Source organism: Sarcophilus harrisii, chromosome 2 (genome assembly GCF_902635505.1).
Source record: "Sarcophilus harrisii chromosome 2, mSarHar1.11, whole genome shotgun sequence".
In the NCBI taxonomy this organism is placed as follows: domain Eukaryota; kingdom Metazoa; phylum Chordata; class Mammalia; order Dasyuromorphia; family Dasyuridae; genus Sarcophilus; species Sarcophilus harrisii.
In genome coordinates, this window is record NC_045427.1 from 445,192,615 (window position 1) to 445,720,887 (window position 528,273).

General features: G+C 35.8%; 5 protein-coding genes and 1 long non-coding RNA gene across 15 annotated transcripts; 3 read left to right on the plus strand and 3 right to left on the minus strand.

The window, feature by feature from the left end:
* Window positions 1-8,583: 8,583 nt before the first annotated feature.
* Window positions 8,584-245,785, minus strand: TTLL11 (tubulin tyrosine ligase like 11). 5 transcript variants are annotated; one of them, XM_023507392.2, is made up of 11 exons: window positions 245,125-245,784; window positions 218,833-218,929; window positions 211,094-211,227; window positions 181,844-182,419; window positions 180,362-180,457; window positions 177,558-177,676; window positions 109,023-109,130; window positions 89,364-89,462; window positions 61,802-62,056; window positions 46,790-46,896; window positions 8,584-9,390 (listed from the first exon to the last, which is right to left on the minus strand). In XM_023507392.2, exons 1-11 carry the CDS (start codon window positions 245,608-245,610, stop codon window positions 9,104-9,106), a joined length of 2,364 nt encoding a protein of 787 aa, XP_023363160.2. In that variant the 5' UTR covers window positions 245,611-245,784; the 3' UTR covers window positions 8,584-9,103. The 5 variants fall into 5 exon arrangements, with proteins under 5 accessions (XP_023363160.2, XP_031810095.1, XP_031810097.1 ...); XM_031954236.1 differs by lacking the exon at window positions 8,584-9,390 and adding an exon at window positions 43,817-46,667 and having other exon boundaries at window positions 245,125-245,785; XM_031954235.1 differs by lacking the exon at window positions 89,364-89,462.
* Window positions 43,105-99,562, plus strand: LOC116421735. The gene is made up of 3 exons (XR_004232237.1): window positions 43,105-43,431; window positions 43,539-43,662; window positions 99,486-99,562. It is a non-coding gene; the product is annotated as an uncharacterized LOC116421735 (long non-coding RNA).
* A 32,689-nt stretch (window positions 245,786-278,474) lies between the features above and the next one.
* LOC100935348 (carboxyl-terminal PDZ ligand of neuronal nitric oxide synthase protein-like) lies at window positions 278,475-312,618 on the plus strand. 3 transcript variants are annotated; one of them, XM_031954239.1, is made up of 12 exons: window positions 278,475-278,946; window positions 286,707-286,778; window positions 291,258-291,350; window positions 292,633-292,691; window positions 293,769-293,877; window positions 294,136-294,265; window positions 294,922-295,040; window positions 296,648-296,848; window positions 303,471-303,636; window positions 304,390-304,594; window positions 305,510-305,645; window positions 307,038-312,618. In XM_031954239.1, exons 1-12 carry the CDS (start codon window positions 278,842-278,844, stop codon window positions 307,089-307,091), a joined length of 1,449 nt encoding a protein of 482 aa, XP_031810099.1. In that variant the 5' UTR covers window positions 278,475-278,841; the 3' UTR covers window positions 307,092-312,618. The 3 variants fall into 3 exon arrangements, with proteins under 3 accessions (XP_031810099.1, XP_023363161.1, XP_031810100.1); XM_023507393.2 differs by having other exon boundaries at window positions 305,510-312,618; XM_031954240.1 differs by lacking the exon at window positions 305,510-305,645.
* A 69,800-nt stretch (window positions 312,619-382,418) lies between these two features.
* Window positions 382,419-403,372, minus strand: NDUFA8 (NADH:ubiquinone oxidoreductase subunit A8). Its single transcript, XM_031954244.1, has 4 exons — window positions 403,216-403,372; window positions 397,705-397,868; window positions 391,615-391,780; window positions 382,419-382,656 (listed from the first exon to the last, which is right to left on the minus strand). The coding sequence occupies exons 1-4, from the start codon at window positions 403,264-403,266 to the stop codon at window positions 382,519-382,521; spliced, it is 519 nt and encodes a 172-aa protein (XP_031810104.1). The 5' UTR covers window positions 403,267-403,372; the 3' UTR covers window positions 382,419-382,518.
* Window positions 403,373-403,469: 97 nt separating this feature from the next.
* MORN5 (MORN repeat containing 5) lies at window positions 403,470-463,200 on the plus strand. 3 transcript variants are annotated; one of them, XM_031954242.1, is made up of 6 exons: window positions 403,489-403,765; window positions 404,972-405,119; window positions 409,285-409,396; window positions 411,863-411,994; window positions 436,248-436,351; window positions 462,977-463,039. In XM_031954242.1, the coding sequence occupies exons 1-5, from the start codon at window positions 403,638-403,640 to the stop codon at window positions 436,319-436,321; spliced, it is 594 nt and encodes a 197-aa protein (XP_031810102.1). In that variant the 5' UTR covers window positions 403,489-403,637; the 3' UTR covers window positions 436,322-436,351; window positions 462,977-463,039. The 3 variants fall into 3 exon arrangements, with proteins under 3 accessions (XP_031810103.1, XP_031810102.1, XP_023363162.1); XM_031954243.1 differs by lacking the exon at window positions 436,248-436,351 and having other exon boundaries at window positions 403,470-403,590; window positions 462,977-463,199; XM_023507394.2 differs by lacking the exon at window positions 436,248-436,351 and having other exon boundaries at window positions 462,977-463,200.
* Window positions 463,201-470,123: 6,923 nt separating this feature from the next.
* On the minus strand, window positions 470,124-507,417 carry LHX6 (LIM homeobox 6). 2 transcript variants are annotated; one of them, XM_031954245.1, is made up of 10 exons: window positions 507,071-507,417; window positions 505,738-505,809; window positions 505,115-505,297; window positions 504,515-504,636; window positions 488,781-489,001; window positions 484,288-484,388; window positions 484,073-484,168; window positions 482,816-482,990; window positions 478,509-478,612; window positions 470,124-473,496 (listed from the first exon to the last, which is right to left on the minus strand). In XM_031954245.1, the coding sequence occupies exons 1-10, from the start codon at window positions 507,149-507,151 to the stop codon at window positions 473,476-473,478; spliced, it is 1,176 nt and encodes a 391-aa protein (XP_031810105.1). In that variant the 5' UTR covers window positions 507,152-507,417; the 3' UTR covers window positions 470,124-473,475. The 2 variants fall into 2 exon arrangements, with proteins under 2 accessions (XP_031810105.1, XP_031810106.1); XM_031954246.1 differs by lacking the exon at window positions 478,509-478,612.
* Between the last annotated feature and the right edge of the window lie 20,856 nt (window positions 507,418-528,273).

Sequence of the window (528,273 nt, forward strand, 5' to 3'; positions counted from 1 at the left end):
GGGTGAGTTATTTAACTTTTAGCTTCTTCATCTATAAAATGGGCATAACAGAAGACCTCAAAGAGTAATACTAATTATTGTCAACTAAGTTTTGTGATTATTTTATTCCTTTTAAGCATGCTTCAAAGTCTTTGTTTTTATTCCCAGTTCTGATTGGGCGTAAGGCCTTGCACAACCCATATTATGCCATGAATTGAAACACAGAATTATTGATCCGCAAGAATGAGGAACTGGAAGAAGGAATAAGTGATTCCTTAGGAATCTTAGGAAAGTTGGGGGCGGAGCCAGATCCAAAGAATCTCTCAAGTATATTTTGGGGAGGAATTTTACCTCCTTCCTACTTGTTTAAGAAACAGATTTCAGTTCAACATAAGGAAGACCTTTCTAATGAAATGAACTGACCAATCGTGGAATATGGTATTATATAAATTAAGAGATCTCCCTGTTAACTATTAGTATTTAAACAGAGGATAGGTGGGCATCAGGGATGTTCAATAATTTAACCAATGTTTACTAAGTATCTGCTGAAGGCACTAGATTTGGGGATACCAAATGCCATACCAGGGAGTTCACAGTTTAGAAGATTTTGTAGTGGAGATTCCTATACTGAATGAGAATGTGAGATCCCTTCTGAGTCAAAATTCTCAGATTCCCTGTCCTCCTATCTTGACACTTTTCCTTTTCTTTTGAGATATGAAAAGAGCTGTTCCAAGCCTTCTCTTTTTCTTTCTAATTCCTTTTCTCCTTCTTAGAATCTATATAGAGAAATTAACCAGGAGTTAGCACGTCTGGTGCTAACTATGATACTTAAAAGAGCTCATTCTTCATTCACAATATTATTTCTAAATTGTAATGTGATATTAAGGACTTACATTCGAAATTAAATTTTAGAATGATATAATATTAGAATTTCAGAACTTCTAGGGACTTTAAGATCATCTAACGCAGCAGGCAGAAAACTGATATTCAAAAAGGAAATGTCCCAAAAGAGAGTATAGCGTGTGATGAAACAAATACTGGATCAGGAGTTCCTGGATTTAAATGACTTTGGGAAAGTTATTTAAATCCTCTCAATCTCAGTTTCCTCTTTCAGAAAAAGCACAGAGTTGAACAAGTTGGTCTCTAAGGTCTATCACTATAGGACCATAAACTATAAAACTCAAGTCTTTCTAATTGACTTGCCACTAGTAAGTGTGAAGTCAGTCTTCAAATGGGATAGTTCACTTCTATGGTCTATCTACTACACTTCTTTTTTCTCCCTTATGGACATTTGGTATGTGTCCTGCCATTGAAACTAGGAAAAATTCATTTTACTTTGACCTCTAAAAATAGTTTTCAGAGCAAATACCCATGAATTAGAGAGAAAAAAAATCAGTAATTTTGCTAGTCTTAAAATCTTTGTATGCCTAGGGGCTTTAGAAAACCAGAGAAAAAACCATTCTCTGTATGTTTTTAAAGAAGGTATTATGCAGCCCAATTTTCTAGTTATAGAAAAATATGGACTTCAGGCTACCAGGGATAGAGGTAATTGGATATGTTGACTATTCGACAAAGATCCTTTGTCTTTTGGAACAGGGAGAAAATTGGGCCGACTTTGTGAGAAAGAAATTCATACAACATATGAGAAATCTCTATTACATCCATCAAACCAACCATGAGATTGGCAGAAATATAAGGAAAGGCCAGACTTCAGGTTATTACACATTGCAGTTAATTTATCTCACCTAGAAAAGAGATGTGTGTGTGTGTATGTGTGTGTGTGTGTGTGTGTGTGTGTGTTATCTTATGAGGGAAAAAAATGGATCCTTAAGGAGAATTCTACTACTGCTAGAATCTAAGAAATGACACTCAAATTCATAATATTTCAAGTCCAATTCTTATATAAGACTGTATCTGTATAGGACATCAATCACTTGGTGAAAGAAACTGGAAGTTATTTTGAAGCAACACTCTGCCAATCATGAGACAAATGCCAGATGTCAAAGAAGGAGAAGTCACCATTTTTCAACTTATGAATGTCTCCAAATACTTTACAATGGGGGGGGGGAGGGAGTAAGGAATGATCCTTTCAGCCTCCTCTGTTTTGACAGATATCAAAATCCAAGATTGGGGGTTTCATCTTTGTATAGCAATGAGTTTTAGAAAACCAGAGACTAAGAAGGGGAAGGATATAGAGGAATAAACCTAAATAAGCCTGTTAACTGTTCAGTACAATGTTTTTGTGTATGACAGATCTAAGAGAAGATACTGTCAATAAAATGGGTGGGCTGGGATGAGACTACCAAGAGTTGCTACCTGTCTTACCACTTATAATGATCTCAAGAGGTTGCTTGGAATTTTGGATTTAGAAGGGACATTAGGATATACAATCTTTGAACCCAGGATGTTGATAGTGCTAAAGGGGTTTTTAAGAGATCTAATCCACTTATTTGATAGCTGAAGAACTTGAAGTTTAGAGTGATTAAGGGCAAATCTACTCCTACTTACTGGCAGAGCAAAGCCTTGCATGGAGATTTTCTAACTTCCAATCCTTCCACTATTCTATTAAAGAATTCCATTTCAAGTCAATACTGATTGATCTTAAGTTCACTTTACAATTTAAAATGGGATGGTTGGGGAACCCATTTTTTATTACTGACAGTTCATGTCAAATTCCTGAAGTTTGTGAAAATGAAAAAAAAATTCTGGTGAAGAAATATAAGTTAGCTCAAAATTGGAAACAACAGAAGATCAAAACATAAGGATGGTTACATAACTCAGGGATGTATGCCCAACACAGTGAAATTCTGCATTGAGATTTATTCACTCTTTTCAATTATGTTTAGTTCTCTGTGACCCCATTTGGGTTTTCTTTGCAAAGATACTAGAGAGGTTTATTATTTTCTGTTTGAGCTCATTTTTACAGATGAAGAACTGAGACTAATAGGGTTAAGTAACTTGCCTAGGGTCACAGAGTTAGGAAGCCTATGAGGTCTGATTTGAACTCAGGGAGTTAAGTATTCCTGACTCCAGGCTCCACACACCATCCACTGCACCACCCAGCTGATAGTTGCCTAATTTGACATATACAACAGCAACAAATCACATAATCTGGTTTAAAAAAAAAAGGCTTGAAAAGGTGAATAGCAGCTTATATTTACATAGGCCTTTATAATTTATAAAGTACTATCCTCACAATCCCCTGAATATGTAACATTAATATCATTTTTATTTTATAGATTTGGAAGAGAAAGTGATGTGATCATTTCAAATTGGTGGCAGAACTTACAAATGTAGCCCAGTCTTCTGACTCCCAAGTCTAATGCTTTTCCTACCATACCAGTATGGTCTCTCCTATATAGGCTGGGTTAGGAAAAAAAACGAAGGAAAGACTAAGTCTATACAAATATGAAAATGATCTAATGTGCTGTTCATGTTCAACCAATGCAGAAAAAGAAAATGTCATTGACTAAGGAGACATCATTTAGATCAATGCTAAAGAGGACAGGATAAATGATTTTGTTGGTATTTGTTGGTTGGCACCTTTTTTGCAACTTAGAATCTTAGAGTTACTTTAGGCCTGAGAGTTTAAGTGACTTGGCCAGGGTCACATAACCAGCATTGTGTCTAAGGCAGGATTTGGGACTTCTTGGTCAGTACTCTTCTTGGGGCAGGATTCTTGGCTTCAAGGTACCCATTTGAAGCCCATTATAACATGCTACCTCTTGATTCATAACTAGATGGAAATGTGAAATATTGGAGTGAGTTCTGGGCTTTGAATCAAAAACTGGCCTTAAACTCTAGTTTTATCACTTCCTAGTTATGTGACAAGCAAATCCCCGGCTGTATCTGAGATGAATTTCTTCAGTTTTAAAATGAGGATAATATTGACATTTACCTTCCAACTTCCGGGATTGTAAGAAATCACACTCTAACATGCTACAGAAATATGCGTTATCATGAACCATTCTGTCAAGATCCTCATATAGCCCGGGGCTCCTCCTGCTATTCCTAGACATGAGCAGAGAGTCCGTGAGTATAAATATTGCAAAGAGCTCTATCCTTGGTGTCATAGTATTGTGGTTTGAATGTAATACCTTCTACTGGCTAGAAGTATAATGTTGGATGATCCCTTCATTTTTCTAGACTTCAGTTTCTGCATCTGTACAAGGAAGGGGAAGGATTGAGTCAGGGGTTCTCTGGGATCCCCTTAGCACTTAGATAGATGTCAGAGGGTCCAAGCAATAGTTTAAATTTTTTTGGCAACTTCATTTCAATGTAATTGCTTTCCTTTGTTATTTTTAGGAACTTATTTTGTGTATTCACAGTTTGTGAATTCAAGTTTGCTTGATGAAATCAGCATAGTTGAAATGGAGGAGACACATTTTTCCATAGTGTAGGCTATAATTATCTGATAGAAATAACAGTGGTGAGGCACTGAGATGTTCAGGAAATCAACTTTTTCAGATTAAAAAAGAATTAAGTAGTTCCATTTAGTATTAGGAGACCGGGAAATGGAAAAATATTTTAAAAAGTTATGAGGATTGGACTTTTGCAATAATAATAATGCTAATACACATGTATATGGCCTGGGCTGTTTGGGGAAGGGAAGGTTTGAGGGATTTCAACCAGATCTGTGATTTCACTGATATTAGGAATTCCTAAAAAGGAAACTTCCTTTATTAATGCTGATAATATGGCTAGCATTTATACAATGCTTTAAGATCTGCAAGGTATTTTACAAATAACTCATCTTATCCTCACCATTACTCTGGGAGGTAAGTGCTACTAATTATCTTCATTTTACAGATGAGGAAACTGAAGCATTTAAGAGATTTTTAAGTGATGGGTTCCTTAGTTGGTAAGTATCTGAAACAAAATTTGAACTCAGATCTTCCTGACTCCTAGTGCATTGTTCTACCCATTTTGTGTTCTCTTAAGTTCTTAGAACAGTATTTTTTTTTGCAATTAAGTCTTAGAAGTGGTCTGAGTCACTAAGAGGGTGAGTGATTTAAAGTTAAGGTCACACACTAAATCTGCATCAGAGGGTCTCAAACTGCCATCATCTTAACTCTGAGGCTAGTTTTCTCTCTCCCGAGCCACACTGCCTCTGTATAACATGCTATGCTTGTCAGAGAATTCCCCACACAGCTGTGAGATAGTTTTAAGCTTCAGTGATGAGACTGGAACTTGATTTTTAGTTTGAGGCTTTTTCAAATATACTAGGATGCTTCTTGGAATGGAATTCTAGGAATAGTGGTGGGTCACATAAAATTACACCATCAACCTTAGCTAGGGATATTTTTTCCTTACCGCTTCAGCCATTTTTTAAAAATAATCTTCCTTCCACCAATGTCTCTGCATATCTGCGCTGTACATTGCCATCAAGCTCATTGATGACCATTTTAATTGGCTGTCATATCATTACTGGTATTATGTTGATAGTTCAGCCAGCTAGTGATAGGGGACCAAAGAAAGATGGAGACCCTCTAGGTATATTCTCTCCTTCCTTCTCCTTTCCATTTTATCAACACAAAAAGGACTTGGAAAGCAGACTGGTAATGCAAACTGTCTGCTTCCCTAATGAAAATGTTAGAGCAACAAGGAACCCTCCACAAGCTTACCAATAACCCAAGCCTCAGATAGCAACTCATAACTCAGATAACCATCTGCTTGGTGTTGACTTTGCTATTTTGTGAGTAACTGGGAGCAAGTGGAAGGGGTGGGAATGGGGCAGGAAAGATGACTTCTAGTTGGAGACTAGATCCCTATAATCCCAGATTAAAACGCTGGCCCCCACTAAGTCATCCTTTTTTTGGAGATTGAGTGGGAAGTTCCCTACATAATATGAATTGAGGGGGCCGGGAAAGCTCCACTGCTTAAAATACCATTCTCATTCTTTAACCAACCTAGTGCTGAACATGAAACTCTACCATCAAATGACTCCTTGTTACACTGGATAACTTAGCAGTATAAGCTCATATTATATGGATATAAGGAAGGATTTATTATCAGGGAAATTCAATAATGTAATGAGGCTACTTTGGGAAATAATGAGTTCCCCATTCTTAAGGGAATTTATTCAAGCCACAACTGGATGATCCATGTTTTGCTGTTTATTGTTGGTGACACTTAAAGCAAGTCTTTAGAGGACCTTGCAGTTTTATCATTTCTAAAATGAAGGCTCTTGAGCAGAAGATACTTAAGCCCCTACACTTCCATGATACTGCTGTGGTGCTCTGCTCCCTTGTCCCACATTTCTCAAAAACATCTCTCTATACCTCCTCGCGGAAAACCAACAGAGCAAACCACCTAGAATGTGCCTGCCTGCCTGCCTGCTTGCCTCTAGGGTACCTTTGGCCTCCATTACAGTTCTCCCTTTCTGAAAGAAGTGGACCTATTAATAGGCTGATTTTTTTTTTTTTTATCACATGACAGCTTCAGAAGTGTTTAACATGAGGAACAGAAAAGACCGGGTGACACCCTTATGGTAGATTCTAAATCCTTGAGGTTAGGGCAGAACAAAATAAAGGGACCCTAAGTTAACATTGTCAGGCACTGGAATAAGGATAGCTTAGTAAGGTAGGCACCTCATTTCCCTAATAATCACAATGAAGAACTAGTGTCCTTCAGAGAAGACTTCCTCACAATCTGCAAAATGAGCAACATATTGAGGGAGAAAATTCACCTTGGGGAAAAAAAATAGAGCATGATATAGAAAACAAATTGTCTAGTAATGCTGCAATGGCCTAAACGAATATTCCTGGCTGTGAGAACTGATATTTACAATATCATTCAAAATTAGGAAACATGAAGCTTCTTCTCTCCAAACTCTACTGACATATGAAAGATAAAACTGCAACACATCATAATATCCCTTCCAATTTTTCTAGATAATCTATAATTTCTCTCTTATATATTCTATGTTTTAGCCAAAGTGGGATAATTGAAAATATCCCCTAAAGATACCTCATTCTGAGCTCTGCCCAATTATTCACAATGACCAGTGCACCTAGAATGCTGCCTTCCTGCCTCATCTGCTGGTTGAAATCCTTTCCAGGATTTCATGTGCCACATGAAACCATAGAGATGCCCTCAAATTTTGATTTCCCCAAACCTAAAATGAGTGCTATCTCTCTGCTCTTATGCATTCAATACATTCCAGTTTGCATTGTAGTTGTCTTAAGTATAACTCCTCTCCTATTGTCATAGTAGTTGCTTAAAAGCTTCATGTTGACTGACTGATCATTCAATTATAAATTCCTAGCCCAAAGGGCCAAACTCTTGTCCACTTTTCTACGTCCTATGAAACTCAAGAACAGGGCTTTGCTCATAGTGTGGAAAGCTGAAGACTTGGTTCCTAGCCCTGCCATCAGGGGATCTTTGCTAAATCCTTTCTTTTCGTCTTCTGCAGACTGAATGCCTTGAATTAGATCTCCATGTCCCCTCTGGTTCAAACTAAACTAATGCTTTATTTCCTAACATTCTACATGCTGGGTTCTAGGAGCCCTTCTGGCTATTCTATGACTTTTCTATTCTGTAACTCTTAACTTCTATTTGGTGCTTAATAAACTTATTTTTTTAAAGTGCTGGTATAGAGCTAAAAATTGCTAGATATTGGCATTGTCATGCTTTCTGAAAACAAAATTTCAGAAAAGATGAGAAGCTCTAGTTCTGTACACAGACTCAGTTCTGGTCCAAAGAAGATAGCAAGCTGTGCTTAAATGCTTTGAGCAAGTCTTTTACTATGAAATCCATTTGTTATATAAAGTGAAAGTTTCTCTAAGCTCTGTTTCTTATCCTTGCACTATATAGGAATATTAATTATAACAGGGTCTTCTGGGCAAACTATTACAGTCAAAAGAGGTATCAGAATGCTGAGTTGCTCAGATCTGCAGCACAGCCATCCCTGAATACAAAGACCTATAAATGGAGAGGCAATGTGTTGTTAGAGGTTGCTCATGAGTCTGGGAGTGCAGAGACCTGAGTTCTGTTGCTGGTTCTGCCACTCCCCAGCTCTGGGTCTTAGTTTTCCCATCTGTAAAATTAGGGGATTAAACTATGTAGCTTTTAGGTTTCTCTTAACACTGGAATTTGATGTTGTAAGATTCCTTCTAGCTCAGTATTTTATGTTCCTGTATTCTATGCTTTCAGTTGCTTTTCTTCTAGCTCTAATATTGTTTTTTCTTTCATTCAGTATTTGAATGTTTTTTTTCATATCTAATATTCTATGTCCTATATTCTAGCATTTTGTATTCCAAGACCCTTTTAAATTCTAAGATTCCATCCTGCAAAATTAGCTTCTTTTTAAAATAAGAATTAAAAATTTCCTGAGGAGTAAGGAGAAGGTGTTACCTCCTTTCTTTCTCTTGTCCCAAATCGTAGAGGTAAAGCAGCTTGTCTCTCTGACAAGTCTTCATTATACACACCATCTATAAAGATCCATAGGTGGTGGTAATTTCTGTGTTTTAGGAATCTAGGGGTACAAAAACCATACTTCCCAGTGTATACCACTGAGTAGCACCAACCCAAATCTATGGTTCTCAAATGTAAAAATAGAAAATTGCAGAAATGGGGCCAACTAATCCAAAACACTAGGTTAACTCATTGAGACACATGCATATATATTAGGGACTGCAGATTTGTATACTTCTACTTGATTCTCCCAAATCATTTTCTACCCATTGACTGGAAGGTGACACAAAATGGCTCTTGGTTCTTGAAGAGGCCACAGAAATCCTGAGATTTCTTTTCCTTGGACTGTCTCCTCCATGGCTATCATCCCCAGGAGTCAGTGGTCTTGACAACACGAATTCATTCCCACTGTCTTCATATGTGGTATTCCATAAAGTAAGAAGAATGGACTTTGTCACAAAAGATACACAGCCCATCCATTGATGAACTGAAAAAGAAGGGCTGGGGCCACAGACAGTTGCACGCAGAGCATTCACTTTTAGAAGCATGGAACTTAGGGAAATGGGAAATAAATAGGTGAGAGCATTTAGCAATAGAAAAACTTGGCATTCCACATTTCACCAGCAGCCACATGCTCATGGGGAGGGGAGCCCTCGTCAGCCCTGACATTCTCTATGAGTTTCTTCTTCCAAACCAAAGCGCCATTCCCTCAAGAATGAGGATGTCTGTAGTGGGCAAATTTATTGGCAGTGTTATTTCGGGGAAGGAAAGATCCATTTGGTGGCTGGGTGAGAGGGAGCCTGTCTTGGGAAGAATTGATGACCGGAGGCCTGATAGAGGTGCTTTTGCTGTACAGAAGGCGTTTCTCATCCAGTACGGTCAAGTGATATTCACACAGATCTATCAAAGAGGTAACTTGTTCTTGTAGTGATGACTGCTTGAACCTTCTCTGGGCCAGAAAGAAGAATGCTTCCACAAAGGCTTGCAAACACATACCTGGGGAACAAAAAGAGTTGAGATTAGATAAAGAGAATCCAGAACTAATCTTTCTGACTGAGGGCTTGACATCCCAAACTCTTAACAATCAGGGGAGATTATTATTGATATTATTATTAATAATATTAATTTATAATTATCTAGTGCTTCATATGCAATTTTTTCCTGGAACTGGATGAGAGACAGTATGATGAAAGAAAAAGAGCACTGGACTTGGAGTTTACAAGACTTAGATATGAATTGTATCTCTGACACTAAATGAGTGGTTATGGGCAAAGTCACATAATTTCTCTAAGTCTTACTTTTCTCATCTGTCAAATAAGGATTTTGTTCAGTTTGACAAACATTTATTAAAAACCTATTATGTTTAAGACATCATGTGGGATACTGAGGACACCAAGATTTTAAAAAATTACACAGTCCTTGTTCTCAAAGAACTTATCATCAACTAGGCACAGGGTGGGAGGGGGCAAGAAAACATCTTAGAAAGGCTCTAAAAACATTAAGCAAGGAAGAGAACATGTTTAGTGGAGTGGTTTAGGGAAGGTTTCATTAAGAATGTGGAGCCCAAGGTTAGCCCTGATGGAAGAGAAGACTTGTAAAAGGTGGAAATAAGGAGACAATGAGCTTCCAGCTTGGGGCCCCATGGCAAAAAGGCAGCAGAGAATGGACTGAGTTTAGAGAAACTACTTACAGACCAGTTTAGTGGAAATAGAGTGTGAGAAGGAGAATGAAGGTTAAGAAGGAGAGGTAGAACCATATCAAATGTACAGCTAAAGGCAGGGGTGGGGAACCTTTTTCAGCCAAGGGCCATCTGGATATTTAGAACATCATTCTGAGCCATACAAAATTATCAACTTAAAAATTCAACCAGTGGAAGGTTGTTGCACCTAGGTTTCAGGGATAGATTAAATCATTTCCCCTGCCCTTATGTGGCCCAAGGGCTGGATGTTTCCCACCCCTGAGCTAAGGCACTCATATGCAAAAGTAAGCTACGAATTTTTGAGTCCCCGAATGATATCATTAACCTGAACATAGGAAAGGTCATTTATAAACTCATGAAACATGGACTGGTGGAAAGAGAGAGTGGAAGCAGGGAGCTCACTTAAGAAGTGATTGTAAAATGCCACAGAAATATGAGTTGTTATTCACCTTCCTAATACTCCTATGAGCTAGGCTGATTATTATCCACATTTTCTAGATTTTGACAAAATTTTACAAATTATTTTACAAACTAAGAGAGCACAATGGATTTGGAATCAAAACACAGATTTGAGTCCCAGCTCCCTATCTAGAAGCTTTGTGAAGACCTTGGAAATAAGGATACTAATAATAGTATCTAGATGTTAATAATAGACATTCATAATAACTAAAGATGAGGATACTAATAATAGACACTCAAGATAACTAAAAATGAAGATACTAATAATAGTATATAGATGTTAATAATAGATATTCATAATAACTAAAGATGAGGATACTAATAATAGTATCTAGATGCTAAAATAATAGACACTCAGGATAACTAAAAATGAAGATACTAACAATAGTATCTAGATGTTAATAATAGACATTCATAATAACTAAAGATGAGGATACTTATAATAGTATCTAGATGCTAAAATAATATACACTCAGGATAACTAAAAATGAAGATACTAACAACAGTATCTAGATGATAACAATAGACACTCATAAGAACTAAAAATAAGAATAATAATGATAGTATCTAGATACTAATAATACTCATAATACCTAAAAATAGATACTCATAATACCTAGCCACATCAATGATTACTCCTGTTCCTATAGTGCTATAAATGTAAATGTTTTCTTCAAACTATCCCTATGAAATAGGTAGTGTGTTATTATCTCCTTTTTACAGGTAAGGAAATTGAGGGTCAAAAAGGTGCTATAATTTGCCCATGGTCACACAGTTTTTTATTAGAGTTGAGCCTTGAATCCACCAGGTTTTTTTGATTCTTAATCTAGTGCTCATTTCACAATACTGTGCCTACTCCCTTAAAGGCTGCTTGTGGGAAAAACCACTTAAGCTATTTGTCGTAGATTATACAGTTAACAAAAATGACAGACCCAAGATTCAAACTTGGGCTTCCTGATTTCAAGTCCAATCCAATTATACCACAAAAGGATGAGCCAATTAAAATTCAATGTCACTGTCAAAAACAAAGCCTTCTCTCTGTCCAAAATTCTCCATTGAGGCATGAATCAATGTTTTCTCCCAGGGAAAGTGGAAAGGAAATCTTTTCTTTGCGTAGGTTGGATTTTGTCAGCCTTCTCTGACACCAAAGCCATAGTGAAATTTCACCCAGAATTTTAGACAATTTTGGCTCATAGAGGGTGAAGAGGATGAGATCTTTCAAATCAAAGTCCTTGTTTTGGATACATTCAGCTTTGTAAATACTGTATTATTTATATGCTCTGGGATCTATCAGATCAATTATTTTTTCTGCATAAACCCTCCTCTTAAACCTATGGGCTGAGAAAACACACAGGTATTTATTTCTTCTCTCCTTCTTGCCCCACCCAATCCAAATCAAGCAGAATTTTCGCTTTACTTATAGTTCACTTCAGAACTTTTCCCAAGTTACTTGCTCCCTTCGTAGTTAACAGGAAAAGTTTTGAAAAGAAAACACTCCCACTAATCAAACAAACAAAATCAACACAACCCCCAAAATTCTGGACAGATGCAGAGGAGGAAGATAGTCTAGATGATCTATAAGATTTTCCACTTCTGCAACTTTCAGATTCAATTATTCTAAGGTATATCCACAAAAGCATCAGACATTAGGAATTGAGGCAATCAGTTGAAAAGAATCAGAGTTGGTACTTAAAATGGTCTTAAAACAGAGAATGCTATGACATAGCACATAGAATGGTAACTCTTTGGGAAACCTTAATACATGCATAATGTAGGACATGGCATATTAGAACTGAAAAAAACTTAAGAATGCTAAAACCTAGACTCTGGAATGTTAGAACACAATACAGAATAACATAGCTAGGACAGATCTTAGATATTTATGGTATAATTTCATTTCACAAATGAAGAAATTCAGTCCAAAAGAGGTGAAATTATTTGCCACAGGCCACACAATTAATTTGTATGACTGATGACCCAAATCCTTCTATTAAAGCTAAAAGGCCTCCCAATAACAATTAATTTCATTTCACTACTACCACTATCATCATCATCCCACCCAACTTTCTCTGACATGATGTACTGGAAAGACTTAGCATCTGGAGATAAAGGATGACTGTTCAAATCCTAGCTTACTATCTGTATGACTGAGGCAAGTCATTTAAGTTCTCCAAGTTTCAGTTTCCTCCTCTATAACACGAGAAGATTAGATTAAATGAGTTTAGAGACCTTTCTTGCTCCAAGCCTATGATCATCATCACTTTAAGTCAAATATACAATGTTTTATGGTGACAAAGCAAATTGGCACTCTCATTTACATAGTGATTTGCTCTTCACAGCAACCTTGTGAGGCAGATAATGTGAGCACTTTTAATCTTCATTTTACAAATGAGGAAACTGAGGTTCAGAAAGAATTTAGGGATGTACTTAAGTAGATGTACTTTATTTAAGTAGAACATATTTACCTTCTGGATGTCATTCTCTATATAGAATGTTTCATCCACAATTTCATTTTATGAACAGAATGAAAGATGGTGTTCAATTAGTCTGAAAGGTAAGTGATGATACATTTGATAATCAGGATAGGGCCAGTGACATGCTGAAGTATTCATTCACAAGCTGTTTCCATGGGACAGAGCAGCCTAGCAAAGAAGTAATTGGCCCCATCACTGCTGATTTTCAAATGCTTTAAAACTTAGTTGATGAGAGATTCTTCTGGCCTCAAAATGGTAAATAGAAAGAAGTCGTTTAACCCATGCCAATATGCACTGAGTCTCAGGCAAGCAAATTTTCTTTAGCTCAAAAGAATTTGGGAAGGGAGTGGCAGTGGAGGAGAAGTAAGGAGGTAAAATGCCTTTTAAATAATCTAGGTTACCAGGTCTTTAGTAGTATGTGAATCACTACATAACAATTTAGGAAAAGTTACAGTATGTTTTAGATTTAAATTTTTAATATTCCCACATTCCTACTAAACAGAGAGAAGATGCAATATAGTGGAAGGTATATTTAGCAGGAAAGCAGAAGACTTCAGGTCCTGGCTTCACTGCTTATCAGCTTGGTGATCATGGGCAAGGGACAGGACAATACTTTGCATTCTCAGGGAACCTGGATTCTAACCTTGACTTGCTGCGTGATCTTGGACAAATTACTTATCTGTATTGGGTTGAGATTTCTCCTGATGAAGATGGAGGAGGGGTGGGAGTGCAGGGTTTGAACTTGTATGATTGTGAGTTTTACCTACCCCATCCACTCTGCAGTGTTGTGAGAATCAAATGGGAAAATGAGTCGCAAAGCACTATGTAAAAACCAAAAGGTATTAAAGAGGACCTATGATAATGAGAATGATCTTGATAATAATATTTATAATTTCTATATGCTTTAAGATTTACAAAGAGATTCCTCATTAAAGGAGGTGATAGTATCAGGATTATTTTATAGATAAGAAAACTAAAGCTCAGAGAGATTAAACAAGCTATTCATTATTACACTGTAAATCCAAGTCTCCTGATTGCAAATTCACTTTGTACAATATCACATAATCTGTTTTGCCATTTGCTTAGCTTAATGTCTTAATTCTAACCATATATATTATATGCATATATCTATATAGATACATCTAGGACCCTGTGACTAAAGGTTTTCCTTTTTTTTGTCCCCTCTCAAAACAGTCAATTTACATGCACATCAGGTCTAATTGCTGGGATGTGAGAGGAGCAAAGCATCTCCTCCATTTTTGGGCCAGGGAAAGGACATGACTCTAACATGAGGGGCTTTTTTCCTTTTCTTTTCCTGACAAAAACAGTCCATTGCTGATAGCCTGGGAATTGATCATAGTAAGAGGAATCCAAGTTCAGTCAAGGGGAGGCCTGAGCCTCTCTGCACCAATCTGCACAAGTCAGGGATGAATACAATTGGAGAAAAAATTCTGGCCTGATACCCCATAGGAGTTTGTAAGAAAGGAAGGTATATTCATCCCTGATACCAGGATTCCACATTATATCTCTGATCCCATTCTTCTGTGTCATCTTTGTTGCTCTGAACATGTTTTTCTTGTGACATTCAAGAGGACACTGTTATCTGTACATTCACTGACTTGTGCAGATTGGTGCACAAGAGAGACAGTATGACCACATATGAAGTTGTGGAGAACTGATTTATTCCCTCTTTTCCCCAAACTTAATCAACCTGAAAACTTGCTCCTTCATGCTCTATCTCAAGGCCAGACCTTCCCTACCAGTCCTCACAAGGTTAGTAAAGAACGTACAAGTGTGTGGATGACAAGTCTCTGAATTACAGTGGGGGAAAAGCAATTTCCTTCTTCCATATCAATGCCCAGTCCCATCTATGACTCTGAGTAGGAAGAAGTCTCATTTAAAAGAATTTAGGTCACAAGAAGGAGGAGGGGGAAAAGAAGGTATAAGAGCATCAGAAGTAATGCTAGAAATGGGAATAACTGTCTATGGGGTTATTTTTTAGATAATCATCATATAAGATTATGTATATAATGTGCTCTGCGAACCTTAAAATACTATATTCTCCCTTTCCCTCTCTCTCTTTCCCTCTCCCTCTCCCTCTCCCTCTCTCTCTTACTCTCCTTCTCTCTCTCTCTCTCTTTCTCTCTCTCTCTCTCTCTTTCACACACACACACACACACACATTATGGAATTTCCATTTTGTGATACAGGGTAGAATAGTTCTAAATAATCTCTTAATCTTCTTGCAGTTCTAAAATTCTGGATTTTTTTTTTTTTTTTTGCAAAGATTCCTTTAGAGCTCTCAAATTGTATGAACCCCCGAGGAAACATGTATGCTGTGAGGCTAAAATGTTCCAGACTTGAATTCTTATCTGTTCCTTCACTTCTACTGCTAATTATAATCTCCATAAATCTATACTTAAGTACCCAAAGCAGAAATTGATCAATTTGCAAGTGGATTTAATTCATCTGCAAAGAAACAAATGGGACCTGCCCAAATACAGAAAAAGGCATGGCTCAGGGCTTCAGATTTAATAAAATTAAATTAAAGATGCATTTCTGGAGTTTTAAAAGAATGAGTTAAAAGACATTTTGATGAAAAAAACTACCATTTGAGGTTTAATGACCACTTGGAGCCTCAGTTTCCTAATCTATTAAATGGGGATAATAATACTTGCCCAACCCACCTCAGGGTCTTTGTGAGGATCATCTGTGTAAATGAATGTAAAGGCTTTATATCATGTACCATTAGTAGTAGTAAGTAATTTTTGGCTACATTGTTTTTAATGGCTTGTTAGAATGTCTCACTTAAAAAGAAATCTGAATATTAGTTTTAATGCTTAATGCTGAATTAAGGATCAAAAGTCCTATTGTACAGTTATATAATGTCAGCCAGGGGAATATTCAGTCTGTTCACTTTAACTTGCCATTTTCCTGAAAACCAATAATAACTAAGACTTTGTTCTTAATCATTTCTTACTCCTAGAATTCCTTTCCTCCCAGTGATATGATCTACTGAAAATATACTCATCCTTTAAAATTCATTCAAATGTCATCTTCTCCATGAAACTTACTTTTGGTTTTCCCTGGCTAATAGTGATCACTTCCTCACCTAATTTCATTGTGCCTTATATTCCTCTACTTTAGTTATATTCTAATTTATTTTAAACATCTCTCTCTCTATATATATGTGTATATATATATATATATATATATATATATATATATATATATATTCTGCTACTACCCTCAGCGTATAATATTTTTGGAAGGTCAGGGACTGGCCTTTATTCAGTTGTATATCTCCAGTGATGAACAAACTGCTTTGCACACAGAAAATACTTAATAATTGTGAACTATATGAAATTAATTATCTTCATGTGGGCTTAACCAGACACAATTCACACTGAATAAACTTCTGGGAATTTTTAATTACTTTTTAAAATCATTAACCTTTATGTTTTCATCAAAATAATTTCTATAGTTAAAAATTCTTCCTTTCTTTGTAATACAGAGTAATAATTAAGCAAAAATATCTGATACCATGACCATATCTGCTAATGTATACTGTTCTTAGTAGTCCTCTGTCTTTCTGCTAGGAAGAGGATTTACTATTTTAAAAAATTAACTCAAGAGTTTTACTTACTTTTTGGTGATCTTTTGATTTATACAGTTATTATATTATTCTTTTAGTTATGTTTGCTCTATTTAATTTCTAATAAATCTTCCCAGGTTTCTCTGACTCTTTTTAGTTATCATTTCTAATTATATGTAATATTCCATTAATATTCACATATCATGGTTTTATGAGATATTTCCCACTTTTGGGGCACCTATTTTGTTTCTAGGTTTTTTGCTATTATATGGAATATTGGAATAAATGTTGTGGTATATGGTACTCTTGTACTCAACTTCCTTATAGTACATGTCCAATGCAATTTCTGAGACAAAGGATATGTGCAGCTTAATCACTTTTCTTGCATATTCACATCTCAACATCTCAAAAAAATCCCCTGAAGATAAGGATGCCATCAACACTGGTGCTATAACCTCTTAACATTGACCATTCCTGGGTTGTGGTTTTTTTAAAAATCTTTTCCACTTTGCACAGTGTGAAATGATGCCTCAAGAATGATTTTTATTTGTCATTTCTATTACAATAAGTGATTTGGAACATATTTTTAAATAGTCATTTCTAGTTTATAATTTTTCTTTTAAAGATTATTCATATCCTTTGACCACTTATCTATTGGGGGTGGCTCTTATTGGCATATATTTGTATCCATTTCTCTCTTCTCTCTCTCTTTATATATATATGCATAAAAATGTCTATATATGTGGATATAAATATCTATCCACATATATCAGATATTGATACACACTACATATATGTATGTAGATATATACATAGATACAGATGTGTATATCTATCTTCATATATCACTAATACAAGTCTGGTATCCAAGATATATACATACATATACACATATATATATATATATATACATACACATACATATATTCACACATATATGTATATATAATACACACATATCTCATTTTATATCAAATATAGATGCTTAGTCTGAAAGACAATGCATATCCATCTGTATCTAATTTATTTCTATATCTAATCTAAATGTCTATCTTAGATATCATACTTTTGACGCCAATATTTTTCCCACTTAACAGTTTCTCTTCTTTATTTTATTATGAAAAGGATTTTTGATTTTATGTAATGTTAGACATTTCTCTAAACTGAATTTGGGGTTACTGAAATTGCTGGAAAAAATATTACATTTCCAGTCTGGAGTACAATTTCCCTCCAATCAAGCCTAGTGCATTCTAAATGACTCCACAGCTCCAAGATGTGTTGGGTCATGAGAGGGCAGTGGCTGATTCTATTAGTCATCTTGAGTTACAGTAGCAGGGACATGGCCCATTCCAGGCTCTTAATTCATCTTTCTTTTCTTAAAAATTTACATTTGTACTGTGTACTTAATGAAAAAACTCCTGTGTTCTTGTTAAAAAATAAAAGCAATAACTATTCTGGGGCTTCTGAGTGGAAATAGGACAGTTCAAAGCCAAATCATTGCAGACAGCCAGAAAAATTATTCCATACTGAATGTTAATTTTTTCCCCTGGAAAACATCTGGTTTTCTTTAGTATCAAGTATATGCATAGTAGTAGTAGTATGGCTAACAGATTACTAGGTTGGGAGACAAGAGACCTGGATTATCGCTGTGGCTCTGCTCCTGACTTGCTCTATGACTTTGGGCAGATTCTTTCCCTTTTGTCAGTCCCAGTCTCGTGTGAAATGAAGGAATGGTGGCAGAGCAGTTATTTCCTAAACTACCAATCAATTTTTAATATTACATGTTCTAATTTTTTTTAAATGGCCTTGATTTACTATGAAGAAAATCCTTAAATAAATCTCACTTGTATATATTTTTAAAAATACTAAATATTCTTTGAGTGGTGGGGTAGAAAGAGCATTTAATCAGGGACTCAGGAGACCCTAACTCTAGTTCTAGCTCTGTCATTAAGTCACTTCACCTCTTTAAATTTCAGTATCCTCTTCTGTAAAACATGGGGGTTGATGGAATGATCTGAGATTCCTTCCACATCTAAAATTTTAAACAAATAGAAACTGCATTCAAGGCTATTAATAAGCCAAGCTAGAATAGCTATTTGCCAATTCACTCTCCTGTCTCTCTTTTTTTCATTCCTCTTTCTATATCATGTATCTTTCCTGTCATTTCATTTACCTAGAAGAGGTATAAAATCCCATGGAATTCTAAATGCATAAAGATAACACGTTTTCTGTTCAGAATCATTGGTAGAATATATAGTTGAATTATCTTGAATGGAATTTGCTTGTGGATTTCTATCTGTGCAATGAAATGTTCCCCAGAAGAGCAATACATAACGATTATTCTTATTCTGACATATTTAGTCATAAGAATACCCCTGTCTGCTGTACTCTCTCTTACCTTCACTGTCTTGTTTTAACCACCTTTCCTGGAGCTTGAAAGAATCTAAAACCACAAGGCTAGGGAAAAGATTTCACTAAAGAGCTCACTGAAGGAATGTATATGATATAGACATTTTCTAAACAAATTCCTAAAGAAGAATTGATTAATATAATTCTAAGATGTAAAGGAAATGAAGAAAATATCTAATCTTGTATCCTTTCTCAGAGTAGGCTTGCCCTAAAATCATACTAAGAAGATAATCCTGAAGGTTCCTTCCAACCCTTACATTCTATGACTTTCTTAGAAGTATGTTTATTGTTTCAAAAATCTTTTTATGATAGTCCATTGTTTTCTGTAGCAATAAAGAAAAAAATACTATTTTATTTTAAGATGACATACAAATGTGTTATTGTTATTGTTTATTAAAAATGTGCTGAAATCTTCCTTATTCCCTTACTACAGGACAGAGAAACCAGTTGGCTCTGCTATCATTCTCTGCTACATAAGCATTCTGGGAACATACCTTTCATGCATTCATTGTATTTAAACTATTATAGCAACAAGAAATCGCTATCACCTTTGTTCTTGGCTGGTTGGGGAAATTAACAAGAGTCAGGGCTAAGACGTGATCAGGCCTTGTAGAAAGATCATTACTCATGGAAGCCTTCTCTACTCAAACTAACAAACATAATCAGGAAAACGGACAACTATTTCATCATTTCATTAAGTGAGATGCCATGCAGCTGGCTAGAACAGGATAGAGGAGCACTGAGGTGAGAGTGGCCAAAAGGTCTGGCTGGCTACTCATTAAGGCTCACACACTCAGTTCCACCAGCACTCAGACACAAATTGCTTAGGCCAATTTTGATTCACCATGTGGGAAGACAGCATTACGATAAAGTCACAGCCTGATGTAACAGCCTCAAGATAAGTCTTATTTTCCTGAATGTGATTAATGGTACAAAAAATACCTGACTAGGCTTAATAAGCATTTTATACTACATGGGGGGAAAGGTGATCTCTCCTATTAGAATAACCCATTTGTTGCATTGTGAATGAGAAACCAAGGGGATAGAGGAAAAAATATATTCTACTCAGTAATAATAATTCCTTGATTTCAATAGTGATTTCAAGTTTATGAACAATTAACCTTCCAAATTCTGAGGTTCCTTTTAGCTTTGAGTTTTTTTTCTTGTAAAAACTCTGGGAGACAAGTGGTGAAAGTGTTATTATACCCATTTCATATATGAACTAAAAAGCTTAAGAAGTATTGTGAATTTCTTAATCGGAGTCACTAGTAAGTGTTGCATTCAAAGCCACGTAAAAAAGAATATTCTCTTTTAAGATTGCTTTTAATTTATAAAGGTTAGATGGGTTTTTTGTTTGTTTTGTTTTGGGAAAATTGGGCCATTCTAAAGGTTGTCCAAACTCCAGAAGTTCCTCTACTTCATCCATATCTTGGTATTCTAGACTCATGAGCTAAATGACTTCTGAAGTCCACATGTAACATCATTCCCTTCTACGAAATTTCCAAGAAGTGATTATGCAACTTTTAATGGAATAGGTCTCAAAAGATGAGAAAATCAATAGCAACAATTTACATCAACATAAAACTTTTAAGTTAACTATCTCAGAAGGGAATCAATTTCTTTATTAGCCTGCTCTAATTGTTAGGTAATTTTCTGTATACTAAACTGGAATCTCAATCCCCTGTAATCTGGGATCACAAACCCAAGTGTTGAAAGGGATTTTAGAGATTATCTAATAATCTGCTTCCTTATTTTACAAAGGAGGAAAATGAGATCACTCCTAATAAAGCCAGGATTTTACCTTGAGGGTCAAGGATAGACCAGGTATGAGGAGTGAGGGGTCACTTAAAGAGTGGACCTGGTTTCTACAGTGTAGAGGTATGGAGTACAAAACAGAAGGCGCCAGGGATCTCAGGGAAGAAAATAGGAGAGTACATAGAAAGAGGATCTGGATCTGAGTTCTGACTCTGCTCTTTACTAGGTATGTGACACTAGCAAGTCAGATTCTCTTCTCTGGGCCTCAGTTTTCTCACATATAAAATGAAGGACATTAGTAACTGTCCACTGAATATTACCTCTTGGATATCTAATTGGCATTTCAAATTCAATTAGTACAAAAGGGAATCCATGAATATGTCCCCAAACCTACCCCTTTGTCTTCAGATTTCCCTTTAGATTGAGGGTTCCACCTTCCTCCAAATCCCCCAAAGAACTATTTCTTACTTCAAAAATAAATGAGAATAAATTTTCAGCAAAATTAACCAACATATTGAAAAAAGTCTAACATTATACAATGTTCCTCATTCAAATCCCCAACCTCTGCATGTCATAGTGTCATAGAAGTCAGGCTCTTAATATATATTTGTTGGATTAGAGTAGATTGGTACTCCCTGTGAGGTAAATATTCAAGATCATACCAAGGGATTATGAGTGACCTTAAGGGACCCTCTGAAAAATTGTGGTTGTGGGGTTAAATGATTGTTATGATCAAGGCCACAGGCAATGTTACAACATTGTTATTGTAAGTTTTTGCACCTAGCTATCCAATACTGGATTGATTTCCCAAGTGTTTAGAGAGGGGTTTCAGTGGAGAGAAATAAAAGGAATCTTGATATCAATCCAAATTGCTGTTTTCTGGACACACATCCAACACTTCTCCCTGACATTATGGCATGTATTCAAGTCTTGTTTCCACCCTTCACTCCTTATATCCCTCCCCAAAACATAATATGATCTGACTAGCACAGAACCATGCAAGAGGCCCCAAAATTGAGTGGAGAGCCATCTCCAGGGATATCCATAGGTGGTAATAATACCAATTGCCAATAAGGATGCCTCTCTTTTCCTCAAGAAGATTCACTGAATGTCATGTTCTTCAAGGTAAATCTGTCACTAAGTGAAATGATGGGAGGCAGATCAGTGTCAGGAATAACAGAACAGTAGATTTCAACTTGACGCAAATTAGAGAGAAGAAAATTTTTCCTTTATGTTACATTTTATTTTTGTCACTTCATCAGTGAGAAATTATAGCCCTGAGGGGCACTCAAGCTGCAGAGAATTACCTAAAACATTAACATGCAAATTGCTTTCTTTAGAAAAGGTAATTTTATTAATGCAGGAAAATATTTCTTTCACTGTGCATGTGTCCAACACTGGTGCCATCCAGGGACCAGTTAATGTTTTCCCAAATAGAAGTTTCATGAAGGTTCTGAAACTGTCAGTACTGAGCTTTTCCCCTAAGTCTAGATAGGACTGAAATTAAACAGCAGTAAAAGTAGTCATAAAAGCACAGAATGTAAACACTGAGGGGTCTTAAAATATAGAATCTTAGCCCTTTAAATGTGTTTAGAACATGGAGAGGACCATACAATATAGAAGCATGATTGTTGTTAAGCTACTTACAATTGTATCTGATTCTTTGTGACCTCTTTAGAATTTTTCTTGGCAAAAATACTGGAGTGTTTGCCATTTCCTTCTCCAGCTCAATTGACAAATGAGAGATAAACTGTTACCCAGGTCATCCAACTAATAAGTAGGTGAGGACAAATTTGAATTCAGATTTTTCTGGCTTCAGATCTATTCACTGTGCCACCTAGCTGCCCATTAGGCTTTGATATAGGTTGATTCAATTCAATACGCGTTTATTAACTAGCTACTCTGTTCACTATTCAGTTGTGTCCACCTTTTCATGAACCCACTCTAAAGGGTTCCCTTTTCAGGGATGTTCAGTTAGCTTTGCTGTCTATCTGTCATTCATATCTCATGTGTGACTCCAAGAAACCATAGCATGTACTTAATCGGAGTACATCGGAGCTGCCACACCCTCGTAAAACTGTCTTGGCAGATGGGATAAACCTGGCTAAGGGCAACTGATAGGCTTCAACTCTGTCTGTGAATTGGGATGATGTATACCCTCAAGTATGATTTCCCCCTCAGCAGAATTGACAGATAAGAATAATTTATTCCAAATGAAGGTATCTGAAGCAGGCACTGTAAGCACTTAGAACTTGGTCAGACATCAAAGACACAAAGGTCATCCACTGCATCTCAGACCATCACCAGTCATCTTGACTTTTGTCTTGCCGCTGGATTTTGATGACTCTGAAAGAGAAAGTGAGGCTGACGACTCTGTGTGACTCTGCCTCACTTAATCCAATTCATGTGTGGGTCAAGATATCATACTATAATGTCATTGGTCCTTGTCAAAAATAAAGGATGAACAAAAACTTTGTGCACTATATTTTTCTAGGCAGTAGGAACATAAAAACAAAAACATAAGTCTGTAGTCTCAAGGGGCTTCCATTTTACCAGGTGGACACAACATGTAAATAAATAAGTAAAACCACAATAATTTGAGGAGGGAGAAAATACTAACAACTAAGAGGATCAACTGGAGGTGGAAAGAAGGTAGGAAGGAAGTAGAAGGTGGAACCTGAGTGGAATCTTGAAGGAAACTAGGACTCTTAAGAGGCAAAGTTAAAGTAGAAGTAAATTCCAGACTTGGGAGATTGTGTATGCAAAAGCATCAAGATAGAAATTGTATTGTCAGATTCTAAGAAAGGCTAGTAAATTAGTTTGTCTGGAATGTATAGGAAATAAAGGTGAATAGTATAAAATGTCTGGAAATGTAGGGGGGAGATGATGGTAGAAGGTAGAGGGCTTTAAATGTCAAATTTTTTTTTCTCTGCTATTATTTTATATACTACTAGAAATGTTATTTATAGCATCATAATGAAAGAAATTCAGGAATAAACATTCACAAAAGGAGATATATTATTCCTATTTGCAGACAATGAGATGATTTTCCTTGGAAGACCCTAGAGAATCAATGGAGACATTCACTGATTGAGAATAGCTTCAGCATAGTAACAGGATACAAAAATGAGACAATCTTTATAAATATAAAGGAAGAACTAAATAATTGGAAATATTTCAAAGTTCACAAATAGGCCATAAAAATATAGGAAAAAATGAATATTATATCAGAATTTATGTACAGCTTTAGTGTTGCATTCAAATTTTAAGTCAACAAATTATCAAAACAACACAAAATTTTGAAAAGGAAAAAAAGATTAAAAATTTCAAGGACAATATTGGGGGAAAAAAGAATAAAGCAGGCAGGATTCCTAGATTTCAAAATTTATGATGAAGCATCAGTTATTCAAACTATCCCAGACTAGAAAATAGTTGAAAAATAGAAAAATGGATCAATAGAATAGGCTAGCTATAACAAGACATAAATGAAACATTTGTATCTATTTGTCTGTCTACCTATCTATATCTTTGTGTATGTATATATATGTGTGTATATATATATATAAAATCTTTGTAGATATACAGATATATGATATATGTAGATTATATGTAGATACACATAGGTGTATGTATGTATGTGTATACACACTTGTGCTTGTGTGTACTATACAAAGTAATTTGGTATTAGAGAAACACTAGCAATGGGTGAAAGAACCTCTTATAAGCTCTAACATTTGAGCCAAACTTCTGAAGAGAACTATGGAATCTAAGAGATGAAGTTAAGAAAGAAGTGTGTATTCCAAGGGTGGATTACTTCCTGTCAATGCAGAGGCACAGAGATAGGAGATAAAATATCTTATATGAAAAACAACAGAAAAGACATGTTAGCTAAATAATAATGTATATAATAAGGTCAGAAAGACAAGTTTAAATCAGGTTGGCATTAAAATGCCAAAAGGGTGGCTTGTTTTTTATCCTAGCAGTAATAGGAAGTCCTGGGATTTACTGAACAGAGGAGTGACATATTCAGACCTATGTTTTGAGACTATTGGCAGAGAAATGTTGTGGAGGCAGAAATGACAAAATTTGGCAAATGGCTGAATCTGCAGGATGAGAGTGAGGAATAAAGGATAATGCTGAGGTGGAAGACTGGGGAAACTTGGAGGGTGATCTAACTTTTGACAGAAATAAGACATTTAGGAAGAGAAGTAGTTTGGGGGGAAAAGGTAAGAAGTTCTATTTTGAGCATGTTGTATTTTAAAAGTCTACAGGATGCATTTTGAAATTTCTAATAGGCATTTAACAATATGAGACAAGTTCAGAATTAAGACTAGGGTTACACATGAACCTACGAAAGCTGATAAAGTTAGTAAAAGAGTGTAGAGAGAAAAACCCAGGATAGATGTTTGGGATATATCCATACTTAGGGAGCAAAATATGGATGACAATTAAGCAAAGAAGACTAAGGAGGAGATAAGTAGGAAGAGAAATGAGAATGATGTAATAAAAACTCAAGCAGGCGAGCACATCTAGGAGAGAATCAAATGCAGTGGATTATGGTGGTGTCAGATGATCAAGTTAAAAAAACAAACAAATCTGTTAATTATGATGAGCATAAAGTAACAACATGTGCTATCTAAAGATCCTATGGGAGGGATAGTGGTGTTTATTGCTAAGTTATTGTTACACAAAAAAAAAAAAAAAGAAAAAGAAAAGGAAAAAAAGCTGAGAGGGAAAAGCCAAGTTGAGTTGAGCAGAGAGTATCCAGGTAAAGGGATAGTCAAGAATCAAAACCTGGAGTTAAGATGGGCTGGATAGAGAAAAGGCCTAGTTAGCAGTTAAAGAGATAGTTGATAATGCTATGGAGAGTAGTTTTACTTGAGGAGGAGGAGAAATAAGATAGCAAATAACTGAGAATTGAATAGTGGGTGAAGCAACTTTTTTTTAGGAATTTTCAATCAATAAATCAACAAGCAATTTATTAAGTCTCTACTATCTCTCAGGTCCTAGAGATACAAATTCACAAATAAATCAGTCCCTGATCTCAAAGAGTTTATGGAAGGACGAAGGGATTGTTGTTGCAATAAGCAATTTTATTTTGTCCTGGCTAGACTCTCCAAGGGAGAGCAATCTTCCAGATTGCTATCTTTGAAATGATAAATTGAGTCATCTTTTGTCTTAGCTCTTTTCCAGTCTTTGGTCATCAAATGGGTGTGCTCAGACAGACTAAGACCTGGGAAAGACCTTAATTTGGAAAGGTTATTCATTGCATTCTGGGCCATCATCTATAGTTAATGTTTGTCTAGGACTGAAGGAAAAACATTCTTCCCAGTAGTTAGTTTTTCCCCCCCAATATGAGTTCCTTTAAGGAAAAGGACTGTTTTTGTCTCTATTAGTATCTCATTAATCACAAAGTCTGATATAAAATAACGACTTAGTAAATGCTTTTTGACTGACTTCAGACTTTGAGATTTCTCCATATCAAGGGTAGTCCCACAACTTTTACTGTTGATCTCATCCTCTCCTATCTCCTCAAGAAACTTAACTATTCATTCACTCCCTCTTTCCTTATTTCCAGGCTCCTTTCCTTCTTCCAACAAATAGATCTAGATTAGGCTCTCCTCTTCTTCCTCCTCCCTCCTTCCTCTTTCTTCTTTCTCCACTTCCTCCTCTTCCATCCTTTATTCATTACAGTGGTATCTTGATTTGTGTGAAGTGGGTAGAACTTTGACAGCCAAGAAAAGGTGGAGTGGAAATGAAAAGATATTTGAAACTGAGACATCAATTAGAAGGTTTTTGCAAATACCAGTCTTTAGTCTAGAAGAGAAGTGATAAGGACTGCCTATGTGAATGGAGAGAAGGGAACATATACAAGAGATGCTGTGAAGATAGAAAAAATAAGATTTATCAGTGGTTTGGGTATGTGAAGTGAGATCACCAATCTGGTCATCCTCTTCTAAACATACTCCATCTGAAAATACACTATATTTTGCTAAAACACACTGCTCAGAAATGAATTCACTACTCTCAAGATACCCTACCCATAGCAGAAACTATTGGAGAAACTCATTGTCTTTTATTCTGGATATTATGGATTTGTGTAAGGTAGTCTAGAATAACATTAACATCATAAGGTACAAAATCATGCTGTTGACTCATACCCATTAAAACCCACAGCTTTTTTACATAAGCTACTTGCTTGCCACCTTTCTCAACTTCTTTCCCATTCCATATAATACTTGTAGTTCACTTTTGGAATTCAGGTAAGGAACTTTATATTATATTTATATTTGCTGAAGTCTAAACCATGACTACAGTATCCTTCAAATCTATCAGTCCACTTATATAAAAATGTTAAAGAACAGTGATTTTGATGCCCAAAGAATTAATAAATTATCTATACCATTTGACCCCATAACATTACTATTAGGCTTGGTTCCCAAGATGATTAGGAAAAAAGAAAAAGAATCTAAATATTCTAAAATATCTGTAGATGTTCATTGTGTGGGGGTAAAGAATTGAAAATTACCCATTAATTGGAGAATGTTTGAACAAGTTGGTGATATATGATTATGATGGCATATTACTGATGAACTTAATGATCTTAGAAAAACAAGGAAAGGCTTCTATGAAATAATGAAGAATGAAAAGAGCAAAATCAAGAAAATGTTATATATGATAATATTTTTTGAGAATGAGTGATTAAGTTTTTTGACTATTGTAAATACCCAAATTAACTACAAAGGACGTATGAAAGTAGATTCCTTCTGCATCTAGAGAAAGAATTAATATGTGGTTTTATATATGTATATATGCTTGTATATGTATATATTTAATGGTAATTTCTAGGGTGGGGGAAGAGAAGAGAAAAAAGGAAAAATAGAGGGTAACTAGGTGGCGCAGTGGATAGAGCACCAGCCTTGGAGTTCAAATCTGCTTTCAGACACTTAACACTTCCTATCTGTGTGACCTGATCCCGGGCAAGTCACTTAACCTCAATTGCCTCAGCCAAAAAAAAAAAAAAAAAAAAAAAAAGTGACTTGCCCAGGGTCAGGTCACACAGCTAGGAAGTGCTGTAGCAAGGTAGATATCAAAATCCTGGCTCTTTTATTTGACAGTCAAGGCAAGGGACAGCCAATTAAATCAGCCCTGCACCAGGACTCGCTCATCTTCTTAAGGTGCAGGAAGGTTCTTCGTTCCTAGACTGTGGTTGATGTGGCATGGGACAAGGGCAAATGCCTAATTTGGTCTCATCACGTGATCAAGGCAGAAATGTTTGGAGTCTTGGAGCCATGCTTGTTATAGAGGGGTAAGGCATTAGGACTCAGGACTTAATTTTTTTTCCCCCCAAAGAAGAGTTTATTTATTTTTTTTTGCTGAGGCAATTGGGGTTAAGTGACTTGCCTAGAGTCACACAGCTAAAAAGTATTGAGTGTTAAGTGTCTGAAGCCACATTTGAACTCAGGTCAGGATTTATTCTAAGGCTGAGTATTTTGGTGGATAGGAGCTCAAAAGATCTTTGTTCCTAAACTGGTGGCCAGTGAAGAACAAAGAAACAGTCAAGGAGATGTACAGGTTCTGATCCTGCCTAAAGGACAAAGCAGGACTCAAAGGCCTTGGGCCAGGATGACTTTAGAGGATGAAAGTATGTTGAAATTTAATTTCCTGAGACAGGCCAGATCAGCAGTGAGTCCCATCTCACCAAGTCAGTGTAAACTATGAGGTCAAATCTGTGTCTTTGAATTAGCTTATTACTATTAGTCATATTTGTACATTTGTATATTGTATAAGGCCAAAGCTCTTCTTGTCAACTTTTCTGTAAATATTATATCCTCTGAATTACTTTTCCTTTCCATCTATATATATTTTTTAAACTATAGTGTGCCTGTATACTCTCTACTGTATTAGGCTCCTAAGCTCTAAGTAGCCAGTTTTCTCCTTCCCTTTTCCTTTTTCAGTTCAAAGTTATGTTGTTTAGATTTGCAAGAAAGTATGCTTTTGGCAGCTCTTTTTCAAATGCAGTCCATTCTTAAGAGTCTTTCATTTCTTTATTGTAATCTATGGCCTGGAACTATAAGTTGTTCTCTTGTTGGCTCTTCACTTTTCAAATATGACTTTGTTTTCTAAATCCTCCAAATTCAATCAGCATAAGTGATGAAAATGCCAACTATGCACCCAAAAGTTTCACCTTTTTGCCTAGAATGTCATAATCTTTAGCCTAGAATGTCATAATCTTTAGCAAGGTTTTCTAGGTTCCTTCTGTTGGCATAATTTGTCTCCACATAAATCATGACAAGGAGTTATTTGTTGATTGAATTGACAATTCTCAGAATGTTTTCTGCTGTATCCTGAATACATGCCCCAGGAAGTTGTCAACCCTATCGTTGACTCAGTAGTGACTCAGTAGTTTGTCTTGATATCCCTCATTAGAAGTCACCAACAATGCTACTCATTTCTTCTTACTTATGATCATTCTTTTAGAGACACTTCATTCTTTATTACAACTGGAGAATTACATTATTTGAAATTTTTCATTTTCTTCTCTAGAATAAAGATTTTGTACATATGTAAGCTTTGCATTGTACAACTAGAAACAAAAACAGCACACTTTTTTTGCAGGTCACAACAAAATTTTTCTTGCTCTCTATACTTGCTTGATCAAAGCAAATACCATAGTCAATTATTTAATTTTTAGCAGCAATCTTAGCTAATTCTTGTGGCTTTATCCTGTGACAAACTATCTGTTTGCAATATAAAAGCCACAGGACGCACAGAGATTTCAGGTTAGCTACTTTATTTCACCTAGTTACTGATTTCCAAATGTTTCCCTCTACTTTCCTGATAGATTCTCTGGTCTTGATGTAAGATGACAGCCTTTAACTTAGTTAGCAGATAGAAGCAAAAAAAGACACAAGCACAAACAATATAAAAGTATTGTCTCAGACCTACATACTGTTTTCATTTTGCTGATGCTCCCTAGAATTTTCCTTCTAATTCCATATATGTTGAATATATATGGTAGGTGAAGATAAATTTATTTAGCAGGAAACATAAAAAATGATACATACACAAGATAAAATCCACTGAATATTAGATCAAGAAAAGACTTTAGAATATAAAATGTTAGATCTAGAAGAGATCTTAGGTGAAAGAAGATACCTTAAAATGCAGAATGTTAGAATACAATAGTAGATGATAGAATAGATTTTTAAAGAATTAAAAATAAACTTACAACGTAGAATATTTATATAGTGCTTTACATAAATTATATTGTTTGGAAGATAGATCCCTGAAGTTTATCATCATTGTTTTCCTTTAGAGTTCAACTTAAGTGCCACTGTGCCCAGGAAACCTCCCTTATTATTTCTGGTTGTTACTGTTCTTCATTCCCTCAGATTATGAGAACTACTAAAGATACATGGAGAATGATGAAAACAAAGAGTTTAGAATGAACTGTGGATCTTCAGGTTCCTTTAAGAGGAATTCCAAGAACATGGATACCAACATGACATCAGGCAATATTCATCACAGATAAGACCCTTTTCCAACTAGTTCAACTGAACATTTATTTAATGCTTCTTATATGCTTGTTGGTTTAATCTCCTGGATGAAAGATCTAAATTTCCTTCTAAGATGTCCATTTCCTGATCTGTAAAATGAGGGAGTTTATAGATCATTGTTGGAATTGTAGATGGTCTCTAAAATCACTGTCTGGCTTAAAATTTCTAGATTTTAATTTTTTTGTTTGCTTTTGTTCAAAGGTCCTGTTCCAGCTCTCACATTCTATACTGAATATTTTAATTGGGAGTTCTGACCTATTTCTAGGCTTTGATAGGACAGACTTCATGTTTGAGTCCTAGTTGATTTGTCTATGTTGCACCTATGTATTATGTTCCTATGTCCTTGATATTGGTTTAGTCAGCTTCATATAGACAAGAAATGTAAGGCTCTCCTGATCATAATCAGTTTAGTAAATTTAATTTAATCTAAGTATGCAAGGTTAGCAAGTTTTCCTAATCACAGTGTTCTTGTGGTCAATAAGGCAGGGGTGGAGGGAGAGAGAGGTGTTCTACTTTGGGCCTTCTAATGACTTTTCCCTCCCTCACAAATCTCTCTGAATCTGTCCAGCAATGACAACAACACAAAGATATAAAAGGCAGTGACCCAGAGCTCTGTGTACTTGATCAGGGTAAGAATCTCACTGTACACCCCCACTATCACCTTGTGTTTACCTATGAGAACAAAGGAATGGAGAGCTAAACATATGTATGCCTGCAATAAACTGTTTCCTTTGCCATCCTTTGAGAACTAGTGCTCCTTTTCAGAGGCTCATCCATGATCTCACATTAACAGTCTATGTTCTAAAGTTCTGTTTAGCTCTAACATTTTTTTAGTCTAAGATCTAAGGTCCTTCCAGCTCTAACAGTTTATGCATCCATCATGCTTTAAAATTCTATATCCCATAATTCCTATAATTCCAAAATAGATTCAAAATGTCATCAAAGATAGCATATTCTTTAAAGTCTTTTTATAGGTAGCAGCTATTTTTAACTGTTTCTTTTTAATATAATATTTTCCCCAAATTACATTTAAGACAAAAAAAATACTTGTTTTTAAAATTTTTGAGTTCTAAGTTCTCTCCCTTATCCCAACCCACAATTAAGAAACCACATATGACATTAGGCAAAATATTTCCATAAAAGTAAAGTTGTAAAAGAAAATATAGATCTCCTACCTTAATAAAAATAAAAATCCTTAAGAAAAATTAAGTTTAAGAAAGAGAGAGAGAGAGAGAAAGAATGCTTCAATATGTATTCAGACACAAATCAGTTCCTTCTTTGGGTGTTCATAGGATTTTTCATCATAAGTCTTTCAGAGCAGTCATTGATGAGTTCTACTGAGAATAGCAAAGTCATTTATAGCTGTCATCCCAGAATATTGCTATTATTTTGCTTTGCTTGAATCTATATAGGACTTTCCAGGTTTTTCTGAGAACATCCTGTTTATCATTTCCCATAGAATAATATATTCTATTACAAACACATACCAGAGTTTATTAAGCCATTCCCCCAATAAATGGGCATCCCCCCAATTTCCAATTTTTTTTGCCCCGAAAAGAGAGCTGCTATACATATTTTAAAAAATATTTTAAAATGATTTAATTTTATTAGCTATTTCCCAATTTTTTACAATCACTTAAAAAAAATGTTGAGTTCCAAATTCTCCCTCCATCCTGCCCTACTTCTTTGAGAAGGCAAGCACTTTGATTTCAATTATGGGTGAGGTCATGCAAGACAAATTTTCATATCAGCCATGTTATAAAAGAAAACACAAGTAAAATAAAAATAACAAGAAAAGAAGAAGAAAAAATATGCTTCAATCTGCATTCAGAGTTCACCAGTCATTTTTCATCATGTGCTCTTTGGAGCTGTCTTGGATCATTGTCTTGATAAAAGTAACTAAGGCTTTATAGTTGATCATCCTCAAAATATTGCTGTTATTGTAGATAATGTTCTTTTGGTTCTGCTCACTTCATTTTGCATAAATTCATATAAGTCTTCCCAGGTTTTGCTGAAACCATGCTGCTCATCATTTCTTATAGCACAATAGTACTCCATCACACAATCAATTTATGATTATCCTCTTGAATTCTAATTCAATTCACCTAAAAAAACTGCTGTAAATGTTTTATACAAATTTTTTTCTCTTTGATATTTTTACAATAAAGATCTAGTAGTGATATTGTTGGGTCAAAATTCTATAGTCCTTTGGAAGTAGTTGCAAATTGTTCTCCAGAATGGTTGAATTAGTTCAACTCTAACAAAATGAGCATTAGTGTCCCAATTATTCCACATTCCACCCAATATTTGTCATTTTCCTTTTCTGTCATGTTAACATTCTGATAAGTATGAGGTGTTCCCTTAGAATTGTTTTAATTTGCATTTCTCTAATAATGATTAAGAGCATTTTTTCATGTGACTATTGACATCTTTGATTTCTCTATCAGCTGGGGAAAAGCTGTTATTTTAAAATTTGGCTCAGTTCTCTATATATTTAGGAAATGAAATCCGCATTACAGAAACTTCTTATAATATTTTTCCTCAGTTTCCTTTTTTTTTTTAAATTTTCACTCCACGTGGTTTGTGTGTATAAAAGCTTTTTAATTTCATGTGGTCAAAATTATCTATTTTACTTTTAAGATCATCTCTCTCTTATTTGATCATAAACTTTTTTTTTTGCAAATGTATTTTATTTTATTTTATTTTATTTTTTGTAACTTTTTATTGACAGAATCCATGCCAGGGTAATTTTTTTTACATTATCCCTTGCACTCACTTCTGTTCAATTTTCTTCCATACCCCCACCCCTCCCTAGATGACAAGCAGTCCTATATATATTGAATATGTCCTAGTATATCCTAGATACAATATATGTGTGCAGAACCGAGACAGTTCTCTTGTTGCACAGGAGAATTGGATTCAGAAGGTAAAAATAACCTGGGAAGAAAAACAAAATGCAAACAGTTTACATTCATTTCCCAGTGTTTTTCTTTGGGTGTAGCTGCTTCTGTCCATCCTTGATCAATTGAAACTGAATTAGGTCTCTTTGTCAAAGAAATCCACTTCCATCAGATTACATCTTCATACAGTATGATTGTTGACGTATATAACGATCTCTTGGTTCTGTTCATTTCACTTAGCATTAGTTCTTAATTCTCCAAGTCTCTCTTGTTTCATCCTGGGTCATTTCTTACAGAACAATAATATTCCATAATATTCATATACAAATTTCCCAACCATTCTCAATTAAAATCCCTCGTTTCCAACTTCTAGCCACTACAAACAGGACTGCCCAAACATTTTGGCCAATACTGGTCCCTTTCCCCTTCTTTAATATCTCCTTAGGGTATAAGCCCAGTAGAAACACTGCTGGATCAAATATGCACAGTTTGATAACTTTTGGGCATAATTCAGATTTCCAGAATGGTTGGTTAGTTCACCTCCACCAACAATTAATCATTTCCCAGTTTTCCGCTCCCCTCCAACAATCATCATTATTTTTTCCTGTCATCTTAGAATCGACGGGTGTATTTATCGGTTGTCTTAATTTGTTTCTCGTTAATAATGATTTGGAACACTCTTTCTATGAGTGGTAATAATTTCAATTTCATCATCTGAAAATTGTCTTTATATCCTTTGACCATTTATCAATTGGAAAATAGTTTGGTTTCTTATAAATTAGAGTCAGTTCTCTATATATTTTGGAAATGAGGCCTTTTCAGAACCTTTAACTGTGAAATTTTTCCCGGCTTCCTTTAATCTTATTTACATTAGTTTTGTTTTACAAAGGCTTTTAATTTGTTAATCAAAATTTTCTATTTTGTGATCAATATTGGTCTCTATTTGTCAGTCCAAAATTTCTTCCTCCTCCATGGTCGAGGAAAAAACTTCCTATGTTCCTTCAATTTGTTTATAATCTGTTCTTTATTCAAATCATGGAATTTTGATCTTTCTTTAAATATTTAAAATAAATTTCGTTATCCCAGGTTTTGTCAAATAATAATTCTTATCCCAAAAGTTGGATCTTTGGTTTGTCAAACCTAAATTCTATATTGACTTCTGCGTGAACCTAACCTGTTCCACTGATCAACTAATCTTTTTTAGCCCCTGGTTTTGGTGACCCTTTATAATATAGTTTTAGATCAGGTACAGCTACCACCTTCATTTGATTTTTTTCATTAATTCTTTTGAGATTCTTGACCTTTTTTATTCCATATGAATTTTGTTCTTATTTTTCTAGATCTTAAAATATTTTCTTGGTCTGTTGGTTAGCACTAAATAAATAGATTAGTTTAGGGATATTGCTTTTTATTATATTCCCACTTATCAGGGAACTAATATTTCCAATTGTTTTCTGACTTTATTTGTGTGGAAAGTTTTTGTAATTTTGCTCATATAATTCCTGACTTTCCTTTGGGAAAGATTCCCAAATTTTTATGTTAAACAGTTATTCTGAATGGAATTTCTCTTTTTCGCGCTGTTGGATTTTGTTGTGATGTTTAAAATCTGAGGATTTTTGGGGGTTTATTTTTATAACCCAACTTTGCTAAAGTTATGGTTATTTCTAATAGGTTTTATAGAATCTCTAGGGTTCTCTAAGTATACCATCATATCATCTCAAAAGGTGATAGTTTGGTTTCTCCCCCTATTCTGATTCCTTTAATCTCTTTTCAACTCTTATTGCCAAGGCTGTGTTTCTAATACAATTTGAATAATAATGGTGCATTGGGCCCTTCCTCCAGATCTTATGGGAAAAGATTATGTTTCTCCATTGCATAGATCATAAACTCTTTAACCATAGGTCTAACAAGTACATTTCCCATGTTCCCCTAATTTATTTATAATATTATTACCCTTTATGTCTAAAACATTTATCCATTTTGACCTTATTATCTTGGTATGTGGTATGAGATATTGGTCTAAGCTTAGTTTCTGACAAACTATTTTCCAGTTTTCCCAGAAATTTTTGACAGATGTTAGATTTTTTACTCCAAAAGCTTGACTCAAGTTTATCAAACACTAGATTACTATGATCATTTAGTACTGTGTATATTGTATCCTAATCTATTCCAGCGATCTCCCACTCTATTTCTTAGTCAGTACCAGAATGCTTTTATGATTACCATCTTGTAATCTAATTTGAAATTTGGAACTGCTAGACCATCTTCCTTAATATTTTTTTCATTGATTTACTTAATATTCTTAACATTTGTTTTTTTCTGAATGAATTTATTTTTTTACAATTTTTTTCTAGCTCTATAAAACAGTTCTTTGGTAGTTTGATTGATATGGTACAGATAAGTAAATTAATACAGGTAGAATTCTTATTATATTGGTTGGCTTATCCATGAGCAATTAATGTTTTTCCAATTGTTTAGATCTGCCTTTATTTGTATGTATTTTTTGTATTTTATATTTTGTATTTCTGTTCTCTGGGTTTGTTTTACTAGATAGATTCTGATGTATTTTATATTGTCTGAAATTATTTTTAATGTAATTTCTCCTATTTCTTCTTGCTGGGTTTTGTTAGTAGTATATAGAGATGCTAATGATTTACATAATTATATTTTATATCCTGCAACTTTGCTGAAGTTGTTTCAAACAGCTTTTAGTTGATCTTTGTAAAAAATTTTTTTCTAATTACATGTAAAAATTTTAATACTCTTAAAAAAAAATGACATTTCCAAATTTTCTCTCTCCTTCCCTCCTTCACTTTGCCTTCATTGAGATTTTTAGTTGATTCTTTAGGGTTCTTTCATATCATCTGCAAAGACTGATAGCTCCCCGTCCCCCCACCATTGCCTATTTTTATTTAAAAAAATTTTTTGTCTTATTGCTATAGCCAGAATTTCTAGTACAATATTGAGTAATGGTGGTAATGATGGAAATTCTTAATTCACTCTTAATTTTGTGAAGGCTTCAAATTTATTGTGATTACAGATAATGTTTGTTCTTGGTTTTCGAGAGATACTACTTATCATTTTAAGAGAGGTTCCACTGATTTTTATGATTTCTAATGCTTTTAATAGGAATGGGTGTTGCATTTTTCAAAAATTTTTCTGCATCATAATACGACTTTTTATTTGATATGATCAATTATGCTGATAATTTTCCTAACATTGAACCAGCCTTGCTTTCTTAGAACAAATCTTAACTCTGCAGTATATGATCTTCATGATGCTAGTATTTTAATCTCTTTGTTAGTATTTTAATAAAAATTTTTGCATCAATATTCAGTAAGGAAATTGATAATTTTTTCTCTTCCTGTTCTAAGTATCAAAATCATATTTATATCATAAAAGGAATTTGGTAGGACTGCTTTACAGATTTTTTCAAATGGCTTAGATAGTATTGGGATTTCCTTAAATGTTTGGTAGAATTCATTTGTGAATCCATCTGGTCCTGGCAACTTTTTCTTAGGGAGCTCAATCATGGTTTGTTTAATTTTTTTCTAAAATAAGGTTATTTAAGTTTTCTATTTCTTCTGCTGCTAATCTGGGCAGTAAATGTTCGCCCAGTTCAGTTAATTTGTCAGTTTTACTGGCATATAATTGGACAAAATAACACAACAGTTGTATAAATTTCATTTTCATGGATACTAAATTCACCCTTTTTATTTTTGATACTAGCAATTTGGTTCCTTTCTTTCTTTTAAAAATCAAATTAATGTCATTCCTATTTTTTTTCATAAATCAGCTTCTAGTTTATTTCTTAGATAAATGTTTTTGTCTTTATTTTAAATTTTATTAATTTCTTGATTTTTAGGATTTTCATTTTGTTATTTAACAAGATTTAAAATGTTTCTTGTTCTTTTTCTTTTAGTTGCATGCTAAATTTACTGATCTGCTCTTTCTCTCTTTTATTGCTGTACACATTTAGAGATATTAATTTCCCCCAAATATTACTTTGATTGCACCCCAGAAATTTTGGAATGTTGTCTCATTCTCTTTAATGAAATTATTGTTTCTATGCTTTGGCCTTGGATCCATTTATTCTTTAGGATTAGATTCCAATTAATTTTTAATCTGCTTTCATAGCCTTTATCAACTGTAATTTCACTGCATTTTGATCTTAAAAGGGCATATTTAATATTTCTGTTTTTCTGTGTTTGGTTGTGAAATATTTTTGCCTTAATACATGATCAGTTTTTGTGAAGGTGCCATGTACAGCTGAGAAAAAGGTATTCTCCTTTCTATACCCATTCAGTTTTCTCTAGAGCCCTATCATTCTATTTTTTCTAAGATTGTATTCATAGCTTTGACTTCTTTCTTATTTATTTTATGTTTAGATTTATCTGCCTCTGAGAAGGGAAATTTGAGGTCCTTTACTAATACAGTTTAATTCATTTAACTTTTCCTTTAAGAATTTGTATGCTATGCCATTTGATGCATATAAATTTAATAGTGATATTACATCACTGTCTATAATGCATTTTTAACAAGATGTTGTTTCCTGGCTTATCCCTTTTAATTAGATCTATTTTTGTTTTTGCTTTGCTGAGATAATAACTACTATCACTGCTTTAAAAAATTTTTTTCAACTGAAGCATAATAGATTCTGCTCCAGTCCCTTATGTTAACTATGTGTCTCTCTGTTTAGAATGAGTTTCTTGTAAATATCATATTGTGGAATTCTGGTTTTTAGTCTATTCTGTTATCTACTTCCATTTTATAAGTGACTTCATCTCATTCACATTCATAGTTACAATGACTAACTGTGCATCTCTCCCTGCTATTTTCTTTTGTTTATGTTCTTTTTATCCTGTTCCTCCTTTAAAGTCTGTTTTGCTTCTGATCACTGACTTCTTTTATCTGCCTTCCCTTTTATCACTGTCTTTTCTTTTACATCTTTCCCTTCCTACTTTCCTGTTGTTTTCTTTTTTAAGCCAATGCAGATATAAAAAAGGTTTGAGCATTCCCATTTTATCTTTCACTTTAAAAAGCTCTTCCTTGTGGACTTTTTTAATGTGAGATAATTTTCTTCATTTTTCTTCTCTCTTAATCCTTCCTCCCAGGGCATTACTCTTTCTTCTCTATTACTTAACTTATCTGAGTCACTCCCATACCCTCTTTCTATGTAAAATCCTTCTAAATGTCTGAATAAGGATAAAGTTCTTAAAAGATACATATATTATTTTCCATATAGAAAGGTCCTTTATGATTTCTATTTTATATTTCCCTTTTTGTGTTCCCCTTGAGTTTTGTGTTTGAAAGTCATGTTTTCTATTCAGTTCTGGTCTTTTTATCAGGAATGCTTGAAAAGTCCTCTATTTCATTAAATATCAATTTTCCCCCCTTGAAGGTTTATACTCAGTTTCTTGGTTTTTTTTTTTTCCTTCCAGAATATTGTATTCTAAGCTCTCTGATCCTTTAATGCTGCAGATGCTAAATCTTGTGAGATCCTGAGACTGTGGCTCCATGATATTTAAATGGTTTTTTCTTGCTGCTGTTAGTATTTTCTCTTTGAACTGGGAACTCTGAAATTTGTCTATAATATTCCTAGGATTTCTTTCAGGTGGTGATCAGTGGATTCTTTCAATTCCTATTTTACCCTCTGATAATAAGATATTGAAGCAGGGTTTTTTTATATATAATTTCTTGAAATATAATATTTAGTTTTCTTTTTTTCTTTTCATCATGGCTTCTGGGTAATCAAATAATGTTTAAATTGTCTTTCTGCAATCTATTTTCCAGGCCAGTGGTTTTCCCAATGAAGTATTTCACATTTTCTTCTTCTTTTTTCATTCTTCTGACTTTGCTTTATTGTTTCTTGATGTCTCATGAAGTCATTAGTTTTCACTTGCCCAAATTTAATTTTTAAGGAATTATTTTCTTTGGTGAGCTTTTGTACCTCTTTTTCCACTTGGTTAATTCTTTTTAAAAAGATGTTATTTTCTTAGTATTTATTTGTGCTTCTTTTAATCAAGATGTTAATTGTCTTTTTTGTTTTCAATTTTCTTCCTTTGCTTTAATTTCTTTACCTAATTTTTCCTCTACTACTCTGATTTTGGAAATCATTTTTTAGTTCTTCCAGGATTTTTTTGTTGAGCTTGTGTTCAATTAACTTTTTTTTTCTTTCAGGGTTTGTTTGTAGCTATTTTGGCTTTATTTGTCTTCTTCTTAGTTTGTGTCTTGATTTTCCCTGCCATCATAGTAGCTTTTTGTGGTTAGTTTCTTTTTTGTTATTCATTTTCCCATCCTATTTCTTGGTTTTAAATATTTTGTTAACTTTGGTCTCTTCCTCTCTTGAGGGAAAGGGAAGAACTGCGAATCATGCTTCAGCCTTTTTCACACTGCTGTTTTCAGAACTAATTTCTAGAAGCTCAGAAGTTTTTAGTGCTTCTGTGTTGGTGTGTTCCATGGAAAAGTGTGGTCATTGCTCTCCTGGTCTGCATTCTAATCCTTACCCCAAAAGGACCTCTGATCCCTTGGGATTACAATTGATATTGCTCCTCAGAGCACTCAAGGTCCTTGATCCTTTAGGGCCAGAAGTGATATAATCCCTCAGGGCTTCCACTTCCTCTTAATTAAAAGTGCTCTTCTCTGCCCTTGAACTGATCAAGAATTAGATATTGACAATGGAATTGCCAAACAGTGTCTAGTCCTGAAGCTACTACTAACGTAGAAGTAACCTGTAATCTCTTTCTGACCACTTGCCAGATCCCCTTATCATCTCTGGCTTGAGAGTTTCCAAAGCTACTGCTGCTTCTGTCACCACAACTTAGTCTTACCACTGGTGTTTGATCCACTACGTTCTAGCTCACCCTCCTTCCCTGTGTCAAAGATCTCTCTTTCTAATCTCCTGTGTTGTCTTGGGTTGGAGGAATGCCTCACTCTAACATTCTGTTGGCTGTTCCATTTGAGATGTTATTTGAAAATTGTTTGGGGGTGAATGTTGGAAGAACTCGGCTAAGTGCTTCTCTACTCTGCCATTTTGGCTAGACTCCTGGAAATCAACCGCAGCTATGTATTTTAAAGGAGATGGTGTACACACACTCACATACACACACACACACACACACACACACACACACACGTGACTTAAAAACTTAAAATGGAAATGTTTTTGAATACTTCATTCAATAAATTGTTTGCCAAATACATTTCAACATGGTTTCATGCCAGATAGAGAAAACACATAAAAGTTGAGTAGCTTGCCTAAGCATATGTACTGAATCAGAAAGGGAAACAAAAACAGAACCCAGTTGTTGATCAAATAGCTTGAAGTCAATGTGGATCTTAATTATAACACTATAGTCAGCTGGTAAATAGAAAGTAGATGGAAAATCATCCAAAAACCATGTATTCATTGAATTGGCAAAAAGTTTGAAAATAGGAGTAAAGATCTAGGTAATTAGGGGGAAATGTGTCTTTAAATTGTGCTAATTAATTGTATGGGTAGAAATCACTTTGTAATGTAGGATCAATGTACAGCAAAGTGTACAACATGTACATCAGGGATCTTTAATTTTTTTGTGTGTCATGAACCCCTCTGCAGTCGGGTGAAAACTGTGGACCTCTTCTTAGAATAATGTTTTTAAATACATATTTTTTCAAAGTTTATCTCCCCTAGCTCAGGAACCCCTTTTCTAGATCGTCCCTTCAATCTCTAACATCCTAGATTCTGTGGTCCAGCATTTTATATTCCAAACTCCCCTCCAGCTCTAAACATTATGCTATATTATGTGAAATAACAGTCTGTTTTATAAGGTCCTTTCTGGCTCCAATATTACATGATTCTAAGAACCTGTGAATTCAGTGACCTCTCTTTCCTATGTGTTTATTTTGCAAATAATACAGATTTGAGGAGAGAACTTTTTGTAATTGTAGTTTAAGGGCTCAGGACAATTCTTCTATTGAGCACAACTTATGTTTTTCATAGGCAATACTTTATTATTCTTTCTTTCCCTAAATTCTGGAAGTTTTAGGAATCAAGATTTGTGACACAGACAAGAATACCTTAGAGAAAAACACTATATAGTAGACAGAAAGACCCACAAGCAATATCATGCCTGGTCACTCTAAGCAAAGTTTAAAGAGTTGAGTGTATATCAATCCAGCTTATTGCTATTTAACTCACAAGTCTGCTGTGGAGAAAGTGGTTTGTAAACATTAAAATACTAAAGAAAAAAGTTATTTTTATTATTATACTTCTCTATGGATTACTATCAGGGTACTTTTGATTGTCTTCAGATTATCAAGCAATTTCAGTCAAAAATCTTCAACCATTATCTAGTAGTCTGTGGTACATAGCATGTTTCTGCATTGTGCTCACTAAGCAGAATGGTATCTCTTTTAATTATTCTGTTAAGAAGTCCAGAAGTTGGAAAGTCCCTGAAAATCTAATTATTACCTAAATAATGATAATAGCAACAATCATTATGGCTTACATATATATTCATGTATTTTGCTTTATAAAAGTATTATTATATAATAGTTAGAGCTAGGAGGGATCAATTCCTTCCTGTCACTCTATTTCCCCCCTTCCATTTTACTTTAAGCCTCCAGGCTTAAAGAATTTAAATGCCTTGCTCAGTGTCACCCATGAATCAAGCAGTAGAGCTGACCCAGAGCCTCTGCTTCCAAATATAGCACTCTATCAACAGGTACTTTAACCCTCACAATAGACTTGTAAATTATGAAGTGCAATCCTTAGCAACCTCATTTCATAAAAGAAATAGAATATTAGAAATATGATGTTGCTCAACATTTTATACCTATTAAATGATGGATTCAGGATTCCAAAACAGCTCTTTTGACTGACTCTAGATGCTTGCTTTCTGGGCACAGTTTCTTAACCAACAGAACAAAGATTCTCCTCAAAGAGATGCTTCTCACTGGTGAAATGTATCCAGAGTATGAGATGTTCATGTTAGAACTGGCTCAGTGCTGATAATTAGATGTATTTATTTGATGATGTGTAGTCAAGGGCTTTGAATCCCTAGTTTATTTAATAATGTCCTCATTTGGATTTTTTATTTTGACTGGAAATTAAAATCCCATCACATCCATTTTTTAAAAATAAAAATTACAACTATATTGGCATACCAGAGTGTATTGAATTACATGTTATTAAATTTCATCAGGATGCAAAGTACTTATTAGTATTCTAACAGAGAATAAGTGAGGATATTGTTAAATGGCATTATATTTTCCAAGTGTCTCATTTTGTATATTTGCTTGCTTTTTAAATATTTCCTTTTCATAACCTAGATGCTATTTAATTATCTATGTCTTCCCAGACAAGTTTATTTTCATTCAAATAGTTATCAATACTGATACTTAGGTATCAATATTTAGAGTTGGCTGAAGTTTGGGGTTGCTATCATGAAGAAAACATATATGCTAAGTGTGATGGTACATGTCTGTAATTCCTTCAGGAGCAGGGAAAGCTGAAGCTGGTGTGAATTGCTTGAGCTCAAGAATCTGTGTTATAGTGTTCTAATTTCATTAACTGTTCACACAAAGTCTGGCATCAATATAATGAACCCCAAGAGCAGGAGGTCAGTAAGTTGCCTAAAGAGGGGCAAACTGGCCCAGTTTGAAAATAGAATAGGTTAGAAAGCTCTCATAGTAATTAGTAATAGGATTAGGCTGTGAGTGATCACTATTTCCAGCCTTGGTAAAATAGGGAGATAAGAGAAAACACATCATTAGTCCTTCAAAACTATATTGTAAAATATTGGAAGATAGGTAAACAGATAGTCATTTTGATATGATGCTTAGGAACCTAGAATTGTGAATCTCAGAATGAAAAAGAACATAGAATATAGAATGTTAGAGCTAGAATTCTTCAAGCACAAATGTTAGCTCATAGAGTGTCAGAGCTAGAACACAGAATATTAGAACACAAAAAGAGCTGAACAGAGACTTAGAATACATATGGTTAAGACTGAAATATGCTTTAGAAATCCTGCATTAGAACATTGAAAGCATACCTAGAGATCATCTACAGGGTATCAACTCTTATTTGAACATTCCTGAGAAGGAATAATCCAGCCTCCACTTGAAGACTTTTTATGTCTCATGAGACAGCCCATGAAATTGTTGGACATATCTGATCATCAAATATATTGAAAAGTTAAGGGTAAGAAAATTGAATCTTTTAGATGATAAAATTTCTATTATTAAAAAAAATCCTTGAAGCCATTCCTTAAAGCAGATAGAATATATTTATTATCTTTCTCTTTTCAGATATATTTGATACCATTTGAAGAAATCATTGAATAAATCGTTGTCAGGAGATCTGTATTCCAGTTCTGGTGCTGCCATTTTAGCCCTATCATGATTAGCAAGTCACTTTTCATCTCTAGGACAGGTAAGTGGCAGAGTGAATAGAGTCATGTTCCAGAGTTCAAATTTGACCTCTAACACTTAATAGCTGTGTGCCATTGGGCAAGTCTCTTAACTTTGTTTGGTTCAGTTTTCTCATTTGTAAAATGAACTGGAAAAAGAAATGGCAAACTATTGCAGTATCTTTGCTAAGAAAACCTTAAATGGGGTTTACAAAGAGTTTGACACAATTGAAAAAATGACTTTACAACAAAATTACTCCCCGAAGATTCAATTTCATCATCTGTCAAATGGAACCAATATTTATACTGTTTATTATTCATCACCCCCCCCCAAAGCCAGGATTATGATGACAAATTAAAAAATGGACATGAAAATACTTTGAAAACCATCAAGTTCCATTTAAACAGAAGATTATTAATAGTATTATCTGACCTCTGAAAGTCTGAAGACAAAACTATGGCTTTCTGTTGACTCCAATAAAAGACAGTTATTTTAGTAACAGACAGTGACAGACAATGAGACAAAGGGGAAAGTACTGGGCTTGGAATCAAGAAGACCTGAGTTTAAATTTTGTCTTAGACACTGACTGATAATGTAACTCTGGGTAATTTTTTCAACTTTTCTGGGGCTCAGATTCTTCTTTGTAAAATAAAGGGACTGGTCTTGATGACTTCTGAATTTTTTCCAGACCTTTGAACTTTGGAGTCAGCAGAGGTGGGATAGCTTGATCACTAACTCTACTTATTACCTTGGGTAGTCAATTATCTTTTCTTAGGTTCAGCATCTTATGTATAAAATAAAAGATTTTATAAATCTATTATTATTAGACTAAATGGTTAAAGGTCTAATATCTTATGACTCTATGTTTTAAGAACCTTTTGTGTTCCAACATTTTGTGACCTAATTCTATGATTTATGACACTGAATTGCTTGAGGACAGGGGCTGTCTTTTGTGCTTTTTTTTTCTTTTAGTATCCCCAACATTTAGCATAGTGCCTGACACATAGTAGGCATTTAATACTATGTTTCTTTCTGGCTCTAATAGCATTCAATTCCTAAGCTTCAATATAACTCTTCTCAGGAAACATGAAAGCCAGATTCCCACCACTATCAGTAACTCCTTTGTCTTCCATTTCAGAGTAGTCGAATGATTTCTCTCTTCATTTCATAACCACAGGAAAGCAAAATGGTTGAAGTTTGTATTAGTGTACTGGCCACAAAGTCAGTTGTGCCCAAAGAAGTTTCCCTAACTTTGCCCTAAGAGAATTATTCATATTTTTTGGTCTCATACGACACTTAGAGACTGTAGTCACCAGCTTGCTACAGATACCCATTCAGAAACAAATTTTCTCTTTTGTCATCTAAGCTGGAGATAATAATTTACCTGGCTCTCAAGTGATATCTTTCCATGAAGGTTCCAGGGCTCTATTACTAGACTTCTCTGTAAAGTAAGGATTGCTAAAATCAAATGTTCCCAGCTCAGCTCTGCTTATTGACAGCCTACTCATCTTGCAAGGCCCAGCTCAAATGATGCCTTTTCCATTCGTTTATCCTTCCTAAAATCTCATAGCACTTTGTATTCTTTTTATATACTCTAAATTCTAGTCATTTCCTAGAATCAAATTCTCATTTATATTATATATTTTTTTATCTTTTTATCACTCATAAGCTAATGACTTTTTATAATGTAGGGACTGAGTATTATATTTGCAAGTATATCGAATATATTAAGTGTTTAATCAGTATTTGCTGAATGAATGAATGGTTTTGGAAAAGTAAGTATGGCAGAAGGGTATGCTGGAAAGAATGCTGGAATTTGAAGTTGGACAACCTGGACTAGAGTCTTGGTTTTAATATTTATTTTTTGTGTGTGTTTGTCAACAAATTATTGTACCTCTCTTGTCCTAAGTTCCCTCATTTGTAGGATGGGAAGGATCAAAGTACTCCTACTATTTACCTCACAGGAATGTTGAGCTATATTATTTACAGCTCATGATTCTGCTTGTTAGACTGTGCTAAAAATAAGTTCTTTCTTCATTTCTCCATCTGGGTCAGCAAAAGTAAAAACACACTAGCAGACCCCAAAAAAACCTCACCCCAGGAAAGCATATCCTGGACAGCTCTAAGCTAGGCCTCCTACTACAGAGCAATTTAAGATGCAACCAGAACTTGAAAAGCTAATCCTGAATGAACAATGGGCCAGATGGTGATGTTAGTGGGAAGCAATAAACATGATAAATAGCTTCCTACTGCTGCACCCGATCAATTTCAATATTTAATAATTCCGCTCTACCCCCTCCCCCTCATCCTGGCCTCTCCCCACTGCAGAATCCTGCTATCATCTGTATTTGGCTCTGGAGCCAAACACTTCTTTTGCTTTTATGAAAGCATCAGCAGAAATTTCAGTGTGTGATTGTGACACAGAGCTCTAAGTCCTCAAATGATAATTAATCAGAATACTTACCCTGAAGGAGCTGGATTTCAAGTCTCTCTCCCTACTGCCAATGCAAAGATTGTAAAGCAGCTGCCAAACGCAGCCTTGTGATAGAGGCTCTCACCTTGTTCAGCCAATGAATTGCATTATTCAGTGAACTTGGATTTCATTTCAAAAACAAAAATTAGGGGAGGGGATAAATTGGGTAATCACTCTAGGGCCAATGAGCAGGGTTAGCAACTTTTAATCGTGCTTATTGTTAAAAATGAAAACTACTAACTCCTCTCTTACTAAGTAAAGTAATGTTAATGGTGATAGCTAGCAGGGGTGAACCACAAAAAAGGACAGACATTAATATGAGACAATTAGTAAGATTTCCTAGGAAGAAAGAATTGTGGGATGGATGTGTTAATAGTCAAAATGTGGTGTGAAGGCCTTGTCTGTGTTCCCACCAAGAGATATGCCCCTTGGTGGAAGAGATGAGGGAGAATGTTTCTGAAACCGTTTTCTGAAGTCTGTGGTCATGATGACCCTTGCTTTCTGAGACATCATAGATAATGTGAATCTTTTCTGCTCAGAAGTAAAGATTAGGCCTGTGAAGGAAAATTTTCAATAAGTTTTTTCCCTTGAAGTATTAATAAGCATCCCTAGAAAGGAAAGTACTCCCTTGTTTGCTATTCCAGTCTATGCAAGAGAATTTTAAAAAATGGATTACCTGATTCCTTCTGTTCAAGGCCAAAGGAGTTCCATCTTCTTGTTATGTCAATATACAGAATATCTACAGATGCCATTGAGAAGGTGCTGCTACTGAGTTTGCAGTTCCTGTGCAGATATTTAGGAAATACGTTACAATAGGGGTGATATAAGCAAGAATAGGGAAAGTTGAAAACAGCTATCACCTTTAACATTGATATTATCATCAATATTATCATTATCAATGCTATCATTATTATGAACAATATCACTATGACCACCAATATCCTTATAATCACCATCTTTACCGCAAACACCATTACTACTAGCATCATCATTGTAATTATCATTATTCTAATAAATCTTCATCATCAGCATACTGCTCATTACTAACATCATTATTATCTTTCCCCAAAGTTCTCTTCTAATGTCATATCAGGTTAAGAAGGTGACTCCAGGGTCTTGAAAGTTATACTTTAACAAAGGCCCAATACATTCTACAGAGCTGGACAGGAGTTGACCAGCCTAAGTGTGGATATATTCTCACTAGAGAGATAGATTTCAGGGTGGCACTTTTTTGATCACAGAAAATAAAAAAAATTAATCTTGACATGGAAAGGTTAAAAGCAACACTAGTGAAAAGAGAATATTTGTGGGTCTTTTGAAGTACTTAAATAGTAATGATTATAGTTTACATATTTATGTATTTTAGTGTTTACAAAGGCCTTTTCTCACAACAGTTTTGTAGATAAGATCATGCAAGAACCTCATTTGGGAGATGTTTTATAGTTGTACTTTCACATTTCATCTCATTTTGATTTTCCTGATAGGCCTATGAGGGAAGGAGACAAAGCATGGACTGATTGAGAAACTGAGGATCAGAAAGAGAAAATGACTTAAGGCCACATAACTAGGAAGTGGAAGAACTAGGTCTCAACCCCTGAGCTTCTAATTATAATTCCAGTACTTTTCGCATTAAACAAGTCTGAATCTAGTCCAGACTCTGCCACACTAACTGCATAATCTTGGGCAACTTGTTTTTCTCTGAGCTTCAGTTCACTCTATAAAAGGGAGGATTGGATTAAGTAATCTATAAAAACTCTGTGGTTTCTGTGAGATTTTTATAGATTTTTTTTTGAGTACCACCTAGCTCTTTATGCATTCAAGTTATATTATATTCATTCATTCATAAAAAATATGTATTTAGTTCCTTTTGGATGTCAAAGACTTAGGAATTGATACTTACAGTTTAGTAGGAGGATAAGAGAGAATACATATAACTATTACAAACAATATTCCATAACAAATATATCACAGAAGTATAAAGCAAAGTATTACATACATAATATCCACCTAATAAGATTGTTGTGATGGACAAAACTCTGTGTGTGTTCACACACACACACACACATATATATGTATGTGTGTATATATATATATATATATATGCCTGCATTTATATATGTGCACACACATGAATAATATATGTTATGTGTGTGTTTTGCAAAACTCAAGACATCATTGAAATGTAAGCATTATTACTAGTTTCTGGAAGGAGGAGGGGGAATCAGACAGAGAAGGCTTCCTGAAGGTGGAGATTACATCTTATAATTATGCAAGCATTTACTGCTAAATGTTTAAACTTTAAAACTGAAGCCAGAGATTGTTCTATGCCTAGAGACAAAGGCTAAATAAAGATAAAATTCTTCTTTTCTCTATTCGTGCTTCCTTTCATTAATAGATGTATTTTGTGAAGATGTTGATTGATTTAGTCAATTTGTCTTAGTGTTGATGTCTGTTTGTCCCCATACATCTGTCCACATCACTGCAGCGCTTTAAGACCATAAGGCCTCGAAGGAACAACATTTCTTTTTAACAGATGTGCCCATGTCTTCACTGTTCATCTTGGTTTCTATACTGATTAGTCTCAGGGAAGCAGAAGAAAAGACAAATCCCAAAGCTCAAGGCAAAGAACACTCCCTGGCTCTGATGTTAAAGTTGAGGCAGCTGACGGTATATGCTTGGATGATCAAATGATAACAGTGTATCATTTGCATAGACTGAAGACATTATTGCTGTCCAAAAGCAATTTCAGATTTAAAATGCTCCACAGATGAGTCCCAAGAGCCAATTTTACACACAGGAGTGTTCAAGGCTTTTGAGTTTCTCCCATCTTTCAATCTGTCATCTAAGGATTTTTATATAAGCAAGAAAATCCACCATATTCTCCCTAAACACTCAGCAGTGAGATGAGCTCATACTCTTTTATTCTCCTTCTGGACTGATAAAGGGGTTCTTGGAGATGAGTGGTGTTTTGGAATTGGCCTTGTATAAACTTTTTGAAAAGGACCTGAGTAGGCAGATGTTCCTAAAGATTCAAAGGGCACCTGGAGGTTTAAGGACCTCCCTCTCTTAAGATCTAAACCTGAAAGATTTATTTCAGGATCTCAGTTTTCTCATCTGTAAAATGATATGACAGAATTAAGTGGAATCCAAGGTGACATTCATGTTTCCAATTCCTATGTCTTGATGGTGCCTCGAATTTAGTGTTCTAAAACCAAATTCCTTATCTTTTCTTCTAAATCTGTATTTAATAGCCTGGTCCTTAATAAGTTCTTAATAAAAGTTTTAACTTGATTTGACCTCCTTACCTTAATTCTGTTAATGCCACCATTCTCTCAACCAATCTATCCCCCCTCAGATTCATTTTTGGTTCTCTCTATTTACTTCTTATGCTTAATCAATTAGTGAGTTCTGTTAATTCACCCTTTATACCCATTCATTGTTTTTGCCCCATTCAGTTCCCCTACCTCAGTCTAGACCCTTTTCATGGCTCACCTGAACAATTAAAATATTCTAACTGCTCTTAGCACCTTTAGTTTCTCCCCTTTACTTTATAATAATGATAGTTCCTGACTCTATCTCTCTTCAATGGTTGTCTTCTATCATTAGCATTTTCTCCTTCTGTATCTCTGCCTCCTGGCATCCTTACTTCCTTAAAGATTTAGCTCCTATCTCAACTTCTACAAGAGACCTTTCTTGATCTTCCACCTTTCCTCCCCAAATGTCCATTTGATTGTGGTACCTTCCCTTTAAGATTATCTGCTATTTACCACCCCCCACACACACCTTTTATATACAGAGTTATTTATATGTTTTCTTTCCCACCAGAAGATGAGTTTCTTGAGGGTAGGCACTATTTTTGTCTTTCTTTGTATCCCACATAACACAGTTCTTCTAACATTGTAAGCATTTAACAAATGCTTGGTGGTTAACTTCCTAAAGCACAGGTATGATCTGCACAGCTAACTCTCTTGCTCAAAAATCTTCAGAGGCTCCCTACTTCCTACTGAATTAACTATTTAAAAAATCAGCTTGACATGCAAGACCTTGGCATCTTTCTATCTTTTCAGATCTGTTGCATACTATGGGTCCTTCCTCATGTGCATAAATATATTGTAGAAAAACCGAATAACTGTACTGCTGAGCATTTCTTTTTTTTTCCCCCTGAGGCAACGGGGGTTAAGTGACTTGCCCAGGGTCACACAGCTAGGAAGTGTTAAGTGTCTGAGGTCATATTTGAACTCAGGTCCTCCTGACTTCAGGGTTGGTGCTCTATCCACTGCGCCATCTGCTTGCCCCACTACCGTGCATTTCATTCCCTATACCTGGAATATCTTGCCCTGCCACAATCCATTAATTTCTTTGCTGAAATCACACCCCTTCTTCAAGGACAAGCTATAATGCTACCTCCTCAAGGAAACTCACTTTGATTCTCCTAGTCAGAAATGACCTTTTTCCTTGTATATCTCATGGTAATTTGTTTATACTTTGCTTAGTTTTAGGATCAAATAATGTTTCCTATATAATATCCATGGCATCCGTGGGGAGCTTACCCCAATGTGGTAGGTTTGGGTGGTCTACTGGTTTTGGTATACTGCTATTGCAAACACTAAAAAGAACCAGAGGAAGATCTTTAGTACATGGAAGGATTTTATACAGAGGATTCAGTGAAAGATATGGACATGAATTATATCAGATAAGAGGGTATGAAGGGTTTAAATTTACAGTGGTAGAGGGGTACCAAACACAAAGAGGTCACTGATTTATAGAAATACTGTGTATCAATGTTATTTTAAGATAACTGTATAGGGATGCATTCAAATTACATGGCTAAATCTGTTCTTTTCCAAGCAATGTTTGATAGGACATCAGTTCAAAAATACTGACTACTTCCCAGGGAGAGCTTTCAAAGCATGTCAGTATCCTCTTACCCCAGTTCTCAGCCAAAATGTGGCAGGATTCATTGACAGTTTAGACTTTGAGACCTTGTTGCTTAAATGGCTGACTCCATATTTTTCTTGTTCTAGTCCTCCCTGAGGTATCACAGTAATTTTGATTGCAAATTTTCAACATCATTAGTGATGATTCTGTATTTTGTTTAATTATCATGTCAATGTTCCCTGTACTGACTGCCAATTAGCTGATAGGAGTTCTGCCTACCCTGCTCTTTGGGTTAATGGAGTATAAAAAGGAAAGTCTAACTGACCACTAGTATAAAGTCACTTTTTCTGACAGCTAGAAAATAGAAGTGTCAAACCCACAGCAGGAGCAATAATTTACCAAAGAGAATTCCCCACTTATTCTGTATCCATTATAACAAATCCCTTCCACTGACACCAAACAAGTATAGGTGATGCTAACATTTGTTAGAGAGGCAACAATTGTGAGTAAAAAAGATGTGAAACTGGGAGGCAGGATATCTGAGTCATAATACTAGTTGTGCTGCCGTATCTCTCTGATCATGGACAATTCATTTTTCTGGTTTCCATTTTCTCATCTGCAAAAGAAGGGGTTGGACTAAATCAGGGGTTCTTAGTCTGGAGTCTATGAACTTCTTTTATAGTTTGGTAAGTTTTTTAAAAATAAAATTGCTTTTCTTTGTGATCCTATAGATTTTTTATTTTACACATTTAAAAACATTATTATGAGAAGGGGTCTATGAACTTCATCAGAATTTCAAAGAAAGGTCTATGACATATACAAAAAGTTAAGAACCCTGGGATTATATGATTTCTAAGGTTTCTTACAGATATTAAATGTAGAGTCCCATAAATAGTAACCTTTAACCATTATAATAACTCTGGGAAGTACATAGCTCGAGTGTTTTTATTCCCACCTTATAGAGATGATGCCTTGCCCAAGGTCTTAGGAACCTATGTCAGAAGATCACAAGACTAAATTCTAGAAGGAATCTTAGAGTCATTCAGTCTACCCCTTTATTTTGTAGCTAGAAATTAAGACTAAAGGAGGTCATGTACTTTGCCTAAGGATTTTTTACTCCAAATTTCTTTTCACTACATTACATTCCCCACTAAAGTGGTCAGGAAAGGTTTTGTGGAAGAAGTGGGACTTGGATTACCTTAAAGGATGGACAAAAGAACTAGTGTATGGCTTCTAGACAAGGCTCACAGTAAAATAGCAGTGTGAATGAGGGAAGGTACAAGCTATATTTGGGAGGAACTGAGAAAAACTGGTTTGGTTAAAACAAAATTCATCTAACGGAGTCATGAGAGATGATGTAAAGGCAGGAGCAGTTAGGTGGTACAGTGGTTAGGGAACTGGGCCTGGAGTCAAGGAAGACATCTTCCTGATTTCATATTTGTCTTCAGACACTTTCCAGCTATGTGGTCTTAGATATGTCACTTAACCCCATTTGCATCAGTATCCTCATCTATAAAATGAGCTAGAGAAGGAAATGGCAACTCCAGTACTTCTGCCAAGAAAATCCTGAAAGAGGTCATGAAGAGTCAGACATGACCAAAAAAGCACTAAACAGAATAAAGGTAGGGTGAGAGAAGATGCCTATATTAAGGGAAATAATTAATGTATGGTACAAATTCTGAATTTGGAGTCAGAGAACTTGGGTTTGAAATTCTGAATTGCTTTACCTCTCTGGGCCTCAGTTTTCTCATCTATAAAATGAGACAGCAGTACTAGAATTCTAGGCTACTTGAAGTTCTAAGCTCTATGATCTTAATAAGTGGCTTCTGTGATGTTTCAGATTCGTTGAAAATAGCTAATACATATGCAATATATATGGCAGCTCTGTATCAACCAGAACAATTAACCCAATAGCAAATAATTAACCATGTTAGGAAAAATATGTAGGAATAATTTCTGGCTTAAATCATAGGTCATAATGTGAAATCAAGTGAGGAGTTTTGTCATTTCTAATCATAACTTCCAAAGCCATAATTTGTCACTATTCTGCCTCTTTAATGATAACTTTATTTCTCTTATGACCTATATTTTAACTAAATTAGAAAGCCCTCTCATTCCACCCAACTTTGTCTCAACTCCAAGCTTTTTACTTAGGCTGTTACCAATGCTAGACTTGCTTTCCCCTGCCACAACTAGGCCTCCTCATATTCTACATATTCTCTAAGATCAAATTAAAATGTCACCTCTGCCAGAAAGTCTTCTTCAATATTCCCAAGTTAAAAATAATTCTTCCCTCCTGTGAGCACATAAAGTGGTTGGTTTACACCTCTCTCATATCTTAGCCCAAATACTCACTATGGCTCATTATTCTGTGCCTCAATCTTTCTATAAATAAAATCAAAATAATTAACCTTGTACCATATCTACCTCAGGGTACTATTGGGAAAAATTAGTTTTAAAACACCATAGAAATGTGAATTATTATTATAATTATTTGTGTATGAGTTATAATTGTTCTGTTGGTACTGAGTTCTAGAAAGGAAGGGATAATGTATTACTTAATTTTTATATCACTCCCAGTACCCCATTCTGCACATAATAGGAACTTTATAAATGTTTGTTGAAGTTGAAGTTCTTTTGTTGGGCCTATAAAGAAAGCTTTGAGACCCATATAGATTTCTAACTTAGGAAGTGATTCATGCAGAGAACTTGTTGGCAAGGGAACTATATTCAGTACAGCACTGAATTATGATAAGTCAAATGTAGGAATCACATGCAAGTATATTAAAAGCTTTCCTGTTTCTGAACCTCTTGCTTGCTAGTAGACATTGCCATCTGGCTTTAAAAGACACTACTTTTGGCAGAATATTTTAATGTTGATCTGGATGTAGGTATATCTGCAAGATGTACATCTGTAGGTACAATCTGCAAGAGAGATTGTTTGGAAATGTTGGACCTTTCCAAATGGTTGTCCTATAGGCCTCTTAAACTCCACATAACCAGAACAGAATTCATTTTCTTTTTCCTAAAATGCACCCTAGCTCTCAACTTTTCTTTTCTGTTAAGGATACCACCATCTTTCCATACAGATCTGTCATCTCAGAATCATCTTCAATTCCACATACCCTTCATTCCGTTGATAAAATTGTCAAATCTTATCAATTCTATCTCTTTAACATTTCTATATCCATGCTTTCTCTCCACTTACATGATGACCCACCTAGTTCAGGCTCTCTCATAATCTCTTATCTGGATTATTTTAAGTCTTCCAATTTTTCTTTCTGGCTCAGGGTTGTCTCCCTTATCATCTGTCCTCCATACAGCTGACAAAGTAGTTTCCTTAAATCAAAGATTTGCTCATAATGTTTGTCTATTCGATAAACTCCAATGATCTCCTTAGGATCAGACTTCTCTGTTTGGCATTTAAAACCATTCACAAGATGATGCCAACCTAACTTTCTAGCCTAATCATATCCTACCAACCCCCTTCACACACACTTTAATTTTTTCAGCCAATTGGGGTTTGTTTTTTTCTGTCTCTCACAAACAACATTTTATTATTTCTTTGCCTTTGTTAAAGAGACTATATGCCCATGCCTGGATTTTATGCTCTCCTCAACTTTAGTTTCTTCAAAACTCAGCTCAAATCTTATTCTCTCTATGACCCCCTTCTCAATTCCCCAGTTGTTAGTGCTTCTTCATCACATTACTCTGCATTTGCTGTGTATATATAAGATAAGCCCCTATCTCTCCTGATTAAAAAAGAAGCTATTTGAGGACAGGAACTATTTCATTTTTTGTCTTTTTTCTTCCTAGTATCTATCTCTACCCCCAGTACCTGCTATAAATGCTTGTTAACTGATTGGCTACAGTTTTTACACTTTACACTCACACTTTTTATACAATTTACACTTATAAGTTGAAAAACTTGAACCATCTGACCTTTGATATCCTTTCCTATACTAACATTTTGTGTCCTAAAGTTCTATCTTTCTTTAATGTTCAATGTTCTAAAATCCTTTGTTTTAAAGGTCCCTTTTAACTTTAACATTTTATGATTCAAAATTTTACATAAGACTGATTAGTAAAGCTGGAGGAAAGAAAATTATATTAAATGTTAAATTTAATAAAACTGTAAGATGTCGTTAGTTTGTAGAGATAAACAAATATCTATCTGTATGACTATTAGAATCTTCTTGTGAAGGCAACAAATGATACAGGCAAGGAAGGTAAATGTGTTTAAAAGTTCTTTATAAGAACTGGGGCTAAGAGGTTGGAGGGGCATAATGAATTGGAGGTTCAGTGCTAAGTGCTAAGACCAGATTTAGGAAAACCTGAGTTCAAATCTAACCTCAGACACTTACTAGCTATGTGATCCTGAACAGAAGTTAAATAATTTGTTTGTCTTAAACTACCTTTGAAAGAAATGGCAAATCTCTCCAGTATCTCTGCCAAGAAAACTCCATGGACAATAACATTCATGAGATCATGACGAGTAGGACAACAGCTAATACTACTAAACAACAACAAACATGAATTGCACAATTTGTCCTGAAATTAATAATTTTAACAGAAAGAAAAGAACTAAAAGGCATTTTTCCTCAAAAGAAGATGTCAAAGCAGATTTCTGGATCTGGAAAAAAAAAATAAAACCAAAAAAACCCAAAAAACAATTCTGTTCACCCTAGCAAATTTTAAGAAGGATGTTTGATAAATGACAGTGTGTTCAGTTCTTATATACCTACTGAGAGGCAAATATAAAAATATGCCTTATGGAGCTAAGTCTAGACAAGAGAGAGACATTTCATTATTTCTCATTTTATTGGTAGAAAAGAGAAATATAATATGGCCAGGCTGACATTAACATAATTCACTAGTAAAGTTGCTGAGCTATGCAAACACATTACAAGAGATGGACATTGGAAATAAAATTGGAATTTTTTTTTTTTGTTTTGTACTTTAGCAGTTATCAGAAAGGTGGTACAGACAGAAATATGGTTTATCTTCCATTGATCTGAGGCAGCATGGGACTGACAAGGAAGGGAAGGAGAAAACCTGGATTCAGGTGCCAGCTTTGCCAGTTATTAATGTGATAGATTGCTTCACCTCTATGCATCTTCATTTCCTTATCTCTAACATGAGATGGTGAGACCAGATGATCTCTTCAGGTCCCTTTTCCAGCCATAACATTCTGTGATTCTATATCTTGGCTTTAGCACTTAGTAGCTATATGGCTATAGACAAGGAGTCATGGCTCTTCAGATTCCCTCAATAGCTATGTGACCACAAGCAAATCACAGCACATCAGTTTCTGTCTGTAAAACAGAGATGATACTCCTTTTACCTACACCTCACAAGGCTGTTGGGAAGATCTGACTTTGTAAATAGTAAAGCACCATAGACATTTCAAACTATTATTACCTAAGATAGTAACTATCCATCTATTATGCTATTGATAGGTGTTTAAGAGGGCTTCTTAAACTTTTTCCACTCATGACCCCTTTTCATCCAAGAAATTTTTATGTGACCCCAGGTATATGAATATACAAAATAGGTATACAAATCAAACATCTTCTGATAATAAAACATAATTTCATGACTCTATATTCAGTTATGAGATGCTAATAAAACATAATTTCATGACTCTACATTCAGTTATAAGATGCCATCTGGGGTTGCCAGCTGGGGGTTAGATGACCCTTGAGATCCTTTTTTTTATCTTCATGATTCTATGATTTTATTTAGACTACCAATTACATATCTTTTGTCACTTTCCTGGCACAATATTCAGTTGGAATCTAAATATTTGAATAAATATTGTTTATAATGAAAAGGAATGTAAGTAATAAAAAATATAACAAGAGCAACTACTTGTTATTAAATTCTCTACATAAATAGCAGAGGAAGGATTTTTTAATATAAAGCTGTTAAGATTTCTTGGTATAATTTGAAAATAAAATTTATTAATAACTTATAAAATATTTTCTGCATTTTTTTCTTGTGGATTCTTAATCACTACTTTGTAGAGGAAGAAATGTTTTTTTTTCTGAATATTTCCCCTCTGCTGATTCCATCTATTCTCCACCTGAAGACATCATTCTTAATTCTCTTCTTCATGATCATTTCCACTAACAAATGTGTGACCACAGACTGGAATGAGACTGCAGGAACTAATAGATTATTGAGGAACAAAAATCAGTTTTTCATGCAAATGGCTTTAATTATAGAGGAAACAAAAGAATGAAAAATCAGAAAGTATATCATGTATACACATATTTGAAGCTATAGCTCCCAAACTAGATCCAGGCTGGCTAACATTTTTCAAAAATTGTATATTCTCATTTGGAGGTCATTTAGTCTAAGTAGTATCTGATCAAAAAGCCTGCCTGCAACATCCCTGAGAAATGATCATCCTCCTTCTGTTTGTTAGCCTCTAGTGATAAGGTATTCACTACCTTTAAAGGCAGAATATTCCATTATGCATAACTCTGATTATTGATAAGTTATTCATGACATGGCAACCTAAACAACTCTCTGCAGTTTCCATCTCTTAGCCCTAGTTTTGCCTTTTGGGGCCAAGCAGAATATTTTCTACAAAATATTCCTTTAAATACATGATGTGAATGATTATACAATAAATATTTACTAAGATTCTTTTATATTCAAATGTCTTGCACTATTCCAGGCACTGAGAATAGAATGACAAAAACACAACAGTCTCTTGTCCTGGAGGAGATTACAGTACAGGACTTGATTTGTGGGAGAGGGTATTAGAGATGATATGTCCACATATAAATATAATACAGGATACCTTGAAAGTCTGAGGACAAATCAGAGGAAATAAGTGGAGGAGGTATTATCTGAGCTGAGCCTGTAGGAAAGGCAATGATTCTATGAGGTAGTTATAAGGAGTGAGTGGATTCTAGACAAGGGAAATAGACTGTGTAAATATGATGAGGCAAGAGCTAGAGGTAGAAGTTCAGGAAACAGGTAGCAATCAAATCTGGCTAGAATATAGATCTATGAAAAGGAATAGTATAAAACAAAACTGAAAGCTGATTGTGAGGAATGCCAGGTTGAGGAATTTGTATTTTATCATAAAGGCAATATAAGGAATTCACTGAAGGTTTTTGAGTAAGGGTCAATGACAAAGTCAATCTCCTTTTCTCCAGAATAGGCCCAATCCCCTCAATTTTCATCATAAAGTTGCTAGTACTTCCTCTGTCCGAATTCTAGTTTCTTAATTTCTTTCCTAAAATGGGATGATTAAAATGTGACACTGAAAATAATACCCCATTATTCCATATTATGCTGTCATCACTCAGTTTATCTCTGCATATTCCTGTGTGGAACCTGGTCTTTACTTCTGGATCACTTGGCTTTGATAGATTGGCTTTTATATTTTCTTGATGCTACTCCCCCTTCCTTTTCCAGCTTTGTCTTTGCCTTCCCTCATTAGAAAGCAAAGTCTTTGAGAACAGAGACATATTCCTTGTTTGTATTTGTACCAGCAGAGCTTAATACAGTCCCTGCTATTTAGTAAATGTTTAATAAATGAATGTAGTCTGATCAGGGCAGAGAATAATTGACTATAACATTCCTGGATCTATTGGAATCTGCCCAATATATTCAAATATGCACATGGATATGGGATTTCATCAATTTAGGAGTTCCCTCCAATGATGCAGATTTCAACTTATCCATGCCAAGTCCTCCTGCATCTTCTTCCCAAGTTCACCATAGAGGACTCACCTACCCTTTCTTGTTTTCTCCTGACAGCACAAGGATTCTGGTAGAGCTCCCTCCATGGCCACCTGCCATTACCTGCTCTTGCCCCATGTCCAAGCCTATCTCCTTTTCCTACTATACAGTGCCTGGGCAGCCTCCTTTACTCCTCACTATTAGTGCAGCCCAATATCACATTAACTTTTTGGACTATCACCTTTCCATTAGGACAGTTTTCACCTTAGTCCCCTTTCTGAGGCAATTGTCTTATGCCCTGCTATAAAAGACCATTAGTAGTAATTCTTCTCATATAAGGTTTCCTTTGTCCCAGCTTTAACATGTTAAATTTAAGTGTTAATAGGATCAGCAGTTTAAAACTGGGAGATAATGTGTTCAAAATCTTTAGTTTTATAATAAACAGTAGTGAATTCATTTGACCATGTTTATACAAATAATAAAAAACCAATAGCAAAGCAAGGATTCAAATCCAGGTCCTTCAATTCTAAATCCAGTATTCTCTTCATTATACTGTGCTTCCCCTCACACAAAGTTTCTTCCCTTTCACTCTGAATATTCTGTGTTTTAACTTTCTAAGGTCTCTAATTTTTCCTTTACTTACTACCTTCTACTGTGTCTTATAAAAATTGCAACAACAATTATTGGTGAAAAATAATTATAATATAGAATAGTAATATTGTTATAGGATAATTATAGAAATTTATAGATTTTTATATTTTGGAAAGTTCTTTACATCTGTTATCTATTTGGAATTGACTTTCAACTGAAATTCTAAGAGTTAAATAAGTAACTCCAAGTCTACCAGTATATCTATTCTCTATCTTTTTGTTATAAGGAATTAAAAAACAATTAGTATCCCTGATACATTTAGTTCTTAACGAATATTATATGCCCATATTCTTAACTGATAACCCTGATGTCTCTTCTGGGTTTGGAGGGGAGCCTGAGTTGTTGAAGGCTACATGGCAGGGTAATCTCTGGTAGGTTTTCCTAAGCAGAAAAAGCTTTAAAGGACCTTTCCAATGATAGACTTTTTGTTTGCCATCTAAGGCCCACCCAATCTAAATTTAGAAAGGATTTATGGCCAGAAGTTTGGCCACATCATGATTATTTTTTTTAAAATCAAAGCAATTCACAAAGAGCATTTACCAATGAAGTAAGTTGCAATTTTTATTGGAATAGGAAAATCCTACAGTAATACAATTATCTGTGGAGACCTCTAACTCTAGATGTTCAAAATGGAACTCAGTTTTTGTCTTTAAATCTAACTTTTCTCCTGTAGAGGGTGCTACCAATCTCTAAGTCATTCTGGCTTATAACTTTAAAATCATTCATCTTTGACTTCTATGTGTCTCCCACTGCTTATATTCAATCACTTGTCATATCATGCTATTTCCATTTCTACAATATGTCTTGCAACTATCGCATCTTCTGCAGTCACACCTCTGCCACCCTGATTTAGACCCTCATAGTCTGTTGTTTAATCTATTGTTAAAGCTGCCTAACTCATCTCCCCACTTCCAAACTCTTCCTTCTTGTAGTTCATCTTCTGCACATCTGTCAAAAATCATTTTCCTCAAGCACAGGTCTGACTATCTCATTCTTTTGTTCAAAAACCCTCAATAGTTTTTCTACGGTCTAGAAGATAATCCAAACTCCTTAGTCTGACCTTTGGACACTCAACAAACTCTAGATTTGCAGCATACTATTTCTCTTTAGGAATTCTACATTCTATATTCCAGTCAAACATAACTGCTTTCCCAAGCTGACACTCCTTCTTACACCTATATGTCTATTCCCATGCCTGCAATACACTCCCTTAGAATCTCAGACTCTTTTGATATTTGGCCATTGCTCAGTCAAGGCTTCCTCAAATCCTCTCAGCTAATATAATTATCACTGCACTATTCCTATATATGTTCCCCATAATATTCTTAAAATAGGATGCAAGCTTTATTTCATTCCTGTCTATATGTCTTCTGTTCATCATAGAAATTTGATCAATGTTTGTCCAATTAAAATGAAATCACAGATACATGAAATATTGAAGTAAACAATACATGCATGTAGGCATACAAAAACATGCTTTTAGAAGTAGAAAACATTAATACAACCCTTTCATTTGATGAATAAAAAAACTACAGCCCAGAAAGGAGAACTGACTTGCTTAAAGATAGTAAACTGTGAGGACTGAAGGAAGATGACATGTAAATACCACAGTTGTTATTATACATATGGGCCTGGACCTATTATTTCATTAGAATATCAGGAGAAAACTTCCCCTCTACCAGTGAAGATTGTCACTTTTTCAGCAATTTATAGTCTTAGAGAATGGCCTAGAACACAAGAAATTATGTGACTTGTCTGGGGTCACACAGCTAGTGCTTGTTAGAGGTGGGACTGGAGCCTAGCTCTCCTTGGTTCAGAGATCAGCTGTCTCCCATAGTATGTATGCTATTTTTCAATGTGGCTGTGATTTGTCTTTAAAGTTGAGCAAAACTATTCAATCTTCTATCTATCCTCCGTTTATCTTCCTTTCAGAGGAAATATAAATAGATGTACAACATACTTCCACATACATATATACATATACACATTTATACACATATATGCATGAATATTTGTGTACATATATACATATGAGTCACTTGGAGAGTCAAAAAAGAATAATAATTCATGACTTAGAGAGAGAAAACCTAGAGAGAAGATCACTTTTTAGGTGTGTAACTCAGACCAAATCATTTCAACTCCCTGAGCCCTGATCACTTCTCATTTATAAGATAGGTCACTTACCTCACAGGGAATTTCAAGGACCATGAGATACTGTACAAAAAGTGCTATATTAATGAGTTTATTAGATTTAGGGAAATATGATAATCATACTATTAGTCTATATTTGAACCCTCAGAAAATATGTCACTGAAACCCCTCATTTGGTAGGTGAAGGAAATGAGGCCAATAAGTTTAAGTGACTGCTTTAAGGTCTCAAAAATAACAATCATTAAAGAGAGTCTGATGATTTAAGAAAATAGAGTGAAAATAAGAGTAAATTTTTACCCTTACCAACCTTATGAAGGTGCGGAACCCTGTTGGTCCCAACCTTGTTGTCCCCTTTATCCCAAGGAATCGGATAAATAGATTAGCCATCCTGTCCACCAAGCGCAAATAGTTGAATTGCTTTGCATACTTTGGGAATACTTGCTTAAGACAGATCGAGGGTAAGCTGGCTTCATTGTTCATATGAGTCTCTGCATCAAAAATATCTGCTTCATCTGTTCTGGATTCTTCTCTCATTCCTGATATTTTATTACATTGTTCAGATCTGAAATACATCAAAAACAAACAAACAGAACTTCTTTTATTGAATTTACTAGACAACAGACTAGAAGAAATCTAAAAGCACAAAACACTAACGCCAGAAAGGACTCTTAAAAATTTTAAATGTTAGAACTAGAAAGGATCTTAGATTATAGAATGTTTTAATATAGAATAAGGAAAATCATATATCTACTTCAATAGAAATATCTACTTCAATTTCTTCCTTTTAAAGACAAGTCAATTAAGGTTTCTAAAAGTGAAAATCACACAGCTACTTAACAGTTTAATCAATACTTGAATCTAGGTTTCCTGATGCCAAAGATAATATTTTTAATCTAACCTTCATTTGATCACAACTACAATTATTAGGAGCATAATAATTGTACAACTGAAGTAAAAACATGTAATTGGGAAGAAAACAGTTTTATCAACTATGTGAGAAGAAAGAAATGTTACTTAGAACCACAATTGATTTTGTTCTTGATATTTTTGTTTTACTTTCAGTTCACAAAGAAACCACATAAATTGCCCATCTTTGTACCACCTTTGTATAACTTTTTAATTTTAAAGGAAAAAAGTATTCATGTCATATTTCAGTTAGATATTTATGAAATAATTAAATTCTGATGAGTAGAAAGAGAAGGATTGGGAGTCAAGGGCCTGGCTCTGCCGCTAATTTACAGTGTGACAAATTACTCCATTGCCCTGGATCTCAGTTTCCTTCTCTGTAAAATGAGAAGGTGAATTATATGGTCTCTAGCCAGATCTCTTTCAACTTCAATAATAAAAGGTAACATTTATATAGCACTTTAAAGGAAAAGCATTTAAATTTGATTTATTTGAGCCTCACAACAACCATATGAAGTAGGTACTACTTTTGTTTCCCTTTTACAGATAAAGAAACTGAGATTGAGTCAACTGACTCCCCCAGAATCATATCTAATATTTTACTAATTCCATTCAATCCAAGCTGACAAAATGATGAGATAATTTAATTTGTTTTTCATTTATAATATAGCTCACAGCATTCCAGAGTTCACCATTAAAGAGAGAATAGTACCTCTGGCCCATTCAATTTTATGCCCAAATCTTGCCAGCTGAGATTAATCGGAATATGATTGACAGACACAAGTCTTTTCCCCATACTCACACACACAAAAAGTCAAACAAAATGTAAATCATTATCTTTTATACTCAACTGTCTTCAGATATTTCAAAATTATTGCTCAAGTAAGTAACCAAGTTTTAAATCTGGGGAAGGCATAGGAGAACCTTAGTCATTTACTTTTTTCAGAAGAGTAAAAGGTCAAATACTTGGGAAACATCCTCAGATACAGAGGATATCATAAACTCTAATTGGTTGGAACTTCATCAAAACTCAGCATACCAATGAATAATTCATTGATCTTTCTTACAGCTAGGTCATTTTAAAGGAAATAGTCTATGAATAGCACAGTTGGATTTCTCTCTTTGTTTTTCTCTTTTGATTGCCATGACATTGAAACCAGTGAGTCTTTTAACCAAGGAATCTTAGTAATATAGAACCTTGGAGAATTTCTTCTATAGTGTTTTGATGCCTGGCCATTCAAACTACTTCTTGAACATTTTCAGTGATTGCAAGAACTCTAAAAGTTAGGTCCTAGGGATTGAAAATAAAAATCAAACATTCCTGGCCTTGAGCAACTACTAAAGAGAAACTTATATTGATTTTACTTTTGCCTATGGTGGGAGAAGAATGTGGGAAAAGTAAAGGAAGAGAGAAGAATGTGGGAAAAATAAAGGAAGAGAGAAGGATTTAAATCAAATTAGAAAGAGATTGGACAGAGATTGGATTTAGGTGAGGATAAAGTTGAGAGAATCTGAGGATAAATTCAAGGAAGACTCAACCTGATAAAAGAAAAGGATTGAGAAATAAAAATATGAAGAGAAGCACTCAAGGAAAGAAAAACCAAGCAAAACCAATTTGTAAGTAAAACAAGTTAGTGAATAATTAAGAGGTTAGGAAGAGAAGGAAAAAGAAATAGAATGTAGCGCTACAGCTGTAGAATAGGATAAAAAGTTGGATGTGGGTGTCAAATAAAGTTATAAAAAAACTATAGTATCCTTAAGATGATGTTTAGGAAACAAAGAATAAAATTCTATAAGCAGTTCAACATATACAGCTAACAATAACAATCAGCATGAAAATCAGGCAGAATTTTGCAATAATTTGCAGAATATGTATGTTTTATCACAACCATGCCACTGATATATCTATATTGAAGGAGGTCAGGAATAATTTTTTCACACTTTAGGTTATCAAGGAAATTAATCATCTGCAAACATTAAGTATCTACTATGTATTAAATATTATGCGAGGTGCTGAATATTACAAAGACAAAAATAAAATAGTCCCTGTCCTTCCTATCAATTATTAGAGAGAGAGAGAGAGAGAGAGAGAGAGAGAGAGAGAGAGAGAGAGAGAAAAGCTATGAAGAAGTGGATGATCTGAAGTGAGAAAAGGATAAAATGACTTTTGTTAAGAGTTTAGAAAACAGAATAGACAGGGAGGGAATAAGAGGGAGAGAAAAAGAAAGAAAGAAAGAAAGAAAGAAAGAGAGAGAGAGAAAAGGAGAAAAGGAAGGAAAGGAATGAAAGAAGGAAAGAAATAAAGAGAGGGAGGGAGGGAAGGAGAAAGAAAGAAAAAAGAAAGGAAGGAAATAGTGATTGATTTGGGAAAATACTTTTTGAAAATGGAATGTGGACTTCTAGTTTAGAGAAATGACAGGCTATTAACCATGGACGGTTTGCATCTAACAAAAGATGGTAAAAATGTATTTGCTTGGACTTATAAATTTAATAAAAGGAATATGAGGGATGTGGGGAAAAGAGGATAAAATTGCCTTTGTATGATTATGAGGTAGGAATCATAAAGAATAAATGAAATTCCTATTTGGAATAATGGTCTGGGTGGAACTACTTTATTAGAAAGAAACAGAAGAGTTAAAAGTATATATGTGTGGGGGATAACATTATATATTAAGAATGTATACTTTGTAAGGAAATGCAAGAAGCAGATGGGAAGCATAGCTGAGTTAAGGGCAATGGAGGAAGAAAAAAATGATTTTGTCATCAGCATATACTATAAATGACCTAGACAGAAGGAAGAATCAGACTAGGAGTTTGGGAAACAGATCACAAGTCTAACAGAAGCATGGTATAGTAATGATAAGGGACTTTCACCAGATAGCTACTTCTGATGCTTCTTGATTTGCCTTAATGATAATTTTATACTTCAAAAAGTCTGTCTAGAACTGATTTTCATTAACAGTGAGAGAAACTAATTAAAAAAGTAGAAGCAAAGGAAACTTGAGAATGAAGAGGTGATATGACCACTAAGAGTTTGTGATATAGAAAGAAAGTAAATACAAGAGTTTGTGATATAGAAAGAAAGGAAATACTAGCATAGTCTGACATGAACCTTAAATTTTGAGGAATCAGATTTCAAAAGATTCAAAGGAAGAAGAGGTTAAAATCCCTTGGGCAAAAATTCTATAGTGGAAATCAACTTAGGAGACGTGGTACACTCTAAAGATTGAAGAGATAAACAATTCCAGTGAGGGACAAAAATGGGGAGTTTTATGAAGAGATTAATGTGATCACTCAAATAAATCATCAACCCACTTCAGATTTTTAAAAAATATACAAAGAGATGATGGAAGAAAAGACAAATGACACAAATAAAGTGTGTCATAGTCCTGTAAAAATTGTTTCAAAAGTTCTAAAGCTCAAATTTAGCCAAAACTGAAAAGGAAAAGTAAAGACCACAAAAAGATTCTTTTAAAATTATTTTGGAAGAAAGGGGGATCAAAGAAAAGGAAAGGACTGTGGCTTTGGGTAGACAAGATGAAGATAATTGAGAAATAACAGAAAGCTAAGCTACTTTATATCTATTCTGCTTCTGATTTTTCTGCCAATTAAAATGACCTTTGTACTGGAAATGATTGAACACACCTAGAGGATGCTACTATATGGATAGAAAATCTACTCTTGGCACTTCTGCCAAGTATAGTAGAAAAGAGTTGATATCCATGATAACTAAGGAGAGGGTAAGAGACTATAGAATTTTTCTTTAAAAATTCAAGTCACCTGGAGAAAGAATAGGCAGATGTATGTGACTTATGACCTACTGTCAGCAATAGTTGAAAAATCACAGAAAGCAGGAGAGGTACCACAATATTGTCCTGATTTTCCAAAACACCAAACAAAAAGGAGTATAAAACGCTTCCTGGGAACTTTAAGAATGGATCATTAAAGGAAAGGTGTAATAGTGAACAACCAGAAAAGGAAGCTATAATTAAAAACAACAGCAACAGCATAGATTCCAGGTCAAGTGACCAAGATGAAGTACTAGACATTTTCTCCAGTCCCCATTAATTCTCGGAAAAATACAAAACCAACAACTCGCACCTCTGCCAAAAATAGCAAATAGAAAACTAATTGAGGAATTATATCCCAAAGATAGAGCAATTACACCTGTTTCCATAGAACAAAAAAGAAGCCCAATGAGGTAACAGCCTATTGAATTAACAGTAGTAAATCCCAAACCTTAGCACACTCACTCAATACCTTCCCCTCCATGGGATTTCGCAATCCAGTACAACACTCAAACCCACCCCACAGGTTAATGCTTTGCTACTCACTCAAGAATTTTCTTGATATAGCACACCATATTCCCTTAGCACTCCCCATATTATCCTGTTCCAAAAAACATCAGATTAAAAACTCTGCCCTGATACAGGAGGTGGAAAAGAAGATATTGGGGGTGAAGAGGAAGAGAAAAGTAGATTTCTCAAACTCCTGAAGCCACCCTTAGATTAGAGAACTCCAAGGCAGCAGAAATTTTGTCCAGAAAACTAATGCTATCTTCCACCAGCAAGCAAAAATCTCAGTTCATTGCTTCTATACTTTAAACTCCAAGATACATGGTGTTGAAATTTAACAACTAATGACCAACAACAAATTCTGCTATTGACCAAGGAAAATATTCAAATATATCAAATAAATAATTCAATTATAAAAGAAATTGAGTTTAAATAACACAAGGCTATTCTACACTCATCAGAAACTACAAAAATAAATGAAATATGTTCTGAAAAGCAAAGGAACTCAAAATGACACCCTACATAGTTCAACTTAATAATCAATTAATAAAGATGGACATTTAATAAAAGAGATGTATTTAAAACATTACTTTAGAAAAAGATAAGTAGACTATTCAATACAAAGTAAATATAGCTACTAATGAAGGAAAAAGTAAATTACCCCATCTCTAGACACTTTTTAAAAGAAAAAACAAAGAATTGTCTACTAGGTTAAATAACACAGAAGGGCTATTAAGGTATTTGTTTCTGAAAGTATATAAGGGGATAAAGACAGCAGTAGAATTTAAGAGACATGAGAACAGAGAAGTAGTCCTGAAACATCCGACTAAATCCCACAATCCACCCCCAAACATGAATCATTGTACTTTTGGAGGACTAAATTGTAAAATAAGATGGCATATAAAAAAATAGAGAAGAGTTAGAAGATAGAACCTGTAGTTTCAGTAACAAAAGTTACAAGAGGATTGGTAGAATGGCAAATTGGTAAAGGAATGATATTTAAAGAAAGCTTAACTCAATGGAGAAGGAGGTCCCACTAAAAATTACTGTTATAGGGAGAGAGATATTCTGTAATGGGAGATGGGCACCTTACAATATTTCTAATATCTGAACAAAACAATACAAAATCTTAACACCAAAGAATTATAAAGAACAAGCTTTTCCCAGGGAAGAATAAATAAAAAGACATCTCAACCTACTTCCCACTCTTTTGTAGAGAGGTCTATAAATGTGGAACATTTTGTATAAGGTCAGATTTTTTTTTTTTGATATGTTTTACTGAATTTTACCTCCTTTTTTCCTCTTTTTTTTTTCAAAAGTATTTGTTATAATGATTTAATTTTTGAAGAGGGAAGGGATGCAGGAGGAAATTTAGGTGATATAAAACCAATATTATATCTTCATTAAAAACAAGGTTATGCTATATTACCCTCATTTCCTTTTTTGGTAAGGTTAATAAACAGACTATACAGAAGTGCTGGAGACAGCAAAATATTTAAAATTTTTATACTATTCTGTGAAGGTTTTTCTGGAGGCAGCCTTAGTCTCAGTTGAAATAAATAATTACTCCAAAATCGCAGCCAGTTGGTAAAAGTGCAAACGTTTATTTCTCCTTCCAAATTAGCCCGGTTAGTTGAGGCCTATCTCTCTGCCTGGCTCCAAGAGATCTTGCACCTTTGTCCTTAGCTTCTGCCTCTGCTTTCTGCTTTCTGAACTCCAGCCAGCACCAAGGTAGAAGATATGATGGATCTCTCTTACCTCGAAGATAGGGCTTGTAGGCTTTTCTTCCAGAGTGTTTTGTCTCCGAGCCCCATCGATGTTCTGGAGAAATTCTCTTGAGTTGCTCACTGGAACTGTATTTATGCTACTTCTCTGAGAGTGGGATTGTTGGATATCTCCCAGCATGCTCTCTGAAATCTCCCAAACATGTGAATTCCATTGAGTTCTTAGATACTTATGAGCTCTCTAAAGGTGTGAACACAAGCATTGTTTCCATCAGTTGTACTTAGTACCTAGTTCAAGTTCTGGCCCCAAATAACTCTTTCTAAGATTGAATCAACTCCAATGGCTTAACACTTTGTAAAGATTCCAACACTATTCTATTAAAAGAAGATGTTTATAAGTATATTAAATTATAGAGGGATTTAGAACTGGCCAAATGGCAAAGATCTAAGAATAGTCAGTAATATTCAATTCCAAATTTACAAAAGATCTACACTGAAGCACTCCAAAGATCTGTATTTGGCCCTGTGCTAGTAAGTCCTATTTAAAAAAATAAAAGCAAAGATGTCATGTTCATCAAAGACATCAAGCTAGGAGGGATAGCTAACACACTGGATGTCAGAGACTAGAGCATAGGTACTTTCATAAGGATAAATATAAACTTAAGACTTGGATTTTAAAAATCAGCTATATAAATACAGGATTAGAGAGGCATAGTAAGACAAGCTTGTCTGGAAAAAATCTTTGGGTTTTTCATGGACTGGATACTAAATATTAGTCAACAATTTGACATGGCAGTTTAAAAAAGCTAACATGACATTGCTGCATTGAGAGATGAATGAAAAGAAAGAGAGACAGAGAAAGAAAGAGAGGGAGAGAAAGAAAGAGAGAAAGAGAGAAAGAGAGAAAGAAAGAAAGAAAGAAAGAAAGAAAGAAAGAAAGAAAGAAAGAAAGAAAGAGAGGAAGGAAGGAAGGAAGAAAAAAGGAAGGAAGGAAGAAAAAAGGAAGGAAGGAAGGAAGAAAAAGGAAGAAAGGAAGGAAGGAAGAAAAAGGAAGAAAGGAAGGAAGGAAGGAAGAAAGAAAGAAAGAAACGAAAGAAGAAGGAAGGAAGGAAGGAAGGAAGGAAGGAAGGAAGGAAGGAAGGAAGGAAAGAAGGAAGGAAGGGAGGAAGGAAAGAAGGGAGGAAGGAAATGAGGGAGGAAAGAGAGGAAGAAAGGGAGAGAGGGAAGAGGAAGAGAGGGAGGAAGGAAGGAAGGAAAGGAAGGAAGGGAAAAGGAAGGAAGAAAAGGAAGGAAGGAAGCAATTGATAAATTAACAAATAAATTCTTATTCCAGGAATAAGAAAGGGTCCTGTCCTGGTCAGACCACATCTAGAATGTTGTGTTCATACTGAGTACCACCATTTAAGGAGGGTATTGATTAATTGGAAAGCAACCAGAGGGGGATAATCAAGTTGATTGAGTCCTGTAAAAATGTCATCTGAGGATCTCCTGTCATTAGCCTAGTGAAGAGAAGACTCAGTAGGGTAAATGATAGTTGTGTCCAAGTATTTGAAGAGCTGTCATGTTGGGAGAAAAAAACAACTTGACATGTCTTAACAAAAATAGGAGTAATGGATAGGAAAATCACAAACTTAAGCCTAATTTTATGGAAAACTCCCTAATAATTAAAGGCATCTAAAACTGGAGTGGACTGTTTGTCATTATAGTCCATAACCCAAAATTGGAAGCCTTCATACAAAGGCTGAACAAACATCTGTTGAGTATGTTATAAAGATTCTTTTTCAGGTAGAGATTGAACATGATGGTTGTTCAAATTTCTTTGAACTTTAAAAAATTCTGTAACATAACTCTGAAGTTTGTCAAACACTTTTCTCCTAATAACTCTCTGATGTAGGTACCTAAATGGATCTTTGATCTTCAATGTGATTATCCCCTCACACAGTTAAAACCATGATCCTGTTCCTCTTGTGACTCTTGCCTATGTATTCCTATAATTTTGTTTCATAAAATGGATTGTGCTAATATTATTATTCTCATTTTAAAGATGATATGGAAACTGAAAGTATAAGTGACTTCAATTATTACATTTGGAAGGGACTTGAGGCAGGTCAAACTCAGATCTTCTAATTCTAAGGTTTATCTTCTATCCACTATGTTACATGACCTCTGTCATGACTTAATATAAGGAAAAACTTTTTTTTTAACTTTTTCACTTAATATTATATATTATATATAAATAAATAATATATAATATTATTTTTTCCTAGTTACATGTAAAGAAAGTTTTGTATGGTTTTGAATTCCAAATTCTTTCTCTGGATGTAGATCACATTTAAGGAGAGACTTTCCAATAGAACTCTTCAATATTTGAAAAGGCTGCCCCTGAAGAAAATGAGTTCTTTCTTCCTAGAAGTCTTCAAGCGGTGACCATTTGTCTAGCAAATTGTAAAAAGGACTCATACTCCAGACAGGTTTTGATTAAATGACCTCGCAGGTTTCTTCTCAACAGTGAGTACTCATGATGTAAGCTGAGACCTGGACTTCCCCAAATATTAGCAATGTCCCAGTGCAGTCTTACCTCTGAAATGGCAGTAAGTGACAGTATTTTTTGAATTCTGATGAATAATCTTGAGATAAGAGGCACTCTTTACAGATATCACTCACAGGCAATTAATCCAAAGCTTTTACACAAATGAGGAAAATGCACTCATAGAGAAAAGATATCATAAACAGAAATGAGAAAGCAAAAAACCAAAATTGTCATCAATGCAGGGGGTAATACCAGGGATCAGATTTTAATCTAAATTGTTACAAATACAGAAAGGAAATTTCTTAATAGCATTTTAATGGAAATGCTAGTTTTATGATATGAAAATGAGCAAATGACAATGAAGATTTACATTATGCAAATTATTCCTTTGGGTAATATTTTTATTGAGCTTTGTGTATCCTAATCCATTAAGAATGCAAAGAGGAATCTTAGAATATTTTATCTGGCATCACTGTTCACATGGAATAAAATTCTTTTACATTAGATTTCTCGTTATGTATATAATAATCTTGGGTAAATGACTTGTCACATAGCTAGTTAAGGCCAGAAATGGAACTCAGGTCTCCTAATTCATAGTCCAAGGCTTTTCCCATTATGCCAAATGCTCCCAAACTTACCTGTCTGGAATCCCAGGCCTTCAGGCAGTGGTGCAATATCTGCAATTAATCTGATAAATTCACTAATGAGAGTAATTTTTCTAAAGCATTTGAATTACATACCCCTAGAACTGGACAAACCTTATAATCTTGTCCTATCTTCTCATTTTATAGAAGAGTATATTCAGACTCAGATATGGGAGGGGATTTGTGTAAGGTCCCATTGAGAATAAGTAGAAGGGTTAGCAAGTTTTCTGACTCCGTGTCCAGCACTCTTTTCATTACACCTCACTTACACTACACTTCCTTCTGCAGAAGAAACTAAGGCACCAAAAAGAGGAACCCTTTCCTTTATTCAACCAGATACTAAAGGATGTTAAAACAGAGAATCTCAGAGCTCCCAGGAACCTTGGAACATAAAATGCTAGAACTAGAAAGCAGTTTAGAATAGAATGTTAGAAAATAAAATTTTAGAGCTCTAGAACAAAGCTTCTTGAACTGTGCAACCCCATATGGGGTCTTCCTATAAATGAATGTGAGAAATTATGATTTATTATTAGTATATGTTTGATTTATATACCTCTTTTATGTATCTATATACCTAGAGTTGTATAAAAATTTTTGGGAGAAAAAGGGGTCACAAGTGGAAAAAGTTTAAAAAGCCCTGCCCTAGAATATTGGATGCTGACATAAGAACACAAAATATCAAATATGTTAAGATGTTCCAGCCCTCAGAGGTTTAGAGATCATTTAGTTCAACTATTTCATTTTACAAGTAAAGAAACTGAGGTTCAGAGAAGTCAAATAACTTGGCTAAAATAACACAGCTAGCTAACATTAGGACTAAAATTCCATCTTCCTTATTTGCTATTTATGTTGCTTTGTCCTCACTTTGAAGTGATTAGTTTCCATTGCTCATTCCCTAACATTTAGCAGTAAATTCTCCCTAAATGGATGTTTATATGGGAAACTTTACCTTGAGCCACCTAAGTGGAATTTTAGAAAGGGTGCTAGAACATGAGTACCTCCAATATTCCTATTGAGTCTGTGATGGGATTCAATCACTTGTCAGATCCTGTGCGGATAGAATGTATCTTCGATTCAATGTTATTTGGGGCTGAGTGCTGCTTGCTCTCCCCTTTCTGATATTACTTGTCAATGTTTTCACTTCATGATGGATCTTGAAATTTTGGACGCACCAGTTGAGCAAAGTATACATGCCTAAGCTCAATTCAGGTTCTAATAATTATTTTGATAGTGTCTTTGGAAAAACACTATCTTAGAGGGGAAGGGTAAAAGTATACCCAGTTTCTTAAAAATGGGAGAATATTATTGAACTTCAACTTTGCAAACTATGAGTAATTATACTCCAAAAGAAAATTATGAACTAAACATACAAGAAAAATGACAATAAGCCCTATTAAGATGAGGGTTTATTTTCTATTTATGAAGAGATTCTCCCAAAATGAAGCTAGTTCTAGTGTTAGTATGGGGCACAGAGTAAGTATTAAATGAACTCAATCCCACAAAAGACCATGTTTATTTCTTAGCATTACTTCTACTTGTAGAAATTGATACATCAAAATAAATTGAGCTATGAGGTGGATTCTCAGCAATCACAGGGAACCAAAAAAAAAAAAAAAAAAGCCATCTAGACTATTCTTGAATTTGTCTTTCTTTTAAACCTCTCTCCCAAAAGGGAAGACTGCATCTATGCCTCTTATGGACTTTACACTTCCAGTATGAGTTTTACATTTCCAGGTTTTAATAAGATATTCTTTTGTCTAGAGTTACAACTGGTAATGTATCAGTATCCATTTTATCACTACAAAAAAAATAGCCAAAAAGGCCAATTTCTTTAAGCTTTAGGCTCATATAGCTCTGTTAATAAAGGGGCTCCTTTAATTATTGGGTTCTTCTACTTATGTTTGCAACACAAAACATTTCCTTATATAAACATACTCCATACCAAAGTATAGGGCACTGAATGGAGACAATAAGCAGGAAAAAAGTAAAAGCTCTCTAATTCTGGCATGTGTAAAAACTGCTCTTCCTCTAGACTATAATTTCTCTCTTATTCCCTGGCATTTAAATCCCTTCAGGCTGTGTTTATTTTCCATGGTAGCCCTAACTCTCTTCTGCATAATGTGTACCAATTTGGGAATGGAATTTAGCTTCTTTTCTTGAAATTGCCTTCCTGTGTTAATTTCACATGTCAACCAATGATTCATCCATTGTTGCTTAAAAACTTTAAATTGCTGAACAGAATTTTAGAGCTTTTAAAAGTGCTTTCGTTGATCCAATTATATGTTGCTCAGTAAGTCAGTTCCCTTTGCAAATGGGCTAAAAACAAAAGTCTTTAAATAGTCATATCCCCAAAACTGGAGGAAATTGGTATTTCATTTTAAAAAGAAGAGTCATATATACTAATCTTTAGTATTAGGAGTTGGGGTAGAATAGACCATTGCTTCAACCATCTGTCCCCTGCTGCAATAAAAGGACTTCCAAAAAGTAGATGCTCCAAGAGGATCTCGGGCAGTCCAGTTCTATTAACACACCAAAAACATATTAACTATTACATCAGCTCATATGTCTTTCCATTTAGCCCAACATTCTAGCCTTTTCAGTCTAGACATAACCATTTCCACCTTCTTTTTCACTATTTGTCTTCATAAATTCTCTACTCTAGCCAAACTAATATTTTTGCTGAGTTATGAATATATTCTGCTCATATTTTTAATCATTCTGTTCATTTTATCTTACATACTGCTTCCCTTTTCGTCTGCTTAAATCTAGCCCAATCTTCAAGATGCAATTCCATCTTGACCATTTTTATGAAATACTCCTTGCATCTCTCCCACTCAAACTCATGGAATTTGCTTTCTGTACTGTCTTTTGGCATTAAGTATGTATACCAGCCTGAGAAATCACTCATACTCCTGTCTTTTCATGTATAAGATTGGTATAGCCTGCAATGGACTGGTAGATGTTTAATAACAAGTTTTCTAAAAATTCACGATATATCTTGAAGTTTAATCGGTATTAACATTTTTCTATCACTTTCTTAAGTCTAGACAATAAAGTAATAAATCATGCCTGATTTTTTGCAGAATGCTGAGTTTCAAGTGCCGACAAAGAAAATTTAATAATCTGCTAATACTATCTGCTTCAGTACACTCCTTGCTGTAGTTAAACAAGTCATCACCTGATGGACATATCTCTGGTAATATGAGTTGGAAGAGACTTGAGAGTAAAGGATGTAGCCTACGAGAATCTAAGAGTATGAAGGGACCCTTAGGGACCAGTCCCACTCCTTAACTTTACAGAGACTTGAGTAGTACATTGAGGCAAAAGGAGGTGAAATGATTTGTCCAAGGTCACATAAGAGGTAAAATTTGAAACAAGGTTTTGATTCTAAAGCAAGTCCTCTTTGCCCTGCCCTGTGCTGCTTCCTTAGGTGACCTGATCCAAGGAGACTCTTAGGTAGAACTGGCCTATCCGCTGTGACTCATCATTCATATCAGAACATCTCCCCCCCAAATTTCTTCCTTTATTACAATATATTATGATATTAAATTTTTGTTTTGTTTTGCTTTATAACATTTTCAGAAACTTAACCAATTAGCAATTCATTCAGATCAAAAAACCTCCTCATTTAGCAAAGAAAATTCCACTGGTATGGAATTTCAATCAGTTTGCTTTCCTACTAATACGTACCTGATATCTACTGCATAAAGAAAAAGAAAGTTTTCAATGAGGTTAAGGGTGGTGAAGGGAGTAACAGAAGCAAATTAACTAGGAGCAGAGAACTTTTAGACATTGGACTAATTGAGGAAAAGCTGCTACTATAAGGAATTCAGAACAGCATAAAGCCCAGGAGATATTCCACTAAGAGATGGAAAAGACTATAGAATTGAAGAGAAAAGCTGACCAAACTCATTGCCAATAACTTAATGATATCAATAGATAGCAACAAGAGGTTTGACAAAAAATAATACACATTTCTGTTTAAATTCCTAAAAAGCAAAGGCATAGGAATACCTTTCCTTAATATGATAAATATTAGCTATCTAAGATCAAGAGCCAGTATTGTATGCAATGGACAAATGTAAAAGGCTTTTCAGTAAGATGAGAGGTAAGGCAAGGATTCCTATTATTATCACCGCTCTTATTTGATATAGTAATAGCAATAATGTGAGAAAAAAGAAATTAAGGGAATAAGCACATGTAAAAAACAAAGCTGATGCTTTTGGCAAATGATATGATTGTCTACTTACAGAACCCTTGAGATTCTAAAATTAGTTGAAATAAATAATAAACAGAAAAGTTGCAGAATATGAAATAAGCCCACACAAATCACTAAATTTTCTGTGTATTGCCAACAAAACACATTGGGAGGCTATAAAAAGAGAAATTCTATTTAAAATTATATATTATTTAATTAAAATACTGAATGTATATTTGGGAATTTATCTACCTAAACATACATAGGAACTATAGAAATACAATTATAAAACATTTATTAGAGAGATATTAATTGCTTATTGCTATTATTATATGAAAATGTAATAAATAATGACCTAAATTATGTATTTAACAACATTATTCTGAAAAAGGGTCGATATGCTTTGTCAGCTGCCAAATGGGTCCATTTGGGTCCAAGATTCACCTGAAGTAATAAAAAGTCAAGGATCAAGGAAAATAATTTTTTTTAAGTGAATGGCATACTGGCAGTAGTAGTTCTTAAAATATACTACAAAGCATTAATCATCAAAACCATTTGGCATTGGCTAAAAGAACAGAAAAGTAGATCAGTGGAACAGAAGAGGTATGTAACATACAGAAACAAATGAACCTAGAAACTTAGTGTTTGATATATCCAAAGATCATAACTGTTGAGCTAAGAACTCACTATTTGCCATAAAGCAGCTCAGTAAACTTGAAATTGGTCATAGAGAAATTAGATTTAAATTAACATTTTAAAAGCTCCATTTAGACATATGATCTAAATATAAAAGGTTACATCATAAGGTGATTAGAAAAGGAAGCAAAAAAAGTTCACAATTATGGAAATTATGGAAAAAGTTAAACAAGGAATAAAGAGGATCAAAAAAGATAAAATAGACCTTTTTCATTACATAAAATTGAAGAGTTTCTGTACAAACAAAATACATGAAATTCAAACTAGAAGGGATATAGCTAACTGTGTTTTGCAGTGTATTTCTTTAATAAAGAACTAATATTTAAGGAAAATAGATAAGGAATGGATTTAAATGTGTAAGAAAGATTGCAGTCTTTTTTTTGTCACGTCCAAAATGTGACCCAGCTGAGGTTTTTCTTGTTTGGATCATTTTACAGATAAGGAAACTAAACTAAGGCAAATAGGGTTAAATGACTTGAACAAGGTTATACACAACTAATAAGTATTTGAGGCTAAATCTGAACTCAGGAAGATGTCTTCCTGACTACATCCAACACTGTGCCACCTAGTTGCCCTATAAGAACAAGTCATTCCCTATTAATAAATTAGAGGAACATAGGATAGTTTACCTCTCAGACCTGTGGAAGGGGAAGGTCTTTATGACCAAAGCAGAACTAGAGATCATTACTGATCACAAAATAGAAAATTTCGATTATACCAAACTGAAAAGTTGTTGTACAAACAAAACTAATGCAGACAAGATTAGAAGGGAAGCAATAAACTGGGAAAATATTTTTACAGTCAAAGGTTCTGATAAAGGCCTCATTTCCAAAATATATAGAGAATTAACTCTAATTTATAAGAAATCAAGCCATTCTCCAATTGAAAAATGGTCAAAGGATATGAACAGACAATTCTCAGATGAAGAAATTGAAACTATTTCTAGTCATATGAAAAGATGCTCCAAGTCATTATTAATCAGAGAAATGCAAATTAAGACAACTCTAAGATACCACTACACACCTGTCAGATTGGCTAAGATGACAGGAAAAATAATGATGATTGTTGGAGGGATGTGGGAAAACTGGGACATTGATTCATTGTTGGTGGAGTTGTGAAGCGAATCCAACCATTTTGGAGAGTAGTTTGGAACTATGCTCAAAAAGTTATCAAACTGTGCATACCCTTTGATCCAGCAGTGTTACTACTGGGATTATATCCCAAAGAGATTATAAAGAAGGAAAGGGACCTGTATGTGCACGAATGTTTGTGGCAGCCCTTTTGTAGTAGCTAGAAACTGGAAACTGAATGGATGTCCATCAGTTGGAGAATGGCTGAATAAATTGTGGTATATGAAAATTATGGAATATTACTGTTCTGTAAGAAATGACCAACAGGATGATTTCAGAAAGGCCTGGAGAGACTTACATGAACTGATGCTGAGTGAAATGAGCAGGACCAGGAGATCATTATATACTTCAACAACAATACTAGATGATGACCAGTTCTGATGGATCAGGCCATCCTCAGCAACGAGATCAACCAAATCATTTCTAATGGAGCAGTAATGAACTGAACTAGCTATACCCAGAAAAGAACTCTGGGAGATGACTAAAAACCATTACATTGAATTCCCCAATCCCTATATTTATGCACACATGCATTTTTGATTTCCTTCACAAGCTAATTGTACAATAATTCAGAGTCTGATTCTTTTTGTACAGCAAAATAATGTTTTGGAAATGTATACTTATTGTGTATCTAAGTTATATTTTAATATATTTAACATCTACTGGTCATCCTGCCATTTAGGGAGGGTGGGGGTAAGAGGTGAAAAATTGGAACAAGAGGTTTGGCAATTGTTAATGCTGTAAAGTTACCCATGTATATATCCTGTAAATAAAAGGCTATTAAAAAAAAAAAAAAAAAAGAACAAGTCATTCCCAACAAATAAATTATCAAAGGATATGAATAGGCAATTCTCAAAGACTTCCTAGCTACTTATAAACATATGAAAAAATGTTCTCCGAATCATTTATAATAACTGAAATGCAAATTAAAACAGTTCTGAGGTTCTATTTCATACCCATTAGGTAGCCAAAAAAAAAAAAAAAAGTGGAATTAAATTGTTTGGAATGATAGGCACATTGATACACTGTTGGTAGAGTTGTGTTCTGTCTAATCATTCTGTAAAGCAATTTGTAATTATATCAAAAAGTCACCAAAATTTGTGCATTTTTTGATCATACTAAGTCTATAATCCAAAGACATAAAAGAAAGGAAGGAAAGAGTTATATGTATAAAAAAAAAATTATAGAAGCACAGGTTTTTTGTTGACAAAAAATTAGAAACTAAGGAAAGCAGCTGGAAATGGAATTCATAATGGAAATATTTGGAAAATGGCTAAACAAGTATTACCAAAAATGAAATGAGATATTATAGTACTATGAGAAATGATCTTTAAAAAAAGGGTAGATTCAAAGAAAACTGGGAAGATATATAAACCAATGCAGAATGAAGTGAGAAGATCTGAGAACAATTTATACAATAACCATGTAACACTAAAAAGAAGAATTTTTAAAACTAATCAATCTAATAATCTCTGGAGTCATGTCTGGACCACTGATGAAGCACAATAATCATTGCCTGACAAAGATTCATATTCTATTTCTATCTCATAAGCACCTAATTATTTATATGTTGTCTTTGCTTCTAGAATGAAAGTTCCCTGAGGGACTTTGGATTTTTCTTTTGTAACCTTAGTGCTTAGTATAGTGCTAAGTACATAATAAGTGATTGATAAATGCCTATTGACTGACAGATGTTCAGAATGAAATATACATTTTCAGATATTATCAATGTATGAGTCTGATTTGCTTGACTGTTTATTTGTTCCAAGTTTGTTTTGTTTTGTTCTTTAGTCTGAAAAACTTAATAAGAAGGAAGATAGGAGAGATGGTGAATCAAACAAAAGAAAAAAATAGAAGGTCATTGTATATTTTTTCACATACAAAAGAGAACAAAAAGAGGTTCAGAGACATAGAGAAGCAGGAAACTATTCCTCTTTTTAAATGTACAAGCTATATATAATGAAGATTTGTGATTTTATGAACAATCCTTTTTTCTGTTCTACATATATAAAAATGCTCATATTTCTTGATGCTTATAAAAATTGAAAAGAAAAAAAGACAACTGCCACCTATTTAAAAATTTTATTTAGGCCCTAGAAAACAGAAAGGAGGAAGAAAATTTTCTTTCTAACCTTATCTCCTTTTTCTTCTTTTCCTTTTCTCTATCCATCTTTTCCCTACAATCTCTCTTCTTCCCCTTCCTATCCCTTCTTCTTTACCTACTTCCCCCTAACATCAGCTCAAGTTTACAATTATTACTATTATAGTTTAATTATATTACAGACAATATTGTTTCAATGGAATCAACCAATCAGTCTACTAATGTCTACTAAATATCAGGTACTATGCTTGGTGATGGGGATATAAATACAAATTCTTCTTTTTATTCTCAAGAAGTTTCAAACAACTGATTTATAAATGAGCTTTAAAGGAAACAATCCGCTGCCAAATTGAAGACCACTCATATACTAAACTCTAGTGCTCAGGAGTAGGGGGGTAAAGTGATCTGTTAAATTCTGGTATCCAGAACTTCCTATTGATTAAAACAGATTTCTATGCTTTCTGTAATACTTTTTAAGATGTGCAAATTGTTTTCCTTATGTGATTCTGTGTTAGGGAGATAGCCTCATTATGAAATGATAAAACTAGGGTTCAGAAAAAAAATCAAGTAACTTGGACATGGTTATGAATCAGGTAAATGTTGGCACCAACAATGGAACTCAGGGGATTTGGGGATTGTAGAGCGTAAAGAGCCTTGACTCGTGTCAAAAAACTTAAAATGGGTCCAAATTTTATTGTTTAACTTTGTTTTGGGGGCCTTATTTTTTTTTTTTTATGAGGAATTTGGGCTAGGTTGTCCCTTTTCAGCACTTGATCCATAACCCAATGATTTTAAAGACAGTGTTCTTTTTTTTTGGTTACTTCTATAGTTGTGTGTTTTTTTGGGGTTTTTTTTTTGGTCTGTGTTTGAACAGTCTATTTTAATATCACTTCTAGTTCTGATTTGCTATAGTGAGAATAATAATAATGGCTCTACATATTTCTGTAGTCTTTTCAGATTTATTTTCCTCTAAGCTTTCCCCATACAATCTTGGAAGTTGCTATGAGCATTATTCTCCTTATTTTTAGGTAGAGCTCTTCCCTTAAAACATGACTTTTATATCCATTTGAGAGTTTGAAAGGGACACTTTTTTTCTCTCCATGTAGTCTTAATAAAAATGGAAAAAAATTAAGAAGACTTAAAAATTAAGCATGCATATTAGCAATCATGTCCAGAGAATATGTCCTACTTTTTCTTGGTGCAATCTGAATTCCCTTAACATAGAGTTGTTGTCAAAATTCATTACAGTAATTGTAATTTCTCCTGCCATTATCCTATTCCCCAAGCAGAGAGTCAGGCAGTTTACAATGGTCTTTGTTCTAGAAGTACAGGTTGTTTATTCATCATACATTTTCAGAGTGATTTTCTCTCCTGTTGACTCCAGAAGATGTCTAAAGGTCTTACAAGTTCAAGAATTTTGAAGATTTAGATTTGAAGGCCACTGGCTATACTCACAATTTCTCTGTAGACCTGAGGCATGTCATTAATAAGAAGATATTCACTAAGCAATAGAGAAATTCCAGCTTTTATTACAGTGGTTTTGCATTTACTGTTCCTCATCAAGGTCTGTTCAAGATAAAAACTAAAAACATATTCTTTCTCTCCATATAACATTGTACAATTAAATCAGGCATAAAAAATCTTAGAAATAGAAAGGATTTTAGAACATTGAATCTAAGAACATAGAATACAAATTGTTAAAGTTAGAAAAGGCTTTATCATATAGGGCTAGAAGTGAGCTTAAAATAAAAAAAAATTAAATTTGGAGTTAGAAATGACAAAACATTAGAATGTGAGAGGTAGAAAAAAATTTAGAACATAGCATGTCTGAAGAAAGTTACAGGTTATCTAGTCTAAGTGAGCTTAAAATAAAAAAAAATTAAATTTGGAGTTAGAAATGACAAAACATTAGAATGTGAGAGGTAGAAAAAAATTTAGAACATAGCATGTCTGAAGAAAGTTACAGGTTATCTAGTCTAACATATTCTTTTTGTAACCTTTATCAATCATTTTTTATGTAATAGCCCCATGAAGTAGGATGAAGTAGGAAGTTATCTTTATTTTATTTTAAAGGAACCTAAAGCTCACCAAATTGAAATGACTTGGCTAAAATTATATGGGTCATAATAATAATGGTTGAGGCCAGCATAGAACTTTGCAAAGTTTCAAAGGTTTACAAACTGTTTTTTATAAATTATCTTGTTTGATCCTCAAAACAAAAAGGTGTGGAAAATGGTATCCTCATTTTATAAGTGAGGAAACAATCTTTTACATATTAACTTATTTGATTCTCAAAACAAAAAGGTGTGGGAAATGGTATCCTCATTTTATAAGTGAGGAAACAATCAAGGAAGGAAAATGACTTGCCATAAAACCAATCAATATTAGAATCAGGTTCCAAAGCCAGCTCCTCTAATTCCAACTACAACACTACTCCCCTGATGCCATGCTGATTCTTGGTTCAAAAACTATCTAAACTTTTAGAGCTAGCTGCCTTGAAAACTTAGTAATTGTAAATACCAGCCCATCTTCCACTGTGACAAGCTTGCCATGTAAGGTTTGCAAAAGCATCTGTTTTTGGAAGCCAACTGTTGTTTTAGGCTAGCTCTATAGATAATAGCATGATTTTCACATCCACATCCATGACCTGCTCATTGAAGCTGACTATTTCTAGATTTTTTGAAGTAGAAGAGGACATTCCAAAGTTCTAGTAACATATATTTCAGGTCTAATCTCCTCTCATTGCTATTCTGAAATATAACACTTTCTACCTTACTGGGAAACCAGGGCAGTGAGATTGTTCCCTGAAACTAGGCTGAGTCAAGGCTATGCTTAATCCTGCATGAGAATCAGTGCTTAAAGCTTCATACATATGGATTGTACCATGAGCTAGGAGGATAACCTACAATTTCACACTACCAATTAATCAGCTCCTGTAGGCTGCTATAAATTTGACTAGAAAACTTTATTCTCCCACACATACAAATGATCCTGGGACCATAGACACAGAGGGACTGGAAGGATTGAGACAATTTTAGAGGGAGCCAAGAAAATAAGGATATATGATATATCAAAAGGAACACCAAACACCTTGATATGAGATAGGAAAAAGAGGCAAAAGGTTGGGTTGATAGGAGAGGCTATTACCAAAGGATCTGGGAGTCAGAAGAGCTAATTTGTGACTAGCTCATCCACTTACCAATTATATGATCCTGCGTATGTTGAATCCTCTCTCAGAGCCTAACTTCTCATTTGTAATGTTGAAACAATGAAATGAGAAACAATGATAATTGCACTGAGTACTTCACAAGGTAGATCTGAGAAGAATAATTTATAAACCTACTTGCTCTATAGAAATATTAGTTACTGCTATTAATATTATTCTACATTTACTTTAGTATTTTATAGACTGCCTGCAGAAATGGGGGAACTATCAGAAATAAATGGAAGTCCTCCATAAGGGTGATAACAAATCACATTTATATGTTTAAAGTTGACAAAGAACTTGATATGCAAAATAGCTTAGTATTCTAAAACTAAACAGGCCCCTGCTTTTTACCAAGATTCATAATTTGTCTAAGTTCATAAAGCAAATTACTGACATGGTTATGGTGACACAGAAATTCAGATTCAACCAAGATTGCCTATTTGACAAAATAAGTGGTGGGCTTCGTCTTTGCCTTCTGGCGAAATAACATTCTTATACCAGTATGCTGATAGAATCAACCAAGAACTCAGCTCTTCTGCTTTCAGCTTATTTGTACCATAATAGTTCACTTAGATTTAAAAAGTATTTTCCTTACACCTACCCTTTGAGGTAGATAATGAAAGAATCATTCTGTCCATTGCACTAATGAGGAAATAGAGGGGAAGTGGCTTGCAAGAAAACACACAGATATTAAATACTAAAGATAACCCAAGACCTAAAGCTCTTTCTATGATACTAGGTCATACCACCTTCCTCATTCTATTTCTTCTGAAGATTAGCTGGTGATGGGACATAGGATGTGTTTCATGCTACTGTTGTTAACCAACCACAAAACTAATAGGAAAATCTCTGACTCCCAGGACAAATATAACGCAATTACATTAAAGTGGAGGAGATGAATTTCTCAATTAACAGCGAATACAATGACCAGCTTATAATGTGTTATGTTACAAGGATAGAATAATAATGGTACTTTAAATTTGTAAAATGCTTTATAATAATAAAGCATTTTATATATATCAACTCATTTTATCCTCAAAACATCCCTGTGTGATAGGACAATGATAGCACCATTTTCTCAGTGAGAAAACTGAGGACTAAATAGATGTCACGTCTATAAATGAGAATTCATCACCCTTTCTTTATTGCCTTCATTCATTTAACATGAATCCAATGTTGGGAATACAATCTAGGATTTGTTATTTTAACAGTTTCTAATTTCTCATTTAGATGGCATCCCCCTATGGCATCCTGATCATCTATGAGAATTGGAGGTCAAAAAGTTCACTTTTTAGATTTTGCAAGAAGTTATGTGTCTAAGAACCCATAATAATTTAGTTCCTGGGTTTCCTGATTCCCAGAACAATGATATTTCCACTAGAACCCAGAATCTTCTTTTAGAATTGGAAGGGATTTTTAAGACACAAAATATTAAATCTGGATGAGAACTTAAAATATAAAACATTAAAACATGTTACATATACAATGATCTAGAAGAAATCCTTGGGATCATCTAATCCGTCATTTAACTTATTAAGACTCAGAGAAGAGAAATCACTTTTCCAAAGTTACATGTTAGGAAGTGGAAAGTTCAGGAGTATATTTCATATCTTTTATTAATGAAATACTGGATCACTGGAATTGGCAGAGAAACCCTGATAAAATTACTCCCCGAAGAAAGCAGGGAAGAGCACTGATGGGGATCAATTCAACCTTATAATCTCCACCCCTCAAAGGATATTGTGGGTACCCTCATCTTGCTATGTCCAGTCAGCAATCCAAGTTATGTCAAATCCTTAAGGTTAAATTTTCCCTATAAATCTGTGCATGGTTCATGACACTTTTGCTAAATTTCTTTTGGGGTTAGTTGATCACAGAGTTCTCATCTAGGAAACGTTTCATGGTGACGTTCTTCTCATCCTCCCCCATGACTTATGATGTCTTTCCTCTTATACCTCCCCCACCATGTCTCATGGTGCTTTTCTCCTAACTCTTTTAGGGTGCTAAATCTCTCTATGGATTTAGCTTGCTAGTCAATGGTGTAGTCCTACCAGTCAATGGAGTAGTCCTATCCCTATTCCATGACACATTCTTTTAATGGATCCTTCTGAACTCCTTTACTAGATAACCCTATTGCTCTCTCAAAATCTCTTTCATATTTACCATTCCTGCTGTATCTCTTAGCCTCTTCTAAATAAACCTACTTTCTGCTAAAAATAATGACCATTGTGAATTCTTCACATAATTGGTGCCAAACCCCATCATTTGGTGTCATTTACATCCCTAAATTTCATTGATGCCTGAAAATCAATCTCATCATAAAATGCTGAACCTCAAACATATCATTCTATGTCCAGTATCTTTTGATTACTCTTATAACTGTACAACATAAATAATAATGATGATTATGGTTATGTGTATATATGTATATATGTATATATGTAATTATATATGTGTATGATATATATATTATATATATAAAACATTTAAAAAGTGCCTTCCATGTTTGCAAAATATTTTTTACATACATTATCTCATTTGAGCAACATTTCATATGACCACTTGAATGCTAACAGTTGGGAACCACTTTGGAGACTCAGTGTTTCAAGAGATACCAGGCAAAAACTCGAGAAAAGACAGTTTTCTAAATGTTACTATGTTCTTATCTCTTCTATGCAATACCAAGCCAAAATATTTTAAGACTAATTCACTAGGTTCTGTTAGAACATGGTGCTGGTAGAAATGAAGATATAGGCGAGTGAGGAATCATGGTATAATGGAAAGGGTATTGATAAAGGAGTTCTCAGAAGAAAGGGATTTAAGTTACGGTTTTGCCAACTTATTTGCTTTGTCACCTTGAGTAAATCATTTTGGTTTTCATTTTTCCCTAGGAATTGAACTAGATGATCTTTAAAGTCCTAGTTCAAATATTTTGTGATTTGGATATCACAGAAGTAGGTGCTTTCCACCAGTATAGATCCACAACTATCCACATCTTCTCAACCTTTAGTCCACAACTTCTGTTCATATCCATAAAGCAAAATCACTTTATAAGATCTGAAAGTCTTCTTCAGATTCTTAATTACTATTTTATAGAATGTTTCTTTTAGTATTTTATAGAATGTTTTGAGATACTCAGAAATACCACCTATTCATTGTGATACCTTATCCTCTCACCATGGGATCATCCCATCTCCTTTTCTCATCATAATGGTATCACAGGTTCACAGAGGTAGAAGGAACAAAGGTAATTAAATTACTAAATGGAACTCTTTCATTTTACAATGAAAAAACTGAGTGAAAGTGGGCTTTCTCTTAGAGTACTCTGGGATCTCAGATTAAGGGATGTTCTTTTCTTTTTTATGTTCTTTCTCTGAGGTCTTAGGGTCCCTCAGGGCTTTCTGGAGCCTTTGCAAAAGATGGGACATAAAGGGGTATTATATGACTGGCAAGATATCCCAAGCTACAGAAACCAAAGAAGGCACCTATATTCTCCCTTCTGTAGGCACATTTTCTTTGCGTGAATATTTTATAACTTAAGGTGTAAATTCAATTTATATTATCTTCTATCCAAAAGATAATTGTTAGCTAATTCTTTATAAAAGTACTTTTTTCTCCATTCATTTTGCCAAATTCTGATCCAAAGCTACTTGTTTAAAAGGGAATTTAGTTTGTATTTTTACAGAAAAGATAATTTAAAAATACATTTCCATGTAAAAATGAAATAAAAGATCATAGGAAAAACTTGTTATAGACTACTTTAAAATCTCTGCTTAGAAGCTTTTTTGTTTATCTTTTTTTTTTTTAAAGTTAGTGGCCTTACTGCTATTTATTTGCTTCTTTCGTAGAAAATAAAGTTTTAATATTCTAAACAAACAGACAAACATCTGTGGTAAACTAAGTTCCTTAGAAAATAGTTCTGGTATGATTAAAAGAAATAAATAACAACAACAAAAAAAAAACTAAACCATAAAAGAGAGTTTGTTGTAAGCAGTTGGAAGCCAGATATAGGGGTTGCTTATGAACCAACTAGACGGCAATCACACAAATGCCTGATTTGGAAGCATGGAAAGTGAGATCTTTCCCAAAGAGATAAATAGGTAAAGAAATAAAGGTAATCTAACTGAGAAAAGGCTAAATTAAAAAATAAAAAACTAGTCATGGGTTGATGTTATTCATGGCTAGTAATATTTATTCTTCAGTCACTTGGGTAGGGATCAAGGAGAATCAGAGGTAATAACGACTACTCTAACTTTTATGGACTATTCTGACTTATGTGGAGCCATCTTGAATTAATTCCAAAAACTGAAGCATAAGAATTATTAACTGTATCTAAGCCAGAAAAATACAGTGAACTAGAAGTTTGGGACAAATTGCTGGAAGCAGGCATAAAGTCCTAAAGTTTCTAACTGACTTTGGATTTAAGAGTCTAACTCCAGGGTAAAGATTTTGTGTGAATTAGAAAGAAATATTCTACACAAATCTGGGGATGAGAACAGGGTCAGATAAATGTAGACTATAAGCTCTTCAATGTGTAGGAACTGGATTGCTTTTTATCTTTGTGAACACAACACTTGGACAGAGTAGGTGCTTTATAAACGAATTGATAAGACTTAACTAAAGTTAATTTTACTAGAGGTTATTTGGCAGATGGCTAAATTTGTTCTGAGCTAAAATCTCCCTAAGTAATTAGTGTTTATTTTGATAGATAATCACTTCTTTTTACAATGATAAACCTGGGAATAAATGTGATATTACTGCTAAGAGAGATCCTGAGTACATATAATTCTTTGAATGTTTATAATCAGTGCACAGGTCTACATTAGGAAGTCTAATTTTGTTGGAGGACAGCAAAGAAGTCTGTTAACATTTTTACCTATGTCTAACATGTTGATGAGTTTTATTTGACATAACATTTCTTAAAACGATGGACTTAAAAAAAAAGAATAGATAAAAACATTTAAAAATACTCAGAAGAAAACACAAATTGCAGTGAACACAAATTGCAATTTTATTACTATCTTGTTAAATTTAATGTATGCTTTTGAAAAACACTATCTAATAGCAGCTCATAGGTCCATCTATAATATTTTTTGTTCTTTGCATTGAAATGTTTATTTATTGATGATCAAATTAATAATAAAAAAGACAATTGCTAAAAAGCCTCAAATTATTTAAAAGATTGACTAATATTATCAAGTCTAATTTAGAGATTTTCCCTAAAGTCCATTTGCCCAAAAGTGTTCTTTTGGAATGGGTGAAAAAACAGCATTTAAAGAATATTTGATTGAGTACATGACTAGATAAAGGAAGCAAAGGTAATTCTCTGCATTGTGGTACTAGATAGGACACTGACATGACTAGTGAGCTTACCCCTCTATGAAGAGAGAATAGAAAAGATCACTTTCATCTTATTTATAATCTTCACATGCATTTATAGGTTGTTTTGTGTTGATTACATATAGATTTATATTAATATAGTTCTATATCTATAGCTATGGACTTTTAACTCTAGATGTACTTATATGAATATATATAACTCATTCTATAAGTAGCAATAACAACTCTAGGTATAGTTATATATTTTAAATAATAACTTTAGATATAGTTATATGTTTTATATAACTATCTAGAGTTAAATTATCTGTATAGTTATATAAATAATTTATATATGCATATAACTATATCTATTTATATATCCATAAATATAGATATAGATCTATATTTTATTTCCACCTATAGAACTCAGTTCCAAAATGGCAGGGACTCTATTATATTCATCTTATTATCTTTACTTTAAGCACTTGATAGAATTATAGGATTTATTGCTGGAAAAGTCTTTAGGGTTCAGCTTATGTACCCCCCTTATTTTACAGAAACAAAGGCCCAGATAACCTAAGTGACTTGCCCAAGATCACACAGTACTAAACCATAGACTGCTCTCTAACTATATTAGGTTTTTTACTGTTATTGGATGGGTTTGGAAAAGCTGTCAAGTGGTGATCAAAAATGATGCCAAGTCAAAATTCAAGGATCTCCTATACTTTCATGAAAAGAAAGGCTACCATAGGATAGATTATAAGCGCTTTGAGAACAGGGATCATATCTTATTTATCTTTGCCTCCCATGTAGTACCTATAATTTGCACAGTACATATTAAGTACTTAATAAATTTATGCCAAAATGATCTCGAGCAGCCCAACTCAAGGATTCTAATCTCAAAGAAAACAAACAAACAACAAAAAAGAAATATTTCTACTTAAAATATCATCCCAGTTACAGATTTAGGCCTATCCATGTACTACATAGGTCCCATCATTCTGACTGATATATGTTATTTGTGGGCTATATCCACTTATAAATAAAACTTGAACTATTCCAACTACAGCTAAGTACCAATAAATATAATGGAAGCTGCTCACTCAACTGATGAATACCTGACTACGGAAAACTTTGAAAACTGAAGCTTCGATCGAGACATTCTGCCAAAAATGGATGGGAATCTGGATTTTCTGTCCATAAAGATATCTTGAAAGCTGAAATCAAAAAGTAGAATGAGCTATTGAGCAAGTCAGAAATATGATAATTTTAGTAGATGCGTGATTGCTCTCAATATGCTCATCAGTAAAATGTTAATTAATAATCCTTGTGCTACGTGCTTCATAGAGGTATTCTGAAGGAAGTTCTCTGTAAACCTTAAAGTAATAGGAATTTGAGTTATCATTATTATTATTATTTTTATCATTATTACCATTATATTTCTAGCCACCACATTCGGATTGGTAATCTGGGTCTAAGTGGTTCTAGAATATGACCTTAAAATCCTTAGCTGTGGGTGTGGAAATCCAGTATAGAAGTAGGAAAGGAGAACTTTTTCTAAATTTTTCCCTTTCACCAGATAATACCTTCTTTTAGATAGGTATCTAGCAAGCAAGATAATGCCCATCATCATATGTCCTCCAGCCACAAATCTTAGAATCCTGTTTTTTGACACAATAAAAGAGACTACCTATGTAAGAGTTTTCATCTGAAATAAATGTAGAATCCCATGTTTTGTCCTTCTAGAGTTCCCAATGCTAGACCCTCTAGGTTCTCCTTCCCCTCTACACCCTGCTGATTATCTCTACCCTGGTTGGTTCAGCTGGGCACATTCACAAGCTCATAGCTTTGCCTTTATTGATTAAGTTGTCAACCCACTCTATATATCCCCCTTTTCCTGGCAGCCATTTGTCTCAGGAAACAGAAATCTTCTCCATTCTCTAAGCCTGACATTCTCATAATGCTATCAACACTCTCTGTATCTGTTCTTTTCCTAAATGCACAGAACCACACAATTTTAAAGTTAGAGGAAACCTTAACCTTAAGAGTTCAGAGCATCCAATTCAAACCTTAGCAGAAATTATTTCTCTAATATCCAAGCATGCAGCTTTCACGAATCATGAAGAATATATTATACAGAGTACTACCTCCAAAATCAGGCCATTCCACTGTCCATTTGGGACAATTCCAATAGGTGTTTTGTACTCATATGAATCAAAATCTGTCGCTCTATGACTTGTATTTTTTACTAGTTCTACTCACTTGGATCAAGTAGAATAAGTACTTTTGCATGAAGTCCTCTAAATAAATGAAAAAAGATATGGTGGTTCCCCTAACTCATATTTTCATTACTAATATACTTGGTTCATTTGATTCTCATTTGGAGTCTTTCTTCATTCTTCTCACCATGTTCACTACTCTTCTTTTGTATGTCTTTCAATTTGTCACTATTCTTCCTAAACTAGCAAGTTTTGTTTACAACTAAACAGAGTAGTTCAAATAGGGTCAGAGTAGATAGAGAAGAGTGGGACTTCATCTTGCCTATTTTACATACCACACCTCTATTAATGTGCCTAAGATTTATTTTTCTAATTTTGTTCTAACTCTACTTCCTTTTTAGATTGTTCAGTTCCCTCTTCTCTAGAGCCTATTTCATTGGTAAAGCTTAGATAATATCCACACACTATGATCAATGAACAACGGGTACCTGTCCTTGGCCTAGAGACTTGCTCCAGCCACTTCCCAATTCATAGACTGCTGAGATATAACTGGGGATGGAGATGGGGAAGTAAGTGAGATATTCAAAACTAGGTTACAACTAGTTGGCTTAAGTTCCTCCTTTTAAAACTAAAGAAAATAATATGAAAACTCCAATCCTACGACTTAATAGGATAGGGTCATATACTATATGTATGTATGATTATGTGGAATAATATTAGCTAGATACATCCAAATTATATTTATCCAATTGGTTAACTAGATTAGAGAATTTGCAAAGGGTCATCTATAAAGTGATGTAGAAAGAAGAGCAAGGAATTTGTAGTCAGAAGACTTGGTTTCAAATTCTGGCTCTGCTACTCACTATACTGTATAATCTTGAGCATGATGCTTCCCCTCTCTTGTTCTCTGACTCCTTTTCTGCACAATGATGATACTATTCCCTGAACAAGATATTCCATCTCTCAGCACCTTTTCTCTGGAAATTCCTGAAATGTCTTCTTTCCTCATCTTAATTCTAGTGCTTTCTCTCAATTATTTCCTACCTATCCTGTATATTTTATACATTTGTTTGCTTGTTGTCTCCCCCATTAAATTGTAAGGCCCATGAGGGCAATGATTTTCTTTTGCCTCTTTTGCCTTCTTTTGCCCCAGAGCTTAGCATAATTCTAGGTATATAGTAGACACAATGTCTATTAGCTGACTAAGATAAGGTGACTAAATTTCTGTAAATAAGAGTACTGTAGTACAGATAAAAGGGCACAAGCTTTTAAGTTGGGATACCTGAATTTGAATCCCAGTTCTAATAGTTAAGCCTTAAGAAGATCTCCAAGCCTCAGTTACCTTTTTTGCAACTAGGGATCATTGTACTTATTATACCTATCTCACAAAGCTATGGGAAAAACAATATACTACTCTAAAATGCTATAAATGATGTGTCTCAGTTCCCTTTTAATGTCCTGACCCAGTTTCCCTAATTGTCTTATTCAGTTACTCTGCCTCAGATTATAACCATTCCCTCTTAATGTTTGATAGGATAAAGATCTTATATCTTAGACCTCAGGCTATAATCATTCCCACTTCATGTTTGATGGGATAAAGGTCTTTATCCATTTTAGACATCATTAGAATATCAGGAGCCTCTCTGGTACCTCTGCCCATCTGCCTCATTCCCATCCAGGTACTTTCCTCATTATATCATCATTCTTGTAACCCTATAAAAGAATCTTGTATTTGACATTTACTGCTGGATTCTTGGAGACGATAGTCTCATTCAGCCCTGGGACCAAACATGGATCCATTTGGTCCCAGTAAATCTCTCCCTTTTAAATAAATTATTAAATTGTTTTCTAATCTCTATCCTGCCTCAGTTTCTCTGGCCTTACATAAAAATGGAGTAGTTATTTTCTTGGTAACACTAAAAGCCTCATTTAAGCAGAGACTCTGATCTAGTGGAGAGAGGCCGGAACGTAAAATCAAAGACCAGTGTGAGAAATGGATGGGCATTTATTTGGTTTTATGACAAATTGAAGAAATGAAATTTAATTAGAAAATTGAAACCCACAAGGAAATCAAATAATAATCAAGGGTGGAGGTTAGTTATCTTTCCCCAAAAGAAGGTAAGCTCCTTGGGGGCAGAAACTAGTTATATAAAGAGGGGTGGAATAACTTCTGTAACATACAATTAATGGGAAATCAGGGGAGGGACTTATACTTCAGAATAGGAAATAAAATGCTGCCTTTGGAGTTTCAAAGATTTGTCTACTCACGTAGGCACTCATTCTTGCAAGAATGTAAAATAAATCTTCCTGCATTCATTACTGAGTCAGTGGAGTTCTTGATAAGATTTTGTTTGTTATACCTGGATTCAAATATCAGCTTTGTACTAACTCATCATATAACTTGGTAAGTCACATCTTTTTCTCCTCAGATTCTTCAAATATAAAAGGGGATAATAAAACATGTGTGACGTATTTCATAGCTATTATGAAGATTGAATATACATATGGCCATTTTGGCCAAGTCATCCACCTATTCCCATGTGTATTACAGACATCTGTTCGGGGAGAGGAGGAGGGAAGGAGAGGAAGCCAAATTGTAGCTTGCTTACTCTCTTGGACCTCAGAAAAGCCTAAAGATGATTTTTATGATCTAAGCTGTTACAAGACAAAGGAGAAAATAGAAAGGAAAAAGGAAATTTCTAAATTAAAATTAAAAATTAATTTTTTTATAAATTAAATTTTAAAAAATACCTCAGTGGGGGAAATCCCTCCAAGGTGAGGTACATTGTTGAAATACTGGGCAATAGCAGGGTACATAGGACCATTCCATCCAAACTTGGTTAGGAGTGGGAATCAGGGCTATTAATTTATTAATTGACCAGGAGAGCATATATGTAAATTATATATTCTAAAATTTATATGCATTAAAACCCTGAGTTCTTATTAGAGAACATGATAATCATCTTTACAAAAACCACTAGACACTGATAATTTTAGGTACCATCTGAAGCTAGTGAATACAGTAGTGAGCCTGCAGTTAGGAAGGTTTGAATTCAAATCTAGCCTTAGACACTAGCTATGTGACCACAGGCAAGTTTTTCCTGAGCTACAATTGTTGTTTGTCCTTCATTCTTGAAGAGAGCCATGATATCAGAAAGATGATATCATGGCATGCAAGTGAATTGGATTTAAGTGAGGGAGGACTGTACAAGTTCACCTGCCTCACTTGATAGATCAAAATGACTGAAGATGGCCCTGGATGAAATGGGAGACTTTGGCCTTTTTAAGCTAAGATCTTCAACAGGTCTCAATTTGATTGACCCCATTCAGCCATTAAGGATAAGTAGCAATTGAGACAAAGAATCTCCTCTTTCACCTAGTCCAAAAAAATCTAAATAAATAAAAAAATGAATGAATCTGGGAGGGGAAGACCATCAGGGTTTCTGGCCAAAGCAGAAATGACCTATTTACCATTCAATCTGAGTCAATCTGGACCCAAAAAATGACCGAATGGAGTTTGGCCTGGAACCCATTGGTGGTCAATTAGAATCAGATAGATTTTGATTTAAGGCCTGGTCCTGCAAAATGGGAATAGTAGCAGCTCCTACTTCACAGGGTTGTGAAAATCAAAAGGGATAATATTTTTAAGGTGCTCAGAAAAGTTACTAATACATATTAGGTATTTAATAAATGTGCATTCTCTTCACTTTTCCTTCCTTCCCTATTTGAGCAGAGACAGATGAATCAGAGAAGTAGAAGGAGGAATACCCAAAATGTTTTGGATCTTTGTTGTAGTAGGGAGACTCTAATACAAAGATTATATATGTAATATATTTTATAAATGTCAGAGTACCATATTCAATAACCATTTAAGTATTGACTATATATAGCATCTTATGCTGAATATTGAGGAAGAGAAATCATTTAGAGAAATCACGTCGAGTTTACAAAATAAATTGCTATTACTATTATTATTATTATGTTTCATCTAAGCCACTGAGCCTCAATAATGCTAAAAATGCTACTTCATTTAGAATCATATAATCATTTATTTAGAAGGGAATGTAGACATTATCTAGTTCCAGGGTCCTTAATTTTGGAATCTATGAATTTTTTTTAATATTTCATTAATTGTTTTGATGTAATGTGATTTTGGGGTCCCCTGACCTTGGGGTCTTCTGTACTAATGGGTCTTGAGGCTTTGGAGTCTGCCTCAGGAAAGTGAGCACACCCAAACTATCTGATTCTGACCACTCCTTAGGGAGATACCTTCTGGCTTCATGAAACTCCTATGCTCACTCTGTCTGATTCTAAGTAGACTATTTCTCATTTCATTGCTGACTGATGATCTGGTCAGTGGTAATCAAATTTCAGAGACCACCCTTAATTCAACTGGAGATTACTCCTTAGCCTTACCCTCGGGTCATAAAATTAACATATCCATGATTGAAAGCTGTATAAGTATATCTCTTTGATTCACTTTCTTTATTGGATTCCCTTAGAATTCAATCTGCTTAGTAATTGTGTACATTATTCTCAATAAACTTTGCCCCTTTGACTAGGACATGGGTTCAAGCCTCTAAATTCTTTTGAGACATCCTGTGATATTGATCTGAGACTTTTGGGGTCCCCCCTTCTCAACTTCAACAGTTTCAATATAATTGATTTTCTTTGTAGCCTATGTATTTTGTTTTATATATTTATATTATTATTCTTACTCGATCTATAGGCTTCATCAGAGTGCTAAGATAGTATGATACAAAAAAGGCTAAAAACCCCAGATTTAGTTCACATTCCTCCTTTTCCAAATGGGAAGACCTGATCCTAGAGATTTGAAGTAACTAACTGTCCAAAATTATAATAGATTGGTTTATGTCTAACCAATGTCTCTTGATTTCATATTCAGCAACTCTTCATCACCCCCTCTCTGATTTCACACACAAGCACACAGACACCCATCCCATGATATTTATTGTTTCAAATACCTAGCTATTAGGAAATAAGTATTTTGTGATGAACAAGAAATGACCCTAGAAGTTACATGGGAATTTTCTATTTTCCACATTTTGGAAGAAAAACTTTAATTTTGAATTTCGTCCTTCAGAGAGAAATCTTTGTATTTCATAGTACTTAGGGACACCTGTAGTATAATAGAAGGATACTAAGCAGAGTTAAGTCCTGGGTTCTAATGTTATCTCTGCCATATAGCAAACCGATTTGAAACCATATTTCAAACTACCAAGGTGATTCTGGGCAAATTTCATCTATAAATTGAGAAGTCCTATACTAGATGATCTCTAAGGATCTTACTGGCTTCTTAACATTTTATTTTCTAAAACACATTTCTAATTATTTTTTTTCCCAAAGCCCAAACTATATTCTTTGATCTAAAGTGCTTTCCCAGTCCTATTTAGCTCTCATTTCCTATATCCTATGTTCTAAATTTTCCCTCCAGATAAATTTTCATTTCTTCTAAAAGAATGGTTTCCAAATTACAATTTTTGTCTTCATAACACTCTTCCTATATGCCCTCTTTTCTCTTTTGACACTACCATTACCTTACTGCAGGCTTTCATCACTTCATATCTGAACCATCACAATAATCTTCTGGTTCATCTTCCTGCTTCAAGGCTCTCCCCACTTCAGTTCATCCTCCACTTAGCTATCAAAGCAGTCTTCTTAGGGCTGTCTGACCATTTCATCTCATTTATTTAATAAGCTCTAGTGGTTTCCTGTCATACCAGGAATCAGATATATAATCTTTTTTGGTTTTTAAAGCTCTTAATAACTTGGCTCCTTTTTACCTTCCCAGTTTTCCTACCCCTTACTTCTCTCTTAAGTGTCAAAGGACTCTTCAAACATGGTACATCATATCATCCCTCTGAACATTTTTCACTGGCTGTTTCCAATTCTTGGAATGCTCTCCCTTCTCACCTCTGCCTCCTTACTAAGTAGCTTTCTTCAGTCCTCAGAATTCTACCTTCTACAAGAAGTCTTTCCCAAATATATATAGAGGAATTGCACATGTTTAACATAAATTAGATTACTTGCCATCTAAGGGAGGAGTAAGGGGAAGGAAAGAAGAAAAAAATTTGGAATACAAGGTTTTGCAAGGGTGAATGTTGAAAATTTTGCATGTATTTTGAAAATAAAAAGCTTAAAAAAAGTAAAAAAATAAAATAAAGGAATGGTTTCCAAATTGTGGACCAGAGATTGATTCCTGGAGGGTGGAAGGTGGGGGAGAATAACTGCAAGGGATCTTTGAATATATTTATAACTCCAAAAAAGAAAACATACCTTCTGTAGACTGAATAAATGTCTTGAGCATAGATGCATTACCATTTTTAAAATATACTTAGACACTACTATGATTAATACATTACAAATTAATTTTAAAATGTTACTGAATTCATTCCAGCTTTTAATTGTTATGAATTTTCTCAATGAATAAAAATGGTACAAATACCAATATGTGGAGGATCATTGAAATTTCATGACATTAAAAAGATGTCTTTATATTGAGAAGTTTGGAAAATCTTGTTTTAAGGTCTCTACCAGTTCTAGCATTCTCTGGCTAATATTCTCTCCTAGTCTTAACAGTGTATGTTCAATGTTCTAAAATTCACATTCTGTTCCAAGACTGTATGGAAGGTTCTATTTATGTTGCAGCTCAATTAATTAACATTTAACTTAACATTCCATCATGACAACTTACCTTCCCTTGAATAGTGTTCTAGGTTTATTTTGTTTCCCTGGATTTATACCTCTGTTTATTTAGCACAGGGTATGTTTAGGAGGTCTATTTACTTAGATTTTCCAGAACTGTTAGTAGGTTATCTAATTTTAGCTGGATTTGCTTTCTGTCTGCCAATAGAGTAGCAATGTTTGATCAAATCATATCAAGTTTTTTCTTGGTGGGATTGCATAGCTCTGGAGGCATTCAAAAGCTTGAACCAGGAGGAGATAAAAGATCTGGATTTGAGTTCTGGCTTTGTCATTAACTAACTGTTTGACTTTGATTAAGTCCTTTCACTTTTCTTGATTACCTTATTAGAAGGTTGGACTACCATGAAGTCAATTCTAACATTCTAGATTCTACTATTTTTACCTATTCTCTTCGGATACTATATGTTCTATGGTTTCCTGCAAGAGTAACTTTACACAGACATTCTTACTTTTTGTGTTCTTTATTTCAACATTCTAGTTCCTTAGGTCCCTTCAGGCTCTGACATTTCACGATTTTATATACATTTCTCCATTAATAAAACTCATTCTTCATTAGTATTTATAGACTCTTTCCTCACTTGGGTTGGGAAAATTTTTTTATTTATGAACCTCAGGCTGAACTTTAAAAATTAATCAAATTTAACAAGAAAAGCATCATGATGTAGTAGATAAAAAGAGTGCTTAAGGGGTCAGGAAGACACAGATTCAAATCCTACCTGCTACATACTGGTTTTGTGACCTTGGGAAAATAACAATTTTTAGTGTCCCAGGCAATCCTCTAGGACTATAAATTGTAAAATACTTGCCAATCTGCACAAATGTAGAAAATTTTTTCAATAGGAGTTTGCTACATGGATGATATCACCAATCAGGATGTCCACCCCACACACAAATACATATCCATTATCAAATCAATGAAAATTTGCTAAGTATCTACTTCTGTGCAAAGGCCTGAAATATATATTGAGGGAGAATAAAGAAATGAAAAAGACATTCATTGTCTTTGCCTAAAGGGAACTTTCAGTCAAATTGAGGAGGCAGAATACATGGACAAATAATTACAGTAATGTCAAACTCAAATAAAAATGGGGCCACCCACCTGCAAGTGAGGATCCATGTGGCTGCATATTAATTTAGAAAATCATATGTTAATGTTATGCATGGTTATTATATTTTGATTAATTTTCTTAAATATTCTCATCTGGGTTATGGGCCACATACAGTTATAATATGTTTAAAAGATCTTGACTGAGTTTAGGGGAGGGAAACAGGAAGGTTTCACAAGTTCATAAAGGGCAGCTTGGTTTAGCAGAGAGAGTATTGGATTTAATCATGAGACCCAAATTTTATGAGAATCAAACTGACTCCATTTTGTGAAAAACCTCCATTTTTGAGACTTCAGTTTTGTTTTCCTATAAATCACCTGATTTGGGATAATACTTCAGAAAGTCCCAAATCTAACTTCCAATAAAAAATCAGATAGTACAATTCTACAACTTATTTTGTATCCTTTTTTATTGCTTTCTTTCAATGTATCCTCTTTATTGGTTTCTTTTAATGCATAAAAATTTGTGCAAAAACTGTATTTAGGGTCCTTAAAGGCCTGCTGAGGGGCAATGAACCAGATTTATTCCTTAACTGTATAACTTGCAAATAAATCACATAGCTCAGGTTTTGTTTCCTCAGTTATTATAGATTAACTCATGACAGTGGACAATCATGAAGGAATTTCACAGGGGACCTCAGCCCCCTGGACAGCTTTTTAGATTACTTCCCCAAATGAACTCCAGTTGATTTTTTTCACTGAGGGACCTCTTTATGGAAGACTGATCTGGAGGCTTGATTCCCCCTCAATCTTGAATACTTCCAAGCTAAAGTAAGCCCCCATATTCCTGGGGAAGCTTCCACACTATTGAGAAAGCTCCCTTATGGAAAAGACAGGAGTCGGTAATAGCATACTAAAAATTTCTTACACAAAGAAAACTCCTAATTCAACCAGAAATGACGAAAAAATATGTGCTATTGAATTATGTGAAATTTTGCCTAAAATTACAAAAGATTCAACTGGAAATCTATTTTGGCCCTTATATGGCATTTTTCATGACTATAAAATGAAGAAATTAAAGCTAGCCATTGAAAATGATTCATTTCATATCAGATGCAATATTAATTTTGCTAAGGCACTTTATCTGATGGACTGTGACTTTCATCCCTAAAAGATTTTCTTCTTCTCCAGTTTCATAAGCCTAGTACCACTCTTTCTGTCATTTCAGCTTTTCTATCTCACTTTTCTAGGCATGCTGTTTGCAAAGAAGGCAACTTAAGAAGGCTGGCCATGTTGTTTAAATGTACACTTCCTTAAAAGACTATTTTATGAAGAATCCATGCAAGATAAATGCTCACATGGTGGTCAGACAAATTGATACAAGGCCATTCTCAAGGTGTCCGAAGAACTTTGGAATCAATTGTGTGATGTGGAAGATATTGGCAAAGGACTTCCCCAACATGGCATATCCACATCAAAGGTGTTGCTGCGCTCTATGAGCAAAGCAAAATTGCAGTAGCTCTAATGAAATTTCAAGAAAAATATGAGACATGGAGATAGTTCTACTGTAAATGTTCATGTGAATTATTTGTGCCTGACCTGTAGTAGAGTCTTCTGAGCTTATGTTGGCCTAATTAGCTACAACTGCACACTTTACCCAATATAGTGAAATCATTTTGGTCCTCTCTGAGCATGAAGGACAATCACCAAGACATGTTGTTAAACAAGCATCTTCTTTTCCTTCCTTTGTTTTTTCATCTTACTCCCCTCCCTTTATAACAGAAGATTTGATCTTTGAACATGAGGGACCTAGCACAGGTTTCCTTTCTGTGAAAGGCTTGTACCTAATCCCAACAACTTAAATTGTATTATCCACAAGAAATCATCAACCTTTCACTCTCATTGATCTCTCCTCATGTAGGAGAGATACTCCTAAAATTAATGAGAATCTTGAAGCTGTTATAACCCAATTTCAGGTCATATGTAGAGGTTATAACCCTAACTGGGGAGAGGTAACTGATTTAATGGAACCCCTAACTATTTTTATGATAAGTTGTGTAAGAGTGTTAAGCAGTACAATGGGATAAATGCACTCTATCTGAGAAACATGAAAATTATTAATTTGGCCTTTGTTAACTAATCCATGCCAGAAATACGAAAATATTTTCATAAGAGTTGTCCTGGTTGGCATGAAAAGGGCATTGGTGAGATAAAAGCATTGCTCAATATGTTTATGAAAGGAGAAATAAAGAGGAGAAACTTAAGCCAAAACCTCAAACAATCTTGGCCCCTGCCCAAGCAGCTCTGGCTCCCTTCCAAGCTTGGACCCCTGCCCAAGCAGTTCCAGCTCCCATACAAGCTGTATAAAGGAATTGGGGGCTGCATAAATGCTTTTGTTGTCACAAAAAGGGCCGTCTTACCAGATAATGTAGAAAGAAGTGGGAACTTAAGGAACAGAAATAGAGAAGATCTTAGAAGAATTTAGGTAGGATCTTTGGCAGGAGAGTATGGAGGGGAACAGGGACCATAGATTCTGATGAGGATCTTATCATTTTTCTAAATTCTTATGTTCTTGCTCTAGTTATCCAAGAAGTCTCTACTTCTCTCCATACTGGTAAACCTCATGTTTTCCTAAAAGTTGGTAATATAATTTATAATTTCTTATTAGGCACTGGAGATTCTAATTTGGTTTTGATAAGCAAACCAGATTCTATTGGTACTTCTATAGGACCTCTAAATACTATTGGAATCTTGGGGAAGTCTCAAAGTATCCTCAGAATTATCTCCCTCTATAATTATTGTTGGATTTCTCTCAGCAGACTATTCTCTTTTTATGTCCTAGTCTTTTGTTAACCTGCTGGGCAATGATCTCCTTTGTAAACTTAAAGTCACTATTTCCTGCTACTCTGATGGATCTCTGTCCTTGAAACACCATGAAAACTCCCTCTTTTTGTTTCTTGAGAATAGTCTGGGGATTCCATCTAACATCCCTGATTCTATATCGGTGATGTTATCTCCTTCACCATCAAGTTTAAGGAAGGTATCCCACCATCCAGTTCTCAATGTTCTTTGTCCAAGAATTATAACCATTATTGACTCTCTGAGGGATCCATTAGATCCTTAGAACATTCCTATCTTCCTTGTTAAGAAAACCAAGCCAGTCCCTGATAATAAACCTTTTTATTACTTTGCATAAGACTTACATGCTATTAATGTTTATACTATATCCAGATACTCAACAATTCCCAATCTCATGACCATCATCTTCTCAATTCCCTGTGAAGCTACCTATTTAACTATGATAGATCTTTACTCAGCTTTTTTGTTTGGGGGGATATTTTTAGCATTCTCATTCACCCAAATACTCAGTACTTTTTTGCTTTTACTTGGAAGTATATATAATGGATGTGGACTCATCTGTATTAGGGATTGTGGAAAGTCTCTTTTTATTCTCTCAAATATTGCTGCAGCATTTAGCTTCCATTATTTTCAAGGATTTATCTCTGGTTCAGTACATTGATGATCTCCTACAAGGATCGCCCAGTATTGAACTCTGTCAAAACAACAGCCAACAGCTTCTTCTGTTGAGTTCAAAAGACTTCTAAATCAAAAGTGCAGTATTGTCTCCTCCAGGGGAAGTACCTCAGTTTTACTCTATCTGCTGGTATTCATTTCCCCAAAGCTAGAGGGTTCTTTAACAATTGTTAGTTCCCATAATTAAAAGACAATTACATATTAATTTGGGAGCAACTGGATCTTTCTTCCAGTAGATTCCATCCTCTGATGAGATCACTAAACTTCTAGTCTTTCTACCCAAAGATAACATTTTACAACCCTTGCAGTTTGAACCAGAGTATCTTATTGCCTTGTGGACCTCAAAAAAGTTTCATTACTTTCAGTGCAAGGACTTCTAGATTTTGGTAAACCCTTTTCCTCTTTTTATGTATTAACATAAGGGGGTAGTTTTAGGGGTCCCCCCTCAATCCCTTGAACCTTCTCTTCACACTGAGCATATCTCTTTGCTCAGCTAGATTCAGTGACTGCAGAGGCTCCACCATTTTAATTGTAAAAGCATGTGATCAGGTTTTAGAAACCCCACTTGTTCTGCAGTGTCTCCATGAGGTTGAGATACATCACAATCAAGCTTCTCTGATCAAAGATTTACTAGATGTAAAGTTACTTTATTGGGCAGAGAAGATGTGATATTAGAGCATTATTTGGCTCTCAACACAGCCACATTATTCCGTGAAATTAAATTTCCCAATTTAATGGGCATCCTTTTCTCCATGACTGCTTCTCTACAGTAGAGATGGCCAAGAGACCCTGAAATTGCCTCTCTGAAACCCCCTTGCAGAGCACTGTCCACATTATATATACTAGTTTCTGTCTTATGAGATGGCAATCTAGTACACAGGCCCTGCTGTGGTCTCCAATCATGATAGTGTTTGCACAGCCTCTCTGCCACCTAACATCAGCACCAAAGCTGCCAAAATATACTTACATAAGCTTGCCATTTGGCTGATAGACAAAATGTAACCATCTATACCAATTCCCATTATGCTTTTAGAGTCAGTCATGTCATTGGGATGCTGTGGTTTCAAAGGGTGTTTCTTGACTTCTTGAATAGGCCATTACGAATACACAATACATTGGCAAACTTCTATCCCAGTGGTTCTGGTTTCCTAGAGTGCTAGCTATTGTCCATTATCCTTCTACCCTAATAATACTATAGTTTCAAGAAGTAACATTGGAAGGGGAAGAAGGCACAATAGGTTAGTAAATTTCTAACTCTCCAGGTTGACAGAACACATATGTGCCTCAGAGTGAACACAGACTGAAAAATCAGGGAGACTTGGGGCAGAACAGTGGTCCTCTTGTTACTACCCCAGAAGACCTGAAGAAAAACCCCAGGCTAGGTATTAACCAGTGTGAAGTGCAAACACCTCCAGAATAGCTCTACAAAAACATTAAGTGGGGACCCCTGAGGCTACCAGGGTTTAACTGAGGCCTCAGCAGGGACCACAGAAACTTTTTACCTCCTGGATAGTGTGAGAAGTTGAGGGTCTGAGTCCAAATTAACCTCAGCTGATTAGGAATGTCAGGCCCAGCTGTGCTACAGAGACATAACCCTGGGCAGAAAGGAACCAGCACCAGAAGCAGTGGGCAGGGACACTGCTGGCTTCAGGTACTTGAAGGAGGGTGCAGATCTTGGTTTGGGATTCCAGATCAGAAGAAAGAGCTGAAGTGAAGCTAGAGGCACCATCCCCTCACCCCATGATTAGAAGTGCTCACACTAATACTTCTCATTAAAAAAAATGAAACAACAAAGAAGAACCCCAAATTAGAAATTTATTATGGGAACAGGGAAGACTAGGATTCCTTCTTCAGAGGATGACACTGAAGTAAAAAAGAAAAAAAAAAAAGCTTCTTCCATCCCAAAGTTATATTAAATGAATACCTGCCCATGGAGAATTTATAAAAGAACTCAAAAAAGAATTTAAAAATCAAATGAGACACAATGAGGAAAAACAAAATTATGAAAAAAGTCAACGAACTAGAAAGGGAGATACAGAGTCTTAAAGACAAAAATAACTTTGAAAATTAGAAGTAGGCAAGGGAAAGTCAGTGAAGCTATAAGAGATTAAAAAATAACAAAAAATTTAAAAAAGTAATATAAAGAATGAAAAAGTAGAACACAATGTGAAACATAAGAAAAATAACAGATCTGGAGAACAAATGAAGAAGAGAAAATATAATAATTGGACTACCTGAAAGTTGTAACCAAAAAAAGGAGCTTTACACAATAATGCAAGAAATAATCCAAGAAAATTGTTCTAGAGTGATAGAACATGTGGGGAAAGTAGAAATAGAAAAAATCCACTGATCACTACCTCAAAGAGTTCCTAAGAACACATAGGAATATTATTGTCCAATTTCAAAATCCCCAGATCAAAGAGAAAATCTTGCAATAAACAAGAAAAAAATTTAAATACACTAGAACTACAATTAGAATTATAGAGGACTTATGAGCAGCCACAATAAAAGACCACAGGTCCTGGAATCATATGTACCAGCAATCAAAAGAAGTAGGCCTCCAGTCAAAAAATTAACCATAATATTGAATGGAAAAAATGGGTATTCAACAAACTTGCATATTTTCAGGACTTTCAACCAAATCCAAATTCAGGAGAAAATTTAACATATAAAAGCTAATACCAAAGATCAATTTCAAGGAATTTAACATGGACAAATTATTTTTTTTTTTTTTACAGCAAATATATATTACATGTTTAATATTGACATCAGCAATTGGGTAGCTCAAAAGAACGATTGGGGCAGACTTAAGGTAAAAATAGCAATTATGTATACAAAAATATCATATCCAAGAAAATTGTCTGTAACACTGAATGAAAAAAAAAGGCATTCAAGAAACTTGTAGATTTTCAGGAGTTTGTATCAACTAAACCCGAATCAATAGAAAATTTAACACATAAGAGCCAATATCAAAGATCAGTTTCAAGGAACTTAACATGGGCAAATTGTTTATGTTTTTACATGGAAATGTATGCCATATGTTTAAAGTTGATGTCAACAATTGGGTAGCTCAAAAGAAATATTGATTCGGTGTTAAAGTGAAAACAGTAATAGTAAATGAGTACAAAGGAAGAACAGACAAAGGCATTAGAGGGGGAAAGGAGGGCTCATACTTGTGAAAACCTAATCACATCGGGAATGTGTTAAATAAGCAAAAAAAAAAAAAAATTACACATATACCATATCAAAGGTATCGTACCTTCCAAAATCTACAAAGAAATAAGGGGGGGAGGAATGAGTGAAGGGGGAAGTAAAGGATAGGGAAAGATGACAAGGGAGGGATCCATGGGTGTGGGGAGGTTAAGTAATAGCAAGGCAAGTTAAGAAGCAGAATTAATACAAAAAGTTAGCAGGGATAGGAAAGATATGTATATCTATATCTGTGTGTGTGTGTATATATATATATATATATACACACACACAAATATATTCTTAACAATAGCCTGCTTGAGGGAAGTGGGGGAAGGAATGAAAAAGTGGGGGAGGGAATGAAAATGAAAGAATAAAGTAAAAAAAAAATATGTAACAGAGAACAAAACAACCTAAGAGGGAAAACAGAAGGATACTTGTGAATATAATTTCTTCTACTATAATATCTCCTTTCTTGAACAGCTAATTTATCATTATATATTTTGAGTCCTCCCTGATATTCTGCTGGGCAGATGACAATTTTCTGTTTTGTCTTGTCTCAATAAAATTAAATTTTAAAAAAGTAACACTGAAACTACTGAAAAACTAGTTTCCCTTAAAAGCCTCATACATGTGTTTCATCTTGTTTCCTCTGATGATGCTGACCCTCTCTGCCTTATAATACCATGAGATTGCAAAATGGAAACTATCTCTGAGCTAAACAGGTCTCTGGAGTCTAGGTGACTGTGAAAGGTGAACCACTCCTCTTTGGAGTTTCTAAAACCAGGTATATCTGTCTGCACACAAAGAATTGTTAATATGATAAGAAGGGTATGCACTGCCCTTGGCATTACCCTTATTATTGTGTGTATTTGTGCCTCTTATCCTGTCAGGCATTTAATCAACATGTATTTTGTGCCATCACTGTCACTTTTGGCAGCTGTGAAACAGACCAAGAGGAGAATTACATCTTTCTCCTTTTTAAATGCTTTTTGGTTATTTTCCTATAAAGCAAAACTTTTCTTAATTGGAGGATTTTCTTCTATAGAGGAACTGTAAAACAGACTGTAGGAATTCCACATAAAGGAGTTTCAGTACAGAAACTTTTTGTTACATGATTTTCATCCTAAGAGAATTCCAACAGACAGTAGAATTCAACATCCCTGGGAAGATCCATTTATTCTAAATATTGCTGATCATCACAACTGCAATCAAGTGCTGAGAAAAAGACTAGGATACTCTATGTTCACAAGAGAGAAAATATACAAAAATCTTTTTATTTTGCTTAATTTTTAAAGCAATTCACTTGTCTTTAGAGAAACTTTGGCAAATTTAAAATACTGGATACTTTGGAAATGGATACTTTTTGCTTTATGTCTATATATTCTAATTATTATAATTTGCAAATCTAGCTTGCCTGGTTGTTGATTTTATTACTAGTTGCTCTTTCTAAGTTCCATTTCCTAGTAGGAGGATTGGAAAAGACTTAATACTATCAGTAAACTTTATGTGATGTAGAGCATGTTTTGTATCTACTCAGAGCAATTGGTCCCTAATTGATAAAAAGAGCTCTCTATTAAAATTAAATGTTATCTGTTGAATTTCTCCCACAACCAAATTACTTAACTCTGCAAATCCTAAAATACCACCTTTGAGAAAGAGACTTCTCTATCCTTTACTTTAGCCACTTTTTATGTCCCTGGAAGAAAAATAGAAGATAACAAGTTAAGACCAATATCATTGGTCCAACTTTAAAACAAACAATTTATTTTCACATTTAATGGACTTCTTGAAATTGAGGGTTGTAGTGCTTATTGTTGCCACTCCCTTTTCAAGTTTTCATTGCTGTATTACCAAGATGCAAGCTTCTAATGATAGTGTAGATTTGGGAAATTTGAAGACATGCAGACTGACTTTTGCTTTTTCTGAAATTACCAAAGACGATCTTTAATTTGCACTAAAACCTGCCTCTTTAATGGGACTAGAGACAAGAAACGTCAATGTATTTCTTCGACTAACCTTACTAATAATGGCTCTAAATGAAACAAGTATGATGTAACCTTCAGTACAAATTTATACTTTAAGAATAATTGAGCTTTTGAAGTAATTAAATGTTCTCCTTCAGAAGTTTCTTAAAGCTCCTGGACAATTTTGTGATGACAGTTTACTCTTTCCCCAAAATTGGTTTGGGACTTGTGGAATCATAAATTTGGCCCCACCAGAATCAGTCTTTAATTATACCATAGGGCTAGTGGGGGGAGGGGGGGAAACTACCAGAAACTTGGGAGCATGGTCAAATAAACATTAAAAAAAAAAAAAAAAAAAGATGACATGGTTACAATCCAGAACTCTGTAAAACAACATGAAAACGGGGGGATGAAATGTCTTTGGTCCCTAATTCCAATTGGGGATAATGGAGTCTTGATTTGGCTACTAGGAATCTCTCACTTGAAATTTATTTATTTATTTATTTATTTATTTTTTAAAGTTCAGATCTTTTATTGTCTCCAATATATCCCAGTTAGTTTTCTTAGAGGCCTCTCTCTCTCCTTGGTTCTAAGAGCTCATACAGCTTTGTCACTTGCTTCTGCCTCTGCTTTCTTTTTTTTTTTTTTTTTTTAATTTAATAGCCTTTTATTTACAGGATATATACATGGGTAACTTTACAGCATTAACAATTGCCAAACCTCTTGTTCCAATTTTTCACCTCTTACCCCCCCACCCCCTCCCCTAAATGGCAGGATGACCAGTAGATGTTAAATATATTAAAATATAACTTTCTCACTTGAAATTTAAAAAAAACATACCAATCACAAGGAGTCCATCTTCCCCTTCCAAATTAAAGTCGATTCTTTAACACAAATGGTCTTGCAAAATAGTATGGTCTTAGATTTATTATGGCTTCCCAAGAAGAAGCCTGTTTTATGATCAATTAGTCTTATTAATCCTATATTAGTTGATGAGGGGAAGTTGTGATAAGACGTCAAGAAAACCAGCAAATTACAGCAAAAACACAATTGCTTAAACAACGTAACTTCTAGTGTAGTCTTTTCTCCTGGTTCCCTTGATTGCCAGAAAATGACATATTAGCAACCATAGGTAAATGGGCTTTCTTCACTTTGTGTATCATTATTATTCTTAGACTTTAATTTAGTTGTTATACAAAGCTATGTGAAAGGATTCTCCCTAGTAGTCTTTTCTTGTTTCATGATAATGAAAATATATAAGAAACCTTATAAACTTGCTTTTTTTAGATAGTGATCCATGATGGAGAATAGCGAACTCTAACCATCCCCACCCCCCAATACCAAGTGAGGGAGAAAACTGAGAATAAAACTGACTACATTTTATGAATAACCTCCATTTTGAGAATTCCATTTTGTTTTCTTATAAATCATCTAATTTTGAGTAATTTCACCTGCTTGCACACACCCCCCCCCTCCCAACTTTGAAAGTGCCAAATTTAATCTCCAGCAAGAAATCAGATTATATCATCTTATATATTGTTCTGTTATCCTCTTTATTTGTTTAAATGTACAAAATTTGTGCAAAATCTGTATTCAAGGTCTTTGTGCCTGCTCAGGAGCCCTAGACCCTATTTGTTCTGGAACTGCATGCCTTGTAAATAAATCATATAATATCAATTTTGCTTCCTCAGTTATTATAAATTCACTCATGACAATCTGAATCTTGGCTTTGCCTCTTACTAGCTAGATGACTTGTGGGCAAGTTAAAATAATTTAGTTTCAGTTTTCTCACTTGTCAAATAGGAATAATACTGGCACTACTTACCTCACAAGGTTGTTGTGAAGTGTTAGGTGTTCTATAAACCTTAAAATGCTATAGAAATCAGTGGTCACTTTCTTTCTCTGAATCTCACTTTCTTCAGCTATAAAAAGAAAACAGTTATATTTATGCTACCTACCTACATTATAGGGTTGTAAGGAAGTCCTTTGCAAAATATAAAATACCATATAAATGTTAGTATCTATTATTAGTAATAATTTAAATAATATTAATGAATAACATATGACTTTGCTTCTCTCTGGGGCTTTGGCACTGACCTCAGCTGACCTGCTTCAACGTTCGGCAGTAGATGCCTCTTAGCCTGGAACCAGCTTTTCTTTCCTTGACTCTTTCTCTTTGATGTTGTTGTGAAAAGATCACTGGATCTGTAGTAAGAAGGCCTTAGTTTGAATTCCAGTATTGCCACTTATTACCAGTGTGAGCTTGGGCAAGTTACTTTTTCTTGTTTGGGCTTGTATTTTCTCTTCTGCAAACAAAGGTGTTGAACTAAATGACCTCTTTAAAACCCATGAAACTGTGGTAGTTAATGCTTCATTTAGCCCTTTAACTCTGAGTTCTATCTAATTACATTTATGGTCATTTTTCAATCTATAATTTAAAGTCAGATCTCAATACTAATTGTTTTTTAATATTCTAGTGCCTGACAGAGCTCTGTTCAGACAAGATCAACTTGAGAGAAAATATTAACTACTACATATTAAAAAAAAAAGATTTTAAAAAAGATTATGTAAATTATATCTAAGTATTTATCTTTTATACATGATTAGTAATTTATTAATTTTTCCAGTATCTTTCATTCTTACTGGCCTTAATCTTCATGAAAATGCAAGTGGCTTTGGAACAAACAAATTTACAATTGCTAATAAGGGGCTTAGTGATCTATAGCATTTTTTTTTTTTTTTTGCTGAATTTATTTGTCAATCACTCTGCAAAACTGGGGTAATGTTTTCTTTCTTTTTTTTTTTTCAGAAAATTGGAAAGAAAATAGTATGAGAGTAAGAAAACTAAAATTCTAGTCCCAGTTTTGCCACTTACTTGCATTACAGACATTCATGAATTGATGAGAAACTTCCAAATGTAAATCAAACTTTGCTTTTTATTCAATATAGCAATCTAAGTAATGTCTAAGGTTTCTTTCTGCCCTCAACTTCTATTTGTTATGTTCTAAGGTCTTTCTTTTCCAACTCAGATGTCCTACATTCCATTCTTATTACACATTTTATGCTCTCAGCTACCTTTGAAATCTACCATTCTAGGATTAGAGAGGTGATACAGGCTTAATTATGCATAGTTTCAAGTTGACTACAGACACAGCACTCAGGGTTTACAGGATGATCATATATTAAGAACACAAAGACAAGAGAATACCAAAAATACTGACCAGAATGGTGAGGGGTGTGGAAACAATATAATTCTAATCTAATATAAAGTTGTAGCTATAATTCACCTAAAGGAGAGTATGGATACCATGACAATTGTCTTCAACTACTTGAAGGGGACTATCATGTATTAAGATATATGCTGTTTGGTCTCAGAAGGCAGAACTAGAAACGGTTAGGGCATGGAGCACACAGACAATACATTTCAGTTCAAAGTCAGGAACTTTCCTGTAATTAAGAATTACACAGCAAAGAAAGGGATGTGCAATTTTGTGAAGCAAGGAACACCCCTTTGTGGAACATTTTTAGGCAGAAGTTAGTAATTTGCAAGAGGGATATTGTAGAGAAAATTCCTGCATGGGACAGGAAGTAGAAATGTGACTTCTTAAGTCCTGGACCTATCCAATCAATATGACAATATAACATAAATAATCCTAGTACAAGTCAGAATGTGATGTGTTATAAACCTCATGAAATCATAGAATTTCATTATTGACAGAGAACTCAGTGGTCACCTAGTCCAATTGATAACTAGATCTGAAAATCTAGTAGTAGATTTCAACTAAATCTTGTATTTTCTTTTAATTTACCACCATATTTAAAATAAGTGGTCACCTAGCTCTGCTTGAAGACCTTTAGGGAAGGGAGACCAATTACCTTTGGAGGCAAACCACTGAAATTCTTAATAGCATTAATTATTAAAAACTTTTTCCATTACATTAAACCACAATTTAACTTTCTTCAATTTCTACCTGTTGTTCTAGTTCTGCTGTTAAGGACCAAATAGAACAAATCAACTTTCTCTTATATACGTAAGGCTTTCTAGTACTTTAAGATCGTTATCATGTCCCCCTGAGCCTTTTCTTCTTCAGGCTAAATGTCCCATCTACCAGCATCTGTGAGGGGTTGGAGGAAGCAGATAGCACATGCTAAGGATGGGAGCTGAGACTTTAAAAACTTTCATTCTCTTAGTGCAGAAATCTCTCCTATAGAATCCTTGAGAGTTAATTAAATTGCTTTTGCTCAGAAAAAGCCAGTGATAGAGAACTTCTTACTTTTTGAATTAGCTCATTTCATTGGACATTTTGAAATTCAGAAAGTTCTTCCTTATGGTGACAAAAATATACAATAGTTATAGCAAAGTTGACATATAATATTTTTACAAAATATTTTCATATCCACTTAATCCTCCCAGCAACTTTGAAGGAGGTAGTGCAAGTTTTACCATCTACGATTTACAGATGAGGAAACAAGGTTAAATGTCTTGCTCAGGATCCTATATTTTATAAAAGTAAAAGCCCATGCCTTTTGCCTCCAAATTGAATGACCTTTCCACTCTTCTCAAATACATCTGTAAGAACCAGGGAAAAGAAAAGAAAAGGAGAGGAGAGGAAAGGAAAAGGAGAAAGGAGAGGAAAGGGGAAAGAAGAGGAAAGGGGAGAGGAGAGGAAAGGGAGAGGAGAGGAAAGGGAGAGGAGAGGAAAGGGAAAAGGAGAGGAAAGGGAAAGGAGAGGAAGGGGAGAGGAAAGGAAAGGAGAAAAGGAGAGGAAAGGGAGAGAGGAGAGGAAAAGGGAGAGGAGAGGAAAGGAGGAAAGGAGAGGAGAGGAAAGGGGAAAGGAGAGGAAAGGGGGAAAAGAGAAGAAAGGGGAAAGGAAAGGAGAGGAAAGGGGAAAGGAGAGGAAAGAAAGAAAGAAAAGTGAGAGGGGGAGGAAGGAAGGAAGGAAGGAAGGAAGGAAGGAAGGAAGGAAGGAAGGAAGGAAGGAAAGAAGGAAGAAAAGGAAGGAAGGAAGAAAAAAGGAAGGAAGGAAGAAAAAGGAAGGAAGGAAGGAAGGAAGGAAGGAAGGAAGGAAGGAAGGAAGGAAGGAAGGAAGGAAAGAAGGAAGAAAGGAAGGAAGGAAGACAAGAAAGATAAGAAAGAAAGACAAGAAAGATAAGAAAGACAGAAAGAAGAAAAAATAAAGTTCACAATCTTTCCATTAGCAGTTAAGGTGGCCTATTTTCTCAAAGAAATGTCATCTTCTCTGAGAAGAAATAGGAAAGCCTAGTGGACCTATATAATATGTAGATTATCAGCAAGCTTATATAGCTATGATACTGAAAAACATTCAGGCTTTTAACATCTGTAGATTAAATAATTGACATGCATTGTTCCCTGGTTCACCATGCAGAATGATTAGCGCTTGTGAAATGGTCTGCCATGTAGTAGTGTCTTGTACAATAAACAAAGAAATATTGCCAATTTTGACAGTTGTTGCACAGTGAATTTATAAAAATATTTGGCTTATTAACATAGTTTCTAGTAATGGTTTTCCTTTATTGATATATATTTTCTCCTCCCTTCTACCAGGAATTCTCAAGCACATATTATATATACAGTATTGTGGTGGGCAACTTGAAAATTGCAAAATAGATCCCAAATGTGGTCTACCATCTTTAGTATTTTATAATCTAGTTGGAAAGACAAGACATAATGAAATGAATTAACAATATCATTGTATTGGTAACCTAAAAGCCTTTGAGTCTGAGTTTCAGCCCTACTAGTCACTTACTATGTGACTGTGGGAAATTACTTTTTCTTTTCTGAGCCTCAGTTTCCCTATGCCAATACCACTTGAACTATACATCTCACAAGGGTGTCATGAGAATCAAACAGATAATGGATGTTAAATGCTAAATAACTAAAATATCTATTAGTGGAAATGACAAATTAGATAATTGACATAATATCCTTTAATGCAATATGTGAATGTCAGATATTATTGTTGTCAGAAATACAATGGTTTTTCAAAGTAGGAATTACCTCCAGGAATTCCAGTCATCTTAAGTAATGTAATCTGTAAAACACAAACCAAGGAGAATACTATATTATGTACCTGAAGTTAAGCCTCAGCTCTGCCATTAAACTAGCCCCATGTCTTTGGACAATTTATTAAGCTCCTTAAGGACAAGGACTATTTCATTTTTGCCTTTGAATCTCCAGCTGTTGCAACAATGTCAGCACACAGTTAATAAAATTAACTGCTATGACCTTCATTTTCTTCATCTGTAACATGAGGGGATTGGAACAGCTGATTTCTAAAGTTCCTTCCAGCTTTGATGCACTATGATACCATATTTGAAGGCATTAAGATAGTAATGGATATTTGGAGATTTGTTTTAGGATCAAGTTTGCTAGCAATATGCAATGCACCTATTTTTTCCTTTGTTTTGGTGATTTTATATTGCATTAGAATGTACCAGTAAACCACTGAAAAGATTGAAATATAATTTTTACTATTGGATCAAATTTGCAATACTTACATGAGGAGTATCTTCAAATGTATCATGCACTAAAGAAACAGTTATGTCAGACGATGGAAGCATCATGGCAATCAACTATGGTGTTTTTCTTCTTTAAAATATAACATAATGGTTCTCTCTGGGGGAGAGGTTTCTCAGAGAGGTTTTCTGGAGGCAGCCTTCGTTTCAGTTAAAATCAATAATCACCCAAATGCAGTCAGGTGTTAAAAGTTCAGATCTTTTATTGTCTCCAATATAGCCCAGTTAGTTGAGGCCTATCTTTCTGCTTGGTTCTAAGAGCTCTTGAAACTTTGTCCTTGGCTTCTGCCTCTGCTTTTTTCAGCCTTCAGCCAGCACCAAGGTAAAAGTTGTAATGAATCTCTCTTGCCTTGGAGAGAGGGCTTGTGGGCTTTCTTCTAGAGTGCTCCTCTCCAACCCCAGTCAATGTTCGGAAGTTATTCCACCCAAAGCTAAGAGCCTCTTTATATATGATCTCCCAAACGTGTGAACTCCAATGAGTACTTAAATACTTTTTGCTTATATGAGCTCTCTAAAGGTGTGAACACAAGCATTGTTTCTATCAGTTATACTTAGTACTTTGTTTCAAGTTCTGGCCCATAACATCTCCTTGTAGGATCAGATTAATCATACTGAACCATGCTAAATTAGATAATGATTGTCTCCATCAACTCTAATGACTTAACAATTTGTAAAGATTCCAACAATCAACAAAAACAAAAACAAAACAAAACCAACCCACTAAAAGGCTTTCCCAAGAACAAGTCAGCCAGACTAACCTCATTTCTTTTTTAGTTGCCTTTCTTAACTGATAGATTAAAGGAATGATGTAGACAAAGGATCTGAACTGTAAGAGACATCGGGGTTATATAATTTAACCCCCAGTATGTTCTGTAAACATTTTAGGCTAGAGAGATTAAGTAGCTTCTCCAAGATCATGTAGGCAATATGTAGCAGAGGCTTAGGTTCAAAATGGAAAGTAAATTAAAATAAATCTAAAATAAAAATATATTTTCCATCATACTACACTGGCTCTAATAAGTTAACTCAAATTTATTAATATAATAGACAAAGATCATTGCTCTATCCTTATGGAGATGTCAAGATTTTTTTAAGGTCAGGTAGCATCACTAGTTGAATAGTTAGAAACAAAGATTAGTCTCTCATGGTTTGCTGTCAACTTGGGAAGTCTAGAGACTTCTCTGAAATATTTCAGGGATCTATATTTGGCCATGAACAGTTTAACACTGACCTGGATAAAGGCATAAATGGAACACTATATCAAAGTAGATGACATAAAGCGATTAGTCAACACATTGTATGACAAGAGTCAGGATTCAAAAAATTTGTGGACTAAAACTAAAGAGATACAATTTAATAGGGGTAAGCTCATATATAAATCTTATATTTGGATTAGGTTAAAAACAATAGGCTTGCCAAATACAAGATAAGAAAGTATGGCTAGACAATATGTTCATGAAAAAATATTTGGGAATTTTGATAGACATGAGTCAACACATGTGTTACTTCAATAGATCTGTGAATTCATTGATTTTGAGTACCCTTTCAATAGTACAGACTGTAATAATCTATTTGTGCTTTCTCATTCTGTCAGATTCTTAGCCATAATCTCTATAAATCCTTCATAGGGCAATCACTCAACTTGATAGAGAACTTCTAGATAACTTCATGGTACATGGTTACCTATGGACCCATCAGTGGTTTCTCTTGACTCATATATAACTCACATTCTTTTCTGGTTACATGTTTTTTTAATAATGTCTTTTAGACCACTTCTGTGCAATTTTTTCTTGATAACATATTGCAGTCTTTTCCCACTCCTCATCATAATTGTGAATGTGAATGGATTGAACTCTCCCATAAAATGGAAGTAGATAGCAGAGTGGACTAAAAATCTAAATCCTACAATATGTTGTTTATAAAAAACACTTATGAAGCAAAAAGATACCCACAGAGTAAAGGTGAGAGACTGGAATAGAATCTATTATGCTTCAGATAATGTTAAAAAAAAAAATAGACCAGGGGTAGCAATTTTGATCTCAGAGTAAAAGTTAAACTCTAATAGATAAGGAAGGAAACTATAACTTGCTAAAAAGTACCATTGACAATGAAGTACATCAATATGAAACATATATTCAGCAATTAGTATAACATCCAAATTCTTAAAGAAGTTAAGTGAGTTATAGAAAGAAATAGACAGCAAAACAATACTAATGGGAGATACTAACTATCCCCTTTCAGAACTCAATTATTTCAACTAAAAAATAAACAAGAAAGAAACTAAGGCTTAATTAAGCATTGTAGTGTTCTGGTTAGCTTTCTGGAGGTCTTGGACCAGCCTAGCTTTCAGCAGAATAATCACCATGAGAATAGTCAGGGATAAAGTCCAAAGTCTTTATTGCCTCCTTCAGTCTCCCAGTGTGGGTCAGCAATCTGTCAATCAGCCAGTCAGCAATCTGCACTTCTCAATGTAATGTCCTGCTTTCTAGAGCCCCCAAGTTAGGGTGACAAAATTTACCATTGCTTTCTAGAGCCCCCACACCTGGGTGGATTAAAATATAGTGTCCATACTAGCTCTCTGGAGGATCTCGGGACCAGCCCAAATCCTTGTCTTAGTGGAGAAGTGATGAAGGCAGAAGAGCCACCATGAGGCTGGTCATGTCATCTCCTCTGTGATTGAGTTTGTCCCCAGTTTATATACTCTATTACAATTAAATCAATTCATCATACTTTGTATAAGCCAGTCATTATATCACTAGGAAACCATTATTTGTTGTAAGATTAAATCAATCATACTGAACTAGAGAACTATTAATCACCATGCTAAACTAGATAACCATTTGTCTTATCATTTCCACTGAGATAACATCTTGTTGTAAGAATCCTTGCCTCAAGTATGTTTCTCCAGAGTTCTGGCCCATTACAAAACATAATATTAGAAAATTTTTCTCTAACAGACCTTTGGAGAAAACTGAATGGGAATAGAAAGAAATAACACTTTTTTCTCAGCAGCAATTTGGAACTATGCCCAAAGAGCAACCAAAATACCCAAAAAAATAATGAAAAAGGGAAAAAGACAAACGTACAAAAAATATTTATAGTAGCTCTTTTCATGGAGGCAAAATATTGGAGACTGAGGGAATGCCCATCAATTCAAGAATGACTAAACAAGTTGTGGTATATAAATGGAATGGAATACTATTGTACAATAAAAAATGAAGAATAGGCAGATATCAGAAAAACTTGGAATGATTTGAATGAACTATTACAAAATGAAATGTGCAGAGCTAAGAAAATACTATATACAGTATCAATAACACTGTGTGATGAACAACTGTGAATGTCTCAGTTCTACCCAGACACACAATGATTCAAGACAAGTACAAAGGACTCACAAGTAAAAACACTATCCACATTCAAATAAAGAACCAATGAACTCTGGATAGAAATTGAAGCATATTTTTTTCACTTATTTTACTCATGTGTTTTTTCCCCTATTGATCTGTTTTTTCTTTCATAATTGTGACTAATATAAAAATGTTTTATATGATAACATGTGTATAACCTCTATCGAATTGCCTACCTTTTTCAAATGATGAGAGCAGAAGAAAGGAAAGAGGGGGAAATTTTTGGAACTTAAAATCTTATAAAAATCAATGCTAAAAATTATCTTGGCATGCAATTTGGGAAAAAAATTTTTAAAAAGGACACAGTCATAAATTCAGAAAGCATTCATAGAAGGGAAATTAGTCTGGTAAAGCACTCCATATGAAAAAAGGTTTGAAGAAACTAGGGATATTTAACTTGGGGAAAAAAATAGGGGACATAATAGCTGGTTTCAAATATTTGAAAGACTGCTATAAAGAAGGAGAATTAGCTTTTGGCTTCAGAGGGCAAAACCAGAAACAATTGGGTGGAATTTGCAAAGAAAATTTAAGCCTGATGTAAGGAAAAGCTTATCAATAACTAAAGCTAAATAGAAGTAGAATGGGTTGCTTCAGAAAGTACTGGGTTCCCCTCATTTGTATTCAAGCAAAGGCTAAGTGATTGATTCCTCATTGGGTATTTGGCAGAGGGAATTTTTGTTCAGATATAAGTTGGAGTAAGTCACCTCTGAGATCACTTCCAGGTCAGACTCTGTGTTTCTGTGAAGCCACTTCCTAGTTGTTGTTGTTTTTTTTTTTTTTTCATTTATAAAATAAGGCATTTGGGCTAGAAGATCACTAACGTCCCTCTTAGCCTTACATTCTATGAGAAAATTTACATAAATTATTGTATATATCCTAACGCATAATATAAATGCATTATTAGTAGTAGTAGTAGTAGTGTTATTATTAAAACATTTTTTCTTGATCTTATATTCTGTGTTCTAGAGTCCCTTTTAGTGTAAACATATTATCATGTTTGGTATTCTAAGGTACTTTCTAAGCCTAATGAGCTGAATCTACGTTTGGTTATCTCAAAGATCAAGAATGTTATTTCACTTAAGAGATTTTCCCATTTGAGAAATAGGGATGGAAGATTAACTTTTCATGGAAGATTGACTTTTCAACTAAGGAAATTTAAAGTGATATAATATTTTGCAAATAACAGATACTTAATAAATATGTTGAATTCAATTAAATTGTAAATATAATTGATTCACTATTTTGAAGTAAAGCTTCCTCTATCCATTTAAAACCCACTATTGAATTGCCCTTCAGAATCAGCTATATGAACTTGAGTAAATCACATCTCCTCTGTGGAACTCAGTTTCTCCCTCTATAAAATGACAAGATTGAATAAGATGACCTCCGAAGGCCTTGCCTTCATTGACATTCTATGACTCCATGAATTTAAGAGTGTCACCTGAGACATGGAAGGTATGAGTCTGAGACTGCCTTCTGGGACCCCTCAGAACATCTTGTGACTTAGCACAAATCCCAGCTGTGAAAATGAATATTTGAAGGCAAGGAGAAAATTCCAAAGCTAGGAATTCTTTAGAGAATGTTTCTTAGAAATCAATTATTCTAGTTCCCTGCTATAATGTAAGGCATAATTCTATTACCACCCCACCTCAAATAAGTCTACCTACTGGCACTATGGAAAGTCAAGTCAAAAGAATTCAATAGGGCGTATTGTTGAAGCTAGAAAAAACCTGGCAAACCTCCCTCTCTCCTATTTCCCTTAATCCTTTTTCCCCTCCATTCAATAAAATTTTTTCATTAGAATGGATCTAAACAATATAACTTGTAAGCACCTTCCCTGCAAAACTCCTCGATTAGGATTTCAATTTGGGAAATGAGTTTGATTGCTTCTGAAAATGGTCAAAGACCACATCTTACTGAGACTAATTATTCCTTTAAAATGTGCAGATCCATCCTTATGCTAAAATAAGACCTGCCACCAAAGTTAAATTACATAGTACATCATTGTCCTCCATATACTCAATTCTGCCACTCTGTCAATGTAAAAAATTTACAACAGATATAATCTTTGTGAAAGGGTGGGGAGGGTAAGGAGAAGAATCAAGTCCTAGAAAATACAAGCTCAATTTTAAATAGAATTTTAATTTTAATGAAAGCTTCAGGGAATACTGTTTATGCTGCTTATCTTTCATACCTGGTGATTAAGTTAATTTATACTTAATGGAAAAGGATATTTCTAATCCCCAGACAGGCTCAACATCTGTCTACGACTATGTTTTTGGAAGCCTAAAGCTGCTTATGATTGATATAATAAAACTGGGCTGCAGCAAAACTGACACCTGAAGGATATTTGTAAAGGAGAGGATGGGGGGAATGGGAAAAAGGATGTTATGTTTTCATTTGGTGCTTGTGTTTCAATCAATTCAGAATCCTGAGCATTCCATTTTGCTACCCATTAAAATGCTGCCTGGACTTTTTTTCAAAATATTACAAATAAGCATGGATAAATAAAAGAAAACAATAAGAAGGTACAAAATGCTTTGGTATACATAAGGTCACAGAACTTCAGAATTATAAGGGATTTGGGGAGTTTGACTTAGTGGAACCTTTACACTAAGTAGGAATCTTTATAATACAAGATCAGGAAAAGACCTCAGAAATCAACTAATCCAATCTCCTACTAAAAAGAGGAATAATAATTCACATTTATAATAAAGATTTTTAAGGTTTTGGAAGTGTTTATCATTTTTTTTTTTTACAGGTAAGAAAACAGGCCCAGAGGTGAAGTGACTTTTCCATAGTTACACAGTCAATTGGTGGCAGAGTTGGGATTTAAGTCTAGGTCTCCTAAATCTATATTCAGTGCTGTTTCCATGCCACTTCCCTTTTTCACTTTATGTTCTATGAATCACAGAATCTCAAAACTGAGAGAGAGGTTGGCAGTCATTTATTACAAGTCCCTCCTTAGGAAAGATGGATAGGATGCCCTTTAAAAGTAGGAAGAAAAGCAATCTACAACAATTCATGCTATTTCTGCTTCTAGAAGACGTTTCAGGAATTCATGCTCTTTGCTAAGAGCATTATCATATATGATTATCTTACACAATTATTATTATTATTATTGTACTTACACATCATGATTATAACTTTTACAAAGTAGATTGGGGCTGATTATCTGCCTTTACAAAGGGCCCCTCATAAAAAAAAAATGTTAAGAGTTGGAAGGAACTTTAGAAATGATTTGGTCAAATCCCTTTATTTTACAGATGAGAAAAGATGAGATCTTTAAAGCCATAAAGATAAAAAATAACTTGTTCAAATTGACTCAGTGAGCCAGTGGCAGAGCTATGACCAGAAAATATGTTCCAGTTATAGAATATAATTTCACCTAGTCAAGAGGATTTGCTCCATTTCACAACGCAGAGACTGGCAATAGAGGCTAATCAAAGTCATTGCCATGTAGGCCTATACAGGAATTAGTTTTCTCTGGCTATGATAAAGAAATTAGCAGTGCACCACTGGGGGATGAGAATTCTTGTTTGATATTTCCAGTTTTAAAAGATATTATTATAAGATGGTTTTTATATGAAATGAAATATATTGCTTTTCTGATATTCACCTCCTGGGCTGAACTTACTTTTAGTTACAATCAATTGTACAAAGATAAGATAAGGGAAAGTGGCAATAGAAAGCAATTTATGTGGGAAAAAAGATTTCATGGTTTTTTAAGTCTATTAAGGTCAATGTGATCAAACAATGTGATCCAGCCACCAGTAAAAGGAAATGTAATCTTAAATTGTATTAACAGAGGGAGAACAGGATAATAGGGGGGTGTAGTAGGAAGGAAAGGCAGGACTAGAAGTCCAAAGTGCTGAGATCGAGTCCTACCTCTGCCTCTAATTGGCTATAATGAGACCTTGGACAAATCATTTAACTTCTTTTTGACTCAACTCCCTTCTTTTATAAAATTAGTTTTGGGCTGGATGAACTCTTAACCTTCTAGTTTCTAAGATGTTGCTATAAGTAAATTCTATAACACACAATGTTATTCTACCTACTAAGTCATCTTCTACATGTGTACACAATCTTTCAGAAGCATTATTTCCTGGGTATACTGTACTATACCTATGCTGAATGTATCACACCCTGATCAGTAGGAAATTCTTTCTTTAGAACATCAACAGCTCTGGGCAAGCTGAAATTCACACTCAAGAAGAGAGCAAAGTTCCTATTAGCCCTTCAACTCCCTTGAAATCATATATTCCCGACACTACTTGTTTGCTAACTTAAAATTGAGATTTGTTTAACCTACAAGTGACTTTCTTTTTTTCAAAGGTCTGACATTCTACTCTGTAAATACTTATCTAAAAATCTTTGAAAGTCAGATTCTACTACATACTTCAGAGGGCAGAAACATGAACATGATTTTGAGTGTCAAATTTAAAGTTAGGGCTAAACTCAATTCTTTGTGATTCATATCCTGAGAAGTAGCAAAATATAATGTATAAAGCACTGGACTGAGAATCAGAAAAATTTGGGTGCAAATTCCGCTTCAGATACTAACTGTGGAATTATGGACAGATCATTTAAATTTCCTGAATCTCAGTGTATGACACCCTAGAATCCCTACCTCACAATTTGTAAGGTTAAGTGAGATTATATACTTACAGCTTATTGTAAAACTTTAAAAATGTTAGTTATTATTAGTTGAAAGTTTATGAAAAATAAAATGAAATTGATGTTGGAATCTCCAGTGCTTGATCTAAATATCAAGATAAAGTTCTCCCAGAAATTAGGAAAGAACCCCTATTTGGTTAGTTGGTGAATATAACCTTTTCTCCCTCCTTATATAAAGTGGCATTTTTATTTCAGAACTTCAAAGTACAGAACATCACATTTGGCCCACAAGTCCTGGCTTCAAGCCCAATTCCAGTTTTGCCCATTAACATCTTTAGGACTGGAATGAGGGGTGGTGACGTTATCTCTTTAAGCCTCCATTTCTTTATCTGTAAAATAGGGATAACCTTCATTTTATTTACATTATTTCAAATGAGAACATGCTAAAAAGTCTTGTGCTAATATGCCTGTGTGCTGAGCTAAGTGCTATCTGAACTATTTTTATTACTGAAACAAGAATATCTCTTTCTTGCTAAAATTATGTATGCAGCACTTTTCTGTTGATGTTGAAAGGGTTACACTAAGAGTACATAGCCATCCTTGAAGATCCAGTTTAAACACTAGTTTTTCCACTGTTTCTCCTAATCTCAAAAAATAGTAATCCCTCTTCTTAAATGAGAATATTTTATTTTTACATATCATATATTTTCCACTTGGCATGTATAAGTATGAGCTCATATTTCTTATGCTTTCTTTAAGGCAAGAAATTTCTTCTAATTTTCTTTGTATGACTCTCCCCATTGGCTAGAATTGCATAGACTAAGCATTTAGTAATTTGTTAAATAGATGAATAAATGAATAAATATAATATAGCGGGTTTTCTCATTTATTTCCAACTCCTGAGTATTATACATTTTGCAGTCTTGGAACTACTATTGATTTGTTTTTTAATATTTGGAGAAAATACTCCAAATGTGGGGGAGAAGCCTACATAAAGCTCAATGGAGAGAATGTAGAAAAGTATGTCGTACACTATACTCAAAAAGTTATCAAACTGTGCGTACCCTTTGATCCAGCAGTGTTTCTACTGGGTTTATACCCCAAAGAGATTTTTAAAAATGGTAAGGGACCTATATGTGCATGAATGTTTGTGGCAGCCTTGTTTGTAGTGGCCACAAACTGGAAACTGAGTGGATGCCCATCAATTGGAGAATGGCTGAATAAATTGTGGTATATGAATATTATGGAATATTATTATTCTGTAAGAAATGACCAGCAGGATGATTTCAGAAAGGCCTGGAGAGTCTTACATGAATTGATGATGAGTGAAATGAGCAGGACCAGGAGATCATTATATACTTCAACAATAATACTATATGATGATCAATTCTAATGGACGTGTCCCTCTTCGGCAATGGGATGAACCAAATCAGTTCCAATAGAGCAGTAATGCACTGAACCAGCTACACCCAGAGAAAGAACTCTGGGAAATAAGTATGAACCATTACATAGAATTCCCAATCCCTCTATTTTTGTCTGCCTGCATTTTTTTATTTTCTTCACAGGTTAATTGTACACTATTTCAAAGTCTGATTCTTTTTGTACAGCAAAATAACTGAATGGACATGTATACATATACTGTATTTAACATACTTTAAATTTTAAATGTATTAGTCAACCCCATCTGGGGTAGGGGTGGGGGAAGGAGGGGAAAATGGAAAAGATTTTGCAATTGTCAATGATGAAAAATTACCCATGCATATATCTTGTAAATAAAAAGCTATAATAAAAAAAAATGTAAAAAAAAAAAAAGTATTCCATAAGGAAGAATAGTTAAGTTTCTGAAAATAGGATAAGAATTTGAAGCTGATGCAAAATAATAACTATTCACATTGCTCTCCAAGTCCCAGTTTCTTCATCTATAAAATGAGGTGATTAATAATCATCCTTTTATCTTACAGGGTTATTGTGAAGAAAATACTTCATAAACCAGAAAACAACAAGGGAATATGAAATATTAATATTATTTCTCTGACACTTTTTAGTTACAGTGCATTTTCTTCCCAACGACCTTGTTAATAGAAAACTGACATAGGAAAATTGGTATTTGGCCACTGGGCAAGAGGCCCCTCAGCTGTTTCAGCTATTTTACTCCAGGCTTTTAGTCCATTAATGGATCTGAGAATAGTATTGGTGAACCTTAAAGGTCAGAGCAAAATTAGATATTTCCAGACTGGGAGATAAAAAGAGATCCAAGCTATTTCCTTAAGAAATATCTGTGGGAGTTAGAACAATTCTTGTTTGACCAGAATAAAATATATCAAATCCTAATGCTTTTATCATCTAAAATTCTTCCCTTAGGTTTTCCCAAGCTAGTCAGGGACCTCTTAACTTTCAAAAAAAAAAAAAAAAGGTCATTTTTCACAAAAGGCTTGCTGCTAACCTGCATGTCTATAAGCAATTTAAGGATACTATATAATAAGCCTAGTAGTAGAATATTGATTTTTTTTTCCTTTGCAACATGTTTAAATCCAGATAGCTTTCCTTCACAAAAAGATTTTAGGACTTGTCTATATATTCCACTCTAGTGAATATGATTTGCTTAGCTGAAGAAGAAATTGAGTTTTATAGATATAATTCATTGCGCTTTTGCCTGTGATAGAGCTTTTCCCCCAATCTCTTGCCAAAGTATTTCTGATGAAAAGAGAAATACATGAAAAAATTACAAAGGAGACTGTCAGAGAAGCATAGATTCATCAAATTATAGAATTTTAGATCTGAAAGTGACTAAATAATAGGATCTAGAGTTATAAGGGAACTTATGGCATAATATCTTCCAAATTGATAGAACTGAAAGAACTCCTAGAAGATAAAACATTATTTGTGAAAGAAACCCCATAAAGAATGAAAAAATATTCTCCATCAATTCATTTAATTCAACTCTCTTATTTAACAACTAAGCAAATCTGAGGCCTTATGCAATAAAATGACTTTTCCAAGGTCACATAGGTAAATTCAAATTCAAGTCCTCTTCTTCCTTCTTTCTTTCTAACAGAAAACGAGTTCTCTATAAGATCATTAACAGCCGGCTATCCATCTTTGGCTCAAAGATCCTCTTCAGTATGAGGAATCTACTATTTCCTAAGGTAGTCCATTCCATTGCTGGATAAATGATTGTTTAGGATGACCTTCCTCACATTGAGCTTATATTACTGCTAATATGCATATTTGTAAATAATGTATGAAACAGTATATCTGCTTCTTGATAGCTTCTGCCCACTGGTCCTAGTTTTGCCTTCCGGAGCCAAAGAAATCTCTTTATTATTTAACAATTGTACATATGTTTGTAGATAGTAATCATGTTCCTTTAGAGTCTTTTCCAAAACTATATACTTCCTAAACTATAGTTATAACTAACCTATAGTTATAAACTATAACTTCCTAATTCTTCATAATCCATATTTTTTTAAAGAAGTTATAAATTTGAAAAAAAAAAGAAGTTATAAATTTGTTCAAACAATAATAAAATGTAATCATGTTCTCATGACCTCAAATCAACATTTCTCTACTATGACCCTTTGCTTGGGCAAATTCTCCATCAGAGCTATCATGTCTAGACACTAAAAAGAAACAAAGAAAGGAACATTGGCATCCTGCTTCAGGCACTTTCCAGATGTGCCTAATTAAAGACAAGTCATGTAATCTCTTAGGACCTCAGTTTACTTATCTGAAATAGGAATAATCATGCTAAAAATGAAAAAATAGAAAAAAATGTAAACTACCTAACCTGGAAAACAGATCTAGGAGAGACAATTTAAGGATTATTGGACTCCCTGAAATCCATGATGAAAAAAAGAGCCTAGACACTATTTTTCAGGAAATCATCAAAAGAACTGCCTGGATGTCATAGATTCAATAGGTAAAATGACCATTAAAAGAATTCACTGAACACCTCCTGAAAGAGACCCCAAAATTAAGATCCCAAGGAATATCATGGCTAAATTTCAGAATTATCAGACCAAGGAAAAAATATTACTAGAAGCCAGAAAGAAACAATTCAAATACCAAGGAGGCACAATATGGATTACTCAGGGCCTAGCAGCTTCCACTTCAAAGGATTGAAGGAATCTGATATTCTGAAAGGGAGAGGAACTTGGAATGCAGCCAAGAATAAATTACCCTGCAAAACAGCATTCTTTTTCAGGAAAGAAGATGGAAATTAAATGAAACTGGTGAATTCCATTTATTTTTGATAAAAAGACCAGAGCTAAACAAAAAATTTGACCTCCAAATATAGAACCCAAGAGAAACATAAAAAGGTAAAAGAAAAAAAAAATCTTGAGAACCATTTCTGTTATAGGTATACATAGAGAATACATGTATAATCTGATTTTACTGTTGTAATATAAAAAAAAAAAAAACTAGAGGTGAAAAGGAAGGGATTGTAACAGAAAAAAAAAGGGGAAAGTGAAGGTAAAATGAGGGAAATTACATCTCAGGAAGAGGCAAAGAAAACCTATTACAATTGAGTGAAAGGAGGGAAGTGATGAATATTGTTGTGGATCTTACTCTCATCAAATTTGGCTAAAAGAAATAATATCAGATAAATTTGCTTTTACTGAGAAACTTTTCTCACCTTATGGAAAAGTGGGAGGGGTAAGGAGAAAAGAAAAAGGATAGGCTAAATAGAAGGGAAAACAGAAATAGTAGGGGAAAGGTATAAAAAAGGGGGGAGGTTGTCTAAAGGGGAAGGACTGCTTAAGGCAAGTAGTGCTCATAAGTAAAATATTGGGGAGGAGGGAAAGAGGAAAAGGAAAGAAAAAAGTATAATTTGGGGTTAATATGATGGCAGGAAAAACAGAATTAGTAGTTTTTTTTTCCTTTTTCTTTTCTTTTTTTTATTATTATAGTAACTTTTTATTGACAGAATCCATGACAGGGTAATTTTTTTTACAACATTATCCCTTGCACTCACTTCTGTTCCGATTTTTCCCTCACCCTCCACCCTCCCTAGATGGCAAGCAGTCCTATACATGTTAAATAAATTACAGTATATTCTAGATACAATATATGGTCAGATCGAAACAGTTTTCTTGTTCACAGGAAATTGGATTCAGAAGTTAAAAATAACCCGGAAGAAAAACAAAAATGCAAACAGTTTACATTCATTTCCCAGTGTTTTTCTTTGGGTGTAGCTGCTTCTGTCCATCCTTGATCAATTGAAACTGAATTAGGTCTCTTTGTCAAAGAAATCCACTTCCATCAGATTACATCTTCATACAGTATCATTGTTGAAGTGTATAATGATCTCTTGATTATGCTCATTTCACTTAGCATCAGTTCATTGTAATTTCTCAAGCCTCTCTGTATTCATCCTGCTGGTCATTTCTTACAGAACAATAATAGCCATAACATTCATATACCACAATTTCCCAACCATTCTCCAATTGATGGGCATCCTCTCAGTTCCAGCTTCAGCCACTACAAACAGGACTGCCACAAACATTTTGGCATTATATTGGTCCCTTTCCTTCTTTAGTTCTCCTTGGGTATAAGCCCAGTAGAAACACTGCTGGATCAAAGGTATCACAGTTTGATAACTTTTTGGGCATAACTCCAGATTGCTCTCCAGAATGGTTGGATTGGTTCACAGCTCCACCAACAATGTATCAGTGTCCCGGTTTTCCCACATCCCCTCCAACAATCATCATTATTTTTTCCTGTCATCTTAGCCAATCTGACAGGTGTGTAATGGTATCTCAGATTGTCTTAATTTTCATTTCTCTGATTAATAATGATTTGGAACACTCTTTCATATGAGTAGTAATAATTTCAATTTCATCATCTGAAAATTGTCTGTTCATATCCTTTGACCATTTACCAATTGGAGAATGGCTTGGTTTCTTATAAATTAGAGTCAATTCTCTATATATTTTGAAATGAGGTTTATCAGAACCTTTAACTGTGAAGATGTTTTCCCAGTTTTTGCTTCCCTTCTAATCTTGTTTACATTAGTTTTGTTTGTACAGAAGCTTTTAATTTGATGTAATCAAAATTTTCTATTTTATGATCAATAATGGTCTCTAGTTCGTCTTTAGTCACAAATTTCTTCCTCCTCCACAAGTCTAGAGATAAACTATCCTATTTCCTCCAATTTGTTTATAATCTTGCTCTTTATGTCTAAATCATGGACCATTTGGTCTTATCTTGGTATATGGTGTTAATGTGGGTCCATGCCTAATTTCTGCCATACTAATTTCAGTTATCCAGCAGTTTTTGTCAAATAATGAATTCTTATCCCAAAAGTTAGGATCTTTGGGTTTGTCAAACACTAAATTGCTATAGTTGACTATTCTGTCTTGTGAACCTAACCTGTTCCACTGATCAACTAATCTATGGTGACTGCTGCTTTATAATATAGTTTTAGATCAGGTACAGCTAGGCCACCTTCATTTGATTTTTTTTTTTCATTAATTCTTTTGAGATTCTTGACCTTTTATTATTCCATATGAATTTTGTTCTTATTTTTTCTAGATCATTTAAAATATTTTTCTTGGAAGTCTGATTGGTATAGCACTAAATAAATAAGATTAGTTCAGGAGTATTTCATCTTTATTATATTCACTTGACTTATCCAGGAACATTAATATTTTTCCAATTGTTTAAATCTGACTTTATTTGTGTGGAAAGTTTTTGTAATTTGCTCATATAATTCCTGACTTTCCTTTGGTAGAATCCAAATATTTTATGCTTGAACAGTTATTCTGAATGGAATTTCTCTTTGTATAGCTTGCTGTTGGATTTTTGTTGGTGATGTATAAAATGCTGAGGATTTATGGGGATTTATTTTATAACCTGCAACTTTGCTAAAGTTATGGATTATTTCTAATAGCTTTTAGTAGAATCTCTGGGGTTCTCTAAGTATACCATCATATCATCTGCAAAGAGTGATAGTTTGGTTTCCTCCCCTATTCATTCCTTTTAATCTCTTTCTCGACTCTTATTGCCGAGGCTAGTGTTTCTAATACAATATTGAATAATAATGTGTGACAGTGGGCAACCTTGCTTCACTCCAGATCTTACTGGGAAAGATTCCAGTTTTTTCCCATTGCATATGATGCTTACTGATGGTTTTAAATAGATGCTCCTGACTATTTTAAGAAAAAGTTCATTTTATTCCCTATACTCTCAAGTGTTTTTATTAGGAATGGATGTTGGATTTTATCAAATGCTTTTCTGCATCTTGAAGATGATCATATGGTTTTTGTTAGTTTGCTTATTGATATAGTCAATTATGCTAATGTTTTCTAATATTGAACCAGCCCTGCATTCCTGGTATAAATCCTACTTGGTCATAGTATTATCCTGGGAATGATTTTCTGTAATCTTTTGCTAATATTTTATTTAAGATTTTAGCATCGATATTCATTAGGGAGATTGGTCATAATTTTCTTTCTCTTTTTCAGCCTACCTGGTTTAGGTATCAGTACCATGTCTGTGTCGTAAAAGGAGTTTGGTAGGACTCCTTCAGTCCTATTTTTCAAATAGTTTATTAGCATTGGGGTTAATTGTTCTTTAAATGTTGTAGAATTCACATGTAAATCCATTTGGTGGGATTTTCTCTTAGGGAGTTGTTAATAGCTTGTTCATTTCTTTTCCTAAGATAGGACTGTTTTAGGATATTTACTTCTTCCTCTGTTAATCTGGGCAAGCTATATTTTCGAGGTATTCTTCCATTTCATTTAAGTTGTCGAATTTATTGCCATAAAGTTGGGCAAAGTAATTCCTAATTATTGCTTTAATTTCCTCTTCATTAGTGGCGAGTTCTCCCTTTTCATTTTTAAGACTAACAATTTGATTTTCCTCTTTCCTTTTTAATCAGATTTACTAAGGGTTTGTCTATTTTTTTGGTTTTTCATAGAAAACTCTTAGTTTTATTAATTAATTTCATTTTTTTACTTTCAATTTTATTGATCTCTCCTTTTGTTTTTAAATTTCAAGTTTAGTGTTTGACTGGGGTTTTAATTTGTTCCTTTTTAGCATTTTAGTTTCAACCAATTTGTTGACCTTCTCTTTCTCTATTTTATGCAAGTAAACCTCTAGAATATGAAATTTCCCTTATTACCACTTTGGCTGCATCTACAATTTTGGTATGATGTCTATTATTGTCATTTCTTGGGTGAAGTTATTAATTATGTCTATGATTTGCTGTTTACCCAATCATTCTTTCAGTAAGATTATTTAGTTTCAATTATTTTTTGGTCTACTTTCCCTGGCTTTTTTGAGTTAATTTTATTGCATCATGGTCTGAAAAGGATGCATTCACTATTTCTGCCTTACTACATTTGAGTTTGAGGTTTTTATGTCCTAATATATGGTCTATTTTTTATAGGTTCCATGAACTGCTGAAAAGAAAGTGTACTCCTTTCTGTCTCCATTTCATTTTCTCAAGTCTATCATATCTAACTTTTCTAGTATTCTATTTACCTCTTTGACTTCTTTCTTATTTATTTTGTGATTTGATTTATCTAATTCTGAGAGTGCAAAGGTTGAGATCTCCCTATTATAGTTTTGCTGTCTATTTCTTCTTGCAGCTCTCTTAATTTCTCTTTTAAGAATTTAGATGCTACACCACTTGGTGCATATATGTTTAAAATTGATATTGCTTCATTATTTATTACCCTTTAGCAAGATATAGCCTTCCTTATCTCTTTTAATTAGATCAATTTTTGTTTTGTTGATCTGAGATCAGGATGGCTACCCCTGCTTTTTGACTTCACCTGAAGCATAGTAGATTTTGCTCCATCCTTTTACCTTTATTCTGCATGTATCTCCCTGCTTCAGGTGTTTTCTTTAAACAACATATTGTTAAGGTTCGGCTTTTAATCCATTCTGCTAATCACTTCCTCTTTATGGGGGAGTTTACCCCGTTCACATTTATGGTTAAAATTACCAATTCTGTATTACTTGCCATCTTGTTAACCCCTATTTATGCTTTTCTCCCTGTTAACCCCTATTTATGCTTTTCTCCCTTCTTTCCCCCTTACCCCCCTTCCCAGTATTAAACTTGTGAGCACCACTTGCTTCTCACAGCCTTCCCTTTTAGTATCCCTCCTCCCCACCTTAGAGTTCCTCTCCCCCTACCTTCTCCTTTCCCTCACAGTTTCCGTATTCCCTTCTGCTTATCTTATTCCTTTCCTTTTCCTTTTCCCTTCTCCTTTTCAATGAGATGGGAGAAGTTTCCTACATTGAATATGTCTAAAATTTTTCTCTTAAATCAATTCTTATGGCAGCAAAATACCCACTATATTCATCCCCTCCATTCTTCTCTCAGATATAATAGGTTTCCTTTGCTTCTTTGTGAGATATAGTACCCCCACTTTACCCTTTTCTGATACAATGTCCTTTCCACCTCTAATTTCTAGAACAAAGGTATACATGTATTTTTATACATCTTACAGCAGAAAATATAGTTCCCAAGATTTCTTTTTACCTTTTTAGGTTTTCTTGAGTTCTATATTTGTAGATCAAACTTCTTGTTAAGTTCTGGTTTTCACCAAAAATAGGTGAAATTACTTATTTCATTGAATGACCATCTTCTTCCCTGGAAAAAGATGCTCATTCTGGCTGGAATAAGTTATTTTTGGTTGCATACCAGTTCCTTAGCCTTTGAATATCATATTCCAGGCCCTTTGATCTTTTAATGTTGATGCTGCTAGATCTTGGGTGATCCTTATTGTGGCTCCTCTATATTTTGAATTGGGTTTTCTAGCCGCTTGGAGTATTTTTCCTTTGTTTGAGGGTTCTGGCATTTTGGCCACTATATTTCTTGGTGTTGTGATTTTGGGATCCCTTTCAGTAGGTGATGATGAATCTTTCAATGTTTATTTTACCCTCTGCTTCTATGACTTCCGGAAGTTCTCTTTGATAATTTCCTGGAAAATAGTGTCAAGCTCTTTTTTCAATGTATTTTTCTGGGAGTCCAATAATTTCTCAGATTGTCTCTCCTAGACCTGTTTTCCAGGTCTGTTGTTTTCCCAGAATATTTCCCTTTTTTCTCCATTGTTTGGTTTTTTTGGTTTTGCTTGACTGATTCTTCTTGTCTCCTTGAGTCATTCAATTCCATTTGTTCTATTCTGATTTTCAGTGAAGTGTTTTCTTCATTCACTTTTTTTATATCTTTTTCTAATTGTCCAATTTGTTCTATGAAATGTTTTTCCATTTTGCCAATTTTATTCTTTAGTGAGCTATTTTCTGTTTCCAATTCACTAATCCTATTTTTCAAGGATTTTATTTCTTTATCCACTCTGTCTTTAAATGAGTGAGATGACTTCTCCAGACTCTCTTGCCAAGCCTCCCTCTCCTTTTCCCATTTTTCTTCTAGCTCTCTTGTGAGAGCCTTTTTAATTTCTTCTATGAATTCATCTGTGATGAGGAACAGATGATCTCCTCCTGTGGGGATTCACCTGGGGACAGTCTGTTTTAGTCTCCTCAGGGTTTTAGAGTCTGCTCTCTGTCCATATAAAAGCTGTCAATCGTTAAGGTCCTTTCAACTTTTGCTCATTTTGTCAGAGAAGAATCAAGACAAACTAGCAAGAAAAAGGAAAAAAAACCCCAAATGGAATCTGCCTTTTGGGAGGAGCTTGGTGGCGTTCAGGCTTCCTCTACAGACTGCAGGGGCAACAGAAAGGCACTAACAGGACTGTTGTGCCTGCGCCTGAGACTCTGAGGCGTGCTGAGATGCTGTGGGGAGGGTGGCCCGTCCAAGGAACTTCAAGCTGTTTGGGTTGTATTCTTCACCCCGGTGTTTTTAGCTTCTCTGCTGGGCTACTGACTTGCTTCCAGGGCAAAGTATCCAATCCTGTGGCAAGCTCTCCCGCAGAGAGGCTGAGATCACCTCCAACCCGCTCTGGTCTGCTCGGCTGTGAGCTGCCTGCCAGGCCTCCTGCCACTGTCTGCCTCAGCCTGTCCCGATCTAAACCGTCCCCTCGAGCAAAAAACAGACCTTTCCTAGCGAATCTCAAGGATGTCTTCTCTTGGTAACTTTTGTGGTTTTTTTTTTTTTTTTTCCAGTCAGGCATTAATTCAGAGGCTTGTAATGAGATGGATTCTGAGAGAAAATGCAGAGCTTACACAGCTGTGTGCCTCCTCACCGCCATCTTGGCCCGGAAGTCCAGAATTAGTAGTTTTAACTGTAAATGTGAATGGGCTAAACTCTCCCATAAAATTTAAGCGGGATAGCAGACTGAATTAAAAGCCAGAACCCTATAATATGTTGTTTACAAGAAACACATTTAAAGCAGAGTGATACATACAGAGTAAAGGTAAAAGGCTGGAGCAGAATCTTATGCTTTAGGTGAAGTAAAAAAAGCGGGGGTAGCCATCCTGATCCTCAGATCAAGCAAAAAGTAATTTAATTAAAAGAGATAAGGAAGGAAACTATATCTTGCTATAGGGTACCATAGATAAGGAAGCAATATCAATATTAAACATATGCACCAAGTGGTGCAGCATCTAAATTCCTAAAGGAGAAATTAAGAAAGTTGCAAGAAAGGCAGAAATACTAAGTGCATTTTTTTTTTCAGATCATGATGCAATAAAAATTACATTCAATAAAAGGCCAGGGGAAAATAGACCAAAGGTAATTGGAAACTAAATAATGAAACAGCAAACCATAGACACAATCAACAACTTCATCCAAGAGAATGACAATAATAAGACAGCATACCAAAATTTGTGGGATGCAGCCAAGGCAGTAATAAGGGGAAATTTTATATCTCTAGAGACTTACTTGCATAAAATAGAGAAAAAGAAGATCAATGAATTGGGCTTACAACTAAAAAAGCTAGAAAAAGAACCAATTAAACCCCCCCAATCAAATACCAAACTTGAAATTCTAAAAATAAAAGGAGATCAATAAAATTGAGAATAAAAAACTATTGAATTAATAAATAAAACTAAGAATTGGTTTTATGAAAAAAAAAAAACAACAAAATAGATAAACCTTTAGTTAATTTGATTAGAAAAAAAGAAAGAGGAAAAACAAATTCTTAGTCTCAAAAATGAAAAGGGAGAACTATCCACTAATGAAGAAGAAATCGGAGCAATTATTAGAAGTTACTTTGCCCAACTTCATGTCGATAAATTTGAAAACCTAAGTGAAATGGAGGAATACCTACAAAAATATAGATTGCTCAGATTAACAGAAGAGGAATTAAATTGCTTAAATAGTCCCATTTTAGAAAAAGAAATAGAACACTCTATTAATCAACTTCCTAAAAACAAATCTCCAGGATCAGATGGATTTACATGTGAATTCTACCAAACATTTAAAGAACAATTAACTCCAATACTATATAAACTATCTGAAAAAATAGGGAATGAAGGACTCCTACCAAATTCCTTTTATGACACAGACATGGTACTGATACCTAAATCAGGGATGAAAGAAGAAGATGAAAAAAGAGAAGAAAATTATAGACTAATGTCCCTAATAAATATTTATGCAAAAATCTTAAATAAAATATTTGCAAAGAGATTACAGAAAATCATCCCCAGGATAATATACCACGACCAAGTATGATTTATACCAGGAATGCAGGGCTGGTTCAATTTTAGGAAAACAATTAGCATAATTGACTATATCAATAACCAAATTAAATGCAGAAAAAGCATTTGATAAAATCCAACACCATTCCTATTAAAATAACTAGAGTATATAGGAATAAATGGACTTTTCCTTAAAATAGTCAGTAGTATCTATTTAAAATATCAAATGCTCTTGGATAGGTCAAGTGAATATAATAAAGATGACAATACTCCCTAAACTAATCTATTTATTTAGTGCTATAACAATCAAACTCCCAAGAAACTATTTTTGTGACCTAGAGAAAATAACAAAATTCATCTGGAAGAACAAAAGGTCAAGAATTTCAAAGGAATTAATGAAGAGAAAAGCAAATGAAGGTAGCCTAGCTGTACCAGATCTAAAACTAGGAAAGCAGTGGTCATCAAAACCATTTGGTACTGACTAAGAATTAGGATAGTTGATCAGTGGAATAGGTTAGGTTTACAGGATAGAATAGTCAATGACTATAGCAATCTAGTATTTGACAAACCTAAAGGCTTCAGCTTTTGGGATAAGAATTCACTATTTGACAAAAACTGCTGAAAAAATTGGAAACTAGTATGGCAGAAAGTAGGCATAGACCCACATTTAACACCATATACCAAGATAAGGTCAAAATGAATTCATAATCTAGACATAAAGAATTATATTATAAACAAATTACAAGAACATAGGATAGTCTACTTAAGATATGTGGAGAAGGAAGTAATTCGTGACCAAAGAAGAACTAGACATCATTATTGATCACGAAATCGATAATTTTGATTATATTAAGTTAAAAAGTTTTTGTAAAAACAAAACTAATGCAGGTAAGATTTAGAAGGGAAGCAATAAACTGGGAAAACATTTTTATATCCAAGGGATCTGATAAAGGCCTCATTCTAAAATATATAATTGACTCAAATATATAATAGTTCAAGCCAATTGATAAGTGGTCAAAGGATATGAACAATTTTCAGATGAAGAAATTGAAACTATTTGTGGTCATATGAAAAGGTGCTTCAAATAACTATTGATCAGAGAAATGCAAATTAAGACAACTCTGAGATAGGACTACATACCTGTCAGATTGGCTAAGATGACAGGAAAAGATAATGACGAATGTGGGAAAACTGAAACATTGCTGCATTGTGGTGAAACTGTGAAAGGATCCAGTCATTCTGGAGAGTGATTTGGAACGATGCTTAAAAAGTTATCAAACTGTGCATACCTTTTGACCCAATAGTGTTACTACTGGGATTATATCCCAAAGAGGTCTTAAAGGAGGGAAAGGAACCCACAGGTGCAAAAATGTGTGTGGCAGCCCTTTTTGTAGTGGCAAGGAACTGGATTCTGAGTGGATGCCCAGCAACTGGAGAATGGCTTAATAAATTATTGTATATAAATACTATGGAATACAATTGTTCTGTAAGAAATGAGTGTTGGAATCTTTTACAAACTGTTAAGCCATTGGAGTTGATTTAATCTTAGAAAGAGTTCTTTTGGGCCAGAACTTGAAACAAGGTACTAAGTGGAACTGATGGAAACAATGCTTGTGTTCACACCTTTAGAGAGCTCATAAGTATCTAAGTACTCAATGGAATTCACACGTTTGGGAGAATTCAGGGCTGGCTTAGTCTGAATTCACACCTCCCTTGAAGTTCTTAGGACCAGAGAGCACTCTGGGAGATAACCCATAATCCCTACCTCAAGAAGGAGGAGTTAACCTTTGGGAGATGATATATTTGGAGGAAGCTCTTAGAGCTAAGGGGGAATTTCTCTGGAACATCGATGGGGTCGGAGGCAGAGGACTTTGGAAGAAAGCCTACAAGCCCTATCTTCTAAGCAAGAGAGATTCATTGTATCTTCTACTTTGGTGCTGGCTGGAGAATGAAGAAAGCAGAGGCAGAAGCCAAGGCCAAAGCTGCAAGAGCTCAAGCAGAGAGATAGGTCTCTGAACTAACGGGCTAATTTGGAAGGAGAAATAAACGTTTGCAATTTTTACCAGCTGGCTGCATTTTGGAGTAATAATTTATTTCAACTGAGACTAAGGCTGCCTCCAGAAAACCTTCACAAATGACTACCAGGATAATTTCAGAGAGGCCTGGAGAGACCTACCTGAACTGATACTAAGTGAAATGAGCAGAACCAGGAGATCATTGTATATGGCAACAACAAGACTATACGACAATCAATTCTGATAGATGTGGCTCTCTTCAACATTGAGATGATTCAAACCATTTCCACTTGTTCAGTGACGAAGGGACCCATCTACACCCAGCAAGAGGCCTACGGGAACTGAGTGTGGAACACAACATAACATTTTTACTCTTTCTGTTGTTGTTTGCTTGCATTTTGTTTTCTTTCTCAGTTTTTCTTTTTCTTCCTTCTTGATCTGATTTTTCTTGTGCAGCAAGATAATTGTATAAATATGTATACATATATAGGATTTAACATGTATTTCAACATATTTAACATGTATTGGACTACCTGCCAGCTAGGGGAGGGAATGGGGGAAAGAAGGGGAAAATTTGGAACAAAAGGTTTTGCAAGCATCAATATTGGAAAAATTATACATGCATGCGCTTTGTAAATAGAAAGCTTCAATTAAAAAAAAAAAAAGCAATACCTTTAGGGGATAAAAAAAAAAGTCTGGTTTGACCAGAGTAAGATGTACAAGATCATGATGCTTTTATTATTCAAATTTCTTCCTATAGGTCTTCCCAAGCTAGTGACAGATATCCTGTCTCCAAAAAAAATGTGGTCATGTTGCATTCATTAGTAGTGGAAATTCTTCATCATGATCCTGATGAAATCATAGACCTACAGCTCACATGATTGTGGTAGAAAAAGTATTTTTACAAATCTTAAAAAGTGTGATGCAGATGTAAACTATTAAATTTTGTTTATTGAGTTCAATTGGAAGAAGGTAGAATGATTCTACAGAACCCAGTTTCTGAAAAATTATGATTCACAATCCCATAAGAGTTCTTATAACTGAATGTAGGGGATGATCAAGAAATTATGATTTACTATAAGTAAATTTTGGTTCATATACCTACTATTTTATATACCAATATAACTGGGGCCACATAAAAATTTCTAGGGCTAAAAGGGGTCACCAGTAGGAAAAGTATAAGAAGCCTAGGTATAGAAGACTCATATTTGTACCTTTACTTTCATTCTTATCTTGGGCTTTATGAACTCTGCCATTTCTTTCATATCATTTTCTTCTCCAAAGGGAACTAGGAATTTAGAGTACACAAAGGTTTTGAGGTAATCTGGTCTCTTATGGTGTGAATGATATTGTTGCTAATCTTTTGAGCTAGAAGGTAAGTCTGTATTACTTCTAAAAGTGTCATCTCATAATTTTCAGTTAGAAAATAACCACTACATGTTTTTAAACTTATAAAAGGATTTCATACCCTAAGAGGGTTCCTAATGTAATAATATACAATGCTTGGTTCAGATCACCTTGGTATTAAATATGCTCTGTTGAGTTGTTTAAGTTGATGGGCTTCTTCTCTCATAGTCATTTCATTGTTAGACCAAGATAATTGTGGGGGAGGGGAATGGAATGCTGACACATATATAATGCTTTCAAATTTGCAAACATAATGTAAATCAGAAAACTTAAGTTTTGAGTCCTCAGTCTCTGACACAACTACTTGTGTGGCCCTCAACATGGCACTTAAGCAATTTGTGTCTCTTTAAGTAATTTGACCCTCATACTACACCTGAGATAAATACTATTTTTTTTTAACAGATGAAGAAATAGTGACTGAGAGATGTTAAGTGACTTTCACAGGGTCACACAGCAAATAATTGTCTAACATGAGTTTTGAACATAGGTTCTCCTGACTCCAAACCGTCACTCCACTAAGCTGTGTTGATCTGTTCAGTTATGACATATGACTTTCACGTTACCATCGTGTCTGAATTTCAGTGGTCAATCTTCTCATGAGTAGCCATCTTACATTCTTAGGCTGAACTGGTCCTTAAAAGCATACTTGATCTGAGTTTAATGCCTGGCTGTCACATTCATTCTGTGGCCTTAAGTTAGGCATTTCTCCTTTCTGAGGCTCAGTTTCTTCATTTGTAAAAGGAGGGGCAGCACTGAACTAGATCATCTTTAGTAGAATGTAAACTGCAGAACAGCGATTATCTCATTCTTGTAATCATATCCCATCATCTAACACAGTGTGTAGCATAAAGCAGGCACTTAGTGTTTGTTGATTGATCTAAGGACTCTTTCAGCTCAAGAACCTAAAATTCTATGCTATGACTGCCTTTCTCTTACCCTCAGTTTCCTCATCTGTAAAACTGAGACACTGCCTACTTTGAAGAGTGGTTGTGAGAATCAAATGATCAGTGAACATACTGTCTCTAATGTCTATAATACACTCTCTTGATCTCCATCTTTTTAAGTCTTCCTCTTTCAAGGTCCAAGGCCCTTTTTAGAACTTTCCCTTATTGCTCCAGTGAAAGTAATTTTTCTCAATAAAATTTTTCCCTTTTGACTCTATCACATTATATCTTGAAATATCTTGTGCCATAAGCATGAGGTAGAATAAGAGCTTCTTAAGACTTGTTCTGTAGATTAAAAGCTTCTTAAGACCTGTAATGGGGATGGGTTTTTTGAGTTTTTTTGTTTTTGTTTTTTTTTTGGTTTGGTTTGATTTGGTTTGATTTTTCTGCATCCTCAGGATCTAACAATGCCATAAATAAAATAAGCACATGATAAATGGTTGTTGAATTTAAAAATAGATGTGAAAGTGTTTTGTAAATTGCAATGCTCTATATAAATGCAAATTTTGTCGTGCTATTGTTTAAAGGATACACTTTAGTTAGCTGTAAGTTTTATTTATTTATGTGTGAATAATTCCTTTCCTAATAATGGCAGATATATGAATGTATGCTGAAAATCACAATCAGATCAAAATGGAGTGTTTTTATTTCATTTATTTGTTTTGTTGATGAGGAAACTAAAAATCAGGGATAGAAAGTGCTTTATAAAATGACATGATTTGGACTTCAGGTCTCTTCAAGCTCTGCTATTTTAGGAGTCTAAAATTCATTATTTTGTTTGATCATCACAACAATCCTATTTTATAAATGAAAAAAAAAATAAGGTCCTGAGAATATTAGGGACTTGTCTTGGGCCAAACATTCAATTAGTGGCAGAAGTAGGGATTAGAATCCAGTTGTATTTAGCTAACTACTAAACTGTTATTAATACCAATTCTTTGTAAATTCTGAGGTAGAAGCTAGAAGCTAAAACTCTTTTTGCTAGGGCTTTTAATTGTAACTTCTTTAGCCAGGGGGAAAGAGAGGCCTTCTGATTTTTAAAATTGATAACCTTCTGGGAGAAGTAAGGTCCTTATTATCTAAAATATTCAAGGAGGTGTTTAAATAACCACCATTCAGAAAACTGGGTAGAAAAGATTTTTATATTGTGTAGAAAGCTGGACTAAGTGATCTCTCAAAAGTCCCTTTGAAACTTTTGGATTAAAAGATTCTCTGATCATAATTCCTTGGCTTTTAGGAAATCAATCATATTCATGATCTTTATAGCTATAGCTATTTGAGTTCCCCAAAATATGTATTCATCTATCAGAAAAAAGAATTGTAACTATAAATAGCTTCACTTTCATAGTTATGCAATTGTTAAATCCTAGCCCCATATCTTAATTCATCCCTGAAAAGGACCTAAACTTTCATTTAGCTGCTTAAGATCATAAACCTGATCCCTAGTTACAATTCAAATAATGACATAGAGGAGTTTTTTTTTTTTTTTTTTTCAGGGGAAAGGGGAAGACAGGGAAAGAATCCAGCAAAACCCAGTGGAATTTAAGTTATCTACTCCATTCAATTTTATTTTAATATTAATTGACAACATTGAACGTTCCAAAGACTCTTCTTTACGGAAAATGATGTTCAGCTTTTGCCATCATATGGGGTCACATATCTCACCCCTGCACCTGGTTGATCTATTCACCATGAAATTGCCTAAGCTGCAGCTGCCCCATTTATAAAATACTATGTGTTTCTGAAATAGGCTAATGAGCCTGGGGCAAAAAGCACATGCTAATATTATAAAGACACATTAACCACTTTCAGAGACACCTGCAGGCAATTTGAACAAGTTAAATTCCCAAAGAAATGAAGAAAGAGGACCATGTAGTTGAAGGGATAAAATAAACCATTTTATTAGTCGACTTCCCACTTTCAGGGCAATATGTGTTCTTATCACTTTTTTTTTTCTCCAGGGACTGAATTTCTCCAATGAACAAGCAGTCACCCTATATTTTAACTAGAACTGAAAAGATAAATCATTCAACCAACCATCTATTCAATGTTTCATTAATCAGTCCACCAAGGTTTTTGTTTGATGAAACTCAAGCTAGAAGGAATCTTTGAACATGCACTGCTTGTACATAAAGGCAATATGGCATATTGGAAACAAATATTTGTCTTAAAATCAGCAGATAAGGCTAAAAATTAGTACACTGATTCTTAATCACTATCTGTCTGATCTTAACCAGTCTCTGCCTCAGTTTTCTCTTTTATAAAATGAGAATAATAAAGTCGCCTAGTTCTTTGAGGAAAATGTTTTATAAGCCCAAATCATTACAAAATATAAGCTATTATAAAGCATCACAGACTCTCCAAGTTGAAAGAAACCTCAGAGGTCATTTAGCCTAAAGCTTATCTGAACATTTAAAAATCCCTCACTAATAAATTGTTGGTGGAACTGTGAATACATCCAACCATTCTGGAGAGCAATTTAGAACTATGCTCAAAAAGTTATCAAACTGTGCATACCCTTTGATCCAGCACTGTTACTACTGGGCTTATATCCCAAAGAGATCATAAAGAAGGGAAAGGGACCTGTATGTGCACGAATGTTTGTGGCAGCCCTCTTTGTAGTGGCCAGAAACTGGAAACTGAGTGAATGTCCATCAGTTGGAGAATGGCTGAATAAATTGTGGTATATGAATATTATGGAATATTATTGTTCTGTAAGAAATGACCAGCAGAATGACTACAGAGAGGCTTGGACAGACTTACATGAACTGATACTAAGTGAAATGAGCAGAACCAGGAGATCATTATACACTTCAACAACAATACTATATGAGGATCAATTCCGATAGAAGTGCCTATCTTCAACAATGAGAGGATCCAATTCAGTTCCAATTGATCAGTGATGAAAAGAAACAGCTACACCCAGTGAAAGAACACTGGGAAATGAGTGTGGACTGCTTGCATTTTTGTTTTTCTTCCCAGGTTATTTTTACCTTTCTAAATCCAATTTTTCTTGTGCAACAAGAGAACTGTATAAATATGTACACATATATTGTATTTAAGATATATTTTAACATGTTTAACATGTATGAGACTGCCTGCCATATAGGGGAGGGGCTCTCGGAGGGAAGGAAGGGAAAAGTTGGAACAGAAGTGATTACAAGGGCCAATGTTGAAAAATTATCCATGCATATGTTCTGTCAATAAAAAGCCCATATATATAAAAGAAGCCTGAGGGAAAGCTAGAAATCATCAGTCTGAGCATGTGGAACAGTCTGAGCAAAGACATGAAGACAGGAGATGGAATATCATATACTATAAACAGCAAATAGGATGTTTTGGCTGGAATGGATTATCAGGAAAACTATTGTGAAGTAAGTCTGAAATGATGGACTATGGCAAAATTGTGCTAGGCTTTTAGTGCTAAAAGGATGAAAGTATGTACTTCATTTTTGAGGGTTCTATTGATATTTCTTGATTAGGAGGAGAACATAGTGAGACCTGTGCTTTGGGGATATTACTGGAGCAGATGTATGGAGGATGGATTAATGAAGGGAGAGAATGAAGATAGGGAGATCTATATATACTAGTCTACTGGAGAAGACTGGATCAGAGGAGATGAGGGTATGAACTAGAATAGATCATATATGGAGTGAAGAAAAGATAAAGGGAAGAAATGTTGTGAAGGTAGAATCAAAAAGACTTACAATTGACTGGACATGTGAGATGTGAGGGAAAAGGGGAGAAGGTAAGAATGTTTTGAAGGTTGCAAACCTGGCTAGGTAGAAAGCTTGTGAACCTTAAAAAGAAACATGGAAAGTAGGAAGAGGGTGTAGAAGATCTACATGTTTCAACTAAAAGGCCATTATTTATGTGAAACAGGAGTTCAAAAGAGAGAAAGATGAATACTGATAGATTTGGCAGTAATCTACAATATTCAGTCCTTCAAGCTAATGAGATTAATAGGGTACAGCTTCGAAGGGAAACATAACAGTGAAGAGATTCCCCCGACCATACAGTGCTATTGTTCTAACAATCTGCCAGTCGATGATTGTAAAAGTCTTCTGGCCTAGGAATATAATGATATTTCTTCCCTTAGACTTTAGGAAGATACAGTGATCCTAAATTCTCTGACCTTAGAGAGCTATTGTTCTAACAATCTGTCTGTAAATGATGCTAAAGTCTAAAGTCTTAGAACATTAGAACAATGTCCTACAAACATTACTAATTGTCAGATAGATAATCCGTTGGTCAGTAATAGCCAAGTTCCTGAGACAATAGTGAATAGACCATCCCTCAAAACTACCTGTTAAGCCATAAAATTGGCAAATAAGTAACATGAAGCTCTAGTCTAACTTTGTCCTATAAATCTATCTTTTTTCTCTTGATTCTTTGCTAAATTCTTTTGGAACTTATCCTGCTTCAATTGACATTACAATTACAATAAACTTTGCCCTTGCTTTGGAGATGGGTTCAAGCCTGCAAATTCTTTTGAGACACCTCACAGCACTGATCTGTGACCCCAACATTTTGGGTTTCCCTTCTGAACACAAGATGAGAGAAAGAAGAGAGCTTAGGAGAGAGTTGTGGGGAAAATTTAGGTATGAAGGCTAGAGACAGACAAAGTTTCAATAAGTGAGATAAGTAATAAGAGTTAGATATGTAAAAGCAGAACCAGGAGAGACTTCATTCCACATTAATCTTGCCCTTTTCTGAATCTCTTTGTTTGTTCCCACATAGTCTCAAATAGAAAGGGAGGATAGTTCTTTTGGCATAATTCCAAATTGGTCTCCAGAATGGTTGAATCAGTTCACAACTCCACTTAGTGGAGTTCCAGTTTTCCCACATCCCTTCCAACATTTATCATTAAGTTTTCCTGTCATCTTAGACAATATGAGAGGTGTGAAGTGGCATCTCAGAGTTGTCTTAACTTGCATTTGTCTAATCGGTAGTGGAAATCTGGCCCTTTTAACACTCCATGGTGTTGATATTGATGATGAACATCTAAAATGGGAGGATTGGAAAGGTAAAAACAATAAACATGTATTCTAGGAATTTCCCCAAGATAAAAGGAGAAGCAAATAGGTCTCATTAGTGACAATGTGTAAGTGCTTTGCTTTCTGACTTGAAAAATCCACAGCATATAATTCTTCAGAAATTGGAAAAAGGGACATGAAGAACTTTTTTAAAATGCATGAAATCTTATGGAAGACAATTGATCAACTAGCTTCCTTAATGAAAATACTAGTACAATTTCCCCCTCTCCTGCAGCAGCCAGGTGGAGGTTAATACATTAGAGGAGAATTGAAGTGAAACTTAGAAAACTGAAAAGAAGAAAACAAAAGAGTATTTAAATAAAATATCACAGACAGCATAGTGGAGTCAGAAGCCATGATCTAAGTAGTCAAATGATCTAAATTTGAATCCTTGCTAACTGGGCAGCTAAGTAGCCTAGTAAATAGAGCACTGGACTTGGAATCAGAAAAATTCGTCTTCATGAGTTCAAGGCTGCTTCAGACATGTACTAGCTGTGTGACTCTGGGCAAGTCACTTAACCCTGTCTGCCTCAGTTCCTCATCTGTGAAATGAACTGCAGAAGGAAATGGCAAACCATTTTAATATCTTTGTCAAGAAAATGCCAAATGAGTTCAACTCATTTGTGAACTTTAGGCAAGTTACTTCCCTTAAGTGGGCCTTAGTTCACTCATTTGTAGAATCTGGTTTTTGTGAGTGTCAAATAAGATGATGGATATGAAAGCAATATATGTCCTAATAAGTACTGAATAAATACAAACTTATCAGTAGTATATGAATAGATTAAATTAGATCAGGTAATAGGATTACAAATCTAAAATGGAAAAGAATCTCAGAGATCATTAAACCCAAGTCTCTCATGGTAGAGTTGAGGAAATTAAGCCTACAGGAGGCTGGCATTGGCCTTAGGATACAATGGCGAGAAATCCAGATGGTCTGACTCTAAGGCTGGTGCTCACTACAATCTAACATGGTGGCTAGGGGGAGAATGGAGAGATTACTGGACTTGGAGTCAGCAAAACTTGAATTTGGATTCTACATCAGACACTTACTGTGAGACCTTTTGCATGCTTCATGATATTTCTTCATCTGTATAATGGAATAACAATAATAGTACTTACTTACCTCACAAGATAGCTGTATCAAATGAGAATGTAGATGAAGTATTTTGTAAACCATAAAGCATCATATAAATATCACCTATTATTACTATGTTGCCAGGGTATCATTTTGAACATCCATAATTGATACTTTGGGAAAGGAAATGGTCAAGCATTAATTAAGCACCTACTATGTATCAGAAACTGTGCTAAGTGCTTTAAAATATCATCCCATTTGATCTAATCAAATCTGGAAGATAAGTGATATTATTATCCCCATTTTACAGTTGAACTGAAGCAGACAGTGATTAAATGATTTTTCCAAGGTCACATAGCTAGTAAGTATTATTGGTATCATTATTGTAGTAATGACTCAGGTTTCCATTCCATTTTAAAATATCAAAAACATTTTTTTTTCACAGCATCTCTGTGAAGTAGGCAATTAATAATCTATCTTCATTTCAATAGAAAACGGAGGCTCAGAAAGGCTAAGTGCCTTTTGATAGATTACACAGCTAGTAAATAAATGGCAGATCCAAAATTTGAGCCCAGATTTCTTAACACTTGGGGTCCAACACTTTTCGTACTAGTTTACATTAGTTTTCTGTGTACACCTTCTATTTGTCCACACAAAATCAAGGGGGGAAAAAAAATCAACCCTTGACAAAAATTAAGTAAATGATAGAATTTGTCTTCCTTTGATATTCCGTTTTTCACCCTGCAAATATTTTTGAATCATACAGGATGTTGGAAAATAAAAAAAATCATAAAACTATTTTAGTTGGAAGACCCTACAGGAAATCAAAGTTAGCTCATTTTGATAGCTGAGGAAAGTGAGGCCCAAAGAGATGAAATTATTTGTCTATGGTCACACAGCAAGTTAGGGGCAGTGTTGTAACTAGAACTCAGGTTTCCTGATCATCCAGTTAGCCTTCTTTCTGCTGTATAGGATTTTCTTAATTTTTTGCTTTGTCCTCGCCTCATTGAAATGGGCACCTTCGTGTGCCCAGGGCCCTGTTGCTCTCTAACTTCTTTTCCTTTAAGAAAACCAGAAAGGATCCAGTCCTTCAGTACTTCAAAGGATGTGTGATTTCATTAGTTTAATCCTTCCTCCAGTATGTGGAAAAGCTCCTCTATCTCTTCTTATCTTGTATGTTTGCTATCCTTATCTTTTCATAAATCCTCCAGAGAGGTGACCTTCTCTTGTTTGTTTATTTTTTTAAATACTTTGTGTACACCTGCTCAGCACTAAGAGAACCATCAATTTATTATCACTAACCAATCTATATACTTTTCCTGATATACAGACATAGGCAGATACACATATATATGCATACAACATACAGATGGCTTTGATGAAAGCTGCTATGTTGTTTCTTGTGTGCAAGTAATTTTTGAGACTATGCTGCAGCCAGTGTACACCTACCTTTCCACTTATTACAATTATTTGAAAATAATCTTTCATACTCACTATTCAAGAATAGCAAAATGTACTAGAAAGAGTCTGAGATTTAGAATAAATAGATTGGATTCAAGTCCTAGCTCTCCTACAGGATTTGACTAAGTAATTTCATATCTGTAAGCTTCAGTTTTCCTATTACTAAGATGAGGGAAAAAATGCCTACTTTGCTTATCTCATGAGGTTACTGTGAGGATTCTAAAAGTGCTTTATAAACTGTGGGGTACAATAGTAATGTAAAGGTTAAGAATTCAGCAAGAAAAGTAACTACACTATCCATACTCTTCAACTCAATCATCTAATTACTGGGTTCATATCTTAAAGAAGTTAAAGACAGACAAAGGTCTGATAGATATAATTATTTACAATAATGCTCTTTGTTATAGCAAAGAACAGGAAACAAAGAGTATGACAACTGACAGGGGATTGAAAAACTATGACATAAGAAAATAATAGAATAATATTGGGCAGAAAGAAATTACAAGTATGAGTCATTCAGAGAAATGTGCAAAAAAGCTATAAAAACTGGTTTAGAAACTCTTTCTGTGGTGATAAATTAAAAAATGAGTGGATGCCTGTAAGTTAAGAAATGGCTGAATGAGTTATGGCATAGAAACATAAGGGAATATTATTGTTCTATAAGAAATGATGAATAGGCTGATTTCAGAAAACACTGAAAACACTTACATGAACTGAGACTGAGTAAAGCTAGCAGAACCAGGAGAATATTGCACACAGTAACAGCAAGCTCTTCTCAGAAGAAGAACAACAACAAGCTCTTCTCAGGAATACAGTGATCCAGGACAATTCTAATAAACTTGGGACAGAAAATGCCATCTGCATCCGGAGAGAGAACTATGAAGACTGAATGTGAATCAAAACATATTATTTTTTTACCTTTTTTGTTTGCTTTTTCTTTCTCATGATTTTCCTTTTTTGTTCAGATTTTTCTTTTACGACATGACTAATATGGAAATATATTTTAAATGATTATACCTATATGACATATAAATGTCTTGGGAAAGGGGAGCAGTAAGACAAAAGGAGAAAAAAATGGAACTCAAAATCTTACAAAAACAAATTTTGCAAACTATCTTTACATGTCATTTGGAAAAAATAAAATACTTCTGAAATAAAAAAATAATTTAATTTAATTTTTAAAAACTGATGGAGAACAAAATAAGCAGAACTAAGAGAACAGTGGAGACAATGACTACAATCAAATATAAGAACATATTGCTGAAAAGATGTGGAACTATCAGTTATTGACAAAACAATAAAGATCCCAAGGAACAAATAATAAAAGATTCCCCAACCATCTCTGAAAGAGAAAGGGGATTTATTTTATACTATGTCTCTTTTAGGAGAGAATGCTGTGATATATCAGATATGGTCACTGATTTAATTTTTTTTATTTTTTGTCACATGTAAGGTGGACATATAATGCCAAAGACATATTAAATGTTTTTTAAAAGTTAGTGTTAAGGTAGGCGGTATAGTATATTTATTTTTAAAAGTAAAGCCTTATCTATATCCCAAAGGGATCATAAAAGAGGAGAAAGGACCCACATCATATGCAAAAATATTTGTAGCACCTCTTTTTGTGGTGGCAAGGAGCTAGAAATTGAGTGGATATCCATCAGTTGGGGAATGACTAAATACATTATGGTATGTGAATGTATGGAATATTATTGTTCTATAAGAAATGATGAACAGGCTAGAAAGACTTATATGAACTGATGCTAAGTGAAGTGAGCAGAACTAAGAGAATATTGTACATAATAACAGAAAGATAATGTGATGATCTACTGTGATAAATTTGGTTCTTTTCAACAACGAGGTGATTCAAGACAATTCCAACAGACTTGTGATAGAAAGTGCCATCTACATTCACAGAGAGAACTTTGGAGAAGACACATGGATCAAAGCATTGTATTTTCACTTTTTTTTATTTGTTTGTTTGCTTTTTCTTTCTGATGTTTTTTTTTCCCTTTTGATCTGATTTTTCTTGTGCAGCTTGATGAATAAGGAACTATGTTTAGATGAATTGCACATTTAACCTATATCAGCTTGCTTGTTTTCCTCAGGGTGGAGGAAGGGAGAAAGGGAGATAAATTTGGAATACAAGGTTATATATGTACAATCATTTTAAACATATTTCCATATTAGTCATGTCTTCCAACTCTTTTTTCCCCATGACTCACCATTTCCTTTATTCGTACAAAATAATGAATAATCATATCCTGACTGAGAAAAAAAAAAAAAAAGCAGTGATTTGAGGCTTAAAGAAGTCCTTCTGCCCTTCTGAAGTATGGGTTTGGCAATCTCACTAGGTTTGGAGTAAGCAGGCTTAGCAATCTTGGAATCACAGTGCTTTTTGACCTTAGACTTGGTAACTTTGAGATCAGATTTGGCTGCTTTGGGATTGGATTTGATAGCCTTGGGATTAGATTTAGTGGCCTTGGAGACCTGGGGTCAGATTAATACAACAGAGTATAATCAAAGACAACATCTTTCCCTAGAAAACTATTGCTTTACACTAAGCCATGATCCAGCATTCGTATCTATACCCACCAGAGTAGGAAAAAATAAACTATCATCACTAACCTGTATATTTCATTTAATGGAACTGAACAATCTGAATATTGAAGGTCAAGGACACTTGAAAATACCATGATCCTTCTGAAAAGTATTTCATCAAACTTGTCTTAAATTTGCCCTTTGCCCTCAACTTTCATTCACTCAGGAAATGATTAAGGAAGCACAAAACTGATGGATTAAAGAGAATAGCAGAGAGAATCAGAAAAGTTAGTTGAAATGAAAGATCTGAATAGGGTAGAGACAAGTGAATCCTAGATGCCACTTAGAAAGTAATTCATTCATTTTAACTAAAAAAAAAAGTGCTAATTCCTAAATAGTTTAATAAAATAGGGATTTCCTTCATTATCATTACCTAATAATTCAGTGAATTCTTATGCATTTAGGTAGTGGCACACAAATTTAATTGTTAGCCAATTTTCAATGTAAATGCAGTTTATTTGTTACAGCTATGTTTTCTTTTCTTGGGTATACACAGGATGCTAGCACTAGAAGGGACCTCAGAGCATAAAGAGTTAGTACTTAGGATAAAGAATGTAAGATCTGGAAGGTACATAGATGTTTAAAACTTGTAGTAGAGAATATTAGGATGAGAAAGAACCTTAGAATACTGGATGTTAAGAAATGTTAGAGCTGATAGGAAGCTTATTTCACAGAATATTTGAATAAGAACATAAAACATAGGATATTAAGAGCTGGAAAGGAATGTAAAGATCATTCAATCTAATCCCCTCATTTTACAGATGAGAGAAATGAGACCCAATGAGGTAAAGTAACTTCTCCAAGGTCACAAAATTACCAAGTTGTAGAAAAGGAATGGAACCCAAGTTCTTGGGCCCTTGGATTCATACTTCTGATATATCATGTTGCTGTTTGTATTCATATGTCCTTATTGCAATGACTTTAAATGGATATTAATGAAAAGGAGTCTCATTTCTATTTTATTTCTTATAAGTTGTAAGTGCAGTTTTAATGAAATTACTTTTCAAAGCATAATTCAACTGATTTGAACATATTAAGTATTCAATGAAATTTTGTTAAATGAAAGACCACTGATTAGGGAAAAAAACAGTTCTTGATTCACAGTCAACAGAGAAATATTAGCTGAAGGTAACAAAAGTTAAAGGCGCCTCAAAATTCCAATTACTTCAAGAGTATGCTATATTTGGGGACCAATTAATTCACAGTGCTGAAAAACTAACACTTTTAAAATTCTGCAGCTCACATCAGTTCTTCTCCATTAAAATTTTTAAATGAGCTGTAGCCTATCATCATTTTTCTTGGTGTGCTTATAACAGCTTTCAGTACTACCTAACATGGGGGGCATTTCTAAATGAGAAGAAATATTTCCCTTTCCCTTCTAACATCCCAGTTCATTTTTCAGGTGTTTTCAAGAGCATATTTGGGGCTGTACTCTTGAACTTCAGCTTCCTCACTTTAAAGTGAGGGGCTTGAATTAAATGATTTCTTCAAGTTACAACATTTTAGATTTTGTGTTCTAACATTTTGTGTTTTAAAGCTATTTCTAAGTCAAATATTATATTAAATAAGTTATTTTAAACAATAATAATTATAAATTAAACTCTATATTCTAGTCTAGCCTTTCTACCAGCTCAATACATGATCATGGGTAACCACTTCCAACCTTTGAATCTAACTTTTCTTGCCTATATAATGAAGCAGATAACTGAATGAAATGTGTTCTAAAGTGCCTTTTAATTCTAACATTCTATGATTCCCATCCAGTCTTGCCATTCTATATTCTAAGTACTCCATTTCTTACATTTCTATGGTTCTATAATCCTTAGAAATACACTATATTAGGCTAATAGCTATTATGATTATTGGTTTCAATTAGCAGGGTATTTATGCTGAATATACAAGCATTTTAGCAATACCATATAAAAGCAGGATCGCCAAAAGCCTGTGGTATAACAAACAACCATAAAGTAATGAACCATTGACTCTCAAATCAATGAAAACTAAACTTGCTTATTAAACTATATATGCAGAGATAAGGCACTTAAAAGCAATGATATTTGCTCTCCGCTTTTATAATTTATAGGGTGAAGTAGATTCAGTTGAAAGTAATCTCAGATAAAAATTTTTTTAAATCTTCTTTGAAAAATATGATGATTAATATAATAGCATGGTCAACAGGACCTCTGTTTTGCCAGTGTAATTTTGTACTACACAATAACTGCTTATGTATTTTTAAATTCTGAAAAAAAGAGTCATAATTAAGGTTAAATTAATTCTCACTGTGTGTGAGAAAAGGGTGAGGACCCAAGCTGGAAGCAAGAAAAAGATTTTGTAAAAAAACAAACTTAATAATCTTTAAAAGAACCAAGGGTTCTAGATAACTCATACCAGGTCACTTAACTAGCACACTAATCATTCAACTTCTCAGAACCTGAGTTCTCTAATCTCTGAAATAAGAAGATTTGCTAGTTAAGTCTCTAAGGTCTCTTTCCTAACAGTAATATCCTATGTTCTAAGATCTCTTCCAGACTGAGTATCTCAAATTCTTTGTTTTGAGGTACACTTACATTGTTTGTTTTAAGCTTCTCCTTCAAATCTTAACATTCTATGCTTCTAATTGATTATGAAAATGGTTTATCATTCCTAGCTATTGTGAGAAGTAGTATTAGAAGAAATAGGAAGAGTCCTAACCAAAGTTCACATATTTTAAAGACAAAAAGATGACCTTAAGGTTTAAAGGCAAATATTAAGTTTTTGTTTTTTCAACTTAGAAAATTATTAGGGAGAAATAAAAAAGTCACTTTGCAAACACTTTTTGAGAGAATAAGCCCTAGCTTAAAAATGCTCAAGTTGAACAAATCTTGTTATAGAATCTAAATCTCTGTAAATTAAATTCCATCTGGATTTTTCAAGTAATTACAGTAACACTCTACTTATTCAGAGAGGTCAGACTTATAGTAACCTCAGCTCTTTGAAACACTGCCTAAAAATCAAAAAGTTAAGTTAAAAAAGCCTTGAATACCAAAGTATTTGGCACAGAGCCTCAAATTAAAACTATGGCTTAATGTTTAGTCCTTGTTTGAGTCTTAGAAGTCATAGAAAGTCAGAGCTGAAGGGAACTTAAGGAATATATCCCAACCTCCTGGGTTTTTTGTTTTGTTTTGTTCTGTTTTGTTTTACAACTGAAGCCCAGAAAGGGGATCTAGAAAGCAGCCTAGTGAATGTAAAGGCCATTGTTCTTGGAATCAAGAACTTGCTGGATTCAAGTCTGGCTCAGCCACTTCCCAGCTCTTTGATCTTGGGCTAACTAGTTATTTAATTTTTCCTGATCTACAAAATGGAGAGGTCAGCCTACATGATCTCTAGGTTCCATTTCAACTCTAATATTCCAAGATTTTATTAAAATTACTATCAACTCAAAAAGCAATAGAAAGATGCATGGTAAATTTAGGTAAATTAAACCCTGCTTTCAACATTGTGATCCTCACATAGACTTTGTATGCAAAAAAATAGAATAATATTATATATGGTATTATTACATAATATTATTAGTATGACTAGAAAAAAATTTGAGCTGTAAGAAGCAAGCCTGAAAAGTCCTGGACTTGCTTCTCAAGCAGTCTATTGGTACCTCTGAAATGCAAAAAGAAACTAGAAAGAACTCTGATATACCTCACATATTCTCAATTATTACAAAATACCTGGTAAAGAAAAAGTAGAATCACATGGAATAAAAAGACAGGGATATATTGTGGTCTGACTTTAAGGAGGAAAATATGTAGTAATAAGTTTTTTTTAGCTTTTTTTATTATTATACCTTTTTATTTATAAGATATATGCATAGGTAATTTTTTTCAGCATTGACAGTTGCAAATCCTTTTGTTCCAACTTTTTCCTTTCTTCCCCCCCCCCTTCCCCAGATGGCAGGTTGACCAATACATGTTAAATATGTTAAAGTATAAGCTAAATACAATATATGTATACATGTCCAAACAGTTATTTTGCTGTACAAAAAGAATTGGACTTTGAAATAGCATATAATTAGCCTGTGAAGGAAATAAAAAATGCAGGTAGACAAAAATAGAGGGATTGGGAATTCTATGTAGTTGGTTCATAGTCATCTTCCCAGAGTTCTTTCACTGGGTGTAGCTGGTTCAGTTCATTATTGCTCTATTAGAACTGATTTGGTTCATCTCATTGCTGAAGATGGCCACGTCCATCAGAATTGATCATCATATAGTATTGTTGTTGAAGTATATAAGGATCTCCTGGCCCTGATTTCACTCAGCATCAGTTCATGTAAGTCTCTCCAGGCCTTTCTGAAATCATCCTGCTGGTCATTTTTTTACAGAACAATAATATTCCATTGCATTCATATACCACAATTTATTCAGCCATTCTCCAATTGATGGGCATCCATTCATTTTCCAGTTTCTGGCCACTACAAACAGGGCTGCCACAAACATTCTTGCACATACAGGACCTTTTCCCTTCTTTAAAATCTCTTTGGGATATAAGCCCAGCAGTATCATGTAGTAATAAGTTTCAAATGTATCCCCCCTCTTCAGAGTTTCCTTATGTCAGTTGAGGGTATCACCATCTCTATTGACTCAAGTTTGAAACATTAAAATCATCCTCAAATCTTCATTCTCCCTCCCCTCTCATGACCTACCAGTTGTGAAGTCTTTTGACTCTAAACATTTGTCTCATCTAGCTTTCTTCATTCATATTATCCCCATCCTAGTTCAGACACTCATCACTTCTTGCTGAGATTATTGCAATATCTTCCTAATTGATCTTTCTGCCTCAAGTCTCTCCCTTCTCCATTTCATCTTCTATAAAACTGCCGAAGTGATACTCTTAAAATAAAGGTTTGATCATGCCCCTCTCCTTGCTCAAACAAACCTCTTTAAGTCTAGAATTAATGACAAATTCCCATTTGTCATTTAAATCTTTTACTGCCTGGCTGCTCCATCTTTCCCACTTTCCTATTCGGCCACACTTGGAGGTTACTGCTCATCTCATGCAACATGATGTTTCTTTTATCTAGGCTTCTTTTTACATGTGGAAAGCATTCTCCAGTCTGTACTTTTCTTCAAAGCTCAATTGCTATCCCAAAGGAAGCTTTTCTTGACCCTTTCCTAATCAAACTACTTGTGCCTTCCCCCTCAACACCAATGACTTGTTTTGTACATATCTATATGGGAATTTTCACAAGTCTTAGTGCAGTTTAAATATCTTTTTCTTTAAATTATGACTTTTGGTATACCCCATTGACAACACAAAATATTTTTCTCCCAATAAAATGTAAGCTTCCTTGAGGACAGACTACTTTTTTTTTTTGGTACTGAGTCTAACAGGTGAACACAGTAGGTGTTTAATAAATGCTTACTGTTTAATTTATTCTGTAACTATTTCCTCTAATTCAACTGAACAAATATTAAACTCCCTTAAAGGCTCTGTGTTGGAATACACAGGAGAGCTGCTAGAATACACGGGAGCTACCTGCCAGTGGCTGCTGGGAGATCCAACCCAGAATGGATCTCCTCTCGTGAGAGGATGATACATGGAGACTGAGAAGCAGTTGCTGTTCTCTGACCTCTCTGATTGAGAGGCCATTGCATTGTCTGACCTCTTAAATACTTTATTACAATTAAATCCATTTATCATACTGAGTATAAGCCAATTATTATATCATTAGGGAACCATTATTTGTTATAAGATTAATTCAATCATACTGAACTAGAGAATTATTAATCATCATTGTCTTATCAATTCCACTGAGTTAACACCTTGTAAGAATCCTTGTTTCAAATACAGAGTTCTGGCCCATTACAGCTCTGAGGAATATGGCAATAGATACAGAATAGATCCTACTTTGTGGGGGTTTATGATGAAATGCTATAATGAGAAAGATATACACAACTTTCTTTAATACAAGGAGTAAGATAATAAATTGAAAGGCAAAGATCAGTTTTGTGACCCTGGGCAAGTTACTTAACTCCAATTGTCTTGTCAAAAAAAAAATATATATATATATATATTTTTTTTTTTTAATTTAAAAGAAAGACCAGGCAGACTGCTAGAGAAAATATATCAGGTACTTGTTCAGAATCTACTCAATTGTTGGTAGTAATGCAAAGTAGCTATGCTGTAGCTGTACAGTTTAGAAGACTTGGGTTCAAGACAAATTTTAATGCACTGTGTGATTTTAAACAACCTCTATTTTATTGTGTCATGCATATTCCCTTTTGCTCTGATTTTTCTCTCCCTATATGAGTCATAAAGCAATGTCTATTTAAAATAAATAAATTTACTAGAGAATGAAAAAAAAAAACCCAAGTGGCTTCTATCTGGATCTCTGTTTCATTCAGTCATTCTTCATTCATACCATCTTATCATGGTATAGATAATTCTACAGTACATTTCAGCTCTAACATTTTATGTTCATAGAACTTGTTTAATACCTTTAATGCTAGGAAGAGATTTCAGAGCAAAGCTAATCCAATCCCTCACTTAATATCTGAGGAAACTGTGGCCCAAGGAAAATAAAAGATTTGCTTAAAGTCAAACAGGCAGCATCAGAGGCAAGATTTGAACCCAGGTTCTTTGACTTAACTTATTCCACTGCAATACACTATATTTCAGTGTTAAAAAGTACCTTTATCTCTACATCTTCTACATGTTAACATTCTGTGCTTTGAAGTTCTTTCAACTTTTAACATTCTATGTTCTAAAGCAGAGTATTCAAAATCAAAATAGAAATAGGAACTAATAATCTACACACAAGGATCCCTGCAGGCTGTATATTAACTCAGTTTTTAAATGCAATATTATCTATGTTTTCATGTATTTTTATTTATTTTGTTAAATATTTCCTAATTGCATTTTAATTTGGTTAAAACAGCAACTCAGGAGTGTTGTTGGTCATATGTTTGATGCCCCTGTTCTAAGGGCATCAGCTATTTCAGTTTTAACATACTTTGTTCTGCTCTAACACATTTTAAGGTCCTTTCTATTTTTTAAAAGTTTTTATTTTCAAAACATATGCACAGGTAATTTTTTAATATTGACTGTTGCATAGCCTTGTGTTTCAGATTTTCCCCTTCTTTCCCCCACACCTCACCTAGATGGAAAGCAAAACAATATATGTTAGACATGTCAAAATATATGTTAAGTCCAATATGTGTAAACATATTTATTCAATTCTCTTGTTGCACAAGAAAAATCAGATCAAAAAAGAAAGAAAATGAGTAAGAAAATACAAGCGAACAACATTCAAAAGAGTGAGAATGTTATGTTCTGATCCACATTCAGTTCCCACAGTCCTCTCTCTGGGTGTAGATGGCTCTCTTCATTACAAAATCATTGGAATTGGTCTCAATCATCTCATTGTTGGAAAGAGTCACGTTCATCAAAATTGATCATCCTAATATTATTGTTCTGTAAGAAATGACCGGCAGGACGACTTCAGAAAGGCCTGGAGAGACTTATATGAACTGATGATGAGTGAAATGAGCAGGACCAGGAGATCATTATATACTTCAATAACAAAACTATATGATGATCAATTTTGATGGACATGGCTCTCTTCAACAATAAAATTAACCAAATCAATTCCAATAGAGCAGTAATGAATTGAACCAGATATATCCAGTCAAAAAACTCTGGGAAATGAGTGTGAACCATTACATAGCATTTCTAATCCCTCTGTTTTTGTCCACTTGCATTTTTTATTTCCTTTACAGGTTAATTGTACATTATTTCAAAGTCCGATTCTTCTTGTGCAGTAAAATTACTGTATGGATATATATACATATAATGTATTTAACATAAACTTTAACATATTTAACATGTATTAGTTTACCTGCCATCTGGGGAGGGGGTGGGGAGAAGGAGGGGAAAAATTGGAACAAAAAGTTTTGCAACTGTCAATGCTGAAAAATTACCCATGCATATATCTTGTAAATAAAAAGCTATATAGTAAAAAAAAAAAAAAAGTAAAAAATTGATCATCCTATAATATTGATATTGCTGTGTATAATGATCTCCTGGTTCTGCTCATTTCACTTAACATCAGTTCATATAAGTCTGCCCAGGCCTCTCTAAAATTATCTTGCTGATCGTTTCTTATAGAACAATAATATTCCATAACATTAATATACCAAAACTTATTCAGCCATTCTCCAACTGATGGGCATCCACTCAGTTTCCAATTTTTTACCACTACGAAAAGGGCTATCACAAACATTTTTGCACATGGCAGTCCCTTTCCCTCTTTTAAAATCTCTTTGAAATACAAGCCCAGTAGAAATACTGCTGGATCAAAGGGTATGCACAGTTTGATAACTTTTTGAGCATAGTTGATTGCTCTCCAGAATGGCTGGATCCATTCACAGTTCCACCAGCAATGTATTAGTGTCCCAGTTTTCCCACATCCCCTCTAACATTTATCATCTTTTCCTGTCATTTTAGCCAATCTGACAGGTGTGTAGTGATATCTCAGAGTTGTCTTAATTTGCATTTCTCTGATCAATAGTGATTTAGAGCATCTTTTCATATGATTAGAAATGGTTTTAATTTCTTCATCAGAAAATTGTTCATATCTTTGACCATTTATGAATTGGAGAATGGCTTGAATTCTTATAAATGTGAGTCAATTCTCCATATATTTCAGAAATAAGGCCTTTATCAGAACCCTCCAATGTAAATATGTTTTCTCAATTTATTGCTTTCCTTCTAATCTTGTTTGCATTAGTTTTGTTTGTACAAAAACTTTTTAACTTAATAGAATCAAAATTATCTATTTGGTGTTCAATTATGAGTTACAGTTCTTTTTTGGAAATAAATTTAAGGTCCCTTCTAGCTCTAACAAATAAGCTTATAAAATCATCACTAAAGCTCTATATTTAGTATATAACTTTGTTTAACTCCAGCTTTAAAAAAAATCAAAAGATCTATGTTTTTATTATTATTTTTTTAATAGCCTTTTATTTACAGGTTATATGTATGGGTAACTTTACAGCATTGACAATTGCCAAACCTCTTGTTCCAATTTTTCCCCTCCTTCCCCCCACTCCTTTCCCCAGATGGCAAGATGACCAGTAGATATTAAATATATTAAAATATAAATTAGATACACAATAAGTATACATGACCAAACCATTATTTTGCTGTACAAAAAGAACCGGACTCTGAAATATTGTACAATTAGCCTGTAAAGGAAATCAAAATGCAGGTGGGCAAAATATAGGGATTGGGAATTCAATGTAATGGTTTTTAGTCATCTCCCAGAATTCTTTCGCTGGGCATAACTGGTTCAGTTCATTACTGCTCCATTGGAGATGATTTGGTTCATCTCATTGCTGAGAATGGCCAGGTCCATCAGAACTGGTCGCCATATAGTATTGTTGTTGAAGTATATAATGATCTCCTGGCCCTGCTCATTTCATTCAGCATCAGTTCATGTAAGTCTCTCCAGGTCTTTCTGAAATATCCTATTGGTCATTTCTTACAGAACAATAATATTCCATGATATTCATATACCACAATTTATTCAGCCATTCTCCAACTGATGGGCATCCACTCAGTTTCCAGTTTCTGGCCACTACAAAGAGGGCTGCCACAAACATTTGTGCACATACAGGTCCCTTTCCCTTCTTTATGATCTCTTTGGGATATAAGCCCAGTAGTAACACTGCTGGATCAAAGGGTATGCACAGTTTGATATATGTTTTTATTATTAAAGACATTCCTTTCAATGGCATAGATTGTAGTCCTACTACATTTCATGATTTTCTGTGGCCAAAGATTAAATGGTCAAACCTATTTCAGCACCCAGATTAGCTGGTACTTGGGTGACAGATATGTAAGCCCATTCCTACACCCATCTTCAAAGTCATTCTAGCTTTCATTTAACATAGTTTTTTGTTTGATTAGTTTTGGTTTTTGTAGGCAACCAAAGTTAAATGACTTGCCTAGAGTCACACAGTTCCTAAGTATCTGAAGCTGGATTTGGACTTAGATTTTCCTGACTCCAAGACTAGTGCTCTATCCACTAAGCCACCTCACTACCCATGGCATAGCTTTTAAGAAGCCCAGGTTATCTCCAGGCCATAAGAAGATATTGGAGGTCAACTTCAATTGCAGTAAAATGCTTAATTGTCTATATTTAAGAAAAATATCAGAAGTAGATGGAAACTTTTTTACATTTTGTAATGTGAGTCTGCCGGTTGGTATGAGTTTGAAATAGTACTCATAATAGCACACAATAACTGTTAAATTCCCCCCCTGCCTAATTTTCGTCCATTAATTTCTTAGCATGGTTCCTATAGCTCTCAGATTTCTAGCTATATAACCTATTTATGCCTCTAGTGTTATTTTCTTTTTTTATTATTCTTTCATTTATATTATTAGAGTCATGCGTGTCAATATTTTTCTGGATCTCCCTATTTCATGCTGCACTAATTCATACATGTCTTCTCTTTTTCTGAATTTCACAAAGCTGTCATTTCATACAACATTGTAACATTGTTTTATGTTTTTTTTTTTCCATAATTGTTAAATCACTATACAATTCTGGACACCCACTAGGTTTCCATTTTTTTTTGCCATCATATAAAGTGAATTTTTTTTAAATATTTTGGTATATGTGGCATCTTTTCTTTTTGTCTTTGATCTCCTTACAGTCAGTAGTGAAATCCCTGTGTCAAAGAGTGCTAATAATTCAGTAATTCTTTCAAATCACAACTCTACCAACAGTGTATTAATGTATTTATTATTTCTCAATAAAGCAACATTGCCAAAGTGCTGGGTATAAAGTGAATCCTCAGACTTGTTTTAATTCTCATTTCTTTTATTGTTGATGATTTAAAGCAATGTTATATATGTTGGTTAATAATTTGCAGTTCTTTTGAGAACTATTTGTTTAAATATTTTGACCATTTATCAATTGAGGAAGGGCTCTTTGTCATGTTTGATGCAATTTCCAATATGTCTTGTTTTTCAGACATATGTTATCAATATTTGGTTTTTTTAATAGCTTTTTATTTACAAGATATATGCATGGGTAATTTTTCATCATTGACAATTGCAACACCTTTTGTTCCAATTTTTCCCCTCCTTCTTCCCACCTCCTTCCCCAGATGGCAGGTTGACCAAGACATGTTAAATATGTTAAAGTATATGTTAAATACAACATATGTATACATGTCCATACAGTTATTTTGCTGTACAAAAAGAATCGGACTTTGAAATGGTGTACAATTAACCTGTGGAGGAAATAAAAAATTCAGGCAGACAAAAATAGAGGGATTGGGAATTCTATGTAGTGGTTCATACTCATTTCGCAGAGTTCTTTCGCTGGGTGTAGCTGGTTCAATTCATTACTGCTCTATTGGAACTGATTTAGTTCATCTCATTGTTGAAGAGGGCCATGCCCATCAGAATTGACCATCATATAGTATTGTTGTTGAAGTACATAATGATCTCCTGGTCCTGCTCATTTCACTCAGCATCAGTTCATGTAAGTCTCTCCAGGCCTTTCTGAAACCATCCTGTTGGTCATTTCTTACAGAACAATAATATTCCATAACAATTTATTCAGCCATACTCCAATTGATGGGCATACACTCAGTTTCCAATTTCTGACCAGTACAAAGAGAGCTGCCACAAACATTCCTGCATATACAGGTCCCTTTCCCTTCTTTAAGATCTCTTTGGGATATAAGCCCAGTAGTAACATCTAGTATTATTTTCTTCTGAAATAAGATAAGAGTATTTTTAGGAGAGAGTAAATAGATGAAGCCTATAGGGTCATCTGAGTATTGACTCACTGTATTGATAGGAGTAAAATTGGCATTGAATTATGATCATTGTCAACCATAATGACACAAACACATTTATAGCTATATAACATTTCTGTTACTGAATTTGATAATCTCATAGAAGTGGCTGACCAAAAGTCACAAAATTAAATAAATGGCAAAGTCAAGACTCAAAAATAAGTCATTTCATTCCAAATCCAAGTTCTTTCAACTATCCGATGCTAACAGAAGGGAACTAAAACCTTTTAAGTATGAGAGTGATGCTCTAAAGACCTGATAAGACTATATCCAGAGCCATAACAAATAATATTGTTATCTAAGGCAGTGGTTCTCAAACTTGTTGGTCTCAAGATCATTTTGCACTCTTAAAAATCACTGAAGAACCTTCCAAATAGCTTTTGTTTGTATGGGCTTGTACTGATATTATTACATTAGAAATTAAAATGTTTTAAAATTATTTTGAAAATAGTTTTGTACCAGAAGACTTATGAAAGGATCTTGAAGACCTATCCAGACCCACCCTTTGAAAACTGGTTTACTGCTGCTGTGTTGGTTTGAGGCAGCAGATACCATATAAGTGGGAGAGGCTAAGGATCAGGCTAAGGATGTAAGCTTAGAGTACCCAAAGGAGACTAGAGTAGAAAAGACATCTATGAACCAGATACCAAGTTTAACAGGGAAAGGGTATGAACCGAAGGTCTCAAGCTGATGGTTATATGACTCTAGATGGGTGATAACACAAATGACAAGATGGTTGTCAAGTGATGATGTATAAAAGGCTATGAAAATGCTGCTGGGGCACTAGGGCTGGCCAACTCTTCTTCCTTCCATCCTTGTATATTGCAATTGTGACAAAAAATGCAGCAAGCCTTAAGACTTCAGGAGAAAGATAGTTCTTAGTTCACTAAGTACCAGAAAATGAAGAAATATGAGAGGAAGAGTTCTACGATGAAGAGAAATTTAAGAATTTACCATGGGTACAGGAGATGAAAATGACAGCATGGCAAGCCAGGGCATGTTGAAAGGGACTGTCAAGTCTATGTTTATCTCCTTGAATGTCAACTCTTTGCTGATCCCAGGTATCCCACTCCTTTGGCCAGGCAGTAAATTATCCCAAGGAGTAACTAGGAAAGGGATATGGTTACACGTCCTATGGGTACAAACAAAAGAATAGGACATTGAGCAGCTACTATTCTGCCAGGATAAAAGAAGTAGGTCCCAACCCTTACATGGGAAATCAAAACATACATTCACCAGGTGTTTCCACCTAGAACAAAGACCTATCTGCCTCATGTAAGATCTAGTTCTTTATTGAATTATAATAAATAACTTTTATATGAATTATCTGGAGTGAATACTTTCTAATGTCTATTCTAAAAAATACCTTTAGAAGCATATTCAGAAAACTGGTTGCCATGATTTAATACAATTTGTAATTATTCCAGTGGCTAACATTTCCTGAATAGAGTTTTTTTAAGGAGCTCATGAGAATGATGAATAAAATCTAAAGGCATATACCATAGTCATTCTTTGCATATTTTTAAAAAATTTGGAGCAGGGTATATTATTTTATAACCTGGGCTGTCAATAAGTATAATAGTAACTGATAAAAATTATGGAATGAACTTTTGCTTATAAATGACAAAAAGCTTAGTACTATGTTACAGAGATATGATTCTTTTAAATCAGATCACAGGACTGAGGATGAAAGTAACCTCAAAGCAAACAATTAAAGGTGGAAGGAAACTTAACATACACTGTTAAACCACAGCTTATGAAAATGTATCAGAAATGATCTTAGAGTACTGACTATAAGAACATAGAATGTTAGAAACAGAATGTTTAACTGGAAGGAAACTGAGAAAACATTTAATACAAACTTTTCATTTTTTAAAAGTAACAACTGAGGCACACAGGGAGAATGACTTTAGCTCACAAAGATATGAAGTAAAAGAAGCAAACTAGAAACCAGACTTTTTTTTTTAATTTCCAACCTGATGCTCATTATTTTATCAATCTAGCTCTAACATCTATAGCTATAATGGGCTAATAATGAAGCTCATTAAAAGCACCATGATTAAAACAGGATTTTGAATCTTGAACTATTCGGGGAAAAGGATAAGCTAGGTACTAGACTTATGACTTCACTAATATACAAAACTCTTGGATGGGGAAACTCCCTGTATTGAGGTAGGCTGGCATCTTCATCATAACATAGTTTAAATTGCTTAGAGCACTGAGAATTGAGTCACTGGCTGAGAGTCACAAAACTATTTTGAATTACAGGTTAAAGTTGAACTTCAAGAACCCAGATCCTGCCTGGTTCCAAGGCCAACTTTTTACCCATTACCCTACTGGAAAGTCAGTCCTATCTACCACCTTTAATTAATTCTAATGAATCCAGACTCTAATGTTTCCTTACTTAGACCAATCTTTCCTTATAGCAAAGAGACAAATAATTATTGCTAGAAGCAGGGTGAACTTAAAATACATACACATATACACACAGAGAGCATATGCACATACACTCTGAATTATATGTACTACTTCCAATTAAATACTTCTTAAGTATTTTGTACCTAATCTTGGGTAGTCTTAAAAGCAAGCTACAGATTGCATATGGTTTTCAAGATGATTGCATATGGTTTTCAAGATTTTAAAAGTTGTGCTAACTTTACCTTAAAGTGAATAAAATTCTTACAATTAAATAATCATCAAATATTGGAGCTATAAAGAACTTTATAAAATGTTAAAAGCATAGAAAATGATAACTAAAAGGAACCTTAGAATGTAGAAAATTAGAAAACAGAATATTGAAAAAGGGATCAAAAATGTTAGAGCTAGAAATCTTAGAAGAAAATAGAATGCTAGAGTCTGAAAGATCTTTATCTATCTTCTAGTCTAACCCTCAGAGGCTCTATTTCCTCCTTCTGAAAACTTAGGCCCGAAGAGGTAAAATAATTTGCCTATGGTAATATAACAAATGAATAGTTAAACTAGAATCCTGACCTCCTGTCTCCCAATTCAGATCTCTACATTTTATTACTTTGCCTAAGCTTTTATGCCTATGTTATACAGAAATAAATTTATATTAACAACATTTGCTTCATACAAAATATTATATGAGGTGTTAGGGATAGAAATATAAAAAAAGAAACATTCTTTGCCCTCAAGGAGTTCATATTGTATCACGGAAATATGAAACATACACAGATAAAGATAGCATTGTGTACAAAATGAAAGGGGCCAAAGGAGAGATCAAAGTAATCTAGAAATAGATGATGTATGAGAGAGTAGTAACAGATAGGGGAATCAGAAAAGCCTGACCCTTGAAGGAAGATAAGGATTCTGAGAGGCAGAGATAAAAAAAACTGTGTATTCTAGGTATAAGGGATGCACATTTTGTATAAATGTATAGAATGAAGACATAGCACACTGAGCTCAAGAAGAACAATCTTTATAGAACATAGAATGCACGAAGAAAACAAAGGTTGGCAGGAGAAGTAGATTGGTCCCAAATTGTGGAATGATTTAAATGCTAGCCTAGGAGATTATATTTTATCTCAGAAGATTATATTTTATATCAGAAGCTATAGGAAGCCATTGAAGGTTTTTATATAGAAAAGTGACATGATTCAACACATGTTTTAGAAAGATTAATTCTTGGGGGCCCCTAAATGGCACAGTGGATAGAATACCAGTCCTGGAGTCAAAAGGACCTGAGTTCAAATCAGCCTTAGACACTTAAAACTTATTAGCTGTGTGACTGTGGGGTATCACTTAACCCAATTGCCTGGCAAAAAACTAAAACAAAACAAACAAAAAGATTCTTTCTCTAGTGGTACAAATGATAGATTGGAGAAGGGAAGAACTGGTAGCAAAATAGAAACAAACAAACAAAAACCAAGATCAAAATAACAAGCCCTCCAAGTGTAGTTCTGTTTAAGGAAGCTGCAGAAACCGGAATTTCTCAGGTCTTCTCTTCCTTCTGCATCTCTCATTCCCTTCCTCCTGTTTTTTGTTTTTGTTTTTTAAAAAACATCTTGTTGTCACAGCACAAGTTTGTGGGGAAATCCACATCTTTATTGGCTCCAATTACATCAGCGTTAAGTGCAGCTAATTAAGTGTTTACGTATCTGTGCAGTGTCTTTAAATCTTGTGGTGTTGTCTAAGTCTGAAGAGCATTGAGCTCCTTGCTGGCTGGACTTCATCTTCCAGCCTGCACTAATGAAATATAAACTAGGATGGATCCCCCCCCTCCCTGTTGTGGACTTTTCTAAAGTGTATAGCAGGACATCTTGTAAAAGTCATCAAAAGCAAAAGTATTACCAAAAAAAACCCCCAACTCTCTTATAATAGTCCATGGTGATGAGGGCCTGAAATTGGATGATAGCCATGTGACTAAAGTAATGGGAATGAATGGAAGAGATGTTAATGAGGTAGAACCAACAGGATTTGGCATTTGATCTGGGGAGGGCTTAAGGGAAGGAAGAATCAATAATGACTCTAAGGTTACAAGCCTGGGGAACTAGATGAATGATGGCTCCCCACAATAGTTATTAAAAAAAATTTGAAGGAGAGGAAGTTTTGGTTAGGATATCTTATGAATTCAATTTGGGACATACTGAGTTACTGGTACCTGCAGGATACCCAAGTGGAGATATTTAATAGAGAAAATGGAGATATGGGACCAGGCATTAGATTAGGACTAGATATATAAATATAGGTACCATCTTCCTAGAGAGATTAAAGCTATGGAAGTTGAAGTGGTAAGGAATATAAAGAAAAGAGTGTAAAGAAAGAAAAAAAGGATGGAGACAGGAGGGCAAGACAGACTTTGGAGGACGCCTAAACATATAGCAGATGGTGGATGATGCTCTAGAAAGGGAGACTGACAGGGTGTAGTCAAACAGGAGGGAGAACCAGGAGAGATAAAGTAGTATTGTAGGAACTAAGGGAGGGAAAAAAAAGCAGTTTTATAGGAACTAAGGGAGAAAAAAGCAGTGATTTGGGAAACTAAGGGAGGAGAAAGCATCCAGGAAGACTTTGAGATTGATGGGATTTCTTTAAGAATTTGGGAGATCTGAGAATGTTTATAGGCAGTGAGAAAAGGAGTTATTGTATAGGGAGACTAAAGATTAAAGAGTGATTAGGAAATGATTAATGGAGTAATCTCTCGAATTATAACAATAACCAACATATAAATAGCTCTTTAAGGTTTTTGAAAGCACTTAAATTATCTCATTTGATCTTCACAATAACCTTGCGAAGTAGGTATTATTATTATACTTACTTTATAGAGAAGAAAATTGAGGCTGAGAGAGGCCAATTGAGGGGTCCAGACCCACTCACACTAGCATACAGTTAGTAAGATTTGAATCCAGGTTTTTTTAATTCTAAGTCCAGAACTCTGTCCACTATGTCACACTCCCCTCTCATGGAAGAGAAAGAAGAAACGTTATAGACTAATAGGTAGGTAAAAGGTAGGCCTGTAGGGATTATCTCTGAGCCTGGAGCAAAAGAGACATGAATGATACAAGATGTAGAGATGTTTTGAAATATGGAAGTGGAGAGATAAGAAAAAGAAAAAAAAAATGGCCTTAGTTTTCTCAGAAAAGTAGGAAGGGATCAAGGTCATCTATTGAGAGCTGGATAAGGAAAACAGTTTGGAACAACTGTTATCAGAAATATGATGAGAACAGATGAATGACTATTAAAAAAGACTTTCAAGCAACAATAATAAGCAAACTCCTTAGCATGGTGCCTGGCACATAGAAAGCATTTAATAAATCCTTGTTGCCTTTTGCCCTCATTTTACAGATAAAAACACTAAGGCCCACACAATTTAAATGAGTTTTTTCTTCTATTTTAATGGAGATAAGAAGACAGATGTAAGCAAAGTTGACAAGATCAGGCAATTGATTGGATATGCAGAGTAGGAAAGCATCAGGAATCCAAGTCAGTACAAATTTTTAAACCTTGAAAAATTATTAGAATGGTAAAAAAAAATAGGGAAGATTAGATGAGGGGAGTAATTGGGGGAAGAAAGTAAATTTACATTTTGGACAAGTTGAGTTCAATTTGTTTCAGGGACATCCAGTTTGAAATGTATGATCGTCAATTTAATCACATAGAAATGATGCTCATGGAGGAATGTGCTTGACCTGTTGTCTGCTGTCATCATATTCAAAAGCTGAACCCGTTATTCCCAGGGGAACTGTATTTATGGGGAAATTGTTCCTTACTCTTGCTAAGGGGAGATGTTTTACAATTATTTTTGCTATATGACAAGAGAGAACAAGCCTCAGAGCCAGAAATGCTTGAATTAAGTCCTTTCTCTAATATATATATATATATATACCTATTGTAACTCACTGTCCCAAACAACTTTCTAACCCTTTCAGTTTCACAAAGGGTACTAATGTGTCTTGGCTGGTACTTCTTTATCTCTGATGAGGTAGATCCGGCCTCTTACCTAACTCTCATCATCAGTCATCATCATCATCCTCATCCTCATCCTCATCCTCATCATCAATCCTGCTATATTTAAATTAAATAAATGAGTTGCTTTTCACCAGTTGGACTGGTAATCTTCTGACCAGACTACCAGAAAAAACCAACCAAACAAAAAAAGATGAAATCTCTTGAAGAAGTAATCTACTCAAATGAATTACCAGGAGCCTAATAGATGACAGCAGCAAGGATCTAGGCAGGGCAATGTAGATGAATAGAATGAATCTCAAAGGAAATGAGACTATTAAAAGTAATTAGCAAAGGGATGATCAGAAATCTACTGAATCTTACAACTTGTCTGATGTATTAGGAAGCATGAAAGAAGAAACAGCTAATACTAGAGAGAATAACAAGAGATTACTTTGCATGAAAGAAATGGCATAAAATTTATCATTAGGGAAATGTATTCTTTGAAAATGACTAGTCAGGTATTTATAGAGGTAGATAGTTCAAACATAGTATCTATGAAATGTTTAAGGAGGTCCTCAATTGTGTTGGATGGGTCTTCTCTGAAGATCTATTGGAAGACAAGGACAAGAACTGGGCAAGATAAGAATGCATATAGAGGTGGTGATTTGTCTCAATACTATTATGGATCAATTAAAATAAATCGTAATTTTTAGAAGAAAAGTGGGAAAGTTGAGGAAATCTTGAGAATCATTTTCAATTTGCAATAAAATTTGGAGAAATATTTTGCATTGTTGATTATATAAATTAAACTATTTATTTGCACAAGTAAGATTGACTTCAATCTTGCTCAGCTTCATTAAGTATACAAATTTCATTTCAATTATATATCACTCTTAAAAATTCAAATGCAATTTACATGGTGGAAAATGGGCATAATGCAAGTATCTTCCCCCCTCTTGTATTTTTTAAAAGGTTCTCAATGACAAGTAGCAGCACTAGAAAGAGATTATACCACCCCATTTCCACCTTGTCCACAGCAGTTTTAACATTCTATATTGTAAAATTCTACTCACTTTTCCTAAGGATCCTGTTTTAGCACTAACTTTTCAAGTCTTTTCTGAAATCTTCTTTCAAATCTTTTCTAAAGTTTCTTCAAGAGTTAACTTTCTCAAATTCTTGAGATTCTTAATAAGATAAAAATGCTATTGCTATGTAGAGAAATGTTAAGTTTTTATTTTTTGCTGCCGTTATAAGGAAGTTTTGTATCAAAATTAAGCATGCATCCAGGACTTTGCCTGGAAGTCAACAGAAAGAAAATGAAGGAAAAAATCTGTTTCATTTTCCTTTTTCAGAAGACATATTTTAAATGAGCTTACATTGGTGCCTTAAAGATTAGACTTTATAATCACTTAATATTTGTGTAAAGAAATTAGCATTAATGAGGTAGTGGGGCAGGAGAAAGGTTAACAAAATCATGAAACTAGTCCTATGCTTCAGTTTTACTAGAAGACTAGGTTTGCCCATCATAATCTTCATTCACATATACTGTACCACTAACAAAAGTTGATATTGAATTGGATAATTTTTGCTCTTTTTGTTCTTCATGGACTGTGTATTACAATGACTTATTTATAGATAGTGCTTATAAATAAGCTACTAGGATTGACTAATCTAGAAAATCCAAGGCCTATTAAAAAGTTTTCACATGTGTTGAAAATTATCTTTGCACAGTTGAAAATAAAAAGCTATTATTATTTTTTAAATGCTAAATAAAGTATTATGGTACAGAAAATGCAACAAGGGCAAAAATATAAAAAAAGTTTTCACATTCAAAAGAGATCATCATTGAAGAATAAAATCTTTAGGCAATGCATTATAGTATAAGAATACTATATGAAATCAGATGATCGGGAGTTCTAGTTCCTGTTCAGGAGCTAGCTGTATAACCTTCAGTAAATCACTAACCTTTGGCCTTCATTTTGCTAATATTTAAAATGAGAGGGCTGAACTAGATGACCTCTAATGTTTTTCCCAGGGGGCACCTTCAAGCATCATACTTGATTCATCAAATTAGCCAGTGACAATGTAATAAGCAATAAAAACAATTCAACTGCCCAGTGACTGTGAGATATGTATTTCTTCACCCCCTCTTTCACAGATAAAATACAAGAAAGCTCTTCATAGGAGAATATCATATATACTTTGCTGCTGTGGTATAGTATGAATAAGAGTAGATATTAATAAACTTTGAGGTGGGTGATGTTTTTCTCACTATAAGTAAATGAATTGTGAGAAAACTAAGAAAGGAAACAGATCTTTCAGTTTAGATTTGAATCATTTGATAGGCTCATAGGATATGAAACCTTTTAGAGTTAGAAGAAAACTTAAGAAATCATTTAGTCCAATTCCTTCATTTATTAAAAGAGGAGCTGAGGCCTAGTATCTTGTGGGAAAATGACTTGTTAAAGGTCTCACAGGTACTTATTAGCAAATTCGAGTTAATTTTGAAGCATTCTCTTTCCATCATGCCATTTCTTTTCTTCCAGTGCTCTAGTAGAGTCACAGACTGGACAAGAAGACTAAAAATATCATAACAGAAACAAAAACTTCAGAAACATTCAGATTCCATGTGACCCATACTCTAATATTGGGAAAAGAAATCAAAACTAGATTTTAAAAAAAAGGAGAGAAAAAAATTATCTATATACTGATATAACAATTTCTGAATTATAACAATTCTGAAATAACAATTTTTTCCTGGTATTTTGCTTGTAAATACTAAACTATTAATTCGTGAATTTCTCTTGCTTATTTTAATTTAATGGTTAATTAAAAGAAAATTAACCCATCCCCAAGCTGAAGATCCACCTGTTCAGACTGCAGCTCAATTTCATAGCTTTTTTCTCTTAGTTCCTTAAGTTTTTAAAATGTGATGTAAATAAACTGCAAAACTCTATTATTACTATCAGTTATTTACCATTACCAAGTGTTCTTTGGACTTCAGAAGCTTGTTTTCTCTTCAGAATAAAAATTTCTTCTCAACACTGAACTTTAAATAAGCTGGGTTATACCATTTAGAAATTGTATGTCCTTACAATATTCACTAAATCTCTCAACCTTAGCTTCTCCACTGGAAAAATGAAGATAGGGTGTCTTCAATCTCTAATAATTTTGGTAATAAGATAACCACTAGATTTGGGGTCAGAAAGAAAACCTGGGTTTGAATCATTGGCCAAATGGCTCAACCTTTCTGAACCTCAGTTTCCGTGTGTGTGTGTATAGAGAAAGAGGGAGTTAAAAGATACTAATTAAAAGTTTACTCTGATAGTTTTAACATGATATAATATTCTAAGACCCCTTTGTTTCTAGCATTCCACCATGGCTAATGGTCCTTTTCTGTTTTCATGTTCTAAGAACTATGATTCTTAAACTTCCTTCCATTTCCAACATTCCCTTGGCCATAGTTTTCACATAAAGGGCATGATAAGACTTAGAAAAATGTGTACCATCAGAATAGTACAGAGTATCTTCAATAAGATTCGTAGCCATTCCAAAGAAACTGAACCTAGTAGATAAAGAATAAATGTGGCCTCAATTATAATGTGAAGTTGGATGGGCAACCATTTAGTCTACCAGTATACATTTCTTGCACAGGTAGTGCATTTGAATGCAGAATTGAAGAGGCAGAGAAGAGTCGTATTCACATTCTGGTGAATGTGTAACACTTTAAATGTTTCCTGACCCAAAAGTCCATTTTCTTTTTTCAATGTTAATATGATCCTAATCATCCTATATATGGCTATGAATCATGGAACAACAGAATCTCCAGAGAATCAAAGCTATGTGAGATTCGAGAGGCATATTGGGTATTGGTAGGCTATGGACAATTATTTGGGTGCAAGTGCATTAAAAAGATACCATTAATTAGATACCATTAATTAGAAAAGGAAGACTTGTCATATGGTGAAAAAGGAACAGATGGACAGCCTGCATGTTGAACTGGCATTAGTGAAATATTAAAAGCCCTAAAGAAAGCCCTCTAGTATGCTGAGTAAATCTGTTGTAAAGAATTTATGGGAGTAGGTGACTAAGAATTATATAGTATGAGAAGGGTTTGTGACCTATAAAGAGGTAGAAGAAATATTTACTTTGATTAGATTACAGTCATTAAAGTATCAAAGTACCCTCAATTAATGGTCAAACTTTTTCTGTAACAAGCAAACAATTCTAGATTCAAGAAAAAAAAATGTTAACATTTAAAAATTCAATAGAGCAACTGATTTAAAAAAAATTCCAAATACATTTGTAATCTCATCACCACTTTGGAATGGCTTTGAAAAGAATATAGGAAAATTCAGTGTTGATGAAACAATGTCATTTCCCCCATCGCTTCCCCCCCGCCAGTGGTGACTGTCCATATGTTAGGTTGCTTTCCATCTGCTGTTAATTTATTCAAAATCATGCATACCTGCCATCAAATGAAATCTGTTCGTGTCTAATGTAAGTCTGAAATAACACAATCGAATCATCTTTAAAAACCCCAAATTCCCTATAAATCTAAGAAACAGTTCCATTTCATCCTCAGGGGAAATGCAATGGACCCAATTACTAAGTTCTACCATACTCAAATCATCTGAGGATTTTCAAATGCGAGAAATGGTCTTATCCCCAAACAGTGCAAAAGATTTGATTCAATTCTTTTCTGTTCCTATTTTTTTACTTTCTGGTATGACATTTTCCAGCATCCATTTTTTATAGTTTGTTAACCCTAACTACAGATGTATGTATGAAAAACTGTTATAACTATTTAATTGTATGAGAAACTTTTAATGTTGGTAAAATGCATGAGAAACCATTATAATTCTCCCAAAAGATACATATAGCCATAATTTTAATCCTACTATTTTTGTTCCATTTCTTGATATGTCAAGTCATTTACTGTTCACCTAATTAGGGTCACTATAATTTTCTGTAAATAGAATGTCAAAAAACAAAATTCTGTGACTTAATTAATACCTGGAAGGATGTTAGGGATTATATTTTTATTTTCAGAGAAACAAAACAAGCACCAAAGAGGGGAAATGGCCTCCCCCAAGACACCCAGCAAATTGGTTACAGAATGTAGATCTTCAGATTTTCTATCCACCAACACATTGCCTCTGTAACTCTAATTTATTATATAAGTCTTAGACTATACTTTTGATTTGTAGAGTCTAAAAAAATTTGTTGATATATAATGACCTCACCCCAAAGGATCCATTATAAGTCAAATGAAGCTATGGAATTTGCTTTCATATGGAATGGCTACTTATTTGCATTCAGAATATTTCTGCCTTCAACAATATTTTTCTGTAAAGATATCCATATTAGCCTCAACTCAAAAAAAAAATTTTGGTAAATAAAAAAATAGACTGTTGACTTCCAAGTCTGTATTCACCAGTCCTGTCTCCTTCCAGTTCTCTAGAACTACATTTATGACCTATACATCTACTTATCTCTAAATGTCTGTATTAATAGTTATTAGGACAGTGTGATATTAGCTTTGGACTAAGTTGGGAGACTTGGATTGACTTCTTGGTCTTGAAACTAGATACTGATCAAGTCATTTTAACTCCATGGACCCTCAGTTTGCTTATATGTAAAGTGAGGTAAGAGGGAAGACTAAATAACATCTAATATATAAATCTATGATAAAATTATATGGTATAAATCAAATTTACTTTCACCTACACTTCCTTATTTGCATTAATAATATCGTGGTTTTTCATCCAGACTTGAAAACTCTAAAAACAGGTAGTAAGTAGCAAACAAAAGATTTGAACCTAAGACCTCTGACTCTAAATTCAGTTGTGATTCCCCCAGATACAATGTAGGACATTTGGAACCAAGAAGACCAGAATTCAAATCTTGCCCCTGATACTTAGGATCCGTTTGGTCATAGTCACTTAACTTGAGCCCCAACTTCTTCATTTGTAAAATGGGAATAGTAAAACATGTAGTATCTAACTCAGAGCATTGATATGAAAATGAAATTATATATATATATATGTATTTATACATACATATGTGTGTGTGTAAAATACTCTGACAATTTGAAAGTATTATAAATGTCTCAGATATATCAGCATTATTATTACACCAACAAGTCAATTCCAGTCAACAAGTATGTATTAAGCATTTACTATGTTGCCAGGTACTAGGCTAAGTTCTAGAGGTTTTTTAAAAAAAATCATTCCCTATTCTCATGGAACTTGCAGTCTAATGGGAGAAATAACATGCAAACACTATATACAATGAGATAATCTCAAAGGGAAGGCATTATCATTAAGGGGGGGTTGGGAAAGACTTCTTACAGAAGGTAGAGTTTTAGCTGAGAACTAAATGAAGTCAGGGAACTCAGGAAGAGAAGATAAGGAGGGAGAGCATTCCAGGCACTGGATACTGGCAGTAAAAATGCCCAGACCCAAGAGATAAAGGTGTTTTGCGTCTTATTTCAGGAAAAGCAAGGATCACAAAAATGTGGAAGGGAGAAAGATCTAGAGAGAAGGGCTTTTAAAAGTCAAACAGAAAATTTTATATTTAATCCTGAAGATAATGGGGAGCTATTAGAATTGAATGAATGAGGGAAGAGCAAGGATGATATAGTCAGACCTGTGTTTAAAGGAGATCAGTTTGATAGCCAAATGGAGGAAGGACTGGAATGGGGACAGATTTGAGGTAGGGAGATCCACCAGCAGGCAAAAGCAATAGTCCAGGCATTAGGTAATGAAGACTACATTGGATGGCAGCAATATTAGAGAAGGGAGCCTATACAAAACATATTATGAAGGTAAAAATAATAAGACTGAGCAAATGATTGAATATAGGGGGACTGAGAATGAGTAATCAAGGATGGACATCTAGATAATGGGCCTAGGTAGATGAAAGGATGCTGGTACTCTTCATAGTAACAAGTAACTACCTGTATGACCCTGGGCAAGTCACTGCCCAGGTAAACAATGCTTAGTGACTTGCCCAGGGTCATACAGGTAGTATCTAATTGGAATTTGAACTCAGGTCTTTCTGATTCCAGGGCCCAATGCTCTGTTCACTGCACTACCTAAATGACTAATATATCTAGCACTTACTATTAAAGTGAACTTTCCAGTACATAGCTCTCTGCAATTCTATTGCTCCCTCACACCAAAAGTATTAGTGACTCCTTATTGTCTCCAGAATAAAACCTGATTTCTTTAGTCTAGAAGTTAATACCAGGTATATAATTTAGCCCAACCAATAACTTCCTTCACATATTTTATATCAAATGGACTAGTTAACTTTATTTGAATATATAAATGTCCAGGTCTTTATTTGAGTTTGTTGATTCACCTAGAATACCCTTTTTTCTCTCCCAATTTCCACTCATCCAGTTTATACTCATTCTTGAGCCCTGGGAATAACAGCACCTCCCAGATCAGACCCTGCTTTGAGTCAGTTCTGCAAAGCCACCATCCAAGCATTTATTCACTGCTAATTATGTGTGGGGATTGCATTGAGTGCTGAAGACCTAAAGAAATGCAAAAACACTGTCCTAGCCCTCAATGAGTTCATACTTTTTTTTATGAGTTCTAATTGCTATTTTCAGTTTTTATATGATCCTAATTACCCCAAGTATCCCTTCTTCCTTCTTTTCTCCGACAAACATCCTATATAACAAATAGTATTTTTAGAAAGGGAAAAAAAAGACCTCATATTTTAATGTTTGAAGCAAGCAAACAACTATGTATATATAAGATATATATTATATATATAAAACATGTATATATACATATAATAGGGACGTTATGTCAGAGAAGGAACTATCAGTGAACTTGAGGGTTGGGGAAGGGGACAGAGACACCAGAAAAGGTCTCTTGTAGCAGGTGAGATTTGAGGTGAGACTTGAAGAAAGCAAGGTATAAAATAGGGGAACAAAGACAAGGAGGGAGATCTCTTAAGGACAGCCAGTAAAAGGGCAGAGTCAGGAAATGAGTGTTGAAAAGTAAGAATATTAAGAATGTCAATGCTACTGAATCACAGGTTAGGTGAAAGAGGGTAAAATTTTAGAAGAAAAAAGGAACAGGTTGTGAAGAGCTATAAAAGCCAAGTAGACGATGTAATATTTTATCCTAGAGGTAATAAAGAGCCAATGGAGTTTATTGAATGGAGGTATGAGGATGGGGTGACATGGTCAGATCAGAATTTTAAGAAGATCACTTAGGTGGCTGAGAGAAGGATGATTTAGAGTAGGGAGAGAAGACTAGGTAGGGATACCAAGTAGGTGTGACATGTACCAGGATTATGGCTGTGTAAACAGAGAAGAGGGAGATATATACAAAAGATGTTATAAAAGCAGAAATTGACTTGGCAACAGATTAGATATGTGCAATTGCTATAAAAAAGGTGCCACCACCAAAACAAACTGAAGCCATCACCATGAACAAGACTGGCAAGCCAGCCTAGTTGAACCAGAGTGAGATTAAGTGACTTCTAATGATTTCCCCTACAACTAGCATTCTATCATTAGAAAATATTACTTAAAATAATTAAAATAGTAAGTTCATTTGTCCTTTATTCAATGTTATTATAACTGGGCAGGGAACCAAAGTCACCAAATGAACAACAGCATAATTTAGTAATAGAGCCTTTCATTCAAGGACTTTTGGAACTTTTGTTGGAGGTACAGGCAGCTTTAAAGTCCTCCTTTGACACTTTATCAGTACACATGGCGGTAGCCTCAGACTTATAATATGTCCTACCCAAGCTAGAAAGGATTAGACTATAGGTCTGGAAGCAGATTGTGTCTGGACCTGTGCAAGCTGTAATTTGGAGCTAGCTAAGTGCAGAAAGGCTCATTAAGAAAATTTACTAATCACTAATTAATCATTACTTTCTGACTACCATGTAATTATTTTTAACACAGCAACTCAGGAACACAATCAACAATCGCCCTCAATCTATTGGTGGAGAGAAGGCTCACAGTTAATAAATTATAGAATTTTAAAATACTAAAATAAATATGGAGAGGGGGGAGAAGGAAAAAAGAAGAGAGGAACAATCATTTTGGTGGCTGAGAGGAGGATGATTTAGAGTAGGGAGAGAAGACTAGGTAGGGAGAATGTGAGAGGAACAGGGAAAGAGAGAGGGAGGAAGGGAAGTAGAGGAAGACAAAGTAGGTAATTAGGGAGAGGATGAGGAGAAAGGAGAGATGAGAAGAGGAGCAAAAGTGGGAAAGCAGAGAGACAAAGACAAAAAAAGAGAAAGAGACAGAGGGAGGGAGAAGAGAGGGAAAGGGAAAGAAGCAGAGAAGGAGAGAAAGATGGTACAAGAAGGTAAATGAGAAAGGATGAGGAAAGAGGGAAGAAAGTGAAGAGGGGAAAAGGAAGAAAGGTACATGAGGGAGAGAGAGATAGAAGGGAAAGGACAGACACAAAAAAGATGGAAAGAGGGCAGAAGAGGAAGAAATAAAGGACAGGAAGAGGAAGGATAATAAAAGGAAAAAGGAGGAAAGGAAGGGAAAAGACAGAAGCATCTAGAGTATAACAAGTAGAAAGAAAGGAGGCCCATGAATGAAGTTTTCAAGATGCAGTTAAATAATATAGAAAGCTCATCCACTATACACATATATATAATTTATGTAGAGATAATATATATGTATAAATATATTATATGTATATATATATATATATATTTGGACAAACATTAAAAATAGACAATAAATTAGGCCCAAAATTGAATAAAGTAAGTTGGACTGCAAAGTTTTTTAATTCACAAATTTTCCCTGAAACAAAGACCCATGTTTCTAATTCCAGTATTCTACTGGTGGTATCATATGGCTAGAAGTAATGCAGCACTAATCTAAAGAATTGAAAAATGAATATCATCCAGGCAGCAGCACAAAAGCATATAGCAAATGTCATTAGGTATTATTTTTTTAAATAAGTAATTACAAAGAAGACCTGAAAGATAAAATGTAGAAGTAAAAAAGAAGATGGACAGATTAATTGATGAGAGGAAAAGGTAAACAATGGATAGCCATCTGATGTATGTTCACTGATATTATTAAAGTATCAAGAATAACAAACCATTTTCTGCGAAGATAGATATAGTCCGAAATGATTATTCATAGTTTGGTTTTAATTGACATCACTAGGGCAACTACCATATTGATAAAATTATAAATCCATTTTAAGTACTGAGTATTTCAGTGATCTAGCAATCTGTATTTTGACATTATATGATGTAGACTCTAATACTTTGTATGCTAAGTTCCCTGTAAGCTCTAATATTTTTGCTTCTTCATTCAAGAACATATTGAGGATCTTTGAGATCAAAGTAAGTACAATACAAATATGGGTGTTACATTACTATTTTGCAAGAAATTTGGGGGGAAATGATTTTTACAGGTGATTTATTCCAAATTTGATCTATATTGGACAAAAATATTCATTATTAAAGCCCCAAGTTTCATATTCAGATGCATATCTTTAACTTTATGTTTTGTGCATCATTCTGGTTTGGTGCCATATTTTTCATTAGTAGCAAATAGTATTATTAGATTATTTGACTATAAATTTTATTTAAACTATCAACATTTTTAAATGTTTTAAATAAGGGGGAAAGCAATTTTTTTTTGCAACCCTAAGAATTTAACTTACCTGATTTAAGATATTATAAAGCACTAATGATATTAAGTAAATTATATAAAAATACTCACCGGTTCTCTTTTTTCTTATTCTTCAGTGGATCAACTAGGCGAAGAGTATCTCTGATTACTGCTACTTTTACTTCTTCATCAACAAGACTTGGGACATTTTCAAACACCCCTGGAGAAAGCTTGAATTACAAAGGATTCTATGTTACAGTGAAGACAGTTTTTTTCAGGGCTAAATGCATACTCTCTTCATTGTCTGTATCAGCTTAAGCTGTATTCCTATCTATTAAGTTGTGAAAATGTTAGAAGATAGAATACAAAAAAAAGTCATTGACTCAGTCTTATAGATGATAGCCCTTTTATACAAAAATAATTAACTTTATTTTAAAACTATGATAACAAAGCACATTATGTATATTATCTCATTTTATCTTCACAACAACATAGTGATTTAAGGATGTCTTAGTATTAATCTAAGTATTAATGTCTTAGGAAGTGGGGAAACTGAGGCTCAGCTAAGTAATACAGCATTCCCATAAGTTATGGAATTGGTAAGTAGCAGAAAAAATGTGAAGTCAATTTTGTTTCTATACACCAAATATAATTAATGTGGGGGTATTGTTTTATACACACACATAATCTCACAATTTTGCAAGGAATTTACCAGAATTGACTTTTACTAGTGATCTTTATACTTGTAATGGTATAATAGTATAGTCTGCAGGTGAGATTTAAAGTATCTGTCATTTATTAGCTATGCAACTTGTTTTCTGAACATTTGAAACTTACTTTCCTTACCACTAAATGGGTGATGATAATACTTAATAGATAACAATATAATGACCTCAAAGGAAATGCATTCCCCTTTCTTTTCAGGGGAAGTAATTGTGAGAGACTAAAAAAATGTCCAGATTTGAACATAGGGGATATGACTTCAAATCTTAACTTTGTCATTCTTTTGCTATGTGGTCTTGACCTCATCATATTATCCTTTAGTTTCAGTCTCACATGATAAAATGGAAATAATAATACTTATACCACCTTCCCCTCTCTCCACATAAATATTATATGATAAATTATGTTAAAAATACTTTGTAATTCATAAATGAAAGAAAAAATTAGTATGGAGCATAGAGAGCTGGTCTCAGAATCAGAATGACTTGAATACATGCACCACCTTTTATGTACATAAAACAGACACATATGTAATAAAATTCATATATGTAATATAACATATATTTTATATGCACATATATGATAGGGCGATATATAAAAAGATATGGATATATAAAACATATATAAACATATATATGTGTGTGTATGTACATGCATATATACACACAAAGATGGTGACTCAAGATAAGCCCCAAAACCTCTCAGTTCCCCTTAGCAATTCTCTAATGCTGTAAGTTTTAAAGCAGTTGCTGATCTGCAGCAGTAGATGGGGAGTTTTCTTGTCAGAAGTTCCTAACACCAATGAAATCACAAGTCTATATTTTTAAAAACTGAGAACACTTTATGTATGTTATTATAAGAATGATCAAAAGACTTGATGATAATTTTTTAAAAGACAATGTGTTTATATTTGTGATTCTGACATGTCAACAAGATTAAATCCCATTCACATAATTTCAATTAGATGATCTCTTGGGTAATCACTAAACTGATGGAAAAGGATAGTCATTTCTAGATTTCAATATCTTAATAACATGAAAGACTGGCATGTGGATATAGCCACATGTTCCAAATTCAACAAAATTGAAAATATTCAAACTTGAAACAACATTATCAGTTTATTTATAGATGCTTTAAAGGTCTTCTTAAAAGTTGATGGAATATCAAGAATCAAGCAGATTGGGTTTTCCCCTCCCTTCCTATCTCTACGCCTGAGGAAAATTCATAGGAGGACTTGCACAAAACACAGAATGGACAGACTTGAATGGGTTATAATCTATAACACTGGAATAAATAACTACATTAATATATTACAAATCTAAAAAATTATTGATGTAAAACATTCTCTAAAATGGAATGGAGGTGACTCTGGATTTTGGAAGGATAGTAAGGCTATTGTGAGAGCCCATAATTTATCAAGAATGACTGAATCAGCAAGCCCCACATGAAACCATGAAGGGTAATAGAACTGGCAGGGAAAGATTATGTATACCCTTGGAATAAAAAGGCCTAATTGTCTAGGATGTTGCTTGAATTTAGAAAAAATACCAATTCCTCTGCCCTTCTTGAATTTTAGCTCTCTAATCTTCAACAAATTTCCTCAGCTTTGCACTCAGATCAACAACAAACTCACTCACTCTACTCAGACCCTGAGATTTCACTATCCTGTACAGTCTTGATGTAATCAGCCAGTTTTGGCTATTTTTGTCCTATTTCCTTGACAAAGGTTATCCTTCTACTCTTCTTTCTACTCCAACTATTTCCTTAATTACTGAGGTATTCTGGCCCTTCCTCAGAGCCAGCTATGCCAGTAGAATCCAAACTCTGACTAGTCCAAGCCAAGTTTGAAACTCTTGGAGTTTAGATTTATCAGTGGACTATATGTCCAACTATCTACTGAGGACCAACCACGCTAGACTAGAAGAGGCACATCCAGAGGTTTAAAACCTACTAGAGGATGGTGTGGCTTTTTTGGGCACACCAACTCATGAAGATCCTTTCTTAAGAAGTAGTAACAATATGACTTCCATTGAGAGAGGAAGGCCCCAAATATAAAAAAATGAATCCTTTTTTGAAAATGGAAGAGGAAGGCTCCAGATATAAAAAAATGAATCCTTTTTTGAAACTTCAATCTCAAAAATATTTATAATACAGAAGATGCCAAAAAAAAGAGAGCGAGAGAGAGATCTTACCTCTTGTTCATGTTCTATTCTCATGCTGGGATTTGCATTTACTTCTAGCAATATAGGCTTCAAATTTCTCATTAAAAGAATGTCGAATCCTAAAATCTGGGAATGAGAATAGAACGAGTCACCTCTGTGAGCCAGAGTCTTCTTTCAGGTACTACAATTTAGTACTGTTAGCAATTCTACCTTCACTATGATTGCCTAAATATACATAGCATTTTATAAATACTTCCATACATATGTATCCTGTTTTAGGGAGATTACAGAAATATGTTAATATCTATTTTACAAATCTGGAAACTAAGACAAGGAGAAATGAGGGGATTTACCCTAAATTTATAAAAGTTGTATATAATATTATCCCAACTTTACAAATGACAAAAAAAAAAAAAAAAAAAAAAAACCCACCAAAAAATATGGGAAGCCCATAGAAACAAAGTGATTTGAACAGTCATACAATTAATAAATGGAAACTACTACTGTTCCCAATTTTAAATTTTATACAAAAAAATAACTAAGAGTAGTCACAGAGTTTAAATGATTTGTTCACAATGAAGTAAGTACTGAGTGACAGAACAAGGATCAGAGTCTAGGTTTTCTGATGCCAGATATACTGCTTTTCTTCACCATTTTCTTATTCCAGATTTATCTACTCTTTCTGAAATGGAAATTCAGATGGACATTTTATACAAAGTTTGTCTTTCTCTCAAATTACAGAAAGAAAAGGAATAGAAAGTCTGTGGGAAACTATAAGCATTACAGACTTGCTTAATAATACATGGCCAAAGAACAAGAATGATTATGCTTCTAAGACAAGGAAGTAATATCATCTATTTAAGTTTAGACTTGGCCTGGGAAATGAAATGTTCATGAAAGGACAAGGACCGATGAGCAGGAGAAAGCAATGTTTATCATTCTTAATCATCAAGTGCTAAGTTTCTCAGCCTTCAATGATGATACATGTTTCCTACTTTCAAGTCTGATGACACAGTTCTAGTCCATCTGATATGTAAGATAAAAGTTAGCAAATGAAACATCACAAGAAGGTCACTGTAAGGATACAAGCCAAGCTTGGATGAACATTCATCAGTAGAAGCTTTTATCTACTACTCAAGTAGAATCACTTCCACCTTCTTTTACTCATTTATAAAGGAAGGGAGCTCCTCTAAGGTCTTTTCCAGTTCTAACATTCAATTATGTTTCAAGTAAATGGACACCTGTCAGAATGAACCTTAATAACAAATTTTAGTCTCACTCTTTCCCATATATATTTCTTTAGCTGTCTATTATCGGAGTTTTTTTCTGTGGAAGGAGGGTGAAGTTCTTTGATTCTTTCCAGATCCAATATTCCATTTTCTGTGTTCTAACATTACATGTTTTATATTCTAAGGTCTTTTTCATTTCTAGAATTTTTGTATTTTAAAGTTTCTAATAAGAGGAATCTTCTCAATTATAATTCTGTATGATTCTGTGAATTGAAAGACTTACCTGGAAGCATGTTGGCCCAGGCCTTCCTGTTGGTATATCAGATTGATAAAACACTTTGAGCTCTGGTGTCAGCGCAATAACTGTCTTAATCACCAAAGAAATAATATCTGACCAGATTTTCTTGATATCAATTCCTTTGGAAGAAAGTCTACAAAGGATGCTGGAAAAAGTCCTTTTGCTACCAGTATTGACATTATCAGAATGAATGAAATTTCCACTGTGGATATTCAAGGAATAGTTGGTTAAGTGCATAAATACATGATGTAAATTTCCAAAGTTAGGCTCCTGATATGGCTCTGTACAAAATCTAGAGAGTCCATCTTTGGCTATATAAATCTCTAATGGTTCTAAAGACTTTAGTAAGACGTACAGACGAATATCAAATTTTAGTTTGTCTATAAGGAGAGGTTTACAGATGTATTCCTGGACCACAGCTGGCCTGCTCTGGAGGTTTCCTGCTATTCGAATGTCACTGGGGTCTTTAATGAGGTAGATTCCATCACCTTGACAACCACCATCAGGTTTTACAATGAAAGTGGGCTTCCAGGAGGGATCACCATCTTTCACCATTCGGACCTGAAAGGAATCAAGAGGAAAAACAAGAAAGGTTAAGACAAAAAATCATTTCCTTGACTTATTCAAAGAAGCTAATCAAGAAGAGGTTGATAAGACACAAACTAGAACACAGGAGGAGTACTAAGGCAACAAATTCTAAAAAGCAGAGCTGTATAATGGAAAGGGCAATGAAAAAAGTTGAGTCTGAATGCCAGCTCTGCCGGTTACTAATTAAGTGATCTTAGACAAGTCCTTTCAGCTCTCTGAGTCCCAGGTCCCTCATGTGTACAATGGTTGGACTAATACGCTTACCAAACTGTTGTGAAAATCAGATGAGATGAGAGATAGAACTCACTTTTGTCAACTTTAAAACTATATAAATATCAGTTATTCTTCAGTACTTCAAGTATCTATGGCAGCATCAATGTAGACCTCTGAGAGTACAGATCCTAATACTTTCAGAAAATGACTTCATGATTTGCTGTGAACGGAAAATTCATTAACCTGTGGCAAATCTGGGGATGAGCATATTCACACTTAGAAAGAAAGGACATACAGTCCATCACCAAACTGGTCCTTAAAGCTTTTCTAACTTGATAAAAGCTGCCAAAGCTCATACTTTACTGGCACAGACTTTGAGAATCTAAGTCCTCAAAATGGAGCTTTAGTCTGAAGAAGAAAAGATAGAGAGGCATGACAGCTGCCTTCAGGTATACAAAAGCTGGTGTAGAGAGGAGTGATTGCATTTGTCCTGTGTTTCTTCAGAGGGAAGAATTACAACTAAAGAAAATATAGGGAAGAAGATTTCAATTAAATACTGGGAAGAAACTTATGATAAAAATTTTAGAGAAAAATGAGAGCAATAGGAGCTTTAAAGAAGAGAATGACAATATAAAATTGATACATTAGAAAAACTACTAGCAGAGATGGAAAAACCAATTAAGATATTTTTGCCGTAATTAAGCAATTTTAAGTGATTTTGTAATCTCTATCTTACTTGATCCTCACAACACCTTGATAAGGTAGATGGAACAGAGAACACCACCTTCATTTAACAGACGGAGAGGCTGAGACTCCAAAGAGAAGTAGTAACTCAATGTCCCAAAGCTAAAAAGCAGAGATGGGAATGTAATATACTCATGGCCAGAGAAAATACATCTCTCAATATGAACTAAATAGTCTTCATAGATCCTAACTTCCTATCAGTTCATCACCCCTTGTTCCTCACTCCTCCTAAACCTATTCTTCGTCCTTACCCTGACTACTCCTTTTTTGCCATCTATTCCTTATTCTCCCAGTCTTTTGCCCCGTTCTGTTCTCACTTTCTTCCCTTCAGAATTTTAGATTCTTATTAAGACCAATGGTTCATCACTTTGATGATAAAACATTTTCTACCTTTGAATTCTTAGCCTTCTTGTCCTATAATGTTATTCATCCCAACAAATCCCAAATTATTGGTTAATCCTCCCAACATCTAACTTTTCTATTCTCACTTGCATGTGCTACTGAACACTGCTGAAATAAGTCAGGCAAATATGATGAATCCACTACAAATTTATGACATCTAATTGTTGAGATCTGGAACCAAATGTTGAGGTGTAGACCACATGTTGAGGTCTACATCTGGGGTACCTAAATGAAATTAGGGTTTAGTTAAGGTCTAGTGGCAGGTTTGGGGTACAGGGAGTCAAACAGAGTTCCCCTGCAACCCCCTTGGATTCGGCGCAAAGATACGGCAGTATATGAGGTCTAGTAGCGGCGCAGATTCCCAATAAAAGCATTTATTGGCCCAGAGAGCTAGATTAATAAAAGAGGTTTATTACTGAGTTTAGAAGTAGGAGATAGGTGAAGGTAAAGATAAGGAGGGCACTGGACAGAGAGTCCAGTGGACAGAGGGTCCTCACATGGCGACCATGTTTGGAATCTCTGCAAAGAGGGGTTCCCAGTATGGTCCTTTTAAGTCGGAGACTTAGCTCGAGGGCTTTGGGGTGTAGCCCCAAAGTTGAGCTCAGATCCGGTGGGCTGGGACAGGCCTGGACCTTCTATTGGAATTCAAAGGGACCAGGATTTGTGAGTCAAAGGGTAATTTACATTAGCTAGGGGGGTTGGGAATCAAAGATTGGAATCTTTCCCGCATCATAATCTCAACTAGACTTTCACTGCTACACAGGAAACCTCTTTTTTTTTTTTTTTTTAATGCATTTGTTGATTTAAAACTTAAATGCAAAAAAAGCAAAAATGGATAAAAGAAATAGAAAAAGAAAAACAAACAAAAAATGTGTGCTCAGCAGAACTTCATGGAGAAATCAAAATATATAATGATATATTTCCATTAGAAGAAAGCATATGTAATAATGGAAGATATCGTATTCATAATTGTCCATTATGTCTTTGCTTCCTTGTAGGTTTTCTTTTGTTCTCTGTTGTGCACATTTTTACTTATTTCCTCCACTTCTCCCAAGTAAACTGCAGTTAAGCATTATATATTTATTTTTGTATGAATGTGTTTATGTGTGTGTAGATGTATGTATGTAATTATATATACAACCCTCATATATATACACACATATACATATGTACACATACATATACATATGTACATACATATATACATGTACATATACACATACATTAAGACAATATTAAAATGGCTGACATATAATGTAGATTTCTCTCTTAAATCAATCTTTAAAGTTTGACTTTGTGTACTTTTTCTAATAAATTCTGCTCCTGTTCTTATTTTGCTTATACATATTTCTTATTTCCTATCTCTGCTAATTCTTCTATTTTACTTCTACCGGTTAACTTGCCTTGCAATTACTTAAACCTCCCCACCCCACCCCCAATCTCTCATTTTCCAATGATTGATTTTCTATTACACTCCTCAAAAAATAATTGCAAATCTTCTCTTCTATCTTCAAGCCTCACCTAGTTCACTCCTCCTCCCCCTTTTTTCTCAAAGAATTTCCTCCTACTTTTACAGGAAAAAAAAATCAAGGCCACCCATCTGTTGGGAGTTAGATGTTCTCCTTTATTTCATACCTCAAAACTCCTTCAACATCAATCCCCTTTTCTCCTCCTTTGCTCCAGATCTCTGATGAAGTGTTCCTCCTTCTTGCCAAAACCAATCTCTATTTGTGTTCTTGCTCCTTACTCCTCTGGGGTCTCACTTCCTCAATGACTTCTCTACTCCCTCCCCCACTATATCTTTACTCTCTATCTACTGGTTTTTTCCTTGCTGCCTACAAACATGTCAGGAGGTATCTCTCATCTTTAAAACAAAAAAACATATCTAGGATAAACAACTTTGAAAGCTGTAAAATCTGATCAATGTAAAAATAATGATTTCAGAAGATCAATGATAAAGTATGTTATCTTCCACCACCTGTGATGAATTCAAGTGCACAATAAAATATGCATTTTTTCTAAACACAGTCAATGAGGTAAATTGTTTTGCTTGATAATGCATTTTTTTTTTTTTACAATGAATTTTCTCCCCAATGGGGTCGATGGTAGGTAGAAGAAAAAAGATTTGGTTAAGTCAAAAGTAATTTTTAAAAATCTACTATATTCTCAGGCTATTTATTCTTTATCTTTTCTCCCTTCCACATCCAATTTCCCAAAAAAGTTTGTTGATTCTACCTCTACCATCTCTTGCTTATCTCTCCTCCTTGCTCAGACAGCCATCATCCTTGTTCAGGCTTTTCATTACTAGAGTAATTACAACTATCACTGTAACCTTCTAATAGGTTTCCCTACTCTCCTCCCCTCTTTAATCCATCCTCAACACAACTGTCAAATTTTGCAGGACTGACTACGTTGCTCTGCTGTTCACAACTCTTCAGTGGTTCTCTATTTCCTCTAAGATAAAATATTAAGTCCTCAGCCTGTCATTTTAAAGCCTTCTGCAATGTGGCTTTCCAGACATTTCAAATGATTCCTCCTGACACATTCTTTATTCCAGACAAACTAGTCCACTGATTGTTCCTGAATTTTTATCCATCTCCTATCTCTGTGACATTGTAGATGCCAGGATTGGCCTCCTTCCTCACCATCAACTCATGAAATCCTCAGCTGCCTTCCTTCAATGATCACTTCCTCACCTTCAGCTCTTGGAATCCCCAACTGCCTTCCTTCAATGCTCAGTTTTGGTTGTTTATAGTGTTTTTATTCTCTCCTTAAATTGTCATGTTTCCAATGATCTATCGATCCATTATTTCAATAAGATATAATGCTTCTGGAGGGTAGTTACTGCTTTAGGGGTTTTTTTTGGCCTTTGTATCCGTGGGACCTAGAACTTAGTACTCACTTAAATTTCTTGTTGTCCAATACACTGTGAGAGTCCCAAGTAGCACCTCCACACTCTGGATTTTACTGACTACTTTCCCCACTATATTTCTAAATGAAGCTTCTGCCAATTCCTTAGGCACTATCAGTTACTTCGAGCTTGTAAAAGAGCATTAACAAGGAAGAAATATTTAAGACTTTAATAATGCCTCACATCAATTATTTCTCCTTGTCAGCAAGATTTGAGAATGTAGCATCACAAGAAATCAATTTCATTCTGCAACGTAATTCAATGGGGCAGCCTTTCTTCGAACTCTGACCTTGATGTTTGGGTAGTTATTTAATATGCATCTAATGCATAAGTATATTTGGCATCTTGCAGTAACAACAAATGTACCACACAAATGATGATTATAGATCAGAAAATGAAAAATGTCAAGCTTACACTGATGGGTGATTCTCCCCACTAAGGATTTTTGTTAGGCTGAACATGCCAGTGGCTCAATACATTACTGAGTGCAATATTTTCTCCTTTGAGTGCAGTAGATATGTTTCAAATAAATTAGACTTCATGGTCAATAGTCTCAGTTATTCTGTGTCACTGAATATTTTTTATGCTCTTTCCCTAAAAAAGAAACACCCCAGTAGAAAAAGCACTAGACCAAAAGTAAGAAAAATCTGAGTTTTAGTCATTAAATAAATGTCTGTGTGACCTTGGCAAGTTTTTTCTTCTCTTTGGACCCAAGTTTCCTCATTTGTAAAATGAAGAGTTTGGGTCCTGGGAAATGACCACAATAACAAAATCAAAAAGCATCAATAAAACTTTTTTTTTAAATGAAAGGGTTAGACTAGATAATCTGCAAGATTCCTCACAGTTCTGATATTCTTTGCTCTACCTTTCCTTCTAACCTTTACATTCTTTGTCCTAAGTTACCTTTTAATCCTGTATTATAAAATTATGTTCTAAGACTCCCTCTAACTCTTAACAGTCTATGGCTAAATACTATGTACATTAAGTTTAAACAAATGTTATCAAAATATCCTGATTGAGATGGGGAATTCTTTTAATACAGGATATCAAATTGGTATCAGAAAACCAATGAGCTTCATATTTTTTAGTTTCATAACTGATTGTTTATAAAATGTTAGAATCTCAGTACTAAAAGAGACCTTTAAAATTATCTCATTAGACTGCCTCTAATGAAAGGGTGAATTCTCTCTACAACATCCTTGAGAAGTGGTCACCCAACCTTTTTTTAAATAGTTTCAGTGATGAGAAGCTCACTACTTAATCTGACAAACCATTCCACTTTAGGAATGTCCTTCTAATTATTAGGTAGTCCTTTCTTATATTGAACCCAAATCTATTTCCCTGAAACTTTCACTTCTTTGTTCAGGCACTATCTTCTGATATTACACCAATATAATCATAGAATATTAAAACCCAAAGGAAGCAACTTTCTTGTTTTGAATATAAGGAAAATGAGGGAGACTGAGAGGTTGTGACTCAATCAAGGTCACAAAGTACGTTAAAAGTAAAATCAAAACTATGTCCCAGGTTTTCTGGCTGCTAGTATAATATCATTTGTCTACTACATTATAAGCTTCTTGAGAGAACACATTTTTCATTGTCTTTGCATTATGTTCAGTGTAAAATAGAGCACTTTAAAGAGGCTAGATGAATTGAATTGAAGATAGTGATAATTTCCCATCTATGTCTTTCCTATATGCTAAATAATCCCCACTTCCTTCAATTAATCCTCATATAATATGATTGGGAAAGAATCCTCTCACTTTCCTTATAGCCATTAAATTTTATTTTCCACATCCATGTCTTGGTCTGCCACCTGAATTTTAAAAAGAAACTAGTACAGAATTTTTTGTTCATTCTCCTTGGACATCTAATTCAATGATGATAAATTTCTTTCCAGCTTTTTAGCATGCTATGACAAGAATTAAATAAAAATACTGCCCCATCCTGAAAAGATTTCAGAAACTGAATGAAGTTTTATGCAACCAGTGATAATATAAGATTGAACAAGGTGAGTTCTTAGTCTAAGATTGATTGTGTCTTCAACTTTCAAAACCTATTGCTGAATTTGCTGCAAAATCTATCACCGTTATCTTGTAACAGTATACATACAGGGATGGCTAAAAGAGATACAAAGCCTATGAGGCTCCCTTCTGCTTGTCTTTGTCATCTATTAAAATTTGATATGTGATATACTGGCCCCTAGTGGTCATTTAAGAAAAATGACCATAGAAGGTTTTTCCCCATCTAAATTTACAAAGTGGGCATTGAAAGGAGCTTAGAATGTTAGAAGCTCTCTCTCTTCTCTCTCTCCCTCTCTCTCTCTCTCTTAAACAAACAAAAGATACTAGAAAATATTTAAATTCTATGAAGGCAGTGTAGAATATATAAGGTTATCATTGTAGATAATAGAGTGGAAAGAATTTTGATTTTAAAGTCAGAAGACATTGGTCCAAGTTCTGACCCTGGGACAAGATACTGCTTCTAGGAGCTTCAGTTTCTCATCTATAGAATGTATATGACACAAAAATACATTTTTTTATTTACCATTATAGGGTTGTGAAAAAAAAGGTAAAAATTTTTTATTAGTTTTTTACATGTTATATTAATGTGAGCTATCAGAATTGGAAAGGATCTGAACACAAACTATTAGGTTTGAAAGGTCCTTGAAATATTACATATTTATATAATATTTTAAGGTTTACCAATGACCATCCTTACAATAAACCTGTGAGGTAGCTGATATTATTTCCTTTTTACAAATAAGTAAGGAAAATTAAAAAAAAAACAAATAAGATTTCTCAGGGTTATATAGATGTCAGAATGATTATATAAACCCAGGGCTTTTGGATTTGTATCCAGTGCTTTTTTCTCCATATGAGACCCCTTTTAAAAGACACATTGTAGCTATTATAATGAGTTAGAAATGGAAAATGACTAATGGATGGTAAGTAGGTAATGGAATTTGGACCTTGTAGTAAAAACATTCATTTTTTTTTTTTTTTTATCAACTCTCCTAGTAATAAGTTGAAGGATAAATACCTAAGAACATTTGTTTACTAGGTGGATTACTGAGTAAGCTAACCTTTCCAGCCAAAACTGCTTCTTCAATATAAGAATTTTCTTAGATTAAATTTGCCAATTACTTTTCATTCATTCTCTCAATTTATGTAACTACATATGTAACTGAAATATTTCAGATATGCAGGTCATTAGCTCCAGTTGTTCCAGCTTTCTGTTTCTATAGCCCTTATGATTCTTCACACAATCTAATGAGTTTCCAATAGCATCCACAGTCACATAGCTAGTAAATGTTAGAGTTGGTCCTTGGAACAAGATCTCCAAAGTTCTGTTGCCAGTGTACCACACTGAAAGTACACCTGTAGAAAGGATGTACTCCAACCCTCTTATTTGACAGATTAAGAAATTGAGGCTCCGAGGAAGGGAAATAATTTTGGCAGTCAGTTTAGTAGCAGAGCTTCCACTAGAACAAGTCTTCTGACTCTAAGTCCAATATTAATTTTTCCTGGGAATTTGTGTTTCCTGAAAATGTTTTTTCAGCTAACGATATCTGTAAAATGAGGTTAGAATAACTGATCTTTCATTCCCTTCTAACATTAAAGGAATAATCAACATCAGCTCAAGGAGGTGAGTGAAAGGCCTTTGTGTTTTGATACCTATTTCCAAAGAAATAAAGCAGAGAAAAAAATCAGTAATTAAGAAGCAGAATGGTGTGATGGAAAGGAAACTGGACTCAAAAACAGAAAAACTTAATCCAAAATCTAATTTGACTTTTAATAGTTATAATAACTTTATATGCAAGTCACTTAAGCTTTATCCTTCCTATTTCTTTATCTAAAAAAAAAGTTATTTTTATATTATCTCTTTCTCAAGGTAATTGTGACAAAAGCACTTAGTAAACTTTAAAGTACCAAACTGCTGAAGTATTGTCATTATTAGTACTACTAAAATGAAGAAACATCTATTATCACAGAACCACTGCCTAATTTTCATGACTTCTTTGGTTGCTAAATTAATCAAGAGCATCAGTGTGGCATGGTGAATAGAAAGCTGGCTCTCAAGAAGATCTAGATTTACATTCTGGTTCTGATAGGTTGCGATGTGACCCTGGGGGCAAGTCACTTAACATCATAATGTTTTAGGCCACTCTCTAAGATTCGAAGTTGCAGAGAAAATGCCAATCTCATTGACAGAAACTCCCAAATGGCATAGCTAGAAACATCAATGAAGATTCCTAATGCTAACATGCATGTTAGACCTCATGATCCCAAATTACTAAATTTAAAATACTAGCTTTTAAATTGTGTCAGATGATAACTGGAATAGAAGCTATATTTTGATCTGGGGTTTGTGGTGATAGTTTACTCTTAGCTATCTCCAACCATGTTCACCTTATAGTGAGATCCCAGTAGAATGTAGAAACTCTAATTCTCTACAAAATAGCACTGAAAGCTATGAAAAAATATCTTGTCACCACAAGTGACTTGGTTTATAACTATGAAGAGGAGATTTCCTATATCAACATATTTATTTGTATATCTACAAATTAGAAGCAAATATGCCAGTTTACTATAAAAAGAAAATACTTAACAATCCAAAAATGGAATGGGAAGCCATAAGAAGTAGTGAGTTACCTGTCACTGCAAATGTTGAAGGATTTTTTTTTTTTTTATTAAAGAGGTTGAATTAGATAATCTCATGGTAAATGGGATAAAATACTGAACTTGGAGTGAGAGGACCCATTTGTTAGTTGAATGTCACAAGTTGCAACCCCTTCTATGACAATTTCTTCATCTTTAAAATGCAGGGGCTTAATACTAAAAACTTTCTAGTGAGTAAACTAAGGTAGTTTTTGACTAAATCTTATGATCTCTGAAGAGCCTTTCAGACCCGACAGGTTTCTACAATTCTGTCTGCTACATCAACCCTTTGCAACAGATACATTAAAGAGAAACAACAAAAAATGTCTGATTTGTAAGCAGAAAACTAGAGGTTATATCCTAGCTCTGATGCTTAACTTGCTGGTATGAATGTGAACAAGTCATTCTACCTATCGTAGGCTGGTTCCTTGTCTTTAAAAGAAGGATAATACAGTATTACTTATATTATCCATAGGTTTTCATGAAGAAAACTCTTTATAAACCTGGAAACACTATGGCAATGTAAGTCACAACTATTATTTAACACTATGCTCCTTTTTATTGACCTGGTGCCTAATATAGTGCCTGACAGAGAGTAAGGAGATACTTATTAAATGTGTATAGATTGATTGACTACTTACACTCCTACAATGATATGGAAAAAATTTAACCATTCTTCACAGCTGGAATTCTAGAAGAGACTCCACTTTGGGGAGAAGTAGGCCTAGATAACAGCGGTCTCTTCCAATTTGAAGTTCTATGAACTAGGTTAACCAGACAGTTTTAAACACGCTCCCAATCCTCTCCAAGATCCTGAGTTTGGGAAGCAAATCACTACCAAAATACCAGAGAGAGTCATCAGCCTACTTATTGACCTCAGGAGAGTAAGAACAGGATATCCTGCCACACTCAATGTTTCGACTGCCAGTTTAAATTTCAAGGCAAGTCATGAAAGTGTTGACATGTAAGGAATTACTTTAAAATGCCTTTGATCACTGCAGAGCTTTATGGTGTTATAAATGAGTGTGCTGGTTGGGAGGCATGCCTGGCTGATTTTTCTAAAGGGACTCCCACTGTGAAGATGAAGGCCAGACTTGTAAGATACTTTTCTCAAAAATAAATACCGTATTTTTTTCCATTTATTTCCTCAGTAGTGGGTTACAACAGAACACTGCATCTTTTACTCACTGCCCCTTACACTGGCATATCCCTTGCTGAATATTCTCTGGGCTTAATTCATAAACTTAAAAAATGTTAGAACTATTAAGAATATTAGCACAAGAATATTAAAATGTAGAATAAAATTTAGTAGAAGGGATCACGAAACTGGAACAGAGAATGTTTGAAGTAGACAGAAATTATTAAAACATAGAATATAGACTGTCAGAGCTATAATAAATCTATAATAATAACTGATATTTACATAGGACTTCAGAATTTGAAAAGAACTTTCCATACATGATCTCAATTGAACCTCATAATAAATATATGAGGTAAGCAGTAGAGGCATTATCTCCATTTTATAGATTAGTAAACTGAAGCTTACAGAAAGTAATTCATTTTCCCCAAACTTTTATACCTAGGAAGTGTCAGAAGCAGGCTTTGAATCAAAGTTCAACACTATCACTGTTACATTGCTAGGTGCTATAAATAGGTTTATATTTTAAGATTTGGTAAGGTTTATATTGAATTTTTTATTTCCAATATTTATTGAACTTTTAAAATTGAGGTAACATGTCCCTTACAGGACTAACATTTTATATTCTATCTTCTAACAGTCTACAATCCAAGTTACCTTCCAATTCTTATGTTCTTTTTTTCACTGTTTATTTGTTGACTTTGCCACAAACAGGTAGATAACATCAAAAGCAAGTTACAAATAACTAACACTATAGCAGAACAATAATCCTACCTCAATGTTTTGATTTTGTCTTTTTCTATATGGAACAATTAGGAAAAGTTGCACATATATTGCATTTGCATCATTAAACATTAAAAGATCTAAAGTGAAGTCTATAACACTTGAGTTCTACTAGGTATTACAGAAGAACATAGAGAAGAATCCCATAGCATGAAGGGGGTATGAATGGGTTATAATCTGCCTTGGTGAAGGAAATATCAATTGCACTAAAATCATGAATTCAAAGTAAACATTTCATAAACTTGTGCAAAGACTTATTCTAATATGATGGCCAATAAATCTATACTCTTGAGAACCATTCTAGTATTTTTCCTGTTTGTTGGCAAAGAGATAGTGGACATGGGGGACAATAGATATGGAATAAGATCAATTTCAGATGTGGCCCATTTTAAAAAAATTTTTGATTGATTGTACTCACTTGTGACAGGGTTCTGATTGGGGGAGGGCAGGCAATAGAATGTGACAGTGACAGGGTTTCCCCCCCCCAAAGAACATCAAAAAAATAACCCCAAAGCAAAAAAGAAAGATAAAGATTTTAAAGACAGAAACTGAGAGTGCTTTAAAACTTGTACTTAAAACTTCCTTGAGAGATTAATATTGTTGGAATCTTGATTTTGTTACTTATTTCCTATATTTGTCATCTTTTGGATGTTAGTGAGGACGTCTTCTCCTTTGATTAGACTGTAAAATCCCTCAGAGTAAGCACCTATATCATCATTAGAGCTCATATTTATACAGTGCTTTAAGTTTAATCCCTACAAAGTCTAATTCCAGTGCCTTATTCTGGCATGGGAGATAAGTTTGAATTACTAAAGACTTTATCAGTGAAATGGCAAACACCTCCTATATCAAGCTGAAAAGGGTCCAAGTGGGGTCCTAGCAATGTACTATGACTGAATTCCAAGGACTAACTTACATAAACTTACCTAAGTTTGGGACGGTTTGTCATCAATAAGCAAGCCACTTGAGAGATGGATTATTTGGCCATAGCAACTCAGGAAACAAAGAAAAAAAATGTTTAAATGGCCCTCAATATTATGCATCCCTTGTTTCTCTAATAACAATTGGGTATGGGGAGGGGCATTTCTCCAGAGGAGGCTAAGTAGAAGTATGCTGGAGTCAAGAGGCACTGGCTTGAAAGTTGATTGTTACATTTTCAATGTGAAACAATCTTGAAAATTGGTCAACCTACAAAAATCAGGGTTTGACTTATTTTGATTGACTTTAAAGAAAGTAGAGGAGAAATTTTTAATAATTCAGATTACACTTAAATATGAGTCTTTTGTATTTTTTCCATTATTTACCAGCATTTACCAGAATACTCTTGGTACTAAGAATCTCACAAATTTTTAGAGTGCACATAAAATTTAACTTAGTTGTTGGCACTTTTAAATACAAAATTCTTATTCAATAACCAACGAACAGGCATTTTATAGTAAGAAGAGAAATAAATAGAATTTATCTTGACATTTTTGCTATAAAACAAAATTGAATAACATAAGGAAACTGCAACTAAATGGACAAATTAATGCTTCACAAGTTCTCTTTGAAGTCATTGAACAAGCATTTATTAAACAGCTACCTCTACATTCCTGGCACTAAATGATAAGAATACAAAGAGAGGCAAACAGCAACAAAAAACCAATACTTTCCCTTAAAAAGCTCATGTCCTAATAATAAAGTCTTTATTTGTCTTGAAGAGGCAAAATAAGAAGTTGGAGAAATTGGTTTATTCAACATCCAAACGCAACAAGAAATTTCATTTTATGAGACATTTAACCATCATGACAAGTATTTGCAAAAAATAAAAATAAAAAAGACTGCCTCGGAGATAACTGTAGCTTATATATTGATATTAATTGCAGATTCTAAAGAGAACAGAAGTTCTACCCAAAAAATGTAGTAAGATCCTTCAAATTAAAGCAACTCATAATATGATATTATAAGACTTCAATGCAAAGGACAGAATTAGTCAAGGATAAAACATATTGACAATTATTCTATAACCTAATAATCTGAGAAAGTGCCTAGAGATCTGAGAAATTAAGTGATTTGCTATCCAAGATAGGATTTGAACTCAGACCTTCCTAACTCCTAAGTTAGTTTTCCATCTACTAAGCAACTACTACTCAAACAAGCTAATGACATTGAAAAATGGGGAAAAAATAAAGAAATACTTTAACCATCAATTACAACATTTTTGTGCAAAAGTCTAACTGAAGTAATTGCCACAAAAGTGACCCCCAAAAACCTAAAACTCACCTTAGTCAGCAAGTGTTTGATTTACTTGTCAAGCAAAAAGAAGAAGCAGCCAAAGGTAACAGAGGTTTAGAATATAAATTCATTTGAAAAATCATTCTGAGAGAAAGAACAATTTATACAATAACAACATCATAAAGAAAAACAACTTTGAAAGACCTTAGAACTTTGATCAATGCACTGACAAAGACACAGATGACTGAAGACAAAGCACACTACCCGTCTACTGCCAGAGATATAATGGATTTAAAATGCAGAATGAGGCATACATTTTAGGCCTACATGGCAAATATAGGAATTTGCTTTGCTGGACTGTGCACATTTGTTATAAAACATTTCCTTTTCTTTTTTATTCAATTAAAGGGGGAAGGAAGAAAAAAAAATAAATGCTTTTTTAAAATAAAATTTAAATTTAATAATCTTACTGAGAAGAATGATAGAATAAAAGTAGTATCCCCTCATAAAACAGCAAGAAGCAGTGAAGAAAAACAATTTTAAAAGAGCTTGACTGAACTAAGCAAAGACATTTAAGCCATTTTAAGTATGAAACTAGAAGAAGGCAAAAAGACAAAAGATCAAAATAATCTAAAAAGACAACAACACACCCCTTTAAATTGCATAAAAAATATGATGCCAAAGCATAAAAAAATTGAAAGACCGCATAATTACATCAAAACAAACATAAGAGTTTATTAATAACTGATGGTTATTGATGACCCATATAACTGTTTTACTATTTACAGAAACATTTTTATGAGATAATCTATACATTAATCAAGGGCATCTTTCATGAGAGTATGAAAAGGGAAAAGGCAGGTTTTGATGAGTGATATTCCAAAAGTAGACATCTTTACATCATACAATTGATTAAAAGACTAAGAGAAGACAGGATCATTCTGTGCTTATTATCTGGTGACTATTAAGCAGACCGGATTTGATAGAACAAAGTGTTGCCCTACTAGTCTCCAATAAGGCATCTACCATATGTCAAAATTATGCAAAGTTCCTTGACCAATATAGCAATAAAGATAACCTTATTCTACTATCCTCTGGTAGTTAATATCAGGTAAGGCATAAAAACGGAGATATATGCTGGCCAAAGTATTCAAGGAAGGGAGGGAGGAAGGATGGAAGGAAGACAAGGAAGAACAAAGGGGCATTATTAAGTATCTATTAAGTATATTCTAAAGAATTGGTATTGGTATTGGAGATACAAAGACAAAAAGGAGGCAGTTCTTGCCCTCCAGTATTTTATATTCTAATAGAAGGATACAACACATACAGGGAAGTTATAGTTAAGGTAGAGAATTTTTTCTCTGGAATATAACAAAGATTATGAATAGAATCATATGGTAATTGGCATATCTTTCCTGTAATGATGCCAGTACCGATTTTATTATTGTTCCCAGATTAAAACCACAAGACAAAAAGTGGAAGGTATGGCAGAGTTGGTTCACACAGAATGTCAGGGCCAATGTGAAGTATGCCTCAGTTTCTTGATGATGGACAAGATGTGAAACATGGACTGAGGTGACATAGATAGACACACCGATATATGAGTTAAAGGAGTTTTCACTCATCCATCTACTTATAAAAACATCTTGGAAAGAAATGGATTAACTCCTAAAGAGAAGTGGGAGAGGGGAAAAGGGACAATTGTCCTCTAGAGGATCAGTCAGGAAGGTTGCTATTCTAGCAGAAGAAAATAGAGGTACTGATAAAGTAGATGACAAGATGCCTAGGTAGGTCCTGGTTTCCTGTATGGGATGGAGGACATTCAGCACAAAATCCAAGTTAAGAAGGCATTTCCTAAAGATAGTGAAATCTTCCAGATACTGTGGCTTATGGATAAAACTTTGCTGATTGCACAAATCTCCAGAAGGAAATACTATAGTAAAATTTAAAAAACAAAACTATGATATTTGGAATTGGAAAACCTCATTTTGATTACCACCTCCGTCACTTACAACTTGTGTTCTTGGGTGAGTTATATAACCTCTTCAAGTCTCCTTCATCTGTAAGATAAGAGGGTTGGATTAATTGGCCTCCAAACTTCCTTCCGTATATCTGTGTGTGTATGTGTGTGTGCATACGTGAGCATACATATCTATATATGTGTGTATATATCATCCTAATCTTGCAAAACTTCCCAAATGAAATGTATTACAATCACGCTAATAAACTTAACCTAACTAGACACCCAGGAAAAACGATATGGATGAAGAATGCCAAGTTTTTTAGATGCTAATATACAAGTGAATGGACAACTTATAGAGAGAGCTTATTGATCAGGTATATATGTTGAACAACATTGCAAATAAACAATGAATTGGGTTCAGAAGTAAATAGGAAGAAGGGAGCTAAACTAATGAGAAATTGAAAAATTCTTTTGTAACCCAATAATCCAAGTTTCTTTTTGAATAAAAGGGCCATCTTTTTTTAAAGAATGTTTTTATTTTTTCTCAATTACATATAGAAACAATTTTAAAATTCATTTTATATAAATTGAGTTCCAAATTCTTTCCCCCTTTTCCCTCCCTTGAAAAGGTAAGCATTTTGATATAAATTAAACATGTGCACTTGTGAAAAATATTTCCATATAAGCCATGTTTTGCAAAAGAACACAGACTAAAAAACAAAACAAAACAAACAGAAAAAATAAAAGTACTTTTTAAAATATGCTTCAATGTTCATTCTGATTCCATCAATTCTTCCTTTGGAAGTAGATAGTATTTTTCATCATAAGCCCTTCAGGATTATATTGGTTCATTGTATTGCTGAGAACAGCTAAGTCATTCAGAGTTAATCATAACACAAAATTGTCCTTACTGTGTATCTTGGGGATCTGCTTACTTCACTTTGCTTTAGTTCATATAAGTCTTCCCAGTTTTTTTTGAAACCATCATGCTTATCATTTCTTATAGCACAAGAGTATTCCATCACAATGTATCACTTGTCCGGACATTCTCCAACTGATGGGCTTCCCTTCAATTCCCAATTCTGCCACCATTAAAAAGAGCTGCTATAAATACTTTTGTAAACATGATATTTTCTGGTCAAATTTTCAGATGATGAAATTGAAACTATTTCCACTCATTTGAAAGAGTGTTCCAAATCACTCTTGATCAGAGAAATGTAAATTAAGACAACTCTGAGATACCATTACACACCTGTCAGATTGACTAAGATGACAGGAAAAAATAATGATGAACGTTGGAGGGATGTGGGAAAACTGGGACACTGATACATTGTAGGTGGAGTTGTGAACGAATCCACCCATTCTGGAGAACAATCTGGAATTATGCCCCCAAAGTTATCAAACTGTGCATCCCCTTTGATCCATCAGTGTTACTACTGGGTTTATACCCCAAAGAGATACTAAAGGGAAAGGGACCTGTATGTGCCAAAATGTTTGTGGCAGCCCTCTTTTAGTGCTAGAAACTGGAAAATGAATGGATGCCCATCAATTTAGAATGGTTGGGTAAATTGTGTATATGAATTTTATGGAATATTTTGTTCTGAAGAAATGACCAGCAGGATAATACAGAGAGGCTTGGAAGACTTAAATGAATATGCTAAGTGAAATGGCTATTCAGAAGATCATTATATACTTAACAACAATATTATGAGGATGTATTCTGATGGAAGTGAACTTCTTCGACAAAAGAAAGATCTAACTTGGTTTTCAATTGGTCAGTGGTGGACAAACGCTACACCCAAAAAAGAAAGAACACTGGAAATGAATTAAAATGTTTGCATTTTGTTTCTCTTCTTGGTTTTCTTTCTGAATCCAACTCTTCCTGACAACAAAAGAGAACTGTTGTTCTGCACATGTATTGTATCTAGGAAATCTGTGACATATTTAACATGTGTAGGACTGCTTACCATCTGGAGGAGGGGGTGGAGGGAGGGAGGGGAAAAGTCAGAACAAAAGTGAGAGAAAGGGATAATGTTGTAAAAAATTACCCAGGCATGGGTTCTATCAATAAAAAGTTATAATTATTAAAAATATATATGTAAAGCTAAAAAATATATTTTCTTTTTTCTTTGATATATTTGGGATACAGACCCAATAATAACACTGCAAAGGGTATGTACAGTTTCATAGCCTTTTGGGCATAGTTTCAAATTGCTCTCCAAATTGTTTGGATTTGTTCACAATTCCATTAAGAATGCATTAATATCCTTATTTTTCCATATTTCCTCCAATATTTGTCATTCTCCATTTTTGTCACATTAGCCAATCTGATAGGAATAAAGTGATACCTCAGAGTTGTTTAAATTTGTATTTCTTTCATCAGTAGTACTGTAAAGCATTTTTTCATATGACTATGATAGCTTTGATTTATTCTTTTGAAAATTACGTGTTCCTATCCTTTCACCATTTATCAATTGGGAAATGACTCATGTTCTTATAATTTTGATTAAATTTTCTACATATTTGAGAAATGAGGCTTTTATCAGAGAAACTTATTACAATTTTTTTCCCCCAATCTAACCTTGGCTGCATTGGTTTTGTTTGTTCTATTTAATATAATCAAAATGATCTACTTTATGTCCTGCAATGTTCTCTGTATCTTGTTTGGTCATAAATTCTTCCATTATCCATATATCTGACAGGTAAACTATTCCATGGCCCCCAAATTTGTTTATGATATCACCTTTTATTTCTAAATTACATACTCATTTTGACTTTATTTTGGTTTACAATGTAAGATGTTGGCCTATACTTAGTCCTGCCAATCTCCTTCCTTTTTAATATTAATTTTTTTCCAATATATATATGAGATTCATGGAACATTATACTTTAAAAAATTGAAAATGAGTATAATTCAGATGTCAATAACAAGACACATGGTAGATGAACCAACTGCAACATAGTATAGATAAGGAATTGCAAAGAAACCCAGCATGAAGGGTATCATCAAAGAAACATCTAAAAAGATAGTTTGGTTCCATGGTGAGAGCAAAGGTAAAACAGCCCATATGCTCCTTTGGTATCCTTCCAATATAAAGAGAAAGGGCAGGATGTCTCCTGTATGTTGGGCTAATATAGCTATCCACATGACTAAAGCATAGAGGATCATAGAAGAGTTCTAAAAGATAGGTAGGTATGGATGCAGTTGTGATTGGCATAAGGGGAGGAAATGCTCCATCAATGAAATCATAGGATCATAGGAACCTAAAGTCCGAATAAACATTAGCAGTCATCTAGCACAACCCCTTCATTTTATAGATGAGGAGACTGATGCCCAGGGAGATTGAATGACTCATCCAAGATCACACAAGTAGTAAGTGACAAAGGAGGGACTTGAACAACTTTCATAGCTGCAAACTCAGCATTTTTGCTTTCCTCATAACAATGTTGTATGTACAGAGTACAGCAATTCCCATATTAAAGATGAGGAAAAAGAGTCAAAGAAGTAAAATGGGATGATCATGATTATAAAGCTAATAATTGTTAAGAGACTATATTCAAAACATCCAGGTCTGTCCCACTGCCTATCAGAGTATTCTGCACAAAATAGGTATTTAATAAATCTTTAATTGATTGACAATAATAGGAACAGTGTAGAAAAGAGAAGGCAATAGATGTTTTAGTAGAAGAAGGGATAAGAGAAAAATGTCTGTTCTAGCAAATTTCACTACAATACCTTTGTATATGTGGATGTTTGCTTCAGTTCTCGCTTTCATTAGATTCCTGAGAAGTAATCAGACAGCAAGGAGACTGAAAGCAGGGTTTGAACAATTTTTCCATTTCTTTGGCAGGAAGATGACTGACCCATTTTCATAATTTGCCTCAGAAATGAATATCTAAGTCATGAATAACTTTTTCCTCATATGGTATTTATAGTATCCCTCTTAGACTACTTCAATAAAGAAGATACTTGACTACAATATAAATCATTAAGAACTTTTTTAAAAAACTATAGAATTGAAGAAATGAAACATAATCTGTATTTATGAAATAGGAGAAATAATAGATTTGGGGGTCAGAAAACCTGGGTTCAATTCTTAGCTCTGCCACTTACTATCTACCTATGTAACCCTAGGCAAGTCCTAGGATCATACAAACAGCAGAAGGTCAAAATGATATTATCTAGTCTAACTACTATCTGAAATAGAAATGGGCTTTCAATCCCATTGGAGAAGGGACCATCCAGTCTATCAGACAAGGAGTTTGCTGTGTTTCAAAGCTGTCCATGCTATTGCTGGCTAGCTTTGACTACAAGAGAGAATTTCCCAAGACCGAGTTGAAATTTGCCACTTTCATATAAGAGCATGGGTCATTCTTCAATTGATGAATGGCGATGTGATATGAACAGACAGTTTTTCGATGAAGAAATGAAAACTAGAGAGTCATATGAAAAATGTTCTAAATCACTATTGATTAGAAAAATGCAAATTAAAACAACTTTAAGATATCATCTCACATCTATCAGAGTGTCAATAATGATAGAAAGGGAAAATGACAAATATTTGAGATGATGTGAAAAAACTGGGATAATAATATACTGTTGGTAGAGCTGCAAATTGATCCAATTACTTTGCAGACTAATTTGGGATTATTCCCAAAAAGTTATGAAACTACTTATACCTTTTGATCCAGAATTCTATTAAATCTGTTTCCCAAGGTAATGAGGAAAAAAGGAAAATAACCTCTAAGTTCTAAAATATTTCTAGTAGTTCTCTTTGCAGTGGCAAAGAACTAAAATTTGAGGAAATGACCACCAATTGGGAAATGGCTAAATAAGTTGAGGTATTATGATTTTGAGGGAATATCATTGTGCTATAAGAAATGATGAGCAGGTTGATTTTAAAAAAATATGGAAAGATTTGCATAAAATAATGAAGAGTGAAATGAGCAGAAGAAAATGTATACAGTATACATTACATCAATACTGTTGAAAAAAACTGTGAACTACCTATTCTAAGTATTATAAACACTCAAATCAACCACAAAGTACCTATGAAGATAGATGCTAAGCACCTCCAGAGAAAAAACTGAGAAAAAGAAGTATGCCTAGTATAGTTTTACACATATTTATATATCTGTGTCAAATGATGGCCTTCTCCAGTGTGGAGTGGGAAAGAAAGTAGGGAGAAAGTCTGGAATTTAAAATGTAACTCAAAAAAGTTAAAATTTTAAAATCTGCTATGCTGGAAGTACTCCCCTTCCATTGGACCTACTCATATTCTTTGCTGTATTCCTTTCACTTTTCTGAGCCTCTATTTCCTCATAGATCAAATAACTGCCCTGAATACCTCACAGGTTTGCAAGGATCAAATGAAATGATATATTTTCTGTAACAGTAAAACTCTGGCATAAATAATGCTGGTTGTTAAGATTACGTTATTTATCACTCTAGAAAGGCAAAGTTTTCCTGACCTTTAAAATCATCTGTGTTCAAGTCAGCAAAATCATTCCTAAACAAATACACAGAATCATAGAGTCTCAATGAAAGAAGACTTCAGAGGGCACCACATACTTGACAAGTAGCTGTCCATCCATTGACTGAGTATTTCTGGTGATGCAGAACAATTCACTACATAGAACAGCTTTTCTAGGAAATTTCTCATTAATCAGTCAAAATCTTATTCCATGCATTTCTACTGATGAATCCTAGTTCGGTTTCCTGGGGCCAATCAATTAATTAACAAGCATTTATTATGCTAAATGATAGAAATATAAATAAAAAGAAAAAACCAATTCCATCCTCAAATAGCTTACAATCTAATGGGGAAAACATAATAAATCAGAACATACAAGTTAAATTCACAATAGATGGAAGATAATCTTAGAGGAGGCAGCACAAATAACTAACAGAATTAGGAAAGACCTTTTGGAGGTAGCCCTTGAGCTGAATCTTAAAGGAAGCCAAGAATTGATGGTTGAGTGGGAGAGCATTGCAGGCATGAGTATATTTTTAAGAGAAAACTTATAAACTAGTTCTTCTTTTTAAAAAAATAGCTTTGATCAAAAAAATATAACCCTAGAGATATAGATGCTCATGTGAAAAATAAAAAAAGACCTGAGAATTTCAATGGACTACAAATTCAGTATGAGCTCAAAATCAATTTGACATGCAGGGACACACACATACAATAATATAACCTTAGGCTTCACATATAGTAATATAGTGTTCAGAATGACAAAAATATTCCGACTATCCTTTGACCTAATCATCCTCCATCTAGATGTCACATAAGTGGGACATTGACAAATGGAACATATACAAAGAAAGATGAGCACACTTGAGAGGGGATTAGAAATCATGCCATATGAAGGTCAGTTGAGGGAACTGAATATGTTTAGCATGGAAAATAAAAAACCTTAATGGAAATATGATCTATATCTATAAATATCCAGAAGGTTATCTTGTGCTTGTTTGGTCCCAAAGGAGAAAATTAGTGCTAAAGGGTAAAGAGGAAGCTGTACAAAGGAAAGGGCTATGGATTTGGAATAAAGGGACCTGAGTTCAAATTCAAACCCTGCTACTTATGTTATCTGGATAAGCCATTTAACCGCTCTTTGCTTCCTCTGTAAAATGAAAGAGTTAGACTAGACAACCTCTAAAATCCCTTCCATTTCTCTATCTATGATCCTATTCTCCTTTATGTTACAGAAAGGTAGATATTGGCTCAACATACAGAAGAACCTCCTAACAGAGGTTTCTGATAATGGAATAGACCATTTTGTTAGGTATTTTTACTAGTTAGTCTCATCACTGGGTGGTTTCAAGTAGACACTGAATGACCATTTGTCAAGGATGTCAATTTGTCAAGGAATCTGTCAATTCTTGCTTCTGATTAGGATTTAACTAGTTGAACTGTGGAAGCTCTTCTAGTTCAGCCTGAAATTCTTTGGCTCTACAGACAGAATGGTTGGGAATGATTTGCCTGTCTTGAGCTAAGATGCAGGTTAGCTACTCCCCAGAGAAGAGATTTCCATATTATGCAGAGAAGACTTTGAGAGATTTCATTTGCCCAAAGGTTCCCACAGTCTTTTCTTGAACTACAATTCTCAATGCAGGCAGTGCTTTGTTTTAGCCTTCATTATCTACTACTTCACTAGCCTCAGGCACTACTGATCTAGGTATTAAGGATGAAGATGATTGATTACATGCTGACCCTTGCACAAATAAATTCTGGCCACTGCCAACATAATTTTGACATAAGGCTCCCTGGAAGAAGTTACAAACAAAAGACAAACATCCCAGAATTTAAAATGTTTAGTAGAGCTGAAAGGATTTTTGAGGAAAAAAAAAAAAAGAATGTTAAAGGTAAAAGAAAACTTAGATCACGAGAATGTTAGAATAAGGAAATGAGAATGTTAGAGCTAGAAGCATGTTATAAATTACCTATTCCAACCTACTCATCATTTTGGGGAGGAGAGGAGGAGAGAAGGCGATCATGGTTAAGTGACGTTGCCAGACTCACACATATGGCTGTCCTTCAACCTGCCCATTTTGATAGATAAGTAAATAGGAGGTCAAGAAAGGAGATAGTCACATAAGCTTCTTGGGAGAGTGAGGACAAGAATCCAGATCTCTTTCTTCCCTATCCAATTGTCATTCTACTTAAAAATCATGGATCACAGAAATCTTTTTTAAAAGGAACATTTGAATAAATTATCTCCCCTCATTTTCTCTCCCCCTTTTAGTTGGAAGTAAATACTCCTCCAAAGGAACTCTTATGGTACTTATTTTGTACCTCTTTTATGCACCAAAATTCTAGTATCTTATTTTTCCCATTTTTCCTACTGTAAGATTTGTAAGGAAAGGAAGCACATCTTATTTTTCTCTCTATCCTACACAGCACCTAGAACAAAGTCATCAACAAAAGAGGTAACTAATAATGATTGGATATAATTGTTCATTGAACTGAACAAACATGAGTGGGTTTTTTAAGAAAGAACTGACTTTCAGGTTTCAGATATCATTTCCCACTAGACATATTGAGCTAAGCAAAAGCCCCATGTATAGTGTGAAATATCTATGCAGGAGGTGAAGCTCTATTTCTGGAAGTACAGGAAACAAAATCCTAAACAGATGGAAAAAAGAAGCTATAGCTCTTGCAGCATATCTCTGTTGGTAGGTTTGGAGCAAATCTTTCATATCTGTAGTTCCCTAAATTCCCCACCTTTAGTCTTTTATTTTCCTCATTATATATCTGATCCAGAAGCAATCTTGAGAATTTGAACGCTCTTACTATATCTATATATAGATATAGATATAGATATAGATAGATATAGATAGATAGATAGATATACACATATACACACTTAGACCCAGAGAGTTAAGTGACTTGCCCAGGAACCTAAGGTCACAGATCACATAGTGATTAAGGGGCAGAGAATAGCACTAGAACTAAGCTTTTCAACTCCCAGTCCAGAGCTTTTTCTTATAAATCATATTGTTTCTTCTCAAAAGAAACTATTTCAAATATAAACTCCATCACCATAATATATACTGTTTTGATAACAAAAACTGTACTTTTCTCAAATATCCAGATGGAAGACCATATGTAAAATCAATGCCAAAGATTTTTTTTTATTAGCCATCTGCTAAAATTTCATCTTTAAAAAATTTTCCACTGAGAAAGCTCTGTGTTTATCCCTGGTGCCACCTGCTGATCACATGTGGGTAGCACTTTCTCAAACTGATAGCAGGAGATGATGAATTTCTTATTTCTATCCCCAAAATAAATGCAATACTAATTTCTTGTAAGAGAGGGAAACATCAAATGCTAAAATAGCATTAGATACCAGAATTTACGCAAGTCTTTACCAAAAAATCGTACAATTGAAACCTATGTATTATTTTGAATTTACTCATGTCAGGAACAAGAAGTAGATATGATTTCAAACTTAAACTTAACTTCCTGGTGAGGACACTCAGTCCAGTAGTCGGAGAGTTGAATGACTTTGCCAGTCGCACAGCCAAAATGTATCAGAGGTAGGACTTGAATGCATATCATTTAGGCTCCAAAACTGGCTCTATCCCCTGTGTCATGCCACCTCACCCTTGAGAGCTTCACTTAATTGCTCCAACTCATGCATGACATACATTATTTGTAGATGTATTTGAAAGATATCTCTTTATAGAATATTAGAAATCAAATCAAATCAACAAATAAATATTAAGTACTTACTATATGCTAGCCAATGTGCTAATCATTGAAAATACAAATACAAGGAGAAAAACAGCTCCTGCCCCAAGGAGCTTACATTCTACAAAGACAGCACATAAAAGAAAGGTGAAAAGTAGGGCAAAACTTCTACTAAAGAGGAAACTGAATCCAAAGAACTTTCCATAGCAAGAGAGAGCTAGGATTATATACCAGGTCTCCTGACTTGAATCCCCAGGCCCTTGTCTCTACCATGCTGCCACTCTGAAAATATCATCATCAAAGCAACAGTAATTGCAGGTTCCTGGGCTTTTAAGGACTGTTAGAAATTAGTTGTGTTTAAAAGTTTTATTGCACTGAGAACTATGACTTACTCTTTGTAACCCTAGAGGGTAGACAGAGCTAGAAGTTCTAGATGTCAATCTCGGGGAGACAAGTTTTTATTCCGTGTAAGGAAAACTTTCTAACTGGAGCCATTAAATTATGGAAAGGGCCAGAACGTAGTGAATAATGAATGGATAATGCCATCCCTGCAAATCTTCAAATAAAGGCTAAATTACCATTTTGCTTATTTAGAGATAGAGACCAGTTATTCTGACTTAAAATTTGACTGCTTTTTCCATTAAACAAATGTAAAACTGTGACAATCTTTTCCAGATTTTAATATAAAATTCATTTTAACATAATTCAACAAACATTGAAGAAGTACTCATTATATACAAAGCCCTAAAGTGACTTCTGGGAATAAAAAATAAAAAATGTCCTAGTCTTTAACCTCAAAGAATTTAATACAAATAATTATGAGGATATAAAATAATTTGATAGGCACAAAGGAGCAGCCTAGGCAAAATGCTTGATGAATCCCATCCACAAGAAAGGAGTTAAATAATACTTCATGGAAAAAATGACTCATGATCTGAGCTGTTAAAAAAAAAAATTCAACAAGTGGAAATGGAGGAGGGAGAAAGCTCTATTCCTGCTATAGAGGTAGGAGAGGAATAGATGAGATCAAGTAATAAGCAGTAGCATTCCAATTTGGCTGGAGTATAGAGTTTTTCATTAAAATTTGTCATTTACTACCTTTAATAGCCATTATTATAGAAGAAAGAATATTCGACTTAGGATCAAGATAGACCCAAGTTTGTAGCTTTTTCTGGATCTTCACCTAAGCCATGCTTGCTAACAGGGATGTTCCCATGGCCAATTTTCATGTCCCTTTATTTTACATCACTTGGTGTTCTCAACAGCTCCCATGAATTCAATTTTCTATGTAGTGAATTCTAAGATCAATTCATTTAGGCCTACCTTTCTTCAGGTCTTCAGTCATATATCTCCAACTGCTTATTTCACATCTTAAAGTGAATGCCATAGAAACATCTTAAACTCAGCATATCTAAAACTGAACTTATCTTTCTCTCTAAACCCCATACCTTCTTTCTAACTTTTTTATTACTGTTGAATGTATCATCATCCTGCCATTCACCCAAACTCAAAACCTAGGTGTTATCCTCAACTCATTCCTCCTACAACCAAATAATTGTCAAGTCCTGTCATTTCATAATATTATGAGAGTATGTATATACTCATATATTTGTATATTTATTGATAACTATCCATCTATTCTCTTCCCTCTTCTGCCTCCTCATTAATTTCCTTACCTCAAATTTCTCTCTACTCCAGTCCATTCTTATTTTAGCTGCCAAATTGATCTTCTAAATCACAGATCTGACCATGACACAATCCCTACTTCCTATCCCCTTATTTCAGTGGCTCTTTAATGCTTCCAGGATCAAGTATTAAATCCTGATTGGTTTTAAAAGCCCTTCATAATTTTGCCCCTTCCTATTTTTCCAGTTTAATATTCAACTCCCCTCAGACCCTGATCTCAGCACTCATTGTAGTAGTACCACTTTCCTATTTGTCGTTCCTTGAGTAAGACCCACTCTCTCCTATCACAAGGTATTTTCATTGGCTACCTCCTGATCTGGAATTTTTTCCCCTTCCTATTTTCTCCTCCTGACTTCCCTGGCTTTCTCCAAGTCTCAATAAAAGTCCTACCTTCTACAAGAAACCTTTTCCAGTCTTCAATTTTAGAGTCTTCCCTCTGAAAGTATCTCAATTTATATATATCTTCTTTGTACATAATTGCTTGCATGTTCTCTCTTCCACTGAGCCAGGGGTCCTCAAAGTACGGCCTGTGGGCCAGATGTGGCAGATGAGGACGTTTATCCCCCTCACTCAGGGCTATGAAGTTCCTTTATTTTAAAGGCCCACAAAACAAAGTTTTTGTTTTTACTATAGTCCAGCCCTCCAACAGTCTGAGGGACAGTAAACTGGCCCCCTTTTTTAAAAGTTTGAGGACCCCTGCGTGTATGCTCCTTGAGAGCAGAGATTGATTTTTGCCCTTTTTTGGGGGGGGAGTGAAGTATTACTAGCACTTAGCATAGTGAGCCTGCTACACAGGAAATACTTCATAAATGCTAATTAATTTGATGCTAGCTGTGACATTAGCTTGATCTGTTGTAGAAATACGCAAAGGATATACAGTTAAAGGTGAGATTTTTCTACTGGCTCAAGAAGAAAAAAAATGGTACAGAAATGAATGTGTTGAGCTCTGATTCCAAGGCAATTCTAAGGCAATAAATGATACCCAAAGACAAAGCAAGTAAGAGAAGGAAGTTGGATATTTCCATGTAAAAGCCATAGAAATAATATGCAGTAACTATGACAATTAACATTTCTAAGTCACCTTTAGTTTTAATGATGGATAAGAAATGATTTTATCAAAATTTTTTAATAACTTAAGACACATCAGATATGCACAAAAAATTATAGAGCAAAACAGAAAAACAAGTAATTTATGTCAATGTTTTGGAAACCAACCCATAAAATAGATAAATCCTATTAAAAGACTATCCAAAATGGCACAAGTCCACAGAATTTTAGCAATATTTGAGACCTTAAAGTACAGAATGTTAGAACTTAGCATTCCAAAGCTCATGAGGTAGTTAGTATCATCCCCATTTTACAGATGATAAAATTGATATGTTTTGAACAAAGAATATTTGGACATAGAATTCCAGACATCAAAACATAGCATATTAGAATACTTAAAAGCTGGAAACAACTTTAGAATATAGAATTTGAGAATACAATCATAGAATGGCAAAACTGACAGGGATCTTACAACATGCTCGAATGCTAGAACACAGAATCATAGAACTTGAAAGATGAGATGGACCATAGGAAGCATTTACTTCAATTCCTTCATCTTGTTGATGAAAGACTTGAGACCCAAAAAAGTTAAACAACTTGTTTAAGATACCAGAGCCATGCAGGAAGAGGCCCTAGGCACAGTACCCTTTGTATTACAGCTGCTATGACCCACACTGAATTACTTATATTTGGAACCACTTCCAGAAGTGTCCCCAAGCCTCACAGTAGAGATAACAGATTTAGAGCAGGAAAAAGATCATCAAGGTACAGATTATTTTACAGATGAGACAGCTACTATTCAGAGAAATTAAATGTTATGACCAAGGTTTATGACAGAGCCAAAATTTGAATGCAGCTCTTTTGGATCTACTTTTTCTTTTCAACCCTGCATTTATATATTTCTATATAGGGCAGTACAGTACAGTGAGCACTGCAGTGGAATCAGCAGACATGGATTTGATCTTTAACTTTGATTACGTTGACTTTCAGAAATTCATGGAACTTCTTTGGGAATCAGTTTTCCCATCTATACAAAGGGGATGATACTTGTATTAACTACCTCAGCAGGACTACTGTGAGGAAAATTTCTTTATAACCTATAAAGCCCTACAGAGGCGTAAACAGTTATTTGTAATGACAATAACATATACTGGCACTCATGTAGCTCATCAAAATCTACAAAATTTTTATACCTACTCCTCATTTAAATCTCCTAGAAACTCTGTGAAATAAGACACCACCAACATCTCCAATATTACATATGAAGAAACTGAAGCTCAGAGATGTTACAAGACTTATCTGTGTCACACAACTACTAAGCACTGGAAGTAAAACTTGACCTCAAGTCTAATTAATTATAAGCTTCCTGCTCATGTTTAAATTTATGTGGCATTTACCTATATTTATGCCTTAACTCCATTACTAGACTAGAAGCTTCTTGAGGGCAGGGGTCAGGTCCTATTTATTCTTGTATCTCCCCTGATTCCCAACAACATATAATTCACATACATCTGTACATACATATATAGTATGTATTAAATAAATGTTTACTGGACCGGTTATCTGTTTGAAAATACATTCAAAGATGGTTTTAAAGCACTACCTTGTATTAATAATTGTTACCAAAATTGTCATAGACATAAATATGAGCCATGACTCTTAACATTGGAATTCCTCAGAAAAGGATCTACCTGAGTAACAAATAGTTGAAATTCATCAGGCAAAATCCATGAGCGAGGATAGAAGTTGTATTCCTCAGGAAAGAGATCTTGCATGATTCTCACAGCTCGGCTCAGAGTAATTTTCCGCACCATTTCTGTCATGCCTGGTAGGAGGAGAAAGGAAGAAAAAGAACATTGAAAATGTAGCACTGTGGGGTTTCTATATCATAGAATGTTAGACCTGAGAACATAAAATGTTAAAAAACACAATGTAAAGTTTTTTTTATATGTCACTGTTCTGACTTACCCTATAAAGTCCTCTATCCAATACATTATTTTTTAAGTAGAATTAAAGAAAAAAAATGAATCTGGTGATAGCATTACTTACAAAGATAAAAAAGATCATGAAACACTAAAGACAATAAAAGTATCTTTCTCATCTCATTAAAAAAAATGGCTAATTTTAAAGCAAGAATTGTATTTAGCTTTGTTCCTGAACACTAGAATGAAGGGCTTCATTTTATTTTATCTATGTTAGCAAGCGTTTATTAAGTATCTACACTGTGCCAGGTACTACAGTCTATATTGGGGATACAAAGACAAAACTTAAACAGTCCCTCTCTCAAAAAGTATTAATTCTAATGAAAACAAAATTAATATAAAATATTTATAAAGTAATTTCTATAAAAAGATTGCTAGAAACTAACAGGCTCAGGATGGGCTTTAAGTAGGATATGGTACTTGAGTTGAACTTTACAGAAAGCCAGTAATACTAAGCTGCAGGTATAAGGAAGAATTGTATTCTAGGCAAAAGCACAAAGACAAGAGATGGAACAGTGTGTATGTATAGTTAATGCCAAATAGATGTGACCAGAACATAGAAATGACATGCAATAAGCCTGGAAAGGCAAACTGGCACCAGAATACAAAGAGTTTGAAAAGCTAAATATAAGAGTTTAATATTGTATTCTAGAAGCAAAATGAAAACCCTAGAGTTTCTTGAATGGTATCATCAGACCTGTGCTTTAAGAATATAAGTTTGGCAGCTGTGTAGAGATTGGATTGTTAAGAAGAGAGTTCGGAAGAAGGGAAGCCATTTAGGAAATTATTGCAGTATTCCCAGCGAGACAAAACAACTGTATGAGTGAATAGAATGGGGTGAATCTGAGATATATTGTGAAGTTAAGAGTAAATAAGACTTAACCACTGGGAATGAGGAGTAAAGAATTGAAGATGATTTCAAGGTTACAAACATGAGAAACTGGAAGGATGGGGCTGCCCTTAACAAAAATAAGAGAAATTTTGAAGAGGGAAGAATTAAGAATTTGAGGGAAGAGAAAATGAGTTGTTTGGATGTGTTGGGTTCAAAATGCCAATGGGATATTCAAATGGAGACAAATAAATGAAAAAGCTTTTATTATGTGCTTAATATATATACCAAGTGTTGTGTTGTGTTTGGTATACAAATAGAAAAAAAGAAAATTTCTGTTCTCAAGGAGTCAACCCTTTAACTGAAGAAAATGATACATGCAGGTCAGAAGAAAAGAGTTTGGAAGTCCTACTGGTTCACTGGCACAGTGAATGACAAGGCCCAAGGTCTTTGGAGTGCATGAGTACCACCACCATCACTACCACCAGGGATAGAAACATAAAAGGAAGGAGCCCACCATCATGATAAGGGAAGAGTATACCTAAGAGTCAGATTTATAAAATCATCTATCTTGGAATATATTTTTCTTGAGTTCTTCCAGCTCAATTTCCTACCTACTGAAATCTTACCCATTCTTCAAAATTTTCAAATGCAATATCTTCCAAGAAATCTCCCCTTATTTCTCTCAGTTAAAAATGATGTTTCCTTCTTTGGATTCGAAGTAGCACTTAGTTTATATTATTCTTATGCATTTGACATGTTCTATTATTATATTTTGGTAATATATATCCTATCTCTTCTAACAAACTATGGGCTAGGGCTTATAGAATGTCTAGATCTATGGTTATTCATCTTTGTGAATATTTTCTCCAATGTCTAGGACAGTGCTTTGCACATAGCTAATGCTTAATATAAATTCAATGAATTGAACTGAGTTGAGAGTAATAATTCCCACAATCTATCCTTAGCACAGAGATATTTAAGAAAATTTTGCATTTATCACATTTCCTGAGTAAGTTATAGTAGTACTAATTGGGATAGGATACACCAATACCAACCCATTCTAAATAATTTTATCTTCCTTGGATATGGGGAAAATATTGTTAATAAAATGTGTAACTATAAAAGAAGCTTAAAGATTTTGAGAGTCAAGTGCATATGATACTTGGATGCATTTGCCCTAATAATTTATAAGAATTACATTTCAATTCCTTAAAAATTATTAAATAATTAAATTTCAATGCTTCAAAAGTAGTGGCAAGTCAGAATTATGTTAAATTCCAAATGAATGGAATCTAAAGTCTAAATTAATTAGATGTACCTAAACTTATTAAATGTGGAAGAAACACTGAATGCTAAAATAAAATAATAGCCATAAAGACAAGACATGTAACTTCACTTGTTTAGGGAATCTTCTAAGAAAGGAAACTCCTTCTACTAAGAATTCTTTACAATTTATTCTCTTAGAATACTACCTAGAGACACTAAAGCATTGTTGGTAGAAATGTGAAATGAGCCAACCATTCCAGAGAGCAATTTAGAACTATGCCTGAAAAGCAATTTAGAACAATGCCCAAAGGGCTATGCAACTGTGCATAACTTTTGATCCAGCAGTGTTTCTAAATGGATCTGTATATCAAAGAGATCATAAAAGAAGGGAAAGGACCCACATTTTCAAAAATGTTTGTATCAGTTTTATATCAGTTCTTTTTGTGGTGGCAAAGAACTGGAAATTGAGTGGATTTCCATCAGTTGGGGAATAGCAGAATAAATTATGGTATATGAGTGTTATCATATTGTTCTATAAGAAATGATGAGCAGGCTAATTTCAGAAAAGCCTGGAAAGACTTATATGAACTTATAAGAACTTATATGCTGAGGGAAGTAAGCAGAACCAAGAAAACATTATACACAGCAACAATAAGATTATGTAATGGTCAACTGTGATGGACTTGCCTCTTTTCAACAAGGCAGTGATTCAAGGCAATTCTGACAGACTTGGGGTGTAAAATGCCTTCTGCATCCAAAAAGAGAACTTTGGAAACCAAATGTGGATGGCATTTTCACTTTTTTTGGTTTGTTTGCTTTTTCTTTCTCGTGACTTTTTCCCTTTTGATCTAATTTTTTGTGCACAACACGACAAATATGAAATATGTTGGAAGGATTGCACATATTTAGTTTATATCAGATTGTTAGCTGTCTTGGGGAGGGGAGAGAAGAAGAGAGAGAGAAAAAAATTTGGAGCACAATGTCTTGCAGAAATGAATGTTGAAGACTAGCTTTATATATATTTGGAAAAATAAAATACTACCGAGAAAAGAAAAGAATATTACCCAAAACATTTAGATAACAAATGACTTGCCCAGGTCTGTATAGCTATCATATGTTAAAAGTGTAATTCGAATTCTGGTTTACCTCATTTTGATGTTGGTCCTCTAGCCACTGTGCCAAGTTGCCTCTACAGAATGAGCTAATATTTATATAACACTTTAAGACCCACAAAGTGATTTATATCAATTAACTCATTCACCCCACAAAAATTCTCTATGATAAGCATATGAAATATAAAATAAGTATATAAAATTCTTGCTTTACAAATTAGGAAACTAAGTCTCAGAGAGATTAAATGACTATCCCATCATTGAAAAACTATTAAGTAGGAGATGTATACTGGAATCCAAGTGTCTCTCAACTCCAAATCAGGCCTTTTTCCAATATACTGCCATGTTGGAAATATATAAAATACATAGAATATAAATCAGAATTTCTGTTCAATGCTGGAAGTGTCATCAGACATGTCACACTTCTATTCAAACCATCTGTTTTTATAGATGAGAAAACTAAGGTCCACAGAACTGAAATTATTTGACCAAAGTCACACCACAAGTTTCTAAGCCCTGGCAGCAAAAAGTGAATTTGAGAATATGAAGTTTTTAACACATGGACTTCTTGACTCCTATAGCATAATATACCAAAGCAATATATCTGAAGAGCAGAGCTAAGAGTTGTCAATACATCAGTTCTAAGCTCTTGTTTATAAGACTATTAGAAAGGATTAAGTAAGAAATCAAGGAGCTTAAAAAGATAGGGTGACTTATCAGTTTTATAAGCTGAACTCTAACATGAATTGTCAAATAATAGAGACAATTCGCTGAAGAAACTGCTCTGAGATTTTATAAGAGACTAGAGTATAATCCAATAGATAACTATTTCCTTTCCCCCCAATTAAAACAGAAGTTTCAAGAAACAGAAATAAATAGGCTCAGAAGCTAATCAGTCAGTACTGTTAAAAGTGAATTAAACAAAATTAAGGCTTTCTGGGCCAGTTTATCCAGTAAAACCACTTTGTTAGTTTAATTTACGATTCCCAACTTGATGTTCTGTTAAAAATCTCAAAATCTTTTTTGATCAAAAGCAACATTAACAAAGAGACCCAACATTATACCATGAGTAGAAAAGATATAGAATCAGAATGTTAAGAGTTGAGAGAGAGAGCTTACTTAGCTCATAGTCTAAGCTCCTCAATTACAAGTGATAAAACTGAGATTTAGAGAGGCTGTGATTTTTCCAGTTGGAATAAAATAAAAATTCAATTTAAAAATAATAATAATAATGAAAACAATAAATCATAATTAATAATATATGTATATTACTCTAAGATCTAAAAAGTACTTGATAGACATTATTTTCACTTGTTCCTCATAATCCATAAGATGTTATTGTTCCTATTTTACAGATGAGATAAATGAGATTCAAAAAGTTTGAATTATTCTCCATGTTCACATAACTAGAGAATATTGGAGGAAGAATTCAAACCCAGGTCCCTCTTGACCCCAAATCCAGCACTCTTTCCAATTATGCCAATGGACATTCTAAGTACTTGCTAGGTATACAAGGCACTGGGAGAAAGATACATACATTGTTTTCAAAGAGATTATGATCAGGGAAAAGATAAGTATATAAATCATCATAAAAAAGGAGAAATGGACCAAAAGTTAAAGTTTATATGTCACTTTTAAGTTTGCAAAATTCTACATATGTTATTTCATTTGACCCTCACAATAAAAAAAAAAAAAAGATAAGGACCACATTTTTGTTATCTGGAAAATCTGATCAGTATAGAAAATAAGTTAAAGAACTCAGAAAAGTTATGTGACTTGCCTTTAGTCTCACAATTAGTGGCAATTAGGTGAAGACTTCAGGATTTGGAGCTCAGAGAAACTAGATTGTGACCTTGGTAACCTATGTGATCTTGGAAACATAACCTTTCTAAGATCTCAGTTTTCTAATCTGTAAAATGATATGGTTAGATGATCTCTGGGGTCCCTTTCAAATCTAAATCTATGATCTTCCATTTAAAAAACTTCAAATTTCTTCAAGCCATTCTCCAAATGATAAATGGTCAAAGGATATGAACAGACAATTCTTAGACGAAGAAATTGAAACTATTTCTAGCCATATGAAAATATGCTCCAAATCATTATTAATCAGAGAAATGCAAATTAAGACAACTCTGAGATACCACTACACACCTGTCAGATTGGCTAGAATGACAGAGAAAGATAACGTGGAATATTGGAGGGGATGTGGGAAAACTGGGACACTGATACATTGTTGGTGGAACTGGGAATGGATCCAGCCATTCTGAAGAGCAATTTAGAACTATGTTCAAAAAGTTATCAAACTGTGCATAACCTTTGATCCAACAGTGCTACTACTGGGATTATATTCCAAAGAGATACTAAAGAAGGGAAAGGGACCTGTATGTGCCAAAATGTTTGTGGCAGCCCTGTTTGTAGTAGCCAGAAACTGGAAAATGAATGGATGCCCATCAATTGGAGAATGGTTGAGTAAATTGTGGTATATGAATGTTATGGAATATTATTGTTCTGTAAGAAATGACCAGCAGGATGAATACAGAGAAGCCTGGAAAGACTTACATGAACTGATGCTGAGTGAAATGAGCAGAACCAGGAGATCATTATATACTTCAACAACGATACTGTATGAGGATGTATGTTGATGGAAGTGGATTTCTTGGACAAAGAGATCTATCTCAGTTTCAATTGATCAAGGATGGACAGAAGCAGCTACACCCAAAGAAAGAACACTGGGAAATGAATGTAAACTGCTTGCATTTTTGCTTTTCTTCCCGGGTTATTTATACCTTCTGAATCCAATTCTCCCTGTGCAACAAGAGAACTGTTCGGTTCTGCACACATGTATTGTATCTAGGAAATACTGTGACATATTTAACATGTGTAGGACTGCTTACCATCTGGAGGAGGGGGTGGAGGGAGGGAGGGGAAAAGTCAGAACAGAAATGAGAGAAAGGGATAATATTGTAAAAAAAAATTACCCAGGCCTGGGCTCTGTCAATAAAAGGTATTAAAAAAAAAAAAAAAAAACCTTCAAATTTCTTTTTTCCAAACCTAATCTTTTATTTTTCCATCTCTCCCTATGCCCTAATTCCTACCAACCCTATTCTATAACCATGACTTCCAATCTCTCTATTCCACCAGGATATCCCAAACCATTACCCATGCTCTAACTATACTTTCCTAACTTCCCAAACCTTCAAACCCTCATTGAGCCAGTTCAATATTACACTATTCTCTACTCTTGAATTCTTTGTTCTTGTCCCACCTTACCAGATCCCAACTCTGGCTTATTCCTAATATCTGCCTCTTTCACTGCTAAACACAACTAGGAGAAAATAACAGTATGTCCAAAAAAAGAAATTGTCTTTCTCGTAAAACTAACTCCTCTTTTAAATTTCCCTTTCACTGTCAAGGTACTACCATCCTTTCAGTCATCCAGATTCACAACTTAATGTCATTCTTAATTTCTCTGACTCTCATATGACATTTATCCAAACATTTACCAAATCATGTAATTACTTTCTCTAAAATAGGAATTCTTAGCCTGGGATTTGTAAGCTTATTTTTTAATAATTTGATTATTAATTTCCTATGTAACTGGTTTTCTTTTTAATGTTATATATTTTCTGTATTTAAGAACATTACTTTGAGAAGGGAACCACAGGTTTCACCAGACTGTCAAAGGGGATTGATGACACCAAAAAAGGTTCTTAATCCCTGCTTTAGAATATTTCTTGCATCCATCCCCTTCTCTTCACTCACAGCAATCACCCTAGTTCAGGTTGTCATCATCTAGATTGTTACAAATAGCCTTCTAATTAGATTATCTCCCAAGTCTCCTCACTTCTATTCATCCTTTTCACCACTACCAAAGTGATTTTCCTAAAGTATAGGTCTGCTACTTCCCTCCTAACTAAACTCAATGACTCCCCATTATCCTTCTAGCTTTCACTCTGGATGTTCTTTATTGTCAAATCCCTTTGACTTCTATGTTCTTTTGTCTGTTTTCATAGTGAAATTAAACCAATAAAGTTCATCTTTTTGTTTCTGAATTTCTAATCTATGAAATCTTAAGTTTTCATTCTAATCATTAAGTTTACCTCCTTTCCAAGACAACCTGATAAAAATCAGCAACGAATTCCATTTGAGAATCTATAAGTTTGAGTTTCAAGACCTGCCATGTGCAGGTCTTGTTGATATACCTAGGAAACCTCTCAAAGAATAATGCCAACAGATACCTGGGAACTTGTTTACTTGACCTGAGAATATGTCATTATCGTGAAAGGAAACTCCATGCCAGTAGATATCACAGGGCAAGCGACGACCAAAGGGAAACTGGAAGAAATAAAAATAAGAAAAAAATTAGACTATTACTTTCATTCTATTTTCATGAACTTTTAGTTACAATTAAAGATTCAGGTAAATCTGGTAGTAGGAAATTTGAATAGCTTTTACCTATGCTGATTATTTTTGCCTTAAAGATCAGAGAGAGAATCTTTTAAAAATCTGTTTGTATTCTTCTAATTTTTTTAATTGTTTCATTGTATAAATTCTTTTTTCCAACTCTACTATCTTTCATGGAAAGTACAGAAAAATCCCACATTTCTTTGGTGTTATATCATAGAAGGCACAAAATTAATGCTTACTGAATTCCATAACAAGCTAGCTTTAAAATCTCAAGCAATTCATTTTCAATTATTTTAGTTTATAAAGGAATATAACTAGATATTATCCAAGGTCCCTTCCAATTACAATATCCTAAGTTCTCTCTTTTAGCATTAAATGTTAGAAGACTTTTTATATGTTTTTATATTCATACTGAAATTATACTAATATTTATTCTTTTTATATTTCTGAAATTCTAGTTTATATAACCTTTAATAATTTATATCTCTTAAGTTCAACATTCTCTCAAGGTAGGATGATGGCAGTTTCAATATTCTCATTTCTAAGATTATTTTCTAGTTCTAACAATCTATGTTCTAAAAGTCTGTCTTCAAATTCTGTCTTACTGCTCTTGCATTCTATTTTCATACAAGTTTGGAACAAGAAAATTAATCCTAGAAGGAACATTTAGTTTATATCCTCATTTTATAGATTACAAGATAATAAATTTAAAGCTAGAAAGAACTTTAGAAGTAATCTAATCCAATTTTCTCATTTTACAGGTAAGAAAACTAAGGCCTCTAGAGATTGTGAGTTCATCAAGGACATAAAGTTATTAAGTGGAAAAACTAAGACTCAAAACTACATCTCCAGGCTTCCAGACTAATACTCTTTCTACTATTCTATTCTGCTTCTTTCAAGCATTTCAAATTCAAAAAGAGATAAAACAGAATCACACCTTTTAGATAAATTACATTAATTTAAAAGGCATAATTGAACAAGACATATGTTCTACATTTTATGTGCATCAACAACTTGGCATTTATAATTTAAAGTATTCTCAATCATTTTATTTTGCATCAAATGGACTGTAGGTTATTAATTCAGAAGACACCATGAAAACAAGGAGAAAACATATGTCATTTTCTTCCAGCTATTAGGAAAGAAAAAGCAAACAAACCAAAAGCCAATATTCACCCTGAATCACTTATTAAGCCTTAAAGTTTACCCAAGGCACTTTGCTCAATACTAACAATAGTATGACACAAGCTTAGCAAGAATAATACCTGGGAATTTACAACATGTTAGGGGACACAAGTATACAAAGTATAATACAAGGAAGAAAGTTCTCATCCAAATTTACCCCACATCCTATCCCAAGCTCCACTCTAGATCTTCTTGTCCATTCCCATGTGTCTTTTCTGGATCTTATTTTATCCAAACATCCCTTAATCCTACTGCTTATTTTTCTTGACTTTATATATAAACTTTTACAAGGTTTTTATTTTCCTTCTCTATTTTCATGGTGGGGTGGGGTGGGGGGGGGTGGAAATTAAAGATGAGGGGATGAAATTTCCCAATTCTAAATTCTACAGTCTTGAAAAATTAGAAATTATTAATTCATTCAACAAACATTTATAAGGTGCTTTTTGTATGCAATGAAGCCTCTGTTAGATACTAGAGGATATACAAAGAAAAGCCATTACTCTTTAGGAACTTACAATCTAGTAGGAATAGCTAAGACATGAACACAACAGTAACATTACATTGTACTTTATATTCTAAAGTGCTTTGAGATCAGAAGAAGGAAAGATGCTTTCTAAATGGAGTTATTAGGGAAGATGATGTCATGAGGAAGGTGGTATTTGAGCTAGGTCTTTTAAATCAGTTATTGTGTCAATAGTCAAAACCTGGGGGAAAAGATAGATGCTTTTAAATATTATTATTTTCTCTATATATCCTTATATTTTTGAAATGTAGCTATTCATTCCCAAAGCACAGAAAGCTGAAATGTCAAAAACCATATATTGTAATTGTCACTTCTCTGTGGGAAATTTAGAAAATAAATTCTACATATGTGATTTCATTGGTACAGATAAGTGAGGAGACTTCTACTATTAGTGCAAGTCAGCATATTCTGTGCAAACTTAGTCTTTAAATTGAAATAAATAATTTATCCAGAGTCATATACCTATCATGTGCCAAAAGTGGGACTTGAACCCACATTCTATGGTTTCCAGGCTGGTTCTCTATTCACCAGGGAAGCAAGGAAGCAAAGATGAAGAAGGAGAGCATTCCATGTATGGAAGACAACCAATGAAAATGCCCAGTCAAAAGACTGTGTCTTGTATATGGAATAGGAAGGTGGCCTTTTGTCATTGGATCAAGAAACATGTGGGATGGGCAAAAGTTGGGAAGAAATATAAAGTATAAGAAGACTGGAAGGAATGGAAGGGAGACTGAGTTATGCAGGGTTTTTAATGCCAAACAGGGTTTTGTATTTGATCCTGGAGGAAATAGGAAACCACTTGAATTTACTGAGAAGACCTGGATTTTAAGAAAATTATTTTGGCTAAATGGACAATACACAGAAGTATATGAGAATAATTAGCTATGATGGAAGGCTCATATGATGGCTTTTTTGAGATAGGGAAGACATACACATGGTTGTAGGCAGTAGGGAAACAGCCAGTAGACAAGGGGAGATTAAAGATAACAGACTACAGATGATAGAGGTGTCCTGTTATAGAAGATAGAAAGGAATGGGATAACTTGTACAGGTAGAGAGGGGTGATCTTGCAAGGAGAAGGGTCACTTCTTCCTGTGAGATAAAGGTATAAAAGGAGATAGGCATCAAGGGCAAGGTGAGATAAGAAGTTGGGGAGAAGAGAGAGCACTCAGTGAATAGTCTTAATTTTTTCAGTAAAATACCAAGCAAGATTCTCACTTGAAAGAATGGAGAAAAGCTATCAATGGGAGGCTTGAGGAGGGATGAAAAGAACTGGAAAAGCCACTGCAGTGAGCAGAACAGTAAATTAATTAGGGAGGTATAGAAGGATTGCACAACAGTGATGGATCTAGTCAAAATGGTTGCATGATTTTATTCATTTTCATTCAGGAACACATATTTAGGAGAGGAGGAAGTAGATGGTAGGTGTGAAAAAGGCTGAGGCTTGGCAATGAAAAATCAGTGATATGATAAAGGGGTAAGGTATTCAAGAGAAGAGGACAAAAGAGTAAAGAAAATAAAAAGAGGAAGTATCTAGTATAGGAATGAAAATCTAGAAGGGAATTGAGGGATTAAGGATTTGGAGGTCATAGCCTAGATAAAAGGTAGGGTTTGGGATTAGAAGGGAGAGGGGAATAGAAATTCATTAAATTATAAATTATAGTCAGATAAGGGAATTCCAGAGTTCAAGAACATGAAGATAACACATTTGTGGAAAATAGAAAAATCAAGAGTACGATCATCTTTATTTATCCTTGGGCTGAGATCAAGGTTTAAGTCTTAAGAAATGAGTAGGTGGAAGAACTAGGAGTTTAGGGTACTTGAGAGTGTCAATTTGTATACTGAAGTCCTCCAGTACAAGAGCAAGATTTGGAAAGGAAAGAAAGATTTATGGGCCAGAAACTGAACTCAATGTGGAAGGAAGAGAAGTGTCTAGAAGTCTTTAGATAACTATAAGGATTTTGATTGTGTGGGAAATAAACCTCCAGAGAGAGAATTGATAAACTCTGATTACAGACCAAAGTGTACTATTTTTTCACAACATGACTAATGTGGAACTATATTTTGCTTGACCTCAAATGTAAAATTGACATCATATTGCTTGCCTTCTCAATGAGTAGAGAAAAGGGAGGAATGAATTTGAAACAAAAAAAAAATTTCTAATGAATGTCCTAAACAAGGATTTTTTTTAAAGAAATTATAATCTAAATGCCATTAAATTATGCATACCTTTTGACCCAGAAATACAACTACTAGGAAAATAGCCTAAAAGTGGTCAAAGACAGAATGAAAGGACTCATATATACAAAAGCATTTACATCAGTATTAATGTTGAAGCAAAAATCTAAAAACAGAGAGTGCCTATCAATTAGAAAATATCTATTTTGTTTTTGTAGCAGCCCTTTTTATAGTGGCAAGGAATGGGAAACTGAATGTATGCCCATTAGTTGGGAAATGGCTGAATAAGTTATGGTATATAAATATAATGGAATATTATTATTGTATAAGAAACAATCAGCAGGATGATTTCAGAAAAGCCTGGAGAGACTTACATCAACTTAGTAGAACTGGGAAAACATTGTACACAGCAACAAGATTATGTGATTATTATCTGTGATAGACTTGGCTCTTGTCAATAGTGAGGTAAGTCAGGGAAATTCCAATAGACTTGTGAGGAAAAAGTCATCTGTATCCAAAGAGAGGATTATAGGGACTGAATGTGGATCACAACATAGTATTTTCACCTTTTTGATTGTGGTTGTTTGCTTGCCTTTTTTTCTTTCTCATTTTCCCCTTTTTGATCTGATTTTTCTTGTGCAGCATGATAAATGTGAAAACATGTTTAGAAGAATTACATGTTTAACCTATACTTGATTACTTGCTATCTAGGAGAGGGGGCAAGTGGAGAGGAAGAGAGAAAAATTTGGAACACAAGGTTTTATAAGAGTGAATGTTGAAAACTATCTTTGCATGTATTTTGAAAAATAAAAAGCTATTTTTTAAAAAGAAATTTTTAAAAATTATAAAAAAGGAAATATCTATTTTGGTATACAAATGGTATATGAATATATTGTCATGCTGTAAGAAACAACAAATAAGAGGGATTTTATGAATACTTGCATGAACTGATGCAGACAGAAATAAGCAGAGCCAAGAAATTAATTTACCAAATGACTGTAATAATATAATGGAAAACCACTTTGAAGGCAGCAGAATTTTGATCAATGCTGTGATCAATCATGACTTCAAAAGACTGGTTATGAAAAAATGCTTTCTGCCTCTCAGCAGATGTGTGATAGACTAGAGGTGCAGTATGAGATATAAACTTTTAGGAATAGTCAATGTGTTTGTTTGTTTTGATTAATTATGCTTATTTGTTTTAAGAAAAAACAGTTTTAGTGAAACATTTAAAAATACATAGAAGAAAGGAGAAGGAAGTTCAGAATTCAGAAAAGAAAAACAGCTTTGTTACTACCATATTAACTTTAATATGAATTTTTAAATTATGTATCAGTTCACAGTTTCATATACAATTCTATGTTCTTTGTATAGTAAAATGTGCATGTTTGTTAAAATTTACTAAATTCATAAGGTTTACATAATTCATAAATTCATAAAATTTTTAAGTAAAAAGATTTCCATTATGGGATATCAAAAAAGTTATGAGAAAATTTGTTTCTTGAGTGACTTGGAATTGAGACAAGCTGATTCTATCTCTGGACATAACATGTTGTAAAAGCTAAAGTAAGTCATTTCCCCTTTCTTGACCTCTATTTCCTCATCTTTAAATCAAAAGATAGAATTAGACTATCTCTTGCTTTCCTTCCAGATCTAATATTTTATGAAGAGGAAACTCACTGACAAAGAGCTAGAGAGTCTATACTAAATGGAATATGAACACAAAGAGGAAATTGTTGCTCATTCTCTTGCCTAAAGATAAACCACATTCTTAAATTTTCTTCTATGTTTCCTACTTTGCGGCTTACCAACCTTCCTTTTCTAAGGTAGTTCCTATTAATAAGAATTACAAATATACATTCATCCTCAATGCTAAGTCTTTATAATGTGTTTCAAATGCTGTACTTATATAGTCTCATTTTTATTTCATGTTTTTCAAATATCTCTACTTTTTAAAAATCTTTCTAAATATATATTGTCATTTTGAGTTATTAAAATACATTTGAATTCACTTTCTTACTTTAAAATCACTTGCTTGAAAGATGGAGAGTAATAGAAAAAAGGAGAATCTGGGGGTTGTGTCAAGGAGAATGTCTGGTTCAGAAAATGTAAAGTTTAGGAATTATTGAATGTGAAGAGTTAAAAGGGATTGTCTTAGAGATAATCTAGTCCTACTCCTTCATTTAATAGATTAGAAAACAGGTCCAAAAACTGAGAAGTGACGTGTTCAACTTCACAAAATTAGTTGTGCAAGAAGCATGTCTCCTAAATCAATCAAAGTACTTTCTACCAGGTTGCCTTCTTGACAAAAGCTTCTAAAAAGACTCTTGCAATGAAAATGCTGAATGTTTGAGATGTTATACAGAGTAACATTTTTTTTTTTTTTGGCTGAGGCAATTGGGGTTAAGTGACTTGCCTAGGGTCACACATCCAGGAAGTGTTAAGTATCTGAGACAAGATTTGAACTCAGGTCCTCTTGACTTCAGGGCTCGTGCTCTATTCCGCTGCACCAGAATAACTTTTACTAGGAACTGAAGGCTGAGTCTGAGGATCAGCATATATGACCCAAATAACCCAATGATCTTGGTTGAAAGTTAATTAGTTGTGAAACATGAAGTCATGGTCACATATACTATAATAATAGCTGACATTTATATAATCCTTTATGGGTACAAAACACTTTTATATCCATTATTTGAATTCAATCCTCTTAAGCCCTATGAGTTAGGGAGAGTAGGGATAGATATCCATTTTGTAACATCAAGAAATGTGGTTCAGAAAGATACCTTGCCCAATTTCATGCAACTAGTAAATGGCAATCTGCATTTAAATTCAGACCTCCTAACTCATAGGAAAAGATGTAGGGAACGGTCAGAGCTAGAAAAACTTTGGGGATCATCTATTTAACCTCCTTACTTTACATATGAAGAAAGACCAAAGGATTGGAGTAATCTAAGCAGCATCACAAATGTAAAGAGCAACTGCCAGTATCAAACTTAGGCTTTCTGATTCCAAATTCCATGCCATTTCTACTACATTGTTTTGTAGACCTCATATCTTTTCATTCAAAAACAAATGTAATCTTTTTTTTTTAAGGTAACTGAATACCCATACCTACACCTCCATCAAAGGCAGAAAATTAAAGCAATTATTGCAGCCCCTAGGAAAAAGGCTATAGAATGGTAAATAGTGTGATATTATCTCTAGATAGTTTGAATTTGATTTAATTTTACATCTTACTCATCAATAAAGTTGAAATATATCATTGGTTGCTTAATGGAGCTTCAAGCAATGAGGTCTTTATTAAATATCAGCATGATATTTATGAAAATGATAATGTTAATGAAACTGGTACACAAATCTTTCTCTATTGCTTGGTTAATGCAAAACTGCTGTTTGTCCCTAATGCCTAAATCACTCCCTAGGTATAAGAGGTAGATGCCTAGGGAAGGTGTAGAATCATAAGAACACTGAAATGTTAAACTAAATGGTTTCTTAGGGACCTGAAAGACTGAATGTTCCTCCCTAATTACCTAACTTATTAGCAAAGACTGACACAATCCTCAAGAATAATAGAGCCCAGTGGGTCCAATTCATTCTCTCACACTTTGGCCCTTATAATCATTCCTCTGCTAGGGTAACGCCATACATGTTAACCACACTGAGGTTGTTTATCAATCAATTTATTTTACATTAGTGTTTTTTTCATGACCACACATACCTAAGAGGGAGTATGAGCAGTGTGATTTGATAGTACAATTATTACTTGACCCATATCCTAATTATTCTGTTATAATACGTAATATAATTTCCTACATCTTTACCATTCTATATTCTGGAAATCCTTTAAAAATTGATCTTCCCTGAATTTATGACCAAAGAAGAACTAGAGATCATTATTGATCACAAAATAGAAAAATTTGATTATATCAAATTGAAAAGTTTTTGTACAAACAAAACTAATGCAGACAAGATTAGAAGGGAAGCAATAAACTGGGAAAACATTTTTACAGTCAAAGGTTCTTTTTTTTTTTTTTAATTTAATAGCCTTTTATTTACAGGTTATATGTATGGGTAACTTTACAGCATTAACAACTGCCAAACCTCTTGTTCCAATTTTTCACCCCTTACCCCCCACCCCCTCCCCTAGATGGCAGGATGACTAGTAGATGTTAAATACATTAAAATATAAATTAGATACACAATAAGTATACATGACCAAACTGTTATTTTGCTGTACAAAAAAATCAGACTCTGAAATATTGTACAATTACTTGGAAGGAAATCAGAAATGCAGGTGGGCATAAATAAGGGATTGGGAATTAATGTAATGGTTTTAGTCATCTCCCCAGAGTTTTCTTGGGCTAGCTGGTTCAGTTCATTACAGTCAAAGGTTCTGATAAAGGCCCATTTCCAAAATATATGAAATTGTTAATTTATAAGAAATCAAACCATTCTCCATTTGATAAATGGTAAAGGATGAACAAACAATTTCAGATGAAGAAATTGAAACTATTTTAGCCCGATGAAAAGATGCTCCAAGTCATTATTAATCAGAGAAATGCAAATTAAGACAATTCTGAGATACCAAATACACACCTGTCAGATTGGCTAGAATGACAGGGAAAGATAATGGAACATGTATTGATAAGATAAACTATATTTTTTATGATATAAACTATATCAAAACTATATATTTTTTATGATATAGTTTACATGTTTTTATACTAAAGCATCATAAATATGCATAATCATTAACATTTCTAGCTAATATAGTCTCCAGAAATTATGTGAAGAGGTGTCGAGAAGTAGACGGACACAAATTCATGAGGATGGAAATTCTGTAATCCCAATAGTTTAGGCCTACAAAGGAAGGCTTTAAATGAGTTATGGGACTGAACTCAAAGAGAAGATCAATGTGAACACGTTTAAATAGCAAATAATGTAAAGCAAAGAAATACAAATAACTTAGAAATGAAATATAACAAATGTATTTACTATCACTATAATTACAAATCTCAATAACAGAAAAGGTATTACTTAAGAGTCACAAACGTAGTTGTGAAAGAGCCCTTAAAGATCTTTCAATCCAATCCCTTTATTTTATAGATAAGAAAACTGAGGCCCAAAGAGATTACATAGTTTCCATCTTCTACATATAGCAAAATTATAGTTTTGAAAGAAGTCTTATAGATTACCTCTAAATTTAATTTCTCACTCAATACAGGAATTCCACCACACTTTTACAACAACTTAATGAGAAGTTGACCAGCTTTGGCTTCAATATCTCCACTGACAAAGAACTCAATGAAAAGAAACTCCAATGATAAGGAACTATTTAGGCAGTTTATTCTCCTTTTTTAAACTGTCTAATCATTAGATCAGGCAGCAGCATGAAGTTGATCTCTTGAAGAAGGGGGAGGAGAGGTCAGTGAGACAATAAATCAGGCTGAGGGAAATTTCAATATTTTAGATCAGCTTCTAAAAGACAGAATCCTGCTGACTCCCACTAGGGGGCAAGAAATGGCTGAGTGTCCAGAATAGCAAGGTTCAGAAAATGTAGAACAGAAGATCATAATTTCAAAGGGAAAGTATACAAATACTAGGATTGGACATCTTGAACTAGGATGTAAACTATTGCTTTCATTAAGAATTGATATTCCCAGAAATACATTCAAAGTAGAAGGAAAATAATACTTGTTAAAAAATTATATTAAAAATTAACTTTACTGAATAGATAATTAACAAGAAAGTGGGGGAGGAGGAAAAGAAATAAAGAACAATACAGTGTGAAAGAAGCATTGAAGAGTAAAAGAAAGAACAACAATAAAAGTAAACTGTGCTAACCAAGGATTAGGCAGGATAATGGCATGGGGAATTTGAGATGAGTTAGGATTTGTAAAAGCAAAACAAAGGGCAGAAACTAAGTGCTCATTTGTAAGAAATACCATTATATACTCAAATATTAAAAAGAATTTGTGATATCTCATTGATTTTGATGTTCTGTTCAACCATGCAAAGCACTATTCAATCATATTACCCATCCCATATTAATTTTTCTATTTCTTCCATATGTTAACTACCACAGGGGTTCTAGCCAAACTTTTGGGGTACATCCTTGACATTTCCTGATATCTTTTTATTTATTTGTAATAAGTTTTTGTTAATGTCTTTTATTTCTTATATCATCATAGTTATCCCTAGTATAAACCTCTTTTTAAAGAGCCATCCAATATAACAAATACCATTTTTAAAAGGAAAAAAAAATCAGTATAAATGATCAATATATTAATTAAGTGCAAAAACACGTGCAATGTGCAACACTTGTGGACCTCCCTCCTTCACCTAGGGATGGGTTGGGACAGCCTCTCATTTCTCTTCATTTAAGTCATACTTGATATTTATAATTTTGCTACATCACTTTTGATTTTTTTTAATATGTGGTTGTTCTCTCCATCTACAGTATTGTAGTTATTGTGTATATTATGGTTTTTTTCCCCGACTCTCCCATCCTGCATCTATATTCATCTTCTCTATTTTCATCACACATATAATTTCTTACAGCACAGTAACATTCAATTACATTCCTATACCCTAATTTGTTTAGTCATTAATGGGCATTTACTTTGTTCCTAGTTCTTTAGCTATCACAAAAAAAATGCTGCTTACAAATGTTTTGGAGTATAAAGAGACTTTCTTATCAATGGCCTTCATGGCATATAAGCCCAGTAATAAAGTCTCAGACTTAAAGGATAGATATCTTTTAGTCACTTATTTGGTATGCTGTTTGTATGATTTATTCTTTGACCCACTCATTATTGAGACTGTCATTATGTTAAATCTTTTTTAGATCTACATTTTTTGTTTTTTATAAGTCATGGTTTTTAAAGGATGTATTAACTTTTTGCTTTTTTATATTTGTTTGCAATCTCCCTGTGCCATAGGGATATGGCCAATTTTTGTAAAAGTATCATACAGTACCAAGAAATACAAATATATTCTTTTGCAGCTCCATTTAAAAAAATGCCATAGGTCTTTCAACTTTAGTTTCTCCACCAATTCGTTCAGTTCCATATTTTTTCCTTTATCTTTTTTAAACTTAAACAAAACTGAGAGGAATATTGAAATCTTCCATTACTGTGTTACTATCTATTTCTTTGTATAGTTCAGATGTTTCCTTGATGAATATGGATGCTAAGGCATTTGGAACAAAAAAGTTTATTTTTTATATTGGTTTGCTGTCTGTGATTCCTTTCAGCAAATGTAGTTTCCTTATACATCTCTTTTTATTTTTTGAATGTTTGCTTTTCCTTTGCCAGATAGCATAATTGCAATTCCTGTTTTTTTGGATTCATATAGTAGATTCATTTTGGATTTCTGGATTTATTCCTGATGTACATAGTGATGTGGGAATGAAGCTCAAAGGAGAGACTGAAACTGGATATAGATACACATACAAGCATATTCTTATTTGTTTCTGTGTATATTCATTTATGTGTACATGCTATATACATTTGTTATATATTATTATGTTTGTTTATAAATGGAGGTCATCCAAAAATTGCTGGGAAAATTGGAAAAAAGTAAGGCAGAAACTAGGCATTGATCAACACCCTAACACAAGGTCAAAATGGGTTCATGATTTAAACATAAAGAGTGATACTATAAGCAAATTAGGAGAATAAGAGATATTTTACCTCTCAGATGTGTGGAGAAGGAAGGAATTATGGCCAAAGAAGAACTAGAGAACATTATGAAAATGCAAAATGAATGGTTTTCATAATACTAAATTTAAAAAGTTGTACAAACAAAATCAATGTAGAAGGGAAGCAGAAAACTGGGGGAAAATTTTTACATCCAAGGGTTCTGATAAAGGTCTCATTTCTAAAATATGTAGAGAATTGACTCAAATTTATAAGAATACAAGCCATTCTCCAACTGATAAATGGTCAGAGCATATGAACAATTTTGAGATGAAGAAATTAAAGCCATTTTTAGTCAAATGAAAAAATGTTTTAAGTCACTATTGATTAGAGAAAAACACATTAAGACAACTCTGAAATACCACTTCATACTTTTGAGATTGGCTAAGATGACAGGAAAAGATAATGATAAACGTTGGAAGGCATTTGGGAAAACTGGGACACTAATATATTTTTGGTGGAATTGTGAACTGATCCAACAATTCTGGAGAACAATTTGGAACTATGCCCAAAGAGCTATCAAACTGTGTATATACTCTTTGATCCAGCACCATCTCTGCTGGGTCTATGTCCTAAAGAGATCATAAAAACAGAAAAGGGCCCACATGTACAAAAATGTTTGTAGCAGCTCTTTTTATAGTGGCAAGAAACTGGAAACTGAGTGGATGCCCATCAGATGGGGAATGGTATAAACAGAAAGGAATATTATTATTCTATAAGAAATGATCAGCAGGATTATTTCAGAAAGGTCTGGAGAGATTTATATGAACTGCTGCTAAGTGAAGTGAGTAGAACCAAGAGAACATTATACACAGTAACGACGATGATGGACTTGGTTCTTTTCAGCAATGAGGTGACTCAGGCCAGTTCCAATAGACTTGTGGAGAGAGTCATCTGCATCCAGAGGGAGGACAACAGTGGGGACTGAATGTGGATCACAACATAATATTTTCACCTTTTTTCTGTTGTTATTGTTTGCTTGCTTGTTTTTTCTCTCTTTTTTTTTCCTTTTTGATCTGATTTTTCTTGTGCAGTATGGTAAATGTGGAAATATGTTTAGAAGAACTGAACATATTTTTCTTTTATTGTTTTCTTTATTTTTCTGGCTATACATGCACATATTTTTTAAAAAAATACTCATTTCTTTATGAATCATATTTAGAGAGGAAAATCAGAACAAAAGGGAAAAGCTACAAGAGAAAAAAAAAACAGAAGAAAAAGGGAAAAAATGAACATAGCATGTATTGATTTACATTCATTCTCCATACAAAGAGAGAGAATTCTCTCTTTGGATGCTGATGGTGTTTGTATTCAAAGTTTATTGGGATCACTGAACCAATAAGAACTAAGTTTTTCCTAGTTGATCATCACATAATCTTGCTGCTGTTTCTGTATATACTGTATTTCTGGTTCTACTTATTTCACTCAGCATCAGCTTGTGTAAATCTTTCCAGGCCTTTCAAAAATCAGCTTGTTCATCATTTTTATAGAACAATAAAATTGCTCCATTACTTTCATATATTATTTGATTGAGCATTTACTCACTTTCCAATTCTTTGCCACCACAAAGACTCATTACAAACATTTTAAAATTGCATATATTTAACTTATATATAGATTGCTTTCTGTCTAGGGGAGGAATGGGGAAAGAGGGAGAAAATATGAAAAACAAGGTTCTACAAGTGTGAATACTGAAAACTATTTTTGCATGTATTTTGAAAAATAAATAGGAACCATCAATATAGATATGATAGTTAAAACTCAAGAAACTGACATGGCTACCAAGAGAGAGAATATAGAAGATGAGAAGAGGGCCTAGGACAAAATATTGGTTAAGAGCAAAAAACATGCATATAATGATCTAGCAAAGAAGACTGAGGAGGAATGCTTGCAAAGTAATAGGAAAAGCAGAGAGAACAGTGTCATGATGATCCAAAGAGGAAATAGTATCCAAGAGGAGAGTATGGTTAACAGTATCAAATGGAGCAGATAGATCAAGAATGATTAGGACTGGGATCCTCATTTGGCAATTAAGAGATCATCAGTAAATGGTGAACAAGCTGATTTTAGAAAGGCCTGGAAAGATTTACATAAACTGATGCTGAGCAAAATAAGTAGAACCAAGAATATATTGTACACAAAAATAGCAAGTGTGTGCGATAATCAACTATGAAGGACTCAGTTCTTCTCAGTGGTTCAGTGATCCAAAGCAATCTCAATAGACTCTGGCCAAAAACTGTCACGGGCATCCAGAAAAAGAACTAAAAAGACTGAATGCAAATCAACATATGCTATGTTCATTTCTTTTTTCTGTTTCTTTTATTTCTACCATGATTTTTCCCTTTTGCTCTGATTTTTCTCTCCCACTATGATCTATAAAGTAATGTTTATTAAAAATAAATAAATTTGCTAAAAAAGAGAGAGAGATCATCAGCAACTGTGGAAAGTTAGAATTGGGTTCAGGATTTTAGTTAGATTTGTTTCAACTGAATGTGAAGTCAAGAACCACATCTCATATCAAAGAATGAAAGGGCAAGTAAGAGGAAATAAAGTGGAAATAGTGAGTGTAGAAAGTTGTGTCATTTCCCTCCACACCCTACACACACACTCAACACATACACACACAAGTTTGACTGAGAAAGAGAAATCTAAGGTGATAGTTTGAGGGAATGATAAGGGGTAGGCAAAGATTATTTTTATATTTTTAAAGATAAGGAAAGTTTGAGCATGTTTGAAAGAAGAAAGGAAAAAAACAATAAAGAAAGTTTGAAGATTCAAAAAAAAGTATGATTCTAGGTTACAATCTTCTGGAGAAGAAGAAAGGAAATAAGATCAAGAGGACATGTAGAAGAGTTAGTTTTAGCAAAAAGAAGGGCCACCTCTTTATCCAAGACTGGGGAAAGGAAAAAAAAGTAGGAGTGATATCTAAGTATCTCAAGATGAGAGAAAAAGAGAAAAGTTTCTTTCAAATGGCCTCAATATTATCAGTAAAGAGGCAAGGTTCTTAGTTGAGGATGAAGAAAAACAAGTATAGAATACTTGACTATAAAAACAGATAGCATTTATATGTACTTACTATGTGCCTGTCACTATGTTAAGTACTTTACAATTACAATCTCATTTAATTCTCACAAGACCTTGTGAGGTAGGTACTATTGTCTTTATTTTGTAGATGAGAAAACAGAGACAAACATTAAGTAACTTGCCTAGGGTTACACATCAAGTAAAAGTCTCTGAGACCAAATTTCTGGAGTCTTTCTGATTCCAGAGCTGTGCCATTTAGCCCTCTCTAGAAGAGAGAACAAAAGATTTCAAATAGGTTATCAATTAAGAAATAATAAAAGAATCATCTTTTTACATTGAGGGTGCCATCAAGATTTGATCATATGAATTTTTAATATTATTTTATTTTTCCAAATACATGCAAAGATAGTTTTCAACATTCACCTTTGCAGAATCTTGTATTTCAAATATTTCTCCTCCCCCTTCCCAAGACAGCAAGCAATCCAACACAGGATAAAAATGTTCAGTTCTTCTAAATATATTTCCATATTCATCATGCTGCACAAGAAAAATAAGATCAAAAGGGGGAAAAATGAGAAAGAAAAAAACAAGCAAACAAACAACAACAACGAAGAGGTAAAAATACTATATTGTCATCTGCATCCAGAGAGAGAACTATGGAGACTAAATATGGATCACAATATAGTATTTTCTCTAGGACAAGATGATGAATAAAGAATATTATAGAGTTGAAATAGCTAACTATAGGATCAAGATTAAAAGGAAAGGAAAGGAAAGTCAGAGCTCATGTTGTGGCCTAAGAAAATACTGAAGGGTAGAGATCAGAATGAAGAAGCAGAATTCTTTTGCAAGGGGTGAGTCCTTGGGATCGATTGAATTATTGAAAATATTTTAAAGTATTTAAAGGGCCACCACAAAATGGAGTAAGATTTATTCTACATGGCTCCAGAGGGAAAATATCAAGTCAAAGTTGCAAAGAGGCAAACTAATATTTAGTATTGGGGGGGGGGGGGAAGCTAATCATGAATTCCTAAACATTTTAATGAAATGGGCTTCCTCAAGTAGCAATGGGTTTAGAAATAAGTTTGAGAAGGGCAGCTAGGTGGAACAGTGGATAGAGTACCAGCCCTAAAGTCAGGAGGAACTGAGTTCAAATCTAGTCTCAGACATCTAATACTTCCTAGCTGTGTGACCCTGGGCAAGTCACTTAATCCCAATTGCTTCAGAAAAAAAAAAAAAAAAAGAAAAGAAATATGTTTGAGAAAATTAAATTTTTATTGATTCTATTTATAATTGATTGATTTTGTCCTGTAATTCCTTTAGTTATGATTCTTTATTTCTGAACTTACTTTGGAGTTCAGCTGACTTGTACTGAGTTAAGTTTAAAAATCTAGCTCTTTTTGCTTCAAAAAATTTAACTGACCTTCTAGAATGTGTGTGAAAGCAAGGGAGTTGGTTATAATATCTTTACACCAGCCAAGGATATCTGGCTTGCCATCTAAAAATCTGGGCTTCTGTCTTTTACCTGGACTCAGAAAATAAGCACTTCTTACCTCATGAGAAAAGAAGGAGGTGGGATAGGGTCATTACTAGACCCCATTTACCAAACTTCTAATCATCAATCATGTTGTTTCCTGCATCTCAGCTTTGTGATCAGTCATGTTACTCTCAGTCCCATGATATCATCTATCCTGTTCTTTGTTCTGTATTCCTCAAAACCTTTAAAAGGAGAACTATCCTTTTGCTCAGAATCTTTGTCATAAATAGAGGCAAGTCACTGACTCATTTCTTAATAGGTAGAATGCTCTTGCTAATAACTTATCTTGTTTGGAGATATGCCTCAGTTTACCCTTTTGTTAAATTCCAATTGCAACATATTTTTACTATTATCAATTAATTAGGAAACTCTAAAGAAACTGACTGCAAGACACTAGATTTATTGCCAGAGTTCTCTAGGCTAAAATTTTGCTTCTGTGACCACAGCAAATTCTTTCACTCTTCTGGGTCTTACTTTTCTCAAGGTAATAGCATCTATTATGTGCCAGGTACTATGTGCTAAGCACTTTTTTTTAACCAAATACTACTCATTTGATCCTCACAACAAACCTATGAAACAGGTGTGTTATTATTATCATCACCATTTTACAGTTGAAGAAACTGACACGGAGCTGAAGTGGCTTGTCTAGAGTTAATATGCTCGGTGATTTCTAAGGTCCTTTTTATATGTAAATTGTATGATTTTAGTGTGCTTTCTAGAAATATTTCTATTTGCTTTACTGAAATAGCATTGCATAAACTCTCAGAACAATACCTCTTAGTGACCAGCTTGAATATTCCACATCATTATCCAACAGGGACCATTTCCCTTCTCCCCTGTTCCCTAGTCTGTAAATTTTTTTTCCCCATGGAGAATGATGCAGGACCAAAAAGGATACTCATTACCAAAAGAAAATACCTGATGCAAACTACCTGAAAAGCCCTGGTGTTTATAATATAGTCATCTCCAAGAAAATGTAATTAAGATACAGTAAGACTAAACAAATTCTCATAAACTGTTTGAAACAGCATTTGGCACTGATTTACAAAGTAAGAAGTTCTTTGGTGAAGAGAATGTTGTTGATGGAAACCAATCTTTGCCATAACATAAGGCTTTTCATAGTCTATAAGCCTTATGTTCAATATTTCAGAGATAGGCTTGCTATAGCCAGAGAAAACAAACTTGCTAGGAAAAAAAAAAAAGAAAACAAGACACTTCATTTCCCTGTTTCCATAACCAACTATATAACAAATCATATATACATACTGTTCTTTAGGTTAAATTCAGAAAAAGAATCTAGAAAGAGCTCTAGAGCTTAAAGCCTCAGGTCACAGGAGGTCAGATCTGAAGGGGCATATAAAACATATTTAAATAAATATAAAAAGTAGAAGGAACCAAGAACATAAAATGTTAGAATGTATATTGTTAATGTAGTCAAAAAATGTTCAACTCTGAAGAGGATTTAAGAACAATTCCTTCATTTTATAGATGGATGATGACACGAAGGCCCAAAGAGGAAAAATTACTAATCCCACTTTAGAAAAAAAGATAGTACTTCAAGAAAGAAGCTGGAACAAAAACCATACTTGAACAAAATCTTAGCAGTGCCCCAAACAGCTGTCCTTAAATTCCCAGTTTGCAAGTCAGAGATCCTCTAAGTACTATATAGCTAAAAACAGAGAAAAACTAAAAATATTTTTTTTCCTATGCTAAAGTATTAAATTGGTCATCAAAGAAGTAATGTCAAATCTATTAGGTTAAATTCCAACTAATATTTATAATTAAGTACAGCTTTAGTAATAGAAGTGAAACTAAAAGAACCATTGTCTGATACAGTTGAGTCTTTTAGAGAAATTTTGTTTTTTGTTGTTCTTTCTACTTACTTTGTTTCTATTTTTTTTGTCCTATTCTTTTTGTCCTTTTAAATTTATGACAATAAGCACCTTAGTTCAAAGCATGCTCCTGTATTAATAACTTAAAAATAAAAGTGCTACCTTCAGTTGATTCAGCTACTTGCCCAGTACACCTGAAATTCTAGAAAACATAAGAAAGTGTCAGGGGAAACAAGATCAGGATCTGCAAATGTCTGAAAGCCTGGGATGTGGAAGAAGGGTAATGGATTAGATTTGTGCTGCTTGACTCCAGAGAACAGAACTAAGAATGAAGGGTGAAAGATATTTCAGATTTTAGTACATTCTAATGCAATATAAAAGACTTTTAAAACATTTAGAAATATTTTTTAGATCAGGGAAGGATTCTGGGAAGATGATGGGGTAGGTTAGTAAATTTCAAACTCTTCCAATTTCCTCCACAAATAGGACAAATTTGTGCCTCAGAGTGAACATACACTCGTGAAAAATCAAGAAGATTGGGGACAGAACACAGATCCTCCTGATACTCGCTGAGATTATTTGAAGAAAGATCCTTGGCTGGGGATTAACCTGTCTGAAGTGCAAACACCTCCTGACTAGTCTATAAACACTAAGTGAGGACCCCTCTGGCTAGATGAGTGTGGCTGGAAGCCTCAGGAGAACCACAGACACTTTCACTTCTTGGACTGTTTGTGGAGTCGGGATTTGAGTCCAGGAAGAAGTGAACTTCAGCTATTTGGGAATGCCAGGCCTAGATATGCTGCTGGGACATGGTTCTGGGTAAGAAAGAGCCAGAACCGGGTGAGTGCAGAGGCATCGAGGCAGGGATGCTGCTAACTGTGGGCAATTGTGGGAGAGTGGAGCTCTTGGTTTGGGGTCTCTGATTAGCTTGAGACACCATTTCCCCACCCCACAATTAGACTTGCTTACATTAATACCTCATTAAAAAAATGAACTGGCAAAAAAGAAAGAACCCCACCGTTGAAACATATTATGAAAACAGGGAAGACAAGGAATCATCTTCAGAGGGAAAAAAAAAAAAAGCTTTTCTCCCAAAGACAACGTTAAGTGGCTCTTTGCCCAAAGAGAATTTATAGAACTCAAAAAAGAATTCAAAAATCAAATGTGAGAAATTGAAGAAAAACTAAAAAGAAAAACCATCCAAGAAAAACAAGAAGCTTATGAAAAAAAAAAGTTAACCAATTAGAAAGAGGCACAGAGCCTCAAATATTAAAAAAAAATGCTTTGAAAATGAGAATTAGACAAGGTGAAGCCAGTGAAGTTATGAGAGACCAAGAAATAAAACAGATTATAAAGAAAGAGAAAATAGAACAGAATATGATATAAGAAAAATGACAAATCTGGATAACAGATCAAAAAGAGAAAATATAAAAATAACTGAACTGCCAGAAAGTTCTGACTAAAAAGATTACCTTAACATAACGATGCCTGGGAAATAATCCAAGAAAATTATCCTGAAGTGACAGAACATGAGGGGAAAGTAGAAATAAAAAAAATTCACTCATCACTCACCTCAAAGAGATCCTTTATGGAAAACACACAGAAATATTATTACCAAATTTCAAAACCATCAGATCAAAGAGAAAATTTTGCAAGAAATAAGAAAAAAAATTTAAATACCCTGGAGCTACAATTAGAATTGTACAACATTTATCAGCAATTACAATAAAAGATTGCAGGTCCTGGAATCATATCTACTGACAGTCAAAAGAACGAGGCCTGTGGCCAAAAATATCATACCTAGCAAAATTATCTATAATTCTGAATGAGAAAAAAATGGACATTCAACGAACTTGCAGATTTTCAGTACTTTCTACCAATCAAACCTTAACAGAATCAAAGCTTAACAGAAAATTTAACATATAAAAGCCAATATGAAAGATCAGTTTTAAGGAACTTAAAATTGGACAAACTGTTTAAACATGGATAAATTATTTATATTTTTATATATGTAGGTATATAAGATTCACATCAAGTAGGGTAGTTCAAAAGAAAGATTGGTAGAGTTAACATAAAAACAGTCATCATGTTATACAAATGAGGTGCAGAAGAGAAAAATAGACACAGAGGCATTAGAGCAGGGAGAAAGGCTTGTAGTTCTGAAAACCTACCCACATTGGGAATGGGCTCAATAGGCAACACTACATATATACCATGAAGGATATAACACCCTCCAAAATCTATAAAGGGGGGAGGGATGGGCGAATGGAGAAGCAAAGGATGAGGAAAGAAGACAAGGAAGGGATCCTTGGGTGGGTGGAGGTTAAGCAATAGTAAGGCAAGTTACAGAGCAGAATTTAATTAAAGAGGCAGCAAGAATAGGAAAAATATGTGTATGTATGTGGGGTGGGGGTAGGTGTAGGTGTATGTATCTATATGTCTATATATGCATACATAACTATCTGTTTTTAAATGTAGCTTGCTTGGAAGTGGTTGGGGGGACTAAAGGAGGAACAAAAGAATAAAGTAAATAAGGAACACTGCAGAGAACCAAAGAATAATTTACAAGGAAGTAAAAGTCATTCATGAATATAATTTTTTTACTAATATATATACTTTCTTAATCTGGTAATTTGTTGTTATTATTTTGAATTCTCCCTGATGTTCTGCTGGGCACATGACAAACTTCTCTTTTGTTTTGCTTTATTTTCTTTTGTATTTCTTTTCAGTTTTCCTTTTTTTCTTACTGTTTCTTCAAATAAAAAAATAAAAAGGCAAAAAAAAAAAAAAAAGAATTTTTTTAAATGGAAAAAGGCAGCTTTCAGAGTTCTTCAATAATGGATGCATTAAGTAGAAGCTAAATCCTGAATACTCTAAAAGTTATTCATGCTTGAAGTAACAATTGAACTTAATGATTGTAGGGGCTCTTCCGTTATTTAGACTCTACGGTTTAGGAATGACAAACATGACACTTTCTGAGATAATCCATTCAACAACCTTGAGCTTCAGAAGTTTTTTCCTTATAGTGAGCCAAAATCTGCCTCATTCCTATTTTCACTAATCCTATAGACTTTGAAGTCTAACAAAAGAAATTGGTACAGAAAAAAAACTTTTAAGTCAATGCTTCCCCAAAAAGGGAAAAGAGAAAAACTGCACATAAAGTGATAACGGATATGTAACATACTGAGTATACCCATTAGTTGCATTAGAAGTTACAACCCATTCAAATCACATTAGTAATGATAATTGTTCACCCAGCAGAAGAAAATTGATGTCCCTAGGTGAGATTAAAAAGTTCCACAAAGTAATTAAAATGCCAAATCATGAAAATCTTTTTAAACCAAATTTTTGATTCATAAATTCAAAGACTCTCAGAAAGTGAAATTTCTTCAGAGTTCATTTAATCTATCTGAAGCTTGAATCCCTTTAGAATCTACCCAAAAAGGCAGCAAGCTGACTTGAAAAGGCCCCAAAACTATAGAGTACATTAAAGAATTCTAGCCCTAGAGACATAGATGTCTCTTCTATTGGACATGTATAATTCTTATTTATGTCATCATGATTACATGCTCATATAGGAGTTAATGCACCTCCATCAAAATCATCTTCTGATGCCTCATAATGTTATGTAGTTGATCCAGGATTCTAGACATCCATGGCAATGAAATACAGGTCCTACCAAAGCTGGAAAGGCTTCAAATTTTGGCCTGGAAACAGACTACATCTGTCATCTGTGGATCATCTTAAGTTCAGAGAGACCCACTGACAGAATTTGACTGTAGAGCAATAAATGTTTTGTCCATAACTCACAAAAACATGATTGAGGGTCACAATTCACATCAGTGGATTGGAATACACACACACACACACACACACACACACACACACACAAATGGAGTTTTGAAATATTGAAGTATGCATGCAATATAATGGAACACTGATTTTAAAACAAAGGACTTTTATTCAAATCCTAAATATGCTACCTGAGTGACTTTGCACAAATCACTTTATTTCTATAGTTCTCTGCGGTCCTATTATAAATAAGAAGGACTAGACTGGATAAATTCTAAGGTCATTTCCAGTTCTAAATCCTATGATCATAGATGTATATGCAGAATGCAGAATAGACTAGACAATATGCTACTTTGTTCCATTTCTAAAAATAGGATCAGATAAACGATAATGATTACTTGTCCTATTAGGAAAAATTCCTGTTATTGAATTTCTTTTTAAGATGTCTTTATTTTGTGATAATAGCCTTTTTTAAAAAAATTGTTTTTATTGATTCTCTTTTCTTTTTTTCAATATCATTGTCACTTCTTAATAACTTTCCCAATATAAAATCCTCCCTTATAATAAGTAAGTACATTCAAGGAAAACACATCAATACAAAGACCATCTAATTATAGCTCTCAAAAATCCAGTAATATATTTTTGTCTCCTACATCCTATTTATTCATCAGTAAGAATCATAATTCTCTATTCTATAATTATGGCAAGATAAGATATGCATTCCTTTTCAGAGAAGCTCTAATAAATATAACACCTAGTTAAAATAAATATATATGTAATATTAATATATAAGGCATATAGATATATTATAAATATTTAGTTACTATAAGTAAAACAAATTAATTCAAATGTATCATAACTTTTATTGTACAGGATAACACCACCCTCTCAATTCCTCAGATTCTCAACATAGGTGTCCTTTGGTACTCCCCACTCTCTCTCACCCCACTTATTCCTCCACATATCCAATCCATTGCTCAGGCCTATGATTTCACCTTTGCAACATCTCTTGAATATGCCTTTTTCTCTTTTACATTGTCTTTTCTACCACTACTCTGGTGCAGGCCCTCATCATCTCAGATTTGGATTATTGCAATAACTTGGAAATGGATGGAGGGTAAGGAAAGTAATGCCTGACTGCCTCAAGTTTCTCTCCACTCCAAACTATCCTCCATTCAGCTACCAAAGTGATTTTTCTAAAGTATAGGTTCTAATCGTGCTAAACTCCAGGTTTGATGTTTCTAAGATCAAATAGAAAATCCATTTGGCTTCCAAAGCCTGTCATAATCAATAGTGATTTAGAGCATTTTTTCATCTGAAAATTGTCTATTCATATTCTTTGACCATTTATCAATTGAGGAATGACTTGTATTCTAAGAAATTTGACTCAATAGTAATTTTAGTAATATTAATTACTGTTTTAATAGTTTTAAATATTATTTTTATAAACCTAGACAATTTTCAATTAAAAATGGCTATATATGAGTCTTCCCAATGAATATTCAAATAATACCATTAGGTTCCAAATCCCCACCCCCCACCCCCATATTCTGCATGTCACCAGAGAGAGAGAAAATTGCACATCTGCATTTTGCAAATACAATGGTTTGAAATTTGACATTGTTTTGCTAATTTGCAATCTTTCCATTCGATGGTTTTAGTTAAATGTACCTGCTATTAACTTTTGTATTACAAAATGAAAATAAAATAGCAATAAATGTGAGGAAAGAGTTGAATCAGAGCCCAATGATTGATTGTATATTATTTAAAATGGATTCATCTATGAGTTGGTCTAGCCCTCTTATGAAAGAGAAGAATGGGAAAATTAAAATGAACTTAGCAGGCTTCCCAAGTTCCATCACATACACCTGGAACTCTGGTTGACTCTAAATAAATCTGTCGTTGAATTTGGTAGCTATTTAAAATTACTTATTTTTCAGAACTTAAGTAACATTGAATAAAAAATGAGTGCTTCCATATACATAATAGAACAGAAAAAAAGATTGTACATGAAACTGTGCATTCCTGTTATGTATAGGTTGCTTTTGTTTTTAAATATCTAACAAATTTAAAATAACTTTCAAATTGCAACTGTCCTCCTTTTTTTGGTATTCCTTCTGTTCACTTCTGTTCATTTTTTTTTTTTTTTTTTTATGTTTCAATGACCTTATTGTCTTTATCTATCCTATCTCCTACCTTTCTGCTCACCCATTGGAAAAATTAAAAAAAAAATGACAATCATACATAGTCACGCAAAACAAATTACAATCATATTTTTAGAGATCTAGTTGCTATACCACATTGACCGGGTCTAAAAATATGTATTTCTCTACTTAAAATTGTTTTGTTGATCCCAGGCAATATCTTTAAAGTACATAAAATTCCATAAAAAGAACACAGTCATATTTTATGGTTTGAATGGTATTTCTGACCTTAAGTCTAAGAAATACAATTTGATGACCATCATCTTTAATGCACAGGATCATAAGATTTATAACTGAAAAAGGACATTAGAATTCACATTAGAGTTCAAATCATAGATTTACTACTTCATTTCATTTCATTTATTCATTTATTTTTATGTTTTTTCTTCTTTTATTTATTTAAAACTAAAAGCAAAATTGGAAGGAAAAAAAAAAAAAACAAAATAGAAAAAGACAGAAAAAAGAATAAAAACAAAACATTGTCATGTGCCCAGCCTGACATCGGGGAGAATTCAAACTATGTAACAATAAATTTCCATTTTGAGAAAGCATATATAATAATAGAAGAGATTGTATATTCATGACTTCCATCCATCTTTTCTTTGCTTCCTTGTAGGTTTGTGTGTGTGTGTGTGTGTGTGTGTGTATGTGTGTGTGTATGCTTTACTGTGTACTTTTTACTTTATTCTTTTTTTCTCCTTTCATCCCTCCCACTTTCCTCAAACAGGCTACAGGTAAGCATGAGTACATAGATACAGATATAGATAAATATATTCATATTCACACACACATATACTACATGAATATATTCACACACATATACATATGCATTTACACATATATAGACATGCATCTAAAACAATATTAATATGGCTAACCTACATGTAGATTTCTATCTTGATTGAATTTTTAAGTTTGACTTTGAGATCAATGATGATACTACTTTTTTTCCCCTAAGGAATTTTTACTTCTGATCCTTCTTATAGTGTCTGCATATATCTCTTATTTCCTAGCCCTGCTAATTCTTCTACTTATGCTACTAATTCTACATAACACTTCATTTTAAAGATGAGGAACCTGAGCCCCAGAGAGAAGAAACTGACTTGTACAAAGTAACAAGTAGAAAGTAAGAATTAGACAGTAAAAGAGCTGAAATGTAAACAAAGATCCTCTCTGATTCCAAATTTAACGCTCTTTCAACCATACCATAGAAAAACTACTTTCCTTCAAATCAACAAATACTATAACTTTCTAATACCAACACAAAACTGAATACCTATTTAGAACACTGGCATCCCTTCTACTATCCACATCCATGAGAGATCTAGAACCATTAGACTGAAAGAGGCATTTGAGACTAATGTACCATCAAACTGTGTAAGCTCCTTGAGAGGAGCCGTATTTTCAAAATTACTTCCCCCTCTCCCATCACCACTATACAAAATTATTTCTTACAGTGAATGAGTATACAATGTCTTTCTTACAACAGACATTCATCAAATGTTTTTGATAGAACCAACTTTTTGTTTTCAATTGGAAACCACAGAACGAAACAGATCATAGAATATAAAATATCAAGTGTGAGAAAATGAAACATCACGATATAAAGGAAAGAACTGGTTTTAGAGTCGGAGACTTGGGTTCAAACTCCATTGCCCTATGAACTCTGGGTCTCAGTTTACTCATCTGTAAAATGAGGCAGTTGGTATAGACACTTATTTATTCAGCCTCCTTTCCCTGCTCTAATAAGATAGTAAACGATCATTAGAAAATTTTAGGTCAGAACTGAAAAATGAATTAAGGGCAGCAGCCTATCAAAATCGGACACTTTAGAAAACAGAATTATCAAGAACAGGAAAGCCCGATTTAAAACATTTGAAGAGAGAACGTGGAGTGGCAAAGCTGGGAGTGACTTAAAAAATGTTAGAACCCAGAACTTAAGCGCTGGGAGCGAGCCCTTCCGATTCCCCTTCCTTCCCTCTCCCCCTCCCTCCCCGCCTCACTTAGAGGAGAACCGAGCCCGGGAGTAGGAGCGAACCCTGGCGAGATTAGGGAAGGGGGTCCTGAGTTGTGGAGCACCAAAGATCTGCCTGGGTGTGGAAGCCTGCAGGGCTGGCTCCTGTGGGGCGGGACGGAGGGGCTCACCTCCCTCCACTTGAGCTGCCTAAGGCTGATCTTGAGGGCGTCCAGGGAGGTTCTAGCCTTGGAGCTGTCCACGGTGACAGTGAGAGGCCGACGGCTCCGGGACGCGTCAGACGCGCACTGTCCGGCGCCTTTCTTGCCTTTCTTGGTCCGGGTCCTGGCCACGGGGCGGGGGCGGCGTTCCTGGTTGCTGACGTCGCCTGGCTCAGCCGCATTGGGGGCTGTCACGGGGGCTGGGGAAGGGACCGGGGGCTGAAGCTCGGCCTCCGCGGGCCTTTCGGACTCGGGCTCCGGCCCGGGCTCGCCTTCGGGCTCGGGCTCGGGCTCGGCATTAGACTCGGGGTCAGCGTTGGGCTCGATCTCGGGCTCGGCAAGCTCGAACTCTGGCCGCCGCTCGTTCTGCTTGGCCTCGGGCTCGGGTTCCCCCTCGGCTTTGAGGTCCTCCCAGGCCTGCAGGTCCGCAGGCCCGTCCCCGCAGGCCCGCTGCATGGCGCTCACTGCTGCTCCTGCTTTCCCGGCCCCCGAAGGAGCAGCCCCCACAGTCTCCACTGAGCCCCGCGCCCCACAGCAGCCGTAGCGGTCCGAGCTGCTCCAGCCCGGCTGGTTGCCATGATCGCCTCTGGTTGACAACCGCGGCCGCCTTGGGACGGGGCGCGAGAAGGGACAATCGAGAGCCCAGCCTCGGAGACCTCATAGGAGGAGCATGATCACGTGGGCTACTTGTCACAGAGGTTCTGAATGCCATGTTTGAAAGGGGCAGCCGAGCCCATTCCTGCCGTTTCTCTTTTTTTTTTTTTTTTTTTTCCTTTTCTGTCCTTTCATTCCTTTTTCTAGCTGTCACCGCTCTTCTTTTCCTCTCCCTTTCCCCCTCTTTTCATTCCCTTCTTGCTTTCTCTCTTTCCCCCTCATTCTCAGACCCAGGACTCTCTGCACTGCATTCCCGTTTCCCAAGTTGACGGAACAATTTCTGACCCCCAGGATCCTGTGAGGCAGGTCGTGCAAAGAATACTGTCTCCGTTTACGGATGAGGAAACTGAGATTTAGGAAAGAAAAATGACGTGCGCGAGCTCACTTTAAACAGTATCAGGTCTCCGAGGATAGAGCGCAGAGCCTGGAGTCAGGAACACTTGCACTCAAATGCGGTGTCAGACACTTACTAGTTGTGTAATCCTGGGCAAGGATCTTAACCGCTGTCTGCCTCAATTTATTCATCTGTAAAATGGAAATAATTGTAGCATCTACTCCCCAGGATTGTTGTGAAGATCAAATAATAGTTGTAAAGCTTTTAGCACAGTGCCTGACACATAGTCGGTGCTATATAAATGTTAATTATTATTATGTTATTGCTTTCCCCTTCCGTTACTTTATAAAAATATTGTACTTAGGAAAATAAAGTTCAGAGATGGGAGGTGAAGAAGTCCAAATCCTTTCTATGAAAAGTGAAGACACTCCCTTACCTCCACCCTGAAAGAACCAGCAGTAACATTATTTACCCAAAGTCTCACAGCTTGTTACTGTTGCTGAAATTTGACATCAGGTCGTCTGATTGGAAATCCAGCACAATTTCAGTTGTGTTACTGCTATACTGAATTGAATGTTTACATTATGCAGTAGAAAGAGAGCTGGATTTGGAACCACAGGACCTGGGTTCAGCTCCTAACTCTGTCCCTTGTGTGACTTTGGGCATGCCACTTAATCTCCCTAGACATCAGTTTCCTTCCCTATAAAACTGAAGAAGCGAACTAGATGAACTCTAAGTCTCTTCTAGCTTTAAATCTATAATTCTATGTTCATATATTCGATTCATATTTTCACAGAAACTCATAGAGATCATCTAGTAGTAACAAAGAAAAAATAGAATCAGATTCCTGGGGGTCACATATTAACATTATTTATGTTGCACTGTATTTTTACTTATTTTGTTAAACATTTGTCACATTTTAATTTGGTTTTGGCCAGCTGCTGTTATATGCAGTCCCAAGTTTGACACTTCAAATTCTAGTCCATCCTCCTCATAATTAGATAAGAAAAATTTGTTTCAAAGAAGTTGTGATTGAGTTAGGAATGAAGTTCAACTCTCCCAATTCTCAGTCCAATACTCTTTCCACTGTTCATGCAAACTATAGGTTTTTATTTTATTTTTCCACTTAAACAAGTAAAAAAAATGTTGAACTATATGAATCCTATAGCCACAGGCACAAACTTTTTTTTTAGAGGATTATACTGACTTTTGCCAGAGTCTATTAAAACCTTTGTCTCTTTTGTGCTTTCTAATGTTGGCAGCTACCATTACTTGCAATGTTAAGGATCCTTGGAATATTGATAATGAAAAAAGAAGATAAAGGAGAGTATAGAGGAGGAAAACAATATGTAGTCAAACACAACTAAATAAAAAACTTTGGAAATCTAACTGAATCCCAGGCTGATAGCTGTGTGATCTTGTCAAGTCATATCTCTCAGTCTTAGTTTCTTTTTCAAATAGAGACAATAGCACCTGGATTTGATATCTTGTTCTTATAAGAATCTAGTAAACAGTAAATGGAAAAGTTCTTTTTAGAGAAGCAGAGATAATAAAATTGAATAGCAAGAAGTACAGCTGAGCTTCCCAACCCAACTCCTGGACAAAGATTTAGAAAAAGCATCACACCAGGTGCCAATGAGGAAATTTGTGTGTATGTGTGTGTGAATGTGAAATGTGAAAATAAGTCATATTTCTAACTAGATCAGCACAGGGAGAAAGAGAGGTCTGCAGACATTAGAGATTGAGTCTGGCCAACAGCATATAGCACAGAACATTTCAGTATAAAGGATTTATAAAAGAACATACACTGTTCAACATTAGCACAATGCTTAACATATAATATACACTTAGCAAATGCTTATTGACTGACTGACCAATGAGAACCTGCAATTATGTCTTTCTGAACATGTAAAACTTTTCAGCAGGCTGACAGTGGTTAAGTCCAGCAGTATGCTACCAGAACTCCATCCAGGGGAAAGCTCACAGGTTTCCTGGACCAAAACACAGGTAAGGGACATGCAGATCAAGTGAACAGTGAAAAGATTTGTCTTGGATCAACCACTTTTAGAGCTGTGAAAACTTGTATGTTCTCAATTTGAGCTGGCTTTGTGAGCCCACAATAATAACTCAATACCCCAGAAAAGGAACAGAAGGACCCAAGAGGAAGATACAAATTCAACTGAGATATTTCCTTTAAACATTCTCAGAGCATAATTCTAATATAATTAACAAGTAGGCTGGAAGAATGAGAAGGGAAAAGAAGAATACCAATACAAAAAGCTATTATAATGTCAGGGACACTCAAGATATAAACCCAGAAGAAGAAAAAGACTCCAAAATATCTAAAAGGAAATCCTTAAAGAAAACTATAGCTTGAGTAATCATAATCACTGAAAGAGATGAAGCAAGAGTGTAAAAAAAGAGCTAAAAAGCATTTTTAAAAATCAAATGAGAATACAAGGAAAAATAGAAAAAGAAATGAATGCTATGGGAAAAGTACATAAAGCACTATTTCTAGGAATACTGAATTTCCTAATCATCCAGTTAAAGGAGGTTTTTTTTTTTGAGGGGGGGGAAGTGTCTTTTTTTCTAAACAAAAGTCTCACTGAAAATGTTTTCCAATTGCAAAGCCTTTCTTCATTGAAACTGGAGGATTGTATAGTTAGTGGAAATAGAAGGGTGAAAGAAAAGGAAAAACAGGGCCATGAATGGTAATGTCATATTAATGTGACACCAGTGTTATTTCTTATTTGTGGCATTCTAAGTCTGCAGAAATAAGGGAGTGCGATACCTGACTTAACCACCAAGTGGAGCTCTCCTAGAGCCAAGACTCAGTGAGCCTATAGTGGAAATAGTCATGAAGTGCACAGTAGCTTCCAATAATTCACCTTTATTCAGTTTTCATTTAGGTAATATATTTCTTCTTTCTCTTTTTCTTGATTATATTGGTTAATGGTTTATTTAGTCAGTAACAAACATTTAAAAGCTGGGGATACCAAGAAATAAGAAGAAAAATACACACCCTACTCTTTGTTATTCATTTTTATTAGTATTTTAAAAAATCAATCCAAAGACTTTAATTTAAATTTTTGTTTTTATATTTTGTTTCATATAAAGTTCAGGCTAGCCCCCCTGGAGGCCTCGGGATCAGCCAGAGTCAGGATAAATTAAAGTCCTTGGTCTTTAGGGGGAGAAGTGGAGACTGACAAACTGCCATGAGGCTCCTGGATTCTCAAGTCCAAAGTCATCAACTTCTCTCCTCCTCCTCATGCCACAAAGGCAATCTCTGCCTTGTCTCACCCCACCCTCTAATCCTTGCCTATGATTATCTTAACATCAAACATTGAGTAAGCACCTAACAGTGAGAAGAGCCATTTATCCAAAACATATACTAAAAGAATCATTGTCTCACATCAAATAGGTAATTAGCCTTAAATGCTCAGTTGTCTGATTCAAGTACACCTTCTCAGAGTTTCAACCCTTTACAATTTTACATCAGATTCATTTCTGAATTTATATCTTTATCATCCTCTACCCAAGAATCATCCTCCATAAAAAAAATAGGGAAAAGAAAGTGTAGGAAAAAAGTTCAGCAAAACTAAGCAACACATCGACCTAATTTGGTATTATATGCCGGTGACCCCAACCTCTACAAATAAAGGAAGGAGATACAAATATATCTCCCTCTCTCAAATGACATTACCATCACCTTGGTGTAGCCCCTCATCACTTTATCCCTGCAATACTGTAATGGCCTGCTGCTTGGTCACCATGTCACCAAGTCCATACCATTCCACCTAGTTGTCCAAGTGATCCTCCTAACTCCCAATTCCCTTAATGCCAGTGCCTTTTTTCTAAGGTTAGCTCAAATTCATCTTGTATATATCTTATTTGTGCAGATTATTTACACATTGACTTCCTCATGAGATTGTGAGGACTTTGGGTACAGAAACTGTTGGATTTTTTTTTCTTTCCTTTATATCTTCAATGATTAGCACAGTGATCAGCACACAGTAAGTGCCTGATAAATGCTTGTTCACTTATTGACTTGATATTTCCTTATCTCTTCTCCAAGAAAATCTTGGTCATTATAATTAGACAATGTTTAGGGATTTGTTTGGTCTTTCCATTTGCATTGTTGTAATTATTGTATATCTTTTTCTTACTTTGCTTTTTTTTACTTTTCATCAGTTATATTTATCCATGTATTTCTGAATACTTCATTTGTACTTTTTTCTTTCAGTGTAATAACATTCTTTTATAAAATAATATTTTTTTCATTCAGCAAAAATTCACTTTCTCTACCTCCCATCTCCACCCTCTACTAAAAGAAAGTTATTTCCCTTCTAATCATTTACTAATAATGGTTTCTCATAATGATTTGAGGCATGCCATAAAACTATAAAACAAAATAGTTTCTCCCAGTCTTGTTAAGTTAATGTTCACATAACAAGCTCTTCTGAGGTTTTTCCCACTGATCAATGTTGTTGTTAGAATGTAAAGTGAAAATTAAGCAATAACATATTTCAAAATGTTTCACCATTCCAAATCTATTCTTTTGTCAAAATCTCCTTTTCCTCAGGATATATTCATAGGAATATTTTCATTCTTCTAGGAGAAGAGTAAGGTCTCCTTTGATCATTTGAGGGGCCTTCTTAGATTATTTAATGATTTAATTATTTAAGGATAATAAAAGATAAGTAGCTACCCAAAAATGAGAATTAAAGGAAAACTTAACTCCTGTTATAAGTAATGCACATGTACATTGGCCATATCCAAAAAGAAAAATGTCTCATTCTGTCCTATTGATCCTTCACTTCTATATCAGGAGGTAGAGGGCATGTTTCATTATCGAATCATCATGCTAATCAACTATCAACATTGTCTCTACAAATTGCTCTCTTGGTTTTGTTCACTTCACTCTGCATCAATTCATATAAGTTTTCCCAGGTTTCTCTGAAGTCATCCTTTCATCATTTCTTACAGTAAAATAATATTTCATCACATTCATATGCCACAACTTATTCTGCCATTTTCCAATTTTGGACATGACTCAAATTACCATTCTTTGCTACCTTATAAGGGGGTAGAAATATTTTTTGTACATCCTTAGGGTATGTTTTGCCTAGGACACTTTTCTTCTTTAATTTACCTTCCTCCTAATTCTCCCTTTCCTTTCTCCATTTTTTCTTTCATTAACCTGTTGAATGAAATGTTTTTCTGTACTCATGTGTGTTCTTCATTCTTTGATCAACTGAAATGAGAATGAAATTTAAATGTCAATATCTTCCTCCATCATTCCTTGTTTGTATAGATATCTACTTGTTTCTCCTGATTATTTATATAAGATAATTTCTCCTAACTTTCCTTTCCTTTTCTTCCACCCCAGTCCCTAGCATATTCCTCTTCTCTTTTTTTCATTCTTAAGATCACTAAGACATAACAGAACTACTTCAGGTTTTATCTAATTAAATTCCATCTGTGACCCCTGATGATGATAGCATTTGAGAGAGCGAAGTGGCACAGGATAAAACACTGGGACTGGAGTCAAGAAGATCTGAGTTCAAATGTAGCTTCAAACTAGCAGGATGGCCCTGACAAGTTACTTAACCTCTGTCTGCCTCAGTTTCTCAACTGTAAAATGAGGTTCATTAAAATACCTACTTTTCCAGGATTGTTGTGAAGATTAAATGAAATAATATCTGTAAAGTAATTAGTCCAAATGCCTGGTATATAGTAGATGCTTAATAAATGTTTATTCCATTCTGTTCCTGTTAAAAGGGGTAAATATATCACATTCCAACATTTGAATATAAGCAGCTTATCTTTGTTTAGTCCTTTGTCATTGTTCATTTGTATTTATCTTTTTATGTTTCTCTTAACTCTTGTGTTTGAACTTTAAAGTTTCTATACAGTTCTGTCTTTTAATCTATAATGCTTAGAAATTTTCCATTTTTAACACTCTGGAATTATTTTTCTTTTTCTGGGTAAGTTCCTATTGGCTCTAAATTTATATCTTTTGCCTTTTGGAATATGTTATTCTTCATAGTGTTGGCTGCAAGATAATGTGTGGTGGCTTGTTGGCATCTGAATTTTTCCTTTTTAGCTGCTTCCACTATTTTTTTCTTTGTATTAAAAAGCTTTGGATTTCAGGTATTAACATTCCTTGGAATTTTCATTTTGAGATTTCTTTCAGAAAATGACCAATAGGAGTTGTGAACGAATCTAACCATTTTGGAGAGTAGTTTGGAACTATGCTCAAAAAGTTATCAAACTGTGCATACCCTTTGATCCAGCAGTGTTACTACTGGGATTATATCCCAAAGAGATTATAAAGAAGGGAAAGGGACCTGTATGTGCACGAATGTTTGTGGCAGCCCTTTTTGTAGTGGCTAAAAACTGGAAACTGAATGGATGTCCATCAGTTGGAGAATGGCTGAATAAATTGTGGTATATGAATATTATGGAATATTACTGTTCTGTAAGAAATGACCAACAGGATAATTACAGAAAGGCCTTGAGAGACTTACACGAACTGATGCTGAGTGAAATGAGCAGGACCAGGAGATCATTATTTACTTCAACAACAATACTATATGATGACCAGTTCTGATGGACCAGGCCATCCTCAGCAACAAGATCAACCAAATCATTTCCAATGGAGCAGTAATGAACTGAACCAGCTATGCCCAGAAAAAAAACTCTGAGGAGATGACTAAAACCATTACATTGAATTCCCAATCCCGCATATTTATGCACACCTGCATTTTTGATTTCCTTCACAAACTAATTGTACAATATTTCAGAGTCTGATTCTTTTTGTACAGCAAAATAACGTTTTGGTCATGTATACTTATTGTGTATCTAATTTATATTTTAATATATTTAACATCTACTGGTCATCCTGCCATCTAGGGGAGGGGTGGGGGTAAGAGGTGAAAATTGGAAACAAGAGGTTTGGCAATTGTTAATGCTGTAAAGTTACCCATGTATAAATCCTGTAAATAAAAGGCTATTAAATTTAAAAAAAAAAAAAAAAAAAAAAAAAAGAAATTTCTTTAGAAGACCATCAGGCTCTGAATCACCAGTGGCCAAAAGCCCAAACTGTAAAGCCAATGAGGGAGGTAATGATGATTGTCATCTGTTTGAGGGCAATTGACTAATCATTTTGGGGAGAAGTTCTATAATCACTTGGCTTTTTTTGGTGGGGGGAGGGTTTAATACCATAATGGAATTAGTTTGCTTGGAGGTGGGAGGGATGAATAGGATATAAAAAGAAAAGGCAAAATTAAAAAAAAAAAAAGAGGTGAAAAATTGGAACAAGAGGTTTGGCAATTGTTAATGCTGTAAAGTTACCCATGCATATATCCTGTAAATAAAAGGCTATTAAATAAAAATAAATAAATAAATAAAATAAAATAAAATAAAAAAAAGAAAGAAAATGACCAATAGGTTCTTGAGGTTTTTTGGGTTGGGGGGGGGGGGGTTGTTTTGTTTTGTGTGGTATTTACATGTTGCATTCAAATTCTAAGAGATCTAGGCAGTTTTCTTTTATGATTCATTGTAATATTGTATCTTACCTCTATTATTGGTCATAGCTTTCATATAGACCAATGATTCTTTTTTTTTTTAATTTAATAGCCTTTTATTTACAGGTTATATGCATGGGTAACTTTACAGCATTAACAATTGCCAAACCTCTTGTTCCAATTTTCACCTCTTACCCCCTCCCCCAGATGGCAGGATGACCAGTAGATGTTAAATATATTAAAATATAAATTAGATATACAATAAGTATACATGACCAAACTGTTATTTTGCTGTACAAAAAGAATCAGACTCTGAAATATTGCACAATTAGCTTGTGAAGGAAATCAAAAATGCAGGTGGGCATAAATATAGGGATTGGGAATTCAATGTAATGGTTTTAGTCATCACCCAGAGTTCTTTCTCTAGGCTAGCTGGTTCAGTTCATTACTGCTCCATTGGAAATGATTTGGTTGATCTCGTTGCTGAGGATGGCCAGGTCCATCAGAACTGGTCATCATATAGTATTGTTGTTGAAGTATATAACGATCTCCTGTAGACCAATGATTCTTAAATTTTTCTCTCCAATTTGTTTTCCAGGTCAGTTGTTTCTATTATAAAATATTTTACATCTTCTTATTTTTCCCAGTCTTTTCACTTCATTTTAGCATTTCTTGCTTCATGGAGTTGCTTGATCAAAATTGTGTACCTCTTATGCCAAGCTATTAATTTCCTTTAAAATTCTTTCTTCATAATTTTCATTATTTTTCCAAATTTTTTCTTCTCACCCTCTCATTTATAAAAAAACATTTTAGACTTTTTAAAAAGAACTTTTACTTCATCTCTTTCAAGAACTTGGGTTAAATTTGTACCCAGGTTGTATTTTTCATTGAGGCTTGACATATAGATATTTTGGAATCATTCTCTTCTTTTGGAGTTTGCATCTTTAGTTTCTCTGCTACCATAAAGAGTCTTTTTAGAAAAATATTTTCCCCAGTTATATGTAAAAGACATTTTGTCATACAAATACATTCTTTTTTACATATTTCCTTATGAATCATGCTGGGAGAGAAAAATCACAACAGAGTGGTAAAACCACAAGAGAAAAAAAAAAGAAGAAAAAGGGGGGAAAAGTAAACATAGCATATGTTGATTTATATTAAGTCTCTATAGTATTCACTCTAGATGTGGATGGTCTTTTCCATACAAAGTTTATTGGGATTGTTTTGCATCACTGAATTTCCAAGAAGAGTCAAGATGATCATATTTGATCATCGCACAAACTTGCTGCTGTGTACAACATTTTTCTGGTTCTACTTTTTTCATTCAGCATCGGTTTATATAAATGTTTCCAGACTTTTATAAAATCAGCCTGTTCATCAGTTTTATAGAACAATAATATTTCATAACCTTCAAGTACCATAACTTATTCAGCCATTCCTCATTTGATGGGTATCTATTCATTTTCCAATTCTTTGCCACCACAAAAACAGCTGCTACAAACAATTTTGTACATGTGGGTCCTTTTCCTCCTTTTATGATCTCTTTGGACTACAGACCCAGTAGTAATATGGCTGCATCAAAAGGTATGCACAGTTTGATAAATTTTTGAGCATAGTTCCAAATTGCTCTCCAGAATGGTTAGATCATTTCACAATTCCACCAACAATGCATTAGTATCCCAGTTTCCCTACATTCCCTCCAACATTTATCATTTATCTTAGCCAGTCTGAGAAGTGTAAGGTGGTACTTCAGAGTTCTTTTAATTTGCATTTCTGTAATGAATGATGACATAGAACATTTTTTCAAATGATTATAGATGGCTTTAATTTCTTAATTTAAAAATTATCTATTTATATCCTTTGACCATTTATCAATTGAGGAATGACTTATATTCTTATAATTTTGGCTCAGTTCTTTATATATTTTAGAAATGCGGCCTTTATCAAAAATATTGATTGTAAAAATTTTCCTCAGATTTTCGCTTCCCTTCAATCTTGGTTGGGTTGGTTTTGTTTGTGCAAAACCTTTTTGATTTAATGTAATCAAAGTTGTCCATTTTGCATTTCATGATGTTCTCTAGTTATTCTTTGGCCATAAATTCCTCACTTATTCAAAGATCTGATAGGTAAACTATCCCTTGCTCTCTTAATTTGCTTATAATGTCACACTTTATGCCTAAATCATGTACCTATTTTGACCTTATTTTGGTATGGGATGTAGGATGTAGTTTCTGAAATGTTATTTTGCAGTTTTGCCAGCAATTCTTGTAAAATAATGAGTTTTTACCCCAGAAGCTGGAGTTGGGAGTTTTATAAAATACTAGATTACTATAGTCATTTATTATTGTGTCACATGTATCTAACCAATCCACTGATCCACCACTCTATTTCTTAGCCAGTACCATATGATTTTTGATGACTACTGTTTTAGAGTCAAATTTTTGTTCTGATACTGCTAGGCTACCATTCTTTGTTGTTTTTTTACATTAATTCCTTTGATATTCTTGATCTTTTGTTCTTCAAGATGAATTTTGTAATTATTTTTTCTAGCTCTATAAAATATTTTTGGGCAGTTTGATTGGTATGACACTGAACAAGTATACTAATTTAGGCAGCATTGTCATTTTTATTATATTAACTAGGGCCTACCCATGATCAAGTGATGTTTTTTCAATTGTTTAAATCTGACCTTATTTGTGTGAAAAGTGTTTTGTAATTGTGTTCATATAGTTCCTAGCTTTGTCTTGACAGGTAGACATCCAAATATTTTATTTTGTCTACAGTTATTTTAAATGGAATTTCTCAATCTCTTGCTGCTGGGCCTCATTAGTAACATAGAAAAATGCTGATGGTTTGTGTGGGTTTATTTTATATCCTATAACTTTATTAGAGCTGCTAATTGCTTCAAGTAGATTTTTGGATTTTTGGATGATTTTGGATTATTCTCTAATCATATCATCTACAAAGAGTTTTATCTTCTCATTGCCTATTCTAATTTCTTTTTCTTTTCTTATTGCTAAAGTCAACATTTCTAGTACAATACTGAAAAATAGTGGTGATAATGGGCCTTCTTATTTCACCCTTGATTTTATTGGGAATAGGACTAGTTTCTCTCCATTACAAATAATGTTTGCTATAGTCTTAGAAACATGCTTATCATTTTAAGAAAAGCTCCATTTGTTCCTTTTCTCATTAGTGGGTTTTTTGTTTGTTTTTTGCTGAGGCAATTAGGGTTAAGTGACTTGCCTAGGGTCACACAGCTAGGACGTATTGAGTGTCTGAGACTAAATTTGAACTCTGGTCCTCCTGACTTTGGGGCTAATGCTCTATCTACTGAGTCACCTAGCGCTTCAATCTTTTACTGTAGAAGCTGATAAGACTTTTGGTTTTGAGGGCTGGCAATTTATCTTCTGCACTGGGACTGGGGGCTGCCCCACTAGTCTGCTCTGCTACTGAGTCAGTACCAAGGATGTCAGTTGCTAATCTGCTGTAATTAAGACCTTCTCACTGGCTTTCTCGAATATCATCTCATTTGGGCAGGACACCATTTTTGCCCCAGTGAAAATGACTTTTCTTGAAGTTCTTCTAATCTATCTTGAACTGGAGAAGGGTTTCATTCTGTCAGACTCTGTTCAGAGGCTTGATTTCATGTGGTTTTTGAGGGAAACTGGGAAAGCTTGAGCAGCTTCCTAACTTCACTCTACTATCTTGGTCTGCCCCCAGAACTCCTCCATAATGACTCTTTATTATGGCTTTTTTTCCTTCATTTTTCCATTCTACTTCCTGACTTTGGTCTGGATATTAGAGCTGGGCTTTGTATATTTCTAGGAAGAAAGTCTAGGATGGTCCTGTTGCAGCTTAGAATACTGAATGTTGTGTAGTCCTAGGCTGTTGGTGATAGCTCAGGCTAGAGACCTGCAAGCTTTCAGGGCTTCTAAAATGGTCCAATCCAGGACAAAATCTGACTAGTGCCCTCCATTTCTGAGTTCTGCAAGTTCCTGATGTGGGTTTGGATCTAAACAATGGTACACTGCTATTTTATCACCTGCTGGGAAAGTCTGCAGATTATGAGGTACAGAAATAGAGGTTCACTGTTGATCTGAGATTCCTTCTCTGTTTATTTCTCTGAAGGTTTCAGACTGGCCTACAAGCTGGAACTGAGACCTTTTCCTGGTTTTAGGATTAGACTCATGCAACTGCTATTTGCTTCTGAATTTACTCCTCTTATTCTAGGACCTGTTGCTGTTGCCTACTCCAGAATACCACTCCTGAGCACAACTTTCTTTCTGTAGTCCATTCTGGATCTGATTGGAATTGGGTAGTGGACCACAAAGTTACCAGTTTGTGCCTCTAAAAGGAATGAGACCACCTATTGTTTGGTGCTATGCTCTGGATATGGGGGCATTCTGCTGCTCCTGACCAGATTTTGTCCCATATGTCCAAAGAATTCTCTGTCTTCCTCTACAAACCAGTGTGAGGGTTAAAAAAAAGACTCATTGTGACTTTTTCTTGGATTTCCCCTATCAGAAATCAGCCTAAAGTGTTTTCGAGATTTGTTTGGAGCTGGAGGTGGGGAAGGGAGAAGAGTTAACTGCACCGACGTTTGCTACTCTGTAATTTTGGCTTCACTTTCTAATAACATTCTGTTAAATTCAGGTAATGCCTAAATGTGCTTAGCCATTCTCTAATATATGAACAACTACTCTGTTTCTAGATCTTTGCTACTACAAAAAGGATTGCTATGTCTTTCTGTCCATCTTCAAACTTTCTGAGTTCTATGCCTTGCATTGGAATCTTTGGGTCAAAGATTGTAGATATTTTTTAAAAGCATAATTCCATATTACTTATCAGAATTATTCAACCAATTCACAATTTTATGAATAATGTATCATAATGTGGTCATCTTTCTTCAGCTCCTCCATCATTGATAATTTTCATTATTTATCAACTTAGCCAATGTTGGGGCATGTGCAGTGAAATCTCAGAATTCTTTGGACTTGCATTTCTCTTGAATTAGTAATTTGGAGCAATCTTTCATAGATTTTTGGTAGTTATTAATGCTTTTGAAAATTCTCATTTTCTTTAGTTATATACACATACATGTTGGAGAATGTGTTGTTCTCTATATATTTTGGATATTAGGGATATTCAAGCAAAGACTTTCCTCCCAACCAATAGCTTCCAATCTTATCCTAGTTACATTCAGCTGTTGCTTTGTACATAATAAGGTCTTTTTTCCATTTTGATGTTATTATTGTTTATTATTATTCTGTTTATTTAAAAAGAAAACAGAAAAAAGAAAAACAGAAAAGGAAAATAAAACAAACAGAACAGAACATTGCCATGTGCTCAGCAGAACATCAGGGAGGATTCAAGATATGTAACCATAAATTACCAGTTCAAGAAAGGATATATAATAGTAGAAGAAATTATATTCATGAGCGTCCATCTTTTCTTTGTTACCTTGTTCTCTGCTGCACACTTTTTTTTTATTCTTTTTCCCCCTTTCATCTCTCCTTCCACCTTCCCCAAACAAGTTATAATTAAGCATAGATATATTTATAAATATAAATATAGATATATACTTCACACCCACATATACATCCACACAGTTTCACCCCACACACACACACATATACATATACATTCACATTCATCCACAGACCCTCCCTCACATATACACACACACACATACACATGCATAGAGCAACATACATACATACATATCTACATATACTCACACACATACATTGACCTATATGTAAATAAGCATCTAAAACAATATTATTATAGATATATACTGATATATAATGTAGATTTCTTTTTGACTGAATCTCTAAATTTGACCTTTGTCTAAGATCAATGATTATTATTTGTACTTTTTAAAAAATAAGTTCTATTCCTGATCCTCATTGTAATGTTTGTGTATATCTCTTCTTTTCTATCCCAGCTAACTCTTCTGCTTTAATTCTTCTCCTTAATTTACCTTGCTATTACTTAGCCTCTCCCTGTCCATGGATCCCTCCCTTATCTTCTTCCCCCACTCTTTACTTCCTCTTCAACCCATCCCTCCCCTATTATTTCTTTATGGATTATGGAGGGTGCTATACTCTTGATGGTATATATGTAATGTTGCTTATTTAATACATTCCCAATGTGAGTAGGTTTTTAGAAATATAAGCCCTCCTGCCCCCTCTAATGCCTCTGTGTCTATTCTTCCTTTGCATCTCACTTATTACTGTTTTTGCCTTTATACTGACCCAATATTTCTTCTGAGATACACAATTGTTGACATCAATTTTAAAAATATGACATACATTTCCACTTTTGTAAAAACCATAAACAATTTGTCCATGTTAAGTTCTTTGAAAATCATTTTTGATATTGGCTCTTATGTGTTAAATTTTCTATTGAATTTGGGTTTGGTCGACACAAAGTCCTAAAAATCTACAAGTTTGTTAAATGTCCATTTTTTTATTCAATATTACAGATAATTTGGCTGAATATGATATTTTTGGCCACAGGTCTAGTTCTTTTGATTGCCAGTATAGATGATTCCAGAACCTGTGATCTTTTATTATGGCTGCTAAATCACACACAATTTTAATTATAGTGACAATGTATTTGAATTGTTTTTTCCTTGTTTCTTGCAAATTTTTCTCTTTGATCTGGGGTTTTTGAAATTTGGCAATAATATTCCTATGTGCTTTCCCCAGAGAATCTCCTTAAGGTGGTTATTAGTGGATTTTCTTTTCTTTCCCCACATGTTTTATCACTTCAGGACAATTTTCTTGAATTATTTCTTGCATTATTGTGTCAAGATTCATTTTTTGGTTACAGCTTTCAGGTAATCCAATTATTCTCTTCTTGATCTGTTCTTCAGATCTGTTGTTTTTTATAAGATGTTTCACATTCTATTCTATTTTTTTCATGCTTTGTATTGTTTTGTTACATCTTGGTATCTTATAACTTCACTGGCTTCCCCTTGCCCAATTATAATTTTCAAAAAATTATTTTAGTCTTTAAGACTGTATCTCATTTTCTAGTTAGTTAACTTTTTTCATAATCTTGTTTTTCTTGAATGTTTTTTTCTTTTTTCTTTTTTCTTTTTTTAGTTTTTCCTTAATGTGCCTCATTTGATTTTTAAATTCTTTTTTCGACTCCTATAAATTCTCTCTGGGCAGGGAGCCATTTAACATTAGTCTTTGAGGGTAGAGGAAGCTTTTTTGCTTCACTGTCCTCCTCTGAAGATGAGCTCAGGTTTTCTCTATTCCCATAGTTTCTATAATTGGGTTCTTTCTTCATGGGTTCATTTTTTTTTAATGAGAAATATTAGTACCTTTAATCGTGTAGTGAGAAGATGGCTTCAATTTAGTTCTCCTTCCTGATCTAGAATCCCAAAGCAAAAAGTTCTACCCTCTTGAAAGTGCCCTAAGCCAGCAGCATCCACATGCTGGCACATTGTAGCCACATTACTTCTGTATTCAGTGAATATGCTGGTTTCTTCTCTCCTAGGGATGTATATCTGCAGCATAACTGAGCCTGGCATTCCTAATCATCCAAGTTTTTTTTTAATCTATTCCTTTAATCCAGCCATAGACATTTACTAGCTGTATTAACTCTGAGAAAGTCACTTAATCTCTTAGTTTCCTCAAATATAAAATGAAAATAATAATAGCACCTACCTCTCAGAGTTGTTATAAGGATAAAATGAGATAAGATTTGTAAAGTGTTAGAAAAGTGCCTGGTGAACAGGAATGGTATTATGAATGTTTATTTCTTTTCACTGGGGGAATTTGATCCATTCATATATAGGGTTGTAACAACAATTATAACCTAACACAAACCTAACAAAATTTGTGTTTTCTTCTATCAACACATGCATATATTATATGGATATATATTCATACATGCTTTTTTCTCTCAAGTCAAAATTTCATCTATTTGTTTTGTTTTATTTATACTAAGTGGTTCCTGCTGAGGCTCCAGCCAAACCCAGCTAGCCTCAGGGTTTCCAATTTGAAGTTTCTGTGAAGCTAGCCTGGAGGTATTTATACTTCGAGCTGGTTGATTCCTGGCCTGGGGTCTTTCTTCAGATCTTCTTGGGTTGTATCAAAAGAACCCTTGTTCTGCCTCAAGTCTTCTGGATTTTTCATCAGTCTATGTTTGCTCTGAGGCACAAATTTGTTTTTGTTGGGGGGGGGGAGCGGAATCTGGAGAGCTCAAAATTTGCTGACCTACTTCACTATCTTCCCAAAATCTTCTCTCCACCATTTTCTTAACCTAGACAATCAAAGAGTAAATCAAATTCTGATTTTTAAAGTCTGCTGATTTCTAACATTTGGTTCTTGAGAGTTGATGTGAGCTAGCTCTAGGACATCTCTACTTATATCCTATATTTGGTTTAAGGCTAACTCTCCTACCCTACCTTTATCCTGTATGCTAGTCATATTTTTGAAAGGTACATGATCTTATTCTTTTCTCAAAAATTTTTAATAGCATGACTTTTTTTAATATCATAATTTATTGTGGTATCTAGTTACAGTCGCTGAAGCAAACCTAATTTTTGAAAAATTCCTGTCTAGTTTTTTCAGCAATTTATATCAAATCAGGAGCTTTTCCCCAAGAATATGTTCTCAGGATTATTGAATGTTGGAATATTAATTGTATTTCTGATACTTTCCTTTTTTTCCTTTACCTTTGATTTGGTGGAATTTTCAAATGAGGAAAATTCTTATATCTGTGTAGGTCAGCATTTCATCTACAACTAATAGTCTTAGAGAATTCTAAAACTAAAACAAGTTAAATGACTTACCAAATGGAAATCTGTGTGATAGGATCTAGTTTCAGTGATTATTTCTTTATAATATAATTTGAAGCCTGGAAGTGCTATTTTCCCACCCACTTTCATTTCTTTTTAAAAAATAATTTCCTATGATTTTATTTCTTTTCTTTCTCCAACTGCTTTTGATATTATTTTGTCTAGCTTTATAATGCATCCTCTTGATAATTTGAGTGATATAGTATTAAATTTGTAAGTCAATTCAGGTAAGTATGCCCTCTTTTATTATGTTGCAACAGCCAATCTGTGAACAATGAATGTCACTTCATTTAAGTTGTTCTTTATTTCTTTAATGAATTTCATAATTGCATTTATATGTCTTAAGTGTGCCTTGATAAATTGACTCCTATATATGTCATAAATTTTGTAGTTTGTATTTTGAATGGAATTTCCTTTATAATAATACATCACTCTGTGTTTAAAATGTATTTCTCATTTGTGGCAAATTGTTGGGTTTGGGCTTTTTATCTATTCTTTTAATCCAACCATAGATACTTACTAGCTATATAACTCTGAGAAAGTTACTTAACCTCTGTCTATCTCAGTTTCCTCAACCATAAATGAAAATAATAATAGCACCTACTTCTCAAGGTTGTTGTGAGGATAAAATGAGATAAGATTTGTAAAGTACTTAGGAAAGTTCCTGGTACACAGGAATATTATATGAATGTTTATTTTTTTATTTCTTTTCACTGGAGAATATAATCCATTCACATTGTAATAACAAATTACCTAACAAAGTTTGTGTTTTCTTCTATCAAACACATGTATATTGTATATGTGTGTGTGTACATGCATGTTTTCTTCTCTCAAGTTAAAATTTCATCTGTTCATTTTGTTTTACTTATACTAATCTGAACCCATTTTCTTCCTGCCCACTATTTCTCCCTTCTATTACCCTTCTTAATATTAATCTCCTTATTGTTATTCTCTCTCTTCCTTTCCCACAAATCTTTTTATCTATCTCCCTCTTTCCTTCCTATCTTATCTTGCCTTTCCCAGATAAAATAAAAATATAATGTTTTTATTTGGGAGGATTCCAGTTCCATTATTTTATTTCAGTAACATTAGCTTGTAGTTCTCATTTCTAAGAAGTGTTGTTTTCATTACACTTCATTTCTTATTCCTTTCTTTTCTAGAATATTATTTCCAAGAATGTTAATTCTCTATGGAGGCAATGAAGTACAATGGGAATTAGTGTATGAATATGTTCTTTACCTTTTCCCTCATCTCTTCTCCCTCTAATTGCCATGTTTCTTCCTTTGAGTCTATGTCGATTATTCAGCCTTCTCCAAGCTATACCTCCTCTATTCTGCAACTACTTTCTCCCCAATAATGGGAGTTATTACTGAGATGACCCACCCCAGATTGTAAAATCTGACATCCTGAAGGGTCTCTATATATACCTTTGGAGAGCCATTTTAAGACTTTTGTCTTCAACTTCCTCTATGAGGTCTCAAAACTGCCAAATCATTCCCTTTCTGCCCCATCTTCCACTCATTACTTTGTAATTTGCTCCAAATGTCCTGAATTTACTCTCTTAACACTTCAAAAGCAAGGAGGGAGGGTAAACTGAAAGCACCTATGTTGCCTCTTGTCTACCTGCCTTCCCATCTCGTTTTTTCTTTTCCCCATCTGAAAGATATTTTAAGATAAATTCTTCTATATTTTGTCATAACCCAAATTAATAGATTCCCTTCCTCCCCTTGGAATAATCACTTCATTCTTTTACTTCTCCTAACTTTTCTTATTATAGCTTTTAGCTTAAAAATATAGCTTATATATTTTTAATCCTCTCAACATTCTCTTGGCTTTCTCAATGTCTTTAGTCTATGATACGTTTGGTTTTCTTTTAAGAAAATAAAATAGCAGTCTCCTCAATCCCCTTGGATTCATAGTCTTTTCTATCTTTAGCCATGTGAAAAATATTTTATTTCTTTCTATAGTTATCTAAAAGTACATTTAATTTTCTGTCATTTGGTCAATTTTCATATTTAATATCCCATTTAAAGAAATAATTCAAATTCTAACTTTGGAAGAAAAAACAGGAAAAAAAAAGGCTTGAGCCAAATAAGAAGAAAATCATATATTTCACTGAGAGGGATTTGGACTAGTGACATATATATATCACTATAAGTTTAATTTTGGGAGAATAAATAGGGCAAAATTTAGAGAAAATGAAGTAAATTTAAAGGAAAATAATCTCTACATCCAGAAAGTGCTCCAGATTCTATTTTTAGTTTCAAAGAGGTACAGTACAAAGAACAACAAGGAAGAATATAAAAAGTTTAATGAGGATTTTGTAGTAGAACTTGAGAATAAAGGACTCAAGAAGGAAATAGAAAAAAACTATTTCCACAACAAGGAAAATAAAAGGTAAATGGAACAATTATAGGGTAAAGCAAATTGACAGAGCTGATTGGTGAATGATATAAATTGGTGAAGCAGATTGGATGTTGATAGTGTGAGTGAGAGTTGGGTGTGGCTATGGAGTTATTGAGATCAAGGAAAGGAAGTTGAATGGGGCTGTCAATTATTAAGAAGTGGTAATTGCAAAGTTTTAGTGCTTAGGAGTGAGATAAAAAAATGCATATGTAGTTTTTTTTTAAAGTCTGAAAATTTGGGGCATCTAGGTGGCACAGTGGATAGAGCATCAGCCTATCAGGAAGTCCTGGGTTCAAATATGACCTCAGACACTTACCACTTTCTAGCTGTGTGATTCTGGGCAAGTCATTTAATCCCAATTGCCTCAGCAAAAAAAAAAAAAAAAAAGTCTGAAAAATTTCAACCAGTATTGTTGAGAACAGAGGAAATTATAAGTCACCCTACTTTCTTTGAGTGTTCCTTGTTTGTATTCTTCCATAGCTAAGCCCATTATCTGTGTTTCAAGTATAGATCAGCATCTTCTTGGAGAGTAAGGGAAAGAACTTGAGTGTCTCTCCACACTTCAGATCATTAGAGTTCTGTGTTCTAAGAGCCTTTCAACTTCAAAGTTCTATGTTAGACAGATGGTATCTAAAGCATCTAGTTCACAGGGTTTTTATGAAGTTCAAATAGATAATTTATGAGATACACTTTGCAAACCTTAAAGCATTCTTTAAATGTTATCATGTTTTGCATTCTATCATTTTTTGATGTAAGGTCCTGCACAGCTCTTACATCCTATATTCTAATAGTCTATATTCTGAAACCTCCATATAGCCTTAGCATGTTGTGATCTATGTGCTAACATTCTATAATTCTAAAGAAAAGGGAATATATGATATTATACTTATGAATTGAAAAGTAAGAATAGCTTTGGGAAGCAAGAAGGTAAAGTAAAAATGACTGACAGAATGTATAAATCCCCCAGGTATTCTAGGAGAGATCTAGCAGCACACTCAGCACATAGAATTTTAAAATGGTTTTCTTAGAAGGAGAAGAGAAATTGAAAACTTCTGTATGGACCCTTCACTTGGAAAACTACTATAGTGTGAAAATATTTTTTAAAGCAATCTGTATGCAATCAAGGAAAATTCTTTATCCAGGTTAGAAGCTGAGTGCTGCCATAATTCATAAGTTGCCGGCAAAGAAACACTATTGAGAGTTTACTTTTAAAATTAGCTTAAAAATAGAAAAGAAGAAAGAAATCCTCATTTTTTTCCCAGGTGGTCCAATTTGGAAAGAAATAGCCTTAACATTTGGTTTAAAGGGAGTCATAAAAGGGGAATGTTTGCCTCTGGTCCCCATAGGTTCTACTTTTATATTGGCTGATTTTGTTCCCAGGGCTTCCACTTGACTAATGAGATCCCATATTCCTTCCCTGACCTAATTCAATTGAAGAATAGCAAAGATTTATTAAGTACTCGGTATATATAGGAAAGTGGACAGAGCAGATTTTCAAAGCAGAAAGACAGACTCAGGTCCTGCCTTTTCCACACACTTGCTCTGACACCAAGTCCCTTAATCTATTTAGAGGCAATACTTTTAAGTAGTAGAAAAAGTGATGATTTACATTAGAAAATGAAATTTTTCATTAGGAGTACATCAGGAAGTACTTATTAAGTGCCTACTACTCCTCAGGCACTAAAGTTACAAAGAAAGGTAAAAGATAGCCCTTGCTCTTCAAGACCTCATAGTGTAATGGAGACAACATGCAAACAATTATGTAAAGTACATTGGAAATAATCAATAGAATAGAAGCACTATAATTAAAGGGAATAGGAAAAGTTTCTTATACAAGGTGAGATTTTAGTTGGAAATGAAGAGGGAGAGATAGCCAGGTTTGGTAGACAGTCAGTGAAAATGCTCAGAATAAGAAAATAGAATGTCCTGTGAGAACAGCAAGGAGCTCAGTGTCATTGAGCAGAGTATGTAAGAGGACTGGAAAGGTAGGGGGGACCAGGTTATGCAGGATTTCAATGCCAAACATTAGATTCTATATTTGATAGTTGTGATAGGGAGACACTGGAGTTCATTAATTAATGGTGGAGGAAAGTGTAATTATTTAGTTGGACATATGCTTTAGGAAAATCAACTTGACGTCTATGTGTAGGATAAATTAAAGTGGGGAGAGACTTGAAGAAGGGACACCAACCAGCAAGATATTGCAATAGCCCTGATGCCAGTGAATGAGATCTTGTCCAAGCGTAGTGGTAGTATCAAAAGGGAAAAGGGAACCTATCCAAAGGATGTTATTATGAAGGGAAAACAACAGATTGGATATAGGGGTGGAGAGAGAGAGAGAGAGAGAAAGAGATATCAATTACTACTAATTATGATCAATTACTTATTAAGGCCATAAATTTCTGGGTAGAACAGAGTTAGTGGAGAAGGAATGGGATATTGGAGAAGTTATTAGAATTGTATAAATAAAGATTTTTATGATTCACTCTAATATTCCAAGGTCACTTCCAAATCTAACCCTAAATGCGTTTTAAGATCTCCCATGATCTAGATTATAGAGATAATAGTTATAGCACCTAGCTTATAAAATAGTTGTGAGGCTCAAGTAAAATAATTTATGTGAGGCATTTTACAAACGTCAAGGCATTCCTTAAATGTTCTTGTTATTATATTCTGTTTTAACATTCTGTGTGCCCAGCTTTTACAAAGGCAGTTAGATGGTCCAGTAGATTGAACTCTGTACCCAGAGTCAAAAAGATCTGAATTCATATCCAGTGTCAGATACTTCCTATCTGTGTGATCTCTTAACCGCTATTGACCTCAGTTTCCTCAACTAAAAAATAGTGATAACAGCACCTACCTCAGAGGATGGTTATAAAGATCACAAGAGAATATTTGTAAAGCATTTAGCACAGTGCCGGCTATATAGTAGGCACCATAAAAATGTTCATTGATATAATAACATTAACTTATTTTTATTCAGATTAATACTTATCAAAAGCCTAGACTTGAGCTTGACTTTTATAGATCTTTATGATGAATTGTAGAATCCTAGGATATCAGAGCTGAGAAGGATTTTGGAACATAGAAATGTTAAAGCTGGAAGAAATATCAGAATATAGACTGGTAGAATAAAAAATGTTTAGCTGGAAGTGACCTTAGGGGGAAAAAACAATGTTGAAGAAACTGAACACAAAACACTAGAGTTAGAAGTGATGTCAGAACATATAGAATGTTGAAGGCTGAAGGGACCTTAGGGATAACTTGGTCTACATCTCTCATTTTGGAACTGAGAAAACTGTTAATGGATGCCTTCACTTGGATTCTGTGGCCTCTTTCCTTGCTTTAGACCCAGGAGAAAAACAATAACATTCTTACCCTCAAACACCTTTCTGCCCACAGTCATCTGCCTGATCACCTTGGATATGTAGGTTTAAGTACCTTTTTTGGACTTACTCTCTTTTTTCAAAGTTGCTTTTCCATAAGCAATTTAATCATACAGTATCACCATTAAAGAAAGTCTGGTTGGTAATACAATAAAATTTTTCTTCCCTTTTTCTCAGTGAGTGGGAAACACTGAAAAAAAAAAGCCTTTTAAACAAATGGACCAACAAGAAGAAACCATCTATGTTAAACATGGCCTGCAGAAAATATCTCACTATAATTAAAAAGCTCAAGTTTCCTGTCTGTGTTTAAGTTTTCTTACACAAACCTTCTATTCATTGTTTATGTTGGGCAGCAGCAGACATGTGGTTGACCAACATGTCTAAACAAACAAAAAAAAAATTCCTGCAGGCTCTGATTTTTTTTAAAAATTTGCATAAAGGGAAATGCAATGATGGAAACATGCATAAATTGGTAATGATAATTTTTTTCTCACCATTGACACAAGAACTAACCATGCTATGAAAAAATGCTCATGAGTGTCAGAAACAATATGGAGAAGTTTGATTTTTGCAATTTTTTCAGAGTATTGAGGCTTTGTTCACACATACACACACATACAATCATAGAATCCTAGAATGTTATTTTCTAAGATTTCCTTACAACATAGAGTTCAGAATCATAGGATGTTATAATATAGGACCTAAACCGAAGTTCAAAAGGACTTTAAAATGTACAATGTTAAAATATAAGTCTTAAAAGGTTCTTTGAGCTCATCCAATCCAATCCCTCTCATTTTCAGATGAGGAAACAAAAACTCAAGAATTTTATGTGATTAGCCAAAAGTGATACAGCTAGTAAGAAAAGGCTATCTCAGAATCCTCTGTGAGCTGGATAGCTGAAATAGTCTATTTTACAATTCTGTGTTCTGAGTTACTTTTTAGCCCCTTTATAATCCCCTTTAAGTTTAACATTCTATGCTGTACTTTGATTCAATTCAGCAAATATTAATTAAACACCTACAAATTACAAGACACTCTGAGAGATTCTGGAGATTTAAAAAAAAGTAAAACAAAACACAAGATGGATTGAAATGGGGAGAACACTTTAAGAAGTGATTTTAATTTGGAGGCTACTGAAACAGTCTTGGTGATAGATGACAAGGACCTAAACTAAAGCGGTGCTAGGGTGAGTGGTTCCAAGAGGTGATGGTTCATATCTCCAATCTCCAATTGTATTCTCAAACTTCAGGCTTGGCTCACTTACACCTTCTTTCCTATACATTCATTGTGGAATAAAGTTGGATAAAATCATACAACTATATTGACTGGGTCCTCTACAAATTTCTATTCCACAATTTCCACTGAGTCCTCATTACTGTTTTACAATTCATCTATACCTCTCTTATCTCTGAGACTGAAAGAGGTTAAATGGCTTTTTCCATGGCTAATGGCTAATAAATGTCTGAGGCAGAATTCAAATTCAGATCTTTCTGATTCCAAGATGATCACTCTATCCACTTTGCCATCCCCAGCTGAGCAACTTAAAGTACTGCTCATAGTAGAAAAATGGGACAGAACAGTTGAGTCAGTACTGTTTAGAAATTACTTAGAAATTTGTGTCCTGGACCGTCTTCTCTCCTTCGTTTAAACTACTTCATTTGGTGATCTCAATAGGTACAATAGATAGATATGAAAATTTTTAGTATAGACTAAGCTTCTAAGGAAACTCAAATACTGGGAGCAGAAGGAGAGTCTGGAAGTAACAATAAGTTAACAAAAAGAGTTCTGACTCCCCTCTCAAGACCAAATGGCCAGAGCATGAGAGAAATTGCAATCAGTCCTGGAAAGAGTATATATGTTTTATAATTCTAATAAAACAAAAAGTCCAATAGTTAACATCTATATAATGTTTTAAGGTTCACAAAGCACTTTACCCTACCTAGATGTCATTCATGTCTGACTCTTCATGATCCTGTGAACCATATTACACCAGCTCTTTCTATTTTCTCTTATCTCCCCAAATCTCTTCAACCTCATGTTCATTATTCTATAATATTATATTCCCATTTCATCTTCTGTCATCCCCTTTTCCTTTTGCCTTCAATCTTTCCAAGAATCAGGTCTTTTCCAATAAGTCCTGCCTTCTCATTATGTGACCAAAATATTTAAACTTCAGCTTTAGTATGTGCCCTTTCAGTGAATAGTCTGAATTAATTTCTTTACACATTGCCTGAAATTCTCAAGTCTTGTCTAGAACTACAAAGCATAAATTCTGAGGTGCTCAGCTTTCCTTACAACCTAACTCTCATAACCATACATTACTACTGGAAAAAAAAAACATAACTTTAACTATATGGATCTTTGTCAGCAAAGTGATGTCTTTGCTTTTAGCATGCTGTCCATATTTGCCATAGCTTTCCTTGTAAGAAACAATGTCTTTTAATTTTGTAGCTGTAGTTATTGTCTACGGTGATTTTTGAGCCCAAGAATATAAAATCTGATACTTCTTCCATTTGTTCTCCCTCTTTTTACTAGGAAGTGAGGCGAGCAAATGCCACAAACTTGGTGGTTTTTTAATGTTAAGCTTTAAAGTTAGCTTTTATACTCTTCTCTTTGATCAAGAGGATGATATCTCATCAAGTGGCTTCTTAATTCTTTGCTTTCTACCATCAAAATGGCACTGTCTTCATACTTCAGTCTGTTGACATTTCTCCTGGAAATATTAATTTTGGCTTTTGATTCATCCAGTCTAGCATTCCGTGTGATATATTCTGCATATATGTTAAATAAATAAGGTGACAAGATACAGCTTTGTCATATTCCTTTACCAATCTAAACCAACTGTTCTATGTTCAACTCTAACTATTGCTTCTTGAACTGCATATAGTTTTCCCAGGAAACAAGATGATCTGGTACTCCCATTTCTTTGATCTCAACTTTATTCATGAAAAAACTGAGACTGAAAGAGGTTAAATGGCTTTTTCCATGGCTAATGGCTAATAAATGTCTGAGGCAGAATTCAAATTCAGATCTTTCTGATTCCAAGATGATCACTCTATCCACTTTGCCATCCCCAGCTGAGCAACTTAAAGTACTGCTCATAGTAGAAAAATGGGACGGAACAGTTGAGTCAGTACTGTTTAGAAATTACTTCCTACCTTGTTAAGAGCAGCCCTTCTTCATGGATGCCTTGTGTTGGGAGATCTATGATACAAATGAACTGCTTCCAATTTACTCAATGGATTCCCAAGATACTATAGGAAAATATTTGATAGCATTATGGCTGAAGATTTAAAAGAGAAGGCTGAAGTGTATGAAAGGAAAGAGGTGGGGATGGAGTGAGAAAAAAGGGACAGGGAAATGAAAATAAGGAGGGATGAGAGGGAAGAAAAAATTACAGGAGAGAGAGAAAAGAGGAATAAATAACTGGTACTATTCAAGAGAGAAAAAAGAGAACACAATGTAATAGAACACTAGAGAGACTAGGGACCTGGGATACATACGGTCATTGCTCTGCCAGTGACTTGATGGTGACCCCTGTTAATAAACTGCATGATCTGCACTTTCACTACCTTGGGCATAAAGGGCTGAGTCAACCCTACAGTTTTAAACCTATTATTCTAGAGACATTGGGTATGTTAAATCTAATACACAAACCACTAAATCTTCCATTCTAGCAATGTTTGAGTGGCTAACCACTGTGGTATTTTAGATATATTTCAAAATAATGCTTCATAGGCTTGTTGTTATGAACAGATTGAATTTTAACCAAATTGAGAAAATAATATCTTTTTTGCCAATTGACAAAGATTTGTTTGAGAATCATATAAGGTCAGATCTGAAAGACATTTTAGAATACAGAAGATTATAACCAAAAGGGACTTGAAAATAAATCCAATCCTATATCCTTATTTTACAGATGAGGACATCGAGATCCAGAGACGTAACATGACTTACCTTCATTCACACAGCAAATTAATTACTGAACTACTAACAGACTCTAGATCTTCAGATTGCTAATCTAGTACTTCTTGTTCCTATACTCACTGCTTTCTAGTTGCTCTCTCACATTCCTGCCCACACACCATTTTGTTCCAATTTTGCATTAGGGAATGAATACTCATTCTCTGCTCCTTTTAGAATAACTCTAATGTCTTCCTGCTGTGCCACTGGCTATCTTCTAAATGAACAGTCACTATACATTTCTGTAGCATTCACAAGAAAACATATGTTCTTCTAAGGGACCGTTTCTCAAAGAACTTCAATGATGAGACCCAGAAAGGGACATGTGCTTATGATAGCATATAAGGCAAATGGCAATGTAGTACAAATCTATCTATCTATGAAGGTCACTAATTGAAATAATAGTGATGATAATGGTAATATTTCAAGGATCTACAATTTCCTTGTAAAATTTTCTTCTATCAACATACATTAAAATCCCTCTTTAGCTTAGTCTTCAGAAGTTGCTGAAACCATAAAAATTGATCCCTCTAAGGCCAACATAGTGAGAATTCTCTGATCTTGGCTGACTTTTAACCAACAGACATATAGTCCCTCATCATGTGAGAGCTGATGCCTTTCTTGCTTAGCAAAAGCTGCCATAGCTTGTGTTCTATTTGGCAGCACTTTCGGTGACCTAGGGTTACTTCCAAGTTGAAGTTAAGCACAAAAAGTTGACTTTAATGAAGGAACAACAATGATAATAAGTAAGTATTAGGGTATAAAGTTTGGGCCTGGAATAAGTATTTCAGTTTTCTTGCCAAAAAACATTTAAGAGTCACAAAAATAAGCATGTCACTTGTAAAAGTGGAAACAAGTTTGGCATTTTGCAGACAGAAATTAAGAATATTAGATGACTGCCTTTAAGCATCTGGGCTGATATGGTTGATTGACAATCAGAAAAGATCTGGGGGAAATGGGTACTTAAACACAGGAGGGATAGAGTCTGGAGCTATTGCTCAAATAGTCTTGCATTTTCAGACCTGATGTGTTCCTTCATAGACTCATAGAATTTTAAGATTGAAAGGGAAGTTTATTCCTTCATCATAAAGGACAGCAGTGTCAAATTCAAGAAGAAGTAAAGGTCCTTAAACATAAATAAGGATCCCTGAAGACCACATATTGCCTAAGAAAACCACATTTATATATTTCTTTTTTATTAATACATTAACACATTAAAATTGGATTTTAATCTGGTTCAAGCCACACTCAGAAGTGCTGTAGTCCACAAGCAGCCCACAAGCCATATGTCTGACACCTCTGACAAAAGGAATAAATATTTAATATCCTTTCTGTGCATAAATAAGGATCCAAATCATCCTAAGTTAATTCGCTTTAGAAATAAAAGGAAAAATATTATACTTGGGAGGAAGGAGAGGAGATGAAACAAAATCTGTTGATGCTTTTAGACTGTGTCCTGACTGAGCAGAAATAATTTTTTGGTGATTGTCTAACTTTAACTTGACTCTGAACAGCCTAAATGTAGCCTATTCTGGATAGGCTACAATGATTACCTCTGAAAGTAAATTATTTTTCAATCAATAGGCATTTAGTAAATACCACTATGTGCCTGCCATTGTATTAGTTAATGGAAATACAAATAAAAAGTGAACTATTTTTTACTCTTGAGTTTAAAATTTAATAGAAGAAATATGGAGGATACTATAAACTTACATATATAACAGAAATACAAGATAATTTTGTGGAGGGGAGATATTGGCAGCTAGGGATGTCATGAAAGTATTCATACAGAAATGATGCTTGAGTTACGTCTTCAAAGAAACTGGACATTCTAAGAGGAAGAAGTGAGTAAGGAGTCCATTTGAGGCACAAGGTATACAACCTGAGCAAAAACCTGGAAATGGGAAATGGAATGCCATTTTGGCTGGACTATATGTGTGAAGGGGAAGAATATGTAAAAATTTTATAAGCACATGTTATATGCCACATTCTACTAGGTGCTGAGGATATAATAATAATGTAAGTAAAATGGACCCTGGGATGAAGGGACTTACATTATACATATTGGCAGAGGCAACATGTATGCATAGAAGTATATACTAAAAAGATACAAGATATAAACAAAGTCATTTTTGTGCATGATTACACTGAGAAGATGCTTTATGTAGGAAATGGCTTCTGAGTTGAGCTTTAATGGAAGGCAGGGCTTCTAAGAGGATAAGGTGACTAAGGAATGTTGTCTAGGAATGTATTACAGAAACATGGAGATAGGAGATGGAATCGCATAAAGAATCATATTCCTGTCCACCCTTCATAATGCTGCAAAAGCAATTTTCCTTAAGCCCAAATCTGATTATGCCATTCCCCTATTTAATCAAATCTAATAGCCCCCTATTGCCTCTAAGATAAACTACAAATTCCTCTGAATATATTTTAAAATCTTACAACCTGGCCCCAATCTACCTTCTAGCTTTGTTATACATGACTTCCCATCCCATACCCTGTGATTTAGCCTAACAGCCATTTTCTTTGTCCTTTATAGATGCACAAGATCTCTCTTCCCTTTGTGTCAGCTGTCCTTCACCAGGGGAATGTATTTTGTCCTCACCTCTACCACACAGAATCCTTCTTTTCTCTCAAGACTTAGTTCAATCAATCACCATCTTCTGCATGAAGCCTTTTTAATACATCTATTAACACTCTCTCTCCCAAATTACTTTGTATTTAATTGTATTTATTATCTGTATATTTATTTTGTATATATTTACAACACATACTCTGGAGTTATCCTCCCAAACTCCAGTTGTACTGGAATACTATCTCCAAAGCTTTATTCTCGCATCTTCACTCAGTGTTCTAAGGGAAGGTCTGAGAGTCTGGCAGTAAATTACATACTATAATTCATGAGCCCCCATGCAGTATGTTTTCTTTCATGATTATCAGTTTATATCAGTTAGTCAGATTTAATTAGTCTTTAGTAAGGAGTTTTTACTAAAGTGCTATAGTAAGAATAATTAGTACAAAGCATTTCCCTTGAATTCTTTGATAAACTTTCCCACAAGTACATACAGTGTCCAGGATAAAATGAGTTGAAGGTTAAAGAGCATATGTAGCAAAGCTCCTAACCAGAAGTTCTTTTGTTGGAATTCTCTAGTGTTCCTTTTAAGTATATAGGATAACTGTTCTGCTGAGTTCATTATGAAATTCTAACCTATCTTTCCTTATCAAATTCACTCTGTCTTCAGCTTCAAATGTAGACATTGCCACCAGCCATTGGTGCCCCAGAGATGTTGTTTAAAAAAATCTGAATTATCTGATCCTCCAAAGTTTAGTTTTCTCCTCTGGCTAAAGGATGAGGCAGTGGGGAAAACTGAATCTGAGGCTCTCTTCTTCTACTCAAGCAATTTCTTCTCAGGAACTTGGCATTCTTTTCTGTTTATTCTATAAGATATTAGAATTGTCTGATTAGAAGTAGTTCCCTGGCTCTTAGCAAGCCTCATAGGGTATGACCAAATCATTTAATCAATCAGCACAAGCACACACTTTCTGTATAGCATTACTACCATTCATCCTATGGCTTCTAAAACATCTAGACTGATCAAGGACTTTTCAGATTTTGCTTAAAGTCTATGATTTATTGATTCAACAGAGGAGTCTGGTCTTACACCTAGTGAACAATTAAGTTGTATTTGAACTTTTTCAGGGAGCAGAAGAATTGATTTTTTAGGCTTATTCCCACCATTACACTCTTTGTCCAATTTTAATTTTTGCTATCCTCAACTAATCTACTTGGCAAAGTTTGTAAACTCAAATCATGGATAGCTCTTTAGTGGCTTGGAAAAGTTTTATATTATCCTTTTTATCTCATTTGATCCTTCCAATGATCCTGCAAGTTAAATGCTATTATTTTCTATATTTTATAGTTGAGGAAATTGAGGCAAACAGAAATTAAGTAACTTGCACAGAGTCACAATGCTAGGAAATATCTGAAATTGGATTTGAACTCGGCTCTTCCTGACCCCAGATCTAGCACTATATCTATCGTGTTTAACACACTGCCTAGCACATAACAGGCACTATATAACTACATTCCTTTTCTTTTCTTTTCCATTTTAATGCTTTCTCCAATGTCTTCTATTAATAATTCTCACTTTTTTTTTTTGCTGAGGCAATTGCAGTTAAGTGACTTGCCCAGGGACACACAGCTAAGAAGTATTAAGAATCTGAATCCGATTTGAACTCAACTCCTCCTGACTTCAGGGCTGGTGTTCTATCCATTACATCAACTAGCTGCCCCTATTAGTGATCTCAAAAGAAAGTTTGTGTGGCTCATTTCATAATCAAATCTAATATTAAACACTCTCTTTAAATACATGGTGACATAATTTAACATATCAAACACCTTAACAAAGTTTTAATAAGTCATCTCCTATTTTGGTATCTGCAAATGTGCTTTCCTCAACAAAAGAACAAAGGAAAAAAATGAAGAAAAAAAACAATTAAGCTTTCCTTCTCAGAGGAAAAGTCTAAGTTCATATAGTCTTCTTTAGCTATATGGAGTTCTCCCCTCCACAGTTAGAGACATGAGGTTGACTAGGAAAAGTGAGTTTCAATAGTGAGGAACTAACTTTACTGAATCATTTAGCTTAATGTAATACAAATCCCTTCAATTCGTAAGGAAATTTGACTGGGATCTGGACAAATTTTAAAGATGTCCCTTTCTAGACAAGGCAGGGGTCATATATTTAGATGACCCTTAAAGATCCATTCTTTTAGTAAGAGATATTTTCATACTTATATTTGTGTCTGTCCCTTTGAAATGAATGGATGAAAAATCATTTATTAAATACTTACTACAGGCCAACCATTGTGTTAAGTTTTAGGGATAGAAACAGAAAAGTAGAGACTGTCCCTGCTCTAGAGGAGCTTACATTCTAATGGGAGAGACAACACATGTAAGCAGAGTTCCCCATCAAGTCTGATGGAAAAGTTCCATAGTCCCTAGGATACAGCAGTGAAATATACAGTAATGAATCTTTAATATCATTTTCACTGAGAGAATCATTTTGTTTCTGATGCTTAACCATTTGACAATGCCAAGGATTTTAATGTTGAGAATTTTCCAGATTTTTAATCATTTCTCCGTGCTGAGGAAGAAGAGGATGAATGAAACAGCAGGGAGAGGAGCTGGAAAGTGTTGCTTCAACTAAACTGGTTTGCCAACATGTAGCAGTATGTGGGAATGGCTGGATCCCTCTCCAAAAAGTGATCTCCTTGACTTAAGGCTTTGAGGGTTGGGCTGAAATATAAATTTGATAAGAGTAGATCTTATATGTCATTTTTTGAGTTTATATTCACCTAGCATAGTGCCTGGCACATAGTAGGTGCTTAATGGATGCTTGTTGGCTGATTGAATGTCAGTTTGACCAGAGTAAAAAGTATGAGTTGGAAAAAAATGGGGGGGGGGTAGTGTCAGAATCACTAAATTTAAAAAGGAGGAGAGATTGATTATTTGCTGACTTTGCCAGGCAAATATTCCTAGATTTCTAAACTGTTAGACCTGGAAGAAACTTCAGAACACAGAATCTTAGCATTAGAAGAAAATTTAGAACACAGGACTTTAGAGCTGGAAGGAACCTTAGAATGTTAAAAGTTGGAGGGGTCTTTAGAACACAGACTAGAACACTGAATTTCATCTCACCTACCTCACTCAAGACTCCTCGCTACAGCGGTTTTAATGAGTGGTCACCTAGCCTCTGCTTGAATGCTAGGAGGGAACAGGGTGCTACTCCCTGTCTCATAAGGCAGCCCATTCCATGGAAGACGCTTTCATTGTTAGAAAATGTTCATTACACCGAACAGAAATCTGCCTCTCAGTTTGTTAATAGTCTTTGTCTTGGATCTCCCGGGTCCCCGAAGCTCTTCTCTCGGTTTGTAGCTCTAATCTTAGGAGCGCGGTCCAATCCAAGAGCCAGCAAGGAGACCCGTCTCCCAGACTAGGACAGACTGCTAGTGGGGAGCTTTAGGGATCCGGAGGGTCGGAGGGGGGGCGGTGCTGCAAGACTGGAGACTAGCAGGTGCTCAGCCCAGCACATCAACGACTGAGGGAGGCGGTAGCCTCAGCCTCCCGGTCCCACGTGAGGCAACTTTGGGCCAATGGGGCAGCGGCTGCGCGGGGAGGGCCAGGCTAGGCGGCTGGGGGCGGGGTGGGGGGGGGGGTAAACGGAGGGGGCTGAGCATCTCATTCAAACCCAGCGGGCTGAGGAGGCGGGAGGCGGGAGCCTACGAACCTCAGCCCTCCCGGTGCCTGGCCCAGCTAAAGGCCTCCGCACCCCTACAAAGCCTTATCTCCCCAATCCCCCGGGACTGGGAAACTGGGACTGGGATCGGGCAGGCCGGTGCTCGATCCAGTAGCTGGGGATGCTCTGGGCAGCTAGTAGGGCAGAGGAGACTGGCGACGTGTGAGGGCGCGGGAGACGACGGAAATCGGGCTAGTGGACGAGAGGGCCACAGCTCCGCTGCTGGGAGCGCTACCACATCCATCCCACGGGAGCAGGGACTGGGCACCTCCGCACCCCGGGACTTGAAACGGCCATGCCCGTGAAAAACAGATACAACCTGGTAGATGAGGGTTGCGATTCACGGCTCCCGCTACACAGCGAAGAAGCCTTTCAGCACGGCATCCAATTCCAGGCCAAGGTAAGGCGATGGGGCGTGCCTTGAATGGCTAAGCTAGACAGATCTTAGACCTCAATGTCAGAGGCGGCAAAGACTCAGACATAGACGTCCACCGTGCAGAGAGACCTTAGAACATAGAAACGTTAGAGCTAGAAGGGACCTTTCAAGTCATCTTTTCCGAATCTTTATTTTACGGATAAGAAAACTGAGGCATCGAGAGAATATTTGCTCCCAAGGTCCACAAGGAGCACTCTCCTGATTTCCTGAATCTGTTCTCTTACCACCACCACTCCCACACACATCTGTTTTCTGTCCCCTCTGTTACTCAACTACCGCTATGGGTTTCATTTTCCATTTTCTTTCTCCCTATTTCGGAGATTGAGTGGGAGATTGAAACCTTAAGATCTTTTTCAAAGCCACTTCCAGTTCTGAAACTGTATTCTAATGTTCATTGAAACTCTTAACATTGTAGAATTACCTCTCCTTCTCGATTTTTCTATTTCCTACTACTCCATAGCAACATGTCCTCGTTGCACTAGACCCAGACTGGTACTCTTCCTCTTTTCCAGTCCACCTGTCACCAGCCAGCTCTTCCCAGCTTGCCTTTCCTGTCCTCTGTTCTGGGATATGGTGTCAATTAAGGCCAGTTGGCATGGTCACTGCCATACTGCAGATAATCCTAAATGAGTGTCACGTCTTTGGGCATTCTCAGTAAAAGGAGGATTTGGGATTTGGGTATATGTGTGTTTTTTAATGGTTTGTAGAAAGTTCCAGGACACAAAATCCAACGTGGATAAATGAAATCAATAGATTATTTTAAGTGATTGTTCCAACCTTCTCCCAACAAAATTGACTTGAGATTTTGCTTCTTTTATCTTCTAGAGAATTATTATGGTACACCTGGGTTTTGGAATCAGGAAGATTTTGGTCAAATCGATCATTGAAATTTACTAGTTCTGTGAACTAGTGTAGATAGGTCACAACTTTTCTGAATGTCAGAAAATCCTTTAAGATATATCCACTAAGTTATAAAAAATCTCTTGGTGGAAAGAATTTCATACCAATAAAATTATAGATCCTTAAATATTGAATTACTTCTCCCTAGTGGATGTGCTTTTGACTAACAAATGAGAAAAAGAATGAATAAGTGCAATTATATAAGGTAAAATATTAGAAGTCAGTGGGACTTTAGAAGTTCAGCACCCTTCTTTTACAGATAAAGAAACTGAAGCAGAAAGCTGGTTTGTTATAGTACTTGGGGTTAGAAGGCATGTGAAAAGTCATGTAATCCAACTCTAATCAATACTACACCTATGAACTACACTGTTCATGAACTAGACTACTATGAACTAGAATAGCCATATAGAGAAACATATAGGATAATGGAAAAAAAGCATTAGTTTGGGAATTAGAGGACACAGATTCTGTGATCATGGAAAATCACTAAACTCTGAAACTCAAGTTCTTCATCTATAAAATGGGGATAATAGTAACTTTATTACTTATCTCAGAGTCATAATGAAAGTGCTTTATAAATCTCACTGCACTAGGAGTTTGAAAATATGTAGTTTTGTCTGGGTATTGCCATTAATTTCCCGTGTACTTTTCTGAATCACAGTTGTCTCTTCTGTCAAATGAAGGAATTGTGGACTATATGAGTTCAAAGATTCTGTTTGTATGTTCTAAAGTTCCTTCCAGTTATAATGGATGTCAATCAGAAAAGGCTAGAGGGAATAATTAGATTTCAGAAAAGAACAAGAGACTGAATGGATAAATAGCTTTTGTGGGGAGGGGTGTACTGCATTTGCTAGCAAGAAGGAAGTGACCTTGGAACCATAAGAATTTCCCTTCAATTATGTCCCTTTTCTTTCAGGGTTCTCCTAGGAACTGTTCAGAGGGGGCTGTCTCTGAATACTGGAGGGCGTTCTCTCTCTTCTAAGCATTGCCACCAACCTGACCTTTTTCTTGTTTGAACAGACCAAAGAGTTAACTGCTTAGAGTTGAGTGTTTGACTCAAATATCAGATATTTGCCAGATATCTGACTCATTTTAAGTAGGTCAGACATAGCAGATGGAGTTTTCCCAAATAAGTGAGCAGCCACAAGTAAGCATTAGAGCTAAGAAGAAAATTCCAAAAAGTCATACTTGTTACCTTTGGCTTAAATTAAACTGGGGTGCCTCCCAATTGGCTTTGGTTAAGAAAAAAAGGTTATTAAAACCTTTATCAGTTTATTATCAATTTAATATATACAATTTGGGAAGGGATCTACTTTGAGTAAGTTAAGCTTGGCTTCAGAAATTGCCCTTCTGCTATTAACTCTCTGTGATCTTAGGCAAAGGAGTTGTAATAGATTATGAATCCCTTTCAGCTCTCTAGATTCTATGATTTTTTTTTTTTACTTCGCTGGTCCTCAGTTTTATCATCTGTAAAGTAAGTAGTTGAATTAAAGGTCTTCATACCTTATCTGGCTCAAATATTCTGAGATCTAATGTTCATTTCATCTCTAATGAATTACATATATAACAAAAATGTTAACTTTTTTTGTACATTAAGACCCCTGGGCCTAGCTGGAAAGGGAACTTGTTATAGTAGATAAGAGGTGATTTGGTTACAGGGAGACTAGAAGTTGTTTCAAAACCTGAAGCTTCAGAAGCAGAATTCAATGGTAATCTTGGGAAAATAACTTATTTCTTCTGCTTGGCCTTCAAGGCTTTCCACAGCCTTTCTTTCCAAATCTGATGTTCTAACCCAGTCTCTTGCTACACTCCTGCTTACAGTCAGCTTCTACAAAATAGGACCACTTATCATTCATCTTTTGCTTTTAGGAACAGAAAATGTGAAAACAAGAAAGGACCTTGGTCCCACTCTTTCACTTGACAGAAAAAGAACCTGAGGTTCAGAGAAAAAAAAGGCATCTATTCAAAGTCTTACCACATTAGTAGCAATAGTTTTCCCTGCTCAGTGCATTTACCTCTCTGCTTCTTTTAAATTAAAAAAATTACTTCAAATTTTATTAATATATTTTGTTTTTATGTCATAGTCATTATAGATATGCCCTTATTCTCATCCATAAGAACTTATCTTTACCTTGCACCAAAGAAATGCAATTAGGTAAAAATAATCAACACATTGTCCATGTTAACAAAGTCTTCTACCTTCATAGTTTTCCCTACTTCCATCCTAAGAAGAAGCAGTTTTATTTCATTCTTATTTTTTTTCTCTAGGATCATTGTTGCTTTTTCAGTTACTCATAGTTAAACTATGATTTTCTTTTCTGATCTTTTCACTTGCCCTATTGTCATTGTGTTATATGTTGTTCTTTTGTTTTCGTGTATTTCATGGTATCAGTTCAGAAAAATCTTCCCATGTTTCTCTGAATTCTTCACATTCATCTCTTACTCTACAATAATCTTCTATTACTTATACAGACCACAGTTTGTTCAGCCATTTCCCTTATGTCCATCTACTTTCTTTCTAGTTCTTTATTGCTACAGAAAAAAACTACTTTTATGAGTATTTTGTTATATATTAAATCTTTTGGATTTTAACTTTCTTGGAAGTACTTCCAAGAAGTACTTTTTTTTTCAGATCCTTTCTACACACACACACACACCCAGACACCCCACATTGTAGAAGATAACCCAGGTCAAACCCAACTGTTTCCAGGAATTAATTAACAAACATTTATAAGTGACTTATTATTTTCCAGGTATTGTGCTAGGGATTGGAGATACAAAGCAAAAATGAAATAGTCCTTATCCTCGAAGATTTTACATTCTACTGGGGAAAACTTATATAGGGTATACCTATATAAGTATGTACAAAATACAGTAAATATAACATAATTTAGGAAGGTTGAAGGGGGTGGGGTCAGGAAAAGGCCCCATATAGAATGTGGTATTTGAACTGAGTTTTGAAGAGACTTAATGATTCTAAAAGGCTGAAGCAAAGAATTCATGACATGGGGGGACAGCCAATGCAAGACACAAAGATGAGGAATACAATATTGTACATATAGAAACACAAGGAAAGCAATTTGACCAGAAGACTGCCTGCCACAGTCTAGAATGAGCTGTCCTTTCTCAATTTCCATAGCCCTTCGGGTTAGTCTCCCTATAGAGTCTTTACTTCCTACTGCTTCATAACATTTCTAAATATTCTTACCAAATTAATTAGTTCTTAAGATTGATTTTTTTCTGCATGTGTTCCTGTTGTCTTTTCAACTACATTGTGAGCTACTTGAAAGCAAGAATATTGTCTTAGTCCTTTTAACTATCCATATATGCTGTAGCCTCTAGTCCCCACATAATCTTAGTCCCCTTCCTATTGCAGCAACTTTTTTTAAAACATCCCTGAAAGTATAAATCTCTCTCAATGAATATTTTCAGGAATGGGGAGGCAGACTGAACCAATTAAAATAGGATGGGCTTGATAAATTAAGAGAGACCTGGGCTCCAAACTTTACTCTGATACTTACAGGCAAGACATTTGACATCCCTGGTCCTCAGTTTCTTCATCTGTAAAGTAGGAAATTTGGACCACATATATTCTGTTATCCATGTTATGAACAATAGCTATCATTTTATAATGACTTTTACTTCTTTTGGAGCATTGACCACAGTGTGTGCTCCTCAAGAGCTCCTTAATTGAAGAATATAACCCTCACAGCCTGAAAAGTCTTCAAAAATCATCTCCTCCAACCTATATTTAAACTTAAATTCTCTCAAAAATTACTGACAGGTAGTCAGCAACTGAATTCCACTTGAACAATATTGAGCAATCCCTCCCAAGAGAATACATTACACTATGACATATCTGATCATTAGGTAGTTCTTATTTTGAGACAAAATCTTCTTCCCTATATTTGCCACCATTTGCCCTTGTTTGTCTCTTTGGGTCCAAGCAGAACAGACCTAATCACTCTTTTATAGAACAATCATTCTTATACTTTAAGAGAGCAATTATGTCACCACCCACACTCCCAAATCTTCTATTCTCTAAGTTAAACATCTTTAACTCCTCCAAATGGTCCTTGTTAATCACAAGTTACAGTCTTTATTATAACCCTAGTGTCCTCCCAGATGCTAGAATTTCCTCTCTGACATCCCTGACAGGCATGCCAGCTTCTATCTGGAAACTCTCAGGAACAGGAAGCATCTTACAGATTTGGAATCTGCAGGTAGGGGTTCAAATCCCAACTCAGCCATTCTTGTGCTGAGTTGTGCATACATGTGCAACCTTGAGCAAGTAACTCCGTTCTCTAAACCTCAGTCTTATCACCTAAAATAAAAGGGGAGGCAGTGTTGAGCATCTCCAAATCTTTTTTTTTAATTTAATAGCCTTTTATTTACAGGATATATACATGGGTAACTTTACAGCATTAACAATTGCCAAACCTCTTGTTCCAATTTTCACCTCCACCCCCCCCCTCCCCTAGATGGCAGGATGACCAGTAGATGTTAAATATATTAAAATATAAATTAGTACAAATAAGTATACATGACCAAAAATTATTTTGTGTACAAAAAAGAATCAGACTTGAAATATTGTAAATTAAACTTTAAAGGAAATCAAAAATGCAGGTGTGGCATAAAATAGGGATTAAATTCAGTGTTGGTTTTAGTCATCTCCCAGGTTCTTTTTTCTGGGATAGCTGTTCAGTTCATTACTGCTCCATTAGAAATGATTTGGTTGATCTTTTGCTGAGGATGGCTTCCATCAGAACTGGTCATCATATATTTGTTGTTGAAGATATAATGATCTCCTGGTCCTGCTCATTTCCTCCAGCACGTTCTTAAGTCTCTCAGGCCTTTCTGAAATTATCCGTTGGTCATTTCTTACAGAAAGTAATATTCCATAATATTCATATACCAACCTTTTCAGCCATTCTCCAACTGTGGACATCCATTCAGTTTCCAGTTTTAGCCATTACGAAAAGGACTGCCACAAACATTTCACATGGTCCCTTTCCCTTCTTTAAATCTCTTTGGGATATAATCCCGTAGTAACACTTTTGGATCAAAGGGTATGCAAGTTTGATAACTTTTTGAGCATATTTCCAAACTACTCAAAATGGTTGGATTCGTTCACAACCCACCAACAATGCATCAATGTCCCAGTTTTCCCATCCTCAACAATCATCAATTTTTTCCTTTCTTAGCCAATCGCAGGTGTGTAGTGGTTCTTAGAGTTGTCTTAATTTGCATTTCTTGATTAATAATGACTTGGAGCATCTTTTCATATGATAGAAATAGTTTCAATTTCTTCATCTGAAATTGTCTGTTCATATCCTTTGACCATTTTCAATTGGAGAATGGCGATTTTTTTATAAATTAAGTTAATTTCTATATATTTTAAATAGGCCTTTATCAGCCTTTGACTGTAAAAATTTTCCCAGTTTATTGCTTCCCTTCTAATCTTGTCTGCATTAGTTTTGTTTGTACAAAAACTTTTCAATTTGGTATAATCAAAATTTTCTATTTTGTGATCAGTAATGATCTCTAGTTCTGCTTTGGTCATAAAGACCTTCCCCTTCCACAGGTCTGAGAGGTAAACTATCCTGTGTTCCTCTAATTTATTAATAATTTCATTCTTTATGCCTAGGTCATGAACCCATTTTGACCTTATCTTGGTGTATGGTGTTAAGTATGGATCAATGCCTAGTTTCGAGCATCTCCAAATCTTAAAATTCTCAGTTCTACTTCATCAATAGCATGTTCTGCTGTTGGACAGCTCTTAACATGAGGAAGTTCTTAGACTGTGGTAAATAAAAATCCATTCAATTGCCCTGTCCTCTGAATAAACCAAATAGTTCTTCCTATCATGGCTTTTCAAGGGGAGACAGTGTTGAACATCTCCAAAGTCACTTCCAATTCTTAAAATTCTCGGTTCTATTTCATCAATAGCATGTTCAATAGTTAATGTTTGTTGAATGAATGAATAAATTTGAGATTAGAGATGATTTTATCTATAAAATAAGGATATTGGAAACATTATTAAAGTAGGGTCTGTGTGCTGCCCAAGACATCTGTGGATAGATTTTAGAGGGTCTGTGACTTTAGATGGGGAAAACATTACATATTTTCATTAACCTCTAACTGAAATTTTGCATTTTCTTTAATTATTTAAAAATATTATTCTAAGAAGAAGTCCATGGTACAATCTACTTTAACTCCTGTACTTCCATTCCATTCTTCATATTAGCATGGGACATTAGGGATATCTGAAGAAATGATTCCTGATCTGGATGAGAAATCAGACTAAACAGCCTCTAAGTGTCCCTTCCAACTTTGAGATTCTATGATTGTAAAGATACCACCCCATCCTGGTCTTCATCTTTTGGAACTATTTTATATTTTCATTGTTCTTCTTATAATGTAGTACCCAGAATTGAACACAGAAGCTTTTTAAACAGGACAGCATAAAGTAGAATTATCACTTCCCTTGCTCTGAACTTAATACCTCTTTTTGTTCGTTTGAAGATTGCATTAGTCTTTTGCCAGCAGTTGACTCATTGAAAACCCAATACAAAACTAATTTGTCAGCTGTAATTGACTTGGGTACCTGAAGAAAACTTGGGGATATTTTCAATGAAAAGCCATTCAAATGGGTTTCTTCCATCCCAACCACTTGCTGAGAATGCCAATACTGTTTTTCTTCTTTTAGTGGGGAAATTGAAGGTCACTTAAAACTATTGAAGCTGTGATTTCCCCTTTTCTGTCTATTCCTTTCCCTCTTACTTTTTTTAATGACCAGTTTCCTTCTTTTCTCTTTATTTTAGTATATTGGGAGTTTGGATGTGCCCAGACCCAACAGCCGCATGGAGATTGTAGCCACAATGAGAAGAATCCGGGTGAGTGTTAAGACGAGGGAATCCCAGAAAGAGTTTTCCCTGGGACTGATCCAAATACATTATGGAATTTCTTTCTGTCAATAAGACAACTAACATTTATTAAGCACTGACTTTGAGCCCTAGAAAGGCAAAAAAAATCATAATTATGGTTTTTCAGGGACCCATAATTATAACTTAATATTTTATTATAATATTATGATAGGGTTATCATGTAATGGTTACATATGATTAATATCTACTGGCTCCTTGTGTATGAAACCTCATCATATGTGGAACTGTAGAGGTCACCCTGAGTTCTATAAAGCTATAATAAAAGCATTCATTTGTCAAATAGTTTAGTCTTAAACTGAGAAGCCTTCAGGTATAGGCCTGTTAAAGAAGAGTGTGGTTGCCATCCAAGAAGGACCAGCCTTGCTAAGTGCAGAGAGGCTCATCACCTCATTAATTTTTTTCAGCCAAATCATCTCATGTAGACTATCTGCTATGATATAGATGGTCTTTGTTCTACATCTGGGAAGAGAATATCCACATTGGATCCTTTAAGATGTGTTTTGTGAATTGCTATAGCCAAAAGAATTCATCTCCTGATGGTCAGTCTTTGGATGATGGTCCCATTTAGTCAGTCAATAATCATTTATTAATCACTTTTATTATATATTAAGAACTTCATAAAGCATTAAGGTTACAAAGAAAAGCAAAAACAACTCCCAGAGAGCAAGTCCCTGCTTTTAGAGAGATTGAATGTTAGTGGAGGAGCCAACAAGTAAATAACTAATTACATGAAAGTTCAGAGGAAACAGAAGGTGATCCCAGAGGAAAGGCATTGGTGTCAGGAACTAGTGGAATAGGTCTTTTGCAAAAGATGGAATTTGAGTTGGATCTTAAAGGAAGCCTGAGAAGCAGAGAGTCAAGGTTGTGGAGAGAGAACCCTCTAGACACAGGGAACATCTAATGAAAAGTCAGAGTTAAGTAATGGAGTGTTGTGTTCAAGGTGCCTCAGGTAGGCAGTGTAGCTGAATCATAGAATGTGGAGAGGTGAGGGGTAAGGCACATGAAGAACTGGAAAAGTACAAAAGGGCCAGGTTTTAAGCTGGTTTTAGAGTCAGATGGGCAACTAGGTTGCACTGTGGACAGGGTAAGGAAGGCTCATCATCACTTCAAATTCAGCCTCCAACATTTACTAGCTATGTGATCCTGGGCAACTCACTTCACCCTGTTTACCTAGTTTCCTCATCTGTAGGAGAAGGAAATGGCAACTTCTCTGTTCTCAAACTATATTCTCAGGATAAAGTGTGATTGAATTAGACTCAACAACTTTTCAGATAGATTTGAAATCTTCTAGGAGATAATCTGGGGTTTCCTCTTGTTTGTTTGAAAGAGAGTGATTTCATCTAAGTTAGGTTTCCTTGTGCCAGGCAGTATATGGAGTTTCCTTTATCATCTCCAGCCAATAGCAATAATGAACTCTCCCTTTCTTGCTTCCCCCTCCAAAATCTCACTATCTCAGGAGCAGAACTAGTTCAGTCTCCAAAACTTTTTTCCTATAATTTTCCTATGAAATTTTCCTATAAAAGATAGAGATCAAAGGACCCAGACCTTTCAGGAAGTTGTCATGGACTTCAGGAAGTCAATGGTCCTAGATGACCCTAATGATGTGTCATACAGACAGAATTGAGTTTCATATACCTTTCATCTTAAATGAAGAACATTGGCCATTTAATAAGGTAGTGATTACTACCTTTCTCATTGAATAATGATTATAATAACCCTATTTCTATTATGCTTTCCTCACAATAACATTGTGAAGTTGATAGAATAAGTGTTATCATGCCCATTTTACAGATTAAGGAACTAAAAAGCAGAGGAACAATGTTGGTATAGCAGAAAAAGCACTGGATTTAATAGTCAGAAAATTCTTTCTGAGAGAACTTTGATGCATCTGAAATAAGGATATTGGAATAGATGATCTATGTTAGATTTCTTCACAATCAAGATTCCAGAATTCTTTAACTCTGAGAAGCAGTTTGCCCCTGGTCAATCACACAGATAGAGCTGGGATTTAACCTTCCTCCTCCCCCTCTGGTCTTCTGACTCCCAAGCCTTTGCTTTTTCCAGGACTTGAATTTATCACTTAGTTGTATTTTTAAACATTTTGCTCATCCATTTTCAGACAAGAACCTTTCAGCTCTGAGATCATGAGTGTTTTCTCTGGTCACTGTACTATACTGATTTATTTATTCTTCTAAATAAAACAACAGTCAATAGCAGGCTCTTTCCTCTCTGTCCTTCTCCTTAGTAGGCATAGGGGACTCAAAGGAAGGAGAATGAGTTCCAGGCTTCTTTAACAACATGGCCTAAGCAAGGGAGTAAGGCTATGGTTCAAAATGTGGGTGAAAAGAAAAGGGACAGCTGGGGCAGGCTCTTTTCTTACCCTCTTCTTCACTGTGTCTTCCTTTGAAGCTTTCTCCAAGCATTTGCTCTGCCCATAGAAGCAAGTGCATGAGACTAATGGCCAAGCACTCCATTCATTCTTAATAATGGCTCCCCCCTCTCCCATTCCTTCTTTGAGCTTCCAGAATATAGGAACTTCTCTGTCTGAGGAATGATGATTTTTTATCCAAGCTATCGTATTAAAGAAAAGGATCAAGGAATGGGAAGGGGGAAAAGCAGTCTATCTCACACTTTCATGTCCATCAATCAATAAGCATTTATTCTGTACTAGGGACAGCTATACGATGCAGTGGCTAGAACACCAAACCTAAAATCAGAAAGAACTGAGTTCAAATATAACCTCAGATGTTTATTAGCCTGGGAAAGTCGTTTAATCTCCGTTTGCTCAATTTGCTCATCTGTAAAATGGGAATAATAATAGCATCTACCTCTCAGAGTTGTTGTGAGAACAAAAGAGAAAATAATTGTGCTGGCACATGCTAGCACATAATAAACACCATATAAATGTTAGCTATTATTGTTATTATTAATAAGAATACAAATAATTGTACCTGCTATGTATTTGCCAGGTTTGTGAGGATAAAATGAGATATTTACAAAGTCCTTTGCAGACGTCAAAATGCTTCTTAAATGCCAACTGTTACTATGATTATGCATGCACATATTCACATATACATGCTCCACCATAAATACACTTTCACATTCACTTTCATTGGTGCATGCACATACATATATCCTTACTTTCAGTTATACACCACTTAAATACAGGTAGACACACTCACTTTTATTCAAACACACATGAACACATATGCAGATACTCAGATTTTCACACTTTTACACTCCCACAAGGACTGACACCAGTTTACACACATATGCATTTGCATTGATTTATAGATAGAGTCAATGAGATCATGTGGAATGAATGAATAATAAATCATTTATAAAGTTCTTACTATGTGCCAGGCATTGTAGCAAGCACTGGGGAAGCAAATACTAAAAAAAAAAAGAAAAGAAAAGAAAACATTTCTGCCCTTATTTTATATTAAGAAAGATTCCTATGCACCCCACCTCACTCTACTAAGATACAGAGCGATCTATGAGACAAGTAGGCAGATCATCCCAGCATCTATTCACATAATACCTAATACCTGCTCTCCCTGAGCCCAAGGTGACCCCCTGGCACGGAGCATTAAGTCCAGGCATATCAGGCTTCTGCCATTGAGCTATAGTGAGGAGAGAGGGGGCCTGTGGGATGGCAAGGGTACGGTAGGAACAGACAAGATTGCCTGTCTGACAGTTTTCCCCCAACCCTCCTCCTACTCAGATAGGAAAAGAGACTCTGGCAAAATTTCAAATTTTATGCATTTGGCCTAGTTAGCATCTTGAATATGTTCCATGTTTCAGCTGTAGTACTTTTTTTGCTTTTTTTTCCTTATGTGTAACAAGAAACAGGCAGCTGAGTTTTCATTTCTGTAAAATAGAGGATTAGCTAGATAATTTCCAAGTTTTAGTTCTGATATACTTTGTTCTATGTAATAATATTCTACATTCTAAGCTAATTCCTAACAATGTATGGTCTAACCTCAATCCTAGCTCTATGTTTTAAGATCTTCCTATCTCTAATATTTATGTTCTAAACTTATTCCTAACTCTAACAGTCTATGTTAAGCTCATTCCTAACTCTTAACAAATTATGTCCCAGGCTCATTCCTATTCTAGCAATGTTCTAAGATCATTTTTAGCCCTAACAGTCTCTGTTGTAGGCTCATTCTTAGCTCTGTCTGTTCCAAGCTCATTCTTAGCTCTTACATTCTATGTTCTAAGTTCATTCCTAGCTCTATTAGTCTATGTTCTAAGATTCTTCCTTGATATAACAAACTGTAACTTTGTCTAGAATCTAGAGTGTCCATCCCTGACAAAACCTACAGATACATTGTTGATCAGGAATTCTATGGAATACTCAGTGTGTCTAGCATGGTCCAGCCATGCCCATTGCTTCCAAGTGATAAAGATCTCTCTTCCTCCCAGTGTGAATTCAAAGCAAAAAACATTAAGAAAAAGAAAGTCAGCATCGTGGTGTCTGTTGATGGTGTGAAAGTGATTCTCAGGAAGATGCAGAAGGTAAGTACCCCTTACCTTCCCTTTTTTCCAAGGAGAGGACCCTTTCTTGGGGCAGAACCTTCCACAGAGAGAGAGTGTTCGTGACCACACTATTTCCTTCTAATGCTCAAGTGCTAAAGTGGCCTTAATAACAGCCTATCGAATGTATCAGGCCCCAAGGCAAGAAAAGCTTTGACATCTTGAGGTGAGACTGAATAGAAAAGAAAAGAGGAAGCAGGAACAACAGCAGTGAAGTAGTAATAAAAAATGACACTGAATTTAGAGTAAGAGGATATGGGTTTGAGTCTTAGCTCTTCATATACAACCTTTGTTTATGATCTTAGGCAAGTCAAACCTCTACAGCTTCAGGTAGATTAGAAAAAATTTTCTTTCCTGCTCCAAATCTTAAATGTTTGGCCCTTAGCAGGGACATTCAAGGGCTGACTTCTCTTCTGTCTCTCCATTGTATCTGGCCTTCTTCCTTTTTCACGCCTCCATTTCCATCCATCTTTATCACCTCCTGCCTGTATTGCCACATCAATCTCCAGTCTCCCTCTTTTGAGGCTTTTCTGCACATATTGCCAGACTCATCTACTTACAGCATAGTTCTGATCACATTCTTCCCTGCTCAAACACTATGGTGGTTTAGTAAAAGGAGGGCTATATTTTTAATAATAAGACCTAGTTTCAAATTCTGATTTTACTATTTATTATGTATATAACATGAGAAGGTCACTTTTTCCTCTCTCAGGGTCTCAGTTTTCTCATCTGTAAAATGAAGGGGTTGAATTAGACAATCCCTGAAGTCCATTATGCTAAATTCTATGAACTCCATCCTTTCTGAATCTTTTTCATCCCTCAAGACTCACATCGTGCTACCATGGCTTTCAGGAAATTTCCATGGTTTCTTTCATCCAAATCCCCATCACAGAAGCTCTCTGTCCCACTCTGTAACTCTTGAGTCATTCCTTAAATCATCATAGAATTTAAAGCTGGAAGGGACCTTAGAGATCATCTCAACCAATGTTTCACCCAATCCAGGGTTTGAATCTCTGACCCTAAACCCAGTGGTCTTTCCACCATATCATGCTGCCTCATGTGCTCATCATTCCATACTGTTTCCAGCAATCAATTGTAAACTGCCTGAAGACAGGGATCTGTTTTTTCCCTTTCTCTCCCTGATGTTCCCATCTAAACAGCACTGTGCTAAGCCCTTGTTTTTGTGTGTTTGTTTGTTTGTTTGGTTTGGTTTGGGTTTTGGTTTTGGGGGGTTTTGTGTTGTTTTTTTTCTGCTTCTCTACAGAGGAAGGAGTGGGCCTGGGAAGAAAGCAGGACACTGGTGATGCATGACCCTGTCTACAGGTAGGGATTGTCACTCTCCCTGTCTCCCTTATCTCAGTAAGATTGACTGGTGATGGGGGGTCATTCCATCCAAGTCCTTAGGATCTGAGCAGGAACATCACCATCCCCTCCTCAGATGTGGTTGTTATTAAGAAAGAACGAGGCATCCCTGAACTCTGTACCTCATGCTGCTGATTTTGCCCAGTAGTCAAGGCAGGCAATAACTAATAACCTCAAGTGCCAATTAGGAAGGGAAAGGAATAGAGGAGGAGGAAAGGATGGATGTAGAAGTAAAAGAGAGAAGCAGAGTATGTCTACTCCTCCTACCAGCTCATTATGTCAAGAGGCTTGAAGGAAGGAACATCTGGTGCTAGAAATGGTAGGAAGGGATGCAGTCTCTTCTGGAAAGAGCCAAGTTTCCATCAGTACAAGAAGATAAAAAATATGAGAAAAAAAGGTCTTGGATAAAGGGGAATTTGTTAACAATAGTACAGAAGAGGCCACAATAAAACAGGGCTTGAGGAGGGGTAGAGCAGAGGTAAGTGGGAGGGTAGCAAAAAGGGATTTTCAGCTTCTCTGAGACACTGATAAATGAGGGAGTTTTGCTAGTTAGTCATTTGGGTCTCCTCGACTCCATTCTGAGATTATGGAGTGTAGTACAGTTTGTTCTTTAAACAGCAGGGATAGATGCAACAGGGAGCTGGATCTATAAAAACCAGTGGTCAGTTCATCAACTTAGTGTATGCTCAGCTCCCAGTTGAGCCAAATGTCTGGAGTCCTAATCTTGGACCCCATCCTAGGATGCTTACTGGAATGACTGAATGAGGAACTATCATTTTCTCAAATGGATTTAATGGCACAGGGCAAAATAGTGCCTTAATATGGACAATAGTCTTGGGGTAAGGAAGTCACCAAAACTAGTCTCAGACAGAGGACCCACCCTCCTGGGCTAGGTAAAATTGAAGGGAAACAAAGATCTTGAAGGAAGAGCCTTGATGTCATTAGTAGTCCCCATTCCATCTTGGGCACCCAGTAGTAAGTGCTTAGACACTGTTGTTTTCTCGGTTAGATACTGTGACATGGGCCATTTCCTCCTAGAATCTTCTATGTGTCCCATGACTCTCAAGACCTGAAGATATTCAGCTACATTGCCAGGGATGGGACCAATAACTCTTTCCGGTGCAACGTATTTAAATCCAAGAAGAAGGTAAAAGATCACAACATCCATTGTCCACATATAGTCTTTGTCCCACCCCCAAACTTCACCTCCCTAACCTGAACAAGGGTCATACTACAAGGAGCACTTGAACAAAGAAACAAAAGTCCAGGACGGGTGGTGGGGTGTGCGCCCTACACATCCAAAGTAGGGTTTCTTTTCAGAGCCCATGGGCTCCAGGTTAACTGGGATCAGGGTCTGGGCTGCATGGGTCTCAAGGTGTCCTTTTGTCTCTTCACATATGGGCAGAGCCAGGCCATTCGGGCAGTAAGGACAGTTGGTCAAGCCTTTGAGGTTTGCCACAAGCTGAACCTACAGCACCCTCTGCCAAGTTCTGAGGCAGCCAACCGCCAGCTTCCAGAGAAGAGGTCTCAAGCAGGTATTCCATCTTCTCCTTTCTTTTAGCCTCTTTCACCTAACTACTCTTTACTTCAGTCAACAAGTCCCCAGGATAGCCATCTAGCCTAGGCAGGGGAGGGTCCCAAGTAAAATGCTATGATGCAAAAAGTGTTGGACTCTAAGACCGAGTTGGACCCCTGGTTCTGACCCTTACCAGTTGCCTTATCCTGAGCAAGACATTTGCTTCTGTGTGCCTCAGTTTCTTCCTCAGTAAAATGGAAATAATAATACTTGTACTCATTACCTCACAATACTGTTGTGAGGGAACCCTTTTATAAACCTTAGAATGACACAGAAATGAAACATTATTATTATTTTTTATTATTCTGGGAAATCATTCCCTAGAGTGAGCCTGTGAATAGAGATAGGGTATCAGAAAGGATTTGTGTATGTTTAACTCATGCTTGAAGGGATTGATGGATAAACTATAGTCCCTCCAGTTCTTCTGCCCTACCCCATTCATCAACCACTCAGACGTGGGTGGGTAAGCTCAAGGGATGAATCAGGAGAGGACCTAGAAGAAACAGTCATTGCCTAGCCTCTGGATGGCGACAGGATTATAGTAACTCCTGGGGAGAATCGGACCAGTTCTTTCTCATGCAAAAAACACTCTCCTCTCTTCTACTTTTCCCACAGCTTATCATCTAGAGGGAAGGAAACTGAGAGAGGAAAATGGGGCCGATGGTGACTCTGATAGAGCTATTCTGAGAGAGCAGGCCAGCCAAGCCAAGCTGGAAAAGGAAGGACCCAGAGAGGTAAAAGATCTAACATCAGGAAAGAAAGCTTCTCGTGTGGGCAGGAACCAGTAGAAGCAGGCAGAGAATACAGGGGAAAGGTGAATTACTGATGTGATTGGGAAACCAGGCCCTCAGTGAGCCCCTATATCTAACAGGAAGCCCTGCTGGAAGGGAAGAGATCCATAACTCTATGTCACACAAGGATCCGTTGAAGGAATTAGGGATATTTAGGCTACAGAAGATTTAGGATGAATATTATAGCTGCCTTTAGACATTTATTTATTTATTTTCGATATTTTTACTTTTCTCATTTAAAGTTACATTTAAAACCATTTTTATGTTTGATTTTAAAACTTTGAGTTTTAGATTTTCTTTCTTATCCCCACCCTCAGCCCCCATTAAGAAAGCACATGTGAAATTATACAAAACATTTCCATAAAAGTCTTATTGTGAAAGAAAACAGAGATCTCTCCACCTTAAAAAAAAACCTTCAAGAAAAATAAAGTTAGAGAAAGAATGTGTGTGTGTGTGCTTTTCATACACAATCAGTTCTTTCTCTTGATATGTATAAGATTTTTCATCATAAATCTTGAGTAGTCAAGGATCATTGTATTGCTGAGAATAGCAAATTCATTCACAGCTAATCATCCCAGAACATTGCTATTACTTTGTACATAGTACATTTCAGTTTATTTGAGTTCATAGAGGACTTTTCAGATTTTTCTGAGAGCATCCCGCTCATCATTTCCCATAGAAAAATAATATTCTATAATCATTACATACCACAGTTTATTCAGGAAATAATTTTATTATTTCCCAGTTCATAGGTATCCCCTTAGTTTCCAATTTTTCACCCTGAGAAGAGAGCTGCTATAAATATTTTTGTATATATGCCTTTGGATATTTAAAAGTTCTATCATATGACAGAAAAGTTAGACATGTGCTGCTTAGCCCCAGAAAGCAGAGGTAGAACCAATGGGAAGAATTTTTAGACTGGTTCAGTATGAAGAATAACTATCTACTACAACTATCTGACAGTAGAATGGGCTTCCTGAATAACTAGCGAGTTGTCTGTCTCTGAAGGTGTTTTCATAGAGACTGGTTAACCACCTATGAAAAGTACTATAGTAGAAATTTCTGTTTCATTGTTGGAATAGATGACATCTCAGACCCTTTTTAACTATAAGGAGCTATTATTCTCTCGTCCCAAGTCAAACAAAAAAAAGGTTTGGATTTGGGTTTTTTTAGTGTCCAGTTTTTCAAGTCAATGCTCCCCTTTGTAAATTTAATAGGTAAATTAAAGTTGATATGTGTGTGTGAGTGTTACAAGCCCAGCTCCCAGAACAGATACCAGAACAAGGTGTCCCTGAGAATTCAAAGCTATTAGAAACCAGATGGAAACAGAAGGAAAGTGTAAGCCAGAGTCAGATTGTGGCCCCTCCCTACACCATAGCCCATATACTTGTAAAGATGTCAGTATGTATGTGACTGGGTATATTTACCACTCTGCTTCACTATTTATTTCTTTCTGCCAAATCAGCCCTTCTTGAGATGTGACTGAACCAGGCCCCCCCAAAGTATTCATTATATCTCCTCTTTCTTTTTCCATCCCAACACTGCCCAAGGTATGTCGCTGTGTCCAGGACGTTGGAGCAGGCTCTGCCCATCCTGCCAGTACCCAGCCATGGTCACCTTTGAGAAGCCTGGAATCCTCTTCCAAGTCATCAGTCATGCCAGTAACACCCCTATTGACTCCACATTGTACTCGGCTCCTCCATCATCAGCTTCTCCAACAATGGCAGCAGGCCCAGGTAGCCACTGCCCAGGTAATCTTCCTCCCTGTCTTCTCCCCTAAGGAGAGTTTCTCAGGGTCTGGGCTTGCATGGGAGGCTTTTAGAGTGACTAAGAGATAGTGTTCTTCTACTTTCTATGGTCCTCAGCTTAATCTTCTACCTTCATTCTATGTCTCTGATCTTGAAGTCATTAATTTTCTTAGATTGTTCTAGCCTCACCACAGGTCTACCCCTTCCTTTCCTAGAAAAAGAATGTTAATATATTGGAGGAGTGGAACTGAATGTGGAACCAAGGAGAACTGGATTCAAATTCTGCTTCTCTCATTTATTAAGTGCCTGATCTTGTACAAGACCTTATTATCACTCTGGGGCTCAGAAAAATAGTATAAAAAAGGTATATGTGACCTTCATAGGCCTGTTGTGAGGCTCAAATGAGATATTCTCAGGTGCTTTGGAGTTACTGAATAACATCATTTCTTATTTTAAAAAAAAGTCATTTCAGACAGAACTTACATTTTTCTTTTTGTTTAAAAAATTGTTACAAGCTCAACCATCATGAAAGCAAATGCATATGTATACATATATGTATATATAACATACATACATATGATAAACTATAAAAATTTAAAAATACAAACTTCCATAAAACCATTTTATTTAGACAAAACCCATGATTTCATTAGTGTAGGGAACTGTCCTTTTGGAAGCCCTTTACCAAGGCAGATTGGCACTTGTCTATAACTTATATTCTTGGAGAGTTGCCTTGATCACGAGTGTCAAAATTCTGCTTGCCTGGCTCCAAACAGCCCATAACATTGCTAGTGCTTAGAAACCAGATTAAAATATGATTGAGAAATATGTAAAAAAATTAACAAAAATACAATAAAACATAGATAATGTTACTATGTTATTCTTCAAGTCAATATGTGACCCTCAAGGATCCTTATGTTTGTATTTATTGACTCTCATTTCTATTTGAGTTCACAATACTAGCCTAGAATTCTGAGAGATTAAATGATTTGCCCAGAGTCATACAGCTGGTATATATGTCAGAGGTAGGTCTTCTTGACTTCAGAATCAGTTCTCTTTCCATTATGCCATGATGTTTCTCATAAAGCAACCAACATTTCACAAAGTAAAACCAAATAAATGGTCAAAGAATACACTTGCTTTATACCTTTTTCATATCTTTATAAAATTGTATTATTTGGGGAGGGTTTTTAGTTTTTAAAAAAATGTCATTGTAGTCAATGTTCATAGCTCTGATTCTGCCAATCTGACTCTGCAGAGTCAATTGCCCATTTACTAGCTACTGGACCCCCGCTTACCTAACTCTCTGAGCCTTTGTTTCCTTAGTTATATCAAAATAATAAGACTTTTGGTGAGATAATGCATGGAAAATGCTGGAAAACATTAAAACCCCAAACAGATGTAACTTATTTTGATTTTTATACCCTTTACAATTATCATTTTACAGTGCTATAATATTCCATTACATTTTATGCCATATTTTAACCTTTCTTCAATCATTGAACATAGGGCTTCTAACTGGTTGCTATTTAAAGAATAAATAGATAGATCCCATTCTCCTTTTTTTGCATTCTTTTAGGGGAAAATCTTGGCAATGGTATCACCAGGACAGGGGTTATTTTAAGTTTTGTGACTTTTCTCTACATTGCCTACTTGTTCTCCAAAAGGCTTGCACCCATCTGTAGTGCAAACAACAATGTAATCAAGTATCTATTTCCCAGCAGTCCTGATAATATTGTTTTTGCTAATTTAGTGGGAATAAAGTGATATGTGAGGCATTTCTTGATTTATATTGCTCTCTTTATGACTGGATTGGAGGAGAAGCATGGCATCTGAATAGAGTTCTGGATTTGAAATCAAGAAGACCTGGGTTCAAATGTTTATACTCTTATACTTAATGGTTTTTGTCTACGGACAAGTCATTTATCCTCTCTGGGCCTCAGTTTCCTCATCTGTAAAAAGTATGGACTTTAGAAAGCATCCTCCCTTTGCCAGTCTCTTTACCTTCTTATTATCCAATCCAGATTTTGGTGACAGGTCCCAGTCTACAAGTAATTCTCCCTCTTTTTTCAACAAGTTCAGTTCTTGGGTCACAGTCTTCCTCCTACCCTATCTTCTTCCCTCAAATAAATATCCTAAATCCCCAATTCCCTATGTTGCTCAATTTCTATGACTTATTCTTCTATTCTACTTCAGCTTCTCAGGGACGATTATGCCTTTGATCATGCCTTGAAAAGTATTCTGCTTTCATGTTCAAAAACTCTGAATTTTTTTATCCAAGCATAATATTTTATCTTTCTACCCCTTTTATACCTCATTCTTCCTAAAACTCTTCATCCACACCCTAAACTCCAGTTCCTCCATTCCTCTGCACTGTCCCAGGCCTTCAACTCTGTTCTAATTACACTCTCCTTCCTTCCCAGTTGGTGACTCCATTCATTTCTGTGCTATTCTTTACTCTTGTATCCCTTGCTCCCTTGTCCTGTCATCAATCACGCCTCATCAAAAGAAACAGCAAACTTTGCTGATTGTATTAATCAATAAGCATTTATTAGGTGCACTTATGGATAGCTCTGATTATTAAGAAGACTTCCCCAAGCCAAAATCTTCCTATAACTTTAACTCAGTGCTCTTAGTTCCTTCCTTTTAAGCCAAGCAGAACAAATATAATCTTTTAGAAATTTTAATAATATTTTATTTTTCCAAATACATGCAAAGATAGTTTTTGACATTTACTTTTGCAAAACCATGTGCTCCAAATTTTTCTCCCTTTCTTCCCCCCTCGCCAAGATAGCAAGCCATCCAATATAAGTTAAACAAGCACAATTCTTCTAAACATATTTCCATATTTGTCATGCTACCCAAGAAAAATCAGATCAAAAGGGAAAAAAAATGAGAAAGAAAAAAAACAAGCGAACTAACAACAATAAAAAGGTGAAAATACTATGCTTTGATCCACATTTAGTCTCCACAGTTCTCTCTTTGGATGTGGATGGCTCTTTTAATCACAAGTCTATTGGAATAGTCTTGAATCACCTCATGAACAGAGATTATCTTGATTCAGCATACCCTCAGATATTTGAAAACAGCTATCATTCAAGTCTTCTGTGGGCTAAATATTTCCATGGGGTTCCATCAGTAGGACTATATGCTCTGTAATTTGACATTTTTGTGCACCTTGAATTGAATATCTTTCCTTTTTTCTTAAAACCCTATTATATTGTAAACTTTGTGAGGGCAGAGACCATGTTTAATTAAAATATCTTGTCTCTTCCACGTCTAGTACAGAGCTCTCTACACAATAGATACATAGTAAATAATTGTTTCCATATTTATGAAAAAATGAATGCTAGTAAATGTCTTTTGAAAAATCTACTCAGGAAAAATTGTTTGTCCTTTGTTCTGGAAGAGGACCAATGACATCAGGAAGGTGGTATTTTAACTTGCAGGTGAAATGAGTTTAAGTGAGGCACGCTGTGGTCTTTCCCAGGTCACAGTTTGTCTGAGGCAATAACCTTTCAGTTAAGGATAGTTAAGAAAAGAGGCAAAAGATGGCCTAGTTTGTCTACTCACAAAAAATAAAATAAAATAAAACTGGGAGGGGAAAACTCTCAGCATTTTTGGTTAAAACAGAAACAATTATTATTTACACTTACTCTGAGCCATTGAGACCCAAACAATGACCTAGTAAAGCTCAGGCTGGGACTTCTCAAGCAGAGCCAGAATGATTTGCTTTTAAGGCATGGTCAAGTTGCTCCATTTTCAGTTCAAGAAATCACAAATGAAACTACATAAATGAAACTACTTCAGAGCTTTAGTTCAAGAAATCATAAATGAAACTACATGGAGAATTAGTTGTCCCAACTTTTTTCAAATGAAAGAATAAATAAGTAGGGAAAAGGGAAAAAAAAAAAAAAAACTATCCCCATAACTATCCCCAAATCCCAAGATATCTTACAAAACTTCAGCTATCAAAATTTATATTCCTTTAGGCAGAGCACTCACATGTAAGTGCATGATTCCCCATGTGGACAAAAGGAGAAAAAGACACTTTACTCCACTGGAACTAGCAGCTGGGGCCCCAGGAGGGGTAGCTACTCACTGCTCACTACTCCTACTCACAGACTGTTGTTTGTGATACATTCTTGAAGAGAACCAATGATATCAAGATGGTCATGTCTTAATTTGCAAGTGAACTGCATTTAAGTGAGGCAGGGCTTTGCAAAGTCATCAGCCTCACTCTCCGGAGAAAATGGGGCTAGATATATGGATATGTGAGTCATATGCATAGAGATGTCAGTTAATCCATGGGAGCTGCTGACCTAAGGTCATAATCTGCTTTCTCCCCTCTCAGTTTCCCAAATGTTCTACCATCTGGCTTCCTTCAATTCAATTGAAACTTTTCAGAGTTACCAGTGGTCTCTTAATGGTAAAGTCTCATGGGTTTTTCTCATTTCTCTTTCTTTTGGGCCTCTCTGCAGCCTTTGATACTGCTGACTCTCTTCCCTTTCTGGATGTTATATCCTTTCTGGGTTTCTATGGCATTGTTCTCTCTTGGTTCTCCTCCCACCTCTCTAATTATTTCTTCTCATTCTCCTTTGTTGGATTTTCATCCATGGCACAATCACTAATTTGAGAAGTTGCCCACTAAGACTCTCTCCTATTTCCTCTTTTCCTTTATCTCTGTGGCCTCTAACTTGGTGATCTCATTCATTGATTCAATTAGAAACTCTACTCAGATGATTCCCAGATTTTTATATCTAGCCTTAGTTTCTCTCCTAAGTTAATCCCACAGTACCAGCTGCTTACTGAAGATTTCAAAATTAACATCATAAGCTCAACATGTCTGAAAAAACTCATGTTCTCTCCCTCCAAATTCATCCCTCTTCTGAATTTTTCTACTGTTGTTGAAGGAATCACATCCTTCCTGCCACCCAGTTCATAACCTCAGCATCAGTCTTGACTCCTTTCTCTCATCCCACATCTCCAGTTTGATGCCAAACCTTATGAAAATGTTTTTCTCTACATCTTTCACATATTTTCCCTTCTTTTCTGGCCTCAGGTACCCTCACCTTGTCCTGGACAATTACAGTAGCCTCCTACTTGACATCCAGCCTCAAGTCACTCCTTTTTCCAAGTCATCCTCTATTCAAATGCCTAAAGCATCAACAATTCAATCTGTCTTAACAGCCTTCTTCCATTTTACTCCACTCAATGCAGATTACAATGGAGCTATCCCAACATCCTCATACTCCATCTTCTGCTTATACTTTTGTATTAGTTGTCTACCCATGCATGAAGAGTTCTTCTTCTTAGCCTCTGTTCCACAGAATCTCTGGCTTCCTTTAAGCCCCTTCCCAGAGATCTTTTCTCTATCTTCTGTGCTGTCACTTATTTGAACAGGAGTCCTTGAGAGCAAGACAATTCTTCATTTTTATTTTATTTTCCTGTTTTTAGCATAGTCCCTGGCATGGAGTCAGTGTTCAATAAATGTGTTAGTTAATTTGTTGATTAAACATCTTTTCATGTGTTGTTAGCATTTTGCATCTCATCCTTCAATAGTTTTCTGTTTGTCTTCTTTGATCATTGCTCCACTGGGGAGCATATTATTTTTAGAAGAGATGCATTCATTCTTTAGAAATCAGTCATTCAATAAGCATTTATAGATTCTGGAAACCAGACCTTTATCTGACATATTTACTACAAATATTCTTTTCCCAATCTGTTCCCTTTTTGTTGTGCAAATAGAGTGTTTTTTTTTTCCCCAAAGGAAGTTTATTGGCATTCATTTTCTCATTCAACAAATATTTATCATGTCTCTACTATAGAGAAAGTCCTGAACTAGGTATGGGGATGACTCAATATTTTTTATTAATGGTCTCTACCCTCTTGGAATTTACATTGTAACAGTGTTCTAGAAAAAGACTAATTTACTGATTTGGGGAATAGAAAAATATCTGTTGAAGAAAACTGGGGAAACAGACTAGAGAAAACCTTGATGGGTAAAGAAGCATGTAACAGCTGTTTTCAGAAATCTGAAGTACTGTGAGAAGAGAGATTGGATTCATAATACTCGACTTGAGAGGAGAGAGGAAATAAGCATTTATACAGCATCTATTATATGGGAAGGCACTGTGCTAAGCACTTTACAAATATCTCATTTATGGCAAATAGGAATTAAGTGATTTGTTCAGTAAGGGTATGAGATCAGATTTAAATTTGTGTCTTCCTGACCAGCACTTTATTCACTGTGCCAACCTATTTGAAAGGGAAGAACTAGAAGCAATTGGTTCAAATTATAGAGAGGTAGATTTTGGCTTTTTGTGAAGACTACCTTCCTAACAAAAAAGGCTTCCATAAATGGTTTGTACAACTCAAGAAGTAGTGAGCACCATGTCATTAAATAGAAGGTGAATGAGCAATTGCTGGTCATGTTGGAGAGGGGATCCAGTGCTCAAAGCCACTTTGGATTAGAATAACCTACGTGGGAGAAAAAAAAAAATTACCTCTTTGGTTCCTCCTAATTTGGGAATCCTCATTCTGGGATTCCTTCACAATGAGAAGTAGGTGGTAAAGGTAAAGATCAAGAATGGTCACAAATGGGGTGATGATGGGCATTCTCCAGGTACAGCTTCTCACAGATCAGCTGGCTGCAGAAACAGCTGCCAGAGTGGAGGCCCAGGCCAGGATTCGCCAGTTGCTGTTGACCAACCGGGATCTGCTCCAGCACATGGCTCTGCTGGGTCGGCAACTGAGGGAACTAGAGGAAAGAGCTTGGGACCGACATAATGGTAAGAAGTGTTCAGGGCAGGACAGGGAACGGGTAGTTAAAGGAGGGTGTGTGTGGGGGAATTGGTTCAAGAAAGAGAAGAGGGTTGAGACTGGTCTGTTACTTTGGGATTTGGAGATTCTGGGAGTCTCATGTGGCCCAGGTAAAGTTGGAAGGAGGAGATAATGTTGATCTAACGATGAAGGATTATAGAGGTGTAGAACTACTAGAAGGGCATTCTGGGCTCCTAGTAGAGTATGTATGTGTTGAAAATTACCTTTAGTTTTCTACATGGTACTAAATTATGCTAAGATTTTAATTGGTTACACTAAAATTTTCTCTTGTTCCTTTCATAGAATATAGTGTGTGAGAGCTAGAAAGGGCTTAAGAATCCACTTTCTTATGGTATCTCATTGAGCTCTTTCTGCTCCAAGTTCAAAGGGAGGAAGAACTTCAGTTATCATCAGGAGGGAGAGCTAGGGAAGGCAATGGAAGAACCCAATCTATCCTTTTTCTTGATTTAAAGAACAAAAAACAGAGAATGTTAGAAGAAACCTTAGAAGAAAAATTGTTTTTTGTTGATGAGAGAGAATATTAATACAAAAAATGGATAATATTATTATTAGAAAGCACCTTAGAAAAAAGAGTTTTGGAACTTGGATAGGAGGATAGAAAAATTGGCTGCTGCCACTTTGAGGGCCTGCCTGGGAATCTTTAGCAGTAGACTCTGGTCAAAGAGTTTATGATTATTATTTTCTTTCTTCTACTCAAATAGGTGGTCAATCTCTGCAGAGCTTCAGTCTTAGCTTGGACCGGGCCTCCACACTGGGTCCCAGGGCCCAACGGAGCCAGGACACTGTGGGAAAGGTTAGCCTGACTTTGAGAAGTGAGCATCTGCCTGGGCTCAGCCAGAGAAAGGAAGACTCCAAAGAAAATGAACAAGGAGGGAGTCCGTCCAGTATCACAACCAATAAAGATAGGTCAGTGACCCCATGACTTCCCTACCCTTTCTCCTAAAGATAGACAAATAATCCCCACAATCTCAAAATGACATGAATACCCACTGGCGGATTTTGTACTTTCTCTAGATACTGAGGGCAGTGTGTTGTAATGCAAAGATTGATAAACCAGGCCTAGTCTGGTTTCTTTAGACCTAATCTTTGGTCTTGTTCCATCCCTAATTCAACCCATTCTCTATATAATTTGGAGCAATTAATCCCTTTTTTAAGCCTTAGTTCTTCCTTCTGTAAAAAGGAGAGAATCAAATCTAGACTACCTTTTTTCACAGATTTATTTTGAGGATCTAATGAGATAAGATATGAAAAAGCTTTTCAAGGTCCTCCAAAACACCAAATATCATAAAGGATTATTATGCTTATTAGGGTCATAGGATTTAGACCTGAAAAGGACGTTAGAGCAGGTCTGGCTCAATCCCTTTCAGTGATGTCTAAAGAGAGAAAGTGACTTGCCTAAGATCTCAGATATACTAAGTCAGCAGAGCTGGAATTCAGACTGAAGTCCTGTACCTGGACCCAGGGCCCTCCCATAGCATTCAGAAATGGAATCAGAGCCCTGAAGAAAGAGTTTCTCCTGGTTCTTTTAGGTTTGAGGCAAGATAAACTGAAAGCAATGGGGAGAAACCCTAATTTCCCACAGATAATCCCCTTTCCCAGCCCTATGCCAGCTCTCAAGAAGAGCAAGGAACCAGGAAAGTTTTAGATCATCCCTCTGCCTCCAGACAGGTCTTTCCCTAACCCTGATGAGATTATTCCTATTTTTTTAAGATGAGGAGCAAATTCAGAAAGTTCAAAAGTGTAAAGAATTAGGAATAATCCTGACTCCAGCCCCCATGTTCTTCCCACTCTCCTTCCCTTCCTCCCCAATCTCCCCTCCAGGTTGTTGATGTCACCATCCATTCCCAAGCTTCACCCTCCACCCCCTACCCTCAAGAAGAGGTTGACCAAGACTTCCCTCAGCCTGGACTCAGAGCCTGACCTGGGACAGCCATCCTCCTTTGGAAGCCCAGATTCAGTGAGCAATGACACCCTGGAGGAGGTCAAAGCTGGGGCCACTCAGTGGCGCCTCTCAGCCGCAACTTCCCCACCTGGAGCCAATGACACGATCCTGCACATCAGTTTCTCTGATGAGGATGAGGAGGATCCAGCCATCGAGGCTCACATTCCTGCATAAACCCACCCCAACCCCCTGGCTTTTCTCCTCCTTTTCCTTCTTCCTTTTCCTTTGGATCCTACCAGGGAAAGGCCTCCAGATCCACCTGGAGCTACCTACAGTGTACCTAAATTTGAGCATAGGGCAGAAATAGCCTACTATAGTGTTCACAGCACTGGACTTGGAGCCACTGACCTGGGTTCAGATCCTGGTTCGGTTCCTAAGCCATTGGTGTGATGCAAGACAAGTCACTAATATGCCTCTGGGCCTAAATAGCATCATCTGTGATTTGATGAGGTTAGACCAGATTATCGCTAAGATCCCTCTCAGCTCTTAATCTTATGACCATTCCTTCTGAAATATCATGGTGTAATGGCAGGAGCATGGTCTTGCAGTCAGAAGAGGTAGATTTAAACCCCATCTCTGACACTTTAGCTATGTGAACCTGGGCAAGTCATTTCACCTCTTTGAGCCTCAGTTTCCTCCTCTGAAAATGGGGAAAGAAATCGTTGCACTACCTACCTCACAGAAAGCACTTTGTGAATCTCAAAGTGCTCTAGAAATGTGAGCTGTTTTTTGTTGGAGATCAGCTCACTTCTGAGTTGCTTTACATGTTTGTTTATTTAATGAGTTAACCATAGCCTTAACCAGCTGAGCAATTAGAAATAAGATGTCCCAACTTCCTACCCACCCCCAGACCTTCTGCTAAGATTTCTTCTAGCTAATTCTCCTTTCCGCATGTCAATTTCTTCATCTATAAAATGAGAATATTAGACTAAAATGACCTCTAAAGTCCATTCCAGCTCTCAATGGCATCTTTGCTCCCATCTAAATGGTCTTTGCTCCCACTTTCTTCTCAGTCCTAGAATGGGTTTCCCCCTTCCTCCATTTTCCTCTGATAAGGTCCTTTCCATCCTTCAAGGTCCCATTCAGCTCCTCCTTCCTCTGTGGAGCCTACCTTGAACATCTCCACACCCTTTCTCTCCCCAGAAGAAAAGGATCTTTCTCTCCCTAAATTTTTTAGAGTTCTTTGAAGGAAGCTCTGCTCTACTCTTATAATATTTTCCTCGTGTCTTATTTATGTGTGTCTATGGCATTACCTTCTCCCCTCCCCTTACAACTGTGAGTTCTAGAAGTGCTGTAACTATTTTTACTTTCTGTTTTTGTTTTCCACATGGAGGCAAGTAGTAAGTCAGAACCTTCATGCTGGAAGGGACCTTAAGGGTCATTGAATGAAACCCTTTCATTTTGCAGACAAGAAAACTGAAGCCCAGAAGGAGAGGTGACTTGCCTGGCATCACACAATGAACAAGCATCAAAGGCAGGATTTGAATCCAGGTCTTCCAGACTCCAAATCCAACACTCTCCATTATATTACACTGCCTCATGTTGCATCGTAAATGTCTGAGATGGATAGAAATATAAAGTTTTATGCTCCTGGGTATCCCAGTTCACATTTTGTGATCCTTGGCTGGGCTCCATCATGATCAAATGGGAGCCTGTCTCAAGCCTTTTGCAAATTTTCAAGACCTATATAAATGTGAACTTTTATTATTTCATAACTTTAAGAAGGTCTCTCCCTTACTCCCTGAGATCTGATAAACCTCTGACTCTTGTGGATCTAGAAAACCCCATTCAGAAGCATTGCTCTGTCACTCCCTAATGCCCTTCATAGGAATGAATTGATTAAGACTTTTTCAAGAAATAGGAAGAGAGGGGAGAGAGCAGCAGAAAGGCCCTGAACACCTGAAATTAGGCTTGGGATGGAGCAGATGAATGACAACACAGACAAAAGTTACTGATTTCACATTTTTGTCACAAACCAGGAATATAATCCATATATGATATAGAGTCCCCACGACTATACCTATCTCCAGTTTTTAAAGCACTTTCCTTTATAAGGAAAAGAATGCCAGTGTCATTGTTGGTATTTTACAGATGAAGAAACTGAGACCAAGTAAAGGGATATGAGTTGCTCAATCTTACACAAGTAAAAAGTTCCAGAGCTGGGACTCAGTGTGGGTCTTCTAGCTCTCTAACTCATTCCACTACCTGCCACAGCCCTTTAATACTGGGGACTTCTCACCCCAACCCCCCAGCTTGGGCACTCTGGGCTGTTGCTTGCAGCCCTAGAATTCCTATAGCTTATCCTCCCTCTGGAATGTAAATCCTCGAGGAGAGGTGATCGGTAACTAAATAAGTCAGAACCCAGCAAAGATTATCTTTACCCATCCTGTGGCGTCTGTCCCAGTGTCCCATATACTAACCCTAAGAATGTGAGAGATTCCTCCTTTTCCTTACTCCTAGATCAATATCCCATAATTCCTTGTCAAGAGCAAGAATGTAGAATGAGTATGGCAGAATTAGATTGTATAAACTTTTCAAGAGGAAAGATAAAAAAATAGTAGAAATGGAATGGGTTTGGAAGTGGAGAGAAATGAATGTCCTGAGTCTGTTCCTAGATCAATAACTGTGATTTGGGAAAAGGAATTGGGAAAGAGTGGCAAAGGATATATAAGAGAGATCCAAGTTTTTATTGATGCAAGATAATGGAAGGAGCAGAAGAAAATTTTGAGGTTAAGGAGAAATTCATATTTCCAAAGTGGTTTTAAGGGACCCAGTAAAAAGGAATGGGAGAGTAATCAACAAAGAAGGAAGTAATCAACAAAGCTACAGTTATGTAGCTACTTATCTAGGAATAGAAAAAAAGATAGTGAAAGAGCAAACATATATTCATGATGCTTTCTTTCTTTTATGGAAATTCAAAGAATTTTTGACTTCTTAATTCCTTTATCTGTTCACAGGTGAAGGGATGTACACAATGGATCTGAAATTAGAAGATGTGTTTTAAATCCTAGATTCCAATGCTGGCCCTGTTACTCTAGATAAGTCACTTCATCCTTCCAAGCCTCACATATATATAATTAACAATCACCCATGTCTGTATACTGTGTTGTAGTGGGACGAGCATAAGGCTTGAAGACATAAGATATAGGTGCAAATTCTGTCAGTCGTTAGCTGTGATACCCTGGCAAGTTCTGAGCTTTGGGAATAATAATCCTCTTCCTGAGAGTATGAACTCTTGTCTTTTCTCTGTATCTCCAATGCATAGCTCAGGGCCTAGTACTTAGTAAGCATTTAATAAATCCTCATGGATTGATTGAAAGTGTTCATAACTCACAAAAGGAGAGGAGTTCTTGATCAGGCATCAGTGAATTTTAAAAATATTTTGATAGCTTTATTTCAACATAAATTACTTCCTTAGTAATCCTATATATTTTTTATTCACTTAAAAACATTATTTTAAGGAGAGGTCCATAGATTTCATCAGGGATCTAAGATGCAAGAACCCCTGACACAAGAGTCATGAATAATAATTCATTATAATAATCCATATGATAATATGGCACTTTATTCTTATAAAGTGCTTTGAACCAGAGTACTTCATCTGTTCTTAATAATAGCCCAAGCAGAGAAACAGGACAGTAATTGTTTATAACACATTTTATGCTATAACAATAATTCCTGTCCTGTTGCTCAAGGTCAATAAATCAATGACAGTCAGAATTAGAACCCTGACTTTCAGTTCAGGACGTGTTGCTGTAGGATTCAGAAATTTGGAGGTGAAAGGAGAGCTGTGAACCAAAATCAAGGAAGAATAATAGGTTGGTTGGTTGGTTGGTTAGTTGGTTGGGTCAAACTCAGTAAGCCCAAATGGTCTGGTCTCCTACTGCCACCTTGTGGTTATCTGAAGGATTGCCATACAGTAACTACTCATTCCCTAATCTGGAGCTCTTGTACAGTGGCTCCCAGAATGGAGGAGAGGTCTCATGGCTGAATTCTACCATTGTCTCCAAACTAGCATCCTGTATCTCAGGATATGCTACAGCAGGACACCTAGGAAATTAACCTTGACTTTCTGGAAGATCAGAAATGGGAAGAAACTTTTTTTTTTTTACTTTTTGAAGAAAAGGTCACTGAATTTGAATCAAGAAATTTGGGTCCAAATATCATTTCTTCTACTCACTGTGTGACCTTGAACAAAATATTTAACCTCTGTTGACTTTAATTTCTTCATCTGTAAAATGAGGGTGTGGATTAGATAATCTTTAGATGATCTTCTAGCCCTCAATCCGATAATGATTCTATGAATTATGACTGTTCCTTAGCATCTCCTTAGCACCTTTAGAAATTTTGAACAAGTCCCTTCTCTGCATGTCTTTATTCATTCATCTGTAAAATAGGATAGTGATATTTACTCTTCCTACCGGGGCCCTTGCAAGGATGAAGTGAGATAATTAAACTGTGACATGCTAGAGAAATGCCAGCTATTACATATTCTCTCATACACACAAGATCATAAATTTAGGGTTGAAAGATTTAAAGGGCTTTAAAGCTCATTAATTCTAAGCCCCCTCATTTCACAAATGAAAGAACTGAGACTCAAAGATAGGAAGTACCTTGTCCAAAGTTATGGTAAATGGCGGAATTTTGATTCTAGCTTAGGTTCCCTGACACTGAATCCAATGCACCTTCCACTGTACTAAGCTGAATCCTTAATTCTCTATGAGTTGTGCCAGAGAGGTGATACCAACCTTCTCTATCTTGTATTGTACAACTTTATTATTTTATTTCATTCAACAAACATTTATTAAGCAATGACAGTGTATAGAGAGCTATATAAAGTTTAGATAAAAATGAGCCCCAATTCACTTTGGTATGTAGCCTACTAGGAAGGGATAGTATATAAAGAGATATCCTCTAAAACCTACTGTTATAGTAACCTGCATTAGAGAGGTCTAAAACAAAGTACTGTGAGTATATAAGTTAATGTAATTAAAAATAAAAATACCAAATAAGCAATTTAAATAATTTCTAGAAGACCCTTATGCTAATACTCAAGTGTAGCCAGACTCCTATAGCCTGACTTTCCATTAGTAGATGAGCATAATGAGTTCATCCCCTGGAAGATAATGGTAATACGCATTTATTAAGTACTTGCTATTTACAAGGCTATTACTATTAAGCCCTGGAGAGAACAAAGACAAAAATTAAACTTCCCCTGCCCTTAAGAGGCTTACATTCTACTGAGGAAGATAATACAGAAAAACTACTAGAAAATAATTTGAGAGGGAAAGAACTTTAATTAGAGATTTAGAATTTCTGAAAGGAGGTGGTAACTAAGGTGAATCTTGCAGGAAACCAAGGATTCTATGAAGCAGAATTGGGGAAGAAGGGCATTCCAGCCCTCTGAGACTGCCAACAAAAAGGCCTAGAGATTGGAATTCCGAGTTTGGGAAACTGCAAGTAGAAGCCAGATGAGGTGGAACACTGAGTGTATAAAAAGGAAGAAATATGAAATGTGTCAATAAAGTGGTCTAAAGCCAGAATAGAGAAGTTGGAAGCTGAGAAGTTTGCATTTTATTCTCTAGAAAATGGAGAAATATTGGAGGTTTTTTCAGTAAGGGAATAACACGGACAGACTCATGCTTTAGGAAGATGATTTTGGTACCTCCTCAGGAGGAAGAACCAGAGAGAGGAGAGACTGTGGAAGCAGGGAAACCAGTTACGCTATTGTTAATAGTCGAGGCAAGCAAGAGGGATCAGGGCCTCAACTAGGGTGGGGCTGTGAAGGTGAAGGAAATAAGTATTTCGGAGAGGTATAAGGAAGAGCCTGGCCTGGAGGATAAGTAAAGGGCAAAACGTTTTTTCATAAGAGTGAGATGGGGTGTTATTATCTCCACCCTGCAGATTATAGACCTGAAGCTGGAGAAATTTAAATGATTTCCGAGTGGTCTCACAGCTAGAGAACTTCCAGTCTTGGGGCTAGTCTGCTCTCCCATGCTACCCCAGCCTGAGTGGATGGGATGGGAGGGGCAGGGAGAAATGGCCAGCGCCAAACCCAGAAAGGTCAAATAGGACTTGAGTTATGAAATGGAGTGGCTTGAGGGGGGACCACTAGCAGGGAATCAGTGCTAAAGTGGGCAGACAAAGGCCCCACTGACAAAATAAGAATCATGACTTTGTTTTAGCTTAAAGAGCTACAGATTGAAGGCTGCTGTTTGCTGACCACTGCCCCAGGGTGGTCTCTAATGGGCTGTACAGCTTGTCTGTGCTCTAAGACTCAGTCCCCTGAGGATAGCTTCTGTGGGCTGGCACTCGCCTGAGAACTCAGAAGGTCAGAGCTGGACGGAGCCTGGGGAAAGTCCAAGCCCCTCCTTTTACAGACGGGGCCACTAAATCCCACGGGTGTTTAAGCGTTACTTGTCTAAGTGTTGGAGGCAATATTTGAACTCTGGGGTGGTGAACCCAAACATGTGTGCCCCTTGCACTGTGCCCAGTGCCATGCAGTAATTAAGTCGGCTGCGATTAGACCCCAGCTATAACTCTAAATCTAGTTTTCTTCCCACTATACTGTGTTACTTTGTACAAGCAATAGGCTGTATGACAGTGCCCAAGTTGCTTTTTTCCCCTTAGCCTCCCTTACTCTTCTGGTAAATGAATTACTGCGTTAGAAGGGCTTAGTTTCCGTGGAAGAAATAATTCTCCACAAGGGGCTGAGGGCCAAACTCGGAGCCCTTGAAAGGAAGTCCTAAGAAGGTCCCCAACCGGTCCCAGGGAGCTGAGGAGAGGTCTCCCAGGAAACCAAAAGGGTCTGACAAGCTCTGGAAGAAAGCTGTCTGCAACACTAGGAGTGAACACCAGGGGTCACTGCTATCAAAGTCACGGGCGCCTAAAACCAAGAAACTTAGACTGGGTTTGGATTGGGGATTACTCCTCTCCTTTCCTTTAGGGATGGAGGGGCAGAAGCTGACTCCCCACTGGAGAATTTCTGCCAAATGTTGTCCAGGGCAAGGGATTCCTCGGACCATTCCCCAAATACATTCAATCTCTCAATCCAGATTCCCTGCTCTAAAACAGTCACCTGGAATTACAGAATATTAGTGTTGGAAGGGACAGAATATAGAACAAACACTATCAGGTTTGAGAGAAAGAAACTGTTAAGATCAACTAATCTATCCTCTTTCAAATTTACAGATTGGGAAACTGAGGCTCAAAGAGGGGAAGTCACCTATCCAAAGTCACACACAACATTAGTGGCAGAGTTGGGAGAAGAACCCAGGTTTTCTGATTCATTTGAAAAGTTTCACAAATTACAAAGGAAAGCCCAAGAGATAGGAGAAAGAATAGGGGAATAAAGGCTTCCCCACAAAGGAAGGTTTGTTTTTAGCTTAGCCTTCTTATCCTTTAGTCTGGCCAAAGGCTAGAAAGGGAAAAAACTGTGAATATATAGAATTATATAATTTTTTAAAGCTAGAAGGGACCATAGATGTGTTTATGTAAGTTTATGCATATATGTATATGAGCATATGTAATAATATAAACTTTTTAAGAGCAGGGACTTTTTATTTTTTATCCCTAGCACTTCTCATAATGCCTTGCAAATAATAGGTGCTTAATAAATGCTTGTCACTTAAATTGTGTGGGAAGCAGATGCACATGTATATAAATGTGGAGAAAGGAAATATGAATATGTGTATGTGAATGCATGCATCAGTGTATTATTGTTGTTCGTGCCTATGCATGTAAAGATAAATGTATGTGTGTGTTAGGTAGATATACAAATATGTCATCATAAGAAGGACGTGTAGATAGTATGTGTCTATGTCTAAAAGGTAGTATCTTTTTATATGTTTCTTATATTTAAGAGCATTTGTAGAGTTGTATTTGTGGCCATGTGAGTGGATTCTCTGAGTCTCCACTCCAAGGTGTCTCCTCCCCAGGCAGGCCTCAGTGTTCCTTCCCTTCCTCCAAGATCTCATTCTCTCTCCTTGTTCCTCCCCTTTAAGGCCTCCTACATCTTCTCCCAAATTTAACGACTCCCCCACTGTCTTCAGAATAGCTCCTTTTTACCCCACAACATCCACAACAGCCGTTTAGTCTAGTGCACAAAAGAAGCCTTTCTCTCTGACTACACATGGATGGGGTTCCTCTATGTGGAGGTAAGCAAGAAAGAGCCTGAATAAGAGTAGGGTAGAGTGAGCATAGGACTAGAACTCAGGGAAGCAGGTTTCTTTTTTTTTTTTTTTTTTTTTTTTTATTTAATAGCCTTTAATTTACAGGATATATACATGGGTAACTTTACAGCATTAACAATTGCCAAACCTCTTGTTCCAATTTTTCATCTCTTACCCCCCCACCCCTCCCTAGATGGCAGGATGACCAGTAGATGTTAAATATATTAAAATATAACTTAGATACACAATAAGTATACATGACCAAAACATTATTTTGCTGTACAAAAGAATCAGACTCTGAATTATTGTACAATTAGCTTGTGAAGGAAATCAAAGATGCAGGTGTGCATAAATATAGGGACTAGGAATTCAATGTAATGGTTTTAGTCATCTCCCAGAGTTCTTTTCTGGGTATAGTTAGTTCAGTTCATTACTGCTCCATTAGAAATGATTTGGTTGATCTTGTTGCTGAGGATGGCCTGATCCATCAGGACTAGTCATCATCTAGTATTGTTGTTGAAGTATATAATGATCTCCTGGTCCGGGAAGCAGGTTTCAACACCCGGCTCTGCAATTTGCTTTTTACCCCTTCTAAACCTCAGTTTCTTTATCTGTGAAATGGCAATAACAATTGTTGCCCTACTTACATTTTATTATAAAGATCATATGATAATTAGTGTGAAAATGTTTAGAACAACTATAAACATCAACTATTAGTGTCCTATTATTCAATGATTCACCATTGATTAAGTATATAGTTACATGGAAAAAGCCCAAGACAGGGAACCAAGAAATCCACGTCCAAACCCCAGCTCCACCACTACTTAGTCCTGTCCATTTGCCATCCATCATCACAGTGACATTCCTAAAGCTCAGGTCTGACCATGTCATTTCTGAACTTGATAAGCTCCGATGTCTCTAGTCTCAAATATCAAACATAAAGTCCCCTATTGGGGCTTTAAAGCTCTTCACCCCTGGCCGCTTCCTACCTTCCCTTCCCTTCCACGCTCTTTGCTGATCCTCACACTCGATGCTCCATTTCCCACCTCGATGCCTTTGCTCTGGCTTACCCTGTGCCTAGAATGCTGTCCCTCTTCCCTTCTTGGGATCCCTGGTTTCTTTCAAAATTTCACTCAGGTGCAACTGTCTTCAGGAGACTTTTCCTGGTGCCTGCAGCTGCTGGTGCCTTTCTTTCCAAGGTCACTGTGTATATGTCTTGTATAGCCGTATGTATGTACAGGTTGTCTGTGCCCGAGAGGTCAAACATGTGGCCCACAAGCCACATGTGGCCCACGACACTACCCGGGGCCACAGAACCGAAAATTAAAATGTAACTGGGAAATATTTAACAAAATAAATAAAAACACAGTAGATAATGTTCATATGTGGTTTTCTAAGTCAATATGCAACCCACAGTGATCTTGATGTATGGTTTAATGGTCCCCATTTCTAATTGAATTTAAACCACTGTTCTGTGCTATTAGAATATAAGCTCTAGGCCAAGAACAGTTTCATTTGGGTTTTTATATCCCATGGGCTTAAAACAGTTCCCGGAGAAGAGTAAGTGCTTAATAAATACTTTAATTGATCCTAAGTGAGTCCTCACTTCCCCTCACTTATGTCCTAAGGTCCCTTCTAGCTCCTACATTGTGTTCTAAGATCCTTCCTGATTCTAGTAGTCCATGTTTAAAGGTCCCTTTGTTGAATTAATTTCTAACATGTTATATTCAAAGGTCCCTCTGTTGAGTTGAATTCAAACATTTTATTTTCTAAGGGTCTTTCCAACTCCAAGCCTCTAGGATGCTAAGTCCAAACTCATCCTGGTATCCCAGACCCTCCAGCATCTGGTGCCAACCTACCCTCGGCGATCCCAGCTCCCACTGCCCCTCACCCACAGGCCTGGGTCCTGATGCCAGTGTGGAATCAGGGGCCTGCAGAAGCCTGGCAGTAGGGGGGCTGGGGAGGGGGGAAGGGAGAAGCAGTTAGCATTTTTACATGTTTGTCATGCTGACTGTTCAGGAGAGGGGGAAAAAAAACAACTTTTCTTTTCTTCCCCTTGGATGTCTGGTAATCAGGCTGGACGCAGGTGGTAAAGATCTCTATCCGTCAAACAATGCAGTGCAGTTTGTAACCTGTGACTAAATTTGGTGTTCGTTTTAATTTAGAGTCTGCGTTGGGCTTGCCTGTTCATCTCTATGCAAAGGAGATGAAATGAATATGCAACTTTGGGCCTGTAATTGTACCGCTTCAATGCAGCACTATAATTTTCCAAACAGGATCTTGCAATCAGGCCTCTATTCATTAGTGTATAAACAATTTTGTTTCTCGGCTCTTCAACTTGCCAATCATTTTCCCGAGAGGGAACATCTTTGACCAAAAAAAAAAAAAAAAAATCTACCACAAAGTTTCTTTTGTGCGGGCGGTGGTGGAAAGTTGGTGGGGGAACTTAGGCGGACTTTGGGCCCTAGTGGGTGGTTTGGGATCCCAAGGTCCCAGGGGTCTTTGAGCCCACCATCTCAGGGGCCAGAGCTCATTGTACTTTGCTTGCCCCCAGCTGATTCAGGCCCACCACAGGCTGGGTTTTCCTGGAGGGAAGATTATGGAGCTCTTTTCACCGGGGAGTTTTGGGGGATGGGGTTAAACCCTTGGACTCCCCTAGGAGAAGGAGGTGGTACCATTGCAAGGGCCTCAGCCAGTCACTAAAGGAAGGAAAATCACTTCCCAGTCTGGAAGATTAGAATCACGGATGGGGAGATTAGGCTACTAAGTGGGAAGGGCTTTGTCATATGCAGAGCTAAAGGAGGCGCTCCTTTTGTTGTAAGTTTTAGGGTTACCGCATCTACCACCAGGGACTCAACCTGTCACTCCAACTCACTGTGACATAGATGTATTCTCTCTATCATATCTACTTAATTACAAAGACGGAAGTGTGTGCTTTGTACCTGCCCATGTATATTTTTGTACATCTCTGTACCCAAATGTATGTGCATGACTATTCTATGTGCAAAGAAAGGCTAGCTATAAGGAGGGTGTGAGTGCATACATGTGTGTCTGTACATTCATTTATTCATAAAACATTTATTAAATATTTATTATCTAGCCTTTATGCTCAGCATTAAAGAGGAAGCAAAGATTTTAAAAAAAGATTAAATCCCTATGATGACATCTGTATGCTTTTTGCTGTGTCTGCGTCTATGACTCTGTGTGTGTATGTGAGTATCCATGTCCATAGTCATCCATGCCTGCATCCATGTGTAAATCCTCTCTATGGAGATGATTTAGTATCTCTATTCATTAGATTCCAAACATATCTATTAATATTTTTTTAATATTCAGAGCTCTATACTTAGCAGTAAGTGTATTCAAATGAGAAACAACATAGCCCTCCCCTCAAGGAACTTATTGTTAAGTCATAATAAAAACAGCTCACGTTTCTGTAACACTTCACGGTTTACAAAGCAATTTCCTCCCAACATTCCTGTGAGGTACAAGTTCTAGCTTCATTTTTCAGAAGAGGAGCTGGGATGGGTGGAAGGTGTTTAATGACTTGCCAAGGGTTATATAGAGTAGGAAAAAATGATGGATTTGGAGTCAGAGAATAAGGGTTTGAATTCTAGCTTTTCTTCCTTCCTCAGAGGGTAAAATGACAAAATCTGAGAGTTGAAAGGAACCTCAGGTCAGCCACCCATACCTGAACAAGGATCCCTTGGAAACATATACAACATATGACCAAGCAGCTTTTGCTTGAAGACTTCCATTGAAGGGGACAAGCTACTTCCTGAGGTCACCAGTTTTATTTTGGGGCAGATCTAATGGTTAGCAGGTTCTTTCTGACAGCAAGCCTCTTTTTACCTAATTTGACTGTATGCAGCTTATATTGATTTCTTCTAGTTCTGTCCTCTGGAGTTAGGCAGAACAAAGCTAATCCCTCTGTCAAGTGACAGTTTTTTTTTTTTAATATTTGAAGATAGTTATCATGTCAGGTTCTCCTCCTCACCCCAACCATTCTTCCCTTCTCCCAGATAAGAATCCTTTGCTTCAACTCAGTCTTATGTGATCACATGGTAAGTTGGTCTTGACATGGCAAGTCACTTAATTCAATTCAATTCTACCAGCACTTTGTTCATTATTGTTGTTGTTCAGTCTCTTCCTGATCCTGTTCAGGGTTTTCTTGGAAAATAAATTGAAATGGTTTGCTATTTCCTTCTCCAGCTCACTTTTATAGAAGAGGAAACTGAAGCAAACAGAGTTAAGTGACTTAGTCAGAGTTACACAGCTAGTCAGTATCTGAGACTGGATTTGAACTCAGGAAGATGAATCTTTCTGATTCCAGGACCAGAACTTTATTCATTGTGCCAGCTAACCACCCACAATTTATTAATTGCCTACTTTGTACAAGGCACTGCTACCCAATTCTGAGAGTAAAAAGACAAAACAAAAAAAACTTATATTCTACTGAGCCTTGTTTCCCCTTCATAGAATGAAGGTATTAGACACTAAAAATCATTGCAGTTCCAAATACTCTGATCCTAAAATCCCAAGGATTGGGAAAGGAGTGGGAATGAGGGAATAAAAACTGAACCAACTAGCTCTTCTGATATCCTTTCCTTGTCCTAACCTATCTTGTCCTACACAGACTGATGAACTCTGTGTTGCAGTCAAATTATACTATTCCCATTTCTGTGGTTTCATCCCACCCTTTCCTAGAACCTTTCCTTTGCTTATAACATCACATATAAAGTACTCAAAATGGATTCTTCTTGTATCATTTCCTGTCAAAAGCCTTCTCTTCATTTAAGAACTGGTTCAGATACCACCCATTTTCCCTAATTACTTTCACCCACACCCAATAGCTTGACATTCAAAGCTCTTTAAATCTCTCTCTGTGTATCTTTCTCACACACACACACACACACACACACACACACACACACACACATACACACACACTTTATTTTCCTTTTAAACAATCTGGTTTTTTTTTTATCTGTTTTTCTCTTATTCTTCCATTATATTTTCCCTCATAATATATTTAACTGGCACTTAACCATGTGCCCCCTGGTGGAGTATAAGTTCAATGAAGGCAGGGACTGTGTCATTTTAAAAAATATATCTGTAAAGCACTTGCATAGCATTTTGTGTATGATACATAAAAGATGCTAATCAAATTTTCTTGGATCGAATTGATAGAAATATTATGATATAAATTAGCCTATAAATGTGTAGGAGAAGGTAAAACAAAGGTATGAGAACCTGGAGAAAAAGAAAGATCACTTACAGCTGGGGGCAAACTGGGGGGTGGGGAGGGAGTGTCAGAGAAGACTTTGGGTAGAAGGAGCCATTTAGCTGAGCCTTGAAGAAAGGAATAGATTGTCACCAGGCAAAAGTATCTGAAGAAACCATTCTAGGCATGGAAGAGATTAGAAGCAAAGGGATGGGAAGGACATAAATGATGTGCTAGAAGAGACCTCAGAATCCTTAGTGCAAGCCCCTCATCTCACAAACCAAGATATTGAAGTACTGATATCTAGGAACAGCTTGTTTAAATGGAAAATAAAGTGCGTGTGAGAGATAGAGAAAGAGAAACACAGAGAGAGAAAGAATTAAGTTAAAGATAGGTTGAACCAAATCATTTCCAATAGAGCAGTAATGAACTGAACCAGCTATGCCCAACAAAAGAACTCTGGGAGATGACTATGAACCACTACATTGAATTCCCAATCCCTATATTTATGTCCACCTGCATTTTGGATTTCCTTCACAGGCTAACTGTACAATATTTCAAAGTCCGATTCTTTTTGTACAGCAAAATAACGGTTTGGTCATGTATACTTATTGTGTATCTAATTTATATTTTAATATATTTAACATCTACTGGTCATCCTGCCATCTGGGGGAAGGGGTCGGAGGAAGGAGGGGAAAAATTGGACCAAGAGGTTTGGCAATTGTTAATGCTGTAAAGTTACCCATACATATAACCTGTAAATAAAAGGCTATTAAATAAAAATAAATAAATAAGTAAATGAAGATAGGTTGAAGTCAAATTTTAAAAGCTTTGAAGGCCAAGCTAAGAAGTTTGTACTTTATTTGCCAGGCTTCTAGTGCAACTAGATACCATTAACCTCATTTGCCTTAGTTTCCTCATCTATAAAAATGGGCTGGAGAAAGAAATGGCAAATCACCCCAGTATTTGTCAAGAAAACCTCAAATGGGATCACAAAGAGTTGGACATGACTAAAATAATTCAACAACATCAAGAAGCTGCTAAAAGTTACTCCTCTGAGTAACTCTGAACAGAGGAGTGCTGCTCTCAGCTCTATGCATTGCAAAGTTAGCATGGCATGGTACAATGTAACTCAGAATCCGAAGCCCTGGGTTCGATTTCAGCTTTGCTACTTATTAACCTGGTACAAGTTACAATGACTCTCCTATCTGTGCAAAGAACAAGTTGGACCAGACAGTTCTAAGATCTCTCTAAACTTTGAGATCATAAGATGACTGAGCCTTGCAAGATGGGAGGGGGAGACACTGCAGGCAATGGTTAGCGTGTGCACACACAGATGCTCATGTAGGGACCAGGAAGGATGCAGTGTGTCTGTGGCTAGTGCTGCATGAAGCACCTGTTGGCTCCTACCCTTCTCTGCTTTCACAATCCACAAGGCCATGGACCGAGAGGAGGAACAGGGTGGTCCCAGGTCCTAGAAAGAGGAGTCTGCCCTTCTACAGAGACCCAGTCTTGTTCCCCATAAAGGAAAGTGACCACTAGGCAGGTCCTCCCCTCGTTCCCAGGTCCATCCAGCAATCATGGTCCACAGGCCCTTTTCTCTTGGATCTCCCTGCCTCTCCCCAATAGGTAGGAAATGATCTGATTCCAGCCCAATATTCTGACTCCAGATGCTCCTTCTTATACACTGCTTTCTTTGTTTCTCTCCAAGTGAATCAAGGAATGGCCCAATCAGTGAATGGCCAATAACATGAGCGAGCCTTCAAGTAAATGAAACTAAAACAAAATACTAAAAGGTAGATTGTTACAACATAGAACAATGCTATGCTAGCGTGCTAGCCCTGGAAAGGATTGTAAAACATAAATAGAATAAAGGATATTAAAACATTGAATGTTAGAATTGGAAGGAATCTTAGAACAAAGATCTTTCAACACAGAATATAAAGGATATCTAGATTTAGAGTCAAAATTCTCGGATTTGAATCCTGACCCTGGTACGCTTTATATAACCTCCCCTAAAACACTCAATCTGACTCTCAGTTTCTTTCACTGTAAAATGTGGAGAATAAACTAAGTGATCTCTACAATTCGTTTTACACTTAAATCCTAGAGACTCTAGAAATAATCTAATTTGACTCCATAATTTTACAGGGAAGATACAGAGACCAAAGAAGTATATGTTGTTCATATTTTGTTTTGAAGGAGACCAATGACATCACAAGATGCTGTCTTAACTTGCTTGATTGCTCCCTGCTCTCCTTTATCATGGCTGAGTGAGACAAAATCATCAGCCTTACCCTCTCTTCCAAAATCATCAGAAACTAGTGGCAGGACAAAAGTCAAGATACTGGCTCAGACTGCAGTAAATGACCTGGTATCTTCCATGATTGACCAAGCTCTAAGCACTCCACAGTACCTGTTTCAGTTGCTCTCATGGTGATTGGAACAAATTACTCCCATTGATGCACTCTACCAGGGAAGTCTCACATTCCCTTAACCTACCAATGGATTTCAGACCTGTCAGTTATTCTCAGCCTGGTTTAGCCCATCTGCTGAGACAGATTTACCAGCATGTGGCTGCTGTGCATCCTACAGCTTCCCCAGGTCACAGAGGAGAGTTGGATGATGGGTAGACACCAAAAGTGGATGAGTAGCCCTGAAAAGGGCTCCGCAAGCCCTCGCATCTCTGGTGTGAGCCTTCCCTGAACCCCCAGAGAAGTATAACGATTTGCCAAAGATCACACAGCAAGTTAATGGCATCAATAGGTTATGAACATTAATCTTCTGAGCACCAGATCGGGACTCTTTCTAATAATAACTGATCTTTTTACATGGCACTTTAAAATTTGCAAAATGTTTTGCATACTAATTAGCTGTTGTGGTCCTCACAAAAATTTCTGAGAGGTAGGTAGTACAGGTATTGATATCCTCAGTCTACAGAGGAGGAAACAGAGACTCAGGGAGGTTGACTTTCTCATGGTTATATAGCTAAAAAGTATTGGAAACTATATTAGAACTGAGTTCTTCTGACTCCAGTCTTACCTGGAATGACATACTTTTTGCTTTAAGTCCCAGTCAAAATCCCATTTTAAGAAAACTTTCCCAAGCCCCTCAACCCCAGTGCCTTGTCTCTGTTAATTATTTCCTATTTATTTTGTATATAACTTGCTTTTTATTTGTTTACATGAAATCCCTCCCTTTATCTTGTAAGCTCCTTGACTATCTTTTGCCCATCATTAGTGGGCATTTAAGAAATATTTGACTAATTGAGTGCCTTAATACCTTTTTAGCTGCCAACCTGTTTTTAATGGAGAACAGATTACTCCAGAGCTCTGAGCAAGCTTCAGTGAGAAATAGGGGAGGCATTCCTTGGCCTAGGAGCTTATAGTCTAGTGGAGAATGGAAGACTCCCATAGAGACTGGGAGGGATCCTACCTTAACCAGATCCCAGTAGCCAAATCTGAGATTGATATAATGGCAATGGGGTCAAACTCAAAAAAGAAACAGATACTACTCTGAAGGCTATGTCTTAACTTATAAAAACACAAATTAGCATTATCTATGTTGAAGTTTTGGGCAGCAAGTTTGACACCTATTGGAAACAATATTGGATTTGTGACCCAGAGACCTGTTTTCAATTTTCAGTTCTGCCACTTGCTATGAGTATGATTTTCCCTTCTTTGGGCCTCAATTTCTCCATTAGTAAAAACAAAAAGAGTAGGACTAAATGATTTTTAAAATATTTTCTAATTCTAACATGAATGAAGGGTCCCTAGGAAATGATTTCCTTCCCACAAATAGTAGGCTCCTTTGCCAGTGATGGGTAGCATCCGAAGGCAAGCCCTTCCTAGACTCTGGAACTGCCCCACTTGATTGTTTCCAGCTCCCATGCCACTGACTCTTTTCCCCCAGTCTACAAACCCCCAGTGATTGAAAGTTCAGCTCCTACATGGGGAAATAACAGAGGAGCCAAGTGAGCTATTTTAAGGCCCCTAAAAGGGATTTTAAAAATTATCCAGTCAAACTCTTATTTTGCATAAGGGGAAACTGAGGTCTACTTGGTGTGAGGCTTTAGTCCTACAGTGATCAGATTCTGATAATGAGTTCAACCCAGACAGGGGCAGTCACTTTAAGGACTACAGTCTCCTCTGGGTTGTATAAGACACTTCCCAGACAGCTACAGCCTGCAGCTGGCCAGCAAGCAGCCCTCAGCTTAATTATTTCCTGCTTGACTGCTTGGGCCACCCACAGGGTGAGTGCATAGGGCTCAGCTTGAGCAGGGGCCCTCTGAGCAGAAATGCCCTCCGAGACTATCCTGAAGAAACCTTCTTAGGATCCAGGACAGGACTTAGCTGAGAGGGACAATCCAGTGCTCCAACCAGGTCAGCAACTCTACTCAACAGTATTCCAAATCAACGGGGTATTTTCATTAAGAAATTAGCACCAGAGCTGTCACTAAGAATTTTTGTGCCCAGGGCAAGCACCAAACACCATGTCCATGATAGGTACTATGATATGTGCCTTCATTTGGGGTGAAGGAACACTAGTCCATGGGAAACTGGCACAAGGCCTCTGTTGGGAAAAGTAAGGTGGGGTGAGGGAGGAGTTTACTACCTCTCACACTTAGTAGTTTATTTGAGTTTTTAAAATAATAGCTTTTTGTTTTCAGAATACATGCAAAGATAGCTTTCAACATTCACCCTTGAAAAACCCTGTGTTCCAAATTTTTCTCCCTCCCTTCTCCCATCCCTTCCCCTAGACAGCAAATAATCCAATATATGTTTTAAAAAATGCATAATTCTTCTATGTATATTTCCATATTGATCATGCTGTACAAGAAAAATCAGATCAAAAAGTAAAAGAAAACAAAAGGCAAACAAACAACAACAAAGGTGAAACAAACCATGTTGCGATCCACATTCAGTCCCCATAGTCCTCTCTCTGGATGCAGATGGCTGTCTCCATCACAAGTCTATTGGAATTTACCTGAATCACCTCATTGTTGAAAAAGGCCATATCATCAGAATTCATCAACACATCATCTTGTTGTTGCTGTTTACAGTGTCCTCCTGGTTCTACTCACTTCACTCAGCATCTGTTCATGTAAGTCTCTCCAGGCCTTTCTGAAATCAGTAATATTCCATAACATTCATATACCATAACATTCAACCATTCTCCAATTGATGAGCATCTACTCAGTTTCCAGTTTCTTGCCACTACGAAAAAGGGCTGCCACAAACAGTTTTGCACATGTGAGTCCCTTTCCCTTTTTTATGATCTCTTTGGGATATAAGCCCCGTGAAACACTGCTGGATCAAAGGGTATGCACAGTTTGATTGCCCTTTGGGCAAAGTTCCAAATTGCAATCCAGAATGGTTGGATCAGTTCACAACTCTAACAACAACGCATCAATGTCCCAGTTTTCCCACATCCCCCCAACATTCATCATTATCTTTTCCTATCATCTTAACCAATCTGACAGGTGTGTAGTGGTACCTCAGAGTTATCTTAATTTGCATTTCTCTGAACAATAGCGATTTAGAGCATTTTTTCACATGACTAGAAATGGTTTTAATTTCTTCATCTAAAAATTGTCAATTCATATCCTTTGATCATTTATCAATTGGAGAAAGGCTTGTGTTCTTATAATTTTGAGACAATTCTCTATATATCTTAGATATGAGGCCTTTGTCAGAAGCCTTCGATAGCTTACTTAATTTTTCTTGCTGAGTGCTAAGCTCTGTTGTTTCTAGGCTAGTAAGGAATTACAAGTGTTTGTCTAACTTTGGCATTTTGTAGCAAAGCCCAAGTTATCCACCCTAATTACAGTACCAGTGAGGATCACAAAAGAACACACATTTACTTCTATCTAATTCCAACCCAAACTTGCCAAATCTTGATGCTGAGTGTTAGGGGAAGCAACACAATATAATGGAAAAAATAGCACTGGACTTTAGGGCCCAAGAACAGGGTTCCCATCTTTCCTCTGCCTTTTTCATAAACTGTGCGACTGAACAATTCTCATTATGTTTTCTCACTAATAAAATTGAGATTAAAAAATTATATGATCTACCTCATAGGGCTGTAAGAAGACGACTTTATAACTTTTAAAGCCCTAAAGAAATGGGAAATGTGATTGGGGGTTCTAGAGAGAAGGTCCTCATGGCACATCCTGCCACAAACCCAGGTTAGTCTCAATACTAATAGCTGCTACTTTTACAGCATTTGGGAGCTTACATAGCACTTTCCTTTCAATAGTCCTATGAAGTCAATAATAAAGAAAATAAGATTCTGCACTGGAAGGGATCTCAGAGATAGTCTAATCAAATCTCTTCACTTTGGAGATAAGGAAACTGAGACCCGGAAAGATCAAGTGACTCACCTCGCTATAAGTAGCAGAACAGGGTTTTGAGCTAATGTTTCCTGTCTTTACATCTAGCCTTAATTTCATTACAATATATTGAACAATAAAAGAATAATAATAATGATACTAAGCTTATGTTTATATAATCTTATGCTTTACAAAGTGCTATGAAGAAAGGTAGTGCAAATACTATTTCTGCTGTTGTCATTTTTAGTCATGTCTGACTCTTCATGATTTATTTTCAGTTTTCTTGTCAAAGATACGGGAATGGTTGGTCATTTCCTTCCCTAGCTCATTTTACAGATGAGAAAACTGAGACAAACAGAGTTAAGTGAGTTGCCTAGGATCACTTAATTAGTATCTGAGGCTGAATTTGAACTCGTGAAAATGACCAAAAAATATATGTGTATATATATATATATATATATATATATATATATATATATATATTATCCCCATTTGATAGCTAGCCCAGAAAGTTTAAACAACTGCCCAGTATCCCAAAATGGTAGTTGATACAGGCAGAATTCAAATTCACATCCTCTGATTCCAAATCCAAGATTCTTTCCATTTCAATGCTTCAATAGTTTCATGATCACATAGATGTGGCCACTCCTTCTCCTGAGGAAGATGGCAACAAAGCCGCCCTTTCTCATGCAGTGGGATTCTCATCCATGAAGGTCTTCCTTGGAATCTCAACATTTTGTGGGGATAGTACATCTCTTGGCTTATCCTTTATTCTTGGTACATGATCAGTCATCTTTTCCAATTATCTATTTCCCATATAATATCCCATTAGGAGTTTCCATCAGTGACTCCACTGTTTTCTTTGACCAGAATGGAGTCCCAGGATCACATAGCAATGTCACATAGCAATACTAGCATCATAGCATCATATCTGTAGTTAGGGAAGGCCCCTCTGATCTAACCCATTCATTTTACAGATGGACAAACTGGGTAAACTGTGGCCAAGGAGGCCACACTGCATAAAGGAAGCCTATAGTTCTCCCTTCTCTCTGGACAGCATAATTTGCCCAAAATTACACATAATAAGCCTCAGAGGCGAAATTTGTACCAAGTCCTCTGACTCTAGAACCAGCTGAGTCTTCGACTACTATGTCTACCATGCACATTGTCTCCTGGTACTTATACTAAAAAGAAGTTGTAACATCAGTACCAGGAGACAATGTGCATGACAATGACAATAAAAGCTCATAAAGGGAAAGTGATTTAATACATCTAGGATTGAGGTGAGTCAGGACTGAACCCAGTTCTTTTCAATCTTAGGTCCATGGTTAACACAAGATTGATAAATAACCCAGAAAATGGAAAAATAGAAATATATATATACCCCTCTATAGGGGAAAATAGGGAACACAAAGGCTCTAAGCTTCCCAGGGACTCAGTCTTGAAGCCCAGCCTCCTGGAGCTGGCCTGGGTAGCTGAGGATAGAAACAAGGAGCCTGACCACCTTGCCTAGAAGGCCCCTGACCTTGGCGCCTGCCCAGCCAAACTCTGAATGACTGGTCCCCACCCCTGCACTTCACAAACCCACTCAGCTGTTAAACGTGTCAGGAAGGACTTAGTGATGAGAAGATAAAGGCCGGAGGCTCGTTAAACGTGTGTCCCATGTCCCATTAACTTCCCCAGCAGGGTCCCTGGAGGCCCAGTGAGAAGAGACAAAGAATATGTGGATGTTCCGGGAGCTCTGGCCTCCTGTCCCCAGCCCAGCCAGCCCTCCTTTCCACTCTCCCCAGCAGCTATCAATCTTCTCCCGGACACCCACTTCACAACTTGCTTCCCTGCCCGGATGCCCAACCGCCCACTGATTACCCCCCAGTGCCCTCAGCCAGGAAGGGAGGGGGCCTGAGGAAGAGGTGCTGATAACAAGAAGGGGGTTTTGCTTTGTTTTGTTTTTTAATGTAGTAAAATACAGTGTGGAGTAGAGGAGAGGCACTTTATAGCCAGCTATGGGTTTGGCTTCTCCTGCTTTGGAAAGGACATTAAGTCTGTATTAAATCCTTTTGCCCCAATGCCAGAGTTAGATCACAGACCCCTTAAAGGCCAATAAGGCTTCAAGTTAGAAAGGCTCTTAGAAATCATTTAGCCCACCACACATTTTACAAATGAAAAAACTAAGGCTAGAGAGAAGTAATTTGTTCAAAGTCACACGGGTAGTGGAGAGAACATCCAAGATTTTGAACCAAGACTCCCAGTTTTAAATCCAGGACTCTTTCTACCATGCCCGAACTGACTAAATATGGCCATATGGCCCCTATTTCTCCCTTGCCTCTACACAGAATAGTTTCTAATTCAACCGTGATAGTTGAGATCTCTGTTCTTTAAAAAGCCTTTTTTTTTTTTTAAAGCAATCCAGTTTAAGTGACTTGTCCAGAGTCACATAGCTAGCATCTGAGTTCTCCTGACTCTAGGGTCGGTACTCTATCCACTGTGCCAGTTAGCTGCCCCTTTTGGGGCCATCTAAGGACATCAAATACAAGGATACAGAATCCCAGAGGAGCCCTTGATATACTCTGGGTCTGGCTGCCCTAGTTGACAACAGAGATTTGACATTTCCCTCAGTTTCCTACTTCAGTATTAGATTCCACCAATGATCAGAAAATATTCTTTTTCTCTAACTCAGATGTCTCCTCTTTTAAACTGAGCCCGTTCCTTCAGCAGACTGTCATGTCCTAAAACAACAATAACAACAGGACCGTTAGGCTTACAGACCATAGAATCACCAATTTGGCAGGACCTCAAAAGTCACGCAGTCCCACCTCCCAGCTGTGATGGTGTCCTCTTTACATCATTCAAATCAAAAATGGTGGCCAGTTCTGGTATCACATTTTGGATAGGGCTAGTTATATAAACTAGAATTAATCTAGATTATTTCTTCACCAGGATTGTAGGACCTTTTCTCCCCCTAATATGGTCTATCTATCCAAAAAAGCTCTGGATTGATAATCAGGAGACTTGGGTTAAAATACAAGCTTTGCCACTTCCTGGGGTATCATTGCTTACTTAAGAGTAAATAGAATGTAGGAAAATATTATTGAACTTCTCTCAAAGATTGTTGTAAGCATAAAGTGAGACAGCATACTTAAAATGCTTTGCAAATCCTAAAGAACTACAACGGATATAAATATTGGTTGCTCTTTGTGAGTAGAAAAAAAAATTACCCTTTCACCTCTACAAGAATGTTAGCCCCTTGAAGGCAAGAACTGTTTTTCATTTTGTCTTTGTTTCTCTAGTACCCAGCAGAAGTCCTTAAACTTAGTAGGTGCCCAATAAGAATTCATTAAAAGAAATTGAATTGAATAGACCAAACAGTGATAATAACATAACGCTACCTAAATTTTTCTTTAGAATGCCCTTTGTTAACCTTAAAATACTACACAAACATGAACTATTAAAAATAATAAGCTATATTACTATCACCACTGAAATCTCACCAGGCAGATAGTCACCTACCTGCTGCCTGAATAAATAAGAGCTGGTCCTTCGTTTAATATCCCACTCTGGGGCTGGGAAGCCCCTGCTGGGTTTCTTCCTCCCCCCTAGATCTGCCATTCATCAGCACCCCCCTTTCCAGGGTTCCTGCCTGTCACTGAGGGCCCTCCAGCCCCACACAGTGGTTAATGAATAAATGGCCCCTTTTGCAGTGTTGCAAAACTTATTGTTTGGATAATACAGAGACTGAGGCAGCCTAATTGCAGGTTAATCATGAAATATTTGTTTTAGTACAGAATGATCACTCATGCTCATAGGAGATATTTTCATAGGGAAATAGAGTGGGGGTAGAGAAGGGAAGAGCTGTAGAGCTCAGGCTGGCAAATCTGGAGAGTTGGGTTTTGGTCCTGTTTCAGCTTTGATGAGGATGACCTTGGACAAGTCACTTTCCCTCTTGGACAAGTCACTTTCCTTCAGGTCTGTTTTCTCACCTGTCAAATGTTAAACTAAATGATTTTTCAGATCTCTCCAAGCTCTGGCATGATCCTTTGTACAGTGTAATATTCTTTGAGGAATCCTTCCAATTCTGTGAAATAATTTATATATTTAAAAAAAATAAAGATCATTATAATTCCCATTAATAAATACAGATAACTGTAATTAAATATATCTAGAAGCAGGAGAAAATAAGAATGAATGTATAAAATGAAATATGTTAAACCCTAAGAGATTGTAAATGCCTGTACATGTGTCTGTGAATTTCTATTATTTATCAGTTCTTAACCCCACCCCAAAACCTGTATTTACCCCAGAATTTGTATTATTGACTTTAACCAAATAGTGCCCACATCCTTTGTTTTGTACTCTTTTCTGATCTTCCTTCCTATGTAGTTAATTGTAGTCTAAGATCCCTTCTAGCTCTGATGCTCTAACATTCTATAGGCTCCATTCTCATCTGAACCAGCTAGGTAGCAAAGTGGATTGAATACTAGACTTAGAGTCAGGAAGACCCAAGTTCAAATCTAGCCATACATTAAGTGACCCTGAGCAGGTCACTTAATTTCAATCTGCCTCAATTTTCTCAGTTGTAAAATGGGGCTAAATAATAGCAACTACCTTCCGATTGTGAAGATCAAATGAAATAATGTTTGTATAATGCTTGATACATGGTAGGTGATTAACAAATGCTTGTTTCCTTCCTTTTTGGCTCTAATATCCCAATATTCTGAGTTCTCTTCCAGATTTAACATCTCATCCATTTATTCAAGAAATATTTTTAAAGTACCTACTATATAAAGATCAGTTCAACAAGCATTGAGTGGGGAAAAGATAGTTCAGATAAAATATAGTTCCTACTCCCTTGGAAATTACAGTCTAGTAGGAAAATAAGATAAGATGGTATAAATTGTAATACATAATATTTCATGACTAATGCATCAGAGAATTATAAATCAAAATAACATGAGGTCTGTGGGAAAAGGTCATTATTGGAGGTAATGAAGGAAGAATCAGAGAAGGCTTCATGGAGGAGGAGACATTTGTATTAAGCTTTTAAAGATGTATAGACCACCTTCTCCAAAGGTATGAATTTTTTTCACATCCAAAAATGTATACCCTGTACCTCAAGTTTATAACCCCTCTGGAAAATGTGTGACATTCTTCATCACTGGTGCTCTGAAGTTATTAATGATTTCTTAACTGCTGAATCTAATGCTCCTTTCCCAATCCTCATCTTCCTTCCCTACTCTGAAGTTTTTCATGTTGCTAGAGAAAGTCACATTAACACTACTATATCTATTGGATACAAACTCATGGTATCTGGTCTCAATGGGATCCTCTACTTCAGGGGAAAAAATATTTATTTTTCCTTAATTGACTCTCTCCTCCATTCCTTTCTGTAGCTGTCCTAAACTTTTTCTCTTCAATCCCAGAATGCATCCTCTGCTCCTCTCTCTCTCTCTCTCTCTCTCTCTCTCTCTCTCTCTCTCTCTCTCTCTCCAATTGCCTTAGACTTCTTTTTTGAGAAAAGACAATCCTTCTAGTGGCAGCTCCAGCTTCTTCCTCATTTCAAAGCCCCTCCCTCTAAGTCTTACTTCATCTCTCCTCCCTTCCTGTGAATAAGAAAGTAGCTCTTCTCTTTGTCAAAGCTAACCAGTCTAATCCCTCTGTGATCTTCATCTTCTCATCTTTTAGGATAATAGAACCAGAGTTGGAAGGGACCTCAGAGGCCATTTATCTAATGTCTTCATTTTATAGATGAGGAAACTGGGGCCCAGAGAGCTTTAATAATTTGTTCAAGCTCACACAGGAAGTAAAAGATTGCTCCACTAATTATTCCCTCCCTCTCATCTTCAATCTTTTCCATATTGGCTCTTTCCCAGCAACCTACAAATATGCTAATGTCCCTTCCATCCTTTAAGAACAAAAAACAAAAACAAAACCCCATTTTACCCTGCCATCTCCTTAAGCTATTGTCTTATATTTTTCCTTTTTTTTATTGCCAAACTCCTAGAAAGAGTCATGAAAACTTGTTTCTCTCACTTCCTCACCACCTGGTCATTTTTCTTTCTTTTGTAAGCTAACTCAATTCCATTTTGTTGTGTCCCGCTTTCTGACAAAACGTACCATTGCTTTCTAGAACCCCCACACTGGGGTGATTAAAATACACCTTCCTAGTGGAGAAGTGATAAGGCGGGACTCCCAAAGATGGTGGGAAAATGGAGTCAGTTTATTTCAAGGACTTTCCCCTTTATATAATGTAATAAAAACAATACTGTGCACGTGGGACCACAAACAACTTGCTCTTGTGCATAGTTTGCCACCTGGTATCATTCTGCTTCAATCACAACACAGGCTGTCACCGCCCCTTGACTTCTCAGGAAGATGGAGAGCCCTGAGGGGAGATGTCAAACCAGACATTGTTAGCAGGTTCCCTCTGGGCTGAAGAGTTTTATACCTTACCCAGGGTTTCCCCACTGACTATGACCCTCTACACCATTTCACTCAATTGAAACTACTCTCTCCAAAGTTATGAATTATTTTTTTCACATCCAAAATTGTATGCCCTTCACCTTGAGTCTATCACCTCTCCCGAAGAAGATGTGTAGCATTCCTCATCACTAGTGCTCTGAAGTTAATGATTTCTTAACCACTGGATGAATGACCTTTTCCCAGTCATCATCTTCCTTCCCCACTCTGAAATTTTTTTTGACCACCCCCTAGTTTAGACAAATTCTCTTCACTTATTTTCTTGACAGTGCTCTCTTGGTTCTCTTCCTTTCTAGGTAAACCCTCCCCTCCTTTTTAGTCTCCATTGTGATATCAGAGTCCCTCATATCCTTTTATTATGAGTGTATCCAAGTTTCTGTTCTGGGTCCTCTTCTGTTTTCTCTCTGCAACCCTATTTTGAAAACCTCATCAGTTGCTATGAGTTCAAATATTATTTCTATGCAGATGATTCTCATATCTATTTTTTTCAGTTTTTCTCAATTTAACCAGAAATTCAGGAAGGAAGGAAAGAAGGAAGGAAGGAGGGAGGGGGGAGGGAGGGAGGAGGAAGGGAGAGAGGGAAGGAGGAAGGGAGAGAGAGAGAGAGACAAGGAAGGAGGGAAGGAGGAGAGAGGGAGGGAGGGAAGGAGGAAGGGAGAGAGAGAGAAGGAAGGGAAGGAGAGAGAGAGGGAGGGAGGGAAGGAGGAGGGAGGGAAGGAGGAGAAAGGGAGGAAAGGAGGAAGGGAGAGAGGAAGGAAGGAAGAGAAAGAGAAAGAGAAGGATGGATGGAGGGAGGGAGGAAGAGAAGAAAGGAGGAAAGGAGGAAGAGAGGAGGGAAGGAGGAAGGAGGGAGGGAGGAAGGAAGTTAATTTCCTGCCCTCAATTAATCTTTCAAAGGTCTTACATTTTATTAGCAGTCTGAAGGTTTCCTCTTCTTTGACTGTTTTCTCTGCTAATTGTAGAGATTCAATTCGGGAGTGTACAGGAGTGGAGGGAAGGGAGAGTCAAACCTCTCTATAGACTACAGAAAACAGTACTACTAACTTCCTATTCCAGTCAGGGGAATCCAAGATGCACCTTCCCTCCTTTTTATAGATCACCCAATTCCTTGTGTTTATAAAACAAAAAAGATAATATAAAATATTTAGATATTAAAACTATAGTTAATTTAGTATATAATAAACTCAATTCAATTCTGACAAATGTCACCAAATTGTGGAGCTGTATGATGTAAATATCATTCATTAACAACAATACCAATATTCAAAGCCAATATCTATAATAATTAAAGTATGACTAAAGTTTATTGTAATTGACAGAGAATACAAAAAAATAATTAAATAATTCATCTGGACATGTTCTCATGTATATATTTACTTTCCAAATTTTTATTTTTTCCACAATTACATGTAAAAATAATTTTAGCCTCTATTTTCTTAAATCTTGAATTCCAATACATACATACTTTTTAGAAGCACACAGACACGGATAATAGCTTCTCCCCTCCCTACCAAGACCTTGCATGTGACCCTTAGCCTTGTTCTCCCCTTCAAATTACTTACTCTCCTGCATGCCTAGATTCAACCACTATTCTTCCACTCATACCCTACTTTCATCTCCACTGAAAATAATTTCCAAATAATCCCAGATCAAGCTGTCTGATTGTATTTCTGGCCTCTAGAAATCTTCCCCTAATTTTCCTTCAGTCTTTTTCTCTGGATTTGTTCTGCCCTCCATCCCAGCCCAAACACCTGAGCTCTTTCCTTCCAAAATGCAAAGGTCACACAGACCTGAACATGGTTGACCAGTCGTGAACATGATTGACCAGTCATCCCTTTCATTCTTTCAAGGATACTAAAGTGTAACAGGAAAGTTACAATTAGAAACTTTTGAGGATTCCTAGCAATCATTTTCTCTGTCACCTGTCTAGGGTCTCCTCTAATCACTATGCTACATAAGTGGATACTTAATGGTGATGATAATAAAAATTATTGTAGTTTCTATAGTGTTCTAAGTTATATTAAAAAATTCATAACAATCATAAGAGGCAAGTTTTATTAATTCTATTTTACAGAGAAGGAAACTGAGGTTCAGAGAAATTAAGTGATTTAGAATCATAAGATCTAGAGCCAAAATAGATTTTAGAGATCATCTATTACAATACACCCATTTAAGATGACTAAAAACCATTACATTGAATTCCCAATCCCTATATTTATGCACACCTGCATTTTTGATTTCCTTCACAAGCTAATTGTACAATAATTCAGAGTCTGATTCTTTTTGTACAGCAAAATAATGTTTTGGTCATGTATACTTATTATGTATCTAAGTTATATTTTAATATATTTAACATCTACTGGTCATCCTGCCATTTAGGGAGGGGTGGGGGGTAAGAGGTGAAAATTGGAACAAGAGGTTTGGCAATTGTTAATGCTGTAAAGTTACCCATGTATATATCCTGTAAATAAAAGGCTATTAAATTAAAAAAAAAATACAATACACCCATTTAATAGATGATGAAACAGTTTACAATGGTAAAATGAATTGCATAAAATCTCATAGTTTATTGGTGTTAGAACAAGGGCTTGAATCAAGGTCTTCTGATTTCAAATCCAATGTTCTTTCCACTACAACAAGCCATATGAATACCTGCATAATCATTCCCATGTTGTTGTGCAAATGTATACCACTGCATACATGCATACAGATATACACGTGCACATATCTATAATTTTATATTCACTGCCTTGTCTACATTTTGTGTGCATATGCAATTGATATACATGTATGCTTAAATACCCCTGTTTTTACCTGATTGGAAAATCATTTTCTCTCCTTGGATTTCAATAACCTCATCTATGAAATGCGACTATTAGATGTCTACTAAGGTCATTTCTAGGTCAACATTTAATGCCTGGACATGCAAACTCCTGACAGGTATATGTATAATCACATGAATATACTCAAAATATACACTGAACCTGCAACCCCAAATTCTCATGGCACCTGAATTAAGTTCATATTGCATAAGCCTATATATATATATCATCAAATCCATGCTTTGCCCCAGCCAGTTGGCACAGATTCAAATCTTTCCTCAGACATTAGCTAAACGTGTGACCCTACGCATCTTAACTTTTCTCAGCAGCAGCCTCCTTATCTGTAAAATGGGACTAATAGCACTCATCTCCCAGAGTTAGTGTGAAGATAAAATGAGATAATATATGTAAACTTTAACATGCTATATGTGTTAGTTATTTTATTATGTGTCCACATTATATAGTTCATATATGTGGGATCATCTCAATTGTACTCAGATGGCTGGTATATACCTGTGTTATGACCACTTGTGTGCATACATTCACAGATTAGTTCTAGTTCCATTTTTGCAAGCATACAGTGATAGAAGGATAGACTGGGATCATAAATTTAGGAGTGAAAGAAAACACAGAAGCCATCTGGTCCAACTATAGATTTTACAAGGAAGGAAACTGGGCTCGGTTGAGCTTACACAATTTGCCCAAAGTCACACAGGTAGTACCATGCAAAATCAAGGTTTCACTCTATTTTGTGACTCCAGATCCCATGCTTTCCCCATTGCACTGCTCAGTGGTGGAGGATTAAGATATAGAAGTGATTCTACCGCGTTTGCACATCCCACACATGGACACACAAACACAAATGGCTGGACCTGGCCACATGCACGTTATACCCACATATCATGTGTGCCCTCCCATCCATGCCTGTGCCTGCTCAGACCCGCATGTGTGATGGTCACATATAGCTATTACCCCCACTCCTGTGGGCACGGTGCCCCCGTGGACGGGCACAGACACGTGGCCCGCACAGGACATCAGGGGAAAGCTGTCCCTGCAGTCCGGAGTGGCTGGAGTGGAGTGGGAAGGCAGCACACGCTGACCCCAGGTATGTTTTGCCTTTTAGAAGCCGATGTAACAGGAGCAGCAATTCATGGAGTTACCATGGCAACGGCCGGAGCCACATTTACATATTCCTCTTCCCGTAATCAGCAGCAGGGACAGCGCCGCCGACTCTCAGCCCGCCTTGTACATAATTCTTTGTTTAGTTTGCTAAACAAGAGCCCTAATTCCGGACTGCTTCCTACTGTCATTATCTCCCCGGGGCTGGCTCCCAGCGGCTCTCTAATTGGAATCCTCAGCTCCTCCCCCCAAGGAGCGGGAGGGAGGGAAATAGGCCTGGAAGAGGGGGCTCCCACCTCCCTTCCCTCCTCTTTTCTCCTCCAAGGCGAACTTCACAAACTTCCCCCCTTGCTCCTTCTCCTTTCCATTACCCCTCACTTGCCACCCACTCTTCCAGAAGGACATAAGAATCAAAGGGGCTAGATAATAATCATAAAATGCCAGTTTTTAAAAAGAGTTTAGGATTTCGAACACGGATCCCCAGAAGTGCAAAAGGCCATTAGGGATTATTGAGTCCGATACTCTAATTTACAGAAGAGGATTTGAATCTACATCTCTTGGCTCTTGGTCTCCTCCTCATTTTTCTGTGCCACATCTCAGAAATAAAATTAATGAAATATAAGACCATTTTGGTTATAAATAATCAAAAGTGGACAAAAATGAAATCTCTCCAGCGTTTACTTAGGAAGCTCTATCAATTCCTGGCTTCTAAGAGTCCTGCTACTTTTACTATCACCAGGAACCCAAGTGGTCCATTCTCCCCAAAACTCCTAGGGCAGCAGTGGAGACCCCCCCACAATTGGGCACCCTGCATAAACACCATTGGCCATTTATATATCCTCAATGACTCTGAGCCTTCTTTCTGGCAAAGAGTAGGGGCTCAATCCACACATTCCCAACAAATCATTAATTCACTGCAGTTCGGCTGCAAGAAAGGGATGCAAGAACCAAATCAGAATATGTAAGACAAGGTAGCATGTTGAAAAGAGTACTGATTTTGGAGTTGGAAAACAAAGGTTCAAAATCCAGTTCTGTTACTTCCTATCTGTATGACCTTGAACTTAACTTCACTGGGCTTTAGTATGCTCATCTGTAAAATGAGATGGTTGCACTCTCCCTTGAAATGATGATTACATCCCACTCTTGTCCTCTCATTCCCAGTGATTCTTGTCTATGTCTTTTCCCAAAGTCTGCCTACAGGACCTAGAGGACATATTGAGGACCTTCCTCTAGGTCTTTCAGTATTATCTGGGTACCAGGGCTGTGCCAAATTATTTACCTCATATAAAACCAGAGTTCATACTGTGGTTGGATTTTCTTGTCAGATCATAAAGATAAAATTATTTTTCTCTCCAAAATATGTCATTTGGAAGGGTGCAGCTAGATGGTGCAATGGATAGATCATGGGACCTGAGTTCAAATCAGACTCTCAATACTTAATAGTTATGTGACCTGAGCAAGTCATTTAACTGAAATTTCCTTGCAAAAACAAAACATCTCATTTGGGAGGTGTGACCTATATTTGGCCCAATATTAATAGTATTTGTATTACCTTAAAATATGAATCAATAAGAGAGGAATTCCAGTTATATTTAAAAATTGTTGTAGAGAAGGGAGTTAATGTTCCTCAAGGTTGTATAGTTCATAATTTACAAAAGTAAGATTTGAATATTGAGCTTATGGTAACAAATACAGTATTTTTTCCAGTACATTTTGCTGCCTTCTCAAATGGGAGAGAACAGAAAGGCACTAGGGCCACAGGGAAACTCCCCATGGAAGAAGGTAGGGGGTAGGGAGTAGGTAGGGTAGGGTGGGGTGAACTAGTTTTCTAATTCATAGCCAAAAGAGTGTTATATTTTCTGAACAAGGTTGAGTTGTTTAACTTCTTTTTTTGGCTAATTTTTCTGTGCTGATGTTTTTCTCCAAATTATATCCATTTTTGCTTTGTAAGTTATCTATACTCTTTAAGATTTTTCTAATGATAGTTAATTTCAGATATAGGATCAAAGATTTAGAAATATGAAGGAAATTTTTAAAGGCTAATGTTTATTACTTATTTTTAAGATGAGAAATTGAGGTATAGAGAGATTAAATGATACTTTCATATATTAATAAAGGTAATAAAATAATAAGTATGGGAGGTAGGTTTCGGCAGAGATTGTTTTGACTTAAATCAATATTTTTATTTATTAGTTATTTCTAAGAAGTTTTTGAGAAGTAATGTAGGGTGTTTTAAAAATGAATTTTTCTTGTTTCTTTCTTTCTTTTCTTTCTTTTTTTTTCTTTCTTTCTTTTTCTTTTTCTTTCTTGTTTCTTTCTTCTTTCTTTCTTTCTTTTCTTCTCTTTCTCTCTTCTTCTCTCTCTTACCCCAGCTTTACTTCTTTCCTTTGGCAAGACTCTCTCTTTTTCTGCCATCTTGGTGGAGGAAAAACATGGAGGGAGGAAGAGGAGATGAGAAAGGCAACTGAAGGATAGAGAATGGAAGAGGAGGGAAAAGAGGAACAGAAGTGGGAAGGAAAAGAAGGAAAAGTAGGAAAAGAAAAGGGAGAGAAAAGAGAAAGGAGAAAAAGAAGAGGGATAGAAAAAGAGAAATAGGAGGATAAAAGGAAGGAAAGAAGAAAGAGGAAATGAAAGAGAAGGGGAAGGAAAAGAGAGAGAAGAGAGAAAAAGGAGCATAATGAAAGAAGACATCAAGAAAAAGAAAGAGGATTGTAAATTAATAAAGAATAGTGGAAGGGGAAGGAAGAGAAAAGCAAATAGAAGGGGGAAAGGAGGAGGAGAAAAAAGAAGAGGAAGAGGAAAAATGAGGAGGAAGAAGAGGAAGAAAAAAGAGGAGGAGAAAGAAGAGTCAACCTCAATTATTAACTTCCATTTCATTGAGTGAAGACAGGTGAGTTAGGAAATATGCTTGGAGATAACTCATTCACATTTCTACATTGTTTTTAGTATTTATAACATATTATCTCATTTGATTCTCAAGACAACTTTGGAGGGAACATGCTATTATTATTCTCACTTCACATTTAAGGAAATTGAGGCTGAAAATTTATTCAATAATTTGCTCAAGGTCATACAGATAGTAAGTATCCAAAGTCTTCCTGACCAGGCCCAGCAGCTCTGCCTCTCATGTGAATGTTTCCTCATAATAACCTTGTGAAACATTGCTAACCTCATTTTACAGACTGAAGCAACTGAGGCACAGAAAGTCTATACACAGGTTTCAAGCCCATGTCCTCTGACTCCCAATCTAATGCGTCATCTACATATCAAAGAGAACTGAACACAGTACTGCTCCTTTAATCTTGTACTAGATGCCTTCAATTTTTCCTTTTCTATCTAGAATAGCAGCCTCTCTTCTTATTTGGTCAAGTCAGGTAAATTGAAAGATGTGCTTAGAGATCCTCCAAAAAGAAGAAGCTTACTTGAAAGCATCCTGGGCAGGAATTTTCAGAAAACATGGGAGACTTGAAAGACTCAAGGGAAGGGAAACCCAAGCCCCATTTCTTCAGGGCCCTCTCTCCCAGGGGGCCACTTCCCCCCACAGCTGGAAGGTGAGCCCACCAGGGACCAGCTCGGCTGGAGCACAGGGCATATCAGCTGAAAGCAATTTACCCTGAACTCCAGCTGCCAGCAGGATAAGGTTTTCCTGCGTCCATCCGTTTATTCCAAAATGCTTTGCTAAAAGCCAAAATACACAAGGCGGCCAAATTGCTGACATGTGTGTCTGCTTGTTGCTCAAAGCCCCCTGCATTCTTCTCTGCTCTCCTGGGCCGAGCTCCATGGCTGTTTATTTAGAGTACGGAGAACACTTTAGCAGGATCAAGAAAGTCCAGTTAAGAACCTATGGAAAAAAAAAAAAAAGGTTGGGGCCAGGTGGGGGGAAGGGGGAAAAAAGAAGAAATAATAGCTTGGATCCATTCTTGTTCATAAATGTGTTTTGCCTACAGTCTCCTGCCCACCAGCCCACACCCTCTCTTCCACAGCCTGACGACCCCACATGGGGTTAATGAGCCCTGGGACTTAAGCTGGCCTGTGGACCCCACAGAGTGGAGGTGGGGGGGAGGCGCAGACCCCACGCGATGATGGGGGTTTCTCAAATCCCAGATCTTGATCTGTAGCTAGGTAAAGACCCACAGTTCTCTCAGAACATTTCCCAACCTGATCACTTGAATTCTAGCCACTGTCACCTAGAATCTTAAAATGTTAGAATTGCTAAGGATTTTAGAACATGGAATGTTCAGAAGACCGAATGTTAGCATCAGAAAGAATGTCAGAATAATCTAGTCCTATCTTAAATAAGCAATTATTAAGTACCTACTACTAGGCTCTGTGCTAGTGACAAAAGAGGAAAATGAAAAAAAAAAGCAACAGCCACTGAAGGGGCTTGAATTCAAGTGGATAGTGACGAGGAAGATACAACATGTAAAGCTATCCTATATGTGATGCTATAAGGAGAGAGAAAACAATCACTGACAACTAGAGGAAACAAAGAATTTAATTTTAATTTGAGCATTATTGAAAACCTACGATATGAAAAACTGCACTGAGTATGTAAAAAAAAAATACAAATCTCTGCCATCAAAGAGCTTACTATACCATATCTAGGAGATATAAGTACACTGATAAGCATAATACAAGGTAAAGATTCAGACTAATAGCTGCTGCTTATATAACATACAGTATATCATTTCTCCTGACAATTGTGGAGGGTATTAACAGTTATTATCCCCATTTGATGCCTTACTCATGGTTACACAGTTGAAGCAGAATTCAGACCTGAGGTTTCCTGACTCCAAGATCAGACAGTCTATCCATTTGGATACATTGTCCCCAGGGATTTCAGGAAAATTTAAGGAAGATAATAATGTTGAGCTGAAAGGATTAGGTAAAACTTCATAAAATAGGTGGCAACTACACTAAGCTTTAAAGAAAAAGGAACCATCTAAAAAGGAGAGAAGAAGCATTCAAGATTCAGGGAAGAGACCGTGCAAATACTCAGAGGTAGAAGATAACATGTTGAATTTGGTGAATAGCTAGTTAGGATGGAAGGTAAGATACATAAAGAGGGATGGAATGGAATCATCTTGAGAAGACTGGGAAAGAGTATGAAATAAGGTTGATTGGATAGTGATAAACTTTAAATTCTAAGTTAGGGAGTTTCTGTCTTATCTTGAAGGCAATAGGGGACTACTGAAGGTTTTTGAGCAGGGGAATAAGGTGGTCAGACTTGTACATTAGGAAGTTTATTTCAACAGCTGTTTGAAAAATGAGTTGGAAAAGGGAAGTGTCAAAGGAAACTCCCAGGTTTTGAGGAAGATGATGATGTCATCCAAAGAAATGAAGAAGTTGGATCAGGTTTTAAAGGGAAGGTGAAGAATTCAGTTTTGGTAAGTAATTGTATTTAAGCTTCTGGTGGGACATTGAAGTTAGAAAATACAATATTGCAGAACTAGAACAAAATGTTAGGACCAGAAGAAAAAAAAAATACAATGATAAAACAAAGCACTTTACATAGTTATTATGAGCATCCAATGAGACAATGAATGTAAAGAATGATATAAACATATTATCAGTCCAATTCTCACCTTTACAAACATCATACTCTGCCTTGTATGATATTCATCTGTGGGCTTTCCATAGTCCTTAAATATGATAGAGTTAAGTTCTTTAAAAGTAGGGGTTTGTTTGTAATCAGCTAGTTTTATTCCCTACAGACTCAGAATAATTGAAAATTGAATTGGCACATTGTTTTTTCTAATTCAACCCAATCTAAGTTTTTTCAAGTTTTTCAACATTTCATTTTCTATCTCTTGATTCCACTCTGCAAAAGCCAAGAGAACCTCAAACATTACAGAACCAATTATTTCTTTCTCTTTCTTTCTTCTTCTCTTAGCTCTTTTCTTCTTTCCTTTTCTCTTTTTTGCTCTGTATGTATGCTGTCCCCTATCACCATCATTAATGATTTCTCACTGAACTTAAAAATAAGTATGTTAACCCCACGCTGATTTCTGGGTATCCTCACTGTAGAAATGTTCTGTATTTTACACATAATATGATATAGCAAAAAAGACCACTCTAGGTTTAAATCATTGCCTATAGAGGAAGGGCTTCTGGAAGAAAGTGGAATTTCAACTGACTTAATAATAACTAATATTTTTATGATACTTTAAGATTGGCAAGGAACTTTACAAATATTATAATATTTTAATCTTACAACAATCCTAGGAAATAAAATGCTATCATTAATCCTATTTTATAGTTGAGGAAACTAAAGCAGCCAAAGGTTAAATGAGTTACCCAGAGTCACACAGATAGTAAGTGTGAGAAATCAAATTTGAACTCATCAAGGAAGGTAGAAAACTGAGACTAGAAAGAAGAGTATTTCAGGCATGACAGCCATCCAGTGAGAAAGGCACAATGTCAGAGGATGACAAGAAACAGCAAGGAGGCTAGTGTCCCTGAAGAGTTGTAGAGAGAAGTGAAGTATAAAAGAAGTAAAACATGTGCAAAAATATTTGTAGCAGTCCCTTTTGTAGTGTTAAAAGAACTGGAAATTGAGTCGATGCCCATCAGTTGGAGAATGACTGAATAAGTTATGGTATGTGAATGTTATGGAATATTATGGTTCTATAAGAAACGATCAGCAGGATGATTTCATAAAGGCTAAGTAAAATTAGTAGAACCAAGAGAACATTGCAAACAGCAACAAAATAATGCAATGATCAATTCTGATGGATGTGGCTCTTTTCAACAATGACTTGATTCAGGCTAATCCCAATAGACTTGTGATGGAGAGAGCCACCTGCATCCAGATAGAGAGCTGTGGGAAGTGAATATGAATCACAAGGTAGTATTTTCACCTTTTTTTGTTGTTTGCTTGCTTTCTCATTTTTTTCCTTTTTGATTTGATTTTTCTTGTGCAGCATGATAAATGTGGAAATAGGTTTAGAAGAACTATACATGTTTAAACTATATTAGATTATTTGCTGCCTAGGGAGGGGGGTGGAGGGGAAGGAAGGGAGAAAAATTTGGAACACAAGATTTTGCAAAAATCGAATGTTGAAAACTATCTTTGCATGTATTTTGAAAATTAAATGCTATTATTATGAAAAAAAGGAAAAAGAAGAGTGGGAAAGTCAGAAGAGGAGAAGAGATAAAGTGCTTTAAAAATCAAAATGAAGATTTCAAATTTGATCCTGGAAGTAATTGGAGGTCACTGGAGTTGATTGAGTAAGGAGATTAGACTTTCACTTTAGGATCACTCTGATAGGTGAATGGAGGATGGACTCAAATGAAAAAAGTCTTGGGGCAAGAAAACCAACCAAAAAATTATTGCAATAGTCCAAGCATGCAATAATTAGGGCCTAAACTATAACAACAGATATATGACAGGATAGAAAGAATTTAAGAAGAGAAATGTTTTGAAAGAATTAACAGAACTTGACAACAGATTGGATATGGAAGTTGAGAAAGAATGAGGAGTCAGGGATGACATCTAGGTTTCAAGTTTGAATAACTGAAAGAACTTTGAGAGTAAAGGAAAGTTTGGAAAAGGATAGAGTGTAGGGGGAAAGATAATGAGTTTACTTTTGGACATACTGAAATTAAATTTGGACATCATATTTAAGATGTCCAATAGGCAATTGGAGTTAGGAAAGAATTTAGAGCTGGATAAATAGATTTGAGAGTCATCTGTAAAGGGATAATAATTTAATCCATAAGAACTGATAAGAGCACCAAATGAAATAATGTATAGGGAAAAGAGAAGGTGATCTGATCAGACAGAGAGATATGCATGGTTACCTGGCATGACCCAATTGAAGATTCAGCAAAGAAAACTGACATGCAGGTACCAATGGAGAACACAGGCCTGCTCTTGACAAGTGACCAACCCATTCCTTTTCTGGTCCTTTCTGATCTGAATCTTTTTAATGATATTTTAAATGCTGATCCTTGAGTGTAATTATTCAAAGATAATATACTTCAGCCTATTTATGACCATCTTGTGTCTTCCTCAATTGCCTCTTGGGAGAGCCATAATTTTGATTCTTCAGAAAGTGAAATGTGGCATAATGTGTAGCCATACAACCTCACCAGAAGAATATTAGTGTTAAAAAGATGAAGTTAGTGTTTTAGAGATAAATTTGGGAATGATTAAAAGCAAATGTAAAAAATACAATTTTCCAATGGCAGAGTCTAGCCTTCTCTCTTCTGGACAAAAGCCATTGTCCATTCTGCTCAAAATATATGTACTGATGGGCTAGTTCTATGGATCATTCATCCAAATGCTTGTTGTAGTCTGGACAAAAGGCATTCTACATGCACTCAGTTTTTCCTGGTGGATAATTAGAGCTAATCCTTTTGAGTGATTATGGATTCCATTTAGGTGGCTCTGCATTGCTCCAGGGCTTTATTCAATCAGTACAATGTCAACCACAAATAGTCATTTAGAGGACCTCATCATTTTGTGGAATCTCTTTTCCATTTGGACTCTATATTAGACATTCTCCATGACAGCAAAAAAAAAAAAAAAAAAAAAAAAAGGAAAAAAATTGGCAAGCACAAGTACTTCAATGATGAGATGCATGTCTAATGATGAATTCATAATTTCTTTCTCAATCTGCTACCTATTTTGACTTTTCTATTTCTGTTGATGGTACACCATTCTTCCAGTCATCCAGACTCAATACCTTAGTCATCTTTGACTCTTTTCTCCCCCACCCCACCCATATTCAGTCACCAACTCCTATAAAATCTGTCTCCACAATCTCTCAAACTCATCCACTTCTCTGTATATCCCTGTGACTACCCTAATTAAGATCCTTATCAGTTTTTTAGAATTTGATCCAATGATTGTTGGAGGGGATGCAGGAAAACTGGGACATTGATGCATTGTTGGTGGAGTTGTGAATGAATCCAACCAAATTGGAGAGTAGTTTGGAACTATGCTCAACTGTGCATACCCTTTGATCCAGCAGTGTTACTCCTGGGATTATATCCCAAAGAGATTATAAAGAAGGGAAAGGGACCTGTATGTGCACGAATGTTTGTGGCAGCCCTTTTTGTAGTGGCTAAAAACTGGAAACTGAATGGATGTCCATCAGTTGGAGAATGGCTGAATAAATTGTGGTAAATGAATATTATGGAATATTATTGTTCTGTAAGAAATGACCAACAGGATAATTTCAGAAAGGCCTGGAGAGACTTACACGAACTGATGCTGAGTGAAATGAGCAGGACCAAGAGATCATTATATACTTCAACAACAATACTATATGATGACCAGTTCTGATGGACCAGGCCATCCTCAGCAACGAGATCAACCAAATCATTTCTAATGGAGCAGTAATGAACTGAACTAGCTATGCCCAGAAAAGAACTCTGGGAGATGACTAAAACCATTACATTGAATTCCCAATCCCTATATTTATGCACACCTGCATTTTGATTTCCTTCACAAGCTAATTGTACAATATTTCAGAGTCTGATTCTTTTCTACAGCAAAATAACGTTTTGGTCAGGTATACTTATTGTGTATTTAATTTATATTTTAATATATTTAACATCTACTGTCATCCTGCCATCTAGGGGAGGGTGGGGGTAAGAGGTGAAAAATTGGAACAAGAGGTTTGGCAATTGTTAATGCTGTAAAGTTACCCATGTATATATCCTGTAAATAAAAGGCTATTAAATAAAAAAAATAAAATAAAAATTAAAAAAAAAAAAGAATTTGATCCAAAATGTCAAAGGAAGAGGTTAAAGGTAAGTAGATTCACTTCCCTAAAAAAAAATTTACAGAAAAAAAACAAATCAAGATAATTATAAATTAAGAAACCAATAAAGCACTAACACCTTGCTCCCCCCCTCCAAAAAAACAATCTCCATTTACCTACTCATGAAATAATTGAGTTCACCAGAATACCAGGAGCAATGGAGATGGAAAAAGAAACTAAGTTATATCCTTCCTGAATGACATCTTTAAATGGAAAAAAAAAAAGACAGATTCTTGCCTAAAGTTAATTTTCACTTAATTGGTCTCTCAGATGCTAGCCTTTCTCCCTCCAGTTCTTCCTATTCATGATGCCCTTCCCTCAACATGTATCTAGCAGAATTGATTTCTTCCTGCTTAGAATTCTTCAGCTCTTTGTTCATATTTCAAATTGATTAAAAGCATCTTCTCTTATTTTACCTTAGAGTTATCTTATCCCCCTTTTCCACTAGATTGTGAGCTCCATGAGCATTGAGATAGGTATCACCTTCATAATCTCCAGTGTTTTTTATTTTTTTTATTTTTTTGAAGGTTGTTTTTATTTTTTTCTGACAACCCATGATTTCTTCAGTCTAGAGAGCTCCTCTATAAGGAACTTGTGTGAGTCAGTTCCCTGCAATTCTTAATCTTGGAGGATTGACTGGGGCACTAATAGGTTATGTGACTTGCCCAGAGTCACATAGCTACTCTATGTCAAATACAAAATTTGAACTTAGATCAACCTGGTTTTGAGACCAGCTCTCTACATTGCTCCATATTGCCTCTTAGGTGCTTAATGAATGCTTACTTAATCAAATTGAGACATGAACCAGGTGGACACATGCACATCAGATTCTCCTACCTATGAAGTAATCAGAATAAGTATTAGTCTTTTCATTTAGCAAATGAGAAAATAGAAATCCTATATTTTGAGTTCCTTGTTCTTCCATACCTCATTTATTTATTTATTTGCTCGTTTGTTTATTTATTTATTATTACCTTTTATTTATTACCCATTTTCTTTGCCTTTGATTCTGTCTAATGAAGAGGTCTTTCTCCTTGCCAAAGCTAACCCCTCCACTTGTACTCTTTCTTCCTTCTCTAGTAGCTTCGCCCTTTCTCTTTCTCTTATTGCTAGTTTTTCCTTGTCTACAGTGTCCTTTCCTGACATAGGAGGTGTCTTGATTTAAATCTAGAATTCCCTTAAGTTGTCATCCTATATATCTCTTCTTTCATTCACAGCCAAAAATCCTAGAAAGGATTATCTATATTCATTGTATCCATTTTTTCTTAATCCTTTGAAATCTGGCTTCTGATCCTACCATCCTTTGGAAACCATTTTCTCAAAGGTTAGCCCTAATCTCTTAACTGTTAAATCCAATGATCTTTTATGAGACTTCATGCTATTTAACCTCTCTGCAACTCTGTCAACCTCTTGAGTACTCTATCTTCTCTTGATGTTTGTCACACTGATCTCTCTTGGTTCCTACTAATATCATGACTTTTCAGTTTCCTTTATTGCTTTTTTCTTCTATCTGTCAAATGTTGATGTCTTCCAAAGGTCTGCCCTAGGCAATCTTCCCTTCTGGCATTATGTCCTCACATAGTGATTTCATCAATTCCCAAGTTTTCAATTAGCACGTACGGGCAGATGACTGAAATCTATGTATTCTGCCCTAATCTCTCTTTCAAACCACCATCCCATATTACCGCTTGCCTATTACCATCTTCACGTGGATACCTCACAGACATCTCAAACTTAACATGTCCCAAACAAAGATTATTATCTTGCCCCTGTCTGTGAAAAAAGAATCTATGCTTCTTCCAACCTTCTTCATGTCTGCTAATGGTGCACCATCCTTCCAGTCTTGATGATTCAAGATCTTTTGGAGTCATTTTTGACTCTTGCCTTTCTCTCAATTGTTGAACCCTGTCAGTTATCCTGTCATATCAGTTCTCACAACTGGCCATTCACTTAGCCTATATCCTAGTTCAGCTTATGATTTCTTTCCTAAACAATTTCAATAGCTTTCTAACTGATCTAACTTCTAGTCTCTCCCTTCTCCAATTCATCTTCCACATAACTATTCCTATAGCTATAGCTCCTGTAGCTCCAATTGCTATTCCCAAAACATATCTCTGACCATGTCGTCTTTTATTTAAAACTCTCTAATGACTCACTATTAGCAGTAGAATAAAATATAAACTCTTCATTTTAGCCTTTACCTGGGCTGCAATCTTTCTTCACTTTGGCCTTGTGGAAGTCCTAGTGTTCTTCAAAGAATAGTTCAGCTTCCACTTCCTATAAAGAATTTTCCAGATCTTCAAATTATTAGCACTTTCTCTCCTTTAAATTACTTTGTACTATTTGTACATATATTTGTACTACTTTGTATATGCTTTGCATTTATCTATTATGTATGTGTTGTATTTCTCCAGTAGAATATGGATTCCTTGAGGGTAGAGACTTTTATTTATTTTTGTCTTTGTAGCCTATTGTCTAGTGATGCCTTCTGCAAAAAGTGAAATTTAATACACAAACATGTGTGTATGTGTATGTGTGTATATATATATATATATACACACACACAAATATATCTGTATGTATTTGTGTATATGTGTATGTGTGTGGGTGTGGGTGTTATTTGTTGAATCGAATTGAATTGGTGAGTGAGAAAGGTGAAACAGTTTGCCCAAAGTCCCACAACATGATAATCACAGAGCCAAGTTTATGATCCAGGTTTTCTAACTGCCTAGAAGGAACAAACAAAGTAGTTCTGCTGCCATTATGAGAACTTATGTGAGAAAGAGAGAGAGAAAGAGAGAGACAAACAGAAAGAGAGAGATAGAGACAGAAAGACAGACAGAGACAGAGACAGAGAGACAGTCAGAGAGAGACAGAGACAGAGAAACAGAAAGAGACAGAGACAGAGAGACAGGGAGACAGAGACAAAGAGAGACAGAGATAGACACACACACAGAGAGAAAGAAGTATCCTATCTTTTCTTTTGTCAAAATATGTTTTCTGTTGAAACAGAACTTGAAGAATGGATTTTCACCTCCCTCCATCACCCCTCAGGGCCAGTAGCCACTTCAGGCCTCACTTTAAGCCAAATCCTGTTCCTCTCAGTCATAGCTAGGACATTTTGGGGACATTCTAAGAATCAGGATTAAGTCACTTGGAACACAGTCACTGAGAGGTGGGCTCCTAGGAAAGAGAATGTTATTCCTGGAAGTTGCTCTAAGCCATGTTGCAAACATTGAACCTAGACATTTTCTTTTTTTTTTTTTCTTTTCTTTTCTTTTTTATTTGGGGGGGAGAAAAGGAAAAGGTATCTCTGGATTTAGAGCTGATAGGAACCTCAAAGTTCATCTAACTCAACCCTCTAATTTTTCAGGAGAGAAAACTAGCATTCAGAAAGAAGTCATTTGCTCAATATAGCTTTGTTTTTGGCTACATCTACTCCAGATGTCAATGAGATCAGGATACTAGAGATGAGTTTCCACTGATTTGGGACAGAATTCCCCCAGTCCTCCCCAGTCCAACCTCATTTGACCTTAGTTTCCCCTGACTTTAGGACTGGAATCAGGGCTAAGATTTAAAAACTAGCCTCTCTAAAAACATAGACAAATGTGGGAAAGAGGAGAACAAAAAAGGGAGTCAAGAGGGGAAAATCACTGAGGTGGGCAAATGTGATGGAGGTGGGGCAGGGATGGTTTGAAAGCTAAACCATTCCTCAGAGAGGGGACATCAAGGGAATGGCTGAAGAGAAATTTCTGCCCAAGGGGAGGAGCAGCTCTAACTAGGGAAAGATTGTACATGAACTAAGAACAATTGGCACCTGTCTGCCTATTCACCAGCTCAGCATGCAAGCCCAACCCATCACTAAAGTCACATAGGAAGGGAGCAGAAAAGTGAGATTCTAACCCAGTTCCACTGATTCCAATTTAGCCTTCATTCCACTATCCCATAGTGTCTCTAGGCTGGCTAACTGCAAATATTAGAAATGTGGAAGACTTGTGGACAACAGTTGTCCTGCTGGCCTCAGAGCTACAGCCAAGATCAGTGGGACATGGGGAGAGCTGTGGAGACCCAGATTTCAGCTCAGAAAAAGGAATTAATTGCTAAGAATTAGAGCTGTCCATCAATGAAATGGGATGCTTTTATAGATAGTAAGCTCCCCATCAGTAGAGCATTGGACCTGGAGTCAGGAAATCTTGAATTCACATACACTTACTAGCTCTGTTACCCTGGGTAACCATGTTATGAGTACCCATGTTACCCTGGTTACCATGGATAAGTCCTTAACCTCTTTGTCTCATTTCCTCATCTGTAAAATGGAGATAATCACATATTCCCCTGGTTGTTGGATAAAATAATATTTGTTAAGAGCTTTGTAAACTTTAAAGTGCTGTATAAATGCTAGTTATTCATTAATAAGACCTTGCCTCTTCCTTTACTAAAAACATTGAGGGCATTCAGTGCGAACTTCCTATTTTCCCACTCAGTCTATCTCAAAACCTCCTGCTTCAGTCTCTCCTCTTTTCCCCTAATCTTTAACAATGAGATAACTCTTCTCCTAGCCAAAGCCATTCCTTTTCTATCACTGTCTTTAGAATCCTTCTTTCCCTTCAAGACTTGGCTCAAACAGAATCTTCAATACATAGAAGGTTTTTTTTTTTTTTTTCTGATTCCTTCAGCAGCTAGTGCCCTCCTTAACCATCATGCATTTAACTAATTTGCATTTAGTGTATATATATATATATATATAATTATATATATATATACATACATACATACATATGTGTGCATACTGCCTCTCCTAATAGAACATAAGCTCTTTGAGAACAAGAATTATGCACATTATGAACTGAAATTTGGGGTCCAGTTTTGGCCTTTTTATCCCCTGTGCTCAGCAGTTGCTTGGCACATAACAGGCACTTAAATAAAAATTTGTTTATTAATTATATGATTATCACAGAGAGCTAGAAAATTGGATTTGGAAGAACTGAACCCCTTCTACCCTGCTTTATTAAATCATGTGAGAGAAGCAATTTTTCAGACACCAACCCTCTTGCCTCCAGGATCTCATCCAAAAGCAGAGTTAAATATACCAGGGCAGACTCAGATACTTTCTTTTGTGTAATGGAACATCATTCCCCAATATCTTGAGATGAGGGTAATGAATTAGTGCCGCATATGAATTTAATCAAACTCCTGAGAACCCATTCTTCAGATTTCTACTTGCCACATAGGTTGATCCTATTTCCCTTCTTACCTGGTTTTAAGAGAGAAACAACAAGTACTATCTCTTCCTTAGCAAAATTCCTTGCAGCCTCTTCAGATGGTACTCCTTCTACAACCTAGGGCTAAAATTCAAATGAATTCACAAACATAATAAAGGACCAATTTTGTGCCAGACACTATGTTAAATATGAGATACAAATAAGAAAAAGAAAAACAGTTCTAATTCCTCCTCTCCCAATCCTTGTGATTTAGAGTCACCAGCTTCCCAGACAAAAAGATTTCTTCTCTCTGGCCATTTTCCCTTCTTTTATCATCATTTATCTCAAGCCTTCCCTTTCCAAGTCTCTATTGTGTTTTATCCTCTTTTCTATTTGGTCATCTGAAACTCTCTGTTCTATCACTATTGCATACTCTTTTAATGATAATTATGATGTTAATTATTTAACAAATAATTTAATTAATAATCTAAATAAATCATTATTTTAGCAATAATAATAGCTAATGTGCATATAGCACTTATGTAAGCATTTTACAAATATCATATTATTTGATCTTCACAGTAATCTTTTCAGGCAAGTGCTTTTATCATCCCATTTTACAGATGAAGAGACAGAAGCCAACAAAGGTTAAGATATTTAAGTAGCTATCAAACTGCATGCTGTTGGATCCAGTAGTATCTCCACTAGATCTATATTGCAAAGAGATCATAAAAGAGGGGAAAGGACCCACATGTGCAAAAATGTTTGTAGCAGCCTTTTTGAAGTGGCAAGAAATTGGAAATTGAATGTATCCCCCCCAGGGAATGGTTGGATCAATTATGGTATATGAATTAATGGAATATTATTATTCCATAAGAAATGATGAGCAGGCTGGTGTCAGAAAAACCCGGAAAGATTTACATAAGCTGATGTTGAGTGAAGTGAACTGAACCAAGAGAATATTGTACATAGAAATAACAAGATTATATGATGATCAACTGTGATAGGACTTGGCTCTTCTCAACACTGTAATGATTCAAGACAATTCTAATAGACTTGAAATGGAAAATGCCATCTGAATCCAGAGAGAGAACTAGGGAGACTGAATGTGGATCAAAGAATAGTATTTTCACCTTTTGTTGTTGTTTGTTTGCTTTTTTAAAAAATTTCTTGTGTTTTTTTTCCCCTTTCAATCTGATTTTTCTAGTTCAGCATGACAAATGTGGAAATATGTTTAGAAGAATTGCACATGTTTAACCTATACTGGAATACTTGCTATCTAGGAGAGGGGAGGGAAAGAGAAAGGGAAAAAAATGGAACACAAGGTTTTGCAATGGTGAATGTTGAAAACTGTCTTTGCCATGAACTGATGCTGAGTGAAATGAGGACCAGAAGATTATTATTTACTTCAAACAATACTATATGATGATCAGTTCTGATGGACGTGGTCAACTTCAACAATGAGATGAACCAAATCAGTTCCAATAGAGCAGTAATGAACTAAACCCCCTACACCCAGGAAAAGAACTCTGGGAAATGACTATGAACCACTACATAGAATTCCCAATCCCTCTATTTTTGTCCACCTGCATTTTTGATTTCCTTCACAGACTAATTGTACACTATTTCAAAGTCCGACTCTCTTTATACAGCAAAATAACTGTTTGGACATGTATACATATATTTTATTTAACTTATACTTAAACATATTTAACATGTATTGGTCAACCGGCCATCTGGGGGAAGGGGTGGGGGGAAGGAGGGAAAAAGTTGGAACAAAGGATTTGCAACTATCAAAAAAATAAAAAATAAAACAAAAATAAAAGAAAAATAAAATAGATGAAAAAAATTAAAGAAAAAAGAAAACTGTCTTTGCATGTATTTGGGAAAATTAAATACCATTTTTTTAAAAGAGAGATTTGCCCGAGTCACATAGCCAGTAAGCATCTGAAAGTGGATTCTGAAGTTGGATTTTCATAACTCTAGGTCTAGTACTCTCGCTAGCTGCCTTTTACATTAATGAACTCTTGGATACTTCTGACAGAATCTGCCTCCTGCTTCTCTGACCACCTCTCCTCAGATCCTGGGTCAAGTAGAGGAGTGGAAATATTCACTCTTCTTCACTATTATTTTCATGTCATCTTTTTGCCTCTCCACTCAACAACAGAGGACTCTTCCTTTTTTTTTTTTTTTTTTTTTTAGTTTACAAAAGTTTTTTACTTTTGTAAACTTGCATAGTTGCATAGTACTTGCATAGTACACATTTCCACAATTATCTTGCTGCACAAGAAAAATTAGATCAAACAGGGAAAAAATGAGAAAAAAAATGCAAGCAAAGAACACCAAAAAAGGTGAAAATATTTTATTGTGATTCACACTCAGTTCCCACAGTCTCTCTCTGGGTGTAGATGGCTCTCTTCATCACAAGATCATTGGAACTGGCATCAATCATCTCATTGTTGGAAAGAGCCATATCCATCAAAATTGATCATCACACAATCTTGCTGCTGCTATGTACAATGTTCTCTTGATTCTACTCACTTCACTCAGCATCAGTTCATGTATATCCTTCCAGATTTTTCTGAAATCATCCTGCTGATCGTTTCTTATAGAACAATAATATTTTATTACATTCATATACCACAACATGTTCAATCATTCTCTAACTGATGGGCATCCACTAAGTTTCCAATTCCTTGCCACTACAAAAAAGGCTGCCACAAAACATTTTTGCACATTTGAGTCCTTTTCCTTTTTTTATGATCTTTTTGGGATATAGCCCTAGTAGAGACACTCAAAACATTCTACCTTACATCACACTATCAGATTCTTTTTCAGTCATCTGCTGACTCTTGGATCATTTTCCCTCCTTTTCCCTAGGTGTTCAGTACCTGGTTCATGGTCTTCCTCTCTACCTTCACCTCTCCTCCCATACATCGTGGCTTTGATGTTGGTAACCATCAGTCAGCAAACATTCATTAAGCACCTGCAATGTGCCAGGCATTGTTCTAGGGACCAGAGAAACTCTTCATGGTCCTGTTCCTAACTTTCTCTGGACTTTACCACCATGTCTTTCTCTACTGCTGACTCATGTTGGAACTACCCTTGGTGCCTCAGGCCTCCTCAACTTGGAAAAATCAACCATGTCTGCAACCCACTCACCGTGGAATATCGTTCTGAAAGATTTGTGTCCCTTTTCCCATTGGGGAGTTCTTTCTGGAACTTCTATTTTTGGAGGAATCAAGGTCAGCCTGCCTTTACTATCCTAGACCTATTCTGACTTCCTCTGGATTTTCAAAACCATGTTCCCAAGCCAGGTGCCTTCATCCTCTTCTACTCCTTTCCAGCTCCCTCTTTTCCATTAGTTTGTAAACTTTTCCAAAAGCAGGGACCATTTTTCTTTTTGCTTGCATTTGTTTCTGCTGCACTTAGAGGAGGTGCTTGGAACATAGTAACTTCTTAATAAATACTGTTTCCTTCTTTCTTCCTCCATTTCCTGCTCTAAAGAACTTCACTGGGGAAGGAAGAAGGAAGGAAGCAAGGGAGAAAAAGAACAATATGTATATACATAACCCTATACAAAGGACATACAAGATAATTTTAGGAAGGATTCTTTTCTTTTGCAACTATGAGGCAAGGTTAGGTCAGGAAAGATCCAATATAAGTGTGGCACGTGAACTGAGTTTTAAAGGAAGCTAGGTATTCTATGAGGTAGTAGAAAGGAGAGTATGCATTTCAGGCATGGGGAGAATGATTGTACAAAGTTGCAAAAACAGGAAATCTCATATTAGAATAACAGCAAGAGACTCAATTTGACTGGACCCTAGAGTTATTTAAAGGAGAGTAACACATGATGAGTCTGCAAAGGTAGGTAGGAGCCAGGTCTGAGGCCTTTAAATGCCAAATAGAGGGATTTGTAGTTGTTTCTAGAGGCAAAAGAGACTGACTAGAGCTTCTTGAGAAAAAAAATAACATGGTTAGAGTTATAGTTTAGGAATGTACTTCTGCCAACTGTGTATAGGATGGATTAGAGAACGTAGAAACTTAAAGTAGGAAAGTAAATTAGGAGGCTATTGAAATAGTCCAGGCGAGAGATGATAAAGGTCTGACCTGGAGGAGAAGGCCTTTAGGTAGGAAGAAAAGGGGATGGATTAAAGGGATAGAGACAGAATAGATATGATTAATTAATTAGATCAGAGCAGTGGTGGGGAGGAGGATGATATTGAATCCAGAGAAAAAGAGAGGGGGGTAAGGGAGAAGTGAGAGTCCAGGATGATCCACAGGAAGGATGGTGACACCTTCTGTAAAAATTAGAAAGAGGCATGGGTTTGTGGGAAAAGATAATGAATTTGTTTTGGATGTGTTTGGAGTTTGGATGATAATCCAACACAGAAAGAGTGGCCAGGTAGGTAGGAGAAAAATCCAAAAAAAGAAGAATCGAAATATTTACTAACTTTCCATTCAAATGTAGACTCCTTGATAAAAGGGACCACCAGGACTTAGCCTAATAACTGGTAAGTAAATGCTTAGTAAATTCTTATTATCTGATAGATTGGCCTAATTCTAACCTTCTCCCTCTTCTCTGGCTTAACTCTATAGCCGACCAGTTCAACTTTTTAACTGCCTTCTGCCCTGAAATTTGGTATTGCTCATGCTGTCTCACATACCTGAACACACTTTCTCCTAAGGTCAGCTTCATAGAATCCCTTGCTTTCTTTCTAGGTTCAGCTTAGCTGCAAACTCCTCTGGTAGGCTTTTTCTGATCCCCTTGACTATTTATTAGTGTCCCCTTCCTCTCTTAAATTATCTAGTATTTATTTATCTATTTCCTTGTTATAGTTCCTAGTACAAGACACATTCTTTGAAGGCAGAGATTACTTTTAGTTCTGCTCTCACCAACAATGCTTTGCACATAGTAGACGTCTAATAAAAGTTTGTTAAATTGAATCTAAATTATATATATATATATATATATATATATATATATATATATTCAGAGAATGGATGGCTATCTATCAGAAATGTTGTAGAAAAAGTGGAAGGTTAGATTAGATGACCTTTAAGAACTGAAGAAATGGTTGTAAAACTGAGCTGGAAATATTAGAACTGGGTTCTGGGACCAGTTCTGTCACCACATGACTCTGAGCTTCCATTTTTTTCATCTATTTCCTCATTAGAAAAATTTAAATAATATCCTTACTTTTAACTGGAAACTGAGAGGATGTCCATCAGTTGGGGAATGGCTGAATAAGTTATGGTATATGAATGTAGTGGAATATTGTTGTTCTATAAGAAATGATCAGCAAATTGATTTCAGAATGGCCTGGAGAAACTTACATGAACTGATGCTAAGTGAAGTAAGTAGAACCAAGAGAACATTGTATAGAGCAACAAAAAAGATTATGTGATGATCAACTGTTATGGACTTGGTTCTTTTCAACAATAAGATGATTCAGGCCAATTCCAATACACTTATATAATATTCTCTTTAAAATGTAATGCTCTCTTTTGAGTTTTTCTTGGGGTCTCTGGGGCAGCCTTCGTTTCAGTTCAGTAATCACCACAAGAACAGCCAGGGGTTAAAGTCCAAATCCTGTATTGTCTCCTTCAAAGTCCTATCTCCTTCACTTGGGGCTTGCTAGTTTTCTGAAGGCCTTCTAGATCTTGATTTCAGTGGAGAAGCAAAGGAGGACAGCCTGCCACAACTTCTCTGTCTTCCCTAGTTCTGATTCTGGCTGAGTTTGTCCAAGCTTATATGCTCTTTTATCAAAGGTGTGAATCCTGTAGAACTATAGTAAGTACTAAGTACATGTACTGAACTAGACAACTGTTAAGCACCATGCTGAACAACCATAGTCTCCTCAGTTCCACTTAGTACCTTGTTCCAAGTTCTGGCCCATAACATCTCCTTGTAGGATTAAATCAATCATACTGAACCATGCTAAATTAGATAACTATTGTCTCTATCAATTCCACTGACTTAGTACCTGGTAAGAATACTTTGTTTCAAGTTCAGAGTTCTGGCCCATAACAGACTTGTGATGGAGAGAGCCATCTGCATCCAAACAGAGGACTATGGAGGCAGAATGTGGATTAAAACATAATATTTTCACCTTTGCTGTTGTTGCTTGCTTACTTGTTTTTTTCCTTTCTCATTTTCCTCTTTTGATCTGATTTTTCCCATGCAGTATGATAAATGTGGAAATATGTTTAGAAGAATTACACATGTTTAGGGGAAAGAAAAGGTGAGGAGGGAAGGAGAAAAATTTGGAATGGAATATTTTGCAAGGGTCAATGTTGAAAACTATCTTTGAATGTATTTTGAAAAATAAAATCTATTATTATAAAAAATAATATCCTTACTCTCTCTCCCATAAGGCAACAAAATGGAATAAAGTACTTTATTCATAAAGGGCTACAAAAGCGTGAGCTACTGTTATCACTGATCAAATAAATTCCACCAGTATTGACTATCATCTTTATGCTGTGCCTGCCCTCAAGGAGCTCACAGTTTAGCTGAGTATTCATTCATCCAACAAATGTCTTGCTGTATGTTAGGTACCAGGGGAGAGAATTTAATGATAATAATAACAACAAATAACAATAAAAGTATATGTACATATGTGTATACATGTGTATGCATAAAACTTACTAGGTACCCAGCACTGTTCTAAGCTCTTTACAATTATCAAATTTCAAATAAAACATGGTATTTATTTTCTTAGAGATTTAGATCTTACAATCTCTTATCCTAGAGGGATAAAAGACCAGACCTATATACAATAATTAATAGATGATAAGTGCATTAGAAAGAGGAAAAACAAAGTTATATAAGGTACAAGCAGACAAATCATTACCAGTCAGAGGCATTTGTAATTCCCGAAAGGAGGAAGTCTTTGAGTTGAGATTTAAACAATAGATAGAAATGAAAAAAAAAAAAAAAAGACACTAAGCATAAGGAAACCTTATATGAAGAAGAAGAATATAAGCTAAGATTGGGAACATAAGGTGGCACCAAATTGTGAGGACCTTGAATGTTAAGCAAAAGACTAAACTTTACTCAGTGGGCAAATGAGCTGTTGAAGATTTTAAAGCAGAAGAATTTAAAGCAGAAACTTTTCCTATATCCTCACACCTTACACTTCCACATGTACTCTGAGATCCAGTGACACCTGGGCCTTGGCTCTTTGAATAAGACATATCTCCCAACTCTGAGCATTCTCACTGGCTGTCCTTCATGCCTGGAATTTTCTTCTTTCTTATCTCCTCCTGGGGTTTCCCTGTTTCCTTCCTTCCTTCCTTAGTTATACCTAAAATCCTACTTTCTTTGGGAAGCCTTCCTCAATTCCTTTTAATTCTAGTGCCTTCCTTTTGTTAATTATTTCCAATTCATTCTCTACAGAGTTTGTTTGTGCCTAGTTGCTTGTATATTGTCTACCCTCAGTACACTATGAGCTCTTTAAGAGAAGAGAATGTCTTTTACTTTTCTTCATATTCCTAGAGTTTAGCACAGCACATATCAAGATGCTTAATAAATGGTCATTGAATGACTGAGCGTAGCTGTCTATAAAGGATGGATTGGAATAGGAAGAAGATGGAAGAAGATAAATTAAAATGTTAGGAAGTGATTACAGTAGTCCAGGAAGGTGATAATGCAGTCTTGAATTAGGGAAGAGGAAGTGAGGAAAGGGGAATGAAGACATAGATGTAAGAGATTTTATAAAGACGGAATCAAGGTGGCTTGGTATCTGGACATAAGGAATACATACATGAAATAGTTAAAGATAAATAATAACCCATATTTTAAGCATTTAAAAATTTATAAAGCAAAACCTCATGAGGTAGATAGTGTGATTGTTATTAGTCTCATTTTATAGATGAGGAAACTGAGGTCCAGAATAATGAAGTAACTATCTCATTGTTTATGTGAATGAATGAATTTATTAAGTGCTCACAATAAGCAAAATACAATGGATATAAATAAAAAGGCAAGACAGGCCCTATTCCCAAAGAGCTCACATTCTAACAAGGAGACAACACATATAGATGACCAGTAAGTGTCAAGAGCAACATGATTTCAAATCCAGTGCTACTTACATGATACCAGTAAACCTTATACTTATAAAATTATTCACTAAAATGGAAGTTCAATAAAAGAAAGGAGATCCCTATAGAGTGGGGATGGGGATGTTGGAGTCAGAGAAGGTTTTGTGATAGAGGCAAGACTAAAACAGAGTCCTGAGGGGCAGACACTATTAGATAAACAAAAGGGTGGGAAGTACATTCAGAGGTAGAGGGATGAGCAGACGTATGGAGGTGAGAATTAGCCCACTTTATGTTGCCCCACCTGCCACCCCCATGGAGTAGGGAATCTGGAATGAAAGGGGCCCCACTGGAAACTCCAAACAGTTTCCTTTCCTTTGTAGATAGCAATTTCACCTATTTCCTGGCCATCCATGAATTGGTCTCAAACAATAACAGCATCAGGAAAACCAGAGGAGGCTGTCCCCTGCCCTGAATTTTCCTACCCCCAAGAGACCAGATCTTGGTATTCTCCTAAGTAGCCAAATACTTCCTTGCTTCTCTCTTCCTGGTATAGTTCTTTTCTCTACCAAAAAGCTATTGTTATAAGAGTGAGAAACAGAGGCTGAAAGAGAAATAGGGAGAGAGAGACAGAGATAGGCAGAAAGTTTAGATAGGAATGCTAGAGTTGGAAAGACTTTAGGAGAGGGAGAGAGAGAGAGAGAGAGAGAGAGAGAGAGAGAGCAAGCAACAGAGAATGATATGGGAAAGTAGTAAAGAACCTGGCTCAAATAAACTTTGATTCAAATTCTGAGTCTTCTACATCACTTCTACTATCTCTACAACTTTGGACAAATCATTTGACTTCTTTGAGTTTCAATTTCCTCCTCTGTAAAATGGATTAGACTATCTCTCTTTCAATAGACTATTTTGAAGGTCCTTTTCAGTTCTAATATTCTGTGTTCTAAGGTTCTTCCTAGCTGAGATTTAGAGCTAAAAGAAACTTTAGGGATCATTTATAGAGGAGGAAACTCACCAATAAAATCAAACAGTTTGTAAATGGGAGAACCAGAATTTGAATGGAAATTGTATGACCAGATCTAACATTATTTCCATTTTACCAAAAGATCTGACATTCAGCCTCCTAAGATCCCTCCTGCTATTCTCATAATGTGACGGTCTGAGGTCCCATCTATATCTATTATTCAGTGACTTTTCTTAGTATAGAGTTTAGCAAAAAGTGGTTGAATAACAATTATTGTTAAATAGAATTAATTTAATTCCCTTTCTCAAGCTGTTTCTCTGGCCCACTCCCTTCAATTTACCCAAATCCTCCAAAGAGCAAGTCTCAAGGGAAATATGGAATTATGGAAAAACCACTGAAAAAGAGTTGGCAGGTTTGAGTTCCAATCCTGGATTTTCCAGTAATTAGCTGTGGATCTTTGGTTAAATCATTTCATTTTCCATCTGCAAAATTATGTAATTAGATTATGGATCTCTAAGATCCTTTCTAAGTCTATAGTATGCTATATTCTAAAGTCTGTCCAATTCTAACACTCTAGTCTAAACTTTGTACTTCTCTCCATCCTACTCCAACCTCAACTCAGCTTCTAAATTCTGTATGCTCTGAGAATTTTACACTCTATCCCAAAATGTTTGCTAAGTAAACATTTACTTTAGCAAGTAAAGGTGTATCCTCATCCTGGATCTGGGAGAGATGAGCCTTTGATAGTGAGATGTTCAAGCCCCAAGCAGGCACTAGAGGGAGTCGGCATCTGAAATTTCCAACAGAAACAAAAGCCACAGGAGCTGTCTCAGGTCTCCAGAGTTGGGTGGCTGCTTTTACCATGAGTAAAACTCAAGCCTTTTAATTAGCATCTTTGTTCATCCCTTACCATTCACCCATACCCACTGACTCAATGAATACATAGCAAGGGAGAGGCCATGCTCATAAAGGTAGCTTGAGGCAGTTTGTGGATGGAGTTTGTGTTCCATTTGACTGTGCTCTTCCCTGGAAAAACAATACTTCAGCCTGGGCTCTTCCCTTTTGTCTCCTGCTAAGATGAGCACTGTTCCACACATGACTTACTCTTCCAGTCTAGAAAAGGAGGTTCATCGAGAAATCACTCCAGACTATCTAGGATGGGAAGTCACGTAAGACCATGCTTGAGGGACATTAAGAACCTTATACTTAATCTGCAGATGAATAAACAGAAGCCCAACAAGATTAAATGATGCATACAGAGTCACTATGGCTAGCAAATTAAAGCTAGGTAGCAAAGGAGGCAAAAAATCTCCTCTTTCACTTAATCAAAAAAAGCCTAATAAATAAATCTGGGAGGGGAAGATCCTCCATAATCACTGAATGGGTGTGGTCTCAGTCAATTGAGATCTGTTGAAGAGCTTAGCTTAAAAAGACCAAGGCCTCTCATTTCATTAAGGGCCATTTCCTCTTGATCTATGTCTTGCCACCAGATGACTCTGCAGGGGAAAGTGGGGAAAGTGACCTTGCCAGCCCCTCTTACTTAAATCCAATTCACTCGTTGTTATGGTATCCCCTCCCTGATGTCATATTCTTCTTGGAGAGTAAAGGAAAACAACAATAGCTAGTAAAAAAGCAAGGTTGATATTTGACTAAGACTTCAGTCTCCAAATCTGCTATTCTCATAATATTATAAATGTAGATCTCTGAAACCATTTTACAACTCTCATTCCAGATGATAGGCTAGGTACTAAGAGTCAAAGGCAGGATTTGAACCCAAGGTCTTTGTCTTCGGACTTAGGACTTTTTTTTCATTTTACCATTGTTTTCTCCTTACTATTGCCATCCAGTAGGATTATGTTTGCCTATCCCAGCCTGGAGAACTTTTCCAACTCACAAAATTAGAAGAATTCCTTATTAAGAATTATCTAGTTTCTAATCAAAAGTGATTGTTGTCACAATGGATAAAGAAGACCTGAATTCAGATTTGGTCTTAGAGACTTACTAATGACTTAAGTGATCCTAGGAAATCACTTAACCTCTCTGCCTCAGTTTCTTCAGTATAAAATGGAGATAATAATAGCATCTATACCACAGGGTTGTTGTGAAGATGAAATGAGATAATATTTGTAAAAAGAATTTAGACAGACAATGTCTGTCACATATGGCCCCATATAAATGCTTATTCCCTTCCCTAGTCCAAGCTCTTCATTTTCAAAGGAGAAGACTGAGAAGAAAAAGTACATGCCCAAAATAGATGGCAAATAACAGACTCCCAGACTAGAACTTTCTTTTTTTATTTTTTTATTGAAGCTTTTCATTTTTAAAAGATATGCAAGGATAATTTTTCAACACTGACCCTTGCAAAACCCTGTGTTCTGATTTCCCCCTTTCCTTCCCCCCCTCTACATGGCAAGTAATCCAATATATATTAAATATGGTAAAAATATATGTAAATCCTATATAGGCATATATATTTATATAATTATCTTGCTGCACAAGAAAAATCAGATCAAAAAGGAAAAAAATGAAAAAGAAAATAAAATGCAAGCAAACAACAAAAAGAGTGAGAATGTTATGTTGTGATCCATACTCAGTTCCCACAGTCCTCTCTCTGGGTGCAGATGGCTCTCTCCATTACAAGCTATTGGAACTGGTCTGAATCATCTCACTGTTGATGACAGCCATGTCCATCAGAACTGATCATCATATAATCTTGTTGTTGCCATGTACAATGATCTCCTGGTTCTGCTCATTTTACTCAGCATCAGTTCATATAAGTCTCTCCAGGCCTCCCTGAAATCATCCTGCTGATCATTTCTTACACAACAGTAATATTCCATAACATTCATATACCATAACTTATTCAGCCATTCTCCAATTGATGGGCATCCACTCAATCTCCAGTTTCTGGCCACTACAAAAAGGGCTACCTCAAACATTCTTGCACATACAGGTCCCTTTCCCTCCTTTAAGATCTCCTTGGGATATTAAGCCCAGTAGAAACACTGCTGGATCAAAGGTTATGCACAGTTTGATAACCCTTTGAGCATAGTTCCAAATTGCTCTCCAGAATGGTTGGATCAGTAAAACTTTTTCCATCCTTCCTATGAGCCTTACTATTTTGAAAGGATTTGGGTGTCAAATGAGGGGATAGCCTAAGCAAGGGAATGAATGCCATTTAATTTCAATTTAGATGATCTTAAATGATCTTAAAATGCCTATTATGTGCAAGATCCTGTGAAAAATGTGGTCATAGAATACATAAGAGCTAGAATAGGCCTAATGTGTTGTCAAAGTCATAAGACCAGTATGGAATTTAGAGATCACCCAGTTCATATCTATCATCTGAAGGAGGCAGAAACTGAAGCCCTCATAAGTAAAAGGTCTTGCTCGAGTCATGGCAAGAGTGCATTGCTTAGATCTGATCAAAATTAAAATCTCCCGTATACCATTTGAATGCTCCTTATGCTGGCTGGAAGGTCAACCCTTGCTCACCAAGAAGTTGATAAATACATGAAGCTCATGACTTAGAATTGTTTGCCTAAAATTATCTGGCTGAAATAATCAAATTGTATACAAGTCCTCCACAAAGCCCAAGTTCTTGAAAAATCCTATCCACTGGTTGTTTCCCTCCTTATCACTTCAAATAAAATGCTCATATTGATATAGTGCTTTAAGTTTTGCCAAGGACTTTCCTCACAACAATCTTGTAAGGTAGATATTGATCATTGTTGTAATCCCCAATCTTATAGATGAATAAAGAGAGGCTCAGAGAAATTAAGTGATTTGTCAAAAAACAAAACAAATCAAAAAAATCTAAGTATCAGAACCAAATTTCAAACCAGAGCTCTCCTGATCTGAGTCTACTATTCTTTCTACTACAGCTTTTCAGATACTTCCACACATGAAGGTTCTTACTTCCAGTGTGAATATGCCCTTCACCAATATAGATTATGGTCCCTCTAATTTTGAAAGATGGTCTTGAAATGATGCTGAGGTTCTTTGTTGAAGATAGAAATGCAGATATCCAGTTATATAACTTATTACATGGCTAATCAATTTCCTTTTCCTAATTCACTGGGAGCCAAAAGAAAACCTTTTTTTTTTTTAATCAGCTTTTTTTTTAAGGAGCTCATCAACTTTTAAGGATGTTAAAGTTCAGTAACTTGCCCAGGATCACATAGTTAATATGTATCTGAGGGGATTTAAAGTCAGGTCTTCTTGACTCCAACATCAGTCTTCTGTCAACTACAAAATACTGTATCTCACTAATGCAAATTTAGACTACATTAATAGAAGCCTAGCATCCAAAGAAAGGAAAGGGATAGCTCTCTTGTACTCTGCCATTCTCAGAAGAGATGCAGACTGGAATGTCCAGCTATGGGTGCCTTATTCTAGAAGACAACTGATAAGCAGAGTTAGATTTATCCAAAGGAGAGTGACCAGAATGGGTCTAGAAATCATGCTATACAAAGATCAATGGAAGAAATTAGGAATGATTAATTTGAAAAGAGAACATCTATGGGTGGGAGAAAATGGGCATGGGGGTGGGAAGGAGAGGAGATGGTAGGGTTCAGTTTTTTAGAAGAGGGATTCAACTTTTCTGTGTTGGCTCAGAGATTAGAATTAAGCAAGTGAAAGAGAGACAGGCTCAAGTTCAACATAAAAAAAAAAAAAAACCCTTCTCCTTTATGAGGATGACTCTATGCTATGATCTACTCAATGACTGCTAAGTCCATACTTGTAACTACTGTATCATGAGACAACTTCAACACACTGCTCACCTCCCCAAGTAAAGGACCTCCCATCACTTTTCACATAATTAATAATTTTTCTGGTTTACACTGATTGTGACCCTGAGGACAGCTTCCCTCTATAGTTTGTCTTTCCCTATTAGAATATAAGCTCTTTGAGACTAAGCACATTCTTGGATTTAGTTGTTTTGTTTTTTTGTATACCCAGTGCATAACACAATGCTTACCAATGATAATAATAAGTAATAATAAGAATAATAGTTAATTAACACTTTTATAGCATTTACTGTAAGCCAGGCACTGTGCTAAGTGCTTTACAATTAGTATGCTAAAAACTAGATGAACAATTATCATAGATACTATTAAAAAATCCTTTGATTAAAAAAAAGAAAAAGAAAAGGACCTACATGTACAAAAATATTTATAGCAGTTTTGAATTTAATTTTTAAATGGAATCTAAGGGAGTACCCACCAATGGGGGAATAGCTGAACAAGCTGTGGTATAGCATGTAATGTATTGTGTTTTAAGAAATGATGAGAAGTAGATTTCAGAAAAACTTAAAAGGACTTACAGGAACTGATGTTGAGTGAGCAGAACCAGGAGAAAATTATATATAGTTACAGAAATATTTTGTGATGATCATCTATGATGGACTTAACTCTTCTCAGCAATATAATAATCCAAAGCAATTCCAAAAGACTCATGTTGAAAAATACTATCCACATGCAGAAAATAAAGCATGGAGTCTGAATGCAGATTGAAGCATTTCACCTTTGATGAGTTTTTTGGCATGTGTTTTTTTTCCTTCTGTTCTGTTTCTTCTTTCACAACATGACTAATGTAGAAATATGTTTAACATGATTGCACATATATAACCTGTATCAGATTGCTTCTGTCTAGGGGAGGGGAGGAGGAAAGGGAGAAAGGGAGAAGATTTAGAACTCAAAATCTTATAAGAAAAATAAATGTTGAAAACAATCTTTCCATGTAATTGGAAAAAATTAAAATATCATTTAAAATAAAAAAGATATGCTATGGAAGGAGTTAGACTAGACCATAGGATCATATATTTGGAACTGGAAGGTACCTTAAAGGCCATCCATCTGTGTGTATAATCTTAATATTTTAAAGATAAGGAACTGGGACTCATAGAGATTATGTGACTTGCTTGAGATCACACTGGTAGTATTTCACCTGAGTGCAGAGGTTATGCAGTCACACTTAGTAAGAAATTCAGAAAAACACCAACATTGCAAAATGAAAAGAATTCTGCTAGAAAGTCATATAATGTATTCTAAATACTTCTCAAGACAGATGAGATATAAAAAAAAAAGATGAAAAAATGAAGGCAAGAACCACTTGGTTTCTCTCTGTCTCCTCTTTCCCTTTCTCTGTTTCTCTCCTTTCTTCTTTTAGTCTCTCTCTCTCTCTCTCTCTCTCTCTCTCTCTCTCTCTCTTTCTTTCCCTTATATGTGTGTATACATATACACACATATGTTTCTGAGAGATACACATATCATACATATAGGTATGTGCATGTATATATGTAAATTATATGTAATATCCATGTGTGTTTCTGTGTATGTATATAGAGAGATATACACATACATAGATATACATACAGAGACAGAGACAAAAACAGAGTTAGAAAAGCTTCTGTTCAAATATAGTCTCAGATACATATTGACTATGAGATTTTGGATAAGTCATTAACCTGTCAGTTCCCCAGGCAAATCTTCAAAACTATAAATTTCAGACTGATTGCCAATCTAGATTGGTAGAGGGAATTTCTTCATAAAATATTCCTTACCCTGATGAAATCACAGGTCAAGCTCTGCATCCCCTTCACCACTACCACCATCAAAATAAATTTTTTCACATATATAGATTTGTTTTTCCCATCATAGAATGTAAGTTTACTTAAGAGAGTGATTATTTTATTTTTCATATTTCTATCTCCAGTACCTGATATATAGGGGGACTTTAATAAATGTTGATTAATTTGATGAGAGGGGGAAATAATTTGCTATGGGCTACCCAAGCAGTAAGTAGCAGATTAGGCATTGGAACCCAGGTCCTCTGGCTCCAAAGCTGGCTTTCTTCTTCCTGCATCACTTTGTCCTTTCAAGCTGTAAGATACTATAAGTCCATACATACTAGCTATCCTTCTCATTAACTATTCTTATTCTTCTCAATCTTGGCTTCAGCCTCCTGGCTCATGCTGAGGGAAGGAAAGGAAGATTGAATTAGCAACCTCAGAGCACAGTACTCTGGGGATCCTGATCAACAGGCACAGCCCAGAAACCACAGGTCTCCTGGGCCAGTTCATGCTAAAGGGGAAAGACTCTGGCACTTGGCAAATGTCTGGATACCCCACAGCTAGTTAATGGCCCTGGTCTGTCTAGCAACTAATAAAATGATGAAATAAACTGAAAAAGTTTAAGTCATGTGACATCAGCTGCTAGCAAATAAGTATATTTGCTTAAGTCTACACTTACTTCCATCCTAGGTCCTCCTATCCCCTTTTTCCTTTTTTAAAAAATTTAATTTTATTATGTTTTTCCTGATTAGCGAATACTTATTTTCTTTTCCTCCCACTCCTCTCTAACTCAACAATGAAAGAATAGGAAAACCCTCACAAAAGTATGCATACTTAAACAAACACATTCCCATGTTGGCCATATCCAAAAATCTATATGTTATTCTGTATTTTTAATCCATGCTGGCTGGAGATGGATAGCATGCTTCATCTACAGCTCTCTGGAGTCTCTACTACTTAAAAAAAAAAAAAAAAAAAAAAAATTAGTGTGTTTTTGTTTTGTTTTGTTTTTTACATTACAGTCATTTTCAGATATACTTTCCTCCCACAACTGCCATGCTACACCAACCCCAGCTCAATGAACTTTCCCCTTATAACAAAGAAAAACAGTTAAGCAAAATCAACTGGCTTAGAGACTAAGCCTAATAGTATATGCAAAATTTCATGTCCATAATCCTCTGCTTCTCTAAATCTAGTACCTGCCATCACTTTTTCCAGACTAATACTCTTCCCCTAATTCAGGAAATTCAAACTAAAACCAAATCCAAACCATTGGAGTATATAGAAATAAGAAATGTAATTATGAGATGTTCCTATTAAGAACCTTTGAATTCCTCTCAGTTCTAACATTCTGTGCCTTAAACTCCTTTCCAGCTCTGACATCCTCTGTTCAAAGGTCTGCTCTAGATCAATCTTGTCTATTAGAATGTGAGCTCTTTAAGGGGAAGGACTGTTTCTGTCTTTCTTTATATTCCCAATACTTAGTACAGTTCCTAGAACACGGTATGTGCTCAATAAATGACTGGTGATTTGTCTTACATTAAGTATTCTATGTACCCTTCTAGTTCTAACATACTAAGGGCTAGGATCTTTTCTAGTCCTAGCATTCTGTATTCTAGGGTCTCTTGTAGCTCCAGCATTCTATGTTCCAGGCTTCCTCCCAGCTCTAACATTCTAAGTTCTAAGGTCCCTTCTAGCTCTAACAATAATATTCATAAAAGTCTAAGATGGCAAAGGGTTTTTTGCTCTGCATTTACAAGGAGATTGGAAATAGCATCCTTCTGCTCTCACAGTGACCTCTCTTCCCTAAATTGGGGGATTAGGACTCACACCAGAACCTGAACTTCCCCCACTTTGCCAGATTCTCAAGTAGCACAGCAGGTTCTACTTACTGCTTTCCCCGGTGTGGCAAGAGCCCATGACATTGGCCTGCAATTTTCTGACACTAATTGTTAATTTCATGCACGTGATTACAAGCTTGGGCAAAGCCGAGAGCTCAGACTCTACAAAATAATGCTTTTCTTGCTGCCAGCAAAGAACCTCTGGGTTGAATTTTTGAATGTCTGCTCTCTATCTGCCAAGGAACCGTCAAGATAAATTCCTTAGAGATGGTTTTATGGTTTTAACTGAAACTTGACATTGGCTTGTTCTAAAATTTCCAAGAAAACATTACAGCTCCACGTGAGCATTGTGGATTGACTAAAGCAATGCTATAATAGTGAACACATATGTCTGCATATTGAACATTAATCCTTAGAGGGCCTCAGAGGGACACTAATAAGATGCAGAGCTGGACCACAGCAATCTCAGGGCAGCTCAGGTAGGGAATAGTCTCCCAAAAGCTTTCTTCTCCTTTCAGTTAAATGTTCTCAAAATAGTCCTTTGCGTAAGACCAGCTCCTGATAAAGGTGCAACAAAGGAGGAAGAAAAGAGAGTAGAAGAGGAATAGACTATGTAAATTATGACACTAAGCTTTCAAGCCCATAGGACAGATCTGATCTGCCAGTGGTGTTTTGTTGGAGTTCATATCAAATCTGTGAAATGTCTATGTGACCTTTTTTTAACCCTTTGGGGTTCTGTTTCCTCATCTGTAAAATTGCATCTTGTAGTAGATGTTCCTAATGTTGCTTCTAGCTCAAATATTTGATGTTCAAATGGGTGATGATGGTGATAGTGGTGCAGAAAATCCTATAATCATTTCCACATCTATACTATACAATCATAATTTGGCTCTTGTACCTCCTTTCCATTTAAAACCAATTCTCAAAGTAATCTTAGTTAAGCAAATCTCTTTACTAAAACCTTCTCTACTGCCCTTCTCTTGAAAAAAAATAGTCCTAGCTGTAGAGAAATGTACTATGTGAATTGAATTTTTTTCTTAGAATTATAGACTATTAAAATTGAAAGAAATTCTAGAAATTAGGATGTGAAAGCTGAGAGGGATATGTTGAAATTTGAAAAAAGCCTAGAGTATAAAATATTAAAACTTAGACTATAGAACATTAGAGGAGAAAGACTTGCGTCTTTTTCTTACTCATCATGATCCATTTCTCTCATTTTTCTAGATAAGGGAATTAAGGCTTTGAAAAAGAGTCAGTACTATTTCCACTTCACCCTACTATCTTCTGTGTTGGAATACAGAAGAACTATTTCAAAGACTTTCCCAAGAATGTGTAATAATTTTGCTGAAAATCTTATGGCTAAGTTATTAGTATCAAATTACAAAATGTTGGCTTTAGAAGAAATTTTAGAGATGATATAATCAAACTCTCTCATTTTATACATTAGAATGGAAGCCAATGGAGGGCCACCTTCCTAGGTAATGTGATTTGCCCCAAATAACGTAGACTAGCAAGAGGCAAAGACTCAAACCCAGGTCTTTTTACTCAAAGTCCAGTGACTTTTGCATTGCAAAATACTTACTATAAGAAACACAAAATGTCTTAGAAATTATGATTTCATATCAATAATATTAATGTTGAATTTTTTTTAGCATTATTGATTTGAAAATCATTTAATAAAATAGATGTCTCTGTACCTTTAACTCCAGATACTAACCATTTTCCTTTTCATTTTCAACCCTTTTTACTGGAGATGCAGAATTCATTAAAACAAATCTTGCAGAAAGGGCATGACTGGCTAATTTGCATTATGCTCTCAAATTAAAGGAATACCATTCCGTAATTATATTTCTTATTTACCATTCCCTAACCTGACCTTTTCTTTTTTTCCCCCCACAGTTCTCAGATGGTATGTTTACTGAGAATGTTACAGGGAAACCACAGGGATTTCTGTAAGATTTGTTTGCTTTTTTCCAGATCAAAAGAAAAATTGTGAAAGCATTCTCCCTCCCCTTTCACTGTTTCCTCCATCAAGGTAGAAAGAGAAATCATCTGTGAATAGAAAAATACCCTCTTATTCATTCTAAATAGAAAATTGCTTATTTAATTCTCAATCTAGTCTATAATCTTCTGGGAGAATAGAGACATAGAGAAACCAGTAATGTCAGATCCAGAATGTACTTCAGAAATTCCTATTTGACCTTACAAAAGTCATTTGACCTCTCTAAATCTCAGTTTTATCATATGTAAAATAATGGAGTTTTACATGATTCCACATTCTCTTCCAGCCCTAACTGCTGTGACTGTGAAGTATTATCAATGGAACATAAAGTAGAGCTTATCTTAGAACATATCAGCTGGTGGTTCACAAAACCGTTTATGATTTCATTTAATCCTTACAACCATACTATGGAAAAGGTAATGTTATTTCCATTTTACAGATGAGGAAACCCTGTAAGCAATTTGCCCATAGTCATACAAATAGTAAATTTCAGAGGTAAGATCTGAATCCAGGATTTTCCCAATTCCAAGTCCAATGCTCTTTCCACTAGATTATAATATTCTCTCATTTTAGAGAAAAATTGGGTTATCAGAATGTCAGAACTTTAAGCTCAACCAACAATCAATCAATAAGGATTTATTAAGTACATACTCTATGTTCAACAGTGTACTAGATGCTAGGAGCCAGAAGACAAAAATGAACTCATCACAATGCTCTCAACGTGCTTACATAAAGAGATATCATTAATAAATAAATACATTTTAGAGATAGAGGACCCACGAAGTCAGAGAAGTCTGATAGAATTTTTTTGGTTTCATGTAGAAGATGATGCTTCAAGTGACTCTTAAAAATAGTAAGGGACTCTAAACTTAGGCAGCAGAGTGAAGCAAGGAAAACAGGGTTCAAATTCTAAATCTTATAGAGACACATAAGATTGTTTTGATTATAGGATCATATCATAAAGGAGAGAACAGGACCCACATGTGCAAAAATGTTTGTGGTAGCCCTTATTGTATTGGCAAAAAAACAAAACAAAACAAAACAAAACAAAAAAAAAACTGGAAATTGAGTGGATGCCCATCAGTTGGACAATGGCTGAAGAAGATATGGTATATAAATGTTATGGAATATTATTGTTCTATAAAAAACGATCAGCAGGATGATTTTAGAGAGTCCCGGAGAGACTTACATGAACTGATGCTAAGTGAAATGAACCAGGAGATCATTGTACATTACAACAAGATCATACAATGATCAATTCTGATGGACGTGGCTGTCTTCAACAATGAGACAATTCAGACCAGTTCCAATGATCTTGTGATGAAGAGAGCCATCCACACCCAGAGAGAGGACTGTGGGAACTAAGTGTGGATCACAACATAATATTCTCGCTCTTTTTGTTGTTGTTTGCTTGCATTTTGTTTTCTTTCTCATTTTTTTTTGATTTGATTTTTCTTGTGCAACAAGATAATTGTATAAATATGTATACATATATTGGATTTAACATATTTTAATATGTTTAATATAGATTAGATTACTTGCCATCTCAGAGAGATGGTGGAAGGAAGGGGGGAAATTTGGAGCACAAGGTTTTGCAAGGGTCAATGTTGAAAAAATTATCCATGCATATACTTTGAAATATAAAAAGCTTTAATTAAAAAAAAGATTATAGGATCATAGATATGAAACTTGAAGGGATCTCAGAAGATATCCAGTATAATTTTTTTTACAGGTGAGGAAACTAAGACCTGAGACTGAGAGTGGTTTATCTAAAGTCACACAAGTAGCAAGATAAAAGATCAAGTTTGTATAAAAGTCCTTTGAATCCAGAATCAGAACTCTTTCCATTTATAAAAATAATGAAAGCTCATCTTCCTGTGTTCACATCTGACCTCAGATACTTACTATCTGTGTGACTTTGGGCAAGTAACTTAATACTGTTGGCCTTATTATTTCCTTATGGCAAGTAAGTTAGGAAAGGAAATGGCAAAACACTCTAGTATCTTTGCCAAAAAAACAAAAATAAAACCAAAAAAAAAAAAAAAAAAAGACTGAACAACAAGGAGTATGAGATGGAAAAGTTCAAAATGAAAGAAAGTATGTTAGTTATGGAAAGGGAATTCCAGAGAATTGAGAAGGGATAAGTAGAATTGGGATAGGAAATGTGAAAGGTAAAGCTAAGTTTGGTGGAAATAAGAAAATAGGAGATAGGACAGAGGAAGAGGAGGATGATTTACTCTTAGGCAGTCAGAGATTAAGATTTAGTTCAAAAGCCAATCTATAATTTTGCACTCTGGATGTGGAAATGATTATAGGATTTTCTGCACCACTATTACCATCATCACACATTTGAACATAGAATATTTGAGCTGGGAGCAACCTTAGAAACATCTATTCCACCCCTGCAATTTTACTGATGAGGAAACTGAGCCCCAAAAAGTTAAACAAGGATACAGATTTGATATGAGTTCAGATAAAATGCCACTAACTGTCCAGATTATGTCCCCTGGGCTTGAATGTCAGTATCAAAATTCACATACTCTACTCCTCTTCCACTTGCCTTTCTTTCTCCTTTATTGTACTCTTATCAAGAGCTGCTTTTATGCAAAGGACTACTCTAAGAACTTTTAACTAAAAAGAGAAGAAAGCTCTTGGGAGGCTATTCCCTACCTGAGCTGCCCTGGAATTACTTTAGTCCAACTCTGTATCTTATTAACACTTTAGAATTGGGGAAGAGAATGATCAGAAGCAAAACACTTTAGAGGAGGGACAGGATAAAAGGAGTAAGAGAGAGGACAAATGGGAACAATAGGATGGAGAGAAATACACAGTAATTATAATTCTAAATGTGACTGGGATGAACTCACCCATAAAATGAAAGCAGATAGCAGAGTGGATTAAAAACCACAATCCAGACATATGTTGTTTACAAGAAACATACTTGAAGCAGAAAGATACACACACAAGGTAAAGGTAAGGAGCTGGGGAGCTACAGGTGGTAGATATAGTAGGTAGCAATGGGTGGGAACAGCTCCAATGACAACTGACAGATCTGAAGACTAGAATGTTCCCAGTCTCAGTGGTTCTATCTCAGATCCCTGGAAGATGTTAGAGGTGCAAAAGATCTTAGAACATAGAGTATATTAGAGTTGGAAGGGGCCATGGAATAGAAAATTTTTAGAATAATAGATTATAAAATATGAAAGGTAAATGGGACATTACAGGTGATCTAATCCAAAACATCTCATTTTCCAAGAGAAAAAAACAACAACCCTGAAGATTAGAGAGGATAATTACTGTCCCAATGGTCAGACAACTACTTAATAGAAGAATCAGAAAGTAAATAAATATTTTGCTAGCATGAATATGACTGATATACTACAGGACTACAAACATAACAGTAAATACCAAACATTTTAGGAAAAGTTTCATGGCTTAAATAGATGTCAACAGGGTAACAGGCATTAAGAGTAAGGCTGGACATATTTTGAAAAGTTTACAAATGTTATCTAAATGTCTGATAATATTAGCATGGCCTGTAAAAAGTATTGAAATAGAAGTTGTAGTTCTTGAGTTTTGCTCATGGTCCTAGCTCTGGTGTAACTGTGGGGAAAATTATTTTCCCTCTCTAGCCTTGATTTCTTTATTAATAAGGGAGGTGATGCCTCCTCCAACTTTAACATTCTATATTAAAATGTTCCTTCCAGCTCTAATAGATTATGATTCTATTGTTATTCTCGAGTCATTAGTTTCCAAAACCTCCAGGGAGACTTTTTGCCCAGTCTTTGAAGTTTAATTCAATTGATTCATTCAAAAGGATCCTTACACACTAGCTCCTTATAACCTAAGCCCTTTTACCTATTGAAACAAAGGGATTCATTTGCTGAGAGTTTATTCAGAAGTTGTGTCTTTAATTACTTAGACAAAAAAAGAAATATACCAGTACAAAAGCCAAAGGCAGACTGCTTTGTTAAATCCATTCAAAGAAGACTATGGGAAGGAACAACTGTCCAACTTGGGGAAAAGTTAGGACATCCCACTTCTTGAAGAGTTATTAATTGGGGCCAATGTGGTGGGGTGGAAAGTATGCTGTATTTGGAGCCAGAGGAGCTGGGTTCACATTTTGGCTCTGCCACTACCTAAGGAGCTGGAGAAATTACTTCCTTTTAAAGTTGATAAGAGAATTGGATATGATGGCCACTAATGGAAGCAGGCCAATTTTTCCCTTTGACATGTGAGGAAATTGAATTTCAGAGTTCATTTTCTTCTTTTTTATTTGTTATCTACTCACTTTAGAAAACATTTAAGCACCTAACATTTCTAGAAAATCATGCTCAGCCTTGGAGATACAAAGATGAAAAATGACAAATTCCCTCAAGGAGCTAACAGTCTAAGAAAAAGTAGGGATGGGGCAGGACTTAATATAGAGACAAATAACTAGGATACAAGTTATATTATAATAGAGGCAAAGGAAAACCTATCAACATGCTATGGAGAGAGGCAAAGTCAAGATGGCAATGTAAAGACAGGAATTCACTTGAACTCTCCCAAATTCCCCTTCCAAACAACTTTAATATAACACTCAAATTGAATTCTGGAATGACAAAACCAACAAAAGGATGGAATGAAACAATTTTCCAGCCAAAGACAGTTTAGAAGGTTATCTGTCTCACTGATGTGAGAGTGGAGAACAGTTCGATGCAGGACAGCAACAAGCTTTTAGGAAAGGATGAGTTACCTGAATCAAAGCTGCAGCTTTGGGAGTTCTCAGAGCACAGACAGAGGCCAAAAAACTGATCAGAAGGAGACTGTAGGGGATACTTTACTGGAAGAGGGTGCAGGAATTTGTTGCATTGGCCCCTAAGGGTCACAGGCTCAGCATGCAATTACAGGGCAAAAAAGAAACACTACCACCCTTGAGTTCATAGTTGAAGGGGAGCAGAGATCTTGGGGGAAGAATGCTTGTGGTCACTTACAAACTAGTGCACAAGTCAGTAGAGTAATAAATACACCTCTTCTTAGATCATACCATGTTGGAAAAACTGAACACTTACAGATCACCAGAATTAGCTCTGAAAACATCAGCAAGGAAATATTAGGGGCTGGAGCAGAATCTATTATGTTTCAGCTGAAGTTTAAAAAATAAAAAAGGTAGCAATAATGATCTCAGACAAAGCAAAAATAGGTTTAATAAAAAGAGATAGAAAAGGAAACTACATCTTGCTAAAAGGTATCACAGACAATGAAGTAATATCAATACTTAACATATATGCACCAAATGATGTAACATCCAAATTCTTAAAAGAAAAGTTAAATGAGTTATAAAAGAAAACAGTAAAACTTTAGTAATGAGGAAACCTCAAATTTTCCCTCTAAGAATTTCATAAATATAATTAATAAAAACAAACAAGAAAGAAGTTAAGATGAATAGTGTAATAGAAAAAATTAGATGTAATAGACATCTTGAAGAAAACTGAATAGGAATAGAAAGGAATATACTTTTTTTCTTAGTGATACATGACTACAAAATATAAATACAAAAATACACTATGTACTAGGGCACAAAAAACTCACAACCAAATGCAATAAGGTGGAAATATTAAATGCATGCTTTTTAGATAATAATGCAACCTTAAATAATGCAAACTTAAAACTGATAAATACAAAGCTTCAAAAAATGTGAATTCATTTCAGGCCCCTAAAGAATTCCTGGAAGAGCTCAAAATATGCGTTAAAAATAAAATAAAAGAGATAGAGGAAAAAAAGAGAAAAGAAATGAAAGTGATACAGAAAATAATGTGGGGGAAATCAATAATTTGGAAAAGGGGGCACACAAAATATTAAAGAAAATAACACCTTAAAAAACAGAAGACAAAAAAGAAAAGAGGCAAATTTCACTGATGAGAAGAACTCTTTAAAAAGCCAAATTGACCAAATGGAAAAGGAGGCACAAAAGCTCACTAAAGAAAATAATTTCTTAAAAATTAGAACTTGTTAAGTTGAACCTAATGACTATATAAAACATCAAGAAACAATAAACAAAACCAAAATAATGAAACAATGGAAGAAAATGTGAGATATCTCATTGGAAAAATAACTTACCTAGAAAATAGATTCATGAGAAATAATTTAAGAGTTATTGGACTATTTAAAAAGTCATAATCAAAAAAAGTATGTAGACAGCACAATTCAAGAAATTATTAAGGAAAAGAGCCCTGGTAGTCTAGAACCCAAGGATAAAATAGAAATTGGAAGAATCTACCAATCACCTCCTGAAAGGTCTCCAATTGAAAATTCCTAGAGCACACAAGTCAAGAAGAAAATATTGCAAGTATCCAGAAAGAAACAATTCAAATATTATGGAATCAGTCAGGATAAAACAGGATTTAACAGCTTCTATATTAAAGAATCAGAGCTTGGAATATGATATTGCAGAGGGCAAAGGATTATAATCAAGAAGCACCTAACCAGCAAAACTGAATACAGTCCTTCAGGGGGGGAAAATGGATGTTCAATGAAATAAAGGTTTTTTCAGGCATTCCTGATGAAAAAAAAATCAAATTAGAAAAGTTGACATTCAAACAGAAGATTCGAGAGAAAAAAAGGCAAACAGGAAAAAAAAACTGTAAGGGATTCAATAAGGCTAAACAGTTTATATTCTTACATGGGAAGATGAACTAATAGCTTTAAAGAGCTTTATTATTATTAGGCAATTAGGAGTACACATAGAGGGCATGAGTGTGAATTGAATATATTATAATGATATCTTTTTTAAAAAATTAAAGAGTGAGGGGAAAAAAAGGAATGTATTGGGAGGAGAAAAGGAGAGGTAGGGTGAGGTAAATTGTGTCACATAAAAGAGGTCCAAAACATCTTTTACAATGGAGGGGAAGATGAGGAAGCTCGGGGAGTGCTTAAATTTTAATTGCATTAGAATTGGCTCAAAATGAATATAATATATACACTCAACAAGATATAGAATCTATTTTATAGGAGAAGGGGATAAGAGAATGGTGGGGATGGTGCTGATAGAAGGGAAGATATATTGAGGGAATCAGTAATCAGAAGCAGAATACTTGTGAAAATGGACAGGGTAAAAAGAGAGAAAGTAGGACAAAAGAGGGGAAATATAGTGGAAGGAAATAGTAATAATTACTGTGAAAAAAACTTTTATAGCAAGTTTTTCTGATAAAGCTTCCTTTCTCAAATATATAGAAAATTAAGCCAAATTTATAAAAATTCAGGTCATTTTCCAATGGATAAATGGTCAAGGGATATGAACAGGCACTCTTCAAAAAAAGAAATCAAAGCTACCTATAGTCATATGAAAAATGTTATAAATCACCATTGAGTAATGAAATGTGACTTAAAATAACTCTGAGATATCACTCTACACTGTCAGATTGGCTAATGGGACAGAAAAAAGAAATAACAAATGTTGGAGGCGATGTGGGAAAATTGGGACGCTAATATATTGTTAGTGGAGTTGTGAACTAGTCCAACCATTCTGGAGAGCAGTTTGGAACTACGCCCAAAGGGCAATCAAACTGTGCAAACATCCAGCAATACCACTATTAGTTCTATATACAACAGAGAGACAGAGATCGAAACAGAGATAGGGAAGAGACAGAGACAAAGAGAAACAGAGAGAATGGCTTATAAGTATAACAATATTTTAGTAGCTGTTTGTGATGGCAAAGCATTGGAAACTGAGGAAATTCCCATTGATTGGGAAATGGCTGAACAATAATTGTGATGAAATACTATTGTGCTATAAGAAATGATGAGTAGCATAGAAAGACTTAGATAAACTGATGTAAAGTGAAATGAGTAGAATCAGGAAGACATTGTACATAGTAACAGTAAGATTGTACAATGATCAGCTCTGAATGACTTACCTATTCTCTGCAATACAATGATCCAAGACAATTCAAAAAGATGTGATGAAAAATGCTATCCACCTCTAGAGAAAGAACTGAAGTCTGAATGCAGATCAAATCATACTTTTTGTTTACTTTATTTGGGGATGGGGTTGTCTGTTTTCTTTCACAACATGACTAATATGGAAATGTTTTTCATGCATAACATTTCAAATTACTTATCTTTTCAATGTGAGGAGGAGGAAAAGGAAGGAGAGAATTTGAAACTCAAAATATTTTTTAAAAATGAATGTTTAAATATTGTTTTTCCATGTAATTGGGAAAAAATGAAATATTTAAAATTGAAAAGATATTATGGAGATCTTTGGTGATCTCTCTTTCCTCAAATTTCTCATGGCATTTGGAGAGTAGATGGTACAAGTAGGGCTTCAAGGAGAGGGAGGCATCTGAGTATGACTTTGAAGACAAAAAGTTTAACAGGTCAGAAACCTCCCTCTGTTTGTACTTTATTTAGTAGGCGATGGGGAGCCACTGAAAGTTTCTGGATATAAAATTAACATGCTCATAGCAATATGTGATACGGTAAAAATAGCTTCTTGCTGTTGCTCCTACTCAGCCCTCTACCTCTCATCTCCAGGGCTTCCCTCTTCCTGCTCCCTTTATAATTGATTCTTCTTCTCTCTTAGAATCCTTCATTTTCTGCAAAGCTCCAAAGTGCTTGCTACCTTTTATATGCGATTCCCTCCCCCCCCCAATAATTCTTCCTCTAAAAATGATATTTATATGTTTGTTCTGACTCTGATGATGAGATGATAAACTTCTTAAGGGCAGGGCCTGCTTCACCTGGGTCTATCTGCACCAACAGTCTAATAACTGCTTGTTGTTGAACTGATTGAATAGACTTAGAGGAGGTTTCAGAAAATAAAATATTACAACAGCCACAGAATGCTATAGCTAAAAGAAACCAGGTAAAAGTAAACTCCTTGAGGAAAGAGGGTTATATCATTTTTTTCTCTCCCTGTATGTTTTTTAATATTAAACAACAAATCAGTTGTTTAATATTTGTTGAATGGAATTAAAACTTAGAATACAAGGATGTTACAGCATATACATATAAAATGTTAACACCAGAAGTTCAGACATTGTTAGAACATAGAACCCAAAGTTGTTGCTGGAGGGATGTTCGAACATTGAATGTTAAGACGCCAGAATTGCATGTTAGATCATTTAGACCAAGCCCTCTCTGAGGCCCAGAAAAGTGGAATTATTTTTCCAAGGTCACACAGCCATTAGTGGCAGTGCCAAGAAGTGTCAATATTAAAGAGAGAGATGTAGCTGGTAAAATTGTTGCCTTAAGGTCACTCTGAATTAAAACATTGTAGCAGTACTTTGAACTGAAAAGCTTTATAAACAGACATCTAGAACCTGCCCAAGAGGTAGATAAGCACTTGTCCCTCTATTTGTCCTCAATTTCCACTTCTTAACGAGGTTAAGGAACACACCCAGGGTTGGAATTGACACTCAGACCTCCTAGCTTCCGGGCTTTGGAGTTGGGAGTTCAGACTACACCTCCTGTGTCTATCAGGAAAAACATCTGGCCAGCAATGCCTGAAAATGGGATGTAAAGGGGAAGTGGTGGAAACTAATTTCTTTAGACTTAGAGCCCGACTGAACAAGTTGTAGGAGGGTGGAGCCTTCCTAGTCCCCAGTTCCTTGTTATTGAAACAAGTGAAGGACAAGACACCTTGACAATTTTTTTCAGCCTAAGAATGTTTTCAGTCTATTTAGTACTAGAAGCTTCAATTCAGTGGACCTTTAGGGAAATCTATTGTCTACTAGCTGGTGATGTCAGAAAAGAAAGCTGAAAATCTAAATTCTGGGAAACAATGAATTCACTAATAACTCCATATTTATATACTTTAAGATCTGCAAAACACTTCCCTCACAACTACCCTGAGAGGCAGGAAGAGCAAATATTTATATCAGGTTTATAAAATGCCTCTGGTGCAACTATGTTTCTCACCACACTCCCATGAGTGGTACAAATTTATATCATTACTTTATTAAGGAAACTGAAGTTCAAAGGTTGGAACAATTTGTCCCAAGTTATAAAACTAGTTGTTTGAACCCACATTTCTCTGACACAAAGTGTTTTCCCTTATATCACTTCCCTAATATCTTCCTACTTATATGGTATCTTCTTTCAAACACTTGTATAGACTCTCCAGCATCAGAGGTCTTAAAAACTAATTTAATCCTCTCACTTCACAGATAAGAAAGAAAACTTAAATAGGGAAAATGTTTTTGTCCAAAATCATACAACTAAGTGGTAAGGCTAGAATTCAAATTCCTGATCCCAAGAATATGCTCATAAATATTTAATAATTGATTCTCTTGGAGGGGAGTAGAGGGGAGAGAGAAATGTACACATAACACACTTTCAAAGTTATTCTACATTAACATTTTCTACATCAGGTATGGACAATAAACACAATAAATCAAGTCTGGCATTTGCCAATTTCCTAAGCATAAATTCTAATGTTGAAAATGTTAATAATCCCCTCTTGTGGTCAAGCTGGTTCCTAAAGCAATGTTCTTTTCTATTTATGAGTTTCCCCCTTTTCCAATGTAGATCACACTTCCTTAAGAGTATGTCTTCCAGTTCCAAGGAACTTGTGATGGAAAATGCTGACCACATCCAGAGCAAGAGCTAGTCTGAATGTAGATCAAAACATACTATTTTCACCTTAATTTTTTTTCTCATAGTTATTCCCTTTTAAGTCTTCTTTCACAACATGACTAATGTGGAAATATATCTAATATGATAATACATGTATAATCTACATCAGATTGCTTGCTGTTTTGGGGAGGAGAGAAGAGGGAGAAAAATTTGGAGCTAAATTTTTACTAAGATAAACGTTGAAAACTATCTTTACATGTATTTGGAAAAAAATACTTAAAAAAAAAGGTTATCAATCTTCAACTTAGAAGAACTGATTATATGAGCTATATCTGTGAATGACTTAGCTAATCTCAGTAATACAATGATCCAAGGCTGAAATAAAGAATTCATGAGAAAAATGCTATCTGCTTCTAGAAAAAGGATTGGTATTGTCTGAAGACTAAAGGATACTACTTTTCACTTTCTTTTTTGGTCAAGTTTTCTTGTACAAAATGATTAATATGGAAATGTTTTAAATGATTGTGTATATATGACATCAGATTGCTTACTATCTCAAGGAGGGGGTCAAGGAAGGTGAAAAAGATGGAATTTGGAACTCAAAACTTTTTTTAAAAATGTTTAAAAATTGTTTTAACATGGAATTGGAGGGAAAATATTTTTTAAAAAAGAATTATCAATTTTGATGAGTTGCCATGGTAAATAGAAAAATTCACGACTTGGCCTGCTTTTTGTTAGTAAGTTTTTCCACACTAATTTTCAATCCCTCACCACTCCCTTTCCCAATCATCACTACAACTGATGAAAAGAAATAATTTATCTATAATTTTGGTCAGTGTGGGTTCTGTCTTAACTTATGAACCTAAGAACTCTCCCTCAACTTAGGGGGGAGACTAAGTCATTGACTTAGTGGCTAATGTTCTGATGATAAACCTCTCTTTGTATGTTTGTTCTATTGCTTACTCTGTATTTGGAGCTTCTCAGAACCTTTGGGAAGCCAGTTATCTCTATTTAACAATGAGATATAAGATCCTGCATATGCATATATTGCATATATTGGAGTCAAATGGCAGTCAAGTTCGATATTCATGTAATACATTGTGAAAGTTTAAATAAATATGAATTCATCATTTGGAAGAATTCCAAGTAAAATCAAAGACCCAAGACCCATGGTGATAGAAGTACAAGCCCTCTCTAATATTTTTCACCTGATCATGTTTTTCTCATAACCCATTAATAACTTTAAGTGGGGTATTGCTGTACTCATAGTCAGTTTCAAGTGGTATAACTCTTGGCAATATATATATGGCATAATGAAGAAAATACTGGATATTTGTATTAAAAGAACTAGGTTCAAATCCTGGTAATATTTGCTAGCATGTAACATTTGGCAAATCCTCTTATCTCTCTGCACCTCACAGAAGGGTGTAACATGCCCAAAGACAGTGAAAGTAATGGGACTCAAACTTGGGTCTCTTGAGTCATACATAGCCCAGTGATCTTTTCAGTTCATGACAATGGCTTCTACTATCTGAAAGAGAAACCTAAAAACAAGGAGAGGAAATCAACTTAAAGGATCAGAAGATTAAATAAAATATAATAAAATGATTTCCTTTCAATCTTTACTAAACAGCTTGTTCGCCTTAAGAATCAGGAAACAGTGTAAAATTAAGTGACACACCACATAGATTAGGTTTCTTTTTTTTATTTGCCTGGAAAGGACTCCACTGGTCCTACAGATAAGCTGGACATGATTCTTAATTCTGTATTTGTTGCTTGAGTCTGTCTTCTACCAGTTCCAGAAATATAATCGGCTGCCATGTGTTGCAGGCTTCAAATCTCCCTCATACGCAGGATTTGGTTCTGGTCTTGGTCTAGAATGATAGGGATTCTCAGGTTCGGGTCGAGTTGTGTGCACTTTTGTAGTCTGGAAAAGGAAGGAAGAGAAGCAAATGAAGTTTTAGGAGATAAGTGTGCAGTAGCAGGCACTTTTATTTTTATATGACTTTCAAAATTACAAAGTCATTTCTTCACAATAATTCCCTGAAGCAGGCAATGCAAGAATTACCATAGAAAGGGAATCTGAGGTTGACTTGCCCATGGTCACCAATGTGTGAGCCAGATTTGAACAAAAGTCTCTCCTGACTGAGCTTTGTACAGAATATCAGAAGTGGTAGATACCACAGGGAATATCTAGGTGAACCTCATTACACAGACAAGATAACTGAAGCTCAAAGAGATGAAATGACTGCTTCAAGAATACTTATCACATATTCAAAAGAACTTAGGTATTCTGATTCTAAATCAGAACTTTTTCTACCATAACATGCATTCTCTGGGAAAACTACTGATTTCTTCTCCATCCCCACTCTCTTGTTCCACCCCTAGTTTAAATCTTTGAGATCTCTACATACATAAGGTATAAGACCTTATGAGACCTTATGAGAAGTCTAAAGAAATGGGATGGAGTTCTACTACCTATTTATGGGCTTCCTCAGGCAGGTGACTTCTCTTTTCTGATACTGAGTTTACCCCTCTGTAAAAGGAGGATAACAATACTCTAACATACCCAGGAAGGATATGGGGAGGAAAATACTATGTAAACTATAATGTAGCATTGAATTAAAAATTGTCATCTAACTGGATGCAAAACCAAAGACAGATGGAAAACCTTTCCAAAGTATGCTCAATCTTAAAATCACAGCTTTAGAACTGTATAAGACCATAGATGCTATTTAGTCCAAACTCCCATTTTTGAGATGAGTTACTGAGACCCAAAGAGATCAAACTGATTGAGACCAGAGGTCACAGTGGTAGTATTCCCATTAAGTGCAAAGATCATATATTCAAAAACTAAGAATCAACTGAAAAATACCAACACTGCAAAAGTAAGAATCCTTCCACTATTCTAAAATCAAGTAAAAAGAACTTTAGGATCATAATTTATAAAATAGGATTGGTTTATCTTGTTTTATACAATAGATATGCTTCTAAAATTTTTGGTATTAATCATAGTTTCATATAATCAAAGAAACAAAGATTCTGCTAGAGAAGGAGAAGGCAAGTATGACACGCACTCTAGATTTCTGGGGGAGCAGATTTTTAAAAATTCACATGCATGATCCCATTACTAAAATCACACAAGGAAAATGAGGCCAGAAGGAATAGGAAAATTTCAAGAATGAAATTCTATAGACCCATACCCAGCTAAGCTGAGCATTTTCTTCCAGGGAAGAAGATGGACATTTAATGAAACAAATGAATTCCATTTGTTTCTGAAGAAAAAACCAGAACTAAACAAAAAATTTGATCTCCAAGAATAGAACTCAAGAGATGCAGAAAAGGTAAAAATAACTCTTGAGAATTGTATTTCTGTTGTGGATATACAAAAGAATACATGTATAATTTGATTGACTGATATAACATAAAAAGGAAGTCAGATATGGAAAAGGGATGATGGCAGAATAAGGTGGGAAGGAGGGATAAAAAGAGGGAAACCACATCCCACAAAGAGGCTAAGGAAACTTATCATATCTGAGGGAATTTAGAGAGGGGAGGAACATTGTGTGAATCTTACTCTCATCAGAGTTGGCTCAAAGAAAAAATAATTGACATTTGTTTTAGAGAAAATTCTCTCTCAGCTCATTAAAAACGGGGAGAGGAAAAGGGAAAAAGAAAAAAGAGTAATAAGGGAAGGAAGGGGGAAAGACTCAAAGGGGGAGGGAGGATTATAAAGAGGATAAGTATCGTGGATACAAGAGGGGTACATAAGTTTAAAAGGGGGAAAGAGGGTAGGGGAGGCAAGAATAAGTAAAGCACAATCTGGGGTTAGTTAGGATGGCAGGAAATACAGATTTAGTAATTCTAACCGTGAAATGTAAATGGGATGAACTCCCCATAAAGAGGAGGCAGATAGCAGACTGGATCAAAGTCAGAACCCTACAATATGTTGTTTACAAGAAACACATCTAAAGCAGGGGGATGCATATAGAGTAAAAGTAAAAAGGCTGGAGCAAAATCTATTATGCTTCAGGTGAAGTCAAAAAAGCAGGGTAGCCATCCTTATCTCAGATCAAGCAAAAGTAAAAAAATTGATCTAATTAAAAGAGATAAGGAAGGCTAATACATCCTGCTAAAGGGTAGCATAAACAACGTAAGCAATATCAATATTAAACATATATGCACCAAGTGGTATGGCACTCAACTTCCTAAAGGAGATAGTTAAGAGAGTTGCAAGAAGAAATAGACAACAAAACTGTAATAGTAGGAGATCTCAACCTTGCACTCTCAGAATTAGACAAATCAAACCAGAAAACAAATAAGAAAGAAATTAAAGAAGTAAATAGAATATTAGAAAATTTAGGTATATTGGATCTTTGGAGAAAAATTGAATGGAGATAGAAGGGAATATACTTTCTTCTCAGCAGTTCATGGAACCTATTCAAAAATTGACCATATATTAGGACATAAAGACCCTCAAAATTAAATGCAAGAAAGCAGAAATAGTAAATGCTTTCTTCAGATCATGATGCAATAAAACTACATTCAACAAAAGTTAGGGGAAATAGACCAAAAAGTAATTGGAAACTAAACAATCTCATCTTAAAAATGATTGGGTGAAGCAGCAAATTATAGATACAATTAATAATTTCACTCAAGATAATGACAATGATGAGACATCATACCAAAATTTGTGGGATGCAAGCCAAGCGTAATAAGAGGGAATTTTATATCCTTAGAGGCTTACTTGAATAAAACAGAGAAAGAAAAAGATTAATGAATTGGGCTTGCAACTAAAAAACTAAAAAAAGACCTAAATTAAAAACCCCAATCAAATACTAAATTGGAAATTCTAAAATTAAAAGGAGAAATTAAAAATATTGAAAGTAAAAAACTATTGAACTAATTAATAAAACTAAGAGTTGGTTCTATGAAAAAGCCAATAAAATAGATAAGCCTTTGGTAAATCTGATTAGAAAAAGGAGGGAGGAAAATGAAATTAGTAGTCTTAAAATGAAAAGGAGAACTTTCCACCAATGAAGAGGAAATTAGAGAAATAATAAGGAATTATTTTGCTCAACTTTATGCCAATAAATTTGATAACCTAAGTGAAATGGATGACTACCTCCAAAAATACAGACTTCCCAGACTAATAGAGGAAGAAGTAAATTGCTTGAATAGTCCCATTTCAGAAAAAGAAATAGAACAGGCAATTAAACAACTCCCTAAGAAAAATCCCCAGGACCAGATGGATTTACATGTGAATTTTACCAAACATTTAAAGAACAATTGGCCCTCAATGCTATATAAATTATTTGATAAAATAGGGAATGAAGGAGTCCTACCAAATTCCTTCTATGAGCACAGACATGGTACTGATACCTAAACCAGGTAGGCTGAAACAGAGAAAGAAAATTATAGACCAATCTCCCTAATGAATATTGATGCTAAAATCTTAAATAAGATATTAGCAAAAAGACTACAGAAAATCATCTCCAAGATAATACACTCTGATCAAGTAGGATTTATACCAGGAATGCAGGCTGGTTCAATATTAGGAAAACTATCAATATAATTGGCCATGTTAATAACAAAATTAACAAAAACCATATGATCATCTCAATAGATGCAGAAAAAGCATTTGATAAAATCCAACATCCATTCCTATTAAAAACATTGAGAGTATAAGAATAAATGGACTTTTCCTTAAAATAATCAGCAGCATCTATTTAAAACCATCAGTAAGCATCATATGTAATGGAGACAAACTGCAACCATTCCCAATAAGATCTGAGTGAAACAAGGTTGCCCACTATCACCGTACTATTTAATATTGTATTAGAAACGCTAGCTATAGCAATAAGAGCTGAGAAAGAGATTAAAGGAATAAGAATAGGCAAATGAGGAAGCCAAATTATCACTCTTTGCCGATGACATGATGGTATACTCTAGAGAACCCCAGAGATTCTGCTAAAAAGTTATTAGAAATAATCCACAACTTTTAGCAAAGTTGTTGGTTATAAAATAAACCCACATAAGTCATCAGTATTCTTATATATCACTAACAAAATCCAACAGTCAGAGTTACAAAGAGAAATTCCATTTAAAGTAACTACTGATAATATAAAATATTTAGGAATCTATCTGCTAAGGGAAATTCAGAAACTTTATGAGCAAAATTACAGACCACTTTTCACACAAATTAAGTCTGATCTAACCAATTGAAAATATTAAATGCTCTTGGATAGGGCGAGCAAATATAATAAAGATGACAATATTACTCTAAACTAATCTATTTATTTAGCACTATACCAATCAGACTCCCAAAAACTATTTTAATGACCTAGAAAAAATAACAACAAAGTTCATATGGAAAACAAAAGGTCAAGAATTTCAAGGAATTAATGAAAAAAATCAAATGATGGTGGCTTAGCTGTACCAGATCTAAAATTATATTATAGAGCAGCAGTTACCAAAACTATTTGGTATTGGCTAAGGAATAGATTAGTTGATCAGTGGAATAGATTAGGTTCAAGTGGATAAAACAGTCAACAAATATAGCAACCTAGTCTTTGATAAACCCAAAGATCCCAGCTTTTGGGATAAGAACTTACTGTTTGATAAAATTGCTGGGAAAATTGAAACTAATATGGCAGAAACTAGGCATTGATCCATACTTAACACATCGATACCAAGATAAGGTCAAAATGGGTTCATGACCTAGGCATAAAGAATGAAATTATTAATAAATTAGAGGAACATAGGATAGTTTACCTCTCAGACCTGTGGAAGGGAAGGTCTTTATGACCAAAGCAGAACTAGAGATCATTACTGACCACAAAATAGAAAATTTCGATTATACCAAACTGAAAAGTTTTTGTACAAAACAAAACTAATGCAGACAAGATTAGAAGGAAGCAATAAACTGGAAAATATTTTTACAGTCAAAGGTTCTGATAAAGGCCTCATTTCCAAAATATATAGAGAATTAACTCTAATTTAAAAAAATCAAGCCATTCTCCAATTGAAAATGGTCAAAGGATATGAACAGACAATTCTCAGATGAAGAAATTGAAACTATTTCTAGTCATATGAAAAGATGCTCCAAGTCATTATTAATCAGAGAAATGCAAATTAAGACAACTCTAAGATACTCACTACACACCTGTCAGATTGGCTAAGATGACAGGAAAAAATAATGATGATTGTTGGAGGGGATGTGGAAAACTGGGACATTGATTCATTGTTGGTGGAGTTGTGAATGAATCCAACCATTTTGGAGAGTAGTTTGGATCTATGCTCAAAAAGTTATCAAACTGTGCATACCCTTTGATCCAGCAGTGTTACTACTGGGATTATATCCCAAAGAGATTATAAAGAAGGGAAAGGGACCTGTATGTGCACGAATGTTTGTGGCAGCCCTTTTGTAGTGGCTAGAAACTGAAACTGAATGGATGTCCATCAGTTGGAGAATGGCTGAATAAATTGTGGTATATGAAAATTATGGAATATTACTGTTCTGTAAGAAATGACCAACAGGATGATTTCAGAAAGGCCTGGAGAGACTTATACAACTGATGCTGGAGTGAAATGAGCAGGACCAAGAGATCATTATATACTTCTACACAATACTAGATGATGACCAGTTCTGATGGATCAGGCCATCCTCAGCAACGAGATCAACCAAATCATTTCTAATGGAGCAGTAATGAACTGAACTAGCTATACCCAGAAAAAGAACTCTGGGAGATGACTAAAAACCATTACATTGAATTCTAATCCCTATAGTTATGCACACCTGCATTTTTGATTTCCTTCACAAGCTAATTGTACAATAATTCAGAGTCTGATTCTTTTTGTACAGCAAAATAATGTTTTGGTCATGTATACTTATTGTGTATCTAAGTTATATTTTAATATATTTTAACATCTACTGGTCATCCTGACATTTAGGGGAGGGGGTGGGGGGTAAGAGGTGAAAAATTGGAACAAGAGGTTTGGCAATTGTTAATGCTGTAAAGTTACCCATGTATATATCCTGTAAATAAAAGGCTATTAAATAAAAAAAATTAAAAAAAAAAAAATTCTATAGACCCAAAGAGAAAATTACAATGAGAAAAGAAAAAAAGAAATTGCCCAATATGGATTTATAGAGAACTCAATTAACTTAAGTTTTTTTAAAAAAACAAAAACAAAAACATACAGAAGAGAGAAGCAAGGGAAGATGACAAAGGAAGAAGAAAAAAGCATCAGATGGCCTGTAACAACATAGTCAGAAGCTAAATCTCAAAAAAAAAAAAAAAAAAGCTGAGGCTAACATTGAAAGCTGAAAACCACAAAAGAGATTTTTGGTTTAGGGTTTGTTTTTTTTTAAATATTGATAGAAAGAGAATTTTTAAAGGGACAGGATTACTGTTCAGGGTAGATCGGATGATGCTACGGTAGTAGATAAGAGTAAGGCCCTTACAATCAGGAAGATGAATTCCAATTCTGCTCACACACAGCCTCGCTGTGACTCTGGACAATCACTTAGTCTCTCTCACCACCTGTTTGCTTTTTTATAAAATAGGATACTATCATCCCCTAGATTACAAGGTTGTTCAAGGATCAAATGACAAAACATTTTAAAAGAGGTCTTCAAACTTTAAATCATATATAAAAATTAGTAATTTTTGTGATTACAATTTGACAGAGAGAATTACTCAGCTCTCATTGGATTCTATTTTCTCTGACAAGAATCAAATAGCATCTAGCACAGTATTTAGATAATTGTAGGTGCTCAATAAATGTTTCTTGAATTAATGACTTTAAGAATGGAAGACAGAATATGACTAATGAGGAAATGAATTCCAAGACAAATAAAAACACAGTAAAGGAAACTCTAACTGCCTCTGAAAAACTCAAGTTATTTGGCCTACATGAAACACATCACACATATGCTGAAAGAACTACAGATGTAACTGTTGAAAAGGAAGTGATTACAAAAGTCAGGAGCAGATCATACCAAACTAACATCATTTCTTTCTTTTTTTTTTTTGATAGTGCTATTAGATCAGGGGATGTTATAGATAATATTTTACCCCAATGTTAGCAAAGAAATTGATAAAAAACTTTTGTGCTGTTATTGTGGAAAGGATGAAATCATATAAGCGAAATGATAATAAAATTAGATGCTTTGGGAACTGGTTGAATGGTTGAAGTCAAAGAATAGTCAGTAATGGTTTAATTTTAATTTGTAAGAAGGTTTCCAGGGGAGTACCCAAGGTTCTGTGCTTGAGCTAGTTCACATTTTTAAAAATAACTTGGATAAAGGCATATATATATCATGCTTATCAAATTTGCTGATGACACAAGGTGGGAGGAACAAGCTAACATACTTAATGACAGAACTAGGATTCAAAAGGATCTTGAGAATTGGACAAAGTAAAAGAAGATAAAATTTAATAGGCATAAATTTAGAATCTTACAATGTAGAATCTTTGAACCAGAAGAAACTAAAAAAAAAAATTAACTTTCACAAGTGTAAAATGGGAGGAAACATGACTAGATAGCAGTTTATATGAAAAAAGATCTGAGGAGTTTTGGTGACTTATAAAATCCATGAGCCAATAATAGGATAGCTAATTTAATCTATTAATAGAGATGGTATCCAGGGATAAGTAGGCAAGAGTCTTCTGCCCTGATCAAATCACATCTGGAATATTATGTTCAGTTACAGCTATCAGATTTTAGGAAAGACACATAAACTGGGGGAAATCAAGAAAAAGTCAATCAAGCTTTGAGTTCATCTATGGTTTATATATATGAGGATACACTGAAGGATCTAGAGAAAAGATCGGGGGAAGGGAGGCAAGGATTGTTAAGACAGAAGTCTTCAAGGAATTAAAAGAGCTGTCATACAAAGGTGGCTTAGATTTGTTTCACTTAGCTCCCCGATGGGCAATGTGTGGAAAGTTACAAAGATGCAAATTTAAACTTATTATAAAGAAAAACTATCTGATAATCAGAGGAATGGGCTGATCCAGGAGACAGGAAATTTTGAAATCTGCATATAGTGGCTGGATAAACTGTTTTGGAATATGTTTTAAAGGGAATTCTTTTTTTACACTATTAGTGGCTAGATGACCACTTAAGTTTGAAATCTATAACAGGAAAAGACACTTTAGAAAACATTAATTACTGTAGAAAACATTAGAGTTAGATTCTAAAAACACATAGTGATAGTTAAAAGGAATCTTAGAATGGACAATAATATAGCACAGAATGTTAAGATTCATTTCAATCAACTCCTTTATTTTAAAGAATGGGAAACTGTGTCTCAAAGAGTTATTTACAAGTAGCAAAATCTCCAAACCTGATTTCCCCTACTATTTTTTCCTACTGATTTATATCATTATCTTACTAATATTTCATTTTTCTTTTCTTCCCTTTTTCTTTTAACTTCCAAACCCTTCCCCATGCTCCAACCCTACAACTTTATTCGAAAACAAAGACTTTAGGGAAAGGATCTTTCTATAAAACAAAATTCCTTCTTAAATATCAGCAATTGGGGCAGCTATGTGGTGCAGTGAATAGAGCAACAGCCCTGAAGTCAGGAGGCCCTGAGTTAAAATTTGACCTCAGACCCTTAATACTTCCTCGCTGTATGATCCTGGGCAAGTCACTTAACCCCAATTGCCTTAGCAAAAAAAATACACATATATATCAGTAATCATCCATCCAATCTTATTTTTCTGTTTTACAAACTTGGATTTCAGTAAGTCTACCATATTTACAATGACAAAGGCTAACCTCAATGAAGTTCCCTTTTACTTTTATTTACAATGTTACTCCTGCCTTTACCTAACTATTGGTTTAAGAACAAGGTAATCTACACGTCTTTTACCTTTGACAATTCTCCCAAATCAGGACGAACCCAGCCCAGTTTCTTCAGGACACAGTCATCAAATTTTGCCTGTTCCTTGCGACATCGACGAAGCTCTTGAAGCTCAGAATAATCAACACAGGTCCAATATTCAGTAAAGGGCTCAGCACAGTGTGTCTTTATATTCCTGAAAGGCATAAACTAGAAAGTTAGCTTACTGGGAAGCAAAATAGGGAGAAATGTGATGAGTGTGTAAAAAAGCATAAACTATTAGATCTGAAATCAGAAAGCTTGGGTTCGAAGTTAGATTGTTATTTGTGTATCTCTGTTGACCATGTAACAGTGTAATCTGTGAGCAATACATAATTTTTAAGGACATCAATTTCCTGATCTGTAAAACTAAGTGAGGGAAAAAACCCCTACACAATATCTAAGGTTTCTTCCAAACCTAAATTCCTTGACTCATAATGACAAAGTATATTCTAGAATAAAATTCAAAAGATGATTTCTCTCTTCAATCCATCTCTTACACAGCTGACAAATTTGATGTTCTAAAATCAGAGGTCTGACTATATTACTCTCTTGCTTAAGAAGCTCCAATGGTTTTAAACTTATTTTTTAAAAAAGAAAAACTTGTTTGGCATTTAAGTTCCTTCACACAGCTTCAGCCTACCTTGTTCAGTTTACTGCATACTAAACATGCTTCACACATTTTCTGCTCTAGCCAAACAATTTAATGTAGATTTTTGTACCTCTCCTCAAAGGACTCCTTAAGTTTTTTTTTTTTTTATGACTCAAGTAAAGTTCTAGATCTCAAGAGATCTATCTTGATCCTCCCAGATGCTATTGCTCCCCATTTATCCCCCAAACTGACTTATATTTACTCATCTATGACTATCATCCTCCCGAACAGCATGTGAGCTCTGTGAGGGCAGAAACAGTTTCATTTTTGTATCCCTAGCTTAGTGCTTAAAACACCCGAAGGCATTGACTTAATGCTTATCACATAAATCAATGGAATGAAAATGGTAGATAATAACAACAATAATAGTAATGATGATGATGATCCTTATGTGTGTATACATATAAAATAATATGTATATTATTTCCTAAGGACTTTACTTACATCATCTCAATATTTACAATGAGCTTATATTACAAAGTAGGTAGTAAAATATTCCCTTTTTTAAAATGAGGAAAAAAGAATTGGAGATGTGAAAAGATTAAAACTAAGACTAAAATCTAGCACTCTTTCTATTATGTCAAAAATGTTTTTGTATCAAAAACCCTGATTATGCAGTAAGATCTATTATTAGAAAGATACTGAGAACTAGAAAACTAACTTAAAAGGCCACAGAGAAGCCAAAACAGAGATCATAGAATTAAGCAAGGCTCTAATTCTCTCTCCCTTAGAAAAAGCCTATTGATAGTTCAAATAAGTTAATCTGGTTCCTAAAACCAGAGCAGATAAGTAGCACAAGGTAAAGAATAGCAAGAAACAACAATGAATATGAGAGAAAAGGCAGGAATACTTCAAAAAGCAGACAAAGAAATCAAAAGCACAAAGCTCATTCTGAGACCACTAAGCACAGTATTTTACAGAACATTACATCAACTAATATACATAATAGCAGCTCTGGATCCTCAAGAAAAGATTATGTTATTTTCTGAGAAAATGTATACTTCAATTTAGAAAGATTTCTAGTCGAAAGAGGGAAAAATGCTTAAAGTTTAGACCCCTGAAAGTCTCTAATGTAAATTCCACTTCCTCACTTACCAAACTACAGTGTCCTTAACAATGTGATATACACAAGTTGTAACTAAAACAAATAAAACAATACTATTAGCTGATCCTAGAACAATTCAAGTCTTAGATGCACACAAATGCAACATGTTCAAACTCTGATCCTTCTGAGGTCACTAATTCTTTAGCACCCTCATTCACCTATTCTCAATCAGTTAAATACCTAGTATGTGAAGATTACTGGCTACTATAAGCCAGATTACTATGTTAAGTGCTAGGGATACAAAGAAAAGACAAAAGACTGCTCTCAAGGGGTTCACAATCTAATGGAAAAAACAACATGGAAATAACTGAGTACAAATAAAATGTACATAGATCTCTATATAAAACATAGGCATAGGCAACCTTTATATAGGATAAACTGAAGACACTCAATAGAGAGAAAGCACAAGCATTAAAGGGAATTGGAAAACACTTCCTGTAGAAGTTGTGATTTTAATTGACATTTGAAGGCAGGAAAGCCTGGAGCAGAATGGGAAGGAAAAGAAAAACAGGCATGAGGATAGACAGCCAATGAAAATGGCCAGTCGGAATATGGATTATCTTGTTCCAGTAATAACTTGGTCCAGGAATGAGTGTTGCTAGAAGAGGTCCAGATTATAAAAGGGTTTGAGAATCAAACAGAAGATTACATATTTGATCCTAGGGTTGAGTTTAGTGAATAGGAGAGTGACATGATCAGATCCATTCTTTAGTAAGATCGATATGACAGTTAAGTGGAGGATGGCCTGGAATGGGGAGAGACTTGAGACTCTCTTTTATAACTTCTGTATATATAGATTTATCTTCATTTCTTCCCTTTTACATCTAATCATTTAGCAAGTTATCAACACATTTCAGAATTATTCCTCTTCCTTTCCTACTATTACCTCCTTAATAAAGGATTTCATTATATTCACATGGATTCCTACAATAATTGATATTTAATTTGCATAGATTCATAAGGTTTGCAAAGTGCTTTATATACAATATTTTATTTGAACTTTTAAGATAAATACTAAATGCATTACCATCTTTATTTTATACAGACAAAGAAACTGAAGCTTAGAAATGTTCAATGATTTGCCTTTGGTTGCAGCGCTACAAGTATCAGAGGCAGGATGTGGCCACTCCCTCCTCTTAAGTCCAGCACTCTATGCATTTCCTAACAATAGCCTCCCAAAAGGTCTTCCTGCCTTAATGCTCCTATCAGAGATGTAGTCATATCAGTCTTGCTCAGAAAATCTTTAGTGTGACTTCTACTGCCTGGTAAGTGAAGTTAGAAATTTAACTGATTAACAAAACTGATAGCAGAAGGCTTGGTATATAATATTCCCAATACCTCACAACTGGAATGGACCAGACCTGAACAAAAAGCTTCTCCATAGCATAACTAACAAATATGTCACCATTCTTTTTTAGCCCTCTTTCTTATGCTAGTTCCTTACATACACCCAAACCAAACTATTCTGTAGGCTCTGGACCTACCCTGTGCTTTCTACCCCAATAATGAGTCTGGTGCACTCACCATGTAGTTAACAAATTTTTAAATGAATTATTGAACATGATATGAGATAAAACTGCAGGGAAAAGAGGGGAATTTACTTCTTAAGATCAACTTCCAAATGAAATGGTAAGCAGACCCCCTGGGAAAGTTATTCAAATTAGAGCTCAAGGGCTCCTTTAGATCATGGCTAACTATTAGTTTCTTATCTTAGACAATCAGTTAAATGAAGGTGTATTATGTAAGATTTGGTTATACTGTAGATTTAAAATTTATTTTTAACTATTTCTTTCTCCTATCTTTACTTCCTTACCTCTATTGAAAAGGGAAAAAAAGAAAAATTCCTTGTGCCAAATATGTGTCAAAACCAAATTTAATTACAAGGTATTAATGACCATTTTACAAAACAAGTTTATAAAAAATATGCCTCTATATAGGATGATGACGATGACAACAGAGGTCAAATCAGAGCACTCCCCAAAAAGAACCCTCGTGTGGTTTTTAACCCAGAAATTCATTATGTAGTGGAAGAAGTAATGAGCTAAGAATCAGGATACCAGGCTTCAAATCCTGATTCTGCTACTAATTTATTATAAGGGAACAGTTAAGTCAATATTAGGTCTCAGTTTCTTTACTTGTAAAATGAGATTGCACTAAATAGTCTCTAATTCCTTCTAACACTAATATTCTACAATTCCATGATTTATGACAGCTTTAGTCAATTTCCTGAGGTTATTCATGACTTCAAGCTCATTTCTGTCACCTCAGAATCTATACAAGCTAATCCTGTCCCTGACATTCTCAGGATTGAAGGCTTTTTCCCAAAGAAGCTTTCAGGCACCATGGGATAAAGTGAGAAAGAAACTTTTACCATGGGAGCATGGTATACCTAAATCATAGGAAATGAATATGCCGAGAATCTCCTTTTAAAAAAATGAAAAGTTTCCATTTCTAAAGTCTTTTTCAGAGTTTTCCCTAAATTAATTCTATTAGGTCTTATTATCCATGTTTCACATATGAATGTAATAGAACGGAAAAAGCCATTGAATTAGTGTCAAGAGACCTAGGTTTAAGCCATGATCAAATCATCTCGCTAAGCCACAGTTCCCTCATCAATAAGAGACAATACTTGTACTATGCACTTCCTGAAGTTGCAATAACGAAAGGACTTGGAAATTGCTAAATCCAATAAATAGAATAAGATGCTATTTATATAATGTTAGTATAATAACATATTATTAATTAAACAATAATTCCTCTTATTATAAGGGGCAGAGACAAGTACCATAGGAAAATACATACACTTAATTGCTATGTCTCACCTCTGAAGTCCCTCATCCATTTTAAAACAAGTCTTTGCCATGCCTTTTCTGAATGTTATTGCCAATATGCATCAAGACAACAATTTTAAAGCCTTATTTTACATATTATTCTCTATAAATAACTTCCAGTTGCTACCTTCTAAATTTCATATTCTCTCAATTCTAGGAATTTATATAGATTGTTCCCAATTCTTGAAATGCATTACCTTCTTATTTCTGTCTATCATAAGAGTTTTGGACTCAGAGTGTGAGATCCTAGGTGCAAATCTCATCTCTGCTATGCATCTTTTTTAAATAGCTTTTTATTTACAAGATATATGCATGGGTAATTTTTCAGCATTGACCCTTGCAAAACCTTCTATTCCAATTTTTCCCCTCCTCCTCCCCACCCCCTCTCCTAGATGGCAGGTAGACCCATACATGTTAAATATGTTAAAGTATATGTTAAATACAATATATGTTTACATATCCATACAATTATTTTGCTGCACAAGAAAAATCAGACTTTGACATAAGGCAAAAATAACCTGAGAAGGAAATAAAAAATGCAAGCGGATAAAAACAGAGTGAGTAGAAATGCTATGTTGTGATTCATACTCATTTCCCATAGTTCCTTCACTGGGTGTAGCTGGTTCTCTTCATTATTGAACAAATGGAACTGATTTGGTTCATCTCATTATTGATGAGGGCGGCCATGTCTATCAGAACTGATTATCATATAGTATTGTTGTTGAAGTATATAATGACCTCCTAGTCCTGCACTCGACACCAGTTCACATAAGTCTCTCCAGGCCTTTCTGAAATCATCTTGCTGGACATTTCTTACAGAACAATATTCTATAACATTCATATATCACAACTTATTCAGCCATTCTCCAATTGATGGTCTGCTATGCATTCTTGAGCAAGTTATTTAACATCTCACCTCAGTTTTCTTGTATGTAAAAATAAGAGGATTGGGTTAAATCAGCAATATCTCCCTCATATAAAAATGGGAGCTACTAAATCACAAATCCCTGAAGACTTACTGACTTAGAAAACTATGTATTAATATTATCTATGCCCTACTGTATTTTTATTTATTTTGTTAAATATTTCCTAATTTTGTTAAATAATTCCTGATACAATTAAATCAGATTCAGGCTGTAAAGAAAGTGATGCAGTTGGTATCTGATTACCTCAGGCCTAGATGACCTAAAAAGAAATTTTTGTCTCAAAGTCTATGATCCTTTGATCTTCCTTCAGAGTTTGTTCAGGTGTCAAATCCTCCAATATCTTTCCTGATTCTTCTATTACTAACTGACCCTGTCCCAAATTACTTTGTACGTCCCCAGAGTACAATATAAGCTTTTTGAATTCAGGGACTATTTTGTCTTTGTTTCCACAGCACCTAGCAATAATGCTTTTCACAAAATAGCATTTTGTTGAATTAAATAAAAATATCTTCATTTGCTTAACCAATTGGCATTTTTTGTGAGGAATTTACATAGAGAAATCTTTACCTGAAGAAATGCAGAGCACACTCATTGACAAGTTTCCCTTCTTTTAAACATCGCCTTGGATCCTTCTCTTCCCAGCGACAAAGCATAAATTTTTTATTGATTTTATCACACTGTGAACCATAATGATGGGCTGCAGCTTTTAGTACAGCAGAATTGACATTCACCTGCAGGAAAAGTTTTAGAAGAATCACGTATTTGTGAATAGAGATAAATTCCTTAATCATACTCATGCTACAAGTTCATAAACTCTTTAAGGAAATGGATGTTTTGCCACATATCTTAATGACTGTATTGAGCAGAATATAAACTGGCCCCAAATATAGACAACAGCCCTAAAAGATCTCTTTGAAAATAAAGAGACTTATAATGAAATACAGAAAACTACAATAAAAACTATGTACATATTTGCTGTGAAAAATGGATGGTAATTTTATATGTTACCAACAAAGCCTAGCAGTAAGAAATAGAGAAATTCTATTTAAAGTAACTGTCAACAACATAAAATATCTAGGAATCTACCTACCAAGATAAACCTAGAGACTATATGAACACAATCACAAACCCTTTTCTCACAAATTAAGTTAGATTTAAATAACTGGAAAAATATCAATTGTTCATGGCTAGATTGAGCTTATATAATAAAAATGACAATTCTACCTAAATTATTCTATTTATTCAGTGCCATACCAATGAAACTTTCAAAAAATTATTTTCATAGCTAGAAAAAAATAACAACAAAATTCATAAAAAAAGAGTATTAAGAAATTAATGAAAAAATATTATAAAGCACTTGTCATCAAAATCCATTGGTAATGACTAAGAAACAGAATAGTGGATGATGACTATAGCAATGTAATGTTCGATAAACTACAAAAAACTCCAGATTCTGGAATAAGAACTCACTACCTGACAAAAATTGTTGAGAAAATTAGAAAACAGAAAAAAGCAGAAACTAAGCACTGACCAATATCTCATAACCTCTACCAAGATAAGGTTGAAAAGAGTTCATAATTTAGACATAAAGGATGATACTATATGCAAATTCTAAGAGAAAGGGATAGTCTACCTGTCAGATCTATGGAGAAGGGAGGAATTTATGGTCAAAAAAGAACTAGAGAATATTATGAAATGCAAAACAGATAATTTTGACTATATTAAATTAAAAAGGTTTTGCATAAACAAAAGCAATGCAGCCAAGATTAGAAAGGAAGCAGAAAGCTGGGAAATAATTTTTGCAGCCAGTATTTCTGAAAAAGGTCTCACTTCTAAAATAGAGAACCGAGTCAAATTTCTAATGTAAGTCATTCTCCAACTGATAAATGGTCAAAGAATATGAACAATTTTCAGATGAAGAAATTAGTCATTTATATATCATGAAAAAATGCTCTGCTATCATTATTGATTTAGAGAAATGCGAATTAATACACTACTTCACACCTTTCAGATTGGCTAAGATGACAGGAAAAGATAATATGAATGTTGACAAGGATGTGGAAAAGTGGGATACTAATGCACTGTTGTTGGACTCGTGAATTGATCCAACCACTATAGAAAGCAATTTGGAACTATGCCCAAAAGGCAATAAAACTGTGCATACCCTTTGATCCAGCTGTGTTATTACTGGGTCTGTACCCCAAAGAGATCATAAAAGAGGGAAAAGGACCCACATGTGCAAAAATCTTTGTAGTAGATCGTTTCGTGATGGCAAGGAATTGGAAATTGAATAGATTCCCATCACTGGGAAATGGCTGAATAAGTTATGGTATATGAATATAATAGAATATTATTGTTCTGTAAGAAATGATAAGCTGGTTAATTTTAGAAAAGCCTAGAAAGCCTTACATGAACTAATGCTGAGTAAGCAGAATCTGGAACACACTGTACAGAGTTAACAGCAAGATTATGTGACGACCAACTATGAGTTAGTAGTTCTCAGCAATGCAGTGATCCAGGATTATTCCAATATATTTGGAATGGAAAATACCACTCATATCCAGAGAGAGAACTATGGAAACTGAATGTGAATTGAAGCACACTATGTTCACCTTTTTTTGCTTGCTTTTTCTTTCTTGTGGTTTTTTTCCCCTTTTTGGTCTGATTTTTCTTATGTAATATGACAAATATAGAAATATGTTTAAAAGGACTATGCATGTTTAACCTATACTAGATTACCTGCTGCCTTGATAAGAGGAGGTGATTGAAAAAATTTGGAACACAAAATCTTACAGAAATGAATGTTGAAAGCTATCTGTACATGTATTTGGGAAAATAAAATGCTATTGAGGGAAAAAAACAAAAACGAAAACAAAAGAAAAATGGATGGTAAGGGAGGAGATGTAGATGGTCCAAGTAGTCAAAAGATGCCATCATCCCAAAGTGATTCTATTCTAGTGCCTGAAATTGCAACAATATGACAAGTGGCACTATCAGCAAATTCAAATTATATTAAGAAAAAAAAATAAAAGCTGTTAACACAACTGTAGACTCCTAACCTGCAAAGGTTAGGTGAAAAGACTAAAAACTAAGTAACAGAATCATCTGCCACATGCCAGTTTTATATGAGCTAAATTTGGCAGGAAAGAAAAGTTTGTTATTTATATTTGAAGCAACAGAATCAATCATTCATTAAGCATTTAACAAGAACCTACTATGTGTCAGGCGCTGTGTTAAACATTGAGGATACAAAAAGAGGCAAAAAATAATCCCTGCCTTCAAGGGCACACCAAATTTGATAACAAATTTGTCTAGAGAAAATACGATGCAAATAAACATATAGAAAGCAAACTATACACAGGATAAACAGGAAATAATAAAATAACAAGAGATGAAATATCACTCAAGAACAGCCAAAAGGCCAGAGTCACCGGATTGAATAGTTTTGTGTCAGGGAGTAAAGTGTAAGACAACTGGAAATGAAGGAGATAGCTATAGGTAATAAAGGGCTTTGAATGCCAAATGATTCTGGAAGTAATGGAAGTCAGTGGAATTTACTGAATAGGTGACACGATCAAACCTTTGCTTAAGGAAAATCACTTTAGTGGCTGAATGAAGATTAGATTGAAATAGGGAGAGACTTAAGACAGACTCAGCACTGCAATAGATGTACAGTGATGAGTGCCTGCGCTGCTCGAGTGGTGCCAGTATCACAGGAGGAAAGGGGTTTATACATGAAAGATTTGCAAAGATGGAATTGACAGGTCTTGGCAAAGACTGGAGGGGAGAGAACAATGAAGATAGTGATGAACCCTGGGATGCAAGCCTAAGGGACTAGAAGGATGGCGATGCCCATTTCATAACAGGGAATGCAGGGGAAGACTTAGAGGGGAAGGTAATGAAGTCCATTCTGGACATGATGAATGTAATCGTTTACTGAACAAGTCTGAGTTGGAGACTCAAGATTGGAAGGAAGCAGAGAGCCTGGGCAGGAGAGGCAGATTGGAGAATCATTAGCTTGGAAGCTATGAGATCAAGTAAAGCAGCATAGGGGGAGAAGAGAGGAGGGTTTAGTACTTTATTCCTCACCCCCATCCCAACATTTATTTATCTCAGGATCTTGAACACAGTGCGCACTCAAACATTTGTTAAACTCAAAGTCATTAATAGCTACTTATCTACTATCCTTACACATTTATTCAGGATCTTTTTCCAAAATAGATTCTTGTTGATTGAAAAGTCTTTACTTCACATGTACCAATTCCTTTCTCATAACATATGTATATTACATTTTGAGATTTTAGCTGGCATTTCCCTCACAATCACCTTCCCAAGTAGAAAGATAGTGCAGCTCTCCTACCTTATAGACAGAAATACCAATGAAGAAAACTGAAGGCCAGGAAAGTCCTGCTGCCCTCCACTAATAGAGGGTCTAGACAGACATTTGTTAAAGGTTTCCCAAGTGCTCTAAGAAGACAGCCACATTGGTAGACTCAAACCTAACTCCGAATGTCAAGTTCTACTAGGTTAAAAAATAGGTCATTCATTAATTAACTCATTTCATTTAAAGCAGACTGGGTTACGTGCCAGGAGAAATACAAAGTTTAAATAAGACAGATTGTTGTCCTCACAGTGCTTTACAGTATAAGAGACCTGGGCTCAAATTCAGGTTTCACGTAATAACCCTGTGTGCTCTCAAAGCAATTCTCTAAAGCTATATATAAGCTAAAGAGAAAGTGCAGACCAGCATTGATAGAGGGAGTTTCCTCTCCCCTAAAACTCCCTCTATTAATGAAATCATAAATCCAGTTTCCTTCCAAATCCCTAAAAAATAATACATAACCAACCTCCCCCCCCCAAAAAAAATCAACTCCTTATATTCATGCACTTAATGAACCTTCTAAAGAAAACAAAACAAAAATTAGACAAAGAAATAAAGTTCAGCAAAACAGACCAATCCATTAGGTCTGCAATGGTATGCAAATTAGGTATGCAAATTCCAAATTTTGCCTAGAACATAGATACATTATTCTGGCTCTGACAAGGTTAAATATTTATCAAATTAACCAAGGGGATACTGACAGAGTCTTGTTAACGCTCAATCTGGGGTTGTTGCCACTCCTGTATAATGCAGACAAGGTCAGGTTGACATCCACGGCAGCCAGAAATAGAACCCTAAGTGCCCGAGTCTCCTGGCCCCCCTTCTGCTATTGGCCATTTACTAGTTACAAACACAAATGACAACTACTGAGTCTGAGGTCATTGTCCAGAGCTAAAAGGGATCTCCTGAAGCTGAGGATAGCGCTTCATCAAGTTCTGGACACAGACGGGTCTGACGGGTGGTGACAGTGCCTCAATCCGACAGTATTTCCCGGGTTCAGGGTCAGGCTTGTGCCGATACCCAGAAAGACTAAGGAGTAAAGGAGCAGGAAAGGATGGCAGGGCTTTCCACTTGGCCAAAGCGGGTGGAAAGGTAGGGGCGGGAGGGAGCTGGCACACCGTAGACGGAAAATGGAAGGGGGAAGGTTTCAAGACTGATAGAGAGCTGAAAGAAAGATGAAAAGAAAGGAAGTGACTCTGAGGCGGAGAGCCTGCCTTACAGGGAGAGCCACCGCTGCCCTCCGGTAATAAATACACGTCGCCATTGGTTCGGGGTCTCCCAGGAAGGGGTGACCATCAAAAAGGAAAAGGGGGGAGCCGAGGGAAATTAGGCCCAGGAGCGGGGTAGGAAGTAGGAGGGGGGTAATTCTTAGTTAGGTCGTCGTTTACCGAAAAGGGAACGGAGGAGAGAAGAGGATGGGGAGACGGCTGTACGGAGGTGGCTAGGGAGAGAACCCAAGGGGCAGGGGGAAGAGCTGGGGAGACACGGAAGGGGGGGTGAGCGGGAAGAAAGTGAGAGTCACAGGGAGAGCAGGCTGACAGCAAAGAGCAGGCGGGGTCCTGGGGAAAGGGCCCTGGGCAGGGGAGAGGGGGGAGGGGAGAGGGGCCGGCCTACAGCAGGCTCCAGGACGCGCCGAGAGAAGCCAGGCCGGGCTCGCCCGCCGTGCTGTCAGGTGCTCCCCGACAGCACAGTCTCACCTCCTCCACTTTGAGTTCGTCCAAGGTGGGCAGCTCCACCACGCCGGGCATGGCGGCGGCGGCGGCGCACGGGACCCGAACCCGCCGGCTCTGTCCCGGATCTCCTTGAACTATCCTTTCCCGAACTCTGCTTCCGAGTCGCGCCGCAGTGACGCATGCGCAGACGCCGGAGCCGGAGCGGCGCTCGCTGGGCCCGCTCCCAGGGGCCGCACGCAAGCGCGGTGGAGCGCGGGAGCCCGAGACGGCGACGGGGCATGCGCAGGATCCGTTGCTATAGTGAGGGCCCTACGCGCCGTAGCGGCCGCTGGCGGGGAATAGAGCGGATGCTATGCAGTACACCGGCAGCCAGTACTTTGGAGAATATGTCCGTGGGAGGTAAGGAAAGAACGTTGTGAGCACACGTCCGTTGCCCTGCGAGGAAGATGGAACCGCAATTGGAAGAGCCAAAGGATCATCCCTCCGAGCCTTGCTGCGCTTGCCTCCCCTATGGCAATAAGGCCTACTGCGGCGTCCTGATGCCGACCCGAAGAACTGGCCCTTTTAAACCCAAGTGCGCATTTCCTGATCCTTCCTGTCGCGACCGCGCCGGCCTCCCGACGCGGTGCTAAGTGGCTTGGGTGGGCCCCTCCTCCCGCTGCCGCTCCGCCCAGCCCCTAGCAGGCTCCGGGCAGAGCGGAGCGGGACCCGAGAAACCACGTTGTGTCTCTGCCTAAGTTGGGGCAGCGTGATTTAAAACTGCCGCCTTATCCCAACAAACGTTGAGGCTGCCACAAAAAAATAAAAATAAATAATAATAATAATTCACCTGATATGAAGAGGGACCAAAGTGCATTAAAACGAACTTCAGTTTTCCAAGTCTGCTTCTATCTAGCAGTGTGACTTTCAGCAATCACTTCTTCCTCCCTCCAACTCAGTTCTCGTCTGCTAAATGACAGCGGTTACAGAATATCTAACATTCTATTTTCTAACATACCCTTTCAGTGTTCTGTTCTGTTCTGTGGCTGGAGGGCCAATTTAGCTCTAATGTTCTATATTCTACGACCTATTTCAGGTTTAACAATATATAATATTTTACATTCTAATGTCCCTTTCATATCTTAACTTTCCACATTCTATAGACTGTTTTATGATTTTATATGTGAATCTTTGACTTTCTTGGTTCAAAAGCTTCTTCCATGGTAACACTAATAGGATTCTGTGAAATTCTTTTTAGGATTTTCATTGATAAATTCTGTTTTGCCACTTTTTGCATTTTACAACCTAACATTCCCGATTGAATTTGATAATATAAAATCTCCCCAAAATAGGTAAAAAGAACAAAAGAGTGATTATAATAGTGATTAAATGCAACCTTGCATTTTGGTAGTGTTCTGTGTGTTTAAAAAAAAAAAAAAAAAAAAAAAGGAGTGTATGTCTTTCCTAAATTAATTTCAACATTGCCCATTGTTCTTCATCTGAGTTTTGATATTGTTTGAAGTTGTATTCATTTATGTAGTTTTAATAGGTATATTGTCCTTTTGATTCTGCTTTGTTCGCTCTATCACATCATATAGGATTCCCCCTTATAATGAATATAAGAATTCATTAAATTCTTCATTTTTGTTATTCCTTGTAGCACAGTAAAATTCTATTACCTTGATATACCACAGTATGTATAATCATTCCCCAGTTCCCAATATCCCCACATATTTTATTTCCAGTTTTTCTTCTCATTGTAATAATGTTCCATAAAATTCTATGTGTCTTCTTAAAACAGGATGGAGGGCAAGGCCTTGTACATTCTCCCAACGGAAACAAAATATCAAGGGGAAATGACAGATGGAATGTTTCATGGCAAAGGAACTTTGCACTTTCCTAATGGGAGCCAATATGATGCCACATGGGAAAAAGGAAAAATCATACAGGTACCTGGTTTCTTCTAGGAGACACAACAAAAATCTTCCAGAACAAGGGCCCTTGAATAGAAAACCTTTTATTTCTCTACTATACTATATTATACATTAATCATTAATTCATTCAACAAAGATTTATTCAACATCCATTAATTCAGCCAGTGAACATTTATTGAACAATTAATATTCAAAAGATACATATAAGTTCTATGCATATAAAGAACCAAGTTCAAGAGATACACAGAAAATTTAAAAATAGCTCATATTTAGAGTGCTTTAAGGTTTGCAAAGTGTTTTCCAAATAATAATCATCTTGGGATATAGGAAATACAAAGATTTTTGTCCATATTTTAATGACAACTAGCATTTATATAGTACCTTCTATGTGACAGGCACTTTACAAATAGTATCCCCAACAACCCTATGAGAAAATTACTATCATTATCCCCATTTTACAATTAAGGAACTGAAGTAGACTTGCTCAAGATCACACATCTAGTGAATGTATTAGGCCAGATTTGAATTCAGGTCTTCCTAACTTTAGAGCCAGTGCTAACCTAAATCGCTTAATTACCTCATTTTGCAAATGTGAAAAATTAGGCTTATAGAGAATGTAATAGAAAGTACCAACTTATAATCAGAAGACCTGGTTTTGAATCCTGATTCTTGTTACTTAGCATTTATACAAGGAAGGGAGCTGAAAGATCACCCATTCCTTTACTCCTCCTCCTTGAATTTCTGTTTCTTCAAAACCTCTCCATCTTTCTAGGCCCATCTTGAATGCTTTCTCCTCCTCTTGAATGCCAGTCTTCCCTTTATTAATCTTATCAGTGAGATTTAAGTTCTCCCTTCCCTGAATGCCCATAGCACTCTGCTGCCCTCAGTGGCACTTATCACACTCTCTCTTATATTATAGCAATTTGTTTATAAATTAGGGCTTATATCCTACTCATCTTTGTCTCCCCTTCCTTAATTTCAAACACCAAGCATTAGAACTTTCAGCAAGTAGATGCAGATGAGGAAATTACTACTCAGAGAGGTTATCTGGCCTCCTCAAGGTCACACAAAGTAATAAGGGTCTGAGCTGAGATATGAGGTCTCCTCATATTAGCTTCTATGACCTCAGACAAATTATTTGACCTCTCAGTCTCAGTTTCCTTACCAAAACAATGAAGGTATGATGATAGCCAAGGTCCCTTCTATCTCTAAATCCTATAAAACTATAATCTTTATTATTATTATTATTATTATTATAGCTTTTTATTTATAAGATATATGCAGGGATAATTTTTCAACATTGACAGTTGTAAAACCTTTTGTTCCAATTTTTTCCCTTCTTTCCCTTCCCCCACCCCCAGATGGCAGGTAGACCAATACATATTAAATATGTTAAAGTATATGTTAAATACAATATATGTATACATGTCCATACAGTTATTTTACTGCACAAGAAGAATCAGACTTTGAAATAGTGTACAATTAACCTGTGAAGGAAATCAAAAATGCAGGCAGACAAAAATAGAGGGATTGGGAATTCTATGTTGTGGTTCACACTCATTTCCCAGAGTTCTTTTGCTGGGTGTAGCTGGTTCAATTCATTACTGTTTTATTGGAACTGATTTGTTTCATCTCATTGTTGAAGAGGGCCACGTCCATCAGAATTGATCATCATATAGTATTGTTGTTGAAGTGTATAATGATCTCCTGGTCCTGCTTATTTCATTCAACATCAGTTCATGTAAGTGTCTCCAGGCCTTTCTGAAATCATCCTGCTGGTCATTTCTTACAGAACAATAATATTCCATAACATTCATATGCCACAATTTATTCAACCATTCTCCAATTGATGGGCATCCACTCAGTTTCCAATTTCTGGCCACTACAAGAGGGCTGCCACAAACAGCCCAAAATTCTTGCACATAGAGGTCCCTTTCCTTTCTTTAAGATCTCTTTGAGATATAAGCCCAGTAGTAACACTGCTAGATCAAAGAGTATTCACAGATAAGCCTATAATCTTGCACAAGGTCAGGGGACAACTAGGTGGCATAGTGGATAGAGCACTTGCCCTGAAGTCAGGAGGATCTGAGTTTAAATCTGGTCTCAGACACTTAACACTTACTAGCTGTGTGACCCTGGACAAGTCACTTAATCCCAATTGCCTCAGCAAATAAATAAATAAATTTTTTTTTTTAAATCTTGCACAAGGTCACATAGCTAATAAATATGACAGTCAAGATTCAAACTGAGGTCCCTTACCACAAGTCCAATGCTCTTTTCGAGACAAAAACTAAAACAACAAATGTAATAGACATCATGGAAGAATTTGGATTGAGAGGATGCACTCCTATGTTTGGAGTCCCCTAAATCTTCACTTTTGATCTTATGTATACTTGGGAATTCTCTCTCAATAAGCTCTGGAATATATCTTTGATCATATTTAAAAATTCTTTGTATAAATAATTAAAGTGAAACTAAAAGTTAGGCAGTATTTAACAATAGCAAAGGGAAAGCACCAACCATATGCAAAGCTTATTCTTGGCTCTGGTAACTTAGTGGAAAAAAAGAGTGAAGAGAGCAGATAGACAAAGATGATAAGCTCTGATCTCTCTCTCTTTAAGAAGTGTACAAAACAGTAAAAGAAATAAAATATGGATGCAAATAACGATTGCAAAACAAAATGTAATAAATTCCATTGAGAAGGACAAATTGTAATGTAAGCATTCAGAGGGGAAAGAAGAGGCTTCCTAAAGGAGGTAACATTTAAGATTAGCCTGGAAAGGTATATAGATTTTCCATAGGCTATTATGGGCCAGAACTCTGAAACAGGGATTCTTACAAGGTTAAGTCAGTGGAATTGATAAAGACAATAGTTATCTAGTTTGGCATGGTGCTTAATAGTTCTCTAAGTTCAGTATGATTGATTTAATCTTACAACAAACAATGATTTCCTAGCGATATAATGATTGGTTTATACTCAGTGTAGACCATATAAGCTGGGAGCCTCAGCCAGAGTCAGAGCCAGAGAGGACAAGCGGACTGGAGGGGGTAGCTCAAGCTCTTGGAGCCAAGGAGAGACAGATTCATTCCATCTCCCACCTTTGTGGTGGCTGGAGGCTGGAGCACAAGCTTTCAGACTGAGACAGACTTCAAGACAGAGACTGTCCTGGTGGTCCTGCCTTCTCCACAGAAATCAAGACACATTCTGGAGGACCTCAAGAAAGCTAGTCCAGGCCCCAGGCAAGGAAACTAGACTATGAAGGAGATAAGGAGATAATAAAGAATTTGGATTGTAATACCTGGCTATTCTTGGGGTGATTACTCTACTGAAAGGAAGGCTCCAAGACCTCCAGAAAACCAACGAGAACATTACAATAGGCAAACTAGGAAGTGAGAGTTACTCTGTCTTGAGAACAGCCTGAATCAATATATGGAGGCAAGAAAAAATGGGAACCCATGTACATTTGAGTATTCAGTCAGGATAGGTATGTTAAGCATCTGGAAATGTTGTTTGGAGATATATTATGAAGAGGTAGGCTAATGATTTTAAGATAATGACTTCTTTTGTTCTATGAATTCCATGGAGGGAAACTTTGAAGGGGGAGTGACATGATAAGAACTATATTTTCAGAAGATAAATCTGACCACAGACAAATGAGTAAGAGGAATATCCAAATAATCCAGGCAAAAAATAAGGAGAATCTGAATGAGGATGGGAATAATGGAAATGGAAAGGGATAGATTAATGAAAGGGACATTGTAAATACAAAATTAATAGAACTTAGTGATTATGTAGCTATAGATATGAGGAAAAGAAAAAAAGGTTTTTTTTAATGACTAGTTTTAATATAGGTAACTGGAAAAAAAAGTAGTGTTATCACTTACAGAAATAGAAAAGTCAGAAGTCAGAAAAGCAAATATGTTGAATTTAATTTGGGGCATGGTGAATTTGAAATGTAGGCCAAGCATCAAAGTGGAATTATCCAGTATGTATTTTGAGATATAAAGAAAGAGTATATATTTGGAAGATATCTTTGTGCATATGCTTCTCCAACTGCAGGCTGGTCTTCCTCATCCATGACCTTTTCTCATTTGACACCATCCTTTTGAAGACCCCAGAGATCAATATTTACTTCCCAGATCTAAGATTCTTTAGACAGACATATGATTTCTTTTTCAGGGGAAATACACCTTTGCTGATGGTCTAATGTATAAGGAAGACAAATGGCTTTACTGTGATGGCTATGACAGAAGATTTTATACTGAAATCTGTGAAGGCCTGAAGCCTGCAGGTACAAAAATTATGTTCCTTTTCTATAATCTAGAAACTGAGTGGTAAGGATAGGGCTTAAGGGAAAACAATAGATTTTTTTTTTTAAAGTTTGTTGAGGTAAAACTAAAGAGTAGAAGAAAATAACAGAGCATCAACAGTATAAGCAATATTTATGATAGTCTTGATAGTAAAATCCTTCTGACATGATTTTATTCCCATTTCTATAGCACCTTAAGATTAATTCAGCATCATCTTAATAATAACTTTAAAAGATAAATTTGCAGTTATCCCTTCCACAAATTTCCCCATTGCTATTTTGATATATCATAGATCAGCATAAGAAATTAAATAGAAATTTTGGGGAACTTTTGAGGAAGTCATAGATTATTACAATATAAAGGTTGGCAGATAACACGGAACCTATATGCAAATATTAAGTCTAAATTTTACAATAAAGTGCTGTAAAAACCCCACAAAAGAAAAAAAAATCAGACTTCTCTGGTACAAAAAGAGGGGCAAAAAATTTTATACATATTTTCCATATGGTCAGGTTAAGGGAAAGGGATGTCTTAAATCCCCATGATATGCAAGGAATAACTCTATTCATGATCTTATAAATAAGGAAACTGAGGCCCTGAGAAGTAAAGAGACTTTCCTGAGATCATAAACATATTTAGTAAGTCAGACAGCATTTATAAGCAACTATTACATGTCAACCTTAGACAAAAATAGATGCTTCCCAGATGGGAGAAACAACAGAGAAATTAAGGTTCTTCTAGACTATATACACAAAAGATAATAAACTTAGGAATTCAATTCAATTCAGTAAACATTAATGAAATATCTATTAAGCTCTGAGAATACAAAAAGAAAAATAGTACTTACTATTAAGAAGCTTTTAATCTAATGGGGAAAGAAAACACACAAAGGAAATTGGGAGAAGGGGATAGGAGAAAGGGTATTCAAGTTCCGGAGAACTGAAACCAGACCAAGCAGCAGATGCAAAGTAAAGTCATCTGGGCAGGTCCAAGTTCTGTCTCTGTAAAGAAAGTACTGGCAGGAGATTATTACTCCAGCCCTCCAGTCTGATGGGAGAGGAAATTGTGAGTTGTGAAATCCCAAGACTTGAGTTAGCAACATAGTGATGATTAGATTAGAAGTGATGAACTTCTCCTGGGAGAGACATCTTGAGTTGAAACCCAGGCAAGAAGCAGATGCAGAGTAGATTGGAAAGGTACTAGTTGGAAAGACTGGGAAAGGCTTCCTGTAGCATGTGAACTTTGTGTCAAACCTCGAAAGAAACCAGGAAAATGTAAGAGGTGGAGATAAGCAAGGAAAGTATTCGGATATGGGGGTCAACAATACAAAGGCAAAGATATTGGAGAGGGAGTATTGTGTCTAAAAATGGCAAGTAGGCCATTATGGATAGACCACAGACTATGTGAAGGAAAATAAAGTGTAAGAAAACTAGAAAGGCAGGAAGGAGTCAGGTTGTGAAAAACTTTAAATGCCAAACAGAAGGGAGTAGTGGTTGTGGAAATGGAGAAGAGAGGGCATATATGACAGATGTTGTGAAGAAAAAAATGACAAGATTTGGCAATAGATTCCTGTGTAGGATGAGTGAGTTACTGAGATAGCGATCCTGAGTGACTGCAAAGATGGCGGTGTCCTCTGTAGTAATAAGGAAGTTCAGAAGAGGGAAGAATTTGAGAGGAAAAGCTAATGAGGCCTGTTTTAGAAAAACTGATTTTGAGACATCTATGAACTATTCTGTTCAAGATGTCTGTCAATCGGTAATGTAGGATTGAAGTTCAGAAGAGAGATTAGTTAAATAGAACTGGGAATCATCTGCATAGAGATGATATTAACTATGGGAATTGATGAAATTATCAAGTCAGACACTATATAGTGAAAAGCAAGAAAGATTGAAATAGAACTAGAAAGATAGCAACAGTTAGTGGACTTAACATAGATGAAAAACTAGCAAAGAGACTGAAAGAACTAAAAAGAGAAATAAGTAAGAGCAGTGACATGAAAGTCTAGAAAGAAATAAGTATTAAGGAGATAGATGATGGTCCACAGTGTCAGATACAGTACAGATTTTTTAAAGGGCCTTAGATTTGACGATCAAGAGATCACAGATACTCTTGGAGTTCCAGCTGAATAAATAATGAATGACTATTCTGGCCTTATCTTTAATGCACTTTACACTGCCTTCCTCTACAATAATTATACTTTGACCTCTTTAGCAGCTTCCTTTCAATATCTTGTAAGAGTAATAGAATATCTGAACTAAAAGAGATCTTAGAACATGGAATGTTATAGTTAGAAGGAAATTTAAAACATAGAATACTAAAGTTTAGGGGGGAAAAGTAAAACATAGACTGTTAGAACTGAAGGAACCATATAACATTCACTATGTATTGTAAATCTGACTGTATGATTCAGTTCTGACAGTTAATGAATGATGCTGTATTCTTTTCAGGTATTTCTCAGGTAACCAACATAGATCCACCACGAAAAATTCCTGAAGGTTGTTATGATTGTGGAGATGGGTTCTATGACCCAAAAACAAGGGTGATCAGAGACTACAGGAAACGTTTCCTGAGAAATGCAGGTGTGCTCCTTTCTTTTATTCATAAATATGTATTTGTGGCAAAGGATAGGAAGATCATTGCAGACAAAAAAACAAAACAAAACTCAACAAACCAATTACCCAAGTATTATACCAGCTCATTCATACATAATCTGTACAATCTATACTGCATAACTGCATATAAGATAAAAAATACTCATGTTCTTACTACTGGTCCAGAAAAATTCAACATTTATTAGAATGTTAAAGTTATAAAATATTCCTGCTTAAAGAGATCTAAGAAAATACTTCAATATCGAAATAGATCTATGATTTTGTTAAGATGATCATTCCCTCCATGATACAGATCCACACACTCCATATTCCATCAAGCTCTTATCTATGTCCTCCCTTTGCAGGGCATTCACGTTGTAGGCTGCCTTCCTTTAACTCTGACATTGTGTAGATTTGAGTGCAGAAAATGAGCCGCCATTTGTTATTCCTCACATGATTATCACACATTCTTTCCTAGCTATACAGTTCTTTGATGACAAACTTATGCTGTTTCTGGTGTATAATTCTTCGAAGGCAATAAGCTACAGCCTATTTTATAACCATCTATATATTCATGGTCTTGGGGGTGGCCTCCTGGATTCAATCAGTCTTGCTACCATCTCTTCATTAATCATAACTTCTATCTTGGATCTTGATGCCTTTGCACAAGTGGAGCCCCCTGTGTGGGCTGCAGTCCTCATTACTTCTGTTGCATAATAGCTTCTGTTTCCCTCCAAAGTACAAGTCAGGATCCTCATAAATGTTTATTACATTTCATTGAATTAGATTCCTTAGAGAATCTACTTTTTTATGATTCATAGCTAGATAGCTTAATAAAGAGAATGCTAATTTAAAAGGAGATGATACTTGATGTTAAAAAGTTGAGGTTTTTTTTTGTTTGTTTGTTTGTTTGTTTTTTAGGGATAAAGCACTGAAATTTTCCAAATAAAATCTATTCATTTTATTTTCATAGCTTTCTTTAGTTTTGTGCCCAACTTCTTGTCTTTTTGAAAAGATATAGCTACCAATAAGATAGCTCCATGAACTGTTCATAGTTCTTCATTTCATAATCTAGATCATAGTTTTTATCTAATCAGGCCAAAGTCTTTTGAATGACTTTAGAAGTCAGTTAGGAGGCTCAAAAATGCTTTATGATTTAAGAAAGGCAATATAATGCAATTTACAAGTAAGAGCATCTGGAGGACTTCAAAAACTACAGGGAATTATGCTAGACAGAAGCAGTTTGGTTATACAGGAGAGGATTGGAATGGAGTCAGGAATGTCTAACTCCACATTCTGACACTTACCATAGCATTGTGCCTACTGGACTAGTTATCTTGCCAATGTCTGCCATAGTTTCCCCAATTGTATACTAGGGATAATAATAGCACTGAAAAAAATGGGGGAAAAAGTGAAAATTGCATGCTGCATTCTGCATTCAGTTTCCATAGTTCTTTTTCTGGATGTGGATGGCTTTTGCCATCCAAAGTCTATTGGAATTGTCTTAGATCCCTCTATTACTGATAAGAGCTAAGTCTATTGTAATTGATCATCACACAATTTTGTTGTTATTGTGTACAATGTTCTCCTGGTTCTGATAACTTCACTTAGCATCAGTCAGTTCATGTAAGTCTTTCCAGGTTTTTCTGAAATCCTCCTGTTCACCATTTCTTCTAGAATAATAGTATTCTATTGCATTCATATTAGGTAGGTTTTTTAAAAACAGTATTTTGTAATTTTATTCACATGGCATCATATTTTGATAAGTTAATTTTTTACATTCTTCACTTTTTAAAATGGAATTTCTCTTTTATCTCTTGCTACTGTACTTCTTTTTCTTTATTGTATTGCTATAGCCAGCATTTCCAGTACCATATCAAATAGAAATGGTGACAATAGATAGATGTCCTTGCTTAGTCTCTGATCATGTTAGAAATGATTCTAATTTATCCCCATTACACATAATGTTGGTTGTTGGTTTTAGATATATGGAATTTTTCATGATAAAGAAAGTACACATATTCCTAAATTTTCTAGTGTTTTGAACAAAAATTAGCATTGTGTTTTCTCAAAAGTTTTTTCTGCATCTATTGATATATATATAATGATATTGTTTTTTGTAGTTCTTGTCATTAATATGGTAATTTGTTTAAAGTTTTTCTAACATTAAAGCCAACTCTGCATTACTAGTATAATTTCAACTTTATCAGAATGTGTGGTCATTGTGATATATTGTTGTAGCCTCTTAGTTGATATTTTATGCATATCTTTTTACGTCAATGTTCACTAGGAATATTGGTCTATAATTCTCATTCTTTGTCTTGAATTTCCTGAGTTTAGCAGTTAAAACCATGTTTGTGCCATAGAAAGAATTTAATAGGTTCCCTTCTATCATTATTTTTGTAAACAATTTGTGTAATATGGAAATTGTTTTTTGAATGTTTCATAGAATTAAGTTGTAAGTTTTATTAGTATATATTTTATTTCTTCCCCATTTGTTGTTAATTCTCTTTTTTCATTTTTGATACTAATAATCTGATATTCCTCTCAAAGAAGTACTTTGCATTTTTATTGATTTAAAAAACTGGTTTTAATTTTGTTAATCTACTTTTTGTTTCTATTTTGTTTTCAACCTTATAATATTTTTATTTTTATATTCTTTGTTTTTTAATTTCTTGCTTTTCTAGCTTTTTTAGTTGCATATCCAATTCATTGATCTTTCCTTTCTTTGTTGAATAAAGTATTTAACTGTTGCTTTGGAACTGCTTTGGCTACATCCTAAAAATGATTGGTATGGTATCATTGTTGTCATTATCTTTAATGAAATTATGTATTGTTTATGTATTGTTTTTAGGATTTTCTCTTTGGCTCATCAGTTCTTTATAATTGAGTTAAATACTTAATCTCCAGTTAACTTTTACTTTTTTTAATCCTATCATTATTGAGTATAATTTATTTTATTGCATTTGTTTGCAGTTAAACACTGCAAATATTTATTTATTTTATTGCACTGTATAAATACATATTATATGTTCAATATTATTCTTTCTCTGAATTTATTTGTGAGATTTTTAATGCTCTAATAAAGATCATATGACAACTGAGAAATATATAAATTCCTTTCTATTCATTGCTGGAGCTCTATCATATGTATCTTTTCTAAAATTCTGTTCAGGTCTTTACCTTTTTTTCTTGCTTATTTTTGCTTGTATTTGTTCAGTTTTGAAAGGGGTATCCTGAGATCCTACAGTCTTATAGTTTTACTGTCTAATTATTCTACAACTAATTTAGTTTTCCTTTAAGTAGTTAGATGCTATGCCATTTGAAATTGGAATCACAACAATAGCACTGACAATCTGTTCTTCACCATAGATCTCCTCTCCTGATAAGAGAGCTACACCTGAGATCTAAGACTCAGATACACTTTGGGAATTAGTGACCATTCTGAAGTGTTGATTGCTGCCTAGATTCCCCCCTTCCGGGAAGTAGAATTTGAAAGATCAGTATTAGGCCCTACTTCTCAGGGATTTGGGTTTGGAAAACCGTCCAGAACAGACCTCCTATGTGTTGATTTGGTCTAGCCTAGTTGCTCTTCCCATCTTTATTTGCTTTAGTACCGTTTCTTCTTCAAATTGGAACACATCATGTATTATGGTATTAGCATCTCAAATTTTGGTAGACTCTAGAATATAGTTCCTCATAATATTCTATGTTCTGAGGTTTCCTATGGCTCATAAATTCTATTCAATCAGTCATGCATCATTTACTAAGCACCTATGCTTAATGTGCACATTACTTAGGAATTAAACAAAATTTAGATAAAATATCCCTTCTTTCAAAGAAGTCAACAACAACAACAAAATGCAAATAAAATTATAGCACATACTATCACATGAAAACTTCATTGTCGAAGTACAAAACAAAGTATTCTGTGAAGTCGAGAGGAGTTGTAAGAGTAGAGATGGTTCAAAGAAAGCTTTATGAAGAAACTGATATTTGAATTAGGCATTTCAACTGCTGAAGAGAGATGATAGTCCAAGCAACCCCTTCTCTTCCCCCAAAAAAAATAACAATATAAGCAAAGGATTGGAGGAAGTAAAGCTTTGGGGATATTCAATGACAAGGGGGTAATCTAGTATAATTGATACAAAGAATGCATGCATGAAAGGAAAAAAGGCTAGAAAAGTGATGATTTTGTAAGTTCCTTCAAGCGCTAACATTTTATGCTCTCCTGCTTTTACATTCTATGTTCCAATTTTTCTTTTAATTTCTATGGCTCAATGATCTAGGATAGAAATAGCCAACGGATATTTTGGTTGCAATATTATAGGACATATAGAAATATAAGGGTCTTGCAAACCACTAAATGTGGGTCTTTGTTCTTGGCTACCTAGTCATTAAACTTGATTCACTTTATCTATACCAGGAACTCATCTGAACTTCAGTCTACCCTAAAATAGAACTGCTTGAGTCTTAACTACCTTCTGTTTTCCCAAAGTTTCCTTTCTTGTCCTGCACTCATAAACTTATTCTATAAACAATGAATTTGGGGGGGCAGAGTGAAGCATATTTCTATGACTTGCTGACTATTCCCAAGAGCAGGCACCTGAATAAACAACATGATCAACCCAGGTCATAAGTTTGATTATTGAAATGATCCTAGAGTAAACGGGTACACTCAAATACTGCAATTTAGAAAGCAAATATGACTTGAGTGTGTCACATAGTCTGAACACCTCTAATTTACATGAGTCAACAAGGTGGGCGAAGAGCAGATAAACTGTCTCTAATTAACCTTTCCTTCTAAACCAAAATTCCTCTGTTCCATCTTGATTTCATTTTGGCCTGTAAAGAAATTACCCTTTTCTTTCTGCTACTCAGGAATTATAGTAGGTATAACTAACATTCTACATTCCATGTTCTAACATTATACAGTCTAAAGGACTTTCCAACCTTACTTAACATTTTTAGTCATAATTTTATTTCAGCTCTACATTTTATGTTCTAATACCCTTCTAGTTCAAGCATTCTATATTCTAAGGTTCATTCCAATTTGAATATTCTAGAGTTCTACAAAATTCTTTGTCTTAGATTGATGATTACTAAATAGAGGGTAAAGATTAGTCCTTTCTGCTTTCTAACTTATACAATAAGTAGTGAATGAATTCAATGAGAAATGTTGGGGAAACTCATATAAAGTTAGCTAAATCCATGAAGGATGGTTAGGATTTCTTTTTTTTTCTTTTTTTTTTTTTTTTAATTTTTTTATTTAATAGCCTTTTATTTACAGGATATATGCATGGGTAACTTTACAGCATTAACAATTGCCAAGATGGTTAGGATTTCATAGATCCTTAGATATGGAAGGGATCTCAGTACAACCCATACCTAGAGCATAAATGCCCTCAATAATGATCCAGTCTTAATGACTTCCAGTAATGAGGAATTAATTACTTCCTAATGTAACCTCTCCCCCTTTATTTTTTTATGGAAAGCTCTAATTGTTAGAAAGTTGAACATAGATTCTCCTTGCTTATTCCTGGTCCCTGTAAACGTCTTCTCTAGGATAAATAAGGAAATCCTACCTCTGACCAAATTTCCCTATCTTCTTTTGCCTTCTGGGATCTCACAGGTCTCTTACTATCATCTCTCTTGAGACTGAACTGCATGGGAGAAGGTCAAATAGTATAATGTTGGACCTTCCTCAACAAATTCCATCTACTTATATTCTGCCTGTACTTACTGCTCAAAGTTTAATAGACTCTCACCATGTTACACTTATCCCATCCCAGTGATTCTGAAACACTGGTGGCTTATGTACAAACTGTGTTTCCCATTTTTGGGAAACCACTTCTTCAGGTTTATCCACCTCAATCCCACCCCACAAAGTTCCCCTACAGATCTGCCCTCCCCTTCCATTGATTCCTCTGAAATGCCTACGTCACAATTAATTAGCTTCCCTTTATCTTAAACCTTTTTATTTGTCCTTCCTTCATTTGGTTTTCACTGAAACAGGGCTCCTTATGATACCATTTCCCTTTACCACCTTGTCCAGTATGGTTCTGCTCAGCTTGCAGATTTGCATGCTTTAAGTACTTCCAAAGTAGTCTGATCCTGGGCAAATCCTAGTCACTGTTTTTCTGGTCTGAACTTCCTAAAGTTTTTGACCTTGGTTTGGATTTGTGCAACACTCTTATTAGCTTGAGTATAGTCAGAAGTCCCACTATACTAAATTCTCTTCTGCTTCAGTGTAGCCCCATTTTCTAGGAGTTTTTGTTACTGCATGAGAACAACTTCATAGTAACCATTTATTTGAATACAGTGTCAACAACATTTAGTTTAATGCTTTAGTGGTCTATACTTATTTCAATGGCCGTACTAAAATGTATTATGGTACTTTTATAACTTAGAAGATGTTTTCAAGAGTTGTAGTGGCTAAAAAACTATTAGAAACAACATGGTAATAAATCTTTCTGAACTTAACTAGGCATACAGTCTCTCACTTGGCCTATATTTAAAGCATTACCTATTTGACAGGACCTGCCCAGAACTTAAGCCTCACTAGAGTAGCTTTCAGGAACCCAGGATCACCACCATTTCATAAATTATCAGAATAAGACATTAGTGAAGGCAACATTTATTGATCGAATAAATGGAAGCCAACTAGTAGACAATATTATGAAGTTGGAAGTTTATTTTGACCATCCTTTCCCTGATTTTACTTTTAAGTGCCCATAAATGGACAGAAAGAAGAAGTAGATGAGAAAATCAAGAAAGTAATCACAACCCTGACACAGAAGCATATTACAATAGTAATGGGGGACTCAATTATCCAGACATACAGGAATTTTCTCTCTTTGTGACACAAGTGGAGCAGCAATTTCTTGACTTATCTTAATTATCACTTCATTTCCTCAAGATATAGAGGAGAAAACAAGGAAAAATTCTATTCTGAATCTGATTGTTCTCAATAGGGAGAAACTGATTTCTATAGGAGGAGTCATGGAAGATATTTAGGAAAAGCAGATTTCAAACAGTGTATCTTCTGCCCTAAAATAATATAGGGTTAGTCAGCCTAGAAGGAATGAAAAATTCTCAAGAATAAAATTATGAAGACATAAAAAAATAAATTCCAAGAAGAAAAAGGGCAATTTTTCAAAGAGCTATCGTGCCTGCACATTTAATTCACTAATCAATTTAAATTTTTATTTTTAAAGCTTTTTATTTTCAAATATGCATGGATAATTTTTCAACATTGACCCTTGCATAGTCTTGTGTTTCAGTTTTCCCCTCCTTCTTCCCACCCCTTCCCCTAGATGGCAATCCAATATATGTTATACATATTAATAATTTAAATTTTTAAAAGAAACTTAAAGAAAATAGAAGCAAAAAAAAAAAGGTGACAGTATAAAGATTAAAGCATAGCATGGTGGTATAAAAATAGTGTCAGGGCGTTGCTATAAAGCTTAGAATAAGCTAAGGCTGGAAATGAAACCTAAGGACAACCAAAAAGGTTTTGTTTGTTTGTTTTTTGGTGGTGGTGGTGTTTGTTTTCATTTTTAAAGTTCTTTTTAAATTATGGTGGGAAAAGGGCAAAATCAGTGAAAGGATATGACCACTGCTCAGGACATATGGGATAATAAGAGAGCTTCTCAGTTCTCACTTTGTTTTTGTTTTCTCTATCAAAGAGAATAATCTTTTAATAGATAAGGACAGAACAAATATAGCTAATAGGAAAGTCAATATCCTAAATAGGTAAGGATTCAGCCTCCAGCTGCCCCTGAAGAATTCAGGTCATCTGGCCCAGGTAAACTATATCCTCAAATATGGAAAGAACTGAAAGATGTGATTACTGAACTATTGTTAGCTATCTTTGAAAGATTTTGGACACTAGGAGAGGGAACACAGGACTAAACATCAAATGTCAGAGTTTTCAAAAAGCAAATGGGAAACAAAAAGAGTACAAACTCTACTTCAGTGGGCTTGATGTGTATCTCTGACAAAATTCTAGAAATTATCCTTAAAGAGATAGTTAATAAACATGAAAAAAGGAACAGTGATTCCAAAGAACCAACATGATTTCATCAAAAACAGATCATGCTAGACTAATCTTATTTCTATTTTTGACAGAGCTTCCAAACTTGCTGATCAGGAAATATGATAGTGTAGTTTACCTAGATCTCAGCAAAGCCCCTAGAATTATTAAATTTGTCTTTTGACTCAATGATATCTCTACAAGGCCCTATACTGCAAATTGTTCAAAGTACAAGGAAAATTACACATATATGCAAAAATATTTAGAGCTTTTTTTATGGTGGCCAAGAATTGGAAATTAAAGGGGTACCCATCAACTGAAATGTAGCAAACTAGTTGAATGTGATGTAACACAATTGTACTATAAGAAATTATGAAGAAGATGGTTTCAGAAAAGTTTAGGAAGACCTATATGAACACATGCAGAATGATGTAACAGAATCAAAAGAACAATATTATACAACTATTTATACACAAAACAAACAACTTTGAAAACTTAAGAACTTTGACCAATGCAATAACTACCCACAATTCCAGAAAACTGATAATGAAATATCCTGTCTTTCTCCTGACAGGCAATGAACTCAAAGTATAAATTGAGAAACAATTAAATATACTTTGGGAATAGTAATACTCTTCCTCCCTATTAGGCCACTGATTCTGCTTCCAGTCTAGATCCTACAAATATCATCAATCCTTATGACAAAGGGGCTTACTATCTCTGCCAGTGGTGACCAGCTGCCACTGTTTGGACCAACAAGTCAGCCTGGCTAGAGCAGCAAAGCCTCCTGAAGGAGAGACAGGAGATGGCATATGTATTTTGCTGTATCATGATGTGGCATCAAACCAACATTACCTCAACTACCAATTTCCTTCAGAAGGAAGGTAGAGACCTAGGCATAAAGAATGAAATTATTAATAAATTAGAGGAACATAGGATAGTTTACCTCTCAGACCTGTGGAAGGGGAAGGTCTTTATGACCAAAGCAGAACTAGAGATCATTACTGATCACAAAATAGAAAATTTCGATTATACCAAACTGAAAAGTTTTGTACAAACAAAACTAATGCAGACAAGATTAGAAGGAAGCAATAAACTGGGAAAATATTTTTACAGTCAAAGGTTCTGATAAAGGCCTCATTTCCAAAATATATAGAGAATTAACTCTAATTTATAAAAATCAAGCCATTCTCCAATTGAAAAATGGTCAAAGGATATGAACAGACAATTCTCAGATGAAGAAATTGAAACTATTTCTAGTCATATGAAAAGATGCTCCAAGTCATTATTAATCAGAGAAATGCAAATTAAGACAACTCTAAGATACCACTACACACCTGTCAGATTGGCTAAGATGACAGGAAAAATAATGATGATTGTTGGAGGGGATGTGGGAAAACTGGGACATTGATTCATTGTTGGTGGAGTTGTGAACGAATCCAACCATTTTGGAGAGTAGTTTGGATCTATGCTCAAAAAGTTATCAAACTGTGCATACCCTTTGATCCAGCAGTGTTACTACTGGGATTATATCCCAAAGAGATTATAAAGAAGGGAAAGGGACCTGTATGTGCACGAATGTTTGTGGCAGCCCTTTTGTAGTGGCTAGAAAATGGAAACTGAATGGATGTCCATCAGTTGGAGAATGGCTGAATAAATTGTGGTATATGAAAATTATGGAATATTACTGTTCTGTAAGAAATGACCAACAGGATGATTTCAGAAAGGCCTGGAGAGACTTACACGAACTGATGCTGAGTGAAATGAGCAGGACCAGGAGATCATTATATACTTCTACAACAATACTAGATGATGACCAGTTCTGATGGATCAGGCCATCCTCAGCAACGAGATCAACCAAATCATTTCTAATGGAGCAGTAATGAACTGAACTAGCTATACCCAGAAAAAGAACTCTGGGAGATGACTAAAACCATTACATTGAATTCCCTAATCCCTATAGTTATGCACACCTGCATTTTTGATTTCCTTCACAAGCTAATTGTACAATAATTCAGAGTCTGATTCTTTTGTACAGCAAAATAATGTTTTGGTCATGTATACTTATTGTGTATCTAAGTTATATTTTAATATATTTTAACATCTACTGGTCATCCTGACATTTAGGGAGGGGTGGGGGTAAGAGGTGAAAAATTGGAACAAGAGGTTTGGCAATTGTTAATGCTGTAAAGTTACCTATGTATATATCCTGTAAATAAAAGGCTATTAAATAAAAAAAAATTTAAAAAAAAAAAAAGAAAAAAAAAAAGAAAAAAAAGAAGGAAGGTAGAAACAGTCCAAGACCCTGAGCCCAAGAGACCCAGGAATAGCAGTGTCCCCCCAGACAAGTGGTCATATTCCTAGCCTTACCACAATCCTCATTATGGGAAAATTGTGGGAAAGGAGAATAGCTATCCCTCCTACCACCAAAACAAATTAATGACCAATAGCCATAAATAGAAAGATAAGTTCAAGAGTCACTGGAGTAGCAGTGTCCTTCAGACTACCAGACCTGGCTGGTCCCCTATAGTATCATTTAAAAAAGCAACCTCCATGGAAATAAAGTCTAGCAGCTTACCTATGCAAGTGCTGTAGCCTTTATCTCTTCAGCAGCCACAACTACTCAACGAAAAGTAAATTCTTGCTACCAAAAGTTCTTGTCGTTGTCAAATGATTCAACATCAGAATTAGATACAGCTTTATCAATGGATATGACATTAAAGAACATGTGTTACCCTCTGCTTTGCCCCTTCACGGTAGAGACCACTGGAATTTTGTTTGACCTACTGAAACTTTCTCCTTCACAGAACATGAGTTACTTGAGAGCAAGGACTATATTGCTTTTCAATTTGTATTTCTTATCACTTAGCACAGTGCATAGTAAAAGCTTTTTCTGGAGGAGGATTTTGGAAAGATGGAGAGTAGGTCAGTAAATGTCAAGCTCTCCAAATTTCCCCCACAAACACAACAAATTTGTGCCTCAAGGTAAACGTAGACTGGAGAAAAATCAAGAGGACTTAGGATAGACTAGGGATCCTCTGGTACAGCACAAGATCAGAAGAAAGCCCCCAGGCCTAGGATTAATCAAAGTGAATTGCAAACATCTCTGAGCTATCTCCTCAGAAATACCTACTGTGGATCTCTGGGGCTAGCTCGATTGGGCTGGAGCCTGAACTAGAACTACAGAAGCTTTCACCTCCCAGACTGTGTGTGGAGTTAAGGGTATGAGTCCAGGAAAATTGAGTAAGTGTACCTTGGCTGATTAGGAACACCAGGCCCAACTGTACTGCAAAGACACAGTCCTGAGTGAGAAAGAACCAGCACACCCATTGATTGCAAATGTAGCAGGGCTGAGACTCTACTGGTTTCTAGCACTTACAGGAGGGTGAAGCTTTTTGGTTTAGGGTTCCTAGTCAGAGTGGAGAGATGCAGTGAAATGAGAGGCACTATCGCCCTACCCCACGATTAGAGGTGCTTACATCAATACTTCTCATTTAAAAAAAAAAAAGTGAATTGGCAGAGGACCCCCCAACCATAGAAACCTACTATACAGGAATAGGGAAGACCAGGATTCATCTTTAACGGACATTGGAATAAAAAACAAAAAAAGCTGCTTCTACCCCAAAGAGTAACATTAAATGACTCCCTGCCCAAAAAGAATTCATAGAAGTCAAAAAAGAATTTTAAAATCAAATGAGACACACCGAGGAAAAACTAACTAAATAAAAAACCGTCCAAGAAAAACAAGATTATGAAAAGTTGATCAACTAGAAAAGGATGTACAGAATCTTAAAGATGAAAGTAACTTTGAAAATTAGAATTGGGCAAGGGAAAGCCAGTGGAGCTATGAAACCAAGAAATAACAAAACAATATAAAGAATGAAAAAATAGAATAGAATGTGAAACATAAGAAAAACAACAGATCTGGAGAACAGGTCAAGAAGAAAAGAATATAAGAATAACAAGCTAATTGTACAATATTTCAGAGTCTGATTCTTTTTGTACAGCAAAATAACGTTTTGGTCATGTATACTTATTGTGTATCTAATTTATATTTTAATGTATTTAACATCTACTGGTCATCCTGCCATCTAGGGGAGGGAGTGGGGGGTAAGAGGTGAAAAATTGGAACAAGAGGTTTGGCGATTGTTAATGCTGTAAAGTTACCCATGCATGTAACCTGTAAATAAAAGGCTATTAAATAAATAAAAAAAAAATAGAAAAAAAAAGAATATAACAATAATTGGACTACCTGAAAGCTATGACCAAAAAAAAAAAAAAAAGAACCTTTGATACAATAATGCAAGAAATAATCCAAGAAAATTGTCCTGGGGTGATGGAACATAAGGGGAAAGTAGAAATAGAAAAAATTAATAGATCACCATCTCAAAGAGATCCTTTGTGGGAGACACATAGAAATATTATTGCCAAATTTAAAAAAAACCCAGATCAAAGAGAAAATTCTGTAAGAAACAAGAAAAAAGAACAATTAAAATACGCTGGAACTACAATTAGAATTATACAGGACTTATCAGCAGCCATAACAAAAGACTGGAATCATATAGTAGCCTAGTACATATATGTTAAAATATCATTTTATCATTATATTATAGCAAAATTGTCCATAATATTGAATGGGGAAAAAAATGAACATTCAACAAACTTATAGAAATTCAGGATTTTCTTTCAACCAAACCCAAACTCAATAGAAAATTTAACATATAAGTGCCAATATCAAAAGATCAATTTCAAGGAACTTAACATGGACAAATTGTTTTTTGTTTTTTTGTTTTTTAACACAGAAGTGTATGTCATATGTTTAAGATTGACACCAGCAATTGGGTAACTCAAAAGAAAGATTGAAGTAGAGTTGAGTAAGAACTGACTCTAAAAAAGCAAAATCACCTAGAAAAAGGTAAAAAATACTAATTATGTTATACAAATGAGGTACAGAGCAATAATAAATACAGAAACATTAGAGCAGGGAGGAAGATTTCTAGTTCTAAAAATCTACTTATTTTGGGAATGAGTTAAATAGGCAACACTACATACATAACATAAAGAAGATAGCACTCTCCAAAATCTATAAAGAAATAAGGGGGTGTAGATAACCAGAACTGTGGAGAAGTATACTTGAAACAAGGTGTTAACTCAGTGGAATTTAGTTAGTTCATATAGATATATTTAGTATGGTGATGTAGTAGTTCTCTAGTTTACAAATATTCAGTATGATGTAATGACGTAAATTATAATAGGGCATTTAAACTGGGGATGCAGTCAGATTGCTCAGACTGGCAGATAGGGGGAAGGGGGAGGTAGGGAGTAGGTGGGGAGAATGGTTAGACTGTCAGACTGCTGGAAGAGACTGGATCACACTGAGATTGGATCAGACTATGACAGACACAGATTGTGTAAGACACAAAAAAGACTTTGGACTCTATTCTTGTCCATTCTTGTGATGTCTATCCTGCTGAGACCAAGGCCCTTCCAGAGGACCTCCAGAAAGCTAGCCAGAACATTACAAGGCGGGAGAGATGAATGGAGGGGAAAGCAAAGGATGTGAGAAGATAAGAGAGGGCTTCATGGGTTGGAGAAGGTTAAGTAATTACAAGGCAAGTTAATGAGCATTATTAAAGCAGAAGAGTTAGCAGGGTTAGGAAAAAAGCTAAGTCAAACAATTCAATCAAGAGAAAAATCTGTATCTTGTGTCAGCCATACTAATATTATTTTAGGTGAATGTTTACATATAGGTTAATGCGTGTGGATATATATGTGTGTTTGAGTCTATGGAAATATATATGCATGTTGCTTTATGTATGTGTGTATGTAGATATATGCGTATATGAATGGGTCTGTGAGTGGGTGTGAATGTATTATTTGTGTGTGTGTGTGTGTGTAATGGACAGGGATGTGTGGGTGTGTACATGTGTGTATTATATATCTATATATGTATATAATATATATCTGTGCTTAATTATAGCCTCCTTGGGGAGGAGGGAGGGATGAAAGGGAAAAAAAGAATAAAGTAAAAAAAAAAAGTGCTCATCAGAGAACAAAAAGATAACCAACAAGAAAACAAAGAAAATATAGATACTCATGAATATAATTTCTTCTAATATAATGCATCCTTTCTTGAACTAGTAACTTATTGTTATAAATTTTGAATCCTCCTTGATGTTCTGCTGGGCACTTGATAATGTTTGGTTTGGTTTTGTTTTGTTTTCCTTTTTCTATTTTTATTCTATTTTTTAAATAAAAAAAATTTTTAAGAAAAAAAATTATTTTCCATTCATCCATCTATTCATTCACTCAATGGCATAATAGCTGATAAAAGATTTCAGGTTGCAATGAGAAGCATAATATGCATGAATAAGGATTTAATGGGTTTGCTGTATAATGCCATGGTCAGATCCTATATGGAATACCGTGTTCCTTTGTGGCCACCAAATTTTAGGAAGGACATTAACAAACTCTGGAACATCTAGAGGAAGACCACCTGAATAGTGAATGGCCTTGACTTCATGCCATTTATAAATCTGAAGGACCTGGGATATTCAGCATAAAGAAGAAAAGTTGAGGATATGATAGCTATTTAAAGTATTTAAGAGCTATCATACGGAAGATAGCTTAGACTTTTTCTCCTTGATACCAGAGGGCAGAATTGGGATATTAGGTAAAAGCTATAAAGAAACAAATTTAAGATTGATGTGAGGAAAAGCTTCCTAACAATTAGAACTATCCAAAACTGGAATGGATAACAGATAATGGATTCCTTCTCACTGGAGATCTTCAATTCAAAAATTGGATGACTATATTTGTTTTGTGCTAGAAGATTTTTCTCAGGTATAGTTAGTATTAGATAGTTCTTGCTAACTCTAAAATTCAGTCATAATAGATCATAGATATTTCAAGTTTGCTGAAAGAAGTTATAGAACATAAAATATTAGAATTTGAAGGGACCTGGGAAAAATATTTTAAGTATTAAAAGGAACTTAAAAATTATCTAGTTTTATTTTCCAGTCAAGAAAAAGTCTTTTCTTTTCCTTTATCTTTGTCATTTAGTTTGGGTTATGAAACATAATGCTATAATTCATTATGTTTCAATGGATTTACAATCTCGTTGATGTGATATTTCACCAATGATTATTGCCACTATCTTTATTTATTTATATATTATGTATATTATTCCATAGATATTCCATAAAGGGTCCCTCTAATATGCTACAGGCCTTTTCCTATGCCTTTTTACATTTTACTAATGAGAACTTGGGCTATTTATCCAATGCAGAAACAAAATGTCACTTTTGGCCCCTGAAGTTCTGAATTATGGGTTACATAGTCGTACTGATTCCTCAAATAGTGTCATCTTCCAGAATTTGCAACTGTGAAGCATCACTAGGAAAACATTTGTATTAAAAATAGGACTTTGTACTACAGAACAGTTGAATTTAGTCACTTGTTATTTTTATAAATAGTACACAGTTTCTCAAATGTAATCCAACTTAACCCGTTCCTCTTAATTAATTATGAGAGTAAGTCAGCGTTCATCTGTAATGCCTATAATCAGACATATGAACCACTCAACTGCATAGCTAGGCAATTAGCATTTTTTATTCATTTAGATTTTCTTATATGGATGGTTAGCCTAGTCTGTTGTGAGTATCCATGAATCTCATTGAGGAGGCTCTATAATGTCCTAAGGCTTGATGTAATCAGCACAATGAAATCCAAAAATAGGACTCTCTAAATTAACTTAGCACCAACAAGGAATTCCCCGTATATTTGCTTTGTTTAATAATCCTTTATCCCTTCCCCTCCCCTTCCACCTAGATAAATCTAACAACAAAATACACAATAAAAAAGTTAAGGAGGTGAATAAAATTTTAGAAAAGTTATGTATGATAGACTTCTGTAGAAAATTTAATGGGGATAGAAAGGAATATATATTTTTCTCAGAAGCTTATGGAACCTACACAAAAACTGACCTAGTATTAGGGTATAGAAACCTCACAATCAAATGCAGAAAGGCAGAAATAGTAAATGCATCCTTTTCAGATCATGATGCAATAAAAATTACAGGTAATAAAGGGTCATGGAAAAATAAACTAAAAATTAATTGGAAACTAAACAATGTGATCCTAAAGAATGAGTGGATAAAAAAAAAAATTTAGAATGAGTTGATCAAACAACAAATCATAAAAGCAATAATTTCATCCAAGAGAATGACAATAAGAAGAGAATTTATCAAAACTTATACGATGCAGCCCAAGCAGTTCTCAAAAGAAATTTTATATCTCTAAATACTCACAGAAATAAAATAGAAAAAGAGGAGAGCAATGGTTAGGGCATGCAATTGAAAAAGCTAGAAAATGAACAAATTAAAAATCTCCAAATAAATAGCAAATTAGAGATTCTGGAACTTTAAAGAAAGATTAATAAAATTGAAAGTAAGAAAAGTATTGAATTAATAAATAAAACCATGAAGTGTTTTTATGAGAAAACCAATAAAATAGATAACCTATGTTTAATTTGATTTTCAAAAGAAAGAAGATTTTCAAGTATCAGAAATTAAAAGGGTGAATTCACTACCAGTGAAGATGAAATTAAAACAATAATTAGGAATTATTTTGCCCAACCATATGCCAAAAAAATCTGACAATCTAAGTGAAATGGAGGAATATTAACAAAAATATGATTTGCCCAGATTAATAGAAGAGGAAATAAAATAGTTAAGTAATCCCATTTTAGAAAAAGAAATTGAACAAGACATCAGTCACAACTCCCTAAGAAAAAATCTCTAGAGCCAGATAGTTAGAAGTGAATTCTACCAAACATTTAGAGAACAATATCAATACTATATAAACTATTTGAAAAAAAAAAATTGAAGAAGTCCTTCTCAATTCTTTTTATGATACAAACATGTTGTTGATACCTAAACTAAGAATGGTCAAAAAAGAGAAAGAAATTTACAATCTCTCTAATGAATATTGATGCAAAAAATTAAATAAAATATTAGAAAAGAGATTATTACCAAGATAACACACTATGATCATATGGGATTTATAGCAAGAATTCAGGGCTGGATCATTAGAAAAACTTAGAAGTATAATTGACCAAATCAATAACAAAACTAATAGAAAGCATATAATTATCTCAATAGATGCAGAAACAGCTTTTGACAAAATATAGCACCTATTCCTATTAAAAACACTAGAGAGCATGGGAATAAATGGAGTTTTCCTTAAAATAATAATCAGTATCTATCTAAAACTGTCAGTAACCATTATGTATAATGAGGATAAACTAGAAGCCTTCCCAATAAGATCTGTAGTGAAGCAAGTTGCCCATTATCACCATTATTATTCAAGATAGTACCAGAAATGTTAACTATAGTAATAAGAGAAGAAAACGAAATTGAAGGAATTAGGCTATACAATGAGAAAAAAAACTGTCATTCTTTGCATATGACATGATGGAATACTTAGAGAATCCTAGAGAATCAACTAAAAAAACCACTTGAAATAATCACTTTAGCAAAGTTGCAAGATATAAAATAAATCCACATGAATCATCAGCATTTCTATATATTACTAACAAAACCCAGCAAAATATAGAAAGAAAAATTACATTTAAAATAACTGTAGACAACATAAGATATTTGGGAGTCTACTTTCCCAAACAAACAAACCTAGAAACTATATGAATACAATTACAAAACACTTCACAGAAATAAAGTCAAAGCATCTCATTAATCAGAAAAAAGATCAATTGCTCGTGGATAGGCTGAATGTAGAATGTAGAATGACAATTCTACCTAAATTAATTTACTTATTCAATGCCATAACAATCAAACTACCAAAAATCATTCTATAGATCTAGAAAAAAATTATAATTAAATTCATCTGGAAGGACAAAAGGTCAGGAATATTGGGGAAATCAAGAAAAATTCAAAGAAAGGTGACCTAGTTGTACCAGATCTAAAACTCTATTTTAAAGCAGCAATTATCAAAATTGTTTGATACTGGCTAAGAAATAGAATGGGGAATCACTGGAATAAGTTAGATATAAAAGACACAGTTGTAAATGTCCAAAGCAATCTACTTTTTGATAAATCCAGACTCTAATTTCTAGGACAAGAATTCACCATTTGACAAAAATTGCTGAGAAAATTAGAAAATAATATTGCAAAAACTAGATATATATCTCATATCATATAACAAGAGAAGGTCAAAATGGATACATGTTTTAGACATAAAGAATGATACCATAGTCTAGAAGCTGGAAAATGAATGGATGCCCATCAATTGGAGAATGGTTGAGTAAATTGTGGTATATGAATGTTATGGAATATTATTGTTCTGTAAGAAACGACCACCAGGATGAATACAGAGAGGATTGGCGAGACTTACATGAACTGATGCTGAGTGAAATGAGCAGAACCAGGAGATCATTATATACCTCAACAACGATACAGTATAAGGATATATTCTGATGGAAGTGGATTTCTTCAACAAAGAGAAGATCTAACTTAGTTTCAATTGATCAAGGATGGACAGAAGCAGCTACCCCCAAAGAAAGAACACTAGGAAATGAATGTAAACTGCTTGCATTTTTGTTCTTCTTCCCAGGTTATTTATACCTTCTAAATCCAATTCTCCCTGAGCAACAAGAGAACTGTTCAGTTCTGCACACATATATTGTATCCAAGATCTACTGTAACCTATTTAACATGTATAGGGCTGCTTGCCATCTGGGGGAGGAGGTGGAGGGAGGGAGGGGAAAAATCAGAACAGAAGTGAATGCAAGGGATAATGTTGTAAAAAATTACCCTGGCATGGGTTCTGTCAATAAAAAGTTATTTAAAAAAAAAAAAGAATGATACTATAAGCAAATTAGGAGAGCAAGGAATACTTTTATCTGTCAGATCTATGAAGAAGGAAAGAATTTATGACCAAACAAGAAATAGAGAACATTATGAAAGGCAAAATAGATAATTCTGATTACATCAAATTTAAAAGTTTTTTGCATTGTTTATAGCATCTTTTTTTGTAGTGGCAAGGAATTGGAAATTATATGAATATAATGGAATACTATTGTTCTGTAATAAATAATAAGCAGATTGATTTCAGAAAAGCTTGGAAAAACTTACATGAACTGATACTAAATGAAGTGATCAGAATCAGGAGAACATTGTACACAGTAACAAAACTATGTGATGATCAATTATAATAAACTTAGATCTTCTCAGCAATGTGGTAATAGACTTGGGATGGAAAATGCTATCCACATTCAAAGTTTCCACAACTATAGAAACTGAATGTGGAAAGAAGCATAATATTATCGCCTTTTTATTATTGTTGTTTGCTTTTTCTTTTTTGTGGTTCCTCCCCCCCTTTTGTTCTGATTTTTCTTTCACAGTATGCCATACATGGAAACTTTTTAAAAAGTTTATGCACAAGCCCTTTTTGTAGTGTCAAGGAACTGGAAACTGAGTGGATGCCCATCAGTTGGGGAATGGATCTCTTCATGTGAGAGGATGATCATGATGTAAGGAGACTGAAAAGCAGTTGTGTTCTATGACCTCTCCACTGAGAGGTTTGACCTCTCTCCTTTTCCCTCTTGCCTCCAATTTATTTCATCCCCAATTTACAAGGAACATCTGCGAAGGCTGCTTTGCAACTTCTTCAAGCTGTAGAGGCTCTCAGAGAACTGACCTGCCCCTTCCCTAGGCATGGTCCTTAACATGAACTGATGCTAACTAACTGAGTAGAACCAAAGAACTTTGTATACAATAAGATTATATAATGATCAATTGTGATGGAGTTGGCTCTTTTCAAAAATGAAGTGATTCAAACCAATTCCAATAGATTAGTGATGGAGAGAGCCATCTGCATTCATTAAAAGAACTATAGGGACTGAATGTAGATTACAACATAGTATTTTAATCCTTTGTAGTTGTTGTTTGCTTGTTTGTTTTTTTCTCTCATTTTCCTCCTTTTTTATCTATTTTTTCTTGTGCAGCATGATAAATATGGAAATGTGTTTAGAAGAATTGCATATGTTTTGCCTATATTAGATTACTTGCTGCCTAGGGGATAGGGAAAGTGGGGAAGGAGGGAGAAAAATGTGGAACACAAGGTTTTACAAGAGTGCATGTGTTTTGCATGTATTTTGAAAAATAAAAAGCTATTATAAAAAAAAAAATTTTATGCACAAAGCCAATGCAACCAAGATTAAAAGGAAAGCAGAAAGTTGGGAAACAATTTTTAAAGCCCGTGTTTCTGATAAAGGCTAATTTCTAAAAAATAAGAGAACTGAGTTAAATTTATAAGAACAAAAGTCATCCCCTAATTGATAAATGGTCAAAAACTATGAACAGGCAGTTTTCAGATGAAGAAATTAAAGTTATCTATCATCATATGAAAAAAATTCTAAATCACTATTGATTAGAAAAAAGCCAATTAAAACAGCTCTGCAATACTACCTCTTACCTATCAGATTTTCTAATATAACAGAAAAGAAAAATGATCTAAGACAATTCCAAAAGACTCATGATGGAAAATGCTGTCTGCATCCAGAGAAAGAACTATGGAGACTGATGCATATTGAAGCACGCTATTTTCCCTTTTTTAGGTTGTCTTTTCTTTCTTGTTTTTTCTTTATTCTGATTCTGATTTTTCTTCCACAGTATAACTAATGGATAACTATGTTTAATATGATTGTACATGTATAACCTATAACAGATTGCTTGATGCCTAGGGGAGGGGGACAGAGAAGGGAGGCAAAAAGGAAAAGAATTTGGAACTCAAAGTCTTATGAAAGTGAATGTTGAAAGTTTGCATGTAATTGGGAAAAAATAAAATATTAAATGGGGGGAGAGGCAAACATCTTTGATGAACATACATTTTCCTCTTATTTTAAATCACTATTATATTTGACCTTCATCTCTTTCCATTTTATCAAAGGGTCAAATATTTGTTGGCTTAACAGTTTATGGATTTTTTTTTAAACCTCTTCATTGTGGCACCTGTTTTATATCTATTAAACTTTTGCAGGAAAAAATTATCATTAAGTCTAATATTGTTGCCTTTTTTCATTTTCTTCTTCATTCGAATGGGTAAGGATGAAGATATTGTTCAGAGTGTATTTTTCTAATTGGCCTTTTAATTTGATCTTGATTTTGACCTTTGCTCTAAATTATCAATGATCTCGGTATATACAACCAATTGAGTCTAGCTAATGAGTCTAGTCATTTATTTCCTATCTATTAGTATATATGTCAGTTTCATTTTTTTTTTTTTTGGTGGTTTTTCAGGATCTCTTATGCATTTCATGTTTTGACTCTTTTTTGGAAGATTGAATAGTCTAATGTTAGACCTCTTATATTTCTCAAAACCTGAACTATATTTCCTTTTTTTTTTTTTTAATAGCTTTTTATTTACAGGATATATACATGGGTAACTTTACAGCATTAACAATTGCCAAACCTCTTGTTCCAATTTTTCACCTCTTACCCCACCCTCCCTAAATGGCAGGATGACCAGTAGATGTTAAATATATTAAAATATAACTTAGATACACAATAAGTATACATGACAAAACATTATTTTGCTGTACAAAAGAATCAGACTCTGAATTATTGTACAATTAGCTTGTGAAGGAAATCAAAAATGCAGGTGTGCATAAATATAGGGATTGGGAATTCAATGTAATGGTTTTTAGTCATCTCCCAGAGTTCTTTTTCTGGGTATAGCTAGTTCAGTTCATTACTGCTCCATTAGAAATGATTTGGTTGATCTCGTTGCTGAGGATGGCCTGATCCATCAGAACTGGTCATCATCTAGTATTGTTGTTAAAGTATATAATGATCTCCTGGTCCTGCTCATTTCACTCAGCATCATGAACTATATTTCCTAACTTTTTTTTTTTTGCCATCATCACTTGGAATCCTGTCACAAAGTATATACTGATCTTGTGTGGAGGATATTAAAATTTTGTTTATAGAATTCCTTAATTTATTCAGTCGTTTTAACAGATGTTGTAATTATATTCATCATGATCTTTTTTGCTTACATTCATCATGAGCTGGTAGGATAACCCTTTGCCCCGAAATCCTTTTCCTTCTTGTCTTTCAGTGCATAGTGGAAATCCCTAACGCTAGTCCCCTAATTTCATTGTTTGCTTCTGAAGGGAAAATCTATGAGGTTCCTCCTCCATTAGCAGCATTTTGAAGATAGGGGGATCATTTGATTTTGTTAATTGTAAGAAGGCAATATTGATGTGTTTCACTTAATCCAATGCTATGCTAGTTGTTGATGAAAGTCAAATGAGAAAAGATTGAGAAAAGATCTCATATTTAGAAAACTTACAATTAGCTTAATTTTTTATAGCTGGTCATTCATTCATTGTTTCCTTCTAACAATTTCTGAGCTTAATCTTTTCAGGGTTATTAGCTGGCCACCTCATCTTAAATATTCAAGGGTGTAGTGGTGACTAGATAGTCTCTCCTTGATAAAGAACTGCTGTTCACTCTTTAGTCATAACCAGATGCTAGAAACTTACTACACCCAGCTAACAAAAAGCTTGAAAAGTATTTCCCAGGACAAGGTTAAGTCTTTAACCCTATCCTTAACAGTGAAATCACAGTTCTTTGTTCTAAACAAATCAGGGACTTAGAATTAGAAAAGCAAGCTCTGCTTTGTTGGGATCTTGGAGTCATGCATTTCTCTAATCAAAAGTGATTTAGAGCATTTTTTTTTTTACATGATTAAAAATCCTTCATATCCTTTGACCATTTATCAATTGAGGAATGGCTTGTGTTCTTATAAATTTGATTCAGTTCTCTATATATTTTAGAAATGAGCCTTTATCAGAAACAGTGGCTATAAAAATTGTTTCCCAGCTTTCTGCTTCCTTTCTAATCTTGGCTGCATTGATTTTGTTTGCACAAAACTTTTTTATTTTAATGTAATCAAAATTATCCATTTTGCACTTCGTAATATTCTCTAATTTTTCTTTGGCCTTAATTCCTACCATCTCCACAGATTTTATAGGTAGACTATCCCTTGTTTTCCTAATTTGCTTATAGTATCATCTTTTATATCTAAATCAAGAACCCATTTTGATCTTACTTTGGCATAGGATGTTATATGTTGGCCATTGCCTAGTTTCTGCCATACTGTTTTCCAGTTTTCCCAGTAATTTTTGTCAAATAGTGAGTTTTTATATCAGAAGCTGGAGTCTTTGGGTTTATCAAACATTAGATTGCTATAATCATATGTCTTGTGAACCCAACCTTATTCCACTGATCCACTGCTCTATTTCCTAGCCAATGCCAAATGATTTTGATAACCACAGCTTTATAATATAGTGAAAAAAGTACTTGTAAACTTTAAAATGATATATATATATTTAAATATGAGCCATTTCAATTAATAGGAAGGTAATGGTCTCTTTTGCAGCCTTGCCTCTGGTAGTCTATGCTGGTCCTTTAAGAAGTTTCAATCTCCATTTGTATTATATGTTCTACATTCTTATTCCAAGATCATCTTCAAGGGGTATCAAAAACTCTACAGCTACTAAAGATGTAACCTGTCCTTAACCTGGTCATCCTGATCCTACAGCCTTTGATGGTCTCATTCTTTTGATATGTGCAAGATTAATGAGTCTTTAGTGCAAAGCTGGACCAGAACTCTGCTTCTCCATGATATTGCTCCTCTCAAAAACAGATAATTTTTTGGAATCAGAATTGGCTAATTATGCAGGCATATACTATAGGTATCCTAAAACAGCATAATGTTAAGATACTATGAACTTTAAAATATTTATTAAACATTTACTATGTGCTAAGCTCTGGGGATATGAATATAAAAGCAAAGAAAGTTCTTACCTTCAAAGAGCTAATGTTCTAATGGGAGCAATTAACACAAATAGGGGAGAGGTACTTTTGATTAACTTAGTTGTGGATTGGGGGCTAATCTGCTTTTGAAGCAGTCAAAGAAGGAGTGAAGTGATTTGTGATGAGAGAATTCTTAAAATTGTGGTCCAGGTGAAACAATCACTAATAAGAAGAGCAAAGCCCCAGAATGCAAATTTTTAAAAATCTCGTACTGGTGGCTGCTAGGAAGATATCTGGGAAATGGGGTTGCAACTCAAGAATCCTGAACTGTAGGCCTTGAGTTTCTACTACCTTTCTCTGTAATCTAGGTAAAGTTGCCTTCTCCTTTTGGGCTTCAACTTCGTCATCTTTCAAAAGGAGGTGTGGGGCTCAGCAATACTGAAGACCCAGTCCATCTATGACAGTTCATGTGGTATGTTGCCTGGTGTCAAAGTTATCTTCTTATAAGACTCAATGATGTCTGTTATAGTATAAAAAATGTACTTTAATCTCTTATTTCCCCACCTGCCTGTAATTATACATCTAATTAGTCCCTCTTTCACGTGTTTGGAAAATGGCTTGAAAATAAATTATTTTTCAAATTAGAGGACCAAAGAAAAATTATTTTTCTAGTATATGGATAAGGGAAGAGTTCATAACCAAACAAGGGATAGAGAGAAACATTGAAGATAAAATAGACAATTTTGATTATGTAACATTTTCTTGGATAAACAAATCCAATGTAGCTAAGATTAGAAGAAAAACAGTGGAATGGGAAAAATCTTCTTAACAATTTTTTCTGATAAAGATCTTATTCCTAAGATATATAAAGATATATAATATTTTATATATTATAAAGATATATAATATTTTGTAAAAATAAAAGCCATTTCCAGTTGACTAATGACTAAAGAAGCCAGCAGTTTTCTGAGAAAGAAATCCAAGCTATCTATAGCCATCTGAAAAAATGCTCCAAATAACTAATAGAGAAATGCAAAATAAAATACTTGTAAGTTCTGTCTCATCCATCAGATTGAAACAGTTGTCAAAAAAGTTGTTTTTCAGAATGGCTGGACCAGTTCAGAGCTCAACCAACAAGTACATCAATGTGCTTCCTTTCCCAAAGCCTCTCCCATACTGGTGGAACTAAATCCCCAAAGTCACTAGTTTTGTGCATAACCCTTGATCTAACAATATCACTATCAGACTTCTACACCCAAACAGATCAAAAAAAAAAAATAAAATCCTTTATGTACCAAAATAATTACAGCTACTTTTTGTGTTGTAGTAAAGAACTGGAAATTAAGAGGGTCCTCATCAATTGGGAAATACTTGTCCAAATTTTCTTACATAAATATGATGGAATACTGTTGGGATGTTAGAAATTATAGGGGACAGTTTCAGAGAAACCAGGGGAAATTTCATTGAATTGATAGTGAAGTGAGCAAAACCAGGAAATAATTTATACTACTAACAACATTGTAAAAAAATTTTTTTGAAAGTTTTAAGAATTCTGTCCAATTCATTGATCAATCATGATTCTAAAGGAGTGATGATAAAAAATACTACTCACCTCTTGACAGAAAGATGGATTAAATATGCAGAATGAAATACATTTTGTGACATAGCCATATGGGATATGGTTTTGTTTGACTATGAATATTTGGCTACAAGAGTTTTGTGTTGCCTCTCCATCTGCAATCTCCAAGAGTGAGAGTAGGGAGAAAATGGGGGAGGGAGGCAGGGAATGCTTGTTTAATTGAAAAAATAAAATTTAATTTTAAAAAAGAGAAAATGATGGATTTTGAGAAGGAAAATATATACATTTTGGTATGGTAGACATCTCCATCTCTACTAGAATGTTGCATGGTAAAAAGATGTTCTACCACCCAAAATTGGCAAAAAGCTTTGTACTAGTGACTCAGATGCTTACTATCAACTATAATTGAAGTACCAGTATCAGACACAAGCATTACAAATCCTAGAGAGAGCATAAGATCTAGAGCTAAAGGGACCTCAGAGACCATCTGTTTCAAAACCCTTATTTAGGAAAGCACACTGCTAGCAATTAGCAGAGACAGAATTCAAACCCAAATCCTGAGTACAGGTCCAGTTCTCTTTCTAGACTATACAACAGTGACATCATTAAACAATATCACTTCTTTTGAAAGGATCACTTAAGAGCCTGTGGGTTGATGAGGCATTTGAAAAGATTTGAGGTAATTGCCTTTAATATGGTGGTAAATCACAGGATTAACTGTTAACTCTTCTCTCTCTAATCTTTGATTCCTTAGATGAAGGATAAGTAAGACCAATCTTATAAGTTCATACATCTATCTTTTATGTATCAGTTTGCCTTAATCTTATGAGTTGTAGGGATCTGCAAAATAATTGTAGTAATTCTTATTCCCTACTCCCCCCCCCATTAATGATACCAAGAAAGAGCCTCAGATGAAAGGCACATTATTAATATTCAAAGAATAAACCCATATAACCATTTTAACATATACAGCTAACAATGGGCCAAATTGGCTTTGTGGAAGATAGAGAGCTGGCATCCCAAATTAGTTTGTGTAAAAGCAGAAATTCTTCCCCCAAAGGTCTCCAAACCATTCTCAAAGAATATCCTGATTATCAATAATGTATTATAGCTTTATAGGAACATTACTGCCTTTGTTGTCTGAAATGCAGAATCAGCCACATCTGGCAAACGTCCTAGAGCGAAAAAGTCTTTCATTGAGTGTATAATTCCAAACGGTTAAATAGATAACACCAAATGATAATCGCACCACTCTTCAAAATAACACCAACTTTACTTCAATCAGAAACAATGCCTTTTGTGTCTTAAAAATATCTCCTGTTCCCTGATTATTTAGAGAGAGGGTTTGTGCATATTTGAACCTGTGGATTTGATGTAGAATTAAATTCAACACACTGTTCTTCCATTAAAGTCTTCCATTGCCTCATTGTGGCATGTATACATCTTAAAAGCAATGCCACAAAAAAAAAAAAAAAAAAAGCCCCATAAAGCTGAAAGACTTTAAGAATGGTCTGGCAATGGTCTCCATGTATGCCCTCTGAAAACAAGTCTAGTTAAGTGCGGAGAAACTCATCATTAGAAGTGGATTTACCAGGGCTGCATTAATTTTTTCAACACAGCAGTTCATAAAACTATATAGTGGATATAAACATTTAGATTGCAATTAGCTTTGACTGAGGGAGGAATGACACTGGAAAAGTCATATATCCTTTGATCCAGTTCAGTTCTTCCTCATGAGCTCTAGTTCTGTATCACTAACTGCCTAACATTTCCCATGGGGTGTTTCATAGGCAAACACAACATGTGCAAAATAAAACTTAATATCTTTCCCTTCAAACCCTCTTCTCTTCCTAACTTCTCCCATTTTGTCGAAGGCACCACCATCTTTTCAGTTCATCTTTGACTCCTCCTTCTTCCTCACCCCATCATATCCAATCAATTGCCAAAGCTAGTTAACTGCATTTTCATATTATCTCTTAAATCTGTATCCTTCTTTCTCCTCACACATTCATTTTCCACATCCCTTTTAATTTGTCTGCTGATTCCAAGTCACTCTCCTCTCCAAACCACACAATTTCCAGTCATATTCCAACAGAGGTTTGACTAGGGTACTTCCCTGATCATGAAGCTCTAATGGTTCTCTCATTTCTAGGCTCAAAAGAAAATATTTGACTCTTAAAACCCTTAACAGTCTAGAACTAGGTACTTTCGTGGATTTAGTACATATTACTTCTCTTCATACTATATTTCAACCAAACTGGCCTTCTTGCTTTTCCTCACATGTATATGCCAATCCTCATCTTTGTGCTTTTGCATAGGCTCTATACCTGGGATGTCTGTCCTCCTTATTTCCGCTGTTTAGAACCCCTGATTTACTTCAAAGCTCAGATGAAGTGCCATTTTCGACATGAAGGTTTTCCTGATCTCTCCATTTATGAGTGTTCCACTCAAAAAATTACATTATATTTACTCTGTATATACATATATGTGTGCACATCATCTCCCCTGTAAAATATAAATTCATTAAGGAAAGGAACTGGTTATTTTTTGTTCTTTATCCATGAAACTTAGCATAGTGCCTGACACATAGTATACGCTTAAATGCTTGTAACATATCTCATTGAAAAAGCAATTGACCTGGAAAATAGATCCAGGAGAGGTAATTTAAAAGTTATTGGACTACCTGAAAGCCATAAAAAAAAAACAACAACAACAAAAAAAAAACTTAGATATCCAAGATATCATCTTTTAAGAAATTATCTAAGAAAACTTTCTAATATTCTAGAACCAGAAATAAAATAGAAATTAAAAGAATCCACTGATTACCTCCTGAAAGAGATCCCAAAATGAAAACTTCCAGGAATATTATAGCCAAGTTCTAAAGCTGCTAGGTCAAGAAGAAAATATTGCAAACAACCAAATAGAAACAATTCAGATATTATAGAGACACAGGATAACACAAGATTTAGCAGTTTCTACATTAAAGGTTTGGAGGACTTGGAATATGATATTCTGGAGGGCAAAGGTATTAGGATTACAACCAAAAATCACCTACCTAACAAAACTAAGTATGCTCTTTGAGGGGAGGGAAAGAGAAATGAATAGTCAATGAAACAGAAGATTTGTAAACATTCTTGATGAAAAGACCAAAGCTGAATATACATAAAAAATTCATACATAAAACTCAAAAGAAGCATAAAAAGGTAAAGAGGAAAGAAGTCTTAAAATACTTCAATAAAGTTAAACTGTTTGCATTCTTGCTTAGGAAAATGATACTTGTAACTCCTAAAATCTTTCTCATTATCAATCCAGTTAGGAGCACACATTGACAGAGATAATGGGTGTGAATTGAGGATGATTATCTAAAAAATTAAAATTAAGAAGCAAGAAAGAAGAATGCACTGAGAGAAGAGGGAGCTAGAATAAGGTAAATTACTTGACAATAAAAGCATGAAAGAGCTTTTATAATAAAAGGGAAAATGGAGGAGATGGAGGTGGGATAGAGGAGAAGGTGTGAACCTTACAGAATTGGCTCAAAGAGGGAATTACATACAAGCTCATTGAGTGTAGAAATCTAGCTTGCCATTCAGGAAAAGTAGGAGGAAAAAGAGATAAGAGGGAAGCTGAAAAAAGAGAGGGCAGATTGGGGGAGGTAAAAGGCAGAGGCAATACAGTTTTGAGAATGGAGAGGATGAAAGGGGAGAGAGAGTAGGATAAATGAGGGGGGGGGAAGAATAAGATGAAGAAATACATAGTAATCATTTCTGTGAAAAAATATTTACAGGGGCAGCTAGTCGGCGCATTTAGGGAGTCAGGATAAGACTAAGTTAAGTGTCTCAGACACTTGACGCGTTCTAGCTGTGTGACCTTGGGCAAGTCACTATTGCATCAGCAAAACCCCAATTGCATCAGCAAAAACCAAAACCAAAACCAAAGAAACAAAACAAAACCAAAAAATACACACACACACACACACAAACACACACACACACACACACACACACACATATAATGGTAACTTTTTCTGATAAAGACCTCATTTCTCAAATATATATATAAAAAAAGAAAATTTATAGAAAAAAGAGCCATTCATCAATTAATAAATGGTCAAAGGATATGAACAGATAGTAATCAAAACTATCTATAGTCATGTGAAAAAGTGCTCTAAATCACTATTGATTAGAGAAATGCAAAAGAGAACAACTCTGAGCTACCACCACACACCTATCAGATTGGCTATTATGACAAAAAAAATTTTTTTAAATGATAAATGTTGGAGGGGATGTGAGAAAATTAAAGCACTAATGCACTATTAGTAAAGTTGTATGTTGATCCAACCATTCTGGAGAGCAATTTGGATCTATGCTCAAAGAGCTATATAATCATGTATATCTTTTGACTAAGCAATACTACTATTAGGTCTGTATCTCAAAAGAGATTTTAACCTCAAATGAGGTTTAAAAAAAAAGGGAAAAGGACCTAAATGTACCAAAAAATATTTATACTGGTTCTTTTTGATGGCAAAGAATTGAAAATTGCAGGGATGCCCATCAATTGGGAAATGATTAAGCAAATTGTGCTATATGATTGTGACGATGTATTATTGGGCTATAATAAATGACAAACAGGATGCACTCAGAAAAACCCGGAAAGACATATGAACTGATGCAAAGTAAAATGAGCAGAATCAGGAGTTGTACAAAACAGCAATATTGTATGATGATCTACTGTGAGTAACTTAACTATTCTTAGCAATACAATGATCCAAGACAATTCTGAAGGAATTGTGATGAAAAGTGCTATACATTCCCAGAGAAAGAACTGGTGGCACCTGAATGCCTATCAAAGATACTTTTTCTTTATTATGGGTTTTTTTCTTTTTTCTGTGTTTTCTTTCACATCATGACCTACGTAGAAATGTGTTTTGCCTGACTACATATGTATAAATCTTTGTCAAGTTGCTTGCCTTTTCAGTGAGAGGGAAGGGAGAGATGGAAAGAATTGGAACTCAAAATATGACAAAATGATGTTAAAATTGTACATATAATTGAGGGAAATAAGATATTAAATTAAAAAAAAACATTTAGTCCTCTTCACACATTTTACATGGCCTTCCTCCATAACTTTGGGGTTACAAAGATCATGTTCAGTCTTCAGGAGTTCTCATAAATCATTCTTGTTATCTCCACCAAGAATTTCTCCTAGGATTATCATAATATGATTCAGGTCTAGGTCTTTTCAGAAAAGACAATGGACCCTAATGTCCCATACAAATGCTCAAACAAATTTATTGCATACAGGAACGAGCTTTATTTCACCCCAAAGAATATGATATATGATACTCAAAAAGCTCATCCTGGAAGCTAAGAACAAAAGACAACAGATTCATTCCTTCCTCATCCTCAATCTTCCACAGGAACTTGGGCTTATTGTGTTGTTAACCCCTCTGACTCTCCTAACCCCCAGTCAAAGGGGAAATTATTTTTTCATTCGAAAGTTTCATTAATAAGTCAACTTCTTTCTCCCAGACAATAGCAATTCAGGTAATTCATAACACTAATCAATGTCAAGATCTAGATTTGCTCCAAAATGTTATATATTTGCCTCTTACTGTTTCTACCCTTAACTGGTCTAATAATTCTTTCTGGTTTCTCCTCCTAAATTCCTCTACTTGTCCAGGGATCCCTCTTGTTATTATTCTGTCAATACCTCTGGCCACTAATATCTCCCTGGAAAAACCAAAAATAGTGTAGGTCTTTCACTTCCTACTTCAGAGCACTTTCTACTCTATATGGCAGACATATGTTAACTGAACCATATTAATGTGGCAACATATTATTGTGACTATCATCTAAGAACCAACCTAGCTAATTTTAAAGAAGTTCATCTATCCTGTAGGCTACAGGGTGATGGATTTTTCAGTTCTTATAAGACATACTTGTGACAATAGAAAGTGTACCCACACCAATAATAGTCACAACTTCTTGAAATATTCAGGCAAGAAATTATTTCTCTCACTTTCTAAAGAGCTATTAAAAGATGAAAAAGGCCAAATGAAAACAACTACTAATTGGTGTTTTCATCATTGATTTTAACATCTTAGGAACTAAGTTTTAAGTCCACTGCTTTGGAAATCTTACAGCACAGATAAATTGGCTAAATAAAGTTATATAGTAATTATACTGTATAAGGTAAAGATTATTGCTATCCTATCCCCAAAATGGAGAAACACATACTGGAAGTTCCCAGGGAGTTCCTAGAAGTGCATTTCCAGCAGTGTAGGTCTCACGATTAATATTATTTGCATAATCCACAGGTCACTGGTACTGTATTTTAATTCCACAATTATTTTACACCAATTACATGACTGGTGAGCTGGCCTGCTAGCAGCCAGCATTTGGGCTATTTATAAGAGTTCTGTCATTTTAGACATTTATCAACATATTCCCTTATTAAGTTCACATAGAACACTGTGCTAGTGGACAGAGAAAGTATAAAAATAAATAAAGCTCAGTCCCTGACCTCAAGAAGTTTACAATTAATGTGCATGTGTGTACCTGTGATTGTGTGTATGAGAGAGAGAGAGAGAGAGAGAGAGAGAGAGAGAGAGAGAGAGGCAGACATGGAGAAACAGAAATAGGAAAGGAGGGGAAGGGTTTGGAAGTATGAGAGTCTGACCCATAAAATAACTATAATGCAAAATAGGACATGGTAAGTGCATAAGAAAAAATGCAAATGAAGTGAGAGTGAAGGAGGTCTGAGGAAGGACAGATTTTTCTGAGGGGGATTTTTTTCTGGAAGGGGTGCCATTTGAGCAGGCCTTTGGTAAGATACAAAGAAGAGAGAAGAGGCAAAGAATTTCTGATAAAGGGAATTGGATGAATGAAGGCCCATAAGAAAGAAAACACTGAGTGATAAATAAGAAAATGGTACCATTGACAAAAATAAAATTGCTGGGAAAGGGGCAGCTGGAACAAGACAATGAATTTAGTCCTAGACAGAATTATAGATTCATGTTAGTGCTTTCTTGAATATCTTAAAACTCACAGAAACATTTAAGTTTATATTCTCATTTTTTAAGAGAAGAAAACAAACCCAGAGAGGGTAGATAGTTATTTAACTAGGATTAGGACTCAGGTCTCCTGAATTGCAAGTCAATATTTCTTCCAACACATCACAATCCCTTTGGGAAGCTAGAGACATTTCCACAACTTCTTGTTTATATAATGATTATCTTTTAGGATGTCAAATCCTCTTCACCCGAGGGTCAAACTTTTAAGGCAGATCTTTCTCAGTGGCTTCTTTTTGAACTCTAGTTCTTGGTATGGAGAAGGGGAGAAAAAAACACTGGCATTGCCATCTGTTCTTAAAAAAAAAAATTCTCTTTCCTTGGCCGACTGCAAACGCCCTAAATGCAAACTGAGTGGGATCACGGGGGATGGCAGTGGTCCAAAATACTAGAATGCAATAAGACTAATGATGAGGAAGATAAGCCAAATGCCTTCCAAAAACACAGGAACCTTCAACCATTAGCACAAAAGGCAACGCCTAGAAATCTCATTTACTTCTTTAAGGGAGAAAAAGACTTTGAACTCTCCTCCACAGTAGTTTAGGCCAACACATGCAGTCATCGATATTAGAATCATCAAATCATGAAATGTTACAGCTGCAAAAGCCCTTCATGCTCACTAATGTGAGCAGGCCTCAGCTTCCTCATCTTAAAATGTTAGGCTTGGACTAGATTGTCTCTGCATCCCTCTCAGCATCATGATTATATCATGCTGAACGTACTAAAAGGACCCAAATTAGAACATAGGATGGTAGAAAACGGAATGCAAGATCTAGACCTTAGAGGAAAGTCTAGTCTAACCTGCCCCATTATTTTACACCTAGTCTGAGGCCCCAAAAGGGGAAGAAACTTTCCCAAAGTCACACAGATAGTAATTTCTGAAGCCAGAATTTGAACTTGGGCTTGGCTTCCAAATCAGGGATCTTTGTGCATATGACAGCATCATTGACAAATGGGGTCAGTTTTGATTTCTCCCAAGAAATTTCCAAATGCCTCCAAGCTCTTCTTGGTTCTTAGGATTTAAAGCTGGGAGAGATTTCAAAAATCACTTCAACTAACCCCATATGTGGCAGGTGAAACTGAAGCCCTGAGCAGTTGGGTGACTTGCACAAGGCCAACAAAACCGGAGACCAGATTCAAATTCAGATCTAGCAGTTCTAAATCCAGAGGGAAAGAGGGCAGGAGGGAAGGGATCTAGAAGAGAACCGGGTCAGTGGGCAGCTTAAAGGGAAATCAGAATGAGTCCTCCTCAGCAGTACAGCTAAAACCCAGCAGAGGAATTCAAGGGCTTCCTCAAGAGCTGTGCTGAGTCCAAAGACATGGGCACCAGGGACATACCGCTTCTATGGGTGCACGAGAAACAGAGGAAAGAAGTTAGGATGACGGAGAAGAGATCCAGAGGGACAACTTTAAAAGCTGGGCAGGAAGAGGCAGGAAAACATTTAGGCCTCCAGCCAAGTCTTGAAAGCATCCAAAACAGATGGTAGGAAGCATTCAGGAAGGGCTTTCAGCCACCAGATAGGTTTATCAAAGTGGTGCCATCTTCCTCCCTTTGGGGTAGGGATATTTAAGGATCCCCTGCTTGGCAGCCTTTGCCCCTGGCCTCAGCCTTCAGTTTTCCTGGTGGAAAAGAGGCCTCTTTATCTAATAGTTCTTTTGACTATCCTGACTGAAGAGAGTGCTCAAAAATTGAAATTGAATTACTAAAGACAGAAATGGTGATTTTAATTTTTTTTTTATAAACTGTCACTTGATTTCTCTTGGCCTCAGTTTCTTCATCTGTAAAATGGGAATATAAATACCTTCCTACCTATTTTGCAGAGTTATTATGAAAATACTTTTAAAACTTTAAAATGCTACAGAAATATGAAATGACTGATAAATGAATATTTAGAATAAAATGGCATTTTTGAGACTTAGTCCAATCTCCTGTCCATTTTAATAATTGACATTTCCCTGATCACATAAGATCATGACAATTTCCATGTCAGGAGAATAATTCAATGCATCTCTTTTGGGGAGATATGGCACCACTCAGTGAATCTGGATTCAACTCCCAGCTCTACTCATATAGCCATGGACAAGGAATTTAACTCCTCTTTACCTCAGCTTCCTCATCTGTAAAATGAGGGGATTGTAAATGGGATCTCTGTTTTCATTTGTCTCTAAATCCTATGATCCTATAATATATTTTGAAGATAATAAGGGAAAGCCGTGTCTTTCAGAGACCATGTTTGGAATACTGTTATCAGAATATGTTGTCCACATTTACTAGAATGGAAATTTCTAGGAAAAAGAACATTTCATGTAGAATAACGAATGGAAGGAGGAAATCAGGGCAGACTATACTATGCTCATCCTTATATCCTGGGCATCTTGCATGAGGCATTGCAAATAGTAAATAGTTAAGAAATCTTTATTGAATTGAATTTCTAGAGGCAACAAATAACCCAATTCTCATTTAAATTAATCCTTAAACTTTTAAATAAATTATTTGACCAGAGAGTACTTCAGATGTCATTTAGTCCAACACCAGGAAAAAGACTTGACCCAAAGTCTGTCTCTGGCATATCTCAAACATCAAATATATACATTCTCCTTAGCACTTTTGTTAGACAAGTGATGATGTCCACTCACACAGACTACTAGGAACAAATAACGTCTCATAATGAAATGAACAATGCCACAATCTGCCACTGGTTCATCTTATTGCCTGTAATAAACTCAAAACTGACCAATACACTCAACAAATTAATTTTTCTTTACTCATAGTTTGAATCAGTAGTGTCACAAGATTGGGGAGGGCATAAGAAATAGAGTTAGGGACTCTTAAACTACCAGAAAACAAATTGTTTTCAAGTTCTCTCTAGCACTACTATAATTGATATGATATTTACAAATGAATTTTTTTGTTAAACCACCCCTAGGACATCTCAATTTAGTATGATTCAAGCTAAATTGTTGTCTTTCCCTATAGAATATGCACTTGATTGAGGGCAGGGACTATCCATTTTTGTCTTTGTTCTTAGAAGGCAACATTTCTTTCCAAAAAAACCTAGCTTTCCAAACTGGGTTCTTGGAAAACAATAGGCACTCAATATATGCTTATGAATGTTGAATTGAAAAACATTAAGAGCCTCCTAAAAGCATTGAGCAAAGTATTGGATACATAAAGACCAAAAAAAAAGAAAGAAAGAAAGAAAGAAAACAGGCAATATCTCTGCCTTCAAGAAATTTAAAGCTTAGCAAAAATTTGGGAAGGAGGAAGGGCTCAGTCTGTACATAAATAACTATAATCCATATTACAAAATGATAAAAGTACAGGCTCTAAAGGCCTCAGCTTTATGGTTAGATTGGTTTGAATGGGGGGAGGTGTATATCCTTGAAAGTAACTGTACCCCTTTACAAATATTCTGTGATTTTTACTTTTCATGAATCTGACAAAATGAACGTTCAATTGGGTAAGAATGTGTATAGTAAATGCTTACAATTTTAAGAAGTGATGTCAGTTGCAGTATTTTCTGTGGCAGTTACACATGATTTGAGAAGGGAGATACTATTTAAAGCTCTCATAACACTGGTTATAGGACTACAGATAAGGTAAAGATAGCCTTTAGAGTATGTGTTTCTGGATGATTGTAATTTTCTCAATAAGTTGCCCTTTGTCTAGCCTGAGAGATGAATGACACGGGAGTATTTTGACTAAAATTCCCTAGGACATTTCAGAATTGTCCTAGCTGTTGTCCTTGTCCTTGAAGTTTCTGTGGCAGTATGGTATAGTGGGAAAAACACCAGACAGTCAGGATACCTGGTCTCTACACTGCTATCAATCACCACATGTGATCTGGGGCAAAAAGCTTCCCTTTTTTGGATTATTTGGATTAGTTATTAGTATTATTAGGGGCATCAGAGTCCTCAGCTCTAGAAGAAGTATTTGGATTAGTTAGCCTGAATAGTCTAAATTCTAACATTATCTCTTAAGGTTCAGCTCTGCCTTTCTATATCTATATTTTAGTACTCTTATTTTCTAATGGCTCTTCTATGTTAATAATTTATGTTCTTTTTTTCTAACAATTTTAGTTCTAACAATTTATGATTTTTTAAATTCACATTGTAAAATAAACCTGAGACTCAGAGTTAAGATTCCCCTGATGACACCATGTTCTAGAATTTTGCTGTGAAACATATTCTGGGTTTTAGTCTATGTATCAGAATCTCAGGGATGCAGCTCATGTGTTGACATGTTCATTCATATTTGTATTCTTTGATAGAACTATTGTTATGGATAATTTCTTCAGTGGTATACTCAGGCTAAGTTAATCCTGTGCACTTTTTGTACTGTCATTCTATAAATTCTTCAAAGAATTTACTAACAAACTGGAAACCTTCATCTAATTCTTTTAATATTTCATAAGTATCAGTTAAGTACTCAGGCTATCCACCTATTTTCCCAAAATCTCATTATGCCTCTTTTTTCACCATTCATGTCCTTGATGATATATCTTTTTATCATTTCTGATATCATTATTGATAATATATTATAATCTGCTCACATTCAATGTGAGTTTTTGCACCACTAATATATTGTTGATGGAGTTATGAGATCATCCAATCATTCTGGAGAGCAATTTGGAGCTATGCCCTAGGGGCTATCAAACTGTGCATAACCTTTGATCCTGCAATATCATTATGGGATCTGTATGCCAAAGAGACAATAAAAAAAGGGGAAAGGACCCATATGTGCAAAAATGTTTGTAGTAGCTCTTTTTCTACTGACAAGAAACTGAAAATTAAGTGGATGCCCCTCAGTTGGGGAATGGTATATAAAAGTAATGGAATATTATTGTCCTATAATAAATGATTTTTCTTGCACATCATGACAAATATGGAAATAAGTTTTAAAGGACTGCACATATTTAATCTATCAGAGTACTTGCTATCTTGGGGAGGGAGGGAGAAAAATTTAGGACACAAAGTTTTACAAAATTGTATGTTGAAAACTATTTTTACATGTATTTAGAAAAATGAAATATCATTAAAATTGGGGTTTTGTTTAGAAAAAATAAATTTTGGGGAAAATGTGATAGAAATTGAGTTTATTCAAATGTTGTTCAATATTCCAAATGTGATGCAACTTCATCTCCTCAGTTCCTCATTTTACTCATCATGTAGTGAAAATACCATTCACATTAGAATCAGAGAACCTGGGTTCAAATCTCAGTTTTACATGACCTTACGTACATCACTTAACCTCTTAAACTCTTTCCTCTTTTGTAAAATGAACAATTCTAAATCACATCTTTCTCATTCTGTTGTACACATTAGCTATTTGTAGTAACTGTCCAAAGTATGTGTGCAAATGACCTCACTTAAGTAACTGCCCATCAAACTGCATGATATAATTTAAGTAATTATGGAATTATTTCTTGGTTTTTCTTATTGATAGAGTAGTTCATCTCTTGAGTAACTGTGGATCTCATTGGGAATGCTTGTAGTATTTGAGGGTTTGATGAAATCAAAACAATGTCACCTGCAAACAGGAACATCTAGAGAACCTTATCTGTGCTATTGTGACTGATTTTTATTTGTGGGGTTAAGGGTGGGGTGATCTATGAATTTATAGGTCTAAGAAACTTATGCTTCTACCAGTGCATCTCAACATCTCTCTGCAACCAGTTGAATTAAACTTGCCTGGGGCCCTGAGCATTTCAGTGCCTGGTCACATACACAGCCAATATGTGGCAGAAGTAGGACATGTACATAATTCTTCCTGACACCCAAGAGCAACTCTTCATTTTTTGACTATACTACCTCTCATATGTCTACTAAAATTATCCTCTAAATGTTTATTGTTTGATCTAACTGCTTATTAAGAGTCAATTAAAGTTACCATGTTCAATTAACTAAAAGAAAAAAAGCAGGCTGTTTCTACTTCCTGAATTTATTCACATAATAAATATACTTGAACATCATGACTATATTATTAAATGCAGCCTGGTTGAAGAAAGTCAGCAAATCAAGTTTTTTATAATGTCCTTTCAAATCAAGTCATTCCATTCTATTCTTTCATCCCCTTGTCTTGTTAAAATGTAACATGTTAGAAGTGTAAGAGATCTTAGAAAATAAAATGTTAGGATGTTGAATGTTAAATATAGAAAGAAATATTAGAAAAAGAATGTCAGATCATAGGACAAAAAATGTTAAGACTATTAATGTTAAAAAGGCCTTCAAAATCATCAGGTGCAATCCCTTCATTTCACAGATATGAATATTGAGGATAAGAAAGGGGAAATGGCTTGCCAAATGTCATAACACTAGATGGTGGCAGTTTCTCTGAATTCTAGATTAAGACTCTTTAGGATGATAAAAGGATTTTTCTGATGGAGGATTTTTAGGGAGTTTGTTTTGTTTTGTTTTTAAGAGTAGCCAAAACATTTTATAAAACTTGTTAATTCCTAAACAGACCTTCTTTCTCTCTCTCTCTCTCTCTCTCTCTCTCTCTCTCTCTCTCTCTCTCTCTGTCTCTCTCTCTTCTGTCTCTCTCTGTCTCTCTCTCTCTCTGTCTCTCTCTCTCTCTCGTCTGTCTCTCTGTCTCTCTTTCTCTCTCTCTCTCTCTCTCTCTCTCTCTCTCTCTCTCTCTCTCTCTCTTTCCCTTTCTTTAAACAAGGAAAAAAACCCTTTATTTTAAAAATAAATTTTTCTTAAAGATATAAGATGCATGCATTAGTGTATGCATATATATATATATATATATACACAAACACACATATGTACAACGTTGGTGTATTTTGATACTGTTTAAATTTGTATTATCAAGGCTAATCATCAGAAGACAAAACATTTGGAAATGCAAATGATCTAAAAAAGATTTTAATGCAAAAAAATTGTTTTAAAGAAGTATTCTATGAAGTTTTAAAGTTCTACATTTTGAAATAAAATACTGAGAATGTTACTAGAATCTAAAAGGGTGTATATTAGATCTTCTTTGGCTCAGATCTATTAAAAACCATGTGACAATAGTAGCAAACAATTGAAAATTAGGAACTGCCCAGCAATTGTATAATAGCTGACCAATGTAATGGAATATTGTTGTGGAATGAAAATGGATAAAAGGGACAGTTTTAGTGAAACCTGGATACCTAGTCTTAACACATTTTCAGAGGAAAATGAATGAAACAAGGGGAATCATTTATACAGCCTATAAAAACAAACAGGCAGTTAGGCGATTCAATGGACAGAATGCAAGACCTGGAGCCAGAAGAACTCAGGTTCAAATGTAACTTCAGATGCTTACTAGCTATGTGACCCTCGGCAAGTCACTTAACCCTGTTTGCCTTAGTTTCTGTAAAGCGAGCTAGAGGTGGAAATGGCAAACCATTCCAGTGTCTTTGCCAAGAAAACTCCAAATAGGGTCACAGAGAATCAGATACAAATGGAAAACAACTTTACAACAAAAACTCGAACTTAATTTGTTCTTTTTCTGGCTTTTTTAGTTTTATTCCCAATTCCTTGATCTCCTTTTCTATTTTATTCATGAAGTTATTTAGAGATATAAAATTTCCCCTAAGAACTGCTTTGGCTGTATCCCATAGGTTTTAGTATGTTGTCTCATTATTCCCATTCTCTTAGATGAAATTATGGTTTGTTTCTGTGATTGCTGTTTGACCCACTCATTTTTTAGAATTAGATTATTTAATTTTCAATTGGTTTTAGTCTATCTTTCCCTGCCTTTTTATTAAATATAATTTAATATTCTTTTCTAGATAAACTTCTATAGGACAAATCTTGAAGTCTAATTATGGGTTCCCGCAGACTTCCTAAAGTAGCATAAAACAGGTTCTATAATAACTCGTTCTTTTCAGGAATATCAGTATAATTCTAAAAAATCTGTTTCATCTGTTCCCTCCTCTTCTTTCCAACTCCCCCCACCATATGATTCAGACCTTCATCACTTTTCACTTAGACTATAATAATCACTTTCTCACTGCTTTTTTTGCCTTTTTTCTTCTCCCCCTCTAAAATGTTCTATATCTTCTACCAGATTTTGTAATATGCAATTCTGGTTTTGTCATTTTTTTGCTCAATAATCTTCAATGACTAATTCAAATACCTTTTCCTTCAGAAGCTTTTTTGGAAAGCCTCCCATCTGAAAATGATTGTTCCCTTCATTTCATAGGACATTTACCATATTTTAATTTGTTTTTATTTATTTCTGAATGTATTATATCCTTCTGTTGCCTTTATAAGCTCATTGATTGAGCTTCTCCAGAGTTTAATACACTGTAATATATACAGAAGGCATTGAATAAATGATTAGTCTGTGAATATCAAGAGAGGTCTTAAAGATGAAAGGGACCAATTCCCTTAATTTATAGATTAGAAAACTGAGGCTCAGAGAGATGAAGTAACAGTCAGAATTCATTCACAGATCTCATCACTCCAGATCTAGTATATCATACTACTTCAAATTTTAGCAAATATTTTTAATTCTGAGTAACGTCTTAAAAAAAAAAAAGAACAATAGCAACAACAAACATTTTAGGGAAAGATGAGAGCTTCTAGGAATCTGAAAGTATTCCCTTTGTATTAGCAAAGTGTGCCTTGAGATCACCTAAAAGAGGGGAAAACATATAAACTTTAAGGGATAAATGTAGCACAAGAAAAACTGTTCTCCCTGTTTTCTGTTCTGGGGGGAAGAGCCATGCTCCCCTTAATTGTGCCTAGGGTAATAATTTACAATTGATTAAACAGTTTGTATTTTTTTCCAACCTCCTTTTTTCCCCTCCATCTCCTCCTCCCCTCCCCCCATGGAAAATTACCCAAGAAGGTGAAGATGTGCTTAGACAATCATATTACCATATTCCAACAATCGCAATTTGCAAAATAATAATTACATCTCCCGCTATCTGGTAGCATTAATCAAACCGCCAGGTTTCATTCCATTTTAAATATTGATGAAATGTGATTTTCCAGCCTCACCCTGGTGTGGCAGGGTTATGGAAGCCGGCAGAGACTGACAAGGCGAGATGGATAGTGAGCAGGCAGCTGCTATAAAAGAGGACCGGCATCTGTGATTTAAATTGGTAGCTGCACAGTCAGGTAGAGTGTAAAAAGGGTAGTCAAGAGGCTGTTAAGTCCAATTACTAACAATCAGGGAGGGGTTTGAAGACTCGTTCAGTACAATAAACCCAGTTTGTCTTGTTTCAGAGGTTACTACTGAAGAGGTTGCAGCTGTACTGATTCGAATAGCCCTAAAACTATAGTACTGTAATTATCAACCAGTCTTCTTTTCGTGTGGCAAAAGTGTGTTTAACCAGAGTTTAACTCTTTGTGTTCTGACATGCCACTGCCTCCCCACACACCCAGCTATCCCCCAGGCCAGGCAGCCAGGCCATCCTTCAGAGCTTTCAACTTTGGTAAATCCTGAGGTACTGCACCCTTCCCCTAACAGCTCAAACATGATGTGGTACCCAAGCACTTGGAGAATTGGTATAAGGCCCAGGGTCCAGAATGAGAAACTGAGGTACAAAGCCTCCAGTCAATTGCTCCAATTTCCTCAGGCCACATCAAAAAGATCTGGAGAGTAGAAACAAAGCAGGGTGGGGCCTCCATTCTTAAGGATAAAGGGGAACCTGGCGTCCTTGGGTCTGTTACCTTTTCATGACTCAGAATGTCAGTTTTTAGCAGATGGCAGCTTCATCCCTTGCCTGGCACTGAGGAAACCAAAGATTCTCCATGGAAAAACACCAAGGTCATGACTTCGATGCCTCCTCTCCCCCATCTTTTTTTAAAGTGCATCTCCCATTTCTCAAGATTCCTTGTATTCTTTGTTCTCTGAGTTTCACGAGATTGGTTGTCATTCTCCCTCCAAAAAACCAACAGTAACAAAAATTATGTTATCTTTTTTTAAAGCTTTTGATTTTCAAAATATATACATAGTATCTAATTTATATTTTAATATATTTAACATCTACTGGTCATCCTGCCATCTGGGGGAGGGGATGGAGTGGGGGGTAAGAGGTGAAAAATTGGAACAAGAGGTTTGGCAATTGTTAATGCTGTAAAGTTACCCATACATATAACCTGTAAATAAAAGGCTATTAAATAAACATATATATATATATATATATATATGTATGTATATATATATATATATACATAGTTTTTGACATTTGCTCTTGCAAACCTTGTGTTTCATTTTTTTTCTCTCTCCCTTCCCCCACTTATTCCCTTAGACCTAAGTAAATAATCCAATATATGTTAATCATATCAATTCTTTTATACATATTTCCACAATTATCATTGCACAAGAAAAATCAGATCAAAAGTAAAAACAAAATGGAAAGAAAAAAAGCAAGTAAATAACAACAACCACCAATAAGGTGAATATACCAAAAAAGTGAAATGTGATCCACAATCCTCTCTCTGAGTACAGATAGTTCTCTCTTATCACAAGATCATTGGTACTGGCCTGAATGACCTCGATGTTGAAAAGAGCCACATCCATCGGAATTGATCATCACAATCTTGTTGTTGCTGTTCTCTTGGTTCTACTCACTTCACTTAGCATCAGTTCATGTAAGTCTCTCCAGGCCTCTCTAAAATCATCCTGCTGGTCATTTCTTATAGAACAATAATATTCCATAATATTCATATATCATAATTTATTCAGCCATTCTCCAACTGATGGAAATTCACTCAGTTTCCAGTTTCTTGCCATTACAAAAAGGGCTGCCACAAATATTTTTGCACATGGGGGTCCTTTTCCCTTCTTTATGATGTTTTTGAAATATAGGCCCAGTAAAGATCAAAGGGTATGCCCTTTGATAGCTCTTTGGGCATAATTCCAAATCATTCTCCAGAAAGGTTGAATCAGTCCATAACTCCACCAACAATGTATTAGTGTCCCAGTTTTCCCACATCCCCTCCAACATTTATCATTTTTTTTCCTGAGGTACAAAGCCTCCAGTCAATTGCTCCAATTTCCTCAGGCTACATCAAAAAGATCTGGAAAGTAGAAACAAAGTAGGGTGGAGCTCCCATTCTTAAGGATAAAAGGGAACCTGGTCAATCTGAGAAGTGTGTAGTGGTGCCTCAGAGTTGTCTTAATTTGCATTTCTCTGATCAATAGTGATTTAGAGGATTTTTTCATATGACTAGAAATATTTTTAATTTCTTCATTTGAAAATTGTTCATATCCTTTGATTATTTATCAATTGGAGAATGGCTTGTATTCTTATAAATTTGTGTCAATTCTCTATATATTTTAGAAATGAGGCCTTTATCAGAACCCTTGGATGTAAAATTTTTTCCCCAGTTTTCTGCTTCCCTTCTAATCTTGTCTGCATTGGTTTTGTTTGTGCAAAAACTTTTAAACTTAGTATAATCAAAATTTTACATTTTGCATTTTATAATGTATTCTAATTCTTCTTTGGCCACAAATTCTTTCCTTCTTCACAGATCTAAGAGGTAGACTATGCTTTGTTCTTCTAATTTGCTTACAGTATCACTCTTTATGTCTAAATCATGAACCTGTTTTGACATTATCTTGGTATAGGTTAGGTGTGGATCAATATCTAGTTTCTGTCCTATTATTTTCGGATTTTCCCCGCAATTTTTGTCAAATAGTGAGTTCTTATCCTAAAACTATGCTATGTTTGGCTTTACAGATAGAATTGAGAGGCCACATAGTAAATAAATAGGGCTCCAGAGTTTACAAGAACTGGATCCAAATTCTATTTCAGACATTTACTAGCTAAATGATCTTGGAAAGTCACTTAATCACTCTTCACATAGGTATCCTCAAGTTGTAAAAAGAAGATCATGGCTATGGTGGCCTCTTTTGCGCCTTCCAGCTCTAAAATCTATGAATCTAATTTGTGATGGCTAGTATCCAGTATGCAGAAGTCATCAGTCCTGCACTTTCTGTTGGAGTAGTCTATTCTATTTTAGACACTAACAAGACTGCATTACTTTTTGGTTCTTATACATGACCTCTTATGCCCCCATGTCTTAGCTCATACTATGCTGAAATGTCTTCCTTTTCCCTTTTTACTGTTAAGTTCCAACTCAAATGCCATCCCCTCAGAAGCCTTCTAATTATAATTGTGTCATCTTTTCACTAGTCTAGGTAGTATCTTATGTAAACATTGAACCTTCCTCAGTGTTCTGCACCAATAAATATTTAATATTTATTGTAGTCAGATCCAATTACAGAGGCCATATTTTAGGAAGAACATTGAGAGAAGACAGAGAATGTTCAGAGGAGAGTGACCAACACCATGAGGGGACTTAAAACCACATTAGGCTAGAATCAAAGACTTGTGGAAGAAATAACTAGTTTGGTCTAGAGAAGAGAAAATTTAGGAAGAACATGGTCAGTTTATAAGCATTTAAAAAGCCATCAAGTCAAATAGGGATTAAAATTGTGCTTAGTCCCCAAAGGCAGAACTAGAGCACTGGGTGGTCCTATTTACCTTGAACACAATGAAAGAGAACATGGCTCTTCTCCCCCTTACTCCCCTCCCCACCCACAAGAGGATATTGAAAACAATTTCTGTCTTGTTGAAATGGGTTTCTGTGTAAAAGAATTCTTTTGTGAAGTCTTTTGTAAAGTAAAAACCCAGCCTCTAATTTATCTTTTATATTACAGTGGATTTTCCTATACAGGCTGTCCCCAACTAACAAACTTAGTTCCAAAAAGTTTGTTTGTGAGTCAGTTGTTTGGAATGTGTAACACATTTTTCCCATGGAAACAGTGTTACAAATGGTGGTTGAGTTCCCAGGCCAGCCCACCAAAGCCTTTGGAGCTGAATTCTAGTGCTCTTAGTCCAGATTGCAAATTTGAACGACATCTTCTCTGTGATGATAGTCTTAGTGTATTAACTGGGATGCTTAGAGGTTAAGTGATTTGCCCAGTGTCACACAGTCAATGTGTCAGAAGCAGGACTTGAACTAGGTTCCTTCTGACCCTGAAGCCAGCTTACCATTCACTATATGCTGCTGCTTAACAGCCACAGAAATGGTCAAGCCTTATGCATTCATGAAGCACTTACTATGTTAAGCTCTGTTCAGCAACAACACATTTCTGTAGCATGATATTCCTTACAAAATACTTTCCCCACAACCCTCCTGGGAAATAGGTTTTGAAAATAATACTGTTGGGGCAGCCACAAAGCATGGTGGATAGAGCACCAACCCTGAAGTCAGGAGGACCTGAGTTCAAATTTGACCTCAGACACTTAACACTTCCTGGCTGTGTGACCCTGGGCAAATCACTTAACCCCAATTGTCTCAGCAAAAAACCAAACAAAAACAATAACAATACTGTCTCCATTCTATAGATAAAGGAATTGAGGCTCCAAGAGAAATTACCTAAGCCACATAAAGGTAATATTGGAGCTAGAATGTAACTATAATGGATGAAGCACTGGATTTGGAATAAAGAAAATTTATGTTCGGATCCAGTATCAGACACTTATTAGCTGTGTAATCCTGAGCAAGTTACACAGTACAGAAATCTCTGTGGCTCAGTTTCTTTAGCTATAAAATGAAGTGTATGATGATAATAGATTGGTGTCTCTTTGGCCCCTTATAATTCTTAATTGGTGATGCTGATTTTATCTTCAGATTCTGGGTCCTTTGTTTTTCCAACAACATAAGGATACTTAATCTCCCCCCACCCCTCCATTTGGTAGAGAGCCAACCTTTGGCAAAAATTTGAAATTTTGCTTGTGATCTTTCTCTTTTCCCTTTCTAATCCTCTCCCCAGTTTCCTAGTGTTGGTCTTCTTGGGTTCCCAGTGCCTTCATGCTTTCCTAAGCCCCCTTTTAGAACAGTGCACTTAGGTCTGCCTTACGCTAAAATGTTCTACCTCTACTTCCCACATTTAAAACTTCCATTCCCACAATTACTAGTTCTCAAACAGATTTAGCAAGAAAGAAATGATTTGACCAATTTACTCAGACATGAGGAATAATTCTTTAAACTTTCAGGAAACTCTATTCAAGTGACTCTCTAATCGAACAAAGTACAACAATGTAAAAAGTCTTGTAGTTAGATTTTGTCTAAGGGAAAAATTATCATCAATAAACTAGAAGCTGTCTTTGAAATGCATTGGCTCATCATAAGACCTATAGTTGGGCAATAGCCACCCTTCCCAACAGCAAAGAGCACTCCTATAAGCAAGCAACCTATATTGTCTAGCCTACAATGGGACTGGCTACAGTTAAAAAGATCCAACTGTACACTTTCACATGATTATGGATTAGAATAAATGACCTTTGCATTGTATCCAGCTGACTTGGTTTGTGGTAACTCATTCTGCTTAGCAGAAAAAGGGACTTGAAAGAGCCTTGGTTGGAGAAATAGCTAAAGAAATTGTGGTGCCTGAATATAATGGACTCTTACTGCATTGTGAGACAAGATGAATATGATGAGTACAGAAAGCTTGGGAAAACATCGAAACTGATCAAATAAGCAACACAATCTAAGTTATATTTTAATATATTTAACATCTACTGGTCATCCTGCCATTTAGGGGAAGGGGTGGGGGGGGGGTAAGAGGTGAAAAATTGGAACAAGAGGTTTGGCAATTGTTAATGCTGTAAAGTTACCCATGTATATATCCTGTAAATTAAAGGCTATTAAATTAAAAAAAAAAAAAAAAAAAAAAACAAAAACAAATAAGCAACACAAGTAAAACAATATACACAATGACTGTTGTTCAGTTGTTTCAAGCATATCTCACTCTTGGTGACCCTATTTGGAGTTATCTTAGCAAGGATACTAAAGGGGTTTATCATTTCCTTCTCCAGTTCATTTTACAGATGAGAAAACTGAAGCAAATACTGTTCACTGACTTGCTTAGAGTCATACAGCTAGTAAGTGTCTGAAACCAGATTTTAATTCAGGAAGATGAGTCTTCCTGACCTCAGACCCAGTACTTTATACATTGTTGTCTAACTGCCCCATTGAATGATGTGTAATACAAATGGTCAGACTTGTTCTCAGAGAAGGGATGAAAAGCATTGCATAAAATGTTAGACTTGTTTGGTTGCTTCTACTGATCTTTTCTTTTTATACCAAGAGATGACTCTTTAAATAGAAGAGGGATATATTAAAAAATAAAGTTGATGTAAAAAAAAAAAAGACCCACTATTTAATAAAATCTGCTTGGAAAGTTGGGAAATATTATGACAGAAACTAGGCATTAACCCACGTTTAACACTGTATACCAAGATAAAGTAGAAATGGGTTCATGATTTAGATATAAAGAGTGATATTATAAGTAGAACAAAAGATAGTTTACCTCAGATCTGTGGAGAAGGAGGGAATTTGTGGCCAAAGAAGAATTGGAGTACATTATTAAAAACAAAATAGATAATTTTGTACAAACAAAAACCAATGCAGACAAGATTAGCAAAAAACTGGGGAAAAATTTACTTTTAAGGGTTTTGATACAGGCCTCATTTCTAAAATATATAGAGAATTGACTCAAATTTATAAGAATTCAAGTCATTCTTCAATTGATAAATGGTCAAAGGATATGAATAGACCATCTTCAGAAGAAGAAATTGAAACCATTTCTAGTCATATGAAAAGGTTCTCTAAATAACAATAGATCCGAGAAATGCAAATTAAGACAACTTTGAGGTACCACGACACACCTCTCAGATTGACTAAGATGACATGAAAAGATAATGAATAATGTTGGAGGGGATGTGGGAAAACTGGGACTGATACATTATTGGTAAAATTGTGAACTGATTCAACCATTCTGGAGAGCAATTTGGAACTATGCCCAGTTATCAAATGGCATACCCTTTGATCCAGCAGTGTTACTACTGTGCTTATATCCCAAAGAGATCATAAAGGAGGAAAAGGGACCCACATGTGCAGAAATGTTTGTGGCAGCCCTTTTTATAGCGGCAAAAAACTGGAAACTGAGTGGATGTCCATCAACTGGAAAATAGCTGAATAAATTATGGTATATGAATGTTATGGAATATTATTGTTCTGTAAGAAATGATCAGCAGGATGATTTCTGAGAAAGATTATACGAAGAAGAAGATTATACGAAGATCAATTCTGATGGATGTGGCTCTTTTCAACAATGAGATGATTGAAGCCAGTTCCAATGATCTTGTGTTGTGTTTACATCCAGAAAGAGGACTATGAGAACTGAGTGTGGACCACAACATAGTATTTTTACTCTTTTTGTTGTTGTTTATTTGCATTTTGTTTTCTTATTTTTTTCCTTTTTGATCTGATTTTTCTTGTACAGCACAATAATTGTTGAAATATGTATCGAAGAATTGCACATGTTTAACATAGCCTGGATTACTTGTCATTTGGGGAGAGTGAGAGAAAGAGGGGGGAAATTTGGAACACAAGGTTTTGCAAGAGTCAGTGTTGAAAAATTATCCATGCATATGTTTTGAAAATGAAAAGCTTTAATAAAAAAAGAGATCAATAAAGAAAGATGCAATCTTGAGCACAGGTGGCACATAACTCTCCTTCTGTCCTCTCACATGTCCTACTCTAACTCTGGCCCTCTTTTGCTTTCTCCTATATTATTATAACAGCCTCCTAAATGGTCTTTCTTTTTCCAGTCTTCACTCTTTCCGATCCACCATTTATATTAATGTTGTTGATAGTAATATTTCTAAAAAAAAATTCATCATGCCATCCTTTATCTAACAATGTCTTTTGCCCATAGGACAAAATATAAAATCTTAATTGATTGATTTCAAAATCTGGTCCAACCTCTTTTTACAGCTTTATGTGCCAGGAATTGTTCTAGGCACTGGCAATATAAATATAAAAGAGAATCAGTCTTGATACTCAAGTAATGTTTACATTTATAATGAGCCAAACCAGTTGATTCATTATTCCATAATGTCATGGCCCATCTCTGTGCCTTTCTTTGTGCTCATATTGGTGCAGAGAATGGTCTCTGCCACTCCCCAATTATTCCCCATTTTCAGGGCCTACCTCATGCCATCTTCATCAAATCCTTACTTATTCCTCTCAGATGTGTTCTCTCCCTTCCAAGTCTGTTATAGTTTGGTTGAACCTCTCCCTATGTACATATCAACTTGGTTATAATTATTGTGTATTTATTATTGTGTGTCTCCTCTTTCCTATCCTATTATATTGTCGTTGAATACATTTTAGGCATCCTTTTTCAACTTAGCAAATCTCTCCACGCACACAAATACTTAATAACTGTTTATAGGAATTAACTGAATTCTAAAGACCAGGAAATTATTTCTCTACACAAGGGTTCTTAACCTAATGTGTCTAAATTTTTAAAATATATGATATGTATGCATATATAGAGAAATAACTCTATTTCCATAGAATTTTTCAATTTGTATTTTATTTAAAAACATTATTCTAAGAAGGGGTCCAGAGGCTCAAGAGGTCTATGATTTTAAAAAGGTAAAGAAAGAAAACTCTTGCCCTAAAAATTCATATTTCTCTATATGTCAGGATCAGTTATTTCTGGCACCAGTAACAAGCAATTTTGAGAAAACATTTATTACAAGATTCCTTTGCCATTCACAGAGAATGTATGTAAGGAAGAAAAGTCTGAGAATACTGTTTATTTATGGCTAATCTTACTTACTATAATCACCATAAACTAAGAGCAACCAATGAACTACAAAGTCCTATAAGTGTTTTTTTTTTTTCCTTTCAAAAAGAGAAATTGGGACCTAACTGTATGGAAAAAGAAATGAGCAAACATCTTTTTTTCCCCAGTATTTCAGAGATTCTGCTCCTGAAATAGTCATTAGTAGGATTCATTGAATTTTAACATCCTATAGCTCCAGTAAAGCTCCATAAAGAGATTAACATTTATTATAAGTTTCTGTATTGTTTCAGGAGTATACCCCAGCAGAGGGCAAATTGTTTTTAAATACCTTGTAGCTTCTAGTGTTCTGCATTGGGTCATTTTCTGATTCTATGAAGTGACTGGAATCTACTGTAGATTGGGAACAATGCCTTGAAAAGAGCTAATTTCTTTTTTTCTAAACTACTCATGCCTAAAGCAAACAATCAAAGATTAATTTAGCCTCTACAAATGACTCTAAGCATCCCTCTTCTTTCATTCATTTAACAAAAAAAATCTAGGTGTCACAGTGGACAGAGCACTAGCTCTGAAGTCAGGATGACCGGCCTCAGATATTTAACACTTCCTAGCTGTGTGGTTTAGGCAAGTCACTTAATCCCAATTGCCTCAGGGGAAAAAAATCAACCTTTGTTGGACCCCATGAAGCAGTTTTGGGAATCAGGGGTTTTTGCCACTAAATAGAACAAAATTATCTGATTTCTAAGGGGGACTAGCTTATCCTCTTCCACAGATAAAACAGGAAGGGCCTAAGTTGGGAAGTTGCAGGAGACTCTTTCATACCCTTGTAATAAAGCTTCCTTTTCCATTACAGATGATGATGAACACGAATGGATCATCCACACCTGTCGGAAAGGCTGGGATGAATTTATCGGCCAGAAAGCTAAGCTCTGATCCACCTTACTACTTCTGGAATCAGTGGGTAGAGTTCTTGAGAATAACTATCTTTCCAGTAGGAAATAATAAGTTTCATTGTTTACCTTGTTTTAAGTAGAAATAAAAGCTTTTGGGATTCACTATATCCAAATGTTTTCTTTATATAGAAGGGCCTTGCTTGCAAGGGGTAGGGAAGCATTATTGGGGCCAAATTCTCACTCCACAAAGATCAATTTCTTTGTATTTACCCTATAATCACAAATGATTATCTCTTTCAAAATATAAAACCACTTTTCAGATCATATACATAATAAAAGAGCAGTGAGGGTATTATAGACTGAGAGGGAAAAGATCTGAATTCAAGCACTGGCTCTTTTACTTGCAACTTGTACAAAATGGAACATACTACTTAACTTCTCTGATTTTATAACATAGGGATGAGAATGCTTTCCCTTTTGGAGTTATTAGGAGGATCAAATGAGATAATTTAAGTAAAAAGTGCCATAAACATGACATCTATTATCATTGTAATTATGACAGTTCAGTACATTAGCATTTATTAAGCATCTATTGGGCCATAACAGGACTGACTTCCTTGAAAATCTCCAGTGTGTAGCCACTGAACAGAATAAAATTAACTGGCTTATAAGGAGACTGGTGTATGTTCTTATGTGCCAGGCACTGTACTAAATGCAAGGTCAACAAAAACTAAAAGGTGAAACAGTACCTGTCCTGAAGGAATTTACATTCTGGTTGGGGTGGGGAATGTTCAGTTTAAAAGTATGGGTGGCACAGACCTTTAGAATAATGTCAGGAATGATAACATACTGAATGAGTCAATGGGTTGTCAAAAATTCTTTGCAAAGTCCAAGTGGAAAAAGGTTTCTCTATTAATGATGGTATTCTCCAGATGTTCCTACTTATGGATAATATAGTGTGAATTGAAGGCCTGAAACACTAAAAGACCTCCCAAATAAGATCAGTGACATTCAAAAGAGTCAGTTTAGTCAGCCACTGTGGAAAGACAAAATGGATGAGAAACATACATTGCTTAGAAATGATAGACAATTAGATTAATAATCTATTGAGTTAATCTATCAATATAATCATATAAAAAATTTTGGACAAATGCTACAAATGGACAAAAAAGTCCAAAATTAAATAAAAGTGAAATGTTAGAACAAATCAGGGATAGTTGCTTTCAATGATCCATGTAAACATACTCATTAGATTAGCATAGTTGAGAAAAAAGGGAAATCTCAAATGCTGGAGGGATTGTGGGAAAACAGATACTTTACACTGTTACACACTGTTGGTAGAGTTCTAACCAGTCTAGCCATTCTGGAAAACAAAATGGAATTATACCTCAAAAGCTACTAAACTGCCTATCTCTTAATCCAGTCAGAGCACTACCACTACCCCAAAGTAGGAGCCAGAAAGATTCATATGTAGAAAAATACTTAAAACATGGTGGCAAAGAATTGAAAACTGAGGGAGTGCCAATCAACTGGGGAATGGTTGAACAAGTTATGGTATATGAATGTGATGGAATATTATTGTCATAAGAAATGATGAAAGGGATGGTTTCAGAAAAATCTGGGAAAACTTTTTTGAAATGATGCAAAGTGAAGTAAGCGGAACCAGCAAAACAAATTTATACAATAACAATAATATTGTAAATTTAAACATCTTTGAAAAAGTTTGTAACTCTGATCAACATAGTGAATTGATCCAAAAGACTCATGAAGAAACACGACATCCACTTCCAGTTAGAGAAGAGATGGACTTAGAGGGCAGATTAAAGCATATTTTATTTTATTTCCTTTCTTTCCTTTGTTGGGATAGGGAAGGAATTTGTTTTGCTTATCTATACATATTTACAATGGGTTTTGTTCTTGCCTTTTCAATGAATGGGAGAAATAGAAATGGGCATGAGAGAATTTGAACGTGAAAGCAAAATTGAATTTTAAAAAATTATGTGGAATGGTGTGAAGAGTACTGAATTTGGAGTCAGAAAACCTGGAGTAAAATCTTATCTTTGCTGTTTTCTTCCTGTGTAATCTTACTTAATTTCTTTCAAACAGAGTTTCTTCATTTATAAAATGGGTTCTCAGCAATTTCCTATTTGTAAAAAATTGAAGAAATATTTCATTGGAAATATCTATGACATAACACTGACTCCTTCTAAGGTCAGGCAAAAGTTCATTTTATATCTTTTTGCCCTGTATGTCCCTCAGAATGCATCACATCCAATACATATGAAGTCCAATCAAATATTTACAACTGTGAGAGTCATAGTATCCAGATGAGAAATGTAACAATCTCAGCTGTCTTCAGGTCTGATCAGACCATCTTTGAAGTATTATGTATATTATGTATCAGTCATAGATACTACATTTTAGGAAGGGCATTGAAAAACTGGAGTAAGTCCAACAGGGACTAAAAGACCATACCACATAATGATGAGTTGGAGAAGATGGGGTTGGCTAGGTTATAAAAGAGAAGACTAGAAATTAATATTTGTTTTCAAGTATTTGAAAATATAGAACTTTTCTTCAACTCAGAGGGTAAAACTAGGAAAAGCTTATGAAAGGTGTGTTGTGCTTGAACATAAGGATTAACTATGTTTCTGGAGGCCCTTCCAATCATCTTGTTCCCTGGATTCGGAAGCAGTTTTATTTACCAGGTTTTTGGAGCCCCAAATGGCATTGCTATGGATAACTTCTGTGAAGAATTATGGTGTCTATTCCAATAACACTACCACTTCCTTGTTTTTCTATGCCTTGCTATAGATGTTGTTCAGTCATGTCAACTCTTCTGACTGCTGTGGACCTTAGCATACAAATACTGTCCATGTTTTCTTGCCATTTCCTTCATAAGTGGATTAAGGCATTCAGAGGTTAAATGACTTGCCCAGAATCACATAGCTAGTGAATTTGAAGTCAGGTCTTCTTGACTCCAGGCCCAGACTTCTATCCACTAAGTCTTCTACCTGCCTCCTTGCTGTAGATTATACGGCATTAAAGAAACCCAGGTCTCTTCTAACTCCATATCTGAAATTTCTTTTATTATATCATGCTACCTCAGTCGAAACTTGTGTCAAATCCTAGCCTTGCTATGCTTCAGGATTACTCAGAAATTGCTTTGTTTTTTTAAAGTATTCATTCACAGAAATCTGAACTGGAAGGGACCTCAGAAAACATTTACAGTATCACAGAGTTACCTAGAGTACTGAGAGATTAAGTTGCTTGTCCAAACACATGACTAGCATCTGTCAGAAACAGAATTTGAACTCATATCTTTCTGATTTTAAGGCTGCTTTATCATTTTATATCTTACTGCCGTTCTCATGAAATGGGAAAAAAAATGGAAACAGCCTTGGTTCAAATCTCAAATCCACTATTTGACCCTGGACTAATCACTTTTCCACTCTAAGTTTCATTATCAGTAAAATGAAGAGACTTGTAAGGTTTCTTCCTGCTCTAAATACAGTATGTGCTCTGGTAATCCCATTATGCCTAAAAAAAAAGTCAGTCTTTCAGAATGAAAAGCATCTAGCTCAGAAGTTTGGTCCATAATGGGACAACTTTGTCCAGAAGTTATTCTTTATACCAAACCAAAACCTACTTTTTTGACACTTCCATCCACTGAACAAGATATAGATTAGGATGAATGGAAACGGCCCTGGAAGTTCCTGAAAAGAAAATGAAGCTTGTGACCTTGTATACCTTCCCTCACTTCAATCCGATTCACTTACATGGCATGGCATTTCCTCCCGGATATCAAAGCCCTCTCTGAGAATAAAGGACAACCAATAACACCATACAATGAGCACAATCTGATACCCTGAAGGCAAGCAAAACATGTCTACTTTTTCCATTTGATAGTCCTTCAGATTTTTGAAGATAGTGGTCATGACTTCCCTAAATTTTTCAAGGGTAAACATCTCTGGGTCCCTCTTATGATTCTCTAGTGGTTTTGTTTCCATTTATTTCACTATTATGATTGAACAGGTTACTATAACTGAGATGTGTTGTTGACTGACTGTACTCTCTTTTTAATGCCACCTTACCCATAATCTGGGACCTTTAAATAGCAAACATTTCCATGGAATCATGATTCTTTACAGAGGATCCCCAGACACAAAACTAAAAGGGATTTAGGATGTCATCCAGGCCTCTTCCCTTTTTAGAGAGATGAAGACAGGTTTTCTGATTCCTGCGTCCATGTTCTTTCTGATTAAAAAAAAAATCACAGTGCTTTTAACTCATCTGGTGAACTATTTTAGTTTCTTATTCAAGGAAATAAATCTGACAGTGGTTATAGGATTATAGTATTTATTTTGATCAGAGGGTTTAGAGTTGAAAGGGACATTGGAAGTCATCTAGTCCTGTCCTCTTTATTTTAAAATTGAGGAAACCAAGATTTTTGAGAATTTAGTTGACTTGCCCAAGAGTCACAAAAGAAATGAGAAGCAAAGCTGGGAATCTAACCCAAGTCTTCCAGTTCCAAATCTAATATTTTCTTCAATATTCTGTGCCATTCTGTTAATTCTTATTATATAAGTAATATATTAACCATTAAAGACTCATTCCTACTATCATTTATGAGACTATTGTTTTCCTGCCGTGCCATAGAATTACTTCCCTTGCTCGGAAAAAGCATCCTACGCTGAATTCAAGGCAATGGAGCAAAAACAGTGTCTTTTCCCTTTGTATCTTTTTCATCTTTCCTCTCCTTTTCATCCCCACTGTGACTGTTTTAAGTGAAACTTTCATCTCTTGTTGCTTAAGCCATTGTAATAGCCTTCCACCCAATCTTTCTTCTATTAGTATGGTTTTTCTCCAATCCATTCTCTTTATACTGCCGAAGTGATCTTCCTATTTTAGCATTACATTTAAAATCATTACCCCATGTGCCAATTATTCATCTGAGAAATAAATATAACAATCTTTATATTACCAACTAACTGGGTTTATGTGAGGAAAGCAATTATAAATCTTAAAGTACTATAAAACAATAATTTATTATTGCTCCAAACTATTTCATGTAAACCATTCTTTTCCTGTCCCCAACTCTGCACCTTTTTTCATACTGTTCTTTGGCCCTTTTCCCATCTTTGTTGTTGCTCTTCCCTTCAAGGCTAAATTCAGATCCCTGCAGGTAAAAGTGCTTTCTTCTTGCTGAAATTTGTGTTACCACTTTTCTCGGACTTTCTCTTACTGACTTATCCCTGTATCGTAACTATTTGTGACAAATTTTTCCTGCAATTAAAATGTAAATCTCTCCAGAACAGGGTCTTTGTCATATCCTTTGTATTCCTAGATATAGAGCTTAGCACAGAGTCTTGCATATAATATTTGTTTAATAAATATCTTTTGAATAGAATTCCTATGTTTGTCAATTATGAAATGGTTCAACAGAATCAAGGAGAAGGGAAGAGTTGAGTCCCAAACAATTAACTTGGAAAACCCTGTTAATATTACAGAAGTCCTGAAAAAGGCCAAGATATCTTTGAATCACAGGGGACTTATAATAGGTCATTGAGTCTACCTCCCTCTTTTTCATTCGAAGACTAAGGGTAACAGTTCCATTCCCTTGGTGGGCTGAGACTAGACATGTTCTCTGGTTTTAGGCTGTGTGGTCTGACAGGAGAAAAAGCAAGAGTGACTGCTTCTAATTATCTAGGCCCTACTGATATTTCTGTTTCTCCTTGGTATATATGTCATTTGGAATACACTAACCAGTGACTGGGCCTTACCCTGAGCTCAAAGAAATATCGAGGTAGGTGATCTCATCCTACCACACCTGCTAGTCTTAAAGGTCAACTCCATTCTTCTCAAGTGTAAACTAGTTTAATTCTCTCTCTTCTGGTGATAGCTACAAATCATGGAACATAATGAACTGAAGAACCAAAACTTAGAAATCATTCAGAGAATAATAGAAAGATGCAAGGTAGGCACAAACAATCGCAAATATGTGCCTAACTATGATTTTGTGTGTGAAGAATGAGGGGCTTTTATTAGCAGAAAAGGAGGTGGGCCAGTTTTATGGCAAAAATGAGGCAACAGATGGACAAATTCAGTGATATGTTGGTACTGCCACGACACTGGAAGAGTTGAAGCTCTTTTAGTATATGGTAGATTGAAGACTTGTAGTAAAACTTGGAGAATGGCATAGGATGAAGGTATAGAAAGATTTTAACCTAGAAGTTTTGTTTTTAGAGAAAGAGTTGTATCTTTGCTAGACCTTTTTCATTTTTGTTGTTTGGTCATTTCAGACTCTTCGTGACCCTAAATCCTGAAGTGACTTCCCTTCTCTGGCTCATTTTACAGATTATGAAACTGAGGCAAATAGAGTTAGGTGACATGTCTAGGATCACAGAGCTAGTTAGTGTCTAAGATCAGATTGTAACTCAAGAAGAGGAGTCTCTCTGACTCCAAGCCCAGCATTCTAGCCCCTGGCTAATGGGTTTTTGATAGGCAGAGTTGTGTACTCCTCAAAAACACAGGGCCTCACAGTGTGCACTGCATTTTTCTCACATCCCTGCAAGGTAGATATTACAGATATTTTCCCAACTTTATATATGAGGAAACTGAGGGAAAGAAAGAAGACACAGCTGCTAGATAGTGGGGACAAAAGTCAAATCCAGCTTTCTTGTGATTCTTAATCCAGCACTCTTTCTACCCCATCCTTCTGCCTCCAGATCATTTTTAGCATTTGAAGTTAACTCAATACTCCAAATCTGATGTGGCATCTGCTCTGTCCCCTACAGCAATGGCAGAAGGTGCTAGTTAGCAGTGGTGGGGAACTGCTTTCTTTTCCCTCTTCTTGGGGTTTGGGTAACAGACGGCATTGATTGGGTAATTACACCAAGGAATACCATTGCCAGTTTAATGACCAGCTTGCTAACTGGGAAATTGTAACAATTTACCAGGAATATGTGCTAAGCTCTCTGGCAGTTGATGATTAACCAAATAATCACACACTAGGACAGGGACTCCCAAGGCGTGATCTATCCACTAAGAAGCAAGTGGAAAAAATGGAATTACATCATTTTCTTGATGTAAGTGCCAGCACTTCTATTTGCATTAACTTTATTTATTACACAAATAAGACATTTACAAAGCACACAACATTAAAAGTATGTAACAAAACAGACATTGGTTTTACAAAAAAGTGCTTACAATTTTTTTATTTTTTATGTTTTTGTTTTTCTTCCGTCTTCCCTTTTGTTTTGTATTTAAATAAATATTAGTTTTGACTGCCTGCTGTGTCCAAAGCTACTCTAACCATAGTAGTGGAAATCTGTTGGATCTGCAGCATTCTGGGACCACATGAGCCACCTCAGGGAAAGAACTCTGGGGCAAAATATTAAGTTGAATTTGTGTCTGTAATGACTCTTATACATGGTTTACCCACTGATTTTCCATCCAAGTTGGGGTTGGAGGTTTTAACCATAATGAACAAAGAAATCACTGGAAAGATTTTGGTAAGCAATTCAGAAAACACTCCCTTTTCTGAGTTCTGGTACCAGCTGTTAAAGTTAAATAGTGTTTATAATCCAGAGATCTTCTTATGGGATCTCCTCCTCATTTTATCTCTTGCCCTGCCCTGAATGTTCAAAAAATCATTGCCACATGAAGATGGAAAGGGTCTTAGGACATTGAATGTTAGATTGAGAGGAACCTTAAAATACAGGATTTTAGAGATGGAAGGGATCTTAGAATAGAGAAAATAGAACATTGACTATTATAGCCAAAAGGGACTGTAGAATACAGAATGTTAAAAATATGACATAGATGGAGTTAAAAGGAAGCTTAGACAAAGAAGAGGTGGAAAGAATCTTAAGAGGTTGTACAACTTGACCATTTTAATTTTGCAGTGTAGGAAGTGGAAACCTAGAGAGGGAAGGAGACTTTTCCAAAGTCACCAAACTCTTTGTAGAACCCTTTCTGTAACACCAAATTTTGTTCAAGTTTTCCCTTGCTGTTTCTGTAATTGATACTGAAGCACATTTTAATAATGTGTCATGGCAGACTCGAGCTCTGTGGCTCATTCTAACATATGTTCAGTAAACAAAGTTACCTGTGATAAAAGCTAAAAGAAATGACCTGAGATAAAGTTTGATTAATGATGGTTGCAAAAAAAATGGATCAGATGATTTTTGAAATATTTTGAAATATCTAGTAATTAACAGAATACAAGTCATATTCTTGGCACAATAAGGTTTTTTTCAATATGCATAATCACTGTTGTTTCTAATATAGAAGCTGGACTTTGAGTGAAAATCTTGGTTAATAAATGCAAAAGAATATATTTCCTAGAAAAGGAGTTTTTGCCTTTGCCACTGAGGAACAGTTGCCTCTGGAACAGGCATGGGGAAAAGCAGTAGGCCTCTCTGGGGATTATCCCTGAGGCAAATGTCAAAAGCCTATGTCAGAGCCCTGGGTGATCACAATATTCAGTGGTTTTCTTGCTTGGGAGTAGCTTGCCAGTTAATAAGCAGGTCTTGTTTTGTGGTGTGAAGCCTGGTACTTCTCCTGGAGGGTGCAAATTGATGAAAACCTCAAAGAATAGGTAATGCTCATTGTGAAAGGTTGGTCGTTGTTTCAAGGAGTCTTCTTCTTCAACCTTGGTCCAGACTCTTTCCTGTCCCTTCACTGGTTACATTAGTCATGAGATAAACAATTGCCTAGATGAAGAGGGAATGGGGTGCAAGTAGACTATTGTTGTCCTATTTAAATGGTCTAAACATCTTCCAGACTTTACTTCAAGGGTAAACCTAGCATTACCTTCTCTCCTGAACAATGAAGAGAATTGCTGACGCTGTTCCATTGTTAGTTTCTATGAGGTTTTCTTAGAACACAAAGGTCCTATAATCCTCATCTGTTTTCTCCCTATCTTTCTAATAGAAAGCTTCCAGGACAGGTTTAAAATGAAGCCCATCATAAGAAATATCATCTTGTCTTGCCATTGACTCTTTTCTTTAGAACACATACACCATGACATCCTAATCTGTCTCTTGTACTTTTTTGGGGAAGTAATCACATCTTATGTTCCCATTCAGGCCCATCAAATTCAGTCCCTCCAAAAATTGCTCATTTTGAAATGCCTAGGGCTCTAGTCTCCCACAGAGTTCAACTTCTAAACTGGCTGATTTCACAGTGTTGCCCTTATCCTGCTATTGCAGGTGTTCTATGCTGACCACACAGAGCAGTTATTTAGAGATGTTTGTCCCCTACTGTACCCATTTGCTGAAAGAGTTAAAGACGCAATCATTCTGATAAAAATAATATTTTTGCTCTGTACGCTGTATACAAGTTGTATAACCTGAAGAACTAATCAGTTTTTCCCCTTCTTGATTTTCATCTTGTTTCTATTTATTAGTGTCTTTTAAAAAATGAGTTCCCTGTCATTGGAGGTATTCAAGCAGAGGCTGAAAGGCCACTTGGCAGGGAAGAGATGCATGCTTTTGTTGAAAATAAGATGAGATGACCCCTAAGGTCTCTTTCAATTTAAGAGACTCTAAGACTCTATGACTTATACCCAAAAATTGGTCTTTGGGATAGAATTAGAGTGGATGGTTAGGTTTTTCTGCTTGGTTTGCCAAGTGTTTTTTTCCCCCCTAGCTAAGCTTTGCAGTATTCTGGAGAAAAGAGGAATAGCTACATTCTGGAAACTGGCAGTTAGCTATATGTTCCCTGACTTAAAGATTCAAAGACTCCCATAGACATCATGCCCAGTGTGGGGCCATCTTTTCTTCTGGCAGGGTAAGCTCTTCTTTTGCATCCTACATGGCTCTCAGAGCTGGTGAGTCTCACTTTGTTCTCTGAATTAACTTGACACAACCAGACAGATGGAAATGATAAAATTAGAACACAGTTTTCTTTTGGGAATTTCCCATAAAAACTGTATAGTTTCTCAAACAAAAGCAACTGAGTGGATAACATTTGGAGTTGTCAACTATTCAGAATTCATAGATGGTCTCAAGGAAATGGGTAACAAAGGCCAATGTTAAAAAAATAATAAATTGGATATTGTTACTGTCCTGACAATTTCATTCTTTCTTAATTCTAATTCACTCAAGTTGAAAATTACTCCAGCTTCAATAAAAATAAAAGTTTTTTTTCACCCTGTTTCCAAATTTTGGGGAGCTTTGCCTTTCAAGAAGTAGCCTCAGGAGTGTTCCCGGTAGCTCTGGGGATCCATGCTGGCTGGCCTTGGTCTGCACAACCCCGGGCCTGCTTTCAGCAGGAGAGGAGGAAAGGTCCCCGGGTGGCTGAACGGGGACCTGGAACTGGCTGGTGGTTCATGGGAATGAATGGAAAGGCTGAGGCAGAAGCCACTAGTCATAAGGGGGCAGATAGACAGGATTTCAGTGACTGAGGGGCAGCTGTGGAATCACCATAGACAGATGCGGAAGAGTTTGCGTAGTCAGTACTGAAAAAGGATGACCTGTTGGGAAGGGAAAGTAGACAAGGAGGGTTAGACAAAAACATGTTCAGACTTCCCACCCATCATTTTGACAGTCAGTGCCCCTTAAAGTTATGCTCTGTGACTGGCTCCTGGCTCCCCAAAAGAACTAGTGACTCACTCTTGTTGCTACTGCCAGTAAAATGTTTTTCCTTCACTGAAATAATTGGTAACAAAACTTTATTTTATTTTTTAAAAAATGTATCTGACATGGGGCTTTCCTTTTCTACTGAATAATGTTCACACCCATAGACCCAGAGGCAGGCAGTGTGGTATGTAACAGAATGAAGGATGGCATTGGGTGTAGAGAATAATGATGATGAAAAAACTGACATTTATAAAGTAAGTACCTTATAAAGATTATAAAATTCTTTGGCATTCATTATCTCACATGTTTCTTATAATGACTCAGTAGTGGGAAATCCAAATATTAGTGTCTCTTTCTACCCATTTTATAGATGAGGAAATTGAGGCTGAAGAGTCTAAGTGACTTTCTCAGCTAGTAAGTAGGAGACCTGGCCAAATTAAACTCAGCAACTGTCCCCTTCAACCTACCAAAGAGAAGTTTACTTCCTCAAGGGTAGAAATGAAGTCTTTCCTAAGCTCACCAGGGAAGTTCATTGTTCTGCGAATCTATCCATAACAGACATCTGTGGTCACTAATGATCTTTCAGAGGAAACTGCACCTTGAATTCACTGACTTCATTTGATCTAATCAGAGTACTTTTGAAGATCTAAGGCTGGGAACCAGAAGATCTAGGTTTGAATCCCATCTGTACTACTTTCTAGGTGACATTAGGTACTGAAGTCATTTCTATTTCTTACTTTCCTTATCCGTCAAAGAGAGATGATAAGTACTTGTACTATTTACTTTGCACAGTGGTTTTATTTCACATAAGGAACATATGAACAATCTCAGTAACCATAAAATACCATATACATATACATTATTTTTGTTATTCACCTTATCCCACTTGCTGGCTGTTTAGCCCTGTCTGCTCTTTTTGCCTCATTATCCATTTGGTGCTAGAGTCTTTTGATGGCTTTTAACTAATGACGAAAGATTCCAGTCCCCTGATTCAGGGAGGCTTCCCTTTCCTCTCAACCAAGGAATCTTAAAATGATCATAGTAGGAAAGTCTTCAAGTAACTGATCCCATTTCATTGTCTTGATCCCTTTGGTTTGATCTAGACACAGTGAAAGAAGTGACCAAGTGCTTTGTCCTACCCATATGTGACAAAGAGGATATGAGATCATTTCCTATACAGGTAGAGGAGGAGGAGAAGGAAGAAGTAGGGAAAGATCTTTAATGACTGCTTATGTACAAACCAGACTACAGAGGAAGATAAAAATTATTGAAGGGGAGCACTGAGATGAAATTAAGAACAAAGAATATTAGAACATATAACTTAGACATTACACCTGAAATGTTAGAACATAGAATAGCATTTTAGAGGTGGAAAGGATTTTAGAAATGAGATGATAAAATATGGAATGTCCACTATAAATGCAAAGGACCATAGAGATTATCTAATTCAATCTCCTTCTTTTACAGATCAAAAAACTAAGATCTAGAAGTGAGGCAATTTGCCCAAATTAACACAGACTCAGTGGCAGACCCAGGATTGGTATCTCTTCAATGAATGTTTCAACATTACTCATTGAAAAATTGAATGATAACAAAATAAATGTTAGAGATGGCCGTGATAGAGATAGCTAGATGTTTACCTTTTGGTTGTGGAGATAAGTACTTCTAGAAGTGAGTTTAGAACTTCACAAAGTGAAATTTAAATACATCTTTCCAAATTGCCCCCTCCCTTTAAGACTTTCCTCCTATGCCCAATATCAATTGTTATGGTGTTCTATAAATTGATAATTCCCTACTCCAAACACTATGTCACTCACCAGACCTTTAGAATGCAAACCAAAGTCTTTGTGAATCCTATCAACAAGGACCAGAAAATTGGAAGGGACTACTCCCTCTATTCTGAAGAAGTGGAGGAAATACTCCATGGGACTCTAGTTTTCAGGAATAGTACTTACTTACTAGGTCTTCTGGAAAGAGAGAAATTGCTAGAGTATTCATCACCAAGTAAGTGGTTTTATGTTTCTACCTACCACTAGGAGTAGATAAATAATTCCATAAGGGAAGGAAGGAATAACCAAGCTATAAGAGAAAATGAGATTGCAATAAAAGCAAGCACAGACAAAATATTCCCTTTGCAAAAGCTAATAGTTCCCCCCCACCATAAACATTCCAGAGATATTACATGAAAAGAAAAAAAAAGTAAGAGCCCCATTTATAGAATTGGGTATTGATACAAATTTGGAAAGAAGAGTCAGCCAACTAGGTAGAAATGGATAGCAAGTAATTAACTACTGCTGAGAACATAGCTATAATCCAGGCACTGGAGTTTTATAGAGATTATAGTCTAGGGATAGAGAAGACTTATATTGGCAACAGAAGCCTCAGAGTTGCTAAGTCATCATGAAAGTGCCATCTCTCAGCTCTGTAGACATCTGCTATCTGTAGACAGGCCCACGCAAGCTAGCTCTATGTTACTTTTAGGAATTGTTTTATGTGTTAATTGTATCTTCCCATCTAGAATGTTAACTCCCCCAGGGCAAGTTATTGTGTCTTTTGTGTCTTCCCCCATATTAGTGTCTAGCATAGAATAAATTAACAGATTTTCTGGTCTGCATAGCCAAACTGAAGGTCTCCCTCACCTTTCCCTGGAGTGGAATTTTAGACAGGGAAAGGAGCAAGTGATAAAAGGGACAACACCTTACCAAGGAGGATAACTTCATCCTAACTTTGAAAATAAAGAATAATGATACAACTCACTAAAATTCTCATTTGAAAACAGAAAGCCCAAAAGCAGTGTGGAAGCAAAGAGTTGAACTTTTATAAGAGCTGAGAACATAAATATAATAAAATAATAATAATTCTATATCTATAGTGCTATAAGTTTTAAAGTGCTCAGCTCAAATCAGTATAAGGGAGTGCAAAATTTAAAATGCAAAATAAAACAGGATGTTCACAGATAAGTAAATAAACTTAGAGAATTTTACTTCTAAGTTGCTGAATTTGCTGAAGATTACACATAGCTATTCAGAGTGTCAGAGCTCTGGTCTCCTAATTTCAAATCCAGAATTTTTCTACTATTATTACAGCAACACTGAGGAAATTCTCAGGTGCTGAGGTACAAAGAGACTGGAAATATTAGTGAGAAAATCCTATCCTATTAAAGTAAGTTGGAATAAATAACCTCTTTGATGTTTTCAGCTTTGAGATTCAAAGATCCTGCAGTCATAGTCATTGGCAACCTGACTTGACAAGTTCATTAACCTTTACTACTTAATAACTATCTCAAGGACTATCTTTTCAATGTGAATTCTGAAGGCATCAGAGGACTTAGCTTGGGAAGGGACTTCAGAGAATCTAGCTTCCTGTCATTATAGATGAGAAAAAGAAAAAGGAAAAAGACAAGTAATTTGTTCTAGGGTTATATGACTATGTGGCAGAATCATATTTGAACCCAGGTCTTGTAAATCCAAATATGTTGGTCTTTTCACTACAAAATCTCACCTCCCCACACCACGCTGTTTTGTTCTATCAGTAGAAATGGAAATTTCCTCCACAAAGTTATTACCTAGTGTCAACCTTCTAGTGATGTATTAGCCCTTGTACAACAACTGCTGCTAGGCCTCTATTTAGAACCTTTCCAGTTTGTTAAGACACCCCACCCTTCTTCTTCCTGGCAGAGCCAGGAAGAAGCCACAGTCACTCCCACACCATGATGAACCATTGGAGAAGGACCTCAGTGCAAATCAGCAATCATGATTATAATAAAAACAACAATTATATCCTTGCCTGGGCTGGATTCATATATACCTTAAAACTGGAATGTTTATCATATTTTGGAATAAATCCCCCACTCTATCCCCATCCCAGAACACTTCTGAATATCTATGATCATGAAATCAAAGAAACTTAGAGTTGGAAGAAATCTCCAAGGTCATGATATCACCAGGAGATTTCTAGTCTAACAATAGATTATTACAATGTAGGATGAAAACTGCTTTATTCTATATTCTTTCAACTATAAACCTCTATTAACCATCACTTCTACAATGATAATTGATGTGTACAACAATGATGACCCTGAGACCCTGCCAGATGATGAAATGCTTTCTGAATCATCTAAGAAAGATTAAATTATGTTCACTATAGTTCTGATATTAAGCATATTTTATTTTATTCTGATAATCTGAAAATTAGTAATTCATATATGGCATATATAATAATTTTCTATCAAGATAGCTTATGAAAGTGGCCCATTCCTTTATTATATTGGATGAATGAAGAGATAACCTTGGATAACTCTCTGAGCCTCAGTTTTTCCATCAATTAAATGGGACTAGATTAATACTTTAACTACTTACCTCATAGAGTGGTTGTGGGGAAAGTGATTTGTAAACCTTAAAGTGCTACAGAAATGGGAATTATTATTTTTGGACTAAATTCTCAACTATCAAACTATACTGTGCTAAAAACTGATTTGCCTGAGCAATAAAAATTAAAATGATATGGCTACAATGAGTCAATGAATTAGGATAAATTTAGGTTTTGTGATAAGAAATAAAAACAAAATAGCCCAAATTACTCCAATATGGCTGATAGCTATATTATTTGTGATTTCTTGAAATAAGAATTTATAGAGGTGAGAGTGACAGGATGGATAAATGGACACTGTACTACACATAGACACAGGCAGACAGACCACTGATTTTGAGGAAGCGATGCTTCAACAGTAATATTATTGATAGGCCCCATACTCTTAAGGTGGACAAAGCACCTGGGGTACATGGAGCTGAACATATTTGTAAGAGTCCCATAGCTTTAATGCCAATGGAGCTCCACCTCAGTGACATGCATGTAGGGTTGAATATTGAGAGGAATATAGTGTAGTTCCAGGGGGCACTCAGTTTACCTTCTCACCCCTATTAGAGAGTGGTCCATCCATGTCGGCTTTGAGGTGAACTGGTGGGGCAGTGTAAGGAAGCCGACAGTGCACTTGCCCACATTGTACCTGACCTGTAAACAAGAAGATGGCTTCAGCCTCTGGGGCTCTTTATGCTAGAGATTATCCTATAGCATCACCCCAGGATTAAGGCCCCAGAGAGAAATATCACAAACTACTGACTCTGTCATGGAATTCTCATGTGAAATGATTGTCTATTCCCCATTTTAGGCTAGATTGGTTGTTGGTTCATAGGAACTATGTTAACCAGTCCATAAATTTTAGTATTTATTGAGCACATACTATTTTAAAGCCCCATGCTAGTTTTATCCCATCCATTAAGATCTCCACCATCTTCCATTCCCCATTTCAGCATCTAAAAACCATTACTATTTGAAACATTTTTCCTTTATCTAACCTAAGTTCCTTTTGATTAAGCCCTTTTTCTACTATCTCTACAGAAATGGAGAATATCTGGTTCCCACCTCCACAGATTTAAAGGGCTAAACATCCTACAATCACCAATATCTCAGTACTTTCTTTTCCAGTTCCAAATACTGTTAGGATAGAATATCAGTGTGAAAAAGGGAAATGAGCCTGGTAGACTATCCAAAACAACCCTAGCATTAGCCCTTTGGGAGGGAGAAGATTCTTGGTCTGGTCTAAATGAATGTGAAGAAATGTAGCACAAGTGAATCAGTGCCTTTCACCAAGAAGAATACATGGGTTGGGAAATGGGAAGAAACTAAACTCGCCCCCCTAAAAAAGTGGCACATAACTATTTTGATTTTTTAGAGGAATTATGGTTGCTATGGGTGTGGTTTTGCCAGTAACCCCATGACTAATGGCTTTCTGACCAATGAAGTATTTGCTGCTTTCATTGCAAGACAAAAAAAAAAAAAAAAGACTGAAAGATGTTAGACCAGGTTTGTTTGGGAGACTGGGCTAAAGATACTTCTCCCAGAATCAGAGCTCTTTCATTTTTTTCCTCAAATAGCCTCACTTAACTCTGTAGTCCTAGAGCATAGCAGAGCAAATCACTCACTGCTCAAGATCAGGAAAACTCTTCTAAAGTATTAAAGTTCTAAGATTTTTAGGATTCTAAAATATAATCCTAAAAGTCTTTAGTCTCTATGATTCCAGGGTTCTGTGATTCTAAGATTCTGTGTTCAAGTCTTACCAAATCATCAGGCCTGTAGTTCTAAGGTTCTACCAATTAAAGCTCTTTAATTTTAGGTTTCTAGGATTCTAAACTATGATTCAAAGATTCTAAAATTTTATGATTTTAAGAGTCTAAGATTCTTATGATCTTAAGCTTCCAAGATTGCAAATTTCTAAGGCTTTGTGACTCTTTTCAGATTCTGTGGTTCTAGATAAGGAGTGGTAAATTCATGGAGCCCATGCTCTTAGTTATTTTAAAAACAAACCCATCTCCAGGAAGAGAGGTATCATCTTTTGGCATTCTAACTTCTGCAATTACTTTGCCTATTTTTTAAAATTTAATTTTGTATGGATATCTCATTTCCCTTTGAGACTCAGGGTTGTTTTGATTTTGTATTTATATCTCTAGAGGCTAGCATAGTGACCAGAAAGTAGTAGATACATAATGAATGATGGTTGAATGAATAAATGAAAGAATGCTAGACTACTTGGTCAGAATTTGAGTCTATTCTTAGAAAGAGCACCAACATGAATAAGGGTATCCATGTAGCAAAGAAAAGCTGAGGGAATGGGATAAGACTTAGGATCCATCTTTGAGATTCTGTTTTAGCGCAAGTCTTCAAGAGTGAAACATAGAAAGGATTTGATCTCCTGGATTGAGAGAAGTTGTCATTTCTTTCAGGGTAATGAAGATAGTGTTTTGGGCAGATAAGTCTTAGTATAGCCCTTGGTAATTCAGCAGGCCAAGTCTAAACTAGATAAAGAAGCAAAGCAAAAATCAGATCCAGCTCTCCAGCATCTTCATTACTATGGATGGATAGACTTTTTCTTTCTAGAGCATATGAACACTTCAATATCCAGTCTGTAGAACAGTTGAAATCAGCTTCTCCTTTCCTCAAAAGAAGCACTTTTATTGGACCCTGTTCTGAAAGTACAACTGGACCTATCTATTGATCTATAGTGGCTTCAAGGTGAAATTCATTTCCAAAGCTTTGGAATCCTTTTCATCATGGTTTACTTCTAATCTAAAAATCCTCCTAACAAGACACACAGATAGATCTTTCTTTGGTACAGATACTATCAAATTATCTGCAAACTAAGAATGATATATAGATACACATTGAAAATTAATCACTTTAGGAAAAAGAGTTCCTCATATCAAGCAAGTTTTTATCTGGCTTCCCCAAAATAACTAGTCAACTGAGAGCATGTTTTTATTAGTGTATTGAAGGCTGCAGAATCCAGATAGCCACCCCAGCTCTTTTACCAGTGCTACCATGAGTAAGTCACTTAACTTTCTAACTCTAGTTTCCTCATATATAACATAAAAGATTTTACTAAATAATTTCTAAATATCCTTTTAAAGTTCAAAATCCTATGAAATAGGGAATCCTAGGGACAAAGTCTTGATAGATCTTTCAGGGCATATCCTGTTATTATTCAGTGGGGGCCTAAGAATCTCAGACTTTGAAGAGGGCTTTCATATCTTCATTCAGAAACTTGAGGTGGGTATAAAATAGGGAGCCAAAGACTACTTACTCCAAAAGGGTGTGTAGATAGGATAGGAGCTAGGTACCTGCAATATGAATGGCCTGTGTAGATTACTAGTGAAGAAGACAATGAGAAAATACTAGCTTGCATCCGAAGTATATTCCAGGGCCCAGAACTTTACAGCTCTTCCTGACAAAGTCCAGTTTGAGCCAATGAAGTAACTGATGAGTTTATTTCATAGGATTTAAAACCTGAATGGACTTTAAAGACCATCTAATCAAACTGTCTCCTCTAAATGAGTAAACTAACAATCCAGAGAGGTCAGGGGCTTGCCCAAGAATCACAGCTGGATTAATAATTAGTGTTGTGACTCCAAATTCAGTGTTTTATACCCTTGATATGTGTGGGTCCTACAACACTGGCAATGATCATTGCCAAGGCAGGACACATCTCTAGACAGGTGTTTCATCACCCAGCCTGAGTAGCTAGGTCATAGTAAAGGCAGAATGTATTGGTCAAAATTTCTTCCACAACCACAGGATCTCTCTCATACTTCCCTCAGAAGTTAGAGCAAGAGTCTGGCTAAAAATAGAGCCCAAATATCAGAAAATGAAGCTTAGATTAGGGAGATCCCTGTATATCATCCTAGCAGAAGAGAGGATGGTATAGATGGGAGAGATTGCTGTTCCTCCTTGGTTCCATCAGTAAGAGCACTCAGATCCTGTCCTTCCTCTGGGGCAGAAGAAAGTAGGAAAAAAAAACAAAATGAAACAAAAGAGATGGTAGTAAGTAAACCAGAACCTACAAAAATCTTATAGGATCATGGTATTCAAAGTTAAGAGACTTTAGGAGTTATCTAATCCAAAACATTCAATTTATAATTGAGAAAATGAGAACCACAAAACTCAAGTGATTTGTGTGAGATAGAAAAATTGGGACTCACAGGCATTACTATCTAAATGGTTTCATATGATAGAGCTAAGAGAAAAAGGGACAAAGCTCAGATCCTGAATGGAAAGGAATCCCCACTGAGAGGCACAACCGTAGAATAGGTAATGAATTTACTGTCACTAGAGAGCTTCAGAGGCTCAATCTTATAAAGGAGGTCAAAGGGACAATTTTTATTCTTGATAGGGATTGGACTAGATGATCTTTGTTGTCACTCCCAGCTGTGAGATTCTATTATTTTTTTAAGAAGCAAAGAAAAATTCTTCATGGAAACACTAAGTGAATAAAGAGAGAAAAATACTTTTCTCCGCGGGACCAGAAAAAGAAATTCATGATGGACTAAACAGGGACAATATATAAGCAAATGATTCATTTTCATGCTTTTCTAGTTCTGGTCTAATGGGAATAAGGGGACAAGTATTATTGTTTCTGACCCTTGTGGTGAGACTGTCCCTTGCCCTTCTCCCTAGCCAAATGCTAGTCCTGGCCCAGCTCTCATTTTTTTTCTTCTAGCTTCATCGGTTCCCACCAAACTCTGAAGTCAACAAAACCAAAACAGCAAGCTGTTTTTGCTTAGGAATCTAGGAACATCATTTTCTCACAGCTTGGTGGACCTCAAGCTCAGAAGTCATGTATCTCTCTCCCCTCCCCAGACCCCACGGGCTGTGGTCACTTACTTTCTATATATCCATGCAAGGTGACCATGCGGGCACGCTCAGGGCTGCTGAAGGGGGAGTAGTGGATGTCATCAGACAGGGAAGAGGAGAGTCGAGACTGTGGAGCTCCAGAGGGTGGCACTGTGTGCTGGGGCGTGTGCTTTTTATGGCGGGCTCGGCAGTTTTGAAACCAGACCTGAAATGACAGTCCCAACCCACCCCCACAGAAAATCCCACACAACTGGTCAGGTTGTTGAAATTTGTTCTCTGTCCCTCTTAATGAATGTCCCTAACTCCCCTTATCAGCCTGCCTCTATCCCCCATGATGTGTTCTTGCTGGACTACTTAGCTTGGAGTTGTTCCCACCAAAACAGCAAGACCATCTCCAGGAGCCAAGGAATAAGTCAAAGGGTTATAAGATGAAGAGTTAGAAGGGACTTTGGGGAGCCCCTTCTCCTTTTAGGGGAGAGTACTTGCTTTCCTGTGGCTTTGGGAATAGAAAGCAATTGATTAAAGAATGGAGAGAGTTTAGAGTAGAAGTTGAAGTCTTGAAGTAGGGATGCAAAGTGTCAGGGTTTAAAATTTGGCTCTTAATTGGTATAGAGAAATCTCTTAATGTTTGTTTCATGAAGCTCATTCATTTTTAAGAAGAAGGGAACTGAAGCCCAGGGATTAAGTGACTTGACCAATGTGAACCAAGCAAAAATCAAGGAAACAGAGTGGAATTTAAAATCAAGTCGTCTGATTCTAAATCCATTTCCCCCCCTTCCTCCCCTCACTATACTTGATGTGAATCAAGTCCACATTCAGTTTCCCATTTTGACTAGGTAAAAAAAAAAAAAAGCCATTTCTTGCCTCATTTTTCTTTCCTAGCCTTCATCACTGAATGGGTGGTAGCCTTGGTCAAACTGAGACCTGTTAAAGACCTTAGCTTAAAGAGACCAAGGTCTCCCACTACATCCAAGGCTATCTCCAGTCTATATCTGTCCCCAAATGGCTCTGGAGGGATCTTGCCCCAGCCCTCTCTCCCTTAAATCCAACTCGCCTGTCATGGCATCCCTCCCTGATGTCCTGGTCCTCTTTGAGAACAAAGGACAAACAACATCCCCAAAGAATTCCCCAGCCCATAATACCTGGTTTCCATCCCTCCCTTCCTGATCCCTTCACAGGCTTTATTTCTCCCTGAGCTGCAGGACCAGCCCTCCCCCAATGATTTCTGTCTCTGACTCTGTCAGCCTCACCCTCTTCTCTCTCATTGGGTGTCTGCCCTCCGCCCACCTGGATAACTCGACGACTAAGGCCCGTCATGTCTGCCAGCTTCTGAAGTGTCTGTGCATCAGGATTGTTGTCCTGCGCAAATTGGGCCTGCATTACCTGGAACACAGAGTGGGGAGGGGAGATCAGGGGCTGGGAAGCAGGCTCTCCTTAGCCATCATCTTGCTCCCATCCAGGTGGGCCTCTAGTATGGGAGGCCCACTGCCCCGAGTCAGTACCTGCAGCTGCTCAGCTGTGAAGGATGTCCGTGCCCTCTTGGCTGGCTTTGGTTGACTGTCCTGTTCGGATGGCACGGCCCCTTCCAATGTTATTCCATTGCCTGCGAAGAAAGAAGGGATATGAATGCACTGCTATCTCATGGAATCAGAGGACCACCGCATTTTAAGCTGTAAGAGCCCTTTGAGATCATTTTGCCCAATTCCCTCATTTTACAGATGAGGAAACTGAGGCTTCAAAAAGTTTAAGTGATTTTCCCCAGGTACTAAGGTGACAGAGGTAGGATTCTAATCTAGGTCAGTTGATCCTAAAGGCAGGCTTCTTTTCTAGTATACCACAGCTTGGGTATCTGTACTGTAGTTACAAGGTACTTACAAGGTACTATAGCCTTGAGGGAAGAGAATCAGACTTAAAGGACAGAAAAGATTTAGAATAGAGGCAGGAAGCTTGAAATAGGGGGATAAAGTGTCAGGGATTTAAAACTTGACTCAAGTGGTGCAGAGAAGTGTTTTATGTTTGTCTCGTGTTATGTATCATCTTCCCCATGTTTATTAAAAAACCATATGATTCCATCTAACCTGTGTAGGAACAAGATCATGTTAGATGAAATAGCTTGGCAAGTCCTGACATCTCTGCTTGATTCCCATGAAGAGGACTTAGCTTCAGGGAGTTCCTGAATTGACTCCAGGGATATAGGTTTGACCTTTCTATCTATGGAATTCAATCAACAAAAGATATGTGTCTATTATATATATATATATATATATATATATATATATATATATTTAGGTATGCATATACTTATGAACATCTACAAAAAGAATCCCTCTGTGCCTCTAAAGAAATAGAATGCAGTGTGGTCTGGTGAAAGGAATATTGGATTTGGAAATAGAAAATCTGGCTATCTTTTCTACTCTTCTATCTGGATCTGTTTCCTGATGGTAAAATGAAGGAAATGGATTGGATGATTTCATGTAAGCTTTTAACTCCACGGGTTATTTTTGAGGTCCTAGCCTGGATTCACTACCTATGTGATCTCAGGCAAGTCCCTTCCTTTGCCTAGCCAGATTTTGTTTTCTCTGTTTAATGATAAAGTGAGTTAGATGATGTCTCTGGTATCTTTCTGCTTGAATTCCTATCATCCATGAAACTCTGAGCAAAGAATCCTAGAATAAGAGACAATCAGGTAGTCCCTATTTCTTTCTTTCTATAATAGCTTAGCAAAGCCAAATCCCTAGCCTTTAATCAGGAATAATCAGAGTTAACATTTATATAGTGCTTCCTATGCTCCCAGCACTGTGGGAAGTACTCAACAATTCCTACCTCATTCCATCCTTACAATAACCCTGGGAGATAAATGCTATTATTATCCCCATTTTATAGGTGAAGAAACTGAGACAGAGGTTATTGACTTTCCCAAAGTAATATAGTAAGCTTACAAAGCTGGATTTTAAGGCAAGTGTCTCTGACTCCAGACTTGCTAGCACCAGATGCTGGGCCACCCAACTTCCCCAAGGAAAAGAAGGTAGCTGGAATATATAATGGGAAGGAGAATTGAACTAAAAGACCCGAATGCTAATACTGGACTACCAATAACCTGCTTCGTTCTCCTTATATGTAAAATTAGGTGGACTGATTTTGTACTTCTGGGGAAAGAAGAAAAAATGAATCCTTTGGGCATTTTTCTCCTGAGTTCTCTAATACAAGAATTTTTTTTTTTAAAGACTGGTTTGCTGATTTCCCTATTCAGGTTTGCTCCTGTATAGACAGGCTGGAGGAGGAGCATATTTTGGTTTTAGTTATCTCTATCTCTGTTTCCCTTTTCTCTCTTTTTTTCTGTCTGTGTTTCTTTGTCTACCTCTCTCTGTCTGTCTGCCTGACTGGCTCTCCTTTTCTCTCTCCCTCCTATTCTCTCCCTTGTCATTCAGGAAGCCAGGTCTGGCAGAGCTCCAAGGGGAAGGGAGCTGCTCTGTGGCAAGGCTGACCTTCCCCCGCCCTGTTCTGTCCTCTTGGGGCAGTTGGGCAGGGGAGCTAATGGCAAAAGCAGACACACACCATCCCCACCTTCTCAGTCCTCACTTACAGTAAGCTGGAGAACCAGGCTTAGTTTGGGGAAGGTCAGGAAGTGAAAGGTGGGACCTGGAGTGGGTGGAGAGATTATGGAAAAGGCTTGTCTCTTTGCCAGCCTTCCTATCTCTCTGATTGTGACTCATCCTACAGGATTGTCTACTGCCCAGCTCATTCATGGGCATCAAGGGACACAGTGGGAAAGGGTGGAGACTAGGCTTGGAGATAGGGAAAGGAGGGAAGAGGAATCTCTTTCCTTCTTGCTTCTGGTCCATGCATAGAGCCACGGAAACAATGTCAGAACTGGAAGGTTCCTTACAATGGAGAATGTAATGACTGCCATAGGACCTAGAACATAAAGTCTTATTAGTCCACAGGACATAGAATTTGAGAGTTAAAAAAAAAAAAAAGCACAGAATGTCACAACTTAAAGCCACAGATGTTAGAGCTAGATGAGACCTGAGAGATAATAGAATCTCAGTAGATTTAAAAGTGGAAGGGACTGTAATGATAACAATGAGATCCCGATTAGCATGCATAACAAATTCCCTGAAGTCGTTGAGTTATTTGAATTGGCACTGCATTATTTCCATTGGGCTGGAAACAGTTATCATATTTTATGTAATTATAACTTCAAAATAGTGTGAATTCAAATACATGCAACCACTTCAAAGAATCATTATTCGCAGTAATTGGGACCTCGTTTGTATCTGGTCCAATCTCCTCATTTTACAATCGAGAAAAGCCAAGAGAGCTCCTAGAGATAGTAAGGAGGGAAATGACAGTTCTTGGCAAGCTGTTTTCTACTCTGGCCCAGACACCAGAGCAGAAGCCCTCCCCAAACAAGAGTCTGTAAACTAGAGGATACTCTTGTGAACTTGGTGATATAATATAATACTATCTTTTGGTGATGCTATTTACAGCCTGTGCAACTTTATTCAAGACGTTTATTCCTCCTGGGTCTTAGTTTCCTCATCTGTAAAAGGATAGCATTACATTAGATGGTCTCTAAGCTAATTTCCAGATTGAAAGCCTTAAGTCCTCAGGTAAGTGATGAAGATCACTGGAGTGTATTCCATAAAGAAGCCTTAATTGCCCTTTCACTGTAAATAAAATGCTTCCTAATTTGACCAATTTTGGTTATGAGAAAGAAATGGGGGCCTGGGAATAATAGCTCATCTTTCTATATCATTTTAATGTTTATCTGCCTGTGAGCTAAATAATACAAGAATTATTATTTCCATTTTACAAGTAAGCTTCCATTTTACAAGCTTGGAGACTTAGCCAACATTACATAGCTAGTAAATGTAAAAATCTAGAAAGGATTCAAATTCAAAACTCTCTTAATTCCAAGTCCATCACTCTTTCCACAATTCCATGTAATAGGAAATAGATTCTGGAGTTCTAAGAATCTGAACAGTGCCAGAGGTTTGAAGAATAAGAGAGACTTAAGCCCAAGGTTATGCTAAATCATATGCTGGCTGAGATGCATTTCACTTAAGAATAGTCCAGGTTTGAAGTCACTTGAGTGGAAGCAGTTCTGGAAGTGCTGACCCTTCCCTTTGCTCCTTACCCCTGCTCATTTCCCTTCCTCAGAAGCAATGGATTCAGCATCTGAATTATGGTTCCTCACATAGAGTGATCAAGGAAATGCCCACATTGAGAATTAGTCCAGTAGAGATAGATCCAGCCAGCAGCACCCCCAAAGACAATGCAGGCTCAGGTGTTTTGAAAAGCAGCAGGAACAGTTGCATAATTTCCATGGCAACACTAGGTACTTCACCAAGTCACACACAAGGGTTGGGGAATGCAGTAAGGTGTGAACATAGGGTCAGATTCCCGGAGAGAGCAGGAGGGAGTCTGGTGTCTTATAAAGTGTCAACAAGAATCTGAATTTGGTCTTCTGATTATTTCCTCTTCCACTCCCCCACCCGACCTCCAACATTTAAAGATTCTTCTAGAGCTAACAACCTAGTGTTGAAGACCCATCACGTTTTAATATTCTGTGGACCCTTCCAGTTCTGGTTCAATGTCCTTTGTAATTCTCAACATGCTGTGTTCTAAGTTTCCTTCCAGCTCTAATATGCTACATTCTAGGTTCCCTTCCTGTTCTAATCATGCTACATTCTAAAGCTTTCTTCCTGTTCTAATATGCCATTCTAAGCTTTCTACAGGCTCTAACACTGTGACCTAAAATCCTGTCTAGCTCTGACATATTGTTTTGGGTAAGGTTAAGTGCAGAGGTGGATCCTACCATGTGGATTCCTTCCCTAGAAAGGGAAGGGCACAAAAAGGGCCTGACACTCTATCCCTCAGTGTTCAGCCCGTGGCCCAGTCTCCTGAGGACAACCCCAGCAGGATTTAAGAAAAGGGTGCAATACCCAAGAGCCTGAAAGAGTTTGAAAATAGGGGATTAGGGGATGGATACCGTTTTCAGCTGCTCTCTTGAGGTTCTCGATCATAGTGTCGTAATGGATGCGGCACAACACCTTCTCCTCCACCAGCCCGAACTCCTCGCCTGTGGAGAGCTGCCGCTTGCAGGAGAAGCAGGCAAAACAGGCCAGGTGATAAGCATTGCCCCGTGCCCGTCGCACCCAGTCACTGGCAAAGATCTGTCGGCCACACCGGGCGCACTTGGTACCGAACCGGCTGGAAGAGAGAGAAGGGAAGGAGCTGGAACTCAGGGAATTGGAGAAGGAAGGAGCATCTCCATTAAAGTGTCTGTCTCTCTGTTCACTTCAATCTCACTACTGTCACTGCTTGCAAATAACAATAATAGTAATCATAATAAAGATAACTTTCCTTTTTGTAGCCGTTCGAGTTTTCAAAGGACTTTTCCTCACAACTTTCCCTCTGAATTGAGAGGTATCTTGGTATAATGAATGGGGGAGGGAGACAGTTTTGACCTCAGGAAGATAGATTCATGTGCTCTGTCTGAAATATACTAGGCTCTGTAATTCTGGAGAAGTCCCTTAATCTCTGAGTGCTTCATGCAATTCTTTAAGTCTGTAAATTACAGATGAGTTACCATGAAAAAGGGAATTTCCACACAGAGAGTTTCTCCATGATGATGAAAACATAACTCTGATCAAAGAGTGCAGTGGATTGTGTGCTACTAGTATTAGTGATTTCATTTTACAGATGGAGAAATTGAGGCTTAGAGAGACTAAGTTATTAAATGCCTCGCTCAAAGCAACACAGATCCATATATATTATTGACTTGATCCTCACAAGAAAACTGTGAAGTAGGTTGTACAAACTGTATTGTTTTCATTTTACAGATGAGAAAATTGAGGCTTGGAAAAGTAAAATAACTTGCCCAAACCTTCAGGAGCAAAATGGCTGTATGTGGCAGGGCAAGATGACAAGAAGGAAAAATTTGTTGAGATTACAGATTAGACAGACAACATTGTCGTGCTCCAGTGAAGGTGACTGATTAAAAAACAACAATTTAGTTAACATTTAAATCAGCTAAGCTTCCTGAAGCACAGTGAGAGTCAGGGTAGAAAGCAAGGAGACCAGAAGGGACTCTATAGTAGGAAGAAAAATGCTACTGATATTCTGTGTTTGTTATTCTACGTCTCATAATGATGTATTTTTGGATTGGAAAGCATTTCACAAAGGTATTGCGAAATGTGATTGTTCCCACTTTACTGGTAAGAAAGCTGAGACTTAGGGGAGTGATTTGGCTCAGACTCCCAACCTAGGTCTAATTCTCAATTTAAGAATTTAGAATTATAAGATTACAGGCTGAAAAGGTTGTGAAAAATTACTAATACAACCCATTCATGTTAAGACAAGGAAAAAAGACATAGAGAGAGAGGAAGGAACTTGCTTAGAGTAGTAAATTAAGACTTAAATCTAAGTTCTATAATTCCAAATAGAGTGTTCCACACATTTCACTGGGGGGATAGGGATGGTTGGAGGAAGATAGCCTAAGACAAAGAATTTTGGGGGATTATTTTGCCCCCCAACAAATTAATTATTTTATATGCACAGTATTACCTTTTAGAACATGGAAAAATGAGCTGGAGTAAAGGAAGAGGAGCTAAGGAGAGGGAAATATTCCAGGGGTCAGAGAATATGTTTCTTTTGTTTTGGGCTCTTTGAGGAAAATTAACATTATTTGGAAAGATGTAAATGCCTTAAGAAGGGACTGTGCCCAAGCCCTTGAACACAGTAGATCCTCAATGAAAATTGTGTAATAGGTGGAAAAACCACTGAACTCGGAGTCAAGATAACTGAATTTGGGTCCTGTCTCTGCCTTTTATTAGCTGTGTTTCTTTAGGCATTTCTTTTCCTCTATAAGCCTCAGTTTCCTTACATGTAAAATGAATAAGTTGTTAATAATAAAAAATAAAATAAAATAAAAAATAAGCTTTATCAAGGACTGTCCAGATTAGTCACTCTCACTATGTGATCTTTAGCAAGTCATTTTAACTTTCCTTGCTACCTCACCTATAAAATGAAATCGTATTGTGTTCTAAGGTCCCTCCTGGCTTTACTCTGTGTTCTATAGTCTAATATTCTGTATACTAATATTCCTTTTAGTTCTAGCATTTTGTGTTTTAAGGCCTCTTCCAGTTATTATGTTTTATATTTGAACATCCCATAAAATGTTAACATTTCTTTGTTGACTATGACATCCATAAACCAGTTGGTGGGCAGTAAAAGCATGAAGAGAAAATAACCTGACAAAGCAGGTGAGTGCTTTGGACATCTTGTATTCTCAGGGCAGAGGACTAAGGGTAGAAACTTCTAGGGAATTCTTGAAGAAGCATAAAGCAAAAGTGAACCGTTCCACTCTCACTCCCTCCCACCCACACATTCAGAAAAGACAATGAACTGAACATGTCTTAGTATTTAGGAATCAAGAGGTGAAGGAGGGCCCAAAATGAATATGAACAGATTCATAACATGAAAATGAAGTATACAGAGGAAACTTGAGGGTGAAAGTTAAGATAGAGAGGCTCATTCGAGCACACAGTCATGAATTCAAAGCTAAAAGGACACTTAAAATTGAGTCCCCCCCTCATTTTACAAAAGACAAGAAAACTAAAGCTGAGAGAGATTACTCTATTTGCCCATCCATCTCTTGTGGGATTTGAACTTACATCTTCCTGGCTCTAAGTTCAGTATTCTTCCCATATATTATTCTGCCTTAATCATATCTCGAGCTCTCAATTCTATGGGAGGTGGCAGACAACACTGGCAATGCCCTGCCTCACTCCCCACCCAAGTGACCCATTTTAGGTCCAAATTTGGAACTTATTGCCCCCCCCCAAACACTCTTTGGCACCTGAAGAAGAAAAAGGAGCCAGGGGCCAAGGGCCAGGGTCTATGGTTGATTTTTCAGAATGCCTGACATCATTTTCCATTGGGGAACTTATTTAAGTTGTTTAAAATGTTTTCATTGTGTATATTCAATGGTGTCACTGGGGAGTGAGGGGCGCAGCTAATTAAAACAAGACTGAGGTCTGTGGTGTGTGTGTGTGTGTGTGTGTGTGTGTGTGTGCGTGCGCGTGTACTAGTCTGTATAATCTGTGTCTGCAGAATGTGTGCTGCTGTGTGGATATGTCTGTGTGCTGCACCTTTGTTTATCTGTGTGAAATTTAGTGTTTTAGGATATCTGAGTGTATCTCCATATGTATTTGTGTGTGTGTATGTATACATGCATTTATGCACTACATGCATGCCCCATCTAATCTTATTGCATTTATATGTATAATATATGTGTACATATCTCTATTCTTCTTTGTGTAAATGTGAATGAACAGTGTGTCCCTGTGTGATGTATGGGCACCTCTCTGTATCCCTGCAAATCTATGCAGCTGTGTTTGTGACCCCCTGCCTATGTACCCTTGCTTCTATCTGTATGTATACTTGGGTTTTTAACGCGTTTTTTTTTTTTTTTTTTTTTTTTTTTTGGAGGAATGGTCTCTATTTATGAGTGTGGTTTTGAATCTCTAAGTTTTATGAACCTATATGTGTCCCTGTCTGTGTTCAAGGGTGTTTTCATATGCATACATGTGACCACCTTTGTATTTGTATGTAGCAAATAGAGTTCGAGCCTCTTTGTGCGTGATATCTCCATGTATTTAGGTGCTCCTGACTGAATCAGAAGTGAGTTTTGCCTCACTCTATAGATCAAGCCAAAAGAGGGGTTGGTTTTTTTTTTTTTTTTTTTTTTTTTTTTTTTTTGCTTTCCCCGACTTCCACGCCTTTCAAGACAAGATCTCCTTTTACTCTTCTCTTCCCCATTCCTGCACTTCCCCACTGTGATCTTTTACAGTCTCAGCTCCCTAAATGCAGCCTAGCCAGCCCCACCCCCATCTTTATACTCAAAATCCTCCTGCCCTTGGGGCCTTTGGGGACCGGGTATGCAGCCATAGAGGAGAGGAACTAGTGAGTGAAGAGTCCTGGTCCCGCTTGCTGCTCGCTTTCAAATTTACAGTAATTATAGGCAGCTTTGAGCCCATAACAACGTACAGATTCTTCTCAAGGATGGAAGAGGCCCCATTAGCCGATGCTCCTCTAATTAGCAGCTTCGAGGAAGGACGATCCTATAGTGTATTTAAATGACTAATCACAGAGCCATTTGGGAGAAGAAACAAGAGGCAGAGAAAGTGGGGTGTGGTGATTCCTCTCTCCCCCCCCCCCACTCGACCGCCTCAAGCACAAATCCCAGGAAAATGGAAGAGGGTAAAACCACGGTTAAACGAAAGCATCAGTACCCACGGTGTTTAATTCAACGCGCAGCTTCCAAGAAACTTTCGTTGCAATGTGACTCCAGCTAATTTGATCTCCATTCCGGCTTATAGTGAATATAAATTCTCCCAGAAAAGGACTAACTTTCCTCTTTTCACGGCGAGGAACCCACTACCAGAGGAGGAGGAAAGGGAAGAGCAATGGGTCTTTCGATCCTTTTTGCCAGCCTCACCACAGGACTTAGCTTCAGAATCAGAGAGAAACACGTTTATGACTTATTTGGTTGAGAGGTCCGTAAGTCAGATGTCGCGTAGAGTTTGGGTATGGGAAATAGGAATCAGCTGGGTTACAGGTATAACTTTCAGTAAGTCATTTCGATTCCGAGTCTCAGTTTCCCCATTAATAAAATATGAATGATAATAATTGCACCACTGAACTCAAATGGTTATTATGAGGACCAATTAATATGCAGTATGGGATAGCGCTATTTAAAAGCAAAATGTCATTCCTAAGTCAGTTTTTGGAGGAGGGAAAGTAGACTCCGAAAGGACTGAGAAAAGGTTGGAGATAGGGAGCTCGCTGAGGGAGGGGTTTTGGAGACACTGGTTTTTTGATATCCTCTGATTATAATTGTCGTAATTAACAGAAGTGATAATTCCCAGCTCTAACGGGAATATTTCTGGGTCTCTAACATCTGAGATTCCAGTTTTTGTCTTTGATTCATAATACTCTGCCCTAGCCCTGCGATGTCCTTGGAGACAAGAAGGGACTCCGTGCACTGATACCTGGATCCGGCTTCCCCCATCCTCACCTTCCTAGCGTTCACTTGGTTCCCTGGCCCTAAAGGAAGTCTTAAAGCGAGGAGTCCGTTCGGACTCAATCCTGGGACTGTTAGATTGAACCGCGATCTTTCCTTCAGCTACCCCGAGACGGTGACCAGTCCAGTAATCTCGAAGGACCCATGATGCTTTCGAGGGAAAGAGGACAAATCCAGATACTGTTCACGAACCACCCACCCCACCAACTACCTCCATCCCCCTAGTCTCCATTACAAAGCCGGCCAAAACCAAAGGACTTAGAAGTGGACGGAGACCCTTAAGAACTGTCTAAACTAATCCGCTCGTTTTACAAATGAGAAAACTAAAGTTAAGAAAACAACTTAACGGCCACAGCTCGTCAGACCGAGACACTGCTCGAACTCAGTCTTCCCGAGTCCATACTTCCTTCTGGGCTTTCTCCCAGAAAATTCTATAGAGAGCTTTCAATTAATTATCAGAAGTCCTTTTAGAACGTTACTAATTCTGTTAATAATCCGTATATTCCAACATCGAGGTTCACATCATCTAGGAACTCCAGTCCGATCCTGACCAGGCCCATTTCTTCCCAGAAAGGTCCCTGAAGCTGAGACCTCTGCCCCGAGCCTGAAGCACATTAATCAAACACTGTTCCAGAAAACGAAATCCCTGATGAGCTGGCCTCCCGGTGCTCGGATCCAGTCAAACTCTCAGCATCTAGGCCCTCTGTCCTCGGACCCGCGAACTTGCGTTCTGTGGGTCCGCTTCCGTGGAGTCTTTCGATGTTCTGCTCCTTCATCCGAGCTCGTGTTCTCGGTCGCCCAGTGTTGCCCAAGAGCCGGGGACTCAGCGAGCTCTTTCACCTCTCCTTTGAGTTCGATGGACTGACAAAGCTCACGACCTTTGCTACCCAGTCGCTGCGCCTTCTTGGCCTCTGCTGCTCCAAGTCCGCCAGTTCTTCTGCCCTGAGGGCCGGACTCAGCATCGTGCGTGCAGAGGCCGGGAAGGCGGATACATTTCTACCCCGAAAGAAAAACCGGGGTTGGTCGTCAGTCTATCTCTCTGGACTCGTGGTTATTTTCTACAGCCGCCTGCTTCAGCTAGCCTGCTCCACCCTAATTCCGGGAGCAACGAAAATTAGTTCCGCGAACTAAACGAAACAAAATCTAAACTGTAAATTGGCATGTCCAGGATGGGCTGGGGGAGGGTTTAGCTGAGGGAGGATAAGTCCAAACCTCGATTCTCCGAAGTGGGGGGTTGAGGCCGGAGGTTTTGAATGAAGGAATCTAAGGCTTAGGGGCGTTTAAAAGTCACAGACAGAAAAGGAAGGGGAAACGGTTCTGGAGAATGAGGGGCGTAGGAGATGGGACTGGATAAATTGTAGGTACATATTGGACATTGCAGTAGTGTAGAACATAGAAATACTTTGGGGTTGTAGGGAACCGGGCTGAGACATGGGGGAAGAGCCGGGGGCCGAGGGTGGCGCCAGGATAAGGCTGGACACTTCCAAGGATGGTAACGCTGAGTCGGTAATGGCCGAGGAAAGATAGGCTATAGGAGAGAGTTGTGTGGGGCCATAAGAAGGTGGATGTAAGACCCGGCATTCTAATGGGCAGTTAAGTAGAACACCAGGCAGTAGTAGCGGAGACTGGGGACTGAACAGTGCAGTGCGGTGGAAAGCCGATCGGCTCGAGGTTGTTGAATTAGGGGGCTGCAGAACTTGAAGTAATACAGAACTGAGGGACCCACATAATCTGGAGTTTAGTGACATGGGTCTGAGATGCTGGTTTGAGAAAAACATGAGAAGCAAAGGAGCTCGGGGCTGAGAAACTCAGGCCTGTGGAAAATGCTGCAGTGAGGCATTGAAGAATAAGGACCGGCGCACCACTTTGAGATACTTATTCAACAAGCATTTAGATCAGATAGAGGTAATAGGACATAGGAATGAACGGGCTCGGAGCTCTGGAACGCCAAGCAACTGGATTTTGTAGGATTCGAGCTCTACTTGAGCCCAGCTCGAACCCAAAGTATATTAAAATATCCGGCAGTAAAATTCACAGACTGTAAGATACCGATCTGAGCGTCGCCGCTAGAGTTCGGGAACTGGGAGCTCTGATGCGCAAAGCTCAGCAGAGCTTCAGACGGCTGGGCTAAGCCGCGAGGAGCTCGAAGCCCTGAGTTACAGGACTTGGAGAAGTGCGAGGCTAAGGGACTCCTGAGGTTGTAAAATGTGTAGCGGCTCGGGGCTGAGGTTACATAGGGCTAAGTGGAGCAAAGAAGAGTTTTATTACAGAAAGAGAGGTGCAAAATTGAGGAATATGGTTCTGAGAGGCTAGAAAAGTCTGCAGCAGCGTCCGCACTGTGAGACATCGACCTGGAGCCAAAAATATAAGCCGCGGCGCGGGCTTGAGTGGCTTGAACCTGGGTGCCACGGATAGTGGCGTGCGTTTGTAGAACACGCTACTGGGAGCACTTGTAAAGAGATGCTCAGGGATGGAAAATTCGGAGGTGAGAGATAGAGGAATTCTTACTGCGGAAGGAGATTGTAAGGGCACGAAGTAGATCAATTCACAACACTAAGAAGGGGAGAGAGGTAAGCAGTTATAAAGCTCCCCAGGGAACATGTGACTGGTCTCAGGTAGGACACTGATAACTCAGATTCTGGGTCTGAACGGGTCGTCCGGATGGACGGATTAAATCCAGTCCTGAGCCTTAAGAAGGCAGTTCTCTCATCTGAGTGGGCTGGATTGTGTGGGGAGGGGAAAATTAATAGCACCCTGGTTTAAAAATTCTGGGCCCAGCCCTGAGGCCAGGAGAAAATGCAAGAAAACATGTCTTTAGAATCTCTCAGTCTCTGCAGATCCCCATTTGGCTTCTGACTTTCAGCCAGCTAGGCAGCTACCATAGAGAAAATAGAGAGGCAAGTCAAGATGTACAGGTTTGGGGCCTCGGTTTGCCACCCCCATGCTATAAAACCTTCATCTAGCCATTTCCATTCTCTGGGTCTCTATTTAAATTTCTATTAAATGGAAAAAAAATAACTACCTCTCCTAAAGGCATCTGATGAGAAGATAGATGAATGTGAAAAGTCAGTTTCTATTTTTAGAATTTTTTTTGGTCTACAGACAGGGTCTTGCACTTTAAAGGATCAGTGAATCTCATTGATCCAGGCATAGGAAACTGCAGACTCACCCTTAATCTTCCTATGGAAAGGAGGGAAGGAAGAAAGGGGGGCGGGGGAGAGAGAGACAGAGACAGAAACAGAGAGACACACAAGATGGGGACTGAGAGAGGGGAGTATTAGATCTCATTGACTTAGAACCTAAAGTGAAGGGACAGAAAAGAGAAAGTTTTGAGTAATTAAACTGAGAATTGCTAGTAGAATGGGTCAATTTAGGTGCTAGCTTGTTGAAAAGTTCTGACCTCAGAGATCTCATACCCATTGGCTTAGAGAGAAGTGCAGAACTCTTTAAGTGATTTTTAAAGTCCCTTCCATCTTCAATATTCTGTTTCAACATTCTGTCTTTTAAATTTTTCTTTCAGCTCTGACATTCTGTATTCTAAAAGTGTACTGAAGTCCCTTCCAGGTCTGATATTTTGTTTTATTTTCAAGAATGTGTGGCTAATCTAGCTGTGTGACCCTGGGCAAGTCAACCCCTATTGCCTCAAAGGAGAAAAAAAAAGGAATGTGTGGTTAACAACCATTACTTTACCCTCAGGCTGAATTATAACCATGAAACTATGGGAATGGGAGAAGAGGATGGGTAGGAAGAGGAGTTGACATAAACCAGTTGGTAAAGAGCAATTGCATCAGGGGACTAGAGAGTACTTCTGGGATACAGTGTTCTTACTTCCATTGCTACCCTAGTTAACTATAGAAACATAAAATGGATGCTTAGAACTACTTCACAATATACTCTCAAAGAAACTTTTATTTAAAATGAGGGGTCAGGTCCTCAGAAATCATAACTAATTTTATTTTGTTGTAGCTTTCTTGCTATATTAAATGTGTGTATGTGTGTGTCTGTGTCTGTAAGCATACACAAAATTAGTTTAGTTTTAGGATATTTTTTAAGAATTTGAAGGGATCTTAGAGATTAACAAATGAGGAAACTGAGGCCTAAGAAAATTGACTTCTCTAAAATCATATTATTAGTAGGCTTATTCACATCTACTCTCAGTGTTCTTGCTATTACCTCAAGTTCTTTCACAGTTTTTGATTCCCCTTCAGACCCTCATTTAAAAGCAGCTATGAGCAAAAACAAGCTCATATAATATAAACTTGTTCATGAGAAGATACTGGTGGGCCTGCATTCCAGTTCGTCTTTTTGTCTCAGGCCCCATTTTGTAAAATGAAGCAGTTGAATTCTAATCTCCACTTTCAACTCTAACATTCTGAGACTTTGGTACTGGCACATTTATTAAATTATCTACTTTCATAGGACTTTATGGCTCTGTAGAATAAGTACTGGACCTGGAGCCCAGGATTCAAATGTTGACTGTAACACTAACTAATAGTGTGGCATTAGTCAAATCAACTGTCTGAATTTCAGATTTTTTCTCTATAGAATAAAGATAACATGACTTTTACTATTTTCCTAATGGAAGTTATATGGGAAAAGCTTTGTAAACTTAAGCATGGAACTGAATACATTTTATCTCTAGGACTCCAAGAGCAAATTGTTCTGGGCTAGGGAGACAGTGAAGTGCCTCCTGACCCTAACTGGTTTGCCTGTTGTCTGCTTGAGGTGGAGTGGAGGAGAAAATGGAGAATCTCTTTTCTTTTCCTCCTTCCACATCTAACGTTTACATCAAGATTTAGGTTTGCAATGTACTTTACATATAATCTCTTTTGTTACTTGCAAAGTCTGTGAAGTAGTTAAGGTAGTGTAAGTATTATCTCCAATTTATAGATAAGTTGAGAGGCATTTGGCACATGAGAGCGCTGGGGGCAGTTTTGAAAAGCCCAGACAAAGCACATGGATTTGTTTTTTCAGTTGTAATAAGACTTTAACTGGGTCTGGGCATGAATCTCAGTTTGATAATTTGGCAGGGAAGGTGGTGGGGAAGGGAAGGAGAGAACCCAGCAGACCACAGAGCAAAGGCAGAAAATCCAAAGTAGGAGCCGACCAAGCCAAGCGGGGCCCTTCCTTCCCACAGAGAGAGACACTGCTCTGATAGAGGCTGCCAATCCCTGAAAGTCAATAAACCTGGAGCTGTCAGAACTGGGACCCTAAGGGGTGGGGTCCTTGGCCCTTTGGGAGGATCTGAGGGAAAGAAGCCAGAAGCTAACAGGGTAGGGCTGACAGCAACCCCACAGAAGAATGCCAGCAAATGAACTGGGGTACATTTCTCCCTCCTCACTTTCAGACTTCAGGGGATCCTGAGAAGTCAGTAACAGCAACATTCTACCCCCCCAAGTCTTCCAGTTGCAGTAATCCCCACTATCTGAAAGCAGTATGCCCAAGACAGACTGCTCCCTTCCTTGAGAATCACAGGCTATTATTGGGGCTACAAGAGGCAAAGAAAGTTAAAGCTGAAAGAGACCTCAGAACACGGAATGTTAAGAGTTCAAAGGGAGATTATAGATCATGGAGATCAACTCAGTCATTTTGTACATGAAGAAATCAAAGCCCAGGAGTGGATTTCCCAACGTCATTCAGATAGTAAGTAGCACATAGCATGTTAAAGCAGAGAATATTAGAACAGGAAAAATCTTTAGAGATACCGAGGGCCAATTCCTTATTTGACAGATTAAAAAAATTGAGACCCAGAACCCCGGGGGGGGGGGGAGGAAGGGAGGTAGATGGGTGATGAATAGGTGGATATGGGAAGGAGAGGAAGCAGCATGTTCAATCTTAGATAGAAAATTAATGATTAGAACCTGAATCTCCCTATTTCCCTGGGTAGTCAAAACAAAACATCCACTTGGAAGACGCAGGGAGGGCAAAATGTCACTCAGGTCTCCCTTGTTTCTTTTGGAGAAGTTTCCTTTGAGATCCAGAGGACTGATCTTGGTTCCTCTGGTAGAACCTAAATAACTTGACTAAAAACAGAGCCTTTTTCATGCTGGGATAAGAAGTCCCTGTCCAAATGTCTCCTTCTTTTCACAGAGACACTCTGCCAAATGGTTCCTGTGCAGAGTCCACAGACATACAAACACATGCATGGTGTGTGCACACACACACCTTCAGAAACACATCCATTCATCCACACATACACAGCAAAGAAATTTGCATATAAAGTCATGAAGACTGAAACATACACTAAAACATACTCACAGTTCATAGAGACTAATTCTTTCATGTCCACACAAATTAATTCTCAGAGAGCCATACACAAAGTTCTTTTCTGAACAGACTCAAATACAGAGATGCTCTTATTATATGGAGAGAGTTACAGGCTCATCTTCACAAACTCAGAAGCAAAGACTATCATACAAACAAGCATTCCCATGCTTATTCTCACACAGACTGGAGTAAGTACACACTGGCCAGAGTTTGGGGTGGGTGTGTTACAGAAGAGGTCATAGGTCCAAGAATCACTGTGGTTTTTCAGACATAGTCCCTCATCTAGCATTGGAGCCCTTCTCTTTCTACAGCTAGAGAAAATTAATTTCTAAGAGGGAGTCAGGAAGTAAATGGGAAGTTTTGTTTCCTTTTGTGCCAGGACAGATGGTGAGGGCTGGGACATGCCATCCCTTCTTCCTATTCCCACCCCCATTTCTCACATCCCTAGATGTACATGGCGCACATTCTCATACCTGATGCACACATATGCCCTACCCCACTTGACACAGTCATATATCCTGATATGCATACACATATACATACTCATACTTACCTTGCTGTCTACAACCATACATTATATACCACCTTGTATGCACACATGGATTTTAATTCAGATACTTTGACTCAAAATCTAGTGTTTTTTCGCAATACCCCATGCTGCCTCCCCTATATGCCTTTACATACATACACAAATATACCTTGATGTATGTATGTACCTCAAACCACCTGACACATACATATATGTTCATGCCCTCATGTAGATATGTAGATATAGGTATATATAAATTACATATACTCATTCTCTCATTCCCATCTGCCATACATAATGCACATATGCACACATGAACATACACACACAAAGTTGTGTAGTAAACCAAGGCTCATTATGCCATAACCCCAGTCTGACCTCTTCTTTTTCCCACCAGATGTTTTGGAGAACCCTCACCTACCTTACGAACTCCCAATCCAGAGGGTCAAATGTTGAAGCCACTGGGAGCAACTACCACAAACACTAAGGAGTTGTTGGAATTTTTTAACGGGTATTTCAAAATGATATGTGAAGACACCAACCACTGTGCTATCTTCCCTTCCTGCAACTCTACTTCTTTTAATCTACTTTATAAATCATTCATTTTAAAGACTCCCTGCTCTTAAATAGGGCATCTTATAAATAGGTCAGTGAATGGACGCCCTGATCTGCTGGATGATATTGATCAAGTAATTTCTCCTTTCTGGACCTTGGGTATAAAATTAGAGTGCTGGACTATAAAAATCTCTAATATCCTTACCAATTCTAGATTCTATGACAAGCAACAAAGACCATAATGGCACACTCCTGTAATAAGCATATCAAAAGGCAGCAAGAACCTCCTGGAAAGGTAGACATTAGTCAGGAGGATGTGGAAAAATCAGAGACCAGATAAGACTCTTGGAATTCAACATTAGCCCTTTGAGCATGGGTGCATCTTCAAACTCATAATATCTGTCCCTCTCCTCAAAGTCCTCCTGGCTCCAAAGAGCCTTGCAAAGGCTTCCTTGCAAAGATTCCTCTCAATATCCTCTCTTCCAACTTCAAACCATCCTCCATTTAGCCACTAAAGTGATTTTTCTAATCATATTCTCCTATTCAATAAACTCCAGTGGCTTCCTATTGCCTCTAGGATCAAATACAAAATGCTCTCTTTGGCATTGAAAGCTCTTCATAACCTAGCCCCTTCCTACCTTTCCAGTCTTCTTACACCTTATTCTGACACATACTCTTTGATCCAGTGACAGGGATTTCCTAGCTTTTCCATGAACAAGTTACCCCTCTTAGCTCCAAGCATTTTCTATGTCTTTCATGCCTGAAAAGCTGTTCCTTCTCCAATCTGATCACTGATATCTGTGGCTTCCTTTAGGTTCCAAATAAAGTCTCATCTTCTACAGAAAGCCTTCACTAATCCCTCTTAATTTTATTGTCTTCTCTCTGTTAATTATCTCCTATTTATCCTGTATTTGTCTTGTGTGTGTGTGTGTGTGTGTGTGCATCTTTTCATGTTGTCTCTCTCATTAGATTTTTATCTCCTTGAGAACAATGACTGCCTTTTGTGTCTCCCCCTTTTTTTTTTTTTGGTTTGTAACTAGCATTTGGCATAGTGCCTGCCTAGCAATGCTTAGTAAGTAATTACTGATTGACTCTGGATAAGTCATGTGCTTTCTCTGAGCCTCAGCTTCTTCATCTGTAAAATGAGGAGAGTTGACTAAATGATTTCCTAAGTGCCCACTTCCCCTTAACCTCTGAAAGTCATTTACTATGTATGTTTTATTATTTGTGAACTGGAGAGAATAATATGTCTAGTACATGGATATACTGAAAAGATTACTTAATGTGAAGGCAGAGAACTCAATTTTAGTTTCTAGTTTTGTGGTTCAAATCAATATCTCTGACCTTGAATAAGTAATTTAGCTTCTCTGGGCCCCCATTTTCTCATCTGTAAAATGAAGGGGTTGGACTAGGTGACTTTTAAGGACCCTTCTAGTTTATAAATATAGGTTCCCATGATCCTATCAACCTCACAGAGTTGTGATAAAATCACTTTGACTATCATAAAAGGTATTCACTATTACTATTATTATCACATCATCGACATCATCATCACCACCATCATCTGTGAAAGGTATCAGGAAGGATCCTTTCATTTGGAAACTAATCCTTCAATGTGGATTGGGGGAAGCTTTCCCTTTCCTTAATCTGCTAAAGTGTAATCAGAAGGAGTAAACTGTTTATTCCATAGCCCCACTACAACTCCACCACTCCCTCAATCTCCCAGTTTCCTCCCTCCAAATCTCACAGGATTCCAGGACTTCCTTCTGTGGGTGAAGAAGTCAATTCTCTTTCCCTGGGTTTCTCAGCTCTATAGGAAATGGTAGTCCAGCTATCTCTCCCCCATGTAAGGACTCTGCCCTTTGAGCGACCTCTTCCTCAAAGGTCACAATTAAGGTTGAGACTTAGCCTTGCCCAAGGAACTATAGGACTGGATTTTATGATGTAGTGAAAAGAGCATGGAATTTGGAGAAAAACTGATCTGGATCCAAACCCTAGTTCTGACACTCATTAACTTCCTTAACTGGAAATGAAGTTTTCACAAACATAAAATGAAGTTTTTTTTCCAGCTATAACTGAAGTTCTTTTCAGCTATAACATCATAAGCTTTAGAAGTTCCTTCCGGTGACAATACGTTATGTTTTAAATTCCCTAATAGTTTTTTTGAATTTTGTAAATCTGTGCTCTTTGGTGGGGGAGAATAAGAACAAAATGAAAAAAAAAAGGGGGGGGTGCAAATTAACTTCTAGGTCCATCAAAATAGTTTGCCTTTCAGATACAGGCAAGAAGAGAAGCAGTTCAACGGCTGAAGCTGATAGCATAATAGACTAATAGATGGTAGATAAGATTGCTGGGAGCTTAGAGAAAATTATCTTCTCTCCCTCCTCAATCCTCACTATATGGGGTTCCCTTCACCATCCCATAACATCTATTCTCTATAGGGGTCCTTGGGGGGTATGGAAAACAGTAACAGTGCTGACTTCAGGTGGAAGGAGTAACATCTCTTTTTCCATCCCTTCCCTATGAATATAGGTCTCCTTGTTTTCTGACATTTCAGAGTTCCTGGCCATTCACTAGAGCTATGGGTTTTGAGGGCAAGAATTTGCTAAAGGTGGAAAGAAACTGATTTCATTGGTCCCTTACGGCCAATTCCGACAAGAGGGAGCCTGGGACTCCCAAATTGCCAAGGTTTTTCCTCTCTGGCCCGTCCAAAATCCCAGACGGTCTCCGATAAGTAGTTCATACATTCCATCCTCTCACTCAGGAGGAAAGTCAGACAAAGCCCAGAGGAGGGAAGGTGTCCAGTCAAATACCAAGGGAATTCTAATGGAGACCTCTCCCCCTTTCACACACACCTCATAGGGTCTTCAGAGAGGTATCATGGCTGCCCCCGTTTTGTAATCCCTCCCATGAAGCGAGGTGATATGCAACTCCCTCTGGGTGGCAGACTGGGGATCCCTTCCCCCAATTTAGTCGTTCTTTTTCTTTTTTAAGGTGACGCTTTTCAGGCGTCACCCTTTTTTTTAAACACCATTTTCCATCAGTTTCTTGCGGCCCCGAAACTACTGCATAAGTAAACTGTAATGTAGCTACAAACTGAGCTGAGGGCTACTGCAATTTGCCCCCTCCCCTCTTTTCTCCCCAAGGCGCAGAAAGCGGGTGGAGACACCCTCTCTTTAAGCACGCGGCGACATTTTCAACCCCAGCTCAATCCTCACTCCTTTTCCTTAGAGTTGCCAGATTCAATGGTCGAGGCCCCTAGCTCTCTGGACGCCTCAGTTCCTACCTGAAATAGTCCATTTTGCAGAAGATTTCCTTGTTCTTAATGTAGCAGCTGTTCTGCTGCCGAAGTGATGTGCGACAGACAGAGCATTCCAGGCATCGCACGTGCCAGATCAAGTTGTTGACCTAGACGTAGGAGATGGGGGACAGGGGAATAGAGAAAGAAGAAAAGAGAGGATTGGTTCTCAGCTTTGGTCTATGATGTCCCAGTCCCTCCCTGCTTCCCACGGCTGCTCCAACTCCCGAGAGAAGTGTCCCAGGCAGAATGGTGGACGATGGAAAAGCAGGCCACTCTTCACCTGTCTTCACGGTCCAAGTTCTGGTCCCTGTTCTGTCGCCAACTTATGTGACCCTGACAAGTCAAACCCCTGCCCTTTCTATCCTCAGTTTCTGCCTTTTTCGAATTAGAGTAGTTTGACCAGATTTTTAAAAGCCCCCTTTCCATCTCTGACACCTTATGCTTTAACATTTTGTATTCTACGGTTCTTTTCAGCTCTGACGTTCTCCGTCCCTTCCAGCTCCTTCACTCTATGTCCTAAGGTTCCTTCCAGTTCTAATATTTTATGTTTCACCCCCGACATTTTCCGACTGTAAGGGCACATACCTTGAGGAGGTAGCGGTCTAAAATCTCGAGACCGCAACTGGAACAGATGTTTTTGCCTGCCGATGGCACCGAGGAGGAGGCGGAGGGAGGTGAACAGACTGAAGGGGTGCTGGGAGTACAGGGGGAAGAGCGTCCCTCGTCCTTGTCTAGGCCCCCGGGCAGAGCATCTCCGTCCGACTGAGCCTGCGAGAAAAGAGAGGAGGGGGATACGCCTGAGTTGGGATTCAAGAAGGCAATAAGAAGTGCCCCCTCCCCTTGAACCACATTCTCGTTTGGGTGTGGGAGGTGAAAAGGATGGGGTGGAGATATCAGGACAGTTCCCCTTAACCTCCCTCTGCCCTCCACGCTTCCCCTGCGGGAACTGGAAGCAATCTAGCGGACCCTGGCCGTCACTCACTTTGAGCAGGACCAGAGACCAAAGCCTCCCCGTTCGGTGAAGGGGGTTTGTTTTCGCTACTCCATCACCCTCCCCCGGGATAAAGGAGATGTATCTCAACGAAATTTCTCCAGTTCATTCACCCCTGGGAGCCAGAAATGGGGACAGGGTGGAGAAAGGGAAGAGGGAGCTAGAGTTTTATGTCTGGTGGGGAACAAGGACCCGGGCGTCCTAGGGCCCAGCTTACCATGCTGGGCGGCGCGGTTCCCTCCAGGCAGCGGGAGCTGGCTTTACAGCCCGGCCCTGGCTGAGCCATCACCTTGAGGGGAAAAGACAGAGAGCGGGAGTCACACGCAGCGAGAGAGCGACGGCCAGGAGCCGGCTGCGTCCGCGCTGCGCCTTCCCGCGCCCCCTATATAAGCCGCAGCAAAACAATACCTCAGAACTTTCCAACGGGCATTTAAACCCTTCCCTACAAAAGCGGTGTCTCTTTAATGAAGCAATTTGAATTTGGATGGAATTTTTTTCTCTCCCCCCTCCCTCCCCGCACTTAACCCATGGCTCTTGAAGTAATCGCTCCGTTCCCCTGCAATCCACAGCTCTGAAACACACAAACTACCTGCAATTAGAAATTGTCGTAAATGCCCGAGATAAGAGGTATGGAGGGTGTCAATTCCAGCTGTCAATCAGAAAATGGATCAGACCACCCAAAGAATTGCAAATTTGATTTTTTAATGGTAGTAATTAAAAATCGAATTTTCTTCTCCTCCTGCCCCCCCCTCCTCTTGCCCCCCGTATTCTCTGGCACAAAATGCAGTAAGGGAGAGAGAGAGAGAGAGAGAGAGAGAGAGAGAGAGAGAGAGAGAGAGAGAAAGAGAGAAACCCAAGAGGAGGAGGAGGAGGAACAGCCCGGACTCGCACCGCGAAGCAGCCAAATGGTCCCAGATTTCAGCCGAGCGGGCGCAGGTTCAAGGTCTCTTTGGAAGTAGGGGTGGGGGCGGTAAGAAAGGGGATTAAAAAAAAAAAAAGATAAAAAGGAGAAAACAACATAGATAAAGGGGAAGGGGGAAAGCCACCCCCCACACACACACACACTCCACCCCCTTCCCCAACCGAATCCTTCGGCAGCTTGGTATTCAAGGCTCGGAAAAGGGCAGCGGCTTTGGAATTCTGAGCGTTGCATCTCCACAACCCCTCGGCGCATTTGGGTTATTAAGCCCCTATTCAAGCAGACAATACCGAGCTCCCCCCATCAAGATTCCCTGCTCGTGGCTAAATCGCTTTTTTTGAGAAATTCCTCAAACATTTGCATAATGTTTGCCTTTTTTTCCCGATTTCTTTTTGCGCGCCCCCCCTTACCCCCCAGCCTCCGGCCGGCTCCCTCCCGGGCTCCCCCGCCTGTCTCTCTTCCTCCCTCCCCCCAACCAACCCACTCCCCCACTGGCGGATTCTCTCTCTCCTCCTGTCCCCCCTCCTCCGCCAAACCCTGGACTCTTGGCGGGCCGGGCGCTCCTCGGTCCCCCTGCATCCCTAAGACATGTTACTGAGGGGGCCCGAGTACAAGGCGCAAACTCTCTCACCTGGTCGGCGGGGACCCCTTCTGAAGGGAGGCGACCGCCCGCGGGCGCTGGGGCGGCGCAGTTCTCATGCTTCCAGTACATGGGCCCCGGCGAACGGGCGGGGTAGAGCCCGGCAAGGAGCAGCGAAGGACAGGAGAGGAGAGGAGAGCCAGCCCAGCAGGCTGCAGAGCCCCGCGCCCCCGCCCCTTCACACAGACCGGGTGCCCCCAACACCCCCCGCCCCACCTTCAGGCTCCAATCTCCACGGGCAGACAAGTACAGTCCCAACAAACTTGAAAAGGCCCGTGCCCCCGCCCCTGCTCCTCCTTTGCTCCTCCTGCCCTTCTCTTCCTCCTCCTCCTCCTCCCCTTCTTCCCCGTCTTCCTCTTCTTCCTCCTCTTCTTCTCCTCCTCCTCCTCTTCTTCCTCCGCCTCTTCTTTTCTGCTCTTCTCTTTCTCTCCTTTTACTCCTCTTCTTAGCTTTCTCTTCTTCCTCCTCTTTTCCTTTTCCCTCCTCCTTTTCGCCTCTTTTTCCCTTCCTTGTTTTTCTCCTTTCTTTTTCTTCTTCTTCCTCCCTCTCCTCTTCTTCTTCCTCTAATGGAAGTGGCAGTTGTGTGATTCTCCACTGGTTTCAAGAATTCTGGCCTGACCAATCCCTGTTAAGAAAACTAGACACAGATACAGAACACACATGGACATATAGATCTACACATTGACACAGATTATACTTATAGATATGCACACCCCCTACCATATACACTAACCTTTATATATACACACCCTATGCATGTCTCATATTTACATTTGTACACACAAACACATTATACACCCGACACAAACATATATCCTGCCACTATATTCACTCACCCCCATCACACACATTTGCACATACACCACATACACAAATACACTTTATATATGCTCATACTGCCACCATATATGGTCAACATTAAACATATATACCTAGTGTGTGTTACACCACAGACATATCTGAAAACACACTCACATGCTCACACTCTTCCACCACACACAAAAATAGATCCACACCACATAGGGACTCACACCTTTCTACCATGCAATACACATAGAAGTTATATATAAATATCCAGCTTGATACATACACTGTACCCCCACACTCCCCACACAACTTTATAGGTTGGCACTGACTGTGACTAAAACTAAGACGTCTTAGGCTTAAGGTCAAAGGTCTTGGGGTGTCTTCCTTTGGCCCTTTCCTGGCAAATGGGGAGCTCTAAGAATCAGAAGAAGGCTAAGGATGATCAGACTAGATCTCCCCACCCTACCTCCTCACAAGTCTTGGGGAATGAGGCAGGGTAGAAGGAGGTTATCGTTAGGCTTGGAGATCCCAGGGATTCTAGTAGGAAACTTTGAGGTACAACCCACCCCACCCCCTTCTCTCCTCTGCCTACATATCTTTCTAGGGAAATTGCTGACAGCGGGGGGATGGAGCTTTTATCCGTTTCTGTGTAAAATAATTCTCTGTGACTCTCCCTTGTGGAAATCAAAGCAATTACAGGTCCCAAACCTGGTGAACACAGATATAGACATACACAATCCCCTAAGGACATACACACATACACATACACACCCACACATCCCTACATACTACCTATACCTTGACTCTAGGAACAGAGACAATCTTCCAACGTACAAACCTGATCCCCAGCTAATCCTTTACATCCCTTAGAAGAGATCTACATGCTTACTTCTTTTTCCTAATCTATCCTTAGGGTACATATATACATATTTATAAAGCACAATAATTGCCTCTGCTCTCCCTTGTGGACACACCTATACCTATATCTCTCCCCAAATTGGCAGACCCATAAATACATTCTTTCCAGTATACTCATATATGTATTCATAAATCTGCAAATGTGATACCCTCCAGAATCACTAATTTAAATACCTACTATATCTACAGATAGAGCTATATAACACACTTCTATACTCTTTCTACATGAAGAAACTCTCTCATAGATGTTCACATCTATACGCATAGCTCACAGATATACCCAAACATATATACAACTTAGTGACAATCTTTAAATACTTTTTACAGAAGCTGATGAAAATTTACATATGTGAGTATATATATATATACCCACATATACATACATACCCACATGCATCCACACCTTTACTGAAAATATCTATATCTATATACCCACACTGTCATCTCTGCCTATAGAACTCTTACTCAAAGATACAGATCTAGATATGTTAAAATATTTCTCCTCCAGGAAACATTATTTCTCTCCTCTCCTTCCAAATAAGCTTTCCCCTCTTTTCAGTTCCCCATGGCATTCATTTATATATTCATTACACATTTATCACATTTTACTTTCTGTACTGACATATTTGTGTCCATGTCTTAATCTATTAGATTTTAAGTTCCCTGAGGACAGAATTTGTCTTATTTAAATTTTTCATCTCTCTCTCAGTGGTATATTGTTTACACTGTGCTAAGTGCCTGGCATGTTTTAGGCACTTTATAAATGCTTATTGAATGACAGTTAGTGCTCAATAAATGCTTTTAATTGAATATAATTTGAATTCCATTCCAAACTGATTCCAGTCTATCCTGCCCTATCCCATTTGTTTCAATTTATAATAATTCCATCTCATTTTATCATATACTACTTCATTACATCCTATTCATATCATCTCAAGCTATTCCATCTCATTTCTATATTTGCTGCACATCTGAAGTGTGCTCAGACCTCATCCATCTCTAGTGGAGTGCTCCAAGGTTCTATCCTTGGCCCCATTCTATTCAGCATTTAGATCAGTGACTTGAATGAAGGTGTAAATGGCATTTTTATCAAAGATGTGGATGACCAGAATTTGGCTAGGATAGCTAATAGGCTAGATGACATAAGTAGAACTGAAAAAAGATCCCAGAAATTTAGCAAGATGGGCTGAGTCTAACAAAATAAAATTTAATAGAGATTAATGTTATGGAGAACCCAAATGTTTATTTGGGTTCAAAAACTCAGTCATAAAGGTTAATGGAGACAGATTAAAATTTCACATGAAAAAAATCTGGGCATTTTCATGAATTGCAGAGGGATTTGGTTGTCAAAAATTATTGTGATTTATTAATAGGAGCATAGTATTCATAATTAGGGTGGTAGTTATTCATGCTCAGAGCACATCTGAAATCAATCAATCAATATTTATTAAGTACCTGCTGTGTATCAGGAACTGAATCAAGTGCTGGGATCAAATGTTTAGTTCTAGGTATTTCATTAGAAAGGACATTAGCAATCTAGAGTATGTACTGTGATGGATAAGGAGGATGGTTGGTGGGTGAATTTGAAACCATGCTATATAAAGATTAGTTGAACAAACTGGGGATGTTAGCCTGAAGCAAAGAAAAGCAAAGACAATGGCTGTTTAATGATTATGTGGAGGAAAGATTAGTCTTGCTAAACTAGGTCCTGAAAAATAAAACGCAGAAAAATGGTCAGTTACAGAGATACCCTTTTTAGTTTAATATGAAAAAGAAAACAGCTTTCTAGCAGAGATCTTTAAATCTGGAATTAGCTACTTCAAAAGATCACCAGCTCCCTAACAGAAGCTGTTTGACCATATCAGGTGTGTTATAAAAAGAAGTCATGGGGTGTACACCTAGGAAGAAGGAATGGAAGGAGAGAAGGAGCCAATATCCTTTCCTATGGTCATCTTCCTCCAGATAAGTGGTAGCTGTCTCAGCTTGTATGTGAACCTCTTTTAAGCCAATAGATATAGATGAAGGCAAGTTCACAGGCAGAATTGAAATGCCTTATAATGGTAATCTATGGACTCCTGAGTCTTTTGTATGGTGAATCACATAGTTCTTTCTCTAGAGAAGAAATTCCTTCCTAAGAATATGTGCACACAAACCCGTCCTTCTATCTGCTATCTTTTGCTCTCATTTAGAATCACATTTCATTTCCAAACTTTTATTTTACTTCTTTAAAAGATGGGTGAACATTGGGGTTATATTAGCATGTAAGATAGCATTTATAAATCCAAGGTAGTATAAAGTTTTAAACTATAATGTTCTATGTCATATGTTCTAACATTCTAGTTTTGAATATTCCCTTCCACTTCTGTTCTTTTATGTTCTGTGTATAAGTTCTAAAATCTATATGGGTTTATAATCTCCACATTCATTCATTTTTTGAAGTAGGTGGGCTAGGTAGTCTACCAGTTCAACAAATGAATAATCTATTCGAACTAGAATCTGGATTCTGAATGATAAATTCCTGGCAGGAAGAAATTGTGTCTTCTTTTGTTATCTTTCATAGAATCAATCATAGGGCTATACCCATAGAAAATGTTAAACTTCTGGATGAAAAAACGCTACTAAATTACTGGGCATTTTATCCCACTGTCCTGAGCAGACTATTCATGCCACCTCTGTATTCCAAGGACAGGGTCTCTCATGCTTAATAGGTGAATGAATGAATGAATGAATGAATGAAAAGGCATTTAAGTCTCAGATTTGCTACTAGTAACCTTGGGCAGCTCTTCTAAAGTATTTAGGTGTCAGTTTCTTCATCTGTCAAATGGGCATAATGCTTGTTCTACTTGCCTCCTGAGATTTTTGTGTAAAAAGTATTCTTGCCATCAAAATGTGATCTGGGATTACTTGTTGTTGAATCAAACTGAACTTTATCTTCTTAGGAGCCTCATTTCCAGACAAATCTCCTCTGGGACCCAGGCCCAGGCCTGTAGGCCTCAGGCATGGGGCATCTCCTAAGATAGAGTCGGCTTTACGTTTGTGATCTCTCCCGGAGGATTTCCAGTGAAATTTGATCCCCTTGGCATTTCAGCAGTCATTCCCCTCCTCCCTTGCCTCCCACACACTGAATTTGTACCATGGAGTTTGGAGCTTCATTAGTAACCGGATCAATCCATGGGAGAGCCCCCAGCAGTGGTTCCGCCTCTGAGTAATTCTAGGAAGGTAACATGAGCTGCAGGAGGCTGCTGAGCCATCCTCACGTTTATTACCTTTGACAGCTAAATTGGGGAGTAGAGAGGAAATCAGATGAAAGCCATTTCAGAAGAAAGACCAAATACTAAATTTAAACATCCAGGTTGGGACAAATAGGCAAACAAATCAGACAAACCCCCAGAAAGACACATACCTCAGCCTAAGACATCATCCTTACCTAATCTTTTCCTCAAGTTCCAGTTCCGTATCTGCCTACTGGACAAAATGTCTACTGGACATTTCTAATTGCATGCCTCCAATTTATTGTGTCCCCAAAAGAACTCATTATCTTCCCTCCCAAACTTTTCCTCATTGTGATATTCCCTATTATCTTTAAGGGCTCTACTATTCTTTTGGTCACAATCTTAGTGTCCTCTTTAACCCTTCATTCTCATTCAGTTCACATATTAAGGTTACTTAAGTGCTAAGCATAGCGTTAAATCTTGTTTTTGCCTTACATCTCTCATATGTATTCCTCTTTTTCCATTTATATAGGCAATACCCTAGTCTAAACTCTCATTATCTCTTGTCTGAAGGATAGCAATAACGTCGTAATTAGTCTCTCCCCCTCATGTCTGTCCCCACTCCAACCCATTCTCCCTATTCAATAAACTCATGATTCTCTATTACTTTCAGGATCAAATATTGAACTCTTTTTGCATTTAGAGCTTCTTACAACCTGGATCCTTTCTGTCTTTTCAATCTTTTCCTAAGTTACTCTCAATTTCAAACTCTGTGGTCCAGGCACATCAAACTGTTTGCTGTTCCCCACATCATGTTCCACCTCTTGTCTCTGGGTCTATGCACTGATCATCCCTCATGCCTGGGATGTCCTTCTCCCCTTCACTTCTTAGAATTCTTGACTTTCTTCAAAACTGAGCCCTAGTGACACCTGTTGCAGGAGGCCTTTCCTCATCCCAATAACTACTAGTACTTTCTCCTCTAACATTATTTTGTATCTACCCTTGTATGTGTCCTCTCTCTCTCCCTTCCTCCCTCTCTCATTCTCTCTCTCTCTCTCTCTGTATCTCTCTCTCTCTCTTTCTCTCTCTCTCTCTCCTCTCTCCCTCTCTCCCTCTCTCTCTGTTATTTAATTAATTCATTCTCTCTTTGAGAAAGGCACCCTGGACTGGATAAAAATCAAGAAAACTGGTATCTTATTCCCACACTATAATTAACTAGCTTTATGACCACAGGCAACTCAATTCTGTGTCTTATTTAAAAGGTGAATGGTGGGCAGCTAGATGGCACAGTGTATAGAACACTGGCCCTGAAGTCATGAGGACCTGAGTTCAAATCCAGCCCTAGACACTTAATGATTCCTAGCTTTGTGACCCTGGGCAAGTCACTTAACTCCAATTGCCTCAGTATAAATAAATAAAAATTAAAAAAGAATGATGAACTAAATGGTTATTAAATTCCCTCCTAGTTTTAATATACTATGTTCTAAGATTCCTTCTAGCTCTAAGATTATATCTTCTAGCATAGAATACTCTAAATTTTCTTTTTTATCTCTAACATTCTAGATTATATTTTCTAAATCTATTTTTTTTCATCCACAAATTTTCTTCTCTGTGTTTATCAAATATATTCACTCTTTCCATTTTTTAAGTTTTAAATTTTATTTTAAACTTCAGTACAAAATAAGAAAAAAATTTCCATGTACATAACAGAATATGAGAGAATTCAATATAAAGCATAAATGTCCATTTCAAGAAAACCTACATAATAAATACTAAATATTGTTTTCAAAGCTCTTCTTTTCTTCCTTGTAAGTTTTCTTTTTTTCTCTGCTGTTTATTTTTTATTTTATTTTTCCCCTCCCTTTCCCTTCTTTCAATCCTCAAGAAAGCTATATGTAAGCACACACACACACACACACACACAAATATAAACAGACATGTATATACTTATATACATTCATACACATATGTGTAAGATTGTACTATGTTTATTTAGGTAAATAGCATCTTCTTTCATAAGTCCAAATTTTTCCACATTTTTCTAAATCAACCAGATCATCATTTCCCATACCATAGCAATATTCCAACCCAATCACATTCTCAGAGAGATTGTCTATGAAAGCTTTCCCCCAATTATCTGTACTTCTATTCTTGGCTGTCTAGGTTTAATTTATACAAGAAAAATTTTAATTTAAAATATTCAAAATTATCCATTTTATGCTTTAACAATGCTCTTACTTTATAATATGCTTTAGGGTCTTCTGCTACTGAATCTGCTTCCTTTCCCTCTTTTTCCCTGGTTTCTTTGAAATTCTTAACATTTTGTTCTTCTAAATGAACTTTTTTATTCTTTTTTCTGATTCAGTAAGATAATTTTTTAGTAATCGGGTTGGCATTACATAAATAGATTAGTCAGGTAAAACTGTCATTTTAAAATTATATTGACTTTACCTATCTTTAAACACTAAAAATTACTTAAGTAGATTTAACTTTGTATCAAAAATGTTTTATGTTTATACTTGTATAGATTCTGTATCTGTTTTTAACAGTTATACTCTCAGCTATCTTATACTGTCTAGTTATTTTAAATGATCTAAAACAATATTGAATAACATGGCTGATATATAGGATAGTTTCCTTATTTTTCTCTTCTAATTAAATCTCTTTTAGCTTTAACTTTGTTTGAAATCATGATTACTTCCCCTGCTTTTTTATAATATTTCCTGGAAGCAACATATTATTGGATTCAAATTTTTAATCTGCTATCAGTTTCCATTTTATGGGCAAATTCATCCCATTCATATTTTAAGCTATAATTTCTTGTTCTTTATTTTCCTCCTTTCTATTTTTCCTCACTATTCTTTTTAGCCTATTCCTATCCCTTGTCACTTCTCTGCTTTACTTCTACTTGTTACTTTGCCTACCTATTCTGTAAGCTACCACTTATCCTTTCCTCATCCTCTTCTTGCCCCAACCCTATTCCCTTGCCCTCTTATTACTTTCTGAATTTAGGAGACTTTTATACCCTTCTGTATCTATCTTTCTGTCTGCCTGCCTGCTTGCCTGTCTGTCTGTCTATCTATCTATCTGTTGTTTCTTTTTTAATCCATTCTCAATGAGATTAAGGTTTCAGCACTATCTGCCCTCCCCCTACTAAGTTCTTTTGTATCATTTTTTTCCTATTTTGCCTCATTTGTATAAGATAATTGTTTCTTTTTATCTCTCCTTACACACTTTTGTCATATTCCATTAAATCTTTATTACATACCAGCTTTTAAAATATATATTTTTTTGTTTTTAAATTTTTGTTGATGTGTTTTATTTTTACATTTCATATTGAGACATTTCTTGTAATAAAATAAAACTAAATTTAACAAAACTAACAATACAGTGATTTCATCAAATGGTGCATGGGAAATTTCCATGTCTGTAGCTCCCCTCAACCTCTTTATTTTTAATGAACAAAAATCTATTGTCTCCCTCTTCTATCCCTAACCTCATTGAAAAAAGAAAAGAAAAACTCCTTGTAACAAATATGCATCGTTAAGTAGAAGAAATTTTCTCTGACTCTATACAAAGATATAGGGTGTCCTAAAAGTCTTAGTTGCATTTTAAGTTTTAATAACTTCAAGTATGAAGACTACAAGATTAAAAATATATAATTTAAAAGTTTAATTATTTAAAATTTTCCTTTATTTAGCTTTGTGAATTTTCAATAGACAATTTTAACAAAACAGAGAACGCTGCTAGTATGTATTTCTAGTGCCACAGTTTCTGAATGTCACTCATTTTTCTTTTTTTTCTTTTATTATTTTATTTTTCAAAAGAATGTAAATATCCTTTTTAACATTAATTTTTGTAAAACTTTGCATTCCAAATTTTTCTCCTTCCTTTTCCTCTTGCTCCCTCTCTAGGCAATTCTTTTAAAACAGATTTCTATATTTGTTATGTTGCGCAAGAGAAATCAGATATAAGGGAAAAAAACCCAAACAAACAAACAAAGAAGAGAAGGTGAAAATATTATGCTGTGATTCATTTTCAGTTTCCATAATTCTTTCTCTGGATGCAGATGGAATTTTTCATCACAAGTCTATTGGAATTGTCTTGGATCACCTAATTGCTGAGAAGAACTAAGTCCATCACAGCTGATCATCACATAATCTTGTTGTTACAGTGTATAATGTTTTCTTCTGCTGCTCACTTTACTCAGGCTCCGTTCATTTAAGTCTTTCCAGGCTTTTCTGAAATCAACTGCTCATTATTTCTTTTAGAGCAGTGATATTCCATGAACTTCATCTATCATAACTAATTCAGCCATTCCTCAACTGAAGGGCATCCATTCAATTCCCAGTTCTTTGTCACTACAAAAAGGATTACTATAAACACTTTTGCACATGTGGCACCCTTTCTTTCCTTTATGATCTCTTTGGGATATAAGCTGATAGAAATACTACTGGATCAAAGGATATGCACATTTTGATAGTCCTTTGGGCATAGCTCCAAATTACTCTCCAAAATGGTTGGATCAAGGAACTGATATTATCATATATAAGAAGTAAACAATTTGACCTTACTGAGTTCCTTATAATTGGTTTTTACTGCTTATATTTCTTCTGGATGTTATATGTTGAATTTTTCCCTTTATCACGAATACATGAAAGTCTTTCAACTTGTTAAATAGCCATTTTTTTTTCCCATTCAGGATTATTGTTAACTGGATAAGTTACTCTTAATCATACCCCCTGATCTTTTGCTCTACAAAATATAATATTTCAAAATCTATGAGCTTTTAATATACTAGCTGTTAGGTCTTGTGTAATCTTTATTGTAGCTCCATGATATTAATTAATTTTTCTCTCTTATTGCTTCCAATATTTTCTGTCTAACCTGGGAGCTTTGAAACTTGGCTATGATATTCCTGTAAGTTTTCCTCCAGGGATCTCTTTCAGGTAATAGGTGGATTTTTTTTTTCTACTTTTTCTTCTTGTTTTAGAACTTCAGGGAAATTTTCCTTGATAATTTCTTGGACTATTGTATTAAGAAAAATGATACAATATACATATTTGTACAATTATTTTTATCATAATTTTCAAGCAGTCTGATTATTCTTATATTATTTGATGCTAGGTCTGTTCTACAGATCAATTGTTTATTCTGCTGAAAGCTTATTCTTTTAATTTTGTTTTATTATTTCTTTGTGTTTTAGAATGCCATTAGCTTCCCTTTATCCAATTCTAATTTTCATGGTATTTTCTTCTTTAAGTTTTTTGATTCTCTATTTCGCTAATATCTTATTTAAGACTTTAGCATCAATATTCCTTATGGAGATTGGTCTATAATTTTCTTTCTCTGTTTTCAACCTACCAGGTTTAGGTATCAGTACCATGTCTGTGTCATAAAAGGAATTTGGTAGGACTCCTTCATTCCCTATTTTTTCAAATAATTTATAAAGCATTGGGGCTAATTGTTCTTTAAATGTTTGGTAGAATTCACATGTAAATCCATCTGGTCCTGGGGATTTTTTTTTAGGGAGTTGATTAATAGTTTGTTCTATTTCTTTTTCTGAAATGGGACTATTTAAGCAATTTACTTCCTCCTCTGTTAATCTGGGAAGCATATACTTTTGGAGGTAGTCATCCATTTCGCTTAGGTTATCAAATTTATTGGTGTAAAGTTGGGCAAAGTAACCCCTTATTATTTCTTTAATTTCCTCTTCATTGGTGGAAAGTTCTCCCTTTTCATTTTTAAGACTACTAATCTGATTTTCCTCTCTACTTTTTCTAATCAAATTTACCAAAGGTTTATCAATTTTATTGGTTTTGTTCATAAAGCCAACTCTCAGTTTTATTAGTTCAATAGTTTTTTTACTTTCAATATTATTAATTTCTCCTTTTAATTTTAAAATTTCAAGTTTAGTAATTGATTGGGGGTTTTTAATTTGGTCTTTTTCTAGCTTTTTAAGTTGCAAGTCCAATTTATTGATCTTTTCTTTCTCTATTTTATTCAAGTAAGCCTCTAAGGATATAAAATTTCCCCTTATTACTGCTTTGGCTGCATCCCACAAATTTTGGTATGATGTGTCATTGTTGTCATTATCTTGAGTGAAATTATTAATTGTGTCTATAATTTGTTGTTTTCATTCTTTACGATGAGATTATTTAGTTTCCAATTACTTTTTGATCTATTTACAACTAACTTTTTGTTGAATGTAGTTTTTATTGCACTGTGATCTGAAAGAAAGCATTTACTATTTCTGCCTTCCTGCATTTAATTTTGAGGTCTTTTTATCCTAATATATGGCCAATTTTTGTGTAGATTCCATGAACTGCTGAGAAGAAAGTATATTCCTTTCTGTCACCTTTCAGTTTTATCCAAAGATCTATCGTACCTAATTTTTCTAATATTCTATTTACCTCTAATTTCTTTCTTATTTGTTTTGTGCTTTGATTTATCTAATTCTGAAAGTACAAGATTGAGATCTCCACTATTATAGTTTTGCTGTCTATTTCTTCTTGCAACTCTCTTAACTTCTCCTTTAGGAAGTTAGATGCTACACCACTTGGTGCATACATGTTTAATATTGATATTGCTTCATTGTCTATAGTACCCTTTAGCAAGATATAGTTTCCTTCCTTATTTCTTTTAATTAGATCAATTTTTGCTTTTGCTTGATCTGAGATAAGGATGGCTACCCCTGCTATTTTTGACTTCACCTGAAGCATAATAGATTCTCCTCCAGTGATTCTCTATTTCAAGTTGATTGACTTTCTTTTCAGAATTTTCTTGGATTGTTCTCTACTCTCCTCCTCTCTCCACCATTTTAATTCTTCGATCTCTCTTATCTATTTTTAAAGTTCTTAGAATTAATCTATTTGTGCTTGGGACCATTTGACATATCTAGTTGAAAAAAGGAGTAACTTTTTTTTTTTGTTCCATTATTTTCCTTTTAATACGAACCCAGATCTTCTCTATCCTCATAGCAGCTATGAGTTCTTTCTCCTTTACTTGCTCATTTTTTATTATTTTTTGTTTGTTTGTTTGTTTTATTTGAGGTAGCTATGAGCGTAATCAAGTTCTGGTTTGGAGATATAGGGGGAAATGCCCCCAGTGTCAGGTCCTTCTTACTGTGATTTTTTGAAGATGTTCCAGGGCTCTCAACTTTGGACTCTTCTCTTCACTCCGAAGTCATAGCTAGAGCCCCCGATAACACCTATCTGGAATATGATCTTACTCTCTGCAGTCCCTCTGGTGGCTTCAAACTACAGCTGTCCTCTCTTCCCTGAAACTGAAATCAGGGACTCTACTCTCCTGCAAGTGACCACAGCCAACAGGGTCCCAGACCCTAAGCCAGTGCACTCATTAGGTGTGTGCTAGCTCCTTCTCCCCTAGTCACAGCCCAGGTCTTGTCTGGTCAGCACAGCTGTGCTTGCGTTTCTCAACAATTGAAGGTTCTTCAGTCTTCTCCAAAAAAACCATCAGACCCTCACTATCCAAGAGATGAAAGTTTGTATATCTTCTGAACAGATTCCTTCCCAACTCCAGATGTCCCCAGGGCTTGTTGTTTATTGATTTGGCAAAGTTGGCCTGAAGGTTTTTGCTCTTACTTAGACTGAATTTCTGCCCCCAGAGGTCAGGTCTTTCTTGTGGACATTTTAAGGTTTTAGAAGAGTTACTGCTTTACCCTGGTTTTTATTTCCGCTGCTTTGCATTCCCTCTGGGGCAATGTTCTGGGGTTTGTTTGTTTGTTTGTTTGTTTTTGTGGAGGAAATTTGGAGACCCCAAAATTTTCTGACCGATTGCCATCTTCCCGGCCACTTTTATATTCAGCAGAGATTAATCTCTGCTGAAAAGATTGAAGCCCTTTGACAGGAACTCCTTTGACTTTTAGCCCCTTTCTCCCCTTAATTTATGGTCAAGTCACAAGTTAAAACATATGATTGTTGTGGTAAGGATATATTTGAAAATGAAGGCGATGTTAAAAGCAAAATAGCAATAACAATCAGATTAGAAAAAAAAAAGAGATAATCCTACTATTTACGAAAGTGAATTCTTTATTTTCACACTTAATCCTGTTTCTCTTTTTCCAGGATACCACACCCTTAATCATCATCTTTCAAGAATACGCAATCTTTTGCTAATAATCACTACTGCTAATCTTTCTTCTTCTTTTTCTTCTCCTTCTTCTTCCTTCTTTTTTGTGGAGGCAATTGGGGTTAAGTGACTTGCCCAGGGTCACATAGCCAGGAATTGTTAAATGTCTGAAGCCAGATTTGAACTCAGGTGCTCCTAACTTCAGGGCTGGTACTCTATCCACTACACCAACTAGCTGCCCCTCACTGCTAAATTTCTTAAAAACTTTTAAACCCAGTGCTTCCATTTCATTATTGCCTACTATTCCTTCAAATCCTTATTATCAGGTTTCTATCCTAACCATCTATTGAGGCAACATTTAAAGATGATCAGTGACCTCCTATTCCACAAATCTACTGTAATTTTTTCCCCCATGCCTCATTTTCTTCAATCTTTCTGCAGCCTTCCAGCTCCAATGCCCTATTGGACATTTTCTGTTCCCTCAACTTCAAAGTCATCTTACTATTTTGGTTTCCCTCCTACCTCTCTAGTCGATCCTTCTCTGGCTCCTGGTTCTTTTACAATCTCAAAATGTTAGTGCTAACCAAGGGTTTGTCCATGATCCTCCTCTTTTTTTCCCTCTACACTGAAATTCATTCACTCCCAGGCTTCATGCAGGTCTTAATACTCTTGTATCTAGTTCTGATCTCTTCAGAGTTCCACACTCACATTTCCATCTGCCTATAGATAATCTCTATCCTTGTGTCTCTTATAAGTGTTTTAAATACAATATGTACAACACAGACCTCAGTGTTCCTCACGAAATTGCTCCTCCTTCTGATGACTATTTTCCCCTTATGTATCATGATTCATTCACTTTGTCTCCCATGCCCATAACTTTTGGATTATATTAGATTTCTCCTTCTCCTGTTCCTAATCTATCACTTCCTAATGTCTGTTGCTCTTATCTTCTCAATATCTTGATATTTCTGTTTAGCTCTGTGCTAAGCCACAGAGAACCAGAGGCACTATTCAGAGCAAAGCTATCAGAGATCCCAAGCCCTTAGGAATCGGAGATACTAGAGGATTTGTATTTTTAGGAATTCAGAAACTAGGAGCCTAGTACTTGATCTCCTTGCAGAGTATCTTTTGGTTGTACTTCATCTTGGGATTCAGTGTGAGTTCAGGCCTAGGAGCACCTGTTTATTAACCCAGATGTCCAGAGAGATCTCTTTGTAACCTCTATTCCCTAGAGTCCTTAGTTATCCAGTTTTTGAAGTGGCAACAGAGTAAAGTTGATACTGCTGTAAATGGACTGCTTCTATTTTAGTCATCATAAGTTCCCTCTAGGATGGGTCTTTAATAAACTGATTATTCCCTCTATATGACTGGCAAACTTCCACACCTTGTTCCTCAAATTCTTGTGCTTTCAGAGTCATCATTTACTAAAATGAAAATCCTCTGACTTCTGCCATCACTCCCCATTTTCTCAATTCTAGCCTTGGCCCTCCAAAGACCATATTTTTCTCAGCTCCTCCCTCTATTAAAAAAATAGGTACTAAGTTTTGATTCACAACAACTTTATTTTCAAACTTTCTTCTGCTATCTTTAGGACCCAGAAAACTTGAAACAAAATAAAGGATAGTGAAACAGATGAGCAAAACTAACCAATATATCAGTTGAATTTTACAATGTATTATGTTCCATAGCTGTAGTTCCCCAGCTCTGCAAAGAAGAGAGAGAGGGAAGTACTTTTTCTTTTTTTCTTCTTTGGGATCAAGCTTAATGTTTCACTTTGTAGCTTTTTATGTCTCTTCTTTCCATTTACAAAGTTGTAGTCATTGGGTAAATTGTTTTCTTATTTTTGCTAACTTTATTGAGTGTGTATGTGTGCGTGTGTGCGTGTGCACGTGCACATGTGTGCTTCTCTACATTTTTCATGTTTGTAACTTTCTTATAGCACAGTAATCATTCATCACTTCTTGTTCAAAATCCAATTACCTCTGCCTTGGCCACTTAGGTATGATTCCATTCTGAGGAATCCCTGCTGATTATCTGAGACAACCATATCTTAAGTGACTCAGTCACACATACTCCCTTCATTCCCCACACCCAATTTTCAATTCCTCTCTCTATTTTCTTCCCTTTTAGAATGTAAGCTCCTTGATAGTAGGGACCATCTTGCTTTCTTGATTTTGTCTTGTGCTTAGGACATAGTAAGATCATAATAAATGCTCTAGATATCTATCTCCATCTTCTCTTGTTTTAAAATTTAATTAAATTTTTTTGGTTACATTTTAAGTTCTAGTTACAGTTAAACTGGTTACAGTTTAAGTTCCTTACTCTGTCCTAGAGAAATTCTTTCTCTGGAAGTGGATAGCATTTTTCTTCATAGGTCCTTTGTAGTGATTTGATTGTTTATAATACCCAGAATAGGTAGTTCACAGTTGTTCTTCAAACAATGTTGATGTTACTATATATTACATTCTCTTAATTCTGTTCTTTTCATTCTTCATTATTTCATGCAAGTCTTTCCACGTTTTTCTAAAATCAATCAGCTCATTTCTTCCAGCAGTCATATTCTATCATGATTGTATATTACAACTAACTTCCTTCTTTCCTCCTTCCTTCCCTCCCCTCTCTCTCCTTCCCCTCCCTCTTTTTCACCCTTTTCTTTCTCTTCCTTCTCCTCCTCCTCCCTTTCTTTCTCTCTTTCCTCTCTCCCTTCTTCATTTATGCATTTGAACACTCTAGTCTCCTCTTATTTCAACAACTTCTTCAAGATCCCATGATATTTTTAATCTACTATAGCCACCAACAGGGATGGTTACATCTTAGATCTTACCATTATCCACAATTGGGCTACTCACTATCTCAATGTTTCTAATCTCTTATTTTCTCATTTATCCCTCTGCTTCATTCCTCTTAAATCTCTCACTGATTGCAATCTTTAGTCCCTCCATTCCTCTCATGTCTCCTATGATGGTCCTTCTTAATCTCTTTTGCTTCATTATTCACATCCTGAATCCTAATGTAGATATTCCTCAAGTTTCTGCATGTTCTCTTCTTTTTTCCTATATCTGATCACTAATTTATCTAATTAGTTTCCATAGATTTAATTATCATTTCAATACAAATCTATACATCCAGTCCTACTCTCTTGAATTTTATACCTACATCATTTAATTGGTGGACCTCTTTTCATGGATGTCCCATAAGCAACTCGGTTTCAAAACAAACCTTGTCATTCTGTCTCCTGGAACCAACCTTCAATCTTCCTTATTTCTATTGTCTTTAGAGTAAACTAAGTTCTCAGTATCTCCAAGTCATCTCACTCTCTACTCCCCCTAAATCCAAACTCCAAACAATTGCCAAATCTTGTCAATTCTATCTTATTTCCCACACATGTCCATTTCTCTCAACTTACTCAGTTATTACAATAGTTCAGGCCCACATTGCATCTCATCTGAATTATTACAGTGTATTCCTAATTATGTTTTTCTCTTCTCTAAGTTGTTCTTACACAACTGGCAAATTATTTCTAAAATACATGCTTGACCATACTGGTTCCCTGTTCAATAATTAATAACATTTAATTAAAAATTCTCAAAACACTTAACACGCACTATCTCATTTGACCCTCATAGCAGCCCTTGAGGTAGGTACTACAAACATTATCCCCAATTTTCAGAAGAAGAAACTAAGATGGATAGAGTTTAATTGACTTGATATGGTCACACTTACAGAAACAGTATTTGAACCGAGGTCTTCTTACTTCACTATTCAGCACCCTAATCTCTAATAATAGCTAGCATTTATATGATACCTTATTAAAACATAAATATCATCTCATTTTATCTTCATGACAACCCTGACACTGGTAGTCCAGCCCTTTATTGTGCCACTTAGTTGTTCACTGTACCACATGAGTGGGTCCCTGTCACATCTCAGCTTGGCCTTTTATAATTAGATTCTTCTTTTTTAGACTTATTTATATTATTCCTCTTAACAAATTATTTATCTAGCAAAACTGGACTACTGGTTTATTCAACAAACTTGGCATTCCTCTCATTTCCATTCCTTTGTTCAGGCCTTGCCTTCTTGCTTGGAATGCTTTTATTTCACAGAATTACTCACAGATTTTAGGGTGAAGGGATTTCAATAGCCATAAATTCTAATCCATAACCCTAAAAAAATTCCCAACACATTTAACAAGTGTCCACCCAACTTTGATTACAATGAGGAAAAGCCACACCTTTCTGAAGGCAGCCCATTTCATCTATGAATATTTCTAAATCATCAGGCCATTTTTTCTTCAAGATTAAATTTAAATATACTTTTTTTTTTTTTTTTTTTTGCTAACTTTTGCTCACAGTTCCTAATTCTGTTCTCTTTGGCCAAACAAAATATGTATAATTCCTCTTCCATATGATAACTCTTCAAATATTTAGCAATAGTTATCATGTGCCCCTTATCCTCTTCTCTAGGCTAAATATTTTCAGGATAAATAGTTCCTTAAACTGAGTCTCATTTGGCATGGACTCAAGGACATTCACCACTCTCACCACTCTTGCTCTTCTTCTTTGGATCTTCTCAAGCTTATCAGCTCTGGCACCTAGAACCAACAAGATACTCCACTTGTGAACTGATCAGGACAGAGTATAACAGAACTTTCTTATTCTTTTAAACTCTTCAATAAATGCATTCCAAGCATAGTGCCTGGCATAGGGTAGGCATAGTATTTAACAAATGCCTATTGATTGGTTGATTCCCCTGTGTTTAATAACTGTCAAAAAAAAAAAAAAAAAAAAAGCCATGCTGACTCTTTGTGCTCGCTGTTTCTTTCAGATGTGCAATAACCATGTCATTAAGAATCCATTATAGAATTTTGCCAGGAATTAAAGTGAAGTTGGACTTGGAATTTCATTGTCATTGAACTTGATGTGGGAATTTCCATAATGATGCAGAGATGTTTCAGCTGTAAACTTTGTCAGCAGGGATTGAGGTTAAATGGTTTACCTGTAATCACACAGCTAATATGCCAAAATCAGGACATGAATCCAGATTTTCTTAACTCCAAGGCCTGTCTATTAGATGTGCTTCTTTTCATCTGTCTGGATCTTAAAAATTGTTGAATTGAACTGAATGAAGGGCAGATAAATACTTTCTTAGTATGGCCTTACTAGCCTTGGATATACCCTTCCTTTAGCTCTATTTTTGTCATTTGTGGACTAAAGACATTATCTTGGCATAAGTTCCATGGTCAGTTATCATTCCATTTCCAGCAATGTATGGTCTATCTCTTCTTTGGCGCTCCTTCTTCCCTCAACAAAGGCTTCAAATAGAACAGCACAGCACAGCTTTCCTGGCTAGCCTGAAGTCTTTCAGAACCTTAGCACTCCTAAAGCCATTCTTTTGGATCAAGTCAGGCTTTTGGATTTCACCATCTATTTATCTACTACTGCTTCAATCCCTTAAACATATCTTAAAAAAAAAATTCAGTTCTTTGATGAATTTTCTGTATCCACTTCTTGTCTCTTCAGACAATTATTTTTGCAGAGGAATTGCTTCTCTTTGTCTTCAGAATTTTTAAGTTTCCTGTCTAGAATTTTGGTCCATGGAATCTCACCTGTCAACCCTCCTCTCAATCCTTTAAAAGCTGCTTTTCCCAAAACAAGAGTATATTATACACAGTGCTTGATTTTTTATTTTTGGCTGGAGCAACTGAAGTTAAGTGACTTGCCCAGGGTCACACAAGTAGGAAGTGTTAAGTGTATGAAGTCACATTTGAACTCAGGTCCTCCTGACTTCAGAGCTGGTGTGTTCCATGCACTGCACCAACGAGCTGCCCCTAGTGCTTGATTTTCTTGTCCTCTCCGTGTGACTGCTAAGTTTCCCACAAAATTTCCTTCATTTCTCCTACAGCAACCAGATGCAGAAGTTTCCCCTGGTTGATTTCAATGACTTTGGAAAGATGAAATTGTTAAGGCTAGTCAAGTGACTAGGGCTACTCTGATTTGGGCAGTGGAAGAGCTGTTAGATGCCTCAATAATTGAACTCTTCCTCCTCTCCCTTTCCTTTCCCATCATTATTACTATACTATATGCCATCTTTGTAATATTTCCTAAACTCCTTTCCCCTTTTTGAACAGGTAGTCTGCAGCATATTTATATGACATATTTCCTTCCACAGACCTTCAAACAAGTGGTCTTTATTATGCCCTTCCTCTCTGCTTCCCTGATTTCTTCATCTTCTCCCTAGTTACCCTAACGTATTCTGTTCCTCGGGAATAAGTTATACACACTCAGAGCCATATTTCAGCTAAGGTTTCATCATATAGAACAGGGCTTCTTTTTTTTTTTTTTTATTTATTTAATAGCCTTTAATTTACAGGATATATACATGGGTAACTTTACAGCATTAACAATTTGCCAAACCTCTTGTTCCAATTTTCACCTCTTACCCCCCACCCCTCCCTAAATGGCAGGATGACCAGTAGATGTTAAATATATTAAAATATAACTTAGATCACAATAAGTATACATGACCAAAACATTATTTTGCTGTACAAAAAGAATCAGACTCTGAATTATTGTACAATTAGCTTGTGAAGGAAATCAAAGATGCAGGTGTGCATAAATATAGGGACTAGAATTCAATGTAATGGTTTTAGTCATCTCCCAGGTTCTTTTTCTGGGTATAGCTAGTTCAGTTCATTACTGCTCCATTAGAAATGATTTGGTTGATCTCGTTTGCTGAGGATGGCCTGATCCATCAGGACTGGTCATCATCTAGTATTGATTGAAGTATATAATGATCTCCTGGTCCTGCTCATTTCACTTAGCATCAGTTCATGTGTAAGTCTCTCCAGGCCTTTCTGAAATCATCCTGTTGGTCATTTCTTACAGAACAGTAATATTCCATAATTTTCATATACCACAATTTATTCAGCCATTCTCAACTGATGGACATCCATTCAGTTTCAGTTTCTAGCCACTACAAAAGGGCTGCCACAGACATTCGATGCACATACAGGTCCCTTTCCCTTCTTTATAATCTCTTTGGGATATAATCCCAGTAGTAACACTGCTGGATCAAAGGGTATGCACAGTTTGATAACTTTTTGAGCATAGTTCAAACTACTCTCCAAAATGGTTGGATTCAGATTCACAACTCCACCAACAATGCATCAATGTCCCAGTTTTCCCACATCCCCTCCAACAATCATCATTATTTTCCTGTCATCTTAGCCAATCTGACAGGTGTGTAGTGGTATCTTAGAGTTGTCTTAATTTGCATTTCTCTGATTAATAATGACTTGGAGCATCTTTTCATATGACTAGAAATAGTTTCAATTTCTTCATCTGAGGAATTGTCTGTTCATATCCTTTGACCATTTTCAATTGGAGAATGGCTTGATTTTTTATAAATTAGAGTTAATTCTCTATATATTTTGGAAATGAGGCCTTTATCAGAACCTTTGACTGTAAAAATATTTTCCCAGTTTATTGCTTCCCTTCTAATCTTGTCTGCATTAGTTTTGTTTGTACAGAAACTTTTCAGTTTGGTATAATCGAAATTTTCTATTTTGTGATCAGTAATGATCTCTAGTTCTGCTTTGGTCATAAAAACCTACCCCTTCCACAGGTCTGAGAGGTAAACTATCCTATGTTCCTCTAATTTATTAATAATTTCATTCTTTATGCCTAGGTCATGAACCCATTTTGACCTTATCTTGGTGTATGGCGTTAAGTATGGATCAATGCCTAGTTTCTGCCATATTAGTTTCCAATTTTCCCAGCAATTTTTATCAAACAGTAAGTTCTTATCCCAAAAGCTGGGATCTTTGGGTTTGTCAAAGACTAGGTTGCTATATTTGTTGACTGTTTTATCCCTTGAACCTAATCTATTCCACTGATCAACTAATCTATTCCTTAGCCAATACCAAATAGTTTTGGTAACTGCTGCTCTATAGTATAGTTTTAGATCTGGTACAGCTAAGCCACCATCATTTGATTTTTTTTTTATTAATTCCCTTGAAATTCTTGACCTTTTGTTTTTCCATATGAACTTTGTTGTTATTTTTTCTAGGTCATTAAAATAGTTTTTTGGGAGTCTGATTGGTATGAGCTAAATAAATAGATTAGTTTAGGTAATATTGTCATCTTTATTATATTTGCTCGCCCT

Bases quoted from the DNA above. Each gene is read 5' to 3' on its own strand.
- LHX6 (XM_031954245.1), bottom strand. From the start codon at position 507,151: ATGTACTGGAAGCATGAGAACTGCGCCGCCCCAGCGCCCGCGGGCGGT. The intron at 489,002-504,514 runs GTAGGAACTGAG...TCTCTCTTCCAG, and splicing joins TGCAAAATGGACTATTTCAG to CCGGTTCGGTACCAAGTGCG. The intron at 482,991-484,072 runs GTGGGCGGAGGG...CTGTCATTTCAG, and splicing joins TTAGTCGTCGAGTTATCCAG to GTCTGGTTTCAAAACTGCCG.
- MORN5 (XM_023507394.2), top strand. From the start codon at position 403,638: ATGGAACCGCAATTGGAAGAGCCAAAGGATCATCCCTCCGAGCCTTGC. The intron at 405,120-409,284 runs GTACCTGGTTTC...TTTCTTTTTCAG, and splicing joins AAAAAGGAAAAATCATACAG to GGGAAATACACCTTTGCTGA. The intron at 411,995-462,976 runs GTGTGCTCCTTT...TTTCCATTACAG, and splicing joins ACGTTTCCTGAGAAATGCAG to ATGATGATGAACACGAATGG.
- NDUFA8 (XM_031954244.1), bottom strand. From the start codon at position 403,266: ATGCCCGGCGTGGTGGAGCTGCCCACCTTGGACGAACTCAAAGTGGAG. The intron at 397,869-403,215 runs GTGAGACTGTGC...CTTTTCCTGCAG, and splicing joins ACGAACTCAAAGTGGAGGAG to GTGAATGTCAATTCTGCTGT. The intron at 391,781-397,704 runs GTAAAGATTTCT...TATGCCTTTCAG, and splicing joins TGTGCTCTGCATTTCTTCAG to GAATATAAAGACACACTGTG.
- TTLL11 (XM_023507392.2), bottom strand. From the start codon at position 245,610: ATGCAGCGGGCCTGCGGGGACGGGCCTGCGGACCTGCAGGCCTGGGAG. The intron at 211,228-218,832 runs GTATCTGTTGGC...TCCTCCTACCAG, and splicing joins TCAAGTAAACAAGTTCCCAG to GCATGACAGAAATGGTGCGG. The intron at 182,420-211,093 runs GTAGATCCTTTT...GATTCCTTTCAG, and splicing joins TTCAACTATTTGTTACTCAG to GTCCGAATGGTGAAAGATGG.
- LOC100935348 (XM_023507393.2), top strand. From the start codon at position 278,842: ATGCCCGTGAAAAACAGATACAACCTGGTAGATGAGGGTTGCGATTCA. The intron at 278,947-286,706 runs GTAAGGCGATGG...TCTTTATTTTAG, and splicing joins GCATCCAATTCCAGGCCAAG to TATATTGGGAGTTTGGATGT. The intron at 291,351-292,632 runs GTAAGTACCCCT...GCTTCTCTACAG, and splicing joins TTCTCAGGAAGATGCAGAAG to AGGAAGGAGTGGGCCTGGGA.